General features: G+C 40.0%; 6 protein-coding genes, 1 long non-coding RNA gene, 2 other non-coding genes and 1 pseudogene across 17 annotated transcripts; 6 read left to right on the forward strand and 4 right to left on the reverse strand.

The window, feature by feature from the left end:
- Positions 1–5,559: 5,559 nt before the first annotated feature.
- On the forward strand, positions 5,560–110,419 carry MYOM1 (myomesin 1). 2 transcript variants are annotated; one of them, XM_045518896.2, is made up of 38 exons: positions 5,560–5,836; positions 9,108–9,432; positions 21,265–21,402; positions 26,660–26,909; positions 27,371–27,528; positions 34,671–34,763; positions 36,778–36,866; positions 37,676–37,738; positions 41,154–41,318; positions 42,976–43,137; positions 48,882–49,023; positions 51,569–51,768; positions 53,567–53,623; positions 58,255–58,379; positions 60,528–60,711; positions 61,194–61,368; positions 64,470–64,591; positions 65,798–66,085; positions 68,054–68,250; positions 69,163–69,289; positions 71,115–71,299; positions 74,910–75,024; positions 84,268–84,424; positions 85,929–86,035; positions 86,156–86,200; positions 89,417–89,553; positions 91,653–91,797; positions 92,542–92,601; positions 92,900–92,967; positions 96,127–96,240; positions 96,912–96,999; positions 98,037–98,075; positions 98,156–98,261; positions 101,661–101,824; positions 104,121–104,157; positions 104,898–104,920; positions 106,886–106,941; positions 109,608–110,419. In XM_045518896.2, exons 2-38 carry the CDS (start codon positions 9,134–9,136, stop codon positions 109,896–109,898), a joined length of 4,971 nt encoding a protein of 1,656 aa, XP_045374852.2. In that variant the 5' UTR covers positions 5,560–5,836; positions 9,108–9,133; the 3' UTR covers positions 109,899–110,419. The 2 variants fall into 2 exon arrangements, with proteins under 2 accessions (XP_045374852.2, XP_074208605.1); XM_074352504.1 differs by lacking the exon at positions 65,798–66,085 and having other exon boundaries at positions 5,572–5,836.
- Positions 110,420–134,602: 24,183 nt separating this feature from the next.
- On the forward strand, positions 134,603–217,786 carry LPIN2 (lipin 2). 5 transcript variants are annotated; one of them, XM_074352508.1, is made up of 20 exons: positions 134,603–134,740; positions 184,979–185,179; positions 190,650–190,745; positions 192,680–192,966; positions 198,678–198,785; positions 199,387–199,510; positions 200,277–200,610; positions 202,949–203,048; positions 205,582–205,769; positions 207,452–207,545; positions 207,987–208,056; positions 208,788–208,877; positions 209,572–209,654; positions 210,579–210,723; positions 211,576–211,724; positions 212,226–212,312; positions 213,188–213,340; positions 213,626–213,740; positions 214,328–214,431; positions 214,707–217,786. In XM_074352508.1, exons 2-20 carry the CDS (start codon positions 184,988–184,990, stop codon positions 214,849–214,851), a joined length of 2,664 nt encoding a protein of 887 aa, XP_074208609.1. In that variant the 5' UTR covers positions 134,603–134,740; positions 184,979–184,987; the 3' UTR covers positions 214,852–217,786. The 5 variants fall into 5 exon arrangements, with proteins under 5 accessions (XP_074208609.1, XP_074208611.1, XP_074208610.1 ...); XM_074352510.1 differs by lacking the exon at positions 134,603–134,740 and adding an exon at positions 146,605–146,757; XM_074352509.1 differs by lacking the exon at positions 134,603–134,740 and adding an exon at positions 147,628–147,687.
- Positions 217,787–220,272: 2,486 nt separating this feature from the next.
- On the reverse strand, positions 220,273–266,652 carry EMILIN2 (elastin microfibril interfacer 2). Of its 2 annotated transcripts, XM_074352505.1 has the most exons (8): positions 266,165–266,652; positions 265,514–265,636; positions 245,888–246,063; positions 239,070–240,998; positions 225,261–225,617; positions 223,902–223,934; positions 223,133–223,261; positions 220,273–221,252 (listed from the first exon to the last, which is right to left on the reverse strand). In XM_074352505.1, the coding sequence occupies exons 1-8, from the start codon at positions 266,296–266,298 to the stop codon at positions 220,915–220,917; spliced, it is 3,219 nt and encodes a 1,072-aa protein (XP_074208606.1). In that variant the 5' UTR covers positions 266,299–266,652; the 3' UTR covers positions 220,273–220,914. The 2 variants fall into 2 exon arrangements, with proteins under 2 accessions (XP_074208606.1, XP_074208607.1); XM_074352506.1 differs by lacking the exons at positions 245,888–246,063; positions 266,165–266,652 and having other exon boundaries at positions 265,514–265,632.
- LOC123617770 (U6 spliceosomal RNA) lies at positions 243,779–243,884 on the forward strand. Its single transcript, XR_006726015.1, has one exon. It is a non-coding gene; the product is annotated as a U6 spliceosomal RNA (small nuclear RNA).
- LOC123617752 (uncharacterized) lies at positions 265,645–276,301 on the forward strand. 2 transcript variants are annotated; one of them, XR_012502099.1, is made up of 3 exons: positions 265,645–266,093; positions 266,712–268,595; positions 273,749–276,301. It is a non-coding gene; the product is annotated as an uncharacterized LOC123617752 (long non-coding RNA). The 2 variants fall into 2 exon arrangements; XR_012502098.1 differs by lacking the exon at positions 273,749–276,301 and having other exon boundaries at positions 266,712–272,778.
- Positions 276,302–276,682: 381 nt separating this feature from the next.
- On the reverse strand, positions 276,683–289,147 carry LOC141574948 (testis-expressed protein 30 pseudogene; annotated as a pseudogene).
- Positions 289,148–289,531: 384 nt separating this feature from the next.
- Positions 289,532–404,421, reverse strand: SMCHD1 (structural maintenance of chromosomes flexible hinge domain containing 1). The gene is made up of 48 exons (XM_074352512.1): positions 403,885–404,421; positions 395,702–395,777; positions 394,893–395,054; positions 389,991–390,073; positions 389,209–389,339; positions 377,599–377,713; positions 377,361–377,480; positions 373,336–373,502; positions 371,357–371,447; positions 370,447–370,654; positions 368,282–368,402; positions 368,020–368,203; positions 365,866–366,060; positions 364,260–364,373; positions 363,573–363,679; positions 362,760–362,842; positions 362,435–362,548; positions 356,714–356,791; positions 356,515–356,634; positions 353,315–353,459; positions 349,748–349,844; positions 348,328–348,400; positions 346,203–346,342; positions 345,450–345,584; positions 343,255–343,482; positions 340,309–340,457; positions 339,286–339,374; positions 338,565–338,683; positions 335,536–335,703; positions 332,936–333,061; positions 330,835–330,914; positions 330,444–330,601; positions 329,051–329,166; positions 328,152–328,216; positions 320,465–320,552; positions 319,730–319,861; positions 318,440–318,589; positions 313,919–314,045; positions 313,632–313,751; positions 312,342–312,427; positions 311,622–311,744; positions 310,045–310,235; positions 307,630–307,739; positions 307,188–307,258; positions 300,741–300,912; positions 295,355–295,513; positions 294,961–295,060; positions 289,532–290,590 (listed from the first exon to the last, which is right to left on the reverse strand). Exons 1-48 carry the CDS (start codon positions 404,059–404,061, stop codon positions 290,566–290,568), a joined length of 5,988 nt encoding a protein of 1,995 aa, XP_074208613.1. The 5' UTR covers positions 404,062–404,421; the 3' UTR covers positions 289,532–290,565.
- A 6,609-nt stretch (positions 404,422–411,030) lies between these two features.
- Positions 411,031–411,105, forward strand: TRNAS-AGA (transfer RNA serine (anticodon AGA)). The gene has a single exon. It is a non-coding gene; the product is annotated as a tRNA-Ser (tRNA).
- A 12,645-nt stretch (positions 411,106–423,750) lies between these two features.
- On the reverse strand, positions 423,751–464,696 carry NDC80 (NDC80 kinetochore complex component). The gene is made up of 17 exons (XM_045518893.2): positions 464,387–464,696; positions 463,205–463,314; positions 461,901–461,978; positions 459,627–459,750; positions 459,355–459,527; positions 458,560–458,662; positions 455,185–455,274; positions 453,000–453,093; positions 451,523–451,629; positions 450,625–450,769; positions 447,842–448,047; positions 443,399–443,551; positions 440,294–440,383; positions 434,290–434,382; positions 432,795–432,925; positions 431,999–432,101; positions 423,751–425,763 (listed from the first exon to the last, which is right to left on the reverse strand). Exons 2-17 carry the CDS (start codon positions 463,303–463,305, stop codon positions 425,626–425,628), a joined length of 1,929 nt encoding a protein of 642 aa, XP_045374849.1. The 5' UTR covers positions 463,306–463,314; positions 464,387–464,696; the 3' UTR covers positions 423,751–425,625.
- A 67-nt stretch (positions 464,697–464,763) lies between these two features.
- METTL4 (methyltransferase 4, N6-adenosine) lies at positions 464,764–554,552 on the forward strand. Of its 2 annotated transcripts, none has more exons than XM_045518894.2 (9): positions 464,764–464,867; positions 466,753–467,140; positions 468,069–468,131; positions 475,849–476,218; positions 478,153–478,222; positions 490,927–491,101; positions 493,417–493,523; positions 493,913–494,004; positions 552,958–554,552. In XM_045518894.2, exons 2-9 carry the CDS (start codon positions 466,760–466,762, stop codon positions 552,987–552,989), a joined length of 1,290 nt encoding a protein of 429 aa, XP_045374850.1. In that variant the 5' UTR covers positions 464,764–464,867; positions 466,753–466,759; the 3' UTR covers positions 552,990–554,552. The 2 variants fall into 2 exon arrangements, with proteins under 2 accessions (XP_045374850.1, XP_010956376.1); XM_010958074.3 differs by lacking the exon at positions 552,958–554,552 and adding an exon at positions 499,253–500,731 and having other exon boundaries at positions 464,765–464,867.
- The last annotated feature ends 22,164 nt before the right edge of the window (positions 554,553–576,716 follow it).

Raw genomic sequence — 576,716 nt, forward strand, 5'->3', positions numbered from 1 at the left:
TAAGGGTAACTATCTTATCTTATTTTAAAATTTATTTTATTAGTATATCAAGAGATTATTAATGACCTCAAGAAAAATAATCTCTGTGGCAAAGGTCAAAAGATAGCTCACACAGGAGGAAAACCAAATAGTTAGCTAACATTGACGGAAATGTCCAGCCTCACCATGAATTCACATGTACGTTTAAAAATAGCTATGTGATCTATCTTACATCTGTTAAACCTGCTAAAATAAACTAAATTATACATTCCAATATTGATGGAGCAATGAAGAAAGAGTACATTCATATTTGGTAAGTAGTGTTATAGATTAGGCTAATTATTCCAAATAGCAATCTCACAAAAATATACCCTTCTGTTTGTAGTCCCTTTCTGGGGAGATACTTCCCAAGGAGGGGATTGAAAGGAAGACTTTACTTATACAAAATATTTATAGCCCTCTTTTTAATTCAGAGGCTTTCATCATTTTAGAACTGAAAGAGACCTAGGAAATTACCTGTTCTAGTGGCTCTCCTGTCTTTTCCCTCTTCTCTTTTCTAGATTGTGTTATCAGGGAGCAGGACAGGAAAAGGTAGCTCTGTAAGCTTGTATCTGAAACTACTGTCTGAAGCCTTGTTTTGCTTTGTTTTTGCATCTTTGTTTTTGCTTCAGTGTAGACTAGGAGGAAAGGGGACTCTTAGGAAAGAAGGGAGAAGGAATAAAGAAACAGACATAACTAATTAATACTTGGAGACATATGCCTACCTCAAATATAAAAAGGGTATTACAATATTAACAGAACTGAAGAAGTGACAGAATTTTATCAGAATTGGTTTGCTTTAGTTATGAGGGAATGTTGTATACTGGTTAACTATATGATCTCTGGATCTGGGTTATCTGAATTTGAACCCTAGCTTTAACACATTTCAGTTGTGTGTCCTGGAATAAGTTACTGAACTTCTCTGTACTCAGTTTTTCTCATCAATAGTATGTACTTTATGGATTGTTATTAGGAATAAAGAAGTTAATACATATAAAGTGTTTTTAATACAACCTGGCAAATTGTAAATATGATGTAAGTGTTAGCAATACTTTTTGGTTAGTGTTTTGTTGCTTGTTACCTGCCACATCAAATTTGGTTAACCACGTAAGAAAAAGTAGATTTAAAAATTTAAGATGACATTATGCATACTAACCCCAAACTGGACACAATGCAAAGTCCATTCGTTGATGAACAGATAAGCAAAACATGGTGTATCTTTTAATGAAGCACTTCTCAGGAATAAAAAGAAGCAAGCAGCTGAATCATGCAACAACATGAATGAATCTCAAAAACATCTTTCTAGGGGAATAAAGACCCAGACACAAAAGACTACGTATTATAGGATTCCACTTCTATGAAATTTCTAGAAGAAGCTAAACTATAGGGACAAAAAGCAGGTGAGCAGTGGTTGCCTAATTGTAGAAAGGACCAAGGGCTAACTGCAGACTAACTGAGCGAACTTGTCCGCTGATGGAAGTGTTTTAAAACTGGATTTTGGTGATGGTTGCACAACTGTATAAATTTACTAAAACTGACCTTTACTCTCAAAGTGGTTGAATTTTATGGTATGTAAATTATACTTATATAAAACTGCTAAAAAGAAATTCGTAATAAGTTGAAAGTGGAGATTCATATCTGTCGTTTAGTCTGGTTCTCACTTAAAAAAAAAAGAAGAAAAGTTAATTGTTTTTGTAAGAATAACATATGTTGATTGTTGGGAGACAGTTCTTCATAGGTCTGTCGTGTTTCTGCACATCTTGCCTCTGGCTTCCTTTTGTTCCTGGTATCTTTTCAGGGATGTTTGGAGATAGAGATCCCTCCAGGGCAAAGGCAGGCACGCTTCCTCTCCAGCATAAGAAAGGGAACTGCCTCTGGAGCAAAGGGCAGGCATGCTCACTGCTCATTATAAACTGTTCAGGTTCCCTAAGCTCAAAATTCCACTCGTGTAATGCAACCGGGTGTGTGTGCAGGTGTCACCAGCCCTCTTCATGTTGCCTGTGGGGACTGGCGCTTGTCAGACCAGTGAAGAATATGCTGATACTCTGGCTTCTGCTGTTGTGTGAGTGATAAATTCCTTTACCTCTGACCCAGGAGTCTCATGTCTCATCAGCATCCGTGAAACTGTAGCAGATTAACTTGTTGGCTTGTAAGCAGGGTAAAATCTCTGACCCTTTATAGTTTTTTGTGTGTAACGTAAAATCTGCATAACATAAAATTTACCATGTAGGCCATTTTTAAGTGCACAGTTCAGTTTTTTTTATTTAAAAATTTAAAAAACTTATAAAGACTTTCTGTCTCTTTAAATTTAACTACACTAGGTACCTCATGTAAGTGGAATCATACAGTATTTGTCCTTTTGTGTTTGACTTATTACATTTAGCATGATGCCTTCAAGGTTCATTCATGTTGTAGCACGTACCAGGATGTCATTCCTTTCTAAGGCTGAGTAATATCCATTGTATGCCTTCACAGTTCTTGACACTAATTACTGAAAAATATACAAACAGAGGAAGAGTGTTTGGATAAACAAGGTGAAGGTTCTTGTGATAGGAAGGGAATTAAGGAGGGGAGAGAGAGGGCAACAGGTAAAGAACAGAAATTAATTCCATTTCTGCAGCCGCAGGTACAGCATTCTAAGGAAAACCGAGGCTACTGTGGGATCACGCTTCTGCTTCCTAGTGGCCTGGAGTCTAGTCTGGGGGACAGAGTGGTCGGCAGGGATCTGAGCAGTGGCTGGGACCCTATCCCACCTGCCTCTCTGCCAGTGCTGCACATCTCAGGGTTGTCGTTTTTCAGAACCTGGCTGTTGGCCCCAGCAATTCTCCCCCATCCCTAGCCTGGGCGGGGGCTCCTCACAGCCTGTAGGTCATGATGCAAGACATTGACTGTATTGGCTTAATTTGGCCATTGCCCAGATAACAGGCAAAATTTAGAACTAGATCTAATTTTAGATCTAGATCTAGTTCTTCTAGTTTAGATCGAGTTCATTTAATAACTAGATGAAATCTGGCTTTTGATAAGAGTCCTAGGGCCCTGTCTCAAGCCCTTCCCAACCATCACCTACGCCCTCTGCCCCTCTCCCCACTGCTCTACTCACAACCAATCTGAGACTCTGGCCATCGCACAGAGACATAAAGAACTGATTACATGCCGGAACATCTTTCTGGATTATTTTTAGTACAATAGGGGTTAAAGTCATAAAATGACACTCTCAGGAGAGAGCATTTCAGATGTGAGCTAGCAGGTAGAAGCAGAATTCTTGGAGCAAGGAGGATTTATTTTATTCCCCTCAAAATTGCTCTACATAGGATGTTGCTAATCAGCCTACAAACCAGGCAAGAAAAGAACAGCCACTTTTTGGATTGACAGCAGAGTTATTAGGGCTAGAAAGCACCTTAGAGATGATCTGGCTGAACCATTTATTTTATGGATGAGAAAATGAAGCTTCAGAGAGGAGAAATGATTTTTCAAAGTCACTCAGTAAACAACAGAACTAGATGCCATATGCCAATATGTATACATATATTTATATCAGGCAACTCTGAGACAGAAAGGGTACAATTAATTTATAACGTAAAAGAGCTCACTGAATAATCTAGCTAAGGTTTTCCTTCTGTTGAAAGCATCTTTACTGGAGAAGCTGCTTAGAATTTAGAAATTCTTGACCATAGGACCCGTGTCAGTCACTTTGCTTCCCTGCACATAGCATGTGCTTTGTGTAATAGGTGAGGAATGAGTGATGTATTAGATTTGCTCCTTTAATTCTTGTCTTTTAAAGGAGAACGATTCTTTTTGGTTTTGCATTGTGTGGATAAAACAACCAATCACATCTTCCTCGTATACTGTCTTCATCATTTCACCTATCACACTGGCCCAGAGTTATTCTTAAGTAATTTTTGGCTACTTTGAGGACATGATTTAGTCAGCTCTGGACCCTTAGGTGTTTCAGTGCCTGACATGTTAGTGGGTTTTCAGTCAATGCTTTATGAATTGAACTGAGGAAATAACAGGTCTTTCTTCTGTATTGTTGATACATAGGTTTTATTTGTTAACTAAAACCCCCAGCAACTTAAACAGACTTTCTTGATTTCAGTTGGAATTTAGTTTTCATTTGTTTTATTCACATTATTTCTAAAAAACATTTCTTCCTTTATTCCCTGATGTTTAGAATAATGACTTGCTACCAACTACTTAGTCTTCTACTATAAAACAAAAATTGTTAGCTCTAAAGCTGACCCTCAGTTATGAGTGGATACCTGTATTGCACTTGAAAGACCATTCGAAAAGATCTTGTTTCTTATAAACAAACCTCTCAAAGCCTCTGTTTCCTCAGCTATAGAATGAAGCTAATGATTCCTGCCTTACAGGGTATTGTGAGAATTAAGTGAGATCATGCATGTAAAGTGCCTATCAAAGGGTCTGGCAGTGTTAACTGTAGTTATCATCAAGAAAGGAATTATAAAGTAGGCTACAATATTGGGTCTGTTCAGTATTTTGTTGTCGTAGTTGTTGTTGGTTTTTTGGTGGGGGGAGGTAATTAGATTTATTTATTCTTCTTAGAGGAGGTGCTTGCGATTGAACCCAGGACCTCATGCTTGCTAAGCATGTGCTCTACCACTTAAGCTATTCCTGCCCTGGGTCTGTTCAGTGTTTTGATAGATGCAAGTGATCTGTATTTAGTTGGTATAGTATCACATCAGAACATAATCTGCTCAGTACATATAATCTGAACTATTATTACTATCAGTAACCATTACTGACATTTACTGAGTCTTTATCAAGTGGCAGTCGCTAGGTTGAGTGCCTTCTCTGCATTATCACATTAATCTCCATAACAGCTCCATAATTTGGATACTATCCCCATTTTATAGAGAAGGGAACTGAAACTTAAGGAGAAATAAGCTGATTAAGGTTACATGGTTTTAAGTGCCATCAATAGCCTGGAATCCAGGTCTGGTCTGAGTCTAAAGTGCCAGAGTTTATACCAGCTCTGAATTTATGACATAGTCTAAGAAACAAAGAGAATTTCTTTTTAGATGACTGGCCCTACTCTGACTTTGAGAAAGAGGAAGCATGTTGCTTCTCAGAGGCTTTGGTTAAAGAATAGAGAATCAAATATTCACACTTGAAGCTATCTATGACCTATTTTGTAAATTTTCCTGAAATAAGAGAAACAGTGACTGCGTAGTGTCAAGCCAAAATTTCCACCACGTGTGACCCACGTCTTACTTGTTTGCCTCTAGCTAACCTCATGTTCTTTTTTCACTTCGTGTCTTTTAAATGTATTGTACATGTGTTACGAACAGCACATCCAGAACCATATCTTGGCATTAAAATTCCATAAAGTCCATTCTGGGAATCAGATTACTACACCTATTTTTAGCTCTCAACACAAACTGCTCTTTCCATTACGCTTTGAAATATCCAGTGTTAAAATGATGTTGAAAATAACTCTTATAGCCAGATGAAAAACCTACACTTGGTTTAATCACGCTAGACCCATTGACTGGCATTAATGTAATTACACTACTAAGGCAGCTACCTGCCAGTGCCTCTCTCTTCCTCTGGGTTTAGGACTACCCTCCCCATTTGTTGCTATATTTATCTGCCTTCTTGGCCATAAAAGGCTGGCTGTGTCGCTCTGACATTCTACTGCCTGACCACATGCATTATTTTTGAACTGGCCCCCAGGGTCTGTCTTTAGCTCTGCCTCTTAACTTTTTCTTGGATTTGACCTACGTGGGTTTTTCATTCTCTCACCCAGCTCCACGGTCACATCAGAACATTTCAACCACCATCCCTCCTTTGGAAGCTGGTAAGTGTGACCTTGAGGCAGAAGAATGAACTTGGTATTTTACATGCTTAACAGCGCTGTGGTGTGTGTGGTTTCTTTCTATCTTCTGAGCTCAGCAGTTTTCTCAAAGAGACGTCAGAATAGCAGAGAAATAGGAAAGTGGAGGTCCTGGGAAGGAAAGCAAGTGGCAGGATGCCAGTTTGTGCTGGCAAAGCTCTTCTCTCAGATCAGTAGATTCTTTTAAAATTAAGCTACTATTCCTGGAGCTATAAGGAGAAAATGGCTGTCTAGTGTGAATCAAGTGCTCTTCCCAAGTTACAGTTCACAGGTTTGGTTGAAATCTGGAATGGGTGAGGAAACAGAAAATCCTGTGTTTTCTACCCTCCATAAGCCTACAATACTTCCTGATTATACATTAGATCAAAAGGAGATGATTTAACTCTGAAGTCACTAGTTTCCAGGTCAGTGATTTTGCTCTGACAACGCCATGTAGGTAAAGGTTAAGAGTGACTGGCGTGGTGATAGTCCTAATCTGCAAGTGGCTAAGCAATGTGTCAGAGGCAACATAGACCCCACAGAATGATCCTAAAATGAATGTTTTCTGTGAAGAAGTTTTATCAGCTTTTGGCCTCTAATGCCTGTATTAAAGTATCATATCACAATTACAGCCATGGAGTTACTATTCCTTCGTAAATTCCCAAATTATTTCCAGGAAGAAAACACATGTCTTAAGGGAATAGAAGACAACCAAACCATCTTTCCTCCCAACACACTCAAGCTTCCGTGTGTCTGGGGTAATCCTTGCTCATTTGATGAAGAGAAGGTAGTTGTACCTTCATTCCAGAGGTCAAAGCTCAGACAGTCAGCTCTGTTGATGTAAAGCCATAGCCTGTTTACTTGCAATACAATATCTATGTGCTTGCAATATTAAGTATTATTAAAAAATAAATATCTTGGGGGAAAATAGAAATAAAGAGAGTGGACAATAGAATTGGGGCAAGACATTTAAAGATTTGTGAAAATAATAGCATTTCAAGTTATTTGGATTCTGAGTTTAGCTTATAATAAATAGGAAAGTCAATCACTATTTATTTGGACATCATTCAAATAACATTTACCATGTTGCAATGTAGTATGTATCATTACAGAAACATACCTTTATAGCAGCCTGATATTATATAGTGCTATGTTAACATATTCGACCGTTTTGTTTTATCAAAATTTACCTAGTAATTGTTCATTACACCTGATAATTATCTGTATATTTTAGAACAGAAAATAGCAATCTATTTAAGGGTTGAAGCGAAGTTGCTTGCCGGTAGCTATTGTTTTCCTCTTAGGAAATGCCACATAGACTGATAGCTTCCATGAGCTCTAAGATAAATATTTCTGGAGTGAAGTTTGCTGAATTTCCTTCTCTAGGGAAAGCATGCTGATTTTTTACCTTAAATAAGCGGTAGACATAAACTTGACAAAAAGTATGGCAACTTTAGAATCATTCATTCCTCACTTAGAACTTTAAAAAAAATATATTTGGGAAAAATGAATACAACTAATTTTATTTGTAAAATTTAAAAGTTTAGAACATGCACAAAAATATTAAACATGGAAGCAGAGGCTTCGATAAAACTATTAGTTCATCCAGTGTAGGCTTCTGTCAGTGGGCAGATTATTTAAGAAAGAGTGCAACATGGAGTCTCCCCTCCCCGTGCTGGGCAGACCTACTTTGACTTTTAGTAGAACTGGTAGCTCCAGTTCACAATGAGAACTGCTACACCAATGACTGACTTTCTTGCTTCTTTATGTAGGAAGACCAGGATCTTTGATATTCTTAATGGGGAGCAAATAATTTTTCTGGTTTGACACAAGACCTTTTTGAAGTGTTTGTGAGATCTGAGGGAGCTTGTTATATGACAGTGCAGGCCTCCTCCAGGGCTCAGTCCTGCAAATTTCATTTTCATCTTTTTTTTTTTTTTTGGTGGGGGGGGCTTTGAATTCCATCCGTATGCTGGTGAGTCCTAAATGTAGGTCTCCATCCTGGACTTTTACCCTGTATTCCAGGGTCACACGTCCAGTTTCCCACTTATCAGCCCCACTTGGATGTCCAGCAGGTATCTGTCTTAAGCAGAGTGTCCAGACCAGTCTCCTGCTCTTCCCTCCGCAAGTGCTGATTTCTTCCACTCCCACTCAGTTAGTAGCAACGTCAGTCTTTCGATTACTCAGGCGGTATCCTTGGAGTCGTCTCTCACCCCTCTCTTTCCTTCACACCCTAATCCAGAACTTGCAGCGAATGCTGTTGGTTCTACCTGCAAAACACACAGAGTCTAATCACTTCTCACACTTCCATCACTACCACTATGCTCTCTGGCCCAGACTACGCAGTGGCCTTTATGTTAATTTGCTAGGGCTGCTGTAACAAAGTCCCATCGCCTGGCTGGCTGAAACAGCAGAAATTTGTCTTCTCGCAATTCTAGAGGCTGGAAATCTGAGATCCAGGTGTCAGTTGGGTTGGTTTTTCTGAGGCCTCTCTCCTTTGCTTGTAGATGGTCATCTTTTTGTGTCTTCACACAGTCTTCCCTCTGTATAGGTACATAGTTGTGTCCTAATTTCCTCTTTGTATGCGGGTGCCCCGCCCCAGTGCCTTTGCAATGGTCTTCCAGCCAGAACACTTCTCCCCAGATATTCTTATGCTCAGATGTCACTTTCATGCTCAGAAGGCATCCCTGATGATGCATCGCATCCCGTTTTCCTGCTTTATTTTTCTCCATAGCATTTAGCAAGCTCTAATATATACTTTACTTATTTTCTCTATTTGTCTATCTCCTGTAATAGAATATAAGGTTCTATAGAAGGTTATCAGAGCAGTGATTTTGTTTGGTTTGTTCATCACTGTATTTCCTGTGCTGCCATAGTACCAGGCCCAGTAATTATTTGTTGAATGAAAACCACATTGGCTGGACACAGACCCTCCATCATTACACACTCTCTCAGATGAAGCCTCTGTCAGAATGAAACACCAGAAAATTAGAAATATATACTATGAAAGGTCTGAGGGAAACGCACAGTTGGGCAAACTTATGAGACCTCCTGGATATCTTTTTTAAAGGCACAGTGACAGGAAGGAGTACATCTGGGCTGTGAAGCAGGGAGTTTACTGAGTAACCACCTAAGCTAACATTACATCTTTTTCCACTTACTCCCTGGGAGAGATACGAGTATTAATTTTTACACATTGGTTTAGATGACTTCTTCTCTAGGATTTGTTCACTGGAAAATTGTTGCTCTCTTGTAGGCTGCCTGATTCCCTGGGGGCACACGATGTCTCTGCCATTTTATCAGAGATTGCACCAGCACTATGATCTCAGCTACCGCAACAGGGACCTTCGCACCGCCATGAGCCAGTACCAGCAGGAGAAGAAAAGCTCCGCCATCTACACCCACGGCTCCGCCGCCTACAGCAGCCGCTCCTCCGCTGCCCACCGCCAGGAGTCCCAGGCTTTCAGCCAGGCGTCCACCTCCTCCTACCAGCAGCAGGCCTCCCGGGCCACCGAGTTCGCCCATTCGTCCGCAGTCAGTCAGAAGGCAGCCTCAGCCTACGATTATGGCTACTCCCACGGGTATGTCCAAAGCAGTCTCCTAACCTCAGGGCAAAGGTGCCTTCTCTCAACAGCCCTCCCATGTCACGTTTTCCTTTCTTCTTAAATCTAGCAGCCCTACATTTCAACCAGGTGTGGAGCCAGGCCACATGTTTGGGAGGCCTGGGACTTCGGTCTTCCTATTTCCCTTTCCCTCCCTCCTCTGAGTGTCACAAAGAGCTTCACAGCCACCTTGGGGTGTCTTGCTTGAATTGCCAACTGTGATATTGCTAGAAGCAGAGAAGTTTTGCCACAGGTTGTGTTCAACATTCAGCAGCAGCAGAGCAAGGAAGTATCATTTCAACACCCACAGAAGGTTTCTTGGCCCTCAGAATGTTTTGACTCAGTTGTGAAGCCAGTGTAGAATTTAAAATTCACAGACCACAGGAGCCCAAACTACAGCAGAGATGTATTTTATTCTTTCGATATCTGAAAGCCAATATTAAAATTCCAAGCTATTATTCAAGCAACAAATATTTTCTTTAGGTGGAGCATTTCATAAAAATATGACCCTGTCTCAGACAGCCTAAGAATATCAGGAACAAACCTGTATTCCGACAAAATTAGATTTACCCATTGCAATGGGAGAGACCACACACCAGAAGGAAAGAGAGAGTTGCAGCAGGATTCTAGGAAGAGTAGAGTTTAGATGCAGGTCTGGTCTAAAAAGTGGACGCAGTGTTCTGTTTCTTTGGAAACAGTCAAGTTGAGATAAATGAGGATGGTTGTATCTGGAAACCTCTTACGTGGAGCTCAGCACCTGGGCTGGGAACTGAGGCTTCTTCCCTGTGTCAACAGCAGCTGAGGGCCTCCAAGCAAGAAGGCAATGTCTCCTTCTTACTGGTAAAATTTCAAACAGCGAACGTACTGATAGTCTTTGATATTAGAGAAGAGAGCTTCTCGGTGAGTCTACAGTCGCTCAGAGGAGGAGGTTTTCACAACCCTCTACTGCAGCAGTGTCCCTGGGAGAAACGTTGCCTGTGAACTTCGCAGTTGGCTTCTCTGTGTCTGTTGTTCCAGCCTGATGAATTCTGGGCAGATAGTTATTTTCTCAGTACAAACCAGTTTTTATCTTCTCAACATCTAGAGTGAAACATGCCACAGGGATTAAGAAACACTTGCAAAATTCATGTGATTTTATTTAAAAATCTATCTATAGTCCACAGAAAGATTTGCTGAACTTCTAAATGTAAAAATTCCTGGGCACTGTGGTCAGTAACCACCTGCTCCTCAGATCTTCTCCATCTGGTGTAGGTTGCATTGTTTGTTATAAACATATATAATTTTACTTCTTACAGAATTTGAGTCCACAAAATATCTGTCAGGGCAACTCGAGAAGGTGTTTGTTTCTGGGAATTAAAAACAGTTATTGAGGAAATAATGCAGTGGCTTGTATGGATAGAAGTGACGACGGTGTCTGAAGGTAGAAATTCCTGAATCCTTGTGGGGTTTGAGCGGCACCTGATCCAAGGCTGTGATTCTTGGGCACTGACAGTGACCTCCTGGGAGCGTCTGCATACTCAGTAACAGAGCCAGAAATCGCGAGGGTTTACCTGGAATGCATGATGGCAACACCCTGAAATTCCACTTAAAATGGAATGGGGTCGTTTTGCAATTTCACTTTCATGGGCCATGTGTGCCATGGGATATTCAAATTGGCTGCAGATATGGAAATACTGTCCCTGAAGAGGTGAACCCACTTCTTTTAGCACATGTTTCAAATGACCTGCCTTCCAAAGGAAAGTCGGGTGGAATTAGCACCCTGCGTATGTGATAGTCTCATTTCGTTCTCCTGAAAAATGTTCCATAGATATGTTTAAGAACTTCATTTAGGAAAGCATCTGTCTTGTAATAAAGAGGATTTACCTTTTAAATATCCATTTTCCTTGTCTGTCTGTGCTGAGTCTATAGAAAATGGGTATTTTTATTACTATACAGTTGTTTGTAACTCCTTGTGTACTTATTTCATTCCCCCAAAGCTATAGAATCTATAGAGATTCATGAATTTGTATTTTAAAGGCATCTTTGCTTCTTTGCTAAGTTTTATGTTAAAATTAGTTTAGTTTTATACAAATTCTTCTTTTAACCATGTACAGTATTCATATTTATTCACAATCTGATATCTTATATCAAATATTAGTAATTGAACCCTTCAGCATATTTATATTTTATTCGGGAAAAACTTGCTCTGTATTATTTTTGGAAGACTTAGACATTTTAGCCAGAAAGAGCCTCAGATAATAAACTTTCTAGAGGAAGTGAAACTGTTATTATTTTTCTATGTTCAGCCTCACATCTTGTTCCTTCTTGCTATAGAAATATTTATGTAGGTGGGTAGGCATTTATTAACGGTTTGCTGTGTTTGAACAACTCCACTTCTTAGTAGGAATGTTGACCTAGAAACAAGAGAGGGAAGAAAATGCCAGTGTTTTTTCCTTTGTGTCATGCGATGTAAAAGAAAAGAAAGCTAACCTAATCCCAGGGGTATTTTAGTTTTTCTTTTTTTAGACATAGAGCTGACAGGTGCAGATAATATTCTTTGAACGTTTCAAAATCTTTATAATTCCTCCAGGTTTTTTTTTCTTTCTCAAAATGGAGCAGCTTTTCCTTGCTAAATGGAATATCTCTCTTTGGGTCATGAAGAGTGTTGTTGATTAAAACTCATGTAATGTTGGGAATGCAATTCTGTGGAGTGTATGTAAACACTCAGCTTGATCTATTTTAGCCTCTGCTTTGTAGTTAGATGCCCAGTAGTAAAGTGGAAACTATGGAGATTTATATGTGCTCAGGGCTTGGCTGACCTCAGTTAGTCTTAAAAACAATGTCTTGTTGAGCGTCAGTGTGGTTTTAGCTCAGATCGGTTACCAATTGCACTCTGAGCCAAGGGTTATAAAATAAATTCTGAAAGGCTTATTCTAAATGCCTTTATTCTTAGTCACAGTGGGGGGAAAAGCCCCTAAATTAAAGAAAGTAATTCAGGAAAACAAAATGATACAAGATTATTGTTTTATGCTAGTAATTTGCAAATACTGTCAGGGATTAAAGGATAAATGGTGCTCATGACCACTTTGCAACCATGAGGCAAGGGTTCTTAACAACTATCCATGAATAGGTTTCAACAAAGTCTTGATTGATTTGAAATTATGTGCAAAATTAGGTGCAGGTGAGAAGTTTTTTTTGTTGCGAAGGACCCTAGCTTTCATCAGATTCTCAGAGAGCTCTGAGATTCAGCAAAGGTCAGAACAACTGCGCTAGAAAGTCTGCATGTAAAAAACAGACAGCCCAGGGTGTGACCCGAGGATCCTTTTCTAATTATAAGGAGTTAGGATGAAATACGGCAGATGTTTACAGGGAATGTGGTCTTATGGAAATCAGGGTACCATCTTTTCTTTTGAATAAGCTGAATCACACATTAAGCTGGGAGTAATAAAAGAAATATTTTATGGTACTTGGTAGGTAGAAATGAATAACTTCCAAAAACCAGAGATCAACACAGCACCGTTCTTGGGTGGTGGAGGGACTTAGAGCTGTCCCTCAGCCCTCCTTGGTAATGGTAGACACTTGATTGTCTGAGTCTAAACAGACTACAGTTCAGCCCATAGGATGTAATTCAGCACAACATTCTCTATACCACTTTACAATAACTCTAAGAAGTAGAAATTACATCCTCATTCTAAAAATGAGAGAATTAGAGATCAAAGAGATTAAATGACTTTTCTTCCTCACCCTAAGGAGTGGTGGAATAGTGACTGTAACCCTCATCCTACCCCAAGTCCCCCACCCTTTCCACAAGTACCCAGTGCGGGGTATGGTCAGCTAACTCCCCTTGACCACGTGACTGCCGGATTTTTCTTGAAACATCATTTGAATTATGTTTCCTTTTTTTTTCCCCTTCTCCTGGAGCAGGAGTATATAGGGTAGGAATAGAATGAGTAGCCAGAGGTGGAGGAAGGGCTGTGCAGTTCCCCACTGCGCTCAGTGGTGAAATATTAGCTCTGTCCATGGCTGGCCGGGCGGGGGGTGTAACGGAGCTTCCCCGCAGAGGTCTCTGAGCTCTATAAGCCCATGGGAACCATTGCTACAGGCTTGGCCTTTTCTGCAGCAGCCTTTCCAGATGAAAAGGCAGAAAGCAGGAGCACCTCTTAAGAGGAAGGTAACTCACATTCACCATCCGGTCAACCCTAATGACCATCCTCAGAACGGGGTGGGATGTGGGTTTCTGGACTGCCTTGTAAATAAGTTAATAATTCTTTTACCAAGCCTGGACAATTTTCAGTCCACAGACTTAGACTATATAAGACACTTCCTGATACTATCATGAGGTATCCTGTATGTAACGTAAATAATGCAAAGAAAGAAAGAAAGAGTAAAGGATAGTTATTTATTATGACACTATGTGTCAGTAAATTTCAAGTGTGATGTTGATCAAACTAAATTCATGTTTGTATCATTTAAGAAGTTTTTTCTGGAAAGTGTGTTGGCAAAAAAAGGACTTAAATCCTCCTACTTATCCACTATCTTTGATGTTCTCCTGAAACTTCCGTTTAACTGTTCAAATTGAGAAACAGGACGATCACAAGGTCAGCAGAAATGTTGAGGCTGACATGATACCCATATCAAAGGAGGAGGTAGAACAAAGCGGCTGTACATCCAGTATAACCTCTCACAAAAGCCCAGGGAAAGTGTGGTCTTTCAAGCTTTGCAACAGGGAGAAATTGCACTAATAGGAAAGTAGAAATGCGAAATAAGACTGCAAACTCCAAGCACTTATTCCTGATCCTCCAGAGGGTTCTGAGATGGAACTTCTCCTCTCTGAGGAGGAGCAGCTGACAAAATGACCACAGACAGCCAAGAAGGTCAGTTTTCTAGATGCTGACCGATAGGTCAGTAAAACCACTGCCTTTTCCTTCCTTCTGGGAAACAGCTGAGCATTTTATTTATATTCAACAGTGCTAGGTTGTAAACACACAGGAAGATGCAGTTTTAAAGGAGAATTGTTAGAAAAATGAAGATGAGTTCAGCTCTTTTGTGGCCACTCTGTAAAGCCTAATGGCAGCTCATAGATAAGTCAGCCATGGAAGTAGAGTTCTATTATTAAGCTTTTGTACGCACCACTGTGTCATCCTGTGACATCTTTCAATGTCCAGCTCTTCCATGAAGGATTCCCTGATAACCCTAGACAGAAATTATCTCCATGCTTGTGAATTCAACTTTCGTTTCTCTAGTTTTTCTGCTTTTTTGCCTGCCTTCCTTCTGTTCTTCCATCCTTTCTTCTGTGATTGACATGATACAACATGTCAGGCCTGGTAGCATTTACTCCCCTACCAGATGGTAAAGCTCTCAGAAAACGAGGGTCTTTAATTTATCTAATTTATCTTCCTATCTCCCTCCCGCTCCAGTGTCAAACACAATTTTGCACATAGTGGATACAGTATAAGTTTTCTGTTGAAAAAATGAAATCATTATAGAAAGTTAAAAATAAACCTGTGAAAATTTCAGTGGTACTCTAACATGCAATACAGTCCAAAAGGCTATTATTCAATATTTGAAGTCAACCTTCTCCTGCTCCTTCTAAAATATCAGCCGAATATTGTGCTAAGTGTATGCTTAGTGTTATAGGAGACTACTCAACTCTTTTCCAAAGTGGCTGTACCATTTTACATTCACATACTTCATGTATAAGGATTCTAGCTTATCCACATTAGTTATTTTCTGTTTTATTTATTATAGCCATTCTTGTGGGTGTGTAGTGGGCTCTCATTGTGGTTTTAAATTGCACTTACCTAGTGGCCAATGATGTTGACCATCCTTTTGTGTTTAGGAGCCATTTGTATATCCTTTTTTAAACCTTTTTCTGCCAGCTTTATTGAGGTATAATTGACAAATTAAAGTTGTACCATTTGTATATCTTCTTTGGTGAAATGCCTGTTTACATTTTTTGCCCATTTTTTAATTGGATTTTTTTTCTGCTCATTGTTGAGTTGTCAGAATTTTTAAATATTTTATATTCAGTTCCTTTATTAGATATATACTTGCAAATATTTCTTCTCATTCTATGCCTTGTCTGTTCATTCTTTTAACAGTATACTTCAAAGACCAGAACTTTTACTTTTGATAAAGTTCAGTTCATCACTTTTTCTTTTTTAAATCATGCTTTTGCTGTTATATCTAAGAACTCTTTGGCCAGCTCAACATCATAAAGAATTTCTCTTATCTTTTCTAGGAGTTTTATAATTTTAGCTTTTACATTTAGAAATATCCATTTTGAATTAATTTTTCATATGCAATATTGAGTAAAGTTGTAAATTCATTCCTTCACATATGGATATACAGTTGTCACAGCACCATTTGTTGAAAAGACTATCCTTTCCCCCCTTAAATTCCTTAGCACCTTTATCAAAAATCAATCAGCCATTAATACATTGTTTCCCTATAGGAGATGAATCATTTTATTCCTGCTACTTTCAAGTTTTCTCTCTGGCTTTGACTTTCAATAGTTTGACTATATGTGATATATCTGTATGTGTATCTCTTCATGAGTATCATATTTGGGTTTGTGGAGCTTCTTGGATCTGTAGATTAATATTTTTCATCAAATTTGGGAGTTTTAGGTCATTATTTCTCCAAATACACTTTCCTGCCCTTCTCTCTCTCCTCTTTCCAGTACTACCACTACTTGCATGTTGGTATGTTTGATGTCGTCTGCCAGATCTCCCAGGCTTTAAAATTTTTTCTTCAGTCTTTTTGTTTTTTAGATTGGATAATTCCTATATTTAGGTACACATTTTCTTATTTCTTGTCATGTCTCATAATTTTTGATGTGGTTGAAAATGGGACATATTAGATAATATATTGTAGTAATTCTGAATTTTTCCCTAAATGTGTTGTTACTGTGTTTTGTTTTTGTTTAATTACTTGCCTAAACACATTTATAGAATCCATTTATCCAGCACTGTGTTACAGCTGATGTCACTGCTCAGTTTAAAAAAAAAAAGTTCCCATTTTAAAGCCTCAATTCATAGGGATCACACTGTGTTTGCATAGATTAATGGCCAGTGAATGAATGGTAAGACCTTGTGTTCAAACATCTCAAGAGAGGAAAGCTTCCATCCTCTGGCAATAGATCTGTGTGTGAGTTGGGGAGCACAGTTAAAGTTCATTTAAAGTGTGTGTGCCTGGATTTGCTTACCTCTAGACTCTCTTGTCTTTCCTCTGCACATGTCACAGGCTGAGAGTCAGCCAGTGATGTGTGGATAACTTGAGCCCTCTCAAGTTTTTTCTATTCAGATGCTTGGAAAGCTTATGAAGGCCTCCTATGATGGTCTTATTTTTCAAATCTTCCTGTTAAATTTCTGACTGATCTGCCAGTTTGCTGCTTGCTCCAGCCATGATTGCATCCTGAGGCTAACTGAGCTGCTGGTCTTCCCTTGTTTGTCTGCCACACAGATGGCTCATGTTACTCACAGTGCTGCTGATTGTGGGTCTTTATCATGCTCTGCTCCAAATCGAGTCAGCCCTCTCTGGCGTGAACATTAGGATTTCCCACCTTTCCCCACCTTGGTAGAACTGCCTTATGGATTGAGTTGGGGGGTGGGAGAAGACTAGGCAACAATGTCACACAAACTCCCACTATTCATACCGGAAGTTCAGTATCTTTTTGTGAATGACGATTTCTCAGTGTAGTGTGTGCCTTTGGTTGATTTTCAGAGCCCTGAATGGGTTGGTTTTGACAGTTGCATCCAGATTTATCATTACTGTTTTGGGAGAGGAACTGTTAAACTTGCCACTCCACCATACTACACGTCCCACCTCTGCATGGGTCATTTTTACTAGCTCCTCAGCTGATTCTGATGTGGAGCCAGGGTTGAGAATCACTGAGATGCAGCATGATTACAGGGGGATGAATCTTGACCTCACTTCATTCAATAAACATTTGTTGAACACTGTCAGGCACTGCACACAGTGCTGAGGATGCACAGGTAACTTAAGCCATCCCTCTCCTTGAGTAGTCATAGGCAGTGGGAAAGACAGGGAGGGAAACCAATAATGCAGTGTAACCGCGAGCATGTTGACATGGTGATTCTGGGTTTTGGAGCAGAGTCAGCAGAAGATAATGCTTACAGCCCATCATTTTTTTCTGAAACATGCTGATAGGTTGTCATAACTTTTTCAGAAAGTAAGTAGAACCATACTTAACATAAGTATGAATAAAATTACTTATCCTGGGGAACTAGGACAGTTTCCCCAAATTATGTGATGGTCGTAAACATAACTTTAAAGAACTAGCATTTTACTTTATGTAAATTTTAATGAGCTTTTAAATGCTTTATTTTTAATTGGACTGTGATTATTTCATAACCTCAATTGATGCGAATACATTCAGAGTCATCAAAGGCAGCGTGACACGGGGTGGTCTCCAAGGTGGGGAGTCCATGAAGGCAAACCATGGAAGTGTAGGAAGAACTATTAGCACTTTTATATTTAAAAAAAAATCAAATTTGGCCCTTAAAATTTGTCTGTTGATTGAATATTTTATAAAGTGAAAATAATCATATGGCAGTATATGCATAGAATTTATAAATAAACATATATTAGGTGGCACGCCCCCAATATTTTTGGATCGAGAGGACTCAGTCACAAAAGTTGGAGACCACTGGTGTAGTGGAAAGAACACTAACGTAGGTGCGTGCTAGTCCTGGTTTCCCTGCCAACTTGCTGCGTGAACACGGGCAAATTACAGAGATGTTCTAGGTCTTTCTCATCCATAAAATGAAGAGCGTGGTGTAAATATCCCTAACATTTCTTCCAGCTCCGTGATTCTGTGTTTTGTTCTTGCTTTTCCTGTCAAGAATAATGATGAAGTTGTAAGAGCAGAAGGTTATGTTGTTGTTGTTGTTCAGTATTTGCATTAGATTGCACCTCTATTTCTGAGTCCCTGGAGTATTTCCAGAGAGAGCTTTCTGTACCTGAGCCTCATCCGTTCTCTCTGGTGCTGTTGGTCATAGATGTGATGATGTCATACACACCATGAACTTTCTCTAAATTCTGCTGACTTTAGGTGTACTAACAGAAGACATATCACAATTAGTAGCAGAGTACAAATAGATGTAGACACAGTTACAGACGCATGAGTTCATGCATGCACACTCATATCAGTACTTTCCTATGGCTTAATTTCATTACCTTCATGAATTAAAATTCAGAGAGATTCAAGATTTAAGCCTTAGAGAACACTAAGTATAGTTTTAGTAGTTAAAAGACCCACATTGACTCATACACATCAAGTTAAGCGTCCAACTCAGAAACTGACTTCTGAGGCAGAGGATTATTTTCAAAATTTAGTTACAACTAAAAGCCCAAGAGGTTAGCAAACCCTTATTTTGCTCTTTGATATAGGTTCTAAGATATTTAAATTTTAAAAAAGAAATTTAAATTTTACATATCCTATTGAACTTCTCTAAAAACATTATTCGACTTTAAAATTCAATAGAGTAAGATGTTAGACTTCCACGTTCATGGGTCATAGCAAAATAGATTATTGATGACTTTCCTTCAGATAATTAGTTACACTGAGTATTTTGTAGTCAGTTCCTTAAAACTTTGTTTTTCTGATTTAGTTGTGTTTGCTAGCTTCGATAAATGACTTAACATTATTAAATAATCCATTAGGTTAACAGCTAATCCTTCACACACTCTTTTTTAATTAGGATTCAAGAGCTTGAAGAAACTTTAGAGAGCACAGCAAAGATTTGATATTTTCTAAATACTTTGGATTTTCTAAATGATACTATATAATCATAAAATCATAATACTTTTTATGAATTCTTTTGTTCCAAATGAAATATGCTATGAAAACTGATAATAGTTCCATGAATCTTTACCATAAAATTCAACTATTAAAAACCATCCACTGTGATTTACCCATAAGAATGGAATAATCACATTCTGGCACATTCTGTTTAATAAAATCATCATTTTAAAGATTTATCTTAAAGGGAAAATGACAGGAAAAAGGAACAACAACACAAGAAAAATAACAGCAAATTATAGCTGTTTGATGTAAATAAACATTAAAAATATGAGCTCATGAGAATATGATGGAATGAATAAAAAGATCAAAAACAGAAAAACAAGAGAAAAGTTAGAAAATACAAATGTTTTATAAATAGAAAAAAAAGACTCTCTCATTAAACGCCATAAAATTATTTTTTTGTATGATAATGGAATTACAGGGCTGAAGGGAAATACCACTTTAAATTTAGACCTGTATAAGCACAGCATGTACTCTGTAACCTGCTGGGAGTATAGAATGCAGTCATTTTGCTGCTGCCTGGAGCAGCGCCAGGAACAAATTTCACTAAGCCTTCCAATTGGTAACCAATCCACAAGCTTGAATTCAAGGTTCTAACCTTTAGTTTTATTGCTGATCATAGAATAAGAGCTAGATATTCACCCTGGGGGAGGGGGCGGCTAGTGGGGGTGGGAGAGGTTGGCCATTTCCGCGCTACCACGCGGCCCGGGGATTAAAGGCAGTAGTAGCGCACCCTGCACCCCCAGGCCCGGAACCACTGCACCCTCTGTACTTCCTAGAAGCGCTACAGCTCCTTGCTGCTTGCTTAGCAGAGGACAGGTTTATTTGCATAATTATGTATCCATTTTATACTATGTATATGTTTGGCCTGTCTTCCCTTGATTTGAGTAATCTCTTTGCTTTTCCTAATGTGTTCTAAAGATTGGGAAATGGTCAAGATTTGGGTGCTTTGGAAGGTTTTTCTGTTTTAACTGGGCAGCTTGTTTTTTCCATGCCACACCACTCACATGCTTCACTTTCTCGTCAAATTTTCTCTACATCAGGGGCCTTTTTAATATTAACTTTTAAATTTAGAATCAGTTCAGGTCTAGGAAATTACAAGGAGTAGAGAGAGTTCCTGTACAACTTCCTATTATGATATCTTCATTACAATGTAGACCGGGGACTTTTAACCTGAGTCTACAGATTCACTACAGACAGCCCATGAACTCCTGAAATTTATGCCAAATTGTATGTGTTTGAGTGAAAATGCATTTCACTCCATTCAAGAGCTATATGGATTAAGATTGTACTTTTAATTTCAATTCTTTTCTCTAGGTGCAATCTCCGCTCTCATGTTTTCCACTCTGCTAACACACTTTTTGGTTTATTAGAACACTAAGTACCTCCAGGTATACATTTGCACCAGTGTGCACAGGTGGACTTTTGTGTACAAAAAAACTAACAAAGGGTTCTTTATCATGCCCTGCCATTTTCTGAATCACTTGACACTGTATACATAAAATATATTAACTCTATTGTTTGATGAACCCAGTGTTTTTTCAAATGGAGTTTGTCTACACTACATAAAGACCTCAAAGTTGAACCTAGAGGCCCTGTATCAGAATCGCCAGCACTCCCTATCCAGAAAATTTGCATTTTTATCAATCCCTGGAAGGAATTTGGATGCACATGTATCCAAACCATTTATACAGACTACCTAAATTTCCAACATTAACTTAACAGCAAAGGGCATTTGAAGCTATTACAAAAGTACTACTGTTTTCTTTTGAAACTTTAAGGAGGGAAGAAGCCATGAAATTATCATAGACCTCTTTTTCTCTTGTGTCTATCTAAAGTACATCATGTGAAGTCTTTCTCACTGTACTTGAGTTCTAAAGATAAAAGATAATTATAACATTAACTATCTAGGATTCTGTGAAATCTCCCTAAATTTAAAGCTTCCTTTTATAAGCATTTTTTATTATTATTATTGATTAACATTGGTTTTTTTTTTTCTCCAGACTTACAGATTCCAGTCTGATGTTAGGTTATTCATCCAAGTTGAGCCCCCAAACAAAGAGAGCCAAGAAGAGCCTTCTCTCTGGAGAGGAGAAAGAAAATCTGCCAAGTGACTACATGGTGCCCATTTTCTCAGGACGGTGAGTACGAATTCTCTTCCTGGCTCTGACTGTTAGAAAGTAGAAAGTAAATGTTGTCAGGCAATAATAATAATAGCAGCTATCATTTATTGAGCACTTACTATATACTTACTGAGAAAAGGCTGAGGAAACTTGGAACTATGCACTAAGGAAGATGTGTTCATTGTGAAAATCTTTGCCATCACATAGGAATGGCTACATGACAAAATGGAGTGATTAGGAACTTAATCCTCATTAAGTACCTAGTTGAAATTTACAGGAATATTGGATGCTAGGGATTGGGTGCTATATATGGTCACTTCAGATAGAGAAGAAAGAAAGGTTAAAATGATAAAATATTGGGTGAACTAAGTGAAAAAAAAAACAGATGGTTTTTTAGGTAGATTGGTTGCCAGTGTGGTTTTAATTATTACTCATAAGGAAAAAAAAATCTTAGATAACACAAAGTAAAAGAATCGCACCTTAAGTTGAATGCCTGGCTTATATTTGTTAAATGTAAAATAGATTACTATTTGTTTTGAACTAAACTTCAAACAAAATAATTACTCTATCACAAGTCTGTGTAATGCCAAATTTGTGTTTATAATATAAATATTTTTTGAATGATAATATATGCAAAAGAAACTTGTCCAAGACACCAGATTAAAGTCTAACAGGAACTTTCTGAGTCTTCCCTGTTTATTTTCCTTTGAATGGAGAATTATTCACATAGCTGAAGTGATATTCAGAATGAGGTCGTCCTCTCTGGGCAAGTGCTGTCAGGGAAACCAGTAGGCAGTAATGTGGTTCTGATTTTTGGTGACCTATTTCTGTTCCCCTGTGTTTTTTCTTCCCACTGCTTTCTGATGGTTTCTTTCTGAATTGTTTTAGAGGCTAAGTTCATAATTGTTCTGAGCCCATTTAGGAATGTAAGGGGATAAAAAATATTCTGATTTTAGCTTTTTATGTTATTATATCTTTGTGTGTTTTTTAACATCTGATTTTTTAAAGTGAAACTTTCCTGGGAAACATGCTTATTTTGTTAAGTATGTTTGCCCAGGCTCAGCCTCTCCACCTAACCTCAGTTAGGTTAATAACGCTTATATTCCTTTTAGGAGATAGGTAAGTTAAAGGAGTAACATATTTTATTTTCTGCTTTTTTTCCCACTGTGTTTTTTAAAAGTCATTTAAAAATCACATCACCTTAGCCTTAATCTCCATGGCATGCCTCCTCCACCTGCGAGGGCACCAAATAAAAGCTTCTCACTCTCACCGTCTGCTCCCTGCCCTTTCCCCGCCAAACCATTTTGTCTCCTCCAGGCCAGACTCAAGAAATGGTAATTTACAAAATGTACTGTGCAAAACAAAATGTGAATAAAAATTTGTCTTCTAGGTTTTTTTTAATTGAAGTACCATCGGCTACAATGTATCAATTTCTGGTGCACAGCACAATGTCCCAGTCATGCATATACATACATATACTTGTTTTCATATTTTCTTCTAGGTTTTATTTCAGGGTCTCCTTCATTTTTTATATGGAGCCATCTCCTATAGTCTATTACTATGAAAATAACACTCCATAATGCTGTTGGCAGTATTAACAATCAAAGAGGATGGGACAGAAATGAACATTTGTTCGCTGGGAATCATCCTAGGTGCATCGTATAAACTATCTTGTTAAATCCTTCATACAGCCCTGGAGAGAGATTAGTATGTCCATTTTTGGACAAGGAAATCAAGGCTCAGTGACTTGCTGAAAGTCATATGGCTGGTAGTGGAAAAGCTCATAGTCCCCCTAGGATTGGCAAATGCAGTAACAATGTATTTCTGGAAAATACAATTTCTTCTGGAAGGCAGTTGAAAATTCCACTTCTTATAATCTCTTCTTATAATACACGCTGTGTCAGCAACAGGTTTTAAGTTGAAATCATTAGAGACACAGTGTTGGGAAGGTTTTTAATTTGCACTAGTGTGTTTTTGTCAGCAGTTAGCATCATTTTTTGCTCTTGTATCCAGATTATAGCAGGGTTATCACTGACATGCACTTGTATTTACTTAAAAGCAAATATCCCTGCTGTCCCTGGTCAAAAACATATTTTTTAAGTTACTTGAGTTCACCTGTGAAATAATTCAATTTTCCTCCCACCTCCACCCGCCCTGAGGTTTATTTGCAAATGGAAAAGGCAAGAAAACAGTGACTATTCTGCCCTCTGGAGTTATGTCAACTAGTCCGCTGTTAGAGGGAATGTGAGCTTAAAGTTCTCAACGTAGAGTGGTCTCAACTCAGGGCCAGACTAGCATTGAATATAATCTATTATTATATATATGGAATCATATTATAAACCTCACTTCAAATCTTTATGTTATAAATTAACCTCTATAGAGAATTCCAAGCAGATTGTCATGATGGTTTATTTTGTATTCACTTATTAATTTATTCACTTCCTATCTCATTCAAATAAAAAAAATTAGAGGTAATTATGTCAGAACACTACACTAAGCTAAAAATCTTCCATCTTCCTTTTTCTCCTCTTTCTAAATTATAGCAGATGTATTACTGACTTCTTTAGTAGAAACTTCTTATTAATATTTGGAGAGATAGAGGGAAGGAAAAAGAAATTAGAAATTACTAACTAAGTTTAATAAGACACAAAGTGGACTACTCTTGTCTACCAAATGTTTTAGTAATATTCTATGAGAAATTTCAAACTTGGGCAAATGTTGATCCCTTTTTCTCAGCAAACTACATAGATTCAGGTGCCAGGAACTTGTAAACATAGTGGCAATGTTTGCTTAAATTTTGAAGTAATTAAAATTCTTTTGAGAAAAGCAAATATACAATTCTGCCTTAAGAGATCTCAAGAGACTCAATTTCAAGAGAATCTTCAATGTAGTCAATACACTGCCTCACTGAAACATCTCGTAGGATTGGCAACAAAGGTATTGATGGAGTTTAAAAATAATTTAAATATTTTACACAACATTACTAAATCACAGCATAAATTCTATCATAAACTACTACATTAGGCACAGCACTTTTGTTTTTCTTGTTTTTTTTTAATTGACATATAGTCAATTTACAATGTGTTCATTTCTGGTGTACAGCACAGTGATTCAGTTATATATATATATATATATACACACACACACATATTCCTTTTCATATTTTTTTCATTATAGGATATTATAAGATATTGAATATAGTTCCCTGCACAAGGTCCCTGTATGACTTCGTTTTTTATCTATTTTATGTATAGTAGTTAGTATCTGCAAATCTCGAACTCCCAATTTATCCCTCCCCACCCCCTTTCTCCTCTGGTAGCCATAAGTTTGTTTTCTATGTCTGTGAGTCTTTCTGGTTTGTAAATAAGTTCACTTGTATCTTTTTTTTTAAGATTCCACATGTAAGTGATATCATATGATATTTGTCTTTCTCTGCCTGACTTATTTCACTTAATATGATAATCTCTAGATCCATCCATGTTGCTACAAATGGCATTATTTCATTCTTCTTTATAGCTGAGTAGTATTCCATTGTATATATATATTATATCTTCTTTATCCATTCATCTGTTGGTTGACCCTTAATTCATGTCTTGACTGTTGTAAATAGTGCTGCTGTGAACATTGGGTGCATATGTCTTTTCGAATTAGAATTTTCTCTGGATATATGCCCAGGAGTGGGATTGCTGGATCATATAGTAACTCTATTTTTAGTTTTTTAAAGAACCTCCATACTGTTCTCCATAGTGTCTGTATCAATTTACATTCCCACTAATAGTGTAGGAGGGTTCCATTTTCTCCACACCCTCTCCAGCATTTATTATTTGTAGACTTTTTAATGATGACCATTCTGGCTGGTGTGAGTTGATACCTCATTGTAGTTTTGATTTGCATCTCTCTGATAATTAGCAGTACTGAGCATCTTTTCATGTGCCTGTTGGCCATCTGTATGTCTTCTTTGGAGAAATGTCTGTTTAGGTCTTCTGCCCACTTTTTGATTGGGCTGTTTGTTTTTTGATATTAAGCTATATGAGCTGTTTGTATATTTTGGAAATTAATCCCTTGTATTTGTTGTATTGTTTGCAAATATTTTCTCCCACTCCATAGGTTGTCTTTCCATTTACTTATAGTTTCCTTTGCTGTGCAAAAGCTTTTAAGCTTAATTAAGTCCTATTTGTTTATTTTTGCTTTTACTTCCATTTCTCTAGGAGGCAGATCCAAAAATATTGCTGTGATTTATGTCAAAGAGTGTTCTGTGTTTTCATCTATGAGTTTTCTAGTATATAATCTTACATTTAGGGCTTTAATCTATTTTGAGTTTATTTTTGTATATGATGTTAGAGAATGTTCTTCTAATTTCATTCTTTTACATGTAGCTGCCCAGTTTTCCCAGCACCGCTTTTTGAAGAGGCTGTCTTTTCTCCATTGTGTGGTCTTGCCTTTTTGTTCATGGATTAAAGACCATAAATGTGTGGGTTTATTTCTGACCTTACTATACTTTTCCATTGATCTATGTGTCTGTTTTTGTGCCAGTACCATACTGAAAAACAAATCACTTTTGCAAGTATCAACACTTCAATTGTGAGTTTGATCATTTCTTTACATCAGGACTATGTGCAAATGAAGATTGTCATATTAAATATGCATACACACACATAACCTTTATTATCTTAGAAAGGAACTCCAGTGGGCATAAAGATCTCACATAATTTTGAACTTATTTATGTGTGCAGCAGCTCTGGGCAGTGCATTACTCACCTGAGTTACAGAATCCAAAGCAAGCACATAGTCATAAATCAGGATCACAGCCACACAACTGTCTGTCATTTTACAATATTGTCTTTTCTGGAGGGAAGTCATAACTTAATCTTTTATTATAGACTTTAATGTTATTAAGTTGTATTTAAATGCACTAAAGAAATCAAAGAAGTGACCTTGGGCAAGTTATCTAACTTCTATGTGTCTTGCAACCGTATATCTAAAGTAGAAAGGAAAAGTTTACTTCATAGGGTTGTTGTGGGTGGGGGAATGAGATAATGTATATAAAAAGCACTTGGCAAAGCACCAGGGCCATGATAGGTTTCATTATTGTTGTTGCCATTATTTGTAAGGCGAAAATCACTTCCATATGTGAAGAGTTAGCTCCCAATCACCAGGTTTTTCTTTGGGTGTGGTGCACGTCTGAGATCTAATACTTTGAACTTAGTAAGATTGGGCAGTTTTATCACTGCCATCCACAATATCTATAATATATTTTGCTATTATTATATTTTAGCCAAGTGCACGTCAGTGGAATTACAGACACAGAAGAAGAAAGAATTAAAGAAGCTGCTGCTTATATAGCCCAGAGGAATCTTCTTGCTAGTGAGGAAGGAATCACGGCAGCCAAACAGTCCACAGCAGCCAAACAGTCCACAGTATCCAAACAGTCCACATCCACCCTTCACCGGGAGGAAGCTATTGAGAAGAAGTCGAGGAAAGTTGCAATTCGAGAAAAGGCAGAACACCTGTCACTGAAGAAAACAGTAAGAAAAGATAATTTAATATAACTTACTAAAGTAGAAATGCAGAAGCATTGTGTGTGTGTGTGTGTGTGTGTAGACATAGATTAATTGCTTTCAAATTAAATAAATATGTGATCTTGTGGAGACACAAAGCTAAAGAAAACAAGGAAAAAGACATCAAAATGTATAGGTCAAAGAAAGACAAATTTAATAGTTTCAAATTCCATGAAATTTTAGGTTCTGCAGAAATTAAAGTCCTTGGGCAATCTTAAGAAATCCACTTTAGGGAAGAAAAATATGTTGGTCAGGCTTAGAATGTTAAAAATTAAGTGATGTGTCTGTTTTTTAAAGGAGTGAGGGGAATGTGTTTGATCTGAATACAAAAATCAGGCTCCAAATGGAAAAATGATCATTTTGATATCTACGTTTCATTTTTCATAGCACATGTTACTTTGATTTCATAATGTTATTTTTTTTTTCAGTTAGAAGAAACTGAGGCATATCATAAAAAGTTGAATGAAGATAGTCTTCTCCATGCTCCTGAATTTATCATTAAACCTCGTTCCCACACTGTTTGGGAGAAAGAAAACGTCATATTACACTGCTCTGTAGCCGGCTGGCCGGAACCTCGCCTCACGTGGTATGCTATCTTTATGAAAACTTCTCATAGAATCGACTACTCCACATTAATTTTACCTCTCGTGAAAACATGCAGCATTGTGAGGATGCAAGAGTCAGTGACAGCGTCTGCAAGTCTGTATAGACTTTTTAATTAGTGAAGGAATAATACTGGGATGAACATTTCACGTGTGGGAGGAAAGAACAGTCCTGCCTCCGTTGTGCTTTATTCTGATACTTTATAATCCTCTTATGCAAGTGGGTCTTCATCTTATATAAAGCGTTAAAATTTAGTCAGCATATTTATTTGGTATCATTTTGTGATGAGAAGCAATACTGCCCTTTTAAAAGTAATTGAAACCCAGAGGGCTCCACCTCTACTCCTCCTGTGAGCTGAGGTCTTGAAATGTTTTCTAAAGCCAAACAAAAGATAGGATTGTATGGGCGCTGTTATCAGCATGGAGCCCGAAGAAATTTTTGTTCCATAAAGAATAAGCACGCCCTTTTTCCTTCCTTCATGTACCCTTTTGCAATCGTTGGTGACTTTGTGATCCGTAAACTCCAAACTCTCCTGTCATGTGTCATAAATGTCTGTCACAGGGAGCAGAAGTCTGAAGAGCATTGCAGGGCCAGTTTAAAAAGACGTTTTCCATCCTACCCTCTGACGGGGTATCTTGCACGCTGTTGTCTTATCCTCAGGAGTGGTGGTAAATGCACCCTATGTCACAGTATAGTACTACACGCAACAACATTGTCACCCGCAGAGCGCCTGTCCCCTCCTTCCTTCCTCGTTTCTCCTGTTGTTTGGGTACCTTGCTAGCACAGTGTGGATAGCTGAGAAGATGAAGCGTTACCTAAGGTTATTCTTAAGGAGCAGGTGGTGAGTTTTTTAAAACAAATTTACCTATGATATCAATCTGCCTACGATAATATTGGATTTACTTATGATTTTTTTTTGTATGTAAACTCTTCTAAGGGTTCTTGAGTTTGAAAACCAAAGAATGAAAACCAAAGCCAGCTCTCTATTATCAAGGCAAATAATATATACTGAACAAAGATGAGAAATGTAGGAACATATTTCAATGAAAATGTAGTTTAAAAAATCAATTTACAAGCTTTAAAGTATAAAAGTGTACTATAGTAAGTTAGAAATCAACCTATCTTTGCCCCACCTTTCTCTCTGACTGTAGTTACACAGATTGGCCTAGTAAAGGGGCATTTCCTAAAAACCTGATTACTTCCCACCTCAGAAAAAACCCAAGCTTTCCTATAGAAATTCATAAAGAATAACAAATTTTTATCTCCAAGAAATATTACTTGCTGAGTTAAAAAATTCCTCACCTTTCATGAATTTAAATGTATTACCAATAAGTGAATAATTGGAGCTATTAAGTAGATATATTTATTACAAAGCATCCAATCTCTGTTTTCCTGATTTTTAAAAATCAGAGGTAAAGATGATTTTCCAAAGAATACAAAGTAATCTCAGAGATAGATATTAATTTCTTAAGCATTTATTTATTCTGTTAAATATTCAGCAACTAGAATACAGACACACTGTGCACCACTGATGCTGTTACTATGCCAAAGTGATACAGGTCACAAAGGCTGAGCTCAAATTCTGTCAGATATTAAACTCCTTGGGCTAAAAAAGGAGTGATTTAGAAACAAACAAAAAAGATAACAACTCCACAGAAAAAATATCAGATGACAAATCTGTCAATGCTCAATTCCAGTCAAATTAAAACATAGAAATACTGACAATTTTCAGTTGTCCTCCCTAATGGGGCTGAGAAGAAGTATGATTGACCCCTCAAATCTTTCACATTTGGGTTTGAAATATTTATTTCCTTAATATGTGAATTTTATGGCCGAGGGGCTCATTTTAATCAAAAACAAAGGTACAGAGACAAAATTTGTCTCAGGGACGATTGTTTACCGAAACAAGGCTTTTCTAGTTCCTGCACCCGCTTTGGTGCTTAGAGAAGGCAATTCCGTTCTTTATCAGAAATTCTCCCAGTAGGAACGGGTCAGAACATTTCACAGAAAGTCCTGTTACTTAGCAAGTCAAGCAAGAAGTACATATTAAAACAAAAGAACCAGTGGACTGCTAAGGAAATAGCTCACCTTACTTCAGTGAGCAAGATTTGCCTCTGGATAAAGCTGAAATTTGGACAATCAGTTAGCAGATAAATGAAAATTGGCTGTGGCAATAAATAAGGTCAGATCCAGGTTTTGTGGAGCATGAAGGTTATACAGTTTGAGGAGCACTCTGTGCAAGGAAGAATATAAAGTTAGTCATATGAGTTAGGCCCAGAGCCTCATGGGGACCCATGCTGGGGAGAGGCCCTGAAAACTTCCGCTTCACTAGTTTCAAGGTAAATCTACCTCTGGGAGTAAATTTCTATGTGGGACTAGTATACCTTCCTGGCTATATTGTCTCTTTAAAAATAATCATTAAACGAAGCTCTAATTTACTTTGCAACACTGGTACAGAGTGTGCAATATTTAGTGAGCCACCTTCCCCCCAGTGAGCAGGGAACCCACAACCCAAGAAAGATCCATGGTTGGTGATTCCTTTGCTGGCATCTGTGCCTCTTTGGTGCCCAGCTGCAGCTTCCTGGGGCTGACACTGAGTACAAGTACGAAAGAAATAATTGGGAATGACCTTCCTGAACAGACGAGAGTAAATGACAGAAACAAGTCTGTGATGGTGCCGCAGGCAGTCACGTTGCCTCCCTTGTAGCAGTTAGATCCTTAGCCACGTCCTTCAAAGGCATGTGTGCCTGGGGCCTGGCTCCTTTAGAGTCCTTTCCAAAGAGGGTCCGGTTCCAAGTTTCCACTGGGCACCCTCAGGTCACGGAAGTCCCTGAGGTCTAACAAATGATATCCACATGCAGCAGCTGCTCTTTGGCTAATCCCAGTACTGACCAGACCCGTCTAGATGGAATCTAGAGGGTACCAGAGAGCACTCATGACAGGAGCACCCATCACTCATCACGGCCAGGTGCCGAGACGCTGAGGGGCACTGTCCTGTTCCCAGCTCTCTTTCAGAGCAGGAGGAAGCCCATGTGGGCTCTGGGTCCTGTAGAAAACTTAGCTACAGAGGCTGCTGCTGCATTCCCACAGTGAAGCTGGCCATCCTGAAGGAGAGCTTTGTCAACATAGAAGGAGAAATACATATGTGGTGAAAAAACACCCTTATATTTTTTGGTTTTGGGGCCCTGTACCTGTATTGCCTTGTCAAATTGTAAAACTATATGAAATAGGGGAGAAAAGTTTTCTTTAAAAAAAGGAGAGAACTGAATTAACTTTAAACTTCTCCTCCTCCTCCTTCTACTTCTTCTTCTTCTTCAAGAGCCAAATTTAATTGCATTTCGAGCCCAAAGTTTAGATCGCTTTTATAAATGGAAATCTGAACTGTAGTCTACAGGGAGATTCGGGCAAACTCACTGGAGCAATGTGTTAGTATCAATGAGTAGCATTCATTCATTCATTCACTCAATTCCCGTGTTTTCGAATTTGTGTGTGGATACTGGGCTAGATCCTCAAGCAAGACATTTAAAATACATGTCTGGAGTTCTTCCCACTGTCCCTAAATTCATTGTCAAATAAACACATAAAGAAACTGGTCATTAAGCATGATAATAGTTCAAAACCTGGGAATAAAATAGTATAAGAAATGTATTTTAGGATGAGTCTGGAGACATGGAAAAGCCTTATTCAAATTATGAGAATTCATTAATTCCATAATAGAATCATGTATTGAATTTACCAGATTAGAGTTATTCACAATGTACTTAAATTTAACAGTTACTACTGTATTAACTTAGGAAAACAACCTACATTTAAAATAGTTAAAAATCTTTCATCATTACTTCTCAGTTATCAGGAGTTTTATTTTAGATTTTTCTTATTTATTTAAGTCCAAAATCTATCCTAATGGAATAGATTTTTCTTAGCTAATTGGTTTTTAAAGTGAGTAATAGCTGTTTATTCAAAACAACGGGGTTGGATTCCAGGTAGCAGCCACACTTGTGGGAGAATTCAACACGATAAAGATCATGCTTTCAACATCCGAACAGACATTTGCTTGGGGGGATTAAATGTGTGTTTCACACATATAAATGAAGAATATTATTCTAGAAATGCTTCTAGTATAACAGAAGCTCATTAACTAATCGTTCAAAGACTCTACATGAAAATGATAAGGAAAATGGTGTACATCTGAATAGTCACAAGAATTTCAGAAACCTTTTGACAAATAATCCCAGGCTGTAGATGACTCTCCCAAATTGGCCAGTTTGGAATTTCACTTTCCAGAAATAACGAACTGTGAAGCATACACAGAGCAGGCCCCCAAATCCTTCGTCTCTTCCCAGACTTAATACGGAAGACATCCAGCCTCAAAGCACTCTGAACCTGAGTGCCTCCCTAGGTGACGTCCTGGAGAGTAGAACTGAAGCGCTTCCTCACTTCATTCTTGTCTGCTGCGTTAAAACAGACGTTTCTTACACTAACACCTGGAGTTCCGGTGGAGAGAATAGAAGCTCCTCGAAGTGGCGTGTGTGTGTGTGTGTGTGTGTGTGTGTGTGTGTGTGTGTGAAATTGACTTCATGTGCCAGGTAGTCATGTTGGAAAAGTCACCGGTATTTAGCTGGGGGGAAAGGCGTTGAGGTGCTAAGTTGGATGGGACTGGAGGGCAAGGAAGGCGAAACAAGTCTGGAAGCTGCAAATGTTGTTTTAATGCAGACTTTATAGAAATATGAACAGTGTTTTTGGTCAGAAGCCAAATGGAGTGTCACTCGGCTGTTTGGTCAAGTAGCGTGCCACACAGTTTCTGGTGTCTTATTTCCCTTCTTCTGCTGGAAGGAAATACTGAAAACACCCCAGCGCAGGGGCAAAGTGAGCAAGAGGGAGCTTCTGAGTCCAGTGCGAAGTGACCCAGCCCAAATCAGTCCGAAGATCATGCTGATTAACATGTTCCATCCTGTTATTCCTCAATACAAGGAAAGTTCTAAATTAGAAGCGGCCAGCAGATTTCTTTTCACAGGCAAGCTCTGCTCAAATCGTCCTGCCCGCCTGGAGCCCTGTGTGGGGACAGCTGTGTGAGGCCACTGCTGGGCTGTCACGAAAGCAGCGATGCCTTCCATGGGTGGGGCAGGAGTTGTGCCGCTACACCTGCCGCGCAGCTGCCCTTCCTACGCCAGTCCCACCCTCCCGTCTCCCATTCCAGGGGACAGGGGCACGAAAAGCCCCCATGTGCTTTCTTTGTATGCACTTATTTTAAATTATCCCCATCATGAACTATAGATTTATCAGAACTCTGTTCTTTTGGCCAAAAATTAGGAAGCTACAATTAATCTGTTGTGTTACAGAATAACTCTCTTCAATCCAATTTAACAAATACTGTGTGCCCAATATTGACTCCTACTCCCTTGAGAGTGGGAATAGAAGTAAATGTGGATCAGACACAATCCCCATCTTCAAGGCACTGACAGCTTAGTAGAAGTGACACATATCCAATCATAATTTGGTAAATGTTTTATCTTTCCATTTGAAACCAGTAGCACCGATGCAGAGAGGCAGGAACAATACTGTGTGGGATTTCAGGGAGGAGTTTATTGAAGAAGTGGCATTTGGTCTGAAGCTTGAAGGATGTGCTGGGATTTTGCTAGGTGGAGAAGGAGATGATACATTTTTTAAAGAATAGAAAATTAGAGACATAGTGTGTGTGTGGGCGGGATGGGGGGAAGGGACTGACTAGAGATTGTCTTTTCTTTCTTTCCCTTTCCGCCACTTTCTCTGCTCCCAAACCTCCTTACAACCATCTCCAGAAGCCCAGAGAACTAAAACGCAGTCAAATAGAGGACATTTGGAAAATAGAAGCATCACATGTTGTCAGGAGCGAGACTGCTTGGGTTCAAATCCCAGCTCTGCTGTTCTAGCTGTGAGAGCTGGGAAGTTACTTAGCCTCTGCCTGGGTTTCTTCATCTGGAAAATGATGTTAAGAATAATGCTGCTTCATGGGTTGTTGTGAGGGTTGAATTTACTAATCTGTACAAAAGGCACTTAGACCTCACCAGGCACACAGTACACACTCTGTGTGCATTATGGTTACTAATGTTATTTTCGATGTCTGTGCATGTGAAACGGGTTGTCTAAAAGGGAAGCAAGTGAAATCTAGCTCCTCTTTTCAGCAGAAGATAACTTAGGCAGAAAACCTTGTCCAGCACCATACCCACTGGCTACCAAGAACATGAGGAGGTGGTGAGGAATCGGGGGCCACTTGCAGACGCAGAAGACAGTGTCTCCCCTCCATGGAGCCCCGCCTTTGAGGGCTGAGAGGCTTCAGAAAAAGGGAATCTTTCAGCTTCTATTTGTCAGATTTTCTTTCATGATTGATTTTGAGTTCCTCCAAGCTGAGAGCCGTGCTTGCTTACCACAGACTGGAACAAACATAATGAGCTTTCAGTGCAATGACATGGTTTTTAACAACAGGCAGGAATGTTAGTGGGAAGAATGTTTTGCTTTCTTCCAACAGACAGCCAACAAAACCCACTCACAGCCTTCCTCTCTGTTGTGTCAACAATGGGCAAGTTTTTCTTTTCTTTTTTTTAAGATCTTTTATTGAGTATAATATACATACAAAAAGTGTATATTGTATATTAATGTAGAACTTTGATGAACTTTTGTAGACTGCACACATTCATGTAAACAGCACCCAAATCAAGAAACCAAACATTATCAGCACCCAAGATGCCTAATTCACCCCTCCCACCCTCCTGGGGGAATCACTCTCCTGACTTCTAGCAGCATTAACTGATCTCTTCTGGTCTGCACTTTATATACAAGCAACCATCATACTCCTGTGTCTGGCTCTTCTTCAGTCAGCATTATGTATGCAAGAGTCAGCCACGTTGTGGTGAATTGCCAAGTTCTTGAATCTAATTTTTGTAATGGAGGAGAGGAAAGCACATTCACCAAGACGTTTTTTGATATTTATAATGTGTTTTATTTGCATTTATTGAGCAGATGCTGCTACTGACCTCAGTGCCGTGTTTACAGGTGTTCCTTCAACAGCAAGAATTGTGTGTGCTTTGCTTTTAGTCATGAAGCTATGTACACCTCAGCTTACTTCACCTTGTTTCCATTGTCTCTTAGGTATAAAAACCAGGTGCCAATAAACGTCCATGCAAACCCTGAGAAGTATATTATCGGAAGCCGATACGGAATGCACACTCTGGAGATAAACGCGTAAGAGACATCAGAGTTCGTGTGTGTCACCTGAGTTGCTTGGGGAGGCACCTCGCACTCCAGTTGACAACTGTTCCCCCTTCTTCCCAGTGCAGCACCATTGCGACCGGGGGTGGTCCCATCCATTGCTTCTTTTGGTGCACACCTAAGAGGGATACGTGTGACATCCTTACCAAGCCCATGTTACCTCCCAAAGTGATCTTATTTGAATTTAGTCAGAGAAGATGAGAAAACATTCATTTGTATCTTTTTATTTATCCTTTTATATATGCAAGAGTTTTTCTTAGACATAAATAAGAAAATAAGTTACATAAAGAAGCATTTATATTCAGTTATCCTTTCAGAGTTCTAAATCAGCATCACTGTTATACAATTAATGATATGCCTTAATCAGTAAAGGCTATGAAGTTTGGGGTTGGTGCATTGAAAGTTAGCTGGGCTTAGAGAAATTGTTCTTTTCTTCAGCTCACCAGGAACTGCGGGAAACTATGCACCCACCCTGTCAACCTGTAGATGGATACGGGGCCAGACACTGGGATGTTTTTAAAGCAAAATCAAAGGCAAAATTTGAAAGCAGAATCCACATCAAAATTTCAAAGTCCTCAATGGTTTTTCTTGTCTCCTAATATGGTTTTGAAATCCAAGCCTAGTTATGTGGGTGAAAAAGTTAAACAAGCTCCCAGCATTTTCAGTTCAAATAAAACCACAAGATGCTGAGATGTCAAAGTAAAATTTACATCTTTCTAATCTCAAGAGATTTACAGCCTTCTCAGATCAGAACAGTTGACACAGGTGATGCTGGGCTTCAGGCAGAACCTGGGGACCCTCTGACGTTCCTCCAGGCACTGGTCCCGGCCCGAAGTCACATCCCTTCTGCCAGTGGGTGATTCTCCTGAGGCAGCAGCAAGCTGTGTGGTTGCCCTATGATTAAATAGCCACGGGAAAGAAAACAGTACTGACCTTCCTGAGGTTCTGTTGATGTCTGTAAAATTTCAACAAGAATTAAGATTTTTACAAATGAAGTTAAACCCAGAGGAGCAATGAAAACACGGACACTGGCAGTGATAAGACACAAAACAGCCCGCTTTGACATCTCAGCCTGTCCGTCTCTCTGTGAGATCGCTCGCTCTCTAACTCCATTATTAAAGACACCCCAATTTCTGCATTATGACTTAGAGGAACTTCCAAATGGTACATATTGTGTTGCGCTGTGGGCTGAAACTCCAGGTGTGGCCTGAATCTTTGTAGAACTAGGGGATAAATCACTTACTTGTACTTTGAGGCGAGAACGCAGAACCACACGTTAGACTGAGCTGGGTCTGTTCCGTGGCTCAGGGAGGCTGTGGGAGTCTATGAGGACAGGCTGTTGCTTTCTCTCTCCATCACCCTGTAGTCTCCAGACTGAAACACCCTGAGGGGGTGAGCAGGGAGGCTGTGGCCCAAACACACTCCAGGTCCTACCTGCTGCCAAGGTACATGGCCCGGCATTTCCTGCTCCTGATACAGCTTTAGACTAATTTTTCATCACACCGTTCACACTGTAATTTATGTGCTTGACACTTTGTTGACTATTTTTTTAGACATTTTAAATGAACCCAAGCTAGGGTCACAGTGGACCATAGCTGTTCTCCTGTTCTGTGCTGCTAGCCTGAAATTGCAGTAGATCTATTAGCCTCTATAAAATCCCAGGACCTAGATCAAAGAGAGGAGCTTTATGAAGAGTCCCCAAGAGCCATGTGTTAGCCAATGATTTGGCATGTGTCGTGTTAGCAAAGAGATCCTTGAGGGAACAGCTAGTGATTATAGTCAGCCTTCCGTATCCAGGGATGTGGGACCTGCAGATACCGAGGGCTGACTGAAATTTGCCATCTTACTTAGTAAGGGACTTGAGCAGATTTTAATACCCACCAGGGTCCTAGAACCAGCCTCTACACCGCTCCCCTCCCCGATGCTGAGGGCCGTCTGTACCACAAGAGTCACTGCAGCGGGCACTCATTTCCTTCTGTTCTTTCAGATGTGATTTTGAAGACACCGCTCAGTACCGGGCCTCCGCCATGAATGCTAAAGGAGAGCTTTCGGCGTATGCCTCGGTTGTGGTAAAGAGTAGGTTTGCTGGACTTGTTTTATTCATAGTGTATTTTTAAAAAACTTACTCTCACTGCATATATTGTGTATATGTATTTACATGCAATATAATGTATGTGTGTAGTCAAACTGTAACAATCCTACCTAATAAAACTGAAAAAGGAAAACAAAAAGCAAATAAATGTCCCATAATGCAAATGTCTTTGAGAACTGGTCAAGTCTATAGGACATTCTGAAGATGCAGGACCAAACCTACAAAGAACTGAGCAAGCTCAGGGGATTTGGATTTTCCTGGCAAAAACCAAACCAATTACCAACCAACCAAAATAGCAAACAAACAAGTGGGGAGGAAAGCAAAATGTGGTCCTCTCCAAGGCTAGACCAATTCAGCCCGGCTCTAGAGCTGTGATGCCAGTATGGCAGCCATCAGCCACGTGTGATTGTGGACCACTTGCAATATGGGTAGTACCAAAATGAGATGTGCTTTAACTGCAAAATGCACATCATATTTCAAAGACTTTGTACAAACACAAAGAATGTAAAATATCTCACTAATAATATTTTAATGTTTATTTTATGTTGAGATGTCAATATTGTGCATATATTGTGTTAAATAAAACATGAAACATTTTTAAAAAGATTTAATGAGATATATAGCTTTCAGCACTTGAGCAATTGTAACTTGGAGAATACTAATTAAATTACTGTTGTGGAAAAGGCATGATGTCAGTAAACATAGTTCTCTTCCCTCATAAAAAAATTTTGTTCTCAATACTAAAAAAAATGGTCAAGAAGCAGTTGACATGCATTTGTACTCTCTTTTTTAGGGTATAAGGGAGAGCTTGATGAGACTCACTCCCATGCGGGGGTTTCCACCCTGCCCCTCAGCTGTAAGTTTCAAAATATATTTGCTAAATGTTGTCTCTTTGAAATACTGCATAATAAGCTATTCCACAATGCTAAAATCAATGCATAGTATATGTTATAATAAATGCTAGTGTGTAGTAATAGTTACCTCGGTTAGTTTTATTTTTGTAGATTCTTTGGTTACTATATTCTCTTTCTGCATATAATTGCTTTGTTATGGTTTTATAAAAACCCAGATGTGATGGGCTAAAACGGCAAGTGCTTTTATGTCTTTCTGTGTTAAACTGAGAAAGATCGTTATGCAAACCCAAGCAGAGTGATTTAACCGTGCGCGTGCACACACGCACACATACACACACTGGGCTGTATCAGAGCAGTCTTAGTCATCCTTAAATATCCAGGTCAGCATCACCTCCTTGAGGAATCCGTGTCTGACCCCTGCCCCCCACCCACTCAGGGATAGTTGTCCCAGGGAGCCTGGGGCACCTCCATAGAGGCAGCTCTCTCACTGGACATTGTTAATGCTCTCTCCCACTGACCCATGAGCCACTCTACCCAGCAAGGCTGGACCTTTTCCCTTTAAACCCCCACACCTGATGCAGAGTCATATTTGATGATGAATGAAGGAATAAATAATTTATTAAATGCAATTTCAAATGAGATCTGAATGTGGTTTAATGACAAATTATTAAAAATAGTCTGATCAGTAGTAATTTATAAGTCTGTGCACTTCAATCATTTCATCTATATCAGAATTTCTTTTCATAGGAAGCAATGCAGGTAAAATCCTTATGGCTGTTCAAATAATTAGACGCATACAACTGTTCAGCCTGAAAAAGATAGTCAAGCCTGAACTTCTTATTCTCCAAGCATGAAAAAATAAGTGATAGTTTCTTAAATGGTTGATGCAAATACTTTCTCATGGGTCAGCTATTCACCTAACTGATTAATTTGATGTCCGTAGATGACATACTCCATTGGCTTCATGGAATGGCTCCTAATTTTAATATTCCAAGTTATAATCATTGGTATCAATCCCATGGGCAGGAGGGGGTGCGAGAGAGGTGTGAGGGAGGAATACATTCCAAATCATGTCCTTCTCCTGTCATTTGATTTATACTGAGATAGAATAGCTGGAAAATTTGAAACTGTGACTTCTCTCCAGTGTCCCGGGACCAGCCTATTGGTCATGCCTCAGTCCTCTCTATGTCTCCTCATTCCCACTCCCGCATCATCATCCGTGCTTTTCCCATCGCCCCCTTCTCCATCAAGCCAGGGTCTGAAAACACAGCTCAGCCTTACTTCTCTAACTTCTTAATCTTTCAGAGCCTCCTCTGACAGGCTCCTGAATTGAGTGCAGTTGTTCCCAGCATAGAGAACAGAGGGCTCTTATTTATTCATTCATTCAGCTAGTATACATTGAGCATCTGCTGTGTGCCATGTAACAGTTTAGGTGCTTGGAATACGCTGGTAAATATCATCGACAAACTCCCTGCCCTTGGTCCTACACTCATAGTTACTACGTATTGATCAGTTGTGCCAGACTCTGTCCTAAGACGTTTTTTATATGCATTGATTCATTTAATATTCTTCCAAAGCTTATGAAGTGGGTACCTTTTTGTCTGTGCTGTGCAAGTGAGGAAACAATTTAGAGAGGTTAAATCATGGGTCCAGACCTCACTTAATGGTAGAACAGGGACTGGTAACCTGGTCTTTCTAATTCCAAACCAGGTCTATTCTAAACCAGGCGTTGGCAAATACTTTCTGTAAAGGACTAGGTTGTAAATACTTTAGGCTTTGTGGGCCGTATGGTCATATCACAGATATTCAACTCTGCCCTTGTTAACACAAAAGTAGCCACAGGCAGTAGGTAGATGCGTAGCATGGCTGTGTTCAAATAAAACCTTATTTGTGAAGGTTATTGAAATTCAGATTTCCTGTGGCTCTTTCCATGTCACAAAATATTATACTTCTTTTGGTTTTTTTCCAACCATTAAAAAACTTAAAACCATTCTTAATGGTACAAAGCAGGAGGAAATCTGGATTTGGCTCACAGATTTGCCAGCCCCTGACCTGAACCAGGCTCTCCTGGTAACCCTTATCGCTACTCCCTAAGGCAGCTTTGGAACCAGCCCAGCTTCCCAGTAAGCAAGATCTGTTCAAGTTTTGCTTTTTGATCTCAGTAGGTCATCCTCATATAAAAGTAGGGCAGAAGGGTCACATGCTTCGAAGGGAAGTCATTTCCCTGGTGGTTCATGGTTGCCTGGGATCACACAAATTCCAGGCAGTTCCACATATGGGCTGAGACAGCGCAGGTTCTGCAAACAGCCTGCCAGCGTAAGCCGGGCTCTGCGGGTGAATATGGGCAGTTATCTAGCCTCCCTGAGCTGCTGTTTCCTCCTCGATAACATAGATATGATAATGGTACTTACCTGATGGGGCTATTGGGAGGCTTAATTGAAGCTGATGGATATTAAACACTTGGAACACTACTTGGCACAAATTGAACTCTATAAATATTAGCTTGCATTTTCAAATTAATTCTAAGAGGGCTCAGGAAGAGTGTTGAAATATGAGAGGACGGGCCCAAGTTTTAGAGTTAGGCAGTTATGTGTCTGAATTTCAGTTTCACACATAATACCTTTGAAACCTTGGCGTTAACCATGTATTATATTTGTGAATTTCTGTATCCCCATCTGGAAGAGAGAAAAAAACTAATATCTGTGCCATGGAGTTTTTGCAAGGATTAGATGACGTGTCAAATGGGAAGTTCCTGGCATGTGACAAGCCATCAATAAACAGTCATTATTTTCCCAAGCCCTTTCCATTGAGAAAGGAGAAGTAAAACCTAGGAGAGTTTACAATGCAGGTGTTTACTCAGTCTGTAGGTAAGGTATTTCTAAGAACAATATTTTAAATGTTTCCATTTTCTCCCATTGACATTTCTTATATATATTTTAAACCCAGATCATTAAAGAAACTGGAGCAACTTACTGAAAAACTCTGTCTTTATGGGTAATCTATATGGCTCTTTGTTCCAAGAGTACAGGCAGTAGCGTTTAAATGAACTCCAAATCTAAAATTTTAAAGCATGTATAGTGCAGCTGTATTTAAGTCTAAGCTAAATGGGGTATTAATTTACATTTTCTGTAAGGCATTAAACCTGACCTTTTAAATTCTGTTTATTATAATAGTAAAAATAAGCATTTTGCTTATCTGACCAATGAAGCAAGAATTCCCATACACAGAATTTCAATTTCAGCATAATGATATGTACAAATATGCTACATACTTCTTTTATAAGACTTAAATTTTGCCCAGATAAATCATTTGCTAGGTCTTTGTTGTGATTGCTTTCTGCCTGTGCTTATTAAAATGCTTGCATCTCTTTGATGAGAAAAAATTGAATTACTGATGTTTGTTTTTTGTTGTGCCCAGTTGGTGTGACCCCGTATGGTTATGCGTCCAAGTTTGAGATCCACTTTGATGACAAGTTTGATGTGTCTTTTGGGAGAGAGGGCGAGACGATGAGTCTAGGCTGCCGTGTAGTTATCACTCCTGAAATTAAACGTTTCCAGCCAGAGATCCAGTGGTACAGAAATGGTGAGCCTTTGTGATGAATTCTCATTTAGATTCTTATTTGCAGAGGGTCACTGACTGGGCTTGGCCCCAGAGCATGGAAGTTCTGTTTATCAGACCTGGCAGAACTGGACATTAGAGGACATACCCTACTGGATGTTAAGAAAAGTTTTTTAAAAAGTTACATATCAAAGTAGCAGAACTTTCATAATGTATTTCTGGAGATTTCCTATCACCAAGTAATATATGGAAAGGATTACAAAAATTGTATTTTCGTTCTGTAAGTAGGATATACATTTATTTTGTAAGTTAACTTTATTTGGTAAAATAAAGTGAAGTCCAGGGGGACTGTGGGGCATGTTCATTGGTCCCCCAGCACGGTGGGTGGTGGTCGGCGTGCTCACCAAGCAGTTGACCTGAACTTCAGTGTGCATGCGGGCACCGGGCATCTGGGCCATCCTGAGGCCAAGGCTGAGACCAGGACTTGGGCCCAGATTGAAGCCAATAATGGCAGTGGTGGCGGCAACGGCGGCAGCAGCAGCATTTATGGAGGACAGAAGCTTGGGAACCCACAGTGGGAGGCCGGATTGCCTGTCTGTCCCCAGAACTCACATTGGTGGGATCTGCACAAATGCACTTCCTGGCCTGAGCACCGTGACAGGAACTGCCAACAGTCACGCAGTAAACTGTCAGTATGAGATTACAGAAGAAAAGCGTGTATGTAGACATTGCAGAAGACACACAAGGCTGTTGTTAGAATTCTTCAGAGTTTAGACTCTCTGGTTAGGAAAACTGCCACAACATTGCAAAGCAAATACAGGCTTGGAAATAAAAACTAAGTTTAAAGATTGTCACATCCAATGAAAAAGAACACCGGTTTCATATGAAAATTCGGAAGCAGTTTTTAACAAGGAGGATAATTTTTAAATTAATTTTTCCTCATAATTGAAGATACAGTGACAGAATGCATAGCCAGACAATATATAATACTGTATATTACTATATACTATATGGTATAACGTTGTGTAATGCTATAACTATCTAACACTCTTAACAGCTGCATTCATAGATGCATCAGCAGATCCTTCTCAAAATTAAAAAAAAATCAAAACTTATTTGCAATCTTGCATTTGCAAAGAATGATGTTGCTTTCAGTTATATCAGTTTAAAATGATGTTGCTAAAAGTATAAATTTAATGACCTAATAACTGAATTTGGATAAAAGCAAGACAAAGTTATTGTATTATCAATCAACATATCACATTAATAAAGTATTATTTTTGTATGTCAAATTATGGCATAAAATATTATTTTTTACAATTTGTATTACCCTACTATGTTTTATAAGTGATAAACTATTTTTAGAGGAAAAAACCTTATATTTTAGTGCCTTTAACTGTATTTTTTTTTCTCCGCCTTGCAGTTTCATTTTGCACCGGGTTCTGCAGATTATGTGTCTGGCCCCAGGGCCCTCACTTCTGGTCTAGCATTTTAACCAAGATACACATAGCAGAATGGCGCAAAGCCATAGAGACTTCCGCTAATAGTTGGATAGCTTTCAGTATAGAAGAAGAGGAATACAAAGAGAGAGGTGGGGGAGAAAGGCGGGGAGAGAAGGGAGGAAGAAGAGAGTAATGGAGAAAGAAGTGAGTTAATTTGCTTACTGGTTTTTTTCCTCTAGGGGTACCTGTTTCTCCATCAAAATGGGTGCAAACACACTGGAGTGGAGATCGGGCAACACTCACGTTTTCTCATCTCAACAAAGAAGATGAAGGTCTCTACACAATCCGTGTACGAATGGGAGAATATTATGAACAGTATAGCGCTTACGTCTTTGTTCGAGGTAAGACCTAGAGACAGCAGAACACTCAAGAACAGTTTAAACACCGAGGCCATATCAGCCTACCCAGGCATGTTTTTTGTAACGATGAAAAAGCCATTTGAAAATTCTTCCAGATAATGTGGCACCGGGATGTCACTGTCCAGTAAAATTAGGCCTGATATAAAAGGTTAACCCCGAAGGCACCGACCCAGAGGTGACCAGTTCCAGACTATGTTACTGTCACTAATGTCAGTGCTTTCCTCATCTTCACTGAGCCACCAGCACTGTTCTCTGGAGGTGTTTGAGTAGAGAGGTTGAATCCTAATGATATGAAAAGCCATTTCAGTTTAAAGAAGCTACAATAAGAGTGATGGGAACTCACTCTCTAATACCTATTTTGAAGAACAAATGTTTTCTTTCATTCCATGCCTTTTCTTTACAGTTTTAGTTTTAAAGAACTAGAAAACAAGATGCTACAACTTAACCCTCAAGACAGACTATAGTTTTTGACTTTAGGAGTCCTTCCTTTTTCAAAAAGCAGTGTCTCGAATGGTTCAGATGTGCACAAGGGGGAATGTTATTTCTCTGTGAGATCCTAGCACATTTGGAAGACCACGAACGCTTCCAGGCTACAAGGGCAGTGCTCTGTGTTCTTACATGTGATGGTCAGTCAGGTGCGGCCACACGAGGGGACAGAGGAGAGGCTCGGAAAACAAAGTGCGTTCTACTCACAGGCCCTAGAGAACCACCCTGCAGAAGCCCCAGCACTGGCTGGTCAGGAGGCAGAAGGGACAGGGGCAGGGGAGAGCTTAGACCGGTCTTTACTGGGGCTCCTGTGGAAAAGGCAAGGCAGGGCAGGATAAACTGTACAGGAGTGGCTAATGTGAACAATTTCAGTGGACTCCAAGCTAAAAGGATCATGCCTGGTTGTCTGGTGCCTGGTGCTGAGATGATTAGGCCAGAGGAATATTTCCTCCTGGGGTGCAGATTGAGGAGGTGTGGCTCTGAACTGGTCAGAATTGGCCAGCTCCAAGGCATGGGGGCGGGTAATCTCTCCCCAGCCAAAGAGGTTTTTAATATGTCAAAACATCATAATATATACAGAAAATAAATATATAAACAATACAGGTAGACTTGCTAAATTTTTGTGTCTTGTACACTAAATAGAATCATAAACTCATAGGCATTTTGATTAGGGTAAAACTTTAGAGGTCATACAGATGTCCTTAACTGGGACTCACAGACTTGCAAGGGGTCTGTGATTAGAACTGTATTTCAGTATAACTGGTTTCTTTGGTAGGCTCATGTATTTTATTTTATTTTATTTTACACATTTAAAAGCATTAATCTTAGAAGGGGCCTCTAGGCTTCTTTTGCCAGTTTACCAAAGGAGTTTATGGCACACAAAAAGTTAGGATTCCTCTTAATTTTAAGATGCAGAAACTAAAGATTTACCAAAAGCCTTACAGTTAGTTAGAAGCAGAAGAAGGCACTAGGATACAGGTCTTCTGATGGCTAACCCAGGATTTTAATTAGGGTGTAGGCTAAGCTGCTGAAATTAAAGTTTATTTCTGTCCTGGGGACAGTTGGTAGGCTGTACCACACCAGCACTGAACAATGACAAATGATCATTGAATTCTGCCACAGACCAGCAACTGATAAAGATACCTGAGTGTCTAGACCAACTGAAAAATGGGTCAGATGTCCTCCCTCCCACACAAAAGCATTTTGGGAAAAGTCAGATCTTGTGAGGGGAAGAGAGGGGCTAGCCCTCTGGGTAAATCACAGTATAAATGGACACACTGGAAGTTATCAGCGAGTACGTTTTTTTTAAGCCAAACCACCTGGATAGACCTGGCTAGATGAGAACTGAATAGAGTCTTTGCCTCTGCTCCCAATTGTCTTACCTGAACCAGGGAGTATCTCTGGTGACTCAGAAAAAAGCTTAAGTTGTGCCTTGATGATTCCCTCTGTGGACTTTTTCTGGGAACTCAACCTTGTCCAGGGTTTCCTCAACAACGTTCCTCAGCACCCACACCCAGAATTGCGGCTCTGTGAAGGTTTAGGCCAGACTTCACATGACTCACCAGAGAGGAGTGGAAGGGACTGAAATTTGAAATTCATGATTAAGCCAGTTTTCATATCCAGAAAATAAGGGGAGAGTCTAAAATGTATCAGATGTTGATGTGAGAGAATTGAAAAGGTTGATGGGGAAGACAAAATTGGAAAGACAAATTTCAGCAGTTGAGTTGTGAGTGTAACTTTTAGAAAAAGACCTTCCTCAGAAGTGTGTTTTAAATGGTATGTTTTAGATTCTTTATAAAAATCTTTACTGAGATGTAATCACTCACCACTAGACTGAACCATGCTAAGTGGACAATGCTTTCTAGAATATTTGTAGAGTGTGCACCCATCATCTACAGTCCAGTTTTAGGACATTCCCGTCACCCCAGAGAGATTTCTCATGCCCATCCCTCTCTCATCCCCGGTCTAGCCTCTAGGTGCCCACCAGTTGACTTTCTGTCTCTAGCTTGTCTTGTCTGGACATTTCTGGATATAGTATGTGATCTTTTACTCCTGTCTTGTTTCATTGAGCATATGTTTGAGGTTCTTTATGCTGGTAGCTTGTTCCTTTTTATTGCTGACTAGTACTGCTGTGTGTGGCTATGCCTCATCTTGTCTGTCTATTCACCAGTTGATGGGCAGTTCGGTTGTTTCTGTTCTTTGACTCCTGTGAATAATGCTGCTATAAATATTTGTGTTCATATTCATTTCTCTTGGGTAGATACCTACAAGTGAAATTGCTGGGTCGTATGTTAAATTGGTGTTCAACTTTTTGAGAAACTGTCAAAATGTTTTAAATGACATTTTATGTGGTTTTTTTTTTAACTTTGAGCTACATGAGGCCATTTCAGTGCATTTTTTAGAGCTCTGATATTTTTGCTGCTTAGAAAATAGCTTCTGAACCAGAAAGATCAGTGTAGAAAGCACCAGATGTCTGCAGAAACACATTCCAGAGCTGCATACATTTGGCCAGGATTTTAGTGCATAGATACTATGTGTTCTTTGTGAAAAACAGATAATATAAATAAGAAAAAAAGAAAAGCCATCATAAGTCTATCATCCAGAGATATCCAAAGTTATCATTTTCTTACATATTCTTTTAGAGTTGCATACATTCTTTCCTCCCCCCACCCCAGAACACACAGATGGCGGAGGGAGAAGGTGATAAAGTGATAAAGGATGGGATATAAGTGTCATGGAAATAGAATTACAAATAGCAAATGAACATACAAAAATTTTTTCACTAATAATCAAAGCAATAACATTGAAATGATAATGCATTTTAATCTATCACACTGAGAAGATTCACAAGATTTTTTAAATCCACTGGGATGGAAGAATGGAGGGACCAGCACGTTGCTGGTGAGTGTAAATTGGTTCCATATTTCTTGGGGTGCTTTGCCACTGTGTATTGATAGTGTGCATTTCCTACAATTCTAGTTCTAGGAATTTAAGTTGACATAGTTGAAAAAAAAATATTTGTTTGGGGGAAAATCTGAAAGGAATCTAGAGACCCACCAATGGGAGTTGAAAATAACATATAACAAATATTCCATATAAACAATGGAAATGCTGCACAGCAATGAAAATTAATGATGTAGACCTATACTTCTTAATTTGAAAATATATCAAGAAAAAAACAATTTTTGTGAAAATATATAGTCCAATCCCACTTTTATTTAAAAAACAATCACTTTTGAGTTTATATAGAAAAAAAATCTAGAAAAATCTAGGCCAATATGTTAGTACTAGTAATCTGTGAGTTACGGAATTAAGGAGAATTTTAACATATATTTTTGATTATCATATGTTTTATAAGCTTGCACTACTTTTACAATAAGGACAAACAATAGAATTACTTACATCTTGAAAAAAGTTATTAAATAACCTGTGTCAGAGGTCGGACCATAAAGAGTATCAGGCTAATCTTTGGCCTAATTAATCAAACCTACAGAAAAATTTGGCTCTTTGGAGGGTTGGCAGAAGGAAAGGTGGAGGCTAAGAAGAGGAGTGACGCTGACCAAGAGGGTGCAGTGGGCCAGACACTCCGTGACAGCTGCTGGGAGCCAAGGGCACAAGTGTGAAGCAACATAACACGGTTTTCAGATCTGACTTCCAGCAGCTGCTGTACAGAACCTTTTTCTTTGAAAGATTATGAAGCCCGCACCACAAATGGCATATTCCAAACAATTTTATAAAAGTGCTGAGAAATGGCTCCTTAATGCCTACTGTCTACCAGGCTCTATTACATACAGTGGATGTATCTATCAACACTAAGGTTACTAGTTGTTACATTATGGGTTTTTAGCTAAAAAAGGACATGGCTGAGGTGGCCAGCTGTTCCCCTTGCAGCTAAGCAGCTCTTAGTCCTGTTAATAACTTCAGCATCTCCACCTCCGTCCTAGCTCTGCCTCACCTTCACCTTTAGCAGGCCTTCTCCCCACCATCCAGTGCTCTGAAAGTCTGGAAGGAAAGAAGTTTCTCCCCACCCAAATGCCCGTTTGCTGTTGCGTAGCTTGCCAGGATTCTGCAGTATGTTTTAGGTACCATGATTTAGTTATGTTTTCCTGTAGCTTTTATGCAGGAGATATTATCCTGCAGGTTCATGGGTTCATAAAGGTTCACAGGGCAAGAAACAGAGTGTTCAAAACCAAAGCGATTTGAGCTCTTCACAGATAATGCACATCTATTAAATTCAGAAGCACACAAATATCTCTGCAGTGTTAGCAAGTGTCTTGGTAACTTGTAAGAGGTACAGAAGTGTGGCTCATAGGAAAAGAAGGTGTTTATTCAGTCAACAAGAGGGTTTTCCCTTGGGTGAGTGGCTCCCACATGTCTCAGCCTCCTCTCCTACTAATATTAAAGGGTTGACCAGATGCCATGAGGAACTGGCAAATGTAAATCCATTTCCCCAGGGACTCTGCCTCTTATCTTAATTGTCCTCATGTAAAAGCTATGAACTGGTTATTTTTATTCCCCTTCCTCTCCTCTTAAAAACATTCTCAAGTCACTAATTTAGCTGTGTACATACTGCTGAGGGGACCCAGTGTCAGGGGAGCCCATTTCACGAACAAGCACTGCCCTCTGTTTCTTGTATAGTCCTGGACTTCTACTAAAGCCAGATAAACTAAGGTCAGATGTGGATATTGCATCAGAGTTCCTTTCACAAGTATTTTCAGTTTGGGAACAAACGTTTAATTAAAATAAACGGTTTTGTTTCTTTTCCAAAATGGTATTCCCAGCATAGCGATGGGCAAATCTTTGTGATTCTTATTCTCTTGTGGATGTATCCAGAAGGTGACAGAAGGGGCTGTTTGTTCCCTTTTGGAGCAGTTCATAGTTTCCAAGTAACGCTGCACAATAAATAGCTTAAGAATAGACTTTCTGGGAAATTTTACATTAGACTTTTCTGATAGCAGTCCCTGACATCTCCGTATTTATTTTCTTTTAGAATATTTTGGCAGGCAAAGGCCATGAGGCAAAGATCATGGGCCCTTTCTAACATAGTGTTCTCGGTACTGATGGTGAAAAGCACACACTGTTATTTTGGTAAGCAGATTACAAAACTGAAGATTGCTCTCCTGGGGCCAAAGACGTAGCCGCTGCAGTGTGTGGTGAGAAACGTCTGCACTAAGGCCTTGGCCATTTGGGCTAACAAGCATGTCTGAGAGGGTGACCAGGACCCTTCTGTATCCCCACAGATGCCGAAGCAGAGATCAAAGGAGCCCCAGCCTCTCCCTTGGACGTGGTGTGCTTGGATGCCAACAAAGATTATATCATCATCACTTGGAAGCAGCCAGCTGTGGACGGAGGGAGTCCTATTCTGGGATATTTTATTGATAAGTTAGTATTAGTTTAACTTCAGTTAGAGTGATTTGACCATAGAGGTGCCTGCTTGCTTCCTCCCACCATTTCTATGTGAAGTGTTTTCTTTACTGGTCTCCCCCCCCTCTTTTTTGTGTATCTGTCTCTGTCTGTCTCTGTCTGTCTGTCTCTCTATATATATGTACACATACCTATCTATTTACCTAAATTCCAAAGATAACCTTTGAATTTTACTACCAACCCAAGTCACTAATTTGGCAAGAATACTATGAATCTGTACACCTAATAGGGGCCACTTTGGAAATGAAATAGCTGGTATTCTGTATACTTACTGTCCATATTCCTCATACGCCAGTGATTTAAGAGTATTAAGTGATTTAAAGAATAATACTTTACGAATACTAACAAAATCTCATTTACATCACAAGGTTTAAGTTTGACAAAGAAATAACAGGTATCAATAGTATCAAATTACGCTTTACCTACAAGTTCTTGCTGTTTACTTTCTCCAAAATTTAGAGGCTCTGCATTTGCAGTAAATGGGTCTCACACATGAATTATCCGGTGAGTTTGGCCAACACAGACAACAAATTTAGATGAATGACCCAAATGCATCATTGTCTGACTTGGTTTCTTTTCAAATAGTTGCTCCAATTCTCTTCCATTTTTGAGTAATCAAATCTGACTGTAGAAACCACTAGGGACAGATAATCTGTGCCACTGTAGTACAACGAGTTTATAGGAAGGTGGATTAAACCTAATATTTATAAGCAAACAGTAGATATATGCCAACTGGGCTGAGTACCAACCAGAGCAATGTTTATAAGCTACACACTGTTTAACTGTGCATTAAATGTTCCCATGTTATTCCATCATTGAGGAAGTTTTAGATAGAGTCTCTTTCATCCTTACAGTTTCTGCATTATTGTTTTTGGCAAACACCCCAAAGACTTGCAAACTTTGGTCAATGAAAGACCAAGGACAGTCGGTACATTTTGTTTTCCTCTTGCCTTAGTCATAATAAAAATAACCTTGTTATGGTTAATATTTATTAAGCATTTGCTCCGTGCACTGTTCTAAACACTTTGTGTATATTTACCATTAACCTGTAACCACCTGTGGAAAGGTAGGTACTGGTGTTACAAGTAAGGGACAAGGAGCTGACCCGTGGCCACATGCTGCGCTTAAAGGTACACAGGTAGTAAGCAGCGGAGCTAGAATTCAGGCAGCAGCCTGGCTGTCAGTCTTGTGTTCTTGCTGCTCTGCCACGCCGCGGAGGTCTCCAGAGCAGCTGCTCCCCACCCTTCTTTCTGCCCGCGTGAGAGTTTGGAAGCTCTAGGGTCGCTGGGTCCCTGAGACAGTGTCTGCCCAGGGAAAGAGGGAGAGTCCTCGCAGCACCACTGGACACGGGGCTGTTTGAAGCTTTTCCCAGCCTTCTCAGCTCTCTCCCATGCCCCATTCACAGCAGCTCCAGGATTCCCACAAAGGAGGGTTTGGGGGAGGGTGAGTGGAAGGCAGATGGATGGACGCCATCTTTGATAGCACTTTATATAAGGTTGAGGAAAATGTCTGTTTATCTCGAAGGATGGAAGGGTGATGTGAGGAAGTGAAGATAAGCCCCTCACCCCAGCTGCCTTTGCCCTGCCATTGGCAACCCCCTCCCCCATGAGAATCATTTGGGAATTATACCAGCGGGACAGAGAGCCGTGCTGGAGAAGTGATGTAAACTAAAAGTGCAGTGCTCTGCTCATAAAAAAAATGAGTTAACACTGGTGCCAGATACTTTAATTATACATAGGGCCCCTAAACCCCTATTGATTAGGTCAATAGCATGGTAAGAATTGTCATCTTTGCCTCCTGGGATGTGACCAGTCCATCCCCAGGTACTGACTGCTTTAAAAGCCCCAGTGAGAAATCAGAGGTTCCAAGATCTTAGCCTTCCCTTGCCAGGCCTGAGAACTTCCCTGTATCTCATCAGTGTCATCTGTTAAGAAATATATTACAGTACCCCTCCCTCAGCCTTTCCACCCACACAGCATGTAGTGACCATCAGGGAGCTTTTTCCAGGCTACAGTATAAGTAGGAATCTTCCAAGGTGTTAACTTTCCCAACAATTGTTCCATTTTTAAAAGAAAATGCCTGAAGAAGACAGAGAAAGAAGTCAGTAACGGTGGAATTGAAGACATTACCTGGGGAGCTGTTTTGGGAGCTGCTCCCCCTTGGTCTCTCTGATGTAGATTGTGCTGCCTGCCTGCTTCTCACCTGCCCCCACCCCCCCAAAGCACCTCTGCTTAGCACACAAGGCCCCTCAGCTACCTGTTTAGTGAGGTCAGAGGATGTATGTGTCTTCGGGGAAGATCTGAGGCTGCTTCCTTCCTGTTGAAGAGGACACACTGCAGTTGAGTGGAACCCAGTGCCTGCAGTTACGTAGCTGTCGAATTCTGCTTGAGCTGGATGTTAGTGGAGAAAGGAGCTGAAGCAGTGGGGTGGGTTTGCAGCTCTGGAGCCGTCCACCTAGCGTTCCTTCCTTTCATGTTCCTCCTCATCACTGTCTCCCCCTTAGATGTGAGGTGGGCACGGACACCTGGTCCCAGTGCAATGACATACCTGTGAAATTTGCTCGTTTCCCAGTCACTGGATTGATAGAAGGTCGTTCTTATATATTCCGAGTTCGAGCTGTGAACAAAACTGGAATAGGCCTGCCCTCTCGAGTTTCTGAGCCTGTGGCTGCTCTGGATCCAGCTGAGAAAGCGAGACTTAAAAGTAAGCATTTTTCATTTTTCAGAACTTTCTCGAACTTTTTTTTTAAAATGAAACTGCAATAGATCCGATTACAAGGTTATTCCTCCCCCCTCCACTAGAGGGAGAAGAGAATAAGAAATCCCTTATTGATCAGAAAAATCCTATGGGGGTGGGGGTGAAAACCAAAAAGTATTTGTCTTTGACTCATCTATTCTCTAAGGGCTTTATTTTATTTTATTTTATTTTATTTTTTGATTCAGAAAGTTTTGCCTTGTTAAACTGAATTCCACACATTGAGTTTGAAACGAAATATGAAAACCAAGAGCCTGGAGAGCATTTTTATTCATTCTGTTAGCACACTTCAAATAATACTTTTCTTTCTGGTTCAGTTTCTTAAAATTATAAGGTAATTTTCTTAACCTTGAATTTTTCCCTTAGAGCATTAATATCCCAACACTGTGAGTTTCTTTGTATCAAAGGAGAAACACATTTACAACATTATATCTGATCTGTACTGGAGTTTCCATATTAGAGAGTCAAAAATAACCTTTCCATACCTTTAGCCTTCAAGTCTCAATGTCAAAATCATGGTACATGAATTATGTTCTGCATTTATTTCATGGGAACCAATACAGCATCCTCAATAATAGGGCCCATGAAATGACATTAACAGAATTGTTGGAAGTTCACATTTCAGTCTGTACCAGATTTCTCAACCTTGGCCCTTGGCCAGGTGACTCTTTGTTGTAGGGGGCTGTCCTGTGCTTTGTAAGATGTTTGGCAGCACTCCTGGCCTCTACCCACTACACGCCTCTAATACCCCCACTCTCCCATTATGATAATCAAAATTATCTCCAGACATTGCCGAATATCCCTGAGGGGCAAAATCACCCTGGCTGAGGGGTACTGGTCTATGTCCTATTCGCAATATTATTTTTGACCTTAAGTACATGTAGTGGCATCTTAAAAATCTAAGTAAAATAATGCCACTTTCTCTCTGGAGAGTTTTTCTAATCAGGCTCCTTGATTGCTTTCCAATCACTTTTCACCATCCATCTAACTTCCCTCCCTCTTTCCTAATTCCATCTCATGCTTTCATTTACTACTCTGTTATAAATTTCAATGAAAATAAGATTTGTTTGAATTGAAAATAAGTTATCTTGCTTATCACTCTCCTGTTTTTGCACAAACTCTGGTGAAAAGTCCTTTGATTAAAGCAGGAGTTGAACCATTCTCTTTCTGATGTCTTTCTGATTATCACAGAAATGAACTTCCTCTTTGACTTTATACTGCTTGTCTCACCCATTCCCTTACTTGGGATCTAAATTGCTTTCGTTTGTAAATAACAGTTTAACATTAATGGAAAGAAATCGCTTTCACTGAGCTTTACCGCAGGATCAGCGCCCCTCTCCTCTTTCATCTTTACCATGACAGATAAATAATGGCTGGGCTTACGGTTGTTGCAGAAAGGTTTCTCCTAATTAGATGCTCTCTCTTAAGAAGGATAAGATAGCCTACAGGTTTCAGGAGACACTTGTTGAACAGTATATGAACATATGTTTACCTCGCTTGTGTAAATACGGTTCCAGAAATGTGGACTCGGTCCAGGCGAGTTCTGGGCTCCAGCAGGTTGAGTTGTTTGAGGACAGGGGCTGTGCGCCCCACAATACCGTGTACGTGCTTGGTAAAGATCATTAGGTAGGTATGTAAGTACACTAGTAACAACCCGTTCGTGACTAATCTGGCCAGTTTATCAATTTCTCTGTGCATTTGAACTGCATTTGTGAATGTTTCTGATTTTTATATTTATCTCTGTCAGGTCGCCCTTCAGCACCTTGGACTGGACAGATCATTGTCACTGAGGAGGAACCGACAGGTAAAAGCTACCTCTTCCCCAGACAGAGTTGCTGATGTTCTGCTATGCAGCTTAGCTTTTGTTGTGGAGGGTAAAGTGTATAGTCTCCAAGATGTTTTGGAAAGAACATTCTGAAATATTTGGAGCTCATGAATAACTTATACTGTCAGAGAATCACTTAAAAAAAAAGCTTTACTGAACTGTAATGATAGACACTAAACTGCATGTCTGTAAAATATACAATGTAATAAATTTTACATGTGCAAACACCTGTGAAACCAACACCATGGTGAGAGTAGTGAACATATCCGTCACCCCTAAAATTCCCTCATACCCGTTTATAATACCTCCTTCCCACCCCTTCCCCATCTCCAGGCCGTCACTGATCTGTCTGCTTTCTGTCCCTATGGTTTGTGTCCACGATTTTATATAAGTGGAATAATACTCTTTTTTGCCTGATTTCCTTCACTCAGCATAATTCTTTTGAGATTTATCCCTGTTGGTGCATGTATCAGTCCATTTCAATTTATTTATCCCTTTGCCATTGAAAGCTCTCTGAACCTCCTTGTTAAGCGTTTTTGTGGACATACATTTTCATTTCTCTTGGATAGATACCTAGGAATTGAATGAATAGGTCATATGGTAAATGTTTGTTTAATTTTTAAAGAAATTGCCAATTGTTTTCCAAACGGTAGTACTATTTTGCATTCACATCAGCAGTATGTGAGAGTTCTGTTTGCTCCACAGTGTCACCAGTACTTGGTATGGTCAGTCTTTTTAATTTTAGCCGTTCTAGTGGTGGGTGCATAGTGGTGTTTTATACCATAGTGGTATTTCATAGTAGGTGGATAGTGGTCTTAATTTGCATCTCCCTAATAATCTTGAGCATATTTTCATGTGCTTTTTGCATCATGTTTGACACCTTTGCCAACTCCAGGTTCACTCAGATATCCTTTTATTTTTCTATAAATGTTGTGCATCAGCTTTTGCATTTCAGTCTATGATTCATTTCAAATTAATTCTTTCTGTATTGTGTAGATTAAGGGCCTAAGTTATTAATATTTTGCATATGGCTATCCAATTATTTCAGCAATATCTTTTGGAAAGATTATCCATTTCCACTGAATTGCCTTGGCACCATTGTCAAAATCAATGGATTGCATATTTGTAGATCCATTCCTGGAATCTTTTCATTTTCTCTACACCAATACCACACAGTCCTGATTACTGTAACTTTTATACGCTTTGTGTTTCTTCTTCTTCTTTTTTTAAGCTTCATAGTTTTGAAGTCAGGCAGTATAAGCTCTCTAATTCCCCCCCCCCCCCAAAGTTGTTTTAGCTATTCTGAGTCTTTGCATTTCCATGTAGAATTTAAAACCAGCTTTTCAATTTCTACCAAAAAGCCTGGTGGGATTTCAGCTGAATCTTCTATATCCTTCATGATTTTCTACTTGTTTTATCAATTATTGATAAAGTAGTGATGAAATCTCTAACTAAATGGTGGATTTATCTGTTTCTTCTTGTAGTTTTATCAGGTTTTGTTTCATGTATTTTGAGGCTGTGCTATTAGATGCATAAACATTTTTATTGGTATGTCTTCTTATACATTGACCATTTTATTATTGGAAAGTGACCTTTATCCATGGTAATACATTTCTGCTTGGAAATCCACTTTGTCTGCTATTATTGTAACCATTCCAGCTTTCTTTTGATTAGTGTAGGCATACAGATGATTTCCATCGTTCTACTTTTAACCTATGTATCTTTGTATTTAAACTATGTTTCTTATAGGCAACATATCAATGGGTCTTGCCTTTTTATGCAATCTGGTAATCTTTGCTTTTTAATTGGGGTTTTTGAACTATTTATATTTCATGTGATTATTGCTATGGTTGGATTTAAATCTACCATCTTGCTATTTGTTTTCTTTCCACTCCGTATTTGGTCTTTTTTCTTTTCCTTTTTTTTTTTTTTTCTGCTTTCTTTTGGACTGAATATTTTTTATTATTCCATTTTATCTATGTTACCTTAGTAGCTATAATTATTTGTTTTGCTTTTATAGTAGTTTGGAATTTATAACATACATCTTATGACAACCTTCCTTCAAGTAATATTATACTATGTCATGTGTAGTATAAGAACTTAAACAATATTATTCCATTTCCCCCTCTTAGTCATGGTGGTGCTGTCATACGTTTTATTTGTGTATGTAATATCAGCTCTATGATACAGTGTTATTACTTTGCTTCAAACAGTCACTTATCTTTCAAAGAAATCTACAATGTAAGAAAAAAGTTTCTAGTGTTCATTCACATTGTTGCCATTTCTGTTGCTCTTTATTTCTTTGTGTGGATCTGGATTTCCATCTGATATGATTTTTTTTTCCCACCTAATGCGTTACCTTTAATATTTCTTGTAGTGCTGGCCTGCTGGTTACGAATTATTTTATTTTTTGTATGTCAGAGGGAGTCTGTATTTCATTTTCATTTTTCAACTATAGCTTCACTAGATATAGAATTCTAGGTTGACAGTCTTTCTTTAAAGAGGTTGGTCCATTGTAACAGACCTGCACTATAAGAATGACTGTTAACATTTTTTACCCTGTCATTCTTACTTGTGTTTCTCTGTAGATAATACATCTTTTTCCCTCTATCTGCTTTTAAGATATTCCCTTTATCACTGGTTTTAGAAATTGATTATGATGTGCATTTGTGTAGTTTCCCTTATATATCATGTGCTTGAGGTTTCCAAGTTCCCCAGATCTGTGAATTTATGGTTTTCATCAGATCTGGAAATTTTTTCACCATGATTTCTTTACATATATATTTTTTATACTCCCCTCTCTCTCCTCTGCTTCAGGAACTCCAACTACATGCCACTGGAAACCACAGCTCATTGATGCTGTGTTCATTTTTCCTTTCAGTCTTTTTTTCTTTCTGTTTTGTATTTTGTATACTTTCTACAGCTACGTCATTAATTTCACTATTCTTTTCTTCTTCAGCCTCTAAGCTACTGCGAATTCCAAACAGCTTATTTTTTTTTATAAAAGACTTTGCAGTTTTTATTTTAGAAGTTAATTTGCATTATTTTCATGTTTTCCATGTCTTTAATTATCATCTTCAATCTTTGTCTTCCTATCATGTGGAATATACTTACAAAAACTGTTTTATGTCTTTGTCTACTGATTCTGTCATCTGTGACATTTCTGGTTTTGTTTCTGTTGATTGATTTTTCCTCATTGTGGATTGTATTTTCTGGCTTCTTTGCATACTTAGTAGTTTTTTAAGGCGATGCCAGACACTTTGAATTTATGTAGTTTGGTGCTGGATATTTTGTATTTCTGTAAACACTCTTGAGCTTTGCTCTAGGGAGACAATTTGATTCTTTCAAGGGTTGCTTTTGTTGGGTGGAATCAGAGCAGCCTTTAGTGTAGCGGCGATTTGGCTGCAACACAGAAGTGGTACTTCTGAGTAATTTATCAGATTCCTCCTGAATTAGGAGATTTCCGCTCTGGCTGGTGGCAGTGTGAACTCTCCCGGGCCCTTTGAGGGCTTTGAGGATTATTGTCTCCAACTCTGTGCGTGTGGGTTTCCCCAGCATCAGGTGGTTTCCCTGCATGTGCTGGCCAGTCCTCAGGAGAACGCTGCAGTCTGCAGATCTCTGAAGCTTCTGTCTGTGCGCAGCCCTTTCCTCCAGTATTCTTTCCTGACTCTCTCTGTGGACTTTGCCCTCCCTGGGATTCCAGCTTCTCCTTCACTCAGGGAGACTGCCAAGCTCCACCTGGGCTCCTCTTCCTGAGCTGCTGCCTCGGAACTCTCTCCAGACAGTAAGCTGGGACCGTGGTAGGGCTCACCTAATTTTCTATCTCTTGGGTATCATTGTCCTGTGATGACTGACGTCCAATGTCTATACGCAGTCATTTCATAAATTTTGCCCAGTATTTTAGTTATTTCGCATTGAAGTTTCACTCCAATGTTAAGAACTATGGAGGGGCTAAAATTTTACCCACCTTATAAGCTAACAAGTTTCCTAGCATGGTTTCATGGATGCTGACAAAAGGCAGGAGACGGCTGGGCCGGGAGGACTGTTACCCACAGCACAGCAGGCAGCATGAGCTTTGAGTTCTTCCCGGGCTTGCCTGCTTCCCCAAGCTCCACTGGGGGGTGCGGCGCAGCACAGAGCTCTGCGCCTCAGCTGAGGAGTCTTGCGCTTGGGAAACCCCCGTCTTGCAAGGATGCTGCTCACCAACCTGCTCAAATCTTCTGGAGAAAGATGTCATTATTCTGGTTAGAGAGCAAGTCAGCTCCCTGCTCTAGAGGATATACTAACTCTATATTCTAAGGCTGTTTGCCATCCAGACATCCTTGAAAAGATATTCTGCCAAAAAGCTGATAGAAGATGTGCAGAAAACGTAACTTGTGTCATTGCTGCTGTTTTTCAAGACCATAAGGAAATTAAAATTTTCAAGCAAAGAAAGTATAATTGTGGCATTGAACAAACGAACATTGTAGGAAGAATTTTATAGACAATGTACTTCTTTATCCTGCAGAGCCGTAATTAGCTCTTCCTCCAGTGGGAGAGAAGCATCTGTGACCCTGGTTGTCCTGGGCATCCCAAGCATGTGCTCCTCACTCTTCCTTGTTGTTTTTCAGAGGGAATTATTCCTGGGCCCCCTACAGACCTCTCCGTCATCGAGGCCACGCAGAGCTACGTGGTGCTGAGCTGGAAGCCGCCTGGCCAGCGTGGCCACGAGGGCATCCTGTACTTTGTAGAAAAGGTAAGACTCTGGGATCAGCTGAGCACCTCTTGCCACTTCCTAAAGATTTCTTTGAAGAAGTGAAGATTACATTTTCATTGTGCCCTGAATTCTTTAAACCCTTGTAAACTGTGAACAATGTCCCTGGAAAACTGCATATCACACAGAATTTTGCCTGAAAGTTCTGGGGGTTTGTGGATCCCTGAGACTTCCCCATAGACTCCTAAGAGGTCCACAGACCCAAGTCATAACCCATTGCAAGAAGAGAAATGTTCCTGGAACTGTAGATTGCCTTTTTTGCAAAAATATCATGGAGCTCAGTTAAGTTTCCTTAAGTCCCCTCTCTTTTATCCTTAACACTGCTCCCTGATCATTCACTCTCAGAACACCTCAAACACCCCCCGATAGTTAACACAAGAGCACAGATATCATGGGAATACAGGTGTAGGCAAACATCTGCAAATTAGGTAACAACGTAAAAGCGTTCCATGCAACCATCTTTATGGCCTTTAATTGTTTTAGATCAGCGGCTCTTGAGAAAATGATATAGGAATTAAAAATGCTAGGGTCTGTGGTTTCCTTTATTAATTACTTTTCTTTGATGAGGGTGTTTGGCTCACATCTTTGAGGCGCGTGCCTCCCTTCCTCTCATCTCCAGCATATTGGTAGCAATAGGTGGATCCTCTCTCTTCAATGTACAGTGGGGACATCTTTGAAGAATGTCTCATTTTACCAAAATAAATTTACAAAATTTACTAAAAATTTACATTTTTATTAATTTTTATATTTTCTAGATATTAGCCACAAATAAAATACAACTTGAGTAGTATTCTTGATTAAAATTTTTTCGTCTCTATATTTTTCAAAAGAGAGCAAGACGAAGAGTGATAAACATTCACTTCCTGATGTTTCACACCCCATACCCCCTGCCTCAGTGAAGTTTTTTTTTTTTTTCAATTATTTTTTTAATGGTGATACTGGGGATTGAACCCAGGACCTTGTGCCTGTTAAGCAGGCACTCTACCACTGCACTATACCCTCCCCCCTGCAGTGAATCTTTTTGAAATGCTCCACACGTAGTTCTGAATAAGCTCTGTGACAGTAATTACCATCTTTCTTATAACAGTGGCACAGTAACAACCTACTTAGAGGCCTTTTCTTGAGATGAGTCAACTTTGGCTTCTGTTGAGCATTTCCTCTGGTCACATAAACTTGAATGTCTCCATGAAAGTCTCCAGCTACTCCAGACCTAAATACACATGAGTCTGATTAAAAACTGAAGTGTTCTCCCACCAGTGCACCTCACTGTATGGAACAGAGGGGACACTGTATGGAACAGAGGGGACGTTTATGAGTGCAGCATGAGCAGGAAGCCTGTACAGGCACAGCCAACGGACAGAAGGCCCAGGATGTTGAAGACCCAGGGAGCAGAGCATGTCCAGAGACCTGGGGCACATTTACAGAAGAACTGTCCAAATTCCAAACCGTTCTCCTGAGCCAAGTCTCAGATTGTTTCTGATGACCCCCTTCTGAGGGGGCTGTTCCCCTGCTCTTGTCCTGTGGCGCGTTTCCACCGGAGCATGTTCACGCCCACAGCAGAGCTGCCTGTTTGGTCAGCCCTGGACTTGCACTTCTTCGTGGTGCTTTTCCCCTGGGATTTGCCTGCACGTAAAGCACAGACTTGTCTGTCAAGGGAGGGGGTGATCAAGAGGGCCTTTCTGAGGAGATGGTATTTGAGCCTATATCTGCGTGATGCTGAGTCTTTAACAAAACACAATTAAAATAATACAGCTTATAACAGCATAATGGAAACGTGAGTATCTAACACAGCATGTTAAATTTAATTACCTGCCCTAAGAATTAGAAAAAATAACTGTCATCTAAATAAATTTAAAACTTTTGTAAGGAGACCAGTGATCTTATTTAGTTAATAAAGGAAGTGATGTATTAAAGCAGCGTATTTGTCCAACAATACCAAGCCATATTTGATTTAGATAATCCTCTGGACTTCAGATGTTTCAGCCCCCATTTCCTCCAAATCTCTCCTACATTTCAGCTTGCATAACAGTTAGTAGTTTTGCTGGCAGAGAAACAGACTTCCAGGTGCCTGGCTTAGAGTCCAGTTTATTCTTGCCGTGTTTTCAATGGGTTTCGCTGTTTTGGCCGCAGTGTGAGGCGGGAACAGAAAACTGGCAGCGGGTGAACACGGAGCTCCCTGTGAAGTCTCCCCGCTTTGCTCTGTTCGACTTGGTGGAGGGGAAATCCTACCGTTTCCGAGTCCGCTGTTCTAATTCAGCAGGAGTTGGCGAGCCCTCAGAGGCCACCGAAGTGACCGTAGTAGGGGACAAGCTCGGTAAGTGTAGAGTTTGTTTGAGCCACTGCAAACCCGTTTCACTTCAGTTGGAGAGAAAATTCCAAAGCCAGAATCTTATTAGTGTACATGTATGTTCAGAAGTAAAAGTGTGGACATCCTTTTTTCATATTATAAATTTAATTCATGACTGTCTTTGACGGAAACATTGGAAAAATTTCATTATTATGAATTATTATGAAAAGTAAACTTCTCCAAGAGTTTCAACAGTATTGCTAGTGTATCCTTTTCTGGGGGGGGTTGATATATTCATGGCTGTTTAATTTATCATTATGCTCCCAAACTAGCATACCTATTTATTTTTATTTTCGGCTTTAACAAATACATTATCAAATAAAGAACCATATGTTTGACGTGGTTCCTCGTATAAAATTTATATATGTGTATATATGTCTGTGCAGATGTGATGAGAATGAATTTTTAAAACCACGCTGAGCTTGACCATGATCTTCCTCTTTTCTCAGACATCCCCAAGCCCCCCAGCAACATCATCCCAAGCAGAAATACAAACACGTCAGTGGTCGTTACGTGGGAGGAACCCAAAGATGCTAAAGAGCTGGTCGGCTACTACATAGAGGCCAGCGTTGTTGGCTCTGGCAAGTGGGAGCCCTGCAACAACAACCCTGTGAAGGGCACACGGTAACCGCGCCTGGTGGGGGGAGGGTCCCACACTGGAGCCGCAGCAGCTGCGGAGGGAGACACCACCATGGGCCCAAACAGCTGCACAAACATCCAGCGGAGGGAGATTACTCAAAGCCTTATACTCTGAATAGCCAAATGAATTAAAAATTGAACACGTCTACTGCAAAACATTAAAAAAAAAAAAAGGATTACTAGTGATATTAAACATGTAGCAGCCCAGTGCAGCTCTGATGAGTTCATTTCATAGCTCTCTTCTGATGCTTTCCCTTTATCCTGCTTGTCCTTTTTAACCCTCTGTTCTGGTCTTAATATCCAGTGTTTAATACCAAGGATCTGATAGGCTCTAGTGAACGTAAGTTACCCAGGCATTTTATTTTATTTTACTTTTTTTTAAATTGAAGCATAATCGACCTACAACACTAAGTTAGTTCCAGGTGCACAACATAGTGATTCAGTATTTCTATACGTTACAGAATGATCCCCATGATAAGAGGAGTTACCATCTGTCACCGTATAAAGCTGTTATCATTAATATTATTGACTATATTCCCCATTCTATACATTTCACCCTAGTGATTCATTCATTTTGTAACTGGAAGTTTGTACCTCTTAATCTTCACCTGTTTCACTCATCCCCCACCCCACACCCCTCTGACAACCACTTGTTTGTTCTCTATATCTGTGAGTATGTTTCTTTTTTATGTTTGTTCATTTGTTTTGTTTTTTTAGATTCCACAGAAATGAAATGAAATCATACAGTATTTGTCTTTCTCTGTCTGACTTATTTTACTTAGTGTAATACCCTCTACATTCATCCATGTTGCAAATGACATTCTTTTTTATGACTGAATAATATTCCATTGTACATATATACCACATCATCTTTTTTCATTCATCTATTAATGGACACTTAGGTTGTTTCCATATCTTGGCTTTTGTAAATAGTGCTGCAGGGAACATAGGGGCACATGTGTCTTTTTGAATTAGTGTTTACCCAGGAATGGAATTGCTGGATCATATAGTAGTTCTATTTTTAACTTTTTGAGGAACCTCCATACTGCTTCACGTAGTATCTGTAGCAATTTACATCCCACCAACAATACACAAGGTTTCCCTTTTCTTCACATCCCTGCCAACACTTGTTTTTTGCCTTTCTGATAATAGCCATTCTGACAGGTGTGAGGTGAAATCTCATTGTGGTTTTGATTTCCATTACCTGATGATTAGTAATATTGGCATCTTTTCATGTGGCTGTTGGAAAAAATGTCTATGCAGGTCCTCTGCCCATTATTTAATTGGGTTGTTCAGGGATTTTTTTGATAATTGAGTTTTATGGGTTTTTGGTATATTTTGGATATTAACCCCTTATCAGACACATCTCTTGCTTATATCTTCTTCCATTCATCAGGTAGCCTTTTCATTGTGTTGATAGTTTCCTTTGCTGTGCAAAAGCTTTTAAGTGTGATGTAGTCCCATTTATTTATTTTTGCTTTTGTTTCCCTTGCCTAAGGAGACAGATCCAAATATTGCTAAGACCAGTGTCAGAGAGTGTACTGCCTATGTTTTCTTCTAAGAATTTCATGGTTTCAGGTCTTACATTTAAGGCTAATCCATTTTGAGTTTATTTTTATGTATGGTGTGAGAAATTAGTCCAGTTTGATTTTTATGCATATAGCTGTCTAGTTTCATAAATTATGCAGGCATTTTTAAAGGGCAGAAAAAAGTATCAACATTTTACAAATTTTGAACATCAGCATGGCTTAAACCCAGTGCTGAGGAGATATAAATAACACCAGAACAAAGATGTTCAGAATAATTTGCCATCTCCTTGTATCTGTTTCTAATATGAGGAGGGTTATTTTTTTTTCTTGCTTTTGAATATTTTATCAGCCAGCTTTGCAAGTTAATGATGAAGTTAAATTCTGAGCCCTGTTTGATTTAGGACCAACCTCAGAGGAGAGTTCCCTTCCCTCAAATTGTCAAACAGGCTTGTTAGGCAGCTTCTGGCTTGGCCACTTCTGTGTCCAAAGACCCCTGTAGGATGAGTCATTTCTGCTGCAGAACATGAGAGAATAAAGACAAACCAGTTAATGGGAGAAGGCAATATGTTTTGCAAGAGATCCAGTTAGCCTGTTTGTGCATTTCACTTTCACTCTGAAATCCCCACATTTTCCAGGGACTGTTTAGAAACATGCATGGATGGGAGGCAGAGTCTGCCTGTCTACAGGCAGATGGGAGCTGCTCAGGGGCCGGCACCATTTTTTATTCATCTCTGTATCCGCAGTACCTCGCTCAGTGTCTGGAACACTGACATGCTCAATAAATATTCCCTGAACTGAGCTGGCCTACATTAGGCTGCCTTTATTAAGTACTTCAACATGCTAATAGTAACAGAGTCGTTAGCAGACCTGTTATTTCCTTTGCTTACAGTCCTTAGGATGGATTAAAATGTTAGTGATTTATGAAACAGTTTTTTTATAGCCATAATAGCTATTAAAGAGTGAGGTTTTTTTAATGTGTGAAACTGTCCACAGATTCATACCTCGTTAGGGATCCTTATATGTAAATGACAATTCTAGAGTCCATTTTTCACCTTAATTTCAGATTTTAGTTTAATTTCTCAAGTAATTGTACCTTCCATGGGATGCAGGGAGGCAGTGAGTAGGCCTCTGTGACAAGGGGCAGCCAGTGCCTTGCAGCTTTAAGTGTATCCCTGAAGTAGCCATTCATAACAATGCTAATACCAGCTATTATTTTGGTGCTATGTAATAGGTACCATGTATACTTTATGGTCAATCTTCACACAAAAATTACCATGTAGATATTATCATCCCCATTTTACTGATAAGCACACAGAGGCTCAGAAAGGTTAGGGTGTTTATTCAGGGGAAAACCAGGACTCCTCGTTGTTTGACAGAGTGAGTTTGGAAAATTGAGCTGCCTTCTTGTCTGACACACATGTGTTACCTGGATCTCTCTGTATCTTTTTCTTCCTTAAAAAAATCATTTTCGTAAATCCAGATCATTGTGTCAAGCTAACAATCACCTTCCCTAATTCTCCTCCTAGGAAAGCTTTTAAAAAATTCCTTCCCTTTCAGATTTACTTGTCATGGATTGACTACGGGTCAGAGTTATATTTTCCGAGTCAGAGCAGTTAATGCAGCTGGACTTAGTGAATATTCACAGGATTCAGAAGCAATCGAAGTAAAAGCTGCTATTGGTAAGTTCCTTATGCATAACTTTGCAGGGGAAAAAACGAATTTTTCTAAGTTACAAAGAAAGATGCCATCCTCTCCAGAAATTGTTTAAAGCTTCTAATATTGCTCGGTGATTCCATCTTCAGATGATCATTGTCTCTGACTCCAGGTGACCTCTAACCTTCCATAGCTGTCATTCTACAGATCTCCATCACTTACCCAGACTCTGTGCACCTGCAGCCTTTTCATCTTCACAAGCCCAAGTTTCCTCAGATATTTCCCATTGAGTGAAACTCCATTCTAACTTCATGCTCACCCTGGGAACATGAGGGCCATCTGAGTCCATGAGGTGGTATATCACCCGTAAGACAGATCATCTTATACCTAAAAGCCATTTCATCTGCAACTGAGCCTGGCTTGCTTTCAGTAACAGCTCATTAACCTGCTTTCTATGAACTCTGCTGAAATTCCTGCAAGACACGTGTGACTGCTTAGTCATTTGTTTTGTCTTTGCTGGCAAAGCCAACAACAGAATAAACCAGTAATCAAGTAATTATATGTATGTACAGTGACATACCTCCCAACCTTAAAGTGGGGAAGGGACCCAGGTAGTTCAGAGCAATGAAAGTGAAATCTGATATAGCAACACATGTTTAAGGAGAAAGTTTGCTTAATATCAGCTGTCTTCAGTTAGCATCCTGTAACGCTTTTTAACATGCCTCATAATATGTCTGTATTATAAGGACATAAGGAACATGTGTCTTTAGGGTTGGGAGGTGCAGACCATTCATGTATCAGTAAAGTACATAACTCTAGTTGTTGTATAATCAGGATCTTTAATGTTTGTCTCTTGTGCACTTTGTGGTCCCTTCCCCCCCCCCCATTCTGTTGAATAACAGCGCTTACATCTCTCAAGAAATGTCTCAGGCATGCTTTTTCTTATGTACACTTGGGTCCTGCCAATCAAAATGGTTCCCGTTCCATCTGTGGTTTTTTGTTCTCGTTTCTTCTTTTTCCAAAATATGGAGAAGTTGAAATGTTTCCTTGGTGTAAATTACGTGAAATGTATGCTTTCCATATTTCTTGCAAATTCAAGTGATTTCCGTTAAACCAAGATTGCTTTTGTTCTGTTTGTGGGCCTAATGTTTTTCTCTTTTGTTCTATAAAGTGAGAGCGGTTTGTCCTGTGTCCAGGCTCAAAGTGTTTCTGTTGTTATCTGGCAATTGTAGGGGGAGGAGAGTCTCCAGATGTGTGGCCTGACCTGAGTGCTGCGCCTGCTGGACTAACAGACTCCAGGGGAGGCGTGCATGAAACCTCCCGGCCAGCCTCTAAGAAAGATGCTTTGCTTGGTCGCAAACTTAACAAACCTTCACTACCCGGTAGCTCCCACAGCCTGGGCCAAACAGAAGTGAGGAAAGTAAGTGAAACAGTTCAGGAAGAGCTTTCCCCACAACCGCAGAAAGCAGCTCCTAAGGGGAAAAGTAAGTCTGACCCTCTGAAAAAGAAGAAGGATATAGGTGAGAGCTGAAACAGTCAAAGTGTCCCATGCGTCTCCATCAGTGTCCTCACCTCTCATTGTCTAAACCACAACCCTCCATCTGTGTTCACTTTCACCAATGTTTATTCTTAATTTTGTGTGTTTTCAGTTACCCATTTGTAACACTTTTGTTTAATGAGTTGTAAGAGTAATTTTATATGGGTTTGGCTTTATACATAATTCGTTGTGCTTAATAACAATAGAATATTTAAAGTAATTTGGTTATAGAGTTCTTTTGGTTTGTCAGGTAGACGCACCTTTGACCTCATTTGGCTAGAAGAGCTAGCAAGCGGAACAAGGAAGGATTTGATAATCATAGCCTACAGGAGGTCCTTTGAAATATTTGTGTTCGTACTTGTGTGGGAAAAATATTTCACAAAGAAGCAACATTTTATCAGGATCAGTTATCAACTTCTGTTGTTCATCCTCAGGTTTTCAAATTACCTTCACATTTAATTCAAATTAACATATGTAACAATCTCTCTCTGAGTTGTCATGAAAAGTTTAACAGGGTATTATAATCATGTATAGCTATATGCTATTATCTATGAACCACCTTCCCAGAACTTATTTATTTAAGACTGTTTATCGGTAAGGCTAATTATCTAATCAGAATTCGAATAGAAAGGCTAATTATCAGTAATCAGAATTTTCTGCTTAGGCTATTTGGTACTTGTAGTTTATATATTCTAGGAGACAATTTTTTCTTATCAAATAAAAGTGAAATGGTAAACGTGTACTGATAAATTATAACATGCCTCTCAGCCATCCGCTGTATCTACCCTACCCCCAACTTCTGTAACCTCTATTTTTTGACACCTTTATTTGTTCCTTCAACTCAAGATGAGATGAGGTGTCCATTTGAGAGTTCATATTTAACATTGCTCTGAGACAGAGACAGAGACAGAGACAGAGAGAGAAGGAGAGAAAGAGGGAAGGAAAGCTTTTTTAAAAGGTAAAGAATGAAGGAGGTTGGTGATGGGGGAAGAGAGAAATGTTATTTTATTTTTTTAAATCCTTACTGTTCTGAGATCTTTTGAATAAGAATGAGATAGTTCCTCTATCTTTGATAATCCAAATAAATATTCAGGAAATTCTTTTTAATGTTACTGCATACCTAGATCGATTTCTTTCCACTGCCCCACCCTCTCTTTCTTTATCAAAAAATCCTAATTTCAGTAGTTGAGTGAAAGTTTGATCAACCAAGCCACATAAATGAAGGGAGACTTTTAAAACAACATCCAGATATTTTTATGACTAGTCATTAATAAACGTGGTGACAGCTGTGTAGTATTTTGTGCCGTATGAATAATAATCAACATCAGGTTTAAAATAATGGAGCAAAAAGTGTTATAGTAAGGGAAAAATCACATGCCTTTTTTTTTTTTTTTTTAATTTTGGCACTTAGCTGAACTCCAGAATATGATTTTTCCTATGTGTAGACAGAACCTGTATAGTTGTAAAATCTTACAGGGGTACATGCACCTGAAAGGTGAAATGCTAACTGTTTGGAAATATGTGGAAATTCTTAATAAGCAAATCAAGGCAGAAATCAGTAGACATATGCCATTTTCCTCAGGGAGTAAGTAAAAACAAAACCACATAAAGAAACGAAAATTTATGTCTTGGGGAAAATATTTCTTCTTATAGGGAACAGATCATTTTTCAGGAGATTGTACCATTTTGCTGTTAGTATTTCAAAACTTACTCCTCCTTGGGAGTGGGGGGGGGGTGGCAGGTTCTTTTTATCTTTGGAGTAGTAATAGCAGTGCACTTTTTATTGTGCGTGTTTTTTCCCTCATACACTAAGTTGATGCCAAGTTACTTATTGGCATCACATTTTAGTTTTATACCACAAGACCTAGTGCCCTCATGCACGGCACCAATGAAACAAGTTTGAATCACAGAAGCATTTCAGGCTACTCACGAGCTATTCATATTGCAACAGCGCCACCGTCTCCACCCTGTGATATCACTTGTCTTGAAAGTTTTCGTGATTCGATGGTCCTTGGCTGGAAGCACCCAGATAAGACTGGAGGGGCTGAAATTACGGGCTATTACGTGAACTATCGTGAGGTAATTGATGGGGTACCAGGAGAATGGAGAGAAGCCAACATCAAAGCCATCAGTGATGAGGCATATAAGGTAAGCAAGTAGCCCTCTGTAGTGTGGGGTGTTGTGCGTATGTTGACATACCCCACACACATGCATGCACACACATGCATGTGCCCAGCACCTTGTCAGTGACTCATGGCATCTCTCCAGTGTCCTTTGACATGACTTTTGTGACAAATATATAAAGATAAAAAGAAGTGTTTTGGCTGATCAGGAAGGATGTATATTTTCTGATTTATACACATAAACATAATTTCTCAGAATATTTACTATAAATTATATACTTTTAATGAAAACTAATGTTTTTTACAAAAATTAACTCACAGAATATCGGTAACAATATGCCACTAGTTTTAAGAGTCCCTAAATCCAAATGACTCTGGATTTTTAAACTCTCAGTGTCCAAGTCTCCAAGAATAAGGGGAAGTGGGCCTGATGGCCTGACTCAGCTCCAAACCAATCAGGACTGGTTCCCCTGGCAATCAGTCCCCATCTTAGGTGCTTTCTGGAAAGATACTGCATTAACACAACAAAAGACACTTCATCACTCTCATCACTTAGGAAATTCCAAGGGTTTTAGGAGCTCTGTGCCAGGAATTGGAATGAAGACCAAATACATACTTCATATTATAAATCATAATATCACAGTCAGGCACACCCAAGATAATTTATCTCCAGTTTGAATAAACTCAAAATCAACAGATTAGGGATCTTAATTACATCCTCCTTTGCCACATGATGTAACACAATCATTGGACTGACATTCCAGTACCTTTGCCGTGTTCTGTTGGCTAAAAGCAAGTCTCAGATTTCACCCACGTGCAAGGGGACCTTACAAAAGGGTGTGACTCATTGAGGGTCACCCTAGAAGGAAATAAATAAAATGTTGAACAACTAGAAAAACAAACCTGTTCACTATCTTTGATGTTGTCCCTGTTGCAGATTAGCAACTTGAAGGAGAACATGGTCTATCAGTTCCAAGTGGCAGCCATGAACATCGCTGGGCTGGGGGCGCCCTCGGCAGTAAGCGCAAGCTTCAAATGTGAAGAGTGGACCATTGCTGTTCCAGGTAAGCCGTGAAAACCATGTCTCAGCACTGGGGCTCAGAGTTTCTTCCAATAGAACCTACAACTTGGAACTAAATTTAAGTGCTACATAGACAGCTTCTAAGGGAAACCAATTTTCCTGGCACCTCCAGTTTACATAAAATATTTTTACCATACTATTAAATAATAGGTATCAGTATAAAACTGAGTGTGAATTTCTTATACTTACATTTCAGATAAATCCTAAAGTCCCCAAAGCTCAGCCTCTGCGTGGAGTAGGATTGATGGAAGCACAGTCTGAATGCCGCATGATCGTTTAAAAGGAATTCCAATCTTTGCTTGTGCTTCTTGAAGTCCAAAAAAGGGCACCCAGTTCACATCCCTCAGTAACATTGCTCAAAACTTCTTCCTGCACTCCTGAGTTCTCGTGCATTCGCCTGCTGCTCTGGAGCCTCTCATTAACAACCCAACGACTTTCCCCCAGCCCCAGCCTGTTCAATTCCTCAATTCCTTCCTTTCACAGATAAAGAAACAGACTTAGGTTAAATGGTCACACAGGTTGTCAGAGGCAGCTGGGATTGGAAGCTAGGTCTGCTCATTCCTCGACGACAGAGGGCAGGAAGCAGCAGCACTGGGTTCCTCGTCTGGAAAGCAGGGCTGGTGCTACCTGTTTGGATGCTTCTCTGGCTTCTGAGGATGACACAGGACAATGGCCGTAAAAGCCCTTTGCAAAACAGAACATGTCACACCAGTGTAAGGCACTGGTTATTCTTTAAACCCATTTCCAGCCAAGACGTCTTCGGAGGACAAGCATAACTCATTATCTGTGACTGTAAAGCTGAGGTAAAGGGCCTAACAAACAGTGAGCAATTGGTTGCAAAATGCCTAAGCATGAGTCTGTGGTTGTGATTGGCTCATAGGCCTCACTGTGAGTCAGTTTAGGGGATTTTGGTTGGTTAGAAATCACTTGTTATTTAAAAAAAAAAAAAGAGAGAGAAAAGGAAAATAATTAACTCTGTCACCTGCCTGCATAGCAGCTGGTAGGCATGCAAAGATGCAGGCAATGACCGAGTAGCTGGGACTCTCCCAAAAGTGCCAAGAGCACACCCAGGGAGAACTTTGGCTTCCTTTCCGAACAGGTTGATCAAGTTCCTTAGGTTCTCTGAGCTTTCTTTGAATTGTCTTAGGGATGAACGAGACAAATGAATGTAAAGTACCTGGCAGGGTTTAGCACAGATTCAGGGCCTGTGAGATTGATTGCATTTATTTTGGTAGAAGTTCTTTGTAAACCATAACAGTAGTTTGTTTTTACCCCTATATATACACTTTACAGGGTGGATTTTCCTCCAGTGGGGAGCTATTTTGCAATACATTTATTTTTCCTTTGAAAAAAAATATTACTATCTATATTCATATGCTATTGAATTGAGTTGCTTTCTTCATCCTCATTGAGACTAGAAGGAATTTTCAGATTGTCATCCAAAAATAGCCTGAAACTGAATCTGCAGCCAAATTAAACTTCTCTCATACAAGGTGAGGAACACAAGCCTGAGGACACCCTGAAGGCAAGGCTTCATCCAGCCGCTGGGGGGTGCCTTGAACTGGCCTTAACCACTTGCTGCCCGTGAAGGCTCTTAATAGGCTGACGTAGAGCCATGGAGGACACGATGTGAAATGAGCACGAAATACCTGTTTCCATGGGAACGGTAGACAAAAGAACAACAGCAGCAGCAGATTCAGCATCAGATTCAGCTTTAAGACCTTAAATGTGGACCTAGATTTACACATCCTGGAGTTCTTATCTACATCATGATGTTTTACACATCGGTCTCTCTCTCCCCGGCTCAGGACCACCGCACAGTCTCAAGTGTAGCGAAGTCAGGAAAACCTCCCTGGTTCTGCAGTGGAAGCCTCCCACCTACTCAGGACGGACCCCAGTCACTGGCTACTTTGTGGACATAAAGGAGGCCAAAGCCAAAGAAGACCAGTGGCGAGGACTCAACGAGGCGCCTATTAAAAACGTGTACCTGAGGGTAAGAGGATGCTCATCATTTGAGAAACCTTTTTTAGAAAAGAAAGAAGACTCGTGTAATGGTAACTTTAAAGTCAGCAGGATAAAACAGAGCATCTCAGCTTTGGTCTATATCACGGTTGGGCTCCTGGTAGGATTTCATTCGGCAGTGGTTGGGGTTTGGAGAAGATAAAACAATTTGGTTGTAATTTAACCCGAATCCCTTGGCCTGGCTTTGGAAGACATCCCCCAGCTCCTTCCTCTCTCTTCTTCCCCTCCTCGCCTCCACTTACCCACCTCCTACTTTTGTTCCTCAGTCTTAAGATGTTACTACTTACCATCCCCAGAAGGTGACTCTAATCTTTCGAGGGTGGATTTTGATTTGAGGGTGCTATTTCCATAACACTGACTCCTGTAAGCCTTTAACTGCTGATCCTTTTGAGTCCTGCCCTGCCCCACCTCACCTGCTCCCTCACGCCTGTGCTCCCGGGAGCTCTCGGAGGCCAGAAGAATGGCTTCGCTCAACTCATGACCTTATCCTCACCCTTATCCGTGCTCTTGCCTTCCAGATTCCTCTGGAGTGTTCCAGCTGAACCAGTATCTAACTCTGTCTACCAAAGATTGTTCTGCTGTAGCCACTGACTCTCCCTTGTACCAAATGGAAATCTCACAAGAATGTTTTCCCCTGTTGTCAGCAGGGGCATCTGGAGACCCTGAATCCACAACAGGGCCTCAGAAACCATGGGGAATGTGACTCCAGTTCTTACTACTTAGAGTGAAGTGTGGCCACATGACCGCAGTCATAGAGAAGCTGCACAGTCATTCAGTGTCCAGCCCTGTCTGCTTGCAGAATAGGCCAGTGCCTAGAGGCTGGGCCTTGGAGGGTGTTCAGAGTATAGCTGGTTTAAGAGATTTCTCCTGTCAACCTGATACTGAGGACCAAAGTCCAGACCATTTGTCAGCTGCTCTCTGGGGTTAAGGCATTTATAGTCCCTATAAAAAATGTAAATATATTCTCTAGGAGAGATAACCCTTAAACCATTACATCCAACGTGCCATTAACTCAGCTCAGCGCATGCCAAAGAATTCTCCAGGCCCTTACAAAACCACGAGGAGATGAGGAAGGCCGCATTTTGTGGGGAAGAGAAAAGGTCAAGGGAGGTCTGGAGCCTAGGATGCTGTTTGACTGTCTAGATAAGTCAGGAGGCTCTTAGATAGAAAGAGACCCCCGAAGGCCAGTGTGAAATAAAGGTCGGACACATCCAAGGTGGTGGTGGTTTGTGTTAACGGCCACGATGACTTCCAGATCCTCAGTCTGCCACAGCACAGGATCCAGGAGCTTGAGGTTGAGGTTGGACCTGACTCACATGAAGCAAAACAAGGGTGAGAAGCCGAGCAAAGGGGACCGTGAGCCCATAAAAAACAGGCAGGAAGAAAAAGTAATAGAATTTAAACACACCAAAGAATGGTTAATGTCACTCATTAAAAAAAGAAGAAGAAGAAAGGCAAATTTAGGGGAGAGAGAGAGGCATGGGGGTTGAGTGCCCCTCCCAAAATGGGAGATGAACTTCCTGTAAGGAAATGACTTTAGAGTTTGGCCACAGTTTTTACAGTGAAAATAGAATTAATGATTTTTCTGGTTATGAAACTGACATATGCTCATCTGACATATTCAAACAATAAAGGCATAAAGAAGAGAAGTGAAGATGTTCTATAATCCCCCGACCCATTTTGATGTGGACTCACTCTTCCAGATGTTTCATATTCAGAAAACTTTCAAACCTGAAATGGAGACAAAATGTACTTGTTAAAAAGTGTCATCTGGCAAATGTAAGTGAGGGTAGGAGATCCAGCTCCAGGAACAGATTTTAGCATCACTGCCCCCGAGCACCGTGGGTTAACTGGTTTCTTCTGGAAGCGTCCCTGTTCACATTAGCACCTCTGGGGATTCCTAGAGAGAGTTAAATGTGCATTACCTTCAGCCAAAAGGTTTAACCAACAGAACTCATACTTCCTAATTACAGTCTGTGAGACAACGTGGTGAGAAGGGAGTGAGTCATTGGAAGGGGCGGGAGACATGGATGGAGGAGGCAGGGGAATGCAGCTCCTTCAGAAGTTATAAGGAAAGAAAACAAATCCAAAAAAAGGAAAATAGACGTGATGTGTGCCTAGATCATGCATCTCTAGTGCTTTAAGCCAGCAGTCATCACCCCTGAGGTGATGGAAGAGTGGGGGCTGTCCCTGTCACCCCAGCGACTAGACTCTGGGGTGTGGATTCACTTCCTGGGCCGTGTTGCAGAACTCTGACTCACGGCCACGTATACCTAAGTGGCAGGTGCAGATGTGGCAGGCATCCAGCAACTGGTCTATTTTTATCACAAGAATGAAATGTTCCTGTGTCTTTCTGTAAATCCACAGTTGCCTGGCATTACTTCTAAATGTAGAAATTAAATTAAACCCTATGCATTTAGCCTATGCTTAAATTCAAGTTCATTTACAGATTAAAATCCATTCAAAAATCCATTAGTCCAATGAAAGCTATCGCTACATAAATAGTGACATCCTGTTGTCATAAACACAATTCAATTAAATAATTAGATTAAAAACCCAACAGTTTAATACGCAGCTCTTTTAAATGCATGGTCACAAACACTTCATTGAATACATGTATTCTGGCTTTGGTTCAAATTACATTTTCAATATTAATCTCCACCACAGCATTATGGGAAAAAATTGTGTCCTCTGTGTGTAATAAATTCCTTCTTAAAATACAATATAGCTTTTAAAAGGCACGTGTTTTAAAAAGAAAAAGATAATTTTTTGTGAAATATTAACAGTATTTATAATAGTAATGAGACTGTGCTGAACCCAAAGAAGGTCACAAAAAATTATGAAGTGGGACTGTCATATAAAAACTGTAAATATTGTTTACTTTTCTTATGTTCTTATAACTCTAGCTCGGTGGCACATGTGCCACAGGTCCTCAGCAGACAGCTTCCTGATTATTGAAAATGTACGAATTGGGAATTTGGGGACATTTTGACTGTTCACAAATTACTAAAATTCACAGTCATGTTCATTGCTTGTCTACTTAGTGGGAAATAGCTATATTAAGTTCACCAGGACAGTTCCTGTTTGTTTCTGTTCCAGTGCTTTAACATGCTTTTAAACCAATGGAAATTGACCCATGATCCATGCTTGTAATTCCCCTCTCTCTTGCCAGAAATGTTGTCTGAAATTACTCATGAAATGTCTCAAAAGGCTCGGGGAAAAAGGGCAGCATCTGTGCTCTTATGAGCACTTTGTATTTTGTCTTTTGACCAGAGAGTAAGGTGGCTAACTCCTTTGAAGCAAACTTGTATCAGTCTCCTGTTCCTGCTGCTGGTGGTCATTAAATTGTCTAAAAAAGAAAGAACACCTGAGTTGCAGGGGATCTTGGGATTGTCTCCTTACAGTGGCACAAAGAGGAGGAGGTCTTGGCTAAAGCCGCGTGTTTAGCCTTTGAAGGAGTCAGGTTGAGAACCCACACCCTGTGCCCTCTGTGCTGTATAACTAAGTCGCCACCGCAGGGGAAGGGCACTTGTGTTCAAATGATGCAGAACGCCCATCACTTCTACACCTGTTTCTTCCAGGTTCAAGGCCTCAAGGAAGGTGTCAGCTACGTGTTCCGAGTCCGAGCCATGAACCAGGCAGGTGTCGGGAAGCCGTCCGACCTGGCTGGGCCTGTTGTGGCAGAAACCCGTCCAGGTGGGCCTTTACTTTTTCACTAAAGTTAACCTCATCTGTGTAAGATACCAAAGGAACATTCAACCTTACTTCTGTGCTTTTCCTCATTTTCAAAATCATCACTGTATGCAACCTGAATGATGGGTAAGTGTGACCTTGGGACACGACAGTCATTTACTCCATCACAGGCCCTCAGGGCAGCAGTGGAGCCAGGTGGGTGGTGGTCCAGGGCTACTCTGATTCATCCTCAAAAACAGGGAAGTTCCTGATCAAATTATGCTTCCTGGACGCACTGTTTCAAGCATACATTCCTGGGACGTTATTCCTATTACACTGTGGCCATTTACTCCCACAAGAATGTTTTCCCATCACAGAGGAAGCTGGAACAACCCAGTTAGCAGGCATGATCTTTAAACAAAAGTAGGATTTATATCATTGTAGCTACTAAGTTAAACCAGAGGTCAGCAAACTTTCTGTGAAGGCCAGACAATAAATATTTTTGACTCTGTGGTCATGTGGTCCCTGTCACAATCCTCAACTCTGCCATGGCACCAAAGCAGCCCTAGACAATGTGTAAATTAGTGAGCATGGCTGTGTGCCAATAAAACTTTATTGTGTGTGTTCTGTGCATTGTGTAATATGATGCATTACATCCAGTATGAAATTTGAACTGTAACTAGTTTTCACATGTCTTGAAATATTAATCTTCCTTTTTTTTTTAAAACTGTTCTAAAATGTAAAAACCATTCTTAGCTTTCAGGCTATACAAAAAGAGGTAATGGGCCAGATATAGCCCACAAGCCATAGTTTGCTGACCCCTGGGTTAAGCTAACAGCGTTCCGAACTGAATGATCTATACAGCTGGGGCAGCCCTCACTTCCCAGCTTTAAGACGCCATGATTGGACTAGGAAAGATAGTCTTTCCCTTTGTTATGAGAACAAAGTTTACAGTGTTCACTGTGCAAACAGTTTCAGGTCATTATGTAACACTTATTTTGTCATTTAATCTCTGTCACTTTTCAAAGTTACACATTTCAGTTCATTAAAGTTGTATGAAAGAAAGCACTGGAAATGAGAGAGGATTTAAAAAGTATTAACTAGTTATTTTAAGTTTATGTTCATTGTAGTCCAAGGACTCTCACTATTTTCGGATTGAAATGAAAAGCAGACACATAATGTGACGTTTGTTTTTATGGTGAGAAGAGCATGTAAACGTAGGAAACTCTGCCCTCACTTCCTGCTACTTGAGAAGTATAGTAAAGGTACCCTTTGAGGAGGTACCTGCCCCTTGCATCCTATTGCTTCATAGCCTGCTTTCAGCTAATCTTGTGACTATCCCAAAGTGTGGCAGGTGTGTCTGGAGAGAGTGCATTACCTCATGTAAGTATGCAAGACTTCACGAGAAAAGAGAGGAATGCTAGGGATGTGTATACCAGGTAAAAGGTGACACACAAAGAGACGAGGACACATATTCCTATAGAAGTCAGACCCTCCAGGTGCCAACTGTGTGGAAATACAAGGTGCCAAATGGACACACGAAAGGGCCCAACTAGGAGTCTGCCCTGTAAGAGTATCTAGATTATGTACAAAAAACCTCTTGATCTAGTCATTGATAAGTTAAAAGCACCCTTTTAAAGCAGTGGAACCCAAATCTGATTGAAAAAAGCTTAAATTGATTTCTTGTTTTCTCATCAGTCGCCTCAGAATGGCAGGTGGCCAGGCATGACTTTAATAAGGCCACCACAGTGGTGACTATACCACCAGAAAAGGGGCTGCTGGCGAGCTCCTGGGCAGAGTTTTGTTTCACTGCTTTGGAATAAGGCGCCCAAAGTCATTTTGTGGCCGATCCATTCCCAGAGGGTAACTGCAGACAGCAGCTGCAGACGTCAGTGCATAAACAGCACCAGGCTAACCCACCCAGCAGCCAGTGGCTCAAGCCTGGAGAGGAGTCCTGGGAGGAGCAGAGTCAAGCTGCTTGACTTGAAGCAGTGACATGAAGGAGCCCAAAGCCCAGGAGACACTGGGACTTGTTCTACAGGCAACAAGCACGTTCATTCCCGCACCGTGTATTTCCTGAGCACCTGCTACCTGCCGGGTGCTGTGTGGGCCGTGAATAGAGTATCATGTCATTGTCACTGCCTCCCGGGCTCACCGTCTAGCGGAAGAGCGGTGTGTACACATGCCGTGAGTGAGCTTAGGTGGAGGTTCACGAAATATTTTCCATAGTTGAATAGGCTGTAAGCAGGGTGCTAAGGATTTCATAAATCCCTATAAAAACTTATATGTAGCCTAAGGTTGTCTGTGTTTATTAATTTTGTTCAATAACAATATATTACTTTTTTAAAGTTTTTATTGAAGTATAGTTGATTTACAATACTGTGTTAATACCAGTATATTACTTTTAATCAGGTATTTATCGTATACTAAAAATGGTTGGGGCTGGGGTTGGAGGATGGAGCCTACCAGTTTCACGGTGTGGAATGTGAAACTTGGATTGCTAATTCGGAAGAACAACTTCTTTTGGAACACATTATTAAAATTTCAGATAGAAAAGAAGGCTTAGCATGTAACAGCAAACCTCAAATACATGTAACAAGATACCTCAAGCGTAACTTGAATTCCAGTTAAAAGTCAACCGAATCCACTAGGGTCGGTAGGATTACTGGTCTCCCTTTGAGGCTGACAACATGCCAGCAGATGTAGCCCAGCCACTGGCACAAAGTCTAATCGTGCTGGTAATGAGGATCAGGAAAGGGGCGGAGTGTGCCGGGCCCTGCCCAGAGGTCTACTGGCTGAACAAGCCTGTAAGAAGAATAAGCTGGAAAATATTTAGTGTAGATTTGTTGGGACATAAAGGCACTTCTCTTCCTGATATTTGGTATTTTTCAAATAGTGTCCCATTGATTGTATCAGGCCTGGGCTGAGGTGGAGGCGAGGTGAGTCAGATCACATGGCAGAGAAGCGAGACCTGCCAAGGTGCAGCTGGTGACCTGGCGGGTGACACGTAACAGGGGGAACCGGCTGCCGATACTCTTACTGGAGACCCAGCGGCAGCAGGAGAACTCAGGTGATGGGCGGGGGAACCCAGATGCAAGGCAGAGTCCCAAGCAGGAGCTGGTGACTGGAAGTCGGGACTTGTCCCTGGGAGTGAGGCAGGTAGAAGAGCAGAGCTCTGGGAGGAGTCATGAGCTTCCACTGGGCTGACAGCCTGGTAGCCAACCCCAGTTTTTGAACACTGGTTGGTTGTAGAACCTGGTGGGGCTAAGCCTGCACCTGTGTGCTCAGTGGTCTTGAGGTGGAGTTTTGAAGGAGTCTGATGCAGGAAGCCAGGCTGCCTGATAAGGATTAGCTCAACTGGCTAATTTAGAAAACATCACTTGCATTTGCTCACTGTTCTCTTTCACCCATTAGGAAAGTAGTTTTCAGCCTAGAGTGTACATTACGTTAGAATCATGCCAAGAACTTTTTGAAAATATTGACTCCATTCCAGACTCTACTCCAGGCCAATTAAATCAGAATCTCTATAACCCTGGCTGGGCATAGGTTCGTTTTTGTTTGTTTAGCTCCTTGGGTAATTCAAGTATGAAGCCAGGCTTGTGAACTGTGCATTAGACTGTGGGCTCCTTCAGAACAGGAGCTGTGTTTTCTCTCAATGCGCCAGGAGCCTAGCACCTGGTGTATAATAGTCGTTTATTAGATGAAAAAAAAATGAGTGACTACCATGTTCTGGCGCGTGAATGTGATTCTGTTTTGTAGCCACAGAGTGTACACTTAACCCTAAATACATCGTAGTGAACGCCCTGGTTATGAAGGGCGAGCCATAAGGGGCTCAGTGGAGCCACGATGTGGCCCCAGAGTGGTGGGTCAGCCAGCAGTCCTGTTACATAGCGGAGCTCGGTGTTACCTCCAGTGGTTACGTTAGTTCACTTCTATCTGCTTCTGTTCTGTCCCATGCTCCAGTTTTTTAAATACCACACACGCACATGCGCACACGATGCACACGCGTGCATGTGCCCACATGCACCACGCAGAACAAATAATAAAACCTGAAAAAAAGTGACCTATTAATGCAGATGTAAAAGACTACATATCAGATTATGAAATGTATGGGAAGATGAATTCCCACTTTTAAATTTTATCTTTTTTAAAAAAAATATCATTTTATGAAGGGGAAAGAAAAGTGGAATGGAGTTAATTTCCAAAAAATTTCACTTTAGCCCTGGGCCATACCTTAAGCCATTGACTTACTGGGGGTGATGGCAAGTCTGGAGGGATCATTAAAATGCCATTCCACTTAATCCAATAATCCTTCTGCATCCACATTAAGGATTTGTTTAGGGTCGGGGCAGCTGACTAAAGACAACGCTTCTTAAATCCTTCTCAGATCAAAATGATCTCATTTTCTATAGCCAAATCTCCTCTGCTCTCAACTGAATTCTTCATGTTCTTAAGTAGATTCAAAGGTTGTTTTTGAGAAAATCTGAATCCTGGCAAATTTTGGTTCACGTTTCCAGCCCAGTTCTGTGGGAAAGTGAGATGACTCTTCATCCAGAGGAGAATGTCCGCAGGGAATGTTTGCTCTGACAGCAGAACATCACACTTGCTGCCTGCCCGTTAAGCATCGGAACCATACTGATCACATGTTAAACAACCTTAGAGCGCGTGGCTCTCTAGACATTCATGAGTTCAGCCATGAACTGACAGCAGCTCAGTGCTTGGCAAAAAGTCAGGGCAAAGGACATTCTAATAAGAAAATTTGAGGATGTTGTCGCTGCACCTTTTCCACTCTGACCCTGCGCCAGGTTCATCTCCACAGGTGGTGGTGCGGACTAGCCTGGGGCCTCTTAGAAACGCTGCCCTTACATTGCTCTTGGTTTTCCTAGAGCGTTTATATAAAGAACCATCCATCTGAATATCATGTATCTTTTGTAAAGTCTCAGTAGAATTGTTTGCCCATGATGTATCCAGGATCTCTTTATTGAAGGAACACTGCTATTAATTCCTCTTCGATTTTAATATGTCAAAAAAAAATGGCCTTTCCAAAGCAACATAATTAGTTTCTTCATTGCAGAAGAGGAATCTATGACCCAGTGTCCTTCCTTTTCAGATCCAAGACACTCTGAGCTCATTTTTTAAATTGTTTTATCTACTTCTAAATTTTCCAAGAGACGTCTTTCAGTTTTAAACTCCTCACCTTTATTCTTTGTTGTCCCAAGTAATGTGTTTAAAGTATTTTGTTTTTAATTGCCTTTTTCTCTATAAACCCAGAACATGGGAAGAGTCTACCTTTTTTTTCCAAAGGCAACTTCAATTCCATTTCCCGTTATAGGTATTACTGTAAAATACTTGGTCTACTAAGTCACTCTTTAAAAACACCTTTATTCAAAGAATGATGCTAACAAATTAGTTAAAGCTGAACAGTAACAGAAGGCTTTGAATTTGAAAAGCCGTATTGAAAAACCATGAGAGCGTTAGCACTGCAATTCTTGTGACAAATAGGGAACAAGCTGTAACTTGTTGCCTTGATCATTTTAAGACAATAACCTTGTTATATATTTAAACTGCTCTTTCTTTGTAACAGTAGATTATTTTTGACTAAACATTATTTTCTAATGAGAATAGTTATGGAGCTCAAGAAATATGCTTAGATAACTAGTTGAATTATTTTCAGTGAATTTGGTTTTTCAAAAGCTTGAGATTATGATCACTTTTAGAGTGATACTTTCAGCCAGTTGACAGCATCATCGTTTGACAGTGAGGAAATCAAGCTTTGAATTCTGAGCGTGAAATTAAGTAGGAAACACACTGCAGCTAGAATGTTTTCTTTGTTGGTATTTTTATTTCATCTTGTGTTTATCACAACATTGGTCTTATGCTGAAGCTCTAGTAAGATAAGTTCCAATTAAATAAACATTGCAATTCTAAACTGGTATTTCTCTTTTAAATCTGTTTTTTCAGTCTAGTCCCTGGCACATGTAAATATGTACGGAAAATATGGAAACCAAATTCCTGCCCTTGTAGAATTTAATCTTGTTCTTGATAAAATAAACAACCAGTGCAACTTTCTGAAAGATGAAGATTAATCAAATGCTCATCTTAATGAGCATTTGGTTTTTGAAACAGAAGTGTCAAAGATAGCTTTAATTATTTTTTATTTTTCCCTTTATTTAAATAAATCAGCCAGTAGCATCCATCATAGCCACAATTATGTGAGCATAAACTAAGGAAATGTTCATGCCTCTCTTTTACTCACTATAGATATTGCCTACCATGTCCTGATTTGATACGATTAATCAAGAAAAGCTTCACAGATGAGCAAAACTCTCTGATACTAGCTGACATTCCACCTAGTCCCTGCTTCTTATTTTGCCCCCTCTAGGCAATAATACAATTTCAAGTCACAAAATTTGATCTAAGACTTTCAAAAAAATGCCATGTTGTTTTCTAAATGTATAAATTATTACATTTCTTACATGAGACCCCAGCTACAACGTAATGATGTAAAACTTGTAGGTTAAAGTGAAAACACACATACTGCCTGGGACTTTAAAATAATATCTTTTGTTTCACTTCATATTTTCACAAAAGATCTCCAAGTACAAAAATTAATTTTCCAGAATAATTAAATGAGACAGCTCTATACTCTTCTCAATAACTGAGGCAATTGAGACAGCAACTAAGCAGGGTTTTTCTAGTCTCTAAGTTGTCTGGGTTTGGGACCAAGTCTGGCCCTTCAGAAACATGAAAAGATTGTTTCCAATACCCAGTTGTTCCATTTACCTGAGCATTTACTGCAAAGACATCAATCCTTTAAAATTTCATTTTAAGACCTGTTGATGAAAATTCTTATAAAATAGATTACATATTTCAGTACATACCCTTCACCCTTCTTGGATGCAATGTACTTAATCTTACCTGCCTTTTTCTGTGTGACTCAGAGCCATAAGTATCAACCTTATTTATTGCCCAGTGTTGCAATACAGTGATGTCTTATGGGGTGAGGGGCCATTTGTTTATCTACTGAATAGTGCCTGTACCTGCTTTTCCATTTTCTGCCTCCTCTCTTGCTGCCATTTATTTACCTTATCCTCCGTGTGCCTGCTGACCTCAGCTTCTTCTTTCCTCTCTTTTTTGGGACAAACTAACCAGCTAGCCTTTTTAGAATCATCTCAAACGAAGTATAGCTTCCTAGTGACAGTCTGTGGAACCCTCCAGGGCATGTCTGGGATACTAGCACATGGACTTTGTGACATCAGTACTGGCCCTCAGAGGTTTGCTTTCATTACTTCTTGGTTTAGGGCAGGATCCCATATGGGTGAAGTGTTACTGTGCAAAGGTTATCCGTGGAATTGAGAGAAAAGCCAGGCTAATATATTGCTCATGTTCTCTCCATTTTATCGCTCCTCTGCAGAAAAGTCAAATCTTTCACTTGAGTAAAAATCAAGATTCTTAACCTAAGCACCATTTTTTTCTGTTGTAAACTTGTCATTCCTCCAGTATAACAAATAGCAGGCGCATGGATGATTCACTTCCCTTTAAAAGGGATTACAAACAAAACAATGAATGATTAATATGAACAATCTGTCATGCCTCCAAAATAGGTATTATGCAAATAGCAAGAGAGGTTTAGTCGACTTCCATTTCTTCTCCTTTCCTCTTCATAACAACACAGATACACAGGAAATTTTCGGTTTATATTCTCTCTCCAGTTCAATCATGCTAACTGTGTATTGTCATACCATCTAAATCTCAGCATTCTTAGGCATTAGTTTTTTCTTGAGTTTTGGTAAGAGCACTATTTTCGTTATTTGTTATGTAGCAGTGGATTGTAAGGATTAGTCATGTGTTATCAGGAATAGAAATAAAACATTTTGGTCTGCAACTTGCAGTGAAATAGACACAGCCCTTAGTAAATACACGGCGGACATTTCACTCAAGGTTATTTCTGTTTATCTATATAGTCAAATATGAAAATAACCCTTTCTTTTTTTTTAATATTTAAAAAGTCTCCCAGAACTAGTCTTCTCCAAGCTTTCCATGTGATTTAAAAATCACTTTTTGGAGGTTTATAATGGAAGCACATACTGCTATCAGTAAGGACACAGGTTAGATCAACTACCAGGCTTAGGAGCCTACACCCTCAAGTCCCTGATCACTCTTTTCGGGCACTTGGTTTGTTTTGCCCTTTGCCTGGGAGGAGTTTTGCAATTCTTTTTCCCCTGACAGGTTTTACTGGACAGCCAGCCAGGACACTGGCTTCTTATGATGCAATCTAGCAGAGAAAACCTTTCATCACTTGGGAAGTATCCATTGAAAGATTTTTTATGTTTTTTTAAAAAATAAAGCTGTACCTCTCTGAAATTAAATGTATTTTTCCTAACGTGTGGAAGCAGACCAAGCGTAGATTGGTATTCGAATGAATGTCAATTTGAGAAGAGCATTTTACCTCTCAAACTGGATTTAGTTGTAGAAGTGAACATTTTACAAGCATCACACACTCTGAATTGCTATATTGAATGCAGGTGTTAATTTATTAGAACCCTCCAAAGTAAGAGAACTCAAAACATTAACTTAATTGTTTTCTTTTAAAATCCAAAAGCCAATCTTCTTGAAACATCTGGATCTCTTGAAATTCATTTCCATTTAAAGTTCTACACAGTTCAGTAACAGTCATTTCTAGGTTGTTATTGTTCTAACCTAAATGGCATCTTTAGATTAATTTATGGTTACCCGATCAGCAGAACTTTCATTCTTAAATGATTTACAGACTGAACACTTGAATATAGGCAATTCTTATTCCCTCTACTTTCTCCCCCTTCAGTTGCCCCGTGGTTTCTTTATCTCTTATCTGTCCCCTCTTGGTGACTATTTAGATGTGGGTGTTGTTGAGGCAAACATCATAAATTATGCTCTGAAGAGGATTATACAACTTTTCTTTTTCCCTGAGGCTGCCCTGTCCTTCATATTATGGTCAGCCCACTCCTGTAACTGTCCCATTGTTCAGGTCCACCAGTTTTTCTTCAGCCCTGAACAGATAGTACTGTTCGTGGTGTTGGCTCTGCCTGCGTAACATGGTACATTCACTGAAAGCCATGTTACAAGTTGAAATGTAGCAGGAATGTCAGTCACAGTGGGGCCTTTTCCCTCGCACAGGCTCAAGGACCCCACCTTAATTAAGGCTGAAGTAAAGGATCCCAAGGTAAGGAATTCTTACTTGATTGATTTCTACCAGAAAAGATCAGTGCCCTGTTTTTGATCTTCTAGGAACCAAAGAGGTTGTTGTAAATGTGGATGATGATGGAATCATTTCCTTGAATTTCGAATGTGATCAGATGGCTCCAAATTCTGAGTTCACCTGGTCCAAAGACTACGTACCCACTGAGGACTCCCCACGATTAGAGGTTGAAAGCAAAGGCAACAAGTACGCACTGTTCCAGCCGTAATGGCGGGCTTCCTTTTCATGACGGAAGGATGAAGGCAGCTCTGTACTTTCCGTTTCAAGTGATAGGATGAAATCACAAACATTTTATGTCTGGTAGTGTGAAAAGTCATCACCAGTTTAAAGCTTAAAAAAATAGCAATCCTTACAAAGTACTTTTCACAGTATCCCATTTTAAATGTTTTTTCATATATTATCTCATTTATGATGTAGTAAAATTGTTGATTGGCCTAAAAGATAGTTCTCAGTATTTTGAATTCTACAGAATTTTGAAATCTTAAAGTAACGGTGAAGATAGTTATGGGGAGGGGTAAGGAAGAACCTGCTGCTTGCTGTCCTGCTTTTTTCACCCCCACTTACGAATGACACATCAATGCACTGGAAAGAACTCTATGGAAAGTTCAGGATAGATGAGTTCCAGTCTTGGGAGCTGGCTGTGTGACCTGGGGCAGCTTTTAACTTCCGTGGACCTCAGATTTCTTTTTCTGTAAAATAGGAAAGAGTGAAGAGGATTAATTTTATGACCTATTACTTCCTTTCACCCTCAAGATCCTGAGTTTTCTTTTTACTTCACCTTAGTTATCAAGTTCTTTATCTCTATGATGCCAACCAGATTGGGTCATACTTGGCAAAGCAAAATATTCCTAATTACAAAGAAGCCCAATATATATTAAAAAAAAAAAAAGAAGAAAGAAATAGTAATTTTGTTGGAGAACAGCAAGAAAATGCTGAATATAATTTAAAGACATTTTGCTGTTGCTATTGCTGTAAAGTCCTTGAAGTAAAACATGATTTTGGTCAAAGAAAAGACAATCAAACTGTACATTATTCTTCTTTGACTGACTTGACTAACATGTAAATGTTTGGGTTATCTTGACTAGCAATGTCTTACCAAAGTTAGAAAACACAGTGAACTAGACCACTGACCCATTCATTCATTCATTCCACAAATATGTGTTAAGCACGTATTATGTGCCAGACAAGGTCCTGGATGCTGGAGGACACCACAGTAAACAAAACAGATGTCCTCCCTACAGGCATACAGTGGAGGCATTTGGGTGATGCAGTGGGCAATACTGATGCAGTGTGATGACCTCTGGAAAGGGAAGTGCAGGATATGACATGAAAGAGGCACCGAAAGATGCCAACAGCAGGTTCTGCCACCTGGGGAAGAATTTTTTTCAGGCTCCCTAACAAGGGCTGATCAGCTGAAAGTATCTTTATTCAGCATGTGCATTGATATGCATCAGAGCTTGGGAATAGAGATCTGTACCAGCTCCCTTTCCCATCACCGTCATCCTGCAGCAGGAGGTCAGGAAGGTCTTTCTAGAAGCAGCGGGAGTGAGGAGGCTGCCAGTCAACAAGGCGGAGAGGAACAAGGGCCCCACGTACAGGGGGCGGCGAGTGCAGGTGCCAGAGACCAGGCGGAACACGGGCTCGCAGACCCCTCGCGGCCTTGTTACTTATAAAGTATTCTGTTCCGAAGGACGAAAATGACCTTCAAGGATCTCGGGGAGGAAGACTTGGGCCTTTACTCCTGTGACGTAACAGACACTGATGGAATAGCGTCAAGCTACCTGATAGATGAGGAAGGTAAGCTAAAAACCAGCCTATTCACGAGTCTGCTGCTGCTTTGATTTCTCAGTGTGTGCCCGGAATCAAGTGACTGTTGTTTTAGTTCAAGGATTAACTGTTCTCCTTCTCCCCCCACAGAACTGAAACGTTTGCTTGCTCTCAGCCAAGAACACAAGTTCCCAAGTAAGTGTCCACAATACAGTGACAGAGTGTAGCCATCCTACTAGACAGCTTTGATGGAGGAGGAGAGGCTCTTGAGAATGCAGGGCGGAGCACACACTGGTAGCTGCAGAAGCACTTTCCAAAAGGGCTGCTTTTGTCTCTGCCACTGTTCTGCAGAGATACAAAGAACACTAACACGCTCTGTTAGTTTAAATACATCCCAGCTCTGTTAGGTAGAGAGGAGTCATGTTACATTAGAGTAACAGTTGAGTAATTAAGTTCTTCGCTTTTTGCCTACATATTTTGGAATCATATAGATATTTTTTTCTGGATGCATTCATTCATACGCCTTTAAGGCAAACTAATCTCTTCCTAAGCAATTTAATGTTAGCACTTAATAGAAGAATCAGACCTCTAAATAAAAACAATCTAAAGACACTACCTACCATTTTAAACTCCTGGAAAATTAGGAAAAGATCCCTTGATCAGAAAAAGAATCCCTCTGAACTACCTACAAACCCTTCAATAAAGCACCTTCTACATAAAAGATTAAATTCCACAGCTGACACCTAAGAGAAGAGAATGAAGTCTGAAGTGAAGCTCGGAAAGTTCCACTGGCCTGATAGGATCTCTTGTGATTGGTACACATTGGCCAAAGCAGTGAGGCGTCCAGAAAGTTACATCCTAGGGCTGGAAAAAAGCAGAAAGTGATAGCATACACTCATTCTTTTAAAGTAAGGATTTTTTCACTCCTTAATCCCTACACTATAACTTCTTCACTAATGCAGGAGTTTTAGGAACCCAGGAAACTATACTTGACCTCAAACAATAGGCAGAACTTTGTGTGTTTGTACATGTGTATTTTTCTAGGGAGAGGAACTATAGCTTTCCCAAAATTCTCAACAGGGCTGTGATTAAAAACACAAACACTGCTCTGAAACCAGCTGCCTGACTTCTTACGTTCCCAAGGAACGCTTATTGGATGGTGAGGCCGGGTGTTGGTGGCTACTGGCCTCAGCTGTGATGTTCTCAAGACCAGCTGTTCCCCACAAAGCACACAGGGGTGCCTGTGGGATGTGCGTGCAGGGTGCAGGCTCTGAGTTCTTGGGGGAACCATTTCTCACTGTAAGTTTCTTCACCATAAAACTGGAAAGGTAATACATGAACGGAGCCTTAAAGTTATTCTTTTAATTGTATGGAAGTTAGAGGTTTGGCCCGGACTCTGTTTGTTCTGTGTTCTGTGAACCTGAGCAGCTCATCCCAGGTTCCCCGTTGCCTTGGTTCCTTTCCCGGGAATGGCTGTTGTAATCGCTTACAGCAGCCCTCCTAGAGAGGCACCATGAGAGATCGTCAGCAGGGCACTGGTTGACCCTTCAACTGTTCAGGAAAAATATAAATATTAATTGAAACAGAACAGTGACCTAGAAAAATCCACTTTCAGAAGAGCTGTCTGCCAGCCGCACAGCTGTCCTCCCTTCGTGCCCCCAGGGCTGTGAAGCAGGGAGTGGAGGAGACCATCACTGTGCAGAACACGGCCAGTGAATGTCCGCATTGTCTATGGGCGAACGTCGGTACAAGCAGAGAGAAACAGCAGCACCTACTAATCTAGCTCGTCAGACAGTAAACACTGACAAAGTGTCTCGGCGACGGCTGGTGCAGACAGCATTCACATTTAGCTCAGAGGTTGGAGCAGAGGGAAGTTGGGGTGTTCCTCCTGAATTGGTGGCACCCGGCTGGCTTCCCTGAGGCTCAGTGATGGGATGGACTTGAAGACAGCGTTGCCTGCTGTCACTGTGGTTTACGCTGAGATATTTTATTCTGCGTGAGCCTAAGCACTCTGATTGTTGGGGGCCCTTTTGTTAGAGACCCCGTGTGGCATTTGCGTCGGCACAGAGAGAACCCGAGAATGTGTTAAAAACCCCAACATGTGAGTGTAACACTCCCAGCCCAAGGGAGCTTCCGTTAGCCCTTTGAAGCAGCGTTGTAGCTATAACATCTCCAGTGTCTTCTCTCCCCACCACTGTGACATCAGCCGGGTCACCATGTGAATATTTTCAGAGACCTGATGATAGGGTCCAAGTTGCATATCCCGTTTCTCCATGTATACCACTTCCTCTTAGTAAACGCTGACACATAATTAAGTCATCTTCTTGAGATTTTGTAAGGTTTTAAATGGTCTCATTTCTTACAGAGTGTCATAAAGAGTGTGGTGTTCCTTTATCCCTTGGCACAGCAAATTCTCCTATTTTAAGCTGTTTTCAAAAATATTTTGAAAACCACTAAACATATGCCCTAAACTTAACAAATAACAGATATGTTGCTGGAGCAAGAAAACTGCCAGAGAAAAAAAGCCCAAGGAAATTTAGGGCTGAGTAGAAGGAAAAAATAAAAATATGTAAAGCTAAAAATAGAAAATAATCTAGTCTGTCTTGCCAGTAGTAATACTAAATTGCAGTGCAGTGAAGCAGTATTTGAATATATATATACACACACATATATGTATTTATATCAAGAATTCAAGGTGTTTGGGGGGGATGGTGGGAAGTCTATTTCAATACTGACAACATCCTGCATAATACATCTCGTCATTGGCAGACATTGGTCATTATCCCACGTGTGTGTGTATACACTGTGTGTGTGAGGTATACACAAGCACATATAATCACGCCTGTTTGGTGTGTCCTCTTAGGTGTAAATGTATTTTACCATTGATGGTTGTAGGGTGTTGTTTAAACCCCTGGAGAAAGAGTCACCAAAATATTAATAGCCTCATTTATAGCACTTATTACATGCTATTTATAGGATGCTTAAATGGAATATGACATTTAAACTCCGCAATGACCTAAAAAGGGTCATTACTACGGGGATTTAATTCTAGAGATGGAGAACATGAGGCACAGAGAGGTTAAGTAGCTAGACCAGAGGTACACAGCTGGCACCTGGGGTTAAACCCAGGTAGTCTGACACTAACCCGGACATGGACTGTTTCTGTGTGGAGGTAAGTCCATCTTCCTCATTTTTACAGTTAAGACATCTGTGACAGTCAGGATTAGAACCCAGTTTTTCTGTCCCTCAATATTCAGCCTCTCCCCTATAACACTCTCACTGCCTCCAGGCTTTGCAAGAAGCAAGATGCTACACCACCATCTCTGTGGTTTTTTTCCACTTGTTGGAAAAATCTGTGTCAGTACAATTGGTTACCAGGATAATCACTACTCTTATTTTTATTTTTCATAGCTGTCCCAGTTAAATCGGAGTTGGCAGTTGAAATTTTGGAGAAAGGCCAAGTCCGGTTTTGGATGCAGGCTGAGAAGCTGTCTGGCAATGCCAAAGTCAACTTCATATTTAACGACAAGGAAATTTTTGAAGGGCCGGTAGGTTTTACACTTTTTAGATTTCTAAACATATCATTGCAGAATGTGCCGGGGAAGAATGCAGATAAGCTGTTATGAAAACCACTGGATGTGGGGTGGGGGAGTGTAAATCACTTCACACGTGAAAAGTGTGGAAGAAAATATATCATATTATCCAAAATTGAGACACTTCTGAGAATGAACGAGGATGCTAGGAATAATTTTTCCAGGACAACAGTCATAAACCAAAACTGTCTCAGGCAAATCAGGAAGTTGGTCCCTCATGAAAAAAGCTGCTCTCTTGGGAAGGCAAAGGGACCCACACCCTCGCCTGAACTCAGATACTCACATCACAGACTGCAGTGGGGTCTTGGTTCTTCAAAGGGAAGAATTGTTCTAATGGCTCAGAAAAAAATGCAGTAAAAATATCTTTCATTGCTTTTCTGGCTAAAAATCAATCTTTGTTGTAAAAAGCTTTAAAGACTCAGAAAGGAGAAATCGCAAATTCTTACAGCTTTTTGGTACACATATTCATATATACTTGCTGGTCTTTTTCTATACTTCTGTGTGTATAATTTGTGTCTTATTGACACAGGTGATTGTGTATATCTGCCCTTAGTATTTTCTTTGCCTTTAACGTACACAGAATTTTTATAGATAGAGTTACGGTGTCAGCACTTGATGTGTCCTCCCCAGACATCTGCAGAGCCCGGATCAGGCTGGTGCCTGGTGGTACTGAACAACTTAGGTTCAGGCGTGCTGGCTCCTCCCTGTGTTCTCACAGGTGTAAGTGGGAGATGGAAAAGATGGGGGAGAGGTGTGGTTTGTGGCCATCATTAACAACTGTTCTCCTTGCATCGAAATGTGTTTTTAAACCATTTGAGGATTCATTAGTGAGAGGGAGGATGAGTAACATAAATGGCAGAAGAGTGAGCAGTATATTCACTTTCAACTCGTACGGTAACGGTGTGCGAGCCGGGACAAGTCACACGTGGGTCCTCTGTGGCGCGTCTCCTCCCTGTCCTCAGAACCTTCTGTGTGGTCACCATGAGGCCAGTGGAGAGGAAGGAAGAGCTTTATTGGCATCACTCTGCCACCACAGCCACCGAGGGAACACTCGTGCACACGTGTGTGTAGAGGCACACATGTTCACACAGGCTTGCATGTTACTGTGCACGCACATAAACACACACACACACACAGAACTTGAAGAGCTGTTCATTGTCATTACAGTGGTTCTTATCATACTATTTCATTGGGTGGAAATTATTGTCTTAGGTCAGGTTCCCTAGAATGAGAGTCTGAAATAGGGTTTCTCCTTCAGGTGGTTTATGGGGAAGAACTCTCAGGAGTAGGAGGTGAGGGAAGCAAGCTAGGGTAGGGACAAGCTAAGCAAAAACATGGCCTCAGTTGGAGACTGGCTCCCTGCAGGGAAAGCTCTGGGGCATGAATGGCACCACAGAGTTGATCCCAGACCTGAGCCTTCATTCTGTGACATTTCATAGGAAACCTTCATTAATTCAGATCCATCATGGAGCTTGTGCTTGTATGGCCAAGGACTGAGATTTACCTTTACGTTGAAAAAAGTTGCCTAAGGAATATGATAAAATAAGCACAGCCGAACAGGGCAATTTTGGTTCATTAAGAACAAAAGGGCTTCGACTGCATTAGAAGCATTTTTATGCACCTGTTAATCAGCAGGTGTATATTAATTGGCTGCTGTGTGCCATGCACGTGCTAGATGCCACGGACACAGCCATGAACCAGACAATGCTTCCCTCACGCTGCTTACAGTTGTGCTTTGTTAATTGAAAACAATGGAATCCAGAAAGTAAAATGAAAACCTAAAAATAACATTTTGTGATTTGGGGTAACAAAACTTTATATTTAAAAAACTAAATGTCAGGCTTCTTAGAAATCAATTCTGGTCAAGGTCATATATTCCATTTAACATTTTCCTTTTTCTGGGCACAAGATTTTAAAACCTTGCTCAGTTAAAAAAATGTTAACAAGAAATTTTATTAAATTATGATACTTTGGCGTTTGTGCGTGTGTTTTGTGAGGGTTACTGTCATCATATCTGTCTCACTTACTTCTCTCTTTTCCTCTTCACGTTGAAGAAATATAAGATGCATATTGACCGAAACACTGGTATCATTGAAATGTTTATGGAAAAGCTGCAGGATGAGGATGAGGGGACGTATACTTTCCAGATTCAAGATGGAAGAGCAACGGGTCATTCTACTCTGGTTCTCATTGGTGATGGTAAGCGTTCTGTGGAACATTAACTCAAAGACTTTGCTCCTCCCTTCAATGCAAACACTCCATCGTACAAAAGTGGTCACGTGGGCAGTAGAAGGAATTATTTCTTGATTGGATTCCAGTGTTCAAAATACAGTTTACAGTTAATACTTTCCATAGCATTTCATTCCGTAGAACATTAATTTTAAAAGACACCAGAGTTATCATTGGCCCACAGGCAAGACTGCACTTAAATTATGTCATAAATAAAAAGTATTTATAACTAAAATTTTCCAGTGAAGGATATTGCAGTATAACCAAGACTGTATGTATGTCTCACAAACAAACTATGATACTATTTTGTAACGTGTACTTAAACTACTTAAATTAAAAAGAAAAATATGCAAAAGTAGAGCCTGCCAGACCAATCAATCATACATTAGAATTAGGTTGTATGTCAAGTGTCATAAGCCAGTGTGGGAGCCACCAAGATTTAAAATGTATATTTAATAAAGCAATGGAAAGGCTGGCCAGATCTCTACATTTGCAATAGCCAATGCTGCTTCATTATGTCCTGGCTTCATGACCTTGGACAAGCTACTTAACCTTTCTAAGCCTTTTTCTTCATCTGTGAATGCTGAAAACAAATACGGTGGTCATGATGTATGAGTGTCATAATAATGAATGTAAATCACTCAGCACAGCGATGGGCATGTATGTTTATACCACTCAACTCGACTTCATACTTCCTTGATTTTCAATTTTCAGTTTATAAGAAGCTCCAGAAAGAAGCTGAATTCCAGCGGCAAGAATGGATCAGGAAACAAGGTAAAAATGGGTAGTGAATAAAGAGAAGAGCTTCCATTTCTTGAACAAAATATTCCAAGGTGAAGTCCATAACAAATTAAAATGAATATTATTGCTTATATCAGTAATGGCTTGGCAAATAAAATTAATTGGACATATTTATTATTAAATATGTATCGATTTAAAATATTAAAAAGCTAAAACTTAAATTTTAAAAAGTTCACTTTAAACGTAAATCACCTTGGAATTTAAGAATGAGCTGGGATTTTTGCATTCATAATTAATATTTCTGATTGCTAATATTATTAAAATTTTATAGGTCCACATTTTGTTGAGTATTTGAGCTGGGAAGTGACTGGTGAATGTAATGTCCTATTGAAATGCAAGGTAAGAAGTAGATACATGTTTAATATTTGATACAAGGAAAATAAAGATAAAACAGAATGTAAGAAGAAGAGAAAGATCCATTTTTCATCTCCTCCGTTTGCACCAAAATGATAGGTGACACGTCCTTACTGTTGAAGGTTATGTAATCAAATATTTAAAATAAGACAATGTGAAAATGTGGAAGTCAAGATGATCGTTTTTATTCATTGCCTATGCCCTAGTTAATAAAGATAGACTCTTTTTTTATTGATTGTTTTTTAGAGCAGTTTTAAGTTCACAGCAAAGTTAAAGGGAAGGTACAGAGATTTCCCAAGTACCCCTGTCTCTACATACACGTAGCCTGTCTCAACATCCCCCACAAAGTGGCACATATGTTACCAGTGATGAACCCACATGGACACAAGGTCACCCAGGGTCCACAGCTTAGTTCCCTCTTGGCATGTACATTCCACGGGTTTGGACAAATGTTTAAACACACGTATCTGTCACTATAGTATCATACAGAGTATGTTCACTCCTCTGAAAAGCCTCTGTGCTCTACCTGTTTATCCCTCGCCAACCCCCACCAACTCCTTTTTAATTATTAATCTCAAAAGAATCCCGCATTGTCTTTGTTACATTCTAAGTGGTAGATCTGTTCCAGAATCATGCCAGCCACACTGTGTTTCTGTGGAAGTTGAGCAATTTTTTTAATCTAAATTGTGTGCCTTGGAGTCGTGGGCGGCTCTGCAGCTGATTCTGAAACCCCTGTGCTCCCATGAGGGGCGAGGTTTGGTAAAGATTTTGCAGCTCATGACCAATTGTCTTATTAGGTCTTTGGGAAAATTTAGGGGAAAAAAAAGTTCCACATGACATTCTGAATTATTTTGTACCTTGGTCTACGGTGTTGAGCTGCATGAGTCATTGATTTTTTTGAATGGGAACTGCCGGCTGAGGAAGAAGTGTGAAGGGCGTGGTGGTGGACAGTGACCCCAAAGCGAATGCATGGATTTGGCATTTGGCGTGTAGTTGTCATCACAAAAGCCAGAGCGCAAGTACCCTGGTCTCTGCTGGATCAGATAAAGAGAAAGAAACAGTGAGCAGCCCACCAGAATCGATTTTAGCCTCTGAGAAAATGGCAGACACTCTTAGAAAACAGCTTCTCAGGCAGCAGCTAAAACCCACTCGGCCTCTCTCTCCTCCTGACTGTCCACGGCCATGCTGCCCCCCACTCACTCTCTCCTGCACGTTGCCCCCAAGAGGCCCGCACGCTTGTCCCCCTCCCTGTGCTGCCTGTTGTGCTTGGCTCCTGGGAGGCGGGCTTGGGGGCCCTGTTCTGGTGGTCTTCCCCAGGAGAGCTGGACTCTAAGCCAGATCCTGAACAACCACAGGAGCCTGGAAGTAGGTTCTGAATATTCAGATGTTAAGTGTTTATGCTGTTCCAATGCCTTCAAGTGGCCTTCTTCTTTCAGCTTCTCTGACAAAAATCCTTTTTCAAGGCCCATCTGAGTCATCTCCTCTGTAAGGCCTCCCTCTTCTCAGTCCAGGTAGAATGACCCTTCCTCTGTCCTCCCACAGTCCTTGGTTTCATTATGATAGCAATTTATGTACATTTAGCAATTTACACGTTGCATTATGGTTAATGGAGTATGTGCAGCTAAACATTCAGACTCTGAGACTGTCTTGGGCCCTATTTGGAACTAGTCTATTCAAAAGGATATGGACTGGAACCCCAGCTCACCCACGAGGCCATGCCAGGCTTCCCTCTCCTGCAGGAGTCCGCATCGGAGTCAGTCCCTCCCCACCCCCAGGTGACAGCTCACGTGCAAGGAGATGAGATACACTCGGAGCAGATGCAGGAAACAGCATGGCTTTAAAAAAAAACCCTCATGCCCCAGAGAGCCAGTACCTCTTGTAACAACTCCGCAGACGGAGCTTCCAGCGTCCCCGAGAGGACAACCCCAGATTACAGGAGTCCGTATACCCAGGGAAGCCCAAAGCTACGGATACACTCTCTAGTCCCTCCCAGGCCAGATGCAGCTCCCCAGTCAGGGGCCATTCTTGTCATAAGCAATGTCGCCTGCTCACACAGTAACATTCTGTAACCCGGGAGCCAGGTTACAGGGCCGTAAAGAACGTCTGTGCGCATCAGTTTCCCTGTGCTCACCGCTGTGGGTCTCCCCTTAGCTGTGTGAGCTGGAACTTTTTAACTTATCGAAACTTACATTTCCTTGTCTTTAATGAGATGAGACATTTTCTTCGTGTGTTTGTTTTGTAATTATATTTCCTCTTTGGGAAATTGTTTGTACATTTGTCCAGTTATTTAAGATTGTTTTCTTGATTTGTGGGACATCTTTACTTTTCCGTCCAATTTTAATTACACAAGAAATACATGAATATGCTCTTCTTCATAAAAAAGTGCAAGCATTGTAGATAACGCTTAAGATCCTTTTAATCATATGAGGTCATTTAGCCCATTTGAAATTTATGATATGATGTGTGGATACAGGATCTAAATGAGTTTCCTAAAAATTACTAAGCAATTAATTTATTAAACCAGACTTGATGGATGCTAGCTGAGCTTACTGCGGTAATCATTTCACAACCTATGCATATAGCAAATGATTATGTTGTATGTCCTAAACTGATATAATGTTATATCAACTATATCTCAATAAAACTGGGGAAAAATTTAATTAAAAAAATTTAAAACATATTTCCTCTCCACATTTATTCACTAAGTTTCAATTGTCTTTTAAAAATATTTAGCTATAGATTGGGGCTTGCTCACCCCATCACTTTGGTGAAGTCATTTGTCTTTGTGACACAGACTATATTTTAATTTGATGGGACTTTTCTTCCTTCAGTTTTCAAATTTTTATTTTACTAAGTCTGTATGTTAGTGTGTATGTTTCTATGCTTCCTTTTCTTGTCCAGCAGATGATTTTAAAGTCAGGTTTGTTTTTTTTTTCTGCTTGAAACAGAAATGCTATTGATTTGGGTTTATTCGTTTATATCCACATTACTTTAAACTCTCTGTCAATTTAAAAATAGCTTTCACTTGATTCTTCTAGAGATCTATATCTTTTTCTTATATCCAAAGCTACATTAAGAATTATTTAGTTTCATAAGGGTGGCACTCCTTTATTTCAAGAAGTATAACTACAGTTTTTCTTCTAGGTGGCAAACATTAAGAAAGAGACTCATATTGTGTGGTATAAAGATGACAGGGAGATCTCGGTGGATGAAAAGCATGACTTTAAGGACGGTATATGTACCCTCCTAATAACAGAGGTAGGTGACTATGAATGTGAAATGTAATATGTAGGTTCTGTGCCCCACGTTCTTCTAAACACTAGATTACGTGGTCCTCTGCCCCGGGCATATCCCTGCCCTGACATCACCCAAACAGCAAGCTGTCAGGACACAAAAGCTTCTCTCCCCCGCGAGACGTGTGGATTTGTCAGATATCCAGCCAGTGCTGGCGAGATACCACGGCTCTTGCCTCTCTGGGCTGCATTTTTTCATAGACGGGTGAGTGGCAGGGTAGTTAAGTGGACCCTTCTTTGTTTGCTCTTAAGCCTCATGATACCTTGTTCCCTAAAAGTACAGAGACAATCAGACGCTGTATTCATTTAAGTATAGATTTTTATCTACTTTTTGTCTAAAAGAGCATACCTTTCAAATACTTGTGATCATTAGCTTTTAATATGAAGGCAGAGTAAAGGATAAGGACTTTAAGCCTCAGGTCAGTTGTGGCCTTAAGGGGTGAGCAGTCAGGACTGCTTACTGGCCGTGTTATGCTGGATGGTTCATCCGTGAACTGTTCGTTGCTCCCAGGGCTTGATGCTTGTTCAGTGTGTTTTGATGGCAGTTCTATAAATCACAGGGCCTGAAAAATGCAAACACCGTACTATGAGGCTCTGATAAGCTGCAATGTGTGCAACTCTTCCCCCCTCCCTTAGTTTTCCAAGAAAGATGCTGGGATTTATGAAGTTATCCTGAAAGACGACCGAGGAAAGGATAAGAGCAGATTGAAGCTTGTGGATGAAGGTCAGTCCACCAACTGCTGGGGTCTGTTCTGTGTGTTCTAGATACAGGTTGTCAGGATTCTGAGTGAGGCTGAGCTGAATGATCAGAGTCATGCTGATCTTTTGTCCACAGATTTTGTTCTAATTGAAATTCCAGCAGGGTGAACTATTGTTTTATTCAAAATACTTCACTTTTAGTCTTCCTTGAAATCAGAAGTGTAGTTTTGATCCTCAGAGAATTTATAGACCACAATCCACGAGAGGTCTGTTTTCAATAGAAATCATCATTTTTGTTTCAATCCTATAAAAAAAAAAAAGTTCCAGGATCGAAAACTACCATGAAAAGTGCATCTCAAAATAGTCCACTCTTTAAAACCTGGCAAGAAAGATTAAATATGAAACTCAAAGCCTCTCAGTAGCAGAGTGAGAAAGCAACTTCCTTCTTCCAGAGACCACTGAGGACAAGTACATTGTGATAACAAAACCCTACATGTGACGCCCAAACCTCCAATTTTGTTCCTGAACCAGATCTTTAACAACATTGCTAGCAAACAGCAGAAGTTTGCCTTTGGTGTTACCTTCCTGCTCTTGGTGGAGACAGGACTAAATGTGTTTATTGGCAAAAGGCATCATTAGGCTGAGAAATACCAGGGAACCTAGGTGGCTAATTCATCATGAATTGATGACACAGATAAGAAAACTTCCTCTAATGTAAAGGGAACCTTCCTGGGACTTAAGAAGAAGAGAATCCTAAACTCAAGAACCTTCCTGGAAATCTCACTGTGGCTCTTTCTCTGGAATGTAAATACGGTGACAGTTACAAAGAATTCAAGGGAACAGAAATAATCAAAGAGCAGGAATCTTTTAAAACTGGTAAAAAAAAATTGAGTTCTCTCCTCAAAGAACACTTGTTACCAATTGATCAGTAAATTCTCCTGGTGACCAATATCCGTCACCAGACAGGATGTTTCTGAGAGCACGTGTGACTCACAGTTTGCGATCTAACTTGCCGTTGAACATTTTTGTCCTAAAGCTTTGTCTGTGAATCTCTATCCACAGCCTTTAAAGAGCTGATGACTGAAGTCTGTAAAGCAATAGGTGAGTCCTCGCCGGGCAGGGCTTCATTCTCCTCCCGGATGGGCTTACAGGTGTGTGAAACATGTGTTTTCTTCTGTCAGCGTTGTCTGCGACAAACCTGAAGATCCAGAGCACGGCTGAGGGCATCCGGCTATACTCTTTAGTTACTTACTACGTGGATGATCTGAAAGTTAACTGGTCCCACAAGTAAGTAAATAAAAACTTAACTGCTGTGTAGAAATTCTTTCTCCACTCCGGGGAAGAACTGGGAAAAAGAGCAACGACCCTCTGTTCCCCCCAGGTAAGGCCTTGTCTTACCTACTGATGTTGTGAGAGGACAGAGAGAGCCAGGCCGTTCCTTCAGTGTGAGGTTAGCGCTCTGCCCCAGCACGTGCACGGTGAGGCTGGTGGTGGCTGGCAGCACCTGACTCTGTGATCTGGGACGTATCATAATTCGTAGACGCCTCTGTAATGTGACCTCCACCTCCAGACAGTCGAGCTTGGACTCTCTGCTTTGCCAGATTCTTATCGTCTCCTTCTACACACGCCTAACCCATGCTGTGCAAAACTGAAGCAGCATGTACCAAATTTCCTGTCGTGTGAGTTAATGGCCGTTGACCCAAGAAGCCTGACCCAGAGCGGTTCCCGAGTTTATCATTGTCCTTTGCAGCAACTGGCGCAGTTGGGCACTAGCATGTTTCCCGTCCACCCTCGGAAGGCTTTGGAGATTTGAAGATGACTTTGGGAATGTGTATTTGAACTAGACTGAGCTTGAAGAGCTGTTCTAATCCCACACTTCCTTTGTGCAGTTATAGAGGGATTACATTTAAGATTCCCTTGGAGATTCCAAGAGCTCAAATAGGTTTCTAAGTCAAACCAGTTCTCCCATTTACACCATTGACAGGGTCCTTAACCTCTGTGCTTCCTTGAAATTTCCTGAGCTGAAAGAGAACAGCAGGCTGCCATGGAGATCTGGTGGGGCACAGCCGCCTTCAGTCCACTCTTGGGATGCAGCGGACACTCATTCCCGAAGTCCCTGTGGGCCCCCCTGAGCAGTAGGTCACTGTGGCATCACTGGGAGGAGCCGGACAACAGTGTTTATTTACATCTTCCCTCCAGTGAGCATTTGCAGTATGCTGGGCACTGCTCTGCACCCTTTAGATGTGTGAATTCATTTAATATTCAAAGCCTGTGAGGCACACATTTCTCATTTTAGTGACTAGGAAGCTCAGGCTCAGGGAGGTGACTTGCCCAAGGTCACGCAGTTAAGTGGTAGGTGGAGGGCTGAAACCAGGCAGCCTGGATCCGGAACACCCCATCATAGCACTGCCCCCGGTTCAAGTTGCATTAAAAGTCTGGATTGACCATTTAACCAGAATTGGGTCCCACAAAACAGTCATTTGTGTTTTCTGTAAAATGACTTTAGTGGGGGGAAGGATAAATTAGCAGTTAGAGATTAACATATACACACTACTATATATAAAATAAGTAAACAATAAGGGCCTACTGTATAGCACAGGGAACTATATTCAATATCCTGTAAAAACCTATAATGGAAAAGAATCTGAAAAAGAATATATATGTGTATAACTGAATCACTTTGCTATACACCTGAAACTAACACAACTCTATAAATCAACTATATAGTTCAATAATACATAAATAAAAATGAATGACTTTACTGTTATGTAGAACAGTATGTCATTACATTTATTATTATTACTATTCATTTCCTGAGTTCTTTAAAAAGAACAATTGAGAACAAGTGAAATTCCATTTTGAATGCTTGGAGTTGTATTCCTTTGTTCTGTTTCTTTCAAAATACATTTTAGGAAAGTAATTATAAGTTAAAATAGATCAAATTCTAGGAAATTCCTCTGTAACATCTAGGACATTTTGATAGATCAGTCTGAAGAATAAGGGATGATAAATTAGTTGAATCATTAATCAAAAGCCTTTACATCATCTCTAAAAGAATTACTTGCTCAAAAAGATTAGAACACGGGGTTCTGAGGAAGCTACTGTCAGACTATCAAGCTGTAAACTTCTCACATTGTTTGGTGTAGTCAGCTGAACGAGTGTTTTGTGTGCACACGGACGTGTGCCTGTGAGAGGGTCAGGAAGCAAGGACTGACTGACTTACCTGTGGTCATGTAAGTATGCGCTGTAACGCAGAAGAACCTCGAAATGGGTTGGGTCTTGACTTTGCTCCTGTCTTCCCTTGGATCTTAGGCAAGTCACTTAATTTTCTGAATCTCACGTTTCTCTTGTATAAAATAGGAGCAATAATTCCTGTTCTATCTCATAACACTGATGGACCCAACGAGAGAATTAGAGGCACTTTGTAAACCATGAAGTACTTTACAAACATAAGGTACTATTATGCATGTCAGCCAGAGATGAAAACACTCAAACAGGTTTATCTCAGCAAAGCAGAAAACTGTCTGTCCTTCTAACTCTGGGACATATAGCTCAGGCTACGGTCTGTGGGTATGAGTGGGCTCCTTTACCCTGCATTTTATGGCACTTTAATTTTTAATAGCTTTTAAAGAATATAGTATATAAGAAAATGCTGCATATTTATCTGAAATCTGAAATTTTCTGATGGAGACTTTTTGTTCTTCATTTTTTAGGTTTATTTTATTACAACTACAAACATAATACGTGCTTGTTCCAGAAAATATACTTAATATCGTATTATACATTAGAGAGTTTGTAATATGATATTATCCATAGTTTCCCTAGCCACAGTATGAACATTTTGGGGTACTTCCTTCCTGTCTTGTCTCTATTCATAATTGTTACTACAGTTTTGTATACTGCCTTTTTTTTTTCTTATTTCCTCGCATGTTTACAAACTCTTCATAGAGTATCAGCATCACTGAGAGTGCACTGCCTCTGCTTTTGTCTTACTTCATCTGTATCAGCATTTCTAGACCGTCAGATCACAAAACAAAGGGTTCTATTAGCTTTTATTCTCTTGTAAAGACTGCAGTGCATGGGTCTGCGCGTGACCTACTGTAGAACGCGGGGGAACTCCCATCCAGGGACAGAGAAGGTGCCTCATTCATTTTGAGCAGCAGCTCTGCTTCTCGTTTACTTTTGGCCTTACAACCGAGTGCAGGTTTACATTTGTTTTAAATAGCTTTGTAACCGTGAGTGTCAACAGATGCCAGCCACAGACGAACCTCCTTAGGTCTGCTTTTAACTAGCCCATAAAATCCCATTTATAGCTATAGACCATCTGCGTGAAATATGCAGTCATATAATGTGCACTTTGGCCTTTTCACTTTAAAGATTCCCTAGTCAGTCCTACAAATAAACCCAAGCAAAACCAGAGGTAATGAATACCGTGTTGGAGCTCTGGTGCTGCAGTCTGCCGGGGCCCCAGGCTGCTATTGGGAGCTACATATGCAGACTGCTGGGCCCCCACTCAGGCCTTGGAATCCACGTGCTGTGATTCAGGGCCCACAGTTTCTCTGAAGCAGGGGAACAGATGTGGATCTCATGTTATTTGAAAGTCTGTAAAACTTCAATAGGAGACAAAGTAAAGATAAGCTCTGGATGAAAGCGGACGATAACGATGTTTTCTGTTGATGTGAACAGCGGGAATGCTATTAAGTACTCAGACAGAGTTAAGAATGGGGTCACCGGGGAGCAGATCTGGCTACAAATCAACGAGCCCACTCCGAACGACAAAGGGAAGTACGTGATGGAGCTCTTTGATGGCAAAACCGGACACCAGAGGATGGTGGATCTTTCAGGACAAGGTAATCGGATGTTCTGCAGAGCAGCACCTACAGCAGAGGTGTGGGCTTTCTAAGCAGAACAAAGGGTGGAAAGAGGTCATTACATTTGACTATTGGAAGATGGTTGGACGTTTCAATAAGGCAGTTTGAATTCAGCCATGGTGGTAGAAGCAAAGCTTCAGTGAGTAGAGGGTCAGAGACGCGTGCCGTGTGCGTGGAGAGAAAGCACTGCTCTTTCAAGGGGCTTACAAAGAAGGGCAGGTTGGTTTACTATCACTTGAGCAAGAGCAGACACTGGGAAAGAATCGTTTTATGGTGACCGAAGTGTGAGCGTGTTCACAGAGCCCCAGAAATCAGCTGATTTGGAAGGATCCAAGATGTGAGTGACGGGGGACGAGGGATGGATCAGAGTTCCGAAGAAGGGAAGCTTGGAGATCCAGGGAGAGGGGCAAGTGTTGGCTTTGGGAAGGAGCAGTGATAACTTTTCTTCAGAAACCAGAGGGGAGTAGACGTGAACAAGCAAAGGTACATAGTGAGGAGAACAGAAGGAAGTTAGAAAAGTGGCCTCAGATTTCTGGGTCATTGGCTGGGAGAATGGGGGGGTTCTGGAGGGAACAGGGATAAGGAGAAGAAAGGAATGAAGCAAGGTGGGAGGAGGTTTTCCATCTAAGAACAGACAGGAAAGGTGAGGCACAGCATTAATGAAAATTTTAAAAGTTAAAAAATGTACAATCACAAGTAAAAAGTTAAGGGAGGAGGGTATAGCTCAAAGTGGTAGAGCACATGCTTAGCATGCACACGGTCCTGGGTTCAATTCCCAGTACTTCCTCTAAAAAGTAAATAAATAAACCTAAGTACCTCCCCCTCCGAAAAAAGAAAAAAACAAGTAAAAATTTAAAACCCCTGTGCTGTTTCTCCCTCTCCTGGTACTACGCTCATCTTGTTCTTTCTTAAAGGAAGAAAGAGTCTATGTGAAGTCACTAAAGGAGGCTCTGGGCTGACTTTTCCTCTATTTTGTATATTAAAAGGCAATGACTCTTGGTGTTTGAATCCTCAGAGGAGGTTCATAACTTAGCGAGCAGCCTTTCCTCCCTGCTTAGGGTTGTTCTGTGCTGAGTCCCTCCCCACCCCCGTCACGACTGGACAAGCTCCCTGAAGGCTCTCTGTAGGCACGGGAGCAGCTGCCCCCAGGGACTCGCTCCCCAGGCCGCACTGCCTGGGTTGCGCCCTGCAGTGACTGCGGGAGGGGGCTGCTTCTGCAGTCCATCTCGCACTTTGAAACACAATAGGAAAAGGGAGACAAGAAGTGGGTAGATAAATTTAAAACTTGTTTACATTTTACTTTTACTCTCTGCCCACCAGAGCTCACTCACCACCCCATTCTCAAATCCCCCTTAAGCAAAAGGCCCTGGATTGTCTTCCAGGGTTGCCACGGGCACCGAATGCGTTGGCTCAGCTGTGCTCTTGGCTTTCTAGTGAGGCAGGAGCAAAAGGAGCAGCACTGACCTGGTTTAGCAAACCTAGTCCACCTCCGGTGGCTTTAAGCCTGACTCTATGCTCGTTTTTCCCGTCCATAAAAGAAGGGGGAGGGACTAGTATTATGTAAATGTTTTCTAAATGTTAAATTATTACAATTCCTAGACCACAGAGGCACTTAAAGGCCAGGTGGGAGAGATGTCAAAATGAAGCTGTCTTTTTGCCTGAAATCTTTAAAGTGCCTTCCTCTGCAGGCTCAGAAAAAGAATTTATGTTAGAATTCCACAGCTCTCATCTGCTTGTCTGTCTCCCTGTCTTTTATTCCGTCTCCTGCTCAGCGTAGAAGCATTGCTTCAGGCCAGCACCGGCTCCCGCCACCATGCAGTAACTCCGCGTGCTCTTCACCACAAACAGACAGGCCGGACCACATAACAACTGTCTGGCTAGGAGGCTGCGAAGTGTGGAGTGATTTAATAAGAGAAAAGCTTTTTTGGTGCTCAGAATGCTCGGTAGAGAACCAGTGTTTATTTGAAACAGACATCCCTTCCCATTTTATCTTTGGCAGAGCTAACCTCTGCCTTTCTGTTTGGAGGGCTGAAGGCCTCTCAGTGGACTGAGAGCTTCTAAAATCCACTACTTCATACCTCCTACCTAGAAAGTAGGTGCCTCTCCTGTTAAGTCTGTAGGTTGTAGAGGGACCGCCCAGGCATGGTTCATTCAAAGCCAGCGGAGTCCAGGTCGGTCCCTTCACACTGCCCTCAGGTTGGGAGTTCTAATTGACCCCTGTGTGCGTCCAATTCTGGGTGAGAAAATTCTAACTTCTCCTTTTTTTCTCTTCAAGCGTACGAGGAAGCCTTTGCTGAATTCCAGAGATTAAAGTAAGTCCCTCTTTCCCGGCAAATGCCACCGCGTGCGCTCCCATCTCTGAACATGTGTGCCACTCCCGTCTGCGCGTGGCAGCAAGTGCGGTCTACGTGGCACTTGCCACTGCTTGGCTGAGTGGCTGAGCAGTAAAAAAAATGAAATGCAGTCAAGGTTAGCTACTTCGAAGTAGCACTATGCCAACTGAAAATTGGCACTTGCCATTTGCCTCTACAGGGACTGAATCATGTTGGCCCTTGCCACCTACCACTGCCTGGATTAAATCATAAGACCCTGCAGCTGATGACCTCCTGCCCTCCCTGAAAGGAGTTCAGGGTGGAGGTCAGGAATGAGGCTCTCTGCTCTGGAAAAACTGGCAGAACAGGCCTTCAGATAGTTAGATGTTTTCTGGAGAAGATTTTATGAGCTCTAATTCTTGCATCTCTTCGTGTCTAGAAAAGAACTAAGATCATTCATGGTGACAGCTGCTCCTCGTGACTAGCAGCAGCATCTGCCTAAATGTGTGCTTGACTGCACGTCCCCCCTTCACTGCAATCATGTGTAATACTGATGTGCCTCCCCTGCCTCTTCGGAGCAGTTCCTCAGAGCTCTCTGAAAGGCTGTCTCTGGACTATAGTCCTCATTTTGCCCCAAAGGAAACAACACATAACTCTTACGTTGTGCGATTTTATTTCAGTCGACAACTAAAACAGAATTCTTCTTTGTTTGCGTGTTTGTTTGTTTCTCTCAACCACAGACAAGCAGCCATTGCGGAGAAAAGTGAGTAACCCCCTGTACATTTATTCCTGGCGTGGTTTCAAAACACAACTTTTATGTTTCTATTAAGACTGCAGATGGAGGAGAGTGAAAGCGTTTTTTTTTTTTTTTTTTCTATTTATTTTTTAAAAATCTTAGGTGCCCTGCATGTGTTTTCACTTAGTCTCCTGAGTAAGAATGTCTATGAAAAGGTCTCAGGTTTCACTGTAAGAAGGGCGCCCAGCCTTGACTTGAGCTGTCCTGAGCAACCTCTGGGCTACAGATCACACAACAGGTTGTTAATTGCTTACAGCAGGCGCCAAGTGTCAGATAAAATTTAGACGTGTGAAAGAAAAGAAAAAACAGAAAACTTTGCAAATTTGACATCAGATAAGTCACTGTAACAGGTCCCCCAACAAGTAGTTCCATTTTCCTGAGGGGCCCAATAAGGCTGAGTGAACCAGCGCCCAAGGGTCAAGTCTGTGTACCCAGAAATGTGCTCACTCCAGACTTCTCTTAGCTGTGCTTCACACAGAGATTTCTGGAGTCTACAGGATCCCAGGAGTCACGGACTGATTATCGTGATATTTCAGGTTCTTTCTCAGTGTGGAAACAGAATTTGAAACCTGTTGAGGGTTAAAGTTGTAGGGTGGGTCCTGAGCTGGGTGGAAGGGAACCCAGAGGAGTGAGAAGTGCCTGTCAGTGGCTCCCGGTCCCTCTGGTCCAGGGCTTCTGAGGCTCCCGCTGGTAGGAACGGGGCAGAGGCAAGCACGAGGGCGAGCTGGGACAGTGTCCTAGCCAGGGCAAAGCCAGGGCCCACAGCCACCGACCGCCCCTCCCGGTTCTTGAACTCTCATGTGGGCGAGGAACCTGACCCTCCCCCTGGTCCGCCAGCTCCTTCCTGCGGTCTCTGGATCACAGCAGCAAAGAACTGGAAGAGACCTGCGAGCCCTTTTCGCTCCATAAATTTAAACTTTTGCACAGAACCCTTAATTCAAACAAACTCCTCCATACAGACCCAATTATAAAGTAGGAAAGAGCTGAGTTATCGTCATGGACGTTGGGATGAATGCCATGGACACTGGGGAGCAGAGTTTGGAAGCTTCATGTCCACAGGTTTAATGCAAGACCACTCTCCCATTCTACAGATGAAGAGACTGAGGTTCCCACAGTGACATGACTCACCAAGTAGCACACAGCAAGTAGTGCAGGGAGGCAGAGGGTGGGCTGGGCCCACGAGTGGTGTAAGTGCCATGGAATCAGCAGGAGAAGGCAGTCAAGACTCAAAGTGTCAGCCTGACTTTGTGGAGAAGGGAATGGCAGAAGTAAGGCTCTAGAGTCCTGCATTAGCTGACGTAGGCCTAAAAGTGAGAGGGCGGTGGCTGCTGAGTTAGTGTTGAGTGAATGGCAGAAAGGTGTCCTTCCTCGGGGGCTGACATGCTGGGCGGGGGCATTCAGCCCTGGATTTCAGCTCTCTTTGCACACCTGTTGACAGGGGCCCCACATGGTGCTCCCAAGAACTCCCCAGAGACAGGAAAGGGAGGCTCTCTATGGAAGGCCCCAAGGAGCCCACATCTTTGCCAGCCTCCAGGTCTCCCTGGCACATAAGTTTCCGATCATGCAGCTTTTCTGAATCAGAGACAAGCGCATGAAAGAGGCCAAAATCTGCTCTCTCTCCTCTGTCTGAGCCCACACTGAGCTGCAGGAGAGCTGGGGCTGAAAACGGCCGTGAAAGTCACAGAGCAGACCTTCATACAACAAAGTGATCTCAGGTTGATATTTTAGGTACAGATAGAGGCACCTGCGTGTGAAGAAGATTAACATTCAGAATTACTGGATCATTTTCTTATTTTGCGTGTTGAAAGCAGGTATAAAACAACTGTAAGGAGAGGGAGACTAAATAGGAGAACTGGTTGCACTGGGGGCTTTGGGAGTGTGATGGCTGGTGCTTGTCAGTCAGTGATTAACCAGAAATGCCTGTGCTTGCAGATCGTGCCCGGGTGGTGGGCGGTCTCCCCGATGTGGTCACCATCCAGGAGGGCAAGGTAAGCATGGGGCACTCCCGTCCCCGCTTCTTCCCCACCAGGAGGGGGTTCCAGCGCCCCAGACTTTGTTCCTTCTCATAAGCTACATCCCACTGTCTTCATCTAATGCCACGGCTGCTCAGGCCTGACTTCAGAACAGCCACGTATGGCATGCAGAACGCAGTCGGTTTTCTAGTCACCTTACTGTTCTGTAGGCCCCGCATCAGGATGTGTGTCTGTCTGATGTGGGCACGTGGAGACCTCTGAGCCTTCGACACTAGTGGAAAATGGGCTGATCTGTGAGACACCTCACCTTTACAGGGAAATGTGCTACCCCGTGAATTTCTATTGGCTCCATCTCAGTTGAAAACGGACTTCTTTCCATTTGGTTTTAAATGTGGCTCCATAATACCCTCTCTGAAATGCAATGGACAGAATTTCTAACCTAGATTCACTTTCTTCGTCCCTATGTTTCACTAAAACAAGTGTAGTATGTCAGTCACAGGAGGAGGGGTATCTGCAGTGGAACAGAACCTCTTCCCACCTCCAAAGGGCTGTGAAGATGTGCAGTGGGAGATTGGGACTAAGGTGGTGAACAAGGCGTGTCTAAGGCGTTAGTGAGAGGTGGGTTTCATCCAGCTGTGTTTCTTCGTGCCTAGAAAATAGGACCAGTTGATTTTAAGTTCCACCATTGAAAGGTTGCTTTGGTTTTTAAAGTCTATTTTCTGTTTTCTTCAGTGAATGAGGTTCAAAATGTTCAATTCACTGGAGGGTAGTGAGAACTGAGAGAGAGAATGTATGTGAAAGCACTTTGTGATCTATAATTCAAATCTATAGAATAGATAATAGTTTTCCCAGACACCTAAGGTGTATGGCAGTTTTGCTTAATTTTGATAAAAGTTTTAATCCCCAGGAAATCAGTTCCCCAAAATGTATGCCTGGTCTGCTTGGATAAGTTTAATGGCAATAGTTTGACTCATATTTTTCTTGCTGAAATGTGTTTGCAGAGTAATTCAGTAAGAAATGCTAACTAATCATGGAAAGAAAACAAATTTCTTAATATCTTCCCGATTCTAGATGATACTCTCACAGAAAAGGTAACAAGTGATCTTTTAAGACCCTTCTAACTAGAAGGATATCCATTCCCCTGTATATTGTGAGCCCTAGCTCTTTTCCTTACAGTTTCTGGACTTCAGTAAGAAAAAAATGCAAGCATGGAATTTAAGATGTGAAGTAAATTCAACATCTTTGGTTATCAGGGAAATGCAAATTAGAACCACATGAAATATGACACCTGTCAAGATTGCTAAAATAAAAAACAGTGACAACAACAAATGCTGGTGAGGATGCAGAGAAGTGGGTACATTGCTGTTGGAAATGTAAACCGAAATTATATAGCTACTTGGGAAAATAGTTTGGCAATTTCTTAAAAAATGAAATACACATTTACCATATGACCCAGCAATTGTGCTCCCGGGCATTTATCTCAGAGGAATTAAAACGTATATTCACATAGCAACCTGTACACAAATGTTCATAGCAACTTTTTCGTAATGGCTCCAAACTGGAAACGGCGCAGATGATCCTTACAAGTATATACATTCCATGGCATGCCTCTTAGCAATAAAAAGGGACAGATGATTGATACCTGCAATAACCTGGATGAATCTGCAAGGAGCTATGCTCAGTGAAAAAGGCCCTGTCGAAAGGTTACATATTGTATAATGGTATTTATGTAATGTTTTGGAAGTTATACAATTTTAGAAACGGAGAACAGATCATGGTTGCCAGGAATTAGGAACGAGCTTGGGAGGAGGAAAGTGGGTGTGGTCATAAGAGGACAGCAGGAAGGACCCTTACGGTGATGGAAATGCTGTCTCTTGACTGAGCTGGTGGCTACACGAATCCAGACAGGTGATGGACTTGAATAGAACTCAGTACACACAAAGGCAAACAAGAACAAGAAGAACTGGGGAGATCTAAGATCAATGGACTACATCGTCAGCGTACCGGCTGTGATATTATACTGTAATTTTGTAAACTGTTAGTCTTGGGGTAAACTGGGTAAAGGATATACTGAATCTCTCTATTATTTCTCACAACTGTATATGAATCTATGATTATCCAAAAGTATTTAAACCAAAAAGTAAGGTAAAGTAAAACTGTAGATCTAACCATTGAGCTTTTAAAATAAGAGGCTTTCAGCACAGATGGTAATGTAATAGAATTACATGTCAGGAAACAGGAGCGCATCTTGGCAGGGCACCTTTACAGCTGCAACAGCTTGAGTGTGTTTGGGGGAGAAATCAAACGAGGAAGATGGAATATGAAAATTAGTCACATTACCTGAAGTAGCTGTTGAGATTCTGCTGCTGGTCTGTGTGACACAAACAAAGTGCAAAAGTGAGCAGAGAGCAGTGAGCGGAGAGCGTGGCAACTGGGAGATTCCTCTCCTGAGACAGAGTCCAAAATGCCACACAAGAGCAAAACGCACCACCTAAGTGTTATGGGAGCTGAAGCAAAGGCCTCGGTGCAGCTTTGATGGTAAGTGTTCCTGAAGCCGGGAAGTCGAGGCCCCAGAGAAACCTACTCAGGTGTGAGTTCAACCTGTCACTCACAGGTGTGCATTACCCTCCATCCTTTACATCTGCTCTATCTCCCGCCCTCTCACAAAACCTGTTTTGCAGGCGCTTAATCTCACCTGCATCGTGTGGGGCGACCCGACCCCCGAGGTCTCCTGGCTGAAGAACGAGAAGCCCCTGGCCTCCAGTGAGCACTGCAGCCTGAAGTTCGAGGCTGGCAAGACCGCCTACTTCACCATCAGCGCGGTGATGACATCCGACTCCGGCAAGTACGGGCTGGTCGTGAAGAACAAGTATGGCTCGGAGACCAGCGACTTCACCGTCAGCGTGTTCATCCCCGAGGAGGAGGCGAGGAAGGCTGAGGAGCCCCAGAAGGGCGACAAGAAGTCCAAGTGAGGGGGCCAGAAGGAGCATGGGCGCCGCGCCGAGCCGCCTCCTGCCGCTACTTGTGTGCAGACGGCTCGGGTTCAGCCTGAGGAAGCCTTGCTGCTTCCTACTCCCTGTTTTTGTGCTGGCTTGAGGGGGATGAGGGTGAGAATTGTCAAATCGCTTATCCATATAAGAGAGCACGAACTACTGGCATTTTGATAGTGTTTCTTTATCTACAAATTATGCGTTAAGAAAATAACATTGGTAGCACAGATGTTAGGAAACAGTTTTAAGGAAAAGGCCAGAATACAGTCAGAGGGATGTGGAACGATGGTCTGAGGAATGTGCTGTGGAGCAGAGTTTGGACTTGGCCAGACTTCACCAGTAAATTCTTGTGGTTCATGGGGATACATCAGTATCCTGTCAAGACGAGACAAGCTGCTAAGCCAACCAGTATGTGTCGTGTGTGGTTACAGTAGTGATGTGTGTTCTGCGGGCGGCCTTGTGATCGGGAACCCCTCGGCGCTAATAAACAGTTCTCCTCCGCATCCCTCCGTGCTTCTCTCGTTCTTCCGTTTGGGCTGCCCAGCTGGGTGGCCCCCGCTGCATCTTTCTCACCGCTTCTTGTAACAAGTCTTGTGATTTAAATTCCATTAGGTGAAAGCAGTGCCTTCATAACATAACCAGATAAGCCATCCTAGATCAAGTGAGGTTCAGAGGTGTGAAACTGGATACACCTAATAGCTCGCCAGACAGTCAGGTCTATTCCGTTGTTAAGATACCCGGAGTCATTGAATGTAATGTGTCAACTAAAGATAATAAGGTGGTGTCGGGCATTCAGTGCTGTAATTGGCGACTGAAGGCCACAGCTAAGAATAAAGGGCACTGAAGAATCCTCACTCGAAGGTCTGGGAGCTGCCAGCTCTGGGGCCTGCGCGTCCTGGCAGGGCTCGCTGAGAGCTCTACAACAGGGTGTTCTGCTGGAGGACATCTGGGTCTTCCCCGGCCCCTACCCCCAACCACCCCCCACACACGCAGTCTCTCACACCACACACATACACACACACACACACACACACACACACACACACACACACCGCCCATGGGTAACAGGATGAAAGGCCCCGCTCCTTCCTCCTGTCAAGGATCAGGGATGGGACGACAGACTCCGCTACACAGTCTGAGGGACGCCTGCACATCCTCTCTGCACAGTTCGGGACGGAACTCGCCTGCGCCCTGACTGTTGCCCAGTCCCTTGGGCAGCCGTGGGCCCTGCTGCTGCCCTGACGCTGCCGGCGCCAGGACGAGATGCTGGGCTCTCACTCTCACTCTCAGGCATGGCAGGTGGAGGGCTTCCCAAAGCCACGTGGACCCTGCAGAAGGCAGCTGACCTGAGCAGACTGGCCTGCTCCCCTCTAGCCAAGTGGACCCGGACAGAACGTGGACGCCTGCAGGAGAGCCCCCGAGAGGAGAAAGGGGTGAACAGGCGCGGATCCGCCCAAGGAGCTAAAGGTGAGCGGCCCAGGACTCTCCACGGGCGGGACCCCAGGCGCCTGCAGCAGCGTCCCCGGCTTTGGGAGGGGGGAGGTGCCCGTGAGCAGAACCTGCCGCCCCGCCCCCTGCTCCACGCCCTGGAGCCCATCCCCGAAGGATTTTGAATCCGATGAAAACATAGTTTGAAAACAGTGTGTTCTAAATTCTGAAATTGTGCGGAAACTTAAGCAATCACAGTGTCCATCCCTGAGCTCGCGGCCATCCGGCGGAGGGAGACTTGCTGGGACGAGGCGGCGGTGACGGGGCGGAGGGGCTCTCATGTTCGGAGCTCTATCGGCCTCTCCGTAAAATGGGTATAACAATTATTTCAGCCGTTGTAATGGGCAGACTAAGTCAACGGCATCACGATTTGATGGTTAAGTAAAAAGCTGCTGTTTCTATAGGGCAGAACAGAAGTGAGACGACAGCTGTCTCAATTTAGTGATGCTGAAGGTATTCTAACTCACAGCAATTTATCAATCTGTGTCCGGCTCAGGTGAGCTACTGGTGCACAGAGGGTCATATTGGAGCACAGAAGAGACTATTCAAAGTAATTTTATAGAATTAATATTTAATATATTAAGGTAATACATTTAAAATGTAGATCTTAAATCCTCAAGTTTGGCTTAAAATTTTATTTTTCTAATTTAAAAAGTTAGTCATTGAAAAAATTGAAGGGTGCTTTAGCAGCGTAACTAAGTTCCCTGTAACTTGTTAAGTTTTATTTATAAATTAATATGTTTCCTTTCCATTTTAAGTACTACTGTTGTCTGACTTAACCAACAAAATGTTTCCAAGAACTTACGTAACTTTAATTACCTATAAAACTAAGTATATAGATTTGGGAAATTTTGAGTTGTTTTAAATGTTCTCAAATTACACATAAACTTAGCAAGACTTCGACATAAAATCGCCATCAATTAGGCATTTTAGTTAGAATTATAAAGATAAGCTATTACTTGGATAAATTATCTAAAACATTACAAGCACATAAAAATCAAATATGCACAGACTCCATAATGCAAAAATACTGATTTTACCCTGATGGAGCCCCTAGGACCTAAAGCTGGAGTTTTAATACCTATGCCAGGACAAGAGGTGTGAACTCAGATTGTTCACACTGGTGAAGCTGCACACCGAGACCGCAGCACAACGCTGAGATGCCCAAAAGGTAGCTTATTAAAAAAAAAAAAAAAAAAAAGGAACAGTAAAAATATCACCACCTGATACGGAGAAGCTTGCCATCTGCCTGGAGTGGTTCTGGGTAGAAAAACAAAGTTAATGGTTTTCTCAAGCCAGTACTGCATGATCGTGGGGTCCAAATTTACAGCAAGCACCACATGGTGTAGGAATCCCAAGCCAAGAGTTCCCATAAAAATGGCCAATGTCTGGGGCCCCAGAGAAGCAAATGTAAAACTACAATACAAGGAACTTCTGTGTCTGCCCACAGAGGATTGCTGTTATGGAAATTATCCTTCCGCCATAAACAACTAGAAAGCCAGGCACAATGTATGGGGAGAATAACTGTTTTGGGCGTTGGCTAGCAGACGTGCAGGGCTGTGGTTCCCCCAGAGAAAGGGAAACAGACCTGTGATTGCTCCGACTTGTTGCCTGGACAATGTTCGGGCTGCAGTCCAGCCCGAGGGACCCAAACAGAACCTGTCAGTCTCACTGAGTTGGGGAGATGGAGACTGAAGTTCCGGGAGGCCGAGGCGGCTGGAATTTGTGAGAATGAGCATTAGAGGAAGAGTTGGACAGAGAGGGAACAGCAGACGGGTCTCTGGCTGAGCGCTGCTCTGTGAGTGCTGGGGAGGAGCCCTGGGAGCTGGAGGGCCAGCAGTCCCAGGAGCTCACACAGACTGGAACCAGTCTCCTTCCCACCAGCTGGGATGAAAAGACTTCGTAATACATGGTACATCAGGTAGAGGCCTCAGAAGTCTCTCACCTTCGTAGTGGGGCTAAATTTACTCTAAACCAAAAGCTGCTCTGGACCCACCCTAACAAAGCTTGGAAGCAAGCCTCAAGAGGATCAAATATCTATAGTAACCTAACGTGTGTCAGAACAAAGTGCAACACATTTTAAATAAATGTATCACCCAACGGTGTGAAATTCATAATAGCTGACATCAGCAGGTGTGCAGAGAAGCAGGAAAATATGACTAATAATCAGGAGAAAAGTACGTTAAAGATAAATAAGTCCTGAGGATGCAATGTACAGCGTGGTGACTGCAGTTAATACTACCGTATTGTATATCGCAAGCTGCTGAAAGAGTAGATGGTAAGTTTCATCACAAGAAAAAAAAATTTGTAACTGTGGGAGGTGATGGGTGTTAACTAAACTTAATGTGAAATGATTATTTCACAATATATACATACGTCAAATCATGTTGTGTATCTAAAACTAATATGTTATACATCAATTATGTCTCAATAAAACTGGGGGAAAGTATACACAAATATTATGGAAGTATCAAGAATAAATCATTATTAATTTTATATTATTTGAGCGGATAATGAAAATTCAAAATAATTTTTAGTCATTTGTAACACTAGGTAATCCCAACAACAGATGTAATAATAATTTCAATAAAAGATGCTTAAGTAGCTTTTGAAATGTGATGAGCTATGTCTGTATCAATAACTTGTTGGTAGTTTGTAGATATGTAAGCTGAAATGTGATTGCTGTATTTTTATGATCATGAATTTAAGTTAGCAGGTCTCTATAATAAAATGATACATGGGAGGGAAAAAAGAAAAGCATATTAATAAAAACAAACCAGAAATGACAGCAATTATAGAGTCAGCAGGCATAGACCTTCAAACATCTGTTGTAACTATAGTCTATATTTTCAAGAAGCCAGAGGAAAGATTGAATATATTAAGTAGAGACATGGAAGAATACCAAGGCATATCATAATGAATTTGCTGAAAAACTTTGGTAAAGAGAAAGTCTTAAAAGCAGCCAGAGGAAAAAAGACAAATTACATACAGAGGAATGAAAGTGGGAATAATCAGACCCCACAAGAAGCTCTCGGAGCCAGAGGACCAAGGAGCAAGATCTTTAAGGAGCCAAGTGGAAAGCAAACCCCAAACTCTCAACTTACCATTCTCTACCTCCTGAAAATGTGGTTCAAAAATTAAGGCAAAATAAAGACTTAATCTGCCAAACTAAAGCTGAGATATCTACCACCAGCAGACCTGCTCCACCAGAAACATTCAAGGAAGTTCTTCAGGCAGAAGGCAAATGGCATCAGATGGAAACTGAGATCCACAAAGAATGAAAAGCAGAACTGGGAAACACGTGGGCAAATATGAAGAGCATTCTTCTCATCTTTTATTTTTTTCTGTCATCCCAGGATGGACATGCCATCCTTTCACCCCTCCAGTCTCGGGAAGTCCAGCCTACCCAGGGCTGGACCTCTCAGGAGGCTCTTACAGTGTCTTGAGAGAGTGGTGGCCGAAGAGGCGAAGACATTTCGGGGGTAAATGGGCAGGCCTTCAGGGGAATTGCAGGAGGACTCACCTACCTACCTGCAGTCTCGAGCGGCTGGGTGGACCACTGTGTCCTCTGAAAGAGGAGCAGCCCAGAGACAGGAGGAGCGCCGTGTCGGGGAGGGGGTTGCATTATGGCAAAGCTGTGTTACAAGCTCACCTTGTATTGTTATTGGCTCAAGCTGTATGTTCTCATTACTTCTAAGTACCCACTGCTATCAAGTGAAAAAAAGTGATTTATGGATTAATGGTACCACTGGTGCCATCTCCAGTGTTTATTATGTTCTCCTCTGTGGCCCTGCTCTCTTAACCACAGCAAGACGTTTAGCTAAAATACACAAATCTTATGGAAGATTACATGCCTGAAACATAATGACTATTACATCATGTCTTCAGATGTTTGCGTGTTGACCTCCACCTCGGGGCTTTATAGCTGAAGTTAGGTAAGAAAAGTCTTAGATGATTTAATATGCTTCTGAAGAATCAACCGATATATGTACATTAAAATCTCAAAAGGTTTATATAAAAGTTTCCAAAATGACCTAGTTCATAGTTAATAAGATCTAGGTGATTTTTCATACTATATCTTTACATTCTTTATTGTAGTCTAGTGTCAAGTAAAGATAACACAATTCTTGTCACAAAGCTCGCACACATGCTGGGGGCATCCAGAGAGAGTACACACACCCTGCCATCCCCAGTTAAGGGCAAATATCTATGTTCTGGAAAAAGGGGGGAGCAACACACAGCCAAGTTGCATTTAAAGCACTTTGACAACAAAATGTACCCCACTTTGAATACATTATGAAAGTAGCTTTCTCCTCCCCTGGTCTCAAGTTTCTGTAGTTTCCCCTTCCCTCCCCTCCCTGTTTTAAAAAAGACAGAGGGCATGACCTACAGGAAGGGCCTGAAGGGTGACTAGTGCCCATGACATCACAGGAAAGCCACCTGCCCTACCTGCCCCAGGTGGTTCTAAGCTGGGTGAAAACATACCACCACTGACGCCACAGGTCAAAGGGAAGAGTTTCCTTTCAGAGACCAGGACCCCTGTCCCAGAATCAAAGTGTTTTCTTATGCAGATTCTATTCTGATTGCTTTGCGGTTGACCTTAGTTATCCAAACACACCTGCTTGGCAGCTGCCACAGGAAGCCTCTCCAAGTAGGCCTCCAGTCCAGCCAGCACCAGTATTGAGGGCCCTCCCTGCACTCCCCCTGCTCTTTAAAGTTTAATATGCCCAACTGGACTGCTCTCGTCCGGCCTCAGGACCCTCTCTGTTCTCAGACCACTATCAGTACAGGCCCCTCCAGCTCATGAACTTCCCCTGTGGTCCAGTCCCCATTCCCCAGAACTTCACATGGAAAGTGCCTCTTCCTCCCACACCCCACACCAGGAACCACATTGCCAAGAGGAGTTTTTTTGTTTCCCTGAAAAATTGCAGAAGGAGGAGAGAGAGCTCATTACTGGGGCAGAGTCCTGCAGTCAGAAATCCTCCTCTTGGAAGAAAGTTTCAGCCAAGTTGAAGTAAAGATGAAGAATGAAGAGGAAGAGGAAAATGAAAAGAAATTTTTCTTTTCTTCTCAAAACTGGGAGAGAAGGCAATTACCTCTATCTTAACTAATACAAATGCAAAACATCATCTTTTCTACTCATTCATTTATCTCGCAAACATCAACTTCGCACGGGTCTGGGTCAGGCCGCCAGCCCGCCAAGCTGCCCAGAACGGTGAGCGCCCTCGGCCTCTGAAACTGCTGCCTTCTCGCCAGGTGTACGTCTGGTGTAAATGGAAAAATCACCGGCAGCTTGGACATCTACACAGGCACTCCCGGAAGTCACGGAATTGAACTGGGGTGAGAATTGGATTTTTCCGTCTCCCTGGACACAGACTGAGGCAAGATGGGAGCTGTGTCCGTGGCCAGGAGGTGAGGGGAGAAGAGACAGGAGAGAATTCTCATTAGTTTCCATGCATAAGTTCCCGTCAATAAAGAGTTAGACTACTGTGTGTGAACATTTTTCCCTGGACATTTGCTCAGTTTTACATTTCTTCAGGCTTTTCATATTAATTTTGTTTCTCACCTAGGCTACATTATGATTGTTAACATTTCAAAACGATTGTGTGTTCTTCTAATGCTGTATTGAAGAAGGTCGTTGCCTTAAAATACAAAAACTGTAAGTAAACATGTAATGATATACCATTTTAGCTAGAGTAAATCTTTTTAACATTTTATTTGTGTTTTAAAACATGTTCATGCTAAAATCACTCTATCTTATAGTTAAAATAGAGACACTTGGACGTCCCTAGTTCTGCTAGAATCTGAGTCAGTGGCATTTGAATGACTTTTATGAAGTGGAAGCAGATTGCTCCCCGGGAGAGCAGAGAAGCTGGGCCAACTGGTCCCATTCCCACTCTAAAAATATGAAAGTAAAATAAAGGGGAAAGTTTATCCCCACAGGGCTGAAGTAAGTGTTCAGGCCTCAGTTGGTAGATATATTAAAGCAAAATAAGTCAAGACACTAAGCGAGGTTAAAAAAAATTACTTGAAATGCTTATTATAGCAGTATGTTCTAATGATATAGTTATATATTGTTATTACTGTTATTTGTGTATTATATATGTGTACATTATTTAGAGGTATAGTTGTATATTATTATTGTTTTATAGTTGTATTATGCTGTATTATAGTTGTGTATCATCAGGACACACGTGATAAAATCTAGGGGACTTGAACTTTCAGAAAATTGCATAAAGACATTAAAGTAGTAAGACATTTGGAACCACCCTTCATGTCTGTGGTAGCCACAGCTTCAGAAAAGCAATGCATTCCTGGTCAACACAGGAATTTTGTTACAAAGACATCATTCAAAACAAGAGTCAAACTAGAAACTCCTTTTAAAATGAAATGGAAAAAAAAATCAAAGTATTTGCTTCTTGAGCTTTTAAAGTATTTTATGCAGAAATTGGTCAAGTCACTGCAAAAAAAAAAAAAAATTGTAATCCACTTCGCTTTTCCTGTAGACCTCTTGCATGAGTCCTTGAGAGTTCACATCGTTGCAGCATGACATCCTCTCTTGCTAAGGGTATTCCTCTGCCTGTACAAAGGTGCACATCAATTTTATGCCTCGTTCACCTGGGCTTTCAAAGTGCTCACACTGGGCAGGTGGCAAAAGTTCTGCCAAGCAGTTAAGGCCTTAAAATGAGTCAATTATTGATCAGAGGCTTTGGGAGAACTTCTCAACACTTGCCTTCACGTGTGAAATATAGGTCAGTCTGGCTGTTATGTTATTACTCATGTATTCCTTCAACAAATATTTGTTGAACAAAGACTGTGAGGACACCGAGATGCATCAGATGAGAGTCACCCTTAGGATGCTTACTTCTAACTGATGCAATGACGGGACTGTGAAGAACCATAATACAAGCCACAGTTCATGAGCAGGGTGCAGACAACACGCTGTAATTATCCACGTTCAGACAGGGGGTGTAATACTTGCTCTAGAGTGAGGTGAGCATAGGGAGAAGGTAAGATGCAGGATTCAGAAAAGGCTTTGTAGAAGTGGGAGCATTTTAGCTGAGCCTCAGCCTTTCCCATTTTGCTGTTCTCCTGGGAGACACTGCTTTGGGAAAGCTCCCTGGTGTTCTCCATACTTGGCTGCAAGGAATAAATCCTCTTGTCTCCCACTCTTTGGCCTAGTTGTACCTCTCGGTTGGATATCCACTACAGAGTGAACCCAGTTTTCAGATAACAAACCTGGTCTGGTTTCTGGGCTCCCTTCCTTGCTCCAGCTTGGAGCTCAGCCCAACCATACTGGCGGACAACTGTGATGGCCCTGGCTGCAAGGCATGCAGATGGCAGAAGCCAAAATACAATGTGAACGCAACAACAAAGACCTACTAGTCACAGGGCATTGGGTTTAGCACTGGATCACTGTATAGTCTTCTCAGGCTGCTGTAACAAACACCACAGACTGGGTGGCTTAAAGAGCAGGCATTTATTTTCTCATAGTTCTGGAGGCTAGAAGTCCAGGTCAAGGTTGCAGCTGGTTTGATTTCTATTGAGAGCATACTTCCTGACTTGCAGGTGGCTGCCTTCTCACTGTGTGCTCACATGGCTTTTATTTGATGTGTACACACACACACACACACACACACACACACATGCACAAATTGCATCCTCCTCTTACAAGGCCACCAATCCTACTGGATTAGGATCCTACCCTTATGACCTCAGTTCTCCTTTGTTATCTCCTAAAAAGCCCTGTCTCCAAATACAGTCACACTAGGGGATCAGGGCTTCCACATGTGGATTTGGAGGGGAACACAAGTCAGTCCATGACGGTCGCTGGTGTTTGGGTTGCAGCTACTAATTAATAAGTTCATACAATACATCCGAGACTGGTCCAAGCACTTTCCACAGGGAATCTTCTCAATAAGCATATAAGGAAAATGCTATTGTTGGACTTATTTTCCAGATGAGCAAAATGAAGCACCAAGAGAGATTTTTGCCTCAGGCCACATAGCTAGCAAGTAGTTTTAAACTGGGTTTTGAGTATAGGTATTTAGGCTCAAAAGTCCATGTTTTTAATTGGCAGTTATACTCAGCTGCTTCACAGGTTAACTGTGGATAGAGAGAGCGTCACTGACCAAGGTACACCAGAAGCCTTTGCAGAGGCACTGGGGCAGGGGCTGGTAGCAACTGGGCCTTCCAGCTGTCTGAGCTGCTGCGGGAGGAAGGCCTTCCCCACACCACCCCACAGACGCACACACTTCAGACACACAGAAATGCTGGATAAAACGTAACAAAAACATTTATTACATTTAGAGCACAGAAGAAAGAGAAATCTCTGGAATGTAAAATCCTTGATGACAAAGACATTATTATCTTCATTCCTGATTCTCTAGGGTTTAAAATGGTGCCCGGCACACTTGATAAATATTTGTTGAGTGAAAAAAATTTTAGGGGCTGGAAATGAACAGCAAACTCAAAGCCAAAGTGGTGTGCAGGAGTGAAACTGAATGGATAAAGGAGGTACTGGGACTCAACACAGCTTGAGGAGTTGGGAGCCAGGGTCTTAATGTTCATACATCAGATGGTCATAGATCAAATACACAATGTTCACACATGTCAAAAGATGAAGCGACTAACCTTTATAGGAAGGACTCCCTGTATGAGGCCAAAGAGTTGACCCATCTGTGAAGCTGAGACCAGAACACTCCAACTGGGCCACCAGTCTTGAGAAGCCACAGGAGGCTGACCTGCTCTCCCTGTAATTTGTCTATGAAACCAGAGGAAGGTGGATTCTCATAGAAAACACCCACCACAGATGAACTCATGGGTGGAAATTACAAACCACCCCAGGAAGAATCACGGAAGAGGCAGTTCCCATCAAAGAACTAGAGGCAATGGAACAATATGAAAGAATCTTTACAATAATTGTGCTTGAGATATTGAAAGAGGTAAAGGAAGATTTGCAATCTACAAGGCAGGAGAAGGATATTATGGGGAAAAAAGAACAAATGAATTTGGAAAAGAACATATAGAAATCCTATACATGAAAAACAGATTACAAATGCGATTTTTTTTTTAATTACCTCAATAGACACTTTAAACAATTGACTAAACAGAGAATTAATGAAGTGGAAGATAGATTGGAAGAAATACTTCAGAATTCAGAGTAAGAATTTCTTTCTTATATCAAAGATATGAGAGATACAAGATATCTTATATGGATTTCTTTCGTAATATCAGACAAGGGGGCCCTGCTTTGGCAGGGGAATCAGAGCTCTGCCTTGTCAGCACTGCGGGGTGGATAGATTAGGAGGAGAACAGTTCGATTATCGTTTTATTTCGGTCTCAGGAACTATCTCAAATACAGCATTTAAAAGGCTCTGAAGTGATCCCAATCCAGCACTTGTAATTCTGTTCACATTTCTCTCCGCTTTCATCCTGTTCCATTTGGGAGGATGCCTGAGCACGTTCTTTATCAAAGGTAATTAAAGGATGAATCAATCAGTGAACAAGTTTCACGAGCAGCACCATTTGTTTATTCAAAACTATTTATGAGCATCTACTAAGAGTAAGGTACTTTTAAAAAAGAACTTTAGAGTTAAGAGCCATGAGGGGAAAAAAATAAAGGAATCATGAGGACATACAACAGAATGATGAATAATGGGTTTGAACTGGTTTAGATAAGATGATCCAGGCAGAGTGTTCAGCCAGGGCAGAGGCCCTGGGGCAGGTTGGCACTTACCATGTTTGAATAACAAAAAGTAGGTCAGTGTGCCTGGAACATGGTGACTGAGGAGACAGGTGGGAAGCAGGGATCAGATCATATGGGGCCATATGGAGTTGGGTAAGGAGTTTGGACTTAATTCTAAATCCAGTGGGCACCCACTGGAGGATTTTAAGCAAAGGAACAACATGAGTTAATTTTTAAAAAAAAAGATCACTCCAGGTGCTTAGTGGAGAATGGATTGAGGAGGGACAAAAACAAAAGACAGGAAAGGAGTTAAACTGTCCTCCCACCAATTCAAGAGAGAGACTTGATGACAGCTCTGACTGAAGTTAGATTTGAGATATAACTTGATAAAGTTTTATTGATACATTAGAGGGAAACAGAGAAAAATCAAGGATAACTTCCAGACTTTTGGCCAGTCCACTGAAAGTGTGGTGGTATGACTACTTGAGATGGGGAAAAATGGAAAGAAACAGGAAAATCAAGCATCCCATATTGGGCATGTTAATTTTGAGATACCTATTAGACCCATGAATGGATATGCCGGGTAAGAAGTCAGGAGAGACAGACATTACCAACAGCCGTGGGCTTCCACAAAAGAACCCCACCTCTGCAAAGAAGGCAGCAAGGACGAGAGAGCCCTGTGCATGCCAGTGTTTCTGGTCAGGAGAGGAGGAGGAGCCAGCAAAGGCGACCAGGAAGGAATGACTTGGGAGTTAGGAGGGGGACCAGGGAGGCAAAAGGAAAAAATGTTTATCCACCCCAGGTGGAATGGTCCACTGTATCAGATGAGCAGAAAGTTGGCATTGAGTTTGGCTTTAGTGACTGAAGCCTTGACATGGGTTTCAAAGAAAATGAAAGTTAAAAAGTGGGGTCACAGAGTACAGATAATTACATCAAGGACTCATTCTGCCTGGGGAGAATGAGATAATAGCTGAAGGGGGTAGTTCTCCAGGATGACAGGTAAGAAGACTGAAAGATGCAGATGAGGCTGACTGGGTAGAGAGGGAGAGGGTGAAGGTGCAGGCTGAAGCCCTCGGGTTCACAGGAAGGGAGGACACCCACACTGGCAGAGGTTTGCGTTTTCTTGGACAGAGACCCTTCCCCTCCACCTTGCTAGGACAGAAGGCAGAAAATACGAGCACGGATGTAGGTAGTTCATGGTCAGATGATGAGGACGTTCCCATCGAATTATTTCCATTTTCTTCGCGAATTCTGAGGCTAAGTCATCAGTTGAAAGTGAAGACGCAGGAAGAAGATGGAGGATTGGATTAGTGATTGAAGAGAGAAGAAGGCAGGATAAAAATATCTTAGCAGAAAGTGTGGTAGGGTTTCCAGGGAGTGATCAGGGTGCATTTGAGATACGTGTCACAAATTCAAGATGACACTCAGCAGCATGGTTGTGCAACTTTCTGCAGTTTTCAGTTGCACAAGTGCAGTGACGAGGGAGAATGGGAGATTTGCCCAGGGAGGCAGTGGGGAGAGAATGGAGACGGAGGCGAGGGCACCGGCAGGAAGCGGTTAGAGTTGGGCCCTGGAGTCCTAGGCTGGGCAAGAAGGGCGAGAGGAACATTTGAAAAATGATGTTCAATAAACAGGTGGTCCCAATGAGAAGAAACATTTGGAATTGAAGCATTTTAGTAAGTAGGCCAGAGGACAGCACATCATTCAGAGAGTGGAATGTTTAAATTCAGGATTTCAGAGACTGGTTTTATTTTCCCTCCGACCTCCACTTATGAATAGGCAAACTAGTTAACAATCTATGGACTGAAATTCCAAAATTAAGAAAGGTTTGTTGTCCTCACCTTGCCTAGAATTTATCTCCTTACTTGCTCACAGTTGGCTGAAATTAAGTAATTACAAAAGCATTCCTCCATCAAGTGACTTCCTATTAAAGCATGAACCCTACGGGAGAGATGCCGTATGCAAACCAGGCAGGGACACCTCATCTCCTCCTCTCTCTCTCTCTCTCAGCCGAGGGCCCTCTGCGGCCAGCCCACCAGCGCACCGCACCGCGCAAGACCAGCGCTGCTCCAAACTACACGCAACGGAGGCTCTTGCAAACTTCATCCTGAGGTGAGAATTAATCAGATCATTTCCAGAGAGCAGGCTTTTATGTGGTAAAGAGCAGACATACTGAGCACTTGAAACAGGTTTGGGCCTTCAGAATTTGCCTGGACCTGGGGTTGTTTCCCTAAAGTTGGAGCGTAAATGAAAGTTCTGTACAAAGCAATGAAAAGCAGAAATATGGATTGAAAATCTTTCCAATGCATATACCCTTAGACACAGCAATTCAACAGTTTGTCAAAAGGAAATGGAGATGATGTACTAAGAAGTTTGAGTAAGAATGTGTGTCACAATATTATTTACAATATCAAAACATGAAAAACAATATTACTACTGAAAAACTGGAGATTAGTTAAGAAAATATAGTAATCCACTGAGGGAGTGCTTTCAGCAATAATGATTGATGTATTGGCTAATTGGAAAAGAAAGTGCATTTTCTTTTTTTAAATCTAAAATCACACAAATAAATGCAGAGGAAAAAAGATAAAAGAGACATATATCAAACAATGGATTTTGGGTGATTCTTACTGAGTCATCAAAGAAAATATTCAACTTGATTTTATTTCCTGGCTGTGCAAAATATATTATTTATATATATCTCAACCAGCTTCAAAATTCTGTTATAAGATTTAATTAATTTTAACAAATAAAGCTTTTAATTCACACTGTTTATTCTGACAGCATCTGTCACAAAGAAGCAGGTGACTCAAACTGAATTACTTGATTGTAAAAAGGAATGATTCTTATAAGAAAATAATGATGTCCGTGATTAGACAAGAGGTACAGCATTCTTTTTCTAATGTTTTTTTTGGGGAGGGGGAGATAACTAAATTATCCTACTTTGGAAAATGTCATTAATGCTTTAGGCTGAGCTTGAAGATGTGAAGAGTTGTAAAGCTTGGCAAAAATAGTTCTGGTATCTTCTTGAGTCAGCGTGGGAAGACACAGCAGGCGATACTTGCAGCGACCGCCATCCGTCCTCCAGGACACAGGGGTCAGCAGGCTGCCCTGGGCTGGGCTGCCTTTTATCCCATTTCCTGTGCTTCTGCCTTAGGCGCAAAACAGACCAAAAAGGGAAAGGAGGGGGAGAAAGCTGGGCAGAGAATCTGAAGGTGGAAAAGTAGGGAAAGATTTTAAACTAAAGTAAAATGGGAGAAAGAGAGGAGAGGACCCTGCCACTCATTGTATTCTCATTGAAATAAAGGATCGAGGGTGATTGTTTTAAATAAGACATTCATTTATTTACTCATCCTCTCAGCAGACACAGTTTAGGTCCCCACAATTGCCCTGGCCCTATGATATGACAACGAAGAAAAGCATCTTTTTATCTAGCGACACAATCAGACCAGTATTCCAGAATGTGCTTTCTGTTCATAAACTTCGTGACCTTGGCTCACAACCTTGCTCCATGAACCTGACTTCTGATTTTCCAACCCCTGACATCACTGTTCCCTCCGGGTTGCCTAGCCAAATCCTAACTGTTTGTCACTGTTGACCTGTTCCATGAAGTCATCTTTAACTCTTGCCTCCAGGCCGTGTAGTTATTTCTTTCTTGAACTCCTATTTCATTTACAATGAGGACTATATCTACATGTTAGAAGAAATTATTCTCTTTTTGTGTGTATTTTCTACTCAGTTTGTCGGGTGGGCCTTGTGGGTTCCTTATACAAATTAACATAGACATTCAATCCTGACTGACAAACACACCATTACGACAGACATTTAGCTTGTCCTTTGGTCACTGAGAACACAGAGCAGCTCAAGATCACTTGGTTATAGCAAGGATTCATAGAAGTATGTTGATTTATTATCATTTATTTGTTCATTCAGTAAATAGTTATTAAACATTCAATCGTTAGAAAGATTCATTCCCTCGCTTTCTGGTTGTTTTGCTTTTAATCAAAAGAGGGGAGTAAAATTCTGAATGGAATAGACAAAGATCAAGGAAGTAAGCTAGAGAGTACTTGGCTACAGCCACCCTAGGTAATGAACAGCACTTTCTGCACAAAAGCACATATGCTGAGTGTATATTTAGGCAAATTCCAAGAAGTACATTAAGTGTCTGGAGGGGAGGGGAGCCAGGGAGGACAAGGTCTCTTTTTCTTTTCAGATTTTGACACAGGAAAAAAAAAACCCAGAGGTACTGATATTTCAAAACTAAAGCTGATCATCAACGACACCAGACCGTGCTTAGCATCTCCAGGAACAGTGAACTGGGCCGAACGTGAAGAGCGGAACACAGACCCTACCTGGGAGGAGTGTACTGTCTCCCTGGAGAGAGGTAAGAATGTCACCTGTCAGTTTGCTGGCAGCGTCTGGAGGGTTGTGCTGGTGTCCATCACCCAGAGAAGACAGTCTTACCAGTAACCCAACTCAGATACACTCTGATCTAGAGGATACAGAAATGGGTCTTAATTCTCCCAACCATTCATTCTTTCACTCCTTTATTCATTACATTTAAAAATTTTTATTATGGAGCTTTTCAATCATACATAAATGTTGAGAAAATAATGGACCTTCAGGCTTGGTTAACAACTTCAACAATTATCAGTATTTTTAAATTATCAACAAACACTGACAAAGTAGGCTTTCAACTAAGAATACAGAAATGATTAAAATGCAATGGCCTCCTTGAGTATGTGGAGAAGAGGGAACCCTCATACACTGTTGGTGGGAATGGAAATTGGTGCAGCCATTTCGGAAAACAGTATGGAGGTTCCTCAAAAAAAAAACTAAAAAATAGAACTGCCAAGTGGGGAGAGTATAGCTCAAGTGGTAGAGTGCATGCTTAGCATGCATAAGGTCTTGGGTTCAATCCCTAGTACCTCCTCAAAAATAAATAAATAAACCTAATTACCACCCCCCCACCCCAAAAAATAGAACTGTCATGTGACCCAGCAACTCCACTTCTGGGTATATATCTGAAAAAAACAAAAACATGAATTTGAAAAGATACATGCACCCCAACATTCACAGCAGCATTATTTACAGTTGCCAACGTGTGGAAGCAACCTAAATGTCCAACAACAAATGAAAAGATAAAGATGCAGTATATATATCTAATATATAATATATATATACACACACATATACATAATGGAATACTACTCAGCCATAAAAAAAGAACAAAACTTTGCCATTTGTAGCAACATGGATGGACTTGGAGGACATTGTGCTAAGCGAAGTAAGTCAGACAGAGAAAGACAAATACTGTATGATATCACTTATATGTGGAATCTAAAAAATATAACAAACTAATGAATATAACAAAAAAGAAGCAGACTCACAGATACAGAGAACAAACTATGGTTACCAGTGGTGGGGAGGGGCAAAATAGGGGTAGGGGAGGGGGAGGAACAAACTGTTGGGTGTAAGGCAGGCTCAGGAATGTATTGTACAGCATGGGGAATGTAGCCAATATTTTATAATAACTGTAAATAGAAAGTAACCTTTAAAATTGTATACATTTTTTAAAACTTAAAAGCTAAAAAATGAAATTAAACATAAGTAAATAAGAAAAAAAAAATGCAATGTCCCCAAGGAGCTCATGGCATAGTGGGTATGTCCAAGGGAGTCGTTCATTAAAGGAAATGAACGAACACTCCGTGAAGCTGGTGGAAATGTAGCAGCAGATGTAACTGGGCTACACATGTAGGAATTCTCCACCATGTTCCAGCCATTGAGTTGGAGGAATTTGGACAAAAAGCTCCACCTGCGTCCTGTGGGTGCTCTCAGGCCTGCAGAGGTGCTCACAGTCTAGTGGGTGTGAACAGCTGCACCTCCTGGAAGGCCCGGACTATCGCATCATGGGACAGGGCAGTGCTCAGGCAATAGGGAATTAGCAGAAGTGCTCGACCAGGAAGACAACACACAGGTTTCGGAAGATAATCAGCCCCAGTATGAGGGATGGATTGCAAGGAGAAAATAATAGGAAAATGGTTATTAATTAAAAGTGAGTTTCAAAACAACCTGCGTAAAGAGAAGAGAGCACGAGCACATTCTGGCGTCTCCGCTGTGCCACACGTGGGAGCGGGGAGTGACTCTCCTGGCTGCAGCGGGATCGGACTTCAGGCGTGTGCTGCTGGCCTCCTACGCCTGTCCTTCCAGCCACACCACACGCCTCCAAGTTCTGACGGGGCAGCTGTCAGCAGCATGCAGCTCAGGAACAGAACGCTGGGGTTCAGCACAGCTTGTCCCTGCCATGGAAATCCAAGGCTCGGAGTCAAGTGTGATCGGAGGATCTGAACTGAAAACAGACTGTGGGCCCCAGACGCCGCAGATGAACCAGTGAAGCCCTGCAGGGCTGGAACATTCCAGAAGGTAGAAACTGCCTTTGATGCCTCGTTGTACCTCCTGACTCCCAGCACAAGGTAGTTTCTCCAGATGTGTTTCGTTAATAAATGGATGAGCTGAGCGCAAGGTATAACGTCGCCAGACGCGCCTCCAGGGTAAACATAGATTCAGGGAAGCGGGGGTCCCTCAGGCCGAGGTGGTCCGGGCAGCTGAGAGAATCCTGTGCAGACTTCTTGGTTTAGTTCCCCCATGTGTTGTTGGCCCCTCTGTCCTTTCTTTCATGACTTTATTGGTTATTTAACTCCTCCTCTTTGCACACAGCATGGTGTCTTGCCCAGGGCAGACATTCGATGCGTGTTTACAGAATTGAGTGCAAACCAAGCTGTGGTGGGGACACCACTGCTGTCGTTTACCTGTCAGGAGCATAACACCCGCTGAAGATAGGAACTGTGCCTCTGTTCCAGTCGCCGTCTGCCCCTTGGCCTCAGCATGCAATCTGTCTTGCTCATTTTCCAGCTGCCCGAGCAGCCTTAGCACAGTTCATTTTAGCCTCCATTCCTTCTGCCCTTGGCTGGCCTTGACATAAGCACCCCCAAGAGCATTCCAGCCCTGGAGCAGGCCTGCCTCAACCCTGCCTGGTGTTTCCCACCCTGCCTTCTTGCAGGTGGAGCCTTTGCCCTCCCTGGACCCATCCCAGGATGCTCAGGATTGCCTTTCTAGCCCTTGGCTACCTTCCACCAGGATTAGGTCTCTGCTCAGATGGCCCTGAGTAAATACTTCTCCCCGTTCGGGCTGACCCTGGGCGTCTGGGGTGGCCCACCGCACAGTTCACGCCTGTCAGCCGGGAGGCACAACCCTCAGATCTCTTCAGCCTGTTATTCTGAAACCCGTGGTCTGCTTTTCCACAGTGGAGGTTCTTTTAAGAGGTAGTTTAGGGGCATGAGGATGTCTGGGTGAAGCTACCCAAACCAAGACACCCACGCAGGGGAACCCAAAACAGCTCTGGCTCCTATGTTCTATAGATATTTCAAAACTTTTCAGTAAATCTTCATCTCAGAAGGAAAAATAGTGTCATAACTTCCTTTCTTTCCTAAGTAGGAATCCCTGCTATTACAGTTGAGGAAAAATTAGCACAGAAAATACTCTATACTTACTGTATAGCACAGGGAACTAAATTCAATTTCTTGTAATAACATATAATGGAAAAGGATCTGAAATATATATATACACACACATATTCAGGTACACATTACTGTACATCTGAAACTAACATTATAAATCAACTACACTTTAATAAAAAAAATTAAAAAAAAATAAAACACTGTAGACTCATCAGCTGGGTGGAAAATCAGGACCCATTCCTCCTGAGTAGAACAGAAGGTGAACTTACATTGGATTCCACCTTATCTTATCAAGCACTGCTACGCAGATGGGGCTGTAAGCTGAATCTGTTCAAATGAATCTCACCACCTACAACCAGAAGTTCTTTCTCTGGTGCCGAAAGTTTGACCGATTAAAGGCCATTTGGCACAAAAATAAGTTCTTGGTGTGTGTACGTCTTGTTTCCCTGGTGACTCTGGTATCACTTGTTGTAGGTCAGCTGGTGGGCAGAGCAGGTGCAGAGGCAGAATCGTGGAGCTGGACCTAGGAGGCTCAAACCCACCGCCTTCTGACCGTGTGAAGGTCGAGGTCCCGTCTAAGCCACTGGGACACGGGGGTTAGGGCATTGCAGTGTCTCCCACAGGGAGATTTTGCGAGGATTAAATGAGTTAGATCATTCACAAAGTGCCCAGGAAAGCACCTGGAAATCACCATAGCGGGTGAGTGGTGGGGGCTTCCCTTCCCATCCCCTCCTTCACCTCCTGCCTTGCTTCCCCTCAGGAAAGCTCTTCAAAGGGCGAATAAGAATATATAACAGTGGGAAAGGCCTCTGCGCTCCTCCGTAGGACAGAAATCATGGGAAGTGTATGGAATCGGGAATTCATTTCTGTGAAATTTTCTCACGTGGGTTGCCTAAGTGCCTAAACATTTCCCGGACACTATTTTATTTTTGTATGAAGTACGTTTTTAAGTGCTTCCGAGTTGGGATGGCACTGTGGTGCCCATAGAGCAATGTGCCTGGCTGATAAGGCAGTGCAGGTCAGGCTCTTGTCCCTATTTTACAGATGCGCAAACTAACACACAGGGAGGTGAAGCGCTTCCCTCAAGGTCGTGTGACAACATGTGCAGGAAGTGGGGAACCCAGGGCTCTCAACGCCCTGCCCCAGTTTCTCTCTCCCCGCTGCTGCACTGAGTTACTGGTCTTCCAAAGCCCAGGGGCCCGCAGGTGGGAGCCCACCTCTGTTAGATGAGTCGGTGACTTGCTGCTGGACTATTAGGGGGACCACATCCATGACTGGACGGCGGGAGGAAACGCCAGCTTCCCCAAACCCTTAAGGATTTCGTCTGCTGTGCTCCCTTGGAAAAACTCAGCTCCCCAAGACCCTCCCCAAAGAGTCTAGCACTGTTTCTCCAGCACTAGCACTTGAGATGAGTGAAAGCTTTGCCTTGGAAAGAACAGAGGAGCAGCGGGAGGGGATGAAACAGAAGATAAGAATCAGGGCAAGAGTCTCGTTCTTGAGAAGGTTTCCGTGGTTTCGTGGAGACAGATAGCAGCAGTCTGTAAAGTATGCTCACAAGTCCTACTTCCTTTTCCGTTTTGGTTTGTTGTGACAACTGGAGTTAGGTTTTAGGCAAATAAATATATAGGATCCTATTTTTCACTCCGAGTATTAGAATAATTAAAGCAACAGGATGCCTCACAGGTTTCTCCATTCACTTCATACAAGAAAACTTCTTTCTGTGAAGCGAGTTTTACTCTGTTTTTCTGGGTTGTGATGTGTAGGCGGGCATTGTGATCCATTTCTGCAAAGGTAACAGCTTCCAGTATCAAGTCACTGTTCAGAGTTAGCTGGAACCAGTCAGTTAAGCCAGGGGACCATCTTTATTCTTCTTCAACACCATCCTCTTGTGACTTCCACCTGGAACCCACCCACCAGCTGCTGGTTCCCAGCCCCCGGGCAATCTTGTCTCCCACCACAGCCCCCTGCCCACAGGAACCAGCTCCCTCCCAAAGTCCCTGTCCTGGGCTCCAATCCCTCAGTGTCCTCAAGCTGAGTGATGGGACTCCTAGTGGGAAATTCGAATCCTTTTTGAAAAACACATTTTACTTAACAAAGGCCCGCAGTGCTAAGGCTAGGGTTCACAGTGTGAACGTGTTTTAGGGGAGCAGGGTCTTCAGGACTCCAGCCTTGCTGCCCCTGCAGAGCCAGCTGATTGCTGGTAAACATGCTGAGGACCCTGCCCAGATAGTCTGATGTAGAGATCACCTCACTTTGCCGGTTGTCAAGAGAGAGCGTCTTTCTGAATAACTCAGTCTGGAACCTCCAGGAAAAAGCAAAACCAAACTTGCTGCATGACATGAATGACTAAAATTCAATGAAGTAAAAACCGAGTAGCAAAGGTCTGAAGGGAAACCTGGCACAGGAATAAGAGTAAGAAAGAAAGAGATCCACGAGGACAGGTAACAGTAGGAGGCCGTGTGGAAACGTGCACAGAAACACCCTTCCCGGAAGGGAACATGGGACAAGGAGCGTCAGGTGCAATTAGGAGCAAGACAGGAATAAAAAGAGATGCTTCTGAATGGCTGCTCTGTGGTGTGATGAACATGACCCGCCTTGATTAGACTCTTCAGCCTCTGATTTACACAACTCAGGGGTAGATGCCCGGTAGTGATCTTTTTAATGTTCACCTTTGAAAACCCCTATGCTTTTTTGTCTTGTCTTAAATTCAGATTTGGCGAGTTCTTTCATTTTTGTGGTATCAGTTTGTTTCTTTATAGTACTTTGAGCTGTTAAAAACAGACAAGACTATTTGTCTCCCAAGAAATTAAAAATTATCTTCATGGTTGAAAGGTGGAAGACATGAGCTAACTTAGCAATGCCCCTCTTGGGCCCAAAGAAGTTTAAAAAAGATTCTCTCTCTCTTTTGTTTTTTTCATGATTTCTTCTGTTCACACTGATACATACAGATATAAAGTTTCCGATTTCCAGACTGCTGATAATTGAGAAGACGTTGTTTTCCTGCTTTATAACAGTTTGGTGGAGCGGGGCAGAAAACAATGTAAGAGGAAAACTATATTTTTCGAAGACGTTATTGTAAGTCGACCTCCTGATAGTCCACTTCTTACACATGCTAACTGGGCTTGTCTAGTGTGGCTGCTGACAATCTGGGCTTTGGAGCCCACCAGCCTGGGACCACCTGCCCCTCGCTAGCTGACTTAGGCAAGTTACTTAATATTTGGGGCATCAGCTTTTCGTCTGTACCATGGAGGTGATAATAATGCCTACCTGTAAGAGTTGTTGTGAGGCTGGAGTTAACGTGTGGGTAAAGCACTATTATCCACTATTATCCAATAAATTATAGCCTTACTCAGAGAAGCCACAGAAGTTAGAATACGTAGCAGAAATTGTTTAGGTAAAAATGTGATTTAATATATATTTAAATGCTATTACTGTGATTGAAAAAAAAATCAATTTCTTCTGCAAGTTACTTGCCAAAGTCCAAACATGAAATGCTGAACAACACAGTTGAGACAGAGACCCTGCTTGGCGCTGGAACTAATGCGTATTTAGCCCTAACTACTAATAAAGGGCAAGTTTTAAGAAGCAGCATATTTGTCTTCCCTTTATAACTTCTGCTTAAAGTTTGGGCCCTGCAGTAGGCATTGGTCACCTGGTGGCCACCCAGTGTCCAAACCCCTTCCCTCTGTTCAGGGAAGATCCCTCTGTCTGAGTCTTGGTGGAGAAAACCAGGAAGAGACCATGCCTATTTCTCTCTGCCTTGCACCGTGTTTGGAACCTTCCCAGGTGTACAGTACGTGTTGGTTAAACTGAAAATGTAAACAGGAAGAAGTTTCGCAAGCCTGAATGGCAACACCGTGAATCAGGGGCTTAAGGCCCTGTTTCCAACCAGCTCCGCCGAGATTCACTGACTATCTCTGGGCAAGTCACACAACCTGCCCAGTTAGTTTTTAGTGTCTGCATCAGCACACAGGAGAGGCAAATGAACCCACTGACCTCACAGGAGAGATGGAAGGATTAATCAATGCATGAAAATTAACTGGGGATATCCATATAAATATTTCTATTATATACTAAATGATAAAATCTTTAGCTCCAAAATGTTCATCCCATTGTAAATGTTTTTAGAATGGTTTAGTTGAACTCCTAGACATTTCTATACTATATATCATTATAAACTTTATTCTTTATACAGTTAGGAAAGTAAAATAAATTTTCTATCATGTGTCCAAATTACAGTTTCTGGGCATTTAGGAAATCTTTCTTCCTCAATCTTCCCTTTTATTTAATTGGGAATTGATTTAATAATTACCACCTTTGAAAGTGTTAAGTAAATTGTATATTTCCTACTCAGTTATTCCATATTCTTTATTCTCCTTTAAGAGGCTTTGATAAATTCAGCCCCCATATTTTTTCTTAAATAGATGTATTGCTTACCCCCCAAAACATGGATTGAAAATTTCCCATGACTCCTGTAACTACTATTTCAATTCCCTCCAAATGTTTCAACCCAACTCTCCTAAAATATGAAATCCAAGGCTGAATACTCCAACTCTATCTTTTAACATACATTTGCACACAAACCCTACGATCAGAACACATACATCCATACACAGATACTTCTCTGCTTCGTGTGTTCCTTCCCATTTTCATCAACTGCTGAGCTTTTTGCAAAGAGCAAATCATAGCCACTAGATACAAACAGACCAAATCCACCCCCACTGCCCATGTGGCTCTCTAAAGCCAATGTGATTTATGATGCTAAGTTTAAAAGAAATATCACTGCTGTTCATTGATCTGCCCAACCGTTTAAAGGCTTTTCCCAATAAAATGAAACAGGAAAACATTTAATTAGAAGTGCACTAAATTGGGAAGATGTAAGAGTCTTAAGCAATCTTTACAAATTAATTACTGCATGTGTGGGAGAGATACAGACGTACTTCGCTTCATGTAACATTGTTGCCATGCTCCTGAAAACTTGAACGTGAAAGGAATTTTTTTTTAGTGAATCTTAATTCTTTTAAAAATCTGTCTTGGAATCTTTTTATAAAACAAAGCATCCTCTGACATCTGAGCCATAAGCCTCTGTTCTAATCCTATTTCATTATCAGCATAGAATTTAGCCTAGAACTAAAAATGCATGGAACTTTTAGAAGTTTTTTACTGAGTTAACAAATACTGAGCATTGTCTTTTTTCAGGCTTCTGTAACAGTGTATCATAGACTGGGTGGCTTAAACGATAGAAATGTATTTCTCACGATTCTGGAAGCTAGAAGTCCAAGATCAGCGTGCCAGCATGATCTGGTTCTGGTGAGAACCCTCTTCCATCTGCTTGTGGTGCCCTTACGTGGGAGAGAGAGAAAGACCCTCCACTCAGTCCGTTATAAGCACCTACTAAGTGCCAGGCACGGTGCTATCTGTGGGGGGCACAGGGATAAGCAAAATAGACCAGGTCCTGCTCAGGTGTACACCCTTGATTGTGTACAGCCCAGCCGGGGAGAGAAATGACAAGCAAAACCACAGACAAGTACGGGAGACAAGCAGGAGAGTGAGCGGGAGAGTCCGCGGGAAGCAAGGTCATCAGGGAAGGCTGCTCGGAGGGGGAGCCTTTGAGCTGAGGCTGGAAGACTGAGAGAATCAGTGCCTGAAACGCTGGGGAAGGGCCTTCAGGTGTGACTTGGGGCAAGATTCTCTGAGTGCAGGAGTGAAGTAAGGCCCTGGGATGGCTTTTTGTGGGACCTGGGTTTGTCTGGCAGCGGGAGGGGGGAAGGATGGAGGTAGGTGGAGGCCAAGGTCTAGGCTCAATGTTCTCTCCCTTTCTAGAAAGATGTGTGTGATGGCATTTTTGATGTATGGCAGCCGCGTGGACTGAATATTTGTCCCCTCAAAATTCATACGTTAAAGCTCTATCTTCCATGGTGATGGCAGTGGGAGGCGGGGCCTCTGGGAGGTGATTCCGTCACCAGGGTGGAGCTCTCGCGGTGGGATCAGTGCCCTTACAAACAAGACCTCAGAGCGCTCTTTCCACCAGGTGAGGATGAGACAAGCCCTCGCTTGCATCCCAGAGACGGGTCTTGGCGGGAACCCAGCTATGCCGGCGTCCTGATCTCCGACTTCCAGCCTCTAGAACCGTAAGAATTAAATTTCTGTTGTTTATAAGCTACATACTTCTATTTCTTTCTTTCTTTCTTGTTTTTAATTGAAGTACCGTCAGTTACAATATGTCTATATCTGGTGTACAGCCCAATGTTCCAGTCATGCATACACATACATATATTTGTTTCCGTATTCTTTCTCATTAAAGGTTATTACAAGATGTTGAACATAATTCCTTGTGCTATACAGCAGACACTTTTTTAAAAATCTATTTTTATATAAAGTGGCTAATATTTGTAAATCTCAAACTGCCAAGTTTATCCCTTCCCACACCCTTTCCCCGGTAACCATAAGATTGTTTACTATGGCTGCGAGTCTGTTTCTGTTTTGTAGATGAGTTCATAGTGTCCTTTTTTCCTTTTTTTTTTTTTTAAGATTCCACATATGAGTGATATACGATATTTTTCTTTCTCTTTCTGGCTTACTTCACTTAGAATGACGATCTCCAGGTACATCCATGTTGCTGCAAATGGCATTATTTTATTCTTTTTTATGTATAAACCACATACTTCTAAGTACAGTTTATGGTACTATTTTATGGCAGCCAGAGCAGACTAAGGCTGTGGAGTATCTTCAGAAATTCATAGGTTAATAAAAAAAAGATTATCACCTGTATTTCCTCTGTTATGAAGCTAAGCTCCTATAGAGTGGGGGTTGGGCAGGGAGGAGGTAACAGAGGCACCCTTTAAACTAAGAATAACAGCATCCATCTGCTGGGAGATTCAAAGGGATTTCCAGTATTATCTCATTTACCCTTATAACAAACAGGTGAAGGGGTGTACGCGTTAGATGTGTGACCAGCTGCAAGTAACAGAAAACCTGGAAGCCAGTGGCTTGAATAAATGGAGAGTGAGGGTATTTTTCTCATAGAACAAGCAGTTTTAAGGCATACAGTCCAGGGCTAGGAGAGCTCCTCAGTGATGCCATCAAAGCCCCTGGATCTGCTTACTGGTGATAAAGACGCATCGTGATTCCACATGAAGAGCAGCAGCCTCCTCAAAGCAGCATCAGGAAAAAGGGTATAGACACTAACCACTGTTGTTGTCGTTATTGCCAAAAACATTGATTATGAAAACATCTACCTTAACTGACAGGGCTGCAAATAACTAAAGGACACATTTTTGGTCCTTGAGGGAGTTATAAGATAAAAAGATAAGCAAAACGCAGGTTGCTGCAGTTGAATGACTGCAGCAATATAGGTGTTAGACGTTCCATGAGTGGAGAGATTAGCACTGTAAAATGTATTAACCAGAAAGGCCTTTGGAGACCGTGTCTTCCAAGTACTCATTTCATAGATGATGGGTCAGAGGTCAAGGGGGGTGAAGCAAATTGCCCAGCTGGTAGCTGAGCAGAAGCTAGGACCGAGGGGTGGCGAGTCTCCGTCTATTGCCCTTTCTCCATAGCACGCCGGCTACTGTTACAGGGAAACTGGGTTGGCCTCTTGGTGGGTGTCGAGCCAAAGAATGGGAGAAGGACTTATTCCTTGCAGCAAGTACAGAGAACACTGGGGATCTTTCCCAAAGCAGAATCCCCTCAGCAGCAAAATTGGGGAGGTTTTGAGCTAAGGGTACGTGCACGTTCATGAAGGGGCTTGAGCAGAGGAGAATTCAGCTTAGAATTGGGGCAAAGTGAAGTCACGAGGGCCAGAAAAGGTCAATCAGCATCGTCATCCCTTGGGTTCCAGCTGATCTGGTGGTTTGAGCACTCGAGGGGGGTTTAAATTCTGCAAAACTTTCCAGAAAGTGCTTCAGACTAGTCTTTACCATTGAAACAGAGCTAGGAGTCTTTACAACTGATTTATTACTTTGCTACTGTTACTTCTCTTGCCTGTTAACAGTCATTTGTTCTCCTGAGATCATTACTACTGACACCTGTTCAAGGGCAACACTCTGGCCAGGCTTAGATCACAAAATGGCTTAGGACTAAAATGACTTCTCTTCTGTCAAAAGCCATATGTGGTTGTTTTCTTCTGGGGCCCCCCTTTGCCATCTGCGTACACTTCCAAGGGTGAACCTGGTCAAGGAAAGCTCCCTGGAGTGGGTGGGGGCAGAGGACTTTAAACAGCCTAGTAGGGACAGCAAGACTTAACAATTAGAAGCAGTGACATGGGGTGTTTCAGGAAGGAAGACTGTCATAATAAAAGCTGCAGACCCAGAATGATCTCACCGTTTTCCAGCAGTGCTGAGGAGATGAGTTTGGCTGGTATGCAGAGGGCAGGAGAGGGGAACAAAGTTGGAGATTGGTGGAGGCAGACACGGTGGGCTCTGTGTTCTAGCTGGGGAGACCACTGGTGTCTTCCCACAGGACGTTAGCCTCATGTCCACAACCCACTCACTGAGTAGGTCCACCTTTGCTCCTACTTAAGGCCACATTTAGCATTTGTGCGTCAAATATTTATTATTTTTAAATTCTTTTTACAGTCACAATATGTCAGTTTCTGGTGTACAGCATCATGTTTCAGTCATACATATACATACATATATATGTTTTCATATTCTTTTTCATTATAGGTTACTACAAGATATTGAATATAGTTCCCTGTGCTATACAGAAGGAATTTGGTCTTTTATCTATTTTATATGTAGTAGTTAATATTAGCAATTCTTGAACTCCCAATTTATCCTTCCCCACCTCCTTCCCCCTCAACCCAGTAACCATAGGTTTGTTTTCCATGTGAGTCTGTTTCTGTTTTGTAGATAAGTTCATTAGTGTCTTCTTTTTCCTTTTTCTTTCTTTCTTTTTTTTTCTTTTTAGATTCCACATATGAGTGATATCATATGGTATTTTTCTTTCTCTTTCTGGCTTACTTCACTTAGAATGATCATCTCCAGATCCATCCATGTTGCTGCAAATGTCATTATTTTAAGCTTCTTTCTGCAATGTGTTAGACACAGTGTTAGATATTATTGAAACAAAGATAACAAACTAGCCATGTTTCAGGCAGTCAACTACCAAATGACCTGGAAAGAGAGACTGGGTTTACATCTAAGTAACCACAACTCGGGGGGCCTTTTGTGAGATACTAGTGGATTGCTTTGCCAGCCAAGAAAATGACAGGAAAAATGACATCCAGTTGATGAGACTGGAGAGGACGCTTGGAGAGGCAGCACAGGACCTGGAAGAATGAGTCGAACTAAGGGAGCAGGAGAGCATTTCAGAAAGATGGTCGGAAAGAGGGAGCAACCTGAGCAAAGCTGGGAGGACAGAAGAGGGCAGACGGGTGAGTCTAGTTAACAGATGGACCGGAGGATGGATGAAAGAAGGGGGAACAGTAAGAGGGAGTGGTGTGTGTCACCAAAACCATCCCTTGGGGTCTCACTGTTGTAGTGGAGAAGGGACCACGGGGTAACGTTGCTGCTGTGAATGTCTCCAGGTTGCTGGGTTTTCTCTTAGAACTAGCCCAGGCGTTCAAAGGCCCAGAGCACTGACACGTATTGAGACCTTAAAATGGGGGATAGTTGGTTCCGAGCAACCAAGCTGATTAAACTCCCAAACATCCTTGTAAGAGGGATATGGAAGGATGTTTCAGCAAACATTAATGGGAGGTTTCCCTGAGCACAGCTCAAAGGTGACTTGATAAGACCCTGAAGCCAAGGGGCTGACTTTCCAGAACCCTTCTATCTCCGAAACAAAAACAACATAAAACTGCCTCTCTGAGGCTAAAATAGAAGAGGTAAAGGGATGTCAGCCTGGCAGGAAAACTCTCCAGGCCTGTTCACGCTCCTCTACACTGTGACCTAAATTTAGACTCGAATCTGAGACCAGGACAACAGATTATGGGTTTGTTTCCGTTGTAAATTCCACATTCCCAGTGTGAATTTCCTTCAGTATCGTATAGGATCCTTTCAAAGACCCCCATCCCAGGCTGTACCAGCTTCCAGGCTATAGACACAGAGAGCTGTGGCTTATGGCACAGGATCCTGAGAAAATTCCAGAAAGTTTCAGCTGATGTGAAATCTGCATAGGAAGGTTGTTATTTGATGTTGATACCATCAGCTCTGCGGAAGACTTCTCCAGGGCAAACCCACCTCCAGCCCCAAACCGCTCTTGTTTCTGTTGGAGGACCGTCGGTTATTAAAGCTGCTTTCTGAGTGTGTGCAGTGGCCTGGGCTTCTTTCTTATCATTTTCCTCCTTGCCCTGCCCCTGTTTGTGCCTTTCCTTTATCTTTTCCCTTCTGGCTAAAACAGAAAGTGTTTTGCATGGGAGGACGGAGTTGGGGTGAGATGTCCTGCCTGAGGTTGAGGCCGGTTGGGAACAGCAGATGTTCCAATAGTGAAACATTTGAGAGTCCTCGTTCCACGCCAACTGCACCTTGTCTTTCTTCCTGGATTCTCTGAGACCAGCACTGCATTCTTCCCCACCCAGAAGTTAATGCTCACAAACCGGGCCATCCCTGGGTTCAAAGTAGTCTCTTTCCTCATACAGGTTTGTGGAAGGTACATAGTAACTAACTGGCCCAGGGTGAGGCTCTACTGATGAACTAATTAATTAATGACATAGCACTTTAAACTTACTGAGCATTTATTTCATAAATTCTGGGGCTTATTACTTAGTCTGAGCACCAAAACTCAAGTTCTTACAAGAAAATAATCTACAAAGCCATACACCTTCTGCCTGATTTTTCTAACGTTGGAAGAAATCCATCTAACCTTAGTAAGCCATTTAGAGAAATACAAAGGAAAGAGGAAAAACGGAGAAATTAATTTCGTTAGGAGAGCTTTCAGGAGGGAGGAAATGGGGAGGGGAGAGAAGGTCAAGAGCGGATCCAGTATCGAGGATGGTCAGGTAGAGCCAGCACCCCAGAGTGAGGAGAGCAGAGGGTGGGTGTCCAAGCCTTTGGGGAAAGTATAAGGAAAGCAGACATACTCAGCAACTTGGGGTTGTCCAGACATTCCAATTAGTGGCTCTTCTGGGGAAAAAAAAAAAAAAAAAGACAGTAACTGCTGAAACAAGCAATCTGGAGGCACAACAAAGTTAATGTTCACATGTGGAAAGTTTTCCAGGCTGGTCTCCGTGAACTGCTGTGACTTTTCCACCAGGCTTGGGGCAGAGCCCTTAGGAGAGTTGAAATCTTCCCCCTCCCTATCCCCCAGCTTCTAATATTACTGTTACTGTTAACATTTTTTGTAGGGTTATAGTGTAAAGTATATACTGATGAAAGCTTAGCATTACAAGGAAGCAGAAAAATCTGAGTGCTGACAATCAAATCCTTCTCACACGGAATTCATAGAACACGTTTTCTCTAAGCTGCCGGGCTGTGGAATGTGGAAGGTGGTGGGTACTCCAACAAAAGGATTTTCAGAGAGATGCTGTCTGCTACATGACCTTGAGTGACCTCAGAAAGCTCTGCCTACTGAGTAGGGCAACTATTCCAACTGCCTAATCACGGAATCTGTGCCCCCAACACCACAAACTGCCCCCCACCAGAAGGGTCCAGCAGAGACAGGACACCAGCTTTCCCAAGGGGATTTCTGCTCCAGCAGCAGTTGGGACACGTGGGCTTCCTTGGTCCCTGGTTTTATGACCCAGGCAGCACATGACCAGTGAAAATAAGAAAGTCATCTTTAGGTGGCTTTGTTCTCAGGACTGAGAATTGTAACTGATGCTGAAAAGAATGCAAACAAAATCAATGGAATGATTTGGAGATAGGAATATTGTGAGTGATTTCTTAGATGTGTTTCCTTGCTTCCTTCTGCACTTCTGGTCTGTTGACATAACTTTTCTCCCTCATCATCCAGAAGGGTTATTACCAAACACACCGCATGACACAGTGTTGAAAAGAAACCATTCCTCGCAGCTTGTTAGGAAGGTGGTCAGACACACTAAGTTTGTCTTACAAGTGCTGAAGGAAAACTTACAAAGCTTGTAGCCACACAATAACGTTTAAAAAATAGAGATGTATTCATTTATTAATTCATTTTCATTTGTCCTTCATTTCATTTTTCTTGTGAAAGAAAGATACACACAGACACCCATGTACCCAATGCCTGAGCCAGGACATGGTACCTCACCCTCTCAGATTGCACCTGTCCCTCCATCAAACTCAAGTCTATCCGGAAATCTCTGTTACTCGATTCATTGTTTTTCTCTATCGTTTATTGCCTATGCTTTTATCCTTAAACAATGTACCATTTAGAGTTGCCTGTTCATGAAATAGAACAAATAGAATCATACTTTAATCTTTTGTTGCTTCTTTGCTCAACAGTTTGTTTTTGAGATTCATCCGTGTCGATGTCGTGGTGTGGCATCGCGTTGTGTGAGTATACCACCACTTAACGACCCAGGCCACCTGCGGTCAGAACCTTTGGGCTCTTTCTCGCTCTTTGCAATTATAAGCGATGCTGCCATTGATTCTTGTGTGAGTCTCTGAGTGCACTTGTGCAAGGGTGTTTCGAGGTTGCATACCTGGGGTGGAACTGCTGGTTCTTCGTGTCTGTGCACATTCATTTAACTTTCTAGGTAATACCAACCTGTTTTGTAAAGTTGCTACGCATTTGAATTCCACCCTGCAGTGTGTCTGAGTTCAGGTTGGTCACTTCACATCCACACTTGGATTGAACAACTTTTTCAGTGTTAGCCACTCTGATGTGTGTGGTGGTCTGTCATCGTGATTTTAACTTACATTTCCCTGATGACCAGTGAAACTAGTATCTTTTCCTAAGTGTATGAACTATTTACACTTGTTCTTCTGTGAAATTCCTCTTCATTTTTTTTTTTTTGCTTATTTTTCTAGCGATTCCTGAATTTTTACTTATTGATTTATATGAACCCTTTATATCTCTTGGATTCAAATATTTGGTTGATTGTCTGTGTTGTGAATATATTCTTGTTTAAGAAATACTTCCTTACCCAGAATTTGTTACCATATTCTCCTATATTGTCTCCTTAAAGTTTTACATCATATATCATTGAAGCTAAGTTGCCACTGATTGTAAGAAAAATCACAATTTCAGAGATGGTAAAATGTGAAAAAGAAAGGTGTCCTTGGTATGATTCTTACGTGCGTCTTTATTTCAGCTAACGCTGATTTGGTGATGTGTGTAGAGTGGGGTCCAAATTTTTATTGTTTGCTAAGTGGATAATTAAGTGTGTCCTCATTTACAGAGAAGTTCATCTTCACCCCCCGCTATCTGAACTACCATCTGGTCTGAACTACCGTACACTAAGTGTCTGTGTGCGCAGGGGTGTCTCTGGGCTTGCATTTTGTCCGATTGGTCTGTTTGTCCCTGTACCACAGCGCCCTTCCTGATTACTGCAGGCTTGGTACATGGGACAGCAGTTCCTCCCTCTCTGTTCTCCAAGAGTCTCTTGAAGAAGAAACCTCTATTGGGATTTCGAATGGAAATGAATTGACTCTATAGATCCATTTGTGGAGAATTAATATTTTTATGAGATTGGGTCTTTTCTATCGATGAATATCATATTTCTCCAATTAGGTCTCCTTTGCAGCCTTGCCATGAAATTTTCTAATTCTCTTTGTAAAAGTCTTGCACATATTTTATTAGATTCATTTCCTAAATATCTCTTTGCTACTGTGGGGGAGGGAAAAGTTTTCCTCGACCCTGTTAGGATCCCTGGCTGGGTCTGAAGATTAAAGTCACAAATAGGAGAGAAGCATCCACATTTACTTAATAGAAATTTTACAAGGCACAGGAGCCTTGGTAAGGAAATGAAGATCCGAAGAAACAGACTGTGTATTTTAATGCTGAGTTTGATAAAATGGGCAGTTGTATGGAAATATGATAGGTTAACAAGTATGAGGTAATAGTAGTAACCATTGCAAGGCATCTTTCAGAAAGTTTCACTTCTGTTTACTGTTTGTATATATGAATACTGATGATTTTTGTATGTTGACCTTTGTACCCAGCAACACTGCCTAACTCTCACCCTCATCTCAAAAGACTACGTACATAATTCTTCTGAATTCCCTACACATGCTATCCTGTTATTGTGATTTCTTCCATTCCCATTTAAATATTTTATTTCTTTTTCTTGCCTGACTCCACTATTTTGGACCTTTGGTACAATACTGAATAGAAATGGAGATGTTAACACACGTATGTTCCCCATTTTAAAAGGAATGGTTGTGTATGAGGTTTGCTGTAGGTTTGTGTAAATACCTTTTATCAAGGAAAATATGCCTAGTTTTCTATGAATTTCATCTGGGAGGATATTGAATTTTATAAAAGGCTTTTTTCTGAATCTACTGAGATTATCATTTGATTTTTTTTCTTTAATCTTTTAACATGGTGAATTATATTAACTGATTTTCTGATTTGAAACCAACCATGTATTCTTGGGTAAACCAATTTGGTTATGACTATCTTGCTGGATTCGAATCAGTGAAGTTTGCCTGTAACTTTTGTGTCTGAACTTATGTGTGAGAGTGACCTGAACTATTTATTTCTCACACCCTCCTGGTCAGGTTTTGGTATAAGGTTATGCCAGCCTCATAAAATTATTTGAGGAATACTCCCTTTTGCTCCATATTCTAAAATAGCTTGTGGGAGGTGAGAATTATTTATTCCTTGAATGTTTGGTAGAAGTCACTAGTAAAACTGTTTCAGCCTGGATTTGTCTTTGCATAAAATATTTAACAACAGTTTCAAATTCTTGAATGGCATGAGTATTCCGGTTTTCTATTTCAGTTTCATTAACATATTTCTTGGAATTTTCCCACTTCATCTAAGTTTTCCAATTAATTGGCAAAAAAAATCTTCACAAGCTTATCCTTGTAATTTCGGCATCATGTGTGATTATTGCTTTTGGTTTATTCCTCACATTGCTTGTACCTTTCCTTTTTCCCTCGATCAGTTTTTTACCAGAGGTTTGTAGAATTTATTAGTCTTTCACAAATCTGGTATTTGGCTTAGTTGGTCCTTTTTATTATATGTTTGTTTTCAGTTTCATTATTTTCTTATTTTATCTTTCTTATTTCCTTTCTTCCGTTTTATTGAACTTCATTTTGCTGTTCTATTTCTAACTTTTTTGCTCTTTACATTTCAAAGTATTTTCTAATATCAACTTTTGAGTCTATGAATTTCCCTTTAACTACTTGTTTAGCTTTCTCTCTGAAGCTTCCACAGGTAGTGTCAAATATTTGATGTGCAGTATTTAAATATTGTCATATTTCCATGATGATTTGTTCTTTGACCCAAAAGTTTCCAAATAAGTGGGTTTTTCTAGTTATCTTTTTAAAAAAATTGATTCTTGACTTAATTGTGTTGTGGTCAGAGAGTATGACACGAAATTTTCAGAATTTGTTGAGACTTGCTTTATGGCTCAATCTATGATCAATTTTAGTGAGATTTCTGTCTGAGCTTAAAAACAACTTTTTTCCTTACTCTATGATTTTGCATTTGGGGTCCCATCTTTGTTGGATCTCTGCTTATGAGCTGTGAGGCCCGAGGCAAGTCACTACCTCTCTGTGCCTCAGCTCCTTCATCCATAAATTGGTATTAACCATAGCAGCTACCTCATAGGTTTGTAGTTAGAATTACTTACTAGAGGAGCTGAGCAGGCAGTGATGGCTCAGAAAATGCCAACTAGTCTTTGCTCTCACAGAAGAGATGCAGAGGGAACGACAAAGTTACTTCTCTAAGGCTTAACCTCCTCGCCTTGGAGCTGCCAAAGGGAGGGCTTAGGACCACCTCCCTTCCAAGTCCAGGCTCGGGAGACTAGATTCTTATGTTCAGGAAAATCCTTCCCTCTTCCAGTTTAGAGTCAGGAAGGGGAGTAGAAGGAAATAAGCCTCCCTCCTAGGTTTCTGGCAAGATGACTTACATGGATGATGGTGCAATTAGCCAAGATAGGACATTCAGGAGGAGCAGGTTTGAAGAAACCAGCACCTGGCCCTGAAGCTGACATCACTGAGGGCCGTGCTGGTGGAGGTGTCTGAAGCCTCTGAACATAGGCACGTGGCCCTCAGAGTCCTGGCTGATGAGAGGAGAAGGGGGTTTCAAGAAGAAAGTCCAGGTCAATAGCATCTTGACCTACAGAGATGATGAGAGAGGACCCGAAAGGTGTCCGCTGAATTTGGCAACCAGAAGGTTGTTGGGGACTTTAGCCTGAAGAGTATCAGGGGTGGGGGAGGCGAAGTAGCAAGACTGTAAGCCTACTCCTCTTTCCCTGTGCCCCTTCCTGTTAAGTGTGGGGAAAAGCCTGAGCCTGCTAACACTAAGGGGTGGACTCCGAGCTGGGGATGGGGGACAACTGGCTGAGAGGGGTTCCTCCGTGGAGCTGGAGGAGGTGGGGTCAGGACAAGCGAAGGAAGAGCTCCCTCCCACGTGCTGGTGGACTAGGTGGCAATTCGCCCCCCGCCCCCCGCACCTCGCAGGTGTCAGGGGCAGGAAGTGAAGGGATATCATGCAACAAATATTTCACGAGTCTCTTTTGCTTAGGCGGTGGCGTAAAGTAGGTAGACACCAGAGAATGAGGAAATTGTTGAAACGTGAGGGATCAAATCTCAGGTGGTTTGGAGGAAGGGAGATATGTCCAGGGCTTCCTGAATGATGAAAGGAAAGAAAGAAGCTTGGCAGAATATTTCCTAAAGGCAGGTAGTGAAAATAGCCTGAAAGAAACAGAAAACATCCAGGTGGGAAAAACGAAAAAAAAAAAAAAAAAAAGCAAACCCGTAACAGCACACTCCGGGTTCCAGATGCTAAAGTAAATGAGGCACCTTACATGTAATCATGTGCCGTTCTCAAGACTATCCCTGAGAAAGGCGTTCCTGTTTCCATTCCATTGACGTAGAAACTGAGGACCTAGCTATTTTTCTCGCTTCAGTTCCACTTCTCCATAGCAGAGTAAAATGTTTTGAAATATGGAGGGGGAAATCCAGTCCTTGTCTTTTTAAATTTTTATTTCGCTTGTGAAGCCATGTGAAAAGCACTAGAGAAAATTCTAGAGCCCTTAGGCGAAGGACACCACCTATGTCTGCAGGGCCTTGGTTAAGAATGAGGTAAAGGTTGGCTGAATGCTAGAGAAAGGCAGAAGGAACTTGGATGAGGAAGTGGTTTCCCGGTTCCTTCTGTAGAACCAGCCCAGGGGGCCCCTCTTACAGGGTTCCCTGGTCCCCACACAGCCCAGTCACACCACGCTCCGTTTGCGGGAAGAAACTGTGCTATGGCTGGGCTCGTCACCCAGGAGCTTTATAGAAATGCCTTGCTTTCAGTATCCTCAAAGCTGTATCAGTTATCATTCACAGGATGCATACTGAGAAATTAATGGCATTTGCACCTAGCACATGCACTTCCATACATGACTTTCAATAACGCCATAGGCAGGAGAGAAAAAAAAACCAGTGTGCAACAGTACCATACAGCACGGGCAATCCATTTCCTTAAAACGTCTGTTTTAAAAAGGAGGTGTGTAATAGGATTTGGGGAGGGGGCGGGGAGGAAAACTAATCAAGCAGACGGGCTACTGGTGCTCAAAAGTGGGTTATAAAACATTCCTGCCCTGTACCTTTTTTGCACTCTAATGTTTTTCCTTTTCGGCAGTTGGGCTCTAAGCTCCGTAAGACGCGCCGCAGGGTTGCCATGGGGACCAGAAGAAACTTTATTTTAGAAAAGTAACGTTCGGGTTGCCCCCAGCACGCGAGGGGCCCGGGCAGCGCGGGAGATGGGCAGCGCGTCCGCGCCGCGGGCCGGGGAGGGAGACGGGCGGGCGCCGCGCGGCCGGGAGGGGGCGGCGGAGCGCGGCGTCACGTGGCCGGGGAGGGGCCTGCGCGCCGCCCGCCCGCCGCTCGGCCGCTGCCGCCGCCGCCGAACCCATTCATGAGGGCCGCCCGGCTCGGCTGCGGCCCCGGCGGCTCCCGAGGCAGCGGCGGCGGCGGGCGCCCGGGCCCCGCGCGCGCCCCCGGCCGGCCCCGCCCCCTCGGCCGCCCGCGAGCGCGCCCAGCCCGGCCGGTCCTCGCCGTCGCAGCCCGGCTGCCCCCTGCCCTCCGCCTCCCGCGGGCGCCGGCGCGGGCCGGGAGCCGAGCCGCCGCAGGTAAGCGGGCGCCGGGCCGGGGTTCGCGGGAGGGTCTCCGTGGCGGGCGTGCGTGCGTCTGCGCCCTGGGACGGCGGTGTCGGCGGGGTCGGCGGGGTCGGCGGCTCCGCGCGGGCGCCGGGCCGCCGGGCAGGAGGCCGGGACCCTGTGGCGGGCTGGCCGAGCCCCCTGGCCGCGCCGCCGGCGTCGTGGAGATGGACGGCTCGCGGGGCGGGCGGGAGGCTCTCTAAAGAATTCGGCGGCCCCGCCGCCGCCGCTCGAGCTGATGGTCACTTAGGACCCCCTCCCCCGGGTCTGTGGCGCGGAGGCTGGAGCTGCGGCCCGAGCCGCTCGGCGAGGAAAGCGCCGCCGGAGGCCGCGTCTCCATCTCGCCCCCGGGCCTGGGGGAGGGGGCCCGGCACGTGATCCGCGGGGAAGCGGGGCCGGGAAGTTGCTGTTATTCCTCTGCGGCCGTTCGTTTGCCCGGCGTCTGCGCCACCGGGTTGTAGACCGGATCCTGAGTGTGAGTAGTTTTCTTCCCTCAAACCCCCTCCCCTCCGCAAATCTTAAATCTATAGCGAACACCTGACGATCCGGTTGATGGGAATGGCTTCTCTCTCAACTTCTCACCCCGGCGCATCATTATTTCTCCCTTCTCCCGGACGCATTGAGACTGTTCTCATTGAAAACTGGGGATGTCGTTTTGAAGGCATACTGATGAGAAACAGGACCAGAAAAACCACCCTTCCCTTCAGAAAGTGCTGGAACTCTGCATATTTGGAAATGCTCTGAAGGATTACTTAAATCGCTAGGCTAATTCAGAATGCACATTTGGGGATTGTTTTTCCAAATCTTTTTTTTTTTTTTCTCTCTCTCCCTAATTGAAAAACAGTCTTTTGCCTTGGTGTCAAGCCAGCCCTGTTGAAGTTCTTTGCCCAGTAGAGATGCTCGGTAAGTTACTGTTTACTAAAACGTGGCCTGACTAGACGATACAAAGTCAGTTTCGAAATACGTTTTGACATATTTACGAATTATTTAGTGGCCCATAATGGCTTATATGTTGATGGTCTGATTGGGATTGTCCTCTGGCTTCGGAATGAAAAGCTCTACACGTGAAGCTGAGGTGGGAGCATCAAGGGGTGGGTTCTCGAGATTGGCCCACTGCATCTGGCCCCCCAGTGCAGCATCCTCTCTGCCTGAGGAGCAGTCAACCTCAGGCCACACTTGGCCAGAGTGTGAAAAGCAGGCCCAAGGCTACGTGTGATGCAGGTTTGGACCATGTAGGTGGCCGCTTCCCTCCAGTCAAGTGGGCAGTGGCTGGGGCTTATCAGCCGAAGTATCTCCAGGCCCAGATGGTGGTGGTGGTGGCCACAGGATGCTAGAAAGGAGACAGTAGGTGCTGTTTTAATATTTGATGGCATGGTTGAGAACCAACGGAGAAGCTGTATGCTTGGAAATGGGAGTGTTGGAAAGCCCTCTCACACTGCAGTAAAAGCCACTGTTAAGCAAGTAACAGGGTCAGCTGGGGCTCTGTGTCCTTTATTGCTGCATTCTTGTAGCAGTGGAGGTGCTCCTCACCCTGTGTGCTGGGGTTTGGGTTACCGACTGAACTGTCTCCTGCACTGGACTGAGCCTGTGAAGGCCAGATTGCGGTGGAGGCTGGCACCCAGCGCAGAGCCACGTCTGTGCCGTGAGGGTAGGAAGCCGCCGGCGGGGGGATCCTCGGCAGTGACCCGAGAGCCACGGGTTCTTCCTGAATGAGTTTACTCAGCTCTCCTGAATTGTGAGCTTTGGATGAATAATCCTGGCAGTGCTGCTTGCTAGAAGTGGTTAAAGGTACAGTTAAGCTGACGAGCATTACAGTGAACATTTTGCAATGTTTAGTTGAAATATTAATTTTTAGTTTAAATACAGCTCGGTTCTCTGTGTCAACAGCTGTTTCCTCCGGGTACGCTTATTTGAATACGTATTTCCTCACACGTAGCCACGCGGTAACACGGGGCTGGAAGCTCTGTCTCCTTAGGAGGTGGGTTCAGCTGCCTCCCGTGGGTGCTTAGCAACGTAAGCCAGGAAGTGTTTAAGTCTGTCTTAAGTCTGCCCGCCTTTAAAACCCTTTCCTTTTGGCCTGGCCCCCAGCGGCTGTCAGCATGTGTACCTGTGTGCACGCTGAGTTGCCCATCACCTGCTCGGCAGTGATCGAGGACCTTTATTTTGAAAGCCTGTTTTGCTCTGTTTTATCCCCTTCATTTGTAAATTGTTATACATCTGACTGAGCCCCAGAGTCCTCAGACCTGTCACTTGCCTTTGTGGTGAAACAGCTCACAGGTTGATATGTGGAGCCATCAGTTGGCAGAACCCTATATAAATTATGTCGTATTAAAACCTTGAGAACTTATTACAGGCTGGAACTGGCTGTATCTTGGAAATAAGACATTTGAATAAGAACTTGTCTTGGTGGCTTTGCTGGCTGGTAGCCACAATTTTTGGACTCCACCATCCCTGCCATGGGCTTGATTTTCAGTTTCAGTAACATGGTGTTACTACCACTAAACACTGTGTGTGTGGCCCCATACTCTTCAAGACACGTGTGGAGCGGAAGTCACCCTGGTGGGGGGTCAGACAAAGCCACTGGGTACCTCCAAGAGCCCATGGCAGCCTCTGCCAGGTCCCCCTTGGCCACCCTGACCAGACACCTATCCTGCTCTGGAACTCTGGGACTGGAGGGTTCTGTTCGAAGTTTCCATCCTATCAAGAGGGAAGGATAAGGAAAAAGACCCGTTAGGAGATAAAGGGTGCTGCAGTGCCAGATAAAGCCCCTAGTGAGACTTTGGGGATTAGAATGTGATAAACTTTATGTTTTTTTTCTTATTTGATTCACTGACAATAGTTTAGAATCTTTCTCCTCTAAAGGCTTTGAATGCTAAGTTCCAGTGATCCTGTTTGTCAATTTAGATTGGTTTTAAAGTTGTTACAAAGAAAGGAGCCAGAATTCATTCACCTTGTGCACCGTGACCCCGAGGTTCCAGCCTCAGTTCCATCTCCTGCCCTCACCTCACGCCCAGACAAGATGGGTGTGGCCTAAAGGCAAGGGGTTTATATGATTGTTAGCAGTGCGAGGCTTAAAGTTATTTTTAGCTTATTTAGGTCAAATGTATTATTTGAGAGACTACATAATGTAGGGGGGCAGCAAGAAAATGGTCTTTAAAAATCCATGTGGAATGTGCTGCCTCTTTTTGTAATCTTTGAATTTGGAACTTTATCATGTGGTGTATATGTCTGTGTGGTGTGTGTGTCTGTCTGCAGTGTCATCCATTTTCAACATGAACTACCCAAGTTAGGCTTTTCTATTTCTTTGGAGGAGAAACATCGGCTCGCAGAGAAGCACTCCTGGTAATGTCCAGGTAGCTGGTGGCTTACCTTTATCTGACTTCCTGGCACATTTGAACAGTTAAGTAAGTCTTTACTTCTGTAATTGTATGAACAGCAGCTGAGTCTGTTGCCTTTATTTCATATCTTTATTTATTTTTGTACCAATTCCCTTAATTGTGTAGTAGAAGAAATAATGATTGTCTCCTTAATTATCAGACATTCCCTGTGGCCACTTGGCCCCCTTTGCTCTCTGTAAGTGTTGAACTGAGGGGAGGAGCAGGGAGAGATGGAGTGTTGGGTGGAGTAAGTAGGCAGCCTCAGAGGTTTGTCGGATTCCACTAGGGAAAGGACGATTTGAGGAGGGGAGGAGGGAGCATGGGAATGAATGGCCATGGGGACAGATCTGTAGGTTTAAGAGTGGCTGTGAAGGGAAAGGAGAGGAGGGGACAGACCGTCCTGGTTAACAGCAGAAAGAACTCTGAGCAGGTGAGCGAGCTGGGGCAGCCGTGGAGACCTGTATTTGGGGAGCTCTGAAGGTCTGTTGTACTTTCTCCCATTGCTTTGATTTTTACCGTTTTTGGTCACTTTTTAATTTGACTGTTACATGTTTTAAGTAACATTATAGAGAGTGTAAAGGAACGGGATTTGGAAGGTTTTAAGAAACAATGATTAAAGACATATTTCAAAGAGAAGAGATTCCAGTTTCTAGGTTTAAAAATTATTTGGTTTTGGTAATAATAAGTAATTATGTGACGAAGAGGAGAAGCTAAGGATGGGAAATGCGTCCTTCAGAAACTCTAAAGCTGGAACTAGTGACTTTACTGCAAGAAGAGAGGCATTTGGTACCAAGTAGCTTCTTTGGTGACTGGATTTCTGCATTTACCTATTTCTGCAATACAGTGGAAGGGATACTTGTTGTCCTGTCTGTTTTTAAACCCATTGTAAGGTGTTCTCTTCTTAATAGAAAATTATCATAATTATAAACAAAAAATTTCACTGGTTAATCTGGAGTTGAAATCTACCTAACAGAGTTTTGTCTGCCCCTGAGTACACAGTGGAGTCGTACAGTGGCCAGGATGCTTCTCATCTGTTCAGTTCATTATGTGACATTTACTGCTTCTGGCAAGAGAGGTGTGTCCAGCTGTACCAGAGACGTGGTGTTTCATTCAGTCTAAAAGAGAGGTGTCCAGACTGCGAATAGCTCTTCAAAGCTAAAATCTATTCAATAAAGTCGTCTGTGAATTTTATTGTGTGATCTTGTATTGTTATCAGCTGTGAGACAGCAGAACTATCAGATGGTTAATGTGAATTAAGAACTCGTGTGAATTGGTCCTGCGTGATGTGGTGTGGGACTTTCCCCAACAGCTGGGTCTGTAAATCTGTAACCTTTGGGTAGTGTGATGTGTCTTTTTTCTGAACCGCGTAAGTTGAGGAATGCTTAGGTTTATGGGAGACCCACAGGGAATACAGTTTTTTGTTTTCTTTAGGGTGCTTTATAAGAGAGAATTGATCTTTTATTGTAGGGTTTTCTAACTGGCTCAACCAGTTTAAAAAAACTTGCCTAAGTAACATTTAAAAAGTAAAATTTTGTAACTTGGGGGTCTAATGTCTCTGTCCACTGAGACTCTTGGTCTTTGAAGTGGTGCTGACACCTACTTTTTAGGGACACTGAGGGTTTGTAAGAGGTGTTTAATGTTTGTAAAACCTTGTCATTATCATTACAGTTACATGATTGCACCTTTGGGCAAGCGAGGCATTATGCTTTACATAAATTCTCTCTCAAGAGTCATACAGCTTCCCTGCAATTTGGAGATAATAGCCCCATTTTCTAGGTGAAGACAGCGAAGTTGGAAGGGATTTGTCAGAGGCACGTGGCCGTGGTGGCCTTGCCCTCCGTCCATCACCCCCGCGGTTCCCAAGGACTGTAAGAATTCCTGTGCTTGTTTGACCTGCCTGGGTCGATTTTGGGCTTTGTTTTGACTTTACTAGGTAGAACTGGAGACTTATTCTTAATGTCGGCGTCCATAAACTGCTAGAAGAACAACGCCTGCTGCGTCGGAGCCTCGGTTTCTTGGAATCATTTGTACGTGCAAAACCAGTGGTGCCTGGGCAACAAGGACCAGCCGAGAAGATGGTGGGTGTGCTGGGCCTCGTGGCCCTGCCTGGCCCCGCCGTGGGGTGGGTTGTGAGGCCGATGTCCCCCCGCCCACCTTCCGCAGTGTGAGCGTCTCTGGACGGAGCAGGGCCGGAGGTTTAAGACGTGGGCCTGACTCCAGCTCTGCGTTGCCATCGGGCCCAGCCTGAGAGGCGGCAGTTGTGTTTAGCGTGGGGGAGGAGAGGGGGCTCAGCTGGACTCTGAGACGTGGGGCGTCAGCGTCCAGCACCAGCCCTCCTTCAGGGGTCTTCCCCACTGTGAGCGGTGCTGGGGTCCGACCTGCAGGCTTGGACGGGGGCCGTCGTCCCGTCGCCGAGGGCAGCCCACCGAGGCCCCAGAGCTGTGCAGTGCCCAAGTCTGAGCCTTTGTGAACCGGTACTCCCTTCCCTGGAGCATTTGACTTACTTGCTGGCCACATCTGCGGGAAGATTCTCCCTAGTGGAGTTTTAATGGTGTTTTACTTACTGTGAGTAAATGAAAGATTCGGTGTTTATCGACTCTTCCGTACGAGAGAACTCATTAAACAGAAACACATTCGTGGACCTTCAGGGATTCCCAAGTTCTCGGATACACTTTTGGTACTTAGTTTGCTCGGTTGTCTCATCTGCAACATGGAGATAGCAGTACCCACCAGTGGGCCGAGTCCCAGGGTTAGATGAGGCTGGTGTGACCGCGGAGCCGCTGGCCGCCTGGAGGAGCGGAGGCGGGTGGTGGGCCGGCTGCAGCTCCCACCCAACCGGAGATGCGGAGGTCTGGAGGCACCGGGCAAAGGGCAAGAGGGCAGTAGAACATCCCCCTTGCCCTGAAGTAGCGTATAGTCTTGCAGGGGAGTTAGGTAAGTCTGCTTCTGTGTATGCTGGGGTGGGGACTGGGAAGGGGGTCCCACCTGAGGGGCTGAGCGTGAGGCCAGGGAAGGGTCTTGGAGGGAGCTTCTTTCTGTGCTTCTGTTTTTAGCGGGAAAATACGATGTTTGGTTGAAAGATGCTTATGTCTCAAAAATACAACTCTTTCCTGTGTTTAAAATTTCTTCTTTGACTCAGAACTTTTACCTTTATAGTGTCAAAATAGGAAATAGACTTTTGAAAGTTAGCTATTCTGTGTATGTCTTATGTACAACGTATGTTTACAAATTTAAGCCTTGTGATTTCTACCATCCTTTTATCTCTGGCTGTGTGAATCTTGTTGGCCAGGCCTGCAGGTAGAGCCTTGTCTTTGTATCTAGAAAGCAGAGCTGTCTTCTATACTGGTACATATAGTGCAGGTGAATGCGTAACTAAAAGAAAAAAAATGCTGGTGCTGACTAGCTTACAAAGGCAATGAGTAAGTAACATTTTCTTGCAAGCTGTAATCATTTTCCTAAAAATTTCCTTAGATTGTAAGACTACATGAAGTTTTATTCTCTATTAGTTGAGAAATACTAATACACCTGTAATTGTTATGGCAGCCCAGTTTTCCATCCTTTTGAATGCTGGTGGAGTCTCCTGCCCGTCTCCTTGCCACAGAATGGGAAAGGGCCTCTGGGTTAAAGCAGGTGCCAGCCCCAAGTGAATGAATGAACTTGGTAACTTCGTACAAACTTGGCTATTTCCTGGTTCATTTGTTTCGGCTTGTTAATGAGACAAACCTAAATCTCACAGTGACCACAGGTGCTGATGTTGCGAGCTGGAAAAGAGTTTTAACTAATTAAAGGAAAAACAGAACCCCACAGTGCTCGTATTTGCTGGGCGTTTATTTTTCTTTTCTCTAGTCGTTTTCATTCCTGTAAATAGGATTCTTTTTCATAAGACTGTGTCACATAATAGTCTTCTTCATCTTAAAATTTTAAGTGTATTATTTTTTATATATAGTTCAAATACTCAAGTAGTGCTTTGAGGTGTATGGTGGGAAGCACTAGTGTTTTCCTCACTGCTGGTGACTGCTTCCTGGAAGCAGTTCCTTGCAGCTCTTCCACCTGTTTCTTGTGGATTTAATTCCATGTTTGTGTGCTTATACTACAATAGCTTGGTTTTCCACTTTTAGACATTCTCTGTGGCTTTCCTCGTACTGGAGGTGAGGACTCATGTCCTGTACAACCCTCCTCATGCACGTTTCTTTCCGTCCTCCCAGTGTAATTGTATCATAATGTAGCTTCTCAATATTCCATGTTTGTTTTCATGACGAGATACTGTTCAGAACTAAGCATGTTGAGTGATTTTGTTTCTTCACCAGTCTAGACCTTTGTTTTCTCTGGAGTTAATTGTTTTGTTGGCTTATGTTTCTCAGTTCCAATCACATATTCAGGCCCCGGTGTCTGACAGCTACCAAACCTGTCGCCAGAACCCCACTGACCTCTCACCTGTGCTGGGTCCTGTCTCCTGGACATTCCTCCTCTGTCAGCAGGCTTCCTGCTCTCGATATGCGTGCCTCCTGTAGCTTTTTGAGAAAGGGTTCACAGAAGGTCAGTTCTGTGAGATTTACAGGCCTGGAAATGTGTTCCAGCCTCATACTTAACTGGTGGGCCGGCAGAGAATGCTGGAGGGGAGGTGCTTTCCCTTTAGAATTTTGAATTGTTACTTTAGAGAAATCGCTTTTTTTTTTCTTTTTGAGAATTCCTGTTTCTCTTCCCTTCCGTCCCCCTCTTTCTACCCTTTTCCTCCCTCCCCGCCTGTTTTTAGCAGCTGTATCTCTTTTTACACACCCTGCTCTCTCCTCTCCTGGTGGGCTGCTGCTTTGTGAGTCGCAGGTGGCGGGCAGGCGTGTCCCTGTCTCTGTGGGTCAGGAGGACGTGAAACCCCTGATGATGCTGTGGGTGTTTCCCAGGCCAGCAAGGCTTCACCCCCCAACCCCCACCCCAGGCAGACTCCGCTGAGCTGTGTCCTTGGGAGAAGCTGGGGCTGGGAGCCCCTGCTCCCGCTCTGTGTGGCCCTGCCCACGTGGGGTCTCAGTCCTTTGCCCCTAAAGAAACCCCGATCCTTTCCCGTCGGCGGCCACTCCTTCCTGTCCCCACGCCAGTGGCACAGGTGCCTCTGCGTCCTGCGTGCTGGCCCCGGGGGAGCTGGGAATTTGGAGAATTGTGTGTTTGGCTCTGGGAGATTTCCGTGTAGTTGTCATGTTTTTTTGACGTGTCCCCACTAATGTGGGCTTTGGAGCCCTTCTGTACTTTCTGGTCCCCCTTATTCTCCTCCATTTTTCATTTTTTAAAAGCTTGGCCTCTTTCATTTCCTGTCGTTTCCTCTGATGGTTGTCTTACTACCTGCCGGCCACCTCTTGATATTTCCTTACCACTGTGCGTGGCAGAGCTGTCGTACCCAGTGCCGCAGGCTGGCGGGTGGGACAGACGTGTGTCCCCAGAGCTCTGGAGGCTGGCGGGTGGGACTGAGGTGTCGGCGGGGCCGGGTCTCCGCGGCCGCCTCTCTGGGGAGCCGGGGGCACTTGCTCTCTGCCTTGGGGGCTCACGGCGGCCTCCCCTCGAGCACGTGTCCTTGTCCAGATTTCCCCGTCTTACAAGGAAGCTAGTCATACTGAGTTAGGGCCCACCCTAACGACCTCATTTTAAGTCGATTATCCCCGTAAAGATCCTGTTTCTGAATGAGGTACGGAGGGTCGGGACTGCAGCTTAGCATTTTGGGGACAGCTCGACCCGTAACAGTGAGTGTCAAGAGGGGAACGAAGGTGAAGTGTGGAACCTCCTGTGTCAACAGAGTGGTTATCGTAACATTTTTAAAAATGCTTTTAGTCACATCTGTCTTCACTGAAGACGAGGAAGCAGCTCTCAGGAAGTAGTTTTTAAATTACAACTGGAGATTTTTGTTCAGACAGTGACGGCTAAAATTTCCACTGGTTTCCTGAATGTTTTATGACTTAGTATCTGAGTCACCTCCTTTTCCACTCTTACTTTGTTTCTGAAGTAATTTGAAGGTTGGCAAAAGGCCTAAAGAAAGAGCAGCTGCAGCGTCTTGTGAGGAAGTGAGTCCTCGGCGAGTCCCGGCACACAGACATAGTTATGTTCTATCTCCGTGTCGGTTATGCTCAAGCTCTTTTTCAGACGTGGCCTTCTTGCAGTTTGTGTTCTAAAATTCTGTCTTACGTTTCCTCGTTTAGGGACCCCCAATCTTTATCTAAAGAAGCCCCCTCCTGCCTTTCCTCCCTGCTCTCGTTCGTTTCCCTCGTAGTCGGTATCCCAGGCTAGAGTTGTGGGTTTCATTAATTCCTCTCCCCCCTTAGCATTAAGGTCTGAGCGCTGTGAGGGCAGGTGCCTCGGCAGCAAGCTGCCCCTTGACCCCTGCTCAGAGGAGAGCAGCACGGCACGAAGGAACGGGCCGCTCTTGAGCCCACCAGTGAGTGAAGCAGGCTTTATTTTCCGGCGTCACTTCCCTGACTTGCTGTTGCTCTTGGAGTCCTCCTCTCTTGTGCTGAAGTAGCTCAGCGCAGGTCAGCCTGTGAGGACACACCGGCACAGCCTTACTGGCCTTCGCTTTGCAAAAGCTCCGCGAACCTAGGGCACAGCACCGACCAACCGCATGATGGGCACAGCCTCTCCCTTTACCCACCCAGATGTCCTCCCAGAGCTGGGAAAGGGACTCCCCTCCTGACAGCTGGAAGCTCTCCTGGAGTCCCCGCAGGTGCTGTGCAGAGTAAAGCAGCGCACGACGTTGGAGCTGTGTTTTAATTGGCGTTGGTGGAAGACTGTCCATCTCCAGTTTCCCCAGGACCCTCTGCCAACCCCGCTGTGGGATGCCTGGAGCTGCAGCGAGGTCTCTGCAGGGCTGCAGTGGAGTTCCCGTCCCTCGTGGTCGCCGTGTTCCGTTCCACAGAAACGGAGAGTCCCCGGCGGAGCAGAGAAGTGCTGAATTTGTGCTTCCTGATCTAAAGACTTCCCTCTGAGAAACTGGGGGGCTGCAAGTTAAGTGCAAGGAAGATGCATGGCGTTTGAAAAACCCTGTGTTACAGGAGCTGAGGAATTCTCCTGGTCACTTCTATGACGTCCATTAAGGGAGCTGACGGATTGGTGCTTGCTTTTTTCTCTAATTATTGTGCTGCTCGTAGTGAGGAGGGCCCCTCCTTTCTGATGCTGTGTGCGAGGTTGTTGTCACCTTGTAACTAGAATTGTGGCCGTGACCCTGGGTCTCACCGCGGCTCACAGAAGGGTCCCTGCACAACGTGTTCTCTTGGTGCCCGAAGGTGGTTGCTGCAGCTTTGACCTTGCTAATATTCCTTTGAATTTCAGTTAGGTTTAGAAAAATACAGGCCTCCAAACATGAAGTGTGTGTGCTCATGAAGTATTGAACCTGGCCCCTTATGCAGCAGTTTACAGTCAGCCTTGGAATGCCTAACAAATGCAGAGAACTTGGTGCCTGTGGCAAGGCCTCTGTCACACCGGCGGTGCTTTCTGTGTGCAGCGGTGGGGAGGGGAGAGTGGGATGTGGTTCTGCTGTTCTGCGATGTGGCTGTGCATCACACTTGCCAGGTGGATACGTACGTACTGCCCCCGGGACGTGAGCAGATAGCCATTCCTGTCCTGCAGCCTTGCGGTGCCTGCCGAGGTGGGAGTGATGGGTGGTGGAAATTGGTGGACATTCTTTATGATGGAAAATGCTTCTGTTTAAGTAACAGAAGCACTACGTTCCTAATAAATCCAGTGTACCCGTGAGCTCTCATTACCTCAGGTTCTTCAGTCTTGCTTCCGTTAAACGTGGGCAGGGAGGAATCCGTTCGTACCCCTGTAAGAATGTAACTGTGAATGAATGTGACTAAAAACACATGCGATAAAATGTGCTTTGCCCACTTCAGTGGCAGAATATGCACTTTAGTGATGCTGTCATTCTCAAAAATGTTTTGGAACACCCCTTTCTTTTTAAACTGCTTTCAGTCTTAAAATATACCTTTTTACGCCCAGCGGTGGAAACCCTTTACCCTTCAAGGTAGGCTCGGTTTTGGGAAGTAGAAGAAGTCGTTCAGAGCAGCATCTGGAGGACCGTGCGTGTCGGAGAAGCACCTCGTGCTGGTTGTGTGCTGCCTGGGTTGTGGCTGTGTAGTAATGATGCTGATTTGCATCCTCTGTAGCACCACATTTAATTTAAAGACAATTCTTTCAGAAAAAAAAGGAGTCCTAACAGCATGCTGGGCAGTGGCTCATGGAAGGGGTTGGTTCACCCTGTAGCCCTCAGTGGTGACTTGGGCAGCATTCACGTTACGTGGGGTCCAGTAGCGCGTCGATGTGACCGAGCAGTTTTACGCCAACACCTGGAAGAAGGGGGTGCCTGGGGAAGACGCTTCCCTTCTCTTGGGGAGGCCAGTCTGATGGACGCAGCGGGTCTGGGAGTACCTGAAGACCGTTGCCTCCACCCCTAGGGCTCTTCTGACCCATGTGAGTCCTAGTGTGGCTCATCGGGGCTGGGATTTGAATTAGATTCATGCTATTTGTACAGATAGGCTGAAGGGCCGACCTCATGTGGATGGGCCTTAGTGATGGGGAAGTGGCACAGGAATCTAAAACAGAAAGATAGGAAGAGCTGCTGAGTGAAGTGGGAATTAGATCATGAGCCATTTGTTTACCTTCCTCACTGAGTAGTGAGCTCCGTGGTGGGGGCGGGGATCCCGGCCGAACAGACATCCGTCAGGCACCTGCCTGCAAGGTCTTGAAGCTCTTCAGTGCAGAGCTTCCTCGGCTTACGATGGAGCTGCATCCTGATGAGCCCAGCCTAAGTCGGAAGTGCATTTAGTACACCTCACCCAGCAGCCCTCGCAGCGCAGCCTCCCTGCCCTAAACGTGCTCAGAATGCTTACAGCAGCCTGCAGTCAGGATCACCTAACACAAAGCCTGTGTTACAGTGAAGTGTTGACCATCTCGTGTAATTGATTGCATGCTGCCCTGAGAGTGAAGAGCAGGACGAGTGTCTGGGTGCAGAGTGGCTGTGGATTAATGGTTATTGGACTGGGAGCTGCAGTGACCTGTGCCCAGCGTCACGAGAGAGGGGTGTAGGGCGCACCACCACCCGGGAGAAGGCCGACGTTCCAAATCCCAAGTACGATTTCTACTGAATGCCTAGCACTTTCGCACATTATAAAGTTGAGAAATCGTAAGTTGAGTCATCGTAAGGTTAAAAAAAAATCACAAGTGGAATCATTATAAGTTGGGAGGTACATTGTTTTTTAACAAAAAGAAGGAAGAGGACTAGTATCTGTTCAGCACCTGGTGGCAGGTGCCTCCCCCGGAACCTGGAAGCAGTCCCCGCTTTGAGCTGCTGTGACCTGGCTCTCTGGAGGGGCCGTGGGAAGCTCAGGTCAGTGAAGTGTCGGGGTACCTGTGAGTGGGGGAGCTGGAATTTAAAACTGTCTGAATCCAGAGCCCAGGCTGTGTGCCTGCCTGGCCCACCCCACCCAGAAGCGGTGCATGGATACGGGCCGTGTGCTACCTGTCTAGACCAGTGGTTTGAGGCTGGAAGGACATCAGGTGAGGGGAGGGCGGGGTCGGAGGCTGCACCCTCCACACGCTGGGAAAATTCTTCTACATCCTCAGCACTTTTCTGTTTGTTTGGGGCTTGTTAGATAGTCGTCCTAGTGGGTCTGAAGTGGTGTCTCCTTGTGGGTTTGATGAGCTTTTCTCTAATGGCTAATGATGCTGAGCGTCTGTTCATGAGCTTATTTGTGTATCTTCTTCAGGGAGATACTTTTTCAAGCCTTTTGCCCACGTTTTGATTGGGTTGTCTTTCTCTTGTTAATATTCTTTACATATTATGGACATGAAACTCTTAAGAGATGTATGATTTGCAGGTATTTTCTCCCATTCTGTAGGTTCTTTTCACTTTGTTAATAAGGTCTTTGATGCCAAAAAAAGAAAAGTGTTAAATTTTGATGGAATCCAGTTTCTTTTGTCACTCATGTTTTTGATGTTACAACTAAGAATCATTAAGAGTTTCTTGTATTTACGTCTGTGACCTATTTTGAGTTACCACCTTGGCTAAATTTATTCCTAGATATTTTATTCTTTTAGATTTATTGTATTTGAGATTTTAGAAATATCTAGCACCTTAAATTTGACTTCCAAATTAAGTATTATGTCCTAGAAGTCACTATGGAGACATCTTGAGGTTTGAAACTATGTGGATTAGGGTTTGAACCTGGATTTGACACTTCTAAAAATCAGCTGGTAACCTTGGATTATATCACATAATTTGTTTCTTCATCTGTAAAATATAGGGATAAAGCAAATCTGTCTTTCACAGAATTTATGTACATCAGAGATAATATATGCAAAGGACTAGCTCCAGAGTGTGACTCAAAGGTAAATACTAGGTAAATGCTAGGTTGCCAGCATTGAGTGTTCTTGTACGGTTTCAATGTAAATACTACTGGTTTACCATACAATTTCTCATGAATTAATTTATCTTAAATCACCTTTGCTTATTTCTCTTCACATCCAGAAGTTTTGTGATGAAAGTATACTTTAAAAACTTGGGTAAAATTAATTTGTTGCAGCGTCTAGTGATTCTTACACAGAGTGAACCTCCTGTTCCTCAGAGAGCCTTATAAAGTATGTTGAGTCTGGAAGAAGAAGAAGTGGTAGTAGAACGTCACGTTCATTTTTTGTCTCAGTGCTTTGTCCTTAGAAGAGGGGGCCCTTTCTTCTAGTGTTGCTGCTTTCGCGTGCCTCTGTGCTTTCTTGGATCCTGTATGTCCCAGACATTGTAAGGTTTAATTTTAGACATATTACTAGCATTCAACCTCTCAGTAGCAAAGCTGACTTAAGTTTTTACCCTCTGTGAAGGGTGCGGCTGCTTCTGCTGTCTTGGAACTGTGTTCTGTGTGGTGTAGTGTAACTGTTGTCATGTGTACATCTGGGTACCTGCCGGTGCTACAATTTCTCCTTTTTAAAATACGTCTTAGGGGAACATCATATTGAAGTAGGCAGATTCAGTCTCTAAAAGACAACAATCTAAGAATTCTAATAATTTTTGTTTTAAATTTCGCTAGTTAAATAATGGAAGTTTCTAAATATTGTAAAAGTAAATTCCTCCAGTTACTCTAGAATAATGTGTTTTATTCTCGTAGAGTAAATTTGTTTCCGTGTGTTTTAGCCGTTGAACACAAATTGACCCCGTGTACAAAAACGTGAAATGCCACATATTCTGAAGGAGGGGAAGGGAAAGGGGGTGGGGAGGGAGGGTGGCGGGGAATGTGGTTGAGAAATGTGGGAGTTTGAAAAAGAAACAGAAACTAGGAGAGCAGACTTACCACAGAAACCCGGCGGGGCTTCCAGGCTCCAGTGGGGGTCCATTTAAGGGTACAGACCGGTAATTTGCACTCTCACAGTTTTTCCTGGGCAGATGACTCTCAGCAGCACTCATGATGGTCCTTTTTATTATTTTTTTTTTAACACAGGTGCTGGGGATTGAACCCAGGAACCCAGGACCTGGTGCTGGCTAAGCACACTCTGTACCACTGCGCTATACCCTCCCCACACCATGATTCTTTATTAAAATGACAGTCCCAGCTGCTTGGGTGGTGTTTTCTCTCCTCCGGCTAATGCGATAGCAGGCAGGTTGTAGATGAAACACCAACACTGTGCTAAAAGCAGGGGCTCTGGAGTCAGACAGGCCTTGGTGTCCATCCTGGTGTCCATCCTGCCTTCTCCATGTGAGACACGAGCAGCTTCTCATTGTCGATGACAGTTGTGTGTATGAAGGTCAGTTGTCTGTGTCTTTTGTACACTCATCTCTTGAGATCCTAGTGGACTTACCGTTTGTATGAATTTTATGTATGATAGAATGTTTACATTTTCCCCGTGAAACTGCACATCCAAGAGATTATTGCTCAGTCCTGGTTTCTAAATTCTTAATCAGCGTGACGGTGGCAGTTCATTTATCTGGTTGGAAGCAGACGGCGGGAAGAGGACCTCCTAATTAACAGTATTTTTTAAATACAAAAATTGTAAGTAATTGTTTGGAGAAGATGTAATCAGAGCAACAAAATAATTGAAACAACCATCCAGGAAATGTTCAGTGAGAAATGTGCAGAACCAGCTGTAGGCGTGGAAATGCCTCTAAAGAGTCGAGGGACGTGAGGGAGTGACTGACACGGGGTCCCTACGAGATGCTCATCTCATAACTTGTCATAAATTTCGCCTGTTTTTCTCCCGATTGCCTTAATGATATCATCCGCTCCTGCTCTATTCATGTATTATTCGTTGTCATTTTCTTTGGCCAGTTTTAAGCCATCTCACTTTGACCTGGAGTGGAGAAGCCCAGCACGTGCCTCCTGACGCACCTGCACGTGGCCTCACTGTGTTGTCATGTGCAGTGTGCTCCCGAAAAGTGTTTGTAGCACAATTTGTTTCTAAAAGATTAAAGCACCACTCTCTTGACTGCTGCGGACCACCCAGTATTGTCAGTCTGGTGTCAAAATGTTGGGGAAAGTTCGACCTCAACGTGCAAGTCAGAGTTAGAGCCCAGAGGTTGCTCAGTCCCAAACTCCTTAGCCTGGGACGAGAACACTGGGATGTTCCAGGCCACGTGTACAGTAAACTTGGTACATTAAGCTGGAACTTGGTAGAAGAAGACTTTGACCAGTTAGTCTTTTTTTTTTTTTCCATATTAAAAAATGGGTACATCAGAGTAAAATGCAAAATGTGTTGACTTTTAAAGGTAAAATGTAAGTCTTCAAGACGATTATCGTTGGGAGAGTCACTTTAAGCTGGGCCTTCTAACCGCAGGAGACTCTACCGTTTTTTTCTCCTCTGGTCCTAGGAAGGCCTGTTTGTGTTTGATTATTCGTTCCTTCACAGCTCAGGTGGAAATGTCACTGGCTGTGCTGTTCAGAGTTTGGGGGTTGTGTGAGGACACAGTGGAACACTGAACTTGAGTGAACTAGATAGTCATTATCCAGGAAGCAGGTGGACTACAAAAGTTTGGAAAAACCTCAGAGTGGTACCAGGAAGAATTTTCCCTTGGTTTTGAAGAAAGTGTATCAGTCCCTCTTGGATTGTTTTCATAGGCAAGCATTAATTATATGTAATTCCAGGTATGGAGAGGAATATTTCATATGCGTTTGTGTAGGCTGTGGTCCTTTTGTGTAGGTCTCTGTCATGAGTGGCATCGAAAATACAGAAATGCACCTGAGTTAATTCCTTCACTGTAGAACAGTTACGGTGGAGATTATGAATTCTTTGTAACTGAGGCTTTAAAAAATATTTTCACCGTAATTTTTTTACTAATCAAAACTTTTTAGTTTTCTCACCTCTTCATTGGTAATTCAGTAGAAATATGTTGCTATTCCACATTGTGACCACTGGGGGGAGTAGATTATTTTCATGTTTTGTGTTAAAAACAAAATACAACTTGTGTCATAAAGGTATTTCTGTTTAATCAATTTAGCCCAACTTCAAATTAGCAAGTTTCATTTTAGGAAATTTTAAGTAAATTCTTACATTTTCTTAAGAAGCTGTCTATACCTAGTCTCATACACCCATGGGGTTAGTAGTGGGAAAAAATAAAGGTTGCATATTTTACCAACATCATCAGCTGTGGAATCTGAACAAGATTCCGACTCTCCTGACCAGCGTTTTAGTTTTGTATCCCTAAGCTAGTCCTTTTGTTGGAAGATTGAAGTCTTGGAAAAAAGATTTCCAGCTTCCGCCTGCTTTTTTTTTTTTTAAGGTTATTGAAGATGCTGTACGAAAATAAAATGTAGTTTTTCTCAGTACTCGACATTTACTCTCATCTTAGCCTGTAGAGAAAAAGTCAGACAGTGCATTAGCATTTTTCTTTGAAAACTCATATGGATGATTAAGAATTGTTGGTTGTGATTTTAACTTTTATTGACCGAGTCCGAAAAGCGCCACCATTCAAGTTACCAAAAGGTCAGGGCCCAGCCTGGGGTCAGGTGATCCACACGGGCCATGGTGGGAGGGGCTGGATGTGTCACCCTGTGGCGAAATTGATGTTTGGAAGATGAGCTCACCCTCTGTCTGGGCCCTGGTACACGCTCCCTGCGTCAGAAACGACCTGAGTCATCCATCAAACCAAACAGTGACACATCCCAGCACCAGCTGGGACCTGAGGTGGCTGGCCTGGGCTGCTCGTTGTGTAAGAGGCATTGAGGTGAAGGTTGCCCTGCAGAGTTCCTGGCCGCCGACCTCTGCCCCTACCCGCCTCTCCCCTCCTCTTAGGCCTTTCTCCCTCTCCTGTCGACCTCCGACCCCTTCTCCCAGCCCTTCTCTGGGGCTTCAGCCTGGCATCACGACAAAAGCACGACCCAGAAGCTGGTGCCTGCAAAGTGGGTGCCCCAGGGGCTGACTGCCCAGCTTCTCTCTGGGCCTCAGTTTCCTCTCATTTAAGATGGATCAGGTTTTTCTCTGGTTTTGTTTTCCATCCACCAGCATATTTTCTCATCTCCAACTTTCCCTCTTTCCCCTTCCTCATCTTCCTCGTCTTCCTCGTCTTCCTCCTCACCTCCCCTTCCCCCAGCCTCCCACGGGTAACACCCCAGCATGGGCTTTCTCTTGGTGCCATCTGTTGCCTGGTCTGGGACTGCTGCAGGACATGGAGGAAGAAGTTTAGATTTTATACCTTGTGTAATATTTAGGCCAAAAAACCCACTTACGTTCTGAAAGGAGGAGCTTGTGTCATGGTGTACATTGACTTGGGTTACGAGCACCCTGGGCCCTTCATGTTAGTGTCTGGTTGTCTGGGCAGCAGGCGGTGTAAACGTGCTGAATGCAAAATACATTTTCTCGTTTCTAATTTTGGTGGAATTCTGTTTTTAATTTTGCCATTTAACCTTTATATTATGTGTACCTTGGTGGAATATTGCTGTAGTAAACATTACCAGTCTCCCCTTTGTCAGACATTTGGAAATTCTTTGTGATGTTTAGTGGTAGAGAAAAAGGTTTAATAATGTGAACATTACTACATATTTGAGGATCACTAATTTATTGTTGGTGAATTAACTAAATACTTCTGTGGAATGATGAAAACTTGTCATCCTCAGCTTCTCATTGATGGAGTTCTGCCTGAATGAAATTTTCCCTCCTTGTTCTTAAGATTGTTTCAGGGTCCTAAAGTTGTGCTGCAGTAGAAATACAATGGGAGCCACGTGTCATTTAAAATTTTCTAGTAATGTTAAAAAGTAAAGAGAGAAAAGCAAGTAAAGTTAATTTTAAGAATGTATTTTATTTAACTCAATACGTCCAAAATATTGTCATTTCAACAAGTAACCTATATGTAAAAAATTACGAGATTATTTCACATTCTGCTTTCATTTTGTGTGTTTACGCTTAACAGCATGTCTTCGTTGACATTATCCACATTGCACGTATAGCCACATGAATAATGGCTATTTGTAACAAACAGCACGGTCCTTGACGCTGGCTTGAATAAAATAGTCTATTTTAATTTAAAAATTAATATATTTTGTGTGTATGTAAGTGTTTTAGGTTTTCAGAAAAACTCACTTGAAGTTACTAAATATTAACTTACTAAGAGCTGGAAAAGAAATACCAGGAATGTTTGAGTTGTAGTGTTGCCATGTCATTATATTATTATGTAATGGTACTCTTAGAGCATTACTATAACCAGTGCTATGTGAACGCACAGTAACAAATGTTTAATATAATTTGTTCATTGTTTACAGTGTTCTACCGGCTAGCTCCCATTCGGAATTGTGGGAATGTATTGGGTCGTGCCAGTATGACAGAGGAAAACATTCTAGTGATTTGAGTTCTGTAAAGCATGTGTAACCTGGCTGTCTTTGGGAAGCTCATTGATGCTTAGAAAATATATGTAAACTATTTTCCCTTACATGAATAATTTATTGAAGATTACTCCTCCATATGTGCAGTTGTTTTTATCTCTAAAAATGAGGATGTGATTGATGTAGAGAATCATTAACTCAATCCGTGTCCTGAGTGATGGAAGCCGCAGAGCTGGTCGTGGGCGGGGCTTGGTACCTATCGGTGCAGACACACGGCACAGCCCGCCCCCGCCCGGCTTATCTCCTTCAGAGGGAAGGGGTTGAGGCGTTTTTAGCAAATCTTATTGGTAAAGTCATGCATGTATTGCTTTTTTTTTTTTTAAGAACCATTTCCTTTCAGTTTTAACCATATAACTGTGTCTGCAAACAGTCTGCCCTCAGTTTGTCAGCAGAACAGCTTTCTGTTTTGATAACTTAGATGTGTGCCTTCATTGCTGAAAAAAGACATGCTGATGAACTAGTTCAGTTTTAAGATGTTTTACTTAGAAGAAGATAGTGAAGATGAGGAGGAGAAGGTTCCTGAAGGCTCCTTAAGTAAACCTGAAGGTGTTTACCCTGGAAAGGCCCCGGCTGGTCTCCTGGTGAGTTACATCCACCAGCAGCTGGCCCCTTCCTCCACCTGCGACGTGCTGACAGGAGCGGGTGGGACACCCACCAGGGAAAAGAGCTGGTGCCTTTCCTTTGGAAAATATAGCATCAGAATGAGTTTTGTTAAGTTTTAAATGTTGTATTCAACAGAAATCTTTGGCTACCTGCTCTCCCTCATGCACTCTACACTGTCTTTCTATCTTTTTCTGTTTGTTATTTAGCAAATAATAACTTTCTGCCTAGAAAAAATGAAATTGCTGCTTTAAATGGAATTTTTTTGAAACTAGGTTTCACATGAAATATATCTAGTTTCACATTCTCTTTGCATCTAAGTGTAGTAGTTGAGCAATAAAAAACATTGAAAATTCTATGGGTTTAAAAAAAAAATCTGTTTTTCAGATTTAGTGACTGCCTTCATCCAGTCCCTCCAGCCTCTACCCTGCCTCTGGTAGCCATAAGTCTGATCTCTTTTTCCATGAGTTTGTTTTGTGGTTTGTATTGTCCTAGCCATTTTGTTTTGAAAACTGAACTAATATTTTGAAACTGGCATCTTCTTTTGAGAATGTGACTGTAGTCTTTTTTTTCTCCTGTGGTTGCTAACAAAAAAATGTGTAATCTTGAAATATGTGGGGAAAATGCAAATTGTCTTTTTTTTTTTTTTTACCTGGAGCTTCCTCTCTTCTTACAAGATATAAAATAAAGCAAGTCACGTAAAATTGTAAGTTTTAGAAGTCTGCAGTAAGGAAACAAAATCAGATGAATTAAGGACAGTATAATTTAACTCTACCTTTTCCCTTAAAAATAATCTGAAATAAATGCAATGAAGTAAAGGTAGTTTTGAGAAAATTAAGGGCGTATGTACATTTTTAGGAAAACAAGTGTAAAATAAGACAGAAATTAGTTTCTAAAATCTGTGGCTCATAATCAGGTTGATTTTAGTTTCAAAGTTAAACAAATTTTTGTCCCCTTTACCTGTTTTTGTGCTTTTTGCATTTGGACCTTTTGGCAATCAGGTACTTGCTGGGGTCTTTTGACTTTGAATGGAGGTCTGGTGCACGGAGAGGGGTCGTTCACTTTTGAAATTTTCATTTAACAGTGTAGAGTGTATGTGTATGTGGATTCCTGCGCATTTATTGTAAACGTCAGAAGGGAGAGTGGTGAGTGTGGCTGACTGTAAAATGGTTTAAAAATTCATGCGGTGAGCAGCACCGGCACACACAAGCCAGCATCACAGGAAGAGTCCTGGTGCTTCCTGCTGCTGGTGGTGGCTTCTGGAGGGAGGGCGGCCGGGGCTCGGGCCGCACTGTGCCCACAGGTCCTTCTGCCTTAGTATTAGAGCATCAAGTCCCCTGAGTCACCTCCCAGCCCCAAGAGAAACTTGGATTTTCTGAGTGGCTGGTATTCAGGACACGCGATTTGCTATCTGCATAATAAGCTGTGCTGACCACGCAGGAGTTAGAATTTGTGACTGGTGTGTGTGGCGGGGCGAGGGGACACTCAGGGTCCAGGCCCTCAGTGACCCAGATGCTCCTTCCTGGTCACGTGCTGTCTGGGCACACCTCTTTTTGAGAGATGAGAGTCTCCGTCGTGCAGGAGATGGCTTGATGTGCTTGGAGTGTAAATGTGTAAATCTCACAGTTTAAAAAACGTGAAGAAACTTTTGTGCTCAGTTAGAAATTGGGACTTTTTTTAAATCGTATTTGTAGAATTTTTAAACAAGTAAAGGTAATTCCTTTATTTGGTAAGGAAAAGGCCAAGTTATTTCATATTCACATGACCTTGAAGTTCTGAAATAATGTTGGCCTTATTTCCCCCCACTTACTTTAAATTACTTTAATTGCTTTTTTAAAATTAGGGCAGGATGTACTGCGGGAGCTCTTAGCCAGACTCATTCTATGACGTGCTTGTCGAGTGGAGTCTTTCTGTGCGTTCGAGCTGGAAGGGGCTGTACAGGCGTCTGGCTGTTCCTCCTGGAGACAGGAGCCCCTGCCCGGAGTGGCACCCTGGTCATGGGGCAGCACTGAGACCCCGGGAGGTGGCGCTGCTCCACCTGTGTTCCCCACACTCCCATCAGAGGACCTGCTGGAGTCCAAAAAGCTCCCTTTTTTCAGAGAATTTTGTGTATTTATATTATTTACAACAAGGTGAAGTAACGTAAACAGAGGTAGAAGACAGCAAGTCACCCTGTGGGCGGGGCGTGTGGCTGGGAGCCAGGGCCTCGTGCTGAGCGGGGAGCCCCCACCCACCTCAGCCCTGGGACTCTGGGACTCCCCGACACCCGAAATCCTGGAGCAGCACAGGGTAAGTGGGTCCAGAACCACTTTCCTCCAGCATGGACAATGATCACAAAACTAGTAAAATATTTAGTTGCATAGAATTTCATTTCCTAACAGAAACGTGGTGATGTTACTGGTTAGGCAGTTTGGGGGAGTAAATTCCCCAAGAATCTTTGTTTTCACAGCTTGATTGCCAGATCATCCTGATGCCACAGATGAGCTCGGGAATTTGGGGGAGAGGAGCTTAGAAGCTGTGGCCAGAAGTATGTCTAGGCTGTTTGAAAATTACTCATTATCCATTCTTGTATTGATGCCCCCATCTGTTTTCACAAAGGAAGGACCTGGAGGTGGCTCACGGGTAGCCGCACGCTGCCCCACAGCACTGTAGAGTGTGTGGCTGAACCGCTAACTTAGAGAAAGCAGAATCCTCCTCGTTCAGCTCGTACCTGTGGGGCCACACTGAGTCCGCTGCATGCTCACACATTTTTGGTTTGCAGTTACTAATATGTCTGAATTATTTGCTACTCTGAGTTTGTGAGTAATATTAATTGGATGGATTTCCACCAAGTGACTGTATGGCCACTACATCTTTTAGTCTGCCTGGGGGCTTGGTCCTGATCACGTGTCTGGTCAGCTGGGCTGCCTCACCGCATCGACTAGGGTAAGCCCAGTGTCGTAGGTCTGATCCACGTGCTGGGCGGTCAGTTTTGTGCATAGGAGAAACAAGTTGTCACATCATCCTGTCTTCAGATGTCTCAGGAAGTCAGGTGTTGGGGGGGGAGGGAAGGAGGGGGATATATTAGGGGTTTGGGATTAGCAGATACAAACTGCTAACTATGGGATAAATAAACAGCAGGGCCCTACTGTGTAGCACAGGGAACTATATTCAATAGCTTGTGATAACCTGTAATGAAAAAGAATATGAAAAAGCATGTATATATGTATAACTGAATCACTATGCTGTACACCAGAACCTAAGCCAACGTTGTAAATCAACTGTACTTCAATTTTAAAAGAAGTCAGGTGTTGGTCCAGTCTAGAGGAACTGGACACAACTCTCTGAAAGGATCTAAATAAAAACTTCACCTCTCTTGGCAAGACACTCATCTTTTTATATAATTTGTGCTTTATATTCATATCTTAGGTATTAAATATTCAAAACCAGTGCAGTTTTACTGAAGAAAAAATTGGACACTAATTCTAGAGTAGATAATTTTTGCATATGTACTGCACATGAACTGAAGTTAGGGGAAATAATTTTTATTTGTTACTTTAACTATTTTGCTGCCCTAAAAACGAGGTATCTTTTTTATTTGTCACTTCTTTGAAGCCCGTTGTATAAGCTAGAACCCCTGAGCTCTCTCACTTTGCTTAATTTAAGACATTTAGGGAAGGTATTTTTCACTGGGTGGAAACAGCAGTATGCTGATCTTGTTTTGTTGGAGTATCGTTCTGGCTCTGGTGAAATTGTGCTAGAACTCTGTGTGTCCTGGCGTATCATCTGAACCTTCGCCCTCTGTGTACAAAGACCTGCTACAGAAGTGTGCCCAGAGAGACTCCCAGGGAAGCCTGAAGGGGAGTGGTTATCTCTGGAATGTCACTGGTTCTCTGCGAGGTGTCTGAACTCCGCCTGACCTGCAAGTAGAGAGGCTGCGTGCAGCCAGGTGGGGGTGGGGAGAGCGTGGCTGAGATTATAAAAGCCCTTTGTCATCTGTCTTTTATGTTCTAACAGCATGAAGTCGTAAGCAAGCACGATAGAGAGATAGTCAGAAGGCTGGGATTGTGCTGAAGGCGAGGCCTCCAGGTGCACCTGCCTTGGGTTCTGTCACTTCCCGGGCCTGGAGGTGCGACAGGGCGCTGAGCCACTTGCCTGCCACCAGTCACAGCTCCGTAAGCTGCCATTTCGGGGTCGTTGGGGGCTTTCAGAAGTCCTTGTGCCTGTAGTCTGGGGTGGCCTGGCCATCGGATTCCCAACTCTGGCGGGTTGATGGAACGCTGCTGAACTTTAAATGTCAAGTACAGATTCCCAGACAGACTGTCTCAGAATTGCCAGGGGCAAGGGGGAGCCCAGGAATTGGTTTGTTTTTAAAACCAACCTACAGACTTCATTTCAGATTTCTCCACTAGAGTCCTTTTTCTGTTTGAGGATCTGGCCCAGAGCTGCTTGTGGCTGTCACATCTGGCGTCTTCCGGTCAGTGACCTCCTTATCTTTACTTTCGTGACCATAACGCTCGAGGTGCCGTGTGGAGTTGCCCTCGGGGAGTGTGTCTGGCGGTGTCTCTGCGGTAGCCGGAGGCCATGGGATTCTGGCAGGAGCATCATGGCCGTGATGGGCCCTTTCGTGTGCTACACGTCTCATTCTGTGACATGTCCCTGCATCACTCAACGAGGCTGCGTCTGCCAGTGTTCTCTGCTGGGAACTCGCTTTTTCCTTCAGTACTGAATATATATTGGGGGAAGATTATTTGCAAACATGCACATGTCCCGTTTCTCCTCAAACTTTCACCCTCTATTTTGACACCCATTGCCTGCCGCAGGCACCGGGGTTCTCAGTGGCGCTCTTCTCTTTGCCTCATTCTTTATATCTTAGTTGGAATTCATCTTTAAGAGAAACCTGTCCGTCTCCCTTCTTATTTTTTAATTACTACCAGTGTGGTCTCAAAAGATTATCCCGTAGATTATAATCTGTCCTTGTTTCGTTGCTCAAATTGCTCCAGCTTTAGCCATTGGGAGTTCTTTCACACTGGCTGCTGACTTCCTTGAACCTGCCCTAATCACTTGATTTTGAGCACAGAATCCTACTTTCGGGCACTCCGAGACACTCCAGCATCATCTTGTGTTTTCCTGCCCCAGCCCTGGAATCAGCCGCCTCTCCAAGGATCCCTGGTTCCTTTTTTTTGAAGGGTGGTGTTCAGAAACGGGGATATGGGCTTTTGCTGTGCTTGTTGCTTCTAGAGTGTCCTCGATCCTAGGTCCTCCTGGCAGAGAGAGCGAGGGTACGGAGTCCGCCTTCCAGCTGAGGGGTAAGCACCTCTGTATTTGTGCATCCGTCTGTGGGACGTCCGATTCCTGTCCAGCACCACAGGTTTCGTTCTAGCCTTCCTTCTAGGAAATTGTATTTTTAGAAGCTTCACAGGTACTTAGGATTAATCAGATGGGAGGCTACGACTCTGTGGGGGCACGCTGTGAACTCAAGGGCTCCTGTGGCTCTGCATGCTCGCCAGCGACGCACGGTCTCCCACCTGGTGAATCGTCATCACTTCCACCCTTGGCTGAGTCAGCAGTTCTTACACTGACAAGAACTTCTGTGCCACCCCAGCCCTTGTAACTAAGGGACCCCAGCCTCTTAGGAGAAAAAGTCCCCAGTGTTTTGTAGTGGAGTGGAAACTGGTCCATTTTCATGGCCGGCATTCTTACAGAACTTGGTCAGAGAAATTGAGCACGTTGAGGGGATGTCTAGTGGTTTGACAGCACCAGGGCGCGGGGCCGTGCATGTGTGTGTGTGTTAATAGATGCGCAGTCCACACCAACAAATGACAAAAAGTTGCCCTAAATTTCAGTGAAACCAAATTTATTTTAATCCTTGATTTGCTTTTTGATAAGGCAGTCTGCATTCTTTTTCTAAAGTGTCGTTTGCTTTCTAAAGCAGGTATTTTCTCTGACCGACTGACTTCTTGAAGGTAAACCCTTCAGCCCTGGGATGTTGAGGATGTTTGGATAGTGAACTTCAGGCCTCCATGTGCTTGTCAGGTTAGTAGCTGAGAAGTTAAAGTAGCTGCAGTGACCTTCAGATCCTGCTGGGGTCGTTCGTCTGGCTCGTTCCTTCCTGCACTTAATCAGGTACCACGTGATGCAAGTTAACTTTCAACCCAGGGAATTAACACTTTGGGACAAGTTTAAAATACGAACTTAATTTATCTGTGATATAAACTGAGGTTCTTTGGGGGCATGAGAGGAAGATGAATTAAGTTTATTTAAGCTGTCTTTCTCTAGGCCTGCAGACCACAAGAGTATGTTCATTTGTTCCCAGTCCCACAGCTGTTAATTTTGACTGCGGAAGTCCTGGTGTCAATTCCTAACCTGCAGTCCGTCAGTAAATGGGAAGAGCCTCAAATAAAGTCAGGTGTTCCAACAGAAAGCGTATCCTACTGATGTCTGGATAAAAGTGATAGTCATCATGAAAATATTATGTATGGTTTCCATAGAAACCTGCTGAGAAGTGTGTGCCTTCTGTATGTGAAAGTGAGCCGGACAGCCAGGTTCTTGTTTTATTTTAGAGTTGCTTACAGTCAGCAACGATCACCACCAACATAGGATAGCCACATAATTCTCTCACCCTAGAAAGTGTAAGATGAGAGCATGTTCCTGAGGACATATATTTAGGTCATATGTAATCATATCTTCAGGACTGCTCATAATAAAGAGCCTTCGCGTTCTCCGTGTTCGACGGCACACAGCAGAATCACCGTGGCCTTCTAAAAGCACCTAGGAAATTGCTCCTTACACGTGGCCCCGGACGTTACATAAGCTCTGGTGTTCTCAGGAGCTGGCCTTTGAGGCAGATATGCCTGAGCCTTTTTCCGGACTTGTCGCTGTGTAACGTTTTGACTCTGGGTAAATTGCTTTTCTTCCCTGGGCCCCAGTTTTCTCGCTAGCACGATGCATGCAGCACTTGGCTCCCCTGAGCACGAGGGCTCGGTGAGACAAGGTGAGCGAGGTGGTGGTCCTGGGAGGCATCAGTGTCAGCGCCGCTCCTCTTTGCGCCTTGTCGCCTCCCCATGATCAGCACTAGGGGACCACTGGGTAAAACATCTGAGTTGTAGCTCAGGTTATGTATGTGGTTTGTCAAGGGTATGCAGTTTCAATTGTTACAGCCTTTGTAAATGAAGAGTTTGAATTGTCACCCGTCTAAGTGAATAATTTAAGCGACTCCCACATAAGAAAATCCAAACTCATAAAACAGTTAAATTATTACCACTTTGTAAAATAATTTAAGGAGGGATTTATTTTAATAGCAAACTACCCAGAGTGCAATGAAGATATCTTAAATACAATAGCTGCAAGAATCAGCCTTGAAAAATACATCTCAAGCAACCCTGCTCCTAACTGTTTATGCAAATGAAGTGGAATTACGTTCACACAAGAGCCTGAACAAAGGTAAGTTCATCGTCGCCCAAAGCTGGAAACAGCTCGGATGTCTGTCAGCTGGTGGATGGGTAAACAAACTTTGTTTTATCCACACGATGGGATACAACTTAGCAACAGCAGGGAGCAGACTGCTGATCACTGCAAGAATATTGGTTCATCTCAAATGCATATGTTAAGTGAGAGAAGCCACATTCCCCAGGGTGCATACTCTGTGGCTCCACTGGTAGGACATTCTGGCAAAGGCGAGACTCCCAGGACAGAAAGCAGATCCGTGGTGGCCTGGGGGTTGGGGAAGGCACGGGGGCTTTTGGGCAGTCTAGTTCTGCATCTTGATTATAGTGATTGTTACGTGGTTAGGTAAAACCAGACACTACAAAAGGGTTAATTTTACTCTAGTTTTTTTTTAATTTTTATTTTGAATAATTCAAGGTACAGCTATTTGAAATCTTAAAACTGCATTTCATAGCAGAACTGGTGTCAGCATGTAGCCACAGGCTTTTACATGCTGACAGGTACAACACTACACAACGGTTGATGAGTGATAGTTTAATATCTTTCATGATGAATTATAGACAGAATTGTACAGTATTACATTTCTTAATGATTTTAGTTCCATGTTTCTCCGAAGTCTCTGGTCAGGTTCAGTGTTCTCTGTAACACTGTGATCTGTCACCTCAGGTACAAGTAGATTAGAACTGGGCATATTTTAGCCACGACAGGAAAACATAGCCAAACTGGCAGAAAGCTCTGTGTTGCTGTGCAGTGAGGGGCTGGAAGGGGAGCAGGGAGGAGGAGGCAGGAGTGGGGACCCACGAGCATCCGGGGGGGGGGGCTGCGGGTGGAGGAACACGGCTGGGGCTGTCTTTCCTCCTGTGCTGCTGGCCCCTCGTCCCTCTATGGAGGGACGTCTGCAGGTAGGAGTCAGCGGGAACACTCAGCTTCCTCACTCTGTTCCAGTTCTGTTGCTGGACGCAGTGAACCTTCAGAGACACTGCTGAGCTGTAGAGGCTACCAGCCATTTCCCGTGAATCGATGAGTCTTCCTGTAGGTAGACCGGCTGGTAGGCGACGCACCCGATTTTGTCCTCCCATCCGTTTTCTGTCGTGGCCCTCGGTGGCGGTGTGACACTGCCAGCCCCCGCCGCCAGCTCAGTGCTCTCCAGAGCGGCGCCCGGATGTCCTTTGTTCTCACGGGGATATTTTTAGATTTACCCCTCGTGGGTGGTTTTATTCTTGACTGGCACTCAAACTAGATTTATGCAGGTTTTTTCTGTGAGATCTGCACCAGCATCTGGAGAAAAGCACTGATTTCTGAATATCTGAGCATTGCTTTTGGAATGTTGGTTTGGCCTCCACTGTTGGCATTTAAAAAAAAATATGCATACGCATTACATACGTATACATTTACAAATACACACACACACACATACACAGTCTCCTCGTTTACCTCTTGGATCTCTCGTTCAGGTCACAGTACAGGACATGGTGGCTGTTCCTCCCTCTCCTTGCTGACTCTGTTCACCAGGCCTTGTGTTCCTCATTGATTCCTCCATTCAGCCATCCACCACTGCTCCGTCAGAACTTCCTCTCAGCGGGGGGCGGGGATGCTGTGCTGGGCTGTGGGAGGGCAGCGGAGCACACATCTCCTTTCCTGGTCAGAGCCCAGTGCTGGGCAGTGGGCCGGGCAGGGGCCCTTCTTGCCGCCTCTGCTTCCTTCTCGCCCCTCCCTCTGTGATCTGGTCCCCTGTGCTCTGGGTGTCCACGGTCGACTGTAGACTTGTTCCCACCTCCTCATCCAGTAAGGCTGGACCATCTGGGCTCCTCAAATAAAATATTAGATCAACAGCCGAAATAGTTGATGGATTGAGAAGAAAACTGGTGTCGGACTAAGAAGGATTGTCCTGAAAATTACTGGGCCGGTGACTGGGTGGCAGGCGGGCAGCTGATGGGTTTTGAAGGTGAAAGAGGTGACGGTTACGCCCCCCCCCCTTTAGTTGCATCTACTGAAAAGCTGAAGCAAACAGGTGGTGGGACTCAGGCAGCCACTTGGGAGGGAACGTGTACTGCTGGGTGGCCAAGTGTCTTCCCCTCTTGGAACCCCACTCAGCCCGAGACGATTGTGCATCTGCTGTGTAGACAGTGAGTGGGTGGGATCGTAGAGAAGTGGGCCCGGTGAGCAGAAGTCTGTGCTTCCACACTTCCTAGAGAGGATCTGCTGTGACAGATTCAGAATCTGAATTTACCATGAGCAGCCTTGACAGCTGAGCTTAACGCCAGCCTGGTGTCCTTTCATTAAGAAGAAAAAAAAAAAAGGAAAAGCCTGAGTTCTTCAGCAGAAGGTGGCTTTCAGTGGGTTACAGCTGGGGTATTTTCTTGCTGATTTTCCCAGGGTGTTCCCTGGGAGGAGGCGGGGTAGCAGGCTCCAGGTGGCTTTACCAGGTCAGAACCAGTACCAGCCTGACCCTATTTAAGTCCTCTGTTGGAAGACGTTCGGAGTGGACTCTGAACAAGCCAAGCTATGACTTTCCTCATTAGAGAGATACTGCAAGGGCAGGAGCTGGGGCCGTGGGCACCTCCGTGTCGTGGCTGGTGGGCCTTCCCGGTCACCACTCCGGTGGCTCAGCCTCACCCGTTTCTGGTCGCTTTGGTTCTCCGTACACACTTCACAAATGTCTGTTAAGCCCTGTTTGGTTCATATGTCTCCCCACCCCATCAGCCAGCTGGGGCCCCTGTTCCAGAGATGAGATAAGAAATGAAATCACTCGGTGATCCAGGAGCCCTGTGGTATTACCTTCTGAGCTGACCTCTGCGCCATGTGTCTGTCAGATTCTGAAACAGGAATATTGATCAAAAAAATCTCTCCTGCATAGTCTGAAGGTTGGTGTTGAATAGTGTATTGGTTTGTAATTAGGGAAGGAACCCCTAGGAAAGCAGTCCTCCCAGGCCCGGATTTTTATACGTGAGAGTAGACAGAACCACTGCTGCTAGTTCTAGAATTCACGTCTCATAAAATGAGCAGGTCAGCTGTTTGCTCCTTAGAATGTATAAAGTTCAAAGTCTGTTAAGTCTGGATCATACGTCAAGATAACAGGTGTGCCTTAGGGGACAATACAAACTTCAGACCGTGACAACTTGATTTTCTCAACAAGCCTAGTCAGGGCTTGGGGGAGAAAGCTCATGCAGCAGAGACTGGAGGTACTTCCCACGCTGAGTGTCCATCGGAGTCCTGGTACCAGATCCTTAAGGCCCCACCCTCCGTTTTTATGTCTGCACTGGGGCCCAGGAAACTACATTCTTATCCACCAAAATTTGATTCTGTTGCAGAGGGTCAACGGACCACTCTGAGAAGCACTGACCTGCAGTGCGGACCTTGCCGGCTTGCTTAGCAGGAGAAGAAGGGGTCAGTTACATGTCGGTCGGCCCAACTGTGTGTTCAGACAGTGGAGGGGATGGGGCCGCTCTTCTTTAGAAAACCAGTTCTGCAGACCCGTCATTTACAGGGGACCCAGCTGGAACCCCAGATCCTCCCGACACCTCGCCCTGACTAAGCCTCCGCCTCCCCAGGAGGAGTGCAGGCGTCAGCCCGGGAGGGTCTGGAGCCCCTGTCTTCTTAGGGCCCAAAGCTGTACGCCTTCTTGGAGTCCTTTTTATGAGACTGGTTTTGGAAGGGCATGGGATTTTATCAGCAGGGCCGCCTTACATGGAGCTGTGCTTCCCTAACCTGGCTCGTCTTCATCGTCAGTTAGTGAACTTTTTTTAAAATGCAAGAAAATTGGCATTTTTTAATCTTTCTGGGATGATTTTCATGTACATAAAATTTTGACCCAGTGTAATAAGTAGAATTACTGAAGTTCAACCTTGGTTGGAAGCCCCCCACCAAGTCTGCCCTGCGTCCCCCTGTCTGCATGGATCTGCTCCTTCGTGCAGGCGGTGTTTGCTGCGTCTCAGCTGTGTGCTGGTGCATGTCTAACTCTGCCTTGAAGTTAGGTGTGATCCTAGCCGGCTGCTTCCCTTCCCTCAGCACTGCCCTGGGTCCCTCCCCTGCCCCTCCGCCCCCTCTGCTCTTAGAGTCTCCTGGTCTCAGCTTCCAGTCCCCGCTCCCCAGCTCATCCTCCCGTCCCGCTCCCAGGCGATGTGTCACTCCCCTGACCAGGGCCACCCTGAGGGCGAGCCCAGGGCCTTTGCCTCACGCTCCGCACACCCTTTCCCGGCACTGTCCTTGGGGAGCCCCCTCTGCTTGGCCTGACCGACACCTCATGCACGTTTTCACCCCCAGAACAAATATTTTCTGCTTCCTGAGACCTCCCTTGACTCTCCGTGCAGCTTTTTTTCTCCCTTTGTCTAGTCTTCCTTAAAGTTTCCAAAATAGCATGATGACAAGGCATTATGTAAATTAAGACAGTATTCAGGCCTCTTTCTCTGGTTAGACCCAGGGCCTCTGAAGGGAAGGAGGGCAGGCGTTACTTACCTTACTGTGTTATATGGACGTGTGGTGCTTGGCATGAAGCGGGTACTCAGTTTTGTGTGACTGTAAGAAGATCTTCACAGACAAAGCCCAGCATGATGGACATCTTGATGGATGGGTTATGAATCCTCTGTTGTAGTGTCCTTGAAGGAATCACAGTCTTATGTGACGATTTCTAGGTTAAATCTGCAGAGGTATCGCATTGAGGGGCCTTTCCTGGATGTGGCTGTTACAAAATTCCTTCTTCACTGGGATGGAAGGCCGCCTGGAGAACTTGGTGTGTGCCGGAAGTCTGCCAGCGGGAGACCCTGGTCTGCAGACTGTCCATGGGGACCCCCGTCCTGGGGAGGGACCTGGGGGCATTTCCTCGTGGACTTGGATTCCCGGAGGTCAGATGGAGCCAGGAGACCCTCTGCTTTGTGGAGCCCGGGGCGTCAGGGCTGTCTGTTCTAGTGCTGCTGTTTCCTGTTTCCGATTTTATAAACTGAGAATTATAAGGCAGAGGCTGTAAAATAAGAAGAATTAAGTTAGCAGTCTGCTCTGATGGGGAAAGAGAAAACGGGGAGGCACAGAGAAACGCATCTCCTTGAGATTCGGGGGAGGCTGGACCCACCATGGGCCACACTGCTCTGTGTGGTGCCCCGCCCGCCCGTCTGGCTCGGTTGTCACCTGTCCCTGTCGCATCTGAGGGCCTTCGGGAATGTTTCGGGAAGTGTCTAGCCCAAGTTAAGCCCCCCAGACACAGGTCTCGGGCACTTGCGCCCCTGCCCTCCCGACCTAGAGAAGCAGCGTGGTGCAGCCCGGGGGAGTGACACTCTGTGCCCGAGGCCACCTCATGGGGACTCCGGGTCCTTGGAAGGAGTGTAGGGACTTGAGTGCAACCTGAGTTCAGCCCTCAGGTCTCTCAACCTCAGGGACACCAGGGACCGCGAGAGCGCAGGGATTTGAGCCACGGGTAGTGGGGAGGGTGGGCGGGGGTCCCGGGGGCTGGGTTCTAGGGAAGGTAATGGAAGTCAGCACCTCCTGTCTCAGCTGAAACATGAATGTCTGCCCTGTGTCACCTGAATTCTCATTTTTGAAGATCAAATGAGGTATGTTTGAGAAGGTTCTCGAAAGATGTTAAGTGCTTCTCAAACGCAGACCGTAAACTTGGTTTCCTGGAGAAGTCTGGTGTGGAGCATAGGTATAAGCTGGGGCGGTGGGAGGGCACAGTGCTTGTGTTTGCTTCCTGAAGTTTCTAGAAGTTTCTGTTTTCTCGGGGCACATTCCTCACGTCTGTGAGCAGAAGGTTGGATGGAATGTTGAGGGCAAGTCCTTGGATCAAAGCTATTCTCTGTCACACGTGATCTCCAGGAAGCCCACTTCCTGACGCTGAGCGGGGGTCTAGCGGCGGGTTGGCGGTTGACTCTGCAGGGCGGCTGGGGGGCGGATGTGGCGTCTTTGGACTCCGTAACCATTTCGTATTTGTGTGGCCAAGCAGTATGACGTGAAAATAGTAACTCCAGTTGCTGAGAGCAGCCCACTTGCAGCAGGAAATCTGGGGGTTTCTTCGGGGCCCTTACCATTGCTCAGAGCGTTTCTGTCACTTAGAGATGCAGTTAAGGACGTGGACCTCGGATCAGACCTGAGTTTGAATATCGGCTTCACCACCAAGTGCAGGACAGTTGGACGATTCTGAACCTTCCTTCCCTCCTGAAAATGGGAATATTGATGCCAAAGTCCAGGGTGGTTGTGAAGGCTACATGAGACATTGTGCAGGTTAACACGGCACTGGACACATGATAGATGGTTGTTAGTGGCCATAACTTGTGGTACCAGCTAACTAGTAGTACCCAGCCTTGGATAGAAGGTAAGCTTTAAACTTAGGGAACAGATTTTGATTATATGTGAATGGTTTAAGAAGTATCCAGCTATTAAAACACTGCAGAACCAGATTACACTGTTTAAATAGTTACCTGTCTGTCTGTGTTTATCCTTCCGTAATGAAAGTGGTCTTTGATGGAACGTGTCACCCTTAAATCGTTTTGGAGCAGTTTTACTGGAGGGAGATTTGTGTTTCAACCCCCTTACTGGCGCATTCCCTTTATAAATCTCTACTGCATGTCACGATGGTTTTCTTCAGTTTCTCTGATGCTCAGGAAAAGCTGCTAGGTAAATCTTTAAACTTTTGGTAAATAATTGAATCTTGAAAGCTACCCATTTACTCCAGATACTGGTGTGTGTTTACTTTAAATGTTTGATGAGAAAAGCCTGATAGTGAACACCACCGAGTCTCACGCATGAAGGACTACTTGGTCTGTTGCATTTTATGTGTGAAGGGCCAGTTAGCCTCTGTTAAGGTTTTCAGTTGATTGCTGTCTGCTCATTCTTTGCATTTATGTTCAGTGAGCCTGTCTTGGGAGGGCCCAACACTGAGGCCAGCCCGTGTGCCTGTGACACACACTGTGTGTGGTGTGCGCTGTGTGTCAGTCAGGCCGGTCTGGACCGTTGTGTCTAGTTTGGGATCTTCCACTTGAAGAAAGTCAGTTGTCTAGTTTGTTGTAAAAGTAGAAGTAAACCCAGTCATTTCAGCTATTTTAAGGAACAAGAATGCTTAGCTGAGAATAGATGAGACCTGGTTGCAGTTGTGCAGTGAGCTCTTGTGTCCTTTAGAAGAGGGTGGCACGTGTTCAGGGTGACTTCTGGTGGACATAACAACCAGGACTGTCGGGTGCTGTGTGGCGCTTCTTGGTGGAAGGAGTTGGGTCCCTGTCGGCCGGGCGGATCCCAGAACTGGCAAGCGGGGGAGCACGTGGTATATAGGAAGCTTGTCTTCGTCAGCTCCGGCTGCTGGAACACGGTGCCACAGACGGGAGGTGGTTAAACAACGGACATTTCCTTCCCACAGTTCTGGAGGCTGGGAAGCCCAGGGTCGAGGTGCCGGCAGGCTCAGCTCCTCCCAGGGCCCTCTTCCTGCCGGCCGACAGCCACCTCCTCGTGTCCTCGCGTGGGGGCCGTGCTCTGGTCTCTTCCTCCCTTATGAAGGACCTCAGTCCCGTCGTGGGCCCCCCCCCATGACCTCATCTAAACCTAACCACCTCCCGAAGGTCCCCCCTCCAGGTACCGTCACCCTGGGGGTTAGGGCTTCCACACAGGGATCTGGGGGGCAGTGCACGCTCAGTCCATAACAGTACTTAACCTTCCTGAGCCTCAGTTTCATTATCTTTAAAAATGTACCTGCAATTTCCTATAAAGTGGTTCTGAGATGATGACACGTAAGCTCGAGGATCTGGCGCAGAGCAAGCTCTCGAAGACGTAGTTGCTGCTCTTTGATGAGTGTTGGCTGTACTTCAGCAGAGAAATGCTGCAAGTGTTCCTGGTATTTGTTGAAAGACTGGACTGGATAAAATTTCCGGCTCTAAGAATCAGTAAATGCATCGTGATGTTTCCCCTCGTGCCCATGAGCCTGGAGACGGGGGCGCCGCTCTGGGGCATCCTTCCCGTCCCCGCAGCCTCTCTGTGTGCACGGCTTTGCCATAGTCGCCGTCTTTGCTTTTTGTCTGGATTTTCTTGTGGCTTCTCCGTCACTCTCTGTTCTTGAATTCACTTCCCCTCCCCTCTTTTTTACTCATCATTCACTCATGAAATTTGATGAATATGAATATATGAATAGTTCATAATGTGTATTATTTTGCTACAATTTTAAATCTTTATTTCAAAAGCCGGTGTCTTCAGGGGCTTTACCCCCACATGTGACTGGGTTACTTAACCATCCGTCTGTCCTGCCCCGTTTGGAGTCCCGCTTCCCCGGGCGTGGACCAGGGCAGGCTGGGGGCAGGGGCCTGAGTTTGTTCTCATCAGGCTTTATTACGGCTCACGCGGGGCTGGGTGTGTGGGAATAGAGTTCTGTGGTGTGAGGTTTGGCTTAAAGAGGAAGCTGTTTAGCCCAGCTCCTCCCCCCGCCTGCTTGGGGTGCCCCTCGCCTCCCTTTACTTGGTTTTCCCCACCTTCGTGACACGAGGGGGCTGTTATGTCTGCCGAGAGAAGACCAACCATTTGACAGCCTGTGTTTTTCTACATTTAGCAACTGGCACTTAGACAATAGACTTTCTTGTATGACAGCACATCTTTTAACCATGGTAATTAAAATCATCTCACATAGATGTAGTTACACTTAATTATGGATTCTGTGCTCCAGTTGAATAAGCTTATTACAAATTTAGTTTATAAGACTGTTTATGGCTGAATGTAGATGCTTAAAGTAACCATTTTTCAGCTGCTTTTAAGAAAAGACCTATATAATTTATTATGAATTTTTTAAGATTTGTAACAAAACTCATTTTAAAATTGCTGCCATCGTCCAACATAATACAGAGATTGATGACGAGGGTGCTGTTTGGTTAACGTGCGTGACAAGATGGCAGAGAGCGTGTTGTGAACGTGTATTGCTTGCGAACTATGAACATCCCGTTGGACTGTTCCAGGCGGCTGAAAACCAGTAAGCGGGTGAAAAGATGAACTACTCAAGACAAAATTGAATTTCACTTCTGTTTTTGGAGGCATTCTTAACATATTAAAAAATTGTACACCGTGACCCCAAAAGTGAGGAACAGAAAGATGTTTATTCCCTTTTCCTCTAAATGCGTTGTAATGCATTTGTATGAGACAGAATTTAGTGAGCTGTTCAGATGGCACACGAGCACCTGAAAAGATGATGGGCATCGCTAACCTCTGGGGAAATGCAAATCAGAACCGGGACCACTGCACACCTGTTGTCATGGCTAAAATTAATAAGATGAATTTTTAAAAATATGAGCTGTAATATGAATATCCTAATGAAACACTATTTCCACCTCACATGTGTTTCTTATTTTTTTCGACCCTTTCATTGACGGTTCGTTTGGTCATTCCTTTATTCATTCAAGACATGGTCGTCAAGCACTTCATGTGAGCTTAACTTGGTCTCACTGTCGAGTTCAAATCAATAATTCTAAAACTGAGATCGTGCCAACGTGCAGCTGTGCCAGAGCTGACCTTGTGGAGGATGCCTCTGGTCCTGTTGCGTGGTAGTAAGGTTTGTGGCTGGTTCACGTCCGCAGAGCCAGCTCCTTCTGGAGGTGCAGTTTGGGGCCTTGGTAGCATTAACTTTAAAATAGTCAAAACACGATCCAGGGTGAAGGTGCTGTGGCTGTGCTCCCTGGTGTAGAACTGATGGCCCGGACTGCATATTCACCCGCGTGCAGGAGCAGAACCAAGCGAGGGGAGTCGGGGTGCTGGCCTGGGGGGTGCTGGTGAGCTGCTCCGCAGGCAGCCGGGCTGGCAGGCCCGGAGTTTCCTGGGGATGGCATTCTTTCTTCGGTTTGGCTTTGGACTTGACTGACGAGTTAGGATGTGCTCTCTGGGAACTTTTCTGAACGTGTGACTTTGAGCTCAGGAGAGCTTTTGAGCTGGGTTAGAGAGACATCCGTGCTCACGGTGAATGACCTGCGCGGGCGTCTGTCAGGTCTCTGAGCCAGAGCCATGGAGGGCGTCTTGTTTGGGCTGCGTCCGTCCTGTCCCCAGGAGGAGGAGCTGTCCTCAGTTGTGCCTTGATGTACTGCTGGGGCACCAGTGTCTAGTGAATGAAATGTGGTATCAATACCTGGAAATGAAATTCGAAATTAGGAGTGAAGGCGGCTGGTTTTTTTCGGATTGATGGAAGAGGTGGGGGCGCGGAGACATCTCCACTGGCCCTCAGAGTCTGCCGCGTGTTGTGCCCCCATACTGGGGTCATGTGAAGCGGGCGGGGGCCCTCACCACCTTCTTTGACCCTTTCTGGGGGATCCTTTACAGCCTGGTGATCCTGACTTGAGTAGTGAATTGTGGTTAAGGAACAAGATTAAAACCCTTTCCTGTGCTTTGAACTTTGTGCAACAGGAATATATGTTCTGTGAGTTGTGCTGAAGCATCGAAGGGATTTTCCCTAAAAGTAATATTGTAAGTAGCTTAGACCTGGCCTGGCTCATCGGAGTGTTTATTTAATCTGGCCTCTCTGAACCGTGTTGTCCGTTCTGAAGAAAGCCCATCTCTCCCTCGTCTTCCGGCAGGAAAGGCGAGATTTCAGGTTCCTCCTGGGGTGATCTTCAGCCACTTTTCTGCTTGGCTTCTCAGGCAGAGTGCACGCAGTTTCCCACCCGCAGCTGTCCTGGGCGGGCAGCAGTGGTGGTCTGGGTCCTCGGTGGGTTCCGAACTTGGGGGAAACGCCCACTGGCAGCTGGCTCGGTCCGTGACAATGGAAAAGGAAAGTGAACTTGTGCCCGCCCGACTGGGACGCCTCCGACACGAAGTCACACAGTCTGGGGCTGTCGGTGCGTGGAACGTGCAGAGACCGTGTGAGCACGAGGCTGGCCGGAGGGGCCGGCATGGGCGCGGTCGGTGTGATGTGCCATCTGGGGCGCAAGTGAGCGGGGCCGTTTTAGTCACTACAGGTTTTTTCTTTGTCATTGTCATCAGACCCACAACTCAGTGCTAACGTCGAGCTCTTGTGTTCTGTAGTCGCAGACCATGAATTACGTGGGACAGCTGGCGGGGCAGGTGATCGTCACCGTGAAGGAGCTCTACAAGGGCATCAACCAGGCCACGCTGTCCGGCTGCATCGACGTGGTCGTGGTGCGGCAGCAGGACGGCTCCTTCCAGTGCTCGCCCTTCCACGTGCGCTTCGGGAAGCTGGGCGTCCTGAGGTCCAAGGAGAAGGTGGTGAGTGAGCGCACGGCCTTTGCTCCTGGAGGCAGGGGCCGGGTGGGGCAGAGCAGGTCATTCCTGCGGGCCCTCCAGGCCTCTGTGTTTCTGTTTTAGTTTTTGTTTGTTTTTTTTTAATCTATATGATGTTGAAGACAATGGTATGAGAAGTCAGCCTTTAATGTTGTTGTGAATTTGCTTCTCAGTTCAGAGAACCCTCCTGCAGGAGGCCTCGGGGGGAAAAGGTGAAAATCATTTATGTATAAAATAATCCTATATGTTGCAACTCAGATGAGTCAAACAGAAAGTAGAGTTATAAAGGGGGAAATCAGATGTATTTAGCAGAAGTTCCTTTACCTTAGGCAGCACTTTAAAATACTTAGTGTGATGCCTTCAGACCAGTTGTGAATGGAAAAGACTGACATGCTCAAGAATCCCATTTGTCTAAACAAAACTAATTAATGCCAGATTTGTGCATTTGTTTTGCTGTAAAACCTGATTTGTAATCTAAATTTTATTGTAAATACCAGGACTTGTCCCCAGATCAGACTGAAATGCAAATCCCCAGGCTTTTATTTATTTTAGTGAAGACTCGCTCAGAAAGAAGGCATTTGTGTTGGTTTTTCCTTTTCCTCCATCCTCTTTCCTTCAGGTTGCAAGCAACTGGAAGGTTTGTTAGTATATCTGATGGCAGTCGTGTTAGAAAACTGAGCTGACAATAAGGCTCTGCAGGTTCCTAGTAGTGTTTTCCTCTCTATAGTCCCACAGTGTCTGCGAAACAGTAAAGGGAGTCTCTGTCAGGGTTTTAAAGCCCACTGAAAGACCCACACCGTTTTGTGGCCCAGAAGTACGTCTTAGAGGACCCACCATCATAAGTGGAAAACGTCTGTTTTCAGATTTTGGCTCTTTTACATAGCTGATCTTACTCTTCAAAATAGGAATTTATCTCTATTTTAGTTTGAAAGTGATTAGAGAGCCACGTTTCAGGGTGGCAGGGCTTGTGTGGTCCGGCCTCTGGTGAGTCACCCTTTAGAAACCAGAAGCAGTTGTGATGTGCTGAGTGACTTAGGAACTTTTCATTGTGAAACAGTGTTCAGCTGCAGCGTAGCTTCTCTGGAATTCTTTCTTTCTTCCAGTAACAGTAACCTACGGTACTTTCAGGCTGAAGCTGCTTTGGAGGAATTGGCAACAAACTGTTCATGCACTGAAATTTCCCATTAGTTATGCAAGGATCTATCTGTAAAATGGTGTATAAGGCCTTTTTTTCCCCTCTCCCCACTGTGACCTGGGTTTTTGATCAGCAGATTGAATAAGACTTCTGGCTTTCAAACAGGAGCCTGCAGGCTGGTGTATATAAGCATTTGTGAATCTGTAAGTGGTAACCAGGCAGATGCGGTCTCTGCGTGCTGTTTGCCTCTAATTAAGAAAGTAATACAATTTCTGTATGAGGCTACACAAATCGTTATGTTAAATATCTTGTCAAACCCTTAACTTTCAGTAGAAGTCTATCCATGAGACCCAGAAAAAGATGGAAGTTCTTCTTTCCTGTTCTTTCCCTTGGTGTCCCAGACACCCAGAGGATATGTTTGGGTGGGAATTTGGCTATTTGAACAAACCATAGCTTTTCTATGACACTAAAACCAAAATCATGTCTGCCCAGAGATACTCTGGCAATTTGGATTACTATCTGAGTTACTTTAGGTCATTTTGGGTTAGAGGAAGCTGTTCATTGATTTTCAATTAAGAACTCAGTTTTCAAATATGGGGACACCTATGAAGTGGACTTGAAATCATAACCACCTTACAGCCTCTGGTTGTAGGTGCAGGTTACTGATTTTCCCACTGCCAGTGCTGTGTTCTTGTTTGATAGAATGCAGTACTCTTTGTGTATTTCCTAACTCAGGAATCTAATTTCAAAAGATAAACCTGTACTTGATATTTTAAAATGTTGATTTTGTTGATTTAATGCAAAACTGATGGCTTAATTATTTATCAGAGTTCAATGACCCAGTGTGTTAGGCAGGATACCATTGTGGATGGCAGAAATCCACCTCACAATAGCTTAGTCAAAAAGGAAATTTAATCGGCGTGTGTAACTGAAGCCCAGGGGTGTTCGACTTAATCAGGGCTTCATTTAGAGTCTCTGAAGGTGTAATCAGAACTCTGTCCCCACCTCTCAACTCTGCCTCCTTTGGTGTCTGTCTCTCTAATGCAAGGTGGCTGCCAGTACCTTCAGGCTTACTTCCAGTAACTTCTCCTTCCTTCAGAAATATCAGTGTTGGTCTCCCTGTCAGACAGGTCACATATGTCTCTGGGACTAGTCATTGCAGCTGGGAGTGGAATATATCCATTGACCTGGCTCAGACAGCAGCCCCACCGCCACTCTGAAGCCACACCTGGAATGGACGGTGTGAAATAGAGGAGGCTAGCTCCCTGCAGGACACCAGAGATAGTCTTTCCCAAAGAATGTCGGCACGCCAACACAAGTGTCTGCTAAGTATTTCTCAAAAGTCAGTCAGTTCTGTATCAACATCTCAGTCGTATGTGCTGAGCAAGATTAAGGCACAGTGTGGGACGCCAGGGCTATAAGAAACGAGTCTTGTTTGGAAACCAGGTTACTAGAAAGCAGTACATCAATATGAGTGTCTCCTTTGGAGCAGTCACTCGGGGAAGTACCTATTCCAACTTGGTGCCATCTCCCAAAAGATTTTTAGTGTTTTTCCTTTGTGGCCTAAAGAGCTCATGGCTTATTCTTTTAAATATTCTCAATATTGGCACAATTGGATGTTAGATTTAATTTTTGGAAAGAACCAAACTCCATTTACAGTCAACTCAAGAGACTGAAGAAAGGAGTCATAGTAAGAAATGTCATATTTGACCCTAAAAATAAAGGCTATGAACATAAGGCAAAGGGATAACTTTTCTAAAATGGTTTTAAAACAGTCTTTGAGTTCGTATCCTAGAGAAGTGTCATTCCGTTTTCCCAGCTATGTTGGATAAATGGATAACCTCCAAAGGTGAAAATTTTGAAGGATGGTATTAGTTTGAATTTAAAAGATAAAATAACTCTAAATACTTCATTTGTATGGTTTAATTTAAAAATTTTATATGAGTAAAATTTTATATAACAACAAATCGACAAATGGTTATTTTAATTATTTTAGATGTCTAACTTCTAGTTGAACAAATTTATTTAAGTCATCCTGAGAAACCTAAGGTTTGGTATTATGGTGTAAATGTAGTTTTTCCCTATCCCCTTGCTTACAGTCTAGAAAAAAGGTTATTTTCCTTTACTTTTTCCATTTGCACATACCTTTCAGTTAAAAAACATTCTTCCTGTGACTGTGGAAGAAGCTGTTACAGCCGCTTTAGAAAATCATAGACGACTCTAGATGGTTATGTGACTTCAACTAGTTTATTTTGGAAAAATTTTAAAAACTTACCTGAAAGTATGTTTTTCTCCACACCGGGAATTTGTCACAGTACTTAGTCTTAGAGGAGTTCAGAGTTCATGTCCCACCAGTTTTTTCCCCCTCGCCTTTAATGGAGGCACTGAGGATTGAACCCAGGACCCTGTGCACGCCAAGCACGCACTCTGCCACTGAGCTATGACTCCTCACCCCCAATGCCCACCTTTTTTTAGCAATAAATATTCACAGTAATATAAGCAGGCTAAGAAAATGAGTTAGGATTAACGTTTGTCTTACGGAAACCATTTTATGCAGCCTTTTCTTTTAAAAAGTAAAAGAAAAATGAGTTTTTGTATAAAATAATTGTTTTATTAACATTTCTGAAATTACATGATTTTTTAATACAGGATTTTTAACTTGTTTCATATTCAGTTCTTAGTGGCCTGTTAGTCTCATTTTCTTTTAAAGCGTTATCCTTTCTTTTTTAACAGCTTTATTGTTTTATAATTAATATGCAATAAACTGCACATATTCAAAAGATATAATTTGCTAAGTTTAAGCATACGTATGCCCCCATGAGACCATCACCACAGTCAAGACACAGAACATTGAGTTGTCCTGTCTCCTTAGTCTCCTCCAATCTGTGATAGTTCCTCAGTCTTTTTATGATGTTGACATATTTTTTATGTTGACATATTTTTTTAACATACTAATTTTAGATTTACAGCCAAGCTGCAAATACAGTTTCATCAGTTTCCGTATATCTTCATGCAGCCTCTTTCCCCAGTGGTAACATTTCACGTAACCATAGCACAATCATCAGAACCAGGAAATTAACATCGTTATAAACTATTAGCTAACGACCTTATTACGATTTCACCGGTTTTTCCACTACTGCCTTCTTTCTGTTGTAGGACCCTGCATTGCTCTCGTCCTGTCTTGTCAAACAGTTCTATCTTTCCCTATGACCTTGACCTCTGCAGAGTATGGAACAGTTACAGTGTAGATTGTCCCTCAGCTTGAGTTGGTCTGATGTTTTCTCATTCTGGTGACAGTAACACGGTGTGGGGCGTGCCCTCAGGTTCCCTGACAGCACATCCTCAGTGTCATTCCCACGGTCAGCTGTTTCCTCTGCTAATGTTCAGATTGAATTTTACTTCCAGCGCTAGTACTGTGTGTCTTAACCGCACTTTGATCGTGGTCGGTTTCCTCTTTCAATGGCCCGTTTTATAAAGTGTCACCTGGGTTTATCCCTGATTTATCCCATGCGCTTTGCGTCTGTTCTGGAGCTGAGAGACAGGTGTGCTAGGACTGGTCTCCAGTCTGGTGCCTTGGTTATTTACATACACGTGGCACTCTGTCCACGGGCTGCGCATCCAAGCACTCAACCAACCTCAGATCAAAAACATTTGGGAAAAAATTTTCTAGAAAGTTCCAAAAAGCAACACTTGAATTCACTCCAGGTTGGCAACTATTTACATAGCATTCACAGTGCACTTATGTAGGAGTTACATCGTATCAGGTGTTACAAGTAATCTGGAGATGATTTAAAGTACATGGGAGGATGTGTGTAAGTTATATGCAAATGTGTCCTTTTCCACATAAGGGACTTGAACACCTTCCGTGGATTTCAGTGTCCGAAGGACGACTGTAGTGATCTGTGGACCGAGAACTGGCAGTGAAGTGTACTTTGTGCAGCTCCTCAGTTAACACATGGTGGTAACCGAAACTTGTGTTGATCGGAGCGTGAGGCCAGCTGGGCTGTAACCTGTGCAAGTGTGCATGCCTGTGTTGACAATATTTCCCTATTTTATGGCATTTGGGAAATTAAATGTTTTTTAAAATTTTTGTTATGTAAATAGATGATAAAGCATTTTTTTCAGTCCCTGGTTACGTGTTCCCTCCCTGCCAGGTCCGCCGGGGGCAGGGGTGGGAGGTGGGCAGGAGGGGAGGGGTCTCTCTGGGGCTGACCCTCTAGGAGCCTCGGTGCTAAGCTGGGCTTGAGAGCAGAACCTTGGCTTAGTTCAGCTTGAAGGAGAGACTCCTGATGCTAAATCACACCGCGTTTCTCCTCTTAGATCGACATAGAGATCAATGGCGACGCGGTGGACCTGCACATGAAGCTGGGCGACAATGGGGAGGCCTTCTTCGTGGAGGAGACCGAGGAGGAGTATGTAAGTCCCGGCAGGTCACATCCACGTCACACGTCGTGTTCAGCTGGCCTTCAGCTCCCAAAGCAGAAAGGTTCCGTTTCCATGGCTGGCTGTGTGGATGCCCGTCGCTGGTGAGGTGGGCTTCACTCTTCAGTGGACAGCTAATCCGTCAGAGAAGCAGGAGGAGTGAGCGCTTCCCCGCCAGAGCCCAGGGCGCGGGGTGGGCAGGAGGCCTTCGCACTGGCCCTTCTAGTGAGGGCGGCACAGTTTTTCTCTGCCTCCAGTGACCACCCGGGCCCGAGGACAGTCCTTCCACCTGAGTGATCCAGGCGTCTCTGAGGCCATGTCCCTGTGCGTGCATGTGTGGCCTTTGAACTTGGGAAACATGTTTGACGTTTTTGTTGGGGACATTACATCCCGCACCCTGAATAGTCAGGTGTTAGTTTAGTACTCAGGGTATTTAAATCAGTTGCCCTCTGACCTTTATAAATGAGTATTGCATGTTTGGCGTCTTTCAGCAAGAGAGCGCAGCCTGCCCCTCCCCCCCGCGTGTCCTCTGGTTTGAGTGGTGGGTGGACTGCCCTTGACTGACTCAAGGTGGATCTTTCTAAGACTTCTTAGAAGGCACAGTTACATCTTTCATCATAAAAATAAAATCTCAGCAGAAGTGGTCAAATTCAGGTTGTTAAGGATTTGGAGCTACATTTTGGGGAGTTTTGAAAATGAACTGCCAATTTGATGTCATAAATTCACAAAGAAAAAGTAAACAACAGCAGAATGAGATTGTTTACTGTTTTTTTAGTTTAGACTAGAAGCCAGCATCGTCAGGGCTGGTGTGTAAAGCCACAGTGAAACCTCACCAGACCAGTGTTCCTCCTGGCATCTTAAGTACTTGTTTTTATATGACTGTATTTGCATTTACTTGGCCTAAAGAAAAGTTTTCCTGGTTAGAGACAGAGGCCAAAGGCAGAATGAAGCAATAAATGAGTTATCAGCAGAACAAAACATTTCTGATGTAACTGTAACACTGCTCGCGCTCTGTATAGATCAGCAGCTGCAGTGAGTGAGCCGACGGGGTTACTGGGGGTCCGCCACCTGCCTCTCCTGGTCAGTCCTGATGGTCCCATTGAAAGCTATGCTCAGCAAGGTTGACTTGGGGAGTGTCCACTTTCCAGCCTTTTTTCCTGTTCCATGTATGACCAAATTGGCCAGATTTTCTTTAGCATAAAGTACTTCTCTTTAAACTTAACAAAAAAAAATTTATCCAACAACATCTGAATTAGTTGTATGAGTAACGCACGGCCCCACCCTCCAGAAGTTCACAGTTTAAAGGGGGGGTAAACGTTTCCAAAACCCATCTGGCTTCCATGTTCTTACTTTTTAGTTTCTCTCTGTTCTCCTTTGACTGTATGTCATCAGCACCTTCCAAGTCCGTAGTTGTAGATGGAGCTTTGTCCTTTCAATGGCTGCACAGTATGAGAGTCCACAGGACAGGTGTCCCCAGCGCTAGTCCTTTAACCATTCCCATGCCAGTAGCCGTTCAGGGTGCCCCCCGCCATCTCCCCCACAACTCCCGCAGCAGCGGGATGGGCTCTGCTTCCATTGGAGCTGTCCCGCGCCCTGCGTTCCCCCATGATCCACATCTCCCCATGCCCTGCGTCCCCCGGGGTCTCCCCGCGCCCCACGGCCAGTGCTCCACGCCGACTCGGCACCTCGGCTCCCCCGCTGTGTTCAGCAACTCGGGCTGAAACGCACGAAGGCTCAGCTGTGTGCAGCGGGGTAAGACCTGTCCAGGGCAGGGTGGGCAGGGCCTGAGTTCAGTATGACTTTCTTACCTTTAGAGCGAGGGAGGTGTTCTTTCTGCCACTGTGAGAATTTAGATGCTCCACGAACGCGTTTGGATTCAGCGTGCGGTGTGTCACAGGTGGCTTTTCTTTCCCCATGTTCTCTTGAAGGAGAAGCTTCCTGCTTACCTCGCCACCTCGCCGATTCCCACCGAGGATCAGTTCTTCACGGATATTGACTCCCCTTTGGTGAAACCAGGTGGACAGAGTGCAGACATCTCACACATCCTGGAAACAGAGGCCGTTTTCACCTCGAGTTCTGTGAAAAAGAAAAAACGGAGGAGGAAGAAATGCAAACAGGACAGCAAGAAGGAAGACCAGGCCGTGTCCCCCGCTGCAGAGGACACCGTGGGTGTGGACCTGAGCTCTGACGACGACAAGGGGGCCCAGTTGGCAAGGTAGGGGCCCGGGCGGGGGCGGGGGCTCCCGTGCAGGTGCCACGCGCAGAACTCGGTCCGGCGAGAGGCTGGTGTTTCTCCTCTGGGCCCTGCAGCCTGCGGTTTGGGCTTGTTTCCCCTCGACAGCCTGCTGTGGGGCCAAGCAGGAGAGGCGTTTTCTTTCCCCCTCTCTGCAGCTCTGCACAGCTGGCCATCAGGCATTTTGCTGTGGTGCTAAAATACCGTTTGAAGCAGACTGGCCGTGTGTCTCTTTTCATCCAGTAAGGTTCCGTAAACCATGCTTCACACACAGATCTGAACCAGTGACTCGCCCCTGGGTGGGCAGTTGTGACAGCGAGTGTGTTTCCTTCCCTGGTGGTCTGGTGTCTCATCTGTTCCCAAGTTCAGGGTTGTTGTTTTGAGCTTGTCCAGCAAGTTGAGGAGAAAGGGCTTTGTTTTTAAAAGTGAGAAATCTTTTATCACGACTTATTTACCAGCTCAGTAGATCTCAAAATAGATGCCAGTCTTCAAGTCAGCGTCTGGGATTTACAAGGCAGCAGTCGGGGGTAGGATGTATATTTTTTTCATACAAGACTGAGTTTTTAGATGACTGACTTCCCCCTGTTCAGTGGTGGCCCTGGCCAGACCGCGGCGTGTCAGTGGGGTGGCTCTTTTCCGTGGTGACCGTTGGACAAGAAGCTGCTGCCCACGGCTGACCTTGAATTTCCAAACCCGTTATTGAATTGGGGTGTGGGGAGGACGGCTTTGTGAGGCAGAAACTGGCCGCCTGTGTGCCTTCCCCCTGACGGCTGGGAAGGGCTCGGGCCCACCTCCTGGGAAGCTGCTCCTGGTAACGCCCCTCGTCGTGGGGAAAGAGGGTGTAATTCTTTGTCCAGTTACGGACACCTAATATACACCAAGTGTAAACTCTACCTTGATGTCTAGCATGTGTTTTTATTTACAAAGCTTTTGTTTAAAGTAGCCAAGTCAGGGGAAAACTGCAATTACTGTGTTGTTGTTATGTGATAGTTTCGTTCTGCTAGTAAATAACATAACATAATAATCCCCTGCTCTTTTTTTTTGTGAAACTGTTGACTTGTTTTCTAAAATTTTAAAATCTGGATTGTATACCCCTTAACAAATTCTTGCGTTTAATAACAATGTTTAACATGTGGAATTGTTTCTTACTTAGCTGTTGTGTTTGTGGTTCTCTCTCACCTCCCCGACCGTGAAGGATCTCAGTTCCGACAGAAGGCAGAATCCCCCAGTTAGAGCTAAACAACAGAAGACAGAAGGCCATAGTGAGAACGTACTTAAGATTCGACAGATCACTGTAGACCATACCTATAAAACTTGACAATTCTGAATAGCAAATTTGGGTAATGTTTGTCAGTATCAAAATACTGGCTGGGAAGAGCTTAATTATAAATGTTCAAAACTCTACTTTGATATCATTGATTCCCAGAGAATTTTAACTGATAAAAAGTACCACAAATCTCTTAAAAAGAGACTCTTCCCTTTTGTTCCTACTTTCAGTCTTTCACGGGGTACCTCTCTTTCCCTCCCTGGAAGCACAAACCAGGAGACCCTGTCCAATCTTCCATTGCTTGATTTCCACGCAGTTGAGAAGAGTGTAAACAGTTCCTTTAAAAGTTTTGGCTTATTCATAATGTGCAGGTGGGCAGGAAACGTGGTTTTTTGAGAAAATCTCGAAATATAGACACATGTAAATTTCATTTGGATTAGCACCGTGACACTCCCTTAAGTGCCTGAACTCCTGGAAATATTTCTGCTAACTGGAACTCTTTCGAGATCCACCAGGAAAGGCGCTGAGGGAACACTTCTGCCTCCGGGGTGTTGCTGACGTGTGTGAGCTGTGTCGCAGCACGGTAGAGCAGCGCTTAGAACCCCTGAAACACCTGCAGCTTCGGTCTGTGAAGTGACACCGTGTCTAAAATGTGCAGCATCACCTGCTGCAGTCACGGGGTCACCGTTCGGGAGGAATTGTGAGTGGGTCCATCTGAGAGGTACTAGCGCGCGCCTTCCTTTCCAGACTGTGCAGAAGCCAATGCAGCCCAGTCTGGGGGCGTCCTGCTTGCTGATCTGGGCGCAGGGACAGATGCCCGCCAGCGTCTCTCTGAGCCCAAGCCTGCTGCCTGGGGACAGGCCTGTCAGAAGGCACAGGAACTAGGTCCCAGCAGTTTTCAGGAGCTTGGTAGTTTGCCTTTTCTGAGGTTACCAGTGACTCATAGGTGCCACCTGAAGGAGCTCTTCCCTGAGATCTCCTTAGACTAGGAGCTGCTGCATTGTACAGCCAGCAGAAACTGACTTAAACAGAGATGAAACGTGACAGTGGCGAGGGTTGAGGTGTTGCTGAGCTGAGAGGAGGAGACAGGCCGCCACACATCTCGTCGCGGACGGCAGCCTCGGGGCCCCTGTGGGCCTTCATCCCCTCATCTGAGAAGTAAGAGAATTGTACTCCGTGGTTTGCCAGGCCCTTCCCAGCTCAGCATCTGGGCTCTAAAATGGGAAGAAGATATTTACTGTCAGAAGCGTTAAGAGCATGTTAAACAGCACATTAAAGAGTCCGAGAGAAGACTAGGAAGTCAAGTGCTTTCTCCGTTGTGGGATCTGCAGATCACGTGGATTGGGGCAGTTCTGGCTTCCTAACAGCTGCTCCATAGCCCCTAACAGGAAAGAAATTTTGTTTACAGAGAAGATACCTAAAATAGGTTTTATTTTATTTTGATTGATAAATAGCATTCTATTTAAACTCTTTACTTTTCAAGAATTTTATTGATAATAGAATTAGGGCGAACTGAGGCCCTTTGAAGGCGGCAGAAGAAAGATGACGTCATTCTTTAAGGCAGGTGGGTGAGGAGCCAGAAGAAACTTACGAGTGGAAAGGAGAGCTTTCATCCTCCCAGAGCTCCATGCAGACAGCGCCTGGTGAGCCTCCCCCCTTCCTAAGGACGCACTGGGAGCTCGGGTGTAGCCCGGAAGCCTTGGTCGTCGTTCCAGGGCATGGACGGCTGCACTTCACCTGGGCGTGCGTAGCCTCTGGGAGGGAAGAGCCTTCTCCCGCTGGACGACACTGTAGCACAGTCCTGAGAGCAGGTGCGCAGACACGCCGGGAATACTTAGAACACGCAGCGGTAGAGAAACGGGAGGATTACGACCACACCATCGAAAAGAATCTCTGGTTTTCATCCACCGAAGCAGACTGACTGACAGAGGTACACCTGGGAGCTAAGGGCAGGGTGCCTGAAATCCTGACCCATAAGTGGCTTCCGGAGAACGTCCGTGTCAGTCTGCCAGCTCCCGGCCCTCCCTCCCTTCATCCCGACAACAGGGACAGGGCAATGTTGCCCGGCTCCCTCCCGTCCTGTCACGAGGTAGCATCTATGGGAAACTTCCTGCATCCAGAGCGAGCTTAGGTCATAGTCACACTGAGAGTGAGCGGCTGATCCCGGCGGGGCCTGGACCTCACTTGTGGTCCTCAGCAGCCCCTCTGTCTCTACATATGATGCTGTCCCTCTGACTTACCCACGTGAGTGATGCAGGCTACTTACTGTAACTCTCTGCTGATTTTTGTCCCTCCTTTTAAAAAGTGAGGTATAGTTTACAAAGAATGATACACTTAAGTCTTAGGTATGCAGTTCAATGAATTTTGACATCACGTAACCTCTGTTGGCTTTTGAATGCAAAAAATAATTGTTCTACACAGTCAGGCTGACTTTGAAGCCATGAGTCGCGGTGCCTCTGTGGAGACCCAGGTGCTTCTGCACACTTGTCATGAACTTCACAGCTGGACCCCCGTGCCCCCCATGCCCTGGCCTGCACTGGGGCGGCTGCCCTCCTGCTCGTCCTCAGTGTTCGGCGCCGACGTGGGTGTTTGTCCTGCGTTTCAGCTTAAGGAGTCAGTGTTCACGCCGCGTCTCACCCCCTCGGTCCCGTGCTGTGTCATAAGTCGCCCTGTCGGGATCGGGCGGCCTCACTGGCTCCCTGCCCTCGGGCACGTGCACAGGGCCCGTCTCGGGCAGTGATCACAGTCCTGAAGGCACCTCGACACTGGCGACCTTCTCCATCGTTCTGCGGGGTCCCAACTGCTGGGCTCTGCCTTTGCGGGATCCCCCCAGAAAAGACTGTGTCGTCCCTCCCTGGGCTTGAGAATTCCTCGTGGTGCCTGAGCGCCCTCTTCTCCAATGTTTTATTACATCCAGTTTGCTGTACTCTTCTTGGCTTAACCTTTTTACACTTCAGTGAAATATGTTCCAAAATTAAAATATTTTTAATAAAAACTTTCTGTGGCATTTACATTGTTCTTTTCAAACTGCTTTCTAATGTATGAGCAGTGATGGGTGAAGCTGTGCTGTCCTTTCAGACTGGGCAGAAAAGGACTGATCATAGCATCTGAGTTCCCTTTCTGACTTTTATCATTTGAATTTCCTCTTGTAAGAAATAGACTATTTTTATATGGATTTCAGCCTTTTTCAAGTATATGTGTTTTTCCCGTTGAGAGAGGTGTTGGCAGGTTTCATCTTCTGAGAGAAGGAAAGCAAGAGTTAGGACAACCTTAATTAGAAAGTGCGGGTACGTTCAGGACAGTCACGCGTCAGAGGCAGTGGTAAAGCAGAGCCTGTTAAACTAGGATTTAAAGGAAGAAGTATCACAAATAAAATGGTTCCCAGCCCTATTTGTAGTCTAGCAATTATGTGATAGATATTCTCATTTCACATGTAGTATCTGTCCTGCTGGAACATTGAATTTTCTGCAAGAAGCTCTTAAATTTGTATAGGACGGTGTTTTACGCTTTGCAGAGTTTTTCTTTCACTTTTCTTTATACTTCTGAGAGCTTTCAATGTGATTCACCACATAAATCTCACATTGACGCTGAAGTAGACAGGACAAGTGACAAATTTCCAACTAAAGATGAAAAACCAGGGCCCCGCATTGCTTCTGTGGGATGTCTTCAGGGTTATATGGCAAGTTAGTTATATGAACTCTGCAAATTCAAGAAAACCAAAGGATGAGTTAATTAAAACCTTGTTAGCCTTAGTTCCGTCTGCCACCGCTCCCTGGGGTGTGAGTGCATTTGTCAGACTTTCCTGTCCTCACAGCCCATGGCGTGCAGACTCCGAGTTAGAGAAAGCTCTCAGGTAGTACACGGGCCAAACCAGCAGGAACAGAAGCTTGAGGTTTTTAAGAGTATTTAGGGTATTTTGATTTTTGAGCCAGAGCTTTTGTCTCCAGCTGTTTGCTTGCTTGTTCTCTGTCATACGCAGAAATACAGGAGCTTGTTTTGCATCCAGCTTACTTACTAGCTCTTTGACTTTGGGTGGTTTACCAAACTCCTCCGGAGCCTCGATTACCTGATACCTCAGACAGGATTTCACTACCTCCGATTTGTAAGGATTGAATTAAATACACGTAAAGTCTTAGCTTCTTCTAGCCTCTGAATCAGTTACCCCTAATGGGTGTAAAAAGGAATCTGTAATCACATCTCCTTTTCTGTCCCTCCGCTCCATCCCGTGTGTGAGGGGGGATGGCAGTGTGCACAGGGTGGCGTCACTGAGCCCCTCTCTTCATGTTTCCCTTCTAGGAGAATGAGTTATTAAATCACTCGGCTTCCTTCATTTGTGTCTTTCAGACAGCATGTCAGAGCTGGAGGCTGTTTTCAAGCTGATGCAAATGTCATCGTTCTGCCTGTCTCTGTGTTCTTCCTTCCACAGAGGATCTTCCAGTGTTTCCTTAAAGGAGGAGGAATATAAGGAGCCTCTGCTGTTACATGCTGGGGACCACTACCCCTTATCTGATGGAGACTGGTCCCCATTAGACAGGTAAGGATTCTTGAAATTTCTCAACTTCTTAAAGGAAAGATACATTAAATAACTTTTCTGTGCACAGTGATACTTCCATTTCCCTCACACAAGTAGAGGGGCTGAATGTGTGCTTTTAGCATGAACATGAACCTTTCCTCTCAGTTACTATTTTGTTCCTAAACTTGATCTGGTCTCACAGAGTTGGCCAGCGTAAACCCACCTAAGCAGCATAGAATTTGACTCCTCACGGTTCTTTTTAGTGTCAGCTACCGACCGTAACTGCGATTACTCCTGTGAAGAAACAGGCACTCTCACTTGGGTTCCGGTCCAGTTTCTCTCTGTATTAATGTTAATTTAACCCATCTTTCCATGCGAAAGTTTCCTCTCCTGTCAGATGACCTTTCTCGCTGATTTCTTGTGAGAATCAAACGGGATGTGTATTATTTAGGACTCAGCAAGTCCATTGTTTTTATTGAAGTACTCAACTGGGAAAATGGCATTTACACCCGCAGGATAAAGTTGATATATTCAAACGTGCATTTCTTTTCTTCTGTCAAGCTCAGCGAGACTGAAGCTTTGGACTTTAAAGTCATCACCTTTCTTTGTCCTGTGTTTGCAGCCCCTACTCCCCGCCGGCGTGCCCTAAGAGCGACTCGGAGCTGGAGGTGAAACCCGCCGAGAGCCTGCTCGGATCAGAGTCCCACATGGAGTGGACGTGGGGCGGGTTCCCGGAGTCCACCAAGGTAGGAGGGCCGCCTGCCCGCCCGGTCGAGGGCATGGCTGCAGGCTCCCGTGAATGTCCGTGCTGGTGGTGCCCTCGTGTGGTCACACGGGTGCATCCAAGTTATCATGACTGCATTTACGGTGGAAGGGCTCCAGCATTATTTTGTGTATTTCCACTTAGTATAAATAATGTTGATTGTTAATTTGACATTTTAATCATTTTTAAAATACCTAACGGAAACTAAAATTTCCACTGAAATTTTAAATAGGAAATTGATTATGGAAGCTTTTTTGCCGGCTTGTAATGAAAAAAGAATTGGAAAGATGCATTTCATAAGAGAAAAAGGTATTTAGACCTGCTCTTCAGGTTTTAAAAATACACATTTTGTTTATATATGTGATTGCATTGAGATTTGACTCCCCGCTTTTACATTGTCTCATCAGAGCCTTGATGCAGTCCAGGCAGGGCTGCATTTTCACAGAGTACTCTCGTCTTCTCCCTCGAGGTGTCGGAGTTGTCGTGTTTCCTGTCTCCTCTAGAGCTGAGCTCTGTGGTATAACAGTTACAAATGTCGCTCTTGTAGATATCATGATATTGAACAAAACGCAGTTAGTTTTTCCCACTCCCTAATTGTGACCTATTTCACACATCCAAGAGATGTATTTAGTGAATGCGTGCTAAGTTACAAATGAAATTAACACACGCGCCTGCATCCAGCCTAAGAAATGGGCTATAGCAGACACCTTTGAAAGTAGTTTCATTTTTAAACAAGTCAACTCTTTCAGGTCAGCAAGAGAGAGCGAGCTGACCATCAGCCTAGGACAGCAACGATCACTCCGTCAGAAAACACCCATTTTCGGGTCATCCCCAGCGAGGACCACTTGCAAAGTGAAGTTGAGAAGGATGCGTCCGTGGGGGAGGCGCTCTGTACCGTCGTGAAGCCCAAACCCAGAGCCCCAGGGAAGCAGGTGAGCGGAGCCGCCTCCTCGGAAGAGCCCCTGGAGCTGCCCCAGGGCCCAGCTCCGCAGGAGGCCGACCACCCGCCTGCCCCGGCCTTCACGGAGGCGCCCTCAGAATCCAAGCCAGTTGCCAAAGTCGACTCGCCGTCCAGGAAGAGAGGTAATCACTGGTTCACGTGGCCCCAGCTGCTCTCGCTCCTGGTGGTGATTTATTCCCGGGTTTCAGGGCACACGCGCTAGCCGAGCTGCCTCTGTTGGTGCCCTGATCAGGTCCTGCCGCGCGGGATGGGGGCCGCTTAGTCCCGCTCCCCCAGAGCGGACTTGGACCCCCCTCTCCCTGTCGCAGCTGCTCAGGCCCCTGAGAAGCATTTACTGAAAAAATTAACACATTAAAATTAGCCAATGAGTAAAATTCACCCCTTTAATGACTAGGTATGTCCATAAAGTGAAGTAGAATCCTAAGCGATTATGTTTAACAGCGAGATGCTTGCACCTGAAACGTCTGGTTAGTTGAGGCCAAATCAAGTACTTTTGTTACAATAATACGGGACATAAATGCACGCTAATCATTAGTGTGCGTCCTCTTCTCTTGTTGATTGTTTCCCTCCGACGGAAGGTAGGGTCCAGCTCTTGGCTCAGTAGCTCTTGGTTTTGAAAAGAAGCTTGTGAACACCAGAACGTTCTCACTGTTTAAAAATACAATGTCCTTTGATCCTCAGTACAGCGAGAGCCAGGACGCAGGCTTAGCACAGGCTTCCCTGAAAGCATGCCTGGTCACAGACAGCTAAACACTTACTGCACTTGAAAAAGAAATGCTAACACCATGGGTTAGGAGGTCACACACTGACTTCAGAGCCAGTGTGTGTAAAATAAAAGGGTTTGACTGTCAAGGGTATTTGTGGCCGCTGTGACCACCTGGCTGATGCTGAACTCGGTCCCTGCTCCTTCACAGCTCAGCTCGTCTTCGCAGACCAGAAGCCCGTGACCCCGTGTTCTGCTCTGAGAAATGTGAAGAGGGAAACGCGGTGTTCAGGGCGAATGTTTTGTCTTAGTCTGGGAAGTAATGTTCTCGGCACGGAGTCTGGGAACTGACGAGATACGAACACTGAGTGCTGGTGTCCACCATTGATTTGGCCTCGTTCTTTCCTCCCCAACTTTTAATCATGAAATTTCATATGTATTTGGTTTTCACTCACACAGATACAGTTGTTTGGGTTTTTTTTCCAATCATTTTAAGCCACGTGAAAACAAGCTGCAGGCCTTGTGATGCTTCCCCCTTGAATACTCCAGGTTCACTTTCTAAGGACAAGACCGTTCTCTGCAGGACCGCGGGGCCCCTGTCCCGTCGAGTCCGTATTCATAGTTCCCCAGAGGCAGCTAGAACGGCTTTTTAACCGCCCCCTCCCCCGCACAATCCAAGATCTCATCAGGGTTTACACGCTGCATTCGGTTTTTGTGTTTAGTCTTTCTTGCTTGAACACACACTGCACCCCTTGCCCCCCTGCACCCGCGGTCCTGACGTGTGAAGAGCCCTGCCGATTGTCTTCTGCACTTTCTCACGTTCGGGAAGTATCTGGTGGTTTTTCTCAAGGTTATTTTCAAGGTTCATTCTTGTATTTCCTTAAACTAGAACTTAGCTTAAGCCTTCTCACATTAAAAAAGTAAAAATAAATAAGTGAAATTAGGTTTATTAATAAGTTCTGTCTAAGCCAGTAAATCCAGACGGTTACAGTTGTAACAAGTAATCGGCACAGAAATCGCGGCGGTGTTTTACGTGTCTCATAGTCAGTCTTGGGAATCGGATGTGTGTTCTTCATGTTTTCCAGCACGTTCTACGTCTCGCTTAGGCCAGGCGCGCGGCAGCCGCGTGTGGCTGGTGACTGGTGGGCAGCACAGGTCTGGAGGCGCAGTTAGATTTGGGTCACATAGTCTCTATTTTTTAATTGAAGATTACCTCGTGGGCTGCACAGGTAACTTCCTGCTGCATCTCGTAATGTCCCACTGTTGGTGGCGCTAAACGTGATCCCCTGGCTTTCCGTTTTGCTCGGGGTGAGGGTCCTGCCCTCCCCAGTCACCTCGTGAGTACCCCGTTGCCCAGCAAGTCCCCCTCGTGGCCTTAGACTAGTGGCCTCTCTCTCCGTGCTGGCTGGCGAGCCCGTCAGGTTCGGTCATGCTTGTTCGCGCTATAAATAGAGAAAAGTTACTATCAAGTGTCGGTGATTCCGGGCTCAGCACGGTTCACGGAAGAGCAAGTGGGAGAAGGCGGGATTCGCACGTGTTTACTGCGCAGCTGCCGGGTGTGTACGCCCGAAGTCCTCTTCCATTCACGTGGGTGGCTGAGAACCAACCCGAGGGAAAGGGCTAGCTGACGCTTTAAAAATACAACTCGATTCCAGTCACGGCCGGTTTTATTATTTGCAAGCCTTTGTTTTCTAGCAGAGTTGTAAATGGAGAATAGCCACGTTCTCATCTCCGCTGTGTTTTTCTTGTAAAAACAGGTGTCCACAAGAGAAGCCAGCACCAGGGACCTGAAGACATTTACCTGGATGACCTGAAGGCCCTGGAACCTGAGGTTGCCGCTCTCTATTTCCCCAAAAGGTAGTGAACCTTGTATTGGAGGGTGGACGGCTCTGAAGGAGTCTGGCTGCTTTTAGAGCAAAACATTTTGTCTGAGGAAAAGGAGCCAAGGGGACAGTGTCCTTCGCTAAGTTCGAGGATTGCCCAGATGTTGGGAAATTCAGAAGGGGTGTGTGTGTGGTTTTGACTGTGGTGATTTGAAATTAATGACTTATCTATTTATGAAGAAATTTTGAATGTGGTGAGAGGAGGTACCCTGGTCAAGCCTGCGTAAGGGCGTGACCGCGGAGGTGACTTCACGTTAGCACCACTGCTCACTAGCGTTAGTTCCACTCGTTGGGTTTTAAAGGTAAGATACCTTTATTCAGACACGCTTTACCGAGGACACCCGCCCTCCTCAGGGCGCCTGCGCCCGGGCCTGGTGAGTGCCCGCGGGGCTCTGGGCCCATCACCCTCCCCCTCCGTGACTCTCCCCTGGAGTGACACTGAGATCTCAGAAATGATGGGCTTGTACCGTTTCCCCGGCTCATTTGCATTCTTAGGGAAATTCCGTTGTAATACCCTGTGATTACAAAAAGCAGTTTACTTTTCCCCACGAGAAGCACGGCTTGAATGTGCTGAGCCACAGACACACGTAATTCAACACTTCACAGCACATCACTGAAAAGCACGTCTTCAGTGTTTACTTAAAATAGAAAGATGGGGTCAGTAAGAAGATAACTTAAATTTTTACAGATATTTTTGGAAGATTGTTAAAACTCCTTCCTCGCTTTCTGCCCTACATTTTCTCCAAAAAGCCACTTCATTTCAAGCGATATTTGGGCTTTCAAGGTGAGAGAAATGAAGCTGGTCCTTTTTTTTTTTTTTCCCTGAATAAGAAAGTTGCAACGTAAGCTGTCTGAGAACTACCACTTTGTTTCCGACCTCCTAGTCCTTAATCATTATTTACATTGGGATTCCTAAGACAGACCCTTTAGTTTCCCTTTTAGAAAACGGGGAGTGTAACTGTTGCGGTGGGGCCTCTCCGTCCGTTACAGCCTGACCATTTGGGGTCATTCACCAAGCAAGCTTCTTACCTCTCCAACTCAGTGGTTCTTTAGACAATACTCACCAATATATGGAGACAGTGAGGTTGTTGAAATGCTCATAAGCGTTTGTTTTATCATCGTGGTCATTGCCGTCTTGACTAAATATTCAGTATTTAATTAGAGCTAAGTTTTACTTTTAAATCACATCACTCTTGTGGGTTTGGTGAGCTGTTGGGTTTTCAGGGGCCAGGCCCACGCAGCCCGCGCCTCTGTCCACGCGGACAGCTCGGTCATCTGATCACGTGGCCGCACCTGCTGTAAGAGGACTAGCCGTGCACCCAGGAGGATGAAGACGTGGGTGTCGGTGTTTCGCCCCGGGGTCAGCCTTGCCCCTGGGCCCCAGCACAACAGCAGGTTTTGCTGCCTTACGTGGCTTTGGCTTTTTCATCATTTCCAGTGAGGAGCACATTCTGTTGATCCGATTAATCTCAATATTGTGCTGCTATGGGTGTACGTTGGTCTGAAGAGAGAGAATTTCCAAAAACGTAAATCTTTTCTTGAAAGGTTCAGATGCAGAACCTGGCAGTGTTGAGACTGACTTCTCTGCTCCCAGCCACTGCTCAAATTTGAGAGTTTTTCCCCCGAACTACACTGGATGGCATACATTAATACACTGGTTTTTTGAATAAAATCAGTTTGAAAATTCTGGAACTGTATTTCAATGTGACATTAAATGTCCATTCAGAAGGTGCAGAGCAGTGGAGGCTCATGACTGAGAGCCTTAAGGCACCGTTTCCTGGTTCTTTTGCTCTTGAATTTATGCTCCGTTACAGAAAGTTTCCTTTGGGTTCAGCCTCTAAACCTGGCGTCTGCGCCTTGTCATCTAGAAAAGGGAAAATACTGAATAACCTCGTCTTTAGTGCTGGCTCTCACTAGTGTAAGAACAGTTTATTTCTAGTTTCTCAGAATATTTTTTTTTGAGGTGTGTCTTGCCTCCTGAGAATTTTCACTTGGTTAATTTCTTTGTTCTGTTTTGTAAAGTAACAGATGAGTTTAGAAAATCCTTGTTTTTAAAATAAGACACCCTTGAACTACAGTGATTTTCTACAGGATGTATATAGTACCACAGACTTTTCTAGGAAGTTAGGATCAAAAGATTTCCAAACATTTGATTTTGCTTAATTACTCTGTTATTTTCGTCATGGAAATGTAAATAAATGCTTCTGACTCACTTACCCCTCTAATTTAAGTCAGAACGGCCGTCACTGAAGAGTTGGTGTCACTGTGAATGACAGCGGCGATTTCTGTGTCGTATTTACCGTAGTCAGTTCATTCCTCAGTGGTGCGGCTGGGTTATTGTGAATGTCACTGACGAAGGGACTGAACACTCCCTAAGAAAAGCTGTCTGTGTGCAGGGCAGTCTGCTCCTTTGCGCGGGGAGCTGACTGGTTCCAGCTCCCCGAGGGCTGCGTGGTCAGGAGGCGAGGATGGGAGGGTGTACTGAGGCGGGTCCTCTCTCCCCACAGTGACTCGGACCCCGGCTCCAGGCAGTGGCCCGAGTTGGACACGCTGTCTGGCTCCCAGTCCCCGCAGTCAGTGGGCAGCGCGGCTGCTGATAGTGGCACCGAGTGCCTCTCGGATTCTGCCATGGACCTGCCCGACGTCACCCTCTCCCTCTGTGGGGGCCTCAGTGAGAACGGAGAAATTTCTAAAGGTAGGTAGGAACTTCTGCTGCCACGCCCGGTCCCCACTTCCCAGGAGACCTGCTGTGTGGCCGTTTCAGGGGTTAAACCCCCTGGTGGTCTTGGGCAGGTCACAGGTGTCTCCCTGCAGTGCCAGACTTCGCCCCTCAGTAAAGGAACCTCGTTCTGGGGTGACAGCGCCTGAGTGGGCTGGGGGCGCGTGCCCACGGGCTCTCCCGCACGTGGATGGGCTGAGAGCTCTCCTGCCGTGACCCTTCGGGAATAGCTGTGGCCGGGGCCTGGCTGCCGGGGGTGGGGTGGGGCTGAGACAGGAGAGAAGGGCCTGAGGTTGTGATAACTGTCTCCTGACTAAATGGTCTTTCTGGCAAAAAGTAGAAAGATTACTGTGTCCCGGGCTCGAGCGTTGGCCCAGGAGAGTAGAGTTGCTCAGGAAGGGGCAAGCCCAGCAGGGGGTTCAGGAGTCTCAGGTGGGCTGTGCACCCACGTGTACGTCTGTCCCAGGCTCCCTGGCCTTTTAGGTTTTACCTCCTGCTGTAAACTGAACTCTTACTGTTTTCTCAGCTTGCCTGGTGGCCCTTGATTGGTTTTCCTCTAAGGAAAGATCTTCTTTTTATGACCAGCGTCATCTTCTGTCTCCTGCGTATGGCAGGCTGGGTCCCCTGAACAGTCACCTTCATAGGGTCACGGGGTGATCACTGTGCCTTTCTTCTCCATCTCTTAATTTTTTTTTTTTTTTTGCAAGAAATTAAGAGTGTGCTACGGCCAGTGCTTCCTTCTAGGGACAAAATTAAATAGGTCACTTTTTTTATAATCCTCATAAGCTCCCACTTTAAAAAATACAGGTGGAGGAGGGGATATACAATTTATATAAACTATAAAATCTATGCTTTAAAAAATACTGGTAACTTAGGTAGAGTTTGTTATTGAGGGAAGCAGAAATGGCAAGAAAAGTAAATCACACACAACTTACCAGGCGGAACAATCCCACTGAGAAATGTCTGTTGGCCTGTTCAGCGTGCAGGGTGAGGAACACGGTTCAAAAATTCATGCAGAAATCCTCATTTGTTCTGTAAGAACTTGGGATTTACTCCTTGACAGACCCTAAGCCAGGTTCTGGTGTGTGGTTTTTTTCCTCCAAGCATTTTTAGATGTTCTTCCTGTGCTTTCAAATGTAGCAGGCGCGTGTGCACTTCCAGCTGTAAGACACCACCCCGCGCCCCGCGTATCCCCAGTCACGCAGTTGTCTGCCAGTTAAGGAGCTTCTCCCACTTATAAGAATGAGACCCACAGTTTTTGTTAGTTGTGGAGTTGAGTGCGCACCTGCGCCTCCAGACCACCCCTCCCTCTGGCCACATCTGGTACCTGTCTTCCTAAAAGTTTCTGCCTTTCCCCCTTTCTCTCTCTCTCTCTTTTGTTTGTTTGTTTGTGGGTTCTTTGGTTTGTTTTAGTTTTTCTGTTTTCTATTTTTCAATTGGGGGAGGAGTTACAGAAGGGTAGGGGAGTAGAAAAGAAGTGTTTGTTCTTGCCCCGGGGAAAAACCTTTGTGTGACATTTTGTTTCTGATACATACAGAAAAGTTAGCTTTGGGGGTTTTATTTATCTCATACTCCCTTCAGTGTAGAGAGCACTGTGATAATCTCCTGTGTGCATTTATGTGATCTCTAACCGAATGGATAATTATTTTACATTGCAGAGAAGTTCATGGAGCATATCATTACTTATCATGAGTTTGCAGAAAACCCTGGACTTATAGACAATCCCAACCTTGTAATACGGATATATAACCGGTAAATACAAAAAAACTGCTTTTGTAATTGTTAGATACCCTTGGCAGGGTTTTTTTCCCCCAAGTGCTGCTTTTAACTATTACAGTGTTTCTTGCTGTAAAATATGCCATCATCTCATATAGATATGCAGATGGGCAGTGACTCTGAAGTGAAAGAGAAGCCTCAGCTTTATTTTTAAAGGAGGCATTGAAATGTGACTCTGCTTTATAGAATTTACTACTTTTTCTGTTCAGAGAAGTTTGGCTTGAAGCAAAGATTACTCAGATGGCAAAAAAATTTAGCTGATCATCTTTTCATTTAAAACAAGAGGAATTTTATGTGGTATCTCTGCCTTTCTCTCCTCCTCTTCCCACCCCCCACCACTCCCGCTCTGCCCCCTTCTTTCCTCCCTCGCCGTCTCCTCTGTGTGTGACGGTTTCGCACGGTTTTCTTTTCTCGCAGTTACTACAGCTGGGCGCTGGCCGCTCCCATGATCCTCAGCCTGCAGGTCTTCCAGAAGAGTCTGCCTAAGGTGAGACGGCGCCGCAGAGCAGACAGTGCTTAGAAAAATCCGTATGTGCGTATTTCTAAGCTGGGTGTTGTTCAAACTTTTATTTAGTATTTTTAAATTAATATTATAAAAGATCCAAAAAGTTCTGTGTGCCCACTCAAATTATCTCATGTCCAAAAACCTAGGACGTCAGCCAGGCTGCCACATCTTTGTCATTTTTACTAGGTATTGATACCAGTTTCTGATTGTGTATAAAGGGCGAGAGATTTTACTGATCGTTCGTATAGAATGAATGAAAACGTTTCCTCCCATCACTATGGGAAGCAGCAGCAAGAAGAGGGTGCCGAGGCCCCCAGGAGCGTGACTTGAACTAAGCAGTGTGGTTAGTTCAGGCTGCGGTCAGTAAGCCTGTTCTGTAGAACCTGAAGGTTTGCTTTGACTCTGTCCGCCAAGAAGACACCTCCACCTCGTTGGTCCTTGTAACTCGTGAGGTGCTTCCCAAGGTAGAGGAGTGAGAGCAGCCCGCCTACCCGCCCCCACGGGGGCTGCGCCTGCGTAGCTGGCCCCTCAGGCTCCTTCCTCAGAAGTGCCACGAGACAGGACGGCGTCGGTGTCTGCGAGGCGTTCGGGAGGTGTGCAGAGCCCTGCTCGCACTCAGGAGGGAGGCACCGCCCTGCAGGTTAACAGTGGGAAGTGGCCGAGTGCTCCGTGACCGCCGGATGGCTTGACTAACCCGCGGTGATTGTTTCTAGGCCACGGTGGAGTCCTGGGTCAAAGATAAGATGCCAAAGAAATCCGGCCGCTGGTGGTTTTGGCGTAAGAGAGAGAGCATAACCAAACAGGTAATAACTGGCCTGGAGGTGGTCCTTTCCTTGGGCTGAAAAGGAGTCAATCTTTAATTTATTCAGAAACCTGCTCTGCCAGGTGTAAGGAAGTCAGTTTGGGTGTGTAACGCTCTATGACAGTAACAGCGGCCACCACTTTTGAGCAGTTAGGTGTGCAGGTGTGACGCTGGGCGCTTGACCTGCGTCTCCTCTCACCTGGACTGCAGCCCAGCAGTGCTGGTGGTGTACAGGTGACGAAACCGGAACATGGGGGGTGACGCTGCTAGAGAAGGGCCCGTAAGTGGTGAGGAATGGAGCGGGGGTTCGACCTCATGTCCACCTCCGGAGCCGGTGCCCTTCCCGCCGAGCTGTTCTGCTCTGCCTTCCAGAGAGAAGCAGAGCTTGCCGCCCTCCCACGCGGGCGGCAGGGGAGCCGGTCCCCTCTGCGCGGACCTGAGGGCTGTGAGACCCGGGCTGGTGCGCTGTGGTCAGGCCTTGCCTCTGACTGCCGTGGCAGAGTTTTGCACAGACAGCACGTGACGTCTCTCTCGGGTTTCTGTCCTTTGGCTCAAACTAGAGAGAGTCGGTTTCTTAAGCATTTTTCAGGTGGGGATTCAGAAAGCAGTTCTGCTCATTTCCAGAGAGCTGCTGACGGATTGTTGCTCGTTAGTGGAGAGTCCTGCACATTGTCGTTACTGTGTTGCTGTTCTAGCTGCCAGAGGCCAAAGAGGGGAAGTCGGAGGTGCCGCCGCCCAGTGACCTGCCGCCGAGTGCACAGGAGCCGGCCAGCGGCAGGTGGGGCACCCGGGGTTCCATCCAGGCTCAGCCCTTGCTCCCTCTGCTTCTGCCACTGCAGTCAAGTTGATTTGGGCAATTTTGTTTAATTCTTAACCAGAAATGTCTTTTTCCTATACATGCACATGACGGTAAGTGGCTTCATTGTGCCGCTCAGTTCAAAGAGGATAACTTCTGCTTTGCTTTAAAAACAGCATTAGCTTAGAGTAAATATACTCATCTCTGCTCCTCAAATACCTCACTCCTTCCTGGGGCCATGGACTTGGGTGCCTGTGAAACGCAGGCTTCGGGGAGGGGATCTCGGGGGGTCCTGGGCGTGCTGTCCCCGGGGCCCCTGCTGCCCAGCTGTCGGGGCACAGGGAGACGTAGCAGTCACGGCAGCTGTGTGGGCGCGTTTCCTGCCTTGGGAGGAGTAGCCACGTGGACGTTTGGGCTGGCCGCCCTGAGGGGAGGTGCCCAGCACACCCCATCCTTGCTTCTGCCGTCTGCGTTTCTTCCCCTTACCAGGTTCCTCTTCCCTCCTCCCACCCCTAACTCGGGTTCCTCTTCTTGCTCTTGATTCACCCTTGTCTTTGAAAAGGAGTGTCTAAAATCTTTCTTGTTAGTCTTTTAAATCAGTATAAGCATTCATATTTTCTATAATTTGTACCTTTTGAAATGCATCTTGTTCAACAAGAGTCAGCAGAATGAGTAGAATTCACTGGTTGTAGCAGAAAATGACCAGGCACGGCCAGAAGGGAGCTGCCGGCCAGTGGTGGGAGGGAGGAGGGACGTGCAGGCGAGGAGACGGCCTGGGGGCGCGGCTCTTCCAGAATGGACTTAGGGTCTTTCGCTTTTCTTGATCCTAAATGAAAAGCTGTAGTCACACAGCGCCCTGCTGCGTCCTCATTACTTAGCGTCGGCAACCGGGTTGATGTTGAACAGGCCAGCCGAGGATGACTCGTCAAGTGACGAGGGGTCACAGGAGCTTGAGGAGTCCATCAAAGCGGACCCCCTCCCCGCAGAGCCCCCAAGCCACGGCAGCACCACGTCCTATAAGAAGTCTCTCCGCCTCTCATCGGACCAGATCGTGAGTTGTGTGCGACACGCGTGGCCGCAGCCGCGTTAGCTCAGTCACCGTTGGGCGTTTTCTGTCTCCTGTCCACGATCTCACGTCTCCCACACACCGCACCGTGTGTGGTCCTGCGGACGCCCAGTCACGCAGCAGGAAGGCGGCCCCCTCGCCCGGGACCACCTGGGGAGCCTGGGACATTCCCCCCCACCTGCCCCCAGGCCGCCCACTCCAGTCTCTGGGAGTGAACCGGGAAAGCAGTGTTTTCAGCCTGTTTCCCAGATGAATCTTACATCCAGCCTGGCACTGGGCCGCAGGCTGTCTCTTACAAGCCACAACCATAAAGAAGTGACATTTCCTTATTTAGTTTCCTGCCCCCTGACTCTTATCCATTTCTGTATGAAGTGGTCTCACTGTGCCCCAGGTGCAGGGGAAGAGCAGAGCGGTTTGTGTGTTGGGGGCTCAGGGTCCCTGGCACCTGACACACTGTCCGGGCGGCGGCCGCTCAGCCCACCTCGCCTGAGCCCCTGCCCTGCCCTGAGCTGGAGTCCTGAAACGCTGGCGGTGGTTTGTGACTTGTCCGGGTTCTGTTCCAAAAGGGTGTTTTCAGCTGTTTTTTTTTTCTTCTTTCCTTTTTTTTTTAAACAGTTACTGTGTTTCTGTATTTCTTCATGTGTTGACGCACACACATACATTTTGTGTTGTAGAGATTAGGATCCTTTCTCGCTTAACGTATCTCCAGCCATCTCTCTGACCACATGTTGTTGGCAGATGTGACTTAATTGTTGCATGTAATTCCATCAAAGCAATGTGCCATTAATTTTCACTCTCCGTCTCTAATTTTGTTTATTCTTACACTTTTTATAAAAGGCAAAACTGAAGCTCCAAGATGGCCCCAACGACGTCGTGTTCAGTATTACGACCCAGTATCAGGGTACCTGCCGCTGCGCAGGCACCATTTACCTGTGGGACTGGAACGACAAGATCGTCATTTCCGACATCGACGGCACAATAACCAAGTGCGCGGGAGCCTGGGGTGGCGGGGACAGCCCAGCGCAGCGTGGGGGGCGGGGGGCCACACCTGGCCGCCATCGGGGAGGGTTTTTACACTGTTTGTGCTGAGGCGCCCTCATTGTGGTCCACAGTCATTGTACGGTTGGAGGAGATGGGTGGGGCCGCACCGATGTAACATCAGAAATAACTTCGGAAGGACTTAGTTATTGGTCTCCAGATTCTGGCTTGGGTCGGGGAGGGAGAAGCTGTTGATATTTGGGAGGAAAAAAAGGGGACGTGTGGTTGTAAATTGTCTCTGAAAATGGGCATCTGGCTCCCGTGTCTGATCCCACGTTTGGAATCAGACTGGCTGGTGTACTTACTGGCCTGTCACACAGGCCAGCGAAGCCGCCTCTGCCCCTCTCCCCAAACCTGGTGGCTGCTGGCAGCTGGTATTTAACTGAACAGGAAGACACAGGCTTTGTATGCTCAATTCCTGATACCTTTCTCGCTTTCTGCCCGCTTAGGTCTGATGCTCTGGGACAGATCCTTCCACAGCTGGGGAAGGACTGGACTCATCAGGGGATTGCGAAGCTCTACCATTCCATCAATGAGTAGGTGTCCCGACCACGGGTCTAGTGAGCTAGACTTTTCCTTTAAGAACTACAGAGAAATAGCATTCATCAGGCTATTTCAGAGCCTCACGCAGGGAAAAGTGTGAGCCCCCATCCATGGAGCACGAGCGTACGCCTGGCGATACCTCCCACGTGTAACCCCCATCGTCTCATTGTCACAACGCTGCCCTCCCTGTGTCTACCGCTGTAATTGAGTTTTTAGCTGTAATTTAACAAGAGCCAATTTTCATTTTTTTAGTTAAGTATTTTTCTTTGTATTTCTTCAAGTAGGTAATACATGCACGAGGGAAACCGTTTACCTTGGGGTCCTTCCTCTCGGTCAGTACTTCCTGTGAGGAAACGGCACCGTGGCCTTTGCGGGATCCTAATACATGTAACTTAGATCCGCAGAATTACAGCATCTTAAGCGCTAGTTGAGAACATCATACACCGTATGAAAATTATGCATGTTTCAGTTACCTGGGGAAAGTTCTGCTCCTCTTTTCATAGAATGATTTGCCGTCTGGAAATTTGTCTTTATGAATAAGATCATTTGTATCTTTCATTTATAGCAGATCATGTAAAGATAGCCCGACATTTTTGTTCCGCACCTGGCTTTCATGGACAAGGTTCTTGAAGACGCAGCATTACTAGTAAATTAGCTTAAGACCTGGTTACAATACCACCATTTTTTTCCCCATGGTGTTTTCATGGACTGGTGAGACCTTTATAATTCTAACGATTTTCCTGTTAAATTTAGGAATTAGATTTTCACAGTAAATGAGAGGAACTTTATTTGGACCCTTTAAAAGAAAAATGCATTTTTCCCCCTTTAGCCAAAGCACTGGGGCTCAACAGGCTGCCTTCTCTTCCAGGAACGGCTACAAGTTCCTGTACTGCTCCGCCCGCGCCATCGGCATGGCCGACATGACCCGCGGGTACCTGCACTGGGTCAACGACAAGGGCACCATCCTGCCCCGGGGCCCCCTGATGCTGTCGCCCAGCAGCCTGTTCTCCGCCTTCCACAGGTGCCTCTGTCCGCGCGTGCGTGTGCGTGTGCGTCCGTGTCCTCGGCAGACCGCGCTGTTTCAGAGCTCCTGTGTCTCGCATGGCGCTCTGCCTCGCGCACAGCTCACCTGGTCTGTGTCAGACACGGCCGAGGGAAGTCAGGTCGGCAAAGGAGGAGAAAGAAAAATAACAGTTACGAAGGATTAAAACGATCAGGTGGTTGAGCGCTGACGTCTTTCAGGACCGCACACCAGGGACAACTTCCATTTTTGATTTGGTGATTATGCTTGTATTTTTCCCCCTAGGGAAGTAATAGAAAAGAAACCAGAGAAGTTCAAAATTGAGTGTCTGAATGATATCAAGAATCTGTTTGCCCCGTCCAAGCAGCCCTTCTATGCTGCCTTTGGAAACCGTCCAAATGTGAGTGTCCTGCGGCACGTTCCGGTGTGGTGGGCCACACCCAGCCTGTACTCCCAGGGTAGAGCCACGTCGTGATTCTCAGACCAGTCGTATAAGTACAATGAATGTCTCTTGCTAAATGGGTTTTCACTTGATCTGCTGTGAATTTCCCAGCAGGGGGATGTCCTGTTGGCGGAGGTCTGCCCAGGTGACGAAGGGGCTTTCTCTGTCTCTCTGGCTTCAGTTCCATTTCCCCAGGCGGTTCTGGCTCATGTTCTAAGGACTCTAAGCCGAGTCTCGGATCCGCCGCAGAACCAGGGCACGAGTGCCCCCTTCATTAACGCTCCCCTCCCCTGCTCCAGGGCCCCTGGCGTCTTCTTGGCGCCCACGTTTTCTGACTTCCTGAGCTCCCCCTGGGCTTGGCTCCACTCCTTAGCGTGTGTTTGTTGAAAGCTCGGCTTCAGTGGCAAAGCTGCACTGGGTTTTCCAGCTCCTCGTTTTCCATACATGGTCTTCTGTTTATGTGCTGCTTCTGGCTCCCAGGGGGCTGGAGGAGCATCTGCTCCTCTCTCCTCTCTGTGATCAGCGCTCGATGTCTTTGGCTGCAGGATGTCTACGCTTACATGCAAGTTGGAGTTCCAGACTGCAGGATATTCACCGTGAACCCCAAGGGCGAACTGATACAGGAAAGGACCAAAGGAAACAAATCATCGTAAGTGCGTCCTCACCTCTGGCAGCCGGGGAGTGGGTACCAGCCGCACCTGCCTGTGCAGGCTTTCCCCTCTGCCAGGCTGTCCTCTCCTCCCCAGGAGCTATTTATGCGATTACCGGGTCTCCTGGACTTTGAGGAGGGTGGCTGGGCCCTGGGAAGGAGGGATCCTCCAGTCTGAGGACTCTGAGTAACCGGGTTCCCAGCCCGTTGTCTGGTGCTCTCAGGTCAACTGCCAAGTAACGATTTGTGCGTTCCTTCCCCAAACCCCCTCCCAGGTACCACAGACTGAGCGAGCTGGTGGAGCACGTGTTCCCACTTCTCAGTAAGGAACAGAATTCCGCCTTTGCATGCCCGGAGTTCAGCTCCTTCTGCTACTGGCGGGACCCGATCCCCGAGGTGGACCTGGACGAGCTGGCCTGAGGCAGCACCCAGCGGGAGGCTCTCCGTTGCTCACTTCGCAGCAGGCGGAGGGGACCGGCCTTTCTGCTGGACAGAGGACTCGGGGCTCCCTCCCAGCCACAGGTGTGGGACAAGACGCGTTGACAGTCGGGCACTGGCGGGGACCCGGGAGCTCCTGGAGCTGGAGCTGGAGCTGGAGCTGGAGCTGGAGCTGCCCTCCTCCTCACCCTTCCAGGTTGGGCAGGGCCGCTGTTTGGTGCCCGGGCCAGAGCAGGGAGGGGCACTCAGACCTGAGGCTGGAGGCCTGGCTCCTGTCGCTGGCTGGTCCTCTCCCACACGGAGTCGAGTGGTGTGCTGGGTGCTCTTTTCACTGCAGAATTTACCAGGAAGGAAGCAGCAGCTAAGACTGGACCAAAACTTGCACAAAGTAAAGTGTTAAATTCCCCCTGGGCGGCTGAGAGTGTTTCTCTCTGAACTGAGGGCCTTCTTCAGGGGATCAGGGTCCACTTAGGCTGGTCCGAACCGACATTTCTTTTGTGGGCTCCTCCCTCCCTGCTCCGCAGAAACAGAGCGACCGTCATGGGCTTCTGGGGAAGACAAGGCCCTTAGATCACTGCCTTCTCCCCAGCGACCACTCCAGGGGGGGGGCCCTGGAGTGTTGTGTCGTGTCTTGGAGCAGCTGGAAGGAGCGGGTCTCGCAGGATGTGTCCGTAAGGGCGGCCCTGGCAGCCCTGCAGGAGCAGGTGGTTAAACAACGAGCAACAGCTCTGCTTCCAAGGTAGCCTTGGAAGCGCAGGTGTGCACTTGTGACGGGTCCTGGGAAGGGTCCTTTTCTCCGTCCCTTTGTCAGCAGCTCAGTGTCTTGTAATGAGTGTGTCAGCCCAGCAGACGGCCCCAGGGAAGGGCTCTGTCCTGAGTCCCTCCAGAGCTGTAAGCACAGGCTTACAGGGGTGAGGCTGGTTAAAATGTTAAAATCAGGAGCAACATTAGAGAGGAGGCTCTTGGAGGACTGAAAATGACCCCCCACAGCCCTGCGCCGGGCGAGACCCAAGCACAGGGTGCATGGCCACACTGCGGTGCAGACCCAGACCCCCGGCTCCCGTCCCCTCACTTGCCCTGTGCTTGTGTTGGGGGGGCACTCCACACTGCAGTTGGCGCCACCAAAATAAATAACACTGATCTAGAGGTGGAGAAATGGAGGTGGTCATCTTTCCAGATTGGAGAGTTGAAAGTGTCCGACTCAGTTCAGCCGTTTTCCCTTGTGCTGTTGGACACGGACAGTGGCAAAGTCCCCCGAACACAGTTTGCAGTGGTTGAGCCTGGAAACGCCTGTTCCCAGAGGAGGAACCACACATGCTTCCTCCGGTGCAAATCTTCCCACCGTGCGTAGTTCAGGGACTCATCCTTTTGAAAGTTTGTGTCCAGTAGGTCAGGGAGACCACGTTATGTTTCTGTGATGCTCTGCCGAGTTAGTGAAATGAATTCCTAGCACGGCGGCCCTGCGGTTACTTCACCTCCTGGACACCGTCGGCCTGCCTTCACCCCATCCGTTTTAGGCACTTACCCTGAGCTTCATGGGGCTTCCTGGCCTGTGAGCAGGATGGAGAGTGCGCGCACGCACCTTCCATAGTCCTTGGTTGGTTGGTTGTCCTTTGAAGAGTCCCCATGAGACGGTCTCTTTCCTGCTAAGGTGGTCCCTCTGGACACGGGGGCATCTTCTGGAGGGTGGGGCCTGGGAACCCAGGTCTCCCGGCCCTGCGCAGGGGGGCCGAGCCTGCAGCCTGCTGACCATCAGCTCTGGACTTGGTCACTTTGTTGCTGCAGGTGGATCTAGCCAGTACATATGCTAATTAACAGTCTTTTTTTTTTTTCTTCCTTATTTAAAGGAGTCCCTCTTGCGGAAAGTAGGTGATCACTATGACGATAGTGTTGTGAAAGTAGTAAGTTTGTGCTGAAAACCCATTGCCATTTGGTACAAATGACATTTGTTCTTTCTGTGAAAGAGAGATGCCCTCAGTGTGTGTACACAGACCCCATCGCGGGGTGAGCGAAGGAGTGGGGGCCCCTGCGCTCGCCCTGGGCCGCGTCCCGGGGAGCCCCGGTGGACGGGGCTCGTCGGCGTCACTCTCCCCGTTGCTCTGCTGCTGAAATGGCCGTGGCCCTTTTCCCTCTTTCCAGCCCAACCAGACTTTAATACCTGCCCTGGTGTCCTCGTGCTGAGGCTGGCACGGCCGTGGTGTCACACCCGCATCTCTGCGGGCTTAGGAATACACGTGGGGCCTGGAGCACGCGGGCTCCGCCCCTAGTGGGAAGACCGCGTTCGCGGTGCTTTCAAACATCTGCATAGTTTTCAGTTGGAAAAAGGAAAAACTCACTAGTGTGACGTCCTGGAAGGAAAGCTGCTGACAATCTGGGAGTGGCGGCCAGCTTGATGCCCGGCCAGCGGTCGTGCCCTCAACTGCACACGGGCTGGCGGTGCGGGAGACCTGGAGAAACAGGCAGAGAGGAAATTTTTTTTTTTTTTTTTTTTTTGCAAGTTGGTGAAAACGGACTCTCCCGGGGAGTTTGTCATCCTTTCAGGTATCCTCCGGAGTTGCTCTGGGGAGCCTCATTTTCCCGTTTCAGAGAACGCTGGGTTTAATGAGACTGGTTAAAGTTGAGCTTGTGTTTCAAGTAAGTGCTCTTCCCTGGTGAAAACTACTTTTTTGGTTTGTTTTCAAGGTAAGAAAGGGAAGGAGAAACGTTACTCTTTTAATTTGATCATTACATTCAGTCTATGATGTTTAATTATTAGCAATGCCACTAATACATTTTAAGTTGTCAGAAATTAATTGTAAACATCAGTTCAGTACTTAGTTTATGGCAAAGACAGCTGTCAAGATAAATGGCTCATATTTTGGTGCAGTGTTTGATGTTCAAAACAAAATGTTACAACAATAAACAAACGTAAACTGGATGCATCTGACTCTCCTTCACAGGACATTTGAATCGTTTTCTCTGTACTCCTGCCAGAATTTGATAATTTCCATAAATTAGCATTTTGACCTCTGCTGACACTTAAGTTTGTGCACAGAAAGCACTTCTTTTTGGTGCTTGTTTTTATAAAACCTGACTCCAAAAGTGAGGCTCCACCCATAGGAACTAACCTCTCTTGCTTTGTAGGTTCCTCCAGGGAGTGAGTCGTTCTTCATCCATATGGAGTTCCTGGCGGGGTCTCGCTCGGGCCTGGGGCTGCTTCACCCCTCCGCCCTGCGGGGGTCCCGAGACTCGTCTCAGAGCCCTGGCCTCCCCACCCCGCACCAAACCGTCCCTCTGGGTGAACACTGCTTCACCATCCTGGTGTTCTCATCAGCTTTTAGGAGAGTCAGAGTGATCCCAGATCAAAACCTGCATCCTACGTGTTACTTAAATGGGTATCTTTTACCCCCTCAGCAGCTGAGCCCCCAGATGCTGCATGTGCAGAACACAGTGGCCCCACAGCCTCTTGAGTGTGCGCCCCCGAGGGTGGAAAGATTCTGTGTGTGTTTGTCACATGATGGCTGGGCGGGGACAGCGGGTCGGGGTGAAGGGAGCCACGGCTCTTCGGGCTGAACTTTGGGAACAGAAAGGAAGAGCTCAGTATCAGGAAACAGCTCCATGTGCTTCAGGGAGGGCCTGTCCCCGCGGCGTCCTCCCGCTGCACCCTGCGCCTCGTAGATGCGCCGTGTGTCCTCCCCCTTGGTGGGACGGGAAGACTGCACGTGGGTTGGGAAGTGGATGTGGACACGTGCAAAGTAGCATTGCAGAACTACAGGTGTGGACGTGGCTGTGTCTGACCACAGACACTCCTTTCAAACTGCAGGTTGTGAGAAACTGTTCAGAAGATGGGAGGGTCGCTGAGGAAGGTCAGTGCACTAACCTGGGAATCATTTCAAACGCAGTTTGCATAGACTTGCAGTCTTCATTGCTGGTATGGTTTTGTTATTTCTCGTTATTTAAATGAGGCCATTTGCTGATGGTACCCGATGGTACTCTGTCTCAAGCAGCTCCCGGCCGTTTTCTCAGCAGCTCCGTGATTTCAGGGTTCGTAACCTTGTGCTCGAGCCCCAGGGCCTGGCTCCACGTCTCACCCTCAGGCACACGGCACTGGGCTGCCAACTTCTGGACGGAGCTGCTCCGGGGCTCGCTCAGCCCACCTTGCGCTTTTCTTTCTTCCCCTTCTCAAGAGGCTGACTCCTGATGAGCCACGATCCAGCCTTCATCCTGTTCTATCTTGTAGTCAGAGCAGGGCCTGCTGCAGCTAGTCTCCTGTGTCTGTCTTGGATACGCAGAGCCGAAATTCCTCTTAAAGTGTGCGAGTCAGGGTGCACTTCTGAGGAGGACCACATCTGACACGGTGCTCCAGGACACAGTCTGTGGAGTCGAGGAAGGGGACGCTACCTTCTGTCTGTCCCAGCCTGTCGGGCTCTGGAGCACGTGCCCCCTCTGGCCCTGGGTAGGGTCCCTAACCGGGTGCCGGGGGAGCAGGCAGACGCAGGTGCACGTGCCAGCTGGGTTTTCCTGGTGCTGAGCCCCTACACCGGGGCTTTTCCCATGAGTCACCTCCCGGAAGCCAGCGACAGTAACCGCCACCATGAGCCAGCTCCCCCGCTGTAGAGACGGGGTGAGAATGCCGCCCCCTCCCCCGTGCCCTGGACCGAGAGGCCCAGGCTTGAAAATGCTGAAACAACAAACCTCGGGTTCTTGCTCCTCCGCAGCCGGGGAGGGCTGAGGAAGGCGGCTCCTCTCTGCAGGGTCCAGTGGCCACCCACTCATCTCATTCGCATGCCGTCCTGGAAATTCAAAAGCATTTTTTTCTTTTTTTTTTAACCTTTTACAGCCTAAGAGTATCTTAGTGGCTTGATTCAGGCCGAGGAAACTGGTTTTTCTCGTCCCCATCTTTCCCTGGGGTCTGGGGGACTTGATTGGCCAACGGATTTTACCAGCCTGACCAGCGAGGACCGCCTGGAGCAGCCGCTGGTGACAGGGAGGTGCCGGGCTTCCCTGGAGCAGCGCGTGCTCTCCGTGGGAAGATTCCTCAGACGAGCTCAGCTTTCAGTGTGTGACCAGCTTTGTGCTGGGCCTCCTGTTGCCTGGGACCTCGTGTTCTTAGAGCTGCGTGTGCGGTGAGTGAGGCAGCTGCTGATTAACTTCTAGCGTCCCCGGGAGGGGCCCCCCCTTTCAGCTGTGGGGCTCACATGGGGCTCTGAGCGCCAAGCACATCTGCTCTGTCTTCACAGGCCAGAAACAAGACCCAAGACCCCAAGTGTACATACAGCCTGGATGCTGAGACCTGACAGTTACGTGGTTGAGGTTAATTTATTCAAACTTACTTTCTACAGCCATTAGAAAAAGTCATTTACCTTCTGCAGTTTGCTTTTCAGGAATAGCCCCTTGATCCATAAGGCACCAGACTGCAGCAACTTGAAGTGGTTTCACATCTTTATTGACACTCCCTGTCTTTGCGCTAAAGTCGTACATGTCATTCAAGGAGCTCAACAAGCCACATAAAGTCTCTCCCGCGTCCCTCACAGCCGGGCAGACACGGGGGAAGGGAGGGAGGGGGAAGCTGGGGGAGCCAGACCTGGGGCAGCCCAGTCACCCTAGGTCTGTGGTGGCACTAGCCACTTCAGTGTTTACACTCCTCCTGCACGCATGGTCGAGGAGGACAAAGTTCTGCTCCAGTAAAGACTGTGGCCATGGGGACCAGTTCTGGCCGGCCGGCCTCCTCTCGGGCAGGACCCGGCAGCTCCTCCTCCTCCACCGGCAGGTTGGTCCCCCGGGCCGCCACCGCTGTTTGAGCCCCCCGCGGTTGGCCCAGCCCCAGCCCCCGGACCAGAGGTCACAGGCGGACCCGGAGACACGGGAGGGCGGGCTCCCGGCTGTGGGGTCGGAGCAGCATCAGGAGCCCCGCGTGCCCCGCAGCTCCTCCGCAGCTGGGAGCAGCCTTTCTTTCGGGGGAGGAGGGAACTGCAGAAAACTAGACCTGGGCCCCAGGTCCGCACAAAAATGCAATATATTAAAGCTTCCGACTTCTTACCGCTGTCGCCCTTCCCTCCTCCCACCTCAGAGGTGGGAAAGGAAAGGGTACAGGAAAACCCCGCTGAACGTGGAGTACATTTCGTCGAAGTCCGTGTGAGCCAGCCTGCCGCCCGTCACCACGATGTTGACGCCATCGCCCGCCTTCAGGTGCACGACGAGGTGGAAGGCCCCCGGGCCCCCACAGGTGTGCAGGGCCCCCGGCGGCCGGTGGTACTCCAGGAACTCCCTGCGGTAGCCGGCCGTGTGCAGCTGCGCCACGCTGGCGTTGGACACCGACAGGACGGCTTCCACGTACGCGTCCCTCTCGGGAGTGAGGGTGGCCGTGATCAGGTAGCGCCCGTCGTACGGAGCCGTGAAGATCCCTGGGGTGGAGACGGAAGGAGACACCTGTGTGCACGTGACACCATCCCAGCCCCCGGCGACAGGGCGTCACTTTACCGGGCTGAAGGCAGACCAGCCACCTGGGTTGGCCCAGGATCACCCATTCTGGGCTCAAAGCCCTGGTCCCCTCCCCACAGAAGGCCGGCCAGCTCAGGGGGACACAGCCCCTTTTTATCCAAAGCCATGCTGCTCCTTGCCACTGAGCCAGCCCCCACACAAGACCCTCTGTCTCCTGCATGGAACACCCAGTAGAGGCCAGGTGCGGCAGGAGCCCCGGGATTTGGTATAATTAAATTAGTAACTCGCACAGGCCCAGCAGCAGCCCGAGGACAAACTGGCTTCTTACTGCGCACGCAGGCCTGTTCCCGCCTCACCTAAGGTCCTGTGGGGAGGAAGCAGCTCCCCCTTCCTGGTCACCTCTGGAGAGTTTTCTCCATCCCTGAAAGCACTCCAAGGCCGACTTAGAATCGGCCTCACGGGCACAATAGCCACAAAACACCATTGCCATTTTCTGAGGAGGCAAGACCCAAAACACCCCCACAACACCTGTCACTAACGCAGGAAGAGACTGAACCAAATACGTAGCCACAGCTGGCCTCCTTGCGTGGAAGAGCCAGTCTCCCTGCTGGACCAGGGTCCAGGCACAGCCAGAACATTGCTGGCACTTAGCCGATGACCCGCACGTTCTGGGGCTGGGGAGGCAGGGCATGGTCAGAGGGGGAGGGAAGGTCTGCAGATGTCCATTTGCACAGCAGCTGCAAGTGGCCCCAGAGCTCAAAGTTGGAGCTCAGACCAAATACTTTCAGGAGTGGCCAGTGCCCAGGGTTCAGGAGGGGACTAGACTTGGGCCACTGACCACAGGCCAAGAGCCAAGATGGAACCCAAGGAGCCTGCGTCTTTAACCTCCATGAAACCTGCCAGGCCAGCCAGCTCCCCTCCCCAGCTTGTAATTTAAAGCCCCAGGGACAGACTGGGCCCCAGCACTCTGGGCACATGGCCTGTGACTGGGCTCAGGGTTCCCCCAAACTCTCTTTACTGAAGACCTGACCTGCGGGAGAGAGGATGTTTCTGGGCATCCTGGGAACACAAGAGAAACGGAGGTTGCCATCCCTGCTTGCAGCGATCACCTGACCCATCGGAGCAGACATGCTGTCCCCACAACCCAGGCCGCATGGCGAGAGTCGCCGCGGGAAGCCAGGCTGGAGCAGAAAGCGAAGCCACCCTGCACACCCCCGGCCTCAGGAAAGGGTTAGAAATAATGGCAATACGGCTTCACTCCAGGGGGCCCAGGGCCAGGAGCTCCATTTCTCCTGGCTCTGCAGCAGGGCCTCGCTCCAACCTGAGGACCTGGCTGATGCCTTGGCAAAGCTCACATCTCTGCCTGTCTCCAGGGGCCTTGCAGAGTCCCAGCCACCACGCACGCCGCCCCGCCTCCAGCCCGGGCCCCTGGAGCCACTCTTCCCTGGGGGCTGCCCGTGGGCCTGGGGACCTCAGCAGGTCAGTGGGGCCCTGTCCCTCCTCCTGCAGACACCTGTGTCAGGCCTGGCAGGAAGGGTCTGCCTGCTGAGGACAGCAGCCTGGGGGCTGGTGGGAAGCTGACCGCCTCCCGTCCCCACTAGCTTCGCAGAGAACACTGGCCCGTCTGGGGCTCAGTTCCTGGGAGACCAGGGATGCTGCGGGAGGCGGGGAGGAGTGTGGTGTCAGGATGACAGTTGGAGAAAGAGGGGCAGCTGGGAGGGGCCCTCCTGACAACCTCCCTGCACCCCAAGAATCCCCAGCGCCACTGGGCCGACCTCAGGGCTGGGCACCGTCCCGCGACCACCCCCACCCACCGCCAGGCCGTGTGCGCGCAAGAACTCACCGGTGCTGGGGTCATACACGTCCCCGTCATTCACCAGCACTTTGTTAAACAGGACGACTCCCGCATCGCTGGGGAAAGGCTTCTGGGTGAGGCCGGCAGAGAAGGACACCAGAGATGGCACTGGAACCCCTGGGCGGAGAGAGGACAGGCATGTGGTCAGGCCCCAAGCCAAGGCCTGGGTGCGGGTCCCCAGAGGCAGCCTCGCCCTTTCATTCACCTCAACGTGGGCACCCCACCCCGACCCCCAAACCAGGGCCTGAAGGTGTCCGGGTCAGATGTACAGGAGGCCGGGGGCTCGGGCAGGGACTTGCTGGGAGTGCACATGCATGGGGCTGCGTGTTCCAGGGGCTCTGCGTGTGCGCGGTGCCGTGTTACACAGGTGCGGAGGGGTGTGTTGGGGGACAGGGCTGGGCAAGTAGTGGGTGATGGGAATAATCTATGAAGTTGCTCCCTTATTGAAGAGCCAGTGAAGCCCAGACTTCCAGGAAGCTGCTCAAGGCCACGCCCGGCAGAGGCCCACCCTGTGGCCCTCGGGAAACTCCACGAGCTGGGGTGACGTCGGAGGGGAATTCCTTGTCTCGGGCAGGACTTACACCCTCTCTGAGGAGCAAACTTGGGGGGCCTGAGTCCTCAGAGGCCCTGTGCCCCGGCTGGCGGCGGGGAAGGGCTGCGCTGCAGGCTCCAGCCGTGCTAATGGCCCAGAGTGGGGAAGTAGGGGAGGGACGGGGGCTGCCAAGGACAACTCGCCTTGGCCGCCTGGCTGACGTACCTGGGGAGGCTACAGGTGGTGACTTGGGGTAACCTGAAAAAGAAAACGCAGGTGCACAAAGGTCAAAACCCTACACAGCACATCACTTTTTTCTAAGCCCCTCCTTTTCTCCCTGTTCCTCACTATTTTAAGTAGACCTAACGGCACCCGCTCCAAGCTTCCCTCCCAGAAGCAGAGGCACTCTGCTGTGCCTGCTTCCTCCACAGCCCACTTCTCCCTGGGCAGAGATGGCTGTCAGGACTAGCTGGCTGGAGAACACGAAGAGAAAGGTGGACTGGAGTCCTGGGGCCCCAGCCAGGGAGAAGGCCCTCCAGGAGCACTGGCTATTCACTGGCCTTGCCCCAGCAAGACTGGACAGTGTTTGTTGTATGGGTGGGTGGGTGGAAGGATGGACGATGTACGAATAGCCCAGCAGAATATAAGCATCCATGATACATGGAACTAACAGGTGGAAACCTGTCATCTTAGAAAATGCAGCACATCTGCCTGAGAGCTGTGATCACTGAAGCCTGGGATGGCTGAGGAGGAACGCAGCCACGGTGTTTCAGGCAGGCTGTCCCTGCTCATGGCTGGGTGCCCCCGACTGTCAGCTTGGTCTAACTCTAAGGTGACTGATTTGCACTGTCCTGTGCCAGCTGGCATGACCTGCCCCAAGCAACCTCACTTGTTTACGTGTCATAGCGCAGAGCCTCCGTTTCCTCATCTGTAAACAGAACATCACCCTCACAGCGCTGTCAAGAGAGCTACCGGGGATCAAGCACCTAGTTCACTTTCTGGCACACGGAGAGTGTCACACTAATGCCCCTTTTTCTTTTTCCTTCCTGACTTTACCTGACTTCTCCTCCTCCGCCACCGTCACCTCCACTTCCACCTCCCCTACGTGCTGACGTTCACAACTCCCACGGAGCACTTAGTAGCCAAGCACCAAACTGGGCTTTTTTCCTTCATCCTTGCAGTAACTCACACTCCTATTATTACCCTCCCTTTGCAGCTGAAGGAGCTGAGCTTTGCGAAGACACAGCTGGGGTTGGAGCCAGACACTTCCGGCTTCGCACTCTGATGTGCAGCTTGACTTTGCTGCCACAGGAGCTCCCAGGACGCGTTTGGTTGCCCAGGTGCACGTCCTGCTGGGATGAGCTGCCTGCAAGGCTGAGGAATTCCAGCCCTTGGGGCAAATCTATTTCTAAATACAATGTATTGTGCCCAGGGCACCCCAGGCTCCGGGGTGTGATTAGCACGAACAGGCCTCGGGATCACAGCACCTCCGGGGAGCTAAGTTTTGGAGCCATGACCCACTGCGCCCTCGGGGTTCCCTCAGCCCCCGGGGCTCAGCTGTGCCCGGCAGCGTGGGAGCCTTACCCGGAGCTCCGGCGTAGCCTTCGGCGCTGGGGACGTGCCCCGTGCGGGTCTGGCCGTCCGCCCCCTGGGGCAGGCCCCTCCCCGACACGCCCATCCTGCCCGGAGGCCCGGCCTCGCCCGTCTCCATCATGACCCCGGTGGAGCCAGGCAAGAAGGGCAGCCCCGTGCGGCCGGGCCGCAGCGGCGGGGGGCGTCTCTCGGGCAGGACGGGCCGCTGGCCCGCGTGCGGCTGGCGTCCGGGGTCGTCGGGCAGTGGCGGCAGCGGGGTGGGCTCCGGAGGCGGTGGCTCGGTGGGCGGCTTCCGCGGGGCCTGCCCTCCCGACGCCGGAGGCAGGGGCGCTTCGGAAGGCTCCTCCGCTGAGCGTTTGGGAAGTGGACAGAAATACACAGGGTTAAAAACCTCAGACACGATGCTCAGCCTCAGGCTCCACGGGGAGACGCCAGCGCGGGCTCAGACCCCCTGCCCCGGAGAAGGGATCCTCAGCCTCTCTTCCCCATCAGCACTGCTCCTGGCTCTAGCACCAGGCGCCCTGATTTCCCGACATGATGATGCCACCGAGGTATCGCAAATTACTGAAGGGGATCTGCTGCCTCCGATGACCCCACATTCTCTCAAACAAGCGAGTCTCAGGGTCACCTTATACAAGCTGAGGGCCTGCCCGGTGCAGATGCCGCGTGACTCAGGCAAAGGTCGGGGAGCTCCGGCCACCTCTGCAGCACTGGCCCCAAGGAGCCGAGGCCCCAGGCCTCTGGTCACAGCCACAAGATTACCAACCGAGGGAATTTCCACTGGAGGAAACTCCTGACTCACACTTCCCTGCCCTCCTGGGATGGCGCTGTGGCAGAGACAGGAAGCAGCCCCCTTTTCCTCCTATGAATGCATTCCTGGAACCAGCCTTCCAGGAAGCCCTGCCTGAAGGCCTACAAGGCATCTAAAAATAGCCAGGACTCACAGGGATACCACCCTCAAAAGCCAGACCCCACCCACCTCCTCAATCTGCATGGTACATGCAATGGCCCAGGTTCCAACGCTACCAACTTACGACCAAGCAAAATCAGCGACTGCATTTTGAGCCACTTAGTTCTGTTTTAAAACTCACAGAGGTAATTACGGCAGATCAAACACATGCTCACCCCTCAGCCCACCTCCAGCCACAAAGGGAGGCTATTTCTCAAGTAGCCTTTCCTGACCAGTTCTCCATGAAAGAATTAAGCCCTACAGAAAATGAATGAAGTGATCATTTTCTCAGTTCTCCCAAGGATGGTGCAGAGCTAATGCCATTCTAGATGGACTGAAGATTAATTCACCCCGCACAACAGAAAGGCTTCAGGCCTTATTTCTCTTTAGGATTCTGGTGGGAAGGGCTGGGTTAGACACCGAAACTGAGGCAGAGGGATTCCAGGCATGGAGACACCACCAGCCGCAGTGACGGCTAAGAGTGAGAAAGGGAACCGATAGAAAGGAACTTTGAAGAAACAGGTAATAATACAAGAAAGTAAACATGTAATCATCTCAGAGAAACAGAAGACACTGCATCCAAAGTTCAAGGATAGACTGGCATTAAAAGGCCTAACCAAGAACAGAGATGAGCCTTTGCTGATTAGAAATAAGCTTGCCAAAATAAGAAAATTCAATGATAGAGTTGGTAGGTAAAATCAAGGAAATCTTTTAGAATGTAGACCAGAAAGACAAAATGATGGACAGTAAGAGGGAAACCATAAGGAAACCATAAGGTCAACTCAGAAGTCTTTTCCAAATACAAAGATCAGAAAATCTGGGGCATAGGGAAAATGAGGTGTTAAGGAGAGAATCAAAACCACAGTTTCTTACCAAAGAAGAATCATAAGGAAAAAAAAAAAAAGTTTCTCAGAACTGAGGACAATGAAGATCCATCCCAGCACAATTCTGAATAAAATACCCAAATCAAGGTATATTCACAACACTGAGGATAAAGAGAAGATCCCACAAGATTTCAGGGGATAAATAATTAGAAGGTGACTTTGATTCAGAAGGGCATCATCAGGCTTCTTGGCAACAGTATTGGGAAGTAGAAGACAAAAGCACCCCCTTCAGATGTTTCAGAAGTATAATTGTTAACTTTGAATTCTATACCCAGCCAAAATAGCTATCAAATGTGAGACCAGAATAAAGACATATTTAGATATGCAATATTTAAAAACAAAACTCTCCCTTCTCTCACCAGGTGTCCTCGTGTGAGTGACACTGTCTTTAAACCCCATGTGACAATCCCTGATGCCCAAGGAAGCAACTGGGTAACCACAAGTCAAAAGCATACAACAGAGTCACAAAAAACAAAAAGAAACCAAGAAAATACAAAAGAAAATTATCAAACCACAAAAAGGAAAAGAAAGGAGCAAAGAGGAAATAACAAATCATCTGGAAAACTAAGTTCAAAATGGCAGTAAACACACATATATCAATAATAACCTTAAATGTCTAAATGGACTAAATGCTCCAATCAAGAGTGGCAGGTTGGATAATAAAACAAGAACCTACAATATGCTGCATATAAGAGATAGCAGAGCTACAGTAATCAAGACAGCATGGTATTGGCATAAAAAACAGACATATGGAACAATGGAACAGATAGAGAGCCCAGAAATAAACCCATACACCTATGGTCAATTAATCTTCAACAAAGGAGGCAAGAATATACAGTGGAGAAAAGACTGTCTCTTCAGCAAGAGGTGTTGAGAAAACTGGATAGCAGCGTGTAAATCAATGAAGTCAGAACACTCCCTCACTCCATACACAAAAATAAACTCAAAATGGCTTAAAGACTTAAAATATAAGACAAGACATGATAAATCTCTTAGAAGAAAACATAGGCAAAACATTCTCTGACATAAATCTTAGCAATGTTCTCCTAAGGCAGTCTACTCAGGCAATAGAAATAACAGCAAAAAATGAACCTAGTTAAACTTACAAGCTTTTGCACAGCAAAGGAAACCACAAGCAAAACAAAATGACAACCTATGGAATGGGAGAAAATATTTGCAAATGATGCAACTGACAAAGGCTTAATTTCCAGAATATATAAACAGCTCATACAACTTAGTAACAAAAAAATAAACAACCCAATCCAAAAATGGGCAGAAGATCTGAACAAGCTATTCTCCAATGAAGACATACAAATATCCAATAGGTACATAAAAAAAAAAAGCTCAATTATCACTAAATATCAGAGAAATGCAAATCAAAACTATAATGAGGTATCACCTCATACCAGTCAGAATGGCCATCATTCAAAAGTCCACAAATGATAAATGCTGGAGAGGCTTTGGAGAAAAGGGAACCCTCCTACACTGTTGGTGGAAATGTAGTTTGATGCAGCCACTATGGAAAACAGTATGGAGATGCCTCAAAAAAATAAAAACAGACCTACCATATGATCCAGCAATCCCACTCCTGGGTATATATCCAGAGAGAACTCTTAAATCGAAAAGATACTTGTGTCCCAATGTTCACAGCAGTACTACATACAATAGCCAAGACACAGAAACAACCTAAATGTCCATTGACAGATGACTGGATAAAGAAGTTGTAGTATATTTATACAATGGAATACTACTCAGCCATAAAAAATAATAAAATAACGCCATTTGCAGCAACATGGATGAACCCAGAGATCATCATTCTAAGTGAAGTAAGCCAGAAAGAGAAAGAAAAATATCATGTGATATCACTCATGTGCAGAATCAAAAAAAAAAAAAGAGAGACTAAGGACACTATGAACTCATCTACAAAACAGACACAGACTCACAGACATAGTAAACAATCTTATGATTACTGGGGAAATGGGGTAGGAAGGGATAAATTTAGGAGTTTGAGATTTACAAATGTTAGCCACTAAATATACAAATAGATTTATAAAAAGTTTCTTCCGTATAGCAGAGGGAACTATGTTCAATATCTTGCAATAACCTTTAATGAAGAAGAATATGAAAACAAATTTATGTATGTATATGCATGACTGGGACAATGTGCTGTACACCAGAAATTGACACATTGTAACTGACTTAAACATTTAAAAAAATAAATAAAAACAAAACTCTCTCTAAATCACCCTTTCTGAGAAAGCTTTTAAAAAATGTACTCCAGTGAAACAAAGGAGTAAACTGTAAATGTGGAGTAAAGAAAAGGGTCTAAGATTGGAGAAAGGTTCAAGAAATTTCTCGGATGGTACTGAAGGAAATTTCAGACTGAAAGCCTTATTGCAACTCTAGAGAGTGAGCACCCCAGATTGTATCAGGAAGAGAGAATTCTAGGAAGGAGGTCAGTAATTCTAAAAAATGGAACAAATGATCTGAATCTTTTTATGGTATTGATAGGGCATTGGAGGGTGGGGAGAACCCAAAGTAGATGCATAAAATCTAGCAAATCATAATACAAGACTACTGCTACTTCAGAGAAAAGCAAAATGGAAGCAACATAATCAGATTTAGCTATTGAGCTCCTAATAGCATACTGACTTGACTTTTGCGGTATAATTCTCCTGGGATTTGGGAGGAGGGGAAGGGGGGAAACACCAGAGAGCCTAGTATATAGGCTGATAAATAATACACATAATGCTAAATACTACATGTAATATCTACAGAGAGCTATCTAAAGCTGATACACGGATTTAGAAATATGGAGGTGAGCATTGGGGAGGAAACAGCTGAAGGAGCTGCACGTGGCTGCCTCTGGAGGGAGAAGGGGGCAAGGGAGCTGGTTTTCATTATAAACTTCTCGGTACCAATTTATTTTTATAAAATGTAATTACAGAGGATACCAAGGGCCTGTTTCTACTCCTCTCCCTCCAGTCCCAGCAGCTTGGGTCCCTCCTTGTCTGTCTCGGCTCCCTCCTCACACCAAGCTGGCTGCCCCCACCCCAGCCCCGGGGCACAGGATCCGAGCAGAGCGGAGCCCCCCTTCTCTTCTGGAGCTGCTCGGTCCAGCATCAGTCCCTCCTCACTGGCTCCTCCTCTTTAGCCCAAGGGTATATGTCTCCCCCCAAAATGGACAAGCAATGACTTCTCCTCAGTCCTACAGCCCTCAATGCAAGCCCCTGAAAATGGCCAAGTTCCAGCCCCTCACCTGGTCCTTACTTTCTCACCTCTCCCCTACAAGCTCCTCAAACCAGCCCTCATTCTCTGACATCCTATTGCTCTCCCGACGTCTGGCCCAGGCACCCGAGTTCTGCCTCACTCTCCTCTCTCTCTTATCACATGCACCCCGTCTGTGCTAAGTCCAGCTGATTCTAACGTTGGACCTCCGCCCACACCTCTCAGAACGCTCCCTCATCATCCGCCCGTTCAGACATCTCCAGCACTCGTACAAGCAAACTGGAACTCCTGATACCCCGCGTGTCCGCCCCCTGCCCACCTCCTCCAGTCCCTCTGCCAGGCCCAGCTGTCACCTGCCCTGCCCTGCTTCGTGCTTTGCTGTTCACATGCCCGAAAATGCCTCCTGGGACAACCTCGCTGCCACATGCCCGCCCCAGTTCAGACACCATCTCCTCGAGGCCGTCGGGAACCTGGCCAGTCGGGGCCTGGACAGGCCTGCCTCCAGGCCATGAAGCTCTTTGGCCTCGGAGGATCTCCCCATAGTTTACTCTTTCCTCTCTTGCTGGATGCTGAGCACTGGAGGACACTTTAAGTGATCTTTTATCCCCAGGGCTGAGCACAGGGCCTGGCACTTGACGCACTGAAATATTTGGTGAAGGAAGGGAAGCTGGACCACAGCCGGGACCACGGGCCGCACCCCACTTTCTGCAGCCCTTCAGTGAGGCGCCCTTATTCTGCCAACCAACCTAGTATGACGATGCTGGTGCCCAGAGCCGGCCAGAGGTTTCCTTTTCCAGTCCCCATGCCCTCAACACCCAGGCCTGTCCTACCAAGTGGGAAACAGAGGGAAAAGAAGGAGCAAATACACCGCTTGGGCTAATGTCCTCCTCTAATCTCCACGGGGCGCCGGTCCACGAGGCCGTGAGAGCAACAGCTCCAGCCCCTCCTGTCACAGCGGAGACAGCGATGAGGAGGCTGCCCTAGACCCTGACGTCCCCGGCCAGGCCTCGGCTCCAGCTCAGCCCAAGGCATCACACACATTCATTCCACGCTTGTAACAAAGACTGGACAGCCTCTCGCTCGTTCTGGGAAGACAACTCTGGCAGTCGATGGCTCTCTGAACAGGACATATGTTTCTAATCCAGACAGCGACCATTTGAACTGAGTTCTTCACCAGAGCCCAGTGTGGCTGCCAGTGTGGCTGCCCGTGTGGCTGCCCGTGTGGCTGCCCGTGTGTCAGGAACGGAGGCACGATCAGACACACATGCACCTGCTCTCATTCCAGAGCCTGCCCCAAGGCGTTGGTCTGACACCAGCGTGTGGCCTTGTGCCACGGCCTTACCAAGGATGGACCTGACACCAGGTAGGAGAGGCCACTCTCTCTCCTTTGAAGTTCTTATTAAAAGCCAATTTCAACGTCACTGAGACAAAAACCTGCCTAAGAAAAGCCCCAACAATCTGCGAGGCTGCTGTGTTAAGAATGCGTGTCTTCCAGCTGACTCACGCCTCCCTCTGCTGCCAGGAGCCCGGGTCGTCCGTCTCCTCCTGCAGCCACCAGGGAGCCCTGAAGGGAGGCGCTGCCCCGCGAATCTAAATCACCAGAGTTAAGGCCCCCCAGCTATGCCTGGCAACTCGGTGGTGTCTCGTCACAGGACAGGGCTGTGGGGACGGACACCGGCCGCAGGCGTCAGAGTCCATGTTAGAGGCGTGGCTGTGGGAAAATCAAGGAAATTTCCGGAGTTATCGCCGCATCCATCACAGGGCTAAACCGGCAATGCCTCCCGACAAGCAGGCAGAATCCAAGCCGGGCAGGCGAGGCGGTGGGTGCGGGCGCGCTCCCCTGACTAAAGCACGGTGCAAACGTCAGGTGCAGCTCATTAGAAGCCCAGGGAGAGAGGGTGGAATCTGACCTGCCTAGCGTCCCGAGGGGTGTCTGCAGACCAGACGCTGCAACTATACAAGGATTTTATTTTATTTTTCAAGATTAAATTTAAATTTGGGGGGAGGGGCAATTAGGTTTTTTTTTTAACAGAGGTACTCAGGATTGAACCCAGGACCTAGTACATGTTAAGCACGCACGCTACCACTGAGCTATACCCTCCCCCTCCATGCGAGTATTTTAAAGACGTCAATCAAGATTTCTGACTTTAAAATAATACATCCAAATGCTGACATTCAGCATGCTAAGTGGATGGACTGCCACGCTGCACCGCAAAGCCACTCAGTTCCTGGGAAAGGCCCTGCACCATCCCTGACGAGGTGTGAAATACGCCCGACTCCTCAGGAAGGTCCCAGAAACCATGGTTCCTGCACTGAGTGGGGACAGGGTGGGCTGGGGCCCCACAGGAAGGCCAGGGTCAGAGAGGACAGGAGTCTGCCCTCTAAGTGGAGGACACGCAGGCCTGTAAAACGATTCTTAGGGCTGGGGAGACAATCTGCAGAAATCCTGCCTTGTTCTCCTAACAGAGGACGGGAGATGTGTGTTCACAGGAATGGTTCTGTCTGAGCAAACAGCAGTCGAAATGCTGCGTTGGTTTTGGTTGGAACAAAGAGGACAAATGGTCAAGCTCGTCCAAGGAGCGCTATGTGGTTACATCACAGAAGGGCCCGTACTGACTCCTGCTCAAGAGAACAAAGACTGCGAGCCCAGCCAGGAAAAGGAGTCCAGACATGACCCCACTGAAGCCCTGTGGAATCAGGCCGACCAGGGGAAACGCCTGCGTTTCTGAAAAGTACAACGCAGAGAACACGGCAGCCGAGGTTCAGCTCTGGGCGCGCGTTAACGACGGTGGCAGTGAATATGGAACATAATTCACTGTCACTGAACCCTAGAGGGGCCAGTCTGAACATGAGCATCACTGGGGACTTTTTTTTTTTTGTAGAAATTCACAAGCTGACTCTGAAATGGAAATGGAAATGCAGAGGACCTACCTGAGTTTAAGACAGTTGTTAAGACCACTTGTAACAGTCAAGACGCAAGGAGACACACGTCAGTAATGAATGGTGGAGTCCATCTGTGGACACGCACATCCCAGTCACGCTTTCGTGGGTGGTACTGTGTCCAAGTTGGGGTTTTATTCTCTCTCCTCACCGTCCTCCCGCCCCTGCTTCCCTCTGGGCACAGCGGCCCCAGTGCTGCCTGTGAGGTGGCCTTCCTTCCATTTCGGAGACCAGAGCTAGCGGGTTTTTGTCTTAATTACAAATTTCTGGATCTCACCTCCTTCTTGCTGAGCAAAAATCTCCTGAGCAAGCCTGGAGTAAATCTTTCTTTAAAGCTCGCAGAAGATTCTGCACGCAGTTAGGATAGAGCCTGATTCCCGGAACCCCGCAGTTCTGAAGACAAGGTTAAGACGGAGGAAAGCAGCTGCTACTCCCCCCCAACTGGAGAGCGTCACAGAACCCAGGTGCTCTTGGCAGGTACTGTCTGAGCCAGTGTGGTCTGAGTGGACGCGGTTCATTTAGCCTTGATGTATTTATAAGACTCTAACTTACTCTCTCAGGCTCTCGTGGGCTGAAACTGGCCCCCCAACTCAGTGGATTTCAAGCGGCCAACAGCGTCGTAATACTGGCATCAAGCCACTCTTCCCTGGCCAGACTCTACAGTTAGACACTTATTTGAAAAATCTGCTTTTTCATTCTCACAGCACAGCTTAGGTTAAGCAACTTTATAAAAACGGAATTCTTAAATCTGTAACACTCTTAAGTGAAACATTATTAATTATACATCATATATAATTATATAGATTAATTATAATTCAAGTACTCATGAGAAACTGCCCTGAGACACGAACAGAAGGGAGGGGGAGATCTGAAGAAGGAAGCCACACAGTTGTCACTGGCGGGGCTGGCACAACGCTGTGGCATCCCGGCGGGCACAGGCGGAGGGGAGGAGAGCCTCCCTGATGCACAGACGCGTCCTCTGCCCCCATCTCTGCTCGGCGGGAGCCCAGGTTTCCCCTTCTGTCCCACCTGCAACAGGTACAGCATGGACTGGGGTCTGGCCGGGCATGGCATCCAGGTCCGACAGGGAAGGCTAGGACCGGAGGCGGGGAAGCAGGCTCTGCCTTCACCCCCTGGGGGCAGCCCTGGAGCTGCCAGAACAGCAACTTCCTCCCCCACAACCTCAGTGGCGGTGAGACTGGGCCACTGGGGGCTAAAGGAAAGGCCAGGGTGCTGGTGAGAAAAGTGTGAAGGACCAGCGCCCCCGCCCAGCTGTGAAAACGAGAGCAGGTGCGTGAGGCACAGAGGCCGAGCCCCTGTGGCCACATCACAGGGAAGAACAAAGGACTGAGCTTCCGCCTGGTCGCACAGAACCTAGTTTATTCCCAAGTGCTGAGTTTCTCATCAGCAAAAGTATTTGACCGTGAATCCTGAATGCTGGGGAGGGGAGATTTCTAGGCTCTTTAGACTTTATACCTGACCCCCCCAATTTGGAAAAGAAAAACAAAGGGCTTTCTAGAACATTCTGCAGAGCAGCCAGAAACCCCACACCCAGGGCTCCCATCCCACATCTGAGGTACAGACAAGCCCACTCTCAAGGCCTGGGGGCTTGTAGGAAAGGAGAGAGAGAGAAGGTCATCCAGGAGCGGAGTGACCACCGATCGTGGGGGCAGAGGGTCAGAACAGCAGGTGCCACTGAGTGACCACCAAGCCCCAGGCGTTATGTAACACTCCACCACTTAGGAGGGCTAGTCCTCATACTAACTGCTTAGGTGTTACTACGTTATTATCTTCAATTAATAGATGCCAAAAGTGAGGCATTAAGTAGATAAATAACTTGTCCAAAGTCACAGAGAATGTGTGAAGTAGCTGGGACTGCAAATAATAATTACTTTCTGGCTCAAAATTCTCCCATAGTTTCTCATGGCACTCAAAATCCAAATCCTTTATCACAGCCTATAAAATCCCACCTGACCTGGTTCCCACCCCTTGACCTCACCGCCTAGGACTTTCCCCCTTGTTCACAGACGTGATCTAACTGGCATTCTGAGTTTTCAAACAGAACAGACACATTCCCACCTCAGGGCCTTTGAACCTGCTGTTCCCTCTGCCTGGAACACTTTTCCCTCAGATCCCGGCAGGGCTCGCTCCCTCATCTTATTCATGTCTCTGCTCAAATGTCATCTCCACTGAGCACCCCTCCCTGATCTCTCATGTAAAGTACAAAGTCCCCTGTTCTCTTTCACTCCCCTCTGGTCCACCTTTCCCCACCCACTGAGCACCAGCTGAAATTAGAGCTTTGTTTGCCTGGCTGTGCATTCACTGTGTTCTTCCCCTCTAGACCCTAAGATCCCCGAGGGCTGAAACTCCAGCACCAGGACATGACTCAGTAAGTGTCTGCTGAATGAATGACTGTACAGTCGAAGGAGTGGGGGGGGGCGTGTGGGGCCCAGGGGAGGGGCGTCACACCCACGTCACAGAGCTGAAGGTTGTGAAAATGCAGGGCTCTTCACCTTTTAGAAGCTAAGCACCTCTCTGAGTCCTAGATGAAAGTCACAGGCCTTTTGTCCAAAAAAGTAACTGAGCATTTGTATATAGTCTCAAGAATCTCTCTTACACCTGGCAAAGGACATCGGTGCCCACGGGAGGGAGACAGAGAGACCTGGATCTAGTCGAGCATCCGCTGAAGCCCCTTCCGCTCCCCGCGGGTCGCTTCCTGGCTAAGCCCGACCCCCTCCTGGTGCTTCCCAAGGAAAGAACGGCCTCTGTGCAAGAGGCAGTGGACCAAGTAGAAACAGGAGGGTCTGCGTCCCTGGACCAGCAGCCAGGTTTCCGGTGACTACATCCTGCATCTCAGCTCTGGACCTTGGCTCATGGTGGGAGACGTAATGACTGTGCCTCTGACACACACAAGCCTCGTCACCCTCAGGAGTGACTTGCTTTGACCAATGGAACATGGCAGAAGGGAGCCCATGCCGGCTCTGGGCCTAGCCTGGAAGGGGTCGGCAGCTCCTGCTTCTGCTGTGTAGTAAGTCTGCCGCCCGGGGACCACCACACTGTGAGGAAGCCCAAGTAAGTGAGTCACATGATTCACGAGAGCAAGAGTGACCATGGGGAGGAACCCTGAGTCCCCACGTCTTCCTGGACCGTCCAGTCCAGCCAGGCCTAACTGCCTCCAATCACAGCTGAGTGAGTGACTCAAGCTGACGCCAAACAGAGCGGAAGAACTGCCAAGCCAAGCCCTGCCCGAGTCCCTGACCCACACAATAATGGAAAAGGATACATCTTTGTTGTTTTAAGCCACCAAGATTTGGGGCAGGCTGTCACACAGCAAGAGATAACAAATCCATTCACAAAATTCCCTTCCTGCTTCTCTGAACCCTGCCCATCCGTCAGTATTATCTCTAGGAACACCTCCTTCCAGAAGTTCCCTCATCAATACACCTCACTCTTCACCCCACCAGCTCAGAACTCTCAACCGACCCGACCTTGAAGGCTCGGCTCAGGGCTCTCTCCTCTGGGAAGACCTCCCTGACTTCCACTGCGGCCGTGGGTGCTTCTCTGCATGCCCAGTGCGCCTGTGCACACCCCATTCCCGTGACCATCTGTCTGCTTGTTTCCCCTAAGACTGTCATTGTCACGTACATTGTCACTGTCCCATACGCCAGGCACACAAGCTCATTACTCCCAACAACACGGGCTCAGTAAGATGCTATGAACTGAAAGCACCCTGCACCACTCATCGGGGTCACACACTGTGTCCTATGCTCTCTGCAGACCTATGTGTGTCTTCACCACTGTGGATGGAAATGCCTTTAGGGGGATGGTCGGGCCACTGGCCTCCGCACCCCTCACAGAGCTCAGAAATGTACTGCTGACTCCGACGTGGTGACGGACCTGAACTCCAGACTTGCCCACGGACCTCAGGGACTTGGTCCCGGATCCCCTAGACCTGGATGTTCTGCAGGGATGGACAGACTCTACCTGTTTATTTTTGACTCTTTTCAGTCAATGAAATTCTCCAAAGTCCACACAGTCTACATTCACAACGGTGAACTCATTCCCGAAGGATCATCTTTCGGAAGCCACTCTCTTTAAAGGCATCCACCTCCTGCTCCTGCTTCCACAGACAAGCGTGGAAGCGTGAACACAGCTTCCCACGCTGCCTGGGAGTCGCAAATCAGCTGGAAATATCTGCGTTCAATCTGTTGTTATAAAGCACAGTCCAGACGGCACTGTCACCACGGGGACAATCCCTCTGTGACTACACACACAGTCCCATGACCTTTACCCCACATTCCAGAGATAGGACTTACAAGGGCCTGGGGGGGGGTGCTATAAATAGTGGGGTGGGCCTGGGTAACCCTTATCTACAAGCTCCTGATCTCGGGGAACGTCCAAAGCACTTTCCCACCTGGGAGGCCGGGCCAGGGCTCGCCTGCCTCTCCTGCTCCGGGCTGCATGTCTCGGCTGGGACCTGACCCTAAATCCTATAGGCTCACACAGGCCATGAAATTGCATCAACACATCAGGGCCTTTGTCACCTGGAGCTGGGCCAGATGGAAAGGTGATAAAGGCCAAAAAGGAAGACGAGGGAGAGAAAACAGGGAGAGGACAGGTCAGGAAGTGGGTCCTTCCAGGCACACAGCTGGCCCTCCACACGTCCTTATGGAGCCAGGGGGTCTGCGTTCAACTCTGGGAGACACGAGGAGATGTGTGCCGGACTGGGGACAATTTCTCCTGCCTCCACCACTTCCCAGCTGTGCGACCTTGGACACACTCCCCCTCGGGAGAGCAGTGTGCCCTCCCCATGAGGTGGCTGTGGGGCTTGGAGACATGTCTCTGAAGGGACTGGTGTACTGCCGGTATACAGAAGGTGCTCAATAAATGTGAGCTCCCTGCTCATCTCTCCCCGCCTCCATTAGAAGGGGCTGGCTCAGTACTGAGGCTACCCCAGCTGCATACAAGAGCAGCGCTGCCCCTCTGGGACGAAGTGCTGAGCCCCCAAGAACCAGATTAACTTGAATTATGTCACTCAGTTCTACCAAGGGACCATTCATTCATTCAGCTCATTCATTCATCCAGCAAACATCTGTTGAGTGATGTGTAGCAAGCCTTGGCCTGAGCACAACTGATGAGTGTCCTTGTTCTGGGCACGATGGGGCTTTAAACAATGCCCCTGCAGGGCTTCTGCCCATGGTCCTGTCTCTGTTTTTGGACAGGACATGACAGCCTTCTAACTGCCATCACCTAGGCCCTAGATTTTAGGGACTAGGAAGTGGCCCACGGATGATGACGACAAAGATTATAATGACACCAGCAAACAAAAACCGATGCTTGTAGAGAGGAGAATACAGACGCATTCAGGAGACCCCCTGAGGGGAAGACGGGATAACACATCCACCGCGCCAGGCTCTTATGCCAACAATCTGACCCCAAGTCTAAGCTCACCATCCTGATGGCACAGATCAACCCTCTGCCATCTACCTGCACTGAAGGACCACTTTTCCTTTCATATTTTCAATTTATTGTAGGCTGATACTTCGCAAAATGCACAGATCACGTGCCTGAATTCTATGTTGATGTCAAGCTATTTTCAAAGTTCCTAAATATTTATTCTCGTTGTTGGTATCTATCTCGTTGCTACCCAGCACCAAACAACTCACACACTGGCTCCCATCCAGGAAGCACACCTAGGGTAGCAGTGATGAAGTTCAGCGCATCCCACAAACCATCACACTCCAGCATAATACAGATTGCAGACAAACACAAGCAGTGGCATTGTCAAGACCCACTTACTTTCTGATGGTTGAAATTTGATCAGATCTTGCAGGTCGGTAGAGATCTGGAAAACGTGGCTGTAGAACTGCTGGACAGAGTTCCTCAGGCCGGCGATGTCCCTGGAGTGTGCCCGCAGCGTCCCGTTCATCTGCCTGACGCAAGTCCACAGGCTGCTGACGTGCTTGTTCAGTCCTTCCTCGATCTTCTGAAGGCTCCCGGCGACGGAGTCCAGTTTGCTGCACATCTTCTCCATGTGAGACACTCTGTCCTCCACCACGGAGACCTCCCTCTGGACCTCGTGCGTCTTCTCCTTACAAGTGTCCAGCTCAGCGAGGACCTGGCTCCGCAGCCTCTGCCACCCCTCGTCCAGCGGGCCGCAGCAGGGTGCCGGGGGGCCCCGGGCAGATGGGAGGGTCTCCTCCAGTCTCTCCGGCTCACCCCCCTTAGAACACCCCCCAAATCCAGCGTTGCTGCCTCCTGTACAACCGCTCAGCTCCTTCTGAAGATGCCTCATGTGGTCTTCTGTGTAGTTGAGTTGAGAGTAAAGGAGACTAAAATCCCGTTGAAGGTTCTGGATGCTCCGTTCAGTTTCCTGAAACTTCCCGTGCATCGTGTCATTTAGAGGTTTCAAAAGGCTCAAGCTGTCCCCCGCTGTCTGGCCTTCTCCATTGTGTAGAGCATCGTCTACCCCGTGAGGCTGTCTCTGGAAGCTCTGCAGGCAGAGGTCCTCGACAGCCTGCACTTTGTCCTTCAGGTGGTTTAACTCCATCAGGACCTGTCCGTGCCCAGCCCCCTGTGCCCCTGGCGGGGCCGGCGCAGGGCCGGCGAGCTCTGCACCGGAGCTGTTGGCCGCCTCCAGCAGCACGCTCCCCAGGCGCTCCTCCAAAGACTGGATCTTCTGATTGAGAAGTTGCTTCAAGTCACCCACCTCCCCATTAATGGTCCCCCGAAGGGTCTCCTCAATGTAAAAGCAGTGTTCCTCCGCGTTCTTCTCAGTCACATTGATCCTTGCGTCCAGTTCATTCCACCTTGCATCAAAGTCCACGTCTGGCTCCGGAACTATGAGGCGGTCAAACTCATTGTCCAGACGTCCGTTCAGCATTCTGGTGGCTTCGGCAACTCTTTCAATTTTCTGGTCTAACACCTTGATCTGCTGCCCAAAGTCACCATTCTTTGTGCCATCACAGCAATTTGCCCGGGCTGACGGGTCCTGTACTCGGGCTCGGAGGTTGTTTATTTCTTTTCGCAGGCTCGTCTCCTTCTCTCCTATAAGCTCAACCACTCCCAGGTGGCTGCTCCCATAGTCATCACACTGCTGCTGGAGCACAGCCAGCTTGTACTCACACGAGTTCTTCAGGTCGGCCAGCTTTCTGTCCATCCCCTCCATGAGCTCCTCCCTCAGCGCATCAATCTTACTGTCCACATAGGCTTGGTAGAGCTCATTGGTCGTCATGGTGACTATAGGGCCCTGGGCAGCCTCCTGGAGCTGTCTGAGCCGCCCTTCATAACCCTTCACTTTCCCATCCAGCTCTTCCAGCTTGTCACTCTTGGTCTTCAGAGCATCCTTGACTTCAGCCAATTCAGACTGGATGTCCTTCATGCCAGAGTCCCTATTGTGGAGGACACCGGGAAGCTGGATCGTTTCTGGTTCTTCACCAATGGCACTGTCTGGCACGGGCTGGGGGTGCAGATTACTGAGCCATGATGCCAGCATTTTGCTGGCATCGTCCTGAATGGCGTGTCTGAGGTTTTCATTCACCCCGGCAATGGAAGACTGGAGATCAGTAACTGTCCTTGTGAGTCGGAGAACCTTCTCCTCGAGCGCCTGGATTTTCTTTTCCTGAAGTTCTTGGGGCCCCTGTTTTGGATCTACCGTCCGACTTGGTTCCGCCGCAGGGGTTGGTGACAGCGTCTTCTTAGGCTCTGAGACCTGGCTCGGTTCATTGTCTGTTACAAAGAAAGAGTTGGACATGACTTAACATTTTCTACCTTTATCGAGTTTCTGCAAAGCCAGTAAACAGGGTACTCACAGACCACACTGAAACCTCCACTTACAGCTCCCCTCCCACCGCAGGTCACTACATTGGTAGAGTGGAAAAGATGTGGGCTTAAGTCAAAAGACCCCTGGTGGTGTTCAGGCTCTACTGTTTACAGCCTGCCCTTGAGCAACTTAATTCCCTTCTGTGAACTATAATCCCTGCATCTACGAAACAGAGGGACTGTCTTCCCTCTTTGGGTGGTTAAGAGAATATTTCCATGGCATGTAATAGATACTCAATGGTCTCTTTCACCCTGAAGGGAAATAATCTTTATTTACTTTATCATATGAACACATCATTCCCACATTAGGGACCTGCAGCTGCACCCTGATGGTTGACCGCATTCCGTAAAACCACAAGAAGCCACTGAGATCCACCCATTAGCTGCCGGGTGGTATTACATCACATGAGCAGCAAGTCATCCTCCACGCAGCTCCTAAGTGTTCTCCTTCTCTTTGTAGCATCCCTGTGCTAAAGGAGTCTCACAGACCTTGTTTAGCGCCGTCATGCAGTTGGGGAAACTAAACGCAAAAGAGAAATAAAGCAGCAGATTCTACTGGTGTCTCCTAAGGACAGAGCCCTGTGGCCCCTACGCAGTAAGATTCACTAAGTCAAAGAATACAAACACTGAATTTTTGATAATCCTACCTTGAGAAATATACCTCCAAGGAAATGGTTCAAAAGAAAAAAATTACTATGAAATAATTGTGATGAGTCTTACAATGAAAATAAACTGATAGATAGAGAGAGATAAATTAAACAAAAAGGAGGTTATTGAAACAAGAGACAACAGGAGAATAAGCAGGAAACCATGCCCTTGAACGCAACAGACGCATGGAATACGAGAAAGCACGTGACATCGGCAAGCCTGCGGACCACACTGAGACCTACCCCATCAGGTGGGAAAGGCCACACACAACATAGGTTACAACGAAATAAAATGCACCACAAAGCACTGGCACCCCGACAAACACTGCAAGTATATTGAGAATGTTGTGGATATTTGAATTAAAAGTTCATTGTTTTTCCCTCCTCTAACCTTTTGCACACAATCATAGCAACAGCTATTATTCAGTAAAATCAGTTTAGTGGTAAAACCAAGACTGGAATTCAGATGTCCAAACTCCCATGCAGAAAACTAGAAAGAACACCTTATATTCCGTACTGAAGAATGTATTTTATCTCAGGGTACTAGGAAAAAAAAAAAAAAAAAACATTGTTGAATCACATACAAATGAAATGCTGCTCTGAGAAACGGAAATTTTTTTAAAAAGGGCAGAAGAAGCGGGGAGGATCCAGATGTAAGGAAATCCTTTTCTCCTATACTACTGGTGACTCTGAGAATTGCTACAACTTTCTGGAAGGATAACTTGGCCAGTGTATCAAAATACTCAGAATCCTTTTGACTCTGCAGTTACACTTTTAGAAATTTATTCTAGTAAATAATAAAGATGAATCCAAACATTTAACAGGAAAAAATACTTATTCAAGTATTACCTATAATGAAAAATGGCAAAAAGCCTAAGTGGTCAGTGGCAGGGGACTGTGTCCAAACAACCACACTCCCTGAAGTCATTAAACGATACCATAGAATATTTAATAAGGTGGAGGGAGAGGGCAGAGCTCAGTGGTAGAGCACGTGCTTAGCATGCACAACGTCCTGGGTTGGATCCCTAGTACCTTCATTAAAATTAATAGTGATAAATAAATAAACACATAAACCTAATTGCTTCCCTCCCCTCAAAACAACAACAACAAAAAAGAATATTTAATGATGGAGGTTTGTTCCGTATAAATAGTTAAAAAGTAAGTTCCCCAAACAGTATGTTGCTCCTTATAGTGACAGATTGAGGATAAGCACTTCCTTTCATTCTCTTCTGAAATCCCAATAAAAAAACAACCAAAATGCCAATCAAGTCACACGTAAAAAACTGAGAATCAGAACGGTTTTGGAGTTTTTCAAGTGTACTGGAAGCTAGAAGAAGGTTGAGCCACTCTTTCAAAATTCTAAAGGAAAATTATTTCAAACCTAGAATTCTGAAGCTAGAGACAACATGTTTTCAGGCTGTAAAACTTCAGAAAGTTTATGCCCCGTGCAATCCTCTCATGAAACCACTGGAAGATCTGCTTCACTGAAGCAAGGGAGTAAGTCAAGAAAGAGCAGGGGGACAGGAGCAGGCAGTGGATGGGAGAGAAGTCAGGCAAGATCACGGCAGGGGCGGGGCAGCTGCGAACAAGGACAAGCAGGTGACCAGTCCGCGGGGAGGGGGAGATGAGAAGGCACCAGGAGACATTTCTTCAAGAAATTGATGTCTCTGGACACAACGAGGGGACATTTAGATAACCAGGGAGAGTTTGGGTTGAAATAGAGATAAAAACGTAGAAAACCAAGCAAAGGAAAACATAACTATTAACTCAAGAGAAATCCAAAAGCTGTGTAGGAAAGGCAGTACATCCGCAGTACACTCCAGGGCTCAGCTGTAGACATCACCTGCATAACCGCTACAACGGAAACAGGAACTTCTGAGCAGGTAAAAACACGGGATAACTGAAGGGAAAGGACGGTGGTACAGGAGCCCCGTCTGTGTTTGCAAGTAGATGAAAGGGAGTTAAATCCTCACCTTCCACAATGAGAAGTCAAGAGACATGGAGGTAAATTCCAAAGGACCGTCTGAAGAGTTAAAAGCGGTGCTCGCTTCAGCACACGTATACTAAAACTGGACTGGCACAGAGAAGGTTAGCGTGGCCCCTGCACAAGGATGGCACACACCTTTGTGAGGCATTCCATATTTTTAAGCAATGTAAGTGTCCATAAACAGGTGAGTGGATAAAGAAGATGTGGTGTCTATATGCAATGGGATACTACTCAGCCATAAAACAATGAAATTTTGCCCTTTGTAACAGTATGGGTGGATCTGGAAGGTATTATGCTTAGTGAAATAAGTCAGATCGAGAAAGACAAATATCCTATGTTATCACTTTTATGTGGAATTTAAAAAATAAAACAAACGAATGTATATAACAGAATAGAAACAAACTCACAGAGGTAGAGAACAAACTAGTGGTTACCAGTGGGGAGAGGGAAGGGGGAACGGGGATTAAGAGGCACAAACTGTTATGTATAAAATACATAAGCAATAAGGATGTATTGTACAGCACAGGGAAATATAGCCATTATTTTGCAATAACTTTAAATGAAGTATAATCTGTAAAAGTATTGAATCACTATGTTGTACACCTATCATTAATATTGTAAATCAACTATACTCAATTAAAAAAAAATGTTAAGAGTTTAAAGTAATTACCCCTGGGAAGGGAGGTGGGGGAGAAAGGGAATCCCTGCTTATCCTAACAGTGCTTATAAAACTATCCAACTCATTAAACTACACATGTGTTTGAAGTTTTGTAAAATGAAAACTAAACTAAACTAAACAGAGATAAGCTATCTACTGTGATCCAGCAGACCCCTCCGTGTCCCCATCACCGCGCCTGCCACGATCTGCTGTAAGCACTTGTCTCATATTAGCCTCCCGGGAGGTCGGGGGCTGTGCCTGCCTTGGGCCTCTCTTTTCTCAAGTGCCCAGTACAGAGCCTGCAGAGAGAGAGCTTGATGACTATCTGTGGGACGAATGAATGAATTTTTCTTTAACGAGATGTCTGTGCAGCTGTAGAGAAGACGTACTGTTCTATAGTAAAATGTTAACAGTGGCGAGATTAAGTGTTCTTAAACATTTTTCCTGTATTTTATAAACATTCTTTAATTGATATGCATTACTTTTGTAATAAAAATTATTTTAAAATCTGTCTTACAGACAATATTGGGAAACACCACTAGTTTCAGAATTGAAAACATCTCCGGGGAAAATATAATCATTTAAAGACAACTCAAACATCTAGCTCATAGGGAAACCTAGGTTGCATCATTCTCACTAAACTTTAAAAAGGGGAAAAATAAATACAAATAAAAAGAGGAAAGATAAACTGAGGTAGGATAAAATGTGAAGACATTTTTATCCATAAAAATCAGTCTCTTAATATCACACTTAAAGGCAAATGTGGAAATTACCATTGCTTTCTAAGCTATTTACTGAGTTTGTGCTACTTCACTTAAAAAAGAAAAAAATTGTAAGTGGGGGGGGGGGTACAGCTTAGTGGTAGAGTGTGTGCTCAGCATGCACAAGGTCCTGGGTTTAATTCCCAGCACCTCCATTTAAATAAATGGATAAATAAACCTAATTACCTTCCCCAACCCCAAAAAAGAAATATGCTTAAAAGGTTTAATTAAAAACAGTGGGGAAAACAGACGAAAAACAAATCAGAAGCAAATTTAAGAGCCACCTCACCGGACACTTTTTTAGCTTTGCAGCCATCTCACCCTGAACAGAATGAGAAGGATTTCATTTACCTCTTCTTTAGAAAACAATGTGAGCTCCTCCAGATTCAGGTTTACGGGAGCCTGGAGGTGAGGAGCAAAGTAAAAGCAAGCCCAGCATCCTTACGTCATTACACCTGGCTCTTCCATCTGTGCCTCAGGCCGCAGAAGGCCGAAACCAGCAGCAGCTCCTCCTCTGAGGCCTTGGCTGTCACAACAAGGCGGCCCTAACAAAGCGGCTTCCTTTTTAAAAGTTCCTCTTGCTACCGCTTCAGCACATGAATGCGGGTGCCCCGTGTGTCTACCGCAGGCATACATGCGCACTGTCGGCAGGCCCCGGAAAGCGCTGCACTGTAATAACTCCTGACTCCCGGAGTGCGGAGGAGGTGGCGGCCGCGCACGGCAGAGCCCGGGTAAGCGGTCACCTGTGGCTTTCTTCATGCTGTTCCGAGGCCGAGCGGGCGTGGGGCGGGGGGTCCTCTCCGGGTCTCTGGGACCTTCTTGGCAGTCTCCCCCTCTGAAGCCAGGGCAGCACCTCCACTCCAACTGGGTCACCGTCTTGTACCTGGTGACGTATCTGGGTCTGACGCTCACACGGTACCTGCCAAAGGAAAGGGTGGCATCTCTACCGGCTACTGTTGCAAACACCCCTGGCCCTCCTGGCACTGGCCCTGAATGAAGAGGACCCAGATCACTGCTAGCTCCAGGCTGACCTGGCAGGGCCATGGTCTCCCTCAGTCCAGCCCTGATCCCCTGGGGTTCAGCCAAAATCAGACCAGCCCTTTCCCCCATCTCTGAAAGAGACCTGCACCCAGCTTCCCCCAGCTAAAGGCTGGGGAATCAGACAGAAAAACTTGGCCCCACGACTCTCATTGGATGCGGACATTTTCCACAAACCGAGCTTTTATTTCACTGACAAACTCCTGTTCTACAATCCGCTGCTTTGTGGAGACTTTTTTCAGGGTAAGTCAGGACCATTTGTTTTGTGTTTTAGAGAAACATCCCTGGTGCCCTGCCTCCCACGCCCCCGGGGTGTTCATCTCAGCCCCATCCTCCCAACTCCGCAAAGGGAGCAGCGAGCCTTTGGAGACACACCTCACACTGTTCAGATCTTTTTAAGATGCTCTGGTCCATACGGCTAATGACAGAAATAAGGAAGCAGAGCTGGAACCACTCAAAACCCCCATTAGGGGGAGAAGGCATAGCTCAGTGGTAGAGCGCATACTTAGCATGCACAGGGTCCTGGGTTCAACCCCTGCTACCTCCATTTAAAAAAAAAAAATCTCACTCAAAAACCCTCTTTAAAGTGCACGTTCCCTGATGCACTTGCCTATCACACTGGGATCCAAGCAACAAGCTGGGACTGGACCTCGGCCCAGAATAGAGAGCGACAGTCCAGTGCCCCTGGGCACTGAGAGGGCCAGGCCGGGAGTTCACAGCCACAGGCAGGGGCCCTGCTCAGGGCAGAGGTGAGCCGGCTCCCCGGGCTCCCCAGCTCCCGTTTCAGACTGCGGACTGTGGCTCGCCTGAACCTCTCTACTTTCTCTTCATTCTCAACACTAGCACCAGCATCTGGCCTCCTTTTGGGGATCAATTCCCTGAAAGAAATGGGCTTTGCATCACATCCCCAGGGTTGCTGTGTGCGGCTCAGGGCAGGCAGGGAGCAGCTGCTGGGGGCCTCGCACCCACCAAGCGACTCCATGGCAGGCACCAGTCTCGTGCAAGGGGAGTTCAAAGTTAGATTCCTGAGAAAATTACACATGGCTAAATGGAATGGCCTCTTGCACCCTCCCTGAGGGTCCGAACCCTGACCCCTAAAACCCCACTCGCCAGGAACTCCTCCACCAGGACAGGCAGGCGACCCTTCAGAATTCCCAGCGTTGGCTCCCAACGCCTCCCTGCAACCCCGGTCTCCTGGGTCACTGAGGGCAGTGGGTCTCAAGCTGGACCATGCATCAGAATCGCCAGGGAACCGTGACAAGACCCAGGCTTGGGTCCCACCCTCAGAGGCTCTGATTTAATTGGTTGGTGGTGTGGCCTGGGCAGGCGGATTTTGAGAAGCTGGGGTGGGAGCCTTTTTAAGGAAAACTGAAGAGAAAGCCCAGTAAGTAAAGCAGAAGCGCTGCTCGAGGGCCAGGGGCACAGCAGGTGCAAGGCCCTCACTCTCTCGGTCCCGCCACATCCCCCGTCAAGGCCCCACCATGTACATCTTCCTCTTTTCACAGAGGAGGAAACGGGCTCACAGAGGTTAAGTGGCCTCTCCAAGTTCCAAAGGTCAGGGAGGGCCAGGGCTGGACATTAAACCTGTGTTCTCCCCTGAACCCCACATGGCCCTCCCGGCATGCAGAAGCAGCCTGTCTCTCTGGCCACTGCCGTAAATCTGAAGCAACCCCACCCACCCAGAGACGTTCCAGAAGGCCCCCCGAGCTAGGTAAGAAGGTAGCCTGAGCACCTAATTTGGCCCCGTTACACACCAGCCATCGGCCCCCTAGCACCCCACCTACCAAAAGCATCCTCTGTGTGGTCCTAGAAACTACAGGAAAAGAAAAATTCCACTTCATTGTTTTGCCTGCACAAGCATAGCATAATGCTGGAAAAATGTGTCATCTCAGAAAAACTCTGTTCCTCTGAGCATTTAGGACTGAAGTGAAAATGTGTTTGCTCTGGGGTTTCGTTCGTGAGCCAGGAGATGACAGCCCACACGAAACCCTTCTGGATGGGGCGGGCCACACCGAGGGGACCTAAACCCGTGGCTCCGATGTTGGGGGACCCGGGAGGACCCCACCCGACCCAGGGCCTAAGCCCCTCACTGCCTGGCCAAGGGTGAGGAAGTTCTTGCTTTTCCAACACAGTTCAACTGTTTTCATCGGAGGCAGTTACAATTTCAGAGCCAGCTCATAACTTAGGAAAGTTCCTGGGAGCGCCCGCCTCCCCCTCCACCCCACGCACCCCAACCCTGGCGCCTCCTATAGGGTTTCCAGTTTCAGTGGACTTCAGGTTGACCGCTTCTCTGACCAAGTGTCCAGCCCCACGTGTGGAAGCGGTGACAGCTGGAAGCCATCAGGGGCCACCTCCACCATGCGAAGGCTCACAGCGAGCTCCCTGCTGCAGGACACATCCCAGAGACACCAACAGGTCCCCAAACCTCAGTCTGTGGGTGTGATGGGGTGAGGCAGGGGGTGTCGGCCCCATAGCCTCCTGGGATATCCCTGCAGTAACAGGGTCCCCGCTTCCACAGTGGCAGCCAGGAGTCCCCAGAGGATGGGGAGGGCCCGCCCCCATCACTTAAGCACCACGGGACAGAATCCTGGCCAGGGAGCTTTAAAAAAAAATGTTTAGACCTTTAGCCTCAAAATTCTAATTTTGTTGGTCCCGGGCAGAAGCGCCCAGGGGTCTGTACCTTTCAAAACAACTCCCAGGTAATCACCAAGCTCGGCCAGAGTAGAGAAGTGAACCCCAGATCCAGGCCCGCGGGGCCGACAGCCAGGCAGGGAACAAATGGAGGCCAAGCATTACCTGGGGCCCTGGGGCTGTGGGTGTGTGAGGTGTTCAGGGGACAACCAGCAGGGGGCCAACGAGGTGCCGCAGCCAAGGGGCAGGGTCCTGCCCAGTGGGCTGGAGCGAGGGCTGCCTGGGCTGCTGCCTTGGTCCCCATCCCAGCCTCAGGTCAGGGCTGTGACAGCATCCTGTCCCTAAGGGGGCCCGTCCAGCTGCCTCAGTCATCCCCAGAGCTGGCGACGAGCTGCCCCACAGCCCCCTCCTCTCCTTCTGTAGCTCTGGAGGGGTTTTTGGGGGTCAAACAAGGGCTCACCGTTTTCATAAGTTCAGTCACCGTGTCGAGGCACCAGCTGGACTCAGGAGACCCTAATGAGAAGGAAGGTGGCGGGAAAAGGACTGGAAAAGCTGAATCAGAGCTCAGGGACCATACGACTGGAAGTGCCCTTGATGTGACAAAATGACTGTCATGAAGACTCCTTCCTACCAGAGGGCTTTAAAGCCACGGTGGCTACAGTATTAAATAAACAACATGAACATCCCCATCATCACAAAGTTCTGTCGGACCGGGTCAGCTGGGATTCATGAGGTTGTCAGAGGAACAGCACAGGCTCACGTCTATGCGTTCATCTCTGATTTCCCCTCCCACGTCCCTCAAACTGCAAGTAGAACATCTCTCTGAAAGATAACCACAGGTCCCTGGCAGAGCACCGCCTCGACAGTGGTCCCACAAGGTGAGGATCTTTTCCCTGCGTTTAGGATTTACCTCTGTTTTAATGCTCTACACAAATCGAAAGCTCAGTGGCCCCCTGGGGACCCTTGCTTGACTGGGATTTCTCCCAAGAAAAAGACTTTCTAGTAAATTCCTCTCCCAGTCACTGGCTTGCCCCAAAAAAGCCCAGAGCCAACTCTTCTTGCTTCATTCCGCGTGTGTGGTTCTGCACAGTCTCTAGAAGAATGAGACAGAAAGGGTGGAGAGTCAGCCAGAAAGAAAAGGCGCTTCCCGCTCTCTGGGAGGGCGCACCCAGGCCTGGGGACAAGGAGAGCTCGCACAGGAAGGCGAGAAGTCGTCTCCAAGGGCTTCCCAACGCGCACCCAGCACAGACACAGGGCCACCACTCCAAGTTTCCCATCGAGCAGTTCACTCCAGCCACAGCAATTCCTTTTTTTTTAAACTGTGGTAAAAGACACATTACACAAAGTTTACCACCTTAACCATTTTTAGCAGTATGACAGCATCAAGCACATTAAGTGTTGTGGAAATATCACCAACAGCCCCCTGCGTAACTTTCTCATCATCCCAGACTAAAACTCTGCACCCATGTTAAACAGTAACCCATACCTCCCCCCACCAAACAACAGCAACAGCAACAGAAAACTTAAACAATAACCCATCCCCCGTCTCGCCTCAGTCCCGGGCTCCCGTCATTCTACTTTCTGTCTCTATGAATTTGACCACTGTAGGTACCTCACATAAGGAGAATCATGTAGCACATATAGCATTAGCCCTTTTGAAACGGGCTTATTTCATTAGCATAATGTCCTTGAAGGAGAGGGAAAAACTTTTCCTCTACCCTCTTAGATTGTTCCTGGGGCCTGTGAATTAAACTGACAAAAGACAGATTAACAGGAGAAAAGACATACACATTTTGTTGATGTTAAGATTTTTATGTGCATGGGGGCTTCACAGAAAAGAAGTGAAAATTCAAGGAAGCAGTTAGACTCAGAGGCTCACGTACCATTTTAACAGAGTGATAAACAGGGGCGAAGTGAACAAAGAGAGGGTGTCTGGGCTTGTAGGGGCAACAAATTGTGGGACGATGGTTAGGAAATATACAGGGGAAACTAAAGGACAGTAGGGGCTATTCTAGGAAGGTCTTTTTTTGCAGACTTCTCTCGGTGCTGGCTCTCTGCCTCCGGTGATAAGGGTCACTCCCCTCATCCTGGTACAGGAGAGGCAGGAAACTCAGAGCCTGCTTGTAGACATACATGGGGAGGACAGAAAGGTCTTGTCTCTGCAGTTTCTCTGTGGCCTTCAGCTCAAAATAATCAACAGGCCAACGTGGCATGTTTTGAGGCGGTATGTTCCCGACCCCCTCATCTCAGGTTCATCTGTGTTGCAGCATGCATCACAATTCCATTTTCACACAGTAACTCACTTGTACACAGTTTGGTCTCAGTGTTCTAATTCAGAAATTGCCAAGATAGTGGACTGATTTCTCTGGGAACTGCCTATGACATATGGATTCTCTTCTTTTTTTTGTTGTTTTTTCTATCAGTCAATGAATAAATAAGTGAGCTTTTTATTGAAGTAACACTGTGCCAAAAAGTAAATACTATAGTCAGGCAGTAGAGGCTATAAAGTTTGAAACTGGAAGGGATTCCAGAACTATGTGAAGAAGAGCGGTTCTGCGCCAGCGGAAGAGACACTCCCCATGTGAATCCACTCTGTCTGGCTGACAATAAAAAACTGGCCATTTGAAACCATGTGCATCTACAGACGATCTGAGGAGGTGGCTCTGACCCCCAAGGTCCCTTCCAGTCCTGACTTCCCACCTTCTGAAAAGGTCTCCCCACACAAGAGAAAGTGAAGGGACCAGAGGGCCTTCTTCCAGGTTAAAGCACATCACACACACAAGTCAGAGTTTTCACTTTATCTTCTTCTGCTACGTTACACATTTTTAATTAGATCTCTGAGTGGAGAAATTAGTAACACGGAAGGAAATAAAAATTAAAATATTTTACTTGACTTCTTAGGACGATCCAGCTAAGTTTTAGAAGCCAGAAGACCTGGCCAAATACATTTCTGAATTACAAAATGCATCTAATGAATCTCAGAGTCAGACTGATGAGCCCTGATCACACTCAGATTACAATACAGCTTTATGTATTTCTTAAACTAACAGATCCTAGACCAAAGCAACGTGTTCAAAATGAAAGCGGACGTCGAGGAGACTGTTTCCCAGCACAAAGGAGATACTTGCTGGAGAAACCACAATCAGCTGCTTATTTTCCTGTTTCCTCTTGAATTAATTTCCCTATGTACTTAGAGTGGCAAGTTAGATTCCAAAACCTAAAATCCTCTTTACTTCTCAGTCATTTGCTCTGATCATACAATATAGTAAGTACAAATTTTCCCCACAATTTATCACTCTCCTTAGCCCTGAGGACAGAAAGAAAATTCTACAGTCCTGAAAGAACGGTGACTAAAGGAAAGCACAGTGGGTCAGCTGCGAGGCTGAGGCCCAACTCGGCTGCAACAGACAATGAAGTCAATTTCAGATTTACTGTAAGAGCCAGTACCTTCCCTCGGAACAATCTCACATTGCTAAAAATGACATCATCTCCAAGTGCAAGGCGCGTCCAGCAGCATGAAATACAGCTCATGCACCCGTTCCAATGAGTCCACATTCTTAGATTTAACTTCCTCACTCTGGGAAATACATGACAGAACCCGAGTCCACAGAGGGGAGGAGGGCCAGCCAGTGTGGGGGTCTCCCAGGGCCCCAGTAACCGCCTTGGCTTTCTGGAGAGCCAAATAATCCAACACTAACAAAGGCCCACATTCCCCTAAAGAATTCTTTTGGGGACAGGCCACTGCTGCTGCAGGCTGCTTTCCCCAACTAAATTCCATATGATTCCATTTCTCAAACTCACATCACGTTTCCTCATTCCCAGAGTCAGAATCAGGGAGCACCCTCTGCCCGAATGCTCCCAGACGCCCCCATCCTCGGTGTTCCCACTGTGTGGTCCCCAGAACATCTGCCCACCTCTGCCTTTCGTGTGAAGTTTACCGCAAGTGTGACTTCCTGTTGTTTGCGGATCCAAACCTTTCCTCTCAGAGCCACTGAAAAACTCTATTTTGATGATTTCCTCAATTTCTCCTACAAAAGTCACGCTTATTTCGAAAGCCCTTTTCCTGTATGTCCCCTGACTAGGTTTGCAACATCAATCTTCCCTCTTAAGGTTCCAGTCACTCTGTGCTCTCTCTTCCCTCTCCACTTCTGGATCCTCCAGCCATCCCACAACGTGCAGCTGCCCCCACAGCGTTCTCAGTGCAGCCAGCCCTTTGCCCCCGGATACGTGGATCTGCATCTGTGGGTTCAGCCAACCGCGGATAGAAAATATTCATGGGGGAAAAATATCCAGAAATTTCCAAAAAGCAAAATGGATTTGTCTCACACCTAGCAACTACATATTTATATAGCATTTACATTGTAATAGGTTTATATGTAATTTAGAGATGATTTAAAGTATGCAGGAGGGTGTGTGTAGGTTATAGGCAAATGCTATGCCATTTTATATAAGGGACTTGAGCATCTGTGGATTTTGGTATCCGTGGGAGGTCCTGGAACCAATCCCCTATGGATCCCGAGGGATGACTGTATTGCTTTTCCATACAAAAAGGGAACTGGCTGTGATATCCCAACCACAATCAATTTTGGACCTTTAGATGAAGACCATGCTGGAGGCAAGCTCTTACACAGGCCTCACCTGGAACTTGGTGGAAGCCACTTAAAAGCTTAGAAAATCCTCAGACGGTAGGAGTTTCTCTGCAGATATTAAAAAAGATTTTCTTCCTTTGGGCTCATTCACCCTCCATTAAAAAAAAAAATCTGGGAACTGAAAACACAGGAACCCTTGTATTTCTTTTCTAATTTATGACCACATTAGCGGGGGAAAGAACCAAAGTATTATAACCTAGTCTTACATTTCTCACATTGTCCAGGCTAACCCAGAATTACTTTCTGTTTTTTAAATCCACACTTAACACAATGAAGTGGAGATATTTTCATTCACCTGCACTCTGCTTAGAAGGCACATGGTTCTTCTTCAGAAGACACTGCCACAACCTTGCCCACCTCCGGGCTGGAAAGTGTAGACAAGCAGAGGGTGGGAGGCAAGATATAAAGAAGAATTATGCTTATTTGCTTTCACTTAGAAAGGGGTGATGGAGGCCTCTGAGGATCAAGAAATGAGGAACTTTTCTCCAAGAAGATGTGGGGTGGCCAATGGATTTTTAGAGTTGCTACAGTCTTCCCTGAACCCTCGAGTTCACACAGGCTTGAGGAACTGGATTTTTCTTAAGGAATGTGAGGGTATGGTGTTCCATACCTTGGCCAAATCCTTGTGGTTCTGAGGAAACCACCACAGAACCAGGGGTACAAGGGCTGCTGGACAACGGGGCTCAGGGACCATCCCCGTCTAGAGGGGAACTTCTGGGCATCCTCAGTTCTCATAAACGGAGGGGGTAGTGAGACAAATATACAGAACCTGAGGTGAAGAGGGGCCCAGCCAACATCTGTGAATAAGTTTAAAACAGATGTGGTTTGCTTTTCACCTCTTTAAAATCATTTTCTGAGGGAAAAAATGACAGATCGCATTATTTTGTTTTGTGTATTTAAATAAAGCAATTAAGATCTGTGGTTTGAGTAGTGGTTCTCATCCTCCTAGTAACTGGGGACCCGAGCTGGCCCACCGCCCAAAGACTTCACTACAACTTACCTCAAATAATTTTTGCAAATAAAATACACAAGCACGTGTGGTGTTTTCAAAGAATTCACAAAAATCATCTTTAAAATAATTCCCCGTATTTTCATTATTTAACTGCCTCAAAATGCGGTTGTATCTTTGGTCACTGTATCCTCCCAATTAACACCAACTCATGCTTTAGAGCTGTGGAACATGACCCCTCCCCAAATCAAAGCTGCATCATACTTCACACAGGGAGTCAAGAGACCTCACACAGTTGGTACAGACTTCTAAAGGTTATACTGAGATGACCAGTTCAAGAATCTAAATTACAAGGTACGTCATTACTTTGGTTGATTTAACTGAAATCTATCACATCACAAGCCCTCATTTTAGCTCAAGCCACTGCATTTTCATTAACAATCATTTTCAAAGACTATCTACATCTGCCACAATTTCCATTTTAGAAACACAAGCCAGGGACACTTGTTCAAACTAACGGTCTCTGTGCCAGAAACCTGAAAACCAAACCAGTACATATGATTCTTAACAACGGGAAGAAAGACAGGCTGAAATCTGTCTCCCCAGAACAGGCCCTAGTGTAAACTCTGGATTTGTGTGAGGATGTGTCAGGGTGGGTTCGTCGGCTGTAACAAATGAACCACTCTGGTGGGGACATTGATAGTAGGGTCGGGGAACACGGCACATCTCTGTATCTTCCCCCTAGTTTTGCTGTGAACCTTCAACTGCTCCAAAAACAGTCTTGATTTTAAAAATAATAATAAGCCACACGCTCTGTCTTTCATCCATCCACTCATTCAGTAAACGTCCTCTGGGTGCCTACCAGGTGGGCCCCAGGCACCACGCGATGGCCTTCCTTGAAGCAGCAGTATCTAATGTGAACAAACATACACAGAGAGCCTGCCTAATTCTGTTATCCACACAACAGTCCCCATGCTGGAGCCAACTCAGCCAAAGACCAGCTGTGTTGAACAGCACGTATATAATCGTATATATTTACCATGAGGCAAAAATTTGCAGTGAGACTAAAATTACGAGCTCCTTCTAGAATAACAGACTCAATTGCCTATATGAAGGACTGGAGTTGATTCCTGATTCTCAAAGGTGATAAGTAATGAGGTCCTGAGTGTCCTGTGGATAAAGGCACTCCGGCCATAACTTCCGAATGACAGTCCGGGGATGATTCACCTTCCTTCACGAGGTACAGTCTCTCTTATCCACACCACTGACAACAGACTAACAGATGCTCAGGGACGGCTCTTCACCTTAGACCCCTGAGGAGCTACGATGCTCAAAGCACAGAGAAGAGGTCCCCTGGCCATACCATCTCAGTCACTGCTCCTCCCCTCCATGGCCAGACCTGCTGTTCCAACCACACCTGCCTCAGCTGAGCCATGGACCATGGCCAGGCTCCCGACAGGGCCCCCCGCTGCCCTCAACCCTACCTGTCCTCTCCTCTCTCAAACAGATGAACTCTGGGTAGCTCAGATGCTGTCCTGGTCTAAAGCCTTCCATGACCCCCGCCCTTTGTTTAAATGATAAAGCCCAAACTCTCAGCCCTGGAGCTGTGTGTTGAATTCTCTGTTGCCCCAAAGATGTATTTTGGAGTCCAAATCCCAGTATGTCAGAATGACCTTATTTGGAGGTCGGTCTTTACAGAAGTAATCAAGGTAAAATGACGTCATCAAGTTGGGCCCTAACCCCGTACGACTGGTGTCCTTGTGAATAGGTGGGATTTGGACAGAGACACACAGGGAGGGAGGGCAATGTGGAGACCCAGGAAGATGACCATCTACCAGCCAAAGGGAGAGGTGGGAACAGGCCCTGCCCTCAGCCGTCAGAGGGCCCAGCCCTGCAGACCCCACGATTTACTCCTCCCTGGGGGCCCTCCCTGCCCTCTTCCAGGACCTTGCTCAGTTCTGTCTCGGCCTATGCGGACGCCCCCTCACATCTGCATGTATTTTCAACTGGAACCTTCCTTCTGAGCCCTGCCAGGAAGTCACCACCTGCAAACAGGTTCTCAGATTCCTCCTGGCTGAACTTCCTCCGCCTCTGAACATCTCAGCTGTCTGTGCTCCTCTCCACGCAATTCTCATGCCTACCTTTCACTTTGTAATTACTTCTGTTTATGTCTCACTGCACCTACTGGCCGTGAACTTCTGGAGGGCAAGAGAGGTTGGGTTCCTTGCTGTGTGCCCCTGGGGCCTGGGCCTGGGCCAGACATAGGCTGTGCACAAAAATATTTGTTTAATGAAATCAAGTAACCAAGAGTCTTCAAAAAATAAGCCGAGTAACCCTACTGAGCATTCTGCCGATTCAGAATGGCCTATGCCCGTCCATCTTTCCCGGGGCTGAATGTGAGGTGTGAATCTTTCACTCCACTGTGGTTTCACCCATCTGTTACGTATGTACCGTCCCACATGGTCCTTGAAAAACATCAGAGAAGTATCCTTACTACCAATATAAATGAGTTTCCACACTGTACTTCACCACACGTGCCCTTTGCAACACAACTATCCACAGACGGCGATGCACCAGTACACGGGTACTCCTCCACAAGGAACAGGAGGCAACTGCTGATCCACCCTGCAATGTGGACGCACCGCACAACAATGCTGAGTCAGAATCCTAACATAAGATTCCACGCGGTACGATTCTATTTACCTAAATCTCTAGAAAACACAAACTCATCTGCAGCGATGGAAAAATACGTCAGCAGTTGTGTGGGAAGGGGGTGTGGGGGGGAGGGACTGGAAGGAGGGTTACAAGGGATGGGAGGAGACTCGGGGGTGATGCAGATATTCCATGTCCTAATTGTCATGTTGGTTTCATGGGGACATACACGTGTTAAATCATACAACTTTAAATACATACAGTTTATGTCTAAGTTTTTTTGTTTGTTTTTTAGGGGGGGGAGTAATTAGGTTTATTTATTTATTTTTAGAGGAGGTACTGGGGATTGAACCCAGGACCTTGTGCATGCTAAGCATGTGCTCTACCACTGAGCTATACCCTCCCTCTTTGTACAGTTTATGGAAATTACACCTCAATATAGCTGCTTCATATATAGATGTTTTGTACCTAATATACATATACTTTGTATAGAACATTTTATATATAATAAATATGTTTATGCATTCAGGTATTTTTAAATCTCATCAGAATTGTGAAAGCAAAGCGCTAAATAGTCTTGACTAACCGATTATATATCTAAGTAAAAACCAAAACCAGCATTATTAAGTCTTTTTCAGAGTTTTAAAATGAGAATTTAACTTTTTTTTTTTTTTAATGTATTGGGTTACTGTTCAGACACACAACAAATTGTCTTATCTGCTGGGAACTCAGGCCTAGTATTTGTTTTTGAACTTTTAAAGACATGGACTAGTGATTAAGGACGGTAGTCAAAATGGAATTTTCTTTTTTATAGCCTTCAAATTGCCATTTTGTATAAATTGACACAAAACATCAAAGACATAAATGAGCATTCTGAAAATATGGCAAAGAGCAGCTCCTCTTTGGGATTATTATTTCCCAGTGACGATTCTGCCAAGGAGTGTTTAGGGGATGCCTTGCTAGTTGCTTCAGGAAACGAGCTGTGAATGGCATTTCTGCCTTCCCTCCCTATTGCACGGCTGCTGCGCGGCGAATCTGTGCTCTGTCTCGCTCACTGGTTATACCATGATGCAACAGAGCAACTCCCAAATGCCCTGAGAGGGGCCAGAAGATGATGCAACATGCTGGAAAGGGAACGGCACATCGTTTAACATGATGGAGCCGTGATTCTGCCTCCTTGTCCTGGAAAAGTTGCTGCCCCAGCAGACGGCAGATGCGGCATCCCCAAGGTGGGCCATCTGATGTCCAAACCAGGCCTGGGCACCTTCAGGACAGCAGGCTGGCTTCGAGATTCTGAAGTGTTCAAAATATCCAGAAAGGCTTGCAATGCCTCCCTGCCCACAGCCGTCATCCCACCAGCATGTGAGAGCTCTCAGGGTGGAAACCAAGAGCCAGAGAATCACTTTCCTGGTGAAAAGCTCACTCGTGAAGGGCTGGATTGTGAAACCCGCCCCCGCCCTCAGCTCTGTTGCAATCGCCACCACAGCTTTCAGGCTCCACTTTCAAGATACATGGAAAAGCTTCAGTTGGCAGAAAACAAGTGGCATGTTCACCACGATGGATTAGAAAAGAATCTAGATCCTTTGAGCAAATCTCCGGAAAAGATAACTTAACTAAGCCCATACATTCGGCAGGCCCTGGACAATCACAAATGTGGATGAAGCTGGGAGAAGCTGGGGAAAAGCTGAGAAGTCTCCCGGAAAATTCCCTTTCAACAAAATGACCAGCTCGAGAAGGCTTTACCCAAACTCTTTGTCTCAAACTTCTTTTAACTAAATGCTTAGCAAAATACACCATCCTGAATGGCTGATGCTGCAAAGAATAATTTTTAGGCGTATTCCTTGATCTTCTAGTATTTTTTTTAGGTGGGAAAAAAAGAGAGCAGCTGGATCCTGACACACCCAGGAAAGTTTGCTTCCACAGCATTTTCAAACCAGGAATTTGGTTAGTTTGAACCGTCCCTACTTTTCTTCAGGACCCATCACTGCTTTAAAACAGGAAGGAAAGCAGAAAAGTTATTGGCGAGCTTCGCTTTAATCATGTCATTATCCTTCCTCCACTGTGAACCTCTGTCATACTGGAAACTACTATGTTCCTCTCTTGATCCTCCCAGGAAAAGCACTGGTTAGGCAAAGTCACGCTCAGATCATTTTATCAAGCCCACAAAACTGCCTCATCAAGCATGGAAGCAGTTAATTCTGAACACTGCAACAGTCATGTAGCCGGCAGTAAGTCAGAACATTTGGGTGACAGTCTGGAAGTAATCTGAAAACTGGCAGTCTGTCAGTTTTAGGTTTTAAAAAACAAGTTTGTAAAACACCAGGTAACTGTTGTAGGCAGTACCTACCTCATTATTCACAGTCAGTACATAAGAGTAACATCTTAATATTCCCAATATGAGAAAAGGGATTTTTTTTTTCCTCCCGAAGAGCAAAGAATTAGAACAGTGTGTTCTTGTCTGGATGAAAGACGGCCTGGGGCCCAGCACAGGCACCCAAAACGACCAGCTGACTTCTCTCTTGACTCACTGCAGGCACCCAACACCCGCGGAACCAGCAGGGAAGGTCGGGGCATCCGGACTTACTCTAAACCAACCAGCTTAACGTGCTTCACAACCTCTAAGGGTTTAAATTCCTGTTAGAAAGTCAATTTCAGTCATTTCGTTTTCTTAATTATCTCAGAGCACTGAACAGATTTATTTAATTCTTTAGCACCTCAGCCTTTCTCTAGCATGTCAGGAAATTCAAGCCTTCAAAAATGAGATCACCTGAGAGGCAACAACTCCAAACCAACCATGAGAACAAGGCGTATTCATTAGACACTGCTAAGCATACCCTCCTTGAGCGTGAGAGGGCGTTTTAAAAGCTGTGTCGGCTGTGTACCTCACCTGAGAGGTTGAGCGACTAGCCTGAAGTCACACAGCTCGGTGGTGGTATAGCTCAGGCCAGGAGCCGCGTTTTCTATCTCCTCTTCTGGAATGTGTTGGCCATACCAGCCAGCCTCGAGGGACAACCTCAAGGGACGCTCCCCCCTCTACCTTACCCCTACCACCTCCCCTTTTCCATTTCAGAAATTTAATTCATTTACCAAGTGCCGACATGATGGAATCACAGATCCGTACAGGAAGACCAACTAATGGGAGTCAAATGAGGTTTCACAAGAAGCAACGTTTTTCTTAAGGCCATAACCACTATTTGAATCCTATTCATTTTTCTCCAAGATAAGAAAGGTAGAAAGTGTAGCTTATAAGCATAAAGTTCTGTTTCCAAGACCCCTGTCTCTGCCCTACCTAATCTCCTGGCTGAACTGGTGATGAGAATTAAATAAAATAACCACTGTGAAAGTGTTCTGGCTGGAAGCATGGAAGGGCTCTCCAAGCACAGCGTCTTATCTACTGGGAATCTTGGAAAAGCGCAGAACAAAAGCAGCTTGAAAGGAGGGTCTGAGGAGTCCCAGAAACTGGCACGAGACACAGCCCCAGGGGACGGGAGACCCCAGGAGGGGATGAACGGGATGCGCCCCGATCAGGAGCTCCCTATGCTTGATTCAGGGTCTCCGGTACCAAGGAGCAAGGCTCACCACAGCCGATGGATCACAGGATGTTGGTTAAAAGGCTGAAGGAGTAAACATTCCTCCCAAGCCCTATACACAAAAGGCATATTTTGAATTGAAAGGAATTCTGTTCCTGGAGATGTTAAAAAAAAAAAAAAAAAAAAGGGAGAATTGGGTCTAGAAGATGTAAGCCCTCATTTTTTCCGCCAGTCTCAAGGTTTTTGTTTTTTGGGTTGTTTTTTTTTAAAGCTTTTCCTGGCTAAGGTTGCTCCCTAATAGAAAACGGTTCTTCCAATGGAATGACCATCTGCTCCCCTACAATCTAAGGATTAGAGGAGTTCTGGAAACGCAGCACTTAGGACTCACACCTGCTGCAAATTTGCAAATTCTTGGTCTGTGCTATCACAGCAGCACAGGCCCCTCGAGCTGGCCCCACCCAGCTCCCTTCTCGACTGATGAGATTTTTTTTTTTTTTAAAGAGCTCATAGGAAAAATTCCACCAAGATACTACACACCCAAGAAGGGGGTTGGGGCCGGATTGGGCGGATGCTGATAAACTCCCGTCAGTTTGTGGTATCAGAGGGAAGCAACTATAGGGGATAATCCTGCCCAACATCTGGGCTCCTCTACGTCCTCACCAACGAGGCAGCTGCTCTGCACCCTGGATGCCCCCAAACGCCTCAAATACTAACAGCGGTCAGCTGGAGCCAGCCAAGTGGGAGGTGATGGAACGATATGGAATTACTGCCATGAGGCATGAATGGTGCATGAAAGGAACAATGCCTAGGCCAGCAAGGAAAAGAAAGACAGTGCTGTTTTCCGCCAGCAGTGCACCCAAGCACGGCCAACCCATAGTGGGTGGGGGGCTCTGGGAGAGCTCAGGCACTCACTTCCTCCCTCCCAACACACCAGGGGTACCAGTGTTGCAGCTCCACGTATGCACACCCTCGGGCGCTCCTCACAGGGTGTGGGTTTAGACAGCAGGTGGGGAGGGGGGTTGCAGGGTGTGGAGTGGGAAGAGCCTAAGGCTTAGAAATAACAGCCTGGATTGGGTCCAGGCTCTGCTACTTCCTGACTACATGCCCTCCTGGAAAATGGGGATAAGGCGCCAGGGTTGCTATAAGGACGATGAAGCTAAAGGATGCTCTCCAGGGAGAGGGTCTCACCAGATCAGCCCTGGACACTAGGTTAAGCCTTCTGAGAAAGTCAATCTGCCCAACACCCACCCATAGAAAGAATTCTCAGTCTTTCACATTCCCACGCCTCCTGAAATGTGCCCCTAAACCAGCCCACGAACCAGACAGACCCTCTCCATGCTTAGGTGCTGCTCCAGAGACCCAGAGTTAGGTGGGGATCCGCCGGAACCATCCTCAGTGCCACGTGGGTGGCAGTGTGACAGTGAGTCTACCAAACGGGTTGAACTGCCAATGGTTTTTACAATTAGTTGGAAAAACTCAATGCAATGAAATTTTAAAAGAGATCTGCCTTTCTTAATACAGAAGTATAAAGGTAAACAATGCTCTCAGAGGGGGAAAAAGTCCTTAGCCCCATTTCAAGAATTAGGAGTAAATGGTAAATCACTACCATCCCACTTTATGCTACTTTAGAGTCTAAAATAGCTGCCCCTCCCTCCTCACCTCCACCAGATAATTCCCTCTCCTCCTCAGACAAATCAGGGTCTGTTGAGGCAATCCTGTGCCTCAGGGATCCAGAACCCACCTCACATTCAGTGCCTGTGCAAGAGAGACAGAGACACAGAGACCGACAGTGATCCCTAACTTTTTTCTTTTTGGGGGGAGGGGATAAATAGGTTTGTTTGTTGGTTTATTTGTTTGTTTATTAATGGAGATATTGGAGATTGAACCCAGGACCTCGTGCATGCTAAGCATGTGCTCTACCAATGAGCTATATCCTCCCCTCCAGAGATCCCTACTCTTAAGTTCCCAGTGACAGAAAAATCTGCATAGGAATTAAGAATTCTTTGCACACAAGAATGATATTACTACCTCACAAGCACTAGGACGCAAGCTTTGAATTGTTTTTCCAGGAACACACGTTCAACTCCATCCCCTGGTGCCAAGTTTCAGAGTGGCGGCTGCGCTCAGGGACACAGGTGAGGCTTTTCTGAAGTGCTCAGAGTCCACCCCTCTGGCTTCCCTCGTATCAATCACCCTTTCAACAACCTGCCTAACAACCCCAAAAAAGCAAAGCAAATTGGCCAGTGTTTTAATAAAATAAGAAACAAACTGCACAGCATAGTGGACAGTGTGGAAAATGATGCAGTACAGTGTATTGGAGCAAAGGGGACTAAAGCACACGGACCAACTTTCACTCACTTTTCTATGGGAACTGCCCCCACAGAAGATGGTGGAAATGTTCCTGGTGGTTGAGAAGTGTGTAAGCTACTAAAGGCACACTCTCCAACACACAAATACACATGCTCCCTATGGCTACTGGGACAGAGGCAGCTCAGTCACTTACCTGTCATGTGACCACAGGAAAGGACAGAAACTCCCTGCCTTGTTTCTTCACTGGTAAAATGGGGACAGTGGTCTTCATCTTGAAGGGTTGTTGCAAGAATTAAACTAATATATGGAATGAACAGCCCTAACACAGCGCCTAGTTGCCCAGAAGTTTCTGCACAGCTTCAGGAAAGTGATTACTTCAAACGTCCACGTATCAGACAAAAACCCTCTCGGCTCCTGGTTTCACATAACCATACCCAAATTCACAACCTGGAATCTGACTCTCTTAATCTGTGCCAACGGAGCATCGTCTGACCCTTCTGGAAGTGCCCACGGGCTGGGTCTCCCACAGCCTGGGGAGGCTGAGCGCCCAATGGCTCGTCCAGCACATAAGTTCTCTCCTCCTTTGCACGGCTTCCCCACCAAACCCCTTGTTTCCCTGCCGAGTTTCCCCAGTCTCAGAGCATCTCTCCCTGGCTTCTTCACTTCTGTCCTAAAACATGCAGACTTTTCTAAGTAATTCTTCACCTACTTGGCTACTATCAACCCCCTACTAAAACCTTTGAAACACATTTGATTCCTGGGTAAAGGAGTTTCCTCATGACCTGCGCCCTTAATCTCAGACAAATTACCACACCTGTAACCCCTTCCCCCAACCCGCTGGCCTGGGATTGTGTCTTTCTGCATAAGCAAATTTCCCTGCTACCTAAAACCCCTGCCTTCCTAGACCCCTCAGCCTCCCAGGCTTCTCCTACCCTCGGGGCGGGGGTGGGGGGCGGACAGTGAGTGGGGAAGAACCGAAGATGGCATTTCCTCCTCCAAAGTTTTGGCTTTACTCTCTCTCCTTGCCTGGTTTCTCTTCCTCTGTTGCCTCCACACCTCCAACAACTCAGCTCTGTTCCCACTGGGTCAAGTCCTCGCTGGCTCATACCTGCCACTCCTACATTCTCACTGTCACCAGCAGCTAAACTGTATTCTTCACTCAAGCATCTCTGCCTGCCTCCCAACCGGCATGGCCTCCCAGCAAGTCCCGGGCCTCCCGGCAACCCCCACGCCACCCAAAAAGCAGCCCAGGCTGTTTCCCAAGAACCTTTACTTCCACGGGTCTCAGCTTCTAAGGATCAAATAATGAAAACCTGACAACACTTGTGAACTGAGAGCGGCTACTCGGACTCATCAGAAACACCTGCGAAATTCTGTGTTAAATGCCCGTTCCGACCAGAGACAAAGGCAGTACTACAGTACTGTACCCTCTGACGGCTCACCCAGCTCAATGTGACAGCCAGCAATTCATTTCAATCTGATTCTCTGTGTATAGCAAGTTGGGGGATCTCTTTTAAGTTTCTGTTTGCTTTGGTTTTGGGGGTTTCATTTGTTGAGCTTTTCCTAACAGGAATTATCCTTTCCCACCGCAGCCCATGTGCAATGATCCTGGGAGCACTTCCACCTCCCATGCCTGAAGGCTCATTTACTGCCTTCTGGAATAAGGCTTCCTGGAGCACGAGTTTCAGTCTGTCCCCTTGAACTGCCAGAGACAGATCCGCCTACTGGCTATTCTTTGCTGTAAAGACAACTGTGCTCTAAGACAAACAACTTATTCTTAGGGGAAAACAATTAATTTCAAACATTACACGTGTTCCCCATTTATTCACATCAGCTCATCCTCTGATATATGACTTACACAAAAACACAAAGACTTGCCAGATGACAAGTGAATGAGTGGGATGCACATAACAAAATCTGTACCCTATTGCTTCGCTTCCTCTTTGTTTTTATAAGATGGTGAAATCTTTATAAGCAAAAGGATTAATTCTTCCCCTGCTCTTTAAGGACCATTCTCTTCTGACAACCACTTAGCTGAATCCCCCCAAATCTGATTTGAAAAAAACAGCAATGGCACACTTTCAAGCAAGTAGTTCCTAGGGACTTTGGAGATCTACAACACCTGGAGGAGGCCAGTCTTATGGGGACATTTGGGAAAAACTTGGCTGTTTCAGAACACTGACTAGAGCAAACCTCTCAGCTAATTCTACACGTAAAAGTTTTTAGCAGTATACATTTTGGAGTCTTCTCTTGCCCCAGAACACACAATATGGATCTAATTAGGTCCAGCTGCCTTATGTTAGTAATAAAATTGAAAGAAAAAGGGAGAGAGAGAAGTGGGGGTAGGGGCTTTGTTCGTCCCCTTCTATGTCCGGTGATCACAAGCTCCCAAGGCTGGCGCATCCTCGGTGCTCACTCCAGGCAACACACGTTCCTTAGATCCCCCGGCGTGCCTGGTACCCTGCTCAGAGCGCAAACTTTTCAGGGGCTGAGTTTTCACCCGCTGGAAGAGATTTACTGAGCGGCTGGAGCCCAGTGCTCTGACCCCACCTCCACCCCCGCGGCCCAGGCCAGGGCGCTCCCCGCCCTCCCCTCCGCTCCGAGACTTACACGAGCGCGGACGGACAGGGCATCTGGTTCCAAGCACAGTTGTACTGAGCCTGAATAAAACTCTCACTTCCCTCCAGCACCGAGCAGCTCACGTTCTTGTTCACGATGTAGGCGCACCAATTCCTGGGGTGAAGGAGGGAGGGAGAAGCGCACAGCGTAAACCCGGAGAACAATGAGGCTAGGGGAGAGGGGACAAAGTGAGAATCGGGGAGCCCGTCGTCCCTGCGGAGGCGGGGGCTGGACAAGCAGACATCCGGAGGGTGCGCGGGTGCGCCTCTTAAGAGAGTGCACTTTTGCCCGACAGGAGATAGGAAGAGCCCCCTGTCCCAGGGACCCCAGTGATTCCCGGGGGCAGTCTCCTGATCGCCCTGCTCTGCGGGCCACTCCCCGCGCCCCGTGGCCCCGAGGCAGCACTGCTGGAGGCGCAGGCGAGGTCGCCCGGGACGCCCCGCGCGCGCGCGGGCCCTGGAGCACGCAGCCACCGCGGAGGAGGCACCGCCCCGGCCGCCGGAGTGGGACCCGGGATGCGGCTCACCGCCTCGGCAGGGCAGCTTCAGGGCCATTGGCGGTTCGGGGACGGGTAGGCGGAGGCCCCACGGTTCTTGGAGGGAACCTCGCCGTCCTGGGGGCGAGGAGGAGCCGCGCACTTACTTGTTCCTGGCGCTGGGCCGCGCGGGGTGCCTGGGCTGCGGGCCGGCGTGGCACAGTCCCGCGCCGCCCAGGGCCAGCAGCGCCAGCGCCCAGCGCCAGGGAGCGCGGGGCCGGGGCCGTGTCCGCTGCCACATTCTGCGCGCGGAGGGCACGCCCCGCCGGCCGGATCCGGAGCGCGTGGGTCGGAGCGGGCGCCGGGAGGCTGCGGGCGGCCGGGGCGCGGCCCGGAGAAGGCAGGAGGCTCGGGCTCTTCGCGGCGCCCCAACTCGCGCTCCGCGGCCGCCCCCTCCTGCTTCTCGCTCCCACTTCTTCTTTTCCACCCCGTGCGCCCGCTCTTCTCCTCGGTCCCTCAATGACGCACAGGTCCCCCCGGGTGCCGCCCTCTTTATTTCACTTCCCTCTCCGAAACGTGACTCTCCCTCCACCACGTCTGTCTCCAGTCCTCTTGCTTCTCGGCAGGGGGTTTGGGGTGAAAGGGCTATAGGGTTTGGGAGAAGGGTCTCTGTTACAGAATTTCCAGTTACTAATTCCTTTGGTCTCTTCCCAGAAGCAACTCCACCTCCCACCTTCCAGCAGGCGCTCCCGGGGCCCCTCGGGAAGCGACCGCAGTCAGCGAGTCTGGCGGTCCTCACGTCGTGCCCGGGTGCCGGCTTCCTACGGAGAATGAGGGACATCTTTATCAGTCCTTTATCAGACCCGACTCGGATTTCCCTTTCTGGCAAGACGCGGCCATTGCTCCACATGTGGATTTAGGGGAGTTTAGGGGAAATGAACGCGGGTCCTCTTCTCTTTCTTTCCCTTCCGCATCCATTTAACCGTTTCCAACTCTATGTGCGGGGCAGCAGGGGACACTGGAAGCGACAGCCCCACCACTTCCCAGCAGCTTCTGAAGCGCACATGAGACTCTAACATACACTACACTAATTTTTGAAAGGTAATCTCACAGCCTCTGCTTCTGATGTCCTATTCTGAACTTACTTCTATCAACGTTAAAGGCATTTACTCCACAATAATCGCTTTTGCTTCTAAACAGCTCAGACACTGTAGGCGTCCACCTTTTCACTTGCTTGCGTATTTTCTGCCTGTTTTTGAGTTACATCAAGCTCTACCGATTTCTTTTCGGGATGAAGCAACTCCACGGAAGAAAGTTACATAAAATCCCCACCAGGGTCTTGTATTCTTGGGGTATGGAGAAGGCTATGTACTTCAGTTAACCTGCTGCATCTAATGAACCAGAGTGAGCTTATTTGCAGACTAAATAGATTAACTGCAATGTCTGGGAGCAACAGGACGCTGCTGGCTATGAATTGTGGACAGTAAAGCTTTGCTACGGTCCCTAATGTACCTAAATGGAGCCAGTGGTCCATTTTATTTCTCATACACTTTGACGATGTTGTTGGGCCTTTTGACTTGCAAATATAAGAAAAGAAAATTCCCTAAGTAGAAACTTCACAAGAGCAAAGCAGAAAAATATACCATGTAAGGACATTGTCCATGAACTCTCCAAGTGGAAGATCATGCAAATAATGGACTGACATCATCCCAGCCTTCAAAAGAGCCACCGAGGGGAAAGTAACAGAAAGGGATAAAACGCTGTCTTGCGTAACCCAATCTCTATCTTTCTGTGGGACTTTTCCCCAGTCCTCCCAATCCTAATGCAATTTTTGTCCCTGAAGTGTCATAAGGAAGAAGCAAAAATGAGGGAGGGACAGAAGGGGGAAAAATGGAGGAAACACCCAAGTTATGTCTGTCTACAACTGACAGCTAACAAACCACTTCTCTTTGATACCAGTAAATTCTCAAACTTGAGAGCGAGCCAAGTTGACAAGTCACATCTATTTTTTTCATTGAATCAGTTATACCAGGAAGCTGTATTCTAGTCTGAGAGCTGGAGGACCAAATTTTCATTGAAATGACAATACTATATTGAATCAGCTATAAATGGCATTTATCAGTAATTAAATATTATTCTAAGCATCTCTTACATGGGAGGCACTGAGCAAAAATAATGAATCTTGGGTGAGCCAAGACTGATGTGGGCTCTGGGTTTACAGAGCTGCCAGGCATTCCTGTGCAAGGAAGGGTGTAATGGTTCTGGTGGACAGTCAAATAAGGGAGACAATATTTGACCCATGTGTCTCTCTAGACACATCCCCACGTCTCTGGTGTGGGGCTGCCCTGGGAAGATGGAAAAGGAATCTTGGCTCTCAAAAAGACTTGAAGCCAAGATCTCAAAAGACCTTTCTCTTCTCTAGCCAGAGGAAAAGACCCTTCAGATTCAGGAAACGGAGCATCTTGCAGAAGAAGCAGGGCAGAGGCAGACTTCCTGAGGAGGGAGAGCTGAAGCGCGTCAAGACACAGTCTACCTGGGCAGGTCCGATGGTCCCAGCCACAAACAATGAAGTGGACGTAACTGGCAGATGCTGGAAGTGTGAGTTCTTTATAAACCGCCAACTTCCTCAAATAAGCACTTGAAAACTGTCATCTTCCTATAACAATCTGAAGGACTTTCTTCTGCTTTTAAAACAAAAGTGCCCCATAGTAATTTATACTCTTGATTGTGTAACCAACTTACTGAATGGAACTTGGGTCCTCTCCCCAGTGAGCAGCAAAGCCAATCTACTTACCCAAGGCTGTGGTGAAGGGGAGTATACAGCATTTACTGCAGGGCACCAAGCAAGGAGAACAGGCAGCTCCAGCTCAAAAGACCCGAACTCCCCTCTGGCTTTCAGGAAAGGGTTTTAAAGGCAACATTTGGGGTGAGGGTTACAGGATACATGATCAGCTTGTGCACTTTGGTCTGATTGGTTGGTGGTGAGGTAACAGGGTGAAGCCTTTGGGAATTTCAATCATCTTCTAGTTCCAGCTAGTCTGGGGTCTACGGGCTTGTGGTCGGTGTCCTCCACCTGGGTAACGGTCAGAACAACTCAAAGATATGCGTCAGAGTGTCGTGTGTGTCCCCTGGGGATGAGCTAGGACTTTGTTTTATCACTCAACTATTGTGTGAGCTATCATTGCCTTTCTTACTTGACTGCTTTTCCTTTATTTCTGCATTCCCTCACTTCTCTAATTAGCAACTGCTTGAGGCTGCTCTTTGGAACTCAGGGAAGGCCCAGAAGACTAAAGCCTTTTTCTCTACAAAGAAGAAACGGGGAACACAGAGGGGCTTTTGTACCCTGCACGGCCCTGCAGGGTCCTGCTCGGTTTTGATTCCCCCTTTTCTTGATATTCCTCAATCCTGAGGGAAACATGGGCGGGACAAGAAAGGGAAGAAGATTTTGGATAGAGAGGATAATCATAAACTTGGCAGAGGAACTCAGCTTTAGGGGGCTCAGTGTCATTATCTGAAGCAAAAATGCAAAGTTGAACTACCTCATAAAATCCACTCCCTTGCTATTGGTCATGAGAAAAGATCTCATCAGGCTCTATACTTGGGGGTGAGGGAGGGTACTTCTCCTGAGGAGGTGAGCCTGCTGGGTGCCTAGCACACCCAGCCTCCCCTTCCACTGCCTGATGGAGGAGAGGGGTGATCGTTACAAAGGCAGCGGTCGGGTTCATTCCCCTCATCCCACCACCAGTCATCTGGGCACATTTGATCAAGATGAACCGATCTGCATCTAGGATGTGGTCAAGTCGTAAGACTAGCCTGGGTGTCCTACCCTACTCATTCCTCATCTTTGCCTTCCAGAACTCAAAAACAAATTTTTTCCCCTCATTTCTGGGCTTACTTTTAGGTGTCTTAACTTCTTCTTTGTGCTGTTGACTAATGATGGAAAAAGAAAGTCCTTAAAGATTAGATATCTTGAATAAACTTTGATTGCAAAACATTTCTAATGTAATACACCCTAAGAAAATGTCTTATACATTCTTAAATTAGTGATAAGATGCCCCCCCCACCTTTTTTTAATGCAGTTTGGTAGGGAGAGACAGAAATGTCTGAGAAAAACTAACTGGCTGCACCATCTAGCTTGGTCTCTGTTTTGGAAGGCTAAGGCTTGGTTGATACAGTTTTGTGAAGTTCGATTTGCCTAGGCACAGCATTTGACAAGGAGCCTTCAGAATGAATTCAGTAAGCTCCCAGACTTCAAAATTTACAAACAACAGCTACTTTCCTATCTGTCAAAGGCTTTCCTTAAACAGACCAAAACAGAACAAAGAACAATTGCTCTCTTCAGTTTTTCCTAGCTATATATTTGCAAATATCCCATTAGCTATACAGAGCTAAAGATTCAAAATCTCTTTGTCTTCTGAACCCAAGGCAGATCTTATTTATCAATTGATTCGACAGTACTATGAAAGATTATGGCCATTATTTTAATCATCTTCCTTGAGAGAAGCCAGGAGCAAATCTCCCTATATTAATTGATCAGGGGTGTGTGCCTTAATACATGTTAAATCATCACTTGAAAACTTCAAAACTGAAAAGTTGAAATCATGCCTGAAATTACACAAGGAAAAGAAACACTGTTTGGGAGCTCAGGCAATGGAGTTAGCGAACTGTTCAAAACTAGGTACCCTCACCTCCTGAACAGAATGATCGGGGACAAGTCAAAAGCCTCCCAATCCTCTATTTCCTCCTCTGAACATGGGATGCTGCCTGGGGCTTTTGGGAGCATTTGTGGTGTTACGACATGTGAACTGCATAGCATGGTGCCTAGCACGCAGCACGTGGAGGATAAATATTCACAATTTTTGCTACTCACCGCTTCAGCATTGTAACAAATTTGCAGTCAGATTCAGAGCTTTGTCATCCTTTTGTTGTGCCACTGATGTGGGTGGCTAACCATCTACTGCACTTTTTTCCAAATAAGGAAGATGAAGAAGTAGGTGTGAAGTGGACATTTGCACGACTCCGGCAGGACAACTTTAAATGTGATGGTTGGGCTCTTGACTTCTAGCCCTGTTTTCTTTCTCCTGCTCCCCAAGAGAAAATGTAGAGTTCAGCTGATTGTTCAGGACATTCCATCCTCTGCATTGCAAACGAATTAATTTTAGGACAATTCTATGAACTCTTTGGGGGGGATTAATAACTCTATAGAAATAAACTCAGATACTCAGGCCATGCAATAGTAAATATGTTCTTCTTCCTCAAAAAAGATGAAATTAGTAACCAATTCTATTTCCTTTAACTTTTTCCAGCTGTTTCTTAGATCTAAAAATGCATCCTATAGCTAACTGTGGGCCATATACTACATTCGACAATTCAGTGCTGTCACACTGATGGTGTGGTTTTGAACACATTTTTTTCTTCATAAGAAATAAGTGATAAAAATAGGCTCTTAGAATTTCATTTGTTTCCAAGAGAACTATAATAGCTCAGGCAATAATGCCTTCATGTATATGAGCCACATCAAACTATGTTGTAGTTCATCATTTATTTATGGAATGAGAGTTGGTTGTTCTGGAATCAACAAAATGTTTTAAACAGGCAGAATGTGTTTGATGATTATAAAGTAAATGATTAAATTTTAGGACAATCTTGGTCCATACTCAGAATGGTATTCATGAGCAAATTAACTCTTTGTGGTATTTCAGGTAGGGCAGTTCTAAACAATGTTTCAAGTATTTAAGTACAGTCCATGCTCACTATTTGGTGTAGTATGTTCTATTAAGTTGCTACAAACACTGAATTAGTTGAACCATTGCCTGTAGAGGAAACAGAGTTAGGAGGCCTCTGGTCACAATGTTTTTGTCAACCAATCAGTCCGTGACTTTATATATGTTTCCATTTAAGGACACCTTATTTAATATCTATTGTTGATTCATTAACAGCGAATTCACGGCCAACACCACTATAATTCATGCCTGAACAAAGCTTATCTAACATATATACCGTCTCCACAAGGCACACCATAACTTCTGTGCTTAGGAACACAAGACAGCACCTCAGCACTGCGCTTAGGGGCCATTTTAAACAATGAAATCACCAACAAAAAGCATAAAAATGCAAAAACATGGCATTAAATTTCATGGAAAGGATACATGTTTACCTTATGAGACTTAAAACAAGGAGGCAGAGAGTGGCCTCGCAGGAGCTCAGCTGGGAAGGTGCACTACTAGGTGAGTCACTTTTTTTGCCCCTCTGCTCAAGTCCACCAAAGGCCAAGGAAGTGCTGCAAGTGTTGCTTTTGGAGTTACAAATAAATTTAGTGAACAGGCAGGTTCAGAAATACAGAATCTGTGATTAATGAAGATTGACTGTATTTCAACTTAAGTCCAAGAAAATGTTACATTTTGGGGGAAAGTTAAGTTCTTGGAATTTTGTGGGCATCAAAAGATTTGTTTCGTCAGTAAGCATACTGAGGAAGTTCTGCATATGGAACTCTGTACCAGGCAATATGTGAGCCAGAAAAAAAGAGATTCAGTTCTTTATCATCTTAATTGACTGGAAAGCAAAACACACATGTGTGAAATGACTTAACACGTACAAACTTACATTCAGTGAACAGAATACAGCAGAGTAAAAACAGTGAACCTAGGTGATGATAAAGAAATAGAGCCTGAGGCAACTAGGAAAGTTGAGTATTAGGAAAGACCACAGGGAAGTGTGGGTTTGAGTTGAGTGTTTCACTTTTTGTTTTGTTTTGCTTTAAATCAGCTATGATTATCAAAAATGAATGTGGGAGGGGTGGTATAGCTCAGTGGTAGCGCACATGCTTAGCATACATGAGGTCCAGGATTCAATCCCCAGTACCTCCAAAAAAAAAAAAAAAAAAAAAAAGAATGTGATTTGCAAGAGAGTAAGGAGCAATTAACGTGACCTTTTACACTGTATGTGTTTAATACATAAAGGCAGGGCCAGCTGGTAGATTAACTAAGCCAAAGCATGTGGCCTTAGAAGTATCCAGGAGGTAGATGAAGCAGGGAGGCCAGGTAGGTTGAAGAGTAATGGACTCGAGGAAAGGGTGCAGGAAATGTCGCTGTTAAAACGTACAGTATAGGCTGGTGGAGGAAAAACCTCTGGTTCTTTTTTTCCCTCATCTAAAGCTAGCTTGGGTGATCAGATGTCCTGATTTGTCCGAGCCAGTTCTAGGTTACCCTTGTAGATCAGTTGACACTGTTAATTATTTTTACTGTCTTTTCTTCTTCAAAAGTGCCTGGGTTTGGACAATAAATTATCCGGTCACTCTAAGAGACCTGAAATGAACTGAAAATCACAACTCTGTTTAACACAAACTTAGTGTCTATAAAAGCTAAATAAAACATTAGTAAATGTCAGTGCAAATCATAAAATCGAAAAAGGAGAATGCTTTGGACTGCTGTCAGTCGTAACTTTACTTGGGCAAGTTCTCCTGTTCTGTAAGTGCCGCAAGCATTTTGGTAACTTTCTGAAGTTCATATTATATTTTTAAAAAAATTGACCAGGCACTGGAGTCATGGTTTGTTTAACTGGTTGTTGACGAACTAAAGATGGGTATTTGCATGAAATTTCTTAAGCTCTGTCTTAGATGTAATCACTTTTTTTTTTTTAAAGTTTAAGTATAGTCAGTTTACAATGTTGTGTCAGTTTCTGGTGTACAGCATAATGTTTCAGTCATACATATACATATGTATATTCCTTTTCATATTCTTTTTTCATTGTAGGTCACTACAAGATATTGAATATAGTTCACCGAAATGTCATCACTTTTAAACTCATCCCCAGGACCTAAGTAAGAGCACAGCACCATGGGGCTACGTTCTATTTACACGCTCGGGCCCAGCCACAGTGCCTTTAAATAAGTGCAGAGCAGAGAAGGGAAGGCTCTACTTAAGGGCAGCTACAATCTAAACCCACTGACATCCTTGAACATTTATTGGTTAAAAAGACTAAAACAACATAGATAATATGTCATGAGCAGATGAAAGTTGCTAATCTCTTTTGACTAACAGAAAATGTAAGTTGAGAGCAGAGTTTCACATTCAGAGAATCTTGAGGGGTCAAGGAGGAAAGTGCCTTTGTTTTCTATGACACTTTCACATGGTTTTTTCTAACTTTTAACAAAATGCTTTTTCCTGGTATATTCCAAGGTTATACCTTCCAAGGTGCTGTTTGGGGGCAAAGTGGTGCCAAGATTCCAGGAAGAAATAAGCACACTAGGAAAAAGGCACTGGAACTCAGTGCCAGTGTGTTTCATCCCTAAAAGAATCTTTTACTTTATTCCTGGGGATTCCAATTTCATAAAGGTTTTTTTTCTTTTTAAATATTTGTAGATTGTAGTTTTCTAATGTAAATTTTATTAAAGCATAGCATTTTTACCAAAAAATGCACACCACAGAAGTGATCAGCTCAATGAATTTTTCACAAAATGAATGCAGCCACCTAGCCAGCACCCAAATCATAAAGCCAACCATGACCAGTGCGCCAGGGGCCCTCATGGCTCCTTCTAATCACAAGCCCTTCCTTCCCAAAAGCCACATCGATTCTGACTTCCAACACCAGTTTTGAATAAACGTTTGTTGAAGAAAAACCACTGATTTGTCTTATCCATTTTTTAATCCCTAATACCTTGCACGGTGCCTGGCACGTAATACTTGTTTAATAACGTTGGCTGAATGAGTGAAGGAAAGCAGACAGATGTCTGACTTTCCTAAGACAGTGGATCAGATTAACACACACAACATATAAGGGCAAGAGTGACATTACATTTGGGTGACAGCTGGTATCTGTGGATGCCAACCTGGAAACAAGCTGAGAACTCAGACTTTGAACAGAAGAGTCCACTTGAGTTTTATCTTTTAACAAATATAAACAATTTGAATGAATCGAAGCCGCTGTAAGTTTTCCTCGGGACTTAACCAACTCCGCTCATATCCCATCCACTGTGACCAGTGAGGCCAACCTCCAGGGACCTTGTTTCTCCTTCTCACTTGTAAATGGTCCCGTGTAGCCAAGAAATGACTATTTTCAGCCCTTCTCCACCCCGCTCAGAGGCCCGGTCGATCAGAGAACAAAATAAGAGTCACCCTCTCCCTAGGCCAAAGCATGTGATCTCTGGCCAGAGTGCTCTCCGCCCTGATGAATGAGGTAATGAGGGGCAAATGAGGTTTTGTATGTGTGTCGCCTCAGAATGACGGCTTTCCCTCCCCGTACTTTTAAAAAGCTGGAATTAAGGACCTGGCACCGCCAAATCACAGCTTAGCCAGACAGATCTGTCAACTGTGAAGAGATAACAAATAAAAGGAAAATCCGTTTCAAGCTTTGAACTGCTGCTCCTATATGGTTCCCAGGGAAATACAAATAAATTATGTCTTCAGAAGGACAGACGTATTATGGAAATCCGCCTTAAGTTGGAGTTTTAAATATTTCTCTAAGATACTTCAAATATTTAAAAGGAGCATGTCTGGAAATGGACACTTTCTGCTCAGAGGATGTTCCCTCCAATCGGCGTCCCCACCCCCGAGATGTGCTGTGCTTTGTCACAGATGAACCTTCAAACGCAGGGTGCAGAGATAAAGGCCACACTGCAGAAACACACAAATCCACCAAATGCATTTAGTCCACATGAAAACTAGTCTTCAAAGACAGGAGTGTTAAATCCAGAAACAAATCTAATTTGCCTGACGAGGAAAAGCAGTTCTTGCCCCCTTTTTTACCTTTTTTCCAGTCATTTTCACTGGAGGCCTGTAAGCAAATATAATCTTTGCATAAACTGTTCTTGGTGTGGAATTTTCTACAGGCCTGGAGAACTTCAACTTCACCTATGAGACCCTGGCAGTCCTCATTCTCTGAAGCTTTGCAGAGGCGTCCAAGCCCTCTCAATGTTTGCAGCATATAACTGATAAAGAATGGACAGAGGAATTTAACAAATCAACAAATCAACAAGAAAAAGATAAATAATCCAATAGAAAAATGGGCAAAAGACTGGAATCTGCACTTCACAAAAGAGGAAACACAAACAGCCAATAAAAAATAGTACTCAACCTCATTAATAATCATGGATGTGCAGATTAATACCTAAGTAATTAATATCAATGCAAATAGATACCACTACATACTACCAGACTGACAAAAATTTAAAAGTTTGATCACACCAGTGCTAGTGTGAATACAGAAAGAAAATCTCACACACACATTGCTGGTGGGAGTGCAAGCTGCTACAACTGCTTTGGAAAACAGTTCTGCACAACTGTTTACATTTGAACAGCCACAGACCCTAAAACCCATCAGCACCCCTAGATACATAACCTAGAGACAATCTCACACAGGTGCACTGGGAGACTTACATTAAAATGTTCTCACAGCATTGTTTCTAATAGTCAAAAATGGGAAACAATTCAAGTGTTCATTAAAGTAAAGTGTATGAACTCTGGTACATCCATATGGTAGAATATTACACAGCAAGAAACATGGAGGAACTACCAACAGGCATCTGGGTGAATCTCACAAAACTGGTGAAAGAAGTAAGTTAGAGAAGACTAGTCCATTAGGGTATGATTTTCAAATTTATACAAAGTCCTCAAAGTGCCAAAAATAAACTATGTTTTTCAGAAGGTGCAGAGTACATGGTGAAATTATAAAAACAAATAGGAGAGAAACAAGGCAGGGTCGTGGCTACTTCTGGAGAGGAAGGAGGGAAGAGAGATCAGAAGAGCACTCAGGTGTCTCTAGGGCAGTGGTCCCGTTTCAGACTCTGTAGTTTTATAGTTACTATTTTAATATATACTATTAATGAAAAATAAGACACATACATATATATTCACCATAAGAAAGAATCTTTAAGAAAAGTCTATCTGGCAAATGTAGATTTTAGCCCCTCACCTCCTCAGGTGCTGCTTGAAACACAGAAATAAATGATGTTTTAGGGAAATTATGGTACATTTGTCTATGTCTAGAAATCTCTATAAGCCTGACTTGATTCCTTTTTACTCAGATCAAGGCTCAAAACATATTTGTTAGACTTGTTAAACTTTTTTTTTTGACTGTTTACTCAAAAAGTTGAAAACACACTCACTTCTGAGGAGGGCTTGGCCCCGAGGACATGGCATGGTCTTCATGGCCTGGGGTTCCGACCAGCCCTCCCACAGCAGGATGGCATTAAATCACCCAATTCCCTCTCTTATTGCTTTGGATTCTTCTTTTTATTTTCCCTCTTCTATCATTTATTCAGATAGCTCCAAAAACTTGATTTTAAGTCCTCTATTTCCTCATTTATTTTTAAAATTGAAATATAAGTTACATTTTATACAACTGACCATGTAAAGTAAACAGTGCTTAAACACACAAACCTATGGTCAGTTAATCTTTGACAAAGGAGGCAAGAATATACAATGGAGAAAAGACAGTCTCTTCAGCAAGTGGTGTTGAGAAAACTGGATAGCAGCATGTAAATCAATGAAGTTAGAATGCTCCCTCACTCCATACACAAAATAAACTCAAGATGTCTTAAAGACTTAAATGTAAGACACAATAAATCTCCTAGAAGAGAACATAGGCAAAACATTCTCTGACATAAATCTTAGCAATGTTCGTCTAGGTCAGTCTACAGAGGCAAAGCAAAAATAAACAAATGGGACCTAATTAAACTCACAAGCTTTTGTACAGCAAAGGAAACCATGAGCAAAACAAAATGACAGCCTATGAAATGGGAGAAAATATTTGCAAATGATGTGACTGACAAAATCTTAATTTCCAGAATATATAAACAGCTCATGCAACTTAATAACAAAAAAACAAACAATCCAATCCAAAAATGGGCAGCAGATCTAAAAAATTCTCCAGTGAAGACATACAAATGGCCAATAGGCATATGAAAAAATACTCAATATCACTAATTATCAGAGAAATGCAAATCAAAACTACAATGAGGTATCACATCATACCAGTCAGAATGGCCATCATTCAAAAGTCCATAAATGATAAATGCTGGAGAGAATGTGAAGAAAAGGAAATCCTCCTACACTGCTGGTAGGAATGTAGTTTGGTGCAGCCACTATGTGAAACAGTATGGCAATTCCTCAGGAAACTAAAAATAGACTTACCATATAATCCAGCAATCCCACTTCTGGGTATATATCTGGAGGGAACTCGAATTTGAGAAGGTACATGCCCTCCAATGTTCATAGCAGCACTATATACAATAGCCAAGACATGGAAGCAACCTAAATGTCCATTGACAGATGACTGGATAAAGAAGATGTGGTATATTTGTACAATTTAATTCTATTCAGCCATAAAAAGGAGTAAAACAATGCCATTTGCAGGAACATGGATGGACCTAGAGATCATCATTCTAAGTGAAGTAAGCCAGAAAGAAAAATACCATATGATACCACTCATATGTAGAATCTGAAAAAAGAAAAAAAGAAAAAAAAAAAAAAAAAGGACACTGTGAACTCATCTACAAAATGGAAACAGACTCACAGACACAGTAAACAATCTTATGGTTACCAGGGAAAGGGGGTGGGAAGGGATAAATTTGGGAGTTTGAGATTTACAAATGTTAGCTACTATACATAAAAACAGATTTTAAAAAAGTTCCTTCTGTATAGCACAGGGAATTATGTTCAATATCTATCTTGTAATAACCTTTAATGAAAAAGAATATGAAAATGAATATATGTATGCATATGCATGACTGGGACAATGTGCTGTACACCAGAAACTGACACACTGTAACTGACTGTACTTCAATTAAGGGAAAAAAAAAAACATAACAGCTAAAAAAAAACCTGGGGTTTTAGTAAATCTTAAGTTTTCATCACAAGAAAAAATTTTATAACTACATATGGTGATGAATATTAACTATTAAGACTTATTGTGGTCATCATTTCACAGTATATACAAATATCAAATCATTATGTTTTCACCTGAAACTAATATAATGTTACATGTTATTGTACTTCAACTTAAATTTTTTTAAATAAAAAATACTTGGTTAAAAATAAAAAGAAAAGATACATATACCCCATTGCTCATAACAGCACTAGTTACAATAGCCAAGACATCGAAGAAACCTAAATGTCCATCAACAGATGACTGGATAAAGGACACGTGGTATATTTATACAATGGAATACTACTCAGCCATAAAAAGGAATGAAATCATGCCATTTGCAGCAACATTGATGGACCGAGAGATTATCATAATAAGTGACGTAAGTCAGACAGAGAAAGACAAATATATGATATCACTTATACGTGAAAGAAATGATACAAATGAACTTATTTACAAAACAGGAACAGACTCAGTCATAGAAAAAAAAACTTACAGTTATCATGGAGGAAAGGAGGTGGGTGGGATAAAATAGGATTTTGGGATTTGCAGATACTAACTACTATATATAAAACAGATAAATGACAAAGTCATACTGTATAGCACAGGGAACTATATTCAGTATCTTGTAATAGCCTGTAATGAAAAAGAATATGAAAAGGAATATATATTTGTATGTATAACTGAATCACTATGCTGTACACCAGAAACTAACACAACATTGTAAACTGACTATACTTCAATAAAAAAAAAATAGGTCCTCCTATTAAAAAAAAAAAAGAGCAAGTTGAAATTACAGGGAACTGTATGAAAAATAAAGTTCACAGTACAATGGTTTTAGTACACATGCCAACATGTGCAACCACCACACAGTCATTGTTGGAAACTTTTTGTCATCTTGAGGAGAAATCCCATGTTCTTTAGCTATCACCTCCAGTATTCATTTCCTAGGGTTGCCATTACAAAGAAACAAAAACTCAGTGGCTTGAAACAACATAAATTGTCTTAGAGTTTTGGAGGCTCCAGGTTTGAAATAAAGGAGCAGTGCCATCCTCTAAGAGTCCTTCTGTTTTAGTCTGTTTAGGCTTCTGTAAGAGAATACCATAGACCGGGTGGCTAAAAAAATAAAAGAAATTTATTTCTCACAATTCTGGAGGCTGGGAAATCCAAGATCAAGGTGAGGGTAGATTTGGTGTCTGGTGAGAACCTGCTTCTTGGTTGATAGATGGCTGTCTTTTTGCTGTGTCCTCACATTGGTGGAAGGAGCAAGGGATCTCTCCGATGTCTTTGATAAGGGCACTAATCCCATTCATGTGGTCTCAACTCTCATAACCTGGTCACCTTCCGAAAGTCCCACCTCCAAACACCCTCACACGTGAATTTTGGAAGGACACAAACATTCAGTCTATAGCACCTTCCTTGCCTCTTCCTTGGTTTCCTTCTAGCTCCTTGGTTTGTAGATGCGTTATTCTAGTCACATGGCCATCTTGTTCCTGTGTGTCTTCACATTATCTTCTGTTAGTGTCTGTGTCCAACTTTTCCCTTTTCATAAGAACACCAGTTACAATGGGTTAGCGCTCACCTTGATGATCTCATGTTAACTCGATTACCTCTGTAAAGACCCCATTTCCAAAAAGGATCAAATTCTGAGGTACTAGGGTTTGAATGTCAGGATCTTTTGCAGGTACGCAACTCAATCCATAAGGTCACTCTGTATCCTTTGGCTATCACAAACCTACTCCTCCACACCCCACCCCACCCCCAACCCTGAGCAATGACGAATCTACTTTCTGTTTGTATGGATTTCCCTGTTCTAATTTTCATGAGTGGAATCATATAGTATGTGGTCTTTTGTAACTGACTTCTTTACCTTAATGTTTATCCATGTTGTAACATGCATCGATACTTTCTTTTTTACTTTTTTATGGCCAATATTTCACTGAGTGGATATAAAAATTTTTGTTCATTCATGGACGGACATCTTTTGGCTATTATGAGTAATGCTTCTATAATATTCATGTACAAGTTTCAGTGTGGACAAATGTTTTCATTGCTGTTGGGTGAGTGCAATGGAATGGAATTATTGGGTCATATAGTAACACGATGATTCATCATTTGAGAAACTGCCTGATCCACATCATTTTCCGAAGTGGCTGGATCTTTTCACATTCCCACCAGCAATGCACGCCAGTTCTAATCTCTACACCTTCTTGACAAAATTTGCTGTTATCTGACTTTTTGATTCTAGCCATCTTAGTGGGTGGTTTGATTTGTGTTTCCCTGATGAATAATGAGGTTGAGCATCTTTTATGTGCTTATTAAGCATTTGTGTATCTTCTTTGGCGAAATGTCTCTTCATATCCTTCGCCCATTTTTAAATTGGGTTATTTACATTTTCATCATTCAGTTATAAGGGTTCTTTGAATATTCTAGACATGTCTCTTATCGAGTGTATGATTTGTAAACATTTTTCTCTCATTCTGCTGGTTATCATTCACATTGAAAGTATGCTTTGAAGCAACACTGTCTAATTTTGATGAAGTCCAATTTATCTCATTTTTGTTAGTTGCTCTTGTTTTGGTGTCATATTTAAGAATTATTTGCCAAGATTAAGGCCATGAAGACTTACCTCTGTGTTTTCTTGTAGGATTTTATACTTTTTGCTCTTACATTTAGGTCTTTGATCTTTTTTGAGGTAATTTTTGGATATGCTGTGAGGTAAGAACTAATTTAATTTTTTTAACTATGGCTATTGTCTTAGCACCATCTGTCAAAAAGACAATTGTTTTCCCTTTGGTTGGTCTTGACACCCTTGTTGAAAATCAACCGACCACAGAAGCATACGTTTATTTCTGAACTCTCAATTTTCTTCCATTCATCTATATCCCTGGCCTCATGCCAGTATCACAATATCACATTGTCTTGGTAACTGGTACTTTCTAGTAAGCTGTGAAACTGGGAAGTGTATGTCCTCCTATTTTTTTTTTTTTTTTTTTAGTATTTTTTAGTATTTTTCCAGCTGTTCTGTGTTCCACATGAATTGTAGGATCAAGTTGCTAACTTGCACAAAGAATCAGCTGGATTCTGATGGGGACTGTTAAATCTGTAGATTAGTATGAGGAGTACTGCCATCTTAACAATTTCAAGTCTTCCAAAAGTCTTCCAACCCACAAATATGGAATGTTTTTCATTTATTTAGATCTCCTTTAATTTGTTTCAGCGTTTTGTAGTTTTCAGAGTGTAAGTTTTGCACCTCTTTTGTTAAATTTAGTCTAAGCATTTTATTCTTTTAAAAATGCTATTGTGAATTAAGATTTATTTCATTTTTGGATTATTCATTCCAAGTGTATAGAAATATAACTGATTTCTGTATGTTACTTTTGTATCCTAATCTTGAATTCATTTATGAGCTCTGATTTTTCTTTATATACAAGATCATGTCATATGCAAGCAGAGATAGTTCTACTTCTTCCTTTACAATCTAGATGCCTGTTATTTTTCTTGTGTATTTGTCCCAGCTAGAACCTCTAGTGTAATGTTGAAAGTGTCAGGAATAGGTATCCTTGTCTTGTTCCTGATCTTAGAGGAAAAGCACCCTATCTTTCACTATTAAGTATGATGTTATCTCTGAGTTGTTCATAGATGAACTTTACAAGGTTGAAGAAGTGCCCTTCTGTTACTACTTAGTGCTGTTTATTATGAAAAGGGGCTGGATTTTGTTAACTATTTTTTCTGCATCTATGGACATGATCATGTAATTTAAAAAATTCTATTGATATGATCAATTGATTTTCAAATGTTAAACCAATCTTGCATTCCTGGGATAAATCTTATTTGGTCAGGGTGTCTAATTCCCTTTAGCTATTGCTGGGTTTATCTTGCCAGTATTCTGTTAAGGATTTTTGCATCCATGTCTACAAGAGATATTGGACTGTAGTTTTTCTTGTGATGTTTTTGTCTGGTTTGGGTTATCAGGGTACTACTGGCCTCATAGGAGATGGGAAATACTCCCTCCAATATTTTGGAAGAGTTTATGAAGAATTGGTATTAATTCTTCTTTAAATGTTTGGTAGAATTAAGTGGTAAAGACATATGGGCCTGGGATTTTCTTTTGTGAGTAGTTTTTAAAAAACTGATTTAATTTCTTCACTTGTTAGAGGTCAGACTTTTTCTTCTGGAGTCAGTTCCAGTAGTTCATGTCTTTCTAGAAATTTGCCCCTTTTATCTAAGCTATCTAATTTCTAATTTCCTTGCATATGATTGCTCATTGTATTCCTCTATAATCCTTTTTATATATAAAAGGTCAGCAGTAACCTCTTTCATTCCTGATTCTAGTATATTCTCTCCCCCCTCCCCCCGATCAAGCTGGCTAAAGGTTTGTTAATGCTACTGATCTTTTCAAAGAACCAAATTTTGGCTTCATTGCTTTTCTCTATTTCTATTTCTAGTATCTATTTCACTCCACTTATTTCTATCTTAATTTTTATTATTTTCTTCCTTCTGCTTATTTCAGCTTTAGTTTTCTCCTCTTTTCCAATGTCTTAAGGTGATAGATTACTGATATGAGGTCTTTTAGCCACAACTCCTAAGTTTTGGTATGTTGTGTCTTCACTTTCATTCACCTCAAAGTAATTTGTTGAGGTTTCTTTTTGGCCTGTTCTGGAGAATGTTCCATGTGTGCTTGAAAAGAATGCAAACTGTTGTTGAGTGAAATTTTCTATGTGTCTGTTAAGTCATATAGTTGGCTTATAGTGTTTTTTAAGTCTTTTGTGTTGATCTCCTGTCTAGTTGTTTTACCCATTACTGAAAGTGGGGTGTATAGTCCCCAATTATTATTGTTGAATTTTTTTTCTTCATTTCCGTCAGTTTGCACTTCACATTTTTGTGCTCTGTTATTAGATACAAATGTTTATAATTCTTAATATCCTCCTGACGGATTGATTCGTCATTATAAAATGTTCCTCTCTAATAACATTTTTTATAGTTTATTTTGTTTGATATTAGTATAGCCACTCCAGATTTCCTGTGATTGCTGTTTGCATGACATATCTTTTTCCATCCTTTTATTTTTACTCCATTTTGTGTCCTTGAATTGAAAGTGTGTCTTCTGTAGATAACATACAGTCTTGGATCAGTCATTTTTCAAAACTCCAGACTGACAACTTGTCATTTGATTGGATTGTTTAATCAATTCACATTTAATGTTACTGATATAGTTCCTTGCAAATGGCCATCTTCTCTGTGTTTTACATGGCAGAGTTGGGACGGGGAGAGCTCACTCTCTTATTCTCTTTGTATGAGGCCATAGTCCTATCGATTAGGGCCCCACTCTTACAACCTAATTTAACCTTAATTACCTCCTAAAGACCCTATCTTCAGATATAGTCAGACTAGGTGTTAGGCCTTCAACATATGAATTTTGGGGGAGGACATAATTCTGTCAATAACATGTAGCATCTTAATTTCACTAATGATATTTTCAATATATTTTTTGTGTTCTTTTTGTTGTAACAAAATTCAATGTTTGATTCTTCAAAACTTAACTATATTAATGAAAATAAACTATATTTAGACCACCTTCAATATTTGTACATCACCTTTATACAACTGTAACTGTGCTTTCAAAAGACATTTTGTAAAGGACATTACTTTCACAATTAAAATGTGTTTTAAAAATGGGAGAACATTAAAGAACATTAAATTGGTCTGAAATATATCTCATAATGCTGAGAGATATGCTGTTCTTTAACAAATTAACTGTATTTGTATTCAAAATAACATGATTTTTAACTAAAGACCATCATTTCTGGTCCATTTTAGTGATTTCCTGGCTCCAAAACAAAATGTGTATATTTATTTCTTTAATCCATATGTCTTTGTGCCAATACCATGCTGTTTTGATTACTATAGCTCTGTAGTATTATCTGAGGTCTGGGAGGGTTATTCCTCCAGCTTCATTCTTTTTCTTCAGTATTGCTTTGGCAATTCTAGGTCTTTTGTGATTCCATATAAATCTTAGGGTTATTTGTTCTAGTTCTGTGAAAAATGTCCTGGGTAATTTGATAGGGATCACATTCAATCTGTAGACTGCCTTGGGTAGTATAGCCATTTTAGCATATTAATCCTTCCATTTAAAAAGCTGATTTCTTGTGCATGATACAGAACTATTAATTGGGGCAGTCTTTATTTTCCTCCTTAATGGTGGCACTGGGGCTTGAACCTAAGACCTTGTGTATGTCAAGCATGTACCCCACCACTGAGCTATAGCCCCCTTACACTCCTATTTCTTTCTTTGAAAACATCATTTGTTGACCGACCTTTCACTGCCATGGAATGACTTCCCTTCTTGGTCCAGTGGATTTTATTAGAAGCTTGCATTTTCTGTACCACTTTCTCCAACAAGCTCTGTTCACACATTCCATCTGCTGAGAATGACACACACAGTACAGGATCTTCTGAGTGAAAGGGATCTTCATCTCTAAGTCTGTGCTGCTGCTTTGGATGGTGCAGTGGACAGGAAACACAAATGAGACCTGGAACAAAACCATTAGCATCATCTGGCTCCATATGACACAATATGGAAGCAGCTGCTCTTCAGCCCTCTTGAATGACCTCCAAGGAAAACATCTGCAAGTTTGTATTCTCCTGAGGTCTTAGGGTAATTCAAAACTGATTTCTATGCTTTAATTCTATGTACAATATTAAGGCCTTTACAGGTAAATATCAGGCAAAAAACCCATGAGCTGCAAGATGGGATGCCAGTGACATCAAATGAGGATGATTCCTATCTCCTGAGGCTCCATGTGTAAGTTATTCCATATGATAAGCTCCTGTTAGGTACCAAACAGCATCTAGTAATTTATTTCTAAAAGGTATTTTTAATTTAACTTCTACATGACTCATTTTCAACTGTTAAATAACAAATGTAAAGTGCATTACATCTGAGAAGCAAAGGATGGGATGGGAAAGTGGCCGGAGCACCTAACCACCCTCACTCCCTTCAGGGAGGAAACGATCACGTTCAAAGGGATCACCTCGCTCCACCCACCAGCACATTCTGTTCTTTATAAATGGTTGCTGTAGAGTTTACCATATATATTTTATCAGAGTCAGCTTCAGATTTACATTAGCTTCATTCCAGTGATCTATGGAAATGTTTCTGTTATATATCATTATTCCTTTCCACCTCTTTTTTGTGGTATTATTGGTTATATGTATCACATCTATTAATATTACAAACCCAACAATATATTATTATTATTACTACTACTACTACTACATCTTCAAATCTTTAACCCATTACATCTTTGCTCTCACTCAACTCTTTTATGCTGTTATTGGCAAATATGTTACATTTCTATATATTATAGGACCCAAAATACCTTATAAACATACTATTTTATACAATTCATTTCACATCAGCTAAGAGAAAAAAGGAGAAAAAGAATGTGTCAATAGTATAAATTACATAATTACCTTTACTGGTGCGCTTTGTGTGGATTTGAATTACCATCTCAGGTCTCTTTTGTTTCAACCTGAAAATCTTCCTTTAGTACTTCTTCTAAGATGAGCCAGCTAGCTATGAATTGTGTTTATCTGGGAAAGTCTTTTGCCTTCATTTTTCAATGGTAGCTTTGCTGAATACAGAATACTTGGTTGACAGCCTTTTTTTTTTTTTTTTCTGTTTGAGTACTTTGAATGTTATCCCACTTTCATACAGTCTTCATTTGTTCTGCTGAGAAGTTAGCTGTTGATCTTATTGGAGTTTCCTTGTAAAGGATATGTAATTTTACTTTTCCATTTATCTTTGATTTTCAAGATTTTCTGTTTATCTTTGACTTTCAGCATTTGATATTTGTGTGAGTCTCTGTATTCATCTTACTTAGAATTCTTTTGCGCTTCCTGGATGTGAAGGTTACTATTTTTTAATGAATTTGTGATGCTCTCAGCCATTATTACTTTGCATATTTTTCTACTCCCTTATGCCCCACCTCTCCTCTCCTTCCAGTACTCCCATTATGTGTCTGCTGGTTTGCTCAATATTCTTTCTAAGCCTCTGCTCATTCCTCTTCATTCTTTTTTCCTGTTAGGCCTGCATAATCTCTATCAGCCTATCTTCAAGTTCCCTAATTCCCTCTTCTTCCAGTTCACACCTACTGTTGTCACTCTCGTGAATTTATTTCAGTTACTATACTTTTCAATTCCAGGACTTCCACATAGTTCTTTAAAAATTTTCCCCTTTGATATTCTGGATTTGATGAGACATTGTCATTGTATCTTCCTTAGTTCTTTAATTGAACTTTCCTTTAGTTCTGTGAACATACCGGTAATGGCTACTCCCAAATATTTTTCTGTTAAATCTGACTAGTCGCTTTCACAGGCAGTTTCTGCTGTCTGCTTTATTTCCAGTGAAGGAGTCATACTTTACTATTTCTTCACATCTCACAATTTTTTTTTGTTGTTGAAAATGGTACATTTTAGATAACACATTTTAGCAACTTTGAGTACTGGTTCACCCTCCTCTGGGGCTTATTTCCTTACTTAGTATCTAGCTGGATTATTTTAGAGAAATCTGTGCCCCCAACCCATCCCCAAGTCTTAAGCTTTGGATGTTCCTCATCAGGGAGGGACAGATCTCAGTGAGACACACCATCATTCTGAGAGGACAGTGGTATTGGTAGGGCTCTCTCCTTCTTCCTTGACCCCCACAAACAGCTGTTAAACTCCATTAATAGCTGGCTGATTGCTCTATTATTTATATCAATGCCCTGGAGCAAAAATTCCTGCAGAAACTAATATAATCAAATTATGGTTTTGTTTTTGTTTCCTGATAGGGATGGAAGTTTCTGAGGTTAGTGTGTGGTATCTGTTCTGACCTCAGGAGGGCTTCTCCCAGCTATCTTATTGCCCAGTTCTCTCCTGAAAACTAGCCAGCCTTTGGACTGTATCTTCATTAAATCCATGGACCTTTTCCCAATTCCCTATACAACCTCCACTGTTTCTGAGAACACTGTTAGGCTGAAATGTCTCCATGCTGGAAATGAAACCAGTTCCTTCATGAAGAGATTAGGCATACAGCACATGGACATTTAACCCAAATGTAGTCAAAGCTTAATATATTATTACTTTTAAACACATATGGTTGGTTTTTAGTGATTCTTTTGATTTTTCATTAATATTTGATACAGGGATCATGGTTGAATTGTCAGCAGTTCTTCACAGAATAAATTCACCCTGCAAAACTACTGAAGAAGAGAAATATGCAATATGCTTAGCAAATCAAGACAAAATTCTAGTCTATAAAAACAAGGATACACATTTTTTCACTAACTTCAGTAGTTACTTATTGGTATGTCACAGAACTTACATCCAAGCAAAATCAGAAGAAATACAAAGTAAAAGATCCCACTAGCTTTTAAATATTATCCTATAATTTCTAGTCTAACATAATGAATGGTACTGTTCTATACTGGTTTTGTTTTTGTTATTTTAAAGTATAAAAGTGAATTCTAATTATATTTAACTGTACCTAATAAAAAATTCATATCTCCACCAGTGGACTATCAAGTGAATAGGTCACGGTACATAATTCTTTATTCCCACTAAAATGACAACATGGAAAAATGAAACACAAAGTTCCATTTCCATCAAGAATTAAAAAAGAAGTTAAGAATAAATGAGGAGAAACACAAGTGAAAAAGACAGATGTAAGCAAAACTTAAATATGATACTCCACAAAGATATAATTATTAATATTTTCTATTCTATATTATTTGTTATTGGAGCATGGCCTAAAGAATCAGAATACTAGGAATTTATTTTATATTATCAGACATTTATTTTACTTTGATGTCTGCTTATACTGTGTATTGCTTGTCACTTAAGACAGATGATTCTTTAACACCAATCTGATCTCTCCCCAAAAGGGAACTAATTTTAAAGAGTAAAACATTCTCAGATCCTCGAGTTATTGATGAGTTCATAAATAAAATAACTTCTAGCACAAGGCCAGATTTGAAGAAACTTTACCTTATATTTAAGATAATTAATATTTTAAAGCCAAGTGTCCTACCATGAATTTTAATGCCACTAATGTATCCTCAAATCTAAACAAATACGTGCTAAAAAGCAGCAACCTCTATCTGAAGTAAAAAAAAGGTACTATCTGTTCAAAAGACATGCAAAATAACATTGTCTTAAATTACTATGTATAAAATTGAATTTATAAATTATGTAACCATGAAGAGGAAGAGAATTCCATGAAACTGTTTAGCAGATATACCTGAAACGACATTCTGACAGTAGAAACATGATATAAACTAAAACTTTTACCAGAAAGTATTATTCGAAAATTATATACTAAAAATACTAATCCTACCTATTTCATAGTGACTGTAAGTAACCAAGTCATAACCTCAAAAATTTTAAAAACTTAGAAAACAAAACCTTTATCTTTTTGGCATTAATATGTAACAACTAATATAAGCAGTAGTTTCATTTAAAAGGAATCCAATCTTTCTTTTAGCTAATTCTATTACTGCCGTTTTGTTCCTGTCTTCAACAAAACAGTTTAAATGACTTCCAATTATAAACACAGGTTACCTAACACCATAATAGTTTTTACCAAGGTAACTTTATGGAGATTTATACTTTAAAAAAGGAAAACACATCTATTCAACAGGGAAGAAACAATCCTCTTTATTAACCTCACTGTATATTCAGAAAGGATTAAAAAACACACACATTTCTGGGAGACAAAACTGTACCAAAAGTATTTCCTTACAAAATAACTTCACAGATCAACAGCCCTGGACTTAGACAAAGACATATACTGACATTAGCGTGAATTAACACACAAATCAATGTTTTTGCAGCAACTTTCTAGCAGACCCTTATTCCATTAATGAGGGAGTGTACAACTTTTAAACCCTTAAAAATAGTAATAAAAAATTACAAAATAACGTAAATGTGGAATTAAGGCTGAGACTATATAATCTAGTATTAATAAAGTCAAACAATACTTATAAAAGTGATGCTGCTGCATATTATATACATACATTCATATACAGAATAAATCTTTAGAAATTTAAAATGCTACTTCCATCACAAGTTCACTCACCAAGTCAATGTTTTTCCACGTATCTTAAAGCATTTGAATTCAAAGATTCCTGTGCTTTTTCTATTTTTATTCTAAATTCTTAAGACTTTCCTCATATATGTACAATTAAATACCTAACCTCCAGAACCTTCCTTAGATACAACAGACGAAACAGTTTTGTTAAATAAATTCACAGAAAAGTAATAAAAAGGTTTGCTTTCAAGAAACAGTTCTAGCATATTCATGATAATCATACTGAAAAATAGTACGTATACCTTTCTTCAGGATAAGAAATGCTATGTGCCAGTTTTGCAGTCACTAATGTAGCTGCATATTTCCCTCTGACACATTTGCAGGGTAATGGCAACCAAAGGGCATAATAACTGGAAGGGTTCCAGTAAATCCATATTGTCATTGTCCAGTGAGATTCATAAAATTGAATGGTTGCTTCCAGTCCCATCTGGACAGACATGGAAATGCATGCCCAGATACCTGTGTCATCCCCAGAAATATTCAGTCTGTAAGTTACCCTCCTGGTCTTCTGAAACAGAGCTGCAGAAGGCAGGGCATTCTTAGTGAGACCAATGGCCCCTTCTTCTCTGTCACATCTCACAGATCTGTTTTGGTTATAATCCTGATCAAAGTGGGGAAAAAAAAAATGCATTAAATTTTACGTACCAAAGTTTTCCTTTCCTGAACTCCCTCATCAGATGTGGATGGTTAAGTTTCCAATGGAACTATGTTTTATTAATTATCATTCTTGGTATAAACAGACTTAATTAAACCCTTGTATATAGTCACTTATTTTACATATATACATGTAAAAACAAAAGCCTAAAATAAAAGCAGTAACTAATATATACAAAAGAAGGGTAAGTAATTTATACCATAGTTCTTTGGAATGGTGTATTTCAGACCCAAGTTCTGCAGATTTTTGCTTACCTCCCCCACTTCTAAAATGAAATTACTATTTTAAAAATTAACAAGAATTATAATGCTTATTAAGAAAAGTAACAAAACAAAGACAAGCAAAAGGAAAAACATTTTAAAATACCCATAATTCCATTCACATAGAGATGAAAAGAATGAACATCTTAGTATATATATATGTGTAGCTATCTTCTTATTCAGATATACTATTTTATTTTTTAACAATAGTTCCCTCAGCTGTCATCTCCAAATAGAAGACAGACATTTTCGATAAAGAGCTAATCTGTAAAGGGGGGAGGGTATAGCTCAGTGGTAGAGTGAGTGCTTACTATGTGTGAGGTCCTGGGTTCTCAAACCCCAGTACCTCTATTAAATAAATAAATGAATACATAAATATATAAGCAAAGAAACAAACCTAATTACCTCCCCCCTCCAAAAACAAAAAAACAAAAAAGAGCTATTCTGTAATCTTTATGAGTAGAAAATGAATCAGAAAACTGATGTCTATGAATCTACCACATAGTATATACTGCTAAGCATATTTTGTTCATTCTAAGATCCACATTTTTCCACATTTAACATCTCTGAAATCCATCTTACAATGTCTTGAGTTAATCTGTAGCATTTTCCTTTAATGTTTCATGAAATGGTATTTCTTCTAATTACTGACATATTAATAGTTGATGAAATATGGTAATCCCTATAAAAGCTAACAATAAATATATTAGTAGATAATACATACAAACAACATATAAACACACACACAATATACAATATATTACTGAATTTGCTTCCAACTGTGTGGATGAAATATATCACTATTTCAACACTGTTAAGATACTTTAATTTCAAATGCTCTAACATTTTTGATATAGTGTGATTTATGATGCATAGGCAGAGACTTGGGGATGAGGAAGTTATTAATTAAACAATGATTTAAATTTTAAATTGAAATTTACAGTGATTTTAACTTTCTCAAAGATAAGCAGAATGCAAAAGGAAAGCCATAGGCTAGAATATACCAAACTTTCAACCTGAATCTTCTTACCTGCTGCCACAAAGCTAGACGACAGTGGCTTTTTGGGTTTTGTTCTGTGTGACATTCTGGTTCTCTCGCCCTCACTCTGAAAACATTTACACTCTTCCTCCTTTTCTTGTTATTCTACAGCTTACTATGACTTATCTTGGTGTATCTTCTGTCAGTCACTGGTGTGGGCATTCAATGGGCCCTTTCATCCCTGGGAATTTCCACATGTTTCTTTTCCATTTTCTTCTTTCTAGGATTCTTGATAGTCTCAGTTGGTTCTCTGCATCTCCTTTCTCTTCACATAGTCTCCCTATTTCTCTGGGAAGTTTCCTTGACTTCAGTTCTTCGAATTTTTTTATTTCAGTACTCATAATCTTTAATCTTGTCCTGGCTGTATCTTTCTCCTAATATCCTTTTAGTTTTCCATGAATGTAACTCTGTCTGTAATCTAATTAGGAATCATGTGTAATTTTAAAAAGAGTTCTGTTGAATAACTTCAGGGTTGGTTTTGCTATACTATCTTGGATTTCCCCTCACATGTTGTTGACTCCCCTCAAATGTGTGATGACTCCTGGCTGTACAACTACATTTCAGAAAGAGGACTGTGCTGTTGGCCTGGATTTCTTCAGCTGTTATAAAAACAGAACTGTTTTACCATCAAGTCTCCTCTCTGAGTGGGAATTTTAATGGACAGGGTGGAGCAGGATCAGTGGCCCTTCAGAAGGCTCTGCTTTAAGGGTGTGGCTAGAGAGCCAACCAGCAGGTGCTAGTCCTTCAATGGCAGCACTAGACAAGCCTCTAGGGTGTGACCAGCTACACCAGAGGCCAATACTTCAACATTTAATTAACTAATTATCATCATTATCTAACTTCCTGGTGGCAGTTTCCAGGTGGAAACAAGGGAACAAAGCTCTCAAAGTTTTGGGTTGAAAATCTGGCATTTTCTAGGCTAGGTTTCCTCTCCTCTTCCATTCTGCTTCCCCTCTTCCAGTTCTGGGTTGGACTTCTCTGAGTCCACAGTCTCTCTAGGGTTCCCGCAGGCAAACTGCATCCTACTGTCTCTTGACTATTCCCAGGACCTCTTCCTTTAGTAGATTCCAGCCTTGTTTCTATCCTACAATCCCCAGAAAACCTCAATCAAATGTGAGGGCAGAAGGGTGACATTTTCAGACATGCAATCTCCTAGAAGATTTTAAATTCCATGCGTGGTTCACATTACCCAGTGCAACACTAAGTCTACACCATTTGATTTATATACGTGTACTACTTTAATGAAAATGGTACTACTACTAACAGCTTAAACTAAAAAGGGAACTTTAGGCCATACCACCTCTGAACTGCTACAAAATTGTAATGAACAAGATCCAAATCAATGATGTCTTTGTATCTCTGCAGTAATAGTAAGGTCCTAGGCTAATTCAGCGCTGAGGCTGTAGTGTAGCTTCAAGGATAAGTACTTCAGTTCAGAACTGCTGGGAAGGAACCTCCTCACGCGGTCTCTTAGGAAACTGGAAAAATGCTCCCCATCTGTCATAGAACATGAATGAACATGTCTTTTCTACATGAATACATCCATTTTCACAGTAATGAGATGGTGTCCTAGCAACTGTCAATGATGATCAGTGAGGATTTTTTTTTGTGCATTTTGAACTCATGATTTATGAAAATTCTGTGTTTAAACCCATTGCAAATATTCTTTCTGATGCTAAATTGCCCTAACACACTTTCAATGGTCAGCTTAATAGTTTCCATATACTGCACGCCTATAATAAACACACCATTCACAAGCCCACGTAGTGGAAACAGCTCTCTCATATTGGTGAGCACTGTATTCTTTTAATCTCATCATTTCAGTAGCTCTCGTAATTTACTCTAAAGGTAGATACCCCAAGGAACTTCACCCCTACTGCTAGCACACAATGTTAAGTACTCAAGAGACATCAATGGACTCAGAACACAGAATTTTATCTCACACTGTTTTCCGATGTATTATTTTGGAGAGGAGCATAATCTGGCTTCTGTCTACTTTTTCAACCACATCTTGGGACCCTCTTCCTCCAGCCCACTATACTTCAGCCTCACATCTTCTCAGTTCCTCAAACATGCCAGGCTTGTTATTTTCTCAGAGATTTCATATCTATTTTCTCTCTCACAGAAGCCAATCCCTATATGGCTGGCTTAGCACCCTTCAGTTCTCTGCTAAAATGCACCTTTCCTGACAACCGATATCATTTTCCCATTATTTAATATCACCTGAATCCTTTCTTCTTTCATAAAACTTAACATTATTCTGTATGTTTACATATAGAAAAAGGTTTACTTTTTTGAACTGTCCTTCTGTACAGGACTGTAGGACTTCCATGGGGGCAAGAACAATGTCACTTTTATTCACCCAGCAACATACAGTACAAAATGATCAAGTAGTTGCTGAGTAAATATAGACTGTGTGGATGGATAGAAAGGGCATGGAACACCAATTCTAAACCCCCGAGTCTCTAAGGAACTCCTCAAGTTCAATATGAGAAACTTACTCAGGTAGGGTCTGTATGTGAACCTTCTGAAATAATGTACAAGAAATCCCAGTACTATGGTATCCTTCTGTGGGATGGCCTTACTGATAACATCTAATCTGAAATGGACAATTTTCTTCGCTGAGTTAGGCTACAGATGGCTTTGTTGGCTTTTTGGTGAGCTATAGAAATGGTATCTGATTTTCCAAACTACACATTATAAGTAATTTTTAAATCAGTAATGTACAAATGATTTTGCATACTCTATACTTATCAAGGCGCTGATCCTACGAAGCAGAATGCAGCATATTTGGAAGTTTCCAAATATTCTGCAAAAGTCATTTAGAAAATTGGAGTATTTTAGGAGAATATAATGATAATGTCTTATCTTCATTATCCATCACTTAGTTCAGTTAAAAAAATAAAAATTAATTCTGGTTTGGGGGAAATAAGAAACTCAAGCTATTTTTAAAGTATGATGAGCCAAGAGCTTTGATAAATTAACCAATAATAACTTTCATGTCATAAAAGACTCACCTTTGTCTTGTAGCTTCTCTTCTCATTCTTTTAGGAGGAATTGGACAATCTGTCGTTGGATGACGCAGTGAGTCATTACATTTACGTGTGGGAGTCATCCCTGTAAAGACAGAACATGTAGAAAATTAACTTTAAAAAGACTGGAATTATTATAAGCAATAAAAGCAAACATATCTAATTTATAGAAGAATTAATAAATACTACTGAGAATGTTTCTTAGTACTCCTGCTGAGAAAACAATTTACACCCATTTATCAGTTTACTTGGAGGCCAAGAGTGTCTGTCAATTTAGGTTCTGGATCATCTGCATTCTTTCCTCTTATAGTTGAATCCTCTCTAATTATATATACTATCTTCATGCAGAGAACGAAGACGTCAACAAAAACTACAATACCTAGTTTCTGCTCTATTAGTTTCAGATTTTTCTCCTGTTCATCAAGTTCTTGTTTTTTCTTCTTCATATCAGGAGTGTGAAGGTACTTCAACTGACCGTTAAGGTCCTCGTTAACCGTGCCCAGCCTGCACACTGCAGTGCGGTACTGCTGAAGAAGGTCTGCAGAGAAACCAGTTGACACTTCATTAAAACTACTGATACCATATCAAAGCCTTTTAGGAGAGAAGAATTAGCAACACTGGGTGCAGTGTTGTAGTACCATGCAGGAACTACTTTTTTAAATAATGTTCAATGTGAACAAATGAAACAAAAAAGCAGTTTAAGACCCCAGCACAGGACTCGTGCTGGTTAAATTTTAATTTTCTTCAGCTGCTTCACTTAAATAAAATTATTTCTGTGTCAGGAAGGAGTTTTCTATATTAAAAAATACTCTGTGAATAAATCACTCTCAGTGTTTATATCCTGCTTGATATTCAGTATTCGATTTAATTCCACTTTCCATCCTTGCAAATTTGAGGGGGGGGGAGAAAGAATGCATTAAATATAGTATTAGAAAATCACTGCTTCCAACAGACCTGACCATTATCTCAGACACAGCTTTCAAAAATGCACTCTTGATACCTAATTAAAAAAAAAAAAACTTTCATTAAATTACTTTGTTTAAAAATGTACTACATTACTCAAGTTTGAAAGTATTTACTGCCCGTCCCTATGATTTACTAGACAATAAAAATTAAATACATTGACTATACTCTAGTCTAGGGCTCAGCAAAATAATAGTCCATGGGCCAAGAATGTTTTATAGAGTTGTAAATGATTACATTCTAAATGGTTATATAAATATGCTCCAACACCTCTGATTTTGCCACATGGCTCACAGAGCCTAAAATACTTACAATTTTGCCCTTTGAGAGTCTAGTCACACAAAGATGACCAATATTCATGGGAATGGGCATACAAACACCCAAATATTTAATAAATATATACAGTGGTTTACATGCAAAACTGGAAGAAATTATTTGAGTCAGGGTACATTATATATGAGACAGTCTATACTTAAAAGGTCAAGAACAGCATTTTAAAAAAACTATCCAGAATTCTGGAGGGGGAGGTAATCAGGTTTATTTATGTACTTTTAAATTATTGCGTTTTTTTTTTTAGTGGAGGTACTGGGGATTGAACCCAGGACCTGTGCATGCTCTATCACTGAGCTATACCCTCCCCCACCGTTCTGGGAATCAACACTTAGAATGAGCGAGCAAACACACACACCTGTGAATGCTTATGACTAGATTTACAAATTTCAATAGAAACTCTTTTTGTGTAACTGAGTGATGATAAGGTCCTTATGTTTCTTATTTCTTTATGATTTATTGGGAATGCAAAGGTACCTATAAAAAAGTCTGGTTTTCCGGTTTGATGGTATTTCTAATTTCATATTAAAGGAATGTTTTCTATGTACATAAAATAGTATGTATTTTGTATGTGAATAAGTTACAAAATTACATCCAGACCATTAGGTCAGGGATGCTGCCTAATTTAGAAGACAATATACAAGAAGACTTCAGGTCATGAAGAGTTGAAATCCTATTTCTTAATATAGTAAGTCAGCTATGAGGTTCTTTTACCTTTTAAATATTCAAGAAATTAGTATACTCAAAAGCTTTAATAGAACATTAGTCAACTTATTTATAAACTGAAAGATGGAATAGTAAATATTCCCCATTAAATGGAACACTAATAGTAAGTTCGTATTTTATGCATAAGCAGCTTAAGTCAATTCCCAACTTTTTGTATATGAAACGTAACTTGTATTGACCATGGTGTCTATAAAGTTTCTTTTAACACCTTTACTTATTTACTCTCATGTGGAGCACATCTGCTATCAAAGTGAACTAACTTATCTTTGTCCTTTTAGTGCCCCTGCCTTAAAGCTAACTTTGACACTGTTCCTTGTGATTTCTTCTATTCAATGTTTACATCTTTGTTAATTCTTTAATTTTACCTCGTATTTGTATAGAAGGGAATTTCTTATGGAGAATATAAAGCTGTGTCATGGAGAGAACAGTCTTCAGGTATAGCTGGCTCTGGGTTTGAGTCTTGTATGGTTTACTGACCATGTGGCTTCTCGTGTCATTTAAATGTCCACAAGTCTCTCTTTACTCACTTTAACTTCACCATACTTCCTAGCACATATTAACTACTCAGTAAATGATAGCTATTTTTATATATCCTGTCACTAGATTTTCTGAATGTCTTTGCCTCTTAATGAAAGAACTTCATGTATTCACACTCAAGGTCTTATTTCTAATCATCTTAATTTTATAACATGCAATATTTTTTCTTGTTCTGTGCTCTGAATTTATGTGCTTTTATTTCACTATCTCATAGCAAATGCAATAATGCAAAACACTATGTAAGCAAAATTAGAAGACAAAGCCCCTACTTTTCATTGTGCTGGTAGCAGGGAATTTTTGTGGTGGTAGTCTAGTTCAGAATTGCTTTCTCTGTGTGAACAATCCCATGACACAAATGGAAGAGGCTGATCCTTCAAGCTCTGTTTTTTCTGACCTTCCTATGCTGGCTGACTCTGGAGCGAATCTCTCTCTCCTAGGAGTTGCAGGACCTGAGTCATGTTAAAAGATGCCTTCCCAGGTGAAGGTGTACAGCAGCTCAGACCGCTGAACATCCCAGTCATCATTTTTGTCTTGGCTGTTTCCAATCTCCTTTGACTTCGTGATTTCTTCCACTTTCTTCCCAATATGTTCCTATTTCATTCAAAGTGGCCTGGGACAGGTTGCTATTGCTTAAAATCAGAAGTACCTTATAAATATCAGTAACCTTAAACTATCTTACTTGACTTTTTAAACCGTTTGTCTAATATTTGAGTGCTTATTGCTGAATCATTAGTCTGTATGTGGATTGTATCTTTAAAGATATTAATCAAGAAGAAAAAGTAACTCATATTTTTGAAATTCTTGCATTATCTGTTAACTTTACATATTTGACAAACCAATAGGACACAGAAATCTTTTTTTTAAAACACCTTTATGTGGTATAATTCCTGTACAGTAAACTACACATATTTCAGTTGTACAGTTTGATGAATTTTGATAGCTGCATACACCTATGAAACCACCACCACAATCAAAATAGCTAACAAGAAATCTTTTCTTTCCAAAGATCTATACAAAAGGCCTTATTATTATACTGACATTCAGATGTCCAGGCAAACTGGAAATTCTGCCAATATTTTAAAGGTTCCACAGGTAATTCTTTTTAGTTTGGGACTGACTGTTGTAAACTGCAGTGCTGGAGTGATAAGCGTTGAGGATTTTTATGTTGACTCACTGCCCCTGACTAAATTGTATTCTCTGACTTATCAGTTTGCTTAGACGTTCACTTATTGTCTGTAGAGAAGACTTTTTTTCATGCACTCACTGCTATCAGTAACAGATGTATGAAACTTTGTATTGTATATAATTTAAAATTTCTGTACATTATGATGTTTTGACATCTTAAACCCTCCTGTGACAAGCCAATTGTGAGATAGTTAGGGGCCCAGTAAGCTTCTGATACACAAACTAACCAATCCAGAGCCAAGCCCCCTCTATCTGGCCCATGAATCCCAAGAAGCAATATTCCTCTGCCTGAATCATCTCAGAGCCAGGCACCAGGCTATGAGCTAAAAACTGTGTCAAGAGCCCAAAGACCACTGAAAATATTCAAACTGATCAATCTTAAGTTGTTTACCCTGCCATGCCTTTCCTGCAGAGATGCCAATAAAGCTGTGGCTTAAGCACCATCCTTGCTCCTGTCCTCTGCCTCCTGCCACCCTGGTGTTTTGCCACGTGGTCCTGTGTGGCTTGCTGTGCCTCCTGTCCCTAGGACCTGTGAGTACAATAAACTTTGTTTTTCTAAGTCTCCTCTTGCAGCTGTACCTGACTGACCATCTCATAAAAGAAAATAAAACAACCTTCTTCCCACCATCTTTCTCAGTTACTATTTTAAACATAGCTGGAGGCTGAAGTAGTTACCCAAAACTGGACACTACTCAAATTCCTCAACAGAAGAATAATGAAGAAATAAACTGCAGTACATTTATACAATGGAATACTATCCTGCAATGGAAATGAACTACAATTACTCACACAGTGTTGAACAAAGCCACACACACACAAAAGCATGGACTGCACGACTCTATCTAAAGTATAAAAATGGGAAAAACTAATCTATGCTCTTTTAAGTCAGGGAAGTTGATATCCTTTGGAGAGGGGGTTGGGCAGTGACTGGCAGAGGTATGAGAAGCCTTCTATAGGGCTGATAATGTCCTATTAACACAGAAGCAGTGTTCATTTTGTGAAAAACTTGTATGTTTATGAAATGTGCCCTTTTCTCTACGTATGTTATATATTAATAAAAATTAACAACAAAATGTGGTGTATACATTACAACAGACTACTACTCAGCCTTAAAAGAAAGGAAATTTTGACACATACTACAGTGCTCATGTACCAGGAGGACATTATACTAAGTGAAATAAGCCAGTCACAAAAGGACAAATACTGTATAACTCCACATACGAGGTGCCTAGAGTCGTAAAATTCACAGAGACAAAAACTCAGGTAGTTGCCAGGGGCATGGGAGGAGGGGAGAAAGGGGAGCTGCTGTTAAATGGGTACAGAGTTTCAGTTTTCCAAAACGAGAAAATGTCTGGAGTTTGGTTGTACAATAGTATGAATGTACTTAACACTACTGAACTGTACATGTAAAAACAATTAAGATGATTAACTTTGTTATATGTATTTTACTATAATTTACTATTTATTTTTAAGTTAGTAACAAGAAACTACTTTTTGCTTGAAAAATAGGTATCCAAGTATGTTAGAAGTATATAAAATTGGGAGCAAATAGGCTCTTAGGTGAGGCCTGCAGGAGACCCTCCTGTAAAGTATATGCACTTCAGAGCATAGACATATGGACAATTATATCAGCCAACTGGAAGCAGAGGACACAGTCTACAGAAGGGAAAATGGAGGAAGGAGGTCACACGTCACACACTCTAAAAAAAGTTCTTAGGTGTGTCTAGATAGTTACCAACTTTGATACAAAGATAAGTATTATGATTACTTTATGAAATACTGGTTTATTCAACAAGGACAATATTTTCTTTGTTTCAAGAAATGAATGAAAATATGAGGGAAAAGCTACTTCCTATATATGTATTTCAGCTACTGGATGTAAGAAAGCTGGACAGGCTGGACAAAAGCACCTTATTCACATTTGTTACTGGTTAAGTTTTGACAGCAGAATCTCAATACATAAGCTCCAAATAAAGGATTAAAATCAATTAAGAAAGTGTTATTTAAGTACTTCTTTAACCTACCTATTTGTTCCCCTAAGATCAGGCACTGTTTTGGTATTGGGGCTCCAAATACCATTCCCCGAAGTTTATCCATTGGAGGAGCTTTATTCTGAAGGCCCCCAAACTTTCCATTACTTCGAATGCGATCTCCATCTCTGGTCAGCAGTGTAGGACAGTGTGTAATTTTAACAACCTATTGTAATTAAATGGATATTAATTAGTGAGTCTATAAAACTTATTTCAGTTGCTCTAAGAAAGGAGAAATCATTTAGGGATTCAGAGATAAGAAATGACATGATCATGGTAGTATTTTCATACAATTAATTAGCTAGTGATGTGTAAGATGACTGGGGAAGAAAATGAATTAGACTACCTCTCAAGTGTTAGCCTAATCTAGAAGAGTGACAACACAAACGGAAAAAAAGTAAAACTGATGATCTGACTGATAGCTTGACTGACAAGAAGAAGGAAGAGAGAGGGACAAGCCAGAGAGCTATGAGCTTCTGAAGCCCAAGTCAGTGTCGAGGCAGTGTCACTAGCTAAGTTTCCTTCTGTTAGATACAAGTGTTCCAGATCATCAAAGGCCGGCAAAAAGAACATTACATTAGACTAAAGAAAATACAAACTAAAAAGCAAAGGGATGCATCTTCAGAGGACAATACTATGATTTCAGTTGCAGGAAGAAAAAGAGCTAGTAAATTGAGAGCTAGGGAAACTAGAATTGTGTGGTAAAACCAAAGTCATGGAAAGGGAAGTAGAAAGTGTTAAGAACTAAATTCTCAAATGACTATAACTCAATAAAAAAAAGTTTATATATATATAAAAAAAAGAACTAAATTCTCAAAGAGAAGTCAGAGAATAAAAGGAAAACACTGGATTTAATATTTCATAATTTTTAAGAACGTTCTTCCAAAAAAAGGTCTAGGAGATACACAAAAATAAAGTTCAACTTTACTGGTAATGAAGCAGAACTGAAACAATTTGAACTGGAATTCAAGAGATATTTTCATTACTCAAAATGTTAAAATACACATGCACACCACATAGAATATTGGAGAAAGGGTCTTGTACTAATCTGCTCTGGGACAGCCCTTCTCAAAGCAAATGTGGTAAGTGTTAAAAAGCTTAACATTTTGCATGACCCAGCAATTCCACTTCTAAGAATATTCTGGAAAAAACATCACAGATGTGAACAATGTGCACTGAAACATTGTTTTAATAATGAAAAATATGAAACTTACACGTCTCAGTAAGTCACATAAATAACAGCACATCCACGTGATGGAACAGAATGCACACATGAAAAATGACTGAAGAATATTATAATTTAGCAACATGTAAAAACACCTAATCTAATCTAATATTGAGGATTAAGTAGTTTCTGAATTATAAAAGATTAAATAAAATTTGATTTTTAAAACAAAATGAAAAGTAAAAGGAAATGTAATAGGAAGTCATGACTAGTATTTATTCTTTTAACATAATCCTAGGGTACTTTACATAAAGTGTTTTCCCATCAAATTAAATACTTTTTATAAAATTTAAATGCAACAGAAGGCCTGTTTGAAGAAAATCTGTGGTGAACTCTTTGGTGAAATGAATCTTTTAGTCACACAAACAATCATACCTTACTATCTTAGTTTTGGTCTGGATTTATGTTTTCTAAAAGTGAACATGAAAAATACAGACTGGATTCACATACTATTCATTTATCAGGATTCAGGCAATTTTTTTTTTTTACAGTTTTTATACCACTTAAATAACAAACACACTCAGATTTCTTGTCTACTCTCTTGATAACAGACTGACAGTAAGAGTTACAAGCCTCAGGCAGAAAACAGTTTTCCATATCTTGAATGGCATGGGAGGAAGGGGGAATGAGGAGTTGCTACATGCTGGGCAGTGTTTCCATTTACAGAAAGAAGAGCGTTCTGGAGATTGGCTGTACAACAACATTGATGTCATTAAGACTACTGAACTGTACAGTTAAAAATGGTTCAGATGGTGAATGCTGTTATGTGTATTTTATTGTAATTTACCATTTATAAATATTATATCTTCAATCCTCACTAAGAGTATATTAGGACAAAAAAGGTGACGACAGCTTTTGCAAATTCAGTCAGTGAACAGCAGTGCTATGGCTCTAGGGCAATACTCACAACTGCTGTAAGGATTAGAAACGGATGGAATCAACAAGGGGTGACATGGTATAAATGGCATGAAGAGTTTGGGAAGAGAAAACAGTAATAAAGACTACTGAAACCTAACAATGTCACCAAGAGATGTCATAAAAGCCTTTCCTTAAAAGAGATTTAAAACACGATTTAATTGGCAGAGTGACGTATGACTTCCTTTAAACCTCTGGAAGCGAAGAAATCAGTATGTACTCTACCCATTATGAGGAATAAATGCTGCACCTGCTTTTGTCACATATGCTTTATAACATTTTTCTGAAGCTATGAATTGGTGTCTTTCATCAGTTCTAAAAAGTTTTCAGCCATTAGTTCTTCAAATATTGCCTGTGATCCTTTCATCCTCCTCTTTTTGGCACTCTGATTAGACTTTTATTTTAGATTTTCTCATTCTATCCTTCCTCTTTGGGCTACATCTGGCTCATTTTCTGACCTACCTTCCAATTCACTAAATTCTCTATTAAGCTGTTAAGCTTTTTATTTAATTTTTATTACTTTTATTTTTAGATGCTCTATTTGATTTTTTCACATCTATTTGTTCTTTTCTTATTTCCAATACTTCCATTTCTAAAAATATATAAAATATACTTTAAAAATACTTGCTCTTATGTTCTATATGAAAACTATTTCAGGTTTAAGTTAAAGCTGAATTTTTCAAGCGAGACTCTGTGTTTGCCCTGATCAGTTATCTAAGGCCACTGTCAGTCCAGCACATTTGAAATCAAATGTTCACCTTGAGGTTTATCAGACCATTCAAGTATTATGAATGCAGGCTGCAAACAGACACAATAGGTAATTTGTTTTTATCAAGAAAGTCTCTAGGAAAACAGATTTTTGCCTTTTCCACAAACTGCCAAGGTTTAAGAGAGGCAATTTTCTTGCAGTCTCTAGAGGCACTTGGAGTTGAGATGGAAGTGGCAAGTTAATTTGTTTCTTGACCCTTATACGAAGGCTTAGCCCTTTGTGAGGCGGGAATCCAGACTGTCAGGAAAGGGGTCTCCTATCAGATTCCTAACTTTGGTTAAAGCCCTGGGTTTTGTGTTTGACCCCATGAGCCTTTCAAGGGGGTGAAAAATTGATGCTCAAATTCAGTTAGTTTGACAAATGTTCTCCAAGCAAAATCTGGCTTTTGCAGTATGTTCACCTCTCTGGGTTCCTACCTTCACTTAGAATTCTTACTTTCTTGCCAGTTCACACAGTAAGATATAATGATATATAGCCAGAAATAGCCTTTTGAAATGGCCTTTTAAGTTCATCTCTGCTAGAACTTCCTCTGGCTATCTGGGTTGTCTAGACTACCTTTGCATAACCCTCAGTGCCTAGTGATGGAGCCATTTACTGCGTCATGAGAACGGGTCTCCTGAATGCCTCATTCAATGCCACACACAAGCAGCTGGAAACCAGCCATGATACGAGTATTCTCACTACAGGGACTGGCAAAAGCTACAAATCATGGTCCCACCACCCCACTCCCCAGAGCTGGCTGTCCAACATTTAATAGCATACCACTGTGTCTCATACACAGTAAGTGTCCAAATAACTGACTGAACTCACTAGAATCTTCCAGTTATTACCCAACTTGTTCATCCCAGCCTCACTAGTATGCTTCAGCTCCTAACAGATCCTGAGTTGTCATAAATTTTAATGGGTATGGTTTCTAGTCTATAATCAGGACATAAAAACATGCTACTCACCATCAGAAAATAGTAGTTCCCCCGCCCACAACTGTTTTCTGGTACAGTATATTACAGCCATTATTAGGTTCACAAGGAGCCATTCATGAAGATGCCAAATACTGTTCCCTAATTAGTTATTTAGTCTTCAGCAATCTCGTTAATTTAGCTCTCCTAAACTCAAGATACACTTACTACTTCTCCTTAACTGGGCCCAAAGAAAAAGTGCTCTGACAAGTTCTAGTTCTGCCATGAACTAGTAGTATGACTTGATACAGATCCACTATTTGCTTTGAATTTAAGGTTTCTCATCTAGAAAGTGAGAGTAGATGGCTTCTAAGGTCTCCATGATACCAGAATACACTACAGATACTGATATTGGCTCATATTTTAAGCTGGCCTCTGTTTTCTCTTAAAGATCTGCATTCTTACCCATTTTCAGTTATAATAATTGAAAGCCTATATTTTCATACATGTTTATCACCTGCCATTTTCAAGCCCCTAACAGCATATTTATAAAATTAATACTTCTTGTGTATCAAAGAATTAAAGACCTTTGGACTTCAGTTCCAAAGAGAATTTCCTCTACTGAAATTTTATTTAATTTCTTATTTTATTATTTTTTTCAGTCTCAAAACAGCCCCCCTCTGAAGGCCGTTCTTCACAGTAGACTGCCTTTCTTCCCTCATTAAATAAAACTTGAAATAGAGAAGGGATAATCCTTCTTAATATATACAACAAATTCTCCCAGCTTGTTTAAAGTACATAAGCTTATTTTTAAAAGGGCATCCTCTTATAAATATCATTTTGCAACTTTTTAACAAGACGATAGATTTTGTACATCTTCCTTGTTAGGACATATCAATCTACTATATATCTTTTTAATAGCTACATACTCCTCTAGTGTATAAATTACTGTAGTGGAGTTGCACAATCCTAACTGGTCAATGTTTGGACTACCTCCAAAGTTTCCCATTAAAAATTCTTAAACATTCTAATGAGTATTCTTGTACATAACTTCATATTCATGTGGAAGTGTGTCTGTAAGATAAGTTATTTTAACATTTACTGATGGTCTAAAGATGGCTGTAACTTCCCTGTCCCTCCCGTGGAGAGAAGGGCGTCTATTCCAAACTCCCCATTCCCCCATTTGGATCTGGGCTAGCCAGACTCTGACTAAATAAATGTACATTCTGACACTGGGACTTAAGAGACCTGAAGCTCTGCCTCCACTGCTGGAACTTCCCTTCTTAGAACCCAGATGCCATTTGAAAAAGCCCAAGCAGCCACAAGGAAAGGCTCACATAAGAGATCTTAAGTTTGCCAGCCTACAACCCCCATTGAGTACTTAGCCACTATCAACTAGTCAGTACAAGTGGGAGATAAACTATAGGAACTAATTCATTTTCAAAAATAATTTCAAGGAAATGTTTCCAACCCAGAACTTGCAGGGCTGGACTGTTTTTCCTCCCCAGCCTGTTCAGTTAACAAAATGTTCTTGAAAAATAAATGGAGAGCCTCAGGGCTAAGATCAAATCCAGTGCACAGCCAGTAAAATGTGGCCTCAGAGTCAAAACTAAGTCAAGGATGTCCCTACGTTAAGACTTCAGAAAGACTGAAGGCATTGCTTTCTAGATCCTCTTAGCTAAAAAAAAAGGTTTCTAAAAACCTTAATGGCATTCCCACAGCACCTGCAAGTGAGGGTGAGAACATTAACCCCAGCACAAAGCACCAGCTGAGCCTCTGGCCAACTCCAGCTGAATCCCCAGATGGCAACCAGCATCAACTGCCAACCGTGTGAGTGAGGCATTTGGAGCTTTCACTATCCCAGTGAACCTAGCCAACATTACTTGGAGAAACCCACAGAAATATGGGAACTAATATGTTGTTACTGTTTAAAGCCACCAACTTCTGAAGTGTTTTGTTATGTAGCAACAGATAACTGAAATATTTATACTGCCAAACCACTCTCCAAAGGTGATATGGGTTGAACTGAGGCCATAAGAGTGGGATCTAATCCAGTAGGTAGTGTCCTTATAAGAAGGGGAAATCTAGACACAGATATGCAGAGATGAGAACAGACGCAAGAAGAAAATGACCATCTACAAAGCAAGGAGAGAGGCCTGGAACAGATCCTTCCCTCACAGCCCCTGCAAAGAACGGATCCTGCTTACACCTTGAATTTGGATTTCAAGCCTGCTGAGCTGAGACAATACATTTCTGCTGTCTAAGCTACCGGTCTGTGTACTTTGTTACAGCAGCCCTAACAACTAACACACAAGGGCTGCACCTCATTACACTTCCTCCAACACTATCTGAGAGTATTCTTTTTCAATCCCACCATCAACAATACCGATTTTGAGTCTTAAAGACAAGTTCATAGCCCCAAAACATCTCATTTTAATTTGCATCTTGGCAAATTCACTCACATATTTTGCCCAATTTCATGCTGCTTGTCAATTTCTAGGATTTAAATTGGTTTTGACAAGGTTACTTAGTCATGGGCACATGTATCATAAAATAATTTCTATATAGGGGTCTAATATATTAAGATTTAAAAATATAATTGGAGCTATAAATTTTAAAAGAATTCAAATACATACCTCTTTTCTATAATGATTGGCAGCATCCAAATTATCCAAAATAATGGTGTCTCCTAACAGCATACCAAACACTAAAAAATTCAATAAACAAACTGAGTGCCACTCAAATAAGTAACTTTAAATTTAGTCATGTTACAAAAAGGGAAAAGCAATTGGTGCAACTTAATAGTAAATTTTATTTAATCTTAATATATACAAAACATTTCAAAAAACAGATTTTAAAAAGTATTAACACATTAATTTTAAAATTTTTCTTAGAAAGAATGCTAACATCAGAATTTTATTCAATACTTTCCTAAAATAGGAAAAAATAAGCAAAGTAAATAGTAATAAAACTATCACTTTTAAGCTAAATAACATAAATTTTCATAATCAATATTTTATATATTTGTATCACAAATGTAATGTCTTTATAAAATAAAGTCATCATAATTTCTTTTACCTGTTTCACAATGTTCTACGTTATCTGGAAATGTTAACAAATCTCGAGCAAAGACGGGATCTCCAATGGGCTTAAAATACAATTTTCCATTTCGGTAATGAGGTAGAGGTCTGAATGAAAAGAAATGTTTTTAAAAATATTAAACAAAACATGCAACTTTTCCCCTCACATCTTATTTTATTTTTTAATACAAATTTTTAAGGTTACACTCCATTTATAGTTATTATAAAATCTTGGTTATGTTTCCTGTGTTGCACAATATATCCCTGCAGCCTCTCCTACACCAGTTTGTACCTCCCACGCCCCCACCACTGTACTGCTCTCCCCCATCCCCGCTGGTAAACACTAGTTTGTTCTCTGTAACTATGTGCCTGCTTCCTTTTTGTTATATTCACTAGTTTGTTGGATTTTTCAGATTCTATAAGTGATTCTATACAGTATCTGTCTTTCTCTGGTTTATTTCACTTAGTGTAATGCCCTCCAAGTCCATCCATGTTGCCGTTAAGTGGCAAAATGTCCTTCTTTTTTATGGCTTAGTATTCCATTGTGTGTGTGTGTGTGTGTGTGTGTGAGACACATCTTTATTCATTTACCAGCTGATGGACACTTAGGTTGCTTCCATATCTTGGCAACTGTAAATAAAGCTGCTATGAACACTGGGGTGCATGTATCTTACAAAACATGTAACTTTTAATTAAAAAAATACTATGAGAAGCATGAATATATTACATATCTCTGTGATTAGTTAATCAACTCCCCATGCACAAGTGATACTCCTAAGTGATTAACTATCAGCCTTAGAAATGAAAACAATATTTATCATATGAAAATATCTCCTTAGTTTTACGTGTACTACTATCTCTAATTAGTTTGTAAAATCAATATAAACTAACCTTCGTTTAGTTTGACACAGAAAGGAGAAAGGTGACCTCTCAAGCTGGCCCTAAATGAGGATGCCAGGACATATGACTGTCCATGTGGAGAGTGGTCCTAGAATGGATGAGGGCAGGAAAAGGCCCAAGACTGCATACGTGGAGGGAAGGAGCTTAGTATGCCTGCTAGCTGCCCTCTCACACAGTGTACAGGATGAGCAACTGAAGTCCAGAGGGAAAATGAGATTCAAGACAAGGAAGCTGACTGGGGTGTCCAGGCTTTTTCCTTCCACATATGGTACCATTTCCCAAATCTTGCAAGTAGGAGTAGAGGGTCGGAGTGGCTTTAGAAGTTAGCTAACTCAACCCCATTAAGAGGCACACCACCAAAACAGGGTAACTGGTTTTTAGAGCAAGTATTAGCCTTAAATACCAGATTCATACTTTCTGTACGTGGAGGATTCTTAACTTGGTCCTCAGGTTATAAAGAAAAGGGAGGACCTCCTGGAGGGAAAACTATTTTCACAAAACATATTACCCTTACCAACACAGTCATTATGATCTGAAAGGATTTCCCATGTTGTTTAAAATGGGTCCTGACTAGTAGCAGAGTGGGAGATTTTAGAAGCAGAAAGATTTGAGTTCAAATTCTAGCTGTTTTCTCAGTCTACTTTTGGATTACAAAATGAAACAAAATGTTAGTTTAATGACACAGTAAACTCTTAATATTAGTTCCTATTCTCCTTCAAGTCCTCATTCCTACCCAACTGACAGCCTTGCAAAGCTTTGTTTAGGAATCTGAGAAAACTACTGGTCAATACCTGTTACACATTTTAATATTTTTTGTTTTGTTAACACATTTCCTTTTAGCTTTTTAAGGTAGATTTTAAAAAACAGTCAAAATCAGAATATACATAAAACTTGAAGTTAGATTAAAAATGCCTAATTGGTTTGCATGGTTATTTCCTAAAACCATATTTTGAAAAGCAAATGCTGAAACACTTAAACAAACCAGATATATATTAAAACAAGGATGCAACATCCTAACTAGATTAGGTCTCTTACATTTCAACTTTTCTGATGACAATTCCAATACAGACCCTCTCTACCTAAATGATGGTTGCTTGTTTTCATATGATATAAATAGGACAAAAGATACATATCTATACCCTTACTTCAAATAAAGGTGCTCCATATTTTGTTAATGATAATGCCATCTTACCATCCTTCCTGCTACAAAGGCCAAATAAATGTTTTGGGTTTGTGTGTGCATGTGCATGTGCATGTGTGCATATCTGCCATTTATACAAACAACATTTGGTTGGCATTTTAAACATGGTCAGCATATATGATCAAACATACTGTAATACTGACCTTAGTGAAGTATGTGTATTTGTGATGAAGGCAAAAATAATGTAGATAATTTGAGTCACTTCTCTGTTGTAGGCAACGTTTAGAGAAATCATTTTTAAATTCAGTGATTTGATAAAAAAAAATGGAAGATATTTCAGAAAAAAAATAATTGCTTTCATTTTTTCCTAACCTTTTCCAATCTGGAAGAGTCTTCTTATAAATAGAATCAAGGGGCAACACCTGCTGACGACCTTGGGTTTCGTCATAGATACGACGTGCAGCATCAGTGGTCAGGGTGACCACACAGTCCATATCACTTGCCAGATGCCAAGAAATAACCATTGCGGCTCTATCATCTTCAATTTGTGCCAGGTGTGCAATCTGTAACCCATTTTCAAAAATCAAGTAAAAATTTCTTATATATATCTAACTTCTGTATTAAATATTTTAAAAGCCCAAGTCTAAGGAGCAAAAACACTTTTTTTGAAATACTCGTGTGAATTAAGAAAAAATTCTCAAGCTGTAAAAACTTACTGGCTTAAATATATTAAACTGTCTCTTCTGCTATTAAAAAACTGTTCCACAGATCAAACTACAGTAAATTTTGCAAATGACCAAATAAAAATATTTGGCATATTATCAGATAATTAACAATGTACTTTCTTTTCTACATTTAATACCTCTATTATTGGAGTATATCTTAATTAATAAAGTATTCATAAAATACATTTAAACCTAAATATAGTTATATACCATACCCTTCTAAGTAGATCTTTTACTATAATAATACAGTATCTTTTTAAGAAACCTAAATGTCACAAATAAGAACTGTTTCTTCTGCCTATTTCATGCTGTGGTTGTGAAAGTAGAATAATGTTCACTCTGGAGTCAGATGCCTGGGCTTGAGCCCTGGGTCTGATACTTATTTGTTAGCTATATAACCTTGAACAAGTTTTAAAATCTCTTTGTATCTTAGTTTCCATTTCCTCAGTTTTAAAACAGAGTGTAAAAGCAGAAAGCTGAGATGCATATTAGATGGAAGTTAAACAAGTAAACATAAGCACATATACCACAGACCCTAACACCATTAAAAACTGAAGGTGTTGGGAGATGATAAAAGATATATAGAAAAGAACCAGAATCTAGCTAAAGAACTTACTAATACTGCAAACAGAAATTCTGATCCAGAAAAAAAAATAAAACAGAAAGTTCAGGATTGAATAATGTTAGGATAAAAATGAAAATAAAATTCATTTGACATAAGTTAAAACCATAGAGGGAAAGAATAGAAATAAGAATGGCATTCTTTCCCTTGGCAGCAAATATGTATAAAGTTTTTTATTTGTTTTCTTAAGTTCTAGGAGTATCCCAGAATTTATTCGTTAATAGTTACACTCAGAACTCAGAAAAATGCTATCTTTTTCTCTCTTCTGTTGTCTCACTGAAGTTTGAGTCACATGTCAAGATCCTGGCTACCTGTAAAGCCATGTAACATGAAAGAATCTCTAAGTACACAAGGCTTAAACTAAGACATGTTAAATTCTGACACAGCCCTCAACAGTAAAAAGAATTATGGAATTAATTATGCACTTCAGCTTAAATTCTACCAAAACCCTATTATGGCAATGAGAGCAATCAGTTCATTGGAAAAAATCTGAAACTACAAAAAAACCTGACACGTTTTTATTATAATGTAATTTAAAAACATATTTTAAACAAAAAGAAGATAATAAAATGTACTGCCTCCTAAAAGGCTTAAACACAAACCTTTCCCAAAACATCTCCACTGCCTTTAGTATAGTTTGGAAGAGTACATGATCTTCTAGGTTTCTTCTTTAGTTCTTCTTGTTCTGATATCTTTCTCTTCAAAAGTGCTTCAATGTGTGGCATCTATAATTTATAAAGAAAAATAAACTGCAAGGTCAATTACAATTATTACACCAGGCAGAGAAAATAGCAGAGAAAAACCAACAATGTGGACAACTTGAGAACATAAAGTTATTAAGCAGGCATCAGTTTCTCAAAAGAATATGGCCATAGGAATGTAAAGCATTGTCCTCATTGATGTTTTTTTTTAATCTGAGAAATATATGACCTATAATAGGATCTCTCCTTAAGTTATACACATAAAAGAATGTAAGTTTTAAAAAAATCTGTTGTCTTTTGTTACTTTCTCTCATTTCCTTTGCTATCACATATCCTGGTAATTACTTAGGCCTCTTCAATGCAAATTCTCAAGTTGGCGTATTATTAATTTAACTTACTGGATTAGAACCAAACTGTGATTTCCTTGAGAAGAGCCCGCTTCATCATTTTGTCAGCCCACTTTAACGTCTAGTAGTGACCAGACAATAACCAACATATGGCTTAGTACCCAAAAATAAAAGTGCCCATAACATTCCTAATAAAATAAAGTGGTTAAAAAAAATTATAGGCTAGAATTTAACTGAAAAATAAAAACCTTTCACATATACGTGGAAATTGTACCTGTTGTGTTATAGGAATGTCAATATTATGTGTTTTTAGTTCATTTCGCAACTGGGCCTCTTTTAATTTTGCTTCTTCAACTTGGCCTAAAATTAAAAACAAACAATTTGTGATAGCCCCCAAAATAGAGTTCTGAAATGTACTTTGAATCTCTTTTGTTTTTTCCCTTCTAATGATTGATGCTAAAATGAAAAATAATGACTATTTCAGAAATTTAAAATTAAACTAAAAATCTAAAATTAAAGGCTCACAATACACAAAAATGAAAAACAAAATTAATACAGCTAAAGGAGGTATTATGATATTATATTGCAAATTACAAGTAATTTTGGATAAATCATTTAATCTTAATCCATATGACTAAACATACTTTATACATAATTGTATAAGGTTATTATAAGAAACAAATAAGACTTTATAAAAATAATTTTTAGAGGGGTGGGCATAGCTCAGTGGTAGAGTGCATGCTTAGCATGCATGAAGTTCCAGGTTCAATCTCCAGTACCTCTATTGAAAAAAAATTCTTTTTTAGTGCTACAAATTACGTATTACCTCATTACTCTACTTAGTTTCTATTATCTTCTAAATATCCTTGACCTTGGATAGATACACAAAAGTGAGTACTTGGATGAAGACAGTACATATTTATTGGTTAACCAATCAAAACTTTGTAATTATCATGACGCCAAAAACCACAGTGAAAAAATTTGACAGATGGGAAGCAATGACACAGCACAACTCAGCAAGTGCCTCTATGTTATACAAAACACAATTAAAAACTGAAGTAAATGTTCCATGTATTGACTTAAAAATAAGTTACCCATTTCTCCATCAGTATGTGCTGCCCTGTACACCTCCACAGTGTGATATGCTGCAGATATTTTTTAAGTAAACTACACACAGCTCCATGGCTCAAACTAAACATTAAATCACACATCACCTCTCAGTGATACTGTCATCCAGTATCTTTTGCAGATGCTAGAGCTAGATATAAATATTATTATTGTTATGTCAAAACCCTTAAATTTCCAAAGATTCAGATTTCTAATAAAATTTCAATTTTTTGTAGGTAAGCAGGATATAAATTTATTTAAAACGCAGGAATACTTCTCATCTTCAAAAGATCGAATGAGTAATATAAAACCATCACTACCACCTTTCTGTTGTGTTCTGCAGTTTACTTCTAAGTCCAGGAAAGAAGACAATGTTTGCATCTCATGGTCTCAACCTTCTACCTCACCACTCCCAAAAGCATAATTTTTTATTACCTTTGAACACAAAATGACTTACACTTCATCTCATCAAGAAGCTGTTTGCTGGCATCAAATAAACTTCTATACATTATAATAGACTTAGATAATTGGTCCTTTTCTTTTGTAAGTGCTGCCATTTGTTGCTGCTTCTTAACGTCTAAGGAAAAAAGTTCAGATAATTTACTTCAATTTTTAAACTGACTTTTCCAAAAGGTCATAACATGACTAGGTAACTAGTAAGCCCATGTAAGCAGAAAGCAAAACAAAGTTATCTACAGTACCACAAACTTAAGAGTTTAATTCTCTATTTCCCTAGAAACTTACCATTGTAAAACATGAATGGTAGGATATATGATTCTAATGTGCTTGATAAAGCTGGAAGCCGAGGCTCAAATATAATAAAATACTCAGTGCTATCCTTTCCAGGACTACTTTCTGCCAGTACTAGACTCTGTATGAGAAAAAAGCAGTAAGGAAAAACAGGACTTAAAAAGGCATTATAAATGTTATATATTTCACTGTGCTTTGTTTTCAAGTAAGTGGTAAATTTTAAAGGCAAAAGGCAAAACCGACTGACCTGTAAGATTTGTTAAGCATGCATCAAAACATCTGCAGCACCACACAAGACATACAACTTTTACCTTTTGGTACTGGTTTGAAAGCCAATTTATCTTATCAATAAACAGCTTATGCCAAAAATATATACGATGGAAAATTACAAGAAAAAAGTATGCTTTCTTTCAGACCAGAAATATCAGTAGCCACTTTTATCTTGACTAGAAAAATCTTGATTTCAACCTCTTAAGTTGAAGCAGTGTGAAACAGCTGATGGTGTGAAAGTTATAAAAACAATCACAAAGAAATGCACAAAGCCCAATGCTGAGTTTAAGTTACAGCTGTTACCGTGGAAGTAGACCCACCAGTCCCAGGTGACCAAACAAGAGGTCCTGAAAAGCTCTAAAGATTTTTTTTCTTAAATATATTTTTCTTCATTAATGCACACACAGAGAAACCTGTGATACACTTTAAGACCATAGTATACAACTTATTAAATAATGCAATATAAATAATTTATATCCTAAACAATTTTTCAGTCTTTCAGGGAATATTAGGTGGTAGGCATTTTGTTTTTTAGACTACAATAATAAAATTAACAGAGAAGTAAAATTCTTAAAAATCTAAATTGATAGAACACTGTAGAACAATCCACAAAATAAAATTGTAAGTCCATCATTAAACTAACCACCAAATCCACTTAGTTTCTGAAAGCTGTTTTCAGTGTATTTACATGAATATAAATACATATAAAAATAAAACTATTTGCACTTAAAAAATATAACATACACTTTATACTTTAGTAATTCGCTTTTAGCACTCAATTTGGCCTGTCAATCAATTCAAGTCAATGTTTAAATATCATTTTTTTTTACATTTACACATAGTATAGACATAATACACCATAATACCCTCTCACTGGGTGATGAACATTTAGTTTAGAATTTTTTGCAATTATTTATAATACAGCAAAGAAAATATCTTTCAATACTTCTTTGTGTGTTCTCTAGAACAGAAAGAAATATAATGACTTGTTAAAAGTTTAACAGGTAGTTATCAAATATACCTCTAAAAATGCTACATCAATTTATCCTCTCATCATTAGCGTATAAGAATATCCAGCTCCCCTGATGCTTGGCCAACACTTATTATCAATCAAGTACTTTTTTTCCCTAAATGATGTATTAAAAACAACCAGCAATTATTGTTTTAACCAGCATTCCCCTGATTAGTACTGAGGTCATGCTTGTTTTATTAGTCATTTATACTTTCTCTTCCATTAACAGCCTGTTCATATTCTTTTGGTCATTTATTTTTCTACTAGATTGTCTTTTTGCTTACTGACTTGCAGTAAGTTCTTTAGGAAGTTTTAAAAATATGTTCAATATATTACATTAATATATTAATCCTCATATATAGTTAAATATAAAATCTTTCCTTTATGTCTTGTTTAAGGAGATCTTTCCTATCTCAAAGTTTTACAGTTTGTACTCTATGATGTACAATTTATTAAGGAAAAAGGAAACACAGTAACAGAACTGAAGAGAATGGAAGAGTCCAACACTGGATCCATATACAAATGGGAACCTGGAATATGAGAAATGGACACGTACATAGCAGAATAAAGTTAGATACCTTGTTCAGAAATTTCCAGATCAAGTAGGCAAATAATATAAAGAATCTGAATAACACAATTAACAAACTTAACCAATTATAAATTTAGATTATAACTTTAAAGAAAGCAGTACATGCTCTTTTCAAGCAAACTTGGAACATTTACAAATACCAGGTGTGTTCTGGGCCAGCGTTTCCAAATGTCCCTTATGATAAGAATTATCTGCTTGTTACAATTCAGATTCCACAGCCCTTCCTTCACCAGAGCTACCAAATTAATATTTGGGCCAGGAGCCAAGTAGGTCCTGAGAGATTTCTGCTTATTCAGTGTGATGGGGGGAACCTCTAGTGGAAATTCATATGCATGACATGAAGCTCAGATTCCGTATGCAGCTGTGGGGGAATAGCTTAGTCACCGTCTTAATGTGTAAGATGTGTCAGAAACATGTACAGCAGGGTTAGTCACTTCAAATGCCTATGGGGGGCCAAGGTAACAGGACATAGGTAAACAGCATATAGGTAATGAGCTAGGTGTATTTTTCCAATGCAAACTCACTTTGCATGTTCAACATGTTGTCCCCTTGTCTTTGTTTTTCAACATGTGGCTTTCATTACCTAATTTTTGTTAGGGTTCAAGAAAATTTCACTTTATCCTCCACTATAATACATGTAAAAGAACAAGTATAAATATAAGCAGCAGCTGACACTCGCCCTCAATGTCAAGAGATGAAAAGTAGCATGGATGCAGCTGACTGGAAAATCCTGCTGTCTTAAGAGAATCCTGGCCCAGTATCACCAGACCTTTAGAATTCTCCAAATAAAGCAGAAATGTAGATATTTACATGAAAACTCCAGAACTTTATGTGTTGAAAACTAAAGTGGAAATGCTGTAATGGTCAGTCACTGCAAGACGAACCACCAAGTCTAATAGTAGGCCAGGTGCAAGCTGGAGGGTTCCCCAGTTGTAGGCCTAACGTTAAAACAATGTGATATTAGCACTGAACTAGACACTAGCAATAACAACAAAAAAGACATTGAAGAATTAGTCAATAAATGATATTCAAAAATTTAGTGAATAAATTTGAAATAAGATAAAAAGATCAAAGATTAAAACCATAAGAATACCAGAGCTACCACTGTGAATACAATCCTTCCTTCCTCCTGCTCCAATATAAACAAAGCTAAAATCTAAAACACAAACTCAGAAAAAAGATAATACATAATTATAAAGAAATATTAACATCTTTAATATAAAATTAGGAAGACAGGGATGAATATTCAAAAGAAAAAGAGTTAAGGGACAATCCTTCAAAGGTCAAAAACATGAAAAACGTTCAACTTTCCCAGTAACAAAAAAACATTTTTTTTTAACTATAGGAAGCTTGGTTGAATTTTAAAAACCATTCTATTCAGGGTTGGTAATATGAGAACATACGCATACTTCTGGTGGGAATATAAACTGAAAAGCAACTGGCAATACCTACCAAAAGGCTAAAAATGTACATACCTTATCTCCAATTCTATCTCTAGCAATCAGGTAAGTGCAAAGGATATATATATAGAAGAAAGATGATGGGAGCAACAGTGATAAAACAAGCTTTGAAAAAATATATATATACAAAAAAAATTTGAAAAACTAAAAGCAGTAGTGGAGCATACTACCCAAAAAACAAACAAACAAACAAACAAAAAAACCCAAAAACTTACCAAGACTTGGGGAAAAAACCCCTACATTTTCACTTTGAATTGATCAAATAAATTATGAGCATCAATACAATGACACAGGTTTATACTTACTAGTAAATAAATGTATAAAGGATGTGTTAAATAAGATTTTCATGAAAGGACAGTTCTATGATATTAGTGTAATTTTATACCCTCCGCCATGTATGTAAATCATATTCACACAGGACATCCATGCAGTGTTAGTGTATATACAGAAAAGTGTGGAAGATTATACACTGAATTGTTAATCATCAGTATCTCTAAAGAGTGATAATACAGTGATTACTTTTTAAGTTCTTGAACTGTGTATTTTTTATGTAAGTAAAGTTATTTCTATTTTGGAAAAAAATGAGCAGAGACAAGCTGTTTTATTAAATTTTTCTTGATACATGTACTTTTTTTAGAGTTTTAAAAATTATTTTTATATACATATACTTGATTTTTTTTTTTTAAGTTTAGTTCACATTTTATTTTTTATTGCTTTGGTTTTTTTGGTTTGGGGGGGAAGTAATTAGATTGATTGATTGAAGTGCTGGGGATTGAACCCAGGACCTTGTGCATGCTAAGCAAGCACTCTTCCACTGAGCTATACCCTCCCCGCACCTTATGTGTATGTTTTTACCTAGGCTATGCATTATCCTATTTCTATCCATAGAATGGTAGCTTTTCAGTGAAACATAAATATCATTTTGTCACTGACGTTAAAAATCACTATAATCACAGAAAACAGTCATCCACAGTGAAAAAGAGAGTCTTTCCAGTAGTAACAGTGATCCTGGGTTCAATGTGTAATAGCTTAGAGTAATATCACAAAATATTTCAGCTGACTTTCCAATTTAATGCTATATTAGAACATCTTCAGAGTTACACATACAAAAGAACAGGTACTGTAACACTGCAGTTTCAACTATTAAATATAGAAAACTTATCTACCAAAAGAAAAAAAATTACCGTGATTTCAGCTGAACCTTTCACAAAGGGAAATTCAAGTGTTCTCACTTTCCCAATAAAGAGTGGTGTGTCGTCTTCCTCATTAGAACCTTTGATGGTAGCCATTACAGTGCCAACCAAATCAATTCCAGTACGATTGTTGTAGGCATCCTGAAAGTAAACAATGGAAAGTAACCAATTAGAAGTGGAAAGAAGAATAAACCCAATGAAGGACATGTACAAATCAGAAATATGACCAATTTGTAAGGCCCCAAATATTAAATTAAATTCTTACTCTAAATATAGAATTTAATTCTCAGAGTAAGTGTTCTACAGGCAGGAAATCCTAGAAACCATAAAAGAACCAGAGGCTTCCATCTAATACAATGGCTCCCAACTTGCTGTATTAAAAGGACTCCCATTTAAAAATGTGTCCTTATCTATACAGGAAGGGGGTCAAGCTGGGGCTGTTCCCCAAGGCAATAAGAATCCAGAACATTCTGACACAGCAAGACCCTGTCATAGCAACTCCTTTTACTCTTTTTTTTTTTTATGGGATAATAACAGCAAAGCATCAATCCTAGATCTACTAGAAATGGGACAAGATGTTGCATTTTATTTGGTCTTGGATAGATGAAATGAAGTTGAAATGAATCAGAAAATTAAAAAAAAAATCTGTTATGTAACTTCAGCACCTATGTACTGATCTATGGAAGATTAGTTTAAGAACAACTTTTGTGTCTAAAACAAGAAAATTACACTGAAGGAGTTACATATTCCATCAGCCAAACTCTTCATAAAGAAGAAGTTCTGTTAAAGTGTTTTATGTGTTTTTGTTAATGTTCTTGGCAGCCCTATTGCTGCTTACTCTCTCGGTAACCAGAAGCTTTGAGGAGCTCAGTATAAGTCATGGGAACAGATCTCTTCAAAATAAATACTTAATTACCTCCTGCCCTCAGTGAAGTGGACCTTGAGGAATCAACTTACTTCCCACACATTCAAAATACATACATGAAATAGGGGTATAAAGTATAATAAAAGTACCTTTTTTAAGGGTATAAATTATGAAAGGTTTCTGCATGAGTCATTCCTATTTAGCATATCTGGATTTATTTTACATATAAAATTATTCATTCTCTATTTGTATTCAAGTATAAAGATATTTATAAATATTTCATTCATCTGCACAAATGTTTCCTATAAACTTAACTGAATAATCAAGATCTGATTCTGTAATAACTACCCTGCACTCTTAAACTAGGAATAATTTTTGTTGTTACTCTTCGTAATTTGGAAGTAAATAAACATTACCGTGATATGAAGGTATAAATCTTTGACCAAGGTCCTACTGGCAACCGAGCGAACATTTGAAACAGCTGGTGTAGCTGGCTGAATTTCAGGAACTAACTTCACGGGTTGATTAGGCAGAACATCAACTATAATCTTACAAAACAAAAGAAGCATTCTGATTAACAATACACTGATGGTTTAGTATTTAAAGAGGAAGAGAAGAAATAGCACATAATAAATGAAATATTACTTTAAAACGTACCTCCAATAAACTCTTAAAACTTTAAAAAATGCAGGATAAAAGGCATATCAGATTAATTTTTGAATGTTAACCATCTAAGAACAAATATAGAAACACTTAAAAACACAGGCAATTTTTAAAAATTTAGTGCACTAACGATAATGAATGGAGATGGTGTATGTTAAAACTACCTTAAACTTCATTATCCAGAATCCTAGTACTTGAAATGTTATTAACTGAAAAATTTTCACGTATGATTGGAGCAACCTTACCACAATATAGATTAAAATGTTGACTAATTGAGTCCTTGATATAAAGGGGGATGGAAAGGTAACTTTTGCATCAGGTCAAATTAATCAGCATAACTTATATATATTTATTCTAAAATTGCTGAAGATGGCATTATTTATACTTTTCATCCAATAATTAATCCAATTTTAAACAAAACATATCTCAACAAAGCAAGAAAATGGGAAGCTAAAGCTAACTGCAATGTATAAAAGGAGTAAACAAACCTGTTCACTATTAAGAATATTTGCTTTATCCATCATAAAGCCAAACTGGATACAATATGTTCCCACTTTGTTAGGAATTGCTTTATCCCTAAGTTAAAAAGAAAGATAAGATCACTGATAACTTTTAAACGGAGGGGAAGAAATTCAAAGCATTAACATTGCTGTTCCTTGAACAAAAAGTAAATGAGAAAGAAGAGAGTTACTATTACTAGATTCACCTTCATTCACCAAGTATTTCCTGCATTATCAAGCTTAATTCTGGATCTCTCTTACCTGGACACTCTTTCACAAAACATCTAGAACACAAACGCTGGATGTGGCAAAAAGGAAAGAACAGCAATATAAAGTTGACAGAGTAGTAAGCACAAAAACCAATGAATTATGTATCAAGTGAATTTTGCTTAATTTCTCCCCAAATTTCCAACTCAGTCTTGCATTGCAAAAGTAAAGAATATCCTGATCTTTTTATATTGCTTTGTTTTCCATTCAAGTACTATTCTAAATATTTAACTCTCTCTATATTAAACATTTATTGTGATTTAATTACCAATAAAGAACACAGTATCTAGTAAGAGACAGTCTTGTAGAATATTTTGGTCACAAACACAATGATTATCTGAATGACATTCTACGGTATACCTTGGATGATATGTGCAGTGTGGTTCATGATCTCTAAGGTGGCTCTGCATGTCATTCATATTCTCAAAATACTGGCATAACGCAGTAAATAAAGGCTTTTAATATATATCTGAAATGATATTCTGCACTGCAACATATACACAATCTTGGAGAAAATTATGTAGCCTTTCTCTAAGCCATGTTTCTCTGGGGATAATTCCTAATAAAGTTTTAGTAAGAATGAAATAAGACTTCTGCTTCCAAATGGCAGACCAATCCTTCCTGATGAAGACAACCATATTAAAAAAGATATTTGCCTGAAGATGTTTGAGAGATCATAAGCCAGAGTGAAAAATGACTCAGCAGGATGTAAGACAGTGGGGAGACTCTGGGAGGTGAGTTTCATATGTAAGGCTGCTTGACTCCTGGGAGAACATTCTAGGAGCAGAGGTGGACCTAAAGTAGACAGGATCGCAAGGGAAAAGCAACTCAGCTTTGAATTATCTCAATCTCTGAAAATGGACTGAAATGATAACAGACCACTAGTGGCTCAGACAATGGACAGAAGTAAATGTAAACTGTATGTGGAGAAAGATTAACTTCTTAGACTTTATATTATTTCTACAAATATTCATAAATAAAATGTATGGTAAAAACCAAACAAACAGATTCATGAAGAGGCAAGAATTAGAATGAAAACCAACAGAAATGAGACAATCAAAACAGACTGAAAGGAACTCTAGACAGATTTAATTTTGATCACTGCTCAGAGTCATAGAAGACAAGACTAAGAATTCCAACAACGAAATGGATCCTTTAAAAAAAAAAAAAAAGCAAATTAAAAATACCAACCAGAAATGGATAATGCAAAGGTGAATTTAACAGCAAATAGACACCAGTGAATAGGGATTAACTGAAGGTAGTTGAGAAGCAAAATCTAGAATGAAAACACAAAAAAATGTGGCACAAAGAGGCTAAGAGAGAATACTATAAGAAGGACAAATGTGCATGTAATTAAGAGTGTCAGGAGGAGAAGAGGGAAAAAATGAGGCAGAAGCAGTATTTGATGAAATAACGGCTAACAATTTTAAAGAACTGAACAAAGACCACAGATTCAAAGCTGGTGAAAATCAAATGGGATAAATAAAAACAAATCCACACATATGCATGTCCCGATGTAACTGGCGAAAACCAAACTCAAAGGAACCAAAAAAGAAGACATTGGGGTGGGGGGGTAGAGCTCACGTGGTAGAGCACATGCTTAGCATGCACAAGGCCCTGGGTTCAACCCCCAGTACCTTCTCCAAATATAAGTAAATAAATAAACCTAATTACACCCCCATAAAACAAACAAACAAACAAAAAAGGCAAAATGTGTGCTTTGAGGGGGAGGCTATAGCTCAAATGGTAGGGTGCATGCTTAGCATGCATGAGGTCCTGGGTTCAATCCCCAGTACCTCCTCCAAAAATAAAAACGAACAAACTGAATTATCTCCTACCCCCCAAAAAAATTTAAATAGGAGAAATAATTACTTTTCAAGATAACAACAGTTAAGAATGATCATCAATTTCTCAACAGAGATGATGGGATAGTGATGCGTGGCCTGAAAGTGCTATTAAGAAAGAAACTGACAACCTAGAAAACTATGTCCAGGAAAACATTTTTCAAATATGAAGTTGGAATAAACACATTTTCAGGTAAAACTGAGATAACCTGTCACCAGCAGCTGTGCACTAGAAAATATTAAAGGAACTTCCTCTGATGGAAAATGATCCCAGAGGAAAGCTGTGATTTGAAGGTTCACAGAAAGGATAAATGAGTCAGTAGATCTAAATGAACACTGACTATATAATAATGCACTAGTGCATTTAATATACACAACAAAGGTAAGTAAGTTGGGAGAGAGAAAATGGAGTTTAAGTGCTCTAAGATTCATGCACAGACCAAGAAGAGGGTACAAAATGTGAATTATCTTTTAGACATTGGTATGTCAACTATGTATGCTGAAAGAGAGAGAGAGAGAGAGAGAGAAAGAGAAAATAGTAAAAGAAAAAAATTTTACATAAATTCAAGTCAATGAGGAATAGAAAATAAGAATAGTTGGATTAAATAAAAAATAGTAATAGATTCAAAAGCAAGCACTGTCATAATTGTATGTAGTATCTAAACTTTTCAATTAAAACACAAATTATTAAAAAAAAATCTGCCAGGAAATTGCAGTAATCTAAGTCTGAAAGTAAATAATAAAATGGCCTCAAAATACGGAGTAAGTAAACACTGACAAAACTGAGAGAAAATAGGCAAATCCACACTCATACTAGGAGATTTACCACACTGCTAGGAAAGCAGACCATATTTTTCTGTATGTATATAGAAATAGCAGTATGTAGATAGAAAAATCAAACAAAATGACTACAGACTTTGACCTAATAAACATGAAAGACTGTACTCCAAATGCAGTATACATTTTCTAGTCCACATGGAATATGTACAAATACTGACTGTATACACATACTATAAAAACAAATGTCAATTAACTTCAAAGGATTCAAATTATACAAGGTAGGCTCTCTGACCACAGTGGAATTAAGTTAGAAATCACTAAATAAAAGAGAGTAAGAAAATCCCATAATTTAGAAATTAAACAATCTATTTCTGAATAAGCCACGGGTAGAAGATGAAATCACAACGAAAACTAGAAAATATCTTGATGCAAATAATAATGAAATCACAATGTAAAAACACTTGTGACTATTCCTAAAGCCAAGCTCAGATGGAAATTTATAGCTCTATATACATATATACGAATACTTAGTTATGTACACATGTGTATGTACAGACACACAAATATATGTATATATAGGTGAAAATAAATGAGCTAAGCAATCATCTCAGGAAGTTTTAAAAAGCCAGAAGCAGGTTCTTTGAAAAGACCTACGAAATTGAAATATCCTGGTAAGATTAAATAAACAACAAAAAGAACATTCAAATAACCGATGTCAAGAATGAGAGATCAACATCAGTCACACTGCATTCTAAGTGACTATATATTATGCTGTACCAGAGTATGTTACTGTGTTCTTAGGCTATGAAGAGTCAGCTACCATTGCAGTGACAAAGAAAAGCATGAGAGAAAAAGAGAGCAGTTAATTAAAATGTCAGTACTATTGCCTATATGAATTTGTTACATACTTTGTAATAAAAAAGAGAACTACAGATCCTACAAGCAATACAAAATATCATGAACAACAAATTAGAAAGTTTAGATAAAACTGAAAAATTCTTAGAAGATTACAAGTTACCAAAACTGACCAAAGATGACACAAGAAATACAAATAGTTCTGTAATTGCTGTATTTGAAGAAAATTAATGCATAACTATCACCTTTCTCTCAAAAAACACCAGGCTCAGATGGCTTCACTAATGAAATCTACAAAATACTTAAGGAAGAAACGATGACATTCTTACACAAGATCTTCCAGAGAATAAACTAAGACTTCGGGATCACTTCTTCTAATTATTTTTGTGAGGCATACATGACCTAGATATCAAACCTGGAAAGAAAATATATACACATAAAATCCAGGCAACCTTGACCCATTAATGTAGATGGAAAAATCCCAAACAAAATATCAGCAAAACAAATCCACTTATATATAAAAGAAGTAATACATCATGATAAAATTGCATTTATTCCAGTAATGCAAGGTAGGCTAAATGAACGTTCGGAAAAATAATGTACTGTAATTTATCACACTGAGAAAGAGGAAAAGTATTATATATCACCTCAACAGATGATGAAATGTCATCATCTAATGTCAATTCATGATAAACAATAATTCTTTTAGTAATGATTACAAATGACCAATCTAACAGAGACACCAAAATAAAAACCGTAAAGCCAACATCACAGTTATGGGTAAAATGCTGAAACGCCCCCTTTGGACTGGGAATGATATTAGAATAATCACTCTTATCACGTCCATTTGACATTTTACTGTAAGATATAGCCAGTGCAGTATGGCAAGAAAAAGAAATAAAATGTCTAAGGACTAGAAAGTAATAAACCTCATCATTATTCACAGGTGAGTGTGCAAATATTTAAAACTTCGTATTTGTTACTGGTCTGTCACAAGAAAAGAAAACTCAAGAGTATTTAGACACACATATAGTAATCTGACATTGCCTTGACAAGTGCACACTGAAAGAACTTTAAAAAAATGAAGGGAGGGAGGGATAAACTGGCAATTTGGGATTAACATATTACAAACTACTATACATAAAAAAGGTAAAAAACAAGGACCTACTGTACAGTACAGGGAACTATATTCAGTAGCTTGTTAATAACTCATAATGGAAAAGAATCTGAAAAAGAATGTACATATACATGTGTATACATATATTTAACTGATATATATAACTGAATCACTTTGCTGTACACCTGCAAATAATTCAACATCGTAAATCACCTATACCGCAATAAAAAATAAAGTACAAAATCACACACACACACACACACAAAACCCATCAGTCTATGACAGATTGGAAATTTTTTAAAAAACAAAAATTAGTCCTTCAGTACAGTCAGTCTGAAAAAGAACTGAACTAATATAATGAACATTCTGAACCTACTGATGATTTGAATAATTTTTAAAATAAGAGAAACCTTAGAGAGGATTCTGAAAAGATGGCAAGAAGTAGGTAGCATCAGGAATCTGTCTCCCCATCTAGACAATGACGGCACCAGTATAATCTATTTTGGAAACCTGGAGGCTATGGAAGGCTTGCCACTTCCAGCAAGCCGGAAGACCTGGATGGTAAATTCTAGTTAATTTTACTCAATTTCAGCTCTTAGCATACACAGTATCAGCTACTCATTGCCCACCTCCCAGCCCCACAGCAGGTAGCTCTGTACATGTTCCTGGAGCAGTCTGTATGGCGCTCACAAGAACCAGGGTAGGCAAAAGTGGACCCTATCCTCCCAATATTGGGAATACAGATTCTGTTTGCTGTTTCTGATTACAGAGTTACAACAAAAATGCTAGCAGCCACTGTTACTGCACCAACCCACAACATTCCAAGACCTATATCCTCCAGATTAAGCAACTCCTAGGAGGATTTAAAGGGCCAGCACTCTTTCCTGCCCCTCTTCATTTTTCTCTTTTTGGAAGCCAGACATTAAAGGACATTAAAAGCAAACAAACAAACAAAAAATACTGCATATATGGGAAAAATCAGAAAGTGAACTCACTTGCTCAGGAAAAAGGCTCAGAAAAGACCCGAAAAGACCTTAAGTTTACACTTAAGCCTGATCTGCGGCAGAGAAACAGCCTACAACAATTTAAAAAAGAACAAACAAAAAATCAAAACAATAACCAGCAACCTTGGAGAAGGCAAAGAATCTCAACCAGAGTTACCACATTATTAGATTCAAATGTCAAGTTTTCAACAACAACAAAATCACAAGGCAAACAAAGAAATGGAGAAGTATGGGCCATTGAAGGGAAAAAATAAGCCAATCAAAATTGTCCCTGAAAAACACCTGGTAGCTAATATACTAGACAAAAACTTTAAAACAACTACCTTAAAGATCCTCAAAGAACTAAAGGGAGATGTGAAAAATGTCAAGAAAATCATGTATGAAAAAAAAGGAAATACCAATAAAGAGATTAGAAAACTTAAACCAAAAACAAATTCTAGAGCTGAAAAGTACAATAACTGAAGTGAGAATTTTACTTCATGTATTGAAAAGCAGATTTGAGCAGGTGGAAGAATTAGCGAACTTGAAGATAAGACAGTGGAAATTACAGTCTGAGGAACAAAAAGAAAAGAGACTGAAGGAAAGTGAAGTGAGCCTAAGGACATCACCTGACACATCACCAAGTGCACCAATAAACACATCGTGGGAGTTCAAGGAGAAAAGAGAGAAGGGGAGGGCAGAGAGAATATTGAAGAATGGGCGAAAACTTCCCTAGTTTGATGAAAGACATGAACATAAATATCCAAGATGCTCAAGGAATTCTAAGTAAGATAAATTCAAAGAGACCCACACCAAGACACATTATCAAACTTTCATAGGATAAAAAAGAGAGAATATTGAGAGCAGCAAGAGAAAGGTGAATCTATTACATACAAGGGATCATTAATAAGGTGATCAGCTTTCTCATCAGACAGTTTGGAAGCAAGAAGGCTGTGGGTCAATGTTTTCAAAGTCCTAAAAGAAAGAAACAGTCAACCAAGAATCCTACATCCAGCAAAACTAAAAAAACTTTACTTTTTTGTCCCTCAAAAGTAGAGGAGAAATCACGACATTCTCAGATAAACAAAAGCTAAAGGAGTTTATTACCACGAGACTTGGGCCAGAAGAAATGTTTAAGAGGGTCCTGTAAGGTTAAATGAAAGAAATATAGGCAGTAACTTAAAGCCACACGTAAAAATAAAGATCTCAATGAAGGTAAATACACACGCAATTGTAAATGCTGATAGTAACGTTAACAACGGTTTACAATTATATCTTCTGTTTTCTATACTAGGCTTAAGAGACTAATATATTTAAAGAAATAAAACAAAGCAATTATTAGTCCAAAAGCAAAAAAGACATTTCTAATAAATAAGTAAAGAAACCTTAGACATCATCTATTCAAAACAATTTTTCAGATTTCAAAGTACAGGTCCAGAAAAAAGAAGCAACACTCAAAGTCAAATAGTTAATAAAACACTAGTTCAGCTTTTTTACTCTGTAAAATCTTAAGTTTAGAATTATAGAAATCCCTATAAAATAAGATATTATAAAGTGCTCTGACAACGTAATTCCTCTGCTGCTTTTGATAGTTTTGAAAGCAAGTGTATCTATCACAACAGTCTTTCCCAAAACCTTTTTACAATGTTTACAGACAAATAAAACATTTTTTCAAAAAATTTCCTGACCAAAAAATTAGGAGATATTAACATCTTGTATTCAATCATGAATTATTTTTCCCTACTCTAGCTGAGAAGGCAAATGTTGCCAAGGATGATTAACTCTGTAACAAAAAAATGTAAAAAAAAATGAAATGATTTGAGAAATACCTGAAGTAGAAGCAGCCATCTTCCTTGTCATTATCTTTTATTTTATTACAGCTAAATGTTTCTGCCTAGAAGAAGTAGGAAAGAAGTGGGGAGCGATAAATCACAAAGTTAACACAGTGTATTGAGGATGAAAATTTATGTTACCTTCATCAAATGTGAATCCAGATCACATTAGGATTGATAAATACACACACACACACACACACACACACACACACACACACACACACACACACCCCTTTACAATGCATGTATGACACCATAGTGAGATTACTCACAGTGGAAAGATACACAGTCATTAAAGGACACACAACAGATCGTTACAGTGGTAACATAATTTTAAGATAACAGCTTATTGGGGTTGTAAGCATAAAATATATATCAAATTTCAAAGACTTGGTACAAGAAAGTAAAGTATCATTAGCAAATTTTAAAATACTGAGTTCATGTTGAAATGGTTATTTTTGACATATTAGGCTAAAACTATATTAAAATTAATTTTACTTTTTTCTTTTTGCACTTTTAATGTGGCTACTAGTTAAACATCATCTGTGGCTAGTGTTGTATTTCTACTGGACTACGCTGCTTTAGACTCTCAAACTGTTCTCTCCACTCTATGCTCCTTTACTCTGCATTCTATCCATCATGTCTCTTTCAATCACATCTCTTTCTGTATTACCTCATTGTGATATTCAGTGGTTTTTTTTGCCTTGTGCTACTGTTCTCCCAGATATAATTTTGAATAATACTCTGATGTATTTTTTTAAAATCCCAAGTGATGGAATGAGTTACTTTCTAGCTCTCCAGTATTGACACACTGCATTTTTACATTAAATTACATATAATTTTATGGTAAATATAAGCTATTTTTAATTTCTGAAATGCTTTCTATGACTCACATTTGCTGGTGGCCGGTTCCCACTGTTAGACAGTTTCCACATTTTCATGGAAATACGTGCTGGATTAATATTTTTAATGATACTGTCATCTTCAGAAATAACAGTAATCATAAAATCTGTAATGGTGAACATTAAAAAATTATTTTCTTTCTAGTTCAATTAGTGGATTTGGCTAAATAATTTTATGTCTTAGGGCATACATCTTGTTTAAACGTTAATAAAATTCTGATGGAGAAATAAAACTATTCTTTAGTCTTCCCCAACAGTTTGTTCATAGAAGTTATTAATCATGACAGATAACTCTCTAGTGCTAAATTTCCCACAGAAATCTAATAAATACATCTCTGCCATCAACAGTCCTTTGTCTTACTGTCACAGTCTGCCATGCAAGATCAAAAGGGTTGGACTGTGGGTACTCAGCAACCTAGAATAGGCCAAACAGTTACAAATCTACACGCTTTATGTATTCTGAGAATGCAATGTTTACCTTCTTTTATGATTTTCAATAGCATATGGTAGCTAAACTATTATTATGTATAATAGTCCCCATATACTTATCATCTGTAATATTCACTTGTTACCTGTCAGTTTTTTAATCACAAGAAATAGGTCTTATCTCCCCTAACAGATTTCAAACTCCAAGTACAAAGGTTATGTATATATGTAACTTAATTATTTAAAATTATCGTTAATATTTCAATTGAAACTTTCTGGTCTGCTTCTTTCACTTCCTGTAACTATGAATATGAATTCATCCATTCAAGAAAACCAAAGTCTTCAAGAATATTACCTCTATAAAGCAAATACTATTTCCTATTGATTTGGTACGTGCCATATTACACTGAAATCATTTGCTTAGTTGATTGTCTCCTACATTAGACTGAATTCACTGAAAACTGTCATACTCACTGGAACTAAGAGCCCAGTATAGTGGATGGACATTAGTAGGTATTTAGCATATGTTTGTTCTGAAATATCTTTAATCATAAATTGTGATGTGATGTATTTCCATCCAAAGTAAGTTGAACAGTCTCAGTTCTGTTTGGTTCAACATTGCACCGTATTTAGGAGAACATACTCGTACAGTTCTTGACATTTAGCAGTTCACACTTCTGCAGAATTTCACAATTCAGTGAAAGAACAAACACAAACTGAATTACCTTAAGCTATCAGTTTATGTATGAACTTTTAATTCATTCTTAACCATTAAAGGAATGTAGGATATAGGGGTGAGGGAAGATATACCTAAGTCAAATGTACTTTTCTTGCCATTTAAAAAGCCATAACATGATTGCTTTTTTATCATGCTGAACACTTGGGATAAATTATTTATTCCACTAATGTAAAAGCAGACTGTCACTACAAATGTATTTTAAAACTGTGAATTACTCACCGGTGAAACTACCCCCTGCTAAAAAGGAAGCATCTTGGTCATATTTAACATTGAGACGAATGGGTTTTTCAGGGTCTGGAAGAATCATTAACTTAATTATAGGTCCTTCTATAGTATTCTTGTTATAGATGGCTTTAACCTGCATGATATGTTCTCCTCTAAAAAGAAAAAAGGGGGAAGGGGAGAAAGGGGTTTAAACTGCATTAGTTATAACTAAAAATTCTAAGACAATTTATACAAAGTTTAACTCATTTAGGAAACCTCTCTAATCCTGTCAGTTCCAACTCCTGACTAACACTAAGTAGAAGGCTAGCTATTACTCAACTTCATCAAGTAATAACAAAAAATCAATTTCTATAATACCAATAACTATCAAACTTTCAGTTCTTACCTAGGAGCATAAACACTGAACACTCCCAAATTAGCCCTGCCCCTTTCATCAGTTTTATGCTGTTGGTTTGAAGGAGTGAGCTGGAAGCAAAACAAAACAGTTAATTAGAAAATTCTAGGAATCAAATTCTTTTCTTCTATTACTATTTAAAAACCTCTATTTGCACACACTTCTAAAATCTAAAATTTTCTAATTTGAACTGAAATAATATTGTGATCACATAATCCAAAGGCATCACACATACTGATCAATTAAACTAGAATTTCATGTATTTCAATTACGATCTTGCAGAATTCAATGTTCACTGTTTCAATACCACTGATGTACCAAGTGAAGTTTGGTCATACAAACAATGAAGGTGTATTCCAAAACTGGGGGGTTGTGGGAGACAGCACAGGAGAAATAAACAAATATACATACATAATTATAAGTCACGGCATAATACTATATCCATTGTTATGTCATCTTTCTCTTAGGACATTTACTCAGATGTGCTTTTAAAATCTTTGTTGCAATATTACCTTTGTAGTGATAACCAAGTTTTTACTTTCAAGTAACTTGGAATCAGTGGCCACATTTCCTAATCATTGGTTAGAAGAGTCAGCCTTTTGCAGATGCTTCTCTAAAATCTAGATCATACTCTTATTTGGTGTAGAAAATAATCACTCTCCCAGAAGCAAGCATTAAGAACGAAAGTCTATCTGCAGTAAATGGCAGCAGTATATCAGACTCTCCCCTAAACCCTAATGCCTAATTTCTATTTAAAAGAACTTAAAGATTAGGTAATTATGCAGACAAAGAATGCAACAGCTGGTGAGACAAAAATGAGAAGGAGTAACTGAAATACTAAAAGTCCTGTATTTGTACCTGTCTCACTTATCTTCCAATCCATCTTCTCTCAACCCATCTTTCTCAAAGTATTTCTTCCATCTAGTCCTAAATCTTTGTGGCTAAGCCAGAGAGGTAAGTCTTCTATTTTATGCTATATAGCAGCAATATTGCAGTCTTTTTTGACAGGCATAAGACCTCTGACCCTGATTACTTTACTTTGAAAACAAATCCACGTGGATCACAAGTCATTCTTGGCACTTTAACCTCCTTTATGGCTTTTAAAATCAACTTGTTGGGTCCTGGTAAATTCCTACTGGAATTCTTAATGAACTAATGGATTAATTTCAAGAAAATTGTGTATTTACATAATATAAACTGTTCCCATTCTCTAAAATTATAAAATGTGGAGGAATGCCCAAGTCCGGCTGAATACAATCCCAGGAGCTCTCTTCCGTGTTGCCTGGCAACAACCTGGCTGAGACAAATGAATTCCCTTCAACCAAAAGAAGAGACTTGTCAAAATACAACTCTGCAAAGGACTGGCAGCTTCTTCCCCTTTCCCCTCGCAGAAGGGCCTCCAACTTTGTACCAGGCATTCAAAGCCCCTGCTAGATCCTAAGCCAGCTATCCTAATACTCATGGAAACAGCTGGTACCTAATCTTGGACTTCATGTATGTACCCAAACATTACAAGGCCATGTTCATGCTTGCCGAATTCCCTAGCACACAACCCAGTATAGGTCCAATAGCTATGCCCAGACCTTGGTAGCTCTCCAAAAGGTAGGAGAGTACTGGTATTCACATGACTCTTTCTGCTTACCCTCAGAGCTTGTAAATTTCCCCAATAAAACCTGTTCCATAACCCATACTGCAAGCCACTGTATCTGCTTTCATTTCCCTTGTCAAAATTATCTATTCATCATAATGTGAAATCTAAATATTATTGGTATTATGTAATAAACACTCAGAACATTACCCCTTGTTACACTTTTTTCAAGATACAAACTATACTTCCTCAAAATAACTATAAAAAAGTTTAGGTTGATTTAAACTAATAATAAAGATTATATAAGACTATATTTCTGAAGGAAAAAAAAAATAGAGAAATGTGACAGCTAAAGACATTCCCTGAGAATGAAAGCCACAATTTTAAGTAAGAAAATTATTTAAGAACATTTAACACTTACCTTTACATTGACACAACATTGTAAACTGACTCTACTCCAATAATAAAAATATATATATATATATATAAAGAAAAAAACCTTACCTTTAAATTGTTAGCTTTTACAAGACTTATTTTAACCTGTGGCACAGGTGCTGGATTATCCCACTGATCACAAAGTTGAACAATGAGAGGATTCTGTAATTCTCTTCCATTAATCACTGGGATGGACTAAAACAGATATATTTTAACAAACACTAAAACATATGTGCCAAACAATATGATTACTATTTTTATACTTTTAAAACAATCACTTAATTTATCTCTTCTAGTCACAAATAGCTTTTCATCAATTAAAATAAACTTGTGAAAGTCAATTACATTGTCACAATTGATCCTCTTCTCATAGACATACTTTGATAAAAGGAAAAATAGCATTTGACACTACTGCCTTCTAGAGCCAGTTAAGAATTCCAAAAATTACATATTAGAAGGACTTCAATAGAAACAGAAGCTTATCTTAGGTTCTCATATTTAGCACTGTCTACACTTAACTCCTCCGTCAATTGTCAGCACTCTGCCAGTCTACATGAAGCAGTAATGAAATGCACAGCTTTCCAGCTTTTGGTTAAATGGGACTAGTCACTGATAATCTACACTGTTTTGTTGGCTTAAAATGCTTCCTGCTTTTCCCTTACTTCATGTAAGGCCTGTGTAATTCTAGGAATTTGCAGGCAGACATATTAATACTGGATATATCAAAGGAAACACACTGTCAAGCAAGAAACCTGTTAAAGTCCAATCCTCTGTGTCAGATTTTAAAAGTTAAAAAAAATAGAAGATGGGAGAGAACTAGCGAAAAAGCTGATTTATCACCTCTCTCCTATTAATAACGCTGCCTCTGCTTCTTTCGTCCCTCACCTTACCTGAGGTAGTTGGTTACCAAATTAGATTATGAGGCTGCTAAAAGTAGGAGAAAAATTAATAAAATGTTATGGATAGAACTTTATGTTTTTTAAAAAACAATACCCTTGAAGCTGGTTTAGTTTAAATGCTTGACTACTAAAAAATTTTCATGGATAGACAATATATACTCTATCTGCCAAAGTTTATAAAAAGCTTGAATATAAAACAGTGCTTATGTTTCTAAATGTAGACACATTCCTAGTCACATTAATTGTCTATCCATCAAATAGTAACTACTTTTAACAAATATCTTTCAGTAAATAACTTTGTAGCCCAAGGTGTTAGTCAAAAATTTTTCTGCAAAATAGTGGGGAAAGGAAATATCCAAAATCAAATGTTCATGAATAAAAATCTGCCCTCTGCCACTTTTTAATATTGTCCTATAATTTAACATTTAAGAATTTCAGTTTCCTCATTTATAAAGAATGATAATATATGATAATGTTGTTGAAGATTAAATGAGAGAATATACATATACTTATGTATTTATGTTTTCCTATTTATCATGTTTAGGTGTTAAATCGGTTCTCTTTTTCTATTTAATATCCTGTGAGGGGAAGATAGATCAAGAGTTAAATTAGAAAATTCTAGGAAACCAGATATTCAATGATTATGTTTTCAGTCTTATCTACATTTAATGTATCTCTTAACAGAATCAGAAATTAGTTTTAGGTTTTATTTTTAAACCTTCTGGATTTCTATGGTATCTGCAAATCTTGTAATGAATTTTTGAGTTCACAAGCTATCATTATTTTTGATAATCCACTCCTACAAAACCATATGAAGAGATGCATGTGTCAAGATTCTTTCCACTTCAAAGGTACACAATTATTCCATGACATAGTCAACAAATTCTGACATCATTAGGTACAAAAAAATGCATTAATTTACGTAGTATATGTGCTTCCAGATAAGAATAAGTACACTAGTTTTTCCGTGAAACTCGTCAGTCAAGACACTGTTATGGAAAAAAACTTTTTGAAGGACACTGACATACTGGTTTAGCTGTTTTTTTTAAACTCACAAATCAAAAAGGGCAATCTCAAAGTAAAGGATAGATATGTAAGCTTTTCTAAAGTGATCAGCTGCTTTATGGGATAATTTCATCTACTACCATGGTCATGTTGAGATCATTTTCCTTTAGAAAAAAATGTAAGTTTTCATACCAACAGATTAGGCCTTCCTACGCTGTAATGGAATGCCAGAAAGTGAACATTTTAAAATTAGAATTCTAAAAATTTTAACAAAAACTCAAAGGTAACAGATTTGATAGACATTTGCAAAATTACTATTTAAGATTTAACTATTTGCACTGGAAGGTATACTGAAGTTTTTATGGATATAATGAATGACTTGGTATCTGGTATGCTTTTTAAAATTCTAGCAAAAAGTTTTTTTCTAAGTCAGTGAGAGAGAACAATGAAATAAAATTAGCAAAAATCAGTAACTGTTGAAACTGGGGGTTCATTATATTTTTAATTTTATGCATGTTTAAAAATTTCTATAATAAAGTTCTTAGGATCTGAAGTACTACAGTATTTGTTGAACAAATGTGAGCACAGTGATGAATTAAATAATGAAGTATTATGATTCGTATTACTTTGTCCTTTTGTTATTGTTACTATTGTTAGTTGTTGTTACTTCAACAACAAAACGTATCTATTTTAATCTACTGACATTCTGAAGGCAATAAGCCATGTGGTGTTCAATTCTTTCCAACAAGGCAGGAAGTTACTTACCTCCTTTAATTCTGGCCAGTCTATAAGGAGAAGTTTAGCTGGTGGGCCAGAAATTAGCTGCACTCGAATGAAGTCAGAAAACTCACGCCAAGTAAAACAAAGATCCTTATTTCCAGGAGGACCTGGAATAAATTTGATGCCTCTTACACTTATACTTTGTGTATTTTCCTAGAGAGGAAAGCATATTGAGAAAAAACAGGGAGATAATGTTTAGTTTTCAGAAAAATGAAAGATGTTGTCACTAATCCATGTACATGCAGATGTGTTTCCAGTAAAACAATGGCAAGTAACTTGTACATATGCCAATACTGGTGTGCCATGAATTTCATTTCCTTGAGAGAAGAAAAAATTTCTCTTGAGGGAGAAATCTAGAAGGTTCCAGCTCTGTTCTTTTACCTGATCTTGCCCTGATTTCCCTCTTATTCACACCTGCACTGTCTCCTTTCTGTTCCCCAAACAGCCAGGCACATGCTCGCCCAACAACCCTTTGCACTTGCTCCTTCCCTCTGTTTGCAACATTCTTTACCAACAAGGCTTTTCTTTAGGTTCTGCACACAGAACACCTTAATCAGAGGGGTCTTCCATGACCACCTTATGTCATAGCCCATTTGACTCTTCTTCTTAACACTCATTTCTTACCTTTATATGCTCTCCCCATTACAAGATAACCTGTGAGAAGTCAGGAGCTGACTTGTCATTACTCAATCTGGTACTTAGAATGCCTAACACATCATATTAATAGATACCAATGAAACTAGTCTGTAATATTTGCAAAGTGACTGAAATACATAAACTGATTCCGTACTGGCATAAGCATAGTGGTATCTGCATTTTAACAGAGACCCCCTAATGATTTCATCATCTTAAATTTCCACTAACTACAAACCTATTCCATCAGATTTTAAAAATCAGAATTAAAATGTCATGTCTTATGACCTGAAACAACTGCTTGTAGAAGATTTTCTGTAAAAATATATTGCAAAATAATCAAAATTAATCTCCTGAAAAACCCACATTAATTGCAGGGGAATTTTTTTCATTTACAAAACAAATTTTCATTAGTACAACATACTGAATGTTCAAAATACATAAAGTCTAATGTAGAATTCCACATTTAATAGTGAAACACCAAATGCTCTTTTAAAGAGGTGATGTCTTAAGTAATGTTGAAAGTTTTTCTGGTTTTACTCCAAATCTTGAAAATAACATTTGCATATGCATTTATAAATTGCAGGTAAGTATAAACAGAATTAAGTACAAAATTCTGAAAGGCACCCTCTAAGGTCTAATGCTAAAATTATCAGTGGAATGTACTTCAGAAGAGCAGTATATTTTATGCAGATGTGGAAAAGATTTTAAGAAACAATGACGTATTAAAAGTACTTTTTAATTTAAAAAAAAACTTTAAAAATAGTGTTTTTTAAAAACAACTTTGGTTTCAAAAAAACCCCATAAGGTTCCGTTTTCTCTCTGCAGAGACTAGGGATAGACTCCTATTGTTTGTTTGAAAGTCAGTCAAGATAGTATCCCTTAGTTGTAAAACAGCAGCATTGACAAAGAAAGTTAATCTGGCTGAAAGATGAGCCACAGGAGGAGAGACGTGTGAGGCTGTGCTGTGGCGGAGCACTATGGGGCATTTCAGGCCATCCCAAGGAGGGGGAGTCCAACTCTATAGCACAGAATGCTCATAGGTCTGATGGGGGACCAGAGGATGGGAACTGAAAACTGACACTGGATTTGGTCAGGTGGTACAGGGCAGAAAAACATGATGGTAGTGGCTTGTCTGGGAATGACAGTAAAGAATGTAAAAACAGAGTTTACAGAACTCTTCTAAGAAGTTGTACTACAACAAGGAGAAGAGAAAGAGGGCAGTTAAGAGGACAGGGATTCAGGACCAAAGGAAATCGTGGGTTTTTTTGGGGGGGATGGAAGCAGGTGGGGAGTCGGGTTTAAGATGAGATATTATAGCATGTTTACATGCTAATGGGAATCTAACAGTTAGGGAAAACAAGATGTAGGAAGTCAGGTCACAATTTAGAAGTAATTTGTGAATGAAGATGGGAGTCTGCAAAAAGTGACAGGAAGCAGAAATTGTTCGTGCCCTTCAGTGGGAACACAGTTATCATCTGCAAAAAAGGTGAAGTCAGACAGCGGAAGAACCTGAAAGTCAAAGAGCAAACCTCATCTCTTACAGTAAACAAAGCACCATTAAGAGTTCCTGAGCAGGGCTAAGATACAGTGAAACAGGGTGTTTCTGGAAACTGGAAAGTAAGAGCATTAACAGGTTAGTGGAAATAGAAACTCCAGTTAGGAAGGGCAACAAGGAGGTTACTCTTGTGATTATTCTGTCAGGTAAAAGGTGTAATGGAGGCTCCAAACTGAAGAAGACTTTTAAAAATCATTAAATGCCCTAAATGGATTCAACTTTACTTGGGCCTTAGAACTCCTCCTTTCTGATCTACTCTAGCCTGGCAGGTTCCTTGAAGGCTCACTTGCAACATCTTCTTTTCTCAAAAGCTGTCTTTAATCTCTCCAAGAGGAATACATTGTGTTTGCATGCTCGTTTTAAACTGAAATAATTCCACCAGGGTTCTTATTTTTCAAGCTAATCTCAATTAACTGCACAGCTGCAAACTTTCACAACTAGTTTTCTCTCAGGGTTTGCTATTTAATGCACAGACATAACACCAAGAAATTTTATTGAAATAGTTTTTACATGAAAAACTACCTTTATATACATATCAAAATATGTAAGGATGAAGTGATATGATCCGTGGAATGTGCTTCGAAGTGATATGGTAAGAGGGGACTGATGAATGCTGAAAGCTGACTCATGGGATCATGGGCATTACTTACACTATTTATCCTATTTTTGCATATGTTCAACATTTTTCATTAATAAACTTATTTTAATGCCTTTTGTAATTTTTCATTGTAAACACTGAAATAAAATCTCTTATTTTTGTTCTCCCCAATCTTTTTGTTATATATAAGCTGAATGGAATAGCTATTACAGAGAAGAGACATACCTGAAAAGTAGTCTTCAAATGTGAGCTATCAAGTCCAATTCCAGCAATTCCCAAGGCAGACAAAGAACTTGGAGAAAATGCTTGAATCTGATTTCCATACTGATCTGTAACTATTACAACTATAAAAAGGGGGAGGATGTTTAATTTTAACTGTGTTTTAATAAGATACAAACAGCCATAAATACACTTAACACACTTCATTAAAATTATACTTAGAAACTCATTCTAACTTTGTTTTCTAGCATATTTCTTGTAAAACAGTAACTATACTTGTTTCTTTTATAATCACTATAAAAATGTCAAATATTAACGTAAGTACACTCATATAGATATATTTAACATGATGCTGATGTTAATCAAATTTTTATCATTAATATTTGAAGGAAATAATTTAGTATTATGTAATATTCTTGATGTAAGAAAAATACAGGATACATATAAAGTCACTAATGTATTTACTTTACATTCGTGATATTAACTATTACTATTATTATTTATAACAAAAGTCAACATTTTTTTCAACATATTATTTTTGCCAAACTGATTTCACAGGTCAGCATGGGCAAAGATAGTGAAAATACTTCAATCTTCCCAATGGTGGATTTTAAAACAGTCATTGTATATAAATCCAAAGCTTTCCATTCAGATTATATAAGCCAAAACAAGAATGTAAGGACGTATTACAGAAGTGCTTTAAAGAAAGGAAGCAGGCCATACCAACCTATTTCTCCTTGAAGCTCTTGGCCCATCTGTACTGTTTTTCCACCTTTTAATTCACATTTTAGATGTTTAGGTTCATCAGGAAGTGGTCTGAAAATGGTTAATAAGTTAAAAGGCCTTACTTACACAATTCATTGTAGAAAAAAATTAGTTTCAATATGCTAAAAAGAAATACATATAACATTCATTTTCTAAAACTTAAATATAGTAACACCCTCTCCAAATACCGTAATCTATATAACATTGCTATTGACACAAAAGGAAATAGAGAAAAGATAGCTGGCAAAGATAGTAGAGAATACTGACCAAAAATAAATAAATAAATAAATAAATAAATAAATAAATACACAAGTGTTAGATCATAGTATCTCTGCTGGATTAAAAGGAAGCCAGACAGGAGAGCACTGAGAAGGAAAACAAATGGGTCAGTAAGAAGGGCTCATCAAGAGATTTGGTCCTGGCTGAAGAGTCGTACATTTGACAATTTTATCTCAAACATGGAACTATTCTAAGCATTGGAATAGTACAGAAATGGGTAGAGGAATCAAATAGGAAAAGGTCATTGAAACAGAGGTTGCCAAGGAACTGAGAGGCAAAGGTGAAAGATGAGTTTTCCCTATTTTTACTTCAGTCTTTCCTTTTTCTACCAGGTGGACTCAACTTTGAAAATCATCACTAACCAATGAAAGAATTCTTCCTTCTGAACACCACACTGACTGATCGATCACACTGTTATCTTTTGTATTTTTCATGTTTTTGTCATTTTGCAGGTGTTTTCACTGTTGCTTGTCCTAGGAGGGTTTTCTTTTAATGAAAGTTCTAGTTCTTACAGACACCAGAGGGCCAATTAAGCAGGAGTTACAGTGATGTTAAGAATTAGTCACTATCTCTTCAGTGAAGCTTTATTTAAAACCTGTGAAAATGTGTACATTAAAAAGCAACAACATGTGTGATCTGGAGAAAAGTACTTTTGTTGCCATATGATGAATTTTGAGATATCTCAAAATGCAATATGCCCACAAACCTTACTGTAAATGCACTTTCCAAAGACACATGATCATCTTGGAATGAAACCTGGCAATAGCGCATATCTTTTACAGATGTTGGTACTTGCACATCAGGAAGCAGACCCTGTAGCAAATGTTCTTTGTTAATCTCAGGAGTCCAATTAACCTAGGAGAAAAATCATGTACTTAAGAATAATATAAAGCTTAATCTAATGCCCTCCTACTGCCACTTATCTTACTAAAGACTCTTCATTATAACCCACACTCCCCAGCTCCAAGGAAAAAGAAAGGTCTTATATGAACAGAAATGATGGTGGTTCAGATATTACTATGATGAAAGTATCTCCTTCTTTGTCTTTGCTGTTAATGTTGCCGTATCTTTCAATGCAATAAAATAAATATCCTTGTCATTTCTTTAGCATTTTCCCACAAGATTATCACTGTGGTAATAATAATATATAAATCAAATCATGTGATCAATTCTGAGAAGTAATAATTGTTTTGTTTTTTTTTAAGAATCTTATCAATACAGGTTTTGAATGAGATCTAGGCGGACTCTTATTCAGCAAGGTGAGAAAACAGAAGTTAAATCCACTGATGTAATTAGTATCCTGGCCACTTGATCTTTATCCACTCTCGGATGCCTTCAGGTCCAATTTTAACTTTACATCTCTTAAACTCCATTTTTAAAGTTAATTACCCTACTTTATCCTACTTTAACTTATAATCATTTCTATTTAAGAATTTTTAGCTCAACTTTATGCTTTTAAGCCTTCTGTAGTTGTAATACCTATATCACTGATATTCCAATATTCTGATCCTAGTTTATGTTGTTCTAATTTTCTTAGTCACCTTTTTATCTTTTTAAACCATCCTTTATTCTTTACCATACCCTTTTTTCTTTAAGGACGCAGCAAGCAGGAGTTACACAAAGAGGCTCTCTTCCCTCACCCTAGCTGTGTTACTTCAGAGAATTCCTAGGTCAGCTTAGGTTGACTTTCCTCAATATTAGAGAATTCTCTAAAGACCACAAAACCACTTTAGGGCGTATAAAATTAATTTAATAAAAGTAGTATTTAATATCCTTTATCGTCAATAAAGAGGGGCATGTTTTAAAATCTTTGGAACCCAAGACGTATATAAACACTAGACATATATAAACACATTGCAAAATGTGTCAACTGCAGGCCAAAAGCTGAAAGAATGGCAGAAAAGGTTAGATACAGAAAGAGGCTCTCCAGTCAATGTTTCTTCTTAACCTTGATAAGAAACTAAAATGTGGAAACATTATTATTAGAAAGCAAGGAATCAGTTCAGAAACCAGGCTGCTGGCACCATTTTTAAACTACTCACCCTGAAACCTGCTGATAGAGTTAAAAACAGCTTGCCTCCCTTCCAAGCAGGATCAGGATTATTTCTCTTTCAGTCCTCCCTTCCCTCATTAAAGAGGGAAAAACTAAAGTGGCGGGAGCAAGGGTTATTCCAAATAAGATTTTTAAAATAATGTCAGCTGAACCCCTGTTAAATAATTCTCTTAAAGTGTCAGATTCTCTATTTGGAGACTCAGGATGGCTATAGAATAGAACAGTACAAAAGAGTAATTTCTATATCCTGTCCCACAAGAGCAACTCTCTAAAAATTTAGTTAACTGAGACCCCTTATATACGGGTCCACAAATGTTGGTTTTCCAGAGACGGGGATGTTTATCTCTAACCGTTTTAAAGAAACCTGGATTTTTAGGAAGTTCTTTTCTCACATAAGATTTGCAGTTTTTTCCTTCACACATGCCAAGGAATAAAGCACAGTTAGTTCCATTACAATGCTTGTTTTGAAAATGCAAATTTGTTCAAATGTAATTAAAATATCAGGGAACACTTTCAGTATAAAGCAATTATGCACCTAGTTGAAACAAGCAATGCAGGAATACACAGAACAACATACCTCAAACACCTACCTACCTCAGCTGATTTTGTGTTGCACCACACATGTCCACGTCTAGTGGAATTTCCACCCCCTTACAGTTAAAACTAAAGCTGCGATCCTTCCTGCACTCACCTCCACAAGCAAGGTAAACTGCCATATTATGAGAGTGTTTATGAACTTTGTAATCATTTAATACATATTACCGTTACTATTTACTATTAGTTTATTATCTTTTTTTTAAATGGGTGACTGATGAAGTTTAAGTTCTACTATTGTACCTCTAATTCTCATTTTCCCTGTAAGTAAGCCCTGTCATTTTTTCATTGCACCATTTTACATAGCACAGTGACTTAGGAATGCATGCGTTTCGTTACAGCAGATTTAACTACTTTGAAAGCAGCAGGCATAGACTGACCACTATTCTTTCAATCAATCATAAGAGGAGTGCTAGAACTCTACTTCATGTGATAAGAATCTAACCATTTAGATTTGGTTAAGTGAGATGTTAAATTTTCAAAGTATACATTCACCCTATCAAGGTGCAAATGACACATTTAGACGGCAGCAGATATGAGGACCAACTGAAATGACTGAAAATTGACCAAACTGTTTTCTAAGGATCACGCTTTCAGAGTGCTATACCAATTTCAAACTGCCAAGTAAGGGGTCTGTAGTCAGCAAATACTGTTTACCATTTCCCTTTAACAGATCTTTTATTTAGTGTCTTCAGAATAGCTACAAATACATGACTTTAGTGAAGTGGTGATCCTGGCTGCAAGTGTAGAAATACAGTTGGTCATCACTTGAATTTTGTTTGTCAAAATCATTTTTCTAAGTACAAATTTGTCACACATGAATCATTCACAGTTCAATCTAGTACATGAAAAAAAATCTTATTTAGCCTGGGATTTTAAGTAACAGGAGTATTTTTGTGTGACAAGCTGCTTCTTAGAGGATACCTTTTAAGACTTGTTTGGAGTCTTCCAAGCATAAAAATGTACAAAATTTTTGCAAGTAACCAATCTGCTTCAGATACTTACTTTAATCTTCTCTGCTAAAGCTGATGTTATATGGATTTCTCTTTCTCCTTCATCATACATTTGAAAAATAAGATTATGCATAATATCGCCTGCTATCCAATTAACCTCATCCTGATGTTTGATCTGGATTGCCTTCTGTCCTTCCACGCTGAATATCTGTAATCTTGCAACATGGCTACTGGGAAGCAACTTAATGGTCTTCTCCACAGGTGCCACATCTTTACAACTCTAGGAAGAGAGGAAAACACAAGTACACAGTGAATGACATCTGTACTCAAAACATACTTTTGGGCTTTAATGGTGAACTTTTACGCTGCTTAAGAATTTATTTCCAGTATTATGGGAGATCATCTTATGTACTGTTAACATTCATAGGCTTCCTCATTAAGAGTACTGTTACTGTACTGTTAATAATTCTATATTTTATACCATCAAGTTATAAATCATTAATGAGAGTGGCCACATTCTTAAAACAAAAAACTACCATATTTGGACTTAAAAGAATTATCTTCCATTGTATTTCTAAATTTACTTCCAAGTGTTGCAAACTTGTGAAATTTTAATCACATGACAGATTTGGTCATTTATTAATAAGAATAAAGGTGTAGGAAATCAAGAATTCCCCATAAAATCAGAGACGAATAATTGCCGTAAAATACATTATTTACGATATCAGATTACACTGGAGCTTCTAGAGCTTTTTCAATTCATTATACACTGTGGCAAGTGGACAGAGTTGCTTGTAGCTAGACAGGAACTCAAGATGCCCTGAAGGCTGAGATGGCGTATTTGTCATTCGTTGTGGGCACATCAGTGTTCCAAACATTAGTAAAGATGAGATGGTAGGCTACGTAAGTTGATTTTAGGTACACAAAAATACAACATTACAAAATTATTTTATAATCCAGGTAAAGTGCATTCCACAGGTTATAAAAAATTCAAAATGAGTCTAAGCCTAAAATACCTTTACAATCTTACTTCACTCATGTCTCCTTGCTCATCCAGTCATTCCTATCAAAGCCCATCCATATTAACAATGACATATTTTAAATTCCCACCTCACAGAGTATCAGGCAATAACCCACCTATTACAAGCACAGTTTATTCACCTGACTCAAACTCAAGAGTCACTGCTTTTGGGTAGTATTTTCTAACGGCATTTTACAAGATATACCTTGGTCTCTGTCTTAATTCAACTGATCTGGACCCATGGTGTTCTGCCTACTGCTACTCTGCAGTATTTACATAATTATATGTAAATGCTCTCTTGCTTTCAAGCCCAGATTCCTCCCTAACTCTACGCCTTTTCCTCCTGAATCTTCCTGATCTTTTGCAAGATAGTATGTTCAAAAATATGCTGCCCACATTATGCAAAAAAGGAAATGCATAACAAATATTTGAAGATTATCAAATATAACCAGCTTGGAAAGAAAAGGTTAAGAATAAAGTCAAATTGTTTCATTTTAATTAAAAAAATAAAAGCTTTTACCCTTTTGACTCAAGATCTATTAGTTGATGTGTGGTTAAAAGGAAAACATCAGTTAATCAACTGATCAGGTTATTCATCATCTATCACCCACATCAGTTATGAAGAAATCACATTTAGGTATTTTACTTGCTTAAGTATTTGTTATCCCATTCAACAATCTTAGGAGATCAAATGCTTTTATCAACTGCTTGCTCTCCTCCACGCTGGCTTCACCTTCAGCCATGATGTATATTCAATAACAACAGTATCCTACTGGCACATTAACACAGCAATCTCTTTATATGAAAATACTAATTACTCTCTAAATTATACATACATATTAAATGTTTATATATCCTTCAGTGGTGGTTAAATAGGGATACTGACCAAACTTTCTAAGAAACAAGTGTAAACTATAAGAAAAAAGAGAATAAAATAAAACTAACAGATAACTGTTATATTTTAATGTAATAAAAAATTAATTTTAGGAACATGTACTCAATAATAGCTAAACATATTATAAAAGGTTAGATCAAAAAAACTAATATTTGATACAAAATGTTATTTACTATATCATCTCATGTTGCCTTTTCTTCCCTCTGGCTAAAAGAACTGCAAATATCTCATTTTAAAAAGTCAAACACCTTTACATAAAATATTAAAAGCTGTTAAAGAATGTATGTATAAAGACTCAATACAATATCAATGAGTAACAGTAACAACTTACAGGTATTTCAATTTTTGCTTTAAGCGTCTGGTCTTTTTTAATATTCTGAACTTGAATTGGTGGTCCTGATAAAATACTGGTTCCAGTACTACTGCAATCCACAACGTATATTGGAAGGTTTGGAGCACCTGAAAACTATTGGAAGCATACAAAATAACTTAAGACCTCAATCAAATGTAACTGATTATTCAATAATTGTTATTTAAATTTTCAAATAATTCACCACAGCTACTACTTCCGGCTATAAACTAGACAGTCTAAATTTAATTCACTAACAGTCTATATAATTTCTGAACAAAAAGAGTAAGTTTCTATAATTCTAAGTAAAAATTGTCTGTTTTTGAAGAAAAAACAGCTTCCTCAATCCTTATTCTTCTTTTTTCCCCACTCTATCTATTTAGGTTTCCCTTTCCTTTTTGTGGTCTTTTACTCATATTCATTTATCCATCCATCCCTATTTCTAAAGGAGATTTCCATCATTCTATCCATAAGTTAATACTTCATCTGAAATGAGGCGGATGGACCAAGGAATGAGATGGAAGGAATCCATAGTTCAATACTTGGCTGGCATAGCTGGCACCTTTATTGGCTTAGGGATGCTGAAAACTATTGGCAATGAGATATTCCACAAATTTCTCCATGGAATAATCATTTCACTATCTAGATACCATATAAAACTTACCATTAAGGAGTCATTTCCATTTACTACCATGGGACTCAAAATCTACATATTCTTATCTTATGATAGCTTACCTTACAATGAACAATCAATTTTGGTTGTGCTGTTACATTGTCTGATTCATCCAAAACTTCTACCTGAAATGGGAAAGCTGTTCCATTTTCAATAACTAAAATTTCAGAATCAGGTTTCACTTTCAATCGACAAGGAGGACCTAACAGAAAATTTATATAATGAAACACAGAATCAAGTTTCTAAGACTGAAATGTTAAAATAGCAAAAGAAATAGCTTTTAACTATTTCAAGTTTTAATATTTTTAAAATGCCAAGAAAAAAGAAAGAAATATGCATGTTTAATCATTTCTATCCCCAAAATGCATAGATTCAATACATGACCAGACCAATATATGCCTCAACTGTAAAAAATGTCTAATGTCCAGACTTAGTTATATGCATCAAGCTTAGACAGTGATAACTCATACTATAAAGTACCCAAACACGTAAAATCTTTAAAAGATTCTGGAAAGAAGTATTCACGAATAAAAGTAAAATTGTATTAGACTACTTCATTTACTAACTTTAACTTTACACAGTGAGACTGATTTCTCTGGCATACTACACACTTGTTTTAGATAATTTTGTTCAAAGGATCAGTTTATGTAATGACATAACCAGACAATTTACTTGTTATGTCACCCACAACACTCTGATGTCATAAGCAAGTTACACCACAAGTTTCCTCTGGGTTAATAAAAAAGGGTTCACACTTCCACAGCAAGACCACTTGATGTGCTCTATGAACACTGTTATTTTAAAATATAATTTATATTAAATACTGGTAATACAAGTTTATAAAGAACAGTCACTGCAAACATTTAACTTAATAACATCAGTTAATGTTTGTTTTTCACTATGTACCAGGCAATGTGTTAAGTTTAAATTAGACACTATTCTCACAATCCTTACAGTGACCTTAATCAAGAAGGTAATATTATTATGCCCATATTATGGATGTGGAAACTGGGATTGAGAGAGATTAATTATTTTTTCCAGGTTACATGGCTACTAAGGTGGCAGACTCAGGTTAGGTCCTAGTTTGTCATTTGAAACCTCTTGACCATTATTACTACACAGTCCTACTTCCTACCTTCACTCTCAAATTCCAAAACAGTCACAACTACCTGGTTACTAAGAATTTAACTTGAATAGGTTTGAGTAATCTATGCGTTTTAGCTAACTTCTTAAAAGTCTTTTAAGTAATAATATGCAACGAGTTTTTCTTATACTTCTACCAATGGGTCAATTTTCACTTCTATGTCAGTTCATGCTTGAGGGAAAGCTCAAACTATGTGAATTTGTGAAAGGACATAGCTAACATGTTTCTTTTCATTAAAATCAGTACAAGGGGTCACATATGACAAAGATATGATCGTGGTAATAGTTAATATCAGAGCTAAAACTTACATACCAAGTACTGCTCTAAGTGTTTTACAAGCACACACACTTCTCACTCTGCACAATACCACTAGTGCAAACTGGAACTGTATCTTCTATTCAGTTACGACCAAAACCATGCAAAGCGAGGGCTGTCTACATTAACTCATTTAATCCTCATAAAAACCCTGTGAAAGAAGGTATTATCCCCCTTGCACACATGAGAAAACTGAGGCACAGAGCAAGTGTACCTCACTGGTAAGTGTCAAGAGTTCAGACTTAAATCCAGAAGGGCTAATAGCAGAATATATCTCCGTAAGAGACTGACTCTCCAAGTAGCCAGCATTTTCTACCATGTGTAACTTCACTGTAACTTCATTTTCAAGGTGATAAATCATTATTCACACTAACAACATAAATGCATAAGAAATTTTCTCCTTAAAATATGACATACTTACAATTATATCAGAAAAGGTAAAGGATAGATCCAGCTCTAACATAAGCCTAATTAGTACATCCCTAAGAACAGTCCCCCAATATATTTTCAATATTCACATTTTTCTCCCAAGATTATTTTGAGAACTCCACTCAAATCTTCCTAAATGTTTTCCTGTTTTTAATCGGTTGTTTCTGTCAGTGCTATGTTTGACATTCAAATGTATTTTTAAGACGTATACCATAGCCAAACCTAAAAACACTTCTCCTTTACAAGTACCATTATACTTTATCATAAAAATATAAGGAATATTTCTTAAAGTATACTACCTGGCAGTAATCTAATTTTCAAAATCTGTGAGTCTTCTTTTAAACCCGGCAGAATAACCTTCAGATTAAAATTCTGTTGAAAAAAATTATTTTAATTAAATCCAAATCCTAAATAAATAATTTACCACCTGATTTATTTTTTGCTTTTCATTTTCACACCATTATAGAAATCTACTCAGCAAATTTATGCTAAAATTATCATATATATGTATGAAAGAGATGCAAGTGAAAAAACCCGTTTTCTCTATAGACCATAGTCTCTTCAAATTCAAAAGGAATAACCTCTGAATAGTTATCAGAATCAGGATGGGCATTATGAAAAAATGTGGACAGTAGTAAATGGAAAAAACCCAAAATCTAGACATATCTAAACACAATGTGGTGTTCTGGATTAGGTCCCGGGATAGAAATATAATAGTGGAAAAATTGGGGAAATGCTAAAGTCTATAATTTTGTTAACAGAATTATATCAATGTTAATTTCTTAGTTTGGGTACACATATGATAGTTACATAAGATGTTAACAGAGGAAGCTGGGTGAAGAGTATATGTGAACTCTACACCATCTCTGCAACTCTTCTTCAAAAATAGTTATTTCAAAATGAAGTTCTTTAAAATCAAGAAATCTTTTTTTTATCTAAGTCAAATTTTCCACCAATTTCAAGTTCTTTTTCCAGAAAAATCTGAATTCAGGAAGATACACAGAACCTGATATTTGATTTGATTATACAGTGAAGTATAGTATACAGTACTTAAATAAGCTCTCATGCTCTATTTTAAACATCATTTTGACAGGGAAAAAATCTTAAATATATACCAAAGGTAATGATACAGTGGGGAAAACAGTAACGTATTACTTAAGTTATTAGCTATTGTGTTCCTTTCAGTCATATTAATCTATTAGCTGCTTTATATACCTAACTGAAAAATTACCCTATTAGAATTTATGTCTTTACCACCCCTAACTTTATGCCTCTCCAAACACTTTCTTTATCCAAATACCAAACCCAAATATGTTTATACACAAGTAAGCTAAAGTTTCTCATATTTTTGTTTTTCTTCTAAGAAAAATATTCAAAAAATGGATGGAAAAAGTTGGAGAGAAAAAAGAAGCACAGAACTAGGAAACTGCTGAAAATAGCTTTGAACATGAAGAGACCAGAACAAAAATGACTACAAATGAACATATTTAATTCATAAAATTTAAAAAACAACAGTAGCAAACATACTGGTTTTTCTCAGATGTAAATGCTGATGGTTAAGTTGGGTGATATGATCCTGATTAATTCCTAAGAATCTGACATTACTGTCATCTTGTCACAAAAACAGGTTATTCAATTTTAAAACTCCAATTTCATTTTTACCATATTTTTCTTACAATAAGAAATAAACATATTATAACATTCATGTACAAAGCTTACCTTCCCTTGACAAGAGTTTACAGGGCCCTTAGCTGTAACACCTCGAATTACACAATTTGGTCCTTTGGTTATTTCTTCATAATGTACAGATAAACCACTGGAAAAAATAAATTACGTTTTAACTTTCCCTCCATTACCTGCAAATAAGCTGTAAGTGTGTTCTGGTTTCTCATATACCATTCTTCTGTTTAATTCATTTTTCTAATATAATAGTATTTCTTAAAATAGGGAGAAATAAATGAACACAAATTCCCATGAATTTCTTTTACAAAGAAAAATGGTCCAACAGGTATTGAGAGGTGATATTACGTGGCCAACTGGTAAAGATAAAGGAAGGAAACAATCAAGTGCTAGACCACGTATGCGGGCTGAAGAAAAGGAAATATCCAAATCGGTCAGCTCTAAGGATATCTTTAGATTTTGCCCCCAGTTCTTTCAAATCCTTCACCCAGTGGGATTTCAGAGAATTTTTGGCACCTATTAAACTGAATGACAATATTAAATAAAATCCAAATAATCAAGTACACTCTTGTGATAATGTAACCTTGTTAGAATGCATACTGAGATTCTCTAATCTACTACCACAAGCAATGTGATTCCTAAATCACCTCTAACCACGTGTAGATCCTTACAGTGCCACTTGACTCTGTCAAGGGATAAGGTTAAAAAGAAAAAAAGGGCGAGGGGAGAAACACCATGACAGAGAAAAGGACTAATTTTTCTGATGAATGGAATTTAAATATTTACAGGTATTATATGAATAAGTTGTAAAAATTAAGCAACATGCCTTGTTTGGAAAAAAAAGCTGTAAAGAGGCATATAAGGTAAAATAACTTCCCTGGGAAAGATGGACATAAACCACACACATTTACTTTCATGAGATTCTCTCAAAGCCTCATTAATATGAGAACAAAGGGATTTCTTTCAATTACTATTACAGGCAAGGATATGGGAGGGAAGAAAGAAGACAGAAGGACAATAAAACTTGGCTACTAAAAAAAAAAAAAAAAAAAAAAAGGACAGACAAGTGGCCAATGGCGTAGTATAGTCCCAAGAAAACTGAACCATGAAACAGCAATGGAAAAAGCTGGAAATCAACACATACAATAGAAATCCCAGGTACCACTAAGGAGTTGGTGTTACTAGGTACCTCCATTAGTAAGGTAAAAAGAGAAAGGCAAAAAAAAAATTAGGATCCACAGATCTCTCCTCCCACCTCTGGCAGATGACTAGAAGATTATTCTCTGAAAAGGTTAAAATTGAGAATCTCTGAACCTGGGGACAAAAGATAAGTTGAAGGAAAGGATAAAATACTAAAAAGAAAACAAGGGGTAATTCTGGATGAACTGCACACGAATACTGGTACTGAGATGCTCTCATCCCCCAATCCCACCATAGTCTTGTTCCTGGACTGGATAGAAACCTGGACAGCCAAATTATTCCCCTCTAGGCAAGAAACTAAACATTTTTCTTTGAGAAAACCACTCAGCCCAAGAAAAAGACCTCAAGATGCAACAGGATTTCCCCCAACAAAGTGCTGGAGACAGATCATCCTGTAGTGGAGTTCACACTCAATGGCCTCTCCCATACTCTTACAATTTCCTACATACATTTTAGTTCTCCACCATTTATAAGCAGATAACCAATGATTAACCAGATATATGAAGAAAAGAGATAAAAAAAAACCCAACAAACAAAAAGCAACTAACTTGAAGACAACAAAGATTATCAGTGTAGTTAACTTTTTAACTACTGTTTATTAACCAGTAAAAAAATGTATTACATTCATAAAAGACCAGGATCTATAAAAGAATATTCAGAGAACCAGGAAGAACACTTGAAAATTAAAAATACAGCAGAAAGGAAAAACTCAATGGAGATATTGTAAAGGTAAAGTTGAGAAAGTCTGTCCAAAAGTAAAGCAAAAACACAAAAAGATTAAGAAAAATAAGGCAGAAAAACTAGGAAAATCAGAGAACCAGTCCAGAAGGTACAACATCAAATAAATAAGGATCCTAGGAAGAGAAACAGTGATGATGGAAGGAGAGAATGAAGCACTTCAGATAATGAAGAGACCTATACAATGATGAATAACTAAAATTTTGCCCTATTGACAATCAAAAGTAGATCCTATAAGCTTCCAGACAGAATATGTAGGAAACATAAAAAATAAAATTAATCAAAATGAGTTTAAATTTATCAGCAACACTGGAAGCTAAAAATGGAAAAATAGAGCAGTGCTTTCATAATTTTGATGGAAATTAGTGTCCAATTTTCAATTCAATCAACCCAGTAGAATAGAGACATTTTCAGAGCAAGTATTTTATCCCACATATATCCTTTCTTAGGAAACTAGTGAAGGGTGTGTTTCAGCAGAAGGACAGGAACATGGATTCTTTTAAAACTGGAGACTGATGAAAGGTTAAATGTGAAGTAAAATAAGCTACTTAACACTCCCACAAATTCAGGAATGTTTCCTCTCTCTGAAATGTAATCATCAATAAAGGTAAACCCCTACCTCCCAGTTTCCTGGGCCTAACTTCTGATCAACTTACTCCAAACTGCAAACTCTACACTCAGTCTACACTTAGCAATTTTTCTTGAAAACATGAAAGTGTTCAGTTATATTTATTTATCCATGTAACAGAGTAAGATTTCCTACAGTTCGTGCACTCTGTCAGGTTGTGATGAGCATTACATTCTGATTTACTGTTTATTCAACCATAAAATTGTTTTTTTTTTCTCTTCTCTTTGTGAAGAAGTTTTCTAGGTTGAAAGAAGGTTTTGTTTTTAATATATTTCCCCAACTCAAAAGACAAATGAAATCCCCAGGATGAAGGTGAAGGAAGATCACAGAAGGACAAGCATAAGAACAACTGACCCAGATGAGAGCATGTTACAAAGTTGCAAAAGAGATGTCTCCAAGAATATGAAACCAGTAAGTTATCTATGCACCAAACTTCTTGAAAAGAGACCAAACAACTGGCAGAGAGTTAGGGTTTAATTTATAATAAACTTAGCAAAGAAAAAAGGTGTAACAACAACAAAGCTGTGCAATAAAGAAAGTGATTAGCATATACATAATTGTAATAAAGCAAGCACTATTGATCAAGCCAGAATGTAACTTGATTGAATAAAATAAATAGGAAGGAGGTTTATTTGTAATACAAGTGGCAACAAGATAGTGTGTTCTCATCTTCTGTCACCTAAGTAAAGAGATAATCCTTAAAACTGAAGAATCAAGAAGTAGCAATATAAAAGTTACTTAGATATATGGCAGTAGGTACCAAAAGATTCAAGTAAGAAAGCTCAAAGTGGTTGAGAAGTGGATTGCGGGCAGGGTGGAGAGGGCAGAGAGAAGAGGAACTACTCTTTTTCATACAAGTTATCAAACTTTTTGATTGTTTAGGCTATTGATTTTTTAATGCAAAATTTTTAAAATTTAGGTAATACTGAAAGAAAAAAACAACAACAACAAAGAAACCCACCTAGAAAATGGTCTTAAAAAAGAAAAGAGTGAATATTAACCAAATATAAAGTCAAATACAAGTTGATTCTTCTAATTACCTTGCTTCAAAATCTGGCTGAATATCAGTTGATAGTTGACTAGTATGACCAAATTCATCCTGAAATTCCAGAGGGATGTTGAATGGGACTCCAACACGGAAAGGAGGATCCAAAAGACCAAATGAAAATTTTTCTGGCTTGCCCTCTTAATAAAAAAAAGTAAACATGGAAAGAAAATTCATCAGTCAGAAGATTCATCGTAGGTAGAAACATCCATTTATATATGGAAAATTAGACTATGATAAAGAAGGCATTTTAGATCTTTGCAAAATTTATATAAATTGTTAACTATAATTCAATATAAATTATGACTATACTTCACTTACGGAAACCATAAAGATGTTTCTCTCATACATGTATAAAAGTAAAATTCTAGATATAAATGTTTCTAAGCTATGAAATTATACGAATATAATAAAGAACTATGTTTATAATTTGATCACAGGAAAAACTAAGGCAAAACATAATACACAATAGCTATACAAAGATATATTTGATAAAGTTTAAAATACTTTATTAGATACAATAAACAAAGTTAAAAAAGAGGCTCTATGAGAAAATATTTGCAACGTATGCAATAAAGAATTAAAATTCACAATGATTAAAACTTCCTATAAACAGCTACTCTCAGAGTGTGGTCTCTAGTCTAATTTCAAGCCATCCCCTGGGAAATTATTAGAAATGCAAATTTGAGGGTTCACCTCAACCCTATTAAGTCAGAAACTCTGAGAGTGAGGCCCAACAGTCTGCGTTTTAAAAAGTTCTGCAGGTGATTCAGACATAAACTCAAATTTGAGAACCACAGCTTTACACTATTAAAGTAGGCACAGCAAAGGATCAAGCTTTCACTGACATATAATGTCCAATAAAGGCTAGAAGAGGTATACAACCTAATAATTAAAGAATTAATTTAACCGCCAACTAGACTAAATAAAAATAATTTAAGTGGCCAGAAATGAGCATAAAGATATTGGGACTCTCAATCTGTTGGTGACGGCACCATGGACAACCTTTCAGGAGGCCAATTTGACAATAAATGTATTTAAAATGTTAAAGCACACACTTCAGCTTGGCAATTCTACTTCTTGGTATACACCCTAGAGAAAATCTAGCACACGTACACAAAGCATCATAATGTTTTCCCACACAGAAATGTGATTTGTAATAGCCAAAAATTTGGAAAAAACTGAAGTGTTCATCAAAAGAAAACTGCCAGAACTATAGCACATCCATGATGTGGAATGTGTTCCACAGCTGTTACTTAAAGAATGTGGTAGATTTGCATGCACAAAAAGGAACATTCTCCAAGGTGGCTTTCTGATTAGAGAAGGCAAGGTGATCACAGGCACTTAGATCCGCTCTCTAAAACCTCACAGCAGTGACATGACACAGACATTTTTTTTAAAAGGCCTAAATGTGTAAAAACAGTGAACAAGAAAAAAGACAACACGGGGAAGAGGGTGTAGCTCAGTGGTAAAGTGCATGTCTAGCATGCATGAGGTCCTTAGTTTAATCCCCAGAACCTCTATTAAAATAAACAAATAAATTTAAAAAATAATAAACCTAATTACCCCCTAAAACAAACGAACAAACAAAAAGACAACAGTAAAAGAATCCAAAAGCTGGAGAACCTATTGGCAACTGTAACTGCCTTAGCAGAAAGACTCAAAAAATAGAATCTCCAATTATCAACAAAGCAAGCAGAGAACCAATTTAACTCACAGTATGGAACACCCAAAAATCTCAAGAATGGCTGTATCAATGGAATAAAATTGAAATAAAAAAGGAAGACTTGCTGAAGTCCACTTGAGAAACAGTTCCCCAGATCCCACCCCTTAATACACAGAGCCAGTCAGCTGCCTTCCTCATCAACAGCAACAGATGGGATTTCTTCTCTGGGGAAGGTAAGACTAAGTCTAAGGAGTAAGGGACACAGCACTACCAAAAAGTGTCATGGTTTACTGATAACAGGAAAACCAAGTAAGTGAAAGATTAATACAGAATGTGAAACCTCCAAGTCTGCCCCAGCTTGGCTCCCCAAATGCTGACACCCAAATGTTTGTACTCCACTTTGGGGAATTTGAAGAAAGAGAAAAACCTAAAATTCTTTTATTATCATCTCTCTAAATGAAATAAATGTTCTCAAGTGTTCTATTCTTTTTAGGAATGTTAACTTTAAAAAAAATTTTTTAACGGAAGTACTGGGAATTGAAACCAGGATGTCGTGCATGCTAAGCATGTGCTCTACCACTGAGCCATACCCTTCCCCCTCAAATTTCTATTGCTCAATGTGAGCAAATCACCAGTAATGTAAGAGAGCATCCAACAGGAAACAGTCAGAGCAAACACGAAAAAAAACACCAAAGAGGGAACAGGCTATAAACAAAGTTTAAATGTGTCAAGAAAAAAAAGCCACTATTATTAATAGCCTCAGAGAATAAAGATACTGAATCCATGAAGTAGGAAGAGAATGCTTTGAAAAGGAATAACTAGAGAAAAAAAGATTTTAAAAACTAAAAAATGATAGCAGAAAGGAAAAATTCAATAGAAAGTGTAGAACATCATGTTAAGGAAGTCTCCTATAAAGTAGAAAAATAAAACCAAGAGTTGGAAAGCAGAAAAAAAACAATTATTTGTACACAAGTCAAGAGGTCCAACATCTTAATATCAGATGTAGTAGAAAGAAAAAAACAGTAGGAAATCAAAGTAATTCAAGAAAAATTTCTAGAATTTAAAATTTCAGAAACTGGGACCATAACTGAATCACTTTGCTGTACACCTGAAACTAACACAACACTGTAAATTAAGTATACTTCAATTTTTTAAAAAAGTTAAAAAAAAAAAAAGAAAAAAAGAAATTGGGACCCACCCACTCCCCGATGCCCTGAAAAATCAAAACATGTGGGGATTGCAGAGGGAAGATGGGAGTGGGTGGATGGGGAGCCGGGGCAGGGGATTAACATGCAAAAATCAGGAATCAGAATAACTTTAGGATTTTAGTAACAAGGGGAGCAAGAAAACAATGTTTTCAAAAAAAAAATTATAAGGAATAAGATTATCAAGCAGAATTATAAAGCCATTCTAAGTAAGACCAAGAGGATTATACAACTGGTTAAACATCTTTTGTTAAATTATCTATTTCTCTCTTGATTTAAAATGCCACCTTCAGCATATAGTTTATATACTGGTACTTTGCTTACCTTTAACAGAAAATTTAATTGCTTTAGATGGTAGTGCTCTTCCTGCATAAGTGTCTGCATTACTTTCATTCAATACAACTTGTAATTTCAAAGTATAATTCCCCAACTTTTGAATATTTTCTGGAAAAATTAAGAAAAAATTAAAATTCAAGTAAACATAATATTGATACAATTTTTAGCATTCAGAATAACTACTCACCCATTTTTTTAAACCAGTAAGGCCATTTTCCTCCATGTTGACTAATGTGTGAAATGATTTCTTTATTTCCACTTGAAGCTTAATAAAAGAAAAAATATATATACCTTAAGATACTGAATATAGAACATGAGTATGAAATGATGTCACACTGGCATCAAATACCTATTTGCTGTACATTTTAAAAAATAGTCTTGAAACTTCGAAAGATCTAAATCTATCCTATGCAAATCAACAGCATAATGAAAATTTATTCATTTGGCCCATTAAAATTCCTTTACTTCAATTCTTAAAAATGTATCTGTAAATAAGCTTAACTGGTACAAACAAAAGAACATAGAGAAACTTTTTTCTGCTATTAAAATTTCTCCTTAAAAAGTTTTCTTCAAGATTAAAATAGCATAATTTATTTACACAGAGTAACCTCTAAGACCCAGTGATCTATTAAGAGTAAAAAGCAAGGAGTAAAAACATATGCTACCTTTTTTATAAGGAAGGGAAAGAACACATTTGTACTTGCTTAGCATTGTAACAGGAAACACAGAGAAGATAAATCAAAAACTAATAAAACTACTATCTAAAGAAGGAGGAAAAAAACAGAAAGATGAAATCACTTCTTTGAAATATTCATTGTTACTTATTTTTGACTTTGGAATGATGTAAATGACTAAAATATTCACAAAATGAAATTAAAATAAAGCAGTTTATAAGCAAAACCAAAATGTAGGTAGGTGATACAACCACATTAAAAAAAAATTATTTTAAGTCACTTTGACTTTAGAATTTTTTTTCCCCCCACTCTTTATACATACAGAAAAAAACTCTAAGGACAAATGGTACTTCAGCAGTCAAACTTAATCCAGGAGTCTTGTTATTAGTAATTTTATAATTATCATTATTCTGAAAGTACAGGATAAATCAAGAATAAACTAAGTAAGTAACTGCTAATGTTAAGAATCAAGATTTTCAACATACAAGAAATAAAAGCATAAAATCAAAGTGGTTAAGTAAAAACCCAAAATATCAATATCAATTCAGTTTTTCTTCCCTTTTACAAAACTATTCATGGTTAGCTATCAATTTAAAAAGCTTAGAAGTAATTTCACCCAGTGGCCATGAGCAATCAGACCTCTATATACCATTCCCCACTGAAAGGCACAAGGAGTAATGGGTGAATCCAGGTCTAGGGTAGAACATGTATAAGAAGATTCTAGGGTATCTTGAGCCAGAAAGGAAGAAAGATCAAACGATCATATCAAGAAAACAGAGGAGCAAGCGTGAAGGCACATCAAAATTAATGAAGCATGTTAAATCTATAAAACCCATAAATTCACAAAACACTTTTACAAAAAAACAAAGAACCAGTCACTGAGCAGCACAGTACAGCACCAATTCCTGACTGGTAATTTGCAATTAAAGGAAAAGAATTAAGTCTTTATGCTGCATTTCCTGTAAAAGTTGTGTTTCAGAGTAAACCAATGGCCCTAACTGATAAAGGAAATATCTTACTAATAAGTAAATTAGGAAGGATAATAAATTGGGAAGAAATTAAAGAATCAAGGAGGGAAGAAAATCACCATTTTGCATACCAAATAACTAATTCAAGCAAAAAATCATTAATGGATGAAACCATTATATGATGGATGAAAGGAGAATTTTATAATCATAATAGCCAAATGAATTCTATAATCCAACCTGGCAGCACTAAAAGTGGGACAACTAATTAGTCATCAAATGCCTCTTGATGTAATACCATAAGAAACACAGATTCACTATGAAGGATTGGTTCTTGCTTTAGGAAAAAAACAAATGGTGAATCAAAATTTATTCAAGCTTTCAGGATAACTTTCAGTTTTCAGGAAATAGAACAAATAGTGGAACAAGTTAAACGATATTCCAAAGAAACAAACAAGTATGTGAAATACTCTACAAGTGAATGGGTTATGTCGGCAAATTACTGTCACAGAAAAAAAGGGAAAAGGGGCTACACTTCAGTGCCTTTTCTTCCAGAGAAGAAATATATATATATATATATATAATATATGTACCTTATCACCAAAAAACAACTGTAAAAGATTTTAGAAAATCAGGGAAATTTAAATTGGATTGGGTATTAGATGATACCAAAGAATTACTGTGATAACTGAAAATATACGTTTTTAAAGATGCATGCACTTGAGACTGAACAACCACAAAAAAGGACACATGACAGCAAGTGCAACCAAATATTCCATAACTGTTGAATTAGGTTAACCTACACATATCAAGGCCCATTACATAACTCTGGTTTTACCTGTTTCATTTGTAACAGAAAAAAATGTAATTAAACTATGTTGCAATTATAAATCTATAATGGAAATCAAACAGTAAATGACCAACAGAAGTTCTCTAGAAAAGATCAAGCAACTTTTTAATTTTTATGTATTTATTCAACAAATACTTAATAATTATCTCCTATATACTAGGCACTAGAAAACAGTGAAGAATATAAATATCCTGTCTTCACAGAGTTTCTATCCTATAGAGCAAGGGGTCTGTAAACTACCTTACTGTTCATGGCTGGTTTCATTCTAGAATGGCAGTTAGGTCGTTGTGACAAAGAACTTATGGCCCTCAAAGCCTAAATATTTACTACCAGATCCTTTACAAACACTTTGCCATCCATTCTAGAGAGCAAAGACACATTTAAGAAATAAAATTTCGAGTTATACAAATAAATTTAAGGAAATAAATATGAAACTGGAAAAATTTTAAGAAAATCTCATTATTATAAGAAGACTCTCTAATAAAAGCGACAACGTAAAACCTGAGAAATAAAGAGCTTCTCAACTTTCAAACGATTTGAAAGTTTTAAGCACAGGAAATATGCAAAGGTCCAGAGGTAGCAAAATTGGGCTTGTATATGAACAAAATAAAATGCAATTATGATCAGGAATATGGTGAATGAGAATAAATATGGTATGAGATGACGCTAAAAGGCAGACAGCACTAGATCATGTGTGGAGTCTTGCAGGGCCATGAAAAGCCCACAGCTACCAAACTTAATGATGAAAGACTGAACACTTTACCTCTAAGATCAGGAACAAGACAAGGATGCCACTTTCAGCACTCTTATTCAATATAGCACTGGAAGTCCCAGGCAAAAACAAAAAGAGAGAGAGGGAGAAGAGAGAAAAGAGAAGGAAGGAAGGAAAGGAATCCATTTTCAAAAGGAAGGAACTATCTCTGTTCATAGATGTAGAAAAATTAAAGATTCCACACAAAAATTTTAGAGCTAATAAACAAATTCAGAAAACGTGCACAATTCAAAATCATGTTCACAGACTATTAAGATGACACTAATAACCCAACTGGTCTACAGATTCAATGTAATACCTATCAAAATGCCATTTTTTGCAGAAATATAAAATCCATTGTAAATTCATATGAAATCTCAAGGGACACAAACAGCAAAAATGATCTTGAAAAAGAAAAACAAAGATGGAGGACTCACACTTCCCGATTTTAAATTTTACTACAAAGCTACAGTAATTTGAATACTGTGGTATTAGTGTTTAAGGACAGGCATACAGACCAATGGATAAAGAGCCAAGAAGAAATCATTGCACATATATATGGTCAAATGACTTTTGACGACATTACTAGACCAGGCAATGGGGGAAAAGACAATCTTTTTGACATAATGGTGCTGGGAAAACCAGATATCCACATGCAAAAGTTAATATACAAAAGAAGTTAACCTATATAAAAGTTAACTCAAAACAGATCAAAGAACTAAATGTAAGAACTAAAACTGTAAAACTCTAAAACATTCAAGAAAAGCTTTATGATGCTGGATTTGGCAATGACTTCTTGTATTTGACATCAAAAGCATAGGCAACAGAAGGAAGAATAAACTGGACTAGATCAAAACTAAAAACTTTTCTGCATAAAACGACACCATCACTGGGGGGAAAGGAAACCCACAAAGCAACCCAGAATGGAAGAAAATATATGAAAATCATGTATCTGAAGATGGATTATTACCCAAAATGCATAACTTCTACAACTTAACAACAAAAAAACCCATCTAATTTCAAAATGAACGAAGGATTTGAATGGACATTTCTCCAAAGATGGCCAATAAGCACATGCAGAGATGCTCAATTTCACTGATAACAGGTAATGCAAATCAAAACCACAGTAAGTGACATACCACAATTAGGATGAGTTTTATAAAAAAAAAATTAAAAAAAAAAACAGAAAATAACATATGTTGGGAAGGATGTGAAGATATTAGAACCCTTGTGTACTGCTGATGGGAATGTAAAACGGTGCTGCCACTGTGAAAAATAATACAGAATTAGTATATGATCTAGCAATTCCACACTTGAGTATATACCCAAAAGAATTGAAATCAGGGACTTGAAAAGATATCTGTACACCAAAGTTCATACTATCATCATTTTTAAAAGCTAAAGTGTGGAATGAACCTAAGTGTCCATTAAAGGATGAATAGGTAAACAAAAAATAGACATGTAACAGAATATTTAGCTTTAAAAAGTAAGGAAATTCTGACACATGCCAATAACACATATGGAATTTGAAGATATGCTAAGTTAAATAAGCTAGACACAAAGAACAAATATTACATGATTCTATTTATATGAGATACCCAAAATAGTAAAATTCACAGAGACAAAGTAGAAAAGTGAGGTGGGAGGGTACATCTCAATGGTAGAGCATGTGCTTAGCATGCACGAGGTCCTGGGTTCAAAATCAGCAGACCTCCTTTATATATATATATAAATAATATACAATATAATATATTGATATATTATAATACATTATAATATATTGTATATTATAATATATAAATAAAATATATGTTTATATATGTTATATTTAAATAAATAAAAAAATAAAATTACGTCCCCCCGCCAAAAAAAAAAAAAGAAAGAAAAGTGATTTCCATAGGATGAGGGGAGGGAGTAACTGGAATTTATAACTACAGAGTTTCAGGTTGGAATAATAAAAAAAGTTCTGGAGATGGACAAAAAGTGAGTTAGCCAAACTGTTCAATGCTGCTGAGGTCTAATAAAACATTTATACAATGAAAGTATACACTATCACTGACTAGTTTTTAAATGTTGGAAATTAATACATATTGAATAAAACACCGTGTCTTTAAACTCCATAAATTAGAAATCCAAGTATACAGTGAAAGAACGGATTATTGAAAATACTTTCAGGCAGTCAAGACAAAAAAAACAATAGACAAGAAAGTCAACAAACAAAATGATTCAAATTAGGAAAATGCAAAATGAGTAATAACAGCAGTTCTTTCCCTTTACCTAACAGTGGGCCAGGCATCTCATCTGAAACAAGTACTTCTACCCATAGATTGAGAACCACAGCACTTTTATTTAGAAGGGAATCTTAAGGATTATCCACCAATCTAAATGCCTATTCAGTACAAATTCCTATATGTATATAAACCATATCTTTATTTTATACCAGTTACCTATGTGGGAAAATTCAGAATAAAGTGTTAAAAAAAAAAAAAACCCTCAGAGAACTATTGATTTTTTAAAAAATGAATTATTCATAACACACCTGAAACTCCTAACTTTAATCAAACCCACTATCAGATTGCTTGGTCATCAATAATTATATGAAGATGTTAAAATATGTATTATACCTTTAAGAACAATATTAAAGATCCAAATTAGTTTGTATACTCACAGTGTAATATAACTTTGAGCTCAACCAGGAGTTTCTTTGACCCTCCATGACTTGTTCCTGGAAGTTTTTGCATTGCTTCTCCTTTTTTATTCAGTATTTCAATTCTCAATGCACCTATCAGTCCAAAATTTAAAATAAGAATGTCTTAGTTATACCCAAAGAATCTGACTAATCTGCTAGGTCTTCATACAGAGTGTTTTACAGATTTTTTTTTCCAGAGTGTTTTTACCATGAAATGTTAAGACACAAGCATTTTCTCAGTAATAAAACACACGCACACACACAAACACAAACACACACACAAAACAAAAAACAAAAAACATACCAATGGGGGTTCCAGCAGGCCTAATCTCATTTGGCAATAATTCATCTCCTTCAGGCCAAGTTACTGACAATCTATCAGGGAGCCTATTATGAAACCAGCATATTAATGTTTCATGAACTGTCTTAATTATGGTCTTATATTTCAAAATAAAAGTTACTATAAACTTTAATATTTATTTCTAATTTATTTTGAAAGGTTAAATCTGAAATTCTATATGATTAATAAATCTAAACATTTTCTCCTCAACCAGTTCTGTGGCTATGAAGACAAAAAACAAAATCCCTTGCTGTTAAGAGCCAGGAATTGTCCATTTCTTGTGATTTTTTTATTCATTTACAAGCTACTTTTGGGAGATAGGATAAACTCTACCAATAAAAGAATGAATGAGATTCAGTAAAAATCAAAGTAACTATCATTAGCTATACAAGAACCACAAACAGTTTTTTCAACTTCCTTTTACTTCTTCTGTACTAATCTTTGCCTCTCAGCAGTTACTACCATTCTCTTCTAGTTGCAGGCCAAAGTTTTTCATTCTTTAATAAACTTAATTATAGTGCCTGTAACAGTGATACTTTAGAGATGTAAGATTTCCTCATTTTTCTATAAAACAAATAACAGGATTCTGTTTTTATAATTAGAGCTCTCAGGTTTTTTTTTTTAACAGCAAGAAGTCTGTCACCATACAGACAGCTGAGACTGTAAGTGCCCACTTAGAAGAGTATGACAGTACACTCAAGAACAGCTAAAAGGTCAATTCCTTTTGATTTTTCTTGTTTGTTTGTTTTTTACCATGCATTTTGAAATATAAATTACCTTGCCATTTCATCTTCTACATATTTTTTCACAGCTTTCTCAGCTACTGTCCTATCCAGCTTTGCAATTGGCACAGTTCTTACTTCATCATACAGTGCTTGAGGTTCCTGAATAAATTTATTTATACCAATATTAAAAATACATATATTTAAATTTAGCTGCAACGAGAACATTCATTCCTTCCAAAGAAACAAATTTTTATCCTAATTATGTATATAAATCATATAGCTATTATTATTACATAATACCACAGTGTTTATTTCCATTTTTCAAGTAAACATCCTTATGCTTAATTAAATACAACTGTAATTTTAATAAGAGCATTGTACAGGGATAAAACCCACTCTAGTTTTGAAGTTATCCATTCTCAAGACAGAATTCTAGCTCCAATGTTTATGTTTGTGGGCCTTGGATGAAATGTGCACTTTACAAAATTACTGTGATAACTAGCAATAATATATGTAACATTTGTTAAACATTGGGCACACAGATGTTAAGTTCTACAGATTGTTAAAAACACCAAATATGAAGCATAAAAATTCATGCTACCACTACTTTATCTAATTTTGAAAAAGCCAAATATAAGGCAAAATAGAATACTGTATCTTTATTTTAACAAGTAAGCAAAAGAAAACGAGTAGTACCAGGAGACTTTCAATACATATTTTTCAGTACTCAGGGCCTTACCATTGCAATTTGAACCTCTCCTCCTGTAGCATATACTTCTCCATCATGATCACCATAAAGGAAAAATTTTACAATACTTCCATAAAAGAGAGGAAGTGTCTTGATTGTCTTGACCTAATATTTGGTTTTAAAGAAAGACTTTAGTATTAATATTTATTTAGAAAAATAGATTTAATATTAGCAATTATTTAACAAAACTATTTTATACCAGGAAAAACTCAGCATCATTAGAAAAATTTAACAAAAAAATGCATTTTAATATTCTAATAGTTATATTTGTGAAGTTCTCCACTTATCTGTAACATACATTGATAAAGACACACCAGCTTCTTCATACAAAAATGACATAGCTATGCACGTGTCTAAAAGGTCCGTAACACCTTCTAATTCAATTACTATGAATGTAAGTATCTCAAAACATTTTCCCCCATAAGATCTTGCTTGTAGACTGTGAATAGTGACTTATAAAGTTATCATTTCTTTCAAATAAATTAGCTCAAAACTTTCTGTAATGTATTTCTTTTCCTTACCTGGCTTGAAAAATCTAAGAGTGATTTCCATTAGTCTAATTAAAAAAATTCCAAACAAGGACTACAAGAGTTTACATCAAGCCCACCTTCCAGCCTCATTTCCTTTCTAAACTATTTCTCTTCACACACAAGAAAAGGTTGTGGCAAGCCAACTCTGCTGCTGGTTGTTTCCCCATTACCTGTCTTTGTGCTCAGATTATCTTCTCTGAGAAAGCATTTACTTGACCATCACACAGAATTTGACAAAACTGATCACTCCCTCCTTCTAACTCCACTTGACTTCACAGATACCTTATTCTCTTGGTTTCCTTCTCTCTCACCATATTATCCCTTTCATTCTCCTTTGCCTGCTTTTCTTTTTCATTCTGCTAACTTCTAAATGTTGGAAAAGTAGCTCTAGCTACACACACTACTTTTTTGAGGTGATCCATTTCTAAGGCTTTCAATATATAATGATGAGTGTCACATTTATGGATTTATTATCTTCATAAGTACCTCTGTAAAGCTGAGCCACTACCTCTTTCAAGGTCCATACAAATGCTACTTCATACCTAAAGAATTGTATGATTTCCGCTCTTCTTCCAGGCTAACCAGTCAGAAAACTCTCTCCTTCTGAACTATGGAAGTACTACTCATTCTCTATTTTCACAGCAATTACTCCCTTCTTACCTATTATTACTTTGCTTAGATTATCCCGGTTTTCAGGCTCGAACAGCCTGAAGGACAAAATATATCTCCCAGATTCTGCATGCTCCACAAGCAGCAGGTATTCAGTAAAAATTAGATGAAAAATCTTTTCTTCATATCACATTTAAAAAAAAAAGAAATTCTCCATCTGAGTAAAGTTTAGTGCAAGAAACAATAAAAGTCTTTCTAACTGAGACTTGGTAAAAATCAAGTTTAAAAAAAAAAGTCCTGTTAAATTATGTAATTAAATCAGTTGGTCTTTTCATTTTTTTCTGGCTCTGGAGGAACCAAGAATACACATATCATCTTTAGCTGTTGATAAATTCTAATATATCTAATTTAGTTTCAAATTCTACTAAAAATCGAATCTAAAAATAAGTTAAACTTACCAGTTGTCCTGCTTTGTATATTTTCCCATCCCATTCTATTGCTGAGTAAGTTGCCCAGGGGCCCTGTTTTTTTGAAGGAAGATCAGGACGTGTAATTATTCCTTTAAAAAGTGTAAATTTTATTTGTTTGTCATACTTTTCATGACAGTCCTTCAGCCATAAAGCAAATTCTCTGTCAATTTTCATTCGTTGCTCCTGTAAAATTTTAAAGTGTTCTATGAAATACAGCTACTAATAAACAAATACAACAACAGACACTTCTCATTCATTCCATTCGTCCTTCCACATACCCATCCACCCCAGAAAAGCTAATAAAAACACTAAACTATTTTGCTGGATCCTTCTCCCATACAAATTTAGATTTTTAACAAATGCATTACTAAAGAAAGAAAATCTCTGTACCATCCTTGGACCCAAGGTCTCAATGGTTAATACCAACAAAGACTTCCTTCCCTGTTTTAAATCCTAGGATACACCAAAAAATTACCAACACTGGCTGCCTAGGAGGAAAACTAGCTGGTCATGGGAAAGGGGTAGTTTGAAGCCCTCTTACTGTGAACCATGCACATTCTCAACAGGGCAATGAAAATATCTTTTTATGTATCACGCACAGATATACATACATATGTACTTAAACATATATATGGTATATCTATGGTATTAAAATGTAGTGGGAGCAAGTGGGGAAGGTGGAAAGTTTAAAAAGGCTCTTTTACAGGGTGATAGTGAAAAAAAAGCTTAAGAAACACTGCTTTGCAAAACACATTTTTCCTTTTAATTATGTATTTTTATATATATATATATATATTTATTCAAAAAAGTCATAAAACAAAAATTGTTTTCTAATAATACATAAGAAGAAAATGTTTTATTGCTTATCATTCTTCACATCCTGCTGGGAGATAGTATAGAGATTTACATTCCATCATAAGCTACTATAAATGTGTTTAATGCTAGTCTTCAGGAGAATGAATAAGGAAGACAATCTCCACAGCACATGCTTAAACAGAAAACAACGCATAGAATTACAGAAGTTCAGTCTCCCTACATACCTTACCCTACAATATACATTTCCAAATGAAAATGGGGCAAAATTAAAAATGATTTCATAAACAACAAGTTTATACTGTATAGCACAGGGAACCATATTCAATATCTTGTAGTAACCTATGTTGAAGAAGAAAATGAGAATGAATGTATGCTCCTATTGTCTGAAGTATTGTGCTGTACACCAGAAATTAACACAACATTGTAAACTGACTAAACTTTAATAAAAATGTATTAAGTTAAAAAAATGATTTCAGCTTAAGTTTTTGCAGCTTGCAGTTAAGAAAACCAGTATCTTCATCATTAAAATTTTGATTTTAAGGTTATTTGAATAAGAAATACATGTACATAGTAAACACTCAAAAATGGCATACATTTTCAAGGAAATCTTCCCTCAACTCTGTTCCCAGACACCAACTCCTTCCCTAAATCAGCAAATTAACTGTTGTCACTTTTGTCAACTTGATAAGAATATTAAAATTATTAACTAGGAATGGGATAGTCTGCCCCAGCAATTTTAAGTTTAGAACAAATGCACCCATCTCTTGGCAACGTAACAGTAAACTACTGAAGATTAGTATCAAGTAAAAGTTCCTCAGCTGTTTAGGCAGAATAAAAATACACTAGTTCTATTCTGCTTTTTAAAAAAATTTATCATTCGTTTTCTATTGATTAATGTGCATATTTTAATATCAATCAATCCCAAAGTCCCTTTTAGCCCAAAGTATTTCACAGTTCTATCTCTCTTTCACCTTCATGATTAGATTAAAATACATATTTAGGTTATTAATATACAAACATAACCCCTGAATTAGATAAAATGGTTTTTTTATGCTCTTATCAAATGGACATGCTTCTGTAGCTTCTATTCACTATGTCAAAGTCTAGATATTAAGATCTGATAAAGACCTGTACATTTTATCCATACAAGATTTACTCAGTTTGAAATTTTTGAGTGAACAAAAGCTCACAAATTAAAATTTATATTCTTTTGATTAAATAAAATGAAAAGTATGCAAATTGTTGGTTAAAAACTTACAGTAGTGACTTTTGTTGTACTTACAATAGAATATGCGCAAATATTCAAAACGATATTTAAAACCATACCTGTCCATTCAAAATCCTTGTAAAAAGAGTGTTCTTATCTTTCAATTTTAGCTCAAGATCCATAAAGGTCAGTTTATTTGTGCTGACTTGGAATTTGTCATTGGTGAATAATGCACCAGATATCCGATTGTAGCATTCAATTGGTGCAAGTCCTCTCTTCTTAGGAGGAGTACACCAGTCAAAGCTTGAACAGAACAAAATATTAGTTAGCAAAAAGAGTAGATCATAAAACAATATAATTTCAGCAAAAATCAGAACTTACTCTTCAACAGATGTATATGGTATTAGTCGTCCGTTCCAAAAACATTCAAAAATAGGCCTTTTCCCTCTTGCTGCCTTCTCAAGTATGAAACAATCATCATCATCGTCTTCATCTTTTAATTCTAGAAGAAAGGAAGAAGTGGAACAAAATGTTCACTGCTATAAAGTATATGCAATTTTTACCACTGAGAAATCAAGTACTATAAGTGAAATGTTAAAGTGTTTCAGAGAAATGGTAACAAAAACTCTTATGATCTTTAACACTGCAGTCTATAAAACCTAAAAGTAGCTTTATTCTTAGTTTGCCCTCAGAAAGGCAGATTTTCAAAGTGATTCCACATCACCAGTAGTGTTTCTCATTGAAATGTCAATAGTAACTTACATACTAATCATTCTGTGCTAGGAGTACTATACTAGCTACCGAGCCTTCAATCTTTAAAACCTATTTATAAATACAGGAGCTTGAATCCTGTACCTAAACACAAGTTGCACAATTCTGTCAGAACCAGTATATTTACAGAAAAAATCATCTGGGAAAGCTATGATGTCTAGCAGCAGCAAATTGCCTACTTTGGACAAATTAATACTGAATTTAAGTTTACTTTATATGATACAGCTAGAATTATAACCTACTATAAAGCACAGCTGTCCACAACATTTTTATGTTTGTGAATAATACATTTTCATATATTCAGATAAATTAAATTCAAACATTCTGATCCTGATATAGTAATACCCCAGATATTCTGGCATTAAGTCATTCTTCCCCAACCCCTCAATAAAGCCTTCTCCCCCTGAAAAAACCCAAAGAAGTCCTCACAAGAAGTCCCTAAGTAAAAGTCCCCTTCAATCAAAACAAAAAGCTCCTAGAGAATCTCTCTCATCATTATTCAACTTACTGGCTCTTATTTTAAGACATCATTTGAAGAACTTTATCTTTTCGCCTATAAGCACACAGAAATTACAAATCGCAAATTAAAAACAGGCCAGAGACTTCATGAGAGGCAGAGTCACTGAGTAATAACATGCATTGAGAACTCACTAGACAATGCTGGGCACTATTCTAAGGACTTGAAGCAGTTTCTTATTCAACCCTCACAGCACTTCAAGGCATGAACTATTTCATTGATAAGGAAATGGAGGTAGGCAGTAGTCAGCCAAAGTTTATACAACAGAAAGTGGCAAAGATAGGATTCAAAACAGGAAATCTGGTTCCACAGCACTAAGGATACACTAAGGAATTATTCTGAATGAGAAAATTTAATATTGTTTATTTGTGAATTTAATTCAATCTCAGTAATCCCAGGAGAATTTATTTTTCAAGTCAAAGTAAGATACAAAGTGATTCCAAAGTTTATTCAAAAGATCGAAAGACTAAGAATTAAGAATTTTCTCAAAAAAGAACAATGATGAGTATCTTGCCCTACAGATATCAATATACAGTATAAAGGACAAGAGAGTATCATTACTCATGAATGAAAACACAAAGTAGATCAATACCTTATAGTGAACAATCCAGATCTAAGTACTTATGGGAACTTTGTATTATTATGAAAGTGGTATTTCAAACTATTACAAAAATCTTCACATTCAATAATCGGTTCTAGGAAACTGAAAGCCCGTGTGGAAAATATTAAGTTAAAGCCTGATCTCATCCTACACACACAAAAGGAGATTACAGATGTATTAAAAATCTAAACATCAAATAATTACGGAAAAAACAACAGATCTTTTTATAATCTTGAGGTATAAGAAGCCTTTCTACAGCTAGACAAAATCAGAAGGCATAAAGAAAAAACTGGTATGACTACATAAAATTTAAAACTTCTTTATAAATACCCACAAAGATAACAGAAAGAAAATATGGGGAATTTATAAAGGATTACTATGCACTACGTGGCTAAAAGTTCAGTAAGAGATCTATGATAAAAGAATATATAATGTTTCTGAAAGCCAGTGCTTTATTCACCTGGAAGTGAATATACACCAAATTTAAGAATCATAAAAATTACAAATACCTTAACAATTTAAGAAGCTTTGCATAAGGAAAAAAGTTTTGAAATTTATCTAACCTTAACAGCCCAACTAATAATAATTATTAAGAAAACAATCACTATCCTAAATCACAACTTCACATTCTGTAGCTAAGATAACAGATTAACATACTTGGAAAGCATGGATCATCGGGGTATGTTTCTCTATCATATAAGAAAGGGTGATATCGAATGATCCCTTCCACTACACCATCTCCTTCAACATGAGCCTTGAACTCAAAACTATCAGCTGCTGTATTTATATACAACGTCTGCATGTCATCTTGTATTTCCCTTAGGTTGACAATCTTAGGTGTCTTCCCTTTTTCAAACATAGAAATCTAAAATAAAAATAAAACAAAAACAATTAAATTCTATAGTGACTTTATTTTTATTCTCAGCTGTGATCCAACAACAGAACAGGCAAAAACTACTTTTATTTGTACAAGTAATCATCTACCTTAATAAAATATATATATTTGTATTTGGGCTAAACAGCTCTAAATAGCATTTCAGTAAGAAACACACTACTGAAAAATAGAAAGTAGGCAAAGAAACAGCAAAGCAGAGCCTAAGGACATATAAGTGGTGAGGACATTTAATTCAAGGTTTTCTGCTACAGGAGGAAAGATGTACATGAAATTCTTCCTGACGTGTGGGGCAAGGATACTGAGAACTCAACACTTAAGTGTTCTGTTATCTTAAGTCTTACTTCACCAGAAGACTTCTATGCACAAAAGGAAAACTGTTTATGTCCCCTTTCCTCCCTGTTTAGAGACAAGATATTCAGCAACAGCCCATCTCTATAGAAGATGCAGAAAAGAGAAACCAAATACTGTATTAAACAAAGGTTCAAAAAAAAAAAAAAACACACATCTAGGAATGATCTCTTTACTTGGATATCAAATTAACAAAGTGGTTTGGTAAAAGACAAGAACAGAGGAGTAAACGGGCTATCTACTGACTGATTTTTCTTATCCACAGTCACTTGGAAATAGAACAGATAATAATTCACCGTATTTTAAGAAGGAATTTTATCTTACTTCAATATCAATGTTGTTAAAAGGTCCAACTTCTTTTGATGTACGTTTTTCATTTCCTTTTGGGCCATGAATATAGTAATGATAAATATGCCTAAAATACAGAAGAATAACTTCATAGTTTTAATTCACATAAAATTACATCTAATTTAAAATATCATCTAATCATCTACCCAAAAAAATTTTGTAGCTACTATTTGGCACAACCTACTAGGTACCAAAATATATTAAGTATTTTTAAACACAGTAAACCATTTAATGGTAAAAACAGTCCTAAGATTTAGGTATTACTACCCTTCATTTTATAGATACAGAAATCAGAATGCAAGAAATTTATATAATTTACCTAAGGTCACAGAATTAGAGTTTGCAAGGGGGGTGGCAGGGAGTTCAAGTCTTTCTAACTTCAAAGCTCACATACTTTAAGTACAGTTTATCAAGTAAAACTGAAACTAGAAGGTAAGAGTATGATTCTACTTTTCAGTGATGTTTTGGAAGGACTCAAGTATCAGGGAATATACAGGACTGGGTATCTTTAACTTATGTCCCCAGTGTGAAAGTATCATTCTATAACTCTCATCTTTCTTTTCCTACAGCACTGAAGCAATCTAATCCCCGCACTCCTAAAACCAGACTAATAAGTTCAACATTATCCCATCAAAAACCACCACTTCAGAAACCTTTGCTACTTTACTTTTTAAGAAAATGTTTTAAAATATTATATTTTGGGAAATTATCCACATCTCTCCATATCGTATCTGCAGTTATTCCTCATGTAGGAATTTACAATATTTCTTCATACACATTTTAATTTTTAAATTACTTTAATCATCCTAGTTTAAAACACTAAGATAAAAGGAAGTCTCTGAAAATCTTGATATCTTTCTTCAGACATCTCAAAAGAGTTAACATTATAATCAACAGTAAGTTTACAACCATACATTATGAAAGAGTGCTATAAATAGCTTAGCAAGTATTTGTTTCAAATAATGGTTAAGGTTATATGTTATTTCTTTTTAGAGGAAAAGTAAGTTCTAACTATATTTTTATGTACACTGAGTTCCTTCGGTTAAGAGAAATAATAAAAGAGCTAATAAAATATGTTCTTAGAGAAGAAAGATTCCAAAGTCTTATTAAAACTCTTGGGATACAGGGCCAATAAACATCAATATTCAAGACAAAGGTATTCCTAAAATCAAATTTATTTCCCCATAAAAAAATTTAACTCAGTATATATTTATGAATAAAAACCTCAAAATAAGTACAACCCTTTGAATAAATGTGAAAAGATACTTTATTAAAAATATGAATTCTGTGCAAGTATATCCATTGTTGCAAGACTAATTAATTCAGGCTAATACAAATCATGAAGACATTCCAGTCAATGGTCTAAAGAGGAAAAAACTTACAGCCATTAAATAAATATACCTCTGATTTGATCTAATGGAATATACCCACTAGAAGTTTTCCTGGAAAAGATACACCTAGATTTATTTTCAGTATTACTCATGTCATACAGGCACATATGCATTTTTTAAAAATTTTAATAGACTCAATACATTCATTTGATAAACTTTATTGAGCATCTATAGGAAACACTGGGGATATAGCAATGCATAAAAAAATGACAATCCAAGAGGGGAAGGCAGACAAAACTACGTAAAATATGTGGTATGGAAGATTATGATAGGTGCCATACAGCAAAAGCAAAGCAGAAAAGGGGAGCTGAATTTGATGAGTTCTACAGTTTATTTTACCACAGTTGTCAAAAAGCCTTGGCTTCATGTAATGACTGATACATTACAGTAAGTATGTACAGAATAGAGGACCATTTTAATACTAACATTTGAGTAATGGTTCTTGTACTGAGGGAAGGAAATGGGATAGGAGCAGACAGCCAAGAGGCTTCAATGTATCTGTAATATTTTCTATCTTAAAAAAGGTAAGTAGAAATATGCTGTGAATCAAATATAAATACTTACGCTAACTGTCTTGTCCAAAGAAGGAAATAATTTTTCAAGTACAGTATGTGTTCTGGTTGTACCCCTGTGATAACCACAGCAGTAAAGCTATCTTTTTCCTTCTCCTCTGAAATTAGATGATGTAGAAATCTTTCATCATCATTTGTAATGTGAACAGAATCAGATGGCTACAAAGTGAACATAAATACAAAAGATTACAGACATCTCAACCATAACTAACAAATAACATTTACACCAACCTTTAATGTGATTCACTTGGATAATTTAGTATTTTGGAGGAAAATGGCCCAATACAAATCAGCTGAGTGTGTGACAATGCTGTGAGGACACGGAAACTTACATTAACTGCTAAACTGGAATATATAAAGGAGAATCCTATACCATAATGCTAAACCAATTTTAGAATCACAATGGAAAAGATAGAGAAAAATAAATACTGAGTTTAAAAGTGTCCCTCAAATTAAGAACACTTACCCGAAGGTGGAATGAGTCCCTGCTTGGGATACCTACCACTTAACTTGGTCAGGACCAATGCCCAGCCCTCCATGTTCAAGAAAACTAGGATGCTGCCTGAACCCAGCTGGCTTAGCCCAAAGGCACTATGTTTATTAAAAGGGAGTAAAATCATCCTGGGCCCCAGTGCATTGTCAGAGAATATCTTTGGTTTGCAGAAAGGAAGTGGGGAGGGGGGCATGGGGGGGAGTGTATGAGGATAAGAATTACAAACTTCTTAGTTTTTACTATGAGTCTATAAAAACTGCATGTGTGTGTGTGTATGTGTGTGTATACACACACTGTGTATGTTGTATCCACAAAAAATTGTAAGGATAAAGATATACAATGAACTATTATGTCTAGGAAACTATTTAAAATAAGCATGAATTATTACTTTCTTCATAAAAATAAAAGAAAACCCTCCAACACCATTTCAGTACATCCCTAAATACTAAATTACTAATATTTTAGCTACAGTACATATGTAACATTTTATACACTTCGAGAGGTAGTAAAGTCACTTGGGTTTATTAATGATTCAGCTTCATTATCCAAATATTTACCTAGCACCTTCTAAGTCCAATAACTCAACCTGGGCATAAGGAAAACAGAGTTCAAGATAAGTAAGACAGCATCACTTCTCCCTACAAATTCCATCTGACAGATGAGAAACAAATGATTACAAAACAATGTGCCATTAGAAAGACATGAACCAAGAACTATAAAAAAAAAAAAAAAGTGACACTCACCCAGCAGATGACTTAATAAGAACATTCCAGACCAATGAGAACATGAAAGATTTGAGAGTACAAGGGAAACAAGGTAGTTTAGAATTTATGATAAACATATGGTGAAGGATGAGGCTAGAAAGGCTGAAATCAAGCAGCAGAAATGAGTGGAAGAAAGGGTAAATGAAAGAAACTATTTTAAAAGAATTAAATGTGAATGATCAACAAGGATTACAATTATTATTATACTGTTAATTGTTGGAGGAAAGGGGAAGAAAATAAGAAAGACTTAAAATAAGAAACACTGATTTCAGATGTAGTTATTTATGGAGCCCCTGGAGAAGGGCAGCTAACTGAAACTAGAAATGAGCGTACTAGATAGGATCAGCTGGTATTTAAGCTGCTCATCTGTACCACCTTCTGCTGTCCCTTCTAGGCTGCAGAGGCCAGGAAGCCAAAGTTCTCAGACTCTTAAATTTTCAGTTGTGGATGTAAGATAGGTTTCACCAATTCGATGTACTAGCCAAAGATTTAGAAAGGAAACAAGGCCGAGGTCATCATCTGAGGTTTCTTGAAGGTTTTCTGTTACCACGCAAGGTACTAAAAAGATCAGTATCCACATTCCAGCTTAAGTGTCAGCACTGATACAGCTCTGGTAATGCCCAGATATTCTGTGCCCCAGTGTTGGAGCAACTGTGGCAGCAAGACCTTTCCAACTCCTGGATCACAGATAAGGTAATATGTTTCTGAATTCCAGATCCAGTGGTGGTCCTCCAGGAATCATAATCCTCCATGATTATAGCACATGGTGTAGCATCCTCAAAGGTCAGTTTGAAGTATCCTGACATCATACTACTAGGCTCAGCCTAGAGTTCATCCCTTCAGCCCTTCCAGTAATCATCTAAACATCTAATTCCCTTTATTTAATCCTTTTCTGTTTAAAGTATGTAGAATGGCTTTTTCCCTTTAAGGAGTCCAGTTTGATTCAGTGTCTCAAACTTAAGAAGAAAGTCTTGACAAGAAATAAAGATTCGAGAACTGTTGATATTAAGTGGCATATATATACTTTGCCCCAAAGATCAAGAACCACCAACTCCACACACATTGTAATAAAAGATAACAGGTGAGGAATAGAGAAGCCCCCAAAAAGTAGCCTGTAAAGAAACGGTCAGAAAAAGAAAAGGACCTATTAGTTATTAGTACCCATGAAATGTTTGTTGGGATGAACTCAGCACAAAACGCAGGGAAAGCTGGCAGAAATGATGACCAAAGAGACCTCAGCACTATCCAAGCTTTATCACATGTATACAGTTCTGAAAATCACTTAAATTCTCTATTTCTATTTTTCACCAGTTTTAATGTGGCAAATAATATTTCCATTGATACACTTTACAGGGCTTTGTGATTTTAAGGTAATTTAGAAAAGATGGAATACTATTACATAAACGATATATTAAGATGTAAAATGTTAAATAAATGCAGTAAATTTAGAGAGGAAAAGATGAGATGAGGAAAATGAAAAAAATTCTTGGGCGAAGGAGAATGTTCAGTTATAAAGAAAATAAATGGAGTAAATAAATATGAAAAAAAAATTCAGCCCACTAGTAATGAAAGAGAAAGTATTATTTTCACCTATCAAATTGCTAACATTTTGCTATCATTCTTCCCTCCCCTCTTTATTCTTTTGAAAATTAAGGGGAGTATCTGATGGGCACTCCCATACACCTTTATTGGGAGTGTATTTGACTTGTGTTCAGTGTTTCATAAAATCAATTTTGAAATACATACCCTAATTTATAAGTTCAAATTCCTTATAATGGCTATTAAAATTATAACAATCTATACTAAGAAAAAACTATAATGCAGGCAAAATATTATGCAAAGATACTCATGGCAGTATCATAATTATAATGAAATCCCTCAAATAAGTTAAATGTTTAACAGAATACCTAAATTACAGTACATTCCACTAAAGATACTATGAAGCTATTAGAAGTGTGTTGTGTACCAAAATACTTCAAAAATGAACAAATACTCAAAATGTTAATAAATGAGAACTCAAACTGCAAATATATAGTAAAGTAAGACTAGAAGAAAATTCAACAAAATATATCATAAATACTTTTTTTTGGCATTTGAGACTCTATTATTTTCTTTATACTTTCCTAAAAATTTTTTTTTTACAATTTTAGAATCAGAAAACACTTTTTTTAAATCTTAAAGTTACTTTTCAAAAGATTTTAAAATAAAAAAATTCTAAAATGTTTCAAATGGAGAAAAGTTGAATGAATACAACAAAAACCATGTGTTCACTACCAAGATTCAACTTTGTTAACATCCTGCTTATTAAAATGAGAATATGAATGCAAACTTATAACAGAAATTAATTCCTTGTTTACTTATTTCTCTAGTGCCTTGATTTCCTAAAAGTTCATTACACTATCACCGTTTTCTACTCTACTTCTGTGATAATAATACAACAAAGATTTAAAAACTTGAACTCAGCACAAGGAAAGAAGTTTATAATTTTATGAGCAATTTCCAGGAAATTTAGTTAGCTTCTGAGAAAACTTGTTTTCTGAAGACTTCAGCCTGAGAAAGCACACAAATGATCACTTTTGCTATTCACAGGATTAAAAGAAAAAGAATGAAAATTACATAATTTAATTAAAAAATTCCATACGTTCAAGTTTTTAAAACAGTAACAATATCTTAGATAGAAACTAAAAAAAAAGAAAGTTCTTGTCCTATCATCCATCCAATGTAATAAATTTATAATTAGTGAGTTAAAATGTATTGTACCTTTCTGTTTCTAATATATCCACTATAAATTGCCTCCTTATTTTTCTCCTTCTTCTCAAAATCTTCTTTAGAAAGTACAAGTTCATGAACATCTTGAGAATCTGCAGGTTTGCTTATCATCTGTTAAATATTAAAAAGAGTATTTTATAAATTCCTAAAATTTAAACTGGCTAACATATTTAGACAGTCAATCTCAAAATTTTGATCAGTTTTCACTTTTAAGAAATCTTTTACTTACTCTGGCTGATTGTCCAACAAAGAAAACCGCCTGCTTGCCCCCAACACCAAAATAGGAAATATCACTATTTAAACTGCGTGGCACTGGCAGTGGTCGAACATATCCTGAATGATCACTAAAATAAAACATTATATTAATGCAGAGATTTTAAACAAACTACTTAGGTTCCAAAGGAAATTGTTACAGCACTTTTATTAAGTGGTAACAAAACGATCCCCAAGCCAGGTAACACTCCTACTCAAACGCAGAAGAATCAGAGCTACAAGTCAAGATATCATCTAGTCCAATGGTTCTCAAAGTTTAACCAGATCAGCTAACACCTGGAAATTCTACAAAATGCAAATTCTTCGGTCCACCCTAATAAGTCAGAAAATCTCTAGCCAACAGGACGAATATCTGTACCCTTATATGTACTTATAACTCTACAATCTTCCCCTCAAAATTGTTTACTCCTTCAAAACTCATTAAAATATTGTCTGAAGACTAATGGGAATTATAGCAAAGAGGTTATTTCCATGGATCATGACAAATGAAGAGCTCTGACTGAATCTCCTACTGCACCATAACAACACTCTGGAGAGTAGACATCCCTGGTCTCTCAAAATATAGACAAGATCTCCAGGGACATCACTTTGCATTATCAGAAATAAACAGAATTAGGGGTAAGGCTGGAACCACTATTACACTAAATGGAACAGTTACAGAGCAGATGTGGCATAGCTGGAAAGATTCAGAGAACACAAAGATGCATTCAAAGCACTTACCCATAAGAAACAAAGGGGAAAAAAGAATGAAAGATCTTAAACTGTGCCTAAAAACATGAATGACTGAAGGATAATCTCTCACAGAAGTTTAAAATTGTAGTTCTTTAAAGAGAGGACAGAATGGATAAAAGCTGTAAATATTCTAAAACCACTAAAAAATACAGATTCACAGATTCAGACCAAAAGAGCTCAAATAGGATGCATAAAAAGAAATTCACATCACAGTGAACAGTAAAAACAAAGCAGAAGAACTAGAACACAGGCTGAGAGACAAAACAAGACAAAATGGGTTTGTAGGCCTTGACAGCAACAGTATGAGACAGTGGAATATTATCTCCAAAGGGCCCAGAGAAAATATCCACATAGAACAGTGAACTGAGCTAAATAAAGAAATTTACAAATAAAAACCAAGGGAATTTACCATTAAGAAATTGCTCTTAAGGAATATTCCTATGAGCACAATCTGACATACAAGGTTATCTTAATATGGTAAGTACAAAGACAATTTTAAAAATATGTGCTAAAAATTTTTAATGTATTGTTAGAAAAACGGTGTGTATAATTTGTGAGATTTCTAAAAAAAATCAGATGTGAAATACTAGACAACAAAAGTATAACTTGGAGAAGGAAGTGAGCAGAGACAGTGTTCCAAATTCTTTCATATAAGAGAAGGGAAGTGTTTTTAAATTTTAATCCTGAAGATAAATATGCATTTTAAAATTTTAGAGAGAACCAGGAAAATAAATATATATATATTCTAAAACACTGAAGAGAAAAAGGTAGAACAAGATTTTCAAAAGCAACAATAAAAAGATGCAATGAATTAAAAAAAACCCACATGGAAAACAGAACTGAGAGAATGGGATAAATTAAAATATTTTCATTGCTATAAAAAGTCCTCACCTATATATCATTAATAAACATAAAGCCAACAATGACACTGTAATACCAGACCCACAAAACAAAGCACACACAAAAATAACCCCCTCACAACATACAAAGCCACCACCATACACAAACCCACCTCCACACAACAGACACAAACCGGCCCCCACACAAAAAGTATGCATATAGACAAACACCCCACATAATCCAAAAAGAAACCACCCCACAACATGCATACACACTGACACTGGCCCCCCAACACAAAAACAATGTACAGAACACCAACAATAAAAAGAACATCTTAAAGAGTCTGAGAAAACAGACCATATAAACTGAGAAACATAGGAATGACAAAAGCTTTCTCATTGTAAACTAGGCAAGCCAGTAGAAAATAGAGTGGCATTTTTTTAAATGTACTGAAATTTTTAACAAAGTCAACCTAAAATTCTATGCTCAACAAAAGTATCTTTAAAGGAGGAAGGAGGGTACAGAGAGACCCAGACTTTATCAGACATATGAAAGCTGAAAAAAATTCATCAAGAAAAGCCTGAATCATAAAAAATCTGTTAAAAGACTCCCAGGAATGAAAATGATACTACAAATTTACACAAAGGAATGAAGACCACCAGAAAAGGTAAATATGTGGGTAAAAATAAATTGACTCAGGGACTCAAATTGATACTTGCATATGAATGTTCACAGCAGCATTATTCACAATATACAAAAAAAGGTAGAAACAAGACAAGTTTCCATTAACCTATGGGTGGAAAAACATAGCGTAGCTGTATAATTCAGCTCCTGCTCCCTCTCCCTCTCCCTCTCTCCCATACATAAGATAGTACTGCTCACAAGTGCTAAAACTTGACAGAGAAAGCCAAATGCCCACTGACTGGAGACTGGATAAATACAGTGGGATTTTTTTTTTTAATACACACAAGATTTCATGGTTATGAAAAAGAATGAATTACAGATCCACACAAGTACGAACTCCTGAACAACCCAATACTAAATGCAAGTTCCTTTCAGATCAACATATAGTATGATTATGCTTTTTCATATCAAAAACAAGCAAAAATGGATACATACACTAAAATAAAAAGGAAACAGAAAAACAATTCAACATAGTGGTTAACTTTAGTAGGAAGAAAAACAGAAAGAGAGGGGAACACACAGAAGAAAGTCACAGGCTATGCTACTTACTGGATTGGGTGGTAGATTCTGGTTATTCAGCTTATTAAATTTTTCAATAAATAAACTTTAAAAGGGCATGTCCTGAATTGACAAGTAGTCATGAACCAAGAATTACAATTAAAATGTATATACATAATGGCTATTAAGAAAAATAAAGAGTAAACAGGTTCTAAGACTTTAATTACTTATGAAAATGCTTCTAGGAAATAGGCTGAAAATACTCTCCTCTAAATACTCTCCGTAAAATACATATGGGGAAGTACATCAACAGTTTGGGAGAGGGAAACTCTGAGATAAAACAATACATTCATACTTAATCTGACTCAAAACTAAGGAATTCTGTTCATTGATTAGGAATGGACATATTTAATGGCCAGAGAGTAAGTTTCCTTTTTCAACGTAAACCATCCATGGAAACCTAATCTAAGCAAAAACCCTATCACAGCATATAAGGCTGAAAACACAAATTTCCCATAGGTTTCACACTTGTGCAAATGAATCCAGAATATTCCTATATCCGTACTGAAGGGCTATATAAATCTCCCTCCATGAAGATAAATAAGCATAAACATAATCTAAAGCCTTAAGAAACAATTCTGCATCACAGAAGCAGTCCTCTGGAGAATTTAGAAAGTCATCTCCATCAGAATAAATTTATACCACAGTCAAAAAGAATTTCAGAAATTATCTCATCCTTATTCTTGATACAATATTAAGAGGACACTATATCTTTGTGAAACAAGAGTATTTATTAGAAAAGAGAAGCAAAATCTGCATGGAAACAAGTCATAAAAGGTGTAAAAAGTATGAAAAAGGAACAGGAGAGATACTCAAATTAGTAAAATCAAACTAAAAACACTGTAAGCGACCGCCACGAAATATGGTAGTGACTACATATGTATATTTATCTCACTTTCTCAAATCTACCACAGGGGACAAATCAGCCACAAGGAAGAAAGCTTTACCTCCAACAAAACTGACAAATGGCCACAGATTCCTAGTAAAGTTTCTGGAATATATCTGTGAGACACAATGGAAATAATCAAGTTAAAGTAAGATGCCCTAAATGTTACATATTCACTCTCTAAATTCAAGTAAATATAAATATCAGAAAATAAATGAAAGCTCATCTTAACTGCAGAAAAATATTGAAGACAAAGGAGATTTTTCTTTAGGAAAATCCTGTTGCAAGTCCATTTCTACAACCTAAAAATGGCATGGGAAGTGGGCCATGTGGCATGCTGTTTTTATTTTCCCAAAAATGGCTGAGTTGAGAGCCTTTTAACTGCTCAACAAGTTAAAAGTGTAAAAAGTAGCAATGATCCAACATACATCTGAATTATGGCCACCCAGCAGGCCTAACTAATTATTCTTTCTTCCACAAACTAATTAAATGAACACAAACTATTACAACAATGTTCTAGGTATCTAAATTAACTCATAAGGCAATAGTTATAATAGTGCCCTAGCCATGAGCAAATTTCCTCAGTCCAGGTAATATTCTATATCTTAACAGGGGTTTGGATTACACAAGTGTATACACTTGTCAAAAATCAGTTGAGTGAGTACTTCCAGAATGGCAAATAAAGAACCTATGAAAATCTACTCATTGATAAAAGCAACAAGAACGCCTGAAAAAAATGCCATAATCAACTTTTTCAGAGCTCCAAAAATTAACGTTAAGTCTTGCAATAATCCAAGGAGTGTTTATTTAAGACACATAGATGAGTCTTGGTTAAGAACAGCTAGCTCTGATGTTTTAATATACCCTATCCTATTCCTCTCTCACCAACTCCAAGGAAGCCTTGAAAACCAACAGCCCTGCAATAATGGTGAAAACTAACAGCTTACAAGTCACTGGAGTAAGTCTGGAGTTCCCCAAAAGCCCTTCCCCCATAGAACTGTCATTACTGGATCTGACAGTTCCCTAGGAACCTCTACTTGCAGGGTCTGTCTTTATTTTACCTAACTCAGAATTTGCTCACTGTGAACAGCTTTTTCCCCTGGGTCAATTGTCATAACCAGTCAGTGGCAAAAGTTTATCACAGCTGACTAAAGCAATGAAAACAGCTGGGAGAAAACAAGAATCTGGACAAAAACTTAGAAGGAAAGGCTGGGTAATGAGAGGTCCATGGCATTTTTGTTTTCTTAATTGAAGTATAGTTGACTTATAACCTTGTGTTAGTTTCAGGCGTACAGCACAGTAATTCAGTTATAATGTGTGTACATACATATATTCTTTTTTAGATTCTTTTCCATTATACATTATCTAAGATGTTGAATATAGTTCCCTGGGCTATACAGAAGGTCCTTGTTGTTTATCTATTTTATGTATAGTAGTGTGAATATTCTAATCCCAAACTCCTAATTTATCCTCCCCTACCCTTTCCCCTTCAGTAACCAGTTTGTTTTCTACATCTGTGAGTCTATTTCTGATTTGTAAATAAGTTCATCTTTGTATCATTTTTTTTAGATTCCACATATAAGTAATATCATACGTTTGTCTTTCTCTGACTTACTTCACTTAATATAATCTCTTAACTCCATCCATGTTGCTGCAAATGACATTCTTTCACTTTTTTATGAGTAATATTCCATTGTGTATATATATATTTATGCAATGATCTGTCAATGAACATTTAGGTTGCTTCCACATCTGGACCATTGTAAAATAGTGCTGCTATAAACATTGGGGTGCATGTATCTTTTCAAGTTATAGATTTATCTGGATATATGCCCAGAAATGGGATTGGTGGATCATAGGGCATCTATATTTTTATTTTAAGGAAACTCCATACCGTTCTCCATAGTGCTGCACCAATTTACATTCCCATCAACAGTGTAGAAGGGTTCCTTTTTCTCCACACCCTCTCAAGCATCTATTATTTGTAAACTTCTTAATGATGGCCATTCTCAGAGGTGTGAGGTGACACCTCACTGTAGTTCTGATTTACATTTTTCTAATAATTAGCAATGTTGAGCATCTTTCATGTGCCTGTTGGCCATCTGGATGTCTTCTCTGCAGAGATGTTTATTCAGGACTTTGGCCCATTTTCTGATTGGGTTGTTTGCTTTTTTTAATATATTAAGCTATGTGAACTGCTTATATATTTTGGGAATTAATCTTTTGTCAGTCTCATCATTTGCAAATATTTCCCACCATTCTATAGGTTGTCTTTTCATTTTGTTTATGTTTCTTTGCTGTGCAGACTTTCAAGTTTAATCAGGTCCCATTTACTTATTTTTGCTCTTATTTCCATTACTCTAGGAGATGGATTGAAAAAATATTGCTGCAATTTATGTCAGAGTGCTCTGCCTCTGTTTTCCTCAAATTTTATTAGAGTGTCCAGTCTGACATCTAGATCTTAAATTCATTTTTAGTTTATTTTTGTACATGCTGTTAGAGACTGTCCTAATTTCATTCTTTTACATGTAGCTGTCCAGTTTTCCCAGCATCACTTATTGAAGAGACTACCTTTTCTCCAGTGTATTCTTACCTCCTTTGTCATAGATTAATTGACCATAAGTGTGTGGGTTTATTTCTGGGCTTTCTAACCTGTTCCACTGATTTATGTGTCTGTTTTTGTGCCACTACCATACTGTTTTGATTGCTTTGTAGTATAGTCTGCAGTCAGGGAGCATGATTCCTCCAGTTCCATTCTTCTTTCTCAAGATTGTTTTGGCTATTTGGGTTCTTTCTGTTTCCAAACAAATTAAAAAAACTCTTGTTCCGTTCAGTGAAAAATGCCATTGGTAATTTGATAGGAATTACACTGAATCTGTATGCTGCCTTGGGTAGTATAGCCATTTCAATAATGCTGATTCTTCCAATCCAAGATGGAACATATCTTTCCATCTGTTTGTGTCGTCTTCAATTTCTTTCACGTGTGCCTTAGTTTTTGGAGTACAAGTCTTTTGCCTCCTTAGGTAGGTTTGCTCCTAGGTATTTAATTCTTTCTGATGCACTGGTAAATGGGACTTTTTCTTTAATTTCTCTGATACTTCATTGTTAGTGTATAGAAATGCAACAGATTTCTGTACATTAATTTCGTATCCTGCAACTTAACCAAATTCATTATGAGCTCTAGTAGTTTTCTGGCAGCATCTTTAGGATTCTCTATATAGGATCATGTCATTTAAAAAAAGTGACAGTTTTACTTCTTCTTTATTCAATTTGGATTCCTTTTATTTCTTTTTCTTCTCTGATTGCTGTGGCTAGGAGTTCCAAAACTATGTTGAATAAAATGGTAAGAAAGGGCATCCTTGTTTTGTTCCCAATCTTAGAGGAAATGTTTTCAGCTTTTGGAGTATGAATGTTAGCTGTGGATTTGTCATATATGGCCTTTATTGTGTTGAGGCATCTTCCCTCTATGCCCACTTTCTGGAGTTTTTATCATAAATGGATTGTGAATTTTATCAGAAGCTTATAAACATAGATGCAAAAATCCTCAACAAGACACTAGCAAAACGACTCCAACAATATATTAAAAGGATCATACACCAGGATCAAACAGAATTTATCCCAGGGAGGCAAGGACTTTTCAATATCTGAAAATCAATTAATGTGATACACATTAACAAACTGAAGACTAAAAACCATGTGATCATCTCAATAGATGCAGAAAAAGCTTTTGGTAAAACTCAACATCTATGGTGGTTTTAAAAAGCTCCAACACCAAAACAATCACACTCATCTGTGAGGATGTACACATACTCAAGAAAGAATTGAGAAGGCCCTCATCTCCCATTTCTGGTTGACTTTGAGGTTCTGTACAAGCAAGAGTTAAAGTAAGAGCTATAGACTTCCTGCTGGAACATTAAAAATATAGTCCAATATGCACATAGAACCCCTTAGCAAAAGACGGAAGGCTTAGTGGTTCCAAACATTTAAGGAAATGTCCAATCGCTAGATGACTGTTAAGCTAACTAAGCAGACTTCAGAGGCAACATAAGAATGAGAATTTTACAGAATTAGTTTAGGGAAGTCACTATACAAAATGATAGAAGCAACTATTAAGCCTGAAGAAGGGGATAAATTTGATTTCCAGAGTTGCCACATTATATTATTTTAAATGTCCTGTTCTAAACAAAAAATGCCACACCAAGAAATGTTAAAGTATGGCCCACATACAGGAGAAACACAATCAGTAAAAACTGTCCAAGAGAAAGCCCAGACATTAATTAGACTTGTCAATGATTTAAATCAGCTATTTTAAATACATTCAGTAAACAAACAGAAATCATGTCTAATGAAGTAAATTATGAGAACAATGTTTCACCAAATAGAGAGTATCAGTAGAGACAGAAACTATAAACAAAGAATCAAACAAATTCTGTAACTGAAAACAAAAACAAACAAAAAACTGAAATGAAAAATTCAGTTAGGTGGCTCATGAGCAGATATGAGTACACAGAAGAAAGAATTAGTGAACTTAAAGGCATGTCATTTGAGAATATTCAGCCTGAGAAACAAAAACAAAAAACCCATCAACATACAGGACAATAGAAGCCACAAAAGGACAGGGGAGAAAAAAATATTTGAATGGCTAAAAACTCCCCAAATTTGATGAAAACATTAATTTACACATCCAAGAAGCTCAACAAACACCAAATCAGTTGAACTTTAAAAGATCCAAACTAGACACATCAGAATCAAACTGTTAAAAGCCAGAGGAAAAAGAGAATCTTGAAAGCAGATAGAGAGAAGTGACTGGTCACCTACAAGGGATAATAAGTTTAGCAGCTGATTCTTCATCAGAAACCATGGAGTCAGAAGGCAGTGAGTTAACAAATTCAAAGTGCTAACAAAAAAACTGTCAACCAAGAATTCTTTATTCGGCACGAGATGCCTTCAAAAATGAAGGAGACATTAAGACATTCACAGGTAAGAAAACCTGAGGGAATCTATCATTAGCAGACCTACTGTAAAGTAGCTACTAAAGGACAGTACTTTGGACTGAAATGAAAAGACACTAGAAAGTAACTTGAATACAAGAAAAAATAAAGAGTAAAACAGAGGTAACTATACAAACAGAAAGACAGTACAATTTTTTTTTTTTTTACAATTCTCCTATCTGATTTAAAAGATAGCTAGCTGCATAAAACACTGATTATAAAACTGTGTCATTAGGATTATAATGCATAGTGATGTCATTTACATGAAAATAATACAAAGGAGTGAAAGGGAAATGAAGCTATAAAGGCTCAAAGATTTTGTGTATTACTGACATTAAACAGGATTGGTATAAATTAAGACGTTAATTGTAATCCCTAGAAAAATAAGTGAAGAAGAAATTTCTTGGGTATAATAGTGGTATGGCTATTTATAAGAACATTCCTGTGAAGGAAATATATGCTACAGTATTAGCAATGAAGTATCATAAAGTTTGCAACTTACTTTCAAATGGCTTAGGAAGAAAAAGTTTGTGTGTGTGTTTTTCCACGCATGCACACACCCATGTACAGGTATACAGATAGAAGATTAGTATGTCAAAATGCTAACAACTGACAAATCTAGGTGCACATATGAATGCTAGTACTTCTCTTACAACTTATTTTTTGGCTTTTTATTTGAAATATTTTCAACTTATTTCTTGATTTATTTGAAATTTTCCAAAATAAAAAGGTGAGTGAGAGTTAGAGAGAATATCACCCAATTAAAACTCTTAGCTCATCTCTCTCTTCATGTACTCTACCCTCCCCACTTCAAACACTCTAACCACACTGGTCACTTCTCTCTCAAATGAAACAAGCTGATTACAATTTCAGGGTCTTTGTCTTTGCTAATGTTCCTTCTACTTGGAACATTCTTCCCTCAGATTTTCACTTGGGTATTTTTCCTAATAACTCAAGTCTCAACTCAAATGTAACCTCAAAGAGGCTGCCCTCTTCTCTATTAGCCTTATCTAAAGATAAAGACGTCCATCAGGTCTAACACACCTCTCAGTATTTTCTTAACGACAGTCCATAACTGAAATGTTTTTCCTTTTCACTACAACATAAGTTACAGGCCAAGATAGTCAGCTGTTATGTATTTTGTAGGCTGTCTTTCCTTCTCTTCCATAACCTATCTACTGTAGGACAACACTCATCCATGTATTAGTAAAAACTAAATTGGAAGCAGTAAAACAACTGATAATTTTTTTTCTACAGAAGCTAGAAGAGAGAGGGGTACAACTGATGCTAACAGAAATTGGAGTGGGTTAAGGGACTGATACTGGACTCAGAGACAGTAGGAGTATATAACAGTTGAAACAACTGATTGCTTACTGATACAACTAGGCCCCAAACCAGCAACAGGTAGATTTCTCCCAAAAATTAAAATTTCCCTAACACTGGAATTAAGTTTAAAAGTCTGTGTTATGTTAAAATCTAGAGAAAAATCAGTCATAGTTTCATTTATTTTAATAAACTGTAGACTCTACTTCTCTCTACTCTTCCACTTGATTTAACTAACATTTTTCTGATCTTTTTGCCCCATCTGTTCTCTTTTCCCTCTACCTAGTATTTCCATTGTATGTTAAATTCTATCTTTAGACTATTAAAGACAGTGGTCTTCACCTTCTTTATGGCTATTTTGTAAATCCTTGAAGTGGCAGGTACTCATGAAAATAGTGAAAAAGAATAGCTGTAGAAACATCTGAGGCCAAGAATGAGAAGTAATAACTAAATGATAGCTTGAATTTATTGAGTCCTTATCATATGCCAGGATCTAAGCATTTTATACGTACTGACTTACTTGATTTTCGCAAAACTTTATGAGGTATTATCCCAATTTTACAGATATATAAACTGAGACAAAGAGCAGTAAAGTGCCTTGACCAGTGTCACACAACTAGTAAGGCTAGAATTCAAAGAAAGTCAAATGATTCCAGAGCCCTTGTTCTTCACTTCACTGCCTTTCACCATTGCACTGTAAGTCTTTACAAATTTGATGAAAATTCTGAGTGCTGAAATTTCAGAAATGAGAAGGCAAATGTGTTAACTATATTAATTTTTACACATTACTGAGTTAGTACTACTCAAATTTAAGGGACTTCCCTTGACATAGCAAAGAGCAAAACAGGACACGATAAAATACTAACTACTTACTAAGAATGCCAACAGATTCTTCCCACATGTGTTTCCTGAAGTATACAACATAACTGAAAATACTAAAACACTGTGAGTCATTGCTCTTACCAGAATTCAGCTAATATCCCAAGAACCTAAATCTTTATATCCCTGACAGCTTCTAGTATATTTTGTTTCCTCTATGACATTCTCATTTAGGATATTTTCTACAAACATATTCTGATATAAAACTCCTGACTAGATTCTATTCTCTAACAGCTGTTAATGTTTTGTAAAGCAGAGCCCTAAAGAGCAACAGTGAGCTTGACAGAACTACATGTGGTTCCTTGGACATTTTGCAAGTGGTATTAGGTGGTTTTTAAAGCCTATTCAAAACCATTCTACTGCTTAGAGACTATACAGCTTTCTTCAAACTTCAGTTATTAATAAGGGGGAAAAGCTCCAAAGTACTTAATGTATCAACATAACTTCTACATACCTCAGGGAATGCAAAAAGAATCATTCTATGGAAGGGCACAATATGATTTATGCAGTTTTGACTATTTCTAAGTATTGGTCATTAAAACTCTATTATTATAAAAATCTAAATAAGTAAGTTGGTAAACCAAACTTAAAATGTATCATGTATAACTAAAGAAAAATAAAAGTTTTTACCTTTATTAAAATAACCAACTGCCCATAAAAAAAGGTTTCTAACCTTTCAAAGTCGCCTTGCCTTGTAAATTTTGACAACCTATACACTGCCCAGTTGTTAAGCTGTTTAGAGGTCATTCCTCTTCCATTATCTATCACTGCAACGGCAGGTTTTCCTTGTGTTTCATCAAAATGCTATGAAACAAAATTCAAAAAGACAGGAAAAGTCAAATCAATATTAAAAACACAAAAAGTTAAATATAAAAAAGTGATTCACTGGGCTCACTTATACATTACTGGAGGAAGTGTAAATTAATACAACTTTCTGAAAGGCACTTCTGCTGTATGAATCAAAGGCCTCAGAATTCTTCATGTCATTTAGCCCAGAAATTCCATTTCTCAGAAATAAGCTTGAGGAACTAATTAGAGATGTGTACAAAGATCTAAAAGGATATTCATCATGTCAGCACTGATTACAATGGCAAAAATACAGGAAAAACATGTAAATTTCAATAACAGTAGATTAATTACTTAATTCATATTATAGTCAATACACCAAACTGCAGCAATGGTATGCTATACTGCAGAATATTCATGATATGGCAATATTTATAATGTAATGTGAAGGGAAAACAGAAGATCACAAATAAGATGTACACTATGATCACACATACATGTATACACATATGCATAGAAAACGGCACATGAAAAAACTAATGAATGAAGAGACATCAGATAATTATTTCTATTTTTAGTTTATCTTTATTTTGTAACTCTCCTCCAATGAATTTATAGTACTTCTATAAAAGGAAAAGCTGAATGGCTTTTAGAGTATCATTTTCTTACCAATTTGATCTGTATTCTTCTAACACCAGTGTTACGAGAAGTAGCAGACAATGAATTGTCAATTAATTCTGCAAGAGCAAATGCTGGAAGATAATGAGAAAACATTATTGCTTAACTTTTCCCTCTTGAATACTTTACATAAAAGTTCAAAGTAGAAGAAACTCTGAAATACCTTAAGCTATCACTTTTACTTTCCAAAGAGCTAGAATTAAAGTACTATCCTGATCCTAGTGATAAAAACATAACAAAAGCATTACCAATCACCACCAGCACAAAAAAGCAATCATCAACCAGTACTTGTGTGGCACTATACGGCATGAGTCAACCAGCCATGATTTCTGCCTTCAAGGAGTTTACAATCTAAAGACAGACATATAGACATAAAAGACAAACAGAAGGTCATAACCATAAAATCAGTTGTCTGTAGTATGTAATTACATCGTGCACAAGTCAAAAGTAAGCACATTTAGAGATATGGGGGCAAATATAAAGCAACTATAAAAGTGTCTATTAAAAGTTGATTTAAATACAGAAATCTTACAACACCAACTTATGAAATGGCAGACCGTATCTGCTTAACACAAAACTGCTCTTAATTTCCTACTACACAACCTACCTGACCTTCAGTTTATCACTGGCTCAGCACTGTTCCTAACATTCTCCTTTCTTCAAGGGCACTACTTTTGTTTCCTTAATGAAAAGGGAGAGCATACCAAATTTATGTCTCTTCGACTGAAGTTTAGTACAACTTAAGCTGTAATTAATCCACAGATTAGCATTCTAGTAAACACTTTCACACTCTAAACACTTAGGGGATGGCTAAGTTTATAAACTAGTTAGAAAGAAATTACCACAAATCAGATGTCTGTAAGGATCTGGCTAAGGGTCTTAACTCTAGAAAATGGAGAAGTAGGGATGTTTGTAGGAAATGGAAGGGGAAAAAAGAGTTAAGGGAAATTTGAAAGGAAGAAATGAGTAGAATTTAGTATCTGATTAGATATAAAAGGAGAAAGAAAAAGAATTCCAAGGTGATTTTAAATCTTTGCTCCAGAAGACTGGATAAATAGTCATATTTTCCATTAAGGGAAAATTTGGAAGGGATGAAAGAAAAGTTCAGTTTTAGATACGATGCCTTACCACTATATCAAGCTCAGTGAGTAGAGATGTTTCACAGGGAGAACAGACACTATGCTTAATTGAAAGAATAAAGACAGAGGGAAATGCTTCACTGACATAGAACAGTTTAGGCTTCAGTCAGTTCACTAAAAGCATAAAAAAATCAGCATGACTTGAAGAATTATCCACCATGGTCATAAGTAACAAGAAGTAGCATCAAAAGCAAAGGAAACAGAGGCAGGGAAAGACCTAGGAATTTAATGTAAGTCACAGAAATCAAAGCAAGAGTTTAAACAGTGAGATTCTCTGTCTATTCATGTAACGACAACAGGAATGAAAATTGGTATAACCAAAATGGAAAGTAATCAACCTATTTCAGAAGTCTTAAAAATGAATACATCTACTGACTCCATGATTATACATTTAGAAACTTACACCCAGAGAACGAATTAGATTCATCCAATATGCAAACATATGAACACCTACTATTTGCCAGGCATTGCTCTAGGAACTAAACACGACAGATGAAAGCCTGTTCTTACAGAGTTAACATTCTATTGGAGGAAGATGGGAAATGAAATATATTTGCAATAAATAAGTAAATTTGTTAGCATGTTAGAAGATGGTATATGCTACTGAGAAAAGAGTAAAGAGATTAAATGCAAATGGTCCCTGACTTAAAGATGGTTCAACTTAATGATTTTTTGACTTTACAATGGTGCAAAAGCTATTTACATTCAGTAGAAACCACACTTTGAATTTATCTTTTCTCAGGTTAGTGATATGTGGTAAAATACTCTCTCATGGAGCTGGGCAGCAGCAACAAGCTGCAGCTCCCAGTCAACCACACCACGACGAGGGTAAATAACCAATACACTCACAAGTACTCTTCCCAGACCTTTCTGTCTTTCACTTCAGTACAGTATTTAATAAATTACATGAGATAGCCAACACTTTATTATAAAACAGGCTTTGTGCTAGATGATTTTGCCCAACAGCAGGCTAATGTAAGTGGTTTGAGCACATTTAAGGCAGGCTAGGCCAAGCTACAATGTAAGTAATGACGTAGGTAAAGGTGTATCCTAAGTTGAAAATACTTAAGTCAAAATAACATTTTTGACTTACAACATTTCCAACTTACAATGGGTTTACTTGGCATAGAGGAAACACAATTGCAATTTTAAATGGGGTGATCAAGATAAGTTTTGTTGAGAGGGTAACAGATAAACAAGACTTGAATGAGGTGAAGGAAGGAGACAGGGGCTATCTGGGGAAAGAGCATTCCAGGCAGAGGACCCTGAACTGAGAATAAAGCTGGCACTGAAGTAGAGTGAACAAGCAACAGGAGTTGTGGAAAACAAAGTCAGAGAGGTATAAAGCAGAGCTTCTAAGGCCATGTATGTAACTGTAAAGACTTTAGCTTTTTATCCTTAGGGAAACACAATCTGACTTCTCAAATCTTAGGTGGACAGGCATGAAAAGAGAGAAACAAGTTAAAAGGCCACTGTATAGTAATATGATGGTGCCTCAGTCTTAGTGTTACCAACAGAAGTAAAGAAAAATAGTTATTTTCAGATAAACACTGAAGATGGTGACAACAGGATTTTCTGAAAGATTCAATTAAGTGTATGAGATAAAGAAGAATCAATTGGACTTTATGGCTTAAACAATCAGAAAGGCCCAACACTGATCTGCTGTGTTGTTTGTTTTTATGAGGGGGAGGTAATTCGGTCTATTCATTGATTTCTGCTTGGAGGAGGTACTAGGGATTGAACCCATCCTGGGTAGGACCTCTTGCGTGTTAAGCATGCGCTCTACCTCTTGAGCTATATGTATCCTTCCCCCGAACCAACATTAATCTGAATGGGACGACTATGTGTAATATATTCAAATTTTAGATATTGTAGTAGAGATGCCACATGGGCAGCTGGTAGACAAAACCAGAATTCAGATGATGAGTCTGGCATTATTTTTCAGTATGTAACAAAAAATGACCATTTCTTACCACCTCCATTTGGGAGTCACTGCCATAAAGATGATATTCAGAGCCATGATGTTGGATGTGATCACGAAGTGAGGAATTACAAGACAATAAGGGACCCAATATAAAGGCCTGGGGCACCTCAACATTAAGAGGGTGGGAACCTATGTCAATATCTCAAAAAAAAAAAAAAAAAAAAAGAGGGTAGGGAGAAAGGAGACGACAGAAGGCAGTCAACGAGGCAGAAAGAAAATAAAAAGCCTGTGCTCTCTCAAAGGCCAAGCAAATTATATCGAGGAGGAAGAAGTGATAAACTGTGTCAAATAATGCTTCAAATAAGATGAGAACTGAAAACTGATCACTGGATTTAGTCAGTGGTGACCTTAGAAGAGTTTAAGTACAGGGGAGTGAGTAGGAGAGGACGAGAGGAGACGCACTGCTGATGGTGAATACAGTCAACTCTTTTGAGGAGGTTTGCTGCAAACAGGAGCAAAAAACTGGACAGTAATCAGTAGATTATTATAATGTTTTTAAGATGGAAGAAATAAAGAGCTCTTTTTTGTATGAAAAGACCGTCAGAGCTGATAAATATACTGGTTACAAGTTCAAGCTCTGAAGTCACTTTGCTAGGCTTCTAATCCCAGCTCCAACACTTACTAGAAGGGTGGCCTTTGGCAAGTTACCTAAAATCTCTCAGCCTCAGTTTCTTCTGCAAAATAGGGTCATTACCTAACATTAGCTAACACACAGGATTAAGGATTAAATGATAAGATGCTCATAAAGCACTTTGGCACAGTGCCTGGCACTGCAGCTGACAGCAGTACTAGTACCAGCAGCAGTCAAGGTAAGGATGTACAAAAAGAGTTAGTCACAAGAATATTCAGTCATTTGTAACAATTAAAAAACCTGCAATAACCTAAATGTCTAATAACAGTACACCGTTCAAATAAATTATGTTATCTAAATACTGTGTAAACACTAAATACATATTGATATATATTAAGGATGTTCATTTAATTTTAAATAATAAAGTAGGTTAAAAAGTACGCATCATATAAAACCATTAAAAAAATTTTTTTAAAATCAAACAATATAAAACGGTCTGAAAGGATAAACACCAAAAGTGTTAGTGGTGGTTACATCTGGATGGTAGACATAGGGATGTTTTTTACATGCTTTTTGCTTATCTGTGTTTTCTAATTTTCTACAAATTATAATGCATTTACAATGAAAAAAATATTTTTAATAGCAAACTTTATAATGAACATTTAAATAGTATTAAACACTTTGGCAGGGTCCAGACAGAAAAGATTCTCTAAATCAACTGATTTGTAAAGATAACTAGCAAACAATTCAAAGGTAGGATAAAAACTGGCAAGAATTAAAGGTGGAAGGAAATTAAAGGAAGGGGAAAAGAACACAAACCACTAACTTGTGCATTTCAGCTATACAAATTTACAAGGTAAAACATATTTTCTCAATTGGGAGAGGTCCATAGAAGGACAAGAATAAATCAGGAGAGGAAAGTGTACAGGAAAAGGAAAGATGTGTAAGTGCAAGATCTCTTATGAGTTGAAAAGGAATGAATTCTCATTCCAGGTTAGTTGTAAAGAAGTATCTTTATTTTGAAGTAAGATGACTTAGGCAGAAAAAGAAATAAATTGTGATGAAGAGAGGAAATAAGGAAGCTCACAATGACTGGTCATAGTCTGCTAATAAAGTAGAATGAGTGAAGGAATAGGACGTGTAATCAGGGGACAAAGGAAAATACAGGTTATCAAAATTAGTGTAAATGGAATACTTACGTAAAGGATTTTGTCCTTCACTTGCATAATATTCATACATGCCACTTTTAACCAATGTGTCATAGTGAGGTAGGAAGTCAATTCGTTCTTTTGTAGCTGTTTGTAGTAACTGATTGACTGACTGCAGCAGGTATAGAGTGACTCCATCTTTAACAGTTTCATCTGTAATAAGATGTAATATCTCAAGTGCTAAGCTAGCATCAGAAACACAATCAATTTATAATTTTAAATATGTAAATTGTATCTATGAAATATCTTTTAAAACTGTACAGGCAAATCCCTAAACAATGGGTCGATCTATAAATTCAGTTGTGTTTTGTTAAGAATATCAGTGGAATAGGTCCAAATACTCCTATTCATCTGAAACACTCAATTCTCAATAAGTTAAACTGTCACGGAAAATCAGATGAGGAACTATACTAGAGTGGTATCAATAGAGAAGAATGATCAAATTCAAAAAGGAATCAGGCATGAGAAACTGGCAAGTCTTAGAACATAATTAGGTTAAAAAAAAAAAGGGAAGAATCAAAGTTGGTGAGGAGAATTAGCTTCTTAAGAGCCCACACAGAAGGCCTGTGCTAGGTATTGAGCAAGATGTCATCTTCTATAGCCTTGACATCATCTTTTTCCATAATCTTGCTTGAAAAATATGACCTTTGTACAAACTTCACACATATAGCCAGTTCCCCCCCAACAAAGTAAACAAAAGCATCAATTGTTTTTTGATGCATCTACATAATAAAATAATTATCACTCTATGATTTACTAGACCATATTAAATATAAAAGCATAAACTTAACATTGCTTACCAAAATTATCACAGGTAATTTCCTTCCTACTTGTTGTTGTAATAACGAATTTCTCTTCAGGTGAAATGCCAAGTGTCTATCCAAAATAATAGGAATAAAATCAATTATTACACAAAGGAAATAAAAGCACTATTCAAGTTTATAAAAATATGAAAATACTACCATATGATACCACTTATATGTGGAATCTAAAAAAAAGACAAATGAACATACATGCAAAACAGAAACAGACTCACAAACAGAAAAACTTATGGTTCCTTGTGGGGAAGGGGGTGGGAAGGGATAAATTGGGAGTGGGAGATTTGCAGATACTAACTACTATATATAAAATAGATAAACAAGTTTATACTGTACATCACAGGGAACTATATTCAATATCTTGCAGTAACCTACAATGAAAAAGAATATGAAAACAAATATATGTGTATGCATGACTGAACTATTATGTTGCACACCAGAAAGTGACATAACATTGTACACTGACTATAATTCAATAGAAAGAAAGAAAGAAAGAAAGAAAGAAAGAAAGAAAGAAAGAAAGAAAGAAAGAAAAGAAAGAAAGAAAGAAAGAAAGAAAGAAAGAAAGAAAGAAAGAAAGAAAGAAAGAAAGAAAATACTAAGAAGACTATTACAATCTTTTAACAGTTAATACTACATTTACTTTCTGTGAAATATTGTCTTAACATTTTAAAATTTTGTCTTTGGATAAATCTATTTATAAATTACCTGTTTGTTTAACAAGATTGATTTTTCTGCTATTTTATGTTACCTAGGAACACAAGTAATTAAGTGGACATTTTGAAAGGCTTTAACATGCGGGACCTCTCAGACAAAAGACATGTTATTTCATGTCAATATATAAGTAAACTTATTTGGAGCAAAGCATTAACATAACACTTATATTCATATATATTAAGTATTTAAATATGTAAAAACAGAAGTACTAGAATAGAGGTTAATATTTTATAACACTGAGGTAAGGCTAACCATGCTATGCAGGATATCTGTATTAAAGCATCTTTATATCTATTATAACCCCTTCCAAAAGTTATACTTTTTTTCCTCTTTTTTTTTTTTTCATGAGGGGGAGGTAATTGGGTTTATTTATTTTATTTGGAGGAGGTACTAGGGATTGAACCCACGACCTCATCCATGCTAAGCATGCACTCTTGAGCTATACACCCCCAAAAGTATAACTTTAAAAAATTAAGGCAAATTATAAATTACAGGGGAGGAAATTGCAACAGGAAACAAAGTATTAGCATCCTGAGGAGAAAAAAGCCTTTATAAATCAAGATGAAAATCAACAAAGAGAAAGACTGAAAAGACATGAACAATCAAAAGGAGAAATAAAAACCAATGACCCCAAAAACATGTGAGAACTGTAATTTGAAAAGATACATGCACCTCAGTGCAGCAGTATTTACAACAGCTAAGACATGGAAGCAACCTAAATGTCCTAACCTAAATGATGATTGGATAAAGAAAACATGGTGTGTATATATACAATGGAATACTACTCAGCCATAAAGAATGAAATAATGCCATTTGCAGCAACATGGATGAACCTAGAGATTATCATACTAAAGGAAGTGAGTCAGAAAGATAAAGACAAATACCATATATCACTTATATGTGAAATCTAAAATAGGACACAAATGAACTTATTTACAAAAACAGAAACAGATTCACAGACATAGAAAACAAACTTATGGTTACCAAAGGGGAAAGGGGGTGAGGGAGGGATAAATTACAAGTTTGGGATTAGCAGACACAAACTACTATATGTAAAATATATAAACAAGATCCCACTGTATAGTACAGGGAACTCTATTCAATATCCTGTAATAAGCCATAATGGAAAAGAATATGAAAAATATGTATGTATAACTGAATCACTTTGCTGTACTCCACAAACACAACAGTGTAAATCAACTACCCTTCAATAAAAAAATTAAATTTTAAAAGATGTTTAAAAAGAGAAAAAAAAATGAAAAACTGAATTTTCACAACTAACCAAAAGATGGAATTAGGAAAATGAATTAACACTTTCATTAAAATTTTACATATCTTTACAATTAAAAGGTACATGCTCTTTCCAAAATGAGACAGTGGGACAATGTATGGTTAAGAAAAAGGCTGACTTCTGTTTTAGGCAATGATCTAGACCAACTTTACATGGAAAATAACTAAAACAAAAAAACTAGACTAATGATACTTAAGTCTTCAATACTGATAGTAAAAACCTTTACTGGTCACTATTGAAATTGAGGCACCAACTCCTTACTCTGAACATTAACAAATTAAAGAGAAAGAATAAAGCATTTATCCTGCTTTCATGTACCAACTGGATTTCAGGCTAACAAAATATCTCTGGTTGATGAGGCAAAGTTGTTCTTTAAAGAATTCTTGGTAATAAATACAGAAGGAATGGCAATCAGAATATTACCATCAATGAATGAACCATTAAATCAAAACTTTATTATGGAGGAATCCAGCTGAAACCTCCTGAATTCCACTAATTCGGTCTTTGAATTGCTAAGAGTGGGTAAAATAGCCATATATTATATGCTCATGATGTGATGTAATAGTTACTACCAGCAACACCTGTGAAGTATTTTTTGTCTCCTCACCTCAAAGAAGCTGAACCTAAATCTTGGTTCTGAAAAATAACTTCTAGCTTACAGGATATATGGAGTTAGAATAAGCTAAATTACTCCATAAAGGAGCACAGATAAACCCAGAGTATTAGAGGCAAACCTACTTGATTTCAACAAGTCAGTGTTGGGGAAAACAAAAAAGACTAAGGGAAGGTGTTTTGCTCAAACGCTCTAAATTTTAAAAGAATTAAGAAATATAAAAAACCAAGTTCAGGGAGGGAAATAGCTCAGTGGTAGAGCACATGCTTAGCATGCATGATGTGCTGGGTTCAATCCCCAGTTCCTCCACTGGAAAAAAAAAGTTCAATACCTCATATAAGCAAACCAACTATAAAAAGACATGTCTGAGACAGAGAAGTCTGAATATAGACCAAACTCTTAGACAATATTATTAAAAAATGCTACTTTCTGATAGTGTGCTAATAGAAATGCTTGTAGAAGTATACAGGAGTGAGATGAACTAAGGCCCAGAATATGCTACAAAAGGCAAAAATGATGCTAATGTGGTAAATACTTGGAAACTGTTGAATATGGACGCTGAGTATACTCTTATCTCTTTGTATATCTTTGAAGCTTTTAATAAGAAAAATTTCGAACTTAAACTATACTATAACTGACCAGTGGAAAAGAACAGAGGACCCTGAAAAAGACCCATACATATACATAGGGGGAGCTTGGCAAATAGGTGAGTGACATTACAAACAGGTGGGGAAAGAGTAAACTATTCAATGAATATTACTGACACAACTAGCTAATTGCACAGAAATGGGTAAAATAAAATCCCCATCAACATACACAAAAATAAATTCCAAGAGAATTAAAGCAGTTACATACTAACCTAAAATTGTAGAGGAAAAATAGGGAAATAATTTTGAGAAGATAGAGAAAAAGATTTCTGAAAATATACAAAAAGTTAAAGCCATAAAGGGAAAAAACTGGAACAAAAGAAAAGATGCTCATCCTCACTAGTTACTAGAGAAATTAAAACAATCTGATTATCATTCCTAAGAGGCTGGCAAAATTTTTTAGTTCTGATAATACAAGGTATAGGCCTCCATATATAAGGAAAGTGGACCTTACACACTGCTGATAGGCATAAGAATCAGTATAACCATACTGAAAAGTAATTTGGTATACTCTATAAAATTTAAAATATTTACATCCTATGCAATTCCACCCAAGAGAAATGAAGCTACAGATATAAACTGATAGGGAAAAGATTCTACTTGTTTACAGAAATAAAAATTGTCTTTATAGAACTTTATTTGGCTTTTGTATAATCGTCTTTATTTTTCAGTTCTTTACCACTTTATCTCTAGTGTCCCAACTGGTAGATATGAGCTTATTACATCCTATAGAACAAAACAGTTGCTATAGTTACTGAAAAACATGGGCCAAATTGAATTTTTAAGATCTCTGTACATCTGAAAAGTATTTACACCTAAGTATTTCATACAATCGCTCCATAATTCTACAACTTAATTAAGATACATAAGCTATCTTTTTTCTTTGCTTTATCTATAATTCTTTATAAAAATTATTTCTCAGATTCATATTTTTCTAAATATTTTATAGCTCTGGTATTTGACAAACATAAATTAAATATTTTTATATTATTCATGATGCTTTTATTCACAATTCATCTCTCTCCATATTTTTGGCCTAAAATCTATGTTACCAGATGTAAACAAAAGTCTTTCATGTATTTATACTAACCTGGCCTTGAATACAGATACACTTTCTCTGTCTTTCTCTATATGAACACAGGATGACATTCCATTGGGCCAAGAGTCTTGCCTGGACTTCATTTTTATATGAGCACTTCAATCCCACCTTCTTCCAGGTCAATGTTAAAGTATACTAATCAGCCTTTAATGAATAATGTAAAGTACCGGCCCTCCATGTCTTTAGGTCAGCTTCAAACATCTGCTGCCCAACTTCTCCCAAAAGCCAATTTTAAGAAATATTTGTAAAGGGTTAACTAACTAACTTGCAGTCCATAAAATTCTCAAATACTCTAAACTTCATTAATGGATTAGGTCAGTCAGAAATTATATACTTGAACACATCTCTCTGAAACTCTGCAAAAACTAGCCTTTAATGATTTGTGCTTTGGTTTATATCCAATGGCTCTGTCCCTGAATCACCCAAAATGAGGAACACTCATATTGCACTTGAGTGAGAAACCTCTATAAAAATTTGGGTTGTAACTGGTTGAAGCCAGGTGCAATACTCTAAATAGCACATACCCTACCTTATATTAAAGGACAAGATAGGAAGAACCTTTTCTATCTGTAAGAATGTTGACCATTTTATCAGGATTTGTGAGGAATCTAGGGAGAATTTTTTTCTCAAATTAAAGGTTTAACAGTAGAAATGTTTTTATTTTATAGACATTGTGGATTTTATGTCAATTATCTTTCCTTCTTTGTTTTGACCTCTTAAGAAACTCAGAGCTGATTTCTTGGCTCAGTACTGGTGTAAGATATTATCAAATGAACTCCCGTTTATTAGCTAGCTCTCCTCAGGTTACTATTCTATTCTTTCCTACACCTATCTTCTTTTGCTTCTTTTCTTTTCATTTTTTAGAATTTTTAACACAACGTAACTTATGGACAAATTTTTTTTGAAGGAAGAGATTGATTCATTTAACTAAACAGCTATAAATCAACTATTAAGTAAGGCGCCTACCCTCAAGGAGCAGAGTGTATTTAAAAAAAAAAAAAAAAAGTACGCTGGTATAACAAGTGCCGTGGCAGGATAACAACAAACAGTGGAACCAAAAAAAGGAAAAAGTAGGCATTCCCTCAAAATTCGGGGTGGAGAGGGAGGTTTGCACGCATGAGACTCAGTGCCTGGGTATATTTAAGAACTAGCCAAAATAAGTCATTTTCTAATCTTTGATTCTGCAAGACCACAAGGGCTCAGGTGAGTCAATAGCTGCTTACCACAGGTCTAAGGGCTTCTGCCAAATCTATGCTTTCCTCTGCCTTCCTCTTGACTGCTCCCTTCTTCCACAGTGAGCTTTCCTCAAGGAACAGTTTAGGATCCATAATACTTTCTAACACTGCAAACACTAATTGGCTTGTTTTAAGCTTTAAGAAGCTTTAGTTAGTGCACTATCTGCCTCTTGCCCTAACAAGGAAAATGAAGGCTTTAGTAAATGGTGTGGGCATGTTTTTTAAAAAATACAAGCTTTAGAATCAAAAAGACCTAAATTCCAGTCCCAGTTTCACTGCTTATGTATTGTACAAACTCAGGCTTAATTCAGTAATTTATCTCAGTTCTTCATGTATGCAATAGGGACAAAGTTATGGGATTAGATGTCATAATCTAATGATGCTTTAAATTCTCCAAAAAAAAAAAAGTTACCTTTTTTTTTTAAACTAGGTTTTCCCTCTCACTTCTAATCAAATTTAACGTTCTCTGTTCTAGCAGGAAGAAGTGGGAAGAAGGACAAAAAGAATTAGACAAAGAAAATATTTTTCTTGGTTTTCAAGTTAAAATATTTAAGTAATGGAATAAATATATCTGTTTCCTATAATAAAAAACTTCATTTGAGGCAGAGTGGTATAACAAAAAGAATATGGGTTCTGGGTTTGAACTGTAATTTTTGTACTACCTGTTTAACTTAAGTGAGTCATCATCTCCAAAAGTGAGTTTCCACTTCCGTAGTAAGAGGTCAATACACTTCCCCTATATATGTTACAGAGTCAACTGGCACTTCTGACACAGGAGGATTATTTCTAGAGGGAGGGTAAATTGGTACAACCTTTGTGAAAAAACAACTTAAAAATATGTATGAAGAACAACAGTGAAAATCAACTATACTTCAATTTTTTTTAAATGCATCAAGAGCTTTAAATATATTCTTGATCTCTGATACAGGAATTTCACGTCTAAGATTCTAAACCAAAGAAAAACAAAGTCATAAAAGATTATACTTTCAAAGATATTTATCACGGCATTTCTTAAAATTGTAAGTAATGTAAATATCAACAAAAAGGAGAGAGCTGGTTATGTAAACAGTAGTACAAAACAACCCACTTGTATTATGAAGACTAGCGTTAAAATAGAAAAATACTGACAATATTAAGTTAAAAAAAAAGGAATATAGACATGTATTACAGTTATAAAAAAGTGGGAGGATAAGGATACCAAAAATTGACCTCAAATACTAACAGTAGTTAAAGTTTTACAGTGAGTAAAAGGTTTACTTTTACCCCCTCTGGTTCCGTATTTTCTTTAATGTGCTATTTTAGAATCATTTTTATATCTCATGATTTTAAATAGTTAATACATAATAAATGTAAGTATTTTATATAATCAACTATAAAAATAATAAACATAAAAGATTCCTTTTCCTGAGTTGGATTTAATACAAAACATCAAAAAAGATGAGCATTCATTCAAGCACACGGGAATGTACTATATCCAGGCACAGAATGAACTTCAGAGTTTATAAAATTTTGTCTTCTTTCTAACTTGGGCATTTAGTACGTGCAAGGCACACTTCTAGACACTAGACACTAGGGATTCAAAACAAATCAAAGTCCTTGCTCTTAAGTCCTTTTTATCCTGTGGGTCTCGATTTCAATCATTTCAGCAACTAATGTACAGAGTTAATAGTATTAAAACATTAGCCTACTCAAGTTAAAACACCGTTGCACACCAAGTCCTTTTTCCTTGGAAGCTAATTGTTCTCTACCGCCTAGAAAGAGCCCCAAGTGGTTTGTGCTTCTCATGACAGTCAAAATTCCTTCTTAAAAGCTCAGGCAGAGCACCACCTCCGATTTATACAAGACTTCATAGTTTTAAGTAGGACTCTTCCTACAGTCATTAATTTTTAAAGCTAACTAATACAGTGAGTATAGACGTCCTTTGGTGTTCCGCAGCCACGAGTGGTTCAGGAACCCCCAAGGGGCCAGGGGTGCAAATCCACCTGCGAGGCTCTGGGTCAAGCGTTTCCACTACGTAAGAACCCCGCCAGGGAGGGCCTGCGAACCTTCCTGACAGAACGACCCGGGAAATTACGCGTCATTTAACGAACCTGACGAACGTCGACTCCAGGAATTTCACAACTTCTAACTATCACAACACTCCTAACAGAGCCATCGGGGAGAACTCTGTTCTCTCCTTTAAAAAAAAAAAAAAAGTTCCACAGAAAGAGACACAAGTGGCTTTCCCTCCTGGCAGGCGCGCTACACGGCCTCGGAGTGCGAAGGTCGCCGCCCGCGCGTTAAACCTGAGGCACCAAAGCCCGGGCGGCGCGACCCCCGGGACAGGGCCGGGGCAGAGGGAGGCCCACAGGCCCGCCGGCTCCGCACCCCGAGGCCTGCGCGGGGACTCGCCCCAGGCTTCCCCGCCGGGCCTTGGGCATGGCAGGCACCCGGGAGAGAGACGCCAAGGCCGCAGGACCAGGGCCAGTGACAGGTTTATTGCCCCCAGTGAGCAACTGGGGCTTCTCGTCACCCTCCCAGCCCAAACTCTCCCCGCGCATCCCTCCTCCGCCCTTGAGCGTACCTGACACACGGAGGAGCGGAACGCCGCGTAGTCCGAGCGCTCCCCGACCTGCAGCGCCCGGTCCCCGAGCTCCGACTCCTTCTCGCGCCGGTCAAACAAGTACACCGTCCTGTAGCCGTCTCCTCCGCCGCCCTCTCCGGTGCCCACCGAGGGCCCGCCGCCGCCTGCCGCTGCCATATTGGGGGAAAGGAGAGAAAACAGCAGCGCCGGCGTCTGCGGCCGCCGCGCTGAAGGCCGAGGTGCGGGCTCTGCGCGGCGCCTTCAGCTCCAGCCCCCGAGGCGGCGTGAGGCCTCTACCCCGGTGCGCTCAGCTCCTCCCTCAGCAGCAGCGGCGGCGGCGGCGGCGGCGGCGGCCGAGCAGCGGCAGGCGCGAGGATCACCCGGGAACCGATTCAAACGAGCTCCTGCTCGGGGATCACGTCACTTCCGCGGCCCGCCGCTCCCGAGGAGGAGGGGGCGCGCGGCGCGCTCCTCACAGGGTCGGGACCCGCGCCCGCCGCCGCCCACGCGAGCTCGCTGCGCGACCAACGAGCAGGGCCGCCGCCTGGGACTGTGGCGCAGGAGGAAGAGGGGCGGCCCGCGACGCAGAGGGGGCGGGGCGAATCCGGCAGGCCGCGCGGGCCGGGGTGGGGCTTCGGCGCCCGCCGCCTGGGGCCGCCCCTTTCGCCCTGGTGAAGTTGGAGGGAAGTGCGGTCCCTCGCGGGCGCGGGCGCTCTCAGGAGGCAAGCTGGTAGAAGAGGCGGGAGAGCCAGCCTCGGGAGCGGCAGGGGAAGCTTTCGGGGGAACAGTTTTCTTCAGGCCGAGAGGTCCTGGAACCTCCCCGGCTCGCCATGACCCCGACCGAGCCTCCCCGGCTTCGACCTCCTGCTGCCGCGGCCACGCCCCTCAGCGGCCGAGTCGCGTGAACGCGGCGGTGGCAAGCGTCAGGCCCTCGGGCCTCGCGTTCTGGATCTTCCCCCGCCGCGAGCACGTGGGTCCCCACGCGGAAAAAAACCGACGCCAGAGGCCGTGCGCCTCTTTTTTTCCGCCTCATTTCTCCGGGGTTGTTTGTGGGCCGCGGTGTGAGCCCCCAGACAAAGCTGGTCCCCGAGAAGGTCCTCACCGAGGCTCGTGACGTCACCGCGGCCTCCGAGGGTCCGCCGGCCGGTTCTGCCCGTGCCGCTCGCCTTCCTCCGTCGCAGTCCGCACGTTGCTGAGAACTGTGAAAGCACCTACGCCGGAGTTGTTAGCAATAAGTTAAATGATGTTCGCAAAAGGCTTAACACAGAGTACGCTTTCGGTAAAAGCCTTTATTGCGCTTCATTAAATATCCTGGCCTTGGGCGCGTAGTGCCCTAACTCAACAGCAAATACTACTGTCATTGTTGGAGGACCGTCTTTGGCCACTGACTCTCCAATTCTTAAAAATACTTGGTGAATATTTTGTCCTTGAGAATGACATGACACGTAAATTCACTAAGCCCAAAGTAGCAGACGGAGTGGGGGGAATTTTTTTTTGATTCTTCAAAAGTTCGGGTGATAAAATATATTTCCTGCTTTACTAGGTTTGGCTAAACCTTCACGGTTAATTATATGGATAGACTCATCGTTAGTGTATGTTAGAAACCTAGGTTTGCTTGTCCAAATAAAAGTTCCTAAATCGTAGGGTTGTGTGCGCGCGCACGCGCGCGCGCGTGTGTGTGTGTGTGTGTGTGTGTGTGGCTAGACATACAAGGTTTTAAAAGTAGAGCACACAGTTGAAATAAAGTGTGAAGGCATGTATTTTAGAGGAACATAAATACTAGGGAGGGAAGTGGGGAGAATGGAGAGTAGATGATGGAAGATAAAATTGGGAAGAGGCAAGTTGTAGCCAAATGCCATTCATGTTCCTGAAGAAGATGGGGGAGGCTGAGACCAAAGTAACCTCCAATTCCTATGGGATTTCTTTGAAGTCTCATGTTTTATCTTTCCAATTCAAGTGAACTTTTTCGTTATAATCCGTTATGTAAAGGTATTTGATTTAAATGACAAAAAAAAAGTTTTTTGACTTCTTAATAGGTAACATGAATTAATTATTTCATCATATTGGGACTATGGCTAGAAGTTGATCATGAGGGCAATTTCTCATTTCTCTGTAATATTAAATTATGCAAATACATAGGTAGAAACAAAAAACTATTTTCATGTCTTTAGGAGGGATTTAAAGATAATCTCTCAGAGGAGAGATCCAAAATGCTGCCAGGAAAGTGTACCACAATATTAAGGGCAACTATTGGTGGAAACATTGATACGTATCTTCCTGATGAGAGGCCAGCTCAGAATCATTGTCTTCTGTGGCAGTTCGGCACTCTGAAACAGCATCAAAACTATTTGCCAGTCAAGTTTTGTTCTCAGAGAGAAATTCCCCAGGTAGCTTTCTCAGCAAAGAAAGATGATGTTTCTTCTTTAATTTTCATCACAAATAAATGAATTTAAAATGACCCTGTCCCACAATTAGTTCCCTTTGACTCTCAATTTTTATTTTCATTAGCCATCTTTATCACATAGAGTATATTTAAGTGTCCCTGTATCAGTTATCTATTGCTGCATAACAACCTACTCCCAAACTTAGTGGCATCCTGTACAGCTCCCCATGGCCCTCCCCCTGGGATGTGGCCCTCATGATAAAAGATGCTACAGACCCAGAATGGAGTAGTTGGGAGGCAGTGAATAATAGCTCTTCAACTCCATAATTAAAAATTGTCTCCAACTACTGTATAGCACAGGGAACTATATTCAATTTCTTATAATAACATGTAATGGAAAAGAATTTGAAAAGAAAAAATACATGTATGTATGTATATGTATAACTGAATCACCTTGCTATACACCTGAAACTAACATTGTAAATCAACTACACTTCAATAAAATTTTAAAAAATGGTCTCCAAGATTCCTTAAAAAACTAAAAATAGTTACCATATGATCCAGCAATCTTACTCCTCAGCATATATCCAGAAGGAACTCTACTTCAAAAAGACACCTGCACCCCAATGTTCATAGCAGCACTATTTACAATAGCCAAGACATGGAAACAGCCTAAATGTCCATCGACAGATAACTGGGTAAAGAAGATATGGTGTATTGATACAATGAAATACTATTCAGCCATAAAAAAACAACAACATAACGCCATTTGCAGCAACGTTTATGTCCCTGGAGAATGTCATTCTAAGTGAAATAAGCCAGAAAGTGAAAGAAAAATACCATATGAGATCACACATATGTGTAATCTTAGAAAAAAAGAACATAAATACAAAACAGAAACAGACTAATAGACATAGAATGCAAACTTGTGGTTGTCAGGAGGGAGGGGGGCATGAAGGAACAGACTGGGAGTTCGAAATTTGTAGATACTGACAGGCATATGTAGAATAGATAAACAAGATTATACTGTATAGCACAGGGAAATGTATACAAGATCTTGTGGTAACTCACAACGAAAAAGAATTTGACAATGAATATGTGTATGTTCACATATAACTGAAAAACTGTGCTCTATGCTGGAAATTGACACAACATTGTAAAATGACTGTAATAAAAATGACTCAATAAAAAAAGTTAATAAATAAATAAAAGAACTTGTGGTATATATACAGAATGGAATATTACTCAACCATAAAAAAGAATGAAATCATGCCATTTGCAACAACATGGATGGACATAGAGATTATCATACTAAGTAAGTCAGAGAAAGACAAATATCATATGATGTGGCTAAAAAAATGACACAAATGAACTTATTTACAAGACAGAAACAGACTCAGACATACAAAAGAAACATATGATTGCAGGGAAGGAGGGAGGAAAGGATAAATTGGGAGTTTGGGATTGGCAGATACAAACTACTGTGTACAAAATTGATAAACAACAAGGTCCTACTGTATAGCACAGGGAATTATATTCAATGGTTTGTAGTAACCTATAAAAAAGAATATATATGTATATAAAGCTAAATCGCTATGCTGTACACCAGGAACTAACACATTGTAAATCAACTATACTTCAATTTAAAAAAATCCATATAGTAAAATTTTTTCTTTATATGTGAAAAATGATACTTAGCATTTATTGAGTTCTCAAATTGCCAGTACTTCTACACTTTACATTTTCTTGTTCAATCTGTTTTTACATTTTTATATTTATATTATGAAATGTTTCTTACATACAAAAGAATATATATAATATAAATGTCTGTTAAAGAACAAACACATATGTAGCCACCACCCAACTTAAGAAAAAGAGAATTCCTAATACTTTGAAGGCCCCAGTATACTCCTCCCCAAATGGCATCTCTCTACTATCTAATCTCTATTCTGAAATGTATAGGTATTTTTTTCCTTCTGTTTATAATAGACTATTTGGTTTTTGAGCGTTTTTTAATTTATATACCATAAAAGAAAAACAACACACTCCTGTAATCTCAATATTCTACCACAACACTCCTTCATGTCTAATACCAGATGTGTGGGTTTTCCACACATCAAACAATTTGTGACACCAGCTACCTTACACTTTAATTCAATTCTGACACACTCTCTCTCTAAAGAAAGTGTTAGATACCACAGGTTAAGTGTTCAGTCCTACATGACTGACCACTTCCCCACTTCAGATGCCCATTCAAAAGTCTGAATTATTACCTGGGCTTTTGACCCAATGGCTATAAATCAGAGGGTCTCATGATCCCCTCCACAGGCTCAATTAATTTGTTAGAGCAGCTATCACAGAGTTCAGGAGCACAGTTAGTTTACTAGTTTACAGGGTTTTTATAAATTATATAAATCAGGGCAAGGTATGCAGACAGGATGTGGAGCTTCCATGCTCTCCCTGGATCTCCATGTCTTCACCAACTCAGAAGCCCTCCAAATCCTGTCCTTTTAGTTTTTTATGGAGGCTTCGTTACATTGGCATAATTGATTAAATAAATCGTTGGCCATTGGTTGGTAAGTGACTACACCTCCAGCTCCTCCTCTCCCCTCCTGGGGAGGACTCAAAGTTCCAATCCTTTAATCCTGAGTAGTTCCCTTGGCAACCAGCCAGGTCCTTAGGGTTTTCCAAAAATCCCCTCATTAACATAAACTCAAACATAGTGAAAGGGGCTTGTTATAAATAACAAAAGACACCTTTGTGATTCTTCCCACTTAAGAAATTCCAAGATTTTGGGGACTATGTGCCAGAAACAGTGGGCAAAGACTAAATATATATATTCCATATTATAAATTTCAGTATCACATATACATTTATACATTCTTTGGGAAATGTTTTTTTGCTCAACATATTTGTGAAGTTCAATCATGTTGATGCATGTAGCTGTAGTTCCATTCTTTTTTTTTTTTACTGTTACATATAGTATTTCTTAATATGAATAGACCACAGTTTTTCCATTCTTTTATCAATAGACATTTTATTACCAGGATTTGAGTTTCCTGTTTGTTTTTGCCTTTTTAAAATCAGGTTTCTATGAATATTTGTGTATTGTATTCTGATGTTCATATGCGATAGATATATTGCACAGGATAAATCTCAAATGCCGTGGTGTATGTGTTTTTACAAATTTACCAGATAATGCCAAATTATTTCCCAGCAGGATAGAAGAGTTGCTGATGCTCCATTTCCTTGTCAATACTTAAAGTGTTTTTTTAACTTTAAAAAATGTTTGTCAATCTGGTGAATATGAAGTAGTATTTCATTGTGGCTATAATCTGCATTTCCCTCCTTATAAATGAGATTGAGCATCTTTCCATATGTTTACTTCCTAATAGTGTTTTCTGTGTAATACCTGTTTATGCTCTGTGTTCATTTTTCTGTGGGTTTATTTGACTTTTCCTAACGATTCTTAGGAGTTCTTCATATATCATGGTTGCTAAACTTTGGTTGGTTATGTGTCTTATTAACCTCTTTCTGAGATCTTTTAATGAACAGTAGTACTTGATCTTAATATAATTAGATTTATCAATAATTTCCATTGGTTTGTCTCTTTTTTAAGGATTCCTCTACTACCAAAGTTTTCTCAAATTTTATTCTCAAAGTTTAAATTTTTTCTATTAACATTTTAAAGTTTTTAATTTGTAAGGAGTTGATTTCTATGCATGATACTGAAAAGGGATCCAATTCCTTTTTTTAATGAATAATTGTCTGAGCATCATTTATTGGACAGTCAGTCCATATTTTCCATGCGATATCCTGTATAACTTTTGTCACATACCAAGTTTCTATAAATGCATGCTTCTGTTCTTGGATTTTCTAGTCTGTTCAATTGGTTAATTTTCTCCCCTCTCTGCTAATATTGTACTGTCTTAAGTATCTAGCTTAATTATATTTTGATATCCTATTGGGCAAATCATCTCACCTTATTCTTCTTCAGGAGTGTCATGTAGTTGGTTCTTAAGTGTCACTGCAACAGTAATGGACTTCCTCCTCTTCTTGCTCGGTGTTTTCTCACTTAAGAGACACTTGAGATTGTGGTCAACTACATTTCCACAGTAGCAAAACCCATGGTTCAGTAAGGAACTGAGTACATCATAAGGTTTTTAAGTTGACTGGTATTGCTTACTACCAAGGACCTAGTTGTGCTTGGGAAGCTGCTGTTTGCCACCGCATCAAGTTCATTATGAGACACCACAAACCCGTTTTCATATTGTTCTTAATTACCCTGTGCATTCTGATTCAATTACAGCCTTAATATCAGGTTCCCTAACAGCACAGAAGGCTCAAATTTTCTAATCATTCTCTGCTTATTTAAAAACTTCTTCTTCCTGGATTTTCACGATTTTCACCCAATCAAACTAAATAGAATAATATGATTCTGCTTGTATGTATATATGCATGTGGCAGCATTTTTTTTTCTTTAAAGAGGGATAAAGTTGGAAATGTTCTCCCCCAAATCCTAAAAGCAAAATTGACCCTCTGGACTAAAATGGTGTGCTGCTTTATCCTGTGACTTCTCCATCCTCACATACCCCAGTCAGAAGCAACAGAAAAATTTTGTCCATGTGAGTGGCATGATAATATCCCTCCTAAAAAACATAACTCTGAAAACGGTGTTACATTTTCTGCAGGTGCCATTTTGTACAGATTACATCTTATTCACATGATAAATAAAGTGCAGTTATTAAAGATCTATTATGGGGGGAGGGCACATAGCTCAGTGGTAGAGTGTGTGCTTAGAATGCACAAGGTCCTGGGTTCAATCCTCAGTACCTCCATTAGAAAAAAAAATTAAATGAATAAACTTAATTACCTCCCCCAACCCTCCCAACTCCAAAAAAAGAATTATGGGAAATACTGGGGGACTTAGAGCAGACGTATGATATGGTCTGAGATATCTTTTAAGAAAACTACTCTGACTATTATGTTTTGCTTTTTATTTAATTAGGTTTATTTATTTATTTATTTTGTTGGGGGGGGGAGATGTACTTAGGTTTATTTATTTACTTACTTTTTAGAGGAGGTACTAGGGATTGAACCCAGGACCTCATGTATGCTAAGCATGCGCTCTACCACTTTGAGCTATATCCTCCCCCCTACTCTGACTGTTATGTTGAAGGTAGACTGTATGGGACCAAATGTGGAAACCAACAGACCAGTCAGACAGCTGATTCAACAATCCAGGCAAGAGTTAATAAGGGCTTGATCGAGGCTGGTGGTAATGGTGGAGCTGAGGTGAGGTAGTCAGATTCTGGCTACCTGGCTATTTTGAAGGTGAAGCTGACAGATTTGCTAAGGGATTGGATGTATGGCATGTGAAAAAGAGAGTCATCAAACCAGTCTCCAAAACATGTGGCTCCCTGGGAAGTGTAGTGCACGCTTGCATATTTTTGGCTCCCTAGCCTCTCTACCCCCTCCTATGTTTGGAGATTTCCCCATCACACAAATCTAGGCTCCAGGCAGAACACATCTCCAACTGAAGGTGTGGCTGCCAACGCCAGAAACTGTTTGTTCTGGTCTCCCGGGCCGAGGTGCCCTCGTGTGACAGATCAGACGTTAATGGGGCATCCAGCTTGTGACGGCAGCAGAGGCACCCTTAGCCCAGGGTGGAATGGTGTCCACTGTGCAAGGGGCAGTGGTGTCCTCACAGAACCAGTTCATGAAGTTAACTGTGCCTCTGGCCCCGTAGCTTTTGAGCAGGGTTTGCCAGCCTCCCAGCAAATCCAGTTTCCTAGTCAAAAATATTGTTTCTGCTTTTAAAAGAGCCAGAGATAGGTTTCTTTTCCTTGTAGCTAAAAACTCTGATTGCTATATTAAGGATTAATATTCCTACCATGAATGTTATCATAATAATAACTGCCATCCACTGAGTGACTGACACCCTTATTTCAATGAATTCCGCTGGATAAATATTTATCCTATATTAGAAGTGAGGAAACTGAGACATAAAAGGATAAACCACTTGCCCAAGGTCATATGGCTAGTAACTGACAGAGCTAGGACTAAAATCCAAATTTATCTGACTCTAAAGCTTGAACACTTATACATTATAGAGTAGTTCATTTGGGGGTCATATAATATTGTGAACTGTCATTTTTCCATTAATTGAGTTCTCTATATAACCTCTATGTGTATGCACAAGTATTAAAATTTCCTTGAAATTCTCTAAAACTGTTGATTTTAGTGGTGAAATATTAAGATACGTTATTGTTTGGAAAACATCATAGTCTGGTGAAAAACCTAAATCTAATTAAAAATAAATTCTAGTATTTGTTAGTAGTGTTTGAAATTTGGGCAAAATCAGTTGCTTTTTCTGAAAGTTTCAGTTTTAATAGACCTTGTTTTGATCAGAATTTGGAGGTAAAGTTCTATATTGGCAAATACACCAAGTTCTTCTTCAGATGCTATCTATAACCACTAAGACATTATAGTACCAGGGTAGACATTAAGTACTACAATAGCAGGTTCAAAAGCACAAACTTTTTATGTTCTTTAAAATAAATTAGATAAGACATCTATAGTTACCAAAAGTACAAGGGTGATGGGTTTGAATATTTGAAACTCACTGCTTAAAAAAAATGTTGCTTACTAATAAGAGGTGTGACTAAAAAGAAACGAAACTGGATTGTCAGAAAAGAAACTGTGGTTTGTGAGCCTCTGAAAAACATTCAGAGGAGGAACATGTTATAATAAACATCTTGTTTTACTTGAGCAGCCTTAAAGAGATGACGTGGTATTGGGGACATTAAAACTTGAGCTAGGAGTAAGAATGTGTGCCAAATCTAAGTACCAAATGTACTCCCTATCTAGGCTGTGCAACTCAGGGCAATTCCAAAAGAGCAAGGTTAATGAGGCAGAGATGAATAGAACAGACACAGAAACAGAAGTCACTGCGATGCCTCATTGGAAGGATTCACTCATTTATTCACTAACCCATTCAGCATTCGGTGCAAATCATATGCCTATTGTGTGTCAGGTGCTGGGGCTTCAAAAATGAATAAGAAAAAGCCTCCCCCATCCTCTGCTGCCCCGTCCAACCCACCCTCATTTCCATCTTCCCAAAGAGCCAGTGGCCCAGGGAATAAGGACCAGCCTTGCCCTGGCACTGACATTCCTTTTCTCCCTCCCACAGACTCCTCTCTCCCCATTCCGTGCCCCTTCCCAGCTCTTCCCTTCGCCACCAATCACCTCCTCACACCTTTCGTTTAACTAACTGGGCTCACTTTAGACTTTATTCCCCCAAGTAAAACTTTCCTGCCCGGGGCTGCCTCTCCCTCCTCCACACCTGCTAGGCCAAAGTGATCTTTAGAAACTTCAGACTCTTAAAACATGATTGTTCCCCACTCCATAGATAACAATACAGGCAATATAAAACTATAAAATGAGGAAAACTATGTGTAATTCATCTGTTCTTGCAGATATTCTAAACCTTGGAAAGTCTAATGCAATTTATCATTAAATTGGACATGTCTGAACACATATCAAATTTTGCATACACATTTATGGGGTTCATTGATTTTCTGAGGTCCATCATGGTCCCCAGGTGATTCTAAAATACTGTTAATCCCTGAATTAAGAAAGGAGACAGATCTCAAAAGGCTGAATTCACTTTAAAGATTCTGTATTCTATCAGGACAACGATGGGAGTAAGAACCTACTGAAGGTTTTTAAAGTAGGATGGGGTGTCCTTTGGTTTGCACTTCAGAAAGTTTTCTCTGACTGTAGTATAGAGAATGGACTACAGGGCTTAACCAATACCTTGTGGGAGGTTGTTACAGAAACACAGGCAAGAGATTATGGTTAACTGCTAAAGGGTACTGGTTTCTTTTGGGTGTGATTTAAAAATGTATAAAATTAGACTGTGGTGGTGGTTGCACAACTATGTGAATATACAAAAAGTCCTTGCATGTACACATTACATGAGTTAATTTTTTAGTAGGTGAATTATAGCTCAATAAAGATGTTTTCCAAAAAAGCAACAGATTAAAAAAAAAAAAAACTCTCATACCTAAACAAAAAAATGAATAAGTAAATAAATAAAATAGGCCATGGACTTATATGAAAGACTTTTAGGAGATAAGAGGAGGGAGAGGGGAGAGGTAGGAGTCAAGGATGACTCCCGGGTTTTGGGGCTGAGGTCACTGGGTAGATGGGGATGAGGAGAGATGTAAGTGACCTTGTGCAGTGAAAGGGATTCTGGAGGGCATGATACAAAAGACTGGAAGGAAGCACCAAAGGAAGACTCAAGAGACTGTTGCATTGAAGAAAGGAAGGACAAATTTACTTGCCATCAGTGCAAGAATGCCAGACTTCTTTCTGAAGAAGCCAGAAACACTGGCTCACCAAATTCAAAACACAAATATTTAAAGGGAAAGAAAGGCAAAACTATCAAAGATACCAAGTTTACATCTAGTCTGTTCATGGGGTGGGGGGGAATACCAACTTTCTCATACAACTATCATATTTACAAAGGTCATTCATGCCTTCAGACACCATAGCATAGCATAGCAAAAATCGGGGATAATGCTGTCTCTAAAGTCCAGGCTTATAGGAAATTTTCCAGGGTTTATTATTTTAGAGACCAGAACCAGTCAGGAGGACCCAACTATTTTCAGTTTATCTAAGAGTGCAAGTAGTTTGATTTTGTTCCTAACTATACTATGCTGTGATGTGCTTCATCATTTTGGAAGCAGGACAAAGTGCCAGTTTTGCTTCTACAGGAAATTAGTAACAGAAGAAGGCATGCGAAAGAAAGAAAGGATGCAGGAAGGCTAGGACTGATAGCAGGTAAGCACCTAGATAGTGGTCTGGGCGTGGCAGGTGTGTTAGCAGGGAGGAAGTATTACAGGCGGAAGTGTTCACTGTTGTTGGGGCTCCTGTCAACCCCGTGTGATCACTCAGGTTCACAGAGGCCCTGTGAAGCTAACTTTTGACTCAGGCTCCAGATAAAATGTTGGATACTTGGAAGTCTCCAATATTGTTGTTCTTGGAAGAAATGGAACTGAACACTGAAAGGGAGATCCTACTGAAATGGTTGCAGAAAGGTGTTGCCTGCCTCAAAGAAGATCACCTTCTTAAAGATTTAACAGCAGCCCAGCTTCGAAGTCTCAGGCTTCATCTGGTAGCTAGTAATAAATAAGGTATTTCTAGGCTTCTCTAGAAAGAAAGAATCAGAGCTACAAGAAGTCATCTCCTGCAATAACAAATGAAAGGCTCCATAGTTGGAAACACAAGGCAAATGTACACACAGGTGAGGGAGGAGACCACAAAGCTCCGAACTTCCACCTGGGAATCTCTTCCTGCTGCTGCCACCACTGGCTGCCTCTTTAAGAGTCTATCACCTTCCTGAACACAGATCCCCTCCTTCATTCCTGGCAGCACATTTGAGGTTCTGCTGGGTGTTCAGATGGCAGTGTACATAAGAAAATTCTGTATTTTTAAGACACAGACTTCTAGATTCCATGCCCAGATATTTTAAATCAGTCAAGTATGGGACTAGGAATTTTTATTTTTGACAGCTTCCATGTGATTCTAATGGAGGCATTTGTGTCCAAATACCACATTTTCAGAACCACTGGAGCAAAGGGAACAAAAAGGGTGATGAATATAGGAAAGAATGTATAGTCTGACTTACAAAATACAGGTGAATCACTTGCAGCTTATAGCCCTTGCCTTCAAATGGGCAGAGACATCTTCCCTAACAATTAGGAGTCCCCCGATCATGCCTACCTTATTTCAAATACAGTCCCCAAACAAAGCCCAGCGAGAAAAACATAAGTTTCTTCAGGGACAGTTTCCATTTTCTATCTAGGTTTCTCTTTCCTGAAAGACAATTAAGCTCTTTTCCTAGAAAGTGGATACTATACTCACACTCCCCCTGCAGGGAGGGCAGCTGGCCTGTTCCAGAGTCGGAATGCAACATCTCCACAAGAGATACAGAAACGTTATAGCCAGTAGCTCATTTAATTTTATGTAACCATGTAATTATGAAAACAAGGACAGCTTCTGCTTTTCACATTCCTCCAGTCTTTTTTTTTTTTTTTTAAGTTTTAAATGCTCCCATCAAATAGTTGAATTCAAATTGCCCTTTGTCCAGCCCAACCAGTCCCTCTTCACAGACCCTCCTTCTGCTGGAGGTGAACATCCCTCCTATAATTGCCCAGCTGCGTCTGATGGTACTTAGCTCCTGATACTTCTGGAATGTGATCGAGAGAATAAATATTCTCCAAAGCAAACAAAAGGTTTGCAGAAATGAAACTGCCTAAATCACCCTGGATACATTGCCCAAAGAGACGCAAGCATCCTCCTTCCCCATCACACACCGATGAAGTATGGATTTTTTCAAGGAAGTTTAGTTGGAACAAAATATACACAAATACTCTCAGTTTTCATGTTTGTTCTTCAGTTTTAGAGTAGATGTTTCCTGCTTCTACAGCTGTTGGGTGTGTCCCTCCTCCTGTTCCTGTGCTCTAAATCCGAAAAAAAAAAAAAAAAAGGCTTCTCAAAAAAAGAAGCCGAGCAGAGTCACAAATATTCATACACACACACACACACACACGCACGCACGCACGCACGCACGCACATGCGCGCACACACACATACACACGTGATACTTTACAGGGTCCCATGAACATTTTAGATTTTCAGATTCACAGTATCTCAACCCTAACCATTTTCAAGAACGGTTTTGCCTTACACTGTGAAACTAAATCTGTCCAACTCTGTTGCTTTTTCAGAACAAAGGGAAGTTTATACCAACTAGTGTATTGTCTCCAACTTTGCTAGCCTGAGAGCAAAACTGCTTGCAGCTCAAAGCCAAATTCCTCAAGGTATTCTATCTCAAAGTCAACCACAACAGGAAGAGGAAGTATGGTACATGCTCAAATAATTTTGCTGCTCTCTCCCCATGTGCCTCAGTCTTCTGACAGAGTAGAAACCCCGTGGAAGTGCAGGGAACAGCTCCTGCGTATCTGAGGTCAGGTTCATCTTAGATATTTCAACAATTGCTGAGCAGCTCCACTCCCTTCCACACAAGCTAGAGTTCCCATTTCCCTCTGCCCAGTTGAGTTTTACCTTGAGTGTTCCTCTAGAACCACAATCCTACTGAGGCTTTTCCATGTCCTTCTAGTCAGACAGTTAACTTCCCCCAACCAGGACCTCTCACTCTAATTAGGACCCGAGAAAGTGCAAAGCAACTCTGGGAGCAGTCAGACTCTGACAATGTTTTCAACAGGATGCAGTCAGGGCGACAAGGCAACGTTTCTAACCCAACCTAATTAAGGCAACATTGCAGTTGCAAAAATGACTTAACAATCCATCCTTTCTTAGAATCGACCCTCACAGGCCGGAATTCCACTGTCTTACTGAGACATCCCATGATTAGTTCTTCCTCACTGCAGCAAGTTCAATAAACCCATTTTTTTTTCTATAGGTGTAGCCTGGTGGTCTTTTCTTTGGTTGGTAGGCTTTAACTGGTTTTTGCTGGCTCTGGTGGCTTCTTCAACTCTGAAAGACTGTCCCAAAAATTGGAGTCACCTGTCTCTTCCACAATTTCCCATTTAATTGATAGAACTCTCCAATTTCCCTTTCTTTGTCCCAGGATAGAGCTCTACTTAAGGAAAGACACCAGGATATGCTGTTCTCATTCCAAATTACCTGATTCAGCACCTTCTCTTCGCCTGTGGGTTGAGAGCATTCACACAGGGGGATTTGGGACTTGCTGCCTTCTGTATCTATGCCTCACTCATTGTCTTCCATCTGAAGTTTCTTGCTGGATATGTCAGAGCTACTTCAGCCTCACCCCGTTCTCCACAGCCAACTTCATTTCTGGCCTGATTAAATTCCATATCTTTCCTTGCTCGTCTGAGAATGGACACTTTCAAATAATCAGCTGTTGCACCTGTCTTAATCCCTCTTCCAAGAGGTGCAGCATGAGGGCGTAGGTATTAAAGCAGATCTGAGATTCCTTTTCCAGGGTCCAAACAACTGGAATCTTGATCCTCCTGGTGCCTAGAAAACCAAGTTTCTCAAGCAGACCTAACGTCATCTTCCAAAGCTGTCAGATACCTAGGGAATCAGTTTTATAACCATTCCATTTTTCTCCCAGCATGTTGGTGGAGTTTTGCATTCTCCCTTCTCATGAGCAAACAGCCTAAGGGACTTCTATAAAGGGCCATGACAACTACCTTATTCTCTAATTTGTAGAGAACAGAAACCATTTCTGAGGCTGAAAGATAAGGAAGGGGTAATTTTTCCCTCTAATGACATTACTCTGATTATATCCTCTTTTAGGCATAATACCCAAAGTATCTCCTAAGACAAGACTCGTTTTTACTGGTTTCTACTCATTTCTACAAGATTATCTTCTTGGGCATAGATATATTTCTCTTTTCTTAGGAGTTGAAGACCTGCCAGTGGAGAGAAAGTCATTACCCCACCTTCCAGCACAATGGCGCTGTCACCTTCCTATCATGAGCAAACAATTTAGGGCCCTCCCCATTTGTATCTTAACCCTGCAATTGTCTGCTGGGTGGAATCTCCTACTTCAGAACTGATAATCTTCCTCCCAGTCAAAGGTTGGAGGGTCTGCAGGGGATAAAATATTCCCCTGTCATAACCCTCTTACAGATTGTTAGTGGAGCGCATCCCCTACTTGCTTGATATTAACCATTTCCCATCCCCAGTTTGACCGCATGCACCCTGTCCCGCCACACCTCTCACTGGCTAAGTATGCGCACCCTTGGCAACGTCACTGATCAACATTCCGCTTAGTTACAGTTCCTTCTGGGCGAGTCATGTTACATTTTTTATAATTACTCAGCTTCTCGGAGAATAACCTGACTTCCTCGATACTTTGCTAAATTGCTTTACAAACTCCTGTGCTCTTTTTATTGATTTCAAGTTGTTCTCTAGAGTTGAGGTTCAGAAATCATACTGCCTGAATTCAGTTTTGCCATTTCCTAAAGAATTTTACGATTTAATATGGAGAACTTGGCAAAATCACTTAACCTTTCCGTTTCTCAATCTATGAGAGGTCAAGTAAACAAAAAATAAGTAAATTATGGAAAACTTAGTAATATAATTGACATAGTAGAGCTGATTAATGGTATATCAAATCATATGTCCTAAAAAAAGAGAATACACTTTTCTTTCAAATGGCCATGAACGTTTACAGAACTATTAGGCCACAAAGAAAAACCTCAGGAAAATGCAAACAATAAATAGTAAAGATGGCATTCTTTGATCACAATGCAATGTAACTAGAAATTAGTAAAAATTAGGGGGGACAAAGATCCTTTTATGTGGAAATTTTAAACTATTTTAAAGAATTCTTTGAATAGAGAAATCACCAACTGAGAATGGTTGGGGAAGAAACTTGAGGGGTGGCTTGCTGCAACCAGCCTGTACTCCCAGTGCTTCTGCAGAGAATTGGGAAATTGTTTGCATTTACACCTGTAAATTCATCCTTTTAACTTATATAGTTTTTGGATGCAATTCTCAATTCTTTAAGAAATGACAACAAATTTTGGTTTTCTACTGTCAGACGAGAACATTAGGTGCCAGCAACATGTCACTGTGTAAGCAAAGTGTTGCAATAAACCAGAAAAAAACAAAAAACAAAAACCCAACAAAAAAAATGTGAACTACTACTAAGCTAGAATCCAGAGGAAAATTCATAGTCTTAGATACTTAATATTAAAAAAAATTAAGATAGATGAACTGAAAATATAATTCAAAAAGTTAGGGGAATAAAACAACAAAATAAATGGAAGGAAAGCAGAGGAAGTTACTTAGTAAAGAAAAAAAAATAATAAGTTAGAAAACAAATACATAGAATTATTAAGTTAAAAAAAAAAGCTAGCTTAGTAGAGAAATCATTAGCTATTTGGTTCCAGGAAAAAAGGGAGAAAGAGTAAATGTGCAAAAACACAATACAGGGGAAAAAATCATCAAAACAGAAAATAAAAAGAATTGTAATAAACTACTTTAATTCCGTGCAAATCAATGTGAAAAACTGGATTAAATAGAAAAATGTCTAAGATAATATAATTTACCAAAACTGTAGAAGAGGTTAAAAACAATGACTTCAATGGGATTAACAGATGCACATTACCATATATAAAACAGATAAACAACAAGGATTTACTATATAGCATAGGGAACTATATTCAATATCTTGTAATAAACTATAATGGAAAAGAATAGAAAATAAGTATGTGTATACATATATATATATGTACACTGAATCACTTTGCTGTATACCTGAAACCATTACAATATTGTAAATCAACTATACTTCAATAATAATTTAAAAAAAAAAACAAGACTTAAGCTGATTTATGTAGAAGAAATAAGTAAAGTTGTGAAAGAGCTACACTCAGAAAAAGCAGTGCACCCAGATGGGGAATTCCATCAAACTTTAAAAGCATACAATTCTAATACTTTTATATTACTTACAGATAAATTTTAAAAAGAAGGAAAATGTTTAACTTCTTTCTCTAATGTGAATATAACATTGATATCAAAACCTGAAAAAATTTAAAAATATATATCAGATCACCAATCTCACCTATGAATATCAGTGCAAAAAATAAAATCTTAAATAAAATATTAACAAACAGAATCCAGCAGCACATTAAAAGGAAGGAAGAAAAAGAAAAAAAGACATCTTGATTAGGTGGAATTTATTCTAGGAATGCAAGGATGTTTATATGTTGGGAAAACAATTATATGAAAATATTGAGAAAAACAATGTTTTCAATGTCATAGATGCTTAACAGTCTTTTGATAAAATCCAACAACCATTACAAAGAAAAAAAAACTTAATAAAATAACAAAAAGAATTGTACTTCTTTAACATGATATAACTAACTCAGCACAAAAGCTGGTATTATGATTAATGAGGAAATATTTGAAGCATCTCCACTAAAATTAGGAACAAGACAAAAATGGCCACTCTCATAAATATTTAATATTATATTTGATTTACTGGCCAAAACAAATAGACAAAAAAGGAAACTGGAGGTATATTAATTGGGAAGGTGTAAGTAAGACTATTACTATTTGCAGGAATTATAACTATATACTGTAAAACCTAAGAGACTCAACATCAAAACTGCTGAATAATAAAAGATTCATAAATTAGTGACAAGTTATATAAATATACAGAAATCAATAATTTTTCATATATACAAATCACTTAGCTATATTATATAATGTTAAGGAAGTACTCATTTTTTTATTTTATTAAGACTTTTTCCTTAGTAATGGCTGTTTACTTTTATCAAATGACTTATAAGGGTTATGAAGAAAACTCTAAAAACACAACAGAAGATATCAACAAATAGAAAAACATACCATGCATTTTCATTAGGAGACTCAACATTATCAGCTCCTTAATTTATAAATTGTATTTGTCCTAGTCCTTCTAGAAGCAGAATCCAAGATAGGATTGTTAACCTAAAACAACAAAACAGCCAGACAGCAAAGAATTGCAACTCCCTGTATGCAAGTTCAGTAAAGCAAAGGAGAGGAAACTTTTATAGAGGAGAAAGGGAAGTTGGGAGGGGCTGTGATAAACAAAAAGTCAATTGGAGGAAAAGTTCAAAGTATAGTGGGTTTTCATTGGCTGAGTTGTGACAGTCTCTCATTGGCTGAACTGTTGCCAGGTAAAAAGAAAGTTTTTCTTCCCCTTGCTTATGGTAGTAAAGTAGTGTCAATTCTTGTCAGAGATTCAAAGTACACCTCTTCCCGTTGGTATCTATATTGACATTGAGTGAGAGCTCCCCCTTTGGCCTCCTGACTCTGGTAGTGAGCCATATACTGAAAAGAATGTAACATCAGTTCTGTGGTGTTCTTCGAGGAATACATACCCCTATCTTATCATGAGAATGAGTTAAGCAGAAATTGAAGGACAGTCTATAAATTATTGAACTCTTCAAAAATGCCAAGGTCATGAAAGTCAAAGACAGATAAGGAACTCTTTCAGGCATCCACGTGGATAACCTGGTTCTGCTGCCATTTTGAAAAAGCAGCTTCAGATCCTCCTGCTGAGCAGATCATTTGTCCTTCTCATAATGCTGGTTCTTTTTCTCTCCTGCTTTCCTCAAGCACAAGGTGTCCAAAATGTCCTGGTGGCAGTTGTAACCAATAGTGCAACAGGACTCTTGCTCTGACTCTTGGTAACTATGAGAACAAGACCTTCGTCCTTGCATCATATCTAAAGGTTTTTCTGACTCTAGGATTCTGGGGATTTGTAAGTGGAACAATATCTGCTTTAATGGTGTTAGTTCTAGAAATAAGCATGTCCTTAGGGATTAAGAAGAAAGTATGCAGAGTGAGGTAAAAAATGTTAAGTGAAAAGTGCGAGTACACTGATCACTTTGGTTTCTTGAACCCGTCCCAAGTTGTGCTTAGGTTATCACTTTGGTTGAACTCAGGACTTTTCTGTCATTCCTAAAGTTGCTATTAAACTCTATTATTTAAATCACATTATGGATAATTTAACTAGTAGTGATTTTTTTTCTTTTAAAGTAGTGCACCTTAAATTTTAAAACACATACAAACAATTTGGGGACCCATTAAAAATGCAGGTTTGAATTCTAACTTTGATTTAGTAGTCAAGAAGATGTAAGAAACGTCTATATATTTAATCTAAAAGCAAGTCTTAACTAGCAGACAGAAAGATACAATTTTTCCATGAAGAAAACTTGACTTTTTGTAGCTTAAATATCACTTTAGATACACTACTGCTACAGGTCTCTTATACAATACACTACATGCATGACTCTCTTGAGTATAAATTCCTTTCAATGTAGAAACATGGTGTTTAAAGGTAAAAGTTTCTAGAATAAAACATAGGTAGGTGTAAACGACAGTGATGTTGGCAAAGATTTATTGGGCTTGGCAAAGATTCCTTAAATGCTACACAAAATGCAGAATGTATTTAAAAAAATAATAAATTGGGCTACATCAAAACTAAAAACTTTCATTTAAAAGACACCATTAAAATGAAAAAGCAAGTCAGACTGAGAGAAAATATTTATGTAACATGTGTCAGATAAAGGACTTGTGTCTAGAATACACAAAAACTCTTGCAAATTAGTAATAAAACAATCCAGTAAAAATTGGGCTTAACACTTTTGGTCATTAGGGAAATGCAAATTAATATCACAGTGTGATAGAACCACACACCTTTAGTATGGCTAAATTATTAAGACTGACTATGTAAGTGGGTCAGGATGTGGAGCAACTGGAACTCTCATACACTGCAGGTAGGCACATATGGTAGAACCACTTTAGGAAACATTTGCTAAGTTTCATGAAAGTTAAATATGCACCTACCACATATGAACTAGCCATTCCACTCCCAGGTGTTAACTCAAGAGAAATGAAAGCATATGTCCATACAAACACTATACATGAATGTTTATAAAGATTTTATTTGTGATGGCTCCGAACTGTAAACAATCCAAGTGTCCATCAACAGGTAAATGGCTAAACAAACTCAATACATTCATACAATGAACACTACTCAACAATGAGAAGCCATGAACTACTGATACACAGCATGGATCTCAAAATTTTCTGAAAGAAGCTATACAAATGTACATACTATATGATTCTATTTGCACAAAGTTTTAGAAAATGCCAGTCTATAGTGAGAGAAAGGAGATTAGTGCTTGCCTGGAGACGCATGTCAGTCAGATGTCAGGTAGGGCAAGAGAAAGGATTGCCAAGGGCCATGAGGAAACTTTCAGAGGTGATAGCTATATTCATTAGCTTCATTGTGATGATGATTGAAGGGCGTATATATATGTCAAAACTTATGAAAAGTTTTAATGCATACAGTTTAGGTCAATATACTGTAAAAAGGGCAGATTCTGATTCAGCAGGTTTGGGATGAGACCAAGAGTCTGCATTTCTAAAGTTCCCCCAGGTCCCAGGTGATGTTGCTGCTGTTTCCATAGGGTGGCAAAGCTCTGGTTCATCTTAATTCTGTCATATATATTGGATAGTGAAGACAGAGTATTTCTTTTCCATCACTGAAGACAGTTCTATTGGATGTCAGTAATCCAGACTCTTGAATACATTAGTAACTGTTAACCTTGTCGTATCCTGTTAATTATCTCCCAACTATGACTCGTCTGTTTCTGTTCTCTCTGGCTGAATGCCCTCCCTTCATAAAGCATTGTGGGAATCCCATTCTCGGCTCTTAAAGTACGTGGCTTAACATTTAATTCTAATGCTCTTCATTCTGACATGATTTAGAGTTAGAATAAAGTTAAGAGAATAGAAAGTTCAACTGGAGGCAGATGTTAGTTCAATTTAAGGAGGAGCGTCCTCACAATTTAGATCTAAAAAACTCACTTTCTAACAGAACTCCCTCACCATCCAGAATATTCAAGTTTCAGGACTCCTGTGGCTGTACTCAGAATTGCACACGGGTTCAAGGAAGTTCCAGTGAGGTTTCTACCACAACAGGTATGACCTGAGGTAAATCCACGCTTCTCTAGGAATAAACTTTCATCTCTAAAATGAGGGGGCTGAATGAGCTTATTATTTCTTCTGATTTTCACATTCCGTATTCTGCTTATTTCAGACTAAAGATGGCATGAAGTCAGAAAGAACTTTAGCTTTTCTCTCTTTACATATATACACATACACATAGAAGAGTGATTCTGATTACGTCCAAAGTGATTAGGAAAGTTTTCTAGTTAGTCAGTACCAATCCTTTGTATAGTTTATACCAGGGATTGGCAAACTTTCTGTAAAGGGCCAGATAGTACACATTTTTGGCTTTTCAGGTCATATGATCTCTGTCACACTAAACTCTGGTCCTGTGGTGTGAAACCAGTCATAGACGATATGTCACTGAATGGGCGTGATTAGAGTAGACCCACAGTTAACATGCTGACTCCTGGTTTAGTTCGAAATACTTATTTTCTAACCATCTCAAGTTAGGCAGAGAAATTAGGGGAAAAACACACTGTATGGATGCAATTTTATTAACTCCAGGTACATAACATAACTAGTCTTTCATACCTAAAGATAACAATCCAACAAGTTATCATAATTTCAGGTCATACATACTGTAAGTTAATGAACTAGATTTATAAAAGATATAAAAATATTTCACGGTCATGGGAAGATGTGGCCATGAGACTTCAGTGTAAAAAAGATTTAGGATATGTTAGAGACTTTTCAAACCTACAAAGGACATTTCAACATTTACACTGTTTTTCTCCAACATTCACACTGTTAATAAAGTTTCTGTTTAGATAATCAACATTTTGTCTTCATTCGTTAGAAGCCTTAAGCAGAGCAGCTTTCTTCTTATATTTGTCTCCAATCTCTCTAATATTTTCCAAGAGATCCTCAGATGTGTATTCTTCATATTCTCTATCAGCTCTGGCAATCTGCTCTTCAAGATGTTTCTAGTGGAAACAATAAGCAGTTTTTAATGTAAAAACATTAATTTCTTTTAAAGTGTTTGTGAAATCTGTAAATAAGAGCACAACATGTTAAGAACAGGAATAAAAAAAAATACTCTTGATATGATTAAATACCTTGAGAAAAGGAGATTCTGCATTATCCTGGCGGGTCCAACGTAATCACAAGGATGCAAAAGGGAATCAGCAGTGTGGAAGTCAGAGAAAGACATAAGGGTCAGAAAGGATAGATGATGCTGTGCTGTTGGCTTTGAAGATAGAGGAAGAGGCCACAATCCAAGGGCTGTAGGTGGCCTCTAGATGGTGGAAAAAGCAAGGAACTAGATTCCTCGCTAGAGCTTCTAGGAGTGCAGCCCGAGGGCCCACTTTAGACTTCTGACAACCGGGAATGTAATCACTCGAATTATTTTCTGGTCTGTGGTTTAGGTGAACAATACTCGTTGAAGAAGGATCTATGAAAGGTTATAGAGCCACTAAGAGGTTGAACTAGAAAGAAGTGGGTAGAAGCCAGGTTTTCTGATGTGGTATTCCAGGATGCTTTTCTTAGTTCTTACCACTAAGCAGGGAAGGGTACTAACAAGTAAGAAAGCAGTAGTTCAATGTCATTCAGGAGAGATGAGGGGACATAAGCTACTACACGCTCTGTTTTCAAATAAATGAAAACCTGTTAATGTGATATGAATTTCTTTCCCCTTAAACAATTTACAACTGGAAATACACTACCAAAAAAATTTTAGATTTAGCAATTGATTTTAATTTTGGGCTCTGTATAGCAGATTAGAGGAATGGTTTTATTGTTTAACTTTCAAGCTATGCAGAAGGTATAGATAAGGTAAACTTCATGTTTCAGAAATACTTTATTCTGTGTTTATATCAAATTAACAGAAAGGAATGTTAAAAAGAAACAACAGGCTCAAAATGGAGTCACTTGAGTAAGCCCATGGCACCAAGATGGGACTTAATACCTAACTTAATTGCAGTTTCAACCTTTCCCAGGAATGTAATCTCACCTGGTCTGTCTGGAATTTCCTGGTCAGCACCAGAGAGGTAATCTGCCTAATAAAACCTTCTGTCCCACAAAGGGAGGTGACCTTGCCACCTTGCCTGAACTGATCCTTTTCCTCTGTTTAAGACTTATCCCACTCCCTCTGTGCCTCTTTCTTTTCTGTAGCTCCTTGGAAATTCTTCCTGTTTGCTTGACGGGATGCTGCTCAATTCATGTATCACTGAATAAGGCCTTAGATTTACTCAGTTGAATTTTTCTGACAGTTTCAGTGGCAGCAATGGGATCTGAAATGAACTTCTGATGGGGTTTTGGGGACAAAGAGAAATGTAGGTGTGGTGCCCTCGAACCCCTAGTCCATGGTCTTCCGTGCTGTTTCTGAGGGCCGTGGGGGAAGATCTTCTCTGTTCTGAGCTTTGTTCTCTTTGTGTCAAGCCCTCAATATAACTGACTTTCCATACTTTCCTATCTGACTGGAAACCCCAGCCATTGATTCCGTCCCAAGATTCACATGGGAGCTGTTAGTAACAGTTCTCAGTTCCCCATTGATGTGGAGCCCCTGGTCTGCAATCCCCATTTGTTGAGGTCTGCTGGTTCAATCCTTTTCCCAATCCCCAGATGCCAGATTGGGAACTGTTGGTGTTACTAGCTGGAGTAGGACAGGGTCCACTTTAGGTTGGACTGGGTCCAGTGTGAAGCTTCAGGCAGTTAAAAATTTAAGTAAAGGCTTTTATATATAATGGCAATCTTGGAAAAAACAACAACAATAACAACAAAACAAACACCCCAAACTCATCTGGACCTCTGTCTATAGTACCCAGTAGAGAGAGGAATATAAAATGTTTTTTACACCACTTTTGGGGATGCTTCTTAATTACAAAATTAATATACAGAAATCTGTTGCATTTCTACACACTAACAATCAACTATTAGAAAGTAAAATTAAGGAAACAATTCCATTTACCATTGCATGAAAAGAAATAAAATACCTAGGAATAAATTTACCTGAAGAGGTAACAGACCTGTACTCAGAAAACTATTAGACCCTGATAAAAACAAAACAAAACAAACAAAAAACCCCAAAAAACCCTGAAGATAACACAAACAGATGGAAAGACACACGGTGTTCTTAGATTAGAAGAATACTGTTAGACTGCCTAAACTGAGAATGCCAGACTAAGATTTCAGGCTTTAACTAAACATGAAACTCTTCTCTTTCTTTCCTTTACTCTGCCGTTGTCCTGAAAAGGTAACGTCATTATCTGTGTCTCCCAGATCATTGCTAAGGAGGGTAATCTTTTTTTTTTTGCCCCTATTTTTCAGTTTTATTAGGTAGAATTGTTACAGTTTAACTGCACATATACAATATACTGCAAGTAAATACACACACATATACTGCACATATTTTTATAATTTACATATATGTACTGTTCATTGTTTCTAAGAATGTTTAGAGTTTTAGCTTTTTAAACTTACATAGTTATCAAAGGAATAAAGCCGACCACAAAACAATAATTAATTCAAAAAGATACATACACCCTATTATCAACAGCAATATTATTTATAATTGCCAAGATATGGAAATATCCTAAGTGCACATCAATAGATGAATGGATAAAGAAGATGCAGCATATATGTGTAATGGAATACAACTCACCCATGAGAAAGGATATTTTCCCAGTTATGGTCCTTCATTCACTTTTTTTTTTTTTTCACTTCTAAAACCAGAATTTTATAACTGGCATAAACATTTCCACTGCATTAATAACAACAAAATACTTAGAAATAAACTTAACTAAGGAGGTTACCTATGCTCTGAAAACTGTAAAACATTGATGAAGGAAATTGAAGATGATACAAAGAAATGAAAAGGTATCTTGTGCTCCTGGATTGGAAGAATCAAGATTATTAAAATGGCCACACTACCCAAAGCAATCTACAGATCCAATGCAACCCCTGTCAAAATATGACATTTTTCACAGAACTAGAATAAACAACCCCAAAATTTATATGGAACCATAAAAGACCTTGAACTGCCAAAGTAAACTTTTCCAGGTCTCTCTTTTTTTTCTTTCTTCTTGTTCTCTTTTCTTACAGTGATGACTAGAGAAGGTCCTTTAACATTTGTTGTAAAGCTGGTTTGGTGGTGCTGAAATCTTTTAGCTTTTGTTTATGTATGAAACTTTTGATTTCTCCATCAAGTCTGAACGAGAGCTTTGTTGGATAGAGTATTCTTGGTTGTAAGCTTCCCCCTTTCATCACTTTAAATGTATTGCGCCACTCCCTTCTGGCCTGCGGAGTTTCCGCTGAAAAATCAGCTGATAACCTTATGGGAGTTCTCTTGTATGTTATTTGTTGCTTTTCTGTGGCTAATTTTAATATTTTCTCCTTATCCTTAATTTTTGTCAATTTGATTACCATGTGCCTTGTGTGTTTCTCTTTGGGTTGATTCTGTGTGGATCTCTCTGCACTTCCTGGACTTGTGTGATTGTTTCCTTTCCCAAGTTGGGGGAGTTTTTGGTTATTATCTCTTCAAAAATTTTCTCAGGTCCTTTCTCTCTCTTCTCTTTCTGGGACCCCTATAATGTGAATATTAGTGCACTTCATGTTGTCCCAGAGTTCTCTTAAACTATCCTCACTTCTTTACATTCTTTTTTCTGTTCTGTGGTAGTGATTTCCACTAATCTGTTTTCTAGCTCATTGATCCGTTCGTCTGCCTCATTTATTCTATTCTGGGTTCCTTCTAGTGTGTTACTCATTTCAGTGATTTTATTCTTCAACTCTGGGTATTCTTTATAGTTTACAACTCTTCAGGAGGATAATCTTTCAAACTGCTGGATTTGTCATTTAAAAAAACACTCTGATCTGTTCTCTGATCTGTTCATGATGCAAGAAAATCCTGGTCCATTTCCCCATTTCTGGTTAACAACCCTAAACTTGGGGAATTTTGTGTCCAGGCTCAATACAAAGAAAGTGACACAAGGCAAGGGTAACCAGAATAAAACGGCTTGTGCATTCCACAGATGATTAATATTTCACTGGTCTTGCGGGGTGGATATAGCTCAGTGGTAGAGAACATGCTTGGCATGCACGAGGTCCTGGGTTCATTCCCCACTATCTCCATTAAAAAATTTAAAAAATAATAAAAAATTTTACTGGTCTCAATGGCTGACACCTTTCCAGTCCTAAGCCACAGATTCAAATGGGAATTACCAGGAAGCATTCATGACTCTGGATCTGATTCCTTTAACAAGACCTTACTTTCCTGGTAAATGAGTAACTGCAATTGAGGCTATGATCAGCTACCTCTCCTTAACTCTTGAAAGTATTATGGAATTTGCTGCTAAAGCAATAGGTACCCAACAAAATTCCTTAGACTCTTTGGCTAAAGTTGTTCCTGATAATAGGAAAGCCTTTGATTATCTTTTAGCTGAGCCAGGAAGTGTTTGTATTATGGCCAACACCACCTGCTATATCTGTATTACCACTTCTAGGGAAGTTGAAACTCGGTTACATGAGATCACTGAGCAAGCCACTTGGCTTAAAAACGTCCTTCAGTGACATCTTCTTTGACATATGGTTTTGATTGGTTTGGGTTTTGGGGACCATGTCTCCAAAGTGCACTCCAACTACTTGTGGATTATCTTGCTTATTCTAATCATAATGGTCTCCCTAGTGCATTACATTTTTCTCAAAAGCTTTAAATGCATGTTTGCAGCTGCTAACCACCAAGCAAATGACCTCTCTAAGACTAGAACATCAATAAAGAAGTGAAGAGAATGGCCGATTTAAGGATTGTGAACCTTGATCCGAGTCTTCAGAATGTCACAGGCATTAAGCAAAAATAGCATGACCTATGAATGCCACACAAAGGATCAACAAAAGCTGCAAGCAATAGCTGAGAGTGGTGCTAATGCCATAAAATTTGATCAAGTCTCTCTGTCTGACAAGCTGAGAGCCTGATCAAAAGAGGGGAATCGTTAAAAAGAAACAACAGGCCCAAAATGGAGTCACTTGTGCTAAGTCCATGTCATCAAACTGGGACTTAATACCTAACTTAATTGTAGTTTCAACCTTCCCCGGGAATATAATCTTAACTGGTCTGTCTAGAATTTCCTGGTCAGCACCAGTGAGGCCATCTGCCTAATAAAACCTTTTGTCCCACAAAGGAGATAACTTTGTCTGAACTAATCTTTTTCTTCATTTAAGACTTCCTTACCCAACTCCCTCTGTGCCTTTAAAAGCTTTTCCTTTTCTGTAGCTCCTTGGAGCTTCTTTCTGTTTGCTAGATGGGGTACAGCCCAAATGATGAATCACTGAATAAGGCCAATTTGATCTTCAAATTTACTCAGTTGAATTTTGCTTTTTAACAGGAAAACATTTGTCACTATCATATGGTCTTTCAGCTTAATCTTAATTAAATCCTAAATGTACTAATGTTTTCAGTATGTAGAATATGGCCTGGCACAACATCATTCTATACTGTTGATGTAATAAATATCACTGTATGTTGTTCATGTGAATGAAACAAATTATTTTTTATTAAGGTTTGTGCACCTTTTTTGGTATGTTATACCTCAATAAAAACAAACAAATGTTAAGGAACAACAGGAGTAACTTAATAAAGTTATAGAGTTGTGCCATCTTAACTAAAATCTTTGTTTCCATCTGCCCTGATTTCTACCCAGCCCCTGGCAACCACAAATCTTCTTTCTGCCTCTGTGGATTTGCCTTTTCTAGACATTTCATATGAGTCATAAATATGTGGACTTTTGCATCTCTCCCTGAGCATGTTTTTGATGTTCATTCACATTATAGCACGTATCACTGCTTCTTTCCTTTTATTGCTGAATCATATCCCAATGTATGGGTACATCATTCACCAGTTAATGAATATTTGGGTTGTTTCTACTTTTTAGCAATTATTGAATAATGTTGCTATGAACATTTGTCTATAAGCCTTTGTGCAGACATGTTTTCATTTCTTTTGGTGGGTTGATACCTAGGAGTAGAATTGCTGGGTTGTATAGTAAACCTATGTAAAAAAAATTACTTTACAAAATGCATACCGCTATACAAAATTCTGCTATATTGTTACTAGATCATATTTTCCATAGAAATAAAATTTATCATTTAATTTCTGTAGAAACAAAACAGAAATATATCAAAGTTTAAAAAAGCTTTCTTAGAATGTAGGAAAGAACTTCACAGACCTACCTCAACAGATCCTACATGTGTAGCAACCATCTCTAAAAGACGCTGCAAATTATTTCCTACTTTTCGTCTTTCTTCAGTTGTGGTCTGCACAACTAGTTGGTATCTGTAGAATAAAATCTCGTTTTAGTTGTCTAGGATAAAACCTAATATGAGTTCTAGTTAGCTTACTTGTTTTCATATCCAATTAAACCAGGCTGCGATTGGTATATGTGCTGCTTGCCCTGTGTATAATTCATAGAGGTCCAGTTTGCAATCATTAAAACAGAAATAAAAACATTTTCAAAGATCCCATGCAAGCAACAGCACCAAAGCCTTGTGCTTTTACATACAAAGCTTGGGAACAGAATTATTTTACCAGAGTCTCCAAAAGGACTGTAAACTTAAATGCTTTCAGGGACAAGACATTAAATACATGTAATTGAGGGAACAGGAGTCTTACCTTTAGGCATTCAAATTCAAATTAAAAACAAAAACTGTAAGCCAAAAACTCCTTCAACTCAGTTTTCTACCCCTAGGCTACAAATAACGGAACGAAGAGGTGTGATTTTCTTAAGGATTGTACTTCCCAATCTCAAAGTAAGATTTTTAAAAAGTTTTTTGAGAGCTTCTTAATGCTTAAAAAAAAGAGTATATTTTAATATAAATTAACATAGAGCCTATGGATTAACTCATCACTTCCTCTCCCCAAAATAGCTCTACAATATAAATTAAAGCAAATAAACTTATCTAGTTTTATAAAAATGTTAAATAATTAAACTGAAAATAAACATTATAAATCTTGGCGAGATGAACTTACTCCCGCTGAATGGCATCTAACTCATTCATAGCTTCACTGAGGCCCTCGTTAACCGCACTCTCCAGCAGGTGCTTGTGTTTCTCCAAGGACTCCAGCTCATTGGCACATTTTCTGTCCTCTTCCTCAGCTTCCTATCAGGATAGTTATGGTTACGGTTTTTTGATATTTACATTCTATGCTCTCCAGGTGGATTTTTAAAAATTTATGTAAAGCATCTAAAAATATCAGGTTGCATCATCATTTGTATTCACAGGATGCTTACTGCTTTACCTGTAGAAGACTTAAATGTTCTTTTTGGAAATTTTATATTACAAACATAAATGTGACATTTTCAAAAAGTATAGAATTCATTTAGCAGTTAACAGTCTGTACTATAGGAAATTTTATAATGCTCTGATTTACGTTTTTCCCATGAGCATCAAAGAAGCCCTTTATATAGGTCAAAATGTGGGTAACTTTCACACAACCACCAATTCACATATGTATTAATTATATATAGGCAAAGTAACTCAAATTCATCAATTCCTAGGTTAATCAATATGAAATGGGATAAAGTCATTTAAGTGCTTTAGAGAATAAACTGAAGTATTATCATGGAGAACATATGAAAAAATAAAAATGTATACCAAATGCCTCATATTTCACATGTAAATCATATTATTGTGGCACATTTTCTAAAAATTACACACTGCTTAAAAATGTATAGGCCCTAAATATAATACAGCTCAAGAGAAAAGTTTTCATTTCTTGATAGTTTGTTGGTATAACTAAGTAAAAAATACTGGTTAAAATTTTCACATAAATTGTGTTATGTGGTAATGCAAAGTCATATGAGAACTTCCCTAAGTAAAATGCTGGTCAGAAGGTAGCTTAAAGGTGGTGGAGAATGATTCTTATTTACCTATATTCCAAATTTCATGTAAATGGCCTTTGGAATTTGGCCAAGATAGTCAGTTTGCAACGACTCTTTATGGGCCATCACTTTTACAAAAGCCTTACTGGGGTTCAAGTTTTAGGAGTACTTAACACTAAATCTCTATAAAAAGGTAGAAGAGATTATGTTTAAAACATGTTTTGGTCTTGCAAAGATACTGAATCACAAACCCAAGTATTGGGGGGTATGGAACAGCTCAGTGGTAGAGTGTGTCTAGCATGCATGAGGTCCTAGGTTCAATTCCCCAGTACCTCCATTAAAATAAGTAAATAAATAAACCTAATTACCCCCTGCCCCAAATATATTAAAAAATAACCCGCAAGTATAAAATATTAATGGAATAGTAAACATATTCTATGGTGAAACAGCCCAATTCCATAAATAAGTTCTTTAGAAGAACAAAATAATTACTTATAATAAACTCTGGATAAGGAGATTAAACTAAAGTACAAGTTACAGGATGTAGCTTAAAGATTTCAGTTTGATGTCAGAATAGGTGCCTAGTCCATCAATCATGACATGGCTTTGGCTAATCTATACAAACTGTGGCAAAATTCTTACCTTAACTTTTTGTTGGTAAAGATCATCCAGCTTTTGAACTTCTTCTTTGAGAGTTCGTACACTTCTCCTGCTTTCTGTTATCATTGTATTTAACTTGAGGAATAAAACTTTGTTTGAGAAATCATAACTATACATCAAACATTTTTTAATAAATAAAAAAATCTGGAATAATTCTCAGCAAAATAGATACCAATATCTGTTTTTCTACTGGTAGCAGTGAGAGCGCTTTTTAAGCTCTCATATACATATTATGTAGATATTACATATGCTATTAATATTTTTATATTAATTAATAAGTATAAATTGTTTTGCTCTCTTGTTTTGAAGCCTTGCTTTATTTATCTACTTCAGTTAGTGATCTAGCTTCCATTTGTGTGTTTACTTCCTGGGATGTTAAAGAGAACCATTCATATTGATTTTATTTGATGTTTGCTAATTGGTTAAAGTCAATGCATTATTACAAACAGTAATAAAGTAAATGCATTTAATCTTGTTAAAGCTTGAGCCTTAAGGTCTGCTGAAACCAAAACTGAGGGAAAAAAAAAAGAATATGTTCCTAAAGTTCATTTCCTGTTGACAGGTGCTGATACCAGTTAATACCAGTAACTAATACAGAATGTTTTTTACCTGGACCAAGAGGATATTTCCAACAGGAAGCAGAAAATAGTAATAAATAATAAATAGTAAAATAGTAAAATGTATTAATAAATTTACATCTTTCTGTAAAAGGAAACTTGCATATAGTATTTCTCATTCAATCATCCAAAGTCTCCTGTGAGGGACGTTCCTTTCCTACTCTACAAGGGAGAAGTGAGGCTAGGAAGAATGCTGTTTACTCAGGATCATGCAACTAGCATATGCCCAGAACTCAAAACTAACTCCAAGGAGTTTTTCTATACCACCTGCCTTTCGAATTTTAAAGACTAGAGTTACTAAAAGTTTAAACTTGGCTTACAGTCTATAGATATACTACTTCTGAAGTAATTACTAAGTTAAACAAATTGTTTCATTAAATTCACCTTCAGTAAGGTCAGGACACTTATATAATCAGAACTTCCACTAGGTCCTCATGGTTGATCAAATGTGTTTACTTATATCCGAGCAGCTCTATTTTCTATGTCAGCTTTACTAAAGTTTTATCAGTTAAACACTTTTTTCCCCTGACAACAAAAGTACCTATTTCCATTGTGGTAAATGGGAAGAACTAAAGAAAACAACAATCACCAATAAGTAGTTCTGCAGCCCCAAAGAACTATTACTATTTGGCATTCTTCCTTCCTTCCTTCTTTCTTTCCCTCTCTCTTTCTTGTGCTCTTAAGCTGCTTATAAGCAAAAATGATATCATTAGTTACTTTATTTAGGTTATTTTTTCCTTCTATAACTGAGAAGACAGAAGCCACTATTCCATCACTTCTTGCCTTCAACCAACGAATCAACCAGCCAACTAACACAGGACGTTTCCTTCTTCCTTCCAGTCAGTGTCAGGATGCAGGGTACACATTTTCTTCATGAAGAAAAGTAACGCCTCCAGCTCTTCTCTGGGTCCCATGCCTTTATATTTCTTCATGGACCACATTCAAATCCATCAGTGCCTTTTGTTCCTAATTTTATTTATTTATTTGCCAAACTCTTTCCCTTGAACTCTCTCCCTCATCTTTAAAACCAAACAACACCCTCCCACATTAAAAAACAAAACAAAACAAAATCACAAAACCCAAAAAACTTTTTCATACACCACTTCCTAGCTACTGTTCCATCTCCTTTCCTTAGATTCAAACATTTGTAACGGTCAGATTCGTAGTAGTCCATGAAAAATAGTCTATTTCGATTACAGTATCTTCCTCTCTTACCATTCAAACTTCAATCCACAGTAATATGCTTTCTGGCTCCTCTGGTTCATGAAATTGCTTTTGCAAATGGCACCAGGAACACCTTAATTATGAGAGTCAACCATCACCTTTTAGACTTAATCTGAGTAACATTTGTAGTTACTGATAAGACCATGGAAACTCCTGGTTTCCTCATTAAGTCTTGGGAGGTTCGGTGCTTCTAATTCATATATATTTCTCTTTCTCTGCTTATACTTTGGATGTGGATGTTCTCCCAGGATTTTCATCTTGGCTGTATTCTCATGTGCTCACTTGGGAGAGCGCTCTCTCATTCTCACACCTGGGAAATCTCCTGGATTTAATTATACGTATGCTAAAAATATCTCTATCTATATGTCTCCAAAGTCCAATTGCCTACTGAATATTCTCCACTTTGAGGCCTGAAATTAAGCATATCCCAGTCTGAAATCCTCTGTTTTACACCCTTCTTTGTATTCTTTATCAAGGTTTTAGAACCTTACCACTGACAAAGAATATCTCTTTGACCAAACTACTCAGGATGATCTGAACTCTTTTCTCAATTAGGCTGACTTGTGGGCTTTCACGTTTGTCTCTGTATTATCCAATTTTAAGCAAGAATCCTACTAAGTCAGTTTAACCAGAATCCCCCGATACCGAATATCTGATCAGGTTCTTTATCCTCTACCATGCCCCAGGTGATGTCTGATCACCTTGGCCTGCCTGGAGAAGAAACCGTTAGGTTGGTTTAGCCAGAATCCCCCCTTATCCATGATATTTCCTCTCAGTAATTTTCCATTCACTGATCCCTACCCTGCTCCTTGGCTATAAATTCCCACTTTTCTTTGCTATATTTGGAATTGAATCCAATCTTTCTTGTCTGCTACAAAATCCCACTGTAATAGAAAACCACCCCCGCCCCCACTGAATAGTCTGCCTTACCATTGCTAACAAGTGTCATAAATAATTTTTATTTAATACCATATACCAAAGCTGGACACCTGGACATTCTTAATTTCTCTCTTCCTTAACCTTCACATCCAAGTGGACCACTAAATTATGTTGTTTCAATCATTAAACCTCTTTTCTCCATCCTCACTGCAGTAGCCTTGGTTTGAGTCCTTGAGCCTATGGCTGAAGATACTGTTAGGTCTCTTAACTGTGTGACTCTAGTCTCATGTATCTCTAAGCTACTCTTCAAAACGTCAACACTGTGAGCTTACTAAAATACATAGGTTTTATTTCCTGAGTTAAAAACCTTCAATGGTCCCCACTGCCTACAGAATAAAAATTCAACCAGTAAGCAAGAACAAATAAGCCTCTTCAGAATCAGGTTCTGGTTTCTCCAGGCTTCTCCCGATCCTACTTATTCTCATGGTGACTCTTTAACATGCCATGCTCTTTGGTCCCTGGGCCTTCAGAGAGGTAGGGGTGTGTGTATGTGTGTCCTTCCATGTATCTAATGGCCAACTCCTACTTGTTACTCACAACTCGGCTCCCACTTCCTTCAGAAGGAACTTTGTGCTTATGTTAGATGTATTATGAGAATTCACAGCATGCTGTATTTGCACTCCAAAAGTGTCATGATGAAAGTAATTGTTTTCATGTCCATTTTCCCACTCAAAATAAGAATTCACAAAGGCAGATACTGTATCACCAACATTAATTATGGCACAGACATGGAGAGCAGACTCTTAAAAAAAAATTGCTAAATAAATCTTGGTTGCTAATATTTAATTTAAACTTTACACTTACATTCATAGATGTGATTGACTTAATTTTCTTCCATCTTTGTCAGGTTGTGGCATGAGAGTTACATTAGCCTTACAAATAAAATTCTTTAAAGATAGATTTTTGTGTTACTTTGCAATTCAAATAAATTCCTTCTGTGTTTATAGTGTATTCATTTCTCATTTTGTTTTTTCCTGCTCTTTCTTGAATGGTTTTGGTAATTATTTTAAAGTACTTATCAGATTGATTAATTTTATTACTCTGATCTTTAATTTCTGTTTAACCTTTACTATTTCAAATTGCTATTTTACCTTATGCAATCTTAACTTAGTCATATAAAAAAATAGTTTTCATTTTTACTCTCTAAAGCATATTACATCATTCATCACTCCGTTTTTTTTTTCTAGTTTGAGATATAATTGACATATGCCACTGTATAGGTTTAAGTTGTACAGGATGATGATTTGATATGTGTAAATACTGTGAAATATTTACCACAATAAGTTTAGTTAGGATTACTCCTTTCTTGAAAAGTCCTCTCTACTTTGGATTTCATAGCATATCCTCTTCTAATTATTCTCTAATTACCTTGTCTACTTCTTCTAAGTGCTTTTCCCACAATTTTCTCTTTGCCAATCCTTTGCCATTTTCTTCTACACATCCTCAAGAAATATCAGCCACATCCCTGGCTTCAATGATCATGTATGTACGAAGACCCTAAAATCTATACTTTCAGACACAATCTCTCTCTTATGTTCTGAATCTATCACCTTAACTTTCTTTTGGATGTCTGTGTCCCGTAGACGGCAAGCTTGACACCTCCAGCCGTCCCACCCACTCTCAGCACTCATCTTTCCTTCTCTAGGTTGACCACACCAGAAAAATGGAAGTCACTGTTGATACTTCTTTCTTTCCTACCTTTCACATTCAGCCATGAAATGCATCTCTAACATTTCTTAAACCTGTCCCCTTCCTTCTATTTCTACTCTAATACTTTGGTTTAATTTCTTAACTTCTTAACTAACCCTAACCCCACTAAGTCATTTTTTCCTATGCCCAAAGGGGTTTTTCAAAAATGCAAATCTGATTAGCACAATTGCATATATCAGTCTTTTTCTCCAAATGGGACTTTATATTTTATGTAAACTTTAGTTATATTTATCTTTGGAATATTAACATGGGGTCTAGCCTATAGTAGGCATTTTATAATTGCTTCCCCACCCTGCCCAAATTTTCCTGCCTAGAGCCTTTAAAAAGTTTCAAGTCAGTCTGAAATATGTTTCAGTCAGGAGGTTCCTATTGCTTGAAATTCATACCTTTTTGAGTCTTCAGGTTTACTGCCCATTCCAAAAGAGAGAAACTAAACTGAAGCATCCTAAAGACTTTACCTCAAATAACTACCACTCTGTGGAACACCTGTTAAAGCAGTCCTGATTTCCATCTTCCTTCCATACTGTCAGCTACAAACCCCCCAAATTTGTAGAAATCCCAAATTATAATAACAATAGTATCAGGAAACTCTTCACTTATCTAACAAATTTTTCTATTTGTGGGAAGAGTGGAAAAATTCTTTCCAATGCAAAGTAAGTCTTGATAAAATTTGTTAACATTAAAAAAAAAGGGTTACTTTCAGAATTATTTGTGAAATGCACAGATTTTATTTCCAGATAAGAAAAAATGTAAACAAGTTTTTGTTCTCAGAAAAGATAGCATTTCTTTTACATCTTGAAATCTGTTTGCCAGAACACAATAGTTCTTGAAGATCTGAATTAGCTAGGGCTTTCCTTTAATTGTTTGGTGTTATATAAACAGTACCTTTTGTTTGCATTGGAGAAGGAGCTTCCTCACTTTTCTTAATCAAGGATAATAATGCTTACTCTAAAGGTTGTTAAATACAATAGCATTCTCTCTCAGGGGTATTTGTGGTATTATGTTTCAAGTATCTCAAAACCAGGAACTTTCTGAAACTACTTTTGGAAATAGACTTTCATAGACATTTAAATTTGAATTCCTCTGAATTCCACGGTCCTAAATGAAAAATCGGGTAAATGGAAGACCTAATCTGTCATAGCTAGTTAGCTTCTAAACCCAAATGATATGTACTTACTTTTCAGGGTAGCCACCTCAAATCCCTTTTACTATAAAAAGAAATATTACTAAATTAATATAATTAAATCATATTAGATAAAGGAGGCAATTCTCCATTTAAAAAAGAGAAAAGGGAGTTTTACTCAGTTTTATCACTTCATCAATGACACATGAAGCTTAGAATGATGTTTAAGTTACTTAAAAAATTACTTCAAGTGTTTCTAAGTCAAAGGTATACCCAACTCTTATTTTTCATAATATATTAAAAATTCAGCCCTTAGCAATTAGAAACCACAAAATCTAATGTTTGTTTTTAATGACTCTGTTTCATTACTTACTTGTTCTAAAGTATCCTCCAACCCCATCTTTTTATTTAGAGCTTTATTAATTTCTTCTTCAGTTTGGTTTAAGAGTTCCTTGAGTGGTACCTATAAAATACATGGGAACATGGATTACATACGACATATGTAATTACAGTTCTCTCATGAGGCATCTTTTGGAGAAAAAAAAGTAGAGCCATGGCATTTTTAATCTAAATTAAATACACCATCGATAAGAAAATAAAACTAATTGTAGTGCAACTTCTCTAACTATGGAGTATAACTTGCTTTTGGTTTGAATACTTGCAAAATTTTAGATTTGCTTCTTTTCTGGAAAGTCACTGCTATTATTTAAACATTTTATAAGTACACTTAGTTTAATGCAATAACTTTCTTGAAAACAATTTACATGTGGGTTTTACTTTTATGCTGTGCTCTCTAGATGAATAATTTTTCTCTTAATACTTTTCTATTCTTTAGTCGTACAATTATCTGCTTATTTTTCTTCTTCATTTTTTGCTCTTCATTGTAACTCTGTTGTGATAGCAGAAGGCTTGAAACATGGCAAATGTTAATCAGCAGGGACTGGTTGAATTAGCCATACAATGTAGGACTGAGGCTGAAAAAGGAAGGAGGAAGATCTCTACATTGTCAGGGAGAGGGAAATTTCCCCCTGTACTCTGCTTAAGTTCTTGTGGCAGGACTCAGAACAAAACTGAGGCAAAGGGGACTATCATCACTTTCCCTTCTTGCAGTCAGAGATCTGGGAGGCTGAAACGGTAAGAAATCTTACCTTCTGCCTGCTTTTGTCAGATGTCCCGAGATCTCTCAGCTGAAGTACTCTTGGAAAGGGGGAGGAGGAAGCAGTTTTCCAGCCAGTGATTTCTCCAGGCTGGCTTGCCAAAACTGTCTGGGAGAAGGAAAATTTCCCCCTTCCCAACAACATACTACTGCAGAGAGATCGCAGGGGGAGAGGGCTGATCCACGAATAAAGCAAGATGGGTGTTCAAAATAGGCAAATATTTACCAGTTTATTTCAATAAAAATGGAACTCAGGAACAGCCAGATGGAAGAGATGGACAGGGCAAGGTACTTGGGAAGGGGTGTGGAGAGTCCATATTTTCTAGGTGTGCCACTCTCCCTGCGTCTCCACATGTTCACCAACTGGAAGCTCTTATCTGCTTGCATTTCTCTTATTTATCCTCTTTTCTACTGATTTTATTTCAAACAGTATTCATTGCTTCCCATTATTATTTTTGTTGTTGTTGAGATGAAACACACTTTAAAATGGCTAAACTGAAATACTTTTTTTTTTTGAGTAAAGATAGATTTATTTAGAGAGATACATACTGCAAAGAGTGTAAGCTATTTCAAAAGGCAAGAGAAAGGCCATGAGGTATAGGGGCTGGGTGCTCAGGTTAAATTAAAAGCAGATACACACTTCATAGACAGAGTGTGGGCCATCTCCAGAGAGGAGGGAGCAAGAGAGGTGGCCTAAACTGAAATAATTAAAACGAATTTAACATAAAATTTGCTCTTTTAAAGTGTATAACTCAGGGGCATTGAGTACACTCACAATGCACTCTCATTTTAGAACAATTTCAACACTCCCAAAGAAAATCCTGTACACTACTATGTTTTCAGTAGCTCTTTTGAAGTTATGGCTGAGATTTACTTTTGGCTGCTCTTTTCTGAAAGAGGCAATGGCTTCTTTAATCTCTTTAAGAACTTTTCTGCACATACTACTTACAACAATTGGGGTTGCACTTTCTTGATGTTATTTCTATTTTTATTATTCTATTATTATGTAAGAGAGCAAAGAAAATACTTCCTTTTTTTTCTGAGCATATACATTCTTTTTGCACTGGGTAATCTTTTCTACAGTGATTTGATTCTACAGTGATTTGATTCTTGTATTAGCCATGTCAAACTACTAAAAATAGAGGTGAATAAACCCTATTTGCCTGCCTGCCTATCTACCTACCTAGCTATTGTTGAGAAACAATACAGAAAAAGATTAAATGTTTATTGGATGCATCTTTTTCTATTAAAAATGAGTTTAGCTTTATTTAATCAAAGTCTGTCCACCAGTAAACTAATCTGTGAAAGTAAGGATTGTATCTTTCCAGGTATTTCATCTCCAGCACTTAGCTGGTAAGGAAAATAGTGTGTATTCAATAAGTAATTTATGGAATACATGAGTGATTCTCAAGGGAAAAAAAATGCATGGCTTTAGATTTTGACATTTTTTGATGAGGAGGGTATAGCTCAGTGGACATGCTTAGCATGCTGGAGGTCCTAGGTTCAAACCCTAGTACCTCCATTAAAAAATTTAAAAAATTAAAAATAAATAAATAAATAACAAAATAAATAAACCTAATCCCTCCACCCCCAGAAAGATAATGTTTAAAAAAAATTAAAAAAAATTTTGAAAATTGACTTTTTTGGGGGAGTCACTAAAATACTAAAATCTGTGAATAATTAAGAAGTTTGAATTAAAAATTTTCTTCCCCAAATTATATCCTTGGCCATATTTGAAAATTTTGTGCAGTTTTCTCATTAGTGACTGCTGGTGTTACGTAATGCTCTATTGTATTTCATGCTTTCATGTGTGTCCTTGTGCCTGAAACTCTTTCCCACAGACCAGTCCCTTAAGTATTTCATCTTTCAAATTTCACTCCAGCTTTACCATCTTTGCAGAGACTTTTCTTTTCTCTTAATTCTGGGAAGAATTGATCTTGGTACCATACCTTATAAAGACTAATACATATATAGCATTTATTTTTATGTCTTTCTCCCCTAGCAGCAACTTGAAAGCAAGGGTCAGCTCTTTTTTTGTCTTTATAATCTTGGCATCTATTTTATATGTAATCAGATCTTTTATTGGATAGCTGAATAGATAAAGCATGTAGAGAGGAAGACAAGGCTTTATAATTTGAAGAGTAAGTACAACAGAGAGAAGATTTCTACTACCAGGAAGAAAGAAGACAAAAAGTTTCAGTGTTGTATTTCTATGTTTAGTCCTGAGTTATGGACATGCTTAAGTTTAAACTCTTGTAAATATATGATCCAGACATTAATCATATCCTTTAAAAACCTCCTGAAGTACTCACGATTACGTACATAAACTTGAGCTCTGTATTTGACAAGGCAGTTGGCACCAGCTTCAGGATTAAACTTAATTTCAAAGTCATAACCTTTGGAATTCTCAGCACCTTTAGGAATAAGTTTTAATTTTCTAGCCAACTTATGATATTCTGCTAATTGTGTTTCAATCTGTAAGAAGAGAACGCAAAAATGTTACAAAAAAACAAAATAGCTCCATTCCACATGGTTTTCAATTGGCAGTTTTTGAAGTTTTACACAAAAATTATGTTTTTTAGTTTATAATTGAGTATTTTTTGGTAGTAAGAATGGCGGTTTTAAAAGATAAAGATTGAAAGATTTTATCCACACTAAACTGTAGGATCGTTTTAAGACCATAAGTAATTAGTAAGCAATATACTCCTATTCTTCCATTTATCTGACAAATAGTTTGAATAGTCCATATTTAGGTATTAACTAAAATTCACTTTTTAAAGTTCCAGATGGAGACATTATGAAACAAAACCAAAGAAACCTTAATTTTGTTGATGTACAAAATAAAACATGTCATTTATCTAAAATGAGAAATGTAGTAATTTAAGTCTTAAAATGTTACTTCAACTGTTTTGATAAGAATACGTTAGTAACACATGCCACATTTCCTGGTCTCCTTCCCTTCTTCAAGGCTTTGTTCAAATTATGTTAGAGGGAAAGCCTTCGTGATGATGTAACCCCCCCAATTTCTCTATCCTCTTACTTTACACTTCTTCAAAGCACTAATTACTATCTGACATATATTATTTACTTGTTCACCTCCATTACTTGAATGTAAGCTCCATGAAAGCAGCTGCATCCTCAGCGCCTAGAACACTGCTTGGTGTAGAGGAGATACATAGTATTTGATTAAATAAATGAATTGCAGAGTCTAGGCTTCCTCCATTTAATACATTCTTAGTTTCTTGCTGTTGTCATTAATCCATAAAAATGAATATTTTGAGTAAAAGAATGGCAAAAGTACCCATCAGAACCTGTTTAAAAAAATCTGTAATTTCCAAACATTTCTCAGCTCTCAAAAGCAATATTACTTATATATATTAAATTTAAGATTTCTTATTAATAGATCAGGAAATCATTTCAACTACTATAATTTGTAACATAGTAGCTCTCTAGGGGCTACTAAGGTATGTAGGTCTACTTGTCCTTATATTAATGATGCTAGGGTTGTTTTTCTCTGTTCTTCACTAGGATTTTATTTCTCTAATGAAACAATTTTCACAAGCCCACGCACTTTATCACGCCTAACTGCAGGGAGAGTAAATATGTGTCTCATTTCGCCTTCCCACAACCAATCCAGACAGTGAAAATTCATCACATTCTTTCCTGATAAGTCTAGATGCAGCCCCAATGTCTTATCTCAATAAAGATCTCTGAAGGATACCTCCTGTCAGAGGTGGCATGTGGAATACCAGTCCGGAAATAAATATCACGGGCAGAAAGTTTATGGTGGGCTTTTGCATTCCGCTACCGTTCTTTAATATCTCACCTACTCAGTACCCTAAGGCTTTCTTCACACGTTCACGGCCCTTCTCTGGCCTCTCATTAGGCCACTGCTTACCTACTTCCCAGATAATTTTCTTCTTTCAGCCTGATCCTCCAAATCAGAAATAGTGTTCAGAATTTATAGTTTTAGTTAATTAAACACAGAATTCACCTAGTCCAGAGATTCATAACTTCCCCTTTCCCACACAGTGCTTGAGAGATAAAATTTATTCATTAATATCTTTTGAGGTAACATTTCAGATTCACTGACCAAGTCTAACCACACTCCATTTTATAAATAAGGAAACTGAGGCTCTGAGAAGTTAGAGGACACGCTGAGGTCACATGAACGTGTGGTGGCAAACCCAGGGCTAAGACACAGGTTTATCAAATTCTAGGTTCAAAGACTTTCTGGATCACCACCACAGGCTATTTCTTATAAACGTTTATTTTCCCTTTTAATTCATAGGGGCAGGTTACCTAGCAGGTCAGGAGAATGAGCAAGTACGGACGGTTAAGGCAGAGCAAAACTGGTGAAGCAGGGCCAAAAAAGAAGACACTACTTACTGCTCATACTGAATTATCCATTCCATATTAAGTATTACATACATAGGTGTGTAAAATACAGATTTTCAATTATGCAAAACAGTTAAAACCTAAGAAAATATTTGCATTATGCTTATAACGCACTTCACAATGTGATCAGGATGAAAACCCAGCACTGCTCCCTTAAGCAAGCACAGCCGCTTTGTTCAAAGTACTTTTTCTGTTTTAACAATGGTGATCTGTATATATAAGAAACACCGTACTAAGGAAAGTGCTGGAAGTAATAGGGTTAAAAAAAACCCCATTACTTTTGGAGCAAAAGATAGAGACTAAATTTTTCTCAGCGAAGTTTAAATTTTAGAATTACATCTGCCAATAAACAAACAAAACTGAAGAAATTAGAGTGAAAAACTTCAAACTAAAACTTATGTTTGAAACTTTCTAGTCTGTTTTTCTCCATTAAAAAAAAAAGAGCATTTTAAAAGACATGCCTTCTTACCTTTTCTTTAAAAAAAAAGTCAATTTATGTAAGTTTTCTTAGGAATGCAAACAGTGTATGCAGCAGACAGGATCACTGTGGAACTATTTGATAGAGAAAATGTCCCTAGACAACCTGTTACATTATTGTTTTAGAACACATTGGTGTCATGTTCATGATTATGCTGAATCATTAAGAAAACATTCATATTTTCTGAGAGCTACATTTAAGAATAAATAGTATATAGCTAAGCAAGGCAGAAGCACAGAACATTCATAAAAGATTGCCAGTAAAAATAAGGATAAAGTTTAATTGTCTATAAACTCACATGGTCAGTAAGCACATTTTCTCAACAATGTTGGCTAAAATGATAATGTACCACCTATTAAATTAAAATGAAGTAAAGTAATTTGGTTCTGATGAAGGTCACTAGAGACTGCTGTTACTGAATCTGACCAACTTTTGAATCCTTTCATTGTATTTGACACTGTTCATTCCTTCCTGACTTTCTTCTCTCAGCTTCCAGTCTGTTGACCTCTCTGGCTAGTCCTATTTCCTTTCAGACCTGTCTTAAGGGGCCTTTGTCTACTCTAAGATGCTGGTGTTCCCAGGGTTCTGTCTTCTTCCTTTGCATTCTTCCCTTGTTGAATTCATCTACCTTGCGGCTTCAATGACAATATATACTGATTTTTAACAAATCTACATTGCAAACCCAGATATTTTATGCTGAGGTCCAGACTATATCAAAGAGCCTGCTTGAGATTTTTATTTGGATGCCCTCTGGACACAACAGGTCCAGTGTACCATCCTCATTCCCGACCGGCAACTTCTCCTCTAAGCCCGAGTTGGGGGTGCCATTGCTCCATCACCCAAGCCAGACAGCGGGGACTGCTCCCCTTTCTTTCACCAAGTCTTATTCACTCTACATCCTAAGTAGTCAGAATCCACCCATTTCTTTGCATCTCCACTAGCATTATCTAAATTCAGCTTTTAATTTCTCACCACTTCACTGCTACAGATCCTTATCTGACTGTTTTGCTTCCTTCTTTCCATTTTTCACAGTATCAAATATGAGATCTTTCTGAAATGTGAGCTTATCTATTTAAAAATTTTAAGAGCCTCTTGGAGCTTTCAGGATAAAGTCCAAACTTCTAAACATGAAAAAGACTTTCACTGTCTGATCTGCGCTTATCTGTTGACTTCCATTATTTGCAATATGCCCCCACCCCTTGCTGTTAAGCTCCAGCCATAAGAAAAGCTTGGGACACCACAGTGCATCATGCAATTTTTCTCCTGAGCTTTCCCATATACTTCGTAGTTTGCTGGCTATGTTTAGGTGTTACCTCTTCAAGGAAGCCTTTCTAAAAACCACTGCTACCCGTCTCCCCACATCATGCACACCAAATCTGGGTTAGGTATACTCTGCTTCCTCAGTATGCTGTGCAAGCATCTGTTAGAGGTCTGACCTCATGGCTAAAAATATCAACTAGATTGGAAGTTTCTTAAGGGGGGAGTCTTATGTCTTTTTCTCTTTCCTCTAGGCCCAGCATGGTAAGTGGCACCCTGTAGATATTAAATAAATGTTTGAGTGGTGAGTAGGTAAATGAAGAAGTGACTCATATTCACTTCCAGAATAAAAGGCATGGGATTTATGAAAATTATTTTCATAGCCTTAGAGACTTTTTGCTTATTTATTGGTTCACTGTTAGAAAATATAGGCTACCTTAAATATGACTGAGAAATTGAGGGGGTTGCTGAATTGACATAAAGGGGTGAGTGTATTTTTAGTAAAATGTCAATGCTAAAAAACTGTACCTCAGCAGGTAATTTATCCTACCCACTCAGTTCTTCTTAACTCGGATAGACGTTTACAAAGGTAAGTTCTGAAGAGTTGCCACTCTGGGAAGGGCATGACATACCGCCTCTTTGCCTCGGGCATATTTCAACTCCTCATTCCACAACTGCTGCTGTTCCGCCTCCAGGTCCTTGGTTAATTTGTTAATGGTCTGCTGCAATTCATTTCTTTCGTGATTTATTCTCTCAATGTCTGCAACTGAGTACTTCTGGTTATCAACAATATTCTGTAGTCGAGAATTCTCCTGTTTCATTGTTTCACATTCCAGCTCTACATTGAAAAAAGAAAAAATTTCTTAAGTTCCCTCAATTCCTACAAAGAAACTGAGGCCACTATTTACTAGAGTTGATTAAGATGTCTAAACTTCCAAGTTAGTTATGTGTATATTTTTCTTTTCTTTTTTTTGGATAATTCTGTTTGATTTCACTTTGTTAATAACATTCTTGGAACATGATGCAATTAAAGTTTTGTGTTAGAACCTTATTCCCCTATTGGCTTGCTATGGTTTTCAGAAAGTGCTGTATTAAAAAAAAAATGGCCCCACACATAATGATTATGACTAAGAATTGTTTGACTTAAGAGAGTCTGTTACTGTACGGTTAAGGTGTTTTAATACTCCTGCAAGATTCTCTGCAATAAGGCGGAAAACCCACAAGTTTTTCATAAACAAAAAATACTTATGTAAGCATACATCATTTATTATACTTATTTCACTGATATTTTCAGCGCTTTCATCAAATATTAAGTAATGATAGTGGTTAGGTTCTTGTGTTACTAAAGTTTATAACCATGAATGATTACACTGTACCAAGAGAATATGGTACATACAAACAGCAAAGATTATGAAAGAGGAAGAAAAGTTATCAAATTTAAAATATTTGCGGTTATATAGAACAGTGATTCCAACATTTTGTGACTCATAGCTAATAAAGAGTATGAGAGTATTTTTAAGCAGGCTGGGACAAATGGATGAGGATTCTCATGATCAAAGGGGCCAAGAGAACCATCCTGAGGGCTGACAGGATCAAGGTCTTGGCTTGGTTATGATTCATTTCGTAGCACTGTAGTTGGGGAGCTCCAGATCTGAGTTCAAAATAAATTAGCAATTGGTTTAAGTATAACTTCATACACTTATTACAGGAATCTGTACCCAAAAATCCACAATGTATAATATCTATAGTTTAAATATGTCTCATTCACTCTTGGCCATGAAAGGCTTTAAACAGTCAAGAAGGTTAAAATACTCAGAATAAAAACATCTTAGGATAACAGTTATCAAATTATTGTCTCAAACTAAATCACTCTGCAATGGCAAATGATTTCTGAAGTATTTCTTTCTCACCTACCCAGTTTGTAATTCCTGGAAAAAAATTCTCATAAGTAGGAAGGATGAAAATTCTCTAGGTTAAATACCAGTAAGGAAGATAAATTATTAATATTATAAAGAATTGATTTAATTGCATTACAAACACTGCTATAATAAGAAATTAGTCTATGGTTCCTTGTTATCATGGAGAACAAACATTAGGGGTCAAGTGTAAACTATTTAAAGAGTTGGTTTAGAGCAAAGCTAATGTATGTAATCAGACTTATTTGGAAAAAAATAAACCAATTTAGCAAACACTCCAGAAAATTATTGTCCTTGATTTGACAGATGATCAATATTCCATAGACTAAGAGTTAAATCAAATATCCTAAGAACTATCTACACAATTCCTATGTGAGACAGACACAGCCTGCAAAACCCTGAAAGAATAAAACCGAAGCAGGCAAAGACTTGGGAAAATAGTATAGTACATCCATATAGTTATTTATTTTGTAAACTGCCATCCAATGGCTCTGTGATGTGTAGATATCCTTCTTTATTCTCTTTCTGGCACCACAGAAGCGTCAATCAATTTGTGTGCCACAGTATTTGCAGACTTTCATGATTAAGATCTATATATGCTTATGAAAACAAGGTTAGAAGCACACAAAATATTAACAAGCTTTCTTTAATTGGGCTTTTGTAGGACTAGCGTCTTTTCATCTTATTTTCAATCAGTTTAAGATGCTGAGTAGTTCAGAAGGTAGTTGATAGAGAATAAGACAATTATAGCAGGCTGAGGCCAGTAGGGATTTAAAAATATGGCTTATTAATCACAAGGTGGAATAGAAGATGTATTTATAGTCAGGTAGTATATGTTCTTAGGTTAGGTCCTTCTTGGCTTCAAAAAGCCAGGTGGCCTGAAAACATGTTAGAAGGTGTAGTAGTTTGAATAATGGCCACCCAAAGATGTGAAGTCCTAATCTAGTCCCTGGAATTACCTTATTTGGAAGAGGGGTCTTCACAGATGTAATTAAGTATGTTGAGATGAGGAAATTACCCTGGATTATTGAGGTGGGCCCTAAATACCATCATAAATGTCCTTAAAAAATGGAGGCAGAGAAAAATTAACATAGAAGAGAGACATACGCACAGGGAAAGCAATGTGAGGATGGAGGCAGAGATTGGAATGACATGGCCACAATCTCAGGAATGCCATCAGACACCAGAATTTGGAAGAGGCAAGGAATGGATTCTCCCCCAGAGTCCTTGGAGGAAGTGTGGCCCTGTTGGATTTCTGACTTCTAGACTTTCGTGAGTGAATACATTTCTGTTGTTTTAAGCCACCAAGTTTGTGATAATTTGTTACAGAAGCCTCAGAAAATTAATACAGAAGTCACTAAAAACTTGGTAGCCTTCTATAGTCATTTACCACCAGAGGCAAAAAGATACCGGTAACAAAGCTGTCTCATTATGTGTTAAATCCCACGCAGGTCCCCATCCCAGTCTGAATGACCTCTTTCAGCATTAGTTGTGCTTACCTACTCTAGAAATTTCTTCATCGAGACCATTCAATTTCTGGTCAAGAATGGCTGAATGAGACTCCAAATTGCTCATGTATGCCTGATATTTTTGAACATCTGCTTGTAAGGAAGCTTTCAGTTTTCTCAATGACTCTAGACGATTCTTCACAAGAAAAGAACATGAAATTAGTTATTCTCATCAATAATCATTCCATACCTTACTTGAAAATAAAGCAATATAATTTAAATTCACCTTAAAGAAAGGTAAATTAAAGTTTTCTTTTCACTTTTAGAGGGTATCAAAAGAACTAAAAACAGAAATTTACTGTTATTATCCAATTAAGAAGATATACTTTTCAGAAGTCAGTTTAGGACAGAAAAAGTCAAGGGCCAGAATGAAAAAGCACAAACATTTAAAATCTGGTATTTTATAGGACGTTCTAGGGGCTTCAGTAACATAATACACAAAATTAGACATCTGGATATTATCATTTAGCTTTTGAAAGCCGTTAGGATACAATAAATGATACAAACCCATTTATTACCATTCTGTCTCCACTAACTTTAAAACTCAGGGCCTCTTGTAAGTTTTAGTAGTGCTCCCTAGAGGTATATAACATGGGGACCTTGTTCTAAAGATCTTTTTGCTCTTATGTAAATAGGTAAGACTCTTTCATCATATTCTGAACACCATTAGTCCAAGACTGATAGGTCATGAGGGAAAACAAAGCTCTAGGGAAACCAAGCATGTTTTCATTGGGAGTTCTGTCCTACGTAAAAAAATTTAACTTTTAAGAAGCTTATTTTGTTAATGTCTTTTTAAAAAAATACATAAAGAAACAGCCGGTGTTCTCTAAGGAGACCCAAGAGTATAAGGGAGTATGTAAGTCTACTGAAGATAAGCATGTTTACTAACCGGTTCTTTTTCTCTTTCTTGTTCCAGTCTTGCAATCTGCTCATTCAGTGCTCTGTTTTTTGTTGCTAATGATTCCAACTTGGAAGCATCGACATTAAATAAATCCTCTGGAAAAAAAACTCAATAAATTCATAAGGTCTCAAACTTGCCTACAAAATTCTTCTGCAGGTTTTTACCATTGCTCTCTCCCTCACTTCCTCTGGTCTCTACTCAGAACATTTTCTGTGAGGGACATCCTACTGTCTGTAAAATGGCAACCCGTCCACTTTAATCCAGTACACACCCCACCTCCCTACCCTGCTTCATTTTCCTCCATAGCACTCTTACCATCTGACTTATAGTTGTTCATTTGATTATTACCTAATAGAATGTAAGCTCATAAGGCCAGGGAGTTATTGTTTATTTATTTTTATTAATAGATTTTATTTTTTTAGAGTAATTTCAGGTTTACAGCATAATAGGGATTAAAAAAAAATCTTATTCATTACTGTATCCTTGGTGCCTAAATGGTGGCTGGCACACAGTATGAATATAACATTGTTTGAATAAATGAATATAATTTATATGCCTAATTAATTACAACATAAATATCAAAGAACTCACTAGGTGCTTTTGGTATTAGATCACTACAAATTTTTCTCTTTAAAAAAAACCCAACATCCATCAATTACTTTGCTCCCTTTCTCATGTGGACAAGCTGAAATTGTCCTGGTTATTTTTCAGGAAGGTATGTCCCATAGGAATGTAAGAGAATGCTTTCACTTTTTGTGCTAATAGTGGCAGGGTGATATTCTCCTATTTTGATTGATTCCATAGTTGTCGGAGGATAGCTTCACACACCTTAAACTTATCTATTTTACCCTCCACTCTGGCATTATATACAGGACTATTACAATAAAAGGAACAACAATGTAAAATAATACCTCTGAAACATTTTAATGTTAGCCAGTAAAGACTGAATATCACTAGATTATACTGAGTGAAAAAAATAATCTCTTTCTTTGGAAATATAATGGGCTGTTAACTTTCTGACACAAATTTTGAAAGACACCATAGAACTCCTGGCTAATTGGTACTTTAATTTCTAAAATAGTAAAGCAAAGATATCACAGGGATATGACCCCTCAAGGAGAATAACACTTGCTGATTATCTTTTGTACTCCTAGTAGTATGTTTGATATTTTATAAACCCGGTCATCTAATCCTGCAAAACCTTGTTAAGACATATTAAGTAGTTTGTTAAGGTCACATAGCCATTAAGGGGTTATGCCTTGGGTCTGACTCCAAAACCAGTATTCTTTCATCTTAACCTTTACTTCTTTCCACCCAAGAAACAGCTTTGATAAAAATCAGGAGCCAACTGAATGCATTTAAAGTGAGTAGCTCCTATAAACATTGGGCATGGTAAGGTAAGCTACAACTCCTTGAGCAGAGTTAAATGACTCAACGCAAGTACACTAGGAATGAGAACACTTACTCAGCTTTGACTGCAACTCTGCATTCATCTCTTCAAAGCTGTCAGCACCAGTCATGAAACTCTCATAGCATTTTATGGTGTAGTCCAAAAACAACTAATTGGGTTCAGTAGATTTAAATACAAAATCATGATTCTCTGGTTAGTTTATTGCACTTTTCTAAGTGGAAATTTAAATTTGAATTAAAAAAAAAGTCAAGAATACTAAGTAGTTATATGAACTCCTAAATGAGACACAAACCTAGGAAATAGCACTAATTACAATGCACAGATTTATTCCGTCCACTACTTCTAAGGTGAGTAACGAGGATGAAAAGAACACTTACAGTTGGATAAAGGTGATATTTAGTAAACAGCAAAAGACCCATATTTTCAGAATTTTGAGGTCAGACAAGGAAGCTTATTAATAAATATAATTCAACATAAAATGCACAAACTTAAGCATCTTTAAGGATAATCTGCCTTATGAAAAACTTAAATTGCTGATCATTTAAGTCCAATTAAACTGACAAGGTACTGTTGTGAAAACCAGAACGTAATTAATAAAAGCTATGGTTTACACTTTAACTTCAAGCTAAAAAAACGGCATGGTTAGTAGAGCTCTAAACAGTAGAATATTAGCACTCAACATTTATCCAAGAGAAAATAACACTACGTTTGCAGGTACAAAGTGTTTTGGTCACTGAGGATGTGTACTTTGTGGGAGGCAAGAATGGCTGATCAGAATTTTCCTTAGCCTAGATGAAGTAAACATCCCTCAAGACAAACCAATTCCCTTTGCACTGATCCTCTGCTTACTAAGCAACCTTCTTATTACTTGGTTGATATGGAAGGGGTACCCTGAATAGGCAGTATGCTTTCCCTGTAACTGGGAAGATGTATCACTGATGGTAAATGAATCCATCTTCATTCTTCTTCAGATGTGAATTTAGTAAGAGTGAATCAGTTTCCTTAAGCTTGGTCAATTTTGATTTTGCAGATTAAAATAAAAAACAAAGATGAATTTCTGGACCCACAAAGCTGAGGTTCAGAATCTGGTGAAGGTGGATACATTGATAACTCTTAAATTTAAAATTAAATAAAAAATAGCACTTTATAGTTTCCAAAGTGCTTCTCTATATATTGTCATCTGAAATAACAGCTAAAATAGCAAGAATAATTTTTACTGGTTTAACTTTTAGGATGAATATCAAGAAATTTAATATTTAATAATTTACCAGGTGTTATAATTTTTGGGGGGGTGAAAACTGAGGTACAAATAAATCTAGTCCAGTACACATATTGCAACAAGAGAGAATTCTCTCAAGAGGATCAAAGGCTTCACCAGCAAGGATCACTGATGAAGTTAAAGGGGCATGGTTATTTTTTGTTTAAAAAGAAGAAGAAGAAGAAAAAAAAGTAATACCATGCTAATCAGTTAATGCATCTTTGAACTATTTCGCAAGTAGTAATAAAAGATGGGGTTTTTTTTCTGACAAATGTTCCAAAGAGTGAAGATCAGAATTAAGATGCTCAGGGATCTGCATAGTAACTGGTCTTTTATATATGCTAGGGGACATTAATGTTTAATCTCAATATTATAAATTTATTCCTTGGAGTTGGTGTTTGCTCCATTTGGATATATAATTTGTGTATTTTAGGAAATAGGGTGGGTTTAGTTGCATAGTTTAGGCTCCATAAAGTATGGGCTGGGAGCCAATTTAGACCATCTATTTACTTCTATCTCAATCCATTTTCAAAGTGGGAACTCTAAGAGGCAATATGTCTAACTAAAACGGCCAAAACAAAACAAAAAATCCACATGCCATCTATTTTAAGACTCAGTCTTCCATCCTTCGTGTTGACAAAATATTTTATTAAAATAATGATGCCAGTATTGTTATTTTCACTCTAAAAGATAGGGAAGAAAAAGAATGACTACATCTATACATGTAATAGTAACATGATTTAATTACAATTGCCTTGCCTTTTTTTACTTACTTAACATTTTCAAATTTCTGTGCCTTGTTAATTTTAGGAAATTACAATGTGATGCCAAGAGTAAATCCACTGACTAATATTTAAAAAAATCAATTTAAGAAGATTTTCAGGGAGCAAAAAAGACAAGTTCTACCAAAGAATATATTAATTTCAATAATGACACATTTAGTTAATAATATTAAGATAACTCTATGGTAATGTAAGGTACCTTATTATGCATAATTCCATCTTCAGTTTCTTCTCCCCAAGGCTGTCCATCATCAAATAAAGGTGAGTTTTCTTTCATGGCAGTATGTAACTATTTAGAACATAAACATTAATCATTAAACATTAATCAACATTAAATTGATTAAGTTTATGAAGAAAACACAGCAGCATTCATGTTTTGTCAAATATGTTTTTAGTGTCATTTTCAGAAGCATTTATATTATTGCATGACTGAAAGTCTCTTGAAAGGTTATTCTTTTAAACCTTAAAATACAATTCTTTTGATTTTTTTAGTAGCTGAATCCCTTAGGATTAAAAAAAAGAATCAGCTCCATATTTAGTTCTATTCTACAGAGAAAAAAATGATTATCATTTACACTATTTTTAACCCATTGAGAGCAAATACATACATTTTAATGCAACTCTGAGAACCCAAAACAGAACCACTACATTAAAGATGAACAAATAATATTTCTCTTTTATATGAACTCAATTTTGGTATTCAAATGTTATCCACTGACCCCTTCAGAATGTATAAATTTGAACTTTAGATTGAATTTTACAATATAAATTCTTCAGAAATGTAAATGTTTAAGCTTGAAAGTGATAACAGGTAATGAATTACAGCAAAACATACAGATGTTTATAATTAACAAGCTAAAGGAGAATGCCTTAAGGTTTTTAAGGAACAGAAATTCTATTTTGGAACACCCGTTTTTATAACTTTTTAAAAATATAACCTTTCAAAAATAAAATTGTTAAATTTAAATGAAACTGCTATAAAATGTAAAGATATAAATGTATATTTATATGAATACTAAGCTCTAAAAAAAGGACTACGCATTAGGTGTATAAGAGAACAACATGGTTTCTGCTGAAAATGTGTCATTAAATTTTCTTACCCTAGGACTTGTATATATAGGATTCCTGAGTGGGAATACTGTTTTCAGTCTAAAGTTGCCTGTCCTATCTGCTTCTTTCCTATTCCAAAGGCACTCATAATACTTTCTGTATATCTAGGGTGGATGTAGGCAAGCTCTACGAACTTACCCTTTACTTCTTCTTCCTTTAACAAGGACTCAGGTGAAAATCAAACTTAATTAAGTCTGAAAGACATGTAGGGCAGAGCCCAAGATGAAGAACAGAATCTTCTACCTTGTCAACATGGTAGATAAATATAGAGTTCATGTTGCTTTGTCAAAGATCCTTGTGAAAACTCTTGCTACTCTGCAAGGTTCAAGGAGAGCCTTACACAAGGACAAACGGATCCCCAAGAACTATAGGAAAGACTTACTATAGGAACTAAAAGTTCTTCAACTGAGAAGGTAAGGTGAAAATAGTTTCAACCTGAGATTGTATAGAGATAACCAGAAATATGGATTTGAGTAATCATTTTTTTTTTTTAGCTAAAGGTGGCTTTCCTAATATAATACCACTACTCAATATCCCTTCTTAATAAAAACTCCCAAACTGTGTATAGAGGAAATGCACCTCCACATAATAAAGCCAATATATGACAAGCCCACAGCTAACATTGTACTCAATGGTGAAAAGCTCAAAGCTGGTACTTTAAGATCAGGGACAAGAAAGGGATGCCCACTGTTGCCATTTTTATTTAACAGAGTACTGGAAGTCCTAGCCAGGCAAGAAAAAGAAATAAAAGGCATCAGAATTGGAAAGGAAGAAGCAAAATTATCTCTATTTGTAGATGACATGGTTTTATATAGAGAAAATCTTAAAGACCCCTCAAAAAAACTGTTAGGTCTTATCAACAAATTCAGTCAAGTTCCAGGATATAAAATTAAAATACAAAAGCCAGTAGTTTTTCCCACCATCTTAAGCAAATCAAGATAAGGAGGGGATTTCAACCTATGTAACACTTGGAGGCATCCCAAGATGTCCATCCCTGACAGAAGCCAAGCAGGCACTCCATACAGCAGCTCCTGGATCGCTGTGGAAATGCTATCTCCCAACCACATAACGATGACCTAAGCTGCTTAAGCAAACAAAGGTAAAGTGCTCTAATGACAATAGGGGATCTGGTCTGAGGTGGTTACCCAATGTCCAAGGGTATCAGTGAGGAGAGACAAATTGAATGCATAAATGTTATACATAAAGTTCAATAAAACTTAACTTGTAGTAATGAACTATGGCATTGGATTTCTACTCCTGTCTTGAAAATGGGTGGTACTGAATGTACCAGTATGTCCCTGAGTCAAAATCCATCTACCCAATGCCTGCCTACATTTAGTAAAGGGCTTGCTGAAGCCCAAGAGAATGTCAGGGGACAGTGTTAGTTTTAAAGATTCTAGCACTAAGTGGGGCAGGAAACTCAGAAACTATAAAAGGAAGAGACCGCATTAGACTAGATAAAAATCTACATTTCTAAACAATCAAAATACAGCATATAAATCAAAAGGAAAAAGATGACAAAAATATTTGCAGCTTATCTATAAAAGCTTATTTCCACAATTAATTATTTTTGACATAAAAAGGTGCTCTTGCAAATAAACAAGAAAAAAGGCAAAAGACATGAATAGACAGTTATAACTGTGAAAAATATCCAGGCTTAAAAAATGCAGATATGAAAAAATTACGTTTTTGCTTGTCATGTCAATTCTTAAAAACACTGATAAGCTTAATATATAAGGAGTTCAATACATAAAGGCTTAAATTAATAGCAGAAATAATGAAAGAGAAAATCAGCCAAAAAAGTACACACCAGAAAGTTGTAAGCAATAGCAATGATAATGATAAACCACACAAAAACATATCACTTTAATAATACATTAAAGCAATTTACTCTTCCACCTCCCAAATGGGTAAAGATTTTAATACAAAAATGCCTAAAATGTAGGAAAATGGGTATTCTCAGACATTGTTGAGTTTTTTGTTTTTTTTTTTTAAGGCGGGAGGTAATTAGGTTTGTTTGTTTGTTTATTTATTTTAATGGAGGTACTGGGGATTGAACTCAGGACCTCAAGTATGCTAAGCACGCACTCTACCACTGAGCTATATCCTCCCTGCCCATGTTTGAAATTTTAACTGATGCACTTTTTCTGGAGGGAAATTTGTCAACATTTATCAAAAATTTAAAAAATACACATGATTTGCAAAGCAAGAATGCACTTTTAAAACTACACCTCAGGAAATGTTTTAAGTTGTCTCTAAATTGTGGGATTATGAGTGTATGCTTTTCTGTATTTTCCAAACTTTTTGCAGTAAATATAGATTTTAAATAAACAAGAGAAGAAACCAAATAAATGTTACAGGGGAAATTCCTACTGACTTATTGTTTTATTGTGGGTTTTGCTGTTTTCCTACGTATATGCTTAAAATGAGAAATCAAATATATTTAAAATGAGAAACCAAATACCTTGATGCAGTCTATTAGCCAAATCAAGGCTGCCACAATGTGAGGCCATGTATGAGGGGCCCCCACTGTATACATGGAGCTTTTGGATAATGCAAAAGGATACCTATGAAACATTAGAAAAAATAAGCTGGTATGTTAATCTTGTAAAAATAATGGCTAAATTAAACAAAAAGTTACACACAAAAAAATTCCACATATATGCCAACAATCTTGACTTGTTTAGAAGATATTTGTTGAGATTATCTCCTTAGTCATCTTAATCTCAAATGATTTTGTGTATTTTTTTGTTTCTTCTCTGCAGATTACTTTTTACATATATTCCCTACGCTGCAGAACTTGATTTATAACCAATATGCTGGCCTTCTCTCCTCAAAGATTGTTTGTTCCCTCAACTCCAGTGTACCCCAAACAAATCACAAGTATGTATTTCTCATCCTGAAATCTATTTCTTCCTCTGTGTTTATTACACACAGGCCTTTTTGGACTTTATCTCATCCCATTTTCACTAGGCCTTCAATCTTGTTCTGTTTCTATAAAATCTGTGGTATCCAGTCTGTCTTCTCCATTCCTCGGCACATCAGTAGTTGAGGGCTTCTATGATCTAGCATCTGTAGTTCAATGATAATCTCCAAATAGTTGTCTTTTTGCCTTTTCAATTTATCTTGCATATGTTGCCCACTGTGACCATCTTAAAATATATTATATCTCTAACTCAAAATCTTTACACATTTATTCAGTTTTGTTCTCTATGTCCCAACAATCTTTCTAGGTTAATGAGAACTATAACATACAAACCCAAGATCTTTAAAGATTCTTGGAACCTCTTCTTCAAACTTTGTGTCAGGAAGTTCATACGAAGGGCATAGGAAGCCATAAAGAAAAGTGAAGATCTTCAGGAAGTCTTTAACAGAAGGAGCTTGTAGAGATTTCATGGATACACTATATGCATAACCATTTTCTGAAAGAAACTACAATAACTTTCATGAAACATCATTTTATAATAGAAAAATTATTGGAAATACTTCAGAAAATTCTCACAATTTAGAATATTTAAAATTATAAAATACCTCACAGAGTTGTCGAATACATTGCTGAATGAATGCTTTGTCATTAAGTGGTCTTGGGTCCTTGATTTTTTCAGAAGTGGAAAATATACCAAATTGACTATTCCGAGATCCATGCCCACTAGTCCTGGAAACATATTTTTAAAAAGTCAGTCAAAAACGATTTCCTTCTGTGGTTAAACCTAAATTATTTTAAGGCGATTTTATATTTTAACATCAGCATCAAACATTAAAGTTCAATTCTTTAGTTATTTAAACAGAATTCTCTTATTCAAAGCAGAGAAAAAAGAGCAAATAATTAAGAGTAAAGTATAAAATGAGGTAGGAAGAAAAATATGCTTCTGTGCTTTGCACATGTAACACATACATCGTCTTCTAAGAATGTGCATCTTGAGTCCACTAGATCTCCTGCACCAATCATTCTCCAGACCTATTCAGTAACCTAAGTCCTTTCAACATGCTACTTACCCCTCCATGATTGCTCTCTTATGCCACTGTACTGGTCAATTAGCTAATTAGCTAATTTTCTCCCTGAGAATTTGCTCACTTGAGAACCACTTTTCTAGTTGCTATTATTTAATCTTCAATATTTTTTAACCATGAAAGGAATACCTATATAGACTCAGCTTTTATTCTACACAAAACTGCACGAATAAGCATCTTTTTAAAGTATAAGAGAATTTCCCAATCAAAATACTGTATCATTCAACTTATAGTTTAAGAGCATAGGGTCTAGAAACAGAGTCTGTGGTTAAAAACTCTGTCTCTGTCACTAGTGGTATGACGTTGGGTAAACTACTTAACTTCTCTGTGCTTCAATTTCCTCATCTGTAAAATGAAGGCAATATCCACTCATAGGGCTGTTTTGAGGATTGATTAAAAGAGATATAAAATAGCACTTGAAACAATATCTGGCTTATAAAATGCTCAGCAAATGTTAGATTTTACAATCATTATCAGCATTATCTCTGAAGTTCAGCTCTGAGATGAAAGTTATATTACAAAAATGCCTTAAGATTTTTTTTTAATCAACTGAATGAATACCAGAAACAGTTTCACTTGGTTTCATGACAAAGACTTTTCATAAGATAGGGCAGAGCATTGGTGGTTCAGTGGTAGAATTCTTGCATGCCATAAGGTAATAAATACATCATCTCTAAATATTTTGAAAACAACTAAACATATTTGTCTTAAAACAAAGTTGTATTTCATTTTGGTGAGATAGAAGGACAGTTTATTTTCTCTATTTAGGAGTTAGACGTTTCTTTAAAAATTAACTTTAATGAGGTAAAATTTGCTTAGAATAAAGTATACCTGTTTGAAGTGCAGTTTGATGAGGTTTGACAATGTGTATACCTGTGTAATCTCTACCATGATCAAGATATTAAACATTTCCATCATCTCAGAAGTCTTATAACCCATAACAGTCAATTCTTACCCCTCTCTCCACCAGCCCAGGCAATCACTGATCTACTCGAGACAATGGTTATCAAAGTGTGATCTAGGGGATATGACAGGTCAAAACTATTTTCACAATAAAACCAAGCTGTTATTTGCCTCTTTCATTCTCATTCTCTCATGAGCGTACAGTGTAGTTTTCCAAGGCTGACCACATGATGTATGATATTGTGAGAGACTGAATACAGAAGCAGATATGAGAATCTAGCTATCTTCTACTACACTAGACATTAAAGAGATTTGCAAAAATGAAAATCAGTCTCACTCTTCTCACTGAAAAGTTTTGAGTTTTGTTTTTTAAAATTTTTAAAGAAATTTTTTAAATTAAAAAAACGACAGCATGTTATTTATGTTAACATGTAATGGGCTATTGTTATTTTAAATTGAACTAATACATATTAAAATTTTTTGTTTTACTTTCTAATATGGTTAATATCAATAGATATAGCCCACAAAATAAAATCTCTTTGGGATCCTTAACATTTAAGAGTATAAAAAAAGTCTGTGACTAAAATATTGGACTACATGATGGTTCCTAATTTTAAAATGCTATGATACCACAGTATCTGAAAGGTATGTATAGAATTTTCAATCAAGTATTCACCTGTAACAATGAAATAGTGGTCTGAATGTGCTGGTGTATCTTTCAGAATCAGCTAAAGCAGATATAACCATTTTAACCACTTAAAAGAGACGAAAACTAGATTATAACTTTCTCTTGAAAGGGACCGTGACATCTAATTTTTTGTACTTTGACAGCATCTAGCCCAATGCATGGCTATAAGAATCTTCATCAGAATTAATAAAAAATATCATTACCTTTTACCAAATGCAGAGACTTTTCTTTCAGATGTGGGTTTGTTTAAATTCAACTTCCCAAAGGTTGGTTTCTCTTTGCTTTAAGAAAAAGAAAAAACAAACTCTAAAATAAATGTAAAGATATTCGTTCAAGAAATTTTTGGAAATACATTGGAACCAACCCTTCTCTCCCATTACCTACAATAATTCAAAATCATGAAAAATTTTTTGCAGCAATCATACATATTATAAATGGGATAGGCTTACAACATAGTATAAATTTCAACACTAAAATGTTAGGAAGAAAGTAGAAAAAAACCCATATCTACATTGTAATTTTAATTATCTTAAATATGTGCATTTATAGACAACTCCGAAGGAAAAGAAAAGGTTTAAAAATAGATACTTTCAATCACAGAATGACAGCCACATGTAAAATTTTTTCTTTTGAGGACCACTCTTTATTACAATGCAGCTACAATTAAAAACACATATGCCAATTACAGACCAAAAACATTGACAAAGGCAGCCTTTTAGCTTCTAACACAATTTCAGGCAGAAATCTTTTTTTTCTTTTTAACATTTTTTATTGATTTATAATCATTTTACAATGTTGAGGCAGAAATCTTTTGGTGTTGTAATATGTGACAGTACAAAAAAAATTTCGCCGGTTTCACAAGAAAATATGTATAAATGTTTCAAATTTCTAAGAGTAGTAGAGGCTCATTCTGCGTAAACCTAAGTAATTTAAGAACAGTAAGTAAGTAACCTGTACCGTGGTCACAGGGAACAATTGCTACAACTCACATGGGTTACAAATTGCCTTCTGTTAATTGGAAGAAAACCACTCACAGGGAAAAGACCAGCTTATGATAGCAAGTTCTTTTGGACACCTTTTCTTCCCCCAGTGAATCTTGGAAAAAGTGTGAAGTAGTGTTCTGTTGGCTGCTACTAAATTGCAGCTAATTGTCCGAGCAAATGATACCTGATTGAGAACTTGGCTAGTTGGATACACCTCAATAAACTGCATGTTACTGCACAGGACCTGCTCAAGCAAGCAACTCTAAAGAGGAAAATAAGAATGAAAGAGTGCTGAAGGGGAATTAGTAGTCCTTTAAGCATTGCCTAACAAAGGACGTGGTTTTGTAAGGAACAGAAAAGATAAAACACAACACTTGGTAACACGCCCACTTTTAGCCTTAACTGACTCCAAATTAGGTACAGCTGAGAACAGATACGATTCATCACATCACTCACACTACATCTTCGTATTAACCACCTTTACACATTTCTTCCTCAAAGACATCAAGGCATGAGGTACTTACGTTTGAGGGGTATGGAGTCCTTGTTTATTTAAGTCCTGGGATCTTAATTCCTGCATAGAGAGGCGGCCAGCACCACCGGTGGAAACTGAGCTGCGTTTCATGCTTATGACCTGCATTCATGAATTTGGAATTAAGAAAGTCTTTCCAGACATGGATGGTACATGAAGCACCATTATCTTTATCCTCAAACAGAAAGGTAGCCAAGTTTCATTGTTTCTTCAAGATAATCTTTTCCCAAGCTATCTTTACTTGTTCATGTAAGGTGAAGTCCTCATTTTCAAGAATTATCTATTTAACTGCATTAAAAAAATTCAACACACATAAACACCATGTACAAGCAAATGTGCAAAGCAATGCAAACAGTATAAAGATGAATAAGGCATGATTCCTTCCTTCACAGGGGTTTATTGTAGTTGAAACTCTAACTCAGGCCACACCATTGCTGTTGGCTGTGCCTATTTCAATGAGAAGTCAGAGGCTACCTGACAAGACCTACCTCAGATGTTTCCTTTTCTGTGGTCTCAGAACAGAGCTATTCTGTTTTCTTTTCCCAATGTCAATCGTTCTTGCTCTGTCCTTAACCTACCGTTTCCCATTTATATTCTTCAATTACTGCCCCTCTTGCTTCAATTTCCCTTTCACCAATGATAAATCATCTGGTCTACAAACTGCTTCCATTTTCTGAGACCACATTCTCATCTCATTCCCTCCCCATCTACTGAAACCATTGCCTTCTGGGATACTCATGACTGACAAATTATTTTTGATCCTAGCTCATCTCTGAGGCAGTAGATACTATACACTTAGCCTTTTCAGGTCCTGCGCTGCCTTCCTGGAAACTGGACACCTGTGGGTATCCTTTTTTTCTCTAGGCTCGCCTTTGTCTTTTAAATTGATTACACCTTTGCCTTCTTTGTTTGGCCACCTATTTCTTCTACAGTATATGCTTCTGTATCTATTATACTTATTCGCTCTCATCTATATGTTCACTCCCAATCTCCACTTAAAATGTACTCTTACAATTTGAGATTTCTAAATGTACTCGGTACACGGCCGCCAGAATGTTACGCCTGTTACGTGAAACGCCACACACAAACGGTTCCTCGTCTTGTATTTCCTCTCCCCACTCCCACCCATTCCTCCAAGCCCTCTTCCCCCCATCAGTGCCCCCTTGGCCCTCACCTTCTTCCTTGGGAAATCACTGCTATTAGAAATATACTGGAATCCGGGAAACTAGCGGCTCGCACAGATTCGGCCCGTTGACTGGTTATAACAGCAAAAAACACCAAAACGTCGTCACTCCGGGCATCTAAATCCAACTTGCTGGCGCCATAACCTTCTCCCTCCAGACCAGTACCGTCAGAACAAAAATTAGCCAAAAGTCATTAGTCACCTTTCTCCCAGCTTCTTGACGCGACCCAGGAACCGAATTTCTGTAAACCATGCAACTGCCCGCCAGGCAGAAGCGCGGCCGCCAAAACACAAACCCCTTCCTCCACCCGCCGGCGCCCTTCGAATTTTAAATTCTCCGCCGGCGCCGACGTCATCACGCCCGACGTGCGCGCGCATGCGCAGCTCTTACGCGCCGCTCTTCGTCGCCCGAACGCTGCGTGTTGGTCGCGCCCCGCCGCCTCACGGGGCGCACTGGTGTCTCCTGGCCGCTGTAAGCGTCCCCTATGATGTCTGGTCCGACCCTAAAATTTAGCTGCGGACACCCGAGCGTTCTATGACCCTGAGTAGCAAGCAGAGCGTTCCAAGCCTCCCTGGAAACGCTTTTTCCGTACAGCAACATGGCCGCTCCCATAGCTCTTAGGAAAGGAGAAATTTTTTCCCCCTTTGCTCTGAGGGGAGGGTCTTTCGTGACCACTGTTTAGCTGGGTGCCGTTTCATGATGCGAATCTGGGAAGGCGGCGTGCCCTTTTCTGACAGGGGAAGCGGCGAGGTGGGACTCGCCGGTGACTGCACTGTGCGCGTAGTCGGCTCCGAGGGTGGCGCCGCTGAGGCCGCCGCCAGTGTTCGGGCTCAGAATTTGCTCTGTGGGTTCCGCGGTCCTCTGGTGGTGGCCTGTGAGAAGCTGGAGGAATCCAGTGTGAAGCAGAGAAGTCGGAGAGAGAAGTGCAGTAAGCACAGTACATTACTTTGGTAAAAAAGGACATCCCCGCTTCCCTGCGTTTGAACTCAGAGGCAAACACAACCCCAAACCTGTAGAGTGGTAGGGGTGGGAGGAGAGCTCAGAGCCGCAGTAACGAGTTTTAACTTTGGGCACGCCACCTTTCCTGTCTGAGTTTCACTATTGTCTACATTTCTAGCTCTCACTCGCCATTTCAGGACCTCATCACCACAAGTGATGACTCTAAAGGGAGGACCAATAACAGAATTTCCACTGCCAATAAGTAGCATTTACTTGAGCTATTGCTTGGTGTCAGACGCTGTGCACAAAACTTCATGTCGGTTATCTCCTTTAATTCTCTATAAACTGCCTTCTGCGATGTCCTAAAAAATGATGACATTGAGGCTCAGTGAAATCAAATAACTTGTTCATCGTCATACTGCTCATACATGAAGTTAGAAGTTTGAACCTAAATGCATCTATTAGTCACGGTGCTGTTAACCACTTAATGTATTTTTTATTCTCTTCCCCCTCTTAAGTTCTCCACTACAGTAGATTTAATAAGCAATATCCACAATTAAAAATTTTCTTTTAAGAAAAGGTAAGGAAGTTCTGAAAAATCTAATTGCCATAGGAGGAGTGCTCAGAACCAACTGCAAATCTGTACTCTTAACCTTGCAATTTTGCTTGAGGTTAGTGCTTCCGATGTGATGTTGAAATTGCATTTTGCCCTGCTTTTGCCCTTTTTGCACTCCGTTGATAGCAGTGATTAAATAGTGCAGTGATACTGGAGAATGGCAAATATAGTTTGGAAAAATAAGGGCTGACTTGCTAACAACTCTGGAATTTTGTTACCTTCTCTAGATTTATCTCATTAGAAGGGTGAATTCTCACGGGTAATTCTTTGACAAGACACTTGCACATTCTAAGGATTCAGTGCCTTCCTGACTTGGAGGATGTAGACTAGTGGCTAGATCCAAGTTCCAAGCAGGAGGTTGTGCATCCTGTATATCCTCCCGGAAGATAGGAGGGTCTAATTGGGATTCCAGAAATAAGATCAGGTTTGGTTAAGCTGGCTGAACATTTTGAATTATCAACCCTGAAATTAAAAGTTTATATTAAAACACTGCAATTTTAGTCCTGCTTTATATATTAACATCATAAAATTTAAATTCTATGTACATGTCAAGTTTATATACCTGCACATCAGATCTACTTGTGTGTATGAAGTATATTTTTACTGAAAAACAGGACATTTAAGGACTTAAATGGGTTCAATCCCCAGTACCTGTATTAAAGAAAAACCAAGAACTTTAAAACAAAACAAAACAAAACAAGAAGTTATTCAGGAGAGTTGGGTTTTACTTCTAACGTCTAATTCCCAGAGTGTTTTGTTTTCGTTTTTCTTAATTTTACTTACTTATTTTTTTATTTTAAGGAAGAGAATGTCTGTGGTTCTCCAGCTGTCACCAGGATGGTTACTGGATCATCTTTCTTTCATTAACAAGATAAACTATGAACTTCATCAGCCTTATTACAGTAAAAATGAGCCTATTTCTTCTGTTCACCTTGATTCTCTTCGCATGGATTCTGTGTCCTCTCTTGGAACCTCTGCTACATTTAGTGCTTCTACCACTAAGCCAGTGGATGATGACGGAGGAAACTTTGAAATGTTCATTCAAAGATATGTTTTTCGATCTGAACTGTTTGATGTCACCAAACCTTATATAACTTCTGCTATTCACAAAGAATGCGAACAAAGTAATGAAAAGGAAGATCTAGTAAATGATGTTAAAAAAGAAATCTCCATTTCTGTTACTGGGAAGGTAATGTTTTAAGAAATTTTAATTTTTCTACAGAAAACACAAATTTATTTTTCCGGCATCTCAAATATCTTGTGATTTACTAAGTATAAAGAATAATCAATAAAACACAATAAGCCTTTAGCATGTACAGAATAATTTTTAACTTTTTGCTGACGTCTACCATGCGTAGAGGACCAAAGTTGCATATTTTAAAAGTAAGCAAAGTTGATTCAAAAGTGAATGCTCTGTAAATTAAGCTAACAAACGAAACTAAACAACAACAAAAAAAACCTCTTTCTGCCTAGGTTTCTTTTTATTAATTGCATGTTTTTATATCTTTTTTTGCTCAAAAACATGTTTCTTTATTTGCAAAAGTCTAAAGCAGAATATAGATTTTGGGGGAATTTTAGAGACCTACCCTTTGGGGATAAGCTTATATAATAAATGTTTGGAAGAGTGGTGATATTTTTCAAAGGTAAAAAAGTAGAAAGCTTCTCTGGAAAATGTATTCTTGAAGTATATATATTTGTATACGCACTGGTGCATTCAAGTTTTGAGAATGCCATATAGGATCAAATTAATTATGCTTTAGTACTTTTTCTGCCTTTGACAAGTTCAGAGGTGATTATACAAAGTCCATTTCAGATAGATTATAATAATATTTTCTTTGTTAGAGAGAGGAATTACATTCATTATTCATCCAATAAATGTTGGTATCTTTCTATGTGCTGTTGTATGTAGAGCGATGGGGCAAGATGATTACAGTCTCTGCCCTCTTGGATCTTAGACTGATTTCAACCTCAACAGTTAATTATTATCTCTTAAAGAATGAGATACACAATATGGAAAATGTGATAAAGATAAAGAAAAAAGAAATACTAGTATATTTCAAAATAGCAATATAATGATAGATGGCAACTTGATTTTCTCCTTGTAATTTACTCTTTAGAAACGGAAAAGATGTGTTGTTTTCAATCAAGGTGAATTGGATGCTATGGAATACCATACAAAGGTAAGGTGTAAAATGTTCATTGATGACATTGGAAGGTTAATGCAAACTAGTATAAATAAATGGACAGTGTAAATAAGGATGTTCTTAAAAATCAAGCAGTCATTTTAATCAAGGTTAGAGTAACAGTGGAGTGATTTACTGCTACTTTTATAGTAATGAGCAATTTAAACCAATTTTTATTAAAACCTCATATACACCTTATTTATATATTTAGCACAAGCGAAGTTATGCTATATTAAGTCTAGAAATTTTATAAGTTATAAAAGCCTATTGTCTGTAGGTAAAAACATATTAGGATAGTTGCAGAAGAAAGTATGAATAATGTGAAGAATGTTATTTCTGAGCTCAGAGGTTTATATTTCATTGTCTTTCATACTTAATCTTTAATTGCTGACATTTCGGTATAGTATGCATGTATCATTTTCCATACGTGTGTGTGTATCTGCAGGATAAATTTTGAGAACTCAAAAAGTGCTGGGTCAGAGGGTTTGAACATTTTGATAGATACAGACAAATTGCTACTACAGAGAGTGCCTCATCTTATTAGCACACTGGAAATGTATAATTTTGCCTGTTTTCCCACATCCTTACTGTCACAATATATTGTTTTTGATCTTTGTGAATCTAATAGTTGAAAATAGTATTTTAGTATGGATTGAATTTGCATTTATTATGAATGTAGTTAAGCATTTTTATGTATGTTTGAAATTCATTTATATTTCTCTTACGTGAACTGTTTCCTTTACATGCTTAAAAAAATTGGTTTGTTATTTTTCTCACTGATTTATAGGCACTCTTTATATTAGAGAAATTAGGTCTTTGTCCATCATATAAACTAACAATATAGTGCTTGCTATGGCAGCACATATACTAAATTATATATTTTTCCCAATTTGTCCTTTTAATTATAATTACGATTTTTTTGTTTTTGTTTTTGCCATGCAGACAATGTTATATTTTTATTTAGTTGAATTTTTTTTAATGATTTCTGAATTTTTGAATAATAATTAGAGAAGTATTCCTTCTTCAAGGCTTTGAAATAATTTCCCATGTTTTCTTCTACAGCATTTATGGTTTTATTTCAGATTTATATCTTTGATCCATTTAGATTTTATTCTGGTATAAAGTGTGAGGTATGGAGCCAATTTTGTTTTTTATCCAGATGACTACCTATATGTCCCACCATTATTCATGCAGTTTTTCCCTGCTGATTTGAGATGTTAGCTGTACTAAATTCACATAAGTATTTGAGCTTATTTCTGGATTTTAAATCTTATTTAATTGTTTGTCTTACTATTTATTTGCCAGCCTCTTTTGAGATTTTATAATATGAGTATGTTTTAATATCTGGTAGTACTTATCCTCCCTTCTCCCCCTCCCTGGGGCATTTTCTCATTGCTCCTTTTTACAGAATTTTCCTGGCCTGTTTGCTTATTTTCCCATAGGAATTTTAGGATCAATTTTAAAGTCTGATTAGAAAAACCAACCTACTGCAATTTTTATGTCATCAAATTAAATTTATAAATTTAATTAGGGTAGTATTAATATCTTTAAGATGTTGATGACTCTGCTCCAAAACATAAATGTTTCTTTTTTATCTGTTTAAGTTTCTATTGTCATTCTGTAAAATATTCTTTATAAAAGTCTTGCATTAATTTTTAAAAACTGAATGTTTTGATTTTCCAGGTAATAGCTATAACTCTTAAAAATATTAATAGTTTTTCTTACACCTCTTTAATTATTCTATCTCTAACTTATTTCTCTTCTTTAATTGTATAGGCTTGAAAATATGATACAATATTAAGTAATATTTGTGAGAATATCTATCCTTGTTCCTAACTTAGTGGAGATGATTTCCTCTCCACTGGGTTTCGGGCTGAGTTGGAAATAGCATGTTAAAGAACTTAACATCTATTCTTATTTTTCATTATTATCAAATTGGTTATAGAATTTTATTAAAAGTTTTTTTAACCACCTATGGAGATTGAATGGATGATTTTTCTCCTAATATTTTCCTTTGATTTTTACTCATATGTGACCACCCTTGCATTTATAGTATATATTCCAAATGACTGTGATACATTATTTTTTAAATGTTCTGCTGGATTTTATTTGCTAATATTTTATTTGGGACAGTGACAAGTGAGATTGGTCTGATATACTTAATTTTTGTGTTTTATAAATAGTTATATACAGATATTTACATATATCAGTGTTGGAAGTGGGAAGTTTTTTTTCCTCCCCAATTGTCTGGAGTAATCTGTTCTTCAGAAGTTTGGTAGACTTCTCCTTTGCTTTGCAACCATCTCAGTATATTACTTTTTGTGGGGATCCTTTGACAGCCTTTCCTTTTTCTTCTTTGGAAATAAAGTTTAGATTAAAAAAACTCTTTTGTGGTCAGTCTTGATAAATTATATTATTTGAGAATGTTACCCATTTCATCTCATTTCTCAAATTTATTTGTGGTTGTTTTGCCTTCACTATTTATGTTGTATGTTTACTCTCGAGATAGATTAGCTAGTAGTTTTTGTAAATTTGTTAGTAATTTTTGAAATTAAGTTAATTTTAAAATTTGTAACTTATTTCTGCTTTAATTCATATTAATTTATTCCTTCTGTTTATTTTTTGTCTTTTTGAGTTATCTTAATTCACTTTTTTTTAATTCTTTTTTTATTGATGGAAATATTCAGTGTTATGATTTTTCTCTCTGAGCACTGCAGCATCCCATAGATTCTGATATGTTGTGTTATAATTGTCATGATGTGAAATTTCAATGAAATATCATGGTTTTCTAGAGATTTGCTTAAGAGTTGTTTGTAATAAAGTTTTAAATTTCCATGTTGGAGTGGTGTTTTTTGGATTGATGGTTAATGTTATATTTATGTCCATAAAAAATGCCAGTTTCCTTTCCAGAGTGGCTGTACTTTGTTGCATTTCCCCCCAGCAAAGTATGAGAGTTTCATTTGCTTCATATCCTCACTAGCATTGATTTCATCAGATTATTGATTTTAGGAATAATAGTAAGTGTACAGTGGTATCTTACTGAGGTTTTAATGTGCATTTCCCTGATAACTAATAATGTTGAGACTCTTTTCATTTGCTATTTGACACCTACATACATTCTTTGTTGAAGTTTCTATAGGATCAGTGTTTTTTCGTCCTTAACCATTGGATGTAATTCACCAGTGAAATTATCTAGGCCTGGAGGTTCCTTTTGGGGAAGGATTTTAGTAATGGTATCAGGTTCTTTACTAGATAACAGGGATTTTGAGATTTTCAGCTTCTGCTTATATCAGTTTTGGCAAATTATGTGTTCCAAGAAATTTGTCCATTTCATCCAGCTTGTCAGATTTATTGGCATGAAGTTGTTCATAGTATTCTCTTATCCTGCTTTTGATGTCTATAGGACTTGATGATAAGTGATAATCTTTTTCATTCCTGATGTTGGTGATTTATGTTCTTTCTTTTTCTAGCTAGGGGTTATTATTTTATTGTTTTTTTTTCCCCCAAAGAACCAGAGTTTTTTTTTTTCATTGTGGCAAAATATGCATAACATAAAATTTACCATTTTAACCACTCTTTGGTGTACAATTCAGTGGCAGTGGGTACATTCATATTGTTTGGTGACCATCACCATTGTTTATCTCCAGAATAAGTTTGTCATCCCAAACTGAAATTCTACCATTAAACAATAACTTCCCATTTCCCCTTCCCTGTAAATAAATGCCACATTTTATTTATCTATTCATTTGTTCATGGACATTTGGGATGTTTCCACCTTTTCACTATTGTGAGTCATACTGCTATAAATATGAGTGTACAAGTATCAGTTCCAGTCCCCACTTTCAGTTTTTTTAAGTCTAATTGCAAGTATAATTACGGAATCATATGATATTCTATTTCTAATTTTTTGAGGAACTGCCATATTGTCTTCCACAGTGGTTGTGCTATTTTACATTCCCACCAGCAATGCATAAGGGTTTCAGTTTCTCCATATCCATGTCAGCCCTTGTTATTTTCTGTTTTTGTTTTATTTTTTTAAATAGCCATCCGAATGGGTGTGAGGGCTTTCAGTATGCATTTTTCTGATGATTTTGTGATGTTGAGCATATTTTTATATGCTATTGGCCATTTGTGTATCTTTGGAGAAATGTCTGCTCATGTCCTTGGCTCATTTTTAAATTGAGTTTTTGTTGTTGTTGTTGAGTTTTAGCAGTTCTTTATATATTCTGGATATCAGTCCCTTATCAGACACATGAGCTGATATCAAGTATATTCAAAGAACCAGCTTTTAACTTAGTTACTTTTCTTTACTGTCTGTTTTCTATTTTGTTGATATCTATTCTCTATTATTTTCTTCCTTTTGGTTTACTTTGCTCTTTTTCTGACTTCTTAAAGTGGAACCTTAAACCAGTGAGTTTAGATATTTTTTGTTTCCTAATATAAGCACTTAAAGCTGTAAGTTTCACTTGAATCACTGCTTTAGTTACATTCCACATATTTTGTATTTTCACTTTCATGCACTTCAAAATATTTTCTAATTTCCCTTGTGATTTCATCTTTGACCTGTATGAATTATTTATAAGTCTGATGTTTCATTCCCAGGTATTTGAGGTTTATCTCGATATCTTCTTGTTACTGATTTCTAACTTAAATCCACTGGGGTGTAAGCATATACTCTGATAATTTCAGTCCCTTTATATTTATTGGACCTTGTTTTATGGTCAAATGTATGAATTATCTTTGCGACTGTATTGTGTGCTATTTTAAATATATTTTTGTATATTTTGTATTCTGTTGTTGGGTGCAGTGCTCTGTGATTGACAGATTAACTTGATTGATAGTTTTGTTCAGAAAGAACTTCCATGTCTTTAGAGGCTTTTGGTTTGTAGATTTTTTTAGGTGAGTTTAGAATGGTATTTTTTAGTTTAAGGCTGATTATTCCTTTTTACTGGCATAAGATCTGTGATCTACCCAACACCCCTGTCAAGAGCTGTGATGGGTCTGAGATTCTACCCTATTTGGAAGCTAGCAAGGTAGCAAGTTTAGACCTAAGATTTTATTAAAATAAGGAGCTTCTTTCTCCCTGTATAGCAGGAAGTATATGCTTTTTGTTCTTAGACTTCCCTTGAACTCCAAGTTGCATGGAGACAATGCCCAGAAGTCTTGTTGGATGCTCTGCATGCGGTAGATTTGATTCACAGCTAAAGAACCCCAAGGTTAGGGAACCCCAAATTTTTAAAATGGGTTGCAGACAAACCTGTCCAATCTTTTGTCCCAAAGGGAGCCTTTACTAACCTGGACAGCAAGTAGATCTGCCCTCTGGCTTGGAGGGAGGCACAATCTCCATTTTCCATGCTGTATAAGTAACCTTGTGTTGGAGGAACTGATTGAGAGGATGTGACCAGTGGTTAACCCAGACAGTCGAAGACTCCTCACCTCTCCCCTATCCTTGGAGTGTATATGCTGCCCACTGTTCCCACAGTGGGAGCTGCTTTTAAGGACATAGCCTTGAGAGAGTAAGCGGTTGTTGAAACCATCTGGACTATGTATGCGACTGAACCCAGTTAAGGCTTCTATATAAACTTTTAAGATGCTGGGGGACAGGTACAGAGATCTTTTTATCTTGCAGCCTGCTATGTACGTTCCCTTGTTATTAAACCTGCCATCTACCTATCTAGAGTGGCCTGCCTCTTTCTTTGTTCTCTCCTTGTCCTCTGTTTCCGGGGGCTGGTTTCAGATTTTAGCCATGAGGCTTCCAATGTTGCAAACTAACACCTTGAAAATTTATTCGGGAAAAAAAGCTGTCAGTGCCTCTGCTCACACAGAGAGACCCATGGTGAATTGTCTTCCAGTTGTCCTGTAAATCATGAGGTGTTCAGTCTGAGTCTTGGCTCTGTAAAAGCTCCAGGCACTTTCTTTTAGTCCTTTTGGGTGATCCTTTTCCTGGCCATGGGTAGTTCTTTCACACACTTGCACTGACCAGTATGGCTGGTCTCCAGTGTGGCTGCCTGAAGATGTACTGAGTTCTCTCTCTGTACAGTTCTTTCCTCTCTGGTACTCTCCCGTGAACTCTACCTGTTTCGGCACCCCTGTATCCTCAGCTCTGTCTGGATTTCTTCTAGACTGTGCTCAGATTCTTCCTTCCTTTGGCCTGGAAACTCTCCAGGCAGTTAGCTGGGGCAGTCATAGGGCTCACCAATGATTTCTTTCACTCTCCTCTGTTGCTTGGTGTCCAGTTTCTTAAAAGCTGTTGTACCTGTTACTCCATCTTGTTCAGAAGTGGAAGTCTCTGTCTTCTTTGAACATTATCAGCAATTTGTAATACTCCTTGATGTAGTTTTCCCATCCTCTGCCTCCTCCTCCATTTGTTGATCTTCTTGGATCTGTGAATTCATAGTCTTCAGCAAATTTGGAAATTTTTGGCCGTTGTCTCCTCAAATATTTTTTCTATCCCTTTCATTTTGGACACTTTTATTGCATTGTCTTCAACTGTGTTTAATCTCTTCTTTAGTAATCTGCTGTTAATCCAGTGTAGTGTATTTTTCATTTCTTCATTATAGTCTTTCTCTCTAGACACTCAGTTTGGTCTTTTCTTATAGTTTCCGTATCTATTCTTAACAGGCTCATTTTTCTTTACATTTCTGGACATATGAATATGGTTATAATAAATACCTTAATGTCCCTTTCTGCTTTTTCCCCCCTAATCTTTAGAAATGGGCTGCACGAGTCTGGTGTAAGCTCTGGGGATTGCCCTCTCTGGTCGTTTTTTTCTGGTTCTTTCCCTGACCTTGGGTATTTCTGTATGTGTATTTCAGCACACCTCTGTGTGCTGATCACTACTCAGCTGGAGCCTTGACCCTCTGTAGCTCTCAAGAGCTCTCTCCCTGTTCAGCTCTCTCCTCTCTGGTATCATCCCCTACTAACTCTACCTGCCTTGGCCTTTCCAGACTCCCAGCTCTATCTCCTTAACTCAGAGAGACTGTTGGATTCTGAACTGGTCTCCTTCCTGTACTGCTAACCAGAAACTTTCTCAAGGGAAGTAAGCTGGAGCAGTTGGTTTCTCCTTTTTTAGGGACCACTGTTCTGTACTGCTTGACATCCATCCAAAGTCTGAAAGCCTTTTTTTTTTTTTAATAATTAAAAAAAAAAAAGTAATTTCAGATGAAAAGTACTCCATTTTGTCCAGAAACAGAACTTGGCTTTTAATTTTATAATTACTGTAGTTGTATTATTGTAAAACTTTGTTTATACATTCATTTTATAGAGTTAATTTTTTCTTTTTTTATAATTCAAGCTGTATTTTATAAAATCAAAGGTACCCTTATTTTAAAATTAAATTACTAGAAAAATACAAGATTAAATGTAATTTAAACTTAATTCTTTTTATGGATCAGAAATTCTTCTTTCTTCTAGAAACATTACCAAATTCATCTTATTCATTTTAAAGGATATGTTTTCTTATATTTATTGTTTGGTTATTTAATTTTTAGTGTGTTTATGAGGTTTGTTTCATTAGTTAGGAAACAGCAGTTCAATGGTATACTCATACTTTCTAACTTTTTATTATAGTATAAAATTACTTTACTGTAAGCATTAAGAATGTTGATTTCAGTCCATAAGTTCAGATATTCAAAACATAATAGGAACTTTATTATTTAGAAAATTGTTTTAATGACAGTAACATTCTAATGTACTTTAAAAAATTCTCTTACAGATCAGGGGGCTAATTTTGGATGGATCCTCACAGTTAATCCAAGAAGGTTTCAAAAGTGGCTTTCTTCATCCACTTTCTGAAAAACAGGACAAATGTAGTGAGCCCATTAAATTACCACTTGATACCTGCAGTTTGTCAGAATTATGTGAAATGGCAAAGCATTTGCCTTCTCTGAATGAATTGGAACTTCAGACATTACAGTTGACAGAAGATGATATATCTGTTACAGAGCAGGATTTATTTTCACGGGTTGTTGAGAACAACTCTAGCTTTACAAAAATGATGACTTTAATGGGACAGAAATACCTGCTGCCACCAAAGAGCAGTTTTCTTTTGTCTGACATTTCTTGTATGCAGCCGCTTCTGAACTGTAAGTAATCATTATGTTTCTCATTAGAAAAAGATAATTTTTCTCTGGCCTTAAAAGTCAAAAGCAAGTCTGAATGTTGAATGACCATCAACATTTATGGTAGGGTAAACACTCAATTTTCTCAGTGTATTTTTTCTTTTAAATTCAGTTTCAAAGTGCTGAATTTTGCTTAAAATTAAAAAAAAATTCTTATTAGAAACAAAAGGTCAAAAACTTAACTAGTCCCCAAAAGAGTAAACATAGTTACTGCTCTATACTTAGAAATTCAGGGTACAATTGGGTTTGACTGAATAACTTTATTTAACTTTTATTCATAGCAAAGTAGAAATGTTTCAAATATGAAAGTTAATTCCCAAACCATTCCTAGGCTTTTAGGTTACATTTTAAGCTACTGTTCAGGTTTATTATCTAAAATTTCTTAAAATATTTTCCTGTATAAAGTTAAAAATTTAGATATTGAAGTCCAGAGTCATGTACACCTGAATTTGAATTTACCTTCTGAAGCTTAACTGTGAATCCTGGGCACTTCACAAACTGAACCACAATTTCCTAATCTGTAAAATGTATGTGATAACACCTATTTAAGAGGGTAATTTTGAGGTTTAGATGAGATAATCTGTACTAAGGAGCATACTTCAGTGATTTATATGTTTCTAATAAATTATGTCTATTATTCCTAAGAGATGAGGTAGATAAGAGGTTTATTGATCAAGTTGGATTTAATCTGTTATTTATTGTTATTTGGACATTTTATAGCAAAACTTTCATAGCTTATTGAAAAGCTTCTTCTAATTACTATCAAGCCACCTTACACAAGAATGGTTACTCATGTCATAATGTCATAAATTCTTTAGGGTAAATGACAAGAGAACAAATTAATAAGGAAATCATGCTATATTTGAACATTTTTCCCATTCTTTTTGTTCTTTATTACTCTCATACTTTAAAAACTGTTACTTCCTTATTTTAATTTGCATTCTTTTGATTACTTATGAGATTGTACATTTACAGAAATATACCTTTGCTTATAAAGGGAAAAAGGATAGCTCTTCCTTATAGTAAAATTCCAATGAATAAATATGGGTGGAATGATGTAACTAGAAAATTTCAATTTGGCATACTCTATAGTATTTGGGTTTCAAAATAGTGGCTGAAAAGATGAGATGCAGGATATTTGCACAGTCTTAAATTATTGCCTCAGAATATACTTGTTAATTAGGAAGATAAAACTGGAGAAATCTGGCTGACAACACTTTAACCAAGTGATCAAAAGTAGTATTACCAATAATGAGACATTTTGACATCGTATATTTCCTGATGATATTGTTCTGACAAGGGCATGGCATTACTTTGGTGGTACTCTCGCCAAAAATAAATAACCTAAATTTAATCACAAGGAAATATCAAGCATAGACTGAGGGACATTCTATAAAATAACTAGCCAGTAGTCTTCAAAAGTGTCAAGGTCATAAAAGACAAATGACTGAGGAACTTTCACAGATTGGGGGAAATTTCATCATGGTCCAAATATCAATTAAAAGACTGAAGTTTTATTTCATATAAAAAGTTAAAAAAAAATAAAGCAAAAAACCCCACCACCCTTTCTAGGTTTGAAAATAACATATTAATATGGCTGCCAAGACTTATAGGACATCTACAAATCATTAATGTCTAGCTAGGTGAACTGTAGGTATTTTTAGTGAGTCTCTGCAAAAATAGCAATAGGTGAAATTATATTGAAATCTCAGAGGCACTGAATTATAAGAGAAGTTTCTTAATTTTTTTAGATAAATTATCCTAATTGAACAGAAGCTTTTGTTGCCTTCCTTTATATTTGTGAATGTAATGAATGTACTTCAGTGTTGAAGAATGTGTTTGGTTTTTAAAGTGATACATATAGAAGATATTTTCTGAAATTGTATTTTTGCTTTCAGGTAGGAAAACATATGATGTAATTGTGATAGATCCACCATGGCAGAACAAGTCAGTTAAAAGAAGTAACAGGTAAGTGTCAATAATTCATCAACTAGATATGCTTTCTAAAAGCCATTGTCCTTTGAACATTCTACTTACATATGCTAAAAGTATTACTTTATGATATAGGTTGTTTGAAACTACTAAAACACTTCAGTTTAAAATTTTTAATTCCCTTAACTAGATAATTCTTTTGAACTAGGACTATATATAGGTGTAAGAATGTTAAAAGTAATATATTTACTAATGATTAGGGTTACTGACTGAAATAGTTCAGGGATGTTTCTGTAACACGAAAGGGCAACATTTTAGCCTTCTTTGATATCAAATTCTAAAGTTGAGAAATATGTGTCTAAATATAATATTCCTTAATAATCTGCAGTGAATAAATTTGTCTAATTCATTCTTAAATGTGTTTTAATTTATGCCACCTCTTTTGTTTATGTCACCATTTAGAATAAGTTCAATTAGTTGCCAAGATTTCCATTTTTCAAAAAATTGAAGTATAGCCGGTTTACAATGTGTTAATTTTTGGTGTACAGCATGGTGATTCAGTTATACATGTATATATATTTATTCCTATTCATATTCTTTTTCATTATAGGCTATTACAAGATATTGAATATAGTTCCCTATGCTATAAAGTAGGACCTTGTTGTTTATTTATTTTATATGTAGTACTTAGTATCTTCAAGTCCCAAACTCCCAATTTATCCCTTCACCCTCTCCTTTCCTCCCTGGTAACCATAAATTTGTTTTCTATGTCTGTGAGTCTGTTTCTGTTTTGTAAATAAATTCATTTGTGATATTTTTTTAGATTCCACATGTAAGTGATGTCATATGGTATTTTTCCTTCTCTTTCTGGCTTACTTCAGTTAGTATGATGATCTCCAGTTCTATCCATGTTGTTGCAAATCGCATTATTTCATTTTTTATGACTGAGTAGTATTCTATTATTGTGTGTGTGTGTATATATATATATATATATCTATCTCACAACTTCTTTATCCAATCATAAGATGACATTTTTTTTAACATTTTTTATTGATTTATAATCATTTTACAATGTTGTGTCAAATTCCAGTGTTCAGCGCAATTTTTCGGTTATTCATGGACATATACACACTCATTGTCACATTTTTTTCTCTGTGAGTTATAACATTTTGTGTATATTTCCCTGTGCTATACAGTGTAGTCTATTCTACAATTTTGAAATCCCAGTCTACCCCTTCCCACCCTCCACCCCCCTGGTAACCACAAGTCTGTATTCTCTGTCTGTGAGTCTATTTCTGTCCTTTATTTATGCTTTGTTTTTGTTTGTTTGTTTGTTTGTTTTTTTGTTTTTTAGATTCCACATATGAGCGATCTCATATGGTATTTTTCTTTCTCTTTCTGGCTTACTTCACTTAGAATGACATTCTCCAGGAGCATCCATGTTGCTGCAAATGGCATTATGTTGTCGGTTTTTATGGCTGAGTAGTATTCCATTGGATAAATATACCACCTCTTCTTTATCCAGTCACCTGTTGATGGACATTTAGGCTGTTTCCATGTTTTGGCTATTGTAAATAGTGCTGCTATGAACATTGGGGTGCAGGTGTCATCCTGAAGTAGATTTCCTTCTGGATACAAGCCCAGGAGTGGGATTCCTGGGTCATATGGTAAGTCTATTCCTAGTCTTTTGAGGAATCTCCACACTGTTTTCCATAGTGGCTGCACCAAACTGCATTCCCACCAGCAGTGTAGGAGGGTTCCCCTTTCTCCACAGCCTCTCCAGCATTTGTCATTTGTGGATTTTTGAATGACGGCCATTCTGACTGGTGTGAGGTGATACCTCATTGTAGTTTTGATTTGCATTTCTCTGATAATTAGTGATATTGAGCATTTTTTCATGTGCTTTTTGATCATTTGTATGTCTTCCTTGGAGAATTGCTTGTTTAGGTCTTCTGCCCATTTTTGGATTGGGTTGTTTATTTTTTTCTTATTGAGTCGTATGAGCTGCTTATATATTCTGGAGATCAAGCCTTTGTCGGTTTCACTTGCAAAAATTTTCTCCCATTCCGTAGGTTTTCTTCTTGTTTTACTTCTGGTTTCCTTTGCTGTGCAGAAGCTTGTAAGTTTCATTAGGTCCCATTTGTTTATTCTTGCTTTTATTTCTTCTAGGAGAAAATTTTTGAGATGTATGTCAGATAATGTTTTGCCTATGTTTTCCTCTAGGAGGTTTATTGTATCTTGTCTTATGTTTAAGTCTTTAATCCATTTTGAGTTGATTTTTGTATATGGTGTAAGGGAGTGTTCTAGCTTCATTGTTTTACATGCTGCTGTCCAGTTTTCCCAACACCATTTGCTGAAGAGACTGTCTTTATTCCATTGTATATTCTTGCCTCCTTTGTCGAAGATGAGTTGACCAAAAGTTTGTGGGTTCATTTCTGGGCTCTCTATCCTGTTCCATTGGTCTATATATCTGTTTTGGTACCAATACCATGCTGTCTTGATGACTGTAGCTCTATAGTATTGTCTGAAGTCTGGGAGAGTTATTCCTCCAGCCTCTTTCTTTCTCTTCAGTAATGCTTTGGCAATTCTAGGTCTTTGATGGTTCCATATGAATTTTATTATGATTTGTTCTAGTTCTGTGAAATATGTCCTGGGTAATTGGATAGGGATTGCATTAAATCTGTAGATTGCCTTGGGCAGTGTGACCATTTTAACAATATTGATTCTTCCAATCCAAGAGCATGGAATATCTTTCCATTTTTTAAAGTCTTCTTTAATTTCCTTCATCAATGGTTTATAGTTTTCTGTGTATAATTCTTTCACCTCCTTGGTTAGATTTATTCCCAGATATTTGATTACTTTGGGTGCTATTTTAAAGGGGATTGTTTCTTTACTTTCTTCTTCTGTTGATTTATCGTTAGTGTAAAGAAATGCAACTGATTTTTGAACGTTAATTTTGTAACCTGCTACCTTGCTGAATTCTTCAATCAGCTCTAGTAGCTTTTGTGTGGACCTTTTAGGGTTTTCTATATATAGTAACGTGTCATCAGCATATAATGACACTTTTACCTCTTCTTTTCCAATTTGGATCCCTTTTCTTTCTTTCTCTTGCCTGACTGCTGTGGCTAGGACTTCCAGGACTATGTTGAATAGGAGTGGTGATAGTGGGCATCCTTGTCTTGTCCCAGATTTTAGTGGGAAGCTTTTGAGTTTTTCACCGTTGAGTACTATGCTGGCTGTAGGTTTGTCATATATAGCTTTTATTATGTTGAGATATGTTCCCTCTATACCCACTTTGGCGAGAGTTTTTATCATAAATGGGTGTTGAATTTTATCAGATGCTTTTTCTGCATCGATTGAGATGATCATGTGGTTTCTGTCCTTTCTCTTGTTGATGTGATGTATTACACTGATTTATTTGCGTATGTTGAACCAGCCTTGTGTCCCTGGGATGAACCCCACTTGGTCATGATGTATAATCTTTTTTGTGTGTTGTTGGATTCTATTTGCTAAAATTTTGGTGAGGATTTTGGCGTCTATGTTCATCAGTGATATTGGCCTATAATTCTCTGTTTTTGTAGTGTCTTTGCCTGGTTTTGGTATCAGGGTGATGGTGGCTTCATAGAATGAGTTTGGGAGTATTCCCTCCTTTTCAATCATCTGGAAGAGTTTGAGAAGGACTGGTATGAGTTCTTCTTTGTATGTTTGGTAGAATTCCCCGGTGAAGCCGTCCGGTCCTGGACTTTTATTTGTAGGGAGGTTTTTAATTGCTATTTCTGTTTCCTTTCTAGTGATCGGATTGTTCAAGTGTTCAGATTCTTCTTGATTCAGTTTTGGTGGACAGTATGTTTCCAGAAACTTGTCCATCTCCTCTAGGTTATCCAGTTTGGTTCCATATAGTTTTTCATAATATTCTCGTATGATATTCTGTATTTCTATTTTGTTTGTTGTAATTTCTCCATTTTCCTTTCTTATTTTGCTAATTTGTGCTCTCTCTTTTTTCTTCTTTGTGAGTTTAGCCAGAGGTTTGTCGATTTTATTTACTTTTTCAGAAAACCAGCTTTTGGTTTGGTTGATTTTTTTCTATGGTCTTGTTAATCTCTATTGTATTTAATTCCCCTCTGATCTTTATTATTTCCTTCCTTCTGCTGCTTTTTGGGGCTTTTTGTTCTTCTTTTTCTAATTCATTCAGGTGGTGGGTTAAATTGTTTCTTTGAGATTGTTCTTCTTTTTTGAGGAAGGCCTGTATCGCTATAAACTTCCCTCTTAGCACTGCCTTTGCTGTGTCCCATAGGTTTTGAGTGGTTGTGCTTTCATTATCATTTGTCTCAAGGTATTTTTTAATTTCAGCTTTGATTTCCTCATTGATCCATTGTTTTTTCAATAACATATTGTTTAATCTCCATGCTTTCCTTTTTTTCTCCTTTGTTTCTCTGTTGTTGATTTCCAGTTTCATGGCATTGTGGTCAGTAAAGATGCTTGAGATAATTTCTATCTTCTTAAAATTGTTGAGGTTTCTTTTGTGCCCAAGTACATGATCGATCCTGGAAAATGTTCCACGTGCACTTGAAAAGAATGTATATCCTATTTTTGGGGGGTGTAATGCTCTGAAAATATCCACCAAATCTAGTTTTTCTGTTGTAGTATTTAATTTCTCTGTTGCCTTGTTTATTTTCTGTCTGGAAGATCTGTCTAGTGATGTTAATGCAGTGTTAAAATCTCCAACTATGATTGTATTCCCATCAATATCCCCCTTTATCTCTGTTAGTAATTCTTGTATGTACTTAGGTGCTCCTATATTGGGTGCATATATATTAACGAGTGTAATATCCTCATCTTGTATCACTCCTTATAAAATGTCATTATAAAATGTCCTTCTTTATCTTTCTTTATGGCCTTTGTTTTAAAGTCTATTTTGTCTGAAATCAGTACTGCAACACCTGCTTTTTTGGCTTTTCCATTTGCATGGAATATCCTTTTCCATCCTTTCACTCTCAATCTATATGTGTCCTTCTCCCTAAAGTGGGTCTCTTGTATGCAGCATATTGAAGGTTCTTGCTTTATTATCCAGTCTGCCACTCTGTGTGTTTTGACTGGAGCATTTAGTCCATTAACATTTACAGTAATTAATGATAGATGTGTGTTTATTGCCATTTTGAACTTATCTTTGCAGTTGAATTGGTATATCCTCTTTGTTCCTTTCTTCTTCCTTTTGTGGTTTGGTAATTTTCCTTTGTATTATCATGGATTTTATTTACTTTTTGTGACTCCTTTGTAAATTTTTGGCTTGTGGTTACCCGTTTTTGTAAATCTGTCAACCCATTACTATAACTGTTTTTATTAAACTGATAGTAACATGATCTCAAACCCATCCTACTGTTAAAAAAATTTAAAAAAGAAAGAAAAAGATATTCTATATTTCCCTGCCTCCGTCTCCCACTCTCAGTGATTTGTATGTCTTCTTTTATAATTTCATGTTTACTTTATTTGTAATTCATGAGTCATCACCTTTCCAGTTGTGTGTTTCTCATTTCTGTAGCATCCTGCTGCTTTTCTACTTAGAATAGCCCTTTCAATATTTCTTTTAGCATGGGTTTAGTGTTGCTAAACTCCTGCAGCTTTTTTTTGTCTGTGAAACTCTTTATTTCTCCTTCTGTCCTCAAGGATAGCCTTGCTGGATGAAGGATCCTAGGCTGCATCTTTTTTTCATTCAGGGCTTTGAATATATCTTGCCACTCCCTTCTGGCCTGTAGTGTTTGTGTAGAGAAATCAGCTGAGAGCCTTATGGGGGTTCCCTTGTAACTTACTCTTTGCTTTTCTCTTGCTGCCTTTAGAATCATTTCTTTATCCTTGACTCTGGCCATCTTGATTATGATGTGTCTTGGTGTGGGTCTGTTTGGGTTCTTCCTGTTTGGGACCCTCTGAGCTTCCTGTACTTGGATATCTGATTCCTTCTTTAAGTTTGGGAAGTTTTCAGTCATGATTTCTTCAAAAACCATTTCAATCCCCTTTGATCTTTCTTCTACTTCTGGGACCCCTATTATGTGAAGATTGGGACGCTTTATATTATCCCATAGGTCCCTTATGCTATTTTCATTATTTTTTATTTGCTTCTCTTGTAGTTCTTCTGAATGGGTGTTTTCTATTGCCCTGTCTTCTAGATCACTAATTCGTTCCTCTGCATTATCTAGTCGGCTTTGCACAGCTATTAGATCATTCCTCATCTCTGTCAATGAGTTTACCCATTCTACTTGGCTCTTCTTTATAGCTTCAATTTCATTTTTGACATATTTTATATCTCTAAACACTATCTCTTTTAATTCCTTCAGCAATTTGATCACTCCTTTTTTGAAATCTTGATCTAGTAGGCTATCGATATCTATTTCGTTGATCTTTCTTTCAGGGGATTTCTCTTGTTCTTTTAATTGGGAAAGGTTTTTCTGCTTCTTCATCTTGCTCATACCTCTTTGGCACTGTGGTTTATGGAGTATCAGTTGTTTATTTTGGTCCTTAAGGATTTTATCTATCTGATGCCTATTTAGGAATAGAACTTAGGAAAAAAAGAAAGAAAAAATAAGAGAGAGAAAGAATTTTAAAAGAAGGGAGAAAGAGGGTTTGAAAACAGTCTATAATGAATAATAGAAGAGTGAGTTGAAGCAGAGTATTAATCGGGTTGAGACGTCCTTTTGAAACCTTTACAAAAAAAGGGGGGGGAGATGAATAGATGTATTTGAAACCTGTGTCTAATCAATAGCAGGACATCAAAACCCAAGAGAAATAGAAATGAATTAAGAAGTAAAGATTAAGAGAGTAATAGAAAATAGAACAGGTAAAAACAGATTAAAAAAAAAAAGGGGGGGGGGTTGTCGGTGTTCTCCTGGAGTCTGTGTGCTTTTAATGTGAAGTCTTTCTGTCTTCGTCCTGTTTTGGAAGCTCAGCTTGCTGTTTTCAGAGGCCCTCCGTTGGCGCCCTCTTCTGTGCTGCTCCCAGCACCTGTCGGCAAGCTGATCGCGCCTCCTCCTAACACTGGGTCAGGTGCAGCTCTCTGCTGTGGGAGGGCGGGTCGCTGCCCCTCCGGATGCCGCAGTCAGATGTTGCAGACTGGCCGGGTAGGAGGGCAGGTCGTGCCCCCTCCCAGCACCTCGGTTAGGGGCTGTGTTCCTGCCCGAAAGGCGGGGGGGGGGGGGGCCGCTCTCGCTCTACCTGCGCTGCCGCCGGTAGCTCCGTTGCTCTGTGCGGCTGCGCGTCCGCCCTCGGCGCTCCGCCCTGGTCGGCGCTCCGCCCTGGTCGGCGCTCCGCGGGTGGGCTCGGGGAAGACCGAGGGACAGCCCTGTCCCTGCTCCGAGCCAAAACCCAGCTCCTTGTTTGTCTCTGTGGAGCAAGTTCTCTGAGGGACCAGGATGGAAGGATCCTATCTACCCCGGGCTGCAGGCCAGTCTCAGTCTGGCCTTTGAGGCTGCTAAGCCCTTCGGTGCGGATGCAGGTTTCAACCCCGCCCCCGCTTGAGTGCTCAGCGCGGAGGATATGGCGGCTGTGCCTGAGCCCCGCCTCTCTTCCCCCGAAAACTTTCCGCGGGTTTTCAGAGATGGGGGTGTGCACCCTTCCCCCGAGAGCACATCAACCTTGCTGTTTTATGGAGGGCCCAGTTTGTTCTTCCCTGTGCACCCACAGCCACGGCGCGCAGCCCCTTGCGTTCCCCCGGGGCTGCCTCCATGCAGCCGCCCCCGTCCTCCGCCCGGCTTGTGCAGCCTGGCCCTGCCCGCCGCTGCCGGGCCGCGTCTCAGGCTGGGTGCCGGGGGGATGCTCTGTGCCCGTTTAACTTAGTTCTGTTAGTCAAGGGCTGCTCTGTACAGATCCGAGCCTCGGAGGCTCCCCCTCCATCCCGCTGGCCTCTCAGTGGGAGAGGGGAGACCCAGCAAGAGAGCGCCAGTCCTCTTTTGCCGCTCCCTCCCCGCGGGACCCGTCCCGCGCTGCTTTGCCTTTTGTTCTTTCTTTTTTCCTTTTCTCCTACCAGATTTTTGGCGTCTTTATCTTTTGAAGAGGGCGATGTTCTGTCGGAGTTCCACAGGTGCTCTGGTTGGCTGAGTGGGTCTATAGATGTGGGTCTTGGTGTATTTGCGGGAGAGGGTGACCTGCGAGCGTCCTTCTACTCCGCCATCTTTGAAACTCCTATAGATGAAATTTCTTTTTAATAGCTTTTTTAAAAACTAAGTTCTTTCCTCTAGTTCTAGTGAATGTCTTCAGTTACATTTCCTTTCTTCAGTTTTCTAGACTGAATAGTTCCTATTACGTTGACTTAAACTTCATATGAAATTTCTTCCTCTCCACAATTATCTTCAGTTTTCTTATGCTTTTTGCTTATGAGCTATACCAGTAGGATGTTTTTCTCTTAAAGTTGCAAGGATCATACAAAGAATTCATGGACCTATTTTCTATGTGTGTATTTGTGTATGTTTGTAGGTATCTATATTTATATGTAATTTTTTTCTGAACCACTTGAGAATTTAGGAGAAAAAGTAAGTTATTCTGAAATATTTTATTCTGTATTTCTTGAAAACAAAGATCTTTTCATACATAATCATAATGTAAGATCATAATGTAATTATCAAAGTAGGTAATTTTCATTTTTAATTTTTTCTTTTTCCTTTATTAGTAAGAATCATATCAGGAGATACTTTGACATATGTAAATATCTTATCACTAGTTTTAGCATCTGTGATGGGCAAAACGGTGTCCCACCTCCCCACCCCCCTCAGGATGTCCTTGTCCTAATCCCTGGAACTTGTGAATATGTTAGGTTACAAGGCAAAGGGGACTTAAAATTCCAGATGGAATTAAGGCTGCTAAGAAAAGGAGATTACCATGCATTATCTGGATAGGCACACTGTAATCAAAAGGGTCCTTAAAAGTGGAAGAGGGAAGCAGAAGAGAAGGTCAGAGTGAAAAGGACTTGACCTACCATTGCTGGCTTTGAAAATTGAGGTAGGGGGCCTTGAGCCAAGGAAAGTGGGCAGTGTCTAGAAGCTGGAAAAGACAAGGAGATGGATTTTCCTGTAGCGCCTCCCAGAAGGAAGGCAGCCCTGCCCACACCTTAACTTTAGCCTGGTAAGGACCCATGTCAGAGTTTTAATACACAGAACTGTAGGATAATATAAGTTTATGTTGTTTAAGCCACCGAGCATGAGATAATGTGCTGTGGCAGCAGTAGAAAACTAATACAACATCCACTGGTGATTCTTGCCCAGATCAGTTATTATTATGGTGATAGCCAAATGGTAATTGTATAATAACATCTTTTCTTCTATACTTTCTACTGTAAGAGTAATAGAAATTTTGGAACCATATTTCATGGGCTTATTTGCACATTTAGATATTACATTGACTGTGCTTTTTTCTTAAGCTGTGAAAAGTCACAGGGCAGGGGTAGGGTTGTGGGGATAAGGAGGAGGAGGAGAGTAGGGGTAAGAATCTTGTGTGGCAGTTGACTGTACATTATTCTTTCCCCATTCATACCTATCAGGATCCATCTAGGTCCTGTTGAAATGTCACCTCTTTCATAAAGATTTTCCAGATTCCTCCAGGCAAAGGTGCTGAATTTCTGATCTCCTTTAGCAAATTTTAATACATCTACTTTATTATGTATTTCAGTCATAAGGGTGGATGATTTATCTTTTCTGTTAGATTGTGAACATTGGATTGTGACCTCCTTGAGATAGAGCTGCTGCTCTGTGTTTTTTAAAATTGAGATAAAATTCACCATTTTTACCACTTAGAAGTGTATACGGTTCAGTGGTTTAATATGTTCACAATGTTGTGCAGCCAGGGTGTATCTAATTCCAGAATGTTTCCATCACCACAAAAAGAACCCCATACTTCCCAGTTCCTCCCTTTGCCTATTCCCTTGCAACGTGAATCTACTTTCTGTCTCTATGAACTTGCCTGTTTTGGACTTCATTTAAATGGAATCATATAACATGTGGCCTTTTGGGTCTGGCTTATTTCATTTGGCATATGTTTTCAAGATTCATCCATGCTGTAACGTGTATCAGTACTTCATTCCTTTTTATGGCTGAATAGTATTCCATTGCGTGGCCATACCACATTTCGTTTGATGGATGTTTGGATTGTTTCCGGTTTTGGGCTGTGAACAATTTGTGTATAAGGATCACATACTACATTTGGTCTTTATTTTTATTTAATTCCTTAAATGTAGAATGATGTCCCAGCCATTTTTTGTCTTCAAGACACTGACTCTTTTTTAAGAGTCCGTGCCCCTTGTTTGTAGATATTCCACAGTTTGGATTTGTTTGACCATTTCTTCTTGATTAGATTCAGGTTAAATGCTTTTGGGAATATTACATAGGTGATATTGCATATTTTCCATTGTAGTACATAAAGATGTGTATATTGGAATTTGTTCAGTGACTATGGAGATTAGAACCAGAGAACAGAATATGACTATTTCATCCTTCTCCCAAATCAATCCAATGAAATAAAACTAGAGCAATCAAGAAATCCGCAGTTATTGGACTATCAAACTTCAAGTTTTGGCCTGATGTTTTTCATAAAACTGTGGCAAACTTGTTCTTTTAAAATCATCACTTTGTTTATAAGAAATGCTAGTTTACGGAAAGAGCACTGGTCTAGATGACAGAAAACTTGAGTGCATGAGATGTGAATTGTTTTACTCATTTGTTTACTTAAGAAATATTTAATGATCACCTCTTAACTTCATGCAGTTGTCATGTGTTAGAGCTAACTCTAGTGTTGATTGCATTTGGCCATTAGGGTGTCATTTACTTTTTCCAGAGCAAGTCTGTACCTGCTATACCTTCTGTAGTAGTAGAAGCCTTGTAGTCAGTTGAGGAATAGAATAAAAGAGAAAGGAGATGGACTACATGCATACCAGTCCTTAGCTTAGCTGTAGACAGGAGACCTAACTGAGGGAATTTCTCTTTTCTTTTTTCTTTTCTGTTATTTTCTCTTCTTTTCTCTTTTTGTCCCTCTTCTCCACACCTCTCCCCCATCCTCCTCTCCTCTTTCTTCCTTTAAAAGTGTGTAGTATGTAAGCATATTTATAGGGTGATGGTGAGGAACTACTAGAGAGGTTGAAATTACAGAACAAGGGGGTAATTATTAATTAGCATTACTAATAGACTAGCAGAGAGGAATAAGAGAACACAGCTGGAAGGAGAAGCTTTAAGTACACGAAGCCATCCCATTGTCTTTAAGGGGAAATGTATAGAAATAGATCAGTCAAGGTGTATAATGAGAAGGAAAAGGGTTAGGTAGTTGAAGGAGTCTGGTGGCCTTTATTGTTATTGATATATGAGTTAACTTCATCTGCCAAGAGTGAGTTTGGGCAAGGGACTTGAAAAGGGATGAAGGTTTGTAGTAGTTGACCAAGGATAAGTAAAAGAATTTATGAGTAGTTTTGAGAGCTTGAGAATGGATTTAATTGACTTAATTCTTCAATTCAGCATTTTTCTCCACCTAATTTTTTCCATATGAGAAGTTGAATTGAAGATTGAAGGTTTGCAGGAGTTGTGGAGTGATGGGGTAAGGGCGGATGGGAGTTAAGGGTGCTGGTGAGAAGGCAGTGAAGTGATTGGTGATTGGTTGTACATAGGGAAAGGAAGCACGTGTGGGCAGGAAGATGCTGATAGACTCAGTAAGGTGAGGAAATGGGTGCTGACTGGATGCTTTGATAAAGTCAAAGAATAGGTAAGGAGTAAGAGGTCATGGCCAGAGATCAATGTTTATGGTTTCAGAGATGGAGTAAATGTGAGTGATGATGTGGTCCAGGTTATGGCCACTGGAGTGGATTATTCAAGTGGGGTGAATGCAATTGTATTCATTTAGGGGAAGAATAGTTGAGGTGTGCACATTATTTAGATTGTGCTTTGAAATTGCCTAGGATGCTGGCAAGATTTATGTTGGTGAAGTAGAAGGATCTCAGAACTTAAGTCCTCATTGAATGTGGAGAGTGAGGTTGAAATGGGTTAGGTAATAACATGGGAAGCTCGTTAGTGTACTCCTCAAAGAAAAGGGGATTTGTACACAAAGGTAGATGACTGATAGCCTGGAACTGGCAGTAGGAGAGCTAGGAGAATACTGACCTCTCCTCTCCCTATTCCGTGTGCTGGGTGTTGGAGAACGGACCACATTGATTTGATTGGGTATTGTAGAGCAAATCGTGGTCTAGCAAGAGAAACCAGACTTCATACTGTTAATGGCCAGGGAGATGTAAGACTATAGAATTTTTTTTTGTAATGAAAGCATGAGAGTTTCTGAGACCCCAGTAGAATTGATTCGGAAGGAGGAAAGAAGCAGGATAATAGGCTGAGGGTGGAAAATGTGGTGGGATAGTGAGACAGTTGTTTCAAGAATGTGATGGGGTCCCTGTGTGATGTACAGATTACCAAACAATATTTGATTAATTTTGAAGAATTATAAAATAATAGAAAATATTAGTAAAATTACTGACATGTAATACACTTAGAAGTGATATAGAAATATAGCCTGACAATATTACACTAGTAAAAACTAAAAATGTTTATTTCCTACTTGCGAGTAATAATGTGTCCACTGGGTGTCACTGTGGCTTCATATTTAGTTACACACAAAAAGTAGATATAAGAGCTTTGTGTTTGTGGAGTCATTGTTACACAGGTCTTCTTCCTACTTATTTTTCTTTTCCGCAGCGAATTTTGCTAATATTTTTTCCTGTTTATTTTTAGATACAGTTATTTATCACCACTGCAAATAAAGCAGATACCTATCCCTAAACTGGCTGCTCCAAACTGTCTTGTTGTTACTTGGGTGACCAATAGACAGAAGCACCTACGTTTTGTAAAGGAAGAGCTTTACCCTTCTTGGTCTGTGGAGATAGTTGCTGAATGGCACTGGGTAAAAGTAAGTTCAGAAGTTAACTTATTTGTTAATAAAGCATGACATATAAGTCACATAAAGATAGCATCTACTTTTCAATGCTTAACATGTCACCACTCTACTCCTTCAACACGGTCTAATTAGAACTTTTCCTTTGCTGCTAAATACTTTTATGTTTTTATTCTCAAGGCTTGTTACCTGTTTGTCCTGTGTCTTTTTGTATTAGAATCCCAAACTGTTGGTCTTAGAGAATCACTGAGGTAGATACCAGGATGACATTTTTAAAAGCTCTGATATCTGTAGTTTAAAAAACAACAAACAAAATTTGTCCATCACTAAATTTGTCCATCACTAAACATAGAAATTTGCTTACTGTTCATCTTCTTCCTCTTTACTCATTCACAATTTCAGCTACCCTTTGTGACTTCTTTTCTTCTTTCTTTTTTTTTCTTATGTTGCTGGGGATGGGAGGGAGAATAGCAAAGAAACCTAGTGTGGAAGAGGTGGAGAAATTCTGCAAGCAAGGCTCTTTATACTTTAAATCTTAACTTAGTTCCTCAGTGCCTATTTTTGAAAGAAATGATTCCAGCTCTGGGATTGCCTGAATGATCTTTAATAACTCTGGTTGGTATAAGAATACCAAACATAACAGAAAAGTAAGGCATCAGTTCAGAGTTCATTGGACATCCTTTTGAAGATACGTTGTCTACTTAGATGAATTCTACAAAAGCCCTCCAGATTGTTAAAAAGATAAACCAGGTTATTATGGAGTGAATGTTTAACACTTATATAATGTTAATGAATAATGGTTTATACATTTCAGACAAAGGAGAGTTCTGTTTTTATGTGCTTTGTGGTCTACTGAAATAGCTTCTAAAAGTTGTGTGCATTGTTTATTTGCACCTATTTGATGGAATTTGGAAAACAAACGCTTAATGTTGTGTCTTTGCTTTTTACAGTTGTACCTTGGGATTAGCTTTTGTTGATTTGCTATCGGACCATAACAGGAATATAAAACTCTATTCCATCCTGTCTATTATGACAGCTATTTTAGTCAGAGACTGGGCCAAAGTCCAGAAAACGGTGCTTACTAAAATCAAAACCAGTAAAATGTTAATACATAAAAACTAAGGCTATTCATTTCTAGTGGTAATAAGTTTTAAGAAATGGTATAATATAACTGTAGTTTAAAACAAAAACTTAGGAAACACTTATTAGGTAACTGCACATATTGTTATAACAGGAGTTATCTGCATTGAGTATAAAGGATATCTAAAGATTAAGAATTTGCCAGTGTTTATACAGCACTGTGTGTGGAGTAGATGCTGTTTCTTATGGGCCCCAGAGGTGATAAAAGGACTGTACTGATTTGTTTTTTTTTATTTTTGGTGCCTCAATATAAAGTAAAGTGTTCCATAGATAATAGATATAGATATTCCGATAGTGGAAATATGTACCTCCGTGCATAATTAATGAATTGATATTGTTTATATAAATTGTGTTTTGAGTTTGATTAGCTACAGTGAGTCTTTGAGATTCTGATCCCTCTGGGGTGAAATGATAAAATTGAATTTCTGGATTTATAATGCCAGGAGATTAGATCATGTATTGTGTATCTCATCAATCCTGGAGCTTCTTTCATTAATTTTAGCTCTGACAGTATTTAATGACACTATTTCCTATAAATAAAGGAAAATCCTTTATTATAATCTTCTTAGTTACATTGCCAGTAATAGGTAGATGTTATTTGAATGAACAAATAAATGAATTAATGATGGCATGGTTTCTAGGAATAAATTCTAATAAAAATAGAGATTTTTTTTTTGTGTGCAAGGTGATAAAATGATATTAAAAAATTTTTTTAGTCCCTTATAACTTATCCACTTTGATAGTCACTAGCAATATGTAGCTCTTTAGCACTTGAAATGTGGCTAGGCCAAACTGAGATGTGGTGCTAAATGTACAATATAAGTCTTCTGGGTTTAGAAGACTTACATGAAGGAAGAATAGGACACAGGTCAATAATTTTTTGAATTGATTATATATTGAAATGATAATATTTTAGATGGTAGATTAAAATATAATTAAAATTAATTTTAATTCACTCTTTTTACTTTTAATGTTGCTGCTAGAAAATTTTTATTATATATGTGGCTTGCATTTGTAGTTCATATTATATTTTTATTGGACAGCACTAGCCTTGAGGTTTAATAAATTTTCTATGGTGGAAACTGTATAGTGGTAAGAGAAAAACCCCTTTCTTGGATATTTACAGATGTATGGGTTTCTTCTTCTTCTTCTTCTTCTTTTTTTTTTTTTTTTTTTTGACTCCTTATCAGATCACCAGTTCTGGAGAGTTTGTGTTCCCATTAGATTCTCCACACAAAAAGCCTTATGAAGGTCTTATACTGGGAAGAGTTCGAGAGAAAGGTGCTTTACTATTAAGGTAGGAAAGATGATTTTTCAAAATCTTACACATGTATTAATTTGGGGGCTTTTAAAATTATTAACACAGTGGTCATTGGTTTCCCTTAATTTTCATGTTTTTGAAAATCTGGCAATGGCCCAGACAAGAGAAGTGTGACTAGTATGGCACACGAAATTTTATATAATCTTTTGTTTTATCTAATGTGTAATAGTCATTATTGTAGAAAAGGAAGTTATCTGAAATTTCTTAACACTTAAATTGTTGATTTTTATTATTATTTCCATTCTTAAATTTACTATAAATTCAGATACTATTTGAAAGGTGAAAAATATATAAAGGTAACTGTGGCTTATATGTAAAAAATTGTCGTTTAAAATATAACATACTTTGTTGTTCTGTTCTAATAGGAATGCAGATGTAAAAGAGCTCCGCATTCCAGATCACAAGTTAATTGTCAGTGTGCCCTGTACGCTTCACTCACATAAGCCACCTCTTGCTGGTATGTTTTTATAAAACAGAATTCTTATGAGTTGTGTTAAATTGTAAACAGGATTGAATTTAGTATTTGAGTGGTCTAGACATATGGAAATTAAACCAGATATGTTATTTTAATTAATATTCTAAAATCATATAGCAGAATTTATGAAGTAGAGAATAGATTATTTTTTTGTTTTTTTGCTACAAGAAAGCTTTATTGTTTCCATTTGGTCCATGGCTTGGGAGAGGGCTCCAGACAGTTAAAGTAGCTGCCTGGTGCAGCAGGGAGGGGTTCAGGCAGAGGCCCTGACGCCAGGGGGATGGAGACGGGCGAGCTCTGGAGGCGCCTCTTCCTGCTTAGGGGTGAGCCTTTCAAAAAGGTACCCGCCCAGCCCCGCCTGGGGGCCGGCCAGCCTGTAGAGGTCGGTCAGGTGGTCTCCCATCTTCTTGATGCGTCTCACCTCCTCATCTAGCAGGTGGCTCCCCAAGAAGGCACAGAGATGGGAGTCTGTGTGGGCAGAGCCCAAGGCCTGCAGATCCAAAAGGGCCTGTTTCAGGTTCTTCTCCAGGCCCATGGCAGCTTCCATGGAGTCCAGGGCTTTGCCCTATTCCTCTTGGGACGGTTTTGGCTTGTCTGGGAGGAGGGCACTGCCACAGCGCTGGTTTTGCAGCTTCAGGAGGCGCTCGGCCAACCCGCGAAAGAAAGGAGGGCCTTTGCCCTCCAGAGCCGGGAGGTGGCGGCCGAAGCAGAAGCCCAGAGAGAGGTAGGTGTAGGAGGCCCGCTGGTGCAGGGTGACCAGGTGGTTGACCGCGGCCTCCACTTCGGTGGAATAATTCTCAAGAATCTGGGAGGTCATCGTGGTCTGCAAAGAGGAGCAGCAAACCACAAAAAACCGATATTGGTTGGTCCCGGAGGTTGTGAGTGGAAAGGAATTTAGAGGATGGTCGAAGGTTGGAAAAAGGGTCTGTTAACGTCCAAACGCGGTTGAAGCCGAAGACAGATCCGCGTGACCACCCAGAGCACTGTTACTAGTTTTATATTACGTCAGCCTTTCCTCCTATACCGTGTCTTAGGTTCCCCTTACTCTCCAAGGTGTTACCCTATTACTGGCCTCAACAGAATGAAGACTGATGGCGCATCTGAAGACTGTAGTTCTGCTAGGGGCTTTATTGTACTTTATCCGTTGCTTGTTCTAAAACTAGGAGCTCTGAATAGCTGTCAGAGAGATGGTTAGAATTCCCTTGATACCTGGTATACACACTCAGTTTTATGTTGAGGTAGTGTTGCTTTTCTGAACCATTGGAAAGGTAATTGCTGCAGCTTGCAATTGTTACTAGTCTTAAAGCTTTAGCATAATGTTCATTAATGAAACTAAGCAGCAAAGAATAGTGGAAAGTTTTGGCTTTTCAGATAGACTAACATGAGTTTGAATCCTGGCTCTTCTACTTGAGTGAGTTACTCTAATAATTTTCTTCCTCAAAGTTGTCATTTAAAGAAAGAATAATGGTATTTAATCTTTCAGAGTTGTGAGAATTGGTTGTATTATACTGGAAATTCTGTAGCATATAGTAGATCAGTAAATGGTAAATTTTTCAAGTGAAAGAATAAAAATACAGGAATGTAAGTCCTTGAGAGAAACTGAATTTGCTATTAAAATCTTTTCTTTAGGGATATATATATATATTTTATTAATTTGGTGGTCCTAGCTTAAAAAACCCCAAACTTTCAAGCTGCCACTCAGGAAAACTACAGGCCATCAGCCTATCAAATTGTTTTGCAGAATGTGGGATAGTTCATGAGCTAGGACACGTAGGAAAGTGAATTCAAATTCCCAAGAGAATGTTTATTGATAGCACTTAGGATTTCTGTTATCCTTAATTGCTTATGCAGAAGAATCCTTAGTGTTAATTCACTTGAAAAATATTCAGATGTCTACCTGTCGATCCATTCTTTGACTTAGAGGGATTCTTAGTGAATAATTGCCTTTAAACTTTGGACTTTCATAGATTCTTTAATGCATTAAACATTTGACTTAAATAAAAAGTAAAACTGTACTATTCTTTGAGAAAAAAACTATGTTTGGCACCAGTTACACTCAGTGGAGGAAATCTAATTTGTACTCTCATTTGAATTTTCTTTATTATTTGGTGAATACAAAGCTTAATTTAGGGCTTGTCTTAGGGCTTTAAACATCCAAAAACCAAGACCCAAAACCTTTCACTGCCAAATGATAAACTATTTATCAATTCCTTTGAAATAGAGTATGTTTAAAGATTAGTCTTAAGATACAAAGTTTTGTAAAATAGTGATTAAAATTAGTCTTTTATTAATACTAATAAGAGCCTGTATTTATGAAATGCAGTTCTGCCATATTCCCAGTAGAGAGCAGCACAAACACATTTTTAGCATTGAGAATATTTGAAAAGAAAAATCAGACTTTTTGGGGAAAAAAATCTGTGTGACTCGGTGTATGTAATTCTTATGTTTGATTAAGTACCGGTAGACAAGTATTTGTAATCCTTTATTTTTGAGTTCATGTTACTGGATAGCAAGTGCCTGTATTTTGGGTACAGAGCCACACAAATTAAAGCCATCAGAAAGCAACTCTCAGATTTCTGCAGTATATTTTACTCTGATATCGTAACTGTAGAATTTGGAATAATACATGTTTCTATATATGATGCTTAGAACTTTTACATGAAAATGTTCTTGAACTGCTTTATGCAAATTCACAAAATGAAATGTTCTCTCTTTTGCTTCTACAAACACCAAACTTTTTTTCTTAAACAAGTTTTAATTTCTTATTTCTGCTACAAAAAGTAAAAAACACCAAACTGGCAGCATATTCCATTTCAAAGTGGTACATTTACTCTTTTTAAGTGCTGAAATTTCTTCCTATAGATTGAAAGATAAGACAACAATAGCTATGACTTACAACCTAACAAAAGTGTATATTCTTAAGTTTAAAGATTTAAGGTAGAAAAATAATGAAATTAGAGTATTTGAATGAAAATTTTATTTTTCATATTTTACCTTAGGGAAATTTCCACTCATTTTTACTACTTTGCTCACTAACAGTTTGTATCTGAAGAGTTAAACATAGTTTGATGAGATCCTGTGCACTAACATTTGAGCCACTTTTCCCCCAGTCATGCCCCTTGCTCCTAGAACAGAAGGGGAATGACTGGCTGTGTATGGATTACTTCCTTTCCATTGGCTGGAAGTATGTTTTACTAATACCATATGTTACACACTTATCTCTCTATATGTCATATTCATATTTAAATTTATACATTTGATTTGCTTTTTAAAATTGAGATATAATTGACATGTAACATTGTATTAGTTTCAGGTGTATCATAATAATTTGATATATATATATAAACTGATTATAATAAGTCGACACATAGTCACAAAAATTTTTTTTCTTGTGATGAAAACTTCTAGGATCTTGCAGTTTCTTTTACATTGTTATTTAAAATCAGTAAGAATAAAATATTTCCACTAATTTGCCTTTTTTGCTCTGTTTTGAAATTAAGCATATGTGGTTAACATAAAATCATTACTGCTTGATTTTCTGCTTTTCTTAACTGGGAACGAAAAAAATCTGTGCAGAAATGTGTTACATTGATAAAGTTGGAGGTGGTAAATGGGTTTAGGTTTTATGTATTTTTCCACTCTGAGTACCCGGCCATCTTTTTCTGTTAGATTGTGAACTCTTAGAAAACATGGATATCTGTTTCCTTTATTAAGTCCCATAGCACTGATTATAATGGGTGCTCAGAAATAGTAAATATTTTTGACTGGCTTACTACAGTTTAGACTCCAGTTTAAAATTCTAAAATAGAGTTGCTAACATCTTTGTACCGAAAAACTGAACAAACAAGCAAAAACAAAAACACAAAACCTTGCTTCATTATAACCTTAGACCACATCAAAAGTTAATTGAGGCCAGTAAGGCATTGAATTCATGGGGCAAAAATGGAAAAGTGATATAGTTTTATTGTTCTCTAAGACTCTGGGGAAATCTTTCTCTTTCAAGTTTAGTATCATTTTAATTATATACTCATGAAAAGATGAGAAATCTCTTGTCAGCATCTCCTAGTTGTTAAAGCCCTAGTTTGAGTTTTGTTGAGTTACAGATATGAATACTTTTAGTTCTTTTGATTTTTGAGAAACAGAACCAGTGCTTTCAGACAGATGAACAATTAATTTGCTATGAGAGCAACTGAAGAACATTATGAAATATAAAGTTTTTCGTATATTATCTTTTAAACCTTATGCATATCGAGTATTCCTAAGGTACCCTTATTGTCCCTGAAGGGAATTTGATGAACTTCTTCCAAGCTTAATCTTGTATAGCAGTTAAGAACTATATTTTGCCTGTCCTAGTGACTTTTTATACTTGAGTTGTTATTTTCATACCCACTTACTTGTAACAGAACATATGTATACAAAAAATATAGCTAACCAGCAACATGATCAAGGTTAAATTGATTTAAATATTTGTCATTCAATTGAGCATGTGCTTTAAAAAAAAAACTATTATGGAATTCTCTCTTTTCTGTTAGTTTAGGTCACAGCTATTTAGCTAACATATATATGAGGTACCATTTTCCCCAACAAAATACAATTTTCAGTAGTTACGAATACTTTGAATAAGGAATGCGTAACTGTGGAAATAACATGGTGAAATTTAGGTAAAAAGGGTCTATAATTTGGAAGTGAAGAAATGTTTTCAGTACTACCAAGTTATAGCTGAGGAGGTAGAGTTATTTGTTCATTATGTGTTCTGAATATTTCTATCTGTCTCCATTTCTTACATTAAAGTATATGTTTGCAGGGACTTCATTTTCTCTTAGTTTTTAAAGTGGGTTGTCTTTGTATTGTTCCTATAGACTTCTTTTTACTCATGGATTACATTTATTAAAAAATAAATGAAGTCAGTACTCAGGAGGTATGTCAGCATTATTGAAAACTGAAAAGTCACCTGTGTGGGTGTTAAAATCCTCATTTCTCATCTCCAGATGAAAACCAATAAATCAGAACTATTGAAAGTTTTGATAGTATTGTTCTCAGTCTCAAGGGTGCTTATTTCAGATGACTTCTAACTATAAATAGTAAAGCCTGTGATGAAATCCTTGAAATTAATTTGCTGTTTTTTTTTTTTTTTAAGGAAACATTTCTGCCTTTCTTCTCTTAATTGCTAAGGGAAATTGATTCCTTTCTGAATAATGATTTTTTTGTTTTTTCTCTTTTTTTTGGACAGAGGTTCTAAAAGACTATATCAAGCCAGAGGGGGAATGTTTGGAATTGTTTGCTCGGAATTTACAGCCGGGTTGGACTAGTTGGGGCAATGAAGTTCTCAAATTTCAACACATGGATTATTTTATTGCTCTGGAGTCTAGAAGCTGACTATGCTCTTAAAATTGTGTTTTTCTTTAGTTTTCCTCCCTTCATTCTAATTGATTTTTCCTTTTATTACCAACCAGTATGCTTAGAAATTTAAACAAGACTTGGTTTTTCAGCAAAATGACTAGAAGTGACTAGCTTGCATGTAATTTTGAGATAAATTTTACTTCAGTTGTACTAGTATTCCATATTATTCTGGACCCACTACAAATAAAGAGATAAGCAGTTAGAAAAATGGCAAGACTTTGTTATTGAAAAAGTTTGGAAAGCATGCACTGAGGACCGGAGGTCATAATTCTGCCTGTGGATGTGTTTTGTTTGGCCCATTTGGTGTTATGAAGATTTTTTGAATCATCAGTTAAAGAAATCAGAAATTTCACATATAAGACCAGATTTCGGCCTTTCTTTAAACATTAGAAACTCTATTCACACCGTGGCCTATGTTCTTTCCTGGCATCAATCTGTGGGACCCAGTGGTGGCAGCTCCCTTGGGAAGGGCCATGAACTCTCCAGTCCACCACAGTAACACTTGCCCCATGCAGTTCACTTATATTGTCTACTTGGCCCCTGGACCGCCCAAATTTAGAACCTCTAGTATACTGTTACATACTGGGAAAAATATTCAAAGGCCTGCCAAGTACTGCATCATTGTACTGAATTCATGAAACATTTTTTGGAGGGTTTTAAAATTGCATTCAAGGTCACTTTTCAAGCACTTTTTAGTTTTGCTTGTCTTTCTAGAAGGAAAAAACTTCTTATAATAATGTCAGAAAGTAAACACTGCTTATGATTGTGAAAACTTTTTTTATATTATTTACAGATTTTCTACAAATAAACATTTGTTTACTAAGTATTTTTACTGAAATGGTTCTTTGAAAAGTATGCTGATTTATTCTATATAACCTTTAAAATTTTTTTTTAGGTATAATTTTTACATAATAAAACTCTGCAATTTTCAGCATAGAGTTCAGTGAGTTTTGAAAACGTATTTACAGTTGTCTATCTACCACCATAATCATGATATAGAACATTTCCTTCACCCTCCAAAACTCATATGTCCCTTTGCAGTCAGTCCCATTCTCCCATCTTTGGCCCTTGGCAAATAATGATTTATTTTCTATCATCAGTTTTGCTTTTTTAGAATTTCGTAAATGGTACCATAGAATATGTAACAGACTGTGTTTGGCTTCTTTCACTTAGCATTTTGAGAAAAGTATACTATTTACAGATTTGTTACAGATATCTACTAAATAAAATGTTAGACTGAAATGATTATCTGTCAAGGTTGCCAATTTGTTTACTGATTTTGCCAAATAAAAATGTTATTTTTGAGGTTTGTTCGTTCTTTGAGCATGTGAGTGATAGTATCAGAGGCATAACTTTATATTTATGGAGGTATTCTAATCTGTTATTTAAAAGGAAAAATGTGTTAAACTTGAAGTGAACTTCTCACAACCTCATTTGAAACTCTTTTTAGCTTGTGGTATTTATAGATTTTATGTAGTTTATGGAAATATTTTATTCTCACCAAGTTTTTGGACTTTTATTTTTGCATCATAGATACTGATAATTAAGAGAGAAAAAGACAGTTTTTATTCACTGAGTCTAGTATTAAAGAGGCAGAAGTTCTAGTCTTAATTCTGCTCCTAAGGTGTACATCTCTGGGCCTTGTTTGTAACACCTGTTTAATTATTGGGCTCTTTTTTGAACAAAGGATAATTCTGCAAAATAAAGCAACAACATACCTTGTAAGAACAGAAAGGCCAGACTAAGAACATTGAACTTTGACTTCATTACTGATAAGGTTTAGCCAATTGACCTAGTGACTTTATTATTCAGTTTATTTCATAGTATGTTTTCATCCAGAGCTTTTTATACTATCTTTAAAACTTGTGAAGATTTTTTTTTTCCTGTCATATTATTTTTACACACATAAGTTCTTTTAGGATTCTTGGAAATGCTCAGGCAAAGGGATAGAGCTAACATTTATTGAATAGTATGTGTTACTTTTTTTTTAAAATTAATTAATTAATTTATTTTAGTGTTGGTGTGAGAATTTTTTTTTGACATTTTTAAATTGAGTAATAGTCATTTTACAATGTTGTGTCAAATTCCGGTGTAGAGCACCATTTTTTAGTTATACATGAACACACATATATTCATTGTCACATTTTTTTTTTTGCTATGAGCTACCACAAGATCTTGAATATATTTCCCTGTGCTATACAGTATAGTGTGTGTTACTTTTTGCTGTGCTTTTTACACATTTTATTGTTTCTAATCCTTACACAGCCCTGAGAGATATCTCCATTTAATAGTCAAAAAAATGAGGCCAAGGAGACTATTTTGTCCAAAAACTTGTAGTAAGTAATGAAACTAGGATTAGAATGCACAGTTCCCAGGCTCCAAAGTCCATGCTGTCTTTCATATAAGAACATGGAAAGCCAAAAAAAATGGTTAAGGATTTCTGAAGTGGTATCATTGCGTTGTAGCCTATTCCCTGTAGCACTAGTGTGTGGTTTGATTTGGACCTACCCTGAATTCCATGCAGTCACACTGGGCATTCCGCTCAACCCACACAAAAAGCCTCCCAGCCATTTCACCTCTACGTGGTTAATGGCTGACCTCACTCAAGAAACTGAGGAATCTTGCCTCGTAAGATCGCATCCTTGGAATTCTCTTTCTCTCTACTCTCTTTCACCCTCTCACACAAGGTCCATTAGAGTAAAATCACAGAACATTTACTCTTTTGGAAGCAGATCCTCTTTAACTTAATTGTTTTTGTCACTCGTTTTCCTTTCTTGTTCAGCCTTTGTACCGTCTAGTCGGTTTGACTTACTTTCTTTTAGTTCTCTTGGCCACTGTAGGTGCAAGGTCTTTTTTGTATTTAAGGCAGTAAGTTCACTGTAGCAGTCACTGCATTCTGAAGACAACTTGCCTAGGTTTGAACCTCAACTTTTTCAGCTATTAGCTTTTATTTCTGGTAAGTTTCTGTGCCTTAGCCTCTCCATCCGTAGACAGGGGCAGTAATAATACTCAGCTCATAGAATTGTGAGAATTAAATGAGTTAATGCATGTAAGGCACTTAAAACAGTGCTTGGAATACTGTAAGCACTCAACAAATGTTTGGACCCCTTGCGTACTTTTTAATTTCAGGTCAGAAAGATTGTCTATCACAGTGTGTGCTCCAGGGGATTCACCTGAATGTTGCCCATATAATTTTTTAATCTAAACATCATATTTTCTCAATCTTGTTCTTGAGATCAGATTTCCTAGCCTGCATTTGATTTTATACGTGAGGAATCTTTGAAATCTTCCTTTGTTCCTATTGTGGTCCTGCCTAAAAACAAGTAATTAAAAAAAAATGAAAACAAAGGGCACATGTGGCTTTGGGCTTCAACTCTTGATTACATGCTGCCGTGCTGACTGAGCCGCCAGTTACTTCACATTGTTTGATGACATCCACAGGTGGTTAATTGGTGGCCTTTCTGATGTTTCCTCTGTAGAGACCTCAGGCACATGGCACATTAATTTTGGGTTAAAATAGATCTGTTAAACTTTGCTGGAGATGTCAGGAACTTGATCTTTATGTACAACAGCAATGGACTGAATGTTTGTGTCAAAATTCATATGCTGAAACCCTAACTTTCAATGTGATGGTATCTGGAACCACCTCTAAATATTTGAAGCCTTTAGGAGGCAATTAGGGTTAGATAGGGCCCTCATTATTGTCCTTATAAAGGATATTAATCCTTTCTAAGAAGAGGAAGAGACCCAGGATCTCATTCTTTGCATGCAAGCACCAAGGAAAGGCCATGTAAGAATATAACCAGGAAGAGGGCTCTCACCAAGAACTTGACCATGCTGGCACCCTGATCCTGGACTTCCAACTTCCAGAACTGTGAGAAATAAATGTTTGTTGTTTAAGCCACCCACTGTGTGGTAATTTGTTACAGCAGCCCAGAGCTGACTGAGGCAGCCATAGCCACCTAAGGCATTTTCCAGTTGATAAGGTACAAAATAAGTAAATAAGGCTTGTTTCTTCAGATGATCTAAAAGGCACCAGTGGGTAGTAGGTTTCTACTCTTGAATGTCAGCATTTGAGGGAAGCCAACATCACTGTGGACTAGTGGTCTTGGAGGAAGATGGAGCGGCTAGTACATGACTCATGTCTGAGCTTTGCTTTAGTTGCTGCCTTTGCTCTGCCCTTGCCGTAGGCTCTATCTACCTTGTCCTGTTCTAGTCATCCTAATTCTGCCACTCAGACTCACTCTTACCAGGAACCCCTAGGTTCCTAAATCTTTCTTTTTCAGGCTTGCTACTCTAGAGACATACTTTTAGTGAATTTTTATGTATTCAGCTTTAGTGAGACATTGGTTTTTACTGATTGTGATTCAGAGGATGATTATAATCACCTTGAAAGGCTTTTCCTTCCTTAAAGTTGCTGTCTTATTCACCTCATTTGACTCATGTACCACTGGCCTGCCACACCCTGGGAAGCACCACGGCACTGTTGGCATAGTTTTCTGATTATCAGAGTTCTTTTACTTCAGTTATGTCACTTTATCCTCAAAGCAGCCTTAGGAAATTGTAGTTATAATGAGGGACCAGGTTCATAGAGGCAAACTGACATGGCTGATAAGTGATAACCAAGACATGAATTCTATTCTGTGTCCTAAATTAAGACACTTTCTGTTGTACCATGTTTGCCGATGAACTTGAGATCTTAATAACAGGCTCGTCAGCTACTAATCAGAGGATCCACTGTGGGACCTGAAGCAAAATTAGAGTGGTTCATGTGTAATCATCCAAACATACCTTCCTCAGTATGTGATATCATCAGTCTTGTGTTATTAACATAGTAACACAATATTTTTTGTTAGCGATTTTAGTGACATTGGTTGTACTGATAGCCTGAGTGCAACTCAGAATCGCTCAGAATCAGATGGGCTGCTAAACCCTTTGACATAAGCCATTAGCGCACTTACCATATAGCTGTGTTTTCCTCAGTTAGATTAGTCATTTTAAGTTCACATTTTTAAGGAAGCCCTTCCACAAGATATAGGCTTGGACTTGAAGGTGGCTGTTCAGATTGTTAGAAAGGGGACATTAATGTTAAGTACAGGTGCAAATTATTTAATGCACCATAGTTATCTGCTGTTAGTGTTCAGATGCATAGACCAACCCCAAACTCCACAGAGCGTCTTAATTAAATTCATGGCTCTGTTGACCAGTCTGCTCCAGCTTGAAAGCAAGTCAGAATACCAGAATAACATGATAACTCCACAAAATATTTTCCTCTAAATATTTCTACAAGTTAACCTAGATCTTCTGGGGCTTCTGTGAACTTGAGTGGAACTCGGGTTTTTTCAGTATCAGTCCAGATTCTAGGGACCAAATAGAAACAAATTGATCTCTAGGAGTGGGGAGCTTGAAGAAAACTTTTTTCCATTTACTTTTTCTGATTAGACTTTGGCCTATTATCAGATAACTGTAATACAACAAGGAGGTACCTTTGGTGACAGCTAAGGCAAATGAATGGTCGTTTACAGTGTTAAAATCATTTTGGGGCAACATCTTGAAGGGAAAATGTATGGTATTCAGCTTGATTTTTAGCTGCTTCTCCCATCATTACCTTTGTAAACCTTAAATGCTAGTCAAACTAACTATTACCTGAACTGGGGACTCTGCTTTTGCTCAAGGACCTTCGTCTGTCAGGAAAAAACTAGGCTTTATTGACCCTTGATATTTAGCTTCTAAGTGAGTTTGAATAATTATTTAAACTATTTTATCCTGTTTTGTTTCCTTTTCTGAGGAATAAAAGGTCTAACCTTTGAACCCTGTAGAATTATTAATGAGGATGAAGTGAAATAACATATGTGGAAGTGCCTAGCATAGGGCCTGGTATTCAATATATATGCTCATTTCTCTTTATTTACAGCCTTCCTGGCAGTACCTCTTATTTTGTGATCCACCTTTTAAAAAAAAATCTCCTGCAAGAAAGCTTTTATTCTTGCTTTTAGAGCCACTTTTCATATATATGGATTATTTAGATAGGTTTTTCCTCACATTTATCATGTGAAATGGTTTATTCTGTAGGTGGCTCACTTTAGACTTTACATCTTCTCAATAGATTATGGGAGGTAGGACAAATTTTAATTTATGTTTCTCTTACCAGCATAGCTGGAACTGCCATTATTTAATGAATGAATGAACTGACCCTTGGCTTCCAAGTATCTTTTGAGTTCAATTTAATAGAGAGGACTCTTGCAAGAAGCCATTAGAGCGTAACAAACCACAGTGTACAAACACTACGCTGCGAAACAGTGGAAGTGATGCACAAGTTTAGAGAAGCAGATCACTTAGAGATCACTAAGCAATATGAGAAATGGAGAGCATGAACCATGTCGTGATTAAATTTTGATTTATTTTCTTACTCTAGGTAGTGGCTGTAATGATGTTACTAGACAGTAGGCAGCTAAAATGTGCAGGTTCAGAAGAGTTACAAGGGAAGCATTTTGTTCTTTCTAGATTGTAAGCCTAAAAATTTTTTTTTCTTGGAATACAGAAGATAATAGTGCACACTTTTTTTTAATCAGTTTAGCAGAACTAGAGGCTAAATTAATAGGGTTGTTTTTTTTTTTAAATCTGCTCTTCATTTTGTGCCTTCTGAAAATGTTTATTTGGGCATTTTTTTCTACAGTTGTCTAGGAGGCTTATTTTTTAATTTTTTTACAGTTGCATTGAGGTGTAATTAATGTAAATAAATTGCATGTATTTATAGCTTATAGGTTAATGAGCTTTGACTTATGTGTACACCTGTGAATCCACATCACAAACAAGATAATAAACAAGATTGTCATCTAAGATTTTCTCATGGCCCCTTATAATCCATCTTCCTTAACCACCCCTCCCCACCCTATCACCAGGCAATCACTGATCTGCTTTCTGCACTATAGAGTTGTGTGCATTTTCTGGAATTGTCTGTAGATGAAATCATACAGCAAGTACTCTATTTTTCAGTCTAGCTTCCTTCACTCAGCATAATTATTTTGAGATCTTCCATTCTGAGTGTGTGTGTGTCAGTAATTCATTACTTTTTATTGCTGAGTGATATTCAATTGCGTGGACATACCATCTCTTATGTATTCATGTATTAGTTTTCTATTGCTGCTGTTACAAATTACCACACTCATAACGGCTTGAAACAACACCTGTATTTACCATACAGTTTTATAGGTGAGAAGTCTGGGCAGTCTCCGCTAGGTTCACTGCTCAGGATCTCACAAGGCCAAAAACAAGGTGTTGGGTGGGCTGAACTCTTATCTGGAAACTCTAGGGAAGAATCCATTTTCAAGGCCATTCAGGTTAATAGCAGAATTTAGTTCTGTTTCCTTGCTGTCTGTTGGCTAGGAGTCCACTCAACTTCTAGAGACTTCTCTCTGGTCCTTGCACATGGCTCCCTTGATCTTCAAAGTCACAATAGCACATTGAGTCCTACTTACCCATTGACTCTCCCTCACTTCCCTTGTGCTTCCATCTAGAGAAAATTCTCTGCTTTTAAAGGGCTTTTGTGATGAGATTGGGCCCACCTGGATAATCTCCAGGTGTATATGCTTATGTTTGTCATATAGTGTAATATAGTCATGGAAGTAATAGTTCATCACATTCACAGGTTCCCACCAAACTCAAGGGGAGGAGGTTATATAAGCATGAGAGTCACTGGGAGTCATTCTTAGAATTTTGCCTACCACAACCCAACCTCTGACCCCCAATGAGCCATGCCTGTCCCACATGTGAAATACATTCACCCTATCTAGGTTTCAAAATGGTATTATGCCATTACAGCATCAGTCCAAAGTCCAGAATTTCATCAAAATTCTCCCAAATTGCATCATCTAAATCACATAAATCAGATTAGAGCAGACTTCTGGTGTATTCCATTAAGTACAGGTCCTGGGCAAAATTTCTCTCCATCTGTGGACCCGTGGAACTAAAGAAAAAAGTGACCTGCCTTCAACATTCCCACAATAGTTGGACAAGCATAGCATAAGAATTATAGACATTCCTAGTTAAAAAAAATAGGGGGAATGGAAAAATATAATGGTTTTACTTGTCCAAAGCAGTTTAAAACTCCAGCCAGGTAAACTCCAGGCAGAGTTCCTTGATTAGAGCTTCAAGGCCTGATAAAAATGGGTGGTTCCCAGCTCTGGTTCCGCCCTCTAGGCATTTGTTTTTATCCTTTGAAAGCCATCCTTTTCTGTGAAAACTAGCAGCTGAGTTGTTTTTATCACCTTGCTTCCTATCAGTGGAATTTGGGGAATTTGACAGTCTTTTTTTCATTTTATACTCTCTCCCTTGCAGCTTACTTTGGTTTTGTGTTTACTGATCTAAAACTTTCTTTGGATTTTGTTTGGAATTCAAGGGGATTGATTCACTCCTAACAGACTAGAGGCAAATCCACATTTTTTTTTTTTTTTTTTTAAAGCTGTCTGTTTTTTGGCTTCTGCTGAGATGGCTGAGAGCCAAGGCTCTCAAACTTCCTCGGGGGTCCTCTTGATTGATTGAGAGATCTGTTAGGAACATGCTTAAATCACTTGGAAGGATCTTTTGTGTGGCTGAATACTCTGACCCTTTCATCTTTCCAAGGTTTCACCAAACTGTTCTTTAGCCTTGATTCCAGAAGCAATCTCTTACTTTTATTATCTCTTGCCATCTGAATAGGCCAGGAATTTTCCAAATTAGCAAGTCCTGATTCCTTAGCAGTTGCTTCCTCAATTTATCTCCTCCTGTATTTTACTATAAGCAGCAAGAAGAAACCAGGGAGAACCTTCAGCCCTGGCTTGGAAATCCCCTCAGCTAAATATTTAAGTTCGTCACTTTTGAATTCTCCTTTCTTCTATATAACTGCAGGATATAATTTTGCTAAGTATTCTGCCTCTACGTAACAAGGATTTCCTTTCATCTAGTTTCCAGTGGCATGTTCCTCTGAATTCCTCTCAGTTCTGAGTCCTCATCAGCAGTGTCTTTAAAGTCCATGTTTCTACTAACAGTCTGTTCAAGACTTCCATCCTGCTCCTCAGAATCTTCCAGTCTCTGCCCAGTACCCAATTTCAAAGTCACATTTTAGGTATATGTTATCACAGCACCCCACTTCCAGGTACCAAAGTATGTATCAGTTTTCTATTGTTATATAGCAAATTACTACATAGTAGTTTTAAACAACACCATTTAAAAAAAATTTCACAAATTTGTAGGTAAGAATTCCAAGCAGACTAGTCTGGATTCTTTGCATAGAATCTCACAAGGCCAAAAGCAAGGAATTGATCAAGCTGGACTCTTGTGCTCTAGGGAATAAACTGCTTCCAAGCTTACTCATATTGTTGGCAAACTTCAGTTCCATGTGGTTGTAGGACTGAAGTCCCTGTTCCCCTGCTGGCTGACAGCAGGGGTGGTTCTCAGTAGAGACTGCACCCCCTCCATCTTCAGAGCTGAAGAAGTGTGTCAGATCCTTGTGTTTCTAATCTCACTGATTTTACCTTCTGCTATCAGCCAGAGAAAACAGCTTTTAAAAGGTTGTGTGTTTAGATTGGTTCACCTGGAGAATCTCCATTTTGCATACAAGGAAACATAATCATATTCGCAGGTTACAGTCACACAGAGGAGGGGATTATACTAGGATGTGGGTCATTGGGGGTCATTCCTGGAATTTCCCTACTATAATTCTGTCGGTGGACTTTTGTGTTTTTTATAGTCTGGGGCTATTATAAATAAAGTTTATATGAACATTCCTGTGTGAGTTATTTTCATTGCTATTCTACAAATGATGAAAGGAGACCCAAGGATATTAAGTATATACCCAAGGTCGCACAGCTAGTAAGTGGCAAAACTAGGACTCAAAGGCAAGTAGGCAGGATTATAAACCATTTAATGTCCATTATCCACAGCTCTTCCCACCCATTATGCCAGTTGCTCTAAGTAATGCCAGAATATGCTGTTTTTAGCACAAGTTTTAGTGCTTTCTGGTTACACATATGGAAATGAATCAGCATGTACCTGTTTTTCTCTAGAGTGAGATGGTATGTGCTGTCATTGAAATGCCAACCTACAGATATCATTAATTTAGAATCTTGAGAAATATGGTACATTTCTTGAGACCATTGAGAGTTGGAAGTATCATCTGTCCAGATGAGAGAGACAGGTGAATAAAATAATTCAGTTAGTTTTCTTTTAAGCTGCAGTAAGAGACATTATTTAAGGGTTGATAAAATGTTAACTCTGAGTATCCAGAGTATCTGTAGACTATAATTCTAATTGTACTACATGAAGTTCCAAAAATGTAGCTTTAATTACAAAAGATTATTTTATCTCCATGACATCTGTAAGTAATTTTCAAACTTTATTCATTTTCTCATTTTCTGTGAGTACTTTAGCTATTGCATTTTGTGGTTTATTAGTCTTTCTTATTTGCCATGTAATCTGAATGGGCTTTTTTGGAGTGCTTTAGATAGATGGAAACATTAAAGGCAAATTTCAATCATATAATACAGTATTATCAAATATAGTTACCATTTATACCTTAGATCCTCAGACCTTATTTATCTTATGGCTGAAAATCTGTACCCTTTACTAGCCTTTCCCTATTTTCCTCACTCCCCGGACTCTGGCCACCACCATTTTATTTTGTTTCTATGTGTTGCATTTTTTTTTTTTTGATTCCACATATAAGTGATACCATGCAGTATTTGTCTTTCTGTGAGATATATATATGTATACCATATATATATACATATAAATAAAACATTTTCTTTATCCATTCATTCATCGGTGTATATTTAGGCTGTTTATGTACCCTTGCTTTTGTGAATAATGCTACAGTGAACATGGGAGTACAGATGTTTCTTCGAGAGATTGATTTCACTTCCTTTGCATATATACCTAGAGTGGGATTGCTAGATCATATGGTAGTTCTAGTTTTAATTTCTAGAGGAAACTCCATACTGTCTTTGTACCAGTTTACGTTCCCACCAGCAGTGTACAAGGGTTCCCTTTTATCCACATCTTGCCAGCATTTGTTCTCTTAGCTTTTTGGTAATAAGCATCCTAACACGTGTGAGGTGATATCTCATTGTGGTTTTGGTTTGGATTTCCCTGATGACTAGTGATGTTGAGCACCTTTCCATATACCTATGCCCATTTGTAGGTTTTCTTTGGTCAGTTCAGGTTCTTTGCCTGGTTTTAAATTGGATTATTTGTTTTTTGGCTATTAGTTATATGAGTTCCTTGTGTATTTCAGTTATTAACCCATTATCAGAGATGTGGTTTGGAAGTATTTTCTCCCATTCCCTAGGCTGCCTTTTCACTTTGTTGATGGTTCCTTTGCTGTGCAGAAGTTTTTTAGTTTAATGTGGTCCCTTTTTGTTTATTTTTGCTTTTGTTGCCTTTGCTTTTGGTGTCATGTTAAAAAAATCATTGCCAAGACCATTGTCAAGGAACTTACCCCCTCTGCTTTCTTCTGGGAGTTTTATTGTTTTAGGTCTTACATTCAAGTCTTTAATTCATTTTGAGTTGATTTTTGTGTATGATGTAAGAGAGGGGTCCAGTTTCATTCTTTTCCATGTGGCTTTCTAGTTTTCCTAACACTATTAAAAAGACTATATTTTCCCATTGTATATTCTTTGTTCCTTTGTCGTAAGTTAATTAGCCATATATGCATGAGTTTATTCCTGGGCTCCCTATTCTGTTAAGTAATATTTCTTATTAATGTCAGGAAATGAGGACTTGCTGTAAAATTCCCAGCTCCCCGTCTTTCTGTTTTTAACATCATTTTTATCTTGAGTCCTTCTTTTTCATTGTAAGATGCCTTTGACTCTAAAAGAACTAATTTTTCTTTTACTATTCTCCCAAAGATTTCTGAAGCAATTTGACTCATCTTGGGACCAGGTCCAACATTGAACTGAAATATTTTTAATGGTAGTAATATTTTCCGAAATGTTTTATGGTCCTTTAGAGTATTATCCAAAAGGTATGTAATCTTCAAATATATCTTACCCTAGGAATTTCCTCTTAAATTTTAAGAAAACAATTCTACTTTATGAATTGATCTTGTGGAGAATGTTTAGTAATAAATTTAAAGTATCAATATAGAGTTCCTAGATTCTCCCCTAACCTTATTAAAAAGAACCTGACAATGTTTTCATTTTTTATTGCTTCATATGAAAATTATATTAGGAAAGATATTAACAATAAGAGTTGAACAATAATTTTCCCTTGTATAAACTTTCTCCTTGAACATGACTGACTCTGTTCCTTTGTGACAGGATAAATTACAAATTTTATGTGTTACATACATTTGAACTTTCAGCTAAATAAAAAAAAGTGTGAAGTGAAATGTGCGTCTTGCCCTCTTCTTTGAAAGGGATTATGGTACTGAATTGAAGTGATTATTATCTCTTGGTGGCATTTATGAACATGAATTAAGTGCTGTTTTGTTTGGGCAGTGATGAGATCTTGTCTACACCATTACTTTCCTATAGAACTTTCTGCAGTGGTGGAACTGTTTTATATATGTGCAGTCAACATAGTAGTCATATGCAGCCCTTTATTGCTTGAAATATGGCTAGTAGACTGAGAAACTGGAATATTCGTTTCATTTCATTTTAATTAAGTAAAAATTAAATTTAAGAAGCCATATGTGGCTGATGGCTTCTTTATTAGACCAGACTTTCAGTTTGATTTTTTTCACATGTAGTATTTTGTTAAAAAAAAATTTGAGTTAGGAAAGATATGTTAAGTGTGCACATCTCTCTGTCTCTGTATAATCGGTTCTGTTAAGGTGTTTTTGGAGAGGAGGCAGTATAGTATCATGGAATGGGAAGACTTGTGTTCTGAACTGGCTATGCCATAAGCAGCTTGAGCAGATTATCTCCCTGGACCTTTCTTTACCTGTAAATTGGGAAGTCTATTGGTTTTCAAATTTATGTTTAGCAATGAGACTCTTTTCTTAAAAGAAAAAAAAAAAAAAACTGAGTAGCAACCTCATAGGAAAGATAGAGGTGAAAGTTAGGGGTGGGATGAGAAAGGACAACAAAGTCCTGTGCACTAAACCATCCCTTTATCTCTCAGTAATTCCCAAGCTCCTTCACTATAGCATGGCACACTTTGCAAAGCACTGGAATCGAAATCCAAGGTTCCTTCTAGCTCTGATAAAGTGTGGTTTCAATAGGATTGCCTATGGAGTTTTCTTTCTGCTGGTATCATCTTGGTAGCAATTATTCTCCAAAGGCTAATCTTTACATGTATTTTGACCCAACTCAACTCATTGAAGTTGAGTTTGAAAGGTATTCAGGCCATTTGATAAGGAGACGTTTACATTCTCTTAATTCACTAAAAATGAAACTAAAATGAAGAGCTTAATGGACATAGCCAATATGGGCAGGTCCAAATCAATTTTGCATGCAGATTTTAAAAAATAGCCATTTAAACTTCCTCCTTTGTGAATGGATTTATCATTTTGACAAATTCAGGAATGATCTTTGTAAAAGAAAATGTGATTGAAGTAAAATTGGTAATGTAGAGGCTCACTCTGTATTCTGTGTGGGCTGAAGGAACTCAGGTTTGCTCCTCCCTCTCTTCTAGGGAAAAGTAACTCAGATCTTTAACGGAGTCCTCAGGTGCATACAACCAGACTAGGTGGTGGATCTTGGCATAAAGGGGACGGCTTCAGAGGGAAGTAGGAGGTTAACAGTGCTTTTTTCCACATGACTTTTTGGGGGGTGGTCATCTGTTTTGGATGTCTTCATCTCCCTTTTTCTTGCCTGCCTTTTCATTGACCTTCTCTTCTCTGTGGTAAGGCTGGTAGAAGGGCCCAGGGCTCCCTCCCCTTTCACTTTCACCATTGAAAAGCATAGAATGCACTAGGGTAGAGTAGAGAGGATGAATGGAGAGTGTGATTCTAGCCCTGGCAAGTAGTCTTTACATTTACACATGGTCCGTCCAAGATCACCTGAATAGGAGAGGTCTCAAGGGCTTAGGACCAGGAATATGCTTTCATGGATCTATGATGAAGTTAGGCAATTAATGGAGGAATCACGGATTTGAGAGATTTTGTCAGCCTTTCCATTTGTTAAGATTAAGGAACATAATATTTTTGTTAGTAGATCACACTATGATTTTAAACCTGTTGATGGGAAGGATGGTTCATTGTCTCTGAGGGTACAGTGTTCTATAGCAAGTTCAGCTCTGAAAGCTTTTAATTAAATGAAATATATGTTTCCTTTCTTGGCATTATTGAGATTTAGCAAGTGAACAAACATAAAAAAAAGAAAATGAGAAAAAAAGCTTAGGTTAAAAAAGTGTCAAGCATTTTGATTATGCTTGTATACAACATGTCTCAAGGTTGTCCTATTCTGTTAAATACAATAGGACAGCTGAGCCCATATGATTTTCTCCTTCCTCTTGACTATTCCTTTCTGGATCTTTGGCTCTTAGCACAGTCCTTTATTCCATGGTAGAAACTCAATAAATATATGTTTAATGCTAGATTGCCAATGTTTGTCTTAAAGTTGAAGGTGAATGGAGGGAAGAGAGAGCATTTATGAAGTAAGCCGATAAATGGTAAAGGAAAATTATAACCAGATACGCAGTTGGTATCATAACTTCTTGCCTGAGTGAAACAATTAATGGGATAGGAACATTATCCTCTTCCTATTTCTCCCTCTATCCTCTGCCCTGCCTTGATAAGATTGTCAACACATCCCTGGAAACTTAACTCTGTCAAGGTCAAGGACCATTCCTCTGTCACTCAACCAGGAAACTCATTGCCAAGGGAGTTTCACCATCTCTCAAACCCAGGAATGTTTACCTGGTTGTGGAATCTCACCTTCAGGCAGAGAAAAGGAATTGTGCAAGCAATACTACAAGTCCCTGCATTTGATAAGAAATAGAGACTAAAATCTTTTGACAAATTTTATCTCTTATATAATTTCTTTCTTATGGGGATCAAAACAACCAACACACAGTCTTGACCAGAGGACGGAGATATTTCTAATTTTGGAAAGCCCTAGGACATTTTCTTATGTACTCTTTTAGTTTGCCTTTTAATTTTAGCTATGGTATATTCTGACATAGAAATTATTTTAATTTTCATTTTGTCACGTCACTTTTCTCCTTTGAACTTTTGCTTTTATGTTTAGAAACTCTGCGAAACTCCTTGTACTACAATTTAGAAGTCTTAACAGAGCCAGGGACTCTGTCATAGTACATCATTCATTTTGCCTCTGAAAGTACTTGTCACCTATACCTGATAGAGTTTTTGGTTGCAAACAACTGAAGAGGAATTTATGGCAAAGATATCCAGTAACAGGAAGGATTGAGAACCAGGCTAAGAAAATGGGCATGTAAGCAGATAGGGTAGTGGGTCCCTGGAGGAAAAGAACCAGACATAACTTTCTTGACAAGAGAAGCCATTTTAGGCCTAAATCATTTTGTAATATGTCTGGCCACAATGCTTGCCCTTGCAGTAAGGAAAGTTCTCAGTAGTTAATGATTTTAAGGGAGCAAATGAATGTAAGAACAAACAGCTCTTAACAGACCAGGGAAATAGCTTAACCATACTGGAGACAAAAAATCAGCTGTAAAGACTCCCATTTCTGCATCAGAGGTAAAGATTAGCCTGAAGCATATTCTTGAGCTTTTTTGCAGAATCCAAACCCCTCGAGCACTCAACCACCAGACTAATTGGAATGATGATGTTGACCTTTGCTGACCCTCATGACTTCAGTCAACTAGAGCCTGGACTCTGTCAGCTTCTGCCCCAATGCTATGCTGAATTCTCCTCTGCTCAAGCCCCTTCATAAATATGCATACACCCTTAAATTAAAATTTTCCCAATTTTACTGTCTGGGGAGACACTGCCTTGGGAAATATCCCCCGTGTTGTTCTTACTTGCTGCAAGTAATAAATCCTTCCTTCTCCTGCTTTTTGGCTTGGTTGTGTCTTTTGGCTCAACATCCATCAAGAGGTAAACCCAGTTTTTGGACAACAGGCAGGAACCAAGGGAAACTGGGCAGCTATAGCTGGAATTATAGGCACTGGGTCGGTTTGTGTAGGGGGCTGCCACTGGATCCCAGCCTCCATCACTGTTACCATTGGACTCTCAGCCATCCATGCTCTCTAGCTAATAATAAAATATATATGTGGAAATTGATATTTTAGAGTTAAAAAAATACAAAGATGTTTTACGTTTACAGTTACACCAGCACTGTTTTTCAAGTTATCATGCCTCTCCATACTCTGCCACTTCCCTTGCCCAAATTGTCAACTACAGCAGACAGAAGAACACATTCACATGATAGAAAATGGTGCCTTTAGGCGTTGAATATTGGGAATCCTTTTCTACCTATGATGCTCAAGGGATATCATATTAGAATACTTAATGTTTGCAGTGTGCCTCGTGTCCTACTTGTCATTTGAACTGCTACCTGTGTCTCCCTGACTTCAGACTATACTACAAAGCTAGTAATCAAAACAGTATGATACAGGCACAAAAAACAGACACATAGATCAATGGAACAGAATAGAGAGTCCAGAAATAAATCCAAGCATTTACAGTCAATCTACAACAAAGGAGACAATATACAGTGGAGAAAAGACACTCTCTTTAATAAGTGGTGCTGGGAAAACTGGACAGCCACAATAAAAAAAAGAAATTAGAATGTTCTCTAACACCATGTACAAAAATAAACTCAAAATGGATTAAAGACCTAAATGTAAGACTGGATGCCATAAAACTCCTAGAGGAAAATATAGGCAGAACTCTCTTTAACATAAATTGTAGCAATATTTTCTTGGATCTGTCTCCTAAAGCAAAGGAAGTAAAAGCAAAATTAAACACATGGGACCTAATTAAACTTAAAAGCTTTTGCACAGCAAAGGAAATCACCAACAAAATGAAGACAACCTACTGAATGGGAGAAGATATTTTTAAATGATGTGACCAATAAGGGGTTAATATCCAACATATGTAAACAGCTCATACGACTCAACATCAAAAAAACAAACAACCTGATTGAAAAATGGGCAGAAGAACCAAATAGACATTTTTCCAGAGAGGAAATGCAAATGTCCAACAGGCACATGAAAAAATGCTCAGCATCTCTAATCATCAGGGAAATGCAAATCCATAAATCACACTGAGCTATCACCTCACACCTGTCAGAATAGCTGTCATCAAAAAGAAGACAAATAACAAATGTTGGTGAGGATGTAGGAAAAAGGGAACACTTGCACACTGTTGGTGAGAATGGAAATTGGTGCAGCTACTGTGGAAAACAGTATGGAGGTTTCTCAAAAAACTGAAATAGAATTACCATATGACCCAGCAGTTCCACTCCTGAGTATAAATCTGAAAAGCCAAAAATACCAATTCAAAAAGATGCATGCACTCCATGTTCATACCAGCATTATTTACAATTGCCAAGATATGTAAGCAATCTAAGTGTCTTATCAACAGATAAATGGATAAAGACATATATATATATATATAATAGAATATATATAGAATATTATATTTAGAATACTACTCAATCATAAAAAAGAATGAAAATTTGCCATTTGCAGCAACATGGATTGATGTAGAGGACATTATGCTAAGTGTAATTATAGAAAAACAAATACTGTAATGATAACATTTATATGTGGAATCTAAAAAATAGAACAAACTAGTGACTATAACAAAAGAAGCAGACTCACAGATATATAGAGGACAAAGGTAATGGTTACCAGTGGGGCAGGGGGAAGGGGCCCTATAGGGGTAGGAGGTTAAGAGGTACAAACTATTAGGTGTAACATAAGCCACAAGGATATATTGTACAACACAGGGAATATAGCTGGTATTTTATAACTGTAAATAGAGTATAATCTTTAAAAAATTAAGTTAGAACTTTCCTAAACCACCCTCCCCCCAGCCCAAAAACCAAAAAAGCCCTGCTACCTATGCCTTGAAGAATTTCTCAGGTTGGCTGCACCCTTATGTGACTGCCTCTAGGTGGAGTGTGGGCTGGGAGCTGGCAGAACGTGGGAGCCATGGGAGTGCCCTCTTTTCATGGGCTGTGGTTAGGAGAGACTGCTCCTACTTTGGATTCTTTCTTCCTCCCAAGGCCAAACCCTGTTCCCTACCTAGAGTTTGGATACTGGAGAGCCAAACACCTGGCTTTCTTCCAAAGTCCCCCCCCCCCCCCCTTGGTATCCTGGCCAAGTGACTGCGCTCCTCTTCAGTGGTACCAACCCACAGGGGTGAGGCGAGGTCAGTGTTCGTTTTGTCCTTACTAACCACTTCAGAATCTTTGCTTCTCCTCTCATGCTGGACCTCCTTTGGGGTTCATGCCGGACCTCCTATAGGGCTCATGCCATCAGCTACCACCATTCTGGTTGGGATTATTTACTGACTTCCCCCCATCTCCAAATTTGTTAAAAATACATGTACAGAGTACAATTCCAACCAAATGACATTCTGGAAAAGACACAGCTACAGAAACAATAAAAAGATCGTGGTTTCCAGGGGTTTGGGGATAGGGAGGGAGGGAGGGATGAATAGATGGAGCACAAGGGATTTTTAGGGTGATGAAATTATTCCGTATGATACTATAGTGGTGGCTACATGTCATTATGCATTTGTCAAAGCCCATAGATTGTACAACATCAAGAGTGAACCCTAATGTAAACTATGGAATTTGGTTGATAATAATGTGTCCATGTTAGTTCACTGATTGTACCAAATATGCCACACTAATGAGGGATGTTGAGGGTAGGGGAGTATATATGTGTGGATGGATAGGGCTATGTGGGAACTTTGTATTTTCTGTTCAATTCTGATGTAAACCTGAAACTGCTCTAAAAAAATAAAGTCTGTTAAAAAAATATATGTACAGAGATTATATCACAATAAAATTGTTACGAAATAAAATGTCCAGCCCTGCATAAATGAAAAAAAAAAAAAGGTATGGCTCCTCATCCTGCTCACTGCTCCTGGTTCTAACCTTGTCCTGAGAAGTGACTTTAATGTGGTCATGTCCTAATCATCTAACACCATGACTTTACAATTAAAGTTGATCTTTCAGCTGAATCTGCAGTATGAATTGATCTCTATTTTTATCTCATTGATAACTCTAATATTTAAACTGAATTTATAATCTCTTCCTTCCAAATCTGCCTCTATTCCTGAATCCTAGTGAATTGCATCACTTTCTTCCAAGTTTCCCAAGCCAGAAATCAATGAGTCATCCTGAATCCTCTCCCTTTCTGAGAACTCCTCACTCTGGTTTAATGTAGATATCGTCTTCTTAAGATCTCTTGAGCCCATTTCCTGTTTTTATCTGTTTTATTATTGCCTTCGTACAAGTTTAGATGTCTTTTCATGTGGATAGCTGCAATTTCGTTCTAACTGGCTTCTATTTTTAAAATGCTTTCTGTTCAGTCTATCCCCACATGCCAAAGTAATCTTCCTAAAACAAATCTGATCGTCTCATTCTTCTGCTGAAATCCTTCTGTGGCCCTCTTAGTTCTCAGAATAAAAATCAAATCATCCCTTTATGATAAAAGTCTATTCTTGATAAGACCTTTGTTTCTGTAATTCAACAACTATATCTCCTGTAACATGTATTTTGCTCCAGATAGAGTTCTCCAGATTGGTCTTTCACTCTCTCTACTTCTTTCCTAGGTCCATTTCTATTAATGTTTTAAAACTCAATTTGGTTGTCAAATGATATATTTGTAGATAGATTATATTTTGAGATTTTTAGAGCGGGCTTGTGATCCAGTTCAGGGCGATCAGAGTCATTGTCTGGGAATTTTCTTCTGGAGGAGCGGGAAAGACCATCTTTTGCCTTTCAGGTTAGGTTGTTGCAAAGATGTGAGTCTGGGCTCCTGTCACTTAGAGGCTGTTAATTGACAGAGAATGAGACCAACATCTAGACAGAGCAGAGCTAAGAATGGGAGCAAGGAAGCATGAGAGAGTGTGAGAAATTGGTGACATTGTTTGGGCCCTGGATCTAGTGTGCATAATGTTGAATCTGTTACGGTCCTTTGCAGTTCTTAGCTGATAAACCCGCTCCCCTCTTTCACTGAAATTAGTTTGACTTGGCTTTTATTCCTTCAGACCAAAAGAGTCCATGGAGATTCAATAGAATTAAAGTGGTAATTAACATTATTTATAAATTTAGTCTTTACAATTTTTGGCTCTAGTTACACATAGTATAATTTTGACAGATGGTTTTCATGGGAAACTTACAGGTTTGTGTGTGTGTATGTTGATTTTTTAATTCTGCATAAAGCAGGCTGTACTTAAAGGGTAGTTCATATTTTGCCTAAATTAGCACTGGAAGTAGAGGGAAAATATAAGAATTTTTTTTCAGGAAGCTTATTTGCAATCTTGTATCATTTAACTTAATGGTTCTCGACTCTGGCTATACATTAAAATCGTCTGAGGAATTTTTAAAACTGTAGGTGCCTGGGGCTCTCCCAGACAAAGTGAATCAGAATCTCTGGGACTGGGACCTAAGCATTGGTATTTTTTAGAAGCTTCTCAGGTTTCAGGTTTCAGTGAGGGTTGAGAACCACTGATGTAATCTAATATTTTTCTCTGTTCCTTGAGGAATTCAGGTTACCCATACATGACTTTTTGTTGTTCCCTTTTCCTCACTGTAATTTTCCCTATGATGAACAAAACATGAGAAATCAAGCTTCTGGTTTTTGTGCTGTCTTCTAGGTTGGGGTTTCTGCAGAACTGGCCAGGGACATGTGATTAGGTACTGCTTACCTTTAACTTTGAGCTTAATAATGTGCCTGTAAATGCAAATCACTACAAATTAAGTTGCTCTAAGTTGTCTTGCTTAGATTTATATTTTCTCAGACTTACCTTGTTACGGAGCTTTCTTTAAGGAGGTGACACTAGAAGTAAGAAGATCTCTTTCAATTGTAAAATTGGTGCAAAAGGAAACCATTAGAATGATATATTAAAGTAGACACATCTCATGTTATTAGGAGTTTAATATGTAGAACAGAAAGATTCCTTATATTCATAAAATATGCAGTTTGGTCTATTTATCCTAAAAGCTCACCAACATTGCCATGCTAAAAGCAGTTGCTGTCCAAGATTAAAAGTATATTTAGTTTTTGATGATGTATCTGATTAAAAGCAGACATTTTCCCTTAATTTTTAGTTTATGACATTGTCCAGTTGCCTTTCGGTATTATATATGCACACACACACACACATATTTGTTTTGTTTTACTTTATAATAACATTTAAATAAAACTACAAAAATAATAATATATGGCAAGACAACAATGTTAGAGAAATGCAGGAATTAATTAAATTTGCTTAATTAATTGATCATATAAGAATTTAGTGGGATGGCTTCTTGGTACCTAGCCTTGCCCAAAGGGCTGACAGGAGTACAGTCCTGATCATCTGGAATTTGAAGTCTAATTGGAGAGATAAAGCAAAGCAGAAAAATTAAATAAACATTCAGGGAGCATGTGAGTCAATGCCAGTCTGAAGAGTAATGTCAGTAGTACTGCATCTCAGATAAGGGAGAGATATACATGAAATAAACTTCCTAAAATATGTGAAATGAAAAAGATTTAAAAAAATTCTTCTCTGTATATTTCATTACCCTGTGGTGCATTTTTAGTTGCATATTTTTGACCAGATCCAAATCACAAGTAAGTTAACTGGGTGGCCAATTTTTTGTTTCACAATCTATTCTTTATAGATCATTGTTTAGAAAATTCTATGTTGTTTGAGGGGAGAGGGAGAGTTATGAGCTTACAGATTCTCAAAGTTGTCCAGAATTTAAAATTCATAGGTTGTAATTTTAAAACCTTGGATTGGATTTTGTTTATTCCGATTTCCTACCCTCAAAAGAGAATGTTGTGTGGGTTCCATAGAGATGTCTTGGCTCTGGTGTGGAGGACGGGTTGGGATTGATGCGGCTTGGGTCCAGAGAGCCTTTTAACCTGTGGGTTCTCTTGAGCTTGTTGAGGTAGCCAGATACTTTGGTCTTCTCTGGGAATGTCCAGTTGCCTTTCCTAATTTGTGTTACCTCTCTTCTCGGATATGGTAACAACCTGAGGTAGCAAAATCATAAGGTATGTTCCAAGTAATGAATAACTTTTCCCACATTAAAGTGCTTATCGCACAAAGATGGTGCAGTCACACATTACAATTCTAAGTTGAGAGAGGATGAAAAATTGCTCATCTAACATCCTAGTTTGTGCTTGTGGGGGATATGTCTTAAATGGAAACATCATTTGTCACGTGGCTTGAAAAAAAGATACAAAGCTCTAGTGTAAGGGCAGGGTTGTTTCTCTCTGGTCTCATCTTTCCTTATTGGGAATGAAAGTTTGTTTTTGTTTTATTTGGGTCTCAAAACCACTTTTTGGTGGCTGGTTAAAATTGCTTTTCCTTTCAGCCACTTGAATGCCAATTCAATTAGACCCTCTCTCCTCAGGGCACCTAACCCTTATTATAAAAAATCACCTCAGATGTCCTCAATGTTTAACACCACCATCCAATTCTAGTAACTTCTGACTTTTGTTTTTCTCCTGAAGTTCTTTAGCTTTCTTTACAAGTTTGCCTCTTTATTTTCACAATCTGTGGCTCTTTATTTTGGCTCCTCTCGTCTGAGAATCAAATTCTGGCCCATTGTCTCAAATAAATATTAGTGTATCTACCAACTAATTACATTTCAATCCCTTTAGCCTCGGGTAGTTTGGGATTTCTTGATTCTCTTTTGATTAGGGAAAAGGATTTTTTTAATGTTTCCACTGCAGTTATTTAATGATTCAATATTCATAGAAACTCAAACCAGAGGAGCAAATAGCCGCAACGTAAATCTAATTAAGCTCATGTTACCCTAGTGAAGTAGAGAGAATAAATAAGCAGGGAGGCTGTAATCATTGCCTCCCAAGCCCGTTTAAAAACAAAGTTTTAAAAATGTTAAACCGGCGCTAATCTGCCTGACTGCTCAGGTTTCATTTGAGAAAGAATTGTGGCTGTTAATATTATCACTAAAATATGTGAATCGATTTCCATAATCACAGCCCTGTGGGATGGCGCATAGACTTAATGTGGCTTTGGTGCTTACGTGCTTTCCAGTGCATTGATTAATACTGTCCTCTCAAGTGGAACCCAATCGGGGTAACCTGCCAGAGGACTATTTTCTATAAATTTCAGCTGAACTAATATCTGTGCAAATCTTAAGACTGAAGAAGCGTTGATGAATACACCACAGTTAAACGTGCCTTGTGAATTGAAGAATGGGGCAAAGGATAATGAACATATTGAAATGATTCCACATGTTTTATGCATGACACATTTGTAATTAAAACAGATCCTGAAGGTAGGTTTGTATATACTAATATAATGATTTCAAGGAAGCAGAATGTGTTTTTAAATATCTACAGGGCATATTTCCCAAGTGGAGAATATGAAAGTTTGGCTCATTTTGCTTCCTCAACAGTTGTATATCAGAAACGAGAGATTGAATGCACTAGCAAACCACGCTTGTTAGGAAATTTGTTTGTATTGATTAAGTATATGATTATTGTATGAATCTGTCAGTTCACCCTCAATATATAATTTTCTAAACAATGTTTTATGAATAATTTTAATTTCAGTTACTCAATCAAACATTAATGTTTGTCAGAATTCCTCGGTCTTACAGAAGCCTTTGAGACCTTTAACAGTTCAACAGTTAGTGTCCATGGCAGCTCAGGGCGCAGGACCATTTTAGGATTTAATACTACTAATAATTTATGTTTGCAAACTATATCAACCCTATCACAGTTTACAAAATGTTATTACAACCTTTTTTATCATTTGATCCTCAAAATAATCATGTGAGGTAGGAATAAATATTGTTACTGTTTTACAAATGAGGAAAATGGAGGCAAATGACATCTTCTGTAGACTTTCATTTTTTAGGTTACGAGTAAGGGCTAATTACCACTAATCTACTAAATGAATTATTAAAGTTGACTAATATTTGGTTTTCATAAAGGAAAGTTAACAGGTAACTAGAGGGCTCTCATTCAGTACATTTGCAGCTGAAGACTCTGGCTACTGTGTAGTTCTTGGCCAGTTTACAGAACTCCTGTTGGACTTGTTCACACGTGGGTAGTTGCAGTTCCCACAATATCAAGGAGAAACAGTTAGTTATTCTTATGCCACCTCTGTTTTCTTGGGTGTGGTATTGTTTTCAGTTGCTGCTCTTTTGCTTTGTAATCATTACAGTGTTGTGAGTTGTTTTGTTAACCTTACAATGTAGAATGTTGCATATTTGCAACAACTGTAGTCTGTTTTTACTTTTACCATTACTTTTCATCGTAAGTAAACTTTAAGGTAAATTATTATCTTAAAGTTTTATGTATATAAGTATATACAAATTTACCTTAAAGTAAGTACATATAATATATATTATTATATATACATTATATATATCTATATAGAGAGCTGTGTATGTCGACCACTAAGTTGTAAGAGCACCACTAAGTTGTGTGTGCATAGATATAAACCAGCATAATTCGATACTGAATGAAGCAGAGGTACACTGTAGTAATAATGTGTGAGACATTGGGCCTTGGGGTCTAAGACATTCCTCATGTGGGCTGAGTTAAAAAGTGAGAACCATCTGCCTTCAGGAGTCCTGAGTTGGACACTGACGGGTACCTGCCTGCTTGGCATGTGGTTACAGGGACTTTGCATAGGTACTTCTGATTTCCATAAAGACCATGTTGATGCCATGTGTTTATAAGAAGAGTTTGGGACTGTTTGTATAGTGTTTGGGCTTTCACTATATGATTATGAAGAAATGAATCACAATTATGTTGGCCAGTACGACCATTAAGCTTTATATGTGAAATACAGAAAGTATTATTCTGGTTTTTTTCATGAAGCTATGATTTCTTACACGTGCCTAAAACTCTACAATTAGAGGGGACCTTGGAGATTTGCCACTAACTCCCTTATTCTTTGAAGGGAAAAATGAGCCACAGAGGAGATGATTTAAGACCACAGAGACTGAGATAGAACCAGTGATCAGAGCTCCTGATGCTCAGCTTAGAGTGTCTTTTTTTTTTCAATCTAAATTTTCTTTATTTTTTTTTGTATAGGAAATAGACCCACATGATTAAAAAATTCAAAAATGATGAAAGGTCTTATAATGAAAATCTCCCTTTTAGTCCATTCTTTCGCCATCTAGTGCTTCTCTTTGGAAGCAAACAATGCTATCAGTTTTGTAAATATACTCCCAGAAATATTTTATAAATATGTAAATAAATATTCCCTTCTGTTTTGATGTACATGTTAGTATACTCTTCACATGATTTTGCTGCTTGTGTGGTTTTTTTTAGACTCAACATTTGAGAGCATTCCATATTGTTACAAAAAATCCTCATTAATTTTTGTAGCTGCAGAATATTTATTGACTGGATATATCATAATTTATTGAACCTGTCATCTGTTGATGAACATGTAAGTTGTTTCCAGTCTTTGCCATATTAATGTTGCAGTGAAGTATCTTGTGCATATGTCAGTTTGCATGTGTTTGAATATATCTAAAGGATAAATTCCTAGAAAAGGAATTTTCTTTGTTTAAGAGTAGATTACCTGATATATATTGTAAAATTGCACTCTGTTGAGGTTGAATCAATTCACACCAGCAATATATGACACTGCCTACTTCCTCGTATACTTACCAACACAGTGTTAAACTTTTTGGCCTTTGCTTATCTAATAGTTGAAAAATGGTGGTGGCTGAGCGTTGTTTTAATTTGCACTTCCCTAATTTTGAAGGAAGTTGTACATTACTTCTTGTACTTCAGAGCCATTCTGTCTACTTTCCTGTGAACTGTTCATAAGTTTTGGCCACTTACCTACCAGTTTGTTGGTCTTTTCTTTATCAATTTTTTGGAAATTCTTTCTAAATTAGTGAACTTGATACATTGTCTATAGTGTGTTTTTTTTCTCAGTTTCTCAGTTAAGAATCGTTTTTCCTTGGCTACATCTGATAGAGTTGAGGAATCATTAGAAGGAAATCCGTGTAACAGCACACTATCTTAAGAGCCTGTTTCTGGTTGGTTTAGTCACCAAAACTGCTGTGAGTCCTCATCACGAGAAGCTTTCAATTGTGTTATGATGAATAGAGACAAATGAGTGCTGAAAATTTTGCAGCTACCTGGAAAAGTCAACTATTTTCTTCTAGGAAACTGCTGATTCTTAAAGGCCCTCATTTGCATTTAATTTTGGGAATTCATATTAATTAAAAATTATGATTTGATTTGGGCTTTGTTCTGTGTTACATCCTTATCTAGCTGAATCAGTGAGCTTACTTAAACACCAGCACCTGGCACTCTTCATTTGTTAGGAATGTAAAGTAGGCATACTCTTCCCACTTGAGAGACAAGGAAACCTACACTGAGGCATGGAGAGATTAAATAAAATAAAAACTGAAAATGATATCATTCTGTAGTGTATAGCTCTGCATGATTTAGGTTTTAGCCAAAAATAGTTCTTTATATGAAAATTATCTGGATAATCCTCATGTTCAGCTTTTTAACTAACTCTTCAAACCCTCACTGGCTATGGATTTAGGTGATAAACTCATAGAATGAGAGCAACAAGAAGATTTTCTGATAATACCTTAGAAATGGAAAATAATAAAAGCATATACAAGGAAGGAACTAAATTTGATATTACAGTATTATTTTAAATATTCTACATTGAGACAAAGATGAATTATCATCATTGTCCAAGAGATATTATGACTATCAAATTATTATCCACAAACACCACAAGATATGGATGAGGAAGAGGGAAGAAAAAAGCCCTAGAGCATATAAATGAATAAAATTGGCATTATATAAATGAGTCTAACATTTGATGAATTATGTCACTGAAGTTGTACATCTGTCTGTGGTTAATAAGGCATATTAACTATAGTTAATAGTTTTTGTAAGAAAAAGCACAGCACTTCCTTAAGCAACATCAGGTAAGCAGTTATGATCAGGTTGTCAAAGAGGGAAGGAAGGACTTTTTCTTGGTGACAACTGGTTGAAGATGACTGAGGGACTGCAGCATTGGCATCATGGCATCAGTGCACTAATGGTGTCAGTGCATCAGCACATTATCGCCCTCAGTGGCACCGGTGCGTTAGTAGTGCATCCATCCGACAGCAGGAAGGAGAGCTTTAAGTTAATTTATATAAAGTAAATTTATTCGCACTAAGGAATACAAAGCATTTAAAATCTTTGGATAATATGTCCCTATGAAACCATATTTCAGTTCCTCACAGAGTATTTCTTGCTCTCTTGCTTCTAGGCTTTTGAACATACAGTTTCTCTGTCTTAAATCTTCTCTATCTCTGTCTTTCTCCTGTGTTTGGCCAGCCCTGACTCTTCATTTTACAAGTCTCAGCTTAATTGTCCCTTCCTCCTGGAAGCTTCCCTGACCCCTCAAGTATGGGTTAAGTGCCCCTTACAGGCCCTGCTACAGCAGGTTAGACTTCTCCCATCGTGACACACGTTGCCCTGTATTCTAACTGCCTGTTTGTCTGTTTTCCTGACTAGACTATAAATTCCCAAAGGCTGGGATATGTTTCTCTTTTATGTTTTACTTTATCCCCAGGCACGTAGTAGTCTTCAAGAAATATTTTTTGAGTGAATAAATAGGTGAATAAATTCATTTAAACTATAGTTACTGTAAATAGTGCATTATGATTTTGGTGGAAAAAAAAAACTATGGTTTAAGTTATAGGCATAATTATTTTTAAAGTTTATGTAATTATTATTTTTAATGTAGATACTACGCATCCTAATCTCCTGCAATGAATTACCTGATGTATTAGTAAGTGCACTGTGAAAAATCAAACTAATATTTATACTATTTATAATATTTATAGGTATTGATTTACTAGTGCATTGATAGTCCATTGTATTCAGTGGTTTCTAGAATATATTCTTCTATTATGTTGGCTCCTTACAGTACCGCACTTCTATAATAAAATATCAAAGTGTTGTTTGGCAGATTTGATGATGAAAACTGAGATATATTTTGGTATCTATGGTAATACTTAGTAGTACAGAAAAATCCAATACAGGATCAGTTTGGACCCTGTTGGATTATTGAGCTTTTACTGAAATTTGCCTAAGGGTGGGCATCCAGTAGGTGACAGAACCCAGACTAAAGGGTCAGTCTGGTCAGCCAAGGTTATTTTACTATTTTGTACAGTTTTTATGTTTGAATATTGTTCCTTAAAAAGGTTATTGAATAATTGTGCTGATGAATAAAAGACATGAAATAGAAGAGACAATTTTGGCAGAACAAAGTACCATACTGTAACATATGATATAAATCAAGTAAGATATATACATTTTTTTTATAGTTATCAGAATGTGGTTCTTAACTGGCCAAGGATCCAATTGTACTTTATTCTTTTAAAGTGGTATTTTGAGAGTACTTTACTTCCTTTAAATTAGTTTATTTTATTATTGGTAAAATAATGAATTTTGCTCTTCCTCATTTAAAGCCTGAGTCATGAACATGTTTTCTCTTCCAGTGAGATTATTATAGGATCAAGGCCAGATGAATGTCAGGAAAACCAGGACTTCAACAAATAGAAACTCTAGAATCTTGTATCAAGGAGTAACTGGATGGGTTTTAAAGAAAATTTGAGTATATGGCTTGAGGAAGAGAAGGGTAGATGGTTGGAGAGAGGAATGAACTGAGAAGATGGAAGGATGGGATGAGCATGAAGTCCTCTTTCTGCTTTCTTCTTCTGGGCTCTGGTCAGAATTTGATCATCACTTCTCTTTTCTGGCCACTGACTCTTGACGCTCAGAAGGGGAGGGGGAGAACTTTGATGAGCCGGGTCTTTATAAAGTGCCTTTGTCTAAGCGTAAGAGCAGAGTCTGTGATAAGAATTTTTGTGTGGGTGAGGGAAGGAGGGAGAGCTGACTCAACTGGCTCTTTACCTCTGTGGACAGCTAAAGCTGGATCCTACCAGGCTTGCCAAGGAGCCACGTAGACTGTACCTCTGAATTGTCCACCTGAGTGACAGAGGAGGGTGCCACTTATGCACAGCCTGCCATCTTCCACTGCTCCAGGGTTACTCCAATGGTGTGAATGCCTCAGAGTCAGAGGAGCCCTGGGGCAGAAAGGAGGAGATGCCTGGTCCAGTGGAGAGGAGGGCAGCAGGACTGGCTCCATGGGCAACATGCGCCATTGCACAGGGCACTGTGCGTGGTTTACTTCACTTGTGTCATTGGCTTGAAATGCTTGTTTTGAGCAGGGAACCTTTCATTTTCATCTTGCTGTCAGCTTTAAGCCCATCTATTCATCCTTCTCCATCTGGTCCTTCAAGAGTAACAGAGCAAAATGGAGATGTGTTCCCTCACCCTATCCCCATTCAGAACACAGAAAGAGATATAGCATTTTGGTATTCAAAATCACTTTTTTCTTTCTGTTATAGTAGTGGATTTTGATACTATATAATCATGATGAGGGGAAGATATGCCAAGAATAACATACTCTCAACTAAGTATGATAGCAGGAAATACTGAGATCTTCATTTCAAATACATAATTCTGTAAAACATGGTCTTACACACAAAATCTTGTTTAAGACTGTGGCTTTATCTATGTGTAAAAAGTAGGAGACGTTAGTCTGGACTTCTTGATTCTAAATTTCAGAAATCTAACGCACAAACTTTAACAAAAGTAGGGAATTAATTGGCTCAGGTAACTGACTATGAAAAGGGTAGAGAGAGCTTGCTCAAGGATGACTGGACTAAGATAATCAGGGTGTTTAAAGCGCTCTTTCCATCTTTTGGGTTTTGATTCCCTCTAACTTCATTCCCTGTTTACTTCATTTTCTCCTACTTCACATGAGCTTTTCCCATCTATCAGAGCACAGAGCCTTAGTTAACTCTGGTCTTTTGAAGCCTTATAGCATCCCAACCCAACAGGAAGGAGAATCTTCTATCACAGATTCAGTTAGAAAATTCTAGGTGACCGTGGGAACCTGGCATAGGCACATGCTCATTCTCTAGACCAGTCACTGAGGACAGATAGTGGTTGGTCCATCACAAGTCATATGGTCCCAGGGGTGAGGAGGGCAGAGTGGTTAAAACAGTAGAAGTGCCACACAGGCACAGCCTGCTCGGACCACCTGCCAGGGGACTGGTAGGTCTGGCTGTGTATGAGGTGCAAACCAGATGGAGGAAGTCAGACCTCTCAGCCTACATTTATGACATGGGTCTCTGCTGAACCTTTGGAAGACTTTCTTGAGGAAGGATTTAGCTCCTTTATCCTTTCACTGTGTGAGGACAAAGCAAGAAGGCATTGGCTACGAACCACGAAAAGGACCCTCACCAAAGACCATGCTGGTGCCTTGATCTTGGACTTCCAGTCTCCAGGACTGCGAGAGAGAAATTTCTGTTGTTCATAAGTCACCCAGTCTGTAGTGTTTTGTTACAGAAGCCCAAACAGACTGAGATAATACCCTTTCAGGGTATTGTCCTCAAAATGACTAAACACAAATTCTTCAGCACTCTCTGTAGGAAAGAGTCTGGCAGGAGGGGCAGTGACATCAGAGATTCCTGCCTAAATCTCTGAGTTTTGATCATCTCCTTGGTGTTCTTTGCTGACATCCAATCCTAAAGTCATAGCTGAAGAAACAGTAGAGTGATGGAGTAAAATCTCTGGTGAGAAAGCAGGAAGTCTAGCCTTGAAGACAGTACAGAAGAATTGAAAGCAGAGTTGTGTCCAGAACCACTCAGGCTTATGACAGACACGTTCACGAATAAAAATTTATATTCTTCAACTTATAAACATTTTCTTTTTGTTTTTAAAGGATGCCTTAATGAGGAATCAGGTAGGAGATTATATGCAAGGAAAGTTGCTTAAAGCTGCACCTTCAACAAAGTTTAGGAAGAAGTTGAGTGGCCTGGAATTGAAAAGTGATACTTACTTTTATTGCTATTCCAAACAGATGTGAATTAAATGTTGATTTCTGGAGCTTTTGTGTTACATGTTCAACTTAACTGGACAATAGACTACATCTAGATGTCCTGGTGCTTTTTATCCACAAGATGTGTATTTGAGGGAGTGAGTGAATGGAAAAAAGCAAGAAAGCCTCAGTGAAGAGAAGTAAACGTCTTCTCATGATTGATACAAAGGCAGAAATAAAAACCATGCCTTGTTTATACATATAGTGAAACACATTTCTTTTTGAGAGGAAGAGTCCCAAAGCCTTCTGAAAATGTAATTTTTTAGTTAGAGGAAAAAAGCAGTTCTTGTGTATCTCTCTGATATTAAAAAATATTTATGATAAAAGCAGTGCTTCCAAATGTGTTTTCTTTCAAAGATGTTCTTTTCATGTTGAAATCTAAGTCTTTAAAGCTTTTCTGGTTTAACTGTTCTTAGAAATAATGTGTATAAATGACACCCATGGTATCCCACTAGGCAAATCAGTACAAGACATGAGGAGCAGGAATATTGAGGCTGACATGTCCCTACCTGAATATAAATGCTGCTGAACCACTATGCTAATTTTTTACCGAGACATTTAATGGGATTTTTAAATGAGACTAATAAACAAATGGTCCCCAAATAAAAAATGAATGAACAGTACACATTACAGATTGTTTATTCTAATCCTCTAGCATTTTCATGATTCAAAACACTGAGGAATCAGACAACTAATTTCCCTGAGTTGTCCTAGAGGCTGTGAATTTGAGATGAACAGAACAGTGTATTTCTGAGAGATAGAACACTAATTCAGTCATACTTTGTTTAAGTCAGTAGGCATCATCCTGAAAAACTGTATTTAAATCAAATATAAAATGTGCTAAATTTAGTCCACTCCAGGTACCTTATTGTTTATTATGTTATTCTCAGTGCTTTTCTGAAGTTTAAAAAATTTTGAACTCAAAAAGGGATAAATGCCCCAAGGGAATTCATTATTTAATGGAATTTTTTATTAAGCAAATAATCACTTCCTAGTTTATACTTTTATGAATGAGTATGTTAATCCCAGTCCTCCCAGCAGCAGGCACTGAGATGGGATAACTCGCGCAGGGCTTTCACAGGAAAGTGCCTGCGTGGGGAACGTAGAGAGGGAGCAGGGGAAGACTTGAAGAGCGATCAGGGCAGGATGCAAGGCCCGAGCAAAGATGTAAGAAAACCTGGTCTAATCACCTTGAGAATGAAGGTCACGTGGAAGAGGTCCAGCACCCAGACCCCAGACCTGTGAGTGAGATCATCTCGAATTGTTCACCTGTTCCTGCTGCCATTTGACTGCAGCTGCAGGAGTGGCTTAGGTTAGACATGGGGAAGACCACCCAGCCGACCCACAAAATCCTGAGAAATAATAAAAAAAAGTTCTGGGTGGTTGTTATGATAAGGTGGTAGATAACTGATGCACAGAGTCCAAGTGAGAAGGACAAGAGTTCTTGTTTTCTTTGTTGAGAGCAGTTTTCCTTGTGCACGTCTCACTGAGGGGGTTTACCTTTCAGGGTTTTGGCTTGATGTGAAGTTCTCAGTTTCAACATCTCGCCTTATCTGAGCCCAAGGTCTTACTTTCTTTCTCCATATGGTCATTAAAACTCATGACTTAATTTATTGAAACAGATACTCACATCCCCGCTCCAGAGTATAGCTAAAACTTCAGCATAATTGAGCTGCCTTGATGTTTTTTTAGATTTGGGAGATTATTTCTCTGACGTTCCTGTTCTCTCAGGAATGCATTTAAGAAGGCATGAGTACACTGAAGTCAGCATTTATAGGTTGTCTAGTCTGCCACTTTGTTTGACGTGGAAGTCTCCACCTGGCACTTTTGAGTCTTTCCTAGAAGTAGTATTGTCACTTTTTTCCTAACAAGTCATTTGACTGTCCTATCAGGGATTTGGAGGAAGAGCTTTAAACTTTACCATGTTGTGGAAGGAGTGGATTGTAGGAGCGGGCTTCATTGCTTTGTTCCAGCTTGTAATGTGCTAGAACCTTACAGGCATATCTGTAATATGACTCTATATGGCAACGAGAATTTGTATATGAGTGCAATTATATGTTAGAAAGAGTAGCAAACCTGGAAAAGAAGAGGTAAAAGTGTCATTATATGCTGATGACATGTTACTATATATAGAAAACCCTAAAAGGTCCACACAAAAACTACTAGAGCTGATTGAAGAATTCAGCAAGGTAGCAGGTTACAAAATTAACGTTCAAAAATCAGTTGCATTTCTTTACACTAACGATAAATCAACAGAAGAAGAAAGTAAAGAAACAATCCCCTTTAAAATAGCACCCAAAGTAATCAAATATCTGGGAATAAATCTAACCAAGGAGGTGAAAGAATTATACACAGAAAACTATAAACCATTGATGAAGGAAATTAAAGAAGACTTTAAAAAATGGAAAGATATTCCATGCTCTTGGATTGGAAGAATCAATATTGTTAAAATGGTCACACTGCCCAAGGCAATCTACAGATTTAATGCAATCCCTATCCAATTACCCAGGACATATTTCACAGAACTAGAACAAATCATAATAAAATTCATATGGAACCATCAAAGACCTAGAATTGCCAAAGCATTACTGAAGAGAAAGAAAGAGGCTGGAGGAATAACTCTCCCAGACTTCAGACAATACTATAGAGCTACAGTCATCAAGACAGCATGGTATTGGTACCAAAACAGATATATAGACCAATGGAACAGGATAGAGAGCCCAGAAATGAACCCACAAACTTTTGGTCAACTCATCTTTGACAAAGGAGGCAAGAATATACATTGGAATAAAGACAGTCTCTTCAGCAAATGGTGTTGGGAAAACTGGACAGCAGCATGTAAAATAATGAAGCTAGAACACTCTCTTACACCATATACAAAAATCAACTCAAAATGGATTAAAGACTTAAACATAAGACAAGATACAATAAACCTCCTAGAGGAAAACATAGGCAAAACATTATCTGACATACGTCTCAAAAATTTTCTCCTAGAAGAAATAAAAGCAAGAATAAACAAATGGGACCTAATGAAACTTACAAGCTTCTGCACAGCAAAGGAAACCAGAAGTAAAACAAGAAGAAAACCTACGGAATGGGAGAAAATTTTTGCAAGTGAAACCGACAAAGGCTTGATCTCCAGAATATATAAGCAGCTCATACGACTCAATAAGAAAAAAATAAACAACCCAATCCAAAAATGGGCAGAAGACCTAAACAAGCAATTCTCCAAGGAAGACATACAAATGATCAAAAAGCACATGAAAAAATGCTCAATATCACTAATTATTAGAGAAATGCAAATCAAAACTACAATGAGGTATCACCTCACACCAGTCAGAATGGCCGTCATTCAAAAATCCACAAATGACAAATGCTGGAGAGGCTGTGGAGAAAGGGGAACCCTCCTACACTGCTGGTGGGAATGCAGTTTGGTGCAGCCACTGTGGAAAACAGTGTGGAGATTCCTCAAAAGACTAGGAATAGACTTACCATATGACCCAGGAATCCCACTCCTGGGCTTGTATCCAGAAGGAAATCTACTTCAGGATGACACCTGCACCCCAATGTTCATAGCAGCACTATTTACAATAGCCAAAACATGGAAACAGCCTAAATGTCCATCAACAGGTGACTGGATAAAGAAGAAGTGGTATATTTATACAATGGAATACTACTCAGCCATAAAAACCGACAACATAATGCCATTTGCAGCAACATGGATGCTCCTGGAGAATGTCATTCTAAGTGAAGTAAGCCAGAAAGAGAAAGAAAAATACCATATGAGATCGCTCATATGTGGAATCTAAAAAACAAAAACAAACAAACAAAAACAAAGCGTAAATACAGGACAGAAATAGACTCAGAGACAGAGAATACAGACTTGTGGTTACCAGGGGGGTGGAGGGTGGGAAGGGATAGCCTGGGATTTCAAAATTGTAGAATAGATAAACAAGATTACACTGTATATAGCACAGGGAAATATACACAAAATGTTATGATAACTCACAGAGAAAAAAGTGTGACAATGAGTGTGTATATGTCCATGAATGACTGAAAAATTGTGCTGAACACTGGAATTTGACACAACATTGTAAAATGATTATAAATCAATAAAAAAATGTTAAAAAAAAGAAAGAGTAGCAAACCAGTTTTGCTTAATAATAGTGTGACCCTAAAATGTGGCATGTAAATTAAATAATTTCAAAATTCACAGAAGCTAGAAGAATGTGTTCTTTAAGTGAATCTTACAGTGAACACATTTGTAAAATAAATAAGGGTTCCCTAATTTATAGATTTTGTAGTGCATTTTTTTTAATGCCCTCGTTAGTAGGTCTGAAATTGTTCAACAATAAATGTGAAGGATGGGGATGTTTGACAGGAAGAAATTCTAAAGTGATTTTTTATTTTGAGTAACAAGAGACCCTGAGGTAGCACTTAGCCCAGAAATTGTTTACTTCTCACCAGTGATGGAAGGCATAGTGGTCCTTTAGGTCACTTGCATACGAGGTGAGTTAAAACCAAGTGATGTTAGTATGGGCAGTTGAATAAAGGCTGTAACAGCTGGAAAGTTTATGAATCTGAACTTTGGGCAGTTTCAGATAGAGAAAATTCATCAGCTTTGCTGAAAGAAAGTGATCAATGCAGATAGAATGTGTTTCTTTATGGCCATAAAAGAGAACTAGCAAATTATACACACTGGACAATGAGAGAAAAGGGTCTGTAGAGAGCCAGAATAGGCATGATTCCCTCGGCTGCCCCGGCTAACACTTTTACCAGCGCCTCAGTGGAGAGGAGCTGGTGGAGAACACTGGGATGACTGTCTGTGGTGTGGGGCCTGTGTATGCTGTGTCTATGTCTCTCTTTGTTCCTGTATTCTTTATAATACACTCCTGTAGGCGTGTTCAGTGTATTTTTAAGAGTCAACAAACCGATCAGTTAGTCAACCAACAAACAAAAACTGCCTGAATAGGATCAACTCCTCTGGCTGACATCTGTGTTTATCCAGGTGGGCAGAACAGGTATGTAGTCCCCTTCAGGGAGGACTCTGCTTGGGCCTGTTTCTATCTCGTGTGCCATGTAGTTTTGCTTGGATCAGCAATATGAGTATTTCTATAGCAAGCACAGTACGAGTGACTAGAGTACTAAACACTTTTAACTATCATAGGACTCTATTTTAGGCAGTACACCTTCTGTTTAAAAGCCTCCTCTGGACAACCACCACTTGACTGCCTGGTTTGAAAAGAGTGGCAGGCTTCTCTGAAGCAATCATCCCCTTGAAAGGAATAAGGAAAGATGAGCCTGGATATGGTTACTGCAGCTCAAAACATCTAAACAGGCTCTCTCTGCAGTAAGCTCATTTCCCCTTTGGTTTCCTGTGTTATCCTCCTGGACAGACATCTAACAAGGCATGGAAAAGAGGGCCTTTTTTGATAGGGAGGGTTTAAAGAAGGTAGCTTCATGCTCTCTCTCCTTCCTGGTGATTGACCAGCAATGAAAACCCCAGCAGTGGACAGGGTGCCTCCTATTCTAAGCAGTGAGCTCTTTCTGATCACAAACTACCCAGAAGTCATAAATGACTCTTTCTCCCCTTCCTGGAAAACATGGTTTGTGGTAGTGAAGCGGCTTCCTGACAGAAATGAACGCCTGGAGGTATGTAGCGCTTATGCTAGAAGATGGACAATTACCTTTATAATATGACAGTTACTGTTAACATATAAACCTCACCATCTAAAGATGGATATTGATTGATTTTGCTTCCTTTTCATATTTAGCTGCCCCAAGCTATGGCTGTTTTCTATTTTAAGATCAAAATAAGCAAGAAAGACTTGGAGGCGGTAACTGAGATAAAAACCTAAAGGATTTGATTTCGTACCTTATATGAGAGACATTTTCTGATGGGCAAAACAGCCATATTTCAGTTCACATTTGCTTTAGTTGCAGAAAAGATACAATGTTCCTGCCCTTTTGTGTTTTATGTATGTGTAATAAAATTTTCCTTAGTATTTCCTTTGAACATTTGTGTATGTATTAATGCTATCAGAAATATATGTATGCATTTATATATTAAGGTCTCATGGGACTAGAAAAAAGAATGTAAGAAATTGTGTCTTTTAATTTACTATTTAACATATCCTAACCTTAGTGTGTTCCCACCTGCTAAGGACTTCTTGGAAAAACAAAGCAGAAATGACATAATATTCTACTTGATGACTGAAGAGAAAATGATTAGTATGTGGTTTAAACTGTTTCTCACAGTAACAGTAATTTACTGCTTGGCTTTGAAGCACTGTATGTTGGTGATTATTTCTCACTCCTGAACCAGGTGGCTTGTAGACTGAGACCCTTTAGTATTTTCCATATAAAGTCTGGAGTGGACATTTACTGTTTGTGTGTCCAAATCCCTTCCCCACCTTTTTTGGTCAGCACCTCCATTGTCATGCGATGGAAGCTGCCATCTTTTTGGCCACAGTGATGATCTAGGGGTGGACATTGGACCTATGCAGGGCCGAGATAGGATTGGTCTCAGTGGGGTGGTGAAGCTGTGGGATGTGGGGCCTGGAGCTGCGGGGGAGGCTCAGATTCCCTGCCGCTGGCAAGGAGAAGGGGTGAGGTTGGCATCCAGAGACAGTCGAGACGAGAGAGGAGGGCAGTTAATGTGCTCCAGTTCCTGGTTCCAGCCTTACACCCTTCCCTTCACCCCCCACCCACTACTGCAGACCCTTTCCTAAACTAGTTAGGATTAGGATTTTTATTCATTTGCAACCTAAAGAGTCTGTAAAGGAAGGAAAGTCAGGCACATGTGTTATTTTATGGATTTTGGTTGACTTTGCTGGTTTTTCTTTTGGGAGGGTGGTTGGTTACACTCAACATTTCCCTTAAAATATCTCCCTCCAGTATTTTACTGCCCCAGAGTTTCTCCTTCCCTGGAGTCCAGCGTCTTCCCCTAGACTCCCCTCTCCTGTCCTCATTGGGCAACATTGGGTTTTCCTCCCTTCCACTTACTCAAACACTGAGACATGTCAACTGGGTGCTTTTCTCCAGGCATTTTCAGATGCTGAGGTGCAGGTTTGGGGTAGGTAAAAGGTGGATGTAGTGATGATTGGGGCTTAGAGTATGACGAAGTGAGTGAGGGTCAAGATAATTGGGCCTGTGTGCAAGGGAGTGGTTACAATGATGCCCATGGAATACAAGCTAATGAAGCAGGGAAGTGAGGGTATGAGATAGGTTAGGGTTTTGGGAAAGGGGTAAAACAAATGGATTGAATACAACCATGTGAGGGAAGGTACCAACTGTGTTATTGTTTAGCACCTGATTCTAGTATGCATTATGATCTTGGGAAAATTATTTAAATTTACTGATTTGTAAAATCAGGGGTTGTATTAAGGTAAAGTCTAAGATTTCTTTGTAGCCTTAACAACATGCTGTTCTATGATCACACACATATAAGAGTAGCACATATTATAGACACTAATGAGGAATAGATTCAGTTTTCTAAAAAAGATAATGGCAAACCTCTGCTAGAGTTTCTCATGACACCTTAAGGTTAATTAGCCACTTAATTATTTCCCTCACTTACTTGTTGCATTCTTTTGGATGGCTGCTGCATAGATATGGATTTTTGGAATAGCTAATAAGAGATATAATAGAACATCTCTGGAATCACTGGAAGTATGGGCTCGTGGACAGGAGTTCATGGTGGGAATGCTCAGTTTCTGCCTTGGTTCTAACTTTTGTTTCGTGTAAGTCGTATTTATTGCTTTTACTTTGGGTTATTAGAAGTTGTGAAAGACTCTGTGATTTGTGCTTCGCTTAAGTTTTTGACCAACTCAGAGCTGCACACAGAAGATGTGGAGGAGAAGAGGTGTGATTGTACTGTTCTCACTTGTCCCTCAGAGTCTGGACTAGATAACAGTAGTCACGATGACATCTGAGAGGATGTGGAAGCTGATGAAACTTTCTACCGTCCTGGTCAAAGACTTTTCATTTTAATTGAAAGGAAGCTTTTGACTCCCATGCTGTTGCCCTTGCTGGCAATTACCACCACCACCGTCTCTGACTTTGACTATTGAAATTTCCTCAAATTTGTCTTCTTTCTTCTCTTGTCTCCTGCTACAGTTTATTCTCTATGTAGAAGCCAGGAGTGATCCTTTAAAATGTAATTCAGGCAGTTTTACTCCCCTCTTTGAAATCTTCCACTGACTTCTGATTAGATTTAGAATAATATCTAGACTCTTCATTTTTGTCTCCAGGATTTTTTAGGAACTGGCCCATGCTTTTCTCTCTGACCACATGGTGAACCAATTTTCTCTTCATACACTGTGCTCCAGACACATTGGCCTTTTCCTGTTCCAAAAATATGTCGAATTCTTCTCTATCTCAGGATTTGGCACTAGTGGGTCCCTCTACTTGGAAAGCTCTTTTGGACCTGAATCTGTCTTTTTTGTTTACTTTTTGGTGTTCTGTCTTCCCTTGAACTAAATAGAAATATTTGATATGCACTTATCTGTCTCATTGGCTGGTGTAGCTCCTGTGCCTAGGAGAGCATTGAGTGGGTGCTCAAGAAAGATTTTTTGGGTGGAAAAAAGAGGGACCTCACAAGTAGTTGGAGTAGAAGGTAGTTTGTCTAGGGTTAGTTGAGAGGGCATGAGGCTCGACTGCTCTACCCCAAATTATTGACATATGACTATTAAATCTTTACTTCTTTGAGTCTTGATTTATAGTGTTCAAGACTCCTCTCTTAAAGTGCAGATAACCTTGTGAGTTCATTTCGCAAATCAGTATCAATTCACATTTTGGTTCTTAGTGACCACCTAGAGAGAAATAGGATATGGAATGTACAAATGACAGTGTCAACAGTGGGGGAATTAAAAAACAGAGTCAAAAGGCAAAGGGCCAACTTACAGGAAAAATAGGGACAAAGGATGAGGGATGGTAGAATTATATCAGAATTTTGCCCAGAGTGGGAACATTTTTGTTTCCCAATCTGCACAATAGTAGCATAGATGACAACTGGTACTTTATCTTTCCAAGTATCGGAACTTTTTTAAAAAACAGATTCTTGATAGGTTTTCATGGGTACAAATAAATTGAGGAAGAAGGGAAAGCTGTGCGTCCTCATTAAAAAAAAAAGGTGGAAGCAACTATTATATAAGACAATGTATGCTGCTCAGCATGAGTATTTCAGGGAGAGATTTAGTGTCTTGTAATGTTGCAGTTACTATGGTGACAATGCATTTTTAATGGTACCATTAAATGGTAGTATAACTACTTGTTACTAAGGAGCGCTGAATAGTCACAGCTGTGATGTTTGGAGTTTATGTTTCTTTTTTCCAAGATGGTTTTTTAGTGACTTCAGAAAAGAAGTGTTGTATTATAGAATGTGATTTTGGTATATAATATATGTACATTTTAGAAATAAAAAAGACTTCGGAGAATGTTAATTCTCCTACCACATCTTACACACACACACGTGAGCAAACACACACATATGTGCTTACTTTATGGATGAAGATCTGGAGACAAAGATTAAATAGCGTTTCCCAGCTCATGTAGCTAGTGACAGAATTAGGATGAGAGCTCAGGTTTTCTGACCCCTAAAGACAGTTTCCTCCTACCACCTAATATGGTCTATAAACCCTTTAAAATTGTTTGTAAATGTGTGTGTGCATATGTTCATTTTTCTAATGAGACTTCATCAGATTCTTGAGTTGGCGACCTCTCCCCAAATAAGTGATGAATTATGGCTCTTTCCCCATTTATATTATCAAAATATGATAAAAAAATGGAAAAGTAAATGGTGTATTGAGAAAAATGTTTGTTACGGTATGATAAAAAGATTAATACCTATAATTTACAAAGAGTATATATATGTCAAGCAAAACGTCAAGACCCAGTTAACATTAGAATGAAGGAAATGAATGCAAAATATGAAGTCAGGAGGTACAAATAGCTAATAGAAATGAAAATTATTCATCCTCATTGGTCATCAATGAAACGCAAGTTAAAAGAAAATTTTACCATTTTCACCCAACAAATTAGTTCAGATAAAAAGCAACCACAATAATATTCTATGTAATGAAGAAGTGGTAGGATAAGCAGATTTCTCTGATGTTACCAGGAATATAAGTTGGGGCAAAGGTTTTGGAAATCAAATTAGTAAGAGTTAAGAGCTGAGTTTATTTTGGATATCACCTCAATTGTTCTGACTTGGCAAAAATTTGTTGAATTATGAATGGTAGACACTGGAAAGACATCTTTTGAAAAAAAAATCTTAACTAAAATGAAATAAAATTAGACTTTTTATCTTTCATTTGAAAATTATTTATATAATCTGGGTCAGATGCTGGAGAAACACACATGAATAAGAAGTTGTTCCTGCCACTTGTAGTTTATGATCTACTAGGAAAGACAGGCATGTAATAACCATACTAAAACAGCTCATGAGTATCTTGTAATATGGCAACATGAATGAAGGAATGATAAAATTTTCTTGAGGAAGCAGAGTGGTGTGACATTTGATTCCAGTCTCAAGTGATGGCTCATGAGGTGGACAAAAGTAAAAGGACTTTCCTCATAAAGAGAAGGGGATGTGTTAGCATGGGGGTATGAAAGGGCAGTATTGTTTAGAGAACAGGTGCCTTCGATTTGGCTAGAAAGGTAGAGCAAGGCCAGCGGTTGAAAGACCTTTGTAAGATGCCTGGACCACATCTTGTAAATGAAAGGGATCATGAAAGTCATTGAAAAGAGTCATAGAAGTAAATGATCAAATTTGATCAGGTTATGAACATGTGAAGGAATAATGTCTACCACAATAACAGAAATAATGATTCAATAATGATATACTTTTTTTTTGGGAAACAGTACTCAATATGGTAGAACTTTAAGAACTTTTAAGTTTTTTTTTAACTTTAAGGTATATTTTGCACTGCATTATCCCACAGAGAATGTTTGATACTTTATATTGGGGATGCATTATTTGGACACACCATGGCATTAATGAGGCCAAAACTATAGTCTCCTTGTTTAGTTGGCAGAAAAAAAATTTTGTTTTGTGGCTGCCAGATCAGTGAGGAAGTTTATAACTGCGTCTGTTATTTTAAAAGGTCTTTGCATGGTAGAAGAGCTGGCTGCATCTGTACCAAATCTTAACTTTAAATTGGTCAAAGTGCAGTAGTTCTGTACACATATTTCCCTTCAGTGTCCCAATTTGAAGCCCAGTCGTGAACCTTATGTTGAAATGGTTATCAGATCTTCTCAGAACACTCCGGCCACCTTTGGTTGTCCCAAGTATCATCTTTTTTTTTTTCCAATTGATGTACTGTCGGTTACAATGTGTCAATTTCTGGTGAACAGCACAATGTCCCAGTCATGCATATACATATATAAATGTGTATATATATATATATATATGGCTTTTCATATTCTTTTTCATTAAAGATTATTATAAGATATTGAACATAGTTCCCTGTGCTATACAGCAGAAACTTTTTTAAAATCTATTTTTATATACCAACTATCATTCTTGAACTTGTCTTCTTTTTAATAAAAGAGTCTAAGGCTGTTGTTTAGCTATTTTTATTTATTTTAAAAATTGAGGTAGAATTGACATATAATGATGTATTAGTTTTAGGTGTATAGCCCAATGGATTTGATATATGTAAACATTGTGAAATGATTACCACGATAAGTTTAATTAACAGCCACTACCACACATAGTTAAAGTTTTTTTTTCTTGTACTGAGAACTTTTAAGACCTCCTTCCTTAGTAAATTTCAATTATACAGTGATACAATCAACTATAGTCACCATGCTGTACATTACATTGCTAGGACGTATTCATCTTATTACTAGATGTTTGTGTCATTTGACTACTTTTACCCATTTTGCCCACCTCGCACCCCTTGCCTCTGGTTGAATCTGTTCTCTGTATCTACGGTACCGATATCTATATATATTTTAGATTCTTCATATGAATGGTGTACATATTTATCTTTGTCTGACTTATTTTACTTAGTATAATGCCCTCAAGGTCCATCCATGTTGTCTCAAATGGCAAGACTTTCTTCTTTTTTTATGCATGAATATTATATATGTCACATTTTCTTTAATTGTTCATCTATGGATGGACATTTAGGTTGTTTCCATATCTGGGCTATTGTGAATAATGCTAGTGTGAACAATTGGGATGCAGATATCTTTTTGAGATAGTGATTTTGTTACCATTGGATAAAAACCAACTACAATTTTCCCCTCTCGTCCATGGTTTCACTCTCCGTGATTTCACTTACTTGTGGTCAATTGCAGTCTGAAAATATTAAATAAAAAATTCCAGAAATACATAATTCCAGAAATAAATAAAAAATTCCAGAAATAAATAAATAAGTAAGTAAGTAAGTTTTAAATTGTGTGCCATTCTGAGTAGTGTGATGAAATCTTGTGCCCTCCTCTGTCCCTCCTGGGACATGAATCATCCTTTCGTCCAGCACATCCCACCCTTCAGTCACTCTGTAGCCATCTCCGTTATCAGATCGACTGTCACTGTATTGCAGTGCTTATCTTCAAGTAACTCTTATTTCACTTAGTAATGGTCCCAAAGTGCAAGAGTAGTGATGCTGGAAATTCAGATATGCCAAAGGGAAGATAGGTGTAACGTGCTTCCTTTAAGTGAAAAGGTGAAAGTTCTTGACTTAGTAAGGAAAGAAAAAAATTGTATACTGAGGTTGCTTAAATCTATGGTAAGAATGAATCTTCTATCCATGAAACTGTGAAGAAAGAAAAGAAATTTGTGTTAGTTTTGTTGTCACACTTCAAATTGCAAAAGTTGTGGCCATAGTGCATTAAGTGCTTAGTCAAGATGGAAAAGGCATTAAGTTCGTAAAATAAAATATTTTGAGGGAGAGACCACATTCACATAACTTATACTGTGAACAGTATATTGTTATAATGGCTCCATTTTATTATTAGTTATTGTTGTTGATCTGTTGCTGTGATTAACTTATAAATTAAACTTTATCATAGGTATGTATGTGTAGGAATAAACATAGTATGTATAGGATTTGGTGCCATCTGTGGTTTTAGGTGTCCACTGGGAGTCTTGGAAATTATCCCCCATGGATAAGGTGGGACTACTGAATCCATTTAATTTATGTTTAAGATACGTAGCTCCAGACAAGAAGGTTTAGTTTTGGCTCCTGGATACCAGTGGTGATTATATATAAATATTATTTACATACTTCTTCATATCCATCTTTCTCCTCTCTGCTGAGTGGTGGGAAAACAATTGCATGCTGTTCTTCACCTTGTTTAAGGCGATAATATTGACTAGTGGAAGAGGAGTAGATTGAAATGCGGAAGGAATAGTCTAATTTCAACTTCAGTTTATTCACTCTTTGATCTTCAGCCAAGAATCACTTAATCTCACTGTACTTCATTTTCGCTGTATTTTTTATTTCTTAGTCATATGCTAGCCAAAGTAAGTTGTCTGAGACTTTCTCTTTTAGAGAAATCTTGAAATAAAGCAAGAGTTTGGGAAAGAATTTGAAAAATATTTGTGGAAGATAGGATAGATTGCAAGGAAGATATTGAGGAGTGAAATTCAGGGAGTCTCCATGAGAGGTAGAGATGTGTAAGAAAATCCAAGGACTAAGAGAATATGAGCTTGGTTTTCTTGAAGGGAATTAGGGGGATGATATAAAATAACAACAAGAAAGAATAAATGTCAGATAGGAAAGGGCTTTAAAATATCTGATGTAGAAGGCTCTGGAGAATGAGACAAAGAAGTAATTCAGTGAAGTAGAAAATAGGCCAGGGTGAATCACAAGCTATAGACTTATTTACTTTGAATCTGAGAAAACAGCTTAGGGCTATTTACCAAAAAACACCCTTGTAAAATTACATGTAGATACCACTTTATTTCATAAACTATACTCTACTTTTGTTTTGAGATTTTCAACATTAGAGCAGAACTGTTTGTTCAGAGTTTAAATTTTTTAAATAGACTTTACATTTTAGAGCAGTTTTAGGCTTACAGAAAACTGCAGAAATTACAGAGAATTCCCATGTATCTTTTATTCTGCAATAGACAGTTCCCCTGTTATTTACAACTTGTTTTAGTACATTTGTTATAATTAATGAGCCAATATTGATTAATTATTTTTAACTGAAGACTAGTTTATGTAAGAATTCAGTCTTTGTGTTGTACATTATGTGGATTTTGATGAATGTAAAATGTAATATATCTGCCATTACAGTGTCATAAAGAGTAATTTCACTGCCCTAAAAATCCCCTGTGATCCCTCTGTCAATCCCCTTCTTTCTCCCTCCTTATCTCCCTCCTCCCCCGCCAACCATAGATCATTTTACCTTCTCCCTAGTTTTGCCTTTTCTAGAATGTCATATAGTCAGAATCATCAATATAAAGCCTTTTCAGATTGGCCTCTTTAACCTAGCAATACACGTTCCAGTTTCCTCCATGTCTTTTTGTGGTTTGATAGCTAATTTCTTTTTAAGCTGAGTAAATTTCACTGTAAGGAGATACCAGAGTTTCCTTATCCATCACTTATTTGAGAACATATTTTTTGCTTCCAAGTTTCAGAAATTATGGGTAAAGCTTCTATAAACATTTGTGGGTAGGTTTTTTTGTTGATGTAAGTTTTCAGCTCATTTAAGTAAATATTAAGTGGTGCAATTACTGAATCATATGATAAAGATATGTTTAGTTTTGTAACAAACTGCCAACTGTCTTCCAAAGTGGCTGTATCATTTTGCATTCCCATCAGCAACAAATGAGAGTTACTATTACTCCACACCCTCATCAGCATTTGGTAGTGTCAAAGTTTGGATTTAGCCATTCTATAAATATTTACTGGTATCTTATTGTTTTAATTTGCAATTCCCTAATGACACATGATGTTGAGCATTTTTTCATTTGTTGTTTGCCATCTGTGTATCTTCTCTGGTAAGATATCACTTCAGATCTTTTGCCGATTTAAAAATTAGGCAAAGTTGTCTTATTGTTGAGTTTTATAAGTTCTTGAATATTTTGAATACAAGTCCTTTATCAGATAGGTATTTTGCAAATATTTTATTCCAGTCTATGCCTTGTCTTTTTAGTATCTTAACAGTGGCTTTTGCAGAAAAGTTTTAAATTTCAATGAAGTTCAGTTTATCAGTTTTTTTTCTTCTGTTGATTGTGCCTTTGTCATTGTAGCAAAAAATCCATTACCCAAGTCAAGGTAACTACTTTTTTCCTATGATATCTTCTAGAAGTTTTAAAGTTTTGCATTTACATTGTGGATTTGATCCATTTTGAGCTAATTTTTGTGAAATTGTAAGGTATGTGTCTAGATTCATTTTTTTTTGCATTAAACTGTCTAGTTGTTCTAGCATCATTTGCTGAAAAGACATCCTTTCTTGATTGAATTTCCCTTGCTTCTTTGTCAAAGATCAGTTGACTATATTCTTGTGGGTCTATATCTGGACTCTGTATTTTGTTCTATTGATTTTTTCTTTTCTTTTCTTTTTTCTTTTTTTGGCCAATAACACTGTTTTGATCACTGTAGCTTTATAGTAAGATTTGAAGTTGCATAGTATCAGTCCTCCAACTTTTTTCTTCTTCAGTATTGTGTTGGCTATTCTGGGTCTTTTACCTTTCCATGTAAACTTCAAAATCAGTTTGTTGATGTCCAGCTTGTCTGAAGAGACAAGGCAAGCATCAGAACTGGACTCAGATATGGCAGAGATTTTGTAACTATTAGGCGTGGAATTTAAAATAACTATGATTAGTATTCTAAGAGCTCTAGTGGAAAAAATGGACAACATGCAGGAATAGATGCATAATATGAGCAGAGAGATAGAAACTCTAGGAAAGATAAATAAGAAGCATTAGAAGTAAGAAACACCATAACAGAAATGAAGAATGCCTTTGATGGGCTCATCAGTAGACTGAACATGGCCAACTCAGTGAGGCTGAACATAAATTAGCAGAAATGTCCCCAAATAAAAGCAAAGAGAAAAGAATGAAAAAAAAAAAAGCTACAGAATATCCAAGAACTAGGAGACAATTATGAAATGCATAACATGTGTAATAAGAATTGCAGAAGGAAAAGAAGGAGAGGAACAGAAGAAAGATTTGAAATAATTATAATTGAGAATTTTCTAAAATTAATGACAGACCTCAAACCACAGATCCTGAAAGCTCAGAGAGTACCAAGCAGTGTAAATACCAAAAAAAATTACACCTGGGTGTGTCATATTTAATATGCAGAAAATCAAAGACAAAGAAAACTTCTTGAAAGAAGCCAGAGTGGAGAAAATGCATTATCTGTAGAGCAGCAATGATAGTAATTATGTCAGACTTTTCTTTACAAACCATGCAAGCAAGAAGATAGTGAAGTGAAATATATTAAGCATTGAAAGAAAAACCTCATCAACCTAGAATTCTGTATCCTGCAAAATTATCCTTCCAAAGTGAGAGAGATATAGAGACTTTATAAGATAAACAAAAGTTGAGGGAACTTGTTGCCAGTAAACCTGCTATATATAAGAAATGTTAAAAATTCTTCAGAAAGAGGGGAAATGAAATAGGTCAGAGAGTTAGATCTACATGCAGAAAGGAGGTATTAGAGAAGGAATAAATGAAGGTAAAATAAAATCTTTTATTTTTCTTATTCTTAATTAATATAACAAATAATAGTTTATGCAAACTAATAATAGCAACATATTGGGTGATAATATCTTATGGATAAGTGAAATGAATAAAGGCAATAGTATTAGGGTTACTTGGGAGGAACAGGGAACATTCTATTATCAGGTACCTGCACTAGTCATGAAGTGGTTTAGTGTTATTTGTCTTAGATTGGTTGAAAATGTATATTGCAAAGTCTAGGGCAACCACTAAAAACTTTTAAAAAGGAAATATAAATATATGTATGTTTATGTATGACTGAAACAGAAATTGGCCCAGCATTGTAAACTGAATATACTTCAATAAAAAAGAATGCCAAAAAATTTATATAATTGGTACGCTAAGAGAGAATAGAAAATGGAATCATATAAAACGTTCAATTGAAACAAAGAAAACAAAACAAAACAAAAGAATGAAAGAACCAAGAAGAAGGGTAATGAATAGAAAATAGTTGCAAATATAGTGGATACTACTACAGATGTATCAAGAATCTTCTTAAATGTGAATGGTCTAAATTCATCAGTTAAAAGACAGAGTAGATTAAAAAACAAGACCCAATTGTTTGTTGTCTACAAAAAGCTCACTTTAAATATAAGGACACAGATAGATTAAAATTAAACAAATGGAGAAAGATATACCATGCTACCACTAATATATTGAAACTGGAGTAGCTATAGTAATTTTAGGCAAAGCAGGCTTTAGAACAATGAAGATTATTGGGGATAAAGAGGGACATTACATATGGTAAAGAAGACATTACATATGGCTAAGAAGAAATAAGAATCCTTATTATGTATGTTTCTTATGTGTGTTCAGAGATTTTTATATATGCTTTACATTTTGTTAAAGGCTGATCAATATAGTAGAATTAGCATGGGAATCAGAAAACTTGGGTTTTAATCTGGGCTCTGCCAGCAAATATTAAGTGACTTACGAGCAAGCACCTTATTTATTTGGATCTCAGTTTTCTCATATTTAAAATAATTGATTTAGAAAATTCCTTCTAGCTTTAACATTCTGTGATTCTAATATCAAGATTCTATTTGGGTATGTTTTACTGAAATAAACTGAAATAAATATAACCCAGGCACTGGCTCCAGAGCTCACTAAAATACTTCTAGTAGAGTTAAATATATTTTTGCTTCATTTTTAGTGTTCAGGCTTGAAATGTAAAGAACAGGAAGGGGGCTGTGGTATGCAGGATTCTAAGATGACTCTCAAGATTTCTGCCCTCTGTTGTATATGCCCTGGATCGTCCCCTTCTTTTGAATTCAGGCAGGATCTGTGAGTATGATGAGCTATCACACCTGTGGTTATACTTATAGAGTAAAATGAATTTTACCAATATAAATTAAAGTCCCTAATCATTGACTTTGAGTGAATCAAGAGGAAGATCGTGCTGGTTGTCCTTGATCTAATCGGCCAAGACCTTAAAAGGGGCAGTAAGTAGCTACAGATTTTTCTGCTGGCCTCAGAAAAGACATAACCCACCATGAGTTATCCAGCTGCAAGGGAACTAACTCTGCCACATAAGCAGGGAAGAGGACCCCGGGCTTCAGAGGAGGCTGCAGTTCCAGCTGACATCATGACTGCAGCCTTGTGAGCCCCTGAGCAGAAGACCCAGTTAAGCAGTGACTGGACTTTTGACCCACAGAATCTGTGAGGTAATAAGTGTGTATTGTTTTAAGCTGCTGAGTTTGTCACACACCAGTAGAAGATTAATACAAGAACATACTCTACATGGGTTTTAAAAGTGCTCTGGGCACTTTTTTCAGAATGTTTGTGAAGTCATCCATACCTTCATAGCTTCCTTTTCTCTCCTCTCACCTTGTAAACTTAATAAAAGAGTGATTTACACTAGTTACTACCAAAGGACTACCTCCATTTACGACTCAACCCACTGCATGCCCCTGGACTTTTTCTTTTAAAATCGCTTATATTCTTGTAATTGTTAAAATCAATAAGCATTTTCAGTCCTTTTAAAAAGAACGCCTATTTTCCGCTACATTTGACAGCTGAATCACATCTAGCACTGATATTTTCCCTGGGTTTTAGAGTCATCTCCAGCTGTCTGTTAGACGTCTCCACTAGGATGTCCAACAGGCCCTTTAAACTTTACATCTGCATTAGTTTCCTAGGGCTGCAAAGTACCACAAACTGGGTGGCTTAAAACAACAGATATCTTATTGTCTCATAGCCCTGGAGGCTAGAAGTTTGAGATCACCTGTTAACAGGGCTACACTCCCTTCGAGACTCTGGGTAGTCTTCTTCACTTCTTCCTTGTCGTTCTTCCTTGCCTCTTCATAGATTCTGGTGGCAGTGGGAATCTGTGGCATTCCTTGCCGTACAGCTGTATCACCCAAATCTCTGCCTCCACTGTTACATGATGTTCTTCCTGTCTTCTTCATATCGTCGTCCCTGTGTGTGTATGTGTGTTCAGATTTCCCCTTTTATAAGGACCAGTCATATTGGATTGGAGACCACTCTCATGACTTTATCTTAATCTGGTTAAATCTGAAAAGACTTCGCTTCCAAATAAGGTCACATTTTGAGATTCTGGGAGTTAGGACTTCAACATATTATTTTGGGAGGGAGACACAATTCATCCCATAACAACAGCCCCAGTAAAACTAATTATCTTCTCTCACCCCTCCTTTTCTTCCATATGCTTTTAGACTTACCCTTTGAGGAGGGGCTTCAATATAGTGGATAAACATGAGGACTCTGAAATCAGACACTAACCTTAGGGAAATTAATGTAATTTCTCTAAGCTCGAGTTCATACAAATTGGGAAACTAATAGTTTAAAATTAAAAAATTTTTAATTTAAATGTATTTATTTATTTTAAAATTAAATTATATGTGAGATATAGCCTATTAGTTTCAGATATACAACGTAATGATTTGATATTTACACAAATTGTGAAATGATCATAAATTCTAGTCAACATCTGTTACCATACATAGTTACAAAATGTTTTTTCTTGTGATGAAAACTTTTAAGATTTACTTTTTAAAGCAGCTTTCAAATATACAATACAGTATTATTAACTGTAGTCACCATGTTATACATTACATCCCAATGACCTATTTATTTTGTAACTGGAAGTTTGTATCTTTTGACTGCCTTCACTAATTTTGCCCATCACCTCAAACCCTGCCTCTGGCAACCACCAATCTGTTCTCTGTATCTATGAACTTTTTTCCCTTTAGATTCCACATATAAATGATATCATGCAATTTTAATCTTCCTTTGTCTGCTTATTTCACTTGGCATAATGCCTCAAGGTCCATCTGTGTTGCTGCAAATGGGAGGATTTCCTCCCTTTTCACAGCTGAATAATATTCCATTCTGTATATATCCCATATTTTCTTTATCCATTTATCCATTGATGGATACTTAAGTTTCTTCCATGGCTTGACTACGATAAATAATGCTACAGTGAACAAGGGGTTGCAAGTATCTTTTTGACATAGTAATTTTGTTTCTTTTGGATAAATACCCAGAATTGTTGGCTAATATAGTAGATCTATCTTTAATTTTTTGTGGAACCTCCATACTGTTTTCCACAGTGGTTGTACCAATTTGTATTCTCACCAGCAGTGCATACAGGTTCCCTTTTCTCACATCCTCACTAACACTTGTTATTTCTTGTCTTTTTGATGATAGTTGTTCTAACAGATGTGAAATGATAGCTCATGGTGCTTTTGATTTGTAGTTTCCCTGATAAGTAATGATGTTAATGATGTTGAGCATCTTTTCTTTGCAAAAATACCTATTCAGGTCCTCTGCCCATCCATTAATTAGTTTTTGTTTGTTTGTTTGCTATTGAGTTGTATGAATTCATTATGTGTTTTGGATATTAACCCTTTATCAGACATATGATTTGCAGTATTTTCTCCCATTCCGTAGATTGCCTTTTCATTTTATTTATGGTTTCTTTTGTGGTGCAGAATTTTTAGTTTGATGTAGTCCCACTTGTTTATCTAGGCTTTTATTACCTTTACTTTTAGTGTCAAATACAAAAAATCATTGCCAAGGCCATTGGCAAGAAACTTATGACCTATGTTTTTTTTCTAGTTTTATAGTTTCAGATCTTATGTTCAAGTCCTTAATTCGTTTCAAGTTGATTTTTGTGTTTGGTATAAGATGGTGGTCCAGTTTCATTCTTTTGCCTGTGGCTCTCCAGTTTTCCCAACACTATTTATTGAATAGACCATCCTTTTCCCATTGTATATTCTTGGCTCCTTTGACCGTATATGTATGGATTTATTTCTGGGCTCTCAATTCTGTTTCTATGTGTCTGTTTTATATGCCAGTACCATAATGTTTTGATTACTACAGCTTTGTAATGTAGTTTGAAATCAGGAAGAATGATGCCTCCAGCTTTGTTTTTCTTTCTCAAGATTGCTTTGGCCATGCCAGGTCTTTTGTGGGTCCATACAAATTTTAAGATTGCTTGTTCTGTTTCTGTGAAAAATGCCATTGGAAGTTTGATAGGGATTGCATTGAATCTGTAGACTGCTTTGGGTGGTATGGACATTTTAACAGTATTAATTATTCTAATCTGTGAGCATGGAATATCTTTCCGCTTATTTTTGTCTTCTTCAGTTCTTTCATAAATGTTTTAGAGTTTTGAGTGTGCAGGTCTTTCACCTAATAGTTTTTTTTTTTTTGGTGAAAATTAAATGAGATATCTGTGCTTTGAACACTGTATATGTAGCACTCAAAAAATGTCAGCTCTTGCTATAGTTGCTGTTATAATTTATTGTTACTCTGTCAGTTAATGGCACTAAATCTAGGGTTGTTTATAAGCAGATCAGTAACCTGATTATATCAATACACAGATATCAACAGTAATTCATCTCATATATTCCTTTGGTTGCATGAGCCCCTTGAAAGGGACATAAAATGCTGATGATTCGGGAGGTAACTTAAAGGCTATGATCACATATATGGAGGAGGAGAAAATGTTGACTATTCAAAGAAGACTATCTTAATATCTGTAAGGAAGATGTACAAAGTACTGTATGTTTATTTTCTAGGTAGTAATAATAGCAAGTGACAATAGCAGCACAGTTCACTTTGTTGAGTGCATGGCAATGTGGCCTAAGTACTGTGAAGGACGGATATCAGAGATCTTGTCTTTATTTTAATAGTTTTTATTTTGGTCAAAGCCCTTATTTCCAAACAACGGGGTCTGACTAACAGATTTTAGAAGAATGATTTGATGGTTCACAAATCGCCAGAACTGGAGAAGCTGACTTGGAGTCTCTGCCACAGAGCTGGTTCAGCAAAGCCATGTCTGCCTGTCCCCTTTCCCCACCTTCCACCCCCACCCCCATGCAATTGCACTTCCAACAGCAATGACTGGGGAAGGTGGATGCCACCAGTACCATCCCTCCCCTTGGAGCTCCAGGATCTTGGGCCTGCTACAAACCCCCTCTGTCACCAGAGAGAATTTTTTTTCAATTCTGCTTTGCATCAGTGACGCCCATTTCAAGGCTTGAGACAGGTTCTCCTCAGATTAGTGACAGCTGTCAGTTTACTTTGACGTGTAGTCCAGATACTAGCAGCATCAGCAGCAGGTGAGAACTTGCTAAAATTGCAAATTATGTGATGGCTCTATCCCACTTAGTCAGAATCTCCGGGGGTGTTTTAACAAGCTTTCTTGGTTTGGACGTCCTTAACGTAGTGGACTAGGTCTACTAAAGTCTGAGAAGCACTTATCCTGGTAACATATTCATACCTACAGGGAGGCTGGGAAACAAAGTTGCAGGCGTTCTCAGCTTTTTTTTTTTTTTTTCAGCTGGAGGTGGCTCAGTCTCGCCTCAAGATTGACAAGGTGGGGGAGTCCCACGACGTAAGAAGAAGGTTCAACTATCTAGTAGCCAAAGTGACTGACACTTGTCCAGGACAGCTGCTGTTCTTGGAGTGTTGTGCCTGGGCTTCCTGCAGGCTGTAATGATTAACCACTGGAGTTTAATCTGCTTTGTTAAGGGGTATCTGAGAGTTAATGTCCTACCCCACCCCGAGATGATTGCCCTGTCTCAATTCTCCTCTTCAGTGACTTGTGTTATGCTCGCCTCCCTTCACCTCCTTCTTCTTTTTAACTCTTCCCTCCTCCCCTCTCCTGTTGGCCTCTCTTCTTGTGCCCCGTCCCATTTCTTCTCCTCTAGTCATTTCTAAAGTAGATTTGACTTGTCTTCTCTTAAGATTTCAGTGAAAAGGGAAGTCTTTCTTCCTCTAGTAAAGGCTGCTGTAATCACTGGCTTATGGAGTTAATGAAGCTTTCAGGGGAAGTTCTTTTCCATTTTTTAAGCAGACTAAGAAATCAGACACCCAGGGCTTGCTCTAGGCAAAGTGTCGAAACTGAGAAGTTGATTTTCAGTGCCCCCAGGCTCTCTTTCCCTCCCTCACAGCCTCCCTTCTTATTTCACTTTCACCTCAGGCACCAGCTGCCCTCCCACCTCCCATCCCCAGGCAAAACTTGCTCTTAGGAGAGAGTGATATCCTTAATGATCTATCAGTCAATAATGTACAGAATCACCTCTCAGAATATTTACATTAAAGTAAAAATTTTTTTAATGATGGAGGAATCAAAGGTTTTGTTCTCACTTAAAAAAATTTCAAAAACATCAGTCAGTTGGAGAAGTTATGACTTGTATCTGCTCACTTGGTAATTAAGGGGTCCTGATCATAAACTTCTCCCACTGTTTTCTTTACTGATTTTAATTTTCTACTGTCCACTGTTATAGCTGGAGAATGAATCAGAGCTTCCCTCGCTCTCCCTATGCTTCATGATGGGTGAAAGACCCTGGAAGTGCTGGGTTGCGGGAATGCTCTGGCCCTTTATTTTGCACCCCTAGTTTAACTATATAATAGATCTAGGCAATGATCATTACCAGCTGCCAAAATCATTAGCACTAGAGAAAAGCTGATGGGGACTGTGGCAAGTGTCTCTGAAGCTCATATGCCATCTCTTGGGCCATCTCTGATTTTAGCTTCAGCTATGTTAGACAGATCTGTTGCACTCAGTTTCCTCTCCCACTGCCAGCATCCCACAATGCACATGGAGTCTTTTTACTTTCTGTAGCAGAGCCTTCTCTGTTACCCCTTCAGTTTCCCTGGCTCCATCGTTGAGTCAGCTCTGAGTGCGAAAGAATTAACATCTATAGAAGCAACCCTCATCCAAGACATGGCAACTAAAGGACAAATGATCAGCCTCCTATTTTCTGGATGGACCATTCTTGGAGGTCTTCTGCATGAGTCTGAGGTGGTCTCAGTGGAATTGCTAATGCATACTTACTTTCATTGCTTTTTCCTTCTTTTCCTGCATCACTGGCCCTGCTCCCTCACTGCTGTTTCCTGAGATCACCTCCCAAATAAACCTATTATTTCCAAGTTCTCCAACTGTACTTGGGGGAAGAAATAGTAGGGCAGAAACTCTATAATGGATAGATCAGGATGACAATATATGAGCTCACTGGTTCATGTTGTTGTCACAGAAAGACCATCAGACACCATATGAAAAGTATTCTTTCAAATATTAAGCTTGAATCTATTCACGTCTCTATGTTTAACTATCAGTTCATAGGAACACGTTAAGCTATTCTTATGCAATGTGATGCAATCTGTAACCCAGAATGTGGGAGATTCTGCAGGAAAAATGGCCCAATATCTGCCACAGCTAAATGGTACAAGAAAAAAGAGGGAGGAGAAAACTATATATTAAAAGACGCTTAAGAGAGATATCAACCAAATCTATGGTTTAGAACAAACTATAAAAATGATAAACTATAAAAGTTATAAAACGGTTGGAGAAGTTTGTTGATAATAAGGAGCTGGTAAGTGTGGTATTTGATTAAGCATTCTGTTTTGTAGAGATGTGCACTGATGTGTGTGTAAATGAAATGATATGTTTGAGATTTGCTTTAAAATAACCTACTGGGTGGTGAAGTGGGTGGGATGAAATGAAATAATCTCATGACAATAATGTGGAGGTGGGTGCTGGATGGATACATGGGGAGGGTTTGCTATACCCTTCTCTTTACTATTGAATATGTTTTTTTCAAGAAGGTATTTCTCAGCATACAGAAATGAGAAATTAATGTACTAGAACTTCCAAAACAGACATATGCTGAGACCTTATGCTGAGCCATTTGTCTTCTTTGTCCCTCTGGGATTGTTATTTGTGAAGCATGAGCACATGCAGATTAACACCGTGCTTTCTTGCAGAAGTACTGGGCTCCTATCAAGCAGGGAATGCTCTCCGAGTAATCTTTTTGGTGACTCCTGGGAGTTGAAAGTGATGTTTTGGTGAAGTATGTGCACATGTTCAATGTATGATAATGAGCCTACAGATTCATTTCCCCAGACGGTCTGTATTTTGATGATATCTCTGAACCTGTTCTCTTTGAAGCAAGGAATTTATTTTGTTAATCTTGTCTATCCCACAGTATCCATCCCAGTGTCTTCACTGCGTGATGTTTCATTGTATTTGACCGTGTGAACTGAAGGTCTTGGGTATTTTCTCACCTGAGAGGAGAGGCTTAATGGGCGGTCTGTGAAGTCAGTCCTGAATCCTCTGTCAGGAAAGGTGAGCCTGTCACTCACCTCTCAGGGCAATAAGGATGGAGTGTGTGTCTTTTGACTCCTAGAATTGTAGTGAGAGCCCATATATTTTGATTATATGTCAGCACCATGCTATGTGCTTTGGACACATGGTCTTACTTCTTTATCTTCCACTGGGGATGGAACGTTCTAGATGGCCCACCTGCCCCTGGAACCCTGTCTTCTTATCCTCTCTTCCAGATGTGATTTCAGATGTCTCTATATTAGTTTGTTAGAGCTGTAATCATAAAGTCCCACAGACTGTTCTACTTAAACAACAGAAATTTATTGTTTCCCCGCCTGGAGCCGGGAAGTCCAAAATCAGGGTGTTGGCAGGTTCCTTCTGAGGCCACAAGGGAAGATCTGTTCCAGGCCTCCCTCCTTAGGGTGTGGATGGTTGTTTTCTCCCTATGCCTCCTCACATTGTTTTTCCTTTATGCACATCTCTGTGTCCAGATTTCCTATTTTTAAAAAGACACTAGGTGTATTAGATTAGGGCCCACCCTCATGACCTCATTTCCACTTGATTGCCCCTGTAAAGAACCTACTTCCAACTACAGTTACATTCTGAGATACAGGGGGTTAGGACTTCAACATACACACTTTAGGGGGACACAGTTTAACTCATATGTCTCCAAAAGGGAAAATTCCTTATGCTTTAGAATAGCTTATTACTTTTCTGAAGATTTGGTTCGTTCCTTGTTCCAAATCGGGTACCAATATGGAAATAATTAGCGATGGAAAAGGGTGAGAATGTTGGAGTTGATATTCTGGGAATTCTTAGACATAGACCAGCATGAGGCTGCTGCCAGACTGTGAAGTACTTGATATTCTATGTGAATTACCATGCTTACGATTCAGCTATTGATTTGATAGTTCACAAGTAATTTGACCTCCTGGGTAGCTTTTAACTAGCTTTAGTTCTGGCTCTGATTTTTCAGTGACAGACAATAAAAGGGTTGAAAGAAGCAGAGGCTTTATATATGTCCGAACTCTGGGACTTGATATGAGGGATGTGGTAAATGGAAAGGAGGCAAAACCCTGTTGTACCCTTATTCTGGCCACAAGAGTGTATCCACTTCTGCTTGCAGAAATCTTGCTGTGGAGAAAAATGGGGAAGTAATTCCTTTAACAATAAATAGAACCAGCAAGGAAGTAGCAGGGAGGGTGTAAGTAGAGATATTTCTATTTGCAAATCTCTGTGAAATCTTATGAAAATGATGAGGGGAAAAAAAGGATGAGAGAGTATTTCTTGTATAGCTATAGGGAGGGAACAATGAAAGCATTTTTGGAAGTGAGTGCACTATAGGGTATGGGATAGCCAGCTGCAGAAAGCGGCCTGGACCCTGACGTTCCCAGTTCCTGTAGGGCCTGGCTCAGCTCTGGCCCCAGGTGCTTCTCCCATTCAGTTCTGGATGCTCAGCTGCACATCCACTTGAGTACTCTGGGTTCCCTTGCTTTCTGATTCCCTGGCTCTAAATGTGGGCTCTTCATTTGTGCTTCTCCATTTAAGCACCCATCCAGTCTTCACTCTCTGAGTGCTGTGCGAGTCTTTGCTGCACAGGCTCCCTTGCTTTTAGGGATCCTGCCATCTCCGGGTAAGAGAAAATCCCTCTGCTCGCTCAGTAGTGCCACTTAATCCCAACTACAGCTTCTCCTTCTTTTACGGCTGGAGAAATGAATTTGCAGCTAGGCGATCAACCTCTATTGTAATCCCTAATTGCTTGAGGAGAATGAAATCAGAAAGCTACTTATGAAGACTGCCTAGAGATATAAAAATATGTGTGTTTTACAGTTTTAAGGACTATGCAGCTTAAGTGTATTTGCTCAGGGGATGGAAAGCAAATTCAGTGTAAAGTGGGGTGACTCCTAGTTGCTTTTATACTTGGATGCTTCAGCCTGCCATGCCTTCTGGCTGAAATTTGATGTATAAATTTCATTAGAAACTATTTCCTTTGGTTGTCAGAGGTTGGCAAGAGGAATGCTGAGACTGGGTGATCACAAAGACAGGATCTGAAGTGGGGAGTATGCTAAGAGGATGCTAAGGGAAAAGAGGAGAAATGCAGTGAGTCTTTGGTATTATATAAAAGCACTGGGTTTGCTTCCTGCAGAAAGTGTTCATTGTGGTTTCTGAAACAAGCCCTCTGGTTTGTAGAAACTGGTTTGCAGAGGCAGGGACTGGAGGCACCTTGAGGGCATACTTTCTTTCCTGGACTTCCAAACTCCTTGTCCTTCTTGCCTGAAAACTCAGTTTCTCTGCTTCTCCCTGCTCTCCACTCCCTCCTTCCTGTCTCATGTCATTTTTGCAATTGTCTCAACACTCCCACAGTTGCCAGACTACTTGTCTTTCCTTCTTTCTATAGAAGGCCCCAGTACAAAGAGTATAAAGCTTTTTTGGTGTGGAATGGGGGAGGGGCAGGCTCTTAATGAAAAACAGGGACAACAGGCTTTGAAGTTCTGGTGAAATTCATTGAAATTCTATACATATTAATGGGATAGTGTTTCTGTTTTGATTCTCAAACTAGTCTTAACTGTCAGGTCAGGACCCCAGCTTTCACTGTAGTTCTTAATAGCTTCTTATCTTAAACTGAGTGGATAATGTTGACTTCTCATGGTGGATGACAACAATAACTGCTCTGGAGGAGGCTTTTCCTGACACTTTGGCTAGAAAAGCCTCATATGATTGTATCACATGGTGATGGAACCTAACAATTTGTGCTTATTATCTTTATCTCTACTTCTATCTACTGTCTGTCTGTCTATCTGTCTGTCTATCTATCTATCTATCTATCTATCTATCTATCCAAGTCAATCATGTGGTCTTATCTTCCTTGCTAGTTGATTTGGAGGTAGGCAAATGGCCCAGTCCTGGCCAATGGAACCTAAGGGTCAATCTGCTGGGGAGCTTCTGGGCAAAATTTCTTTAACTCAAAAAGAAAACAACAAGAAGCAAAAATAGGTACCCAGTATGGAATGCCCCGCTTTTTCACTGGATGTTGTCTGTCATCTGTGATGCTTAGAATTGCAGCCTCTTGGGACCATGAAAGGAGGCAATACTGATACATCAGAGTGGTAAGGTGAAAGAATGTAGGTCCTAGTGGTCTTCCTACTGGTGGGTTTTTTGTTATCTTTGTTGTTTGTTTTGTCATGCCTCTTATTGGTTAAGCTATTTTTCAGTACATCTTGATCTGAGAAGCTGGTATATGGCTTACTAATGTAATTCTTTTAAATATACCCTGGACATATGTAAGGTAAGCCTACAGACATTGATTGAAATATGAGCAGCTACAAGGGAGGAAGATGATGTGGGAGTTAAGAACATAGGCTCTGGAGCCAGCTGCCTCAGCGTGCCCCCTGTCCCAGCTCTTAGTACCTGGCTGAAGCTGGGGAAATTACTTAGCCTTCCTGGCTCTCAGTTGCCTGATACGTAAAATGGGGGTAATAATAGTACTTGCCTAGGGTTAAATGAGTAATGGAGGCAAAGCTTTGAGCACCATGGCTGGCACAGGTTACATACCCAGTAAATATTAGCTCTTATAGTTGTTGTATTTGAAAATATCAACAAGAGTTCCAGAGAAAGGATAAAAATTGTAAGGTTTTGGTAAAAGAAAGTTTTCAAAGATACAGAATGTTATGAATGTTCATGATTTTCACTTTTAAGTTACAAAAATTAAAAAATGATCAAGCAATATAGATGCATAAAACAGAACATTTTCAAAAATGAATATATAGAATGTTCTATTTTCACACAAAAAAGTTAATGTGAAACAGTAAGAGACATAATAGTACTACGTTGCACTAAATTGAATAATAATATCATTCAGAAAAGAGTGAATTATGATTTAACAGCTAATCTGAGAGTGGTTGGAAATAGAAGAAAGATTTAGGGACAGATTACCAAATATTTTTATTTACCCCAAATGTAAGGCTTCCTTCAAGTAGCAGTGGATGGTTGGGATTTAACTATTGACTAATATAAATTTGGGCGATACCTGTGAATACTAATTATTCATATCAAATCATCGGGAATAATTGAGAGTTGGCTGCATTGCAGGATAGAATAAGCAACTGGTCTGGATTATTCTCAGCTGAAACAAAGTGTCACATCAGTCCCCAAGCTGAGTACTTAACTGTTACCTCTTCAAACACACAATGGCATATTTACTCATGATACTTGTTTGTGTTGACCTTATGATGTAGTTGTGTAAATTGTTTTGTCAGAAATAAATAGTGTGAGAGATCAGTTGACTGAAGAATGAGAAGCTGACTTTTATCAGAAAACTTGGTAGTATCTTAGTATTCCCTGTAGAATTCTGTAATAGCTTAAGTGTCATGCAAAACATTTTGCCATTTGTCATTATAATGTAATAGAGAGTTATCTTATGGGATGAGGCTAGAAAAGGCTTTTATATGATTACATCGTATGGTGATAAATGCTAACAATTTGTGCTTATTATGAGAACAGTTTTCTGAAGAGAATTCTTGATAAATTTTGCAATTGCTCTTCCCTAGATGTGTATAGATATAACATATTATATCATAAATATAAATAACAAAGAAACAGGCAAGGGGAGTTTAAAACTTGTCTGGATGAAACAAATAAAGAATTTGTACATGTTTGCTCAGGTCTCATTTTGATTAAAGGATGACTGGGAAGAATGGGAAAAAAAGAACAATTCTAAGAATATATTTACAAGAATTGTAATCTATGACCTCTGGGATAAATTATTGAAGGACACATAAGCAGAGGTCAGAAAGGATATTTCTTAAATATTTAAGTTGGAATAATATGTAGACTGAGAATTATTAGATATCCAGAGATCACTATATCTGTATTTTTAATGCTTAGGCAACAAGAGACCTTGCACATCTCCAGGAGTTCATTTTGGAGCTGCTGAGCTAAGAATGTGTGTATTTTTCTTTTTCTTCTTCTTCTTCTTTTTTTTTTTTTTTTTGTTGTCTTTTTTTATGGGGGGTAGGTAATTAGGTTTATTTATTTATTTAATGGAGGTACTGGGGATTGAACCCAGGACCTTATGCATGCTAAGCATGTGCTCTACCACTGAGCTATACCCTCCCCAGAACACATGTACTTTAGAAATGAAGGTGTCTTTCTGACTCCAGTAACTTTAGGGCTAATGTTACGAGATTAGGAAGAGCCCAAAAGCTCTGGTAGAACCCACCAGTCACTATAAAGATGGAGGGAGGTAAATAATGTGTCCGTGCGCATATGTGTGTTTTACTTGACTGGCTAATAAGTCAATGACAGTCAACCAAAATTTAATGAATGTTTACCGTATACTTAGCATTGTGAAAGATACCACGAGATGTCAGGAAAGTGTAATCCATGGCTCCTACTCACAAAATGCTATAATGGGGACTTATAACCAGGTCTACTTGACTCTAAATCCTGTATATTTTACTATGCTATACCATTGGCTAAGCATTTTTCTTACATTATTTTATTTAATATTTATAGTAAGTGTGCAAAGAAATTATTATTATTTATAATTTGGCAGAAGCTTCAACCATTTCAGTGAAAGGAACCCAGTTAGGGATAAAAGAAATGGAAAAGCATTTTCAAAATCAAAGGAACTAAGCTGATTATACCCTGTATACAGGCTCTTTCTTATGCAGCTGTGAAATGATTATCATTCTCATTTTATATGAGGAACCAGAGGTGGAGAGGTGGTAAATAGCCTGTCTAAGTTTTTACTGCTGGAGCAGTATATTACAGGGGTCATGTATGAACCCAAGCCTGTTGCTTTTTCCCGATATATCCCATGTTGCCTTCCTCTAGACTGAGGACTTCATCCGGGCCATGGCAGACAGGGTTTTTGTGGACAGCCAGAAGGAGTGAAGGCAGGAATGATAGCCACCTCTCTTAAAGTGATTAGAGAGATGCTCACGAGACTCTGAACTAGGCCAGCCCTCCTTGGAGGACTTTGCTCATAATAGGTACTTCAGACCCTTTAGTTGAATGAAGGGCTGAATATTCTGGTCCAGATTCTTAAACATGCCCTTAAGAGACTTTTTCATGAACCCAAACCCTCTTCAAAGGGAACTGTATTGGCCCAGTTTTGTTTTGACAAATGCTTGGAGATCACTAATTTTAAAACTACTGGAGGTGAAGAAAACAATCTCAGCTAGAACCCACACGAGCACTCAGTGCGTGTGGGAAGAGGTGCCCTCATCCCATCTGCTTCTGAAGGATGTAGACGCCACAGGCCGCAGCGAGTGAGCTCACGTTACCGCTGTTTCATCATTTATCAGGGCTCACTGGTGCTCACCAGATGGAATTTCATGAGCCAGTAGAGTTGTTTCTCTTTTTACACAGCTTACCTACATCCTTTCTAAAAATTGTAATTCAGCTCTGAAATACCAGGAAAATGAACTGCTTGGTGTAATCATTAGTTTGAAAAGTTTAAATATCACCCATTTTGTGCAAGTTGTATTTCAAGATTAAAAAAAAGAAGTTCATCTAAAGGGTGAAAAAACAGTAGCGACAGCAGTCTTTTCCGAGAAACATCAGGTTTTTCATCGTTAATTAGTTAGTATAGTACTTGTAATGTGCTTAGAAGATGAAAAGCACCGTGTAATTAAGTGTTGCCTTTCTTATCAGTACCAATGGACTTTAATCATATTATAAGGTCATAGTCTATCTATTTTGCTGCACTGGAGAGAGTTTTTTTTTTTTTTATTGTAAGTATTTCTTCAGAAGAAAATATGAAAGAAATTATTCTCTCTGGGTTTCTGTCAGTGTTTTCTGCCCTTAAACCAGTTGAGATTTTTTTTGTAGTTTTGTGGGTTTGTAATCTAGTTATAGGTGCATAATGCCTGGGGGTGGGGTTGGGGGATAGGGGGTCTGCAATGGCAGTGAGATGTGAATGTACCTCTCTAATCCTGCCCCCATCCTCTTCTTAGTGTTCTGCTTTTGCTGCCTACCTGATAGCTGTCCTCAGACGTCTACTGACCGCCCCCCAATACAAAACATGATTTGAATCCAGCTTTCCACTCAGACTGCTGCCCCTAACTTTATTCTGACTTAAACCCTGCCATCGTTTTTTACTCTCAGGACTGTAGATTTGTACTTACCATTTATCACTCCATTCTTCAGTCTCAGTTGTCTGGCCAGTTATTAAGTTCCAGACTTACTGGATTTGTCTCCTCTTCACCAAGACCCCAGTGACAGCTTTGGTTTACATCTTCTGGCCACTTGTCACCTTTCTGCTTCCTGTTGTTTATATAAGCACAGTGTTAGATTTTGAAAGGGTCCTTGAGCAGGTGAAAGTTTTTTTTCCTTTAAACATGGAATTCCATTTTGACTATGAACAATAGCCTCATACACTGTGAGTAGCATTTGTTATTATTGTCTTGTGATGTTAATAATACCTTATAATTCTAGCATAAGTAGGTGTCCTGCCTAAGAAATTCCTAACAGTTTTTTTTGGGGGGGAGATAACTAAATAGGTTTTTTTTTCATTAGTAAATTATTTATTTTGTAATTAATCAAGGTTGACATATTCTTTAGACTTCTATATTGAAGACTCATAATTTAAAAAAATTATACAATTCTGGGCAATAATTATTTGCTTATAATGTCAACACTCAATAACCTAGAGGGAAACAAAACAATGAATTCATAATTATATAGAATTACTTATGTAGGGGAAGAGAAATTCTCCTCTTTGGATGTCTAGCTGGGCCTAAGAATTACACTGACATAAGACAGATTAACAGGAGAAAAGCACATTTTACTGAATTTTTACATGTATATGGGAGCTTTCCCAAGAGAATAAAGCCCTGAAGAAGTGACTGGAGCAGAAAGCTTTTGAATCTTTTAGACAAAGAAACAATACATTTGTGAAGAATTCATAAGGCAAAGGGGTTTGGGCTATGGGTAGTAAACAATGAAGAAGTAACTAGAAAGATAAAGGTTAGCTTAGTCCTCTGTGGCTGTCGGTTGGCCACAAACCACCAGTCTTGGTGATAAGGGTGTCTTCTATCTGGTAGAGGAAAGGTGTCTTTTCACATGTAGCCAGAATTCCCATGGTTATTTTAACCTTTGGTTTGTATTTACTTAAATAATTTCAAAGCTTCCCACTGTCATCATTTTACCACAGCTTCTTTGTTGAAGTTCTTTGTTTTGATTCACCTTGTCTTTGATTAGAATTACCATTCCGTTGTTTTTTAAGGATTTTATTCATGTGCTTTCATTTAGGTAATTTTTATTTGCTCTTTCTCTGAGCTCATTATATATACTTTTAAATCCCCTGTTGTGTTGTTGTCTCTCTATTGTACTCTGTCTTTTGAACAAAATACCAGAATGTTTCACAATTTTGTCATCCTTTCTCAAGGCCCATGCTTATACAACCTCAGTCCTTTTAGAGCATGTACTGCAGCTTATTGGCTGTATAATATTACTATCATTTAACTCATCAGTAATAATCATGTTTTCAGTAATGCTGTAAAGCTATGCTGCAAAGCCTTGACATTTTCCCTTTTATAAATGTCACATTTTTAAAGTTTTCATTGTGCTTTATCATAAGCACAAATCACAGACACTGAAGTGTTGGAAATTCCTTAGCAATCCTCTAGTTAAACCTTGAACTCCATGAATTTTGTCTTCTTAAAATGTCATTGAAAGATTACCCAACTCCTGTTTGAACTCTTCCACTAACATGGGGCTCACTGTTTTAGCTGACGTTCTCTTCATCATTGAAAATTCATACGTTGAATAGAGAGCTCTATCATTGTCATTCCTGCTCATTAGTTGTTATAATGGAAGTATGCCTGTCTCCTCTCCCTTGAGAGTCTTTCAACAGTTTGAAGAGTATGTCTAACCTAATTCTTCTCCACTCACATTTTCCTCCTTTGTAATCTCTATTTTGAAGAAAGATTTTGAGGGAAATTTTAACTTGTAATCTCTCCTTTTTAATTAACTCAGTATCTTTTAAAATTGTGTTACTTCCTTTTTGAGAATTCTGTGTAAATAGAGTAAATAGAGTGTGGATTGTTGTGTGAGTAAAATTATAAAATAGAAAGTAATTTGTATTAAAAACATATGGGATATCTGTATAGTGTAAATTCATATCTACTAAGGGAATGACATGAGTGCTTATTAAATAAAAATATTACGCACATGCTGAGGACTAATATTGTGTGCCTAAAACAAACAAAAAATTTATGATACCACATAAAAAGCATCCATTTAGGCAGGGGGCCCAGTGTACCAAGACATGAAGACTATGGGTTCCTTCCACACTGGGTGACAGGAAGACAACAGTTGTTCACTCCATCCAGTGAGCAAAAAAAGCCATTTCAGGGTGGAGCAGCTTTGAAGATGGTTTTCATCTCCAATTTCTGTGGAGATGTCTGACCTTTAATATTGCTAAGTACGTTAAGAATAAGAATAAGAGTAAACATCAGTACCCCTTCTCTCCTCCATTTCTTTCTTTGTTTTTTTCAGAATAAATAGAAGATGGAGGAGAAATTGACTTGTTGGTTTCTAAGCAGCACTGGGGAAAAACTATGGTAGAGTAAATGATAAAGAACCTTAGTCCTGTTTTTGAAATGTAAATCAAAATACATTTGGTGGTCAGTATCCCTCTTAAGGGCCTAGTAATACTTATCCAAAATGAAACCCAGACCATGAGCACACAGTATTCTCAAGTTTTTGATCTGGACCACTTCTTTGATTAATGCATCTCATTTTCATTGTCCTCTTTAGGCTGGTTTGTACTGTTGGCTCATGCTGATTTTTATCCTAAAACAAATAAGCAGGTAATTTTCATAAGAAATGTAGTTAAAGCAGCTTTCCTCACGCTATATTTGTGCAATTAAAAAAAATCCCAAAGTTTAAATGTAGGATTTTATATTTATTCTCGTCTAACTTTTTCGATGTTTCAAACAGCAAGATAATTTTGAATACTGGGTCCATCAATCATCGCACCAATGCTTTATTTGGCTTTCTATGAGAATCTAATAATGATGTCTTCATGTAGCTTCATTTAGATAAAAAATTACAAAATGTTGAATGAGACAGGAGCAAGGGCAAATTCCTGTGGCATGGCATGAAAGTCTTCTTCTAGGTGGGTATTTTGCCGTTAGTCAACATTCTGGATACTTCACGCAGGTCAGCTAGCCATGAATCCATGCAACTCTACTCTCATGCAGTCAAAATTTCAGTGTTTTAGCTATATGAACCCATAAGCTCACATTTTAGTGGAGAAGATGTCTAAAATCAAGAGATATGATGTAGACAGCATTCTCCTGTAAATACTCCATTTTAAATACTAGATTTTCCCCTGATTTCTTCTCTATTATTTTTCATTTATGTTTAATTAAGATATTTTTTCATTTTCCCCCCAAACTGCTTCTTTATCCATTCTCATTACTCTCTGCTCTATTATCACTTTGAGGCACCTGGAATGGAACACGTAATTGCAGATATGCTGATGTGCAGATGTATATCCAAAGGAAATGATATGCTTGATTACTTACTGGTTATTTGTATGAGAATTAAGAACCATGTCTCTTCAGCGTTAAGCTTGAGTGGTTCTTAATATTTGAATGTTAGCTTTCTAAAGAAACCAAAACAAAGCATTTTCTCTTCAAAATACTGATCTATAGAATTGGAGAAACTGTTTGATTTAATTTTCTTCTATCCAGATGTAACTTGTGGGATTCTAGCCGATAGGTGAAATAATAAGAAAAGATCAGAGGCACAGAGATGGCAGGATGTTAGAAATCCTAAATGATTTTAGTAAAATCTTATGATCTGTTGCATCAAGTACTGTGAACTAGTTCCAGACAGAAAGAAGGATAAGTAAAAGACAAAGAGGATATTCAATAATGAAGGATGAGTTTGCCAGATAGTGGATTCCCTTCTCTGCTCCCAAGTAGTGGGAGGATAAAGTGGACTTTCCTTTGTAGAAAAGATAAAATAGCTCTTTTCCATCTTGATAGACACCTGCAGACCTGGGTATGTCTTCAGTCTCTGATATCTCAGCAATATGGTTCTGAAATACAGCCTGTCTGGGGTATATTGGTGGAGATTTTTTTTCTTCATACTTTAAATAATGATCCTGAAAAACCAGTTCTGAATCACTACATTAGCATTCTTGTAAGATGACTTACAAAGAGTTGTTAGGATCTGAGAAATTAAGGGGATATATAAAAACATTACATAGCTAGGCTACATAGTTCAAACTCTTTCAGATGTCAAGAGGCGAATTATATAATTATTACAACATTTCTGAGGTGGAAGAGACTTTCAGATTGTTTAATCCAGCCCCCTTATTTTTGGAGTTCAATGATTTATTTGCTTTAGGGAAAGGTTTTTCAATTTTAAAGATAATTAGGGTTACATTAAAGCCCTTTGTGCCAAGATAAAACAATAAAAAAAATACTGTCTACTAGTTCCATTATGATAACAACAATAAAAGTGATCATTTATTGAGTGCCAGGTGCTGTTCTAAATAATACACTTTGCATGTATTGGCACTTTTGATCCTTACAAACACCATAGGCGATGGGTGTAATTTTTATATCCCATTTTTCTGTTGGAGAAGCAGAAGCACAGGAAGGTCAAGTAATTTGCCTAAGAACTGAGATGTGGCAGAGCCCTGGATTTGAATCCAAGAAATTTAGTTCTAGAGCTTACAACATTTAACCACAATGCTGTCCTGCCTATCAGGATTGTAGACAGAGAAAGCTACTACACATTTGAAGTGTAAACTGCATTATTTGCTGGAAGTCAATTAATCAGTGGAACAGATAATCAAGGATGTTATGTTGGTGGCAGTTCTAGACTGATGACAAAAACACTGGATTTGTCAAATTTATGTAATGCCCCCCGTAGGTTTGGAGCTGTATAATTGTCTGGTTTCTGTCCCAGGTTCCTGGCTTGGAGCTCCTAAAACCCTTGGAACCTCCCAAATGATAGAAGTGTTTTTGTTATATATAACTCTCTTGGATCACATCTGAGTTTATGCTAATGAGGGGGCTCCTGGTAGGCCTCTAGATAGCTTCACGATGGGGGCTGGTTGTCAGGAAGACCAACCATGTGATTAGAGAGTTGGGGCTTTGAGGCAGCCTGACCTCTGGGGAGTGACAGAGATCTGGAAATAGAGTTAAATCATGTGGATAATGATTTAATCAATCATGCTTATGTGATGAAACCTTGATAAAAATTCTGGACACCAAAGGTTAGTGATGCTTCCTGGTTGGTGAATACACTAATGTGTGATGTGCCCTGATTCCATGAAGACAGGCACAGAAGCTCTGTGTTTGGGACCCTCTTAGACCCTGCCCTGTGTGTCTCTTTATTGGGCTGTTCCTGAGTTGTATCCTTTTTAATAAAACTGTAATCACAAATACAGTGTTTTCCTGAGTTCTATGAGTCATTCTAGTGAATTATCAAATATTAGGGGGCTTGTGGGAACAGTTTGTAGCTAGTTGGTCTGAAGTGAGGCAGTCTTGTTGTAGGGTCTGTGTTAACCCCAGGTGGTTCATACCAGAATTGAATTGAAGTACACCAGTTGGGGTTGAAACAGTGGTGTGAAAAAAGATAAGCATTAGTCATTACTTCCTCATACTGGGTAACAAAGCGAAGTCTTCATTTCATTAAATACTACAGTCAAGGTTGTAGAGGGGTGCAGAAGACCACTTTGATTTTGAGCTCCTCCTGAAGGATGTTTGTGTATGCATGGTGTGAGTGTGTATATAAAACTGGAACGTTTGGAACTATGTAAGTTATTAAAAGCTTTGATTAGATAGAAAAAAAAAACGCACTAAGACAACAGCAGCTAGAACAGTTTCATTGACTTAGAATCTTCCTTTTCATTGTAAATCTATAAACACTTAAGCAGGGAGGAGCTTATGATACCATTGAATTCAATACCCTTACTGTACTGATAAGGATGCTGAAGTCCATCAGTTTAGATTTCATAACTTGTCTCAGGTCACATGTCTAGCCAGGGTAGAGTTGGGACTAGATTCCAAATAGCTCTTAGGCTGGATGGCAATCTTGCCTTGATGTTTTCTGGTCTACAGCTCTATCCACTGAAGTAGAGGTTGTGCATATATAGTAAACATTTATATATTTGTACTCTTTTATGTACATTGGAAAGTAGTATGTAAATACATTCTTGCTAAAAATTTCAGTAATGCAGAAATACCTAGAATAAATAGCCAAGTTCCTTTTTCCTACATGAATTATAATTCTCTCCCAGAGGAACCCATTTTTATCGTGTGTGTATTCCTTTAAACATCTCCTTGTGCATTTATGTGCACATTGTGATATATTGGTTTGGTGAAAAGTGCTTTTCCATAAAAGAGTTCATAAACACACATTGCTCTTTAGCTTTCTTTTCACACACAATGATAGGTGTAGGATATATTCCATGTCAGCATTGTAGTTCTAATCCATTCTTCTAACTCCTGCGTGGATTGTACATATTCAATTGTGTGTAAAAAAATTAAAAAGAAGACAACATTCATATCACCTGGCTGAGAGAAAACTAAAAGAGTTTCAGTTTTACTTTGTGGACTTCAGTGCTTTCCTTTTATTATTTTTTGCTTCCAGTGTTGTACATGTTCCCTGAAATTAAACTGTTTCCTCTAAATGTCTGTCATCCCATTCTCTTTCCTGAAAAAATGTATTTACAATAGTTGCCTTTTGCAGCATTCTTCTAACTTCAGCTCATTTAAATACATCATGTAATTAACTGTAGATCTAATTCTAATTCTTTAGGTACTGTGAAAAGAAGGGGATTTATCATCATTAGGTCAGAAATTATTCATGAGTTGTAGATAAATGTAACAGAAGAAAATGGTGTATGCTTCATGTATGTGTAATCACTAAAAATATTTTTCTATGTACTTGAATTGGCATAGCATCAGACCTTCCCTGCATTATTTATTAAATGTTCTTAGTACAAATTTACAGTATTAAGTGGTTGTTCTCCCTAGAAAAGATTAGAAATTAAGGATGGGCTCAGTGACTGAAGAATGTTCACACACTTTCTTCTTGGTTTAATCCTAATTAAATTTTTTTTTGGCAGAATGTGTCTCCTAATTCTTGTTTCCCCTACTTATTCAGTCCTGATGAAGGTTGCCTAGAGCTCAGTTAGGTTAAAAATGGAAACTTGTTTTTTTATTGCTTGTGATAGGTACCTTATTGCATAACATGGTCTCCAAAGTTCGTGTAGTAGACTGCAGTAGTTCTTTTGTTTAGGGTTGAAAGACAAGCAAATTTCAGATGGCTTGTCAGTAAGTCGAAAATAGAAGCAGTGTTTCCAGTGTGTAAGTTTGACTTGAAATACAAATAAGCAAGCATGGTAGCAAACACATACACATACATATGCTTTTTAATTAGAATTATTTTAATGTAAATGTTTCCCTTCTATAGGCCCTGGCAGTTAGTCAGTCTCCCAGTGGCTAAGTAAGATTCATGTTGTTGAAGAAAAGTTTTTGATATATATGAATCATCACTATATTTTCTGCATTCTTTGTATAGTCTATTTGAATATATAGCATAATGCCAAGTTCACCACAGCCCACATGTGAAGTGGTCTGTCATGACTGACAAGAACATAAAACAAAGTAAGACAACAAAATTAGTCAATTAACTAGTAAGGTAATACAAGTTTCTCTTTCTAATAATCTCGAGTTAATATTTCTGAAATATTTCAGTCTTGCAGTTCATTTTCCCTTCTGGTTCCTCCTTCACACTCAGTTTGCTAGTTCCTCCTCATCTTTATGCTCCAAATTTTGCAGTATCTCAGGTCTAAGTCCTTGAACTTTTTCATTTTCTCCTCCTCACCCTCTTTCCCTAAGTAACCTAACCCAGTCTTATGGCTTTAAATATGATCTATGTCTTGATGATTCCAAAATGTACATCTTCAGTCTAGACCTCTTCCTCAAACCATCTCCGTTTGGGTATCCAATAGATAGCTCAGACTTAACGTGTCCAAGAATAGTTCCCGAATTTTCCCTCCAAACTTGCTCTCCACATTTTGTCCATCTTTTTCTCTGTTCTTTAAATATTTACAATAGTCATTTAAAAATCCAAGTGTGCTAATGATATCATCTTAATCACCTGTGGATCTGTTTCTGTGTACTTTTTTCTCCCTTGATTATGGGTCACATTTTCAAGCTTCAGGCCATGTCTCATAATTTTTTATTGTATGCTGGGTATTGTATGTAAAAAACAGAAAAAGTTGAACTGGGTTTTTTTTTTTTAAATAGAGGACATGCCTTTTCCTTTGTGAGGAAGTTAGAATGAAGAGTTTATATTTTTTGTTTTATTAGAGTTGACTGGGTCAGCGCTAGGTTGAAGCTTTAATTAATTTCAGGTCATCTCTGTTTTTAAATGTCTTATGAGTTCAGTCCCACTCCTCTAGAAGGACTTTGTGACTCAGGAACTAGAGGTCTATGGTATCTCTCTCTACTTTTGACCCTTGGCCTCTCAGCTGCTACTTGAGTAGTAGGATTGGAGAAGAATTGTTGGATCAGGATGATTAGCATTACATTTGGGGCTCTTCTAGATTTTACAGTGTCTCTCCAGTTCATACAGTTGTGCCATTTTGTTTGGTTTTCTTCTTGTCTCAGCAAAGAAATGCTTATGGCAATCCAGATCCTTTACCTGTCATTATCTCCAGATATGACATAACCTCAGGTATGAAAGCAGTCACCTGTCTTTACTTTCCTGGGAAGGGCACACTCTTCTCTGGAAATCTGACGTCTTTGGGTCTACTTTTCAAGAAAAACATACTTTTTAGTTTATTTGATGTTTTCTTGTTACAACAGGAGCAATATTCTTTTATGATTTTCTACACTGTAAGTAGAAGTGGAGTGATAGAATTTAATTTGATACCTTCAGTAATAAGAGAGATTGATAAAAGTCCTTCATTAAAGGTACTTTGACAAGACTTACACTCAGGGTGCTATTCAAATCAGTGTAGTAGAGGGCCAGTGAGACGGACGCTGGCTAGAACAACCACTAATGGGGCGATTGGCATATTTTAAAATAGCACTGTTGTGATAAAGAATATGAGTATAAGTAGGTCAATTATGAAAGTCTCATGAAGTAGTGAATGAGATAAGCATTTAAAATTTAGCATTTCAAATGAAAGTTTAACCAATACAGCCCTCATTCTGAATTGTGTTATTAATATCAGGTTCTAAGTAACAGGCGCCTGCTACCTGTCTAATATTTGAGAGAGGTCACACCATGAATCTTTATTTCCTATCTTTTGACTAGTTATAGTCTAAACCAGTTAGAGGGACCTTCTTGTTTTACAGGCTGAAGATCTGCTCTTGGAAATTCTGCCAGTTGGCACTGTGTAAAGTGAGGGCCCTGGTGGGAAAAATAGAGGCGCAGCTTCCTTTATAGATCTTCTTCACAATGGGAGGCAGGGGCTGTGATCCCCGTCCTGCTGGCAGCCCAGCGATACAAATCAGCCTCTTTCACTTCAGTCAGCTTTACCCACAGTGAATGAAATCCACGTCTTTAAATAGGATATGGCGGGGCTGTGGTTTCACTGCTCTGACAGAACGTGATCTAAGCTGTCAGTTTCTAATCTAAGGGAAGATAGGGAAAATGAGGAGGAAATGACAGTGAAGCATTTCATTTCTTTCGGGAAGAAGTCAGGATGTAATGCTCCAGTAAATACATGAATAAATAAAATGACTATATTTGGGGGTTAATTTTAGAGTTCTGGCCCATCTGACCCTACCTGGAATCTCTGGGGCCCACTGGATTTTGCTGTCTTTACCCTAAATTTCCAGATATTCAACAGGAGAATGCAGTGCCTTTTTAAAAAAATAAACATTTTACATTCACGACCGTACATATTGTAAGACAGAACTTTGATCTTAATCTCACACTTGAGTGCATTTCTGAATCCATACTTTGAAGAACTGTACAATATCTTCAAAAGGGAACAGATAAGAGAAACAACTACCTCCTACCTTTGTATTGACTTTATGCACTTAGTAAGCGCCATGCTCTGCTCTAAACATATCAAGTAGTTCAGGAAAATGATGGGTGGAAGTCTAACATCTTTGCACATACTGTAATAAATGGACATATAAGGCAAAAAAACTTGTACTACTGGTAGTCAGGAGAAATTAACAAAAATGCTGTTTTCAGGTTGAAATACTATTTTTTGAGGAAATATCTAAGCACTTGGATAAAAGGGACTGTTGAAGTGCAGTTCCATAGATAGGCAGATTTTAAATCTCCAAAAAAGAGATAAAAGAAAGATGCTTTTAGTGCCACAGGTCCTGATATGTGTGTTTGTGGCCATGTGACACAACTATGAAGCAATCTCTAAATTCCAAAGACTTTGTAAAGAATTATAAATACTTTTTCTGCAGTAATTCCTGAAATGGTCATTTAAATTTTACTGGGTGTTTCACTATGTCTGTACGTTCTCTGTGCTTGTTTCCCCAGTGTTCTAGAATTGCATTCACTTAGATTCTCTGGTACTATGCTAGAGAAATATGGGGGTTTGTTGATAACTGTATACTTAGAAATTTAAATGTAAATCCAGAAAAATTTCTCCTTTGCAGGAGGAGGTGATGGAAAACATTTGGACATTGGAAAATGGACAGAGATAGTCTTTTCTAGGCAGAAAAGCTCAAATGAGTAACTCCGAGCTGGTATTATCAATTTGCCCCTCCAGATCCACTTTCCACCTTTCTCTACCCCGTTCTCTACCTGGGGAGGCTGACTGGTATGGCTCCTGTTCCTTTGGTCTTCAGATGGTTTGGCCAGTGGGGAGGCCTGGTAGAAGATCAGAGGGAAGGAGGAGAGTGCTGGCCGAGTATTTATTTCCTTGGATTCCCTCCTGTGAGGCTGAGTCCATGCCTCTCAACAGAAGTCTCTGGTCCTCTCAAGGGATTCTTCTCTACTTGACTCTCTCCCTCCAGCTTCAGGAACCCCTGAATCCCTCATTCATCTTGGCACAGGGATGGTCACAGTCAGGCTATTACCAGCCCTGGGTGAGTCTCCTGTATATGTATTGTGGTTCCCAAATAGCATTGCCTTTATGATTAGTCTCTTCGTAAGTAAATTCTTCTCAGATTAGCCTACTTCAGGTGTGCTACCTGTTTTCTTTTGGGACCTGATAAAAATCCTGTTAATCTACAAGGAAGCAAAGTTATCAAGGATCTGTGAATTAAGCACACAGTTTAGGCATTTGAGAGAGATTGTTCCAAAAACTGTTTATATAGAGTAGATTGCAACTGGATGCAAAGTACTGGTCCAGCTAAGAGGCTGTCACTTTTTTTCCCCAGATGGAAGAGCAAGGCTGGGGTTGGTATAATGCAAAGCAGAAATTCAAGAGATGCTACAGAAAAGAGTTGTAAGATGGATATGGTGATAAAATTAGAGATGCTAGTTTGTTATTGGAGAATAAGGGGATTCTGAAATTTAATTTGAGGGTTGAAATATTTCCCATATCACCAGCATATTCAGACAGATATGTCCAATAGGTATCTGGACACAAGGCAGACTGACTGGAGATTTGGTTGTCAACTGCATGAATGCAGCATCTTTTACTTGGATCACTGCATGGCCACCTGGCTGGTCTTGCTGTTCCTACTCTTCTCTCTCTCTGGCTCATTCTTCACACAGTAGCCAAAATGATCTTCTAAGAAAGCAATGGGAACTTATTTCTTCCTATTTAAGTTTCTTTGTTCACTGATTCTGAAAGGGGAAGAAATGGATGCTTAGAAGACATTTTTGGAAGGAGAGGAGATACTTTGAGTTGTCAAAGTGAAGGTGGGGCTACTATTATTTAGTGGCCATGAGTTGGGAATTCTCCCTGTCCTGAAATACTGCAATGCTTGAGTGTTTATATGTAGAAATTCATGTCGTTTCTTTACATTATTTCTCCTTTATGGTGTTGCTAGGGCATTACACTGATTTTAAAAAATAGATTATGTACGTATAGGTAAGTTACATATTATCTATGGAATTCATTTCAGGGTAAGAAGGGAGTTTTATAAAATATTTCTTATAAAATATTACTTTCTAATTTTACTCATCACTGAAGGGAAATAAGGAAGAAATAATAAGTATTAGTTCCAAAGAATATATTGAGATTTGGAGAGACGTTCTAAATGTAGATAAGTCTAAATTTAAGCACAATTATTTTTAAGCCTTGAGTTCATCTCATTATTGCTAACAAGAGTGAATACAGTGCTGTATGCCACCCTGAAGTAAATTTGAGTTAAGAACACAAGAGCTGTCATCCTAGGTCAGGCCTGGACCACACAACCGGGAACACTACCTCAGAGAGTGGCACAGAGGGGCAAAGTGGAAACTGGCTAAGTGACAACTCTGGCATCTGCCTGGATGTTCGGTTGTACCACCCCTGGTTTCCCTTGGTAAGCTATGATAAATGTGCCATTCATAAATTTGTTCTGAGCTGCCTCTGAATCTATTTATATTTTCATTCTATTCCAAATATTGGGGGAGAGCAAACCCTGTAAGGTAACTACCAGCTCTCTTAGACAGTGTGTTCTCAAGCTGCAAGAGATGCTCCCTAGGGCAAATTTTCCAAAATTAAGTAAGTTGCAGGGATTCACAAGAACAGAAGCTCCCAAGAGAATCCATGGTGCACTAATCTGTCTGCTTACTCTATACAGTGGGTTCTGTGGTGAAATATACTTGGAAAATGCTTCATATTATATATACCCTTCTCCTGGAGAATCATGGTGCACATTAGCACACTGAGGATCCTGGAAGGAAAGGAAATGTGATCACAGAACTTCTCTATGTGCAATGCCCTGAGAGCTAGTGTCCCATGGGGAAAACTGTCCTAGCAGTTTAGGAACAAACTGTTGGAGCTTTCTCTGTTTTTATACCGACTAAGGGAAAGTTGGCAGATGATGGCAAGCGGGTCATTTTTGGTTCTCCTAGCCCATTTCTAATGCATGTTGTTGACTGAGAGTGGTCACACATGTCTAGTCTAATGAGTCTATTACCAGTATCAGGACAGCCAGACAACAAGGACAGCCAACTCATGGAAAGAAAATGGGCTTTGGAAATGATGACTTGACCTGGAGTCCCTGCTCAGTTATCGCTTGCATCTGTGTGATCTTGGGAGGGTCATTTGGTTCTCTGAGGATCCCCATATATGAAATGGCGATAATAGTAGCTGTTTATTACTAGAATTACTTTGTGAATTGTATTTGCTAATATGTGTGCAAACTTGGCAGAGTGTATTGATTATTTTTAATATATTTAAAGTATTTAATAAATTCTAAATGGGAAAAAATCCTGGTGTTCTCATTAGTGAATTGAATCATTAAACATATAACAGGTGACTCTTTAGGTTTAAGGCTAAAAATCACCTCTTGTGTATAAATGTATAAAGGAAAGAGAAATCCAATCCTTCCTCTGCCAAAAAGGAAAAATCCCATAGAGGTTAATAACTGCTCTGTCATTGCTCTAGGTGCAAACATCAACCCATTAGGCGGGTAATGCAGCTGGCCCAATTTAGTGCTCAGCACCCATCTTCATCTTGCTCTGTTGGAACCCAAAACGCAAAGGGTAGCTACTGAAAAACTGGTTTCAATATCTTCCTAAGATAATATTCACAAGAATTTAGGTCCATAAATAAATAACATCTTCCATCATTTCCTTTTACGGCACAAAAGGATTTCAATCTGGCTTTCGTTGAAATGTCTTCCTACTTTCTTTAAAAGAAGCAAAAACACAGAACTCAGATTTTTTTCTCCTCCAAGTCCAAAAAAGGTGTAATCATAGTCCCCCTTTCTAATACACAAAAGCCAGAAACAGTCAAAGAAGTACATTAGCTTCCTGATGTAGGTAATTTAAGAAAATATTCTTATATGCTGAATGTATAATGCACATGCAATTAAGAATGAGTTCATAAGGCAACAATTATCAGCAGTGGTTTTGTCATTTCACTTGCA

Source organism: Camelus bactrianus, chromosome 24 (assembly GCF_048773025.1).
Source record: "Camelus bactrianus isolate YW-2024 breed Bactrian camel chromosome 24, ASM4877302v1, whole genome shotgun sequence".
In the NCBI taxonomy this organism is placed as follows: Eukaryota; Metazoa; Chordata; class Mammalia; order Artiodactyla; family Camelidae; genus Camelus; species Camelus bactrianus.

Bases quoted from the DNA above. Each gene is read 5' to 3' on its own strand.
- SMCHD1 (XM_074352512.1), bottom strand. From the start codon at position 404,061: ATGGCAGCGGCAGGCGGCGGCGGGCCCTCGGTGGGCACCGGAGAGGGC. The intron at 339,375-340,308 runs GTTTGTGGGCAT...AACCATTTTCAG, and splicing joins GAAAGTGCATTTACAGTAAG to ACCACTTCCTGATGAACCTA. The intron at 300,913-307,187 runs GTATGTATTTGA...TAATTACAATAG, and splicing joins CCAATCATTATAGAAAAGAG to GTTGTTAAAATTACACACTG.
- LPIN2 (XM_010958078.3), top strand. From the start codon at position 166,462: ATGTTTTACTTAGAAGAAGATAGTGAAGATGAGGAGGAGAAGGTTCCT. The intron at 199,511-200,276 runs GTAGGAGGGCCG...CAACTCTTTCAG, and splicing joins GGTTCCCGGAGTCCACCAAG to GTCAGCAAGAGAGAGCGAGC. The intron at 213,741-214,327 runs GTGAGTGTCCTG...CTTTGGCTGCAG, and splicing joins CCTTTGGAAACCGTCCAAAT to GATGTCTACGCTTACATGCA.
- EMILIN2 (XM_074352505.1), bottom strand. From the start codon at position 266,298: ATGTGGCAGCGGACACGGCCCCGGCCCCGCGCTCCCTGGCGCTGGGCG. The intron at 223,262-223,901 runs GTACGTCAGCCA...CTCTCCGCCCAG, and splicing joins ACCACCTGTAGCCTCCCCAG to GGGTTCCAGTGCCATCTCTG. The intron at 221,253-223,132 runs GTGAGTTCTTGC...TCTCCACCCCAG, and splicing joins CGTGTATGACCCCAGCACCG to GGATCTTCACGGCTCCGTAC.
- METTL4 (XM_010958074.3), top strand. From the start codon at position 466,760: ATGTCTGTGGTTCTCCAGCTGTCACCAGGATGGTTACTGGATCATCTT. The intron at 468,132-475,848 runs GTAAGGTGTAAA...ATTCTCTTACAG, and splicing joins CTATGGAATACCATACAAAG to ATCAGGGGGCTAATTTTGGA. The intron at 478,223-490,926 runs GTAAGTGTCAAT...GTTTATTTTTAG, and splicing joins TCAGTTAAAAGAAGTAACAG to ATACAGTTATTTATCACCAC.
- NDC80 (XM_045518893.2), bottom strand. From the start codon at position 463,305: ATGAAACGCAGCTCAGTTTCCACCGGTGGTGCTGGCCGCCTCTCTATG. The intron at 459,751-461,900 runs GTAATGATATTT...ATATGTTTCCAG, and splicing joins GTCTCTGCATTTGGTAAAAG to GACTAGTGGGCATGGATCTC. The intron at 432,926-434,289 runs GTAAGAATTTTG...CTATCCTGATAG, and splicing joins TTTACCAACAAAAAGTTAAG to GAAGCTGAGGAAGAGGACAG.
- MYOM1 (XM_045518896.2), top strand. From the start codon at position 9,134: ATGTCTCTGCCATTTTATCAGAGATTGCACCAGCACTATGATCTCAGC. The intron at 37,739-41,153 runs GTAAGTTTCAAA...TGTTGTGCCCAG, and splicing joins TTCCACCCTGCCCCTCAGCT to TTGGTGTGACCCCGTATGGT. The intron at 101,825-104,120 runs GTAATCGGATGT...TTTCTCTTCAAG, and splicing joins GGTGGATCTTTCAGGACAAG to CGTACGAGGAAGCCTTTGCT.